General features: G+C 33.3%; 1 protein-coding gene across 1 annotated transcript; it reads left to right on the top strand.

Annotated features, from left to right (window-relative positions):
* The first annotated feature begins 171,690 nt into the window (after nt 1-171,690).
* LOC114324608 (T-box transcription factor TBX20-like) lies at nt 171,691-419,521 on the top strand. The gene is made up of 5 exons (XM_028272475.2): nt 171,691-171,907; nt 195,190-195,526; nt 326,801-327,074; nt 389,357-389,592; nt 415,583-419,521. Exons 1-5 carry the CDS (start codon nt 171,751-171,753, stop codon nt 416,148-416,150), a joined length of 1,572 nt encoding a protein of 523 aa, XP_028128276.2. The 5' UTR covers nt 171,691-171,750; the 3' UTR covers nt 416,151-419,521.
* Nucleotides 419,522-576,716: the final 157,195 nt, after the last annotated feature.

The raw sequence follows: 576,716 nt of genomic DNA, 5'->3' as shown, positions 1-576,716 counted from the left end.
GACGAAATAAAAAATTCGTATGACAGTAATGACAGTAATGACAGATGACTTTTGCACGATGGCTGGTTTTGATGTTTAATCGATAGTTATCAATATTGTATACCTACCTAATTACTAAATCTGTAAAGTTTTGATTTATTTTGTATGAATATAATTGCGAAACACTACAGAATTTTACTTTTTGGCATAAATTTTATTAATAATAAGATAAATTTTGTACAATATTTTTAATAATTAAAGTACATAAATAAATTTTAATTTCACTCAAATAAATAATCGATTGCTGCCATTGACCACTTACATTCAATCTCGAAAGTCAAATCAGTAGACAATAACAGTGGTTTTGAATCGTCGTCATGGGAACCAAGATCGTCGTCATGCTAACCAATTATGCTGAAAATTATTTTGTGAAGTGAAAAAATTATTTGTGTGAATTTGTCTAAAAAAAATTGTTTAAACAATTTATCGATCAAGGTACTGCCTGGCACCCAGTAGATTTGTTATTAGGACCTCTTTTTGAGTAAGTTTGTGCAAAAAATTCGAATCGGAGTAGTTTACCTAACGGGGGCGACGATACAGCCTAGACTAATTTGAACATATTCAGTAACATTTAATTTCTAGAATCGGCTGTTTGTGTGAATCAGAATCAACTTTTACTAAATGGCATTGGGAAGAGTATACTTTTCCTAGTTGGAGTCTACTCTTACTAGTAAATGTTGAATATAAATCTTCATTTTATATTTATAATCAACTTTTACTGGAACCAGCCGTAAGAGTTGACTTCAACTCCAACTGGATAATCAACTTGAACTGTAACAGATATATTATGTAGGTATCAGAGACATGGACATTTGGACATTCAGTAAAAAACAACAAGAAGTATTGTAGATATGGGAACGAAAAACAGCAAAAAAATATTTGGAGAGAAAATGGAGAATGGCGTTTATATCAGAAAAACAAATGATGATCCGCGAGAGTTATATGGGGGCTAAGCATACTAGGATTGATAAGAACCCAACGACTAAGATGACTAGGACATATACAGAAGATACCAGAGGATAGACTACTAAAAATGCTATTGTCAATTACAATAATTAGGGGTCGACAAGACAAGAATTCTTGTCTTGACAACAACTTCTTGTCTTGTCTTGAGAAAAAATCAAGAAATTTAAAAAAATCTTGTCTTGACGTTTTCTTGACATTTTATATCTTGTCTTGACTCAAGAAATTTCAAGATCTTGAAATTTCTTGATTACTTGGTCCTGTGATTCCCCGGCGACCTTTTTATTGCGTTGCGTGCTAACACGGCTAACACGTGCTAAAGAATGGGTTCTGATCAGTAAATTTTGTCAGTATCTGAGAAGCTTTAAAACACTGTCTTCAATACTCGAAGGCTCGAAAGGGAAAAATATTGCACACTCTCATTGGTGGTAATTGGAGTAAACTTAATTTTAGACAAACTGGAAATATTGGGCTCATTAAGTTGATAATTAAATTGATAGAGACACTACTGACGAGTAATTAATTTACTTTATTCGAGCTGCGAGAGATAAAATACTGAAACACTATAACAAAACTAATTGGATATACTATATAGTTCTTATTTTGGATCCTCGGCGTAAAGTAGAGGCATTTTCCTCTTCATCTTGGAGAAAGCTTCTACAATCAGAGGCTGTACAAAAGAAAGCTTACTATTTCAATAAATACCAGAATGATCTACAGAATCCAATACCAGAGCCATCACTTAGTCTGAAAAAAGAAGATAACGAATTTGATTTAGATATTACTTACCTATTTAAGAACGCTGACAATGATAACTTACAAGTTTGGAAGTATGAAATTTAAAAATACATAAATGAGCCTAGGTCAGAATATACTGGTCTGAGAATATACTTGATTGGTGGAGAAGATACAAAAATATCTACCCGTCATTATCGAAAATGGCCAAGGATTTTCTCGGAACGCCAGCAGTATCTGTACTTGCGGAAATGCTATTTTCAAGAGCAGCTTTAATAATAACAAAGCCAAGAAATCTACTAGGCGTTGACTCCATGAGAAGTGTTATCTGTCTTAATTCATGGCTTATCAATTCCGATTTAAAAATGTGCTCAATTTGTTATTTAAAATAAAATCTAGTTTGCAACTTTATTTTCAACAGGATTAGGTTAGTATAGTATCATTATTTATTATTATTAATTTACATTTTTGTAAATCGTTTTAGCAAAAAAAGTGTTCAATAAATTAAAATATATTATGTTAAAATAATGTTATCCTTTACACAAATGAATACGTTTTAGAGTTTTCATTATTAGTCAAGATATTTCAAGATTTCCTGTTTTCTTGACAAGAAATCTTCGTATTGATATAAAATTTCTTGTCTTGTCTTGAAATCTAAAATTACTTCTTGTCTTGATCTTGCCTGGAAATCAAGACAAGATCTTGAAATTTTCAAGAAGTTGGCGACCCCTAACAATAATAGGATGTTAGAGAAGAGGTCAGGCCAGAACAAGGTGGAAAATGGATGTAGAAGATGATATAGACAGAGTTAACATCACAAATTGGAGAATGAAAGTAATGGACAAGAAGGGATAGAGAATGATGGTCAATGAAACTATGGGCCTACTAGATTCGACGCTAAATATTATTATTAATTTATGTGTTACTGTTTCTTTCTACTATTTATTTGTGCATCTAATAATGACTGTTTTATTTCTATTGTAACATGACATTTATTTTTTACTATGTAAAAATTGTAATAAACGTATCTATCTATTATCTATATAATATCAAGCGAAGAGCGTCAAGGTTCACACGAAATAATTTTTTCACCGGTAATCAATCAATTATGTACTAATGGCGCTGTTTCATTTTCGACGATATCGAGCATCGAGTCCGAATAAAAAAATGGTAATAGTGCCCTTAAGGCGAAAAGGAGGTTTAACAAATCTGCGCAAGAAATCGCAGCTGGCGGATGAATATTAATAAATCGAAATCCGTGCATTTTGCCGCTTGATTAAGGGTATGGCGATGGCGGCTCAAGAGGTCTTTGATGTTGCACCGTAATTGCGGCATCCGTTGAAGAGTAGGCGCGTGACCGCGGAGAATTGCCGGCTCCCGGACAACACATCAACACGCATTGTTCTAAGCGACAATTACATGTCATTTTTTATATTTACGAACCTCCTAAGAAGAGAACTCTACTAAGAACTGTAAACTGTAAATGTTGGATTCAGAGAACTTTTATTTGATTGATACATATTTGCTTTCTATAAATATACTTCATTTCGTTTTTATATACCTACGCCATGGGCGTAAATTGCATTTTTATAGAAAGAGAAAATTCTCCCATTGTCCGCTATATATCGGCCTCTATGCTTTATAAATTTGTAAAAAAACTCAGGCAATAGATCAATGATACTCAACCTGCGGCCCGCGGGCCTCATGCGACCCTCTAGCGTTTTTCATGCGGCCCGAAGGCTCACTAAACGGCCCTGTAAACGATCAAATTATTTGTCAAATTTCACGTGTTTGTCAAATTATTTGATAGTGTGCCGCTGTGTTTAAGTCGTGTTTGTGCGTGATTGTGAAATTATATTGAAATGTTTAAGAACTCTGGGATTAAAAATCATTTAAAATTTTAGATAATAATAAATTATTAAAGTTAATGAACAAATACCCATTTTAAAAATAATCAACACTTATTTACCAGTTACATTAGAACAACCCATTATTAATCACAAGAAAAATCCAAATCCGGATTAACAAAAAAATGTAAAGTGATTGTGGCCTTGAAACAACACCCTGTATATTTAAATTTTCAAGATTTATTTGCACATTTGAAAAGAGCACAAAAACTGAGTTTACAAGTTCGCTTTAATTTTGGGCACAGAAAATTTTTAATGACTTTAATTTGACATTCAATATACTGCCATTATTAAGAATTCTAAGATTAAAAAGAATATCTTTAAAGCACTTTGAATAATAAATTAAGTTAATAAATAAATATTCATCTTAAAAATAATCCATCATTATATTACATTCGAATGACACTTACTTATCAGAAGAAAAGCCCAGGTTTAAATTAACAAAAAAATATAAAATAATTTTGACCTTGAAACAACACCCTGTATATTAAAATTGTCAAAATCTGTTTGCACATTTGAAAAGAGTACAAAAAACAAAGTTTAATTGACAGCTTCAATTTTTTGTGCAGACAATTTAATGATATTAATTTCGAAATTAAATCGAAATTTTGTTGTGAGTTCTCAGGGTTCTTAAAAATTTCGACCTAATTTCAAAATTAATTGAAGTCATTAAACTGTCTGCGCAAAAAAATGAAGGTGAACAATTAAACTTAGTTTTTTGTGGTCTTTTCAAATGTGCAAACGGGTTTTGAAAATTTCAATATACATACAGGATGTTGTTTCAAGGTCACAATGAATTTAAGTATAATTTTTTTAATCCGGACCTGGATTTTTCTTCTTATTAGTAGTTCTATGGTTTGGGTTCTAAAGACATACTTGTATCAAATATCAAAAAATATACAAGGTGGTTATAAAGTTATGAATCCAGACAAAAATGGGTAAAATCGATAAAAAATAAAAACACCCTGTAACTCGGTTATAAAAATCGGTGAGGCAATAAATATAGAATATTTAGATCCGCCTCAGTGACCTCTATTCACCATTTAAGTATTTCCGTTTCTTAATGAAACATCCTGTATACTACTCCACCTATGCGGCCCGCAAGCTAAGGCGATAGCTAGTATGTGGCATAGAAAAAAAAAGGTTGAGTGTCGCTGCAATAGATAGTCACCAAGGATTCTGCATTCCGACCTATAGAAAATTTTCTCTTTCTCTAGATAGATGTCGCTAACGCGTTTAATACTACCGAACGCATTTAATATTTTCTTTATATGCCTACTTCGACAACTTGGTTTCAGTTCGCTTCGGGATACACAGCAGGCGGCTTTGAAGACTCTGTAAAGAAGAAACCATGATCAGCGGATGGTCGGTGGTCCTGAATCGAATTAAATCTAAAGCTGTCTTTCCCTGCATTTTTTATGTTTGATATAATGAAGCAACAAGAAATAATGTCGAATCAATCGTATGGTATGGTAGTATTATTCTATCAGTACATAAGAAAGGAAAAAAGGAGTCGTATATGAACTCTAGAGGAATTTCACTAATCAATAAATAATTATAATTCTAAATCCTTTTAGGATATCTGGTGTAATGTCTGTAGTTAGATGCATATACACTTTTTTCTTCTTGTTCTTTGCTTGGTTTCTTGCTTGTTTTTGCTGGTTCCACTTGTCTCTATCTCTTGTCGCTGTCTCTGTCTATTGACCGAGCTGTAATATACGGTTTGCTGATGACAAAAAGCCCAACAGCACCGGGATATCATAACAATACATGGAGAAAAAATTAAAAAGTTGAAAAATATAAATATCTGGGTACAATAATTAATGTAAATAATGAATACACAGAAGAGATTAAAGCCAGAATAGGACAGGCAAGAAATGCTTTCAACAAACTGAAAAAAGTATTCTGTATTACAATTTCTTAAAAGTAAAAGATGCTACTTCTGAGATGCTACGTGTTCTCCGTATGACAAGAGTAACCCCAGGAGAGAGCAGCATGAAGTTACCAGCGAGTTAGCTGAAAATGAAAGTTCCATATGGTAAGCTGTTGAAATACTTTCTCAAGAAGTCATTTGTACAAGATTCCTGAAAAGAAAAAGTTGTCGGAAAAGCCTTTTCAATAAATTAACTTTACACTGTGGGCCGAAATAAAGTACATCTTTTAGTTGAAAATAACTTTTTCCTACAACCGTGTTAAAAATGCAATTTTTAGCACTCCATAGGAGCGTTAAAAATGCTACTTAAAAGCACTAGTGCTTTAAAAATTTTAAGGCACTGCAGTTAAAAGTGAATTGTCAAATTGTGAAACGTTAAAATATTTATATTTCATTTATTAACATTAATATTAATAGTACAACTTGCGCAATTTGAAAAAGGAGGTTTAAAAGGTTCTGAAAATTTAATTTAAACTATATTATTGCATTTTTAACACGTTTGTAGAAAAAAACTATTAAAATTTGTTAGAATATACAACAATAAAAGTAGATGTTATTCTATAGTTGTTATGATTTACGTATTGACATTATAGGCAGTTTTGGTGTAATGTCAAGAAAAATATAAAAATGGAATGTCAGTCAAGTTCAAGTAAAAGTTTTTGTAGGTATAGGTATTGTTTTGTAATTGAGAATGAATAAATTATAATTGTTGATATATAAGACGTTTGTAGAAAAAATATTGTATGATATACGTGTTAAAAAGTACATTGGCACTCATGTGAATTGCAGAATTCGCTTCGCTCATTCTGCAAACTTTCACATGCGTGCCTTAAAATTGTACTTTTAACACTTATATCATAAATAACTATTTTGTTTTTTAAGCGATTTAATTTATTTTTGCAGGACTAATAGCCTAACATGTCCTCAACATGATTGAAATTTGGAAGCAAAAATAAAGTACAGGGTCGGACTTATAACAAAATTTATGTAACGGTGCATTTGAGCACGTTGCAAATGAAAACTGTCCTAGCTAAAAGGACATGATATGCTCAGGACAACAGAACTGATATGCTCTTTTGGTAGGTTAACTATCCAGAACACTTCACTAAAAAGGAAATTTTTCAAAATTACCGGATTCGCAAAATATCATTTTTTTATTAAATTAGGAAAATATAACATTTTAACAAATAACACATTTATGAAAAAAGTTTGATAGATAATTTTAAAACTTATTTGACTAAAATATTATGAATGTAGCCACCATTATTGTTTACCACTTCTGTTTACCACTAAAGTCGTCTGCGCCATAAATTGATAGCCCCATTTATTACACCCTGTTCAAAATTATTCCAAACAAACTGCATTCTTTCTTTTAGCTGTTCCATGGTTTCAAATTGTTGTCCGTCATACAAATTTTGTTCAAAAATTAACCAAATTGAATGGTCAACCGGATTTAATACTGGGCTGTTAGGTGGCCACATCTCTGGCTCAAAATAGTCCGGGCAGTTTTCACTCTAGGATATCCTTGTATTGTGGGAAGTGTGCGAAGGAGCACCATCCTGCTGGAAAGTGTAATCATAACATATTTCTTCAATTTCAGGTAATAGGTGCTGCAAGATTTGTTCTTGATATGTTTCTGAATTAAGTTATACCCCAGCATCAACAAAAATCAGACGAGATTTTCCCGACATTTTCCATTTTAAAAGATGCTCTAGCTAGAGGAATTTCTCTCTTAAATTGTACGTCAGAATATACCCTATTATTTTGGGTATTTTTAGGAAGCCGTAAATAAAACATTTTTTTTTTATCTGAAAACCATATTTTCCTAATGTATTCACGAGAGCGGAATCTTCTTAGTAGCAAATTACATCTTTCCAGTCGTTTTTCTCTTACATTGGCAGTAAGTCTTTGACAGTAAACTTTTTTAAATACTTTAAGATGGCAATCTTCTTTAATGATTCTTCTAACTGATGTGCAGCAAATCGTAGTTTCTTTTGCGTTTTTCCTTGTTCCAACAGATTGGCCAGGTTGCAAATTACTCTAGCAATATTTTCTTCAGTTCTTGAGCTTCGCTTCCTTCCTTTTTCACTTTTATGTTCAATAGACTCATGGGTTTCCCTTAGATGTCTTAAGAACTTTCCTATCGTTCCAATATGCCAATTTTTCTCAGGAAATTCATTTACAATTTTTCTTGCACCATAATTATATTTTTCACGGTAATATTTAATTAATATTCTGTCCACTTTGCTTTAAAGTGGCATTATGAACTGGCCAATTTACTTATTTAACTATAAAGTCAAACAAATTTCATGGCAACCTAAGCAGTCATGGCTTACTAAGTAAAATTGGCATATTTGAGCGTTTGAGTGTTTGAGAAATTCTTAAGACATTTAACAAAAATTACTGCTAAATGAAGCAAAAACGATGGAAAAGATGTAATTTAGTGTTAAGAGGATTTCGTTGTGGTGAACATATTAGAAAAGTACTCGAATAAGATTTCCTAATTTAAGTAAAAAATAATATTTTACAAATTCGGGATTTTTTAAAATTTTATGGCGAAGGCGCGTTCTGAACATTATTTATTTAACCTTTAACTACACGCGCTGGCGTATTTTGTACGCCAGATATAAGAATTCTACTGCAAATATATTTAAAAATTTAATTTTTGACCTTGTTTATCTCTCTAACCTATCACTGGAATGTGCTTTACAATTTGGTTTTAGTTTCATTATAATCGGCCTTCTGGAAATATCGTAATTTACAGTTTATTATGTGTTGTTTCCGGTGGTGGACAATATACTCCACGATTATATTAATATAAGTAGTAATATAAGTACATATTTCAATTGTCCTTCACATAACATTTCGAACATTTGTACTTATGGTAGTGGTCTTTTCGGGCCGCTGATCACAGTTTAAAGAAGCAGAAGAAGAAAAAGAAGATTATTAAGCTTCTTGACAAGTGACGTCCGCGCATCACTGTTTTTTTTTCTGTGCGTGTACTGATCACAAGTGCTTTCCAAATAGTTCTATAAAAATTATTAGACAGTGTTTAAAATACCACAAAAGTCATCAGAGAATAATTGTGTATCCCGAAAGAGGCGGAAATATGAAAATTTGCAACAGAAACTGGTATAGTTAAGGTATTTATATGATATTTTTGGGTTTTATCCCAAAAGACCAAGTTATTTATAAGATATTTTTGAATCATATTATGTTAGATAAATTAAATTATGTGTGAATAGATCGAACTATAAATATTTAATATTTACGAAATGACAATTTTAACCAAATTCAAACTTGGGGTCCTTTTTTGTTGTTATCAATATATTTTCTCTGTTGTCATAGTTACTATATCTCGCCTTCTTCCCTATTCGAAATACTCAAAACGTCAATAGTATTTGTCAAAACACACAGAGATGTAACAGGCGCTATGTTGCCACAATGCACTGGTTTTCCTATTAATGTTTATTTTGTAGCAAAATGTCCGACAGACATGATATTATGCAAAAATTTATATTGTTTGTGTCAATAAGGATACCTTAAGGTAGCCCAAAGTAATACAGACTACATTATTAGGGGTTTAAAAATAAAATTATAGCCCAAAGGTTTAAAATAGGACAAAATAAAGGGTTTACCAATAAAATTAGAGCAGGGGTGCTTTTAAGCAGCCCAAAAAATCTTTATGATTATTTCACCTGCCTCTATTTTTCAGTGGTATTCTACAGTAGTCCAGAAGTTTAGAATAGAACAAAATATATTAGTTTAACTGCTTTTGTAAATTTTACTTCGATTTCACGTTACAAGCAAGTTTACTTGCACTAAATTATTTGTTTGGTTTTGTGTTCAAACAATAAAACTAGAGCAGAGGTATTTTTTAGTAGCCTAGACAATCTTTATGATCATTTTATCTGCTTCTATTTCTCAGAGGTATTTTTACAGTAGCCCAGCAGTTTGGAATACAATAGAATTATATTTATTTCACTACTTTTGTAAATTCTACTTCGATTTAAGATTTCAAGCAAGTTTAATTACACCAAGCTTTTTGTTTGGTTTGTCTTCAAACAATAAAATTACAGCAGAGGGTACTTTTTAGCAGCCCAGACAATCTTTATGATTATTTTATCTGCTTCTATTTCTCCGAGGTACTTTAATGTAGCCCAGAAGTTTAGAATACAATAAAATGTATTTATTCAACTACTTTGTGCACATTTTGCCTAGATTTCATATTACGAGGCTAGTAAGTTTACTGCTTACATTAAATGTTTGTTTGGTTTGTCCTCAAACAATAAAACTAGAAGAGGGTACTTTTTTTTAGTAGCCCAGAAAATCTTTATTTTGAGCTACTCCTATTTCGCAGAGTTACTTATAGTAGCCCAGAAGTTTAGAATAGAATAAAATATATTTAACTACTTTTTGCACATTCTGCATTGATTTTTATCGTCTACCTTAATATTACAAAGTTAGTAAGTGTACTTACAATAATTTTTTGTTTGGTTTTGTCAAAAATATTAAACAAAGATACAAAATCAGCTTTATTAAGTCATCTCGAAGTCATTACGAAGCCACAAAAGACCAGTTTATCCAAAGACTATACCACAAAGCCAAGCTGCTGTTTCCAATCAGCATCCATCAAGAGTTCTTTCAGAATCTAGCAACTTTAATCAGCAGCGTTTAAACTTCAATCCAACCTTGAGCAGACCAAGAATTGGACAAAGTCAGTACTCAAATCACCCTCTACTAGCATCGAGATGCAAACAATCGAACAGACAGCAGTACCAAAAGCAAATGAGAACAACCAGGATGTCATACTAAATGTCAATAAAAATTAATAGGGTAATATGGCTAACTGTATTAAAATATGGAAAGGGATTACTTCAGATAAGAAATTTTTAAGTTTGGTCTAAGGTTTTAATATTTTATTTAAAACAACGCCCTCTGAAGAGAGAGCACCAAAAGTTCTCATAGACCCAAACTGGTCGTATGACAAAAAAAAAATTACTTGAAAAGTAATTAAAAATTACTATTTCTCCTTCTTCACATACAAAAGGACAATTTATTTTTCGTTCTTTTTTGTGCCTAAAAAGACGGAAATCAGAGATTTTCTTTTGAATTTAAAACAACTAAATTGCTTTATGGAAGCCACATATTTTAAGCTGGAAGACTATATTAGGTCAGTCCTCAAGCTCATTTTCAAGGGTTATGGCAAAAATAGATTTAAAAGTTGTCTATTTTGCTATTCCTGTTCATTAAAATTCTAAAAAATATTTAAAATTTAAGTACAGAACTTTTTTATATTAATTAAACTGTTTACCGTTTGGTTTGAATAATATCTCGGCTTTTATATTTACAAAAACTTTAAAACCAGCCCTAAATAATCTAATAACAGGAGGCTTTACTTTTGTCAATATTTTAGAGGACCATTTACCAATTTCAAAATCATATTTAAAATGTAAAGAAAATATTGTTTAAACATTTTCTATGTTTTTTCTGCTTGGGATTTACTATAAATAAAAAAAAAAAGGAAAAGTATACTTTCACCCCCACAAAATATAACTTTTCTTGGTTTTACGTTTGATTCGAACCTGATATATTTTGCACCTGCTGACAAAAAAAAAATCTAATAGTATTCAGAACATCAAAAATAAAAGTACATGTAAAATAAGATCATTTACAGCCTTAATCGGTGAGTTTGTAACAGTTCGTCCATTTATGGAAGTTAAATATGGAAAATTATACTAAAAAAAAAACAATATATAAATAAATACAAAAGAAAAGTAGCCTCTTTCTTAAACTAATAGTTATAACACTAAAATGACCATACCTAAATACTTAAAAATGATTACAATTGGTGGTTAGATAACATACCAATTAATGAGCAAAATATAAAATAATCCAATTATGTATTTGAAATATTTTGCGATGCATATATCTTTTAGCATGGCGGGTATGCTGCATTGATAACAAAACTCATGGTTTTTGGAGTCATGAACAACAACTACATATAAATGTACTTCAGTTACTAGCAGCATATAGTGGCTTGAAATCCTTTTTCAACGAATATAGGAATTGTAACATTTTGCTAGGAATAAATAACGCAACAGCTGTGTCTTGCATTAACAAGATGGGTAGTGTACAGTACTCAACATTTGCAGATAAGTTTAATAATTCTGTGAAAATAGGAATTTAAAAATTATTTTTGCATCTGTAACAGTAAAAAAAAATGCTTTTGCCTGACTCGGAATCAAGATCTTTAAAAATAGAAACAGAGTAGGTATTCTTTAAGTGATAATTGTGTTACTATAATTTTTGAGCAGCTTCTTATTCCAGAAATCGATATGTTTGCCACATATCCTAAAAAAAAAAAAAAAAAAAAAAAAAATGTGCAAGGTATGTAATTTTGAACCCTGACCCCGGATCAGAGAAAGCCAATGCCTTAACTCTAGATTGGCATGGATTTAAATTTTATGTTTTCCAGCCTTGGTACACAACCTTTGACCACCATACCTTACACAACCAAAAAGATAATTATGGACCTGATAAAAATTTAATCTAGAATTTTTTTTTTGGGGTTTTATATCCAGGACATTCTTTGGGTTTCCATATTCTTGTCAGGCAAGCTTTTTAAGAAAATGCATTCCTGTGGATTCCATCCCATCTATTACAACAAATCACTAAATCTGTATGATACAGTTTTCAAGAGATGGTGACGGTTTAGTATAAAATAATAACCATTTTGCTTATGAATTATCAAATTTTAATTTTATTAAATCTATCGTAGAACCGGATTATAATTATAGCTCGTATTAACATTCACAGTGATGCATTGGCGTTGATAGAAGATATCCTAGAATATTATAAAAACATTTTTAAATTTTTTTACAAATGTATATATAACCTCAAACCTTAATTGCCCAAATATTAATTAACTTGGGACCCTCTACCAGTATTACTTTATTTAGAAACATTATTTCGTCTCACAAGCCTTTCCCTGAAAGATCTTACTTACAAACTTGTAATGTTGATTGCACTCACTTCAGTTCAGAGGTTGCAAACCCTGTACCTAATAAAAATTCAGAATATTTTCATGGATCAAGATAAAATTGACATTTTGATAAAACATAGGATAAAGACTTCCCCAAAAAATAATAATAATAATAATGAATAAACAAATATCAACCTATTTAAAACAAAAAACACAGTTGAGAGTGTTTAGAGATTTCTAAAACATTCGTCCTCAGTCGGAAGACAATTTGTTTATAACTAAAAACAAAAAAAAAAGAGACGTATAAAGCAACATCTACCCAGGCGTTGAGTAGATAGATATAACATTTTTTTAAATTAAACATATAGACACTAATATTTTTAAAGTGTATAGTGTCAGACATGCATCTACCTCAGCGGGAGTTAGAACTGGATTATAGAAGATATTAGAGAGACGGCGAGATGGACAGAAAATTCTCAAGTATTCAATATTTTTTATAATAAACCTCTAGCAAAAGATTACGGACTCTTTGCAAAACCGTATTGTCTGGTGAGTCCATGTAATTGTATGTAATTGTAATTATATTACATGTGTAGGTTACTAATATTAGTAAGAAAGAACATTAATTTTCTTATTATGTTTATTTGTACCTGGTTGAAAGTACACATCTCATATAATTAAAATATAAACATGAATCTTAATTAATAATTGCTCTAATATATTAGTTAGGTATACATATGTATATATTTTGTGTAAAGTTTCTAAAAAAAAAAAAAATTGCTAAGTACTATTCATTTTTGGATTGCAATGTACTTTTGTTTATTTATCGCACAATATTGTTTAATCTTTCAACAGCCTACCATAAGTACAAATGTTCGAAATGTTATGTGAAGGACAATTAATTGATTGGTTGACTTACCTGTTAAGGAAGGACAATCATAATTGTCCTATCTTACATTTCGAACATTTGTACGCTCCCCCCCATTGATTGTTTTGAACCCACCCATGTCTTGTGCGATAAAAATAAAATAAAAAAAAAAACAGTGATGCGCGGACGTCACTTGTCAAGAAGCTTAATAATCTTCTTTTTCTTCTTCTGCTTCTTTAAACTGTGATCAGCGGCCCGAAAAGACCACTACCATAAGTACAAATGTTCGAAATGTAAGATAGGACAATTATGATTGTCCTTCCTTAACAGGTAAGTCAACCAATCAATTAATTGTTTTTTAGTCATTATGGCACACAATATATTTTTCTTTATAAACAATACTTTTTCTCCTGTAAAAAATCACATTTCGAAAAAATTTTTATTAGTAATTTTATTTATCATGGAATCCAGTTATTCCATGATTCTAGTTATAAATCCCAATTGGTTTACTGAGAAGGAACTCCAAGTATTCACTTATGTCGAATAAGGTTTATAACAAACAACTAAGCGTATTTTTTCAAAAAATAATAAACAAATTCGCTGTTTTTAAGTGTATTTCCTTGTGGCGTATAAAGTACGCCACGCGTGTAGTTATGTTATAAATTGACGCGCGGGTAGTTAAAGGTTAAATGAAAATATTATGATATGTTGCGAATCCGGTAATTTTGAAAACATTCCTTTTTACTATATTTTACTTATTTTACTTATATTTAAGTGTTCTGGATAGTTAACCTACCAAAAGAGCATATTAGTTCAATTTGGCTGACAGTTTTCATTTGCAACGAGCTCAAATGCATCGCTGCATAAACTTTTTTATAAGTCCGACCCTGTACTTTATTTTTGCTTCCAAATTTGCAGTCATGTTGAAGACATGTTAGGCTATTAACCCTGCAAAAATAAATTAAATCGCCGAAAAAACAAAAAAGTAATTTTCAAATAAAAAATGTACTCCTATATTTCGGCCCACAGTGTATATTGTTCCCAGGTCAATTCTGTATCCAAGTGTAGCCTCAAAAATTTTGCATCGGTTGCCTATTATAGCAGAGCAATGTGTCAAATATTACTGTTATTCTTAAAGTGCAATTAACATTTTGTTATTTAGAGTTGTTTAAAGAGAGACGATTAGTTAGAATCGAATTTATTAGTTTTTTTTAATTGTTGATAATCAAGAATATCAAATTCAGAAGAGTAATAGCTTGCATAGAAAGTAGTGCAAATAAAACAGTGTTGACTCCCTCATTTTGAGAGAATACTAGGGCATTAATATTAATAATGAGAAATAATGTCTGACCCAAAACCTAGCCTTGCGGGACACCATATATTTATCTATCGTATCTACGTTATTGATGTCAATTCATTTTTCATAAAACCATTAAATCTTCTAATATAGGGGTGTTAAACAGGTTAACCCTTTTAAAACTCGTTTTATTTACCTAGAAAAAGGAGGTTTGTAACATTAAATGAAAAAAATTTAAATGATACTGCCCATTGTTAGCAATAAAGTGTCAGCCATGACAATAGAACCAGTGTTATGACATTTATGAATACATATCATCATTCATTTTGCCTTCATCCTTTTGCGGGATGGGCCTCTATAACCATTTTTCTATATAGGTTTTTTTGTTGATATTAATCTCTTCACCACAGACATGTATTTTAAGACATAGCAGCGCAGATGAAGACCAAAAAATAAGATCTGCCAGCAGATATTACATTGGTCTTCATCTCCACTATTTCCAGTAAAATGATGATCAGGGATTCTTTGTATTTAATGTTTATTATTTCTATCGATCAGCATGGCTATCCTAACTTTGCTTGCTGCTATTCGTAATAATAACAGTTGTAGATGTAAATAATAAACCACTTTATCAGGTTTTAAAGCCAAGATATTCTTCTGCTCCCTGGTCCTCTCTTTCCAAAATGCCTTGCTTTGAAAAATGAGTTGCCACAAGCCATATCTATGTTCATTCCTCATAACATGGCCAAGATATTTTGGTTTGCGTCGGACCTCAACATTAGCCTTATGATCCATCCATGTGGATCCTTTAACCATTTTAATCTATGTTGTCTCATTATGGCCTCCCAAAACCATTTATGATTACTATTTCCTCTTCTTCGGTATATTGTACACCGTCTCAGTGTACTCTTGGTTGTTTTTGTTGTTATTGGTTATTGCCTGTGTTTAGGTATATCGTATGATAGTTTTGTGTACCTCTAATCTAGTCTGCATTCTTTAAACGCCTGTAGTATTTTTCTTATCTCAACTGCGTCAAAGGCTTTGTGAAAATCGATAGATATTAGCACTAGAAGTTTACTGTATTCCACTACGTTATTTATTAGTTTTTATACTTTGTAGATGGTCATACGTAACTTTTTCGGAATCCTGCCTTTTCTCTTGGTTGTAGAAGTTATGGTAGGGGAGCCCAAGCGGGGATTTTTTCAGTTACTCGAGCGCGTCAGATTATCATATGGGGAGAAACCTAATGCAATGCAGATGTACCTCTACCATATATTGGCTCTTAACACAGGGGAGTTCGTTAACGGGGACCCGAAAAAAAAATCTATCCTTAAAAATACCTACTCGAAATTGTCAGATTAAGATAAGGTAAGTTAAGGACATGCAAAACAGGGTATATTTCAAAAGTCTGACGATTTGAGCGAAGAAAAAGGAAATGGGCGAGTTAAAAAGTTTCACAAAAAAAGCGAATAATTCGCGAAATGAACGTTAGATCGAAAAACTAAAAAATAGGTTTTCAATATTTTTTAAAAATCTATCGAATGATACTAAACATGACCCACCACGGAGAGGGGTGGGGGGTAAATTTAAAATTTTAAATACAAATCCCGCGATATTTCGCAAAATAAACATTAGGTCGAAAAACTGCAAAATACACTTAATCAATATTTTTTAAAAATCTATCGAATGGTACCAAACACGATCCCCCCACGGAGGTGGGGGGTTACTTTAAAATCTTAAATAGGAGCCCCAAATTTTTATTCCAGTTTTAGATTCTTTACGTAAAAATAAGTAACTTTTAATCGAAACATTTTGTCAAATTATGGATAGATGGCGCTATAATCGGAAAAAACGATTGTTGGAAATGGAAAATTAAATTAAAAATGGAAAGGCCCACTAAAATGGAAAACTTTACTTAACTTTTTTTGGTTTTAGGATCTACTCTTCACAACCCAATAGGTCCCCAAAGCGCTCTAGTGGCTGCACATTTAGCATACTTCGCTCCCCTACTATTAGTATAAAAATGTATCTATGATAATTGTAAAATAATTTGATACAAAACAAGACGAATTTAGAAACAACGAAAGAGCAGTTAGATAGAACGGATTTTACAGTTTTTAAATCTTGTTTAATGCCAAAATGCATTTACTCAAAATTGTTAAATATCAAGATGTTTGTTTGACTGAGATGCCATAAAAGCCAAAATATTAATGCAGCACCCAACAACATAAGAATAAGGGGCGTATTCAGTGGTACACGTGCTTCACTTAAAAACCGTTTTAATGAGACGAGCTTTTAAAGATTGACTATTAAATAATCTTTGACACTAGCATAAAACGGGTAATTGCTGTAGCAACTCATTCCCCAAAACCACATATCCATCATTAAAGTGAATTAACAGTACAACAAAACTGTGACCAGAACTTCTTGTAACAGTCTAATATAGCTTAAGTCTGCGTTGAAATAAATCTTTATATTCCAGTTAAAATTTTCAATTACAATGTTAACTTTATACTGTGTAACGCACTTAAATTGGATGGTGTTGCACAAAAAGGCTTAACCCGTAGGTCATCAGTTATTGGACCTTCAATTACTGATGACCAAACAAATGCAACACCTAGAAGGACAAATATTTTTTTAAACATTTAGTTATCGAAGTATACATTATAATATTCTTATTATTTGATTATATTATAAAAATAATTGCATCATTTTCGTCAAAAAAATAGTAATGAGTTGCTCCTTCTTGGAATGTAGAATGTGAGGGGTGTTAGAAGTAAGATGGAAGAAATAATAAGAGAAATTCACAAAGCGAAAATAGATCTGATAGTACTAAGAGAAACAAAGAAAAAAGGACATGGTACTCAAAATATAGATAAGTATTTGACATATATGGTGGAGTAAAAATGGCAGAACATGCGAAAGGAAGGAGGAGTATCAATACTAGTAAAAAAGAAATATAAAAAAACATCACGAGCTGGGAAATAATCAATGAACGAATAATAAAGATGAACATATCCCTGAAATCACATAGAATCTCATTTATTGGTACGTATGGACCCAACGAAGACGTTAGAGTAGAGGAAAAGGAAAAGTACTACGAGTCTCTAGATGAAACTATAGTACAAATAGGCATTACACGAGAAATTGTGATTTTGGGAGACCTTAACGCCAGAACGGGCAGCAAACAAAACGATAAAGTTAAAGGACCTTTCGGTGAAAATGTGTTAAACGATAATGGTAATCGACTGATCGAAGTATGCCAACGAAACTCACTCAGAATCACTAATGGATACTACAAACATAAAGATATTCACACAAATACATGGACACAATACACCAGAAACCTTAGATCCATAATTGACTATATGATCATTAAACAAAAAACACAGCTCAAAGTGAATGACATAAGAGTATACAGAGGAGTCGAATGTGGTAGCGATCATCAGCTACTTAAAGCAAAAATATACATACCTACGTTTAGAAATGATAACCATCAACAAAATGGGGCAACAAATGACGAAGAACTAACAAATAATATTGATATACCACACTACAATATTAACAGCTTGGAAAATCAAAGCACACAATATTTATACAAAAGAAGATTGGATCTAGCTCTTCCTGCAGAATACGAACAAGAAACAACGGAATATCTTTACAGAAAAATAGTAAATGGAATACACAAAGTGCCACAAGAATCTTTAGGTATCACAAGGAAAAAGCCAGAAGTTAGAAATTACTGGTGGAATGAGCAGCTAGAAGAAATGAAATAACATAAACAGGAAGTATACCATAAATGGCTAAATGACAGAGAAAACGAAAATAGAAAAAGTGAATATCGGCAAGCACGTGACAAATTCAGATTCAGAACCGAAGTCATAAACGCCAAAAATCAAAAATGGGAAGACAAATGTCAGGAGTTGGGCACATACATCGGAGAGAGAAAATCTAGAGAAGCCTGGAGATTTATAAAGAAAGTAAGAACCAACAAAATAGAAGAAAGTGTGATAAAGCTTATAACAACAACTAAATGGGAAGAACATTACAAATCTCTATTGGTAGAAAACAGACCAGAACACAGGACCACATCACACAATATAGTCGAGGTCACAGGACAGATAATTCATATAAACGAAGAACAGAACAAAAAAGCAATATCCTTATTAAAAAACGGCCGCGCCCTAGGGCCGGAAGGAATACCTGCAGAACTACTTAAAAATGGTACTGACAAATTAGCTAAAATAATAACAACATTAATGAACATATTTTTAAATAGAGAACCGGTAGCACAGACATGGAAAGAAGGATGGATAACATCTATACATAAGAAAGGTAGTAAACAAGATCCAAATAACTACAGAGGTATCACCGTAACTAGTACACTAAGTCGATTGTACGGAAGGATTCTAAAAGATCTAATATGTGAAGAGTACCATCCATACGAATCAGAGGAACAAAGCGGCTTTAGGGCAGGTAGATCCACAATAGACAACATTTTCTCTATAACTCAAGTAATAGAAAAGAGGCTCTCAAGAGGCCAAGAGTTGCATTTACTCATGGTAGATCTAACGAAGGCATATGACACGGTCCCCATTAATAGACTATGGGAAGTACTAGAAAAGACCAGCATAAATGTATCTATTATACAGGCACTCACAGAACTATATAGAAACTCGACATCCAAAATTAAAAGCGGAAATAAAATATCAAAAGGTTTCCTGGCCACTAAGGGTCTAAGGCAAGGATGCTGTACATCGCCAGTATTATTCAATATATTGTTATATTTCTATTTGATATGAAAATTAAAATTTGATAATTATAAACAAAATTCAATTTAATATAAAATATTTTCAATTTTCTCAACCACGGGCATATAAATTTAGAACAACCTGTATACAACAAATTGTTATATTTAATTTTAAGAAGTGATTAAACTAAACTCGGGACAATGCGCTTAGAACAAACAAAGTGAATGGCGCGTACCATTATCGTTGTTCGCGGAAGGTTCGATCATTAGCCGATGCTAAATAAGACTTAGTAGAAATAGAGAATAGGTCATTAAAATTTGTAAGTAGTAGAAAGTAATTTTAGAATGGGAATTAACTATTTTCTTTGAAATCCATTAAGCATATTTAGAAAGTTTAAAAATTGGTTTTGAGGAATACTGCGAATGAGAGTTGGTGGTGGAAGGTTGATTTGTGAATCTGGAAGGGATATTTAGAAAGTAGGGGAATGAATGAAAAATAGAGAGCAGAATGTTTTGAGCTGTCGAGAAGAGAAGTCCAGTAGTAGACGGTAGTGTAATGAGAGTGAGAAAGCCGGTGTAGTTCCGTGAGTGTGGAGTATCTATCGTGGAACGAGAGGTAGGCCAGGTTGAGAGTAAAAGAACCTCCTTGAGCCAAGAGTGTCCCGGTAGCTGATTGCAGTTTCGAAAAAGGTAGAACACAGCATCACGACAGAAGCAGGAAACGAGAGCTATACGAGCTAGTTTCAAAGGAGAACATTACTGGAAGCCAGGACGAGGTTTTGATTGCAGCCAAGGATAGCAGGAAACGGGTCTTGTGTGAAGACATTCTCAATTCACCAGAAAAAGGTCAGTCTCATTTGTTTGGACATGAATGTATGGGTTTTTCGTATTAAATACCACATTTAAAATTGAAGAAACATAATCAATAATATCAGAAAAGCTTCATCAAACTTAAATAGAATTGTTGCTAATAAATCATAATAGTTAAATGTTAATAAAAACTTTCAATTGGAAACCAAAAGGAAAGAAGATTCCCATGTGTAAATGTTATGTTTAAGAATAATAAGATATAGCAAATATTAAGCAGTGATTGCCATTTAAATAAAATAAACAATATTTTGATTACAATTGTAACCCATATGTGTTATTATTTTACTTTTTTCTTTCCTATCCCGATTAGGAACCATTGAGAAATACTTAGAAGCCACGTATGTAAGTAATTAATTTTATAAAAAGCCCTGAGATTGAAAACATATTGATATGTGATCTGGTAAATTAATTAGATTATTATTAATGCATTGATTAAATTAAATGACATATAAAAATATTATCTCATATCAATAATCAAGATCACATCAATATATATTGATGAAGCTTTTAGACAATGGAAGAAGAAGTGCAATGGAATGGGACTACCGATAGGAGATGCGATACTCTACACGCTGCACTATGCAGATGACCAAATTGTAATTGCACAGGACAAGGAAGATCTTGAATATATGACAAGGAAACTAATAGAGGAATAAAGAAAATGGGGCCTGGAGGTGAATACCAAAAAACACAATATCTATGCGTAGGACGGGAAGAAACGGAGAACCTGAACCTGGAACAGGAGACAATTACAAGCTGCAATGAATACATATATCTGGGAATAAAACTAACTAGTACAGGACGAAACGAAGAAAATATTAAGGAAAGGATAGTAAAGGGAAAACAGGTGATAGGAGCCCTGAATTCGGTACTGTGGCAAAAAAATATAAGAACAGAAAATAAAAAACGAATTAAGACAATATTAAAACCAGTGTTAACCTATGGAGTTGAAGTCTGGTAATTAACCAACATGTACAAAGATAAATTACTAGCCACTGAGATGGATTTTTGGAGAAGGTCAGTAAGAAGGTCTAGACTAGAACACATAAGAAACGACGACATTAGACAACAAATGGAGATAGAAAGAACAATCATAGATGACATCCAAAGACAACAACTAGTTTGGTACGGACATGTAAGACGAATGGACGAAAGGAGAATCCCCAAAAAAGTGTTAGAATGGACCCCCGCAGAAAAACGAAAACGAGGAAGACCAGCAACTTCATGGATAAAGGGCATCTCCAAGGCGATGTCGGAAAGAAATCTAAGAGAGGAAGACTGCCACAGTAGAAAGGAGAGGCAATTACAAACGGAGAGGCGTAGAACGCTATAAAATCGGTTTAATATAATATATAATTATACAAATTTCCTTGCAAAAATCAGAATGCCACCTCTCATCCACCTCAAAGCAGAACTTCCCTGATTTAATAATGAAATCCGAAATTTTGGGAAGTATGTATGTTACAGTCCAAGTTGATTATCCAGTTGGAGTTGACTTTTCCTAGTTCGAGTCGACTCAAACGGCTGGTTTTAGTAAAAGTTGATTATAGATATAAAATTAAGATTTTTATTCAACATTTACTAGTAAAAGTAGACTCCAACTAGTTAAAGTATACTCTTCCCAATGCCATTTAGTAAAAGTTGATTCACACAAACAACCGATTTTAGAAGTTAAATGTTACTGTATAATATTATGTTCAAATCGTGATATTTATAGTCCAGGCTGTGTCGTCGCCCCGTTAGGTAAATTATTCCAGTTCGATTTTTTTGCACAAACTTACTCAAAAAGAGGTAATTTACAGGGTGTCAGGTGGTACCGTAATCAAAAAATTGTTTAAAAAATTATTTTTTTAAACAAATTCACAAAAAAAATTCACTTCGGACATTTTGTTTACATAATTAATTTGGGTCATTCGGAGCAAAAGAGGTCTTTTGTGATTTTTCTGTAAAATTTATTGTTCTCGAGTTATACGCGATTTAAAATTTAAAAAAATGCGAAAATGACTATTTTCAAGGCTTAATAACTCAGTTAAAAATTATTATTATGAAAGTCAAAACGTCACCAAATCAAATTTTAACGACCCCCCTACAAGGTACTGAAGAAATATTTGTCATTATTGTACCTATTACTAAGCTGTTATTTTTAATTATTAACAATGAACGCTAGGAGCGTACTGAGGCGGCTGTCAATGTGAGTGCGACTGAGATGTTGATATATTATATTGTTGATAATTAAAAATAACAGCTTAGTAATAAAATATTGACAAAAATTTCTTCCAGATCTTGTAGGGGGGCTTTAAACTTTGATTAGGTGATTTTCTGACTTTCATAATAATAGTTTTTAATCGAGTTATTAAGCCTTAAAAATGGTCATTTCGCATTTTTCAAATTTTAAATCGCGTATAACTCGAAAACTATCAATTTTGTAGAAAAATGACAAGAAACCTTTTTGCTCCGAATGACCAAAACAATCTAAAAAAAATTATCCGGAGTGAAATACTCAGTTATTTATAAAACAGTTCGTGAAGTATGCTTTTTGCGCACGCACGCCATGTTTAGAGCACGAGCGGGCCGAGTGCTATACATCGCCTAAGAGCGCAAAAAGTACTTCACGCACAGTTTCATACAATATTTTACCTACCAAAAAACAAATAAAAAAACTGCAACTCTTCGTCACTGGAATACATTCCTATTTTACAATTTTTTAGAACTTTGACATTTAAAAATTCAAACTTCTGTCAAACCACAAAACTATCAAAACTTTTTTTGTAATTTATTGCTCACATGTCATCACCATGACAAGGCGAAAGTTAAGGATATTTGATTATATGAAAGTGTGCTAAAAAAACAGTGCGAAAAAGTAAATCCCATTTAAATACATTATTACTTCACGCACACTTTAAACCCTTTATGTACTGCTATCTATATTTACAATTTTCACACAATAAAAACTCATACATAATAATATGAGGTAGAGTAGATAAGAATTATTTTTGTGAATTTGGTTAACAAAAATTGGTTAAACAATTTTTCGACCGCGATACCGCCTGACATGTATTTGTTATAAGGATGTATTTGTTTGAGTAAGTTTGTGCAAAAAAATCGAATTAGAATAATTTACCTAACGGGGGCGACCTTACAGCTGGACTAATAAGTAGTTGAAACGGTCAAAACAAAGAGACGCACACTCATCAAAAATGCACGTGAGATTATACTCCTATAAATTGTATAATCTACTTTTACTAACAAGAGTTAGGAAGAGTCAACTTCAACTAGTAAAAGTTGATTTAAATTTTTCAAATCAACTTTTACGCTCGTTTTAGTTGGAGTTGACTCGAACTAGGAAAAGTCAACTCTAACTGAGAATCAACTTGAACTGTAACATATACATATTATATCAACTGCCAACGTAACTGACGAGGAGATGACACAAGTTTTTACAATTTCAAACATTTATTTTTTATTATACTTTCAATTTCATAGTAGGAAGACAATAATTTCGTTGCGTCGCTAACGTTTTTACAATGGAATTATATGAAACGAGAGAGCGTGCCATTCATATAAAACATATTTATCAACGTTTTCACAAGTCTTGGTGCTAAGCAGTTAACTTTCTAAATTTACACCACATTCAGTGCTTATTGTGACGTCGAAACCATAAATCTCTTGAGCGAGTTAACCCTTTAGCCAAAGCCAACCCCGGTAAGGCAAGGCATGTTTGACTTTCCAGTGAATTATTGCACCGCTCCATATTTAAACAGCGAATTTAAATGCGATTAACGTACTTTAATGAGGATGGAGCCGAGGCTCCGATTTCACACTTTCAACTAAGAAAGGGTGAATTATATTTGAACCATTTACTTGATACGCTAGCTCACAACAGATGGAGGTTCAAGATTTATTCGAGGCTTGTCGGTACGCGGATTTGGACAATTTTATAATTGAATTGTTTACTCACTAACGTGAAACAAAACATTCTGCGTACACTGTAATCGATAAACTATATATTATATTTTTATTTATTTAGCGTATGACATACATTGAAAATGGCAAATATGAAAAGGACATGGCAGCCAGGATCATTGCAGGAAACAGGGCATATTACTCATTAAGGACCCTACTTAAATCAAAAATACTCTCAAGACCAGCAAAAATAAGAGTATATAAGACAATAATTCGTCCCACAATAACGTATGGAAGCGAAACATGGACTCTGAATCAGCGGGAAACGACAAAATTACTGGTACTTGAAAGAAAGATACTGCGGACTATCTATGGGCCTTGCAGATAAGAGACAACAGGAGAATGGAGAAGAAGACACAATGAAGAACTCCACACAATACAGGGTCTGCGTAACTTGGAACCATATGGGAAACTTTTTTAATATAAATTTTACGAAAAAAAGTTATTCTTCATAAAGTGCTCTGCATAGTCTAAAACCTAAGATGCAATCATCAGGTATCAAATTTTATCAATAATATACGAGGTATGTCCAAAAATATGAATTTCGCTCAAGAGTAAAGTGCTTTTATATTTCACAACATCGAAAATTGTTATTAAGAAAAGTTGTTTGTAATTAAAAATTATGTTATAATATGAATTTACAATCTTCAAATTAAAAAAAAAACTTTTGAAAATTTTGCTCAAATTACGGATACCCAACATCATTTTTATTTAAGATAACGCCGTGATTATTAATTTTGCGAAAACAAGGTATTCGTTATAAAAATGTCTAAATAGTCAAAAAACTAAGATGCAATCATAAGATATCAAGTTTTTTCAATTCTATACGAGGTATGTCAAAAATATGAATTTCGCTAAAAAGTAAAATACCTTTATAGTTCACACTATTTCAACTAGAAGGATGCCATTGCATATTGAAACATAGTTTTTAATTCTGAACAACTTTTTATAATAAGAAATCTCAATATTGTGAAAAATAAAGGTACTTTACTCTTCAGCGAAATTCATATTCTTTGACATACCTCGTATAAAATTGACAAAATTGAATATCTTATAATTTTATCTTGGTTATTAGACTAGTCAAAACTTTTTATAAAGAATAACTTTTTTCGTAAAATTAATAATAACGGAGCTATCATAAGTAAAAACGATTTTGGGTAACCGTGATTTGAGGAAAATTTTCAATTTTTTTTTTCAATTAGAAGAGTGCAAATGCAGATTGTAACATAATATTACAAACAACTTTTCTCAATGACAATTTTCGATATTGTGAAATATAAAGGCACTTTACTCTTGACCGAAATTCATATTTTTTGACATACCTCGTATACCGTTGATAAAATTTGATATCTGATGATTGCTTCTTACGTTTTAGACTATGCAGAGCACTTTATAAAGAATAACTTTTTTTCGTAAAATTGAAAAGTTTCCCATATGGTTCCAAGTTACGCAGACACCCTGTATGTGGAGATGAAAACATAGTACTCTACATTAAAGCAAACAGAAAACGATGGGCGGGTCACGTGCTAAGATCAAGTGACGAAAGACTTCTGAACGCCACATTCTGGGAAAGGCCCGATGGAAAAAGGTCAGTTGGTCGCCTAAGAAAGAGATGGAATAACGCAGTAGCCAGTGATCTACGCAAAATCGGAGTACATAATGGAAAATAGCTGCTCAGGACCGACAACAATGGAGGGAAATAGTAAACGCGGCCAAGACTCACATAGAGTTGTAGAGCCAAATGATAATGATGATGATGATGATGGCATACATGGACAATAGAGGATGTAGCATATTATTACACAGTATAAAAACAAATATACACCAATACAGATAAAGACAACAGTTTCGTTAAATAAAATATTACTGCAAAATTGGGGGAAGTGTTATCCACAAAATTAAAGATCTTATTCCGACGGCCCAATGCCAAAACTGCCCAATATTGCTTCCATCAACAGCAATATTACGATTTAGCACCAGATTAGTCATCATTTGCGTCTGGATCATGTTAATCTTTAGTCTGACAAGCCCCAGGAAATGTGATATAATTTTTCCAACATTATTATTGCATCATCAATAAGGACGATGTCATCAGCGAATCGCAAATGACTGAGCTTCTCTTTATTTATGTTGATACCATATCTCTTTCAGATCTGCGTTGTTACAAGGATGCCCTAAAAGCGTTGTAAATAACTTTGCAAAGACACACCCGTTGACACATGCTTGTCATAACTCTTTGACACACTCCTCGCTGTATACAGAATTTATTTGTTTCTTTACGCTAGCCGTATAGCATTTTGGTAGATATATTTGATTATATTATGCCCGGTTGCACCAACAGATCTTAAGCTTAAGTCGAGAATATCATAAGAATTAATATAATATAATTATACAATAAGAATACCGTAATATAATAATACATATAATTGATAATAAGGTAAGAATCTAAAATTATGGTGCAACGTAAGTGATACTCAAGGAGGCCCTATCTATAAGTAGAGCTTAGCTAAGCTGGAGCTTAAGATCTGTTGGTGCAACCAGGCATTAGTGTAGCGATAGTCTATTCTGAAATACGTCAATGCTTTTACACATTTTCTGCTGGCTCAAGGTATCGAATGCTTTTTCGTAGTCGTAGTCCACTAAATATCCATGCCAATGGTTTGTTGTATTCTGCGTAACTTCTCTTCAGGTCCTTTATCACTAGTAAGTGTTCGTGAGTGCTGTATCCTGATCTAAATCCAGCTTATTCTCTAGGCTAATAAAAGTCTAATTTAGCCTCCAGTCTTTTTTTGATCATTTTTGTCAAAAGTATAATATAATACATATGAAGGGGTGGCTGCAATAACCAGGCAGCTCCACTTTTTTACGAAAATGAGATTTTCAGTGACTTACTCTTAACAAAAATCGGCCGATCGTTCACTGCAACAAACGGGTATCTCTTAATAACGGCACATAACTGGCAACAATATTTGGAGCTACCTTGCTTTCGGTTTGTAGCAAGAACCGGGGAGCTCCTGTAGCTGCCTGGTTCTTGCACTTATGGCAAAATAATATAATAGAAAATATAGAAAAGATATAAAACTATGCATGGAACATAAAAAATAAGTTTGATTCCCTCATGTATTTGTTTAGTTTCTTTTGAATTTTATGTAATAATACAATCATTTTAATACCACCACCCTAGAACAGATACTTGAAAAACTTGCGACATGCTTGACAATAAAATAAAATGTGCCAAAGCTGATGAAACTCAAAACACATTGAAGGTGAAAAAAAAGTGCACCTGACTAAAGCTGATACTTTCTATAAAGATTTAACAGAAAAAACTGCTTTGGCTAAGGAAGATCGCAGAGTTGAAGTCATGTCATTTGATTTTGAACAAAACATGCCCCTGCCACATGTTCCTTCTGGTGACGTGTTCTACAAGCGCCACTTGTGGTTTTATCCATTTTTTCATCCATAAGGGCAGCGTTTCGAAGAGTTACTTTTATGTTTTCGATGAAATAACGGGTCGGAAATCTTCAAATGAAATGATAAGTTGCTTACACGATTTTATTAATAACTACATTGATCCGCAAGTAACAAGCCTTTACGTTTATAGTGACAACTGCGCTGCGCAGAACAAGAACTCCGTTCTTGTTCACTTTTGGCAATCTCTTCTATTGCATGAAAGATTCAAGAGAATAAGACATCGTTATCCCTAAAAGAGTTTATCTGCCAGAGGAATGGAGTCGCATAATAGCAAATACCCGTAAGAAGTTTATTGTGAAAACTGTTAAACAATATATGATTCTAAACTATTAAGAAGTTCTTGAGCCATTTTTTAAGAAAAGCAATATTAAAAATAGTTCTGGTGCAAAATTTACCATATCGAAATATAAAGTTATCGAATTTAGTGATACACATAGAGAGACTGTTACGTGCTCAGAGTCAGCGAATGGTTTTATGACTGAGTATTTCGTTCTTCTAAAGAAATCTTGTGTACCGATTTTTCCACAAGTACACAATAAGGTTTATAATGCCCCGTTACCTTTGAAAAGGGATAAGCTATTAAATGTCATGGAATTGGCCAGACAGTATGTTGGCGAGGCTGAAATGTGGTACTACTAACAACTTGTTCCTGTAGAGCCAGAAGAATGCCAAACTTCCGAAACTGGAGATGAACACTAGTAACTTACGAAGAATATTACCTGTTTTTTATGTTTTCATATTCCACTGATTAGTTTGTATTTTGATAATAGTGAAATAAGGACATTTTATTTAGTTTCTTTACTTTTTGTATCCAAATAACATATAAATAAACCTAAAACTATTTTTTTGTATATTTTTGGCAAAGCAGCTCCAATTTTTTTTATTTTATTAAAATATGATATTTATAATATTTGCAAAAACAACGTAAAAACTTTTTTTTTACATGCTTTCACCGCAGGAAAAAATAATCAAAAATAAACTAATTTTGAATTTTTAGGGGGTTTTTTCGATTTCCCACAAATTTTAAAATATGGAGCTACCTGGTTATTGCAGCCACCCCTTCATATGTGTGATATCAAAGTGATAGGATGGTAGTCTTTTTGATTTGTTATGTTTGCTTTCTTATGTAAGAAAACAATAACTGCATTCTTCTATTGAGAAGGAGTTCTTCCTTAGTAGATGAAAATTTATGCCATACCTGGATAATTTTATTTCCACCTCGTTTGATTGCAAACAATCGCCAGAGAATTTAAAGTATCATTTTGACTTCGTAGAGTATTATTTCTGGCATTAAATGTCTTTGATTATTTCTATTCTGTTCGTTATGACAAAATATACCTCATTTTTGACACTGTTATCTGGGCTTATCACATCCATTTACGCTGAGGATGATTGGAGAATGTATTGGAGTTAAAGACATAAAAAGAAGTTGCCGAAAAAAATAAAATTGGAGGAATCTCCTAAAGGAGGCTGTGGCCTATAATGAGCCACTCTTGATAATATTAAATGAAGCTGCGTCAAAATATATACTTGTCATATAAATTATACAACAGTAGTATGCCTACTTGTAATTTTTTATTGATAAATACAGAACAAGAATTTAATAACTTACTTGCAAATTGAACGTTTACCCATAATTTTGGTGTAATCCTTATCATCCACAAAGATTAAAACATGACGAATTTTTTACACGAGCCATGCTCAAAGGCAAAATAACATTCGGCTGGTTGAAATACTGCTACTACAATTGTTTTCAGACTCAGGCATATGCGCAAACAAAAATTTACATATCTATGAAAACATGCCGGTCTAAAATTGATATTATCTAAAAATGGCTTTACACAAAAAAGGAAACTTTTAAAAGCGGTAATATATTTCAAATTAGGGTGTTGTTGCTTCCGGTATCAATTTTCTAAAATTAAGAGGTTACTTTGAAAACGAACGACTAGGTACATGTTTGCCTTTTCTAATATATGTTTAAATGGATATGAAAATATAGAAATTATTTATAGTACAAAGGGTTGAATATAACTTTACATTATTTTATTTTATACTTTGTCTGAATTTTTTCTACCCCTATCGTATTGGTATACATATTAAAATGGAGCCTTAATTTCCACTTATACCATGAACAATACCCATAAGGTAACTGCCAAAAATCAGACCCATGAACTGAAGAGAAAAATCGATCTTTGGTGGCAGCATATGGAAAACTGAGACAAACTATTTAAAATGAGTTGGCCACATGCCTGAAGGGAAAGGTAAATTGATCAGTGCGTCCTCCTAATCTTGACATACGGAGCAGAAACAGTTACTTTAACAGAAGCCTCGGCTACCAAACTGAGAGTCACACAGAGAACATTGGAGCGATTCATCTTAGGAATAACTAAACGAGAGAAAATAAAAAACGAAGAGATCAGGGGAAGAACCAAGGTGACTGACGCCATCGAAAGGATTGCTAGACTGGAGATGCTGGAGATGGGCAGGACACATAGCTAGAATGACGGATGGGCGATGGAAAAAGAGGTTATTGGAATGGAGACCAAAAGAAGCCTCGGTCGACCACCTACAAGATAGACTGGCGATCTAAGAAGGCTAAATAAAGACTAAATGAGAGAGGAGCAAGATAAACGGGGTTGTACACACGAGGAAGAAGTCTATGTTCAGCAGGGGACTTTTGAAGCTGGATGATGATGATGATGAATGAACTGTGAAAATCCTATCTGGATTGCACATGTCCTTAACTCCTACGAATACCCAGCCAGTCAATAATCAAAATAGCTCGTCACTTTGGAGCGGTTATAAGAAGATGACATCCATCTCGTATTATAATATAACCTCGATCGTTGTTTTCTTACCACTGGTGATAAAGACCAACCTCTATCAGCATCAAGAATGGTCATATCCCATTTCATTCATGTCAGTACCGCCCTAATCTGATCAAAATCGGCATTAGCATTCCAGTTATAAGATCATTTCCACTCCCCAGTTGGAACTTCGGGAAAGCTAACTGGCCTGCTTCCTGCTTCCTCTAGTAATCTTGAGATATGCTTAGGCTGGATCACACCAAAAAACGTTAACTACGAGAGACTGATGGGAGTAATAATGACTGCAGCAAAAGCAGCAATTGCTAGAGAGTACTCAAAGAGTATATTCCTAGATGGCCCGAGGAGAGCGAAAAACTGTATTAAAGATTCTGTGAAGACGGAAAGCAGGAAATTGTAGACGAATTGCTCCACAGCATTGATGGTCGCTGCTGCGAAAACTAGAAGACAATAACTCACCCAACTTTCGAATTAAGCTATTAACACCAAACGAAGTAGCTCAAACGTACTTCAAGAGCTCTTCTTCTTCTTCTTCTTTTTATATAGGCATTACTCTGTCTGTTTTTCAATGTGCCTCCAGTAAGTTGTCATTCCATCTTTTTCGTGGTCTTCCCACTGATCGTCTTCCTATTAGGGAACCGTCTCTCGCCGTCCTTACTACTCTGTTTGTTGTCATTCGGCTTATGTGGTCGTTCCATTCTACTCTTCTGCTTTTCACCCAGTTGGTGATGTTGTCCACCTTGCATCTCCTTCGTATATCTGCACTTCTAGCTCTATCCCACAGCGTCTTACCATTTACCATCGATTTTTCGCAATGTTTTCGTCTCTGCTGTTTCTAGCATTCATTTTGTCCTTTGTGTATCAGGTCGTGTTTCTGCCGCGTATGTCATTATTGGTCTGATAATTGTTTTGTAAATTCTGCCTTTCACTTCTTTTCCGATGTTTTTATTTCTTCATATTGTTTCATTCAGGCAACCTGCGGGTCTGTTTGCTTTATTCACCTGTTCTTTCACTTATGTTTCGAGCTTTCCGTAGCTGCATAGTGTGATGCCTAGATATTTAAACTCCATACTCCATACTTCGAGGGCATACAGCAAAATAACTAAATAACTTATAGTGAAAGAGTACTCTAGCCCTTTCACTTGTAAGGATCACGGAAGCTCTTAGTAAAATAATATTATATTGTTGAAAGGCCTGGACCCTAAAGAAAGATATTAGCGATCGACTTCAAGCATTCGAGATGTGGACCTACCGAAGAATATTAAAAATAAGTTGGTAGACAGAATAACAAATGTTGAGGTCCTGAAAAAGATTAAAAAGAAAAAGGAAATCATGAATACGATTAAGATAATAATGCAAGGAAAAATACAGGGAAAACGAAGTATTTTGAGAAGACGCATCTCCTGGCTCAACAATCTGAGAAAGTGGTATAATTGCAGTTCCATCGACTTGTTCAAAGCTGCAATCTCAAAACTGAAAATAGCTGTGATGATTACCAACCTCCTTAGAGGAGACGGTACCTAAAAAGAAGGGGATGAAGATTGGAAGGCCCTAACTGTAGGTGGAAATCACCCAGATAAGATACTGAAACCGACCCTACACTACGACTATTTCCTCTGACAAGAAATCCCTAACCTATTCTTCCATCATCATCATCATAATCATCATCATCATTGACTCGACAGCCCTTTCTGGGTCTTGGCCTGTTATCATTTTCTATTTGTTCTAAATATCTCAGCTTCGGTCTTCCTCTTGTTCTTTTTCCTACTGGCATCTGTTTGAATATTCTGTTTGGTATTTCGCCTTCTTCCATTCTTTCTACATGTCCCATCCAACGCAGCCGTCCTATTTTAATGAATGTTATGATATCTGGATCCTGGTATATTTCGTATAGTTCAAAGTTGTACCTTCTTCGCCAAATTCCATTTTCTTTTGTGCCCTTATATATGTGTCGCAAGATTTTTCTTTCAAAGGTGGCTAGCAATGTTTCCTCTCTTTTAGTGAGTGTCCAAGTTTCTGAGCCGTATGTGAGTACCGGTCTTATTAGGGTTTTGTATATTTGGCATTTTGTTTTCCTTGCGACGTTGTCTGATCTTAGTTGCCGAATTAAGCCATGATAACTTTTATTGGCAATAAATATTCGCCTCTTCACTTCCTCTGCTACGTTATTATCAGATGTGACTAGGGATCCCAAGTATGTAAAGTTTTTTACCCCCTCAATGTTGTATTCTCCTATTGTTATATTTTGTGGCTGCCTTATTTCTGTGTTTTTACTTACCTGCATATATTTTGTTTTGTTCTGGTTGATTTTCAGGCCACTATTTTGTGCAGCTCGTTCTATTTGATTGAATGCCTCTATCATTTCTCTTCTTGATCTTGCGATTATGTCAACATCATCTGCAAATGCTAGTATTTGCACGCTTTTATTAATTATTGTTCCTCGAGTATTGACTGTTGTGTCCCTCATTATTTTCTCGAGTACAATGTTGAACAAAATGCATGATAGAGCGTCTCCCTGGCGTAGTCCCTTTTTCACATCTATTGTTTCCGTTAGTTCGTTTTGTATCCGGATTTTACTTTCTACTTTTAGAGATTCTTTTATCAGTTCTATTAGTTGTGTTGGTATATTAAATTCTTTCATTGCTTTTATTAAGAATTCTCGGTTTATATTGTCATATGCGCTTTCGAAGTCTATGAAGAGATGATGTGTGTCGATGTTATGTTCACTTGTTTTTTCAAGGATCTGTCGCAGAACAAATATCTGGTCTATTGTTGACTTCTGTCTACAGAAGCCACTTTGGTACCTGCCAACTATTTTTTCAGCGTGTGGTCTAAGTCTTTCATAAATGACGTTGGACACTATTTTGTATGCTGCATTCAGCCTATTCCTATTCCATAGTCCTGTTTAATGTCTTTTCTGAAAATAGGAATGACACAGTCCGTTATCTCAACGAAACGTCAACCCAACTACATGATATTCTGTATCAACGTCCGTTTTTCAAAGACAAAATACCAATAATCCTGAAAGGAATTGTTTGTTACCCATGGAATTTGTACTTTTGTGACATGCTTGATACAAGAAGAACAACGAAAGAAGAGCAGCTAGGACTGTGAGGAGGCAACGCAGATTGATGTTGAACTCATCCCCACACAACAAAACACTATCTTGAAAAACCATATCGCCCAAACGATGTTATTGCGACGTTCATGTTTGATTGAATAATTTAAAATTTAATTGAAATAAAATGTAGGTATGTAGGATATGATCACTTCTATGTATTTTAATAACGATGTCCGAGGTGGAAGTCGAAACGTCAATAAAATCATTTTTCAAGTTAAATTGTGGCTTATTTTCCAATTACAATAGTTAATTACATAAATGCCACAAAGAAATACCTTCAGAACAATATGATCACTTCTATTATAATCAAATGTATTTAAAAGTGGTGATTAGTAGAGTATAAGAAATTTATATTATTTTCATTATACCATGATTCAGATATAATATATCACGATTTTAACTTTAAAGCAATAACTCAATCCTGTTTGCTTTCTTTACAATCGATTGGTAATTAACGGTAGGCTTTTCAACTGATTGCTAATATTAGGCAGACTGTTGGCAATATTTAAACTACCCACGTTACTTGTGGCCCAAGAGCTGTGAGACATTTTTGAGTAGGTATTTTAGGCAACGTGAAAATTTTACAGGTGACTCTTCCACGATAGCCTAATACAAAAATGCCGGTCTGGCTGGAGGGTAGCGGTTATTTTCCCCAAAAATCCCCCCCAAAGTTAAAAAAAGCGTACAAATTGTTATTACAAAAAAATATCATTGACGTGACTTTAGGTAAATTTAAATATTCAAATATAAAGGAAATAAACAGGCCAGGCGATTTGAGGGCGATTTTAACTCTGCAAGATACTTACATGGGCGCCCCAGGATTATTTTCAAGGGGCGCATCTGAGCTTTCTGAGCTGAGATTTCATCTGAATCTGTACATACTGTTAACGAGTATAAAATATTCAACTATACATGCATAGCTATGTACATTCCTTCCCGACAGGGAGGTGCAATTGTTATTTTGACAGGGTATTTTTTAATATTAAAAGTAAATATTCTAAAAAAGACAGGATTTTTTTGGTGAAATCTTACAACTGCCAGCTGATCAAACAAATTACACGTGCATGTAAATGAAAAGCATTATAGGTAAGCAGCAGTATGAGAAAGAGCGTATACCGATAGCTGTTTGCGTTCTCTGTTGTAGCTGAACGGAGTCCGTTCGCTAGAGAAAAATAACGTGATCTGGCGATTCCCATGTTGTTGGGCCGCGAAAGGTTAGAGTAATTATTATATATTATAGTGTTTTAAATAACTTTTTATTAATTTTGCAAATTTTTTTTTTTCTCTGATTCTAGCTTTGGTTTAGAACTAGAACCTTTAGCCACGTAATTGTATAACTTATCACTAAGTCAGGGGAGTAATGTGTAGTGTGTGTGTTGAGTAAGTGTCTTGTTACTTTGCAAAGTCGACGTCATTGTCTTTGCAAAGAGACGCTAATTGTTTCCGAACGTCTGCGGTCCCTCCGGTGAGTACCGATCATAATTTTGCAAATATAATAGAAAAAGATAAATTTATTATTATAAATATAGTTAGGTACAGGTAGAAAAGTATAAAACTATAAACTAAATTAATTCTAAATTAAAAATTAATTAGTGATTAATTAATTGAGTTGCTACGTATTCTCTCTCCTTTTATATGGAGTCGAAGCCTGGACAATCACCGGCGCATCTGAAAAAATCTTGGCATTGTTGAGATGTGGTGTTATCGAGTAATGTAAAAAATATCATGGATATACTCAGCTCGTGATATACTGAGTTTATTTTTTTTTATATTTAGATTACACTCCACTAATTTAAATTTTTCAACTAGGATAGACATCGTATTCCCTGTTCTCTTTTTTCTTGCACTTTTCCTTATATAACCAATCACATCACGTTTTTTATTTCTTAGTATATGACCAAAGTAGCTCATTTTTCTTTCCTTCATAGTGTAGTTCTTTTGCCTTTTTCATCTTTCCTAATGTTTCCGTGTTTGTTACGTTTTGTGTCCATTATATTTTTTACATTATTCGATAACACCACACCTCAACAATGGCAAGATTTTTTCAGATGCGCCCGTGATTGTCCAGGCTTCGACTCCGTATAAAAGGACAGAGTCTACGTATTAACTCAATTAATTAATCATTAATTAATTTTTAATTAATTCTAAATACATCTTACAACTATTTACACATCGTGCAGAAGAGGAATCTGGGTCTCGATGGGAGTCCGACGAAGAAGAAGAGAATGAATTTTTAAGCTCAGATGAGGAGTTTGAAGAAGAAATACCATATTCGGACACAGAATTAATTTAGTTTATAGTTTTATTAGTTTTATACTTTTCTACCTGTACTTATATTTATAATAATAAATTTGTCTTTTTCTATTATATGTGCAAAATTAATAAAAAGTTATTTAAAAAACTATAATATATAATAATTACTCTAACCTTTCGAGGCACAACAACATAGGAATCGCCAGGTCACGTTATTTTTCTCGAGCGAACGGACTCGCTCAGCTACAACAGAGAACGCAAACAGCTATCGGTATACGCTCTTTCTCACACTGCTGCTTACCTATAACGCTTTTCATTTACATACACGTGTAATTTGTTTGATCAGCTGGCAGTTGGAAGATTTCACCAAAAAATCCTGTCTTTTTTAGAATATTTATTTTTAATATTAAAAAATACCCTGTCAAAATAACAATTGCACCTCCCTGTCGGGAAGGAATGTACATAGCTATGCATGTATAGTTGTATATTTTATACTCGTTAACAGTAATGTACAGATTCAGATGAAATCTTCTGAAATTCCGATGCACCCCCTGAAAATAATCCTGGGGCGCCCATGCAAGGATCTTGCAGAGTTAAAATCGCCCTTAAATCGCCTGGCCTGTTAATTTCCTTTATATTTAAATATTTAAATTTACTTAAAGTTACGTCAATGATATTTTTTGTAATAACAATTTGTACCCTTTTTTTAACTTTGGGGGGGGGGATTTTTGGGGAAAATAACCGCTACCCTCCAGCCAGACCGGCATTTTTGTATTCGGCTATCATGGAAGAATCACCTGACAATTTTTCAGGTTGCCTAAAATACCTACTCAAAAATGTCTCACAGCTCTTATACTATTGAGATATACCGACTCAATCCAAACTATAGGTTATAAAACAACTTAACATATCGACAATAACCAAGGAAAAAACAAAAAAAAAGCATAACAAAAGACTCATTAGGAAGAGACCAAAATAACATAGCGGGATAACCACTCCAATATCAGTCCAAGATAAAAATGGAATGAAATATTACAAAATAGTTTAGCAAGATCCTTAACTTGAGATCACAAAAAATCGGATTTAGATGAAGGAGTCAAACACAGAGGAAGAAAGAGAAAAATGAAAAGAAATTGCACTGAGATTATCCCGAGAATAAAATATAGACAAGGAGCTTATTGGTACTATCAAACAAAAAGTACTTTGCTTACTAAGTCAAGTATAAATATAAACATAAATAGATATAACAGAAGTCAATATATCAAGTTATGAGCCATGTAATTCTTTTCCTTCTTGTACGAGGCGTGTTTTTTAAGTAAGTACCGTTTTGGAATTAGAAAAAGACCTGCAAAGATATGGCAATAATTTTATTTTTACATGAAAGCCTGTACCTTAATCTACTTTTCTACATAATTTCCGTGAATATTGAGGCACTTATAACGTGGCACCAGTTTTTGAATACCCTCCTGATAAAATTCTGCCGCCTGACTTGTTAACCACTGCATCACAAATGTTTTGACTTCGTTATCGTCTTGAAGACGCTGACCGCCCAGGTGTTTCTTCAAGTGCAGGAACAAATGGTAGTCGCTGGGCGCCACATCAGGGCTATATGGAGGATGATCGTCCACTTTCTGCACCAAATTTTCATTAACGACCGAAGGACGCCCACTCCGTTCTTCATCATGCACATTTGTGCGGCCATCTTTAAATGCTCTCACCCATTTCCTTACCATTCCATCACTCATAATGTTTTGTCCGTAAACTTCAATGATCTCACGATGAATATCGATCGGTTTTACGCCTTTAGCACTAAGAAATCGTATAACAGCCCGTACTTCACAATCAGCGGGACTCACGATTGTTGGAGGCATCTTAAACACTGGAGTAAACAAGTATACAATGAAGAATCAGACTGTAATGGCGTCAGTGCGTAGACAAGAGATGTAGGTAACCAGCGCTCATGCGCGGAACGCCGACCGTAGCGCTGCGGCGGCGGAATAGCAAAACGGTACTTACATAAAAAACACGCCTCGTATGTAGTGATGTTGGCGACCATTATAACAATCTGTACTTTGCATACTCTTGCTCTAAAAATATTTATGGTTGTTGTATTGAACCACGTACGTAGATTTTTCAGCCAGTCAAACCATCGCCTTCAAGGTCTACGTTTTCCTTCTACTTTTCTCTCTAAGATTAGTCGCAGCAGTCCATATCTCTTGCTGTTACTCAAAATGTGACCGAGGTATTCGATTTTGACTGTTTTTATTGTGGTTAACAGCTCTTTTTCTTTTTGAACTCTCAACAAAACATCCTGATTAGTAATGTGGTCGGTATACGATATATTTAGGATTCGACGGTGGCGTCTGTGAGAGTCCATGACTCAACTCCGTACCACAGTAGGTATGGGACAGATATAATAACATCGTAGTAACCTGACTTTTATGGGTATTGATAAATCATGACATTTGAATAGCTTAGCCATTTTTTGAAATGCAGATCTTGCTTTCTCTCTCCTACATTTGATTTCTAGGGAATGGTCCAAATTTTCATTGACGTTCGTATCAAGGTAGATGTATGTTTTTACTCTTTCTATTTGTTAACCATTCACGCTGATTCGGCCACATTGCTGTTCCTTTTTAGAGATCATCATACATTTTGTTTTCTTAGTGATTAGTGAAAGTCCATATCTCTGACTTATTTCTGTGATTTTATTCAGTAACTCCTGGAGGGCTTCAGAACTGTCAGTTAATACCACCGTGTCGTCTGCGTATCTTATGTTATTAATACATTCTCCGTTAATTCAACGTCCGGCTTCAACGTCATCCACTGCTTCTTGAAATATTTCCTCTCAGAGTATATGTTTAGCAGCAGTGGTATACATCCCTGAGGGACCCCATGTTTGATTTTGATATCGTCGGATTCTCCTACCTCTGTACGGATAGACGATGTTTGATTCCAGTAAAGATTACTCATAACCAATAATTTATATCGACAATCTACGGTCGGAATGGTAAAAATCTGACTTCCTTAGAGCCTCCTTGACAACAGGTAGACCTAAAAATAGTGCTATCGGGCGATGGAGGAAGATAGATTTTAATCAAAACGAAACCGTAGATTTTCTTATTTTGTTAATGCCATACTCTGCATAGAGTACAAAGACTCGTTTCATATGGGCTCTCTGAACCGCAAAGTGGAATGTTTTCCTGGCGGTGCCTTTTGGTATGTTATACCTGGGTTAAGCAGAAAGCTTGATTTGAGTCTAAATTCATTTCGCTTATTCCCCGTTAGAGGGCGTTCTATCCATACTGCGATATAAATTATTTTAATTTATATCGACAATCTACGGTCGGAATGGTAAAAATCTGACTTCTTTAGAGCCTCCTTGACAACAGGTAGACCTAGAAATAGTGCTATCGGGGGATGGAGGAAGACAGATTTTAATCAAAACGAAACCGTAGATTTTCATATTTTGTTAATGCCATGCTCTGCATAGAGTACAAAGACTCGTTTCATATGGGCTCTCTGAACCGCAAAGTGGAATGTTTTCCTGGCGGTGCCTTTTGGTATGTTATACCTGGGTTAAGCAGAAAGCTTGAATTAAGTCGAAATTCATTTCGCTTATTCCCCGTTAGAGGGCGTTCTATCCATACTGCGATATAAATTATTTTAATTTATATCGACAATCTACGGTCGGAATGGTAAAAATCTGACTTCCTTAGAGCCTCCTTGACAACAGGTAGACCTAGAAATAGTGCTATCGGGGGATGGAGGAAGACAGATTTTAATCAAAACGAAACCGTAGATTTTCTTATTTTGTTAATGCCATGCTCTGCATAGAGTACAAAGACTCGTTTCATATGGGCTCTCTGAACCGCAAAGTGGAATGTTTTCCTGGCGGTGCCTTTTGGTATGTTATACCTGGGTTAAGCAGAAAGCTTGAATTGAGTCTAAATTCATTTCGCTTATTCCCCGTTAGAGGGCGTTCTATCCATACTGCGATATAAATTATTTTAATTTATATCGACAATCTACGGTCGGAATGGTAAAAATCTGACTTCCTTAGAGCCTCCTTGACAACAGGTAGACCTAGAAATAGTGCTATCGGGGGATGGAGGAAGACAGATTTTAATCAAAACGAAACCGTAGATGTTCTTATTTTGTTAATGCCATGCTCTGCATAGAGTACAAAGACTCGTTTCATATGGGCTCTCTGAACCGCAAAGTGGAATGTTTTCCTGGCGGTGCCTTTTGGTATGTTATACCTGGGTTAAGCAGAAAGCTTGAATTAAGTCGAAATTCATTTCGCTTATTCCCCGTTAGAGGGCGTTCTATCCATACTGCGATATAAATTATTTTAATTTATATCGACAATCTACGGTCGGAGTGGTAAAAATCTGACTTCCTTAGAGCCTCCTTGACAACAGGTAGACCTAGAAATAGTGCTATCGGGGGATGGAGGAAGACAGATTTTAATCAAAACGAAACCGTAGATGTTCTTATTTTGTTAATGCCATGCTCTGCATAGAGTACAAAGACTCGTTTCATATGGGCTCTCTGAACCGCAAAGTGGAATGTTTTCCTGGCGGTGCCTTTTGGTATGTTATACCTGGGTTAAGCAGAAAGCTTGAATTGAGTCGAAATTCATTTCGCTTATTCCCCGTTAGAGGGCGTTCTATCCATACTGCGATATAAATTATTTTAATTTATATCGACAATCTACGGTCGGAATGGTAAAAATCTGACTTCCTTAGAGCCTCCTTGACAACAGGTAGACCTAGAAATAGTGCTATCGGGGGATGGAGGAAGACAGATTTTAATCAAAACGAAACCGTAGATTTTCTTATTTTACTCATAATTCTTAGATCATAGGTGTTTGTTCCAATATTGGTTAATATCTTCATCAGCTTGTCGTACCTTACTGCATCGATCGCTTTATGGTAATCAAGGTCAGTCAATAGGGCAGATAAAACCATTGCATTATCATTACCAATAAAGTTATACCTGCTATTCAAGAAAATGCCTCGGATGATTGTCAGGCATTCCTGGTGACGACCTGCACTACCTTGAGTCCAAGGGGTGTCAAATTGACCACCGAATGTTAGTGATCAGACATCGTTTGAAAATGCAGCTATTGGTCCACAAAATTTAAAATTCAGAAAAAAAATTATATTTAAAAAATTATTACTTCTAAATCAAAATTAAGACTTTTTTAAGGGGGAAGGGTATGGTTTGAAATATTTAATTTTTTTATTATTTCAAATAAAAGTGCATACTTTCAAGAATACTCTCTGAAAATTTCAAAATAATCGGAGTAAAATTACCAGAGATACAGCGTGTTGAATATCTCTACCTTCGACTCGCTTTGCCGCGACTTCGCGCCAGCACGCTTGAGCGTAGTGAGAAACGTTAAACAACTGTTCGCCTTCTCTTTTGTAGATTACTCCTCGATTCAAAAAACATATTCCAATGCGCATCACTTTACGATTTGGCAGACAAATAAGAAGATGAAGATACAGTTGTCAAAACTTTAACCGCATTTTTCTCAAAACTGCTTTTTCAAATGCGGTGGACATTGTAACTGAAAAACTACTCGAACGATCTACCTGATATTTTGCACAGATTTTCTTGAGACATTTCATGAGGTAACAACGTCGAGATATTTTTCTTTTTTTGCTTATTTTTTGTTCAACAATAATAAATCTGTTGATTTTCACAAAATGTTTACCAAAAATTTCGTTTTTTTGATTTCTGAGTGATACCAAAGTTCAAAAATCATTAAAAATAAAAAACTCGACGTTGTGACCTCGTGAAACTCATAAACTAATTAAATCTTTTTGAATTTTTTGTTTCGTATGATCTAGTGACGAGTTCTGATGTCCACCGCAAAATCCATTTTTTTGTGAGCTGCCTGTCAAAATTTGTCACCAATGGCTTACTTTTCAATATTTTGGATTGCATTTTTTTCTAAATATTCTTTGAATTGTACTTAATATGTTTATTTAATTTAAAAATAAAATAAATGTACCATAGCTTCGAAAAAAATTCACAAAAATGTGCTTGATATGTTGATTTCAAACCATAACCTCCCCCCCCCCCTTAAATACAGAAATTACTGTTTAAAATTATAAAAACTTTGTGATTTTCTTTCACGTTTTATACTTAAAATCGTTACATTTGTACAAACATTTTTTACCCCAAAGCTTCATATTCTTTAGAGAGCTAAGTTTCGCAGATACTCATAACTCGGCTTAAAAGGATAATAGCTAGCGATCGTGGCACCATCTGGGTTCCATTCCTCGCGATTTGATACCGCCGAAGGATGGAGCAACGTTTCTAAACTACGCATACTAATGCAGCCTAATTTGCATGTAACACGCAATAACACGCAGTGTGTGTTTGTTGTTTACACAGCCGCTACATGGTCATACACAAGAGAAATCTACCCTGCTACGATGTCAATCATAAAATTCAATGAGATTAGATGGGTAGACCTAAACTGCATTTATTTTACATGAACATTATTTGGGGCATATGTAACAGGCGTTTGTAAATAAAGAATATATTTGAGCTGGTTAACGTTTCGGAGATATTTGCTGAAGATAAAAACAAAGGATTATTGAAAATATTATCTTTGCGTTTATTTGCATTAGAAAGATAATCTTACAGCGTGTCTACTTTTAGATACATATGGGAAACTTTTTTGTTATTAATTTTACGAATAAAGTCATTTTGCATAAAACGCTCTGCATAGTCTAAAATCTAAGATGCAACCATCATATATAAAGCTTTATGGATTTTATACGAGGTATGTCAAAAAATATGAATTGGCCCAAAAGTAAAGTACCTTTATAGTTCACAATATTTAAATTACAAGAATGTAATTGAATTGCATTGTAATGAAACACAGTTTTTAGTTCTAAACATCTTTTCTTAATAGCAATTTTCGATATGTAAGTAGTAATTAGTAGTAAAAAAGTGTCCCAAGGTAAGTTTGAAAACGTTGTGGTTCAACTGAACACTGAACCAAGAAGTTGCAAAAACAATAAACGAAAATAGAATGAAACTTGTTAAAATTTTAAAAATAATTATTTTGTGCGATGGAGAAAACATTTCTTGAAGAGGGTACATAAATGATGGTGCTATTGATCTGGAGATGGAATCGTTTGCATAAAACAATAATTCAAACGAAGGAAACTTCAGGCAACTACTTAAATATATAGTTGATTCAGGTGATCAGATTCTTGAAAAGTATCTTGCTCCAAGGAATTCAGCATTTACAAGTAAAGCAACGCAAAATGCTTACAACTAAAACATTTAATTGCAATTGAAATTATTATTTATGTTGCCCTTGGTGAAAATTATTTTAGTTTAAAATAACAATATGCTATATAAATGCCGATGATAACTGCCGATACGGATGTCAAGCCCAATAAACCATTCAACATCTTACCGGGTATGGTATTATAATATCACCCTGTACAAAAGATGTTTAAAACTCATTCAAAGTCATTAATCCATGTAGTATCTGTTCTTGGATTCAATAACCGCAAGTAACATTGAATTGTCATGTTTTGTTATTATTTAAATGTGTATATAAACATTAACTCGGTCGAAAAAGAGTATTATGATTATCGATGTAGTTGGAAGGTATTCACGTATAGGATAGGTCAAGTTAATATTGTAAACAACTTATGTAGTGAATCATCGGCTTCGAATTAAATATAATGTTATCGGAAAACCTGAGTTTTAATTAATTGGGACCAGAAGGCATAACATCACACTGTTTAATACATGGCTGATCCTGCAGACTAGAGGAGGTCTTCTGAAAGGAGCAGAGATGGTGGCGCCAGCGTGGAAATACCGACGACGAAAATGGGAGTTGGACCAGGACCCAGGAAGACGATCAACCCACTGAGCGACAGTGTAAAGACAAAGTGGAAATAAAATGTAAGTAAGAATGTCTATCTTTATTAAAAATGCTTCCCTCGTTTTTATATTATTATTGAACATTGAATATTTATCTTTGCTGATTTTTGAATAATTTATGAAGTATCGATTTTTTTATGAATTTTGAAACATGAAGTGATTTTTTGAATTGAATATTTTTATCAAAGTTTATTATATATGTTATTATTGAATTTTGAATTTTTATTGAATTTATTTGAAAAATTTCTATCCGATTTCGATTTTTAGTACGGTTATTTTTGAATATTTTATGGAATATCGAATTTTTTTTTTCAAAAAATTTCTATCGAATTTTGAGATTTAAACTTATTTTGAATATATTTATTTAACTTTTGCATATGCTATTTTTGAATCTTTATTGAATTTTTGTCGAATATGTATACTATTATTACATTTTTATTAGCCAGTTGTTTTATTATTGATATTTATTGAGTAAATGTAGTACATTTGCATCGATTTTGTGTTAAATTTTGTATGATATGAACCTGAATTAATATTTTTTGGGTGATAAATGATATTTTTTTAATAATGATTAGTGATGACATACGATAAACATTGCTATAAGCAAGATATATATTTTTAACGAACCGACCTGATGCGTCGAGACAAGGAATTTGGAGAAGAACTATATAGATAAGAAGAAGAACTAACAATATTATAAGCTAAATATTATGAGGCAACTTGAGACAATAAGAAACCCACGGCTCTTGTCAAATTAGGAAGGTACTAAGTGATTTATAGAAGCTTGAACGCTTATTAAAGACCCACTCTGTGTTTTGAAGGGTACCTATTTTATTCATGATTATTCGTGAATAAACAACGGCCTCAAAGCAAGGGATTGAGGTTGTGATATTTTTAGAAGAATTTGAACCGCATAAAATACCTATTTCGTGTTTTGAGTTAACTATACAACCTAAATGGTGCGTACAGATCAGGGCGAAAATTCGGGTTAATATTGGCGGAGAACTAAGACATCCGAGTGAAACCTCTTTTATTAAGGTAAAACGAAGGTATCGGAGCTAGTATATGAAGTGATGATTATGATGTTATATGAAATGATACATGAGATAAATGATATATGATTGTTATATGAAATATGTATATGAAGATGAATGATGTACACTGTAGAAGTGTTATTATGTGGAGAAAATGAAGAAATATAGTTGTAGTACCAGACAAGAAGAAGAAGAGAAAAAAAGATATTTTTTTTATTAAAATATGTGGGAAAAATGAAAGAAGACACATAAAAATGGCAAGAAAAGAAGCAAAATTAAGAAGATACTAAGCAAATAAGTAGCTAATCATTGAAAATTATGTAAATTTTTGTTTTCTCTAAAGTAACGTAAATTATAAATAACTTATTTTTAAAGGTAGATAATGAACTCAGGTTAAATTTTCGCGGAAAATGGAAGTGTTTGAATTAAGGATAGACAATATCTTACAATAGTGTTAGTAGATAGTAAGCAAAGGGACACAAAAAGTGAAGTTCTTAGAGAGATTAAATCTTTATTATAGGTACAAGAGAGTTATCAGAAGTTTTTTAGAGACACATTAGAAGTTTTTTAGAGAGATTACATTTTTATTATAGGTACATTATTTTAAAGTTAGTAAGACATATATAAATAAATCAAAAGAAGACTGAAATAGGAATTAATTAATAGAGTAAAGGATACCTTTTTTTACTTATTCGAGTAATATTAGCTTAGCTTAGGACTTTTAGGTAGATACGAGATTTTTAGTTAGGTAGATTAGATTATTCCCCTGCTTGTAGGAGATGCATATAGGCACTAAAAGACTATATTAAAAATCCCGATAGGTTTAGTCACTGTTTTTATGTGGACACTGTTTTGTGAATGGAGAAAAGACTAAAAAGGAAGACGGAACAGAAAGTGAATTAGTGATAATAATAAACAATTTTTAGGATTAAAAAAAAAACTCTGAAACGTACCATGTTACAGTTAGTTAGGATAGTTAGGAAATTTAATTTTTGAAAATAGTATTAGTTAACCATAAACATTTTTGTAAAAGGGAAAGAGGAGCATCACATTTTAAAAATATGTAATTTTAACAAAACGGGGAGGTATGGTATTATAATATCACCCTGTACAAAAGATGTTTAAAACTCATTCAAAGTCATTAATCCATGTAGTATCTGTTCTTGGATTCAATAACCGCAAGTAACATTGAATTGTCATGTTTTGTTATTATTTAAATGTGTATATAAACATTAACTCGGTCGAAAAAGAGTATTATGGTAGAAAAAGAGTAGTTGGAAGGTATTCACGTATAGGATAGGTCAAGTTAATATTGTAAACAACTTATGTAGTGAATCATCGGCTTCGAATTAAATATAATGTTATCGGAAAACCTGAGTTTTAATTAATTGGGACCAGAAGGCATAACATCACACTATTTAATACACGGGGGCTAACACAGGCGTTTATCGGAACTAACCATAAAGAACGCTATGACTCAGTAGGAAATATTCTTCACCAAGAACTAGCTAGCAAATTGGGTCTTCTCCAAACCGACCAACTCCCTCATTATCAATACGTCATTGACAGAATGCTTGATAACAACAGCTACAAGCAATACTGGGGTCACGCTGAGCTCACAGACCAACCAGTGGCTTACAATAGACCGGATCTCATACTAGTTAATAAACTTACTAGGCAAACAACACTAATTGATGTGGCATTATCTAACAGTAATAATCTACGTGTTAAATACAACCAAAATATCGCCAAGAATGGAGATCTAGAAATACAAATCAGGAGACAATGGAGAATGGAAAGTACCCAGATAATACCTAGTATCCTGTTTACTGCAGGAGTAATTCCGAAGAGCCTCTTAGAGAACATAAAACAGCTGGGTCTTATTGAACATCTCTATAAGACCATGCAAAAAGCTGTGCTACTCTCGAAGTCTAAAGCCGTACATATTTTTGGGAGATACTCCGACGTACTAAGTCACCTGGGGCTCGACAACACGCAGAGAGCTCAATCCTTTTGACAACGTAGGTATCTCGGATGAGTGAGTTGTCCCCTGTGAGGAAGTGTGAGCCGTATGGCTCACACGTAATACCCTTGACTTAAAGATGTTTTCCTTTCTTTCGTCTGACTAAAGCAAAATTATGATGGGGTTTTTATTAAACCATAAAATATTTTGACTGAATTTAAAAATAACTATAGATGAATTAAAACTTAAAAATAACTATACATCTCGCATAATTTGGGGTTTCTTTATTTTCACAAGAACATTTTCTTCACCCACTAAAACAAGACACGACCCTGCATCACTTACAGATAACACAATACTGGATGTATACACCGTTACTGTTTCACAACTAGCCCCATCATTCCTTGTCACTTTCCACAAGGAATTCTAACTCCTCACTCTAGGAACTCTAACTAGCAACTCCTTGAATCTGTCAGCTTGGACACACTCTGTCTCTCCTACTACCTCATTCTACGGCATCCTTTAACAGATGAAAAAAATCAACCATTCCTCCTATTTACTATTGACCAAGAGGAAAAATCAAAGCTTATTCTAAATCAAACGCACACCATGGCCATGCTATTATTCTGACCAATAGAAAAGGATAAACAAAAACGTCGGGCGTTTTCAAATACTAACAAGTTCACACGCAAAACTGCTGAGTCCACAATAATGCAGGTGGGCATCTTAACTCAATCCAGAACTTCGTATCAGACAGTCTCACGGATTTCAATAACAAATCCTTTGTCGACGGATTCATTACTCAAGTTTTAGATAAACGTCAATTCCAAACATGAATATGCACTCTCTATCAGGAATAGGCAAGCTTAAAGCTCGCACTTCACTCTCGCCGAAGTCGATCGAGGTTCAACAAGTACGAGAGTGTAGACGGCCACCTTGTGTAACTTTGCCTCACTTCGTTCTACTTCCATCCTCTGTCGGTCTGGTCAAAGGGATCTTTGTCGGTATCGCACCGCTCTTTGTCGGTATCGCACTTCCTCGCGAAGTAAAACGAGTGTGTAGAGAGGCTACTTGTGACTTCGGTCATCTTTGGCGAAGTAACTTCGCCGAGAGTGTGGAGCCTGTTCAAGATCTCCTACATACCAGGGTGGTAATGAAATAAGTTTTTTAAATTCGGATACAATTTAGGAAAATAAAAGGGTAGAATAATCGTGTTTTTGGCACCGTTTCAGCATACAAGAGGGATAAGTAATCTTGGTCCATCTTATACACTCTTATTTTAACACATTGCGTGCTACGCCTTAATCGGGATAATACTCTCGGGGGCCACGGCATATCCACGGCAATGAAAGTCAGTCGTACGTGTATATCAAAAATGAGCGACGTGGCCCCTGGCAGAACATTTGTGTCTCTCATATATGAGCGGCGTGGCACGCAATGTGTTAAAGGCTCAGTTACACGACGCTCGTAAATCGTACGAGTTACTGGGACGAGTCCTAGAGGCGAGTGTTTTAATGCGTAGACGCGCTATCAGAGACCTGAACGCCTGAACTAATTACTACTAACTAATTACTAATTACTAGAAGTTGTAACTGGCCTCTACGGTACTAGTGCATCAGAAGTATTGATGGGGGAACCTACTAGTTCCAGAAAATAGGATTGCTTTATATTTACTCGACTGGCCTGAGCACTCGCAGCGGCTACTCTACTGGAATATAAAACCCCAATTTACACAAGGGGAGTACTAAATGTTAGTACTCTGCTTTAGTGACTCGTACGAGTTACTAGGGTCGTGTAACTGAGCGTTTAGTCTTATTTATTGCTTTATCGTCAAAAGGTGGTTATCCTTATTGCCTTATCCTGGTGGTATAATAACAAGACTTCCATTATTTTTACAACAAAATTATTTTTTAATATGATTCTTCGTGAGAGAATATTAGACGCATTTCCTGTTTGACCCTCGCAAAACAATAAATCTTTTATGTTCTTTTCTAAATCCGTAGAAAATTTCGCTTCATAAATTCCCAGAGTCGGCAAATTGAGACAAATCAATGGAAATCAAGCCCGCTATCAACTTTAGTTTATTCTCTGGGGTGAAGTCAATCTCAACAATAGGGTGAGATCCACCCCTCAAATTATTCGATTAGATCCGGAGATCAGCTTTTAATAAGTAACATCCGTATCACACGACGTCGCTAATCTCTATCTGTCGCTGGATTTCGCTTTAGCTTTCCGAACAGGATCGTAGTTTAGCTTTAGCATACCAGAATACAGATTTAACTTTATACAAAAAGAATACTTGAATTTGGTGAGTTATCTATATATTTAATTAAAAACTTACTAATGAAGTAACAAACTTCGATTGTAAATGGTATCTTCTTCTTCAAGGGTCCTGTTCGTTGCGAACGTTTGCTATTAACATGGCAATTCCGGTCTTGCTTGCGGCACTTCTGAATAGTTCGACCGATGTGAGCCCAAACCACTTCCGCAAATTTTGGAGCCACCAGTATCTTCTCCTCCCTGGCCCTCGCTTACTGTCTATTTTCCCCTGGACAATCAATTGCAGTAGACGGTACTTATCGTGTCTCATACGGTCGCAAATTCAATACTTTTCCCCATCTAAAAAGTGCACAACGTCCTTAAAGAAATGTTCACTTTAAAAATGTATTTCGTCGAAGCAATGAAGGTTGCGATGAAGGTCGCTATTTCAATACTTTTTCCCCATCTAAAAGGGCAAAACGTCCCTAAAGAATTTTTCACTTCAGAACATTATTTCGTCGAAGCAATGACGGTCGCGATGACCGTCGCTAATTCAATACTTTTCCCCATCTAAAAAGTGCACAACGTACCTAAAGAAAATTTCACTTCAAAAATTTATTTCGTCGAAGCAATGACGGTCGCTAATTCAACACTTTTTCCCCATCTAAAAAGCGCACAACGCCCCTAAAAAAGTTTTCACTTCAAAAATGTATTTCGTCGAACCAATGACGGTCGCTAATTTATACTTTTTCCCCATCTAAACAGTGCACAACGTCCCTAAAGAACTTTTCACTTCAAAAATGTATTTCGCTGAAGCGATGACGGTCGCTAATTCAATACTTTTTCCCCATCTAAAAAGTGCACAACGTCCCTAAAGAAGATTTCACTTTAATAATATTAGTATTATTATACGTATATTATAATAATATACATACAAAATTTATTTCGTGGAAGCGATGACGGTCGCGATGACGGTCATGAAATCAATCTTTTTTCCCCATGCCAAAATAGATTTTACATTTATTTTAAATTTAAAAAGTTTTATACAATTTATCTATACATACACATAATATAGATACGTACAAAATTTATTTCGCCGACGAGATGACGGTCGCGAAATAAATCCTTTTTACCCATTCTAAAATAGGTTTTACATTTATTTTAACTTTAAATACTTCTATAAAATTTATATATACATACACATAATGTACCTATATATGTACAAAATTTATTTCGCCGAAGCGATGACGGTCGCGATGATGGTCGAGAAATCAATCCTATTTCCACATACTAAAATAGGTTTTACATTTATTTTAAATTTAAATACCTCTGCACAATTTATATATACACACACATAATATATAGCATAAGCGATGACGGTCGCAATGACGGTCGCGATGACGGTCGCAATGACGGTCGCAATGACGGTCGCCAATTCAGTGCTTTTTCCCCTATCCAAAAATCGCACAACGTCCCTAAAGATGACGGTCGCGAATTCAATACTTTTTTTCCTATCCAAAAATCGCACAACGTCCCTAAAGAAGTTTTCACTTCAAAAATTGATATATTACGCTAGTTTATAAAGAAGACGATAGAGCGATATACAAGGAGAATATTTGTGAATCTCAACTTTCTCCAATAGATTTACTTAATAAAATTAAACATCCCAAATTAGAATCATTATTTCCTAACGTCGTTATAGCGTCAATAATATTTTGCACATTACCGGTGGAAGCCGCAAAAGGGGAAAAGATCCTTTAGTTTTCTTTCTATCATAAAAAATGCTATGAGATCTAAAATGAAACAGGATCAGTTAACTGGCCTAGTAACCTTGTGTGTTAAGAATGATTTGGTATAATCATGCGATTTTTCGAAAATTATAGACATCTTTGCCAATCAAAAACTCGAAAAGCTCCGGTATTGTAAATATTTTCACTATAATTAAAAATATAATCAAAATTTAATAAAAGTTATATTTGAGATATTTCTTATTACTTATTTATTATTGATAATTTTATTTCCTTAAAAACTAAACAATGTTTTTCGCTCTTCACTTTTTGCCGGAGGCCCGCTCTTCACTTCTTACCGGGGCCCGCTTATCCCTCTCGGCGGCCCTGCAGACAGATTAGTGACAAACGAATTAAACAAATTGAAAAGTTTAAACATCTAGGATGTTGGATTCTTGAAATCTTAGGCTCAGAACAAGAAGTCAAATATAGAATAGAATAAGCCAGAAATGCATTGATAAAAATAAACTCTTCGATATCGCATGATAAAATGCTAATATATTGTTCGTCCGCTATTGCTTTTCCCATGCGTCACGATTCATTTTCAAACAAATTAAGTCAAAAGATAAAGTGAAACGTACGCCGATGTGTGTAGTATATATAGTCCAGAGAAATAAGGTTTTTATCGGGACACTTGAGCAGCAAGGTTGCAAATGGATTTTTTGGGTACTATATTATACCTTAATATATTATAAATACAAAAATGCCCGTCACAGTTCAGACGAGAAACTTAGTTATTAACAAATAAGGGTTGCTATAATTAAATATCTTATTTATAATATTTTTCTATCAGTAGATAAGCCAAGGTTAAAAATAGCGTTTTTTGAATTTTGGCCCGATTATTTTTTGCTTCGAAAATTGCAAAATAAGACTAAAATTTAAAAAATAAAAAATATTCTATAACTTTTGCGAAAATGACCTTAAGACAAAAAATTTTAAGACGATTCGTCAATTAGTTTAAATTTTATTCAATTTGTTTATCGCAAAGAGCCTTTTTTTCGCAATATTATTGTTCAGAAAATAATAATCATATAGCAATTCTGTGGAAATCACGTGCAAGAAGAATAGTTATATGTTTAAAGTATTGAAAAAAATCATTAAAAAGTCGTTTTTGTCACTCCGAAAACAGTTTAGTAAAATAACGTCATTTTTGGCTTATAAACAATTTGAATAGCTTTATTAATATTGACTATAGAGTAAATCTACTTTAGGATTTCAAAAGCTGGTATTTTTACACGAATTTTCAGAAAAAACTTTTTGCATAGGTTAATTAGGGTCAAAGTTAGCCACTATTATTATTTAATTCACAGTCACTTCTGTATACTTCAAATTCTCGTGTAACAGTGTTAGTTACCATACTACTCTGAAACGGCTTGGCCGATTTTTATGAAATTTTACACGTATATCTTATAGGACGAAGAGTAGGTTTCAATCTATTTTTTTACCCATAAGTTATAAGGGGGGTTGCCCCCCTGACATTTTTTTTTTATTTTTTTGGACAAAATTATCTACCTTAATTTTATATGACGTAGAATTAAAAAATACATAGAACTCTTCTATGAAGAACTTTCATTCTTCTATCACCAACTCCTATTTGTTAATAGCCATCTATATATTTACATCTATAAAATTCTCCTGTCACAGTGTTAGTTTCCATACTCCTCCGAGACCGCTTGACCGATTTTTATGAAATGATATATGTATATTCGGTAGGTTTTAGAATCGGTCGTAATCCCTTTTTCATATCCCTGCCTGAGTGATAAGCGGAGTTCCCCGGAGTTCCCATTTTGTAATGTTAGGTGGGGATGTGGGGATGTGCGTACATAACGTACTCTATAAGACTATGAGTACACACAAATTAAACAAAAAAAATCAACAAGCTCCGGACATATTAATCGTAGCATATGTTTAAAGAATCAGTTTCATTTTTTGAGCAGTGGCGGCCCGTGAGGTAGTGCCATAGAGCCATGGCACTACCTTGCTAACTATGCAGATACATATTTTTTATCTTAAAAACATCTTAATGCCTGTTAATTTTTTTTGTGATTATTTCTGTGTAGCGCAATGCACATCTAACCACCGACTCTGGCCACCCACAGCTGACCGGATAAGGGATGAAGATCATGAAAATCCCGGTGCCGAAAGGTATAGTGGCACGCCAGAAAAGAGAAAGATTGTATGAGCATCCTATGTAAGTGACAGAGATAAAGCGGTATTGCACTTTTAATATACGTTTAAATTGGACTCTCCGTGCCAGGCTCGAAATCTCGAAAAGTAGATCTTAAGATACAATGTTTTAGATCTACATATTTCTAGTTTCTTTACGCGTTCGCTTGACGCTATTTTGTTTATTATCTACTACTGTATTGTATATTTGTGTTTATACTCTACTATATTTTTTAATTTGTAATTATTAGTGCGTCGTGGTCGTGGGTGTCGTAGGTATATAAATAATATTTTGATTATTTTCTACGTTTAATTTATTTATTGACAATGAATCAAATTAGTATATTAAAAAACTCTTTTGGTGGTTTTTCGTTAGAAAAAAAACTTCAAAATAAATAACTCGGTCGGCCTTTACACGATTTAAAAATTGAAAAACAAAGTAGAAATGGACAAAAACTTCGCTGTCGTAAGTTTAATAAAACTATTTATGATAAAAATAGCTGGTTGTGTGGTTGCGAACAAACTAATAAACTGTTCTGTTTTGTCTGCGTTTTGTTTGAAGGTGACGAGATATGCGATGCAGTTTTGTTGCGAATAAAAACAAGGTTTACCTTCTCCGGACATTTAGTTGCTTCTCATTTATTTATGTCAGATAAGTTTTCTGCTTATAAGGATATAAGTTCCCCGAATCATTTCTTAATGAAACATGCACACAATTTTTATTTTTAAACAAAACTCGGCTTAAAACTTAATTACAAGTATTGTATCAGCGAGACGAATTAAGTACTACCTCTGGGGCTGTTCCGTTATCAGTTTTATTAAATGATGAAGATTTAAAATGTACCTTTAAAGAAACTGTTAAACTTTTAAGTATATTAATAACCATTCCCATGTCAACATCTGAAGCAGAACGTTGTTTTTCAATGCTAAAACGAATTAAGAAATTCCTCAGAAATACCATGAAGGAAGAACGACTAAGTGCTTTAGGTATGCTGTCTGCAGAAAGACATTTTGTAAATGGCATTGACAATTTTAATAATAAAGTCATTGAAAACTTTGCCACCAAAAAAGAAAGAAGGATGGACTTCACATATCGTAAACTTTAACAGTGATATTAAATAGCTTTGTGCGTGTGTGTAAATAATAGAATAGTGTTATTTTTATAATTTTCTAAATAGGCTCTAGAGACCAAACCGTAACAACAAACTTTAAGTACATCAGCAGTGGTAGGAAGAATGAAAGATTGACAGCATAGGATTAAAGGACGTGGTGGTCGGATGAGTGCGAGAGACGGAAGCTGATGCGTGATGACGAGCGACTGAGAATCGGGCAAAAGAAGGACATCGGGGAGAAATCATGCCCTACCGGGCGATTCTACCCTGATGCCCTAGTATGAGAGGGGTGGGGTTTAGCTGGTCCCGGCCACATCGGAGATACGGAGGGCAGGGAGGTCCGATATAGGGCCAAACTGGTCGACGTGACACTGATGAGGTTTCAGCTCAGGAACGCAGCACTGTTGGAAATGTTTACTTCCGACGTCTGTTTGCAGATTCCCCACCTAGTGATGAAAAAAAAAGTACATCAGCAGTAAATACTGGTGGTAAGTTGAGTTTTTTTATTGTTAATTACTTAATTTACGGAACTGTTTTGATAAATTTTGGTCAATTTCTTGGCATCCCAAAAGTAGTAATATAAGATAAATATATCTGCACCTATTTTTTTTAATTTCTATTTTATATCCTTTTTGACAATATCGTGAAACCGTCACTAAAAATTTAGGCAGCTGCCCGCATTCTGGCACTACCTTCCTAAAGTTATACGAGCCGCCACTGTTTTTGAGTGCATGGATTTTAATAATTCCCCTCCACCGACCACGAATCCATTTTTAAAACATTATTAACCACTCTATTGAGAAACTATATACCTTCAACTTCAAAATGGCTTTAGTCAAAGTAGCCGTCAATGAAATAAAAAAAAAGTGGCTAACCTTGACCGTAATTAACCTAGGCAAAAAGTTTTTTTTAAATTCGTATAAAAATACCAGTTTTTCAAATCCCATTGTAGTTTTAGCCTACAGTCAATATTAACAAAGTTATTCAAATTGTTTATAAACCAAAAATAACTCTATTTTAGTAAAATGTTTTGTGAGTGATAAAAATGACTTTTTAATGATTTTTTTAAATGCGTTGAAAATATTACTATTTTTCTTTCATGTTGTTTCCACAGAATTGCTATATCATTATTATTTTCTGAACAATAACATTGCGAAAAAAAGCTCTTTGTGATAAACAAATTGAATAAAATTTAAATTAATTGACAAATCGTCTTAAAATTTTTTGTGCGTTGTGTGGACTGTTTAACTCAACTTTTCTTGCAATATGAAAGTCTTAAATTCATTTTCGCAAAAGTTATAGCAAATTTTTTATTTTCGAAATTTTAGTTTTATTTTGTAATATCTGAAGCAATAAATGATCGAACCAAAATTAAAAAAGCGCTACTTTAAACCTTGGCTCATCGACTAAAAGAAAAATATTATTAATAAGAGATTTAATTACCCTATTTTTACCTGTAGCGATTTAAACGAAAAAACTCCCATTTTTGACCTTTATTTGTTAATAACTAAATTTCTCGTCCAAACTCTGACGGGCATTTTTGTATTTAAAATGTATTAGGTATATAGTATCCAAAAAAGCCCATTTGCAACCTGGCTGCTCAAGAACATGGTATATTTTTGTCATATTTCCCTGGCGTAATAGTATACAGTATACAAAATATATATAGGGTGAGGCAGATAACTGGCCTATTAGAAATATCTCGAGAACTAAAGGCAACATAATCATGAAAATTGGAATAAAGGGGTTTTGAAGGATGATCTATTAAATGAAAATATTTTCATCTCTTTGCAACTCCCGTTTATACCGGAAGTTGCTTATAACTTCGTTTTTTTAAATGGGTCACCCTGTATATTTTTACATTTTTGGATTCTCTTCGATGTCTTCTTTCTTAAAATATGAGGTTTTGTAATATTATACAGGATATTTTAAAAGATAATTACGTTTTTTTATTAATTTCGTAGCAACATTCACACCCTGTAGAATTGTAGTAGTTTGACATCTAAGACTCTACTTACGTACAAATGATTTTTAATATACTCTACTATTGTTAAGAATCATTAGTATAGCTAAATTTTTAATTTTAGTATACAGGGTTGGTCGAAACTCGGAATGAGTAATTTCTGAGTTTTCTTAAATAGAACACCCTGTATTTTTGTATTGTAGTGAACTGATATTTTATAGTACTTTTTTATTTCTTAAGCATTCCCTATACCTAAATGCTTTAATTTGTGAGTTATTGGTGATTCAAACTAAACATTAATTACAACAAAAAATACGTAAAATTTTATTAGGTTGGCCGTGAAAATACTCAATCCCAAATAATTTTTCAGAAATAAATACATAATAATCCAGACTGATCCTTAAAATTACCAATAATGGTTTAGCTATCAAAATACCTACGTAGTTAAGATTGTTGGTGCGATTAACAATTAAGCACAAATTAAAGCAGTTAGGTATAGGGAATGCTTAAGAAATAAAAAAGTACCATAAAATATCATTTCATTACAATACTAAAATACAGGGTGTTCCATTTAAGAAAACTCAGAAAATACTCATTCCGAGTTTCGACCAACCCTGTATACTAAAATTAAAAATTTAGCTATACTAATGATTCTTAACAATAGTAGAGTATATTAAAAATCATTTGAACGTAAGTAGAGTTTTAGATGTCAAACTACTACAATTCTACAGGGTGTTAATTTTGCTGCGAAATTAATAAAAAAACGTCATTATCTTTTAAAATACCCTATATAATATTACAAAACCTCCTATTTTAAGAAAGAAGACATCGAAGAGAATTTAAAAAATGTAAAAATATACAGGGTGTCCCATTAAAAAAACGAAGTTATAAGCAACTTCCAGTATAAATAACCGGAAGTTACAAAGAGATGAAAATATTTTCATTTAATAGATCATCCTTCAAAACCCCTTTATTCCAATTTTCATGATTCTGCTGCCTTTAGTTTTCGAGATATTTCTAATAGGCCCCTTATTTGCCTCACCATGTATACACATCGACGTTTGTTTCACTTCATGTTTTGACTTACGTTCGTTTCACTTCATGTTTTGACTTAATTTGTTTGAAAATGGATCGTGATATGTAGCGGACGAACTATACACAGTATCGTACTACATGGCATGGAAGCTTACCTACACGCTGAAAATTAGCTCATTACGACTCCTGAAAAAATAATTTGAGATACGGATATTCTGTCCCATTCTAAAAATCCCATGTACTGACAATGTTAGAGAAATAGAAATTATAAGGCTAATGAATAGAGGTCGTGAACTTGTAGAAATTATTAACAAACAGAAAACATCTTCTCCTGCACATAATATATTCAAACACGAGAGATGGTCCCCAATAGGAAGACGATCAGTGGGAAGACCACGAAAACGATGGAATGACAACTTAATGGAGGCACATTCAAAAAACAGACAGAGTCATGTCTATACAAAAAGATGAAGAAGAAGAAGACGAGAAATATAACTTTCTTCAACTAATAATGGACTAAAAAATAGATGGAAAGCGTGACCCGGGCAGATGAAAAATAATTTGGCTGCTTAACATCAAGGATTGGATAGGACTAGATCTCCGAATCTTAATAAGAAAAGCACAGGATATAGGTGAATTGCAAAGTCATCGCCAACCTTGATTAAACCCGGCACCTAAAGAAGAAGAAGAATTATTAAAACAAAAATATTTAGACCAATTAAGAAGGAACAGCTGGTAGATATTCATATAAAAGAAAAAAGCCCATTTAAAGCGATTCTGTATATTTCATATTGGGAATTTTAGGCTTCTCTGTTACTCATTTGCAAGTTAACAACAGAAAATCCAGTCCTGTACCACTGTTCACTATTTGTGTTACACAAGCCACCCTTGATTCATATTCAGTCGCATCCCTTTATAATATCAAAGTTAATGTGGCTTGCTTGTGTTGTGTTAGCTTCTGTAAATATGCCGATTTATTTAATGCTAATGACAATCAATTTGCCGAGGGGTAGTTTTACTTAATTGAACATGTGGCTAAAAAAGCAGATAATCTCTTTTAAGATAACAAGCTGGGGTGGTACAGAGAGAAATATTTTGACGTTCAATAAGAAATATCTAGATTTAAGTACGTACTTTTCTGCTTCTTCTTCTTCTTCTTCTTCATCTTTTTGGCCAATTCGTTATCGAATTTTAGCGACTTGTTATTTACAATGTATAGGAGAAGATATTATGTTGTACCTAGTAATAAAAGATTCAGCAGAGATGTGAAAATATAGGATATAATGTTTATTAGTAAGGCTATTATTTCTTTGGTCCGGTTTTCTTTTGCTACTTCACTGTAGATTAGTGCATATTCGCCTCATTTCCTTTCATTTCTGTTTCGTCTAGAGCGCATGTATTTTGTTTCTCGTTAAGAACTTGGGTTATTTCTTGGTCTCTAGTGTTGACCGATCTAATGTTCCATGTCGTTATTTTCATTTGGGTTTTGGATGTTTTTCTCTTGTCCTTATTTCTTGCCGTAGTCATCTTCATAATATTATCAATCTTGTTCCATGCCTAGCTAAGCAGTTTAAAAACTTACCTAGGGTTATAAGAACCTATTTAGACATCATTTTGAGAGAATTAGGTTCTCCATTGCGTTAAACTGTCTACTATTGCGTAGGAACCAAGAACCATAACTTCTAATGATAGAAAAATAGACCTAAATATACCAGCTTTACACTATTCGGCAAGTAATTCATAAATACAAGTGTTAATCTTGTTAAACTACAAGAGAGTTTATAACAAAATAGTTGTTTATTCTATTGCATATGCTAGTTGCATAAGAGAAGCCATAGAAGCATACAGAAATAAAGAAAGACAACAAGTAAATAATGTCCAAAAGGTGGACAACAAAGGTTTACTATTCTGATTTCCGCAGTCACTTTGCAGTGTGGGAAGCATATCCCAATATAAAACTTATGGAACCTTGCAGCTCAGTGTTGCCGGTTTTAAGCAGACGAACTTAAAGTCCGTCTAAATAGAATATTCCAGAAGTCCAAAACATCTTGATTTGAAAATCTGTGGGTTTTATTATTTTTAAATAATTCATAGATAGGTACTATGAAAGATATTTATACGATATTAAAGTTATATCATAAGAATATTAATGATAATTAGCCTGTGATTAATATTATATTAGATAGTTAGGTATTTATGATATAAGTGTTAAAATAACAATTTTAAGGCACGCATGTGAAAGTTTGCAGAATGAGCGAAGCGAATTCTGCAATTCACATGAGTGCCTTAAAGATGTTCTTTTTAACACGTGTACTTTGTACGCACGTAAGAAGTTATACTTCTATTATATGATTTCAACGAAATAAATATACTTTCAACAGGTTATTTGTATTTAAAGATTAAACTAATTTTTACTTACTACTTTCCAAAAATTTTTATTAAAACGATGCTAAGAATAAAAAAAAGTTAGATAACACACGGATTCGAACCAGGGACCTCTCGATCTCCGGTCGAACGCGCTACCACCGAGCTAAACTCCCTTTGCTTTGACAGCTTACAGGATTTCTCATACATACTGACAAATTTAATAGACCAAGTGAGGTATAAAAATACCTACTTTAAAATTTATTTAATATAAATATTAATATCTCTTGGCAACACTGTTCTTCATAAGAGTCTGTGCTGAAAGGTGACCGTGGAACGCAGTATAGAAAAAATAGAGAGGAACCAGTTGGACCGGTACACTCATCTAATACGGAAACCCCAAAGAATTTAACTAAGAGGATAATAAAAGCAAGGAAAAGATAAAGAGATAGAACAAAGAAACTAGGCACAAAACGAGAAAGACGACTGAAGAAGTGGGAGTAATGTAATGAGTAGCATTCCAAGTAGAATTGCATGAGAGCAGACCGGAAAAATCAGAAGAAATGGATGAGCAGCAAATGTAAAATAAACAATATTGAAACGCTGAAACGCAAAAGGAGAAAAAGAAGAAGAGATGGGTATAAATACTGTTGTTTTGATATTTCTTAATATAAGCTTTACGAAAAAATTCTATACAATTTTAGTTCTAATTATGATTTCTTCATGGCTCTATTTCATTTTTATACTATGTTTGTCATTTTATATTAAACATGTGCTTAAATATCTATCAGTAGTTAATTTTTTTTATAAATCGTAGCTACCGCGGTAGTCGCGACTTCAATAAAAAAAATGTAAGTTTATGATTTTGAGTAAACCACTTCAAGCTAGACATGTCTGCAGAGTTGGTAGGCGCTCTCAACTCAACTCGTTGCACCTGTGGCGTCTGGTTAGCGTCTCGTTCTCCTTTGTTGAGATTAGCTACCGTAAGTACTTCATTGTAGTGCCTTTTCTATGATGGTGTCTTTCACTAGATTACGAGCGGCAAGCTCTTGAGGTGGTGACGAAGTCAGTGTTTTTGATGTTGGGTTGCAAGATGCTTTTAGCTGCCGTAAAGAAGCCGCCACCGTGTTGAAGATTAACCCTCTTTTGGTTGTTTACTAATAAAGTTTGTTATGTGTGTCTTTTGTAAAATTTATTTTAACATAACATACTAAAATTGATAATTAATCTAGTAATTTATTTTTACACTTTTCATATAAGTATAGAATATTCCGAATTATAACAATATTTTAAATGAAGTAATTCAGTAATTAGGGAATTTTCCCGTTATCGTCCCAAAATTAATGCTAGAATTGGATCGCCTCTACAAATACTGTATAGAGTAGGACAGATCTGCATTGAGGTCTATATGTGGTAGAATTTGGCCATTTTTTACATATAAAAGAGCACTCCACTTATCCAACGTACTTTTCAATTGAAATCGGATTATTTGGTCAATTTGTTTGGCAAATTGTAGACCTTGTGGCAAATTAAATTGTTGTGAAGTTAATTTTTATTAAACGTACTAATGAGAAAATATCTACAAGAGTTTGGATGGGATGTCAAGGATATAAGAATTATTACCAATCTGTGGTGGAACCAGATATCAACAGTACGTCTTCAAAATTTCAACGACATGAAAGATGTCATCATTCTCTTTGCCTTATCCCTATGCGGGGTCGGCTTCCCTAATTGTATTCCTCCACACAATTCTATCTTGGGTCATATCAACGTCAATCCCCTTTACCAACATGTCCTGCCTTATCGTCTCCCCTCAGGTCTTCTTTGGTCTTCCTCTCCTGCTCCTTCCACGAATCTGCACTTCAACTATTCTTCGTATTTGGTGATTAACGTCTCGACGTTGAACATGACCAAACCATCTTAACCTATGCTCTCATATTTTGGCATTAATTGGTGCCACACTATCTCATTTTGGCATTAATGAGAATCCATCTAAGGATTCTCATTTCCGCCACATGCATTCGTTGTTCCTCTTTCTTCTTTACTGCTTAACATTCAGTTCCGTACATTACCATAGCCGGTCTTATGACTGTTTTATAGAATTTTCCCTTCAGCTTCATTGGAATTTTTCTGTCACACAACACACCACTCGCTTCTTTCCACTTCATCCATCCAGCCCTAATTCTAGTGCATGCATCTCCATCTATTTCTCCATTACTCTGCAATACCGATCCCAGGTACTTAAAACTATTGCTTTTTACAATCAGTTCACCATCCAAAGATACCATTTTATTTGTAGTAATTCCATCTTTAAATGAACATTCCAAATACTCTGTTTTTGTCCTACTAAGTTTTAAACCTTTTTCCTCCATAGCTTGCCTCCACTGTCCCAGTTTTTGTTTTAAGTCTCTTTTACTATTTCCTACTAACACGACATCATCAGCATACATTAAGCACCATGGAATGTTACACTGTAGTTTCGCTATTATCTGGTCCAAAACTAATGAGAATAAATACGGACTAAGCACAGAGCCTTGGTGCAATCCTACTTTCACATGAAATTTATCAATCTCTCCCACACCTGTCCTAACACTAGTCGTTACTCCCTCATACATATCCCTCACAATCTTTACATATTCACCAGGGACTCCTTTCTTATTGAGTGCCCACCACAGAATCTCTCGAGGAACTCTATCATATGCTTTCTCAAGATCAATGAATACCATATGAGTTTGTTTCTTTACTCCTGTATTTTTCCATCAACTGCCTTATAATGAAAAGTGCATCTGTTGTTGATCTGCCCTGCATAAAGCCAAATTGATTCTCGGATATTTCGGTCTCTTCACGTATCTATCTATCAATTACTCTTTCCCATATTTTCATGGTTTGTCTAAGCAGTTTTATAGCCCTGTAGTTTGTACATTGTTGTATATCTCCCTTGTTTTTGTAAACAGGTACCAGTATACTGCTTCTCCATTCGTCTGGCATTTGTCCAACTTCCATAATTCTATTAAATAGACCTGGGTCACCTGGGTCGTAAATAGTGTGATGTTATTGCCTCTTTGGTTCTACTTAATTAAAAAGAATAAATACGTCTTGCTATACATTGTACTTTATTCACTGGTACGACCAACATGTAAATAATAACATTAAAGATTCATAACGCTTCGCCTTCTTCATAGTAAGTTAATAAATATTTGTCTCCCCATACTGATTGCTCAGCGTGTTTTTATACCTATCTAAATCATAACAGATATAGTTCAAGTTCATGCATATTAAAGATTTGATACAAAACTATAAACTATTGTTTTTGTCTGTTCAATACCCTAAAGGTTAATAACATCATATTTAAATTATGATTTATACAGAGGGTTCATATTCATATTATACTACACCTGCTAGCCACCTTGTTCCTGTCTGTCCCAATGTTCTCCATACTTCCCCAGGAATATCATCTGGTGATAGTCTATTTGGGATTGATGTTGTCCACTTTTGTAGGTAATAAGTTGAGTTTCTCTCTTTTTAAAGAATGTGTTAACAATCGCCATATCCAATGCTGTTACTAATTCAAGCATGTCATCTCCAGCTTCATTTCTAGTTCCAAAGCCTAATTCCCCATGTATTACTTCGTATCCTGCCTTGGCTTGGCCCACATGTGCATTGAAATCACCTCCTATTATAACTTTCTCCTCTGATGGAATATCACTCAGGATGTCTCCTAATTGGCCATAGAAAGCTCTTCTTTCATTCTCACCCAGATCTGTTTGAGGAACATACACACACACACACACACACACACACACACACACACACACACACACACACACACACACACACACACACACACACACACACACACACACACACACACACACACACACACACACACACACACACACACACACACACACACACACACACACACACACACACACACACACACACACACACACACACACGCACACACACACACACACACACACACACACACACACACACACAACATTCAATACCTCTTTATCAATTACAAATTTCACTAACATCATTCTATCACTCGTTCTTACAACTGATAGAATGATGTTAGTGAAATTTGTAATTGATAAAGAGGTATTGAATGTTGTGTGTGTGTATGCTCCTCAAACAGGTCTGGGTGACTTAAATCCTCAAACGTTAATTTTTATTAACGTACTAATGAGAAAATGTCTATAAGAGTTTGGATGGGATACCAAGGATATAAGAATTAGGGAGCGTTCAAGTATTACGTAACGCGATATTTGACCCCTCCCCCCCCCTACGTAACGCACTCTAATGGGCGTTTAACTATTGTTTAACGCAATTTTTGAAGATTTTTGACCACGCCCCCAACCTGCGTTACGTAATACTTGAACGATCCCTTTTACCAATCTGTGGCGGAACCAGACATCAACAGTACGTCTTCAAAATTTCTACAACATGGAAGATGTTTCAATAAAAAAATAGTAAGACAAGGTTATATACTTTATCCAATGTTTTTTAATTTACACGTAAAAAAAAGCATTCGCAGAAGCAGTGGCATACTCTAATAGAGGTATTAACAGAATGGCAGATAATATCGAAGATCTTTACCATTTTGTTAAATGATATCTCTTACGTTGTGTTTGAAAATAAGCTTTGTGTTTGAAAATAAAAACCAAAAAGACAAAAACCATTATAGGTAGAAATAATTACCGACATGCAAAGACATATGTAGCTGGAAAAGACTTCAAACAAATCAGGAAGTTTAAATACTTGCTCAAATACTTAAAATACTCTTTTGAAACTTCGTAAATTACTGACTGATATATCTAACAGGTTTCGGTGTTTTATTTGAATAATTTTTTTGTAAAAGATAAAAATGAACGACAGTTTATATTTCCTTTCGATTCAGGTGATATCCACCATCCCTAGACAGCTGTTTCTGTCTCTAGACGTCTTCAGTAAGGCTACGTGAACACCTCTGAACCAAGACGAAAATAAACTGCGTATTCAAGTGGAATTATAAAAATAATATTAAAATCCACTTTTTAGAAGTGAATCAATCCATCATTAAAATAAAATTAAAATAATAAAATGATTTAAATTTGAAACCTCTCTTGGAACCACTTCCTGGTAACATCCTTTATCTCTGACAATTTATAAGCCAAGAGACGACGTATAAAGAGAAGCGAACAGGGTTCTACAATATGCAATCACATTTCGTCTTACTCGTCTAGGTAAGGGTCCGAAAGACAGTTCCAAATACTCAAAATCTGAGTAAAGATAAAAATAAAAGATAAAAGTGAACAACGGTTAAGGTTTCCTTTCAATTCAGAGGATATCCACCATCCATAGACAGTTGTTTCTGTCTCTAGACGTCTTCAGTAGGGCTACGTGAACACCTCTGAACCAAGGCAAAAATAAACTGCGTATTTAAGTTGAATTATAAAAATAATATTAAAATCCACTTTTAAGACGCTGTAGCGACATCTCATAAAGAAAAGAAGAAAGGTCCGAGATACAAAATTCATTATTAAAATAAATTAAAATAATAAATAATGATTTTTGTGTACTTTTTTGATTAATTATATCAGAAATAAATTGTGCAAACATTTTCAAATCAAACCAGTATCTACGTTAAATTTTTTTAGTTGAATATTTCATATGAATATATATGGCAGGACTAACTATACAGGGTGGGCCAAACAAAAGAGTCCACCTCGATATTTGGCAGTAGTTAATAGATTTTACGAAAATGTCGAAACAAGTCGATTTTTATTTTTAAATTACAATTTTTTGATATATATTTCATACTAGTGACGTCATCCATCTGGGCGAGATGACGTAATCGATGCTTTTTTATATGGGAATAGGGGTCGTGTGGTAGCTCATTTGAAAGGGTGTTCAATTCTCTATTCAGTAATATAAACATTTTTTTATGGCCTTGGCATAGCCAATTGACCAGACTATTTTGTATGTTGTATTCACAGATCTACAATCAGAGTTAGTTAGTGGTGAGTGTAAATTAAAAGTATATAATTGAGTTGTTTTAACTGTTTGTTTTTTCTTTTTTTTATTTTTTTATTATCTATTTTTAGTTGATTCTTTTGTTTGAGTTTTGTTTTTTATAATATTTTTTTATGGAGTACAATATAATATTTATATTTTATAATATATATATACTTTCTTTTTTTATTTTTTATTTAGTTTTTGTCATCTTTTGCTTAGTTATATTAATTTTTTATATATTGTTTTTTTTTGTTTTTTCTTTTATTTTTTTTTCATTTTTTCATATTATATGGTTTATTACAATATTGGTGTGTTCGCAGATTGCTTACAAGTTTCGTCTTAATTCTATGGTTAGTACATATGGTTTAAAGTTTATATTTACATTTCCTGATTAAGCTATAAATACAATTAAAGATTTCTACGTTTTCAGAGAAAAATCATTCATTTAAGTGCAATGGAAAACAGACATTTAGTTTTCGTAAGTCTTCATAAAAACTTGCAATATTTCCCTATTGGTTATCACATTCTAATAGCATATTATGTGTCAAGTCTCCATATTTACCGCAAGTACAGTTTGGAGTGTCTGCTAAATTAATTTTGTACATTCTTGAAGGTGTAAGAGCATGATTTATTCTGTTGAAAACTTTGACGTTTATTAATATCATTATTTATACAGGGTGACTAAAAGATTAAATTAATTTTAAATGTTCAAACTGCCAAGAGGTAGGTGGGAGGCTGTTTGTGATTTAATTTAAGCAAAAAGAAATGTTAATTTGTGAAATAAACACTTTTTTCTATTTTCTGATACTAATAGAATGTATTTTGAGTTAAGTAAATTACATACATTCTTCTTTTTGCATTAATTAATTTAATTCAAAAATTATTTTTTTGGCCATCCTGTATCAATAATGATATTAATGTTTATATTACTAAATAGAGAATTAAACACCCTTTTAAATGAGCTACCACAAGACCCCTATTCCCATTAAAAAATCATCGATTAAGTCATCACACCCAGATGGATGACGTCACTAGTATGAACTATATATCAAAAGATTTTAATTTAAAAATAAAAATCTGGTGGTCGAGTTGGACTCTTTTCTTTGGCCAACCCTGTATAGCTACATCTAAATTTTAAGTGTTTGAAATTGTATCTTGAAATAAATCCCAACATATCCACCAACTGTTGTGAATCACATTTGAGGGGTAGGGGTAGTGCAAAATAAAACGGAGTTTCCCACGTCCATCAATATCAAACAATCGTCCGTATACCACAGCACTTTCCCCTCTGCAATATCCAAAAACTCCACCAAATATTCCGGTAATCCCCTGGTTATTGTTCGTGGCAGTGCCCAAAAATCGCAGGTTGGGGGTAGTAAATAACACTTGTTCTCGCAAGCGTTATATTAAGGGATTTCGGGATGGAATATTTGATACAATTTTGTATCGGAAGATGTGTATTATTTCAATTATGCCATTTGCGAACTTACTTTAGCAGTTTGGTTTATATTTATAATATACAGGGTCTCCAGAAACTCTACCGACAAACGAAGACAGGAGATTCTTCAGATAATTTTAAGACAATTTAGCTCAATTCACCTAGTCCGAAAATGCTTCCTAAGGGAGCTAGAGCTCTTTGAAAATGGCGTCTTATAATTAGTTTTTCTTAAATACCTCCAGAACGCTTCAATTTAGAAAAACAAAAATCGGTAGGTACGTAGATTTATCTTCTAGAGGTAAATAGATTCCATTCATTGCAAATTTCTAGTATTGATCATAGGCGTCCGTTTTGGGTAGAGCAACGGCTATTTTATCACATAACTTTTTTGTCTTTAATTTTTAAGCCTTTTTGGCACTGGATTATTAAATTGTGAGGTATTCTAGTACTAAAAAGTACTCTTAATTTAAGTCGCTAGAACACACGGTTTTCTAGAAAAATCGATTTTAAAATTTTTCGTTTTTTGAATTTGAAAAAAATTTTAAAAATTTTTCAAAAAAATCGGTGTATTTTACCAATTTAAAGCAAGAGTAACTTTTAGTACTAGAATACCTCATAACTTAATAATCTAGATTCAAAAATGCTTAAAATTAAAGACAAAAATGTTATGCGATAAAATAACCGTTGACCTACCCAAAACGGACGCATATGACCCGTACCAGAAATTCGCAATTAATGAAATCGATTCATCTCTGAAATATAAATAAACAAACCAGTTTTCGGATTTCTAAATAGTTTTTTTTTAATTTTTTTGGAAATTCAAGAAAAGAAAAATTTTTAAATCGATTTTTCTAGAAAACAGTGTATCCTATCGACTTAAAATAAGAGTACCTTTTAGTTGTAGAATACCTCACAATTTGATAATCTAGAGTCAAAAATGCTTAAAAATTAAAGATAAAATGAACCAATTTTCGTTTTTCTCAATAGAAGCGTTATGAAGTTATTTAAGAAAAACTAATCACAAGACGCCATGTTTAAAGGATTTTCGGACTAGGAGAATTGGGTTAAAATATATTAAAATTATTTGAGGAATCTCCTGTCTTCGTTTGTCGGTAGAGTTTCTGGACACCCTGTATATTATACAGGGTGCGGTATTACTGCGAGGAAGTCCGATTACTCGTTTGTCGTAAGAGATATGAAAACCATGTATATTTAGGTAAAAGTTGGGCATATATTATAGGACAATAATTTAAAAATATTTTCAAATATACATGTTATGTTTTTTTATGAAACCCCACACATATTTTTACTTTTTAGTAAAAGATAATTACGTTTTTGAAGTTATACTTCTTTACGGGCGTAATGACGGTGAAATTTTATATGGGAAAACCTAGCGACCGGGCGCATGCGCATTATAACTTTGTTCTGATTGGATGTTCAAATGACATGACAAAAATTATCCAATATGGCAGCTGTGGGACTGTGTTTGGTTATAATGTATGCTTGTTGCGTTTTAAAATTTGTAGGAAGAGAAACAACAAACAAAAAGTTAGTTAATGGTTATACTGCCTTTTTAAATAGTTTTCATATTATATTTTTGGACTTATTTACATAGAAGAGATGATTGTTGCATGCCAATGTGAAAGCTCATCAAACTGTGCCTAGTATGAGTGCCGCAGATCTCGCTTATTCAAAGCTAAAGAATCTTTCACTGGTAAGTGTTTTATAAATAGTTGATCAAATTTTGTTATGATATTTGAACATAGCCACTTTGCACGACGCAAGTGATTGCGAAATTTATTAGTCGTTATACGGGCTCCGATACCTACCTTGAACCTACCAAAATACATAAGTAGTATGTAATACTTTTTTTTACATAGGTAATTTGATTACCATCAAAATTTCTATCAATATTCACCTAATATATTGTCTTCTTACCCTATGTTTTGTTGTATTTTTTCAATTCTAAATCATTTCAATTCAAAATCAAAATAATTTGATTTACATAAGTTAAAAATGTCAAAAGGTTAATCTGTTTAGTTAGACGATCTTCGCACATAATGACAAGCTGTCTCTGTGGTGCAGTTTTAATGCGGGTGAATCCCAATACAACGCAAATACCAGCCGCGTGGTAAGTTGGTTCGAATCCGAATAGAAACTTTTATTTTTTTATTTTTTTTATACATTTTATGATTGTAAGTATATTTATTATATAATTTTATTTTCAGAAAATACGTATTTAGTTAAAAATTTTTCCGACAATTAATGTTCAGAAATCATTTGTGGCATTTTTAATGTGTTTGTGTGTGTTTTATTTTTTTATTATTTTAATTTTTGGCACTGTTTTAATAAAAATGTTTGAGAAGTATTAAGTATAAATTAATTTAATATTTAAATAAAATATAAATAAAAAGTATATTAATTTCGTTTATAATCATATAATCATATAATAGAAGTATAACTTCTTACGTGCGTACAAAGTACACACACATTCTTTTTTTTATTAATTTCGTAGCAACGTTCATACTTTGTAGAATTGTAATGACTTGACACCTTCTTCTTCTTTCTCATAATCCTTCGTGCCCTTCAGAGCATCGGTCATATTTGACATTAAAAAAAATCTTCTTTCTTAAGTGCCATCTCCGCGACGGAGATCGGCAATCATTATAGCTATTCGGACTTTAGATACGGCTGCTCTGAAAAGTTCATTTGATGTACATCCGTAGGTACCATTCTCTCAGGTTGCGCAGCCACGATATTCTGCGTCTCCCCATGCTTCTTTTTCCTTGAATCTTTCCCTGCATAATGAATTGGAGCAAGTTGTATCTCTCTCGACGTGTGGTATGTCCGAGATATTTCAATTTTCTTGTTTTGATGATATTTAAGATTTCCGTTTCTTTATTCATCTTTTTCTCAGAACAGAAAAATAATATCAGTGAATATTGCTTAGAATAAAATATATTAGAAATATCATCGAGGAAAGCTGGGAAAAACTCAAAAATAACATACCTAATTCACACAACAACGGAATCACTTGGAGAGAGAAAAGTAACGAACACTAACATATCAAAAAATTAAACTCCCTGTTTTAGACTAGAAGTGAAGACAAAATGTGAAGAAAAGAAGAAAACGTTTTAACAAATAGAACACAACAAACATAACAGACACTCAACCCCTATAAACGAATCAGAAACGAAATCGGCGCACATGGATTCGCTCCCAACCCCTATAAAACCACTTTTATTGTACACGAGTTGGCTCCGAAACTCATACCCGAAAGTTAAGTTATGACCGAAGGGTTAGGTCTTCCTACCTGAACCCGGGAGCGAATCCATGTGCAGCCAACGAAATAAATACTTTAGTAACACAAATAAAAAGATAACACTGAGAGAGCATCTCAAAAGACATGGAACACGATTTCTACGGAACACAAATATAAATATGGAGAATGATCATAGGACATAGAAAAGAGATGAACAAATTAATAAAAACGAAACACAATCAAATGTAAACATGGGCCGACTACTTTCGATGTCGATAGACCAGGGCGCATCTGTAAAAATATTAGTACATTTGGACGTTGAGAGGTGACTCAAATTTTTTTGCAGAAATTGCTTGAAAATATCTCAAATAATAATATTTGATTTATCCTCCCTCTCAGAAAGGTCCGGAACATTGTTTAAATAATCAAAATGTCAAAAAATGAAGGAAAAATTCGATTTTTTTTTTCGTTTTTTGAATATAACTTTAAAAGTATTCATTTCCGAAAAAAGTTGTACTGACATAAAAGTTGCGTAATTAAATTTCCTACAATATAGAATTGGCTACAAATTTAAAAAATAGTTACCCTTGTTGCAAAATAGCAATAATTGCGAAAAAACCATACAAAACAAGTACATATTCGCATTTTACGTTTTTCAACCATTTATGCTACACTTAGGACCTTCATATTTCACCCAGAATAACTTTATGATACAGTAAAACAATATTGTAAATTTTATTAAGATCGGTTTAATAAATTTTGCAAAATAAATTTTGCAATCCAGCTTTCGCAAAAAAATTTATTTTTTCAAAATGTTACAGGACTGAAAATAAAGCAGATAGCAAGTTAAATTTTTTTTTGCGTATAGAAGTGTACTTACTGTACCTTTTATTTGCAAAATTAAAATCGATTAACTACCACGGCGTCAGGAATTTTTTTAAATAAACATTAATTATTGGTGCTACGCGCAGGACAGCGGATAGTTTGCTCTGATTGGGCATTCCAACAATAATAAAATTAGTTTGATTCTTGTGGAATTAAAATATTAAAATACAACAAAATATAGAGTAAGAAAATAATATATTAGATAAAGATTGGACGAAATTTTGGTGGAAATCAACTTGTTTGAATCTAACACCGCTGTCCTGCGCGTAGCACCAAAAATTAATGTTTATTTAAAAAATTTCCTGACGCCCTGGTGATTAATTGATTTTAATATTGCAAATTGCAAATGCAAGGTACAGTACACTTGTATAAGCGAAAAAATTCGACTTGCTATCTGCTTTATTTTCAGTCCTGCAACATTTTAAAAAAATTATATTTTTTTGCGAAAGCTGGATTGCAAAATTTATTTTGCAAAATCTATTAAACCGATCTTAATGAAATTTACAGTGTTGTTTTACTATATCATAAAGGTTTGCTGGGTAAAATATGAAGGTCCTAAGTGTAGCATAAATGGTTGAAAAACGTAAAATGCGAATACTTGTTTTTGAATGGTTTTTTCGCAATTATTGCTATTTTGCAACAAGGGTAACTATTTTTTAAATTCTTATCCAATTCTATATTGTATAAAATTTAATTACGCAACTTTTATTTTAGTACAACTTTTCTCAGAAATAAATAGTTTTAAAGATATAATCAAAAAACCAATAAAACAATCGAATTTTTCCTTCATATTTTCACATTTTGAATATTTAAATAATGTTCCGGACCATTTTGAGTGGGAGAATAACTGAAATATTTTTATGGGGTGTATTCTGTAACATTTCCGTTAAATTTAAGAGGCCTCTAAAATTTAACTTTTAACGGTCCTCTAAAACTTTTCGGTTAGATTGTCATTCTGTAAACACATATTATAGAGGACCGCTAAAATAATATTATTTTAGAGGAATCCTCTAAAAGGTTTTGGAACAAATACGGCAACGTCGCACGTTGATCGTTTTGAACTACTTTTAACCTAGAAATTGACCGAAAACTGAGTGTTAGAGGCCAAAAACCTTAAGAAGAAGAAGAAAATGACAGTTTCCTAGAAAATAATACTTATATTTAATTATTTTTTAGTAAAACTCATATTTTCCAATTAAACATTTTTATTTATAAAGTTATACATTAAAATATTGCTGAAAAAATGCATATCTTATTTTTTCTTCTCCCCTTCGACACTAATTTTGGTCAAATGGTCTATTTTCAATAACATTAAGGTCATCTTATTAATCTGCATCTGGTTATAAACCTTCTGAAACTTTACCTTTGTAATCATTTGGTACGTTTTGTAATGTTCCACAATAACTTTAAATAATTTTACCTGCATTAATAGGATTTAATTGCTTTGACAAACATCTTTGACATCCAACACTTTTTCAATAACATTTCTAGGTACTTAGGTAGGTATTACACTTCCTTTGAAATGGTAATTGTAGTTATTTACTTTCAGGTCAATTATTTACTTTGTGTTTATGTTGTAATCTGAAATCAGCTCTACAAAAAGAAACAAACATTTGAATTTTGTTACTTATAGGTGTAGTGTGTCAATTGTAAAGTAAAAATGAGACTTACCTTTCATTATTATTTATTAAGTACTTCTTCACCAAATACATTATAAAAAGCCATTTTCCATTTTTAAATATTTATCTCCAGTATAATACAAGAATAACAAAGTACTATTCATACAAACATAACCCAACAAAAATAATCAAACCACATTTAACGGGCTGCTAAAAATTTAGCGGGTACGTTTTGACATCCTCTAAAATATTTTTATTTAGAGGGAGTTTTAACGGTTTAGGTTATGATTTTAACGGATGTATGATTTACAGAATACCAAAATATTTTTAGCGGGCGCTAAAATTTTAGAGGCCACTAAAATTTAACGGAAGTGTTACAGAATACACCCCTTATTTGAGTTATTTTCAAGCAATTTCTGCAAACAAATTTGAGTCACCTCTCAACATCCATCTCAGAACAGATGCGCCCTGGATAGAGTTGCACAAGTTTGACTTGAATGTTTGAACTTGACTTGAGTTTGACTTAATTTCAAGTCAAACTCAAGTCAATCCTTCTGGAATTAATTCAAGTCAAGTCAAACTGGTCAATGGTTACAGGTTTGAAAATTCAAACTGTTTGTCAAACTAGTTTGAAAGGGTTTGAAAATTAATTTATTTAGTATATACATATTATACTTTTCTTCGAGATAAAATGTTTAGTAATTTTTCAGGAACGCAACTCATAAATATTGGCAATTATAATTATTAAATATATAATTATTAAATATTAATTATAAGTTTAATACATGTCTGAATTGCCGATATAAATGAGTCATATTAAATAAATTATTAGAAGAATTTTTTACTAAGCAACAACATTTTTGTTACGAGGAGAACGATACACATTTAAATAACTGATACTCGACGGAAAGAAGGGTAAGAGAGGACTGGGCCGTTAAAAGATGTCATGGCTGCGTAATCGCCAATGGACAGGAACCCGCAGCTATGAAATGCTTCGCAATGCTGTTAAAAACAAATTTATGTAATCCTGACTATCTAACGTTTCACCTGACAAGACAATAAACGGTGGACGCCTATGCAGAAATGCACAGCATCTTAAGAAGAAGAAGAAATATGAATTTATAATTGCCAGACATTTTTGCACGTTTTATTTATCACAAACTATTAGTTGATAATGACAGATTTAAATTAAATATTAAATAAAACTTATCGTCAAAATTTTCAACAAAATAAAAAATACCTGGATAAATTATTTTTGGTTTAAATTAAATAATAATTATAGAATAAAGACAGGACAAAATGAAATTGAAGTCGTATCAAAATTTATATTTATATTTCAGAAAATGACATATTTGTATTTGATTATTTTCTCATTTTTTCCCTTGCAGAAAACACATTGCATTTTTTAACATTGTATTAAAATTTCACTGGCAAGAAACACGACAATAACTTAACAATGTGTGACTGGCTCATCTTAAATACACATGCAGGCAATATGCATTCCCGCATTTCTCGAAACTTGGGAAAAAATAAGTACCTGCCAGTACTAAAAGGTTCTTTGATATTTTACATTATTTGTTGCTTTATTGTTGTAACTCTAATAAAAAAATCCTACTATTCTTTAATCTATAATAAAAACGAATTGGCAGAGTGGCAGAACCATGGTCCAGAAATACACTTTTGTAGTTTTATATTTGTTAGATGACTAATAAAACTATTACCATTAAGAGTATAAAGTACCTGGTATTGATAGTTATAGGAATCGTTACAAATAGTCAAAAATAACGAAAATTTACGTCACTGCTAAATACATATTATTTTTACGCTTTTAAATCCATCTGGCTGGTGACTAAAACCGAATTAATGTCGGGTAGTGCACTTATTTTGTACATATACAAATAATATAATATTAAAATTACAGACCTACTAATATAGTTAATTGTTTAATTAAATTTTACCAATAAATATATTTTTCATAATTCATTTGTTATAGATTTTTTTGTTGAAATTTTGAAAAAGTACAAGACTTGCATATAGGAGTCACCCGTTGCAAGAAAGCGGAGGGTTAGCAGCATTCTTTCTTTAGCAGTAATTGTTTTTTTGAAATTTGTATCATTTTTAGAAATGCTAGGTCCAATCAAATTCAACAAAATCTCAAGATCTTCCATAGACATTCTACAGAAATTTGTAACTTGGAATAAATTGTCAGTCATTAAATCACTTAACAAGGCACCACCTCCTCCTTTTTCCCTTTTGTAACAATCTTGAACACCAAACTCTCTTCTTAATTTTTTTTCTGCAAGTCCTGCAATAACTATAAAACTAGCAGCGCTAACGATTATATCTTCATCTGTATCCGACATTGGTTCGCTTCAATGTAAATGGTCCTACCACAGGATAGTAAATATAAGACAGACAGCATAGTATAGTAAATATATATTAGATTAGAATATATTAGATTTTATTATGCTGTGGTCCTACTTTGTAGCGAACGAATAACCTAGCGATCACCTACGAACTCGTTCCTTCGTTCGTTCGTTCGTGTTCGCTTTGATTTAAATGCACCTTCAGATGTTTTAAAGAACTAGTTCCACTATGTCATTTTTATGAAAAATAAGAACACTGTTCTTATTTTTACATAATGTGCACTTTGCACTTTTCATTGTTTTGGAATCGCCTGCCGGAACATTATAAAATCAGTTTACCTATATATTTATTTTTCTTGTTAATCAATTCTGCCTTGTCTACAGATTTTTTTCTCTTAATTTTTGCAGTGGGGATATTTTCAAAATCAGACTCATTTTGTTCTGGTATGTACTCTGAGCGGAAAAAAGTTCAGGTTCAGGCAATATTGCACAAAGCACACCTTTCAAAACTAACGTATTACAACAGACTAGCAAAGCATATGCTTCTAAATATGAATATAACCTATTTATAACTAATTTGCGGAGTAGCAGAGTCAGGTTCAGATCTGTCCAAATAAGTCAAAACAAAAGGCGGTATGCTGTCAATTAGAATTAAAAATAAACACGTTGCACAATATGATATTCAAACTTCAAACTGTTTGAAGAAGTTTGATTTCAAGTCAAACCTAAAGATATCGAAATCAAGTCAAGTCAAACTTTTTTACAAAAAAAGTTTGGTTTTCAAGTCAAGTCAAGTTTGTTGAGTAAACTCAAACTAGTTTGACTTGATGCATCTCTAGCCCTGGACTACGACTACTTTTGGTAAAATTGATGAACCATCAGCAAGAGAATTAACGAGAAACAAAAATTTTTTATAGTTATGAATCCTTATGGTTCTTAGATTTAGCTTTTGCTCGTGTTTACCTTCAAGATTTTAATGAGAGATGAATTAAACAAGCAGGCAAGACGGTCTATTTCCAAATTAGGATGATAAATAGGAAAGATACGTTATCACAATTTAACTCGTTAAGCTCGTTAGAAAATAATATTAAATAAAAGTAAAGATTTTAAGCTTCTAAATGATTACTGCAACGACACCATACAGGTGCTATATTTTCTATATCCGTTCTAAAACCCCACTTGTCTCATGCAAAATCTACCTAATGTACAAAATATTCCTGCACCTGCTTAAACCATATAATTTTATTTATCAAAATTTAAAAACCAGTAAAAAGTGGATAATTAATAAAGATTATTAGATGTGGGATTTTGATTAGAAGAAGAACAAGACTCAATTTAAGTCACGCTATTAGCGAATAACTCGATCATTGGATTAAAAACGATGAAGAAATTTAACACTGTCACAAAATCCAGCCAATAGCCCGGTTATGGGAGGTCTTTTTGGTTTATTTTGATCAAAGGTAAGATCATTAAATTAGAGATGCACTGATCCGCACACCACATGCGGCCCTTAGTATATTTTTTAGCGGCAAATTATCAGGTATTTATTTATCTTCGTTAGATCTGCCGAGATATAGGAGCGTAAAACATATTAGCAGCAAAAGTTCTAATAGTCCAGAAAGCCACTGCGCATCCGCTAGTAAAAATATTCTAATTCGGATTTTTTGCACCATCTTACTCAAAAAGGACCCCTTTTAACAAATTTGCATGTTGCCAGGACCAAACGTTGGTCAAAAATTTTTTAAACGTTTTTTTTTGTTTTTTTCCTAAAATTATTTTTTTTGCTATGAACAAAATTTTTTTAGGTTTTTTGGATCATTCCAAACAGAAATGGTCTTTAGTGACTTTTCTCTAAAGTTGATAGTTTTTGACATATAAGCGATTAAAAATTGAAAAATTGCGAAATCGGCCATTTTTAACCCTCAAGAACTATGTGAAAAACTGAAAATTTGAATGTTGCCATGGTAGGTAGATATTCTTTAAACATCGATTGATGAAATCCCTAAGAGTTTTTTGCAATACAATATCAAAAACCTTTGTTTTTTAAAAATGAATAACCATTTTCAATTTTCTGCATTGTTTTCCCATTGTTTTCATTCTGGTGGAATGTAAAATAGCATTATGTTGTTTTATATGCCATTAGAGTGAAAACTTAGTCTCTTTGTTTTTTAATTGCCAATCAAGCCTGCGCGACACTATTTTCCACCGTTGCATGTGTATACAGTATGGTGCAAATGAAAGGAATAAATTCGTTATTTCGTAAACCGGCGACTTTAAGGAAAAATACCGAAACAGGTCGATTTTTATTTTTAAGTTGTGATATTGTGGCATATATGGTATACTAGTGACGTCATCCATCTGGGCGTGATGACGTAATCAATAATTTTTTTAAATGAGAATATGGGTCGTGTGTTAGCTCATTTGAAAGGTTCTTTCTTCAATTCTCTATTCAGTAATATAAACATGTACATAATTATTTATACAGGGTGTCCAAAAATTTTTATTAAATTAAATCATTTGGCAAATTGACAAGAAAATTAAATTATTGGACACCCTGTATAAATAATTATGGAAATGTTTATATTACTGAATAGATAATTGAAGAACCTTTCAAATGAGCTAGCACATGACCCCTATTCTTATTTAAAAAATCATCGATTACGTCATCACGCCCAGATGGATAACGTCACTAGTATACCATATATGTCACAATATCGTAACTTAAAAATAAAAATCGACCTGTTTCGGGATTTTTCCTTAAAGTTGCCAGTTTATGAAATAACGAATTTATTTCTTTCATTTGCACCATACTGTATACACATGCAACGGTGGAAAATAGTGTCGCGCACGCTTGATTGGCAATTAAAAAACAAAGGGGTTTTTGATATTGTATTGCAAAAAACTATTCGGGATTTCATCAATCGATGTTTAAAGAATATCTACCTACCTTGGCAACATTCAAATTTTCAGTTTTTCACATAGTTCTTGACAGGGGCGGCCCGTCGGGGTAGGCAAGGTAGGCGCCGCCTACCCTCTTCAAATGTAGTACAATAATATAAATTATTAATATAAATTACTTATTTCAAAATTGTAATTTATAAATTTTGACACAATATCTACAATAAAATAGCAAAAATTATCCAAATTATTTTTAAAAATATCCAAAAAATTTTCTCCGTAGTTATAATTATTGTACGCTCCTTGTAGTATCAGTAGTACTGTATAGATTCTATATTCTCCTGGGTCAGGCACTCGGGAACGTAGCCTGAAATAGAACGACGCCAACACCGAATTGACGTGCGATCTCTCTCTCTCTCTCTCTCTCTCTCTCTCTCTCTCTCTCTCTCTCTCTCTGTTTACGCGACCAGGCCTGCTGCAGGTCTGCTCGTAGCGACCGTATTCTACGATTTTGAACGGGCGGATAGGTACAGAGTCTTATAGCCGGACCTACAAAATTTTATCAGTTGCTTCTCTTGTGTCTTGTGAAACTGTTTTAAAATAATTGTTTTTTGATTTTGGGTTTTTCACATAGTTCTTTTCTTGAGGGTTAAAAATGGCCGATTTCGCAATTTTTCAATTTTTAATCGCTTATATATCAAAAACTATCAACTTTACAGAAAAGTCACTAAAGACCTTTTCTGTTTGGAATGATCCAAAAAACCTAAAAGAATTTTGTTCCATGCAAAAAAAATAATTTTAGGAAAAAAACAAAAAAAAAACGTTTAAAAAATTTTTGACCAACTTTTGGTCCTGGCAACATGCACATTTGTTAAAAGGGGTCCTTTTTGAGTAAGATTGTGCAAAAAATCCGAATTAGAATATTTTTCCTAGCGGATGCGCAGTGGCTTTCTGGACTATAAGTATTTCGCTTAGCATAAAGTTGATTAGTCCAGTTATAGTTCAGAGAAATAAGCAAAAAAAATATCCTGTTGGTGAAACAACCTCCTCCAGGCCGAAACCAAATTTTTTGAGTAGTATGAACATCTATAATTATAACCTATATGTTTCCTGCAGCCGGTTTTGATGATATAAGTACATAGTTATAAACAAATGAAGATCAAAAAACGGTAAATTTTCGATTTTTTCGTCTATTATCAAAAAGGTAAGCATTTTAAACAAATTTGAGAGTAAGAAACTCATAAACCGTATAAAAAACTTCAATATGGCGTTCGCTGAATATGTCTATCCTTATTGGGTGCTTAGAAAATTGCAAAATAAATCATACATTTTGAGTTTTTATAAATATTCATAAGTTATTTAAAAATTAACTTAGAACCTTCTTATTACACAGAATGATGAGATTTCTGGTGCTCAAATCATACCCTAAATTTCAAAACAATTGGTCAAATAGTTTAATAGTTATTTATGATATAAGTGTTAAAAGTACACGTTTAAGGCACGCATGTAAAAGTTTGCAGAATGAGCGAAAGCGAGTTCTGCAATTCACATGAGTGCCTTAAAAATGTACTTTTTAACACGTATATCATACAATATTTTTTCTACAAACGTAATTACAGGACAATATCTACAAAAACTTTTACTTGAACTTGACTGACATTCTAATTTTATATTTTTTTGACATTACATCAAAATTGCATATACGGTCAATACGAACTGCAGTGCCTTAAATTTTTTTTAATGCACTAGTGCCTTAAAGTAGCGTTTTTAACGCTCGTATGGAGTGCTAAAAATTGCCTTTTTAACACGGTTGTAGAAAAAAGTTATTTAATTTGATTATCCCAAATTAAATTTTTTTGCAACGCTATAAGTCAGAAAATGATGAAGTTACAGCAATACTTTGGATAGTTTATGAAAGAAAAATATTTACACTATTAATTTAATTTAAAAAAATGACAAAAGATAATTCTAAATATTGCAAAATTATTTTGCAAGAACATGTGAATTAAAAAAATGGGGCGGCTAACTTCGTTCCTAATGTAAGGGTAAAGGTGTAGGTAATCTATGACTTGGTCTCGAATAAGCAAGGTGATCTGATCGGCCTATCGAGGAGCGGTACGGCAAGGGATTCATAAGGGCTTGCGGCTTGGTGATACTCCTTCATAGATCCCTACTGGAAGGTGTTGACGCCTAAGAACGGTGTATATGTTACAGTTCAAGTTGATTATCCAGTTGGAGTTGACTCCAACTAGTTGGAGTCGACTCTAACGGCTGGTTTCAGTACAAGTTGATTATAAATATAAAATGAAGATTTATATTCAACATTTACTAGTAAAAGTAGACTCCAACTAGGAAAAGTATACTCTTCCCAATGCCATTTAGTAAAAGTTGATTCTGATTCACACAAACAGCCGATTCTAGAAATTAAATTAATGTTACTGAATATGTTCAAATTAGTCTAGACTGTGTCGTCGTCCCCGTTAGTGAAATTACTCCGATTCGAATTTTTTGCACAAACTTACTCAAAAAGAGGTCCTTATAACAAATCTACTGGGTGCCAGGCAGTACCTTGATCGATAAATTGTTTAAACAATTTTTTTTAGACAAATTCACAAACATAATTTTTTCACTTCGAACAATTTTTTTTAGATCATTTGAGTTATTCTGAGCAAAAAAAGGTATTTTGTGATTTTTCTCTAAAATTGATTGTTGTCGAGTTATACGCGATTTAAAATTTGAAAAATGCAAAAATAGCCATTTTCAAGGCATAATAACTCGGTTAAAATCCATTATTATGAAAGTCAGAAAGTGACCAAATCAAAGTTTATAGCCCCCTATACAAGATCCAGCAGAAATTTTTGTCACTATTTTATTACTAAACTTTATCTTTAATTATTAACAATGAGCGCTAAGTGCGTATTAGGCGGCCGACAATGGTGAGTGCTAAAGAGATGCACCATTTGGGCCGTCCAATGGTGAATCTCACTCGCACTCACATTGACGGCCGCCTCAATACGCGCTTAGCGCTCATTGTTGATAATTAGAAATAATATCTCATTAATGAAATAATGACAAAAATTTCTTCAGGATCTTATAGAGGTAGCTTTAATCTTTGATTTTTTTTAGTTTCTGACTTTCATAATATACAGTGAGCACGTAAAGGTTGGAATAAATTCATTTTCTCGCGAATGGACGATTTTAGAAAGAAATCCCGAAACAGATCAATTTTTATTTTTAAATTACGACTTTTTGGCATATATACCATACTAGTGACGTCACCCATCTGGGCGTGATGACGTCATCGATGATTTTTTTAAATGGGAATAGGGGTCTTGTGATAGCTCATTTGAAAGGTAATTCAATTCTCTATTCAATAATATAACTAATAACATAATTTTTTATACAGGTGCCCAATTTTTGTTTTATTTTTTTGATTAAATTTACTGACATAAAAAGAAGAATGCAAGTAATTTATTTAATTCAAAATACATTTTACTGCTCTCATAAAACAGAATAAAATGTTTATTTGAAAAATAATCATTGCTTTTCGCTTAAATTAAATGTTCAAACTGTCAAGAGGAAGGTGGGTGGCTGCTTTAATACTGAATTTAAGCAAAAAGCAATATTTTTATTTGTCAAATACACATTATTTCCTGTTTTCTGATAGGAGTAAAAAGTATTATGAGTGAAATAAATTACACACATTCTTCTTTTTGTCAAAAAATGTAATTCAAAAAAAATATTTTTTGGACACCCTGTATAAATAATAATGTTAATGTTTATATTACTGAATAGAAAATTGAATTACCTTTTAAATGAGCTATCACGCAACCCCTATTCTCATTTAAAAAAAACGTAGATGACGTCATCACGCCCAGACGGGTGACGTCACTAGTATGATATATATGCCAAAAAGGCGCAATATAAAAATAAAAATGGACCTGTTTCGGGATTTTTTTCCAAAATCGTCAATTCTCGAGAAAATGAATTTATTCCAACCTTTACGTGCTCACTGTATAATATCGTATAACTTTTTGCCTTTCGGACAGTTCCGGCGCCAATTACATATTTAACCCTGTTTCAAGTAACTAATGTCGATGTACACTAGCCCAGGGGCCCTACGGCTTAACGTGCTCTCCGAGGCACGGTGAGTGGGCTCGTGTCATTATTGGAAATGAAAATGGTTTGTCTTTGGCAGGGCTCGAACCCACGTGCACTGGCGTATGAGGCCAGCGATTATGCCGTTACTCCACGGCCGCTCGCTTAATATTTTCAAAGTTATATAAATTTGAAAAAAAAATTATTACTTAAATGGAGCGACGGATAAAACGGAACGGCGGATAAATGAAGGGCGGATAACCGAGACTCTACTGTATATTCTGTTCTGTATGATACGCAAGAAAAGCTTTAGAATGTTATTTAATAGACTTATAAGGCGGAAGTCCTGGCATAATTTGGCATTATTCTTTTTAGGTAGTGGTATGAAGACTGATTCAAGCCATGTTTTAGGGATAGTCCCTGTATTGTAAACATTATTAAATAGTCCAAGAAGAAGGTCTACGTTTTCTCGTTGATTAACTTCAACAGCTCAGCTGGTTTTTCATCCTACAGATTTGTTGTTTTTTAGTTGACGTAAAACATATTTCAGTTCGGACTTCAGTATTGGAAGACCTTCATCGTTTTCGGTATTTAATGTAAAAGGTTCTCCGATGTGATAGAAGAGTTCCTTTATATAGTCTTCAGGGCTTGAAATCAGTTTGCCTTGATTAGATTATTTAGTCCTTGTGAATATGTCGTGCCTGTGAATTCCTGAGTTTCTTATACAGATGGAAGTCATCATGTTTTTTATATAAGTTTTCGATTTCTTCACATTGTTCTGTTATCCATTTTTCTTTTGCAATTTTTATTTTTTGTTTAATGGTTCTATTTAATGCTTTGTATATTGCTTTGTGCTGTTTGAATTTTCTTCTTTTATCCATTAAATCCAATATTTTCTCTGTCATCCATCTTTGCTTCCGTGGTTGCTGTTTTGTGAGCATTTCAGTTGCCGTTGCAAGGGCGAGTCGGATTTCCTCCCGAAGGCGAAAGTTAAGGATGTTTAATTATATGAAAGTGTGCTAAAAAACAATGCGAAAAATTAAAAGCCATTTAAAATACATTGTTACTTCAGACACACTTTAAGCCCTTCATGTACTGCTATCTATATTTACAATTTTCACACAATAAAACCTTTACTTACATAATATGAGATAAAGTAGATAAAAATTATTTTTGTAAATTTAACAAAAATTGGTTAAACAATTTGTTGACCGCGGTACCGCGTGACACCCTGTGTATTTGTTATAAGGATTGTTATACGGATGTATTTCTTTGAGTAAGTTTGTGCAAAAAATCGAATCAGAATATTTAACCTAACGGGGACGACATTACAGACTCTACTAATAAGTAGTTAAAACGGTCAAGACACAGAAACGCACACTCATCAAAAATGCACTTGAGATTCTCGTATAATCAACATTTACTGAATCGATCCAGGAAGAGTCAACTCCAACTAGTACAAGTTGATTTAAATTTTTAAAATCAACTTTTACTGCTCGTTTCAGTTGGAGTTGACTCCAACTAGTTGGAGTCGACTCTAACTGAGAATCAACTTGAACTGTAACATATGTTTTGTTATGATCTGTTTTCTATAACTTTTATACTAATTATTATTTATTTGATCAATTATTTAATTAATGCAAATCATACATAAAAATATTAAGAAAAAATCTCAGGGTGCCTTTTGTCAAAAAAAATTTAATTAAATTCTCTTAGGTTATACTTATCCTTTCTCGTGGTTTCAGTATCTCTTAGTTGATCCTTATCGGGATAAAATAGGAAAAGAAAATAAACAGAAAAATCATAAATAAACACATACAAATACCTTTATTATCAAAAGCAATGCTCTATAAATAGCCTTAATAAAAAACACGCTAAATAAACAAATTTGGTATTCGCAAATTACTTATACTTCCTATTAAATTTTTGAAATGTTGGAATCTTAAATGCATATTCTTTTACGTAAAAAAATTTAACTTCTGATTATAAAGAAAATCTATCACATAGGTTATTGACTAACCTTTTTGATTCACACTCAATGATGTCTCCTCTTGACCCAAACAGCTCCTCCTTGTTGATTATGTTAGGCTACCAATCAAAGCCCTCTCCGTTCTTAGCAAACAATCCAGCAGGATACCAGCAACTATTTCTCCAAAAACACAAGCCAGGCTTCCTTTGACCAGGACTCGTTCAATAAACTCCAAATCTCTCTCCTCTCTTTCTCTCAACAATAATGTCCTTAGACCCAAGTATCTTTTTTACTTGGTGTCACAAATAATTTTAATAACGATAATTCTTGTAACTTACTTTCTTGGACTTTACAGAATCAAAGAGGTATTTCTTCTCGATTTGATTTGTCTCTCGTTCCACTTTTCAACTACTCCTACTCTCACTATCAATACAACCACTAGTACTTGCTTCTGAACTACTCACGAAAACTTTTGACTGCTCCTCTCGGCTGCCGGTAACACAATAATCCCTCTTTCCAAAACTATCTGAAAATTCAACCTTCTCTCCTTCCCATTCCAAATTGCCAAACCAATCAGAGACATTTCTTCTTCCCCATTCTTTTTTTCATTCGAAACACCCACTCATACTTTCAAAAATATTCCTACCATCATAAAAATTACTTTCGGGAAATTCTACAAAATTTACTCGGGTCAAAACAAAAAGAGATTAAAATTCCAAACTTTCTTTACCTTAATTTTCTAAGAACTAATTACCTACGGTTTCTACCTTTCCCGTAATAAACAATCGGTTTAAAATAATAATCCTAAATAACTTTCACTTCACTTTTATTTACAAATGTTTTTAATATTCTTCATGGAAAATTCATTAAGGAGAAACCATCTTGCGTGAAAGCTAACTTCTAATAAATATTTACAAATCAATATACAGGGTGTATCAAATTTATGTGCCCACGTTATATTAAAAAAATTAAATTTTTATTCTATCTTTGATTGCCAAATTGATACACAATAATATATACAGACTTTTTTCTTCCGTTTCCCAATAATTCTAATTCTTGATGCAACGCTTTTTGCAACTTTAAATTTTGTGTCCCTGTTTCTTAGTGTGCAGCGATCGATGTTGTGTCTATTTTGGCTCTGTTTAGATTGTTTTATATTTTTAACCTGAATTCGGTAACAACTGGATTGTGATCAGAAGCTATATAGAATGCCAGTATCTTTTTCCTATCATAATATTGTCTGGTGTCTTCCTATTTTATCCTCCGTATCCTGAGGTGACTTTCAAATTTATATGTCATATAAAAATACATTAACAACGTATTATTTTATAAATGATATCCATACATTTTTAGATATTTAGGCCAGGGTTAAAATCCAGGAAAAATGCATCAAATCCTCCTAGCGTTGCAGCTAACTTAGGCAGTCCGTTATTTTAGATTTTGTTGAACTGATAGGGCAATTACCCAACGGGTCTTAGCATCAGTACCTAACAAGGAAAACCAGAGAGCGAACTTGTCAATTTAAAAACGCTCAGTCAGTAACACAACCAGATAATCCGGCTTAGAGCAGCTCTATGACAACTGTTCGACACGCTCAATGTAAGACGAAGACCTAATTAGAAATAGAGAAACTCAGAAATAGCTACCCCTACATCACAAACTGTTTATAGGAGCAATACGTTGCTGTTTATTTATATATAATGTATGAATATATAAGTTTACATAAATTCTAGTAAATTGTTTTTACGAAATTTAAAGCGAATATTTCACGAAATGAATGACAGATGGAAAAACTAAAAAATACATACTCAATATTTTTTTAAAATCTATCAAATGATACCAAACACGACTTCCCACGGAGAGGGGTGGGGGGTAAATTTAAAATTTTAAAACGAATCCCGCGATATTTCGCGAAATGAACATCAGATCGAAAAACTGAAAAATACACTTATTCAATATTTTTGAAAAATCTATCGAATGGCACCAAATATGACCCTCCACAGAGGTGGGGTGGAGGGTTACTTTAAAATCTTAAATGGGAGCCCTCATTTTTTATTGCAGATTTGGATCACCTACGTAAAAATAAGTAACTTTTATTCGAGACATTTTTTCGAATTATCGATTTTTTGCTTACTTATAAACAATTAGAAATACTTTTTAACCGTTATGCGCAGAAAAATTATTTTTTCATATTTAGAAAGACTGAATTTTTATACGTATTTAGAAAGAAAAACAATTGTCCTAAGACAGTAAAGGTTATAACAGTAAATCTACTAAGATGTAAATTAGAGCTGGATAGTCAGATAATAGAACATCTGATGGATTTTAAACATCTAGGCATCACACTATCTAGCTACGGAAATATCTAAGAAGAAGTGGAATATCAAGTGAATAGAGCAAACAGAGCTGCAGGTGGTCTGAATGAAACAATATGGAGTAATTTAAAATATCGGAAAAGAAATGAAAGGCAGAATTTACAAAACAATCATCACACCACTAATGGCATACGCAGCAGAAACACTACCTGACAGAGACGACAAAAAGAATGCTAGAAATAGCAGAGATGAAAACCCTTCGAAAAATAGATGGTAAGACACTATGGGACAGAGCTAGAAGTATAGATATGCGACGGAGATACAAGATGGGGAATATTAGGAACTGGGTAAGAAACAGAAGAATAGACTGGAACGACCACACAAGCCGAATGGCAACAATAAAATAGAATAGTAAATACGGCGAGAGACGGTTTCCCAATAGGAAGACGATCAGTGGGAAGCCCACGAAACCGATGGAACGACACTTACTGGAGGCACATTGAAAAAATAGTAATATCTACACAAAAATAAGAAGAAGAATTTTTATATACATATCTCTGAAAGTTATCAAAAAGTTTGGAATAAGCCAATATTTTTGGATGTTCTGAAAATATTTTTGAATATTCTAAAATTCTTCACAACGAAGTGTCAAAAGAAATATTAAAGTAAAAAAAAAATTTGTAATGACTTGTTTCAGGTACAATATTTTTTTTATTTTTATTCTCTCAATTAAAATTCTTTTGTAGCCGCAAATATCTAATTTTTCTTTCATATTGACTTTCTGTAGATGTCGAAATGAATCAACTTCTGCAATTTATCTTCATCGAGTCCCCTCCATTGTCACTTATTTTGTAATATTAAGGATTAAATGAAAAAACCTGAGCATAAATTTCCAATGGCAATTATTGTAAGCTGTGCCTGTCAAAATAAAATAAGTCTTCGTCACAATTAACCATTTTTAAAATTACTCTTTTATTCTTACAGGGCGTAACAGAGTCGGATCTCAAGGGGTACATAAAAACTATATTTATATTGTATAATTTTTATGGGAAAAATTTAGAAAACTAATGTATATCAGAGGCCACGAGATCATTAGATTTTCATCGCCCTGTATATCGCACCTTGAAAACCATAGGGCAGTAACTGCAAAAATCATAATATTGAGTTATGAGCATTTTAAGTTTTTGTAAAGTTAATTTTATTTACTGTAATTCCAAAAATTAAGCTGCAAACCTGGTATTTGGCACAATTGTCTTTAATTTTACATATTTTTATATGAATTAAAAAGTACGTAAAATTTCCCCCAGGAAATACGTATTTTAGCACATACGGCCATATGGTTTTAAAAAATGTATCAATTTTCGCACATGATACAGTAAAAATTCATATAAAATAACAGTTTTTTTTATTGACTCTACTTATTTATTACAAATTTTTAGTGTTAACACTTAATCAAAGTCTTGCATATTATAATCTGTCGCTTATATAATGTCTGTCGGTTATAATTCGCTTTTCTTTTGGGATAAACCCATCTGCAGTACGAAGTTGTATATCAATTTGTTATAGTCTTGTCGCTTATTTCCAGTGTTGCAATCAAATCTCTATGCAGCACTCTATGTTTTGTTGCATTCAAAGGATGTTGCCTTAGTAGATCTTGCTTTCATTTTACGAGCGTGGGTCACATTTTGCACATATTGCCATATATATCTGGGGTTTTGTTCCAATTTTAGAACCGTAGACCATCAACTACTGCAGATAATGCCTGATGGTATAAAAAGAAGAATCGATTTTTGACAAAAGCCATAGAGATGTATCTTTCTGGTGCCGAACTTAAAATTTTTTGCAGACGCTGCTATATAGCATTAAAAAATAGATTTTTTTTCCTATTAGACTGCATTCAAAGGTCATTTCATGAAAAATTGCAGATATTGCCATATGGTTTTCAAGGTGCGATATGACCAAACATTGTAAATAGTATAATTTAGTTAGTAAACAGTGTTTTCGGGGAAAGTTAAAATCGTTAGGTGGTTTGTTAATGGTTCTCTGAACGGACGTATACAGTTGTGCGGTAGGATTAGAAAAGACATTTATTTCGCTTAGAAGTTAACAATAGAACGTTTACAAATGATTCTTAGAAGGATAGACAGTAAACAAAATTATTAAGTTTTAGAATATAAGAAATTAAATATAATGCCTTTTATATATAAGATTTTTTGTTTAGCATGTAGAAAAACAAGAGTAATTATGGTGTCTCCTGGAATTTTGACAAAACTGAAAAGTTATATACAAAAATAATTGTTCTTAAGAAATGAAAGTATGGATGTAATGTGTAGAGAGGATGTTTTGTGATTGGCGAGAAAGACAGATGATGGGGATGAGAGTGTTGAGTCTGAGTTTGGGGAGAACAAAAGTTTCACTGTGTAATGAATATCTGGAGAGAGCAGTTCAGTTTTTGAAAAGTTAGAAGTCGGTGTAAAGTGGTGAAGTTGGCGTCCATGTGAGCAGAATCGTGTTGAAATGAAATCTTTGATCGAGTTGAGAAGTTAATTTTCCTTGTGTCCGAAGAGATTCCTGTTTCTGTCGAGAACGAGTAGCCGGTTGGTATCAATTTGCGCAAGATATCGAGCAGAGAGAAAACTGAGGAGAGATTTCGAGGGAGTCCTGTTTGTTTGTTTGTGAAGCAGTTTGGACGAGAAGGACCTTTAAATACGTTTTAAGAGCTCCATATGCTGACTGTCCATATATTTTGAGGATATATTCGGCATATATTTTGTTGTTTTATTGATTTTTAAACCAATTTCTCTGCAGGCTCTTTCTAGTTCTTTCTAGTTCATATTGTTGATTTCGGCTAGGTCATCTCCTATCAAATCTATCATCAGCATAACTCAGCTGGTACACCACCAGCACTCATGCAAGTTGTGCAGTCTTTCCCCGTCGACACTTAATCCTTTATGATAACAATCAAGTGGTTTAAAAGCAAGTTCTAGGGCAGTTACAAAGAGCTGTGGTGATAATGAGTCACCCTGTATAACATATCTTTGAATTTTTATTTCGTTACCATATTAGTCAGAGCTAAGCCACCACCTTAATCTGGAGATAAAAGTAAGGCTCCAGCGATCTTCACAATACTCTACTAAGGAGATGAATCCTGGACACTCACTGAAGTGATGGAGAAAAAACTTCGAGTTGTGGATATCATGGACGGACAAGATAACCAGCGAGACCGAATACGAAGAATAAGGAAAGAAAGAGAAGTGATGTATACGATTAAAGGAAAAAGTTAGAATATACAAATAATGAGAATCAAACTTATTCTGCACTTCATTTTTGAATCCATATTTGGTTAAAATATCTCATTTTTGTTGGTAAAAAAATATATTAATTTGTCTGGACTAAATTATTGTGGTTCTGTTGATATCAGACCACTTGGTATTCACACAATGTTGCCAAACTGAATTTCGTTATATTCGGTTTAAATTTTCTAGAAGATTTCCGATGCGACTATACCACTTCCAGTAGACTGACACTAACATGACAGAAGGAAACGGAAGCCAAGAGTTATCAACTGACAAATGAAGTGTGACACAGAAGCAACCAAATTTTATGTCTGTAATTCAATTAACTATTGCGTTTCAATGCGGGAAAAGATAGGGATAGAAGATAATTGAAAAGATAAGGGTAGAATATTTAGCTGATAAAAGAAGAGTGTGCCAACTATTTTTGGAAGAAAAATAGTAAAACAAAAAGAAAGTTTTGTTTTATCATTTTATTAGGTGCAAATTTACAATCTACTCTAATTACAACACAGAGTATTTAGCAAATAGTAGCAAACAGTTTTGAATCCTGGCATGCTTTGGGCACCATCCATCGATGGTTCTCCAATACACATAATCAATTAGGTCCTCTGGCCATGTCCTTTCCAGTCTTCTTCCCATAAGTGGCGGCTGGTAGAGTTGTTGAATAGTTTGACTTTCATGGGCACAATTTCTTTCTTGGGCTTTGTTTGCGTGTAGCTTAATAACATCTTCGATGAATGGTATACCAACGTCATTATGGATAAGTTATATTGGAAACGTACCATAGTGCATTCGCTATCATGGGCAGTGTCTTTGACTAGAAGATTTGCAGTATTCTAGTGTTGCTCGGTTCGCTGTAGCCCCATAACTCTATACCATAACTCCATATCGGCTTTAGTATAATTTTGTATAGTAATACTTTGTTTTCTAATGATAACTGGGATCTTTTCAGATGGGATCAGGTACTTGACATCTGATTTTAAGGGGATAGGAATGTTATTAATATGAACCTGTGGGCAGTCGATCCTTCTTGTTGTGAACGTAATTTGTGAAGACTTTTCACCATTTACTTTAATCTTCAATTTTGTTAACCAACTTTGAAAAGAATTTCAATAGTTTTGCAATTTGTTAGAAGCTCTATCTGAGTTTCCGTTTAATGTAAGGATTCCTGTATCATGGGCAAATATGGCCATATTAATGTCATCATCAGCAGGTATGTCAGCAGTGTAAAGGAGATAAAGGAATGGACCGAGGACACTACCTTGAGGTACTCCGGATTGTATAGGATGATATTTGGAAAGTGAGGTATTTACTTTGATTTGGAAAAATCGCTCGCTCAGATATGATTTTAATATCAGGTATATTTCATTAGGCATATTCTTTTTCACTTTGTACAACAGGCCTTTATGCCACACCTTATCAAATGCCTTTTCCACATCAAGGAATACTGCTGCACACATTTTCTTTCCCTCTAAAGTTTCTTTTATATAATTTACAATGCTGTATTGTAAGTAAACAGTGCAAGTATTGTAAGATGGCACTGCTGTATTATATTGGTAAGTAGTTCTGTCGAAAGCCAAATTGATGGTCGAGGGCCAAAAAGAAAGTTACGAAATGAATAAAATCAATAGAAGTTGGAATAAAATAATTATTTAAATATAAATTAGTAAAGATGTGACGTTTATAACGTTACAAGAATTTGAATAAATCATAAGCAAGCACTCGTAAATGAACTTTCACAGATATATAAATAGCAGTTGAACCAAAAAACAATTAATGCCGCTAAAAAACAAAATAATTTGCAGTTTGTCAAAATATAGAACGACACCCCTGGCGAAGATTGCTCCCTTGATGCCCCTCTGTCAGTTATATGGAGAAGAATAAATAGGGATTTGGTTACGGGGATTATTGCCTAATTGTATCAAGGCATCGAGACCTTTTTTTAAATAGAAAACGAAAAGGGGCCGATACTAAAGCTTCGAGGATTTAAAATTGTCTCGTAAATGAAACTAATTGAAATTTTAAAGAAGCTCATAAAAAGATCAATTCCCAAATCTTTAAATTTATGGCATCAATTTTTGTATTTATCGGTGTGCTCTTTTTATTAATTTACACTATTACAGAAAAGCCTGGAAATTTTCAGATTCGCACGTTTTTATCAGTTTTTAAATATTTCATAATAAAATACAGTGGAACCCCGATAAGTTGGCCTCCGATAACTCGGAAGTCCGGCTAACCCGGACCGATTTTTATCAGACAAGCATTTCAACAATTCAAAATAAAAATGTATGTAATATAATATTTGGGAGATAATGTGTATTTGTGTAATTTGAACTAAACGATAATAAAAATGACCCATCCCATGGCACATGGCAGCATGACAGAGCGACTGTCGGAAAATTATCGGAAACAACAGGCACCTGTAGTAGTACATATTCCTTTATTTATTTCAATCAAACTCCCTTAGCATTGTTTAAAACAGACTAAAAGACTATTTAAAAAATTATTTTTTAAACAATCGTCTTAGTCTTCACTGTTCTAAAATAACATAACATCGTTCCGATTGTGACTGTATTGTGCGTAGTACAGTCTTGTATTGTTCGCTTCCGTTTGATTAGGTTTGTGTTTACGTGTTTTTAGTAATTTAGATGTGTACTGTGCATATATATTTCATGTTATTTCAATTATAACGAAGTTTATCTGTATTTTATTAATTTTTACCATAATCTCCGGCTAACCCGGATTTTCGATAACCCGGATCTGCCGCGGTCCCGATTAATCCGAACTATCGAGGTTCCACTGTACTGAATACTTTTGTTTTCTGTAGATTGCGTTCACTGCAGCTGTTTCTACAGATTACATTCCTCAAGTGATGATCTTTTATTATGCGTATATACAATATACATACCTCTCTATAGTCTTTGACTGAATAACTTGCTGATAGGAGAGCTGTTCGTCTCAAGTCTGTCATTTGTAGACGTAAAGTAGACCATTGTAGTCATATGATGTACATGCACACCGACAGTATGAAGTTAGTTGCTAGTGCTTGGTTGCACCAACAGATCTTAAGCTCCAGCTTAGCTAAGCTCTGCTTATAGATAGGACCACCGGAAGTATCACTTACTTTGCACCATAATTTTGGATTCTTACCTTGTATGTTATCAAGTATATCTATTATTATATTATGATATTCCTATTATATTTTATTGTATTTATATTACATTAATTCTTATGATATTCTCGGCTTAAGCCTAAGATCTGTTGGTGCAACCAGGCATAAATCTTGGAAATCACGTATCAGTGCAAATAAAGTGTGAAAAAAATATAACTATGTCTTTAGTAAATACATTTATTATAATTTTGGATTTGACTTCGTCGGGAAAAAGATAATAAGTATTAAAATATGATGAAAAGAAAATTAAAACGCAATCTTAATATTATTTGTATGATCTGTCAAAATAATTCATATTGGTATCAATTTTACGGCCATAGCACACTGACTTACACGGTTGTCGCCCGATATCCGTAGTCAATCAATGTTGAAAGCGGTTATATTTTGGATGGGTGACCGCTTAGGAACACCTCATGGGCACACTATTTTGTTATTGTGTATTGTGAAGATTCATTTTTTACGTTTTTTTACTAACAGTATCAGTTTTTGTTGTCTAACAGAATCCTTTAAAAGCGAACTTTTTTCGGATTTGCTACATTTATCCCCGTCGGTGTTGGTCAATCCTCTAGAAGGGGTTACAAACAACTTGTGTCGAAAAATTGAATTTTAGTAAGCAAACTCCAAACTCTCATTACTTTTAAGCAGAATCACCTCCTGATGTTTGTCGTACTTATTTACTAACACCCTGTATATGAAAAAGGCTCTATTTCTGATTTGATTGATGATGAAAACACTATAGTATGCATTTTATCTAAACCCGTAAAAAATATGATGATGATATTAGAATTTTAACACTTCTTCTTCTTAAAGTTCCATCTCCTAGCGGAGGTTGGATATCATAATGGCTATGGTCACTTTGTTGGCTGCTGCTCTGAACAGTTGTAATGAACTACAGTTAAACCATTCTCTAAAGTTCCTCAGCCAGGAGATGCGTCTTCTTCCTATGCTTCTTCTTCCTTGGATCCTTCCTTAAATAATAACTCTCAGCAGCTCATATTTCTCTCCTCTGGTAATGTGACTCAAATATTCTAGTTTTCTTGTTTTTATACTGTTCAAAATTTCTAACTCCTTATTTAAACGTCGTAGCACTTCAACATTGGTATTCCTTTGAACCCACTGAATTTTCAACATTTTTCTGTAACACCACATTTCGAACGCTTCTATTTTTCTTATGTGTTGCCTTTTCAATGACCAAGCTTCCATTCCGTATAGTAATATAGAAAATATGTAGCATCTTAGAGCCCTCAATCTGAGAGGCAACTGAAGGTATTTGTTTGTAAGCAGTGTCTTCATTTTTATAAATGCTTGCCTTGCAGTTTCAATTCGGACTTTAATTTCTTTGGTTTGGTCATCAACCCAGGTTCCCAGATATTTGTTAGAATTTCCCAGAATTTTAGCACAGTTTTGTTATTTTGTAGATTCATCTTTTACGTTTTTTACTAACAGTATCAATTTTTGTTGTCTACAGAATTCTTTAAAAGTGAACTTTTTTCGGATTTGCTACATTTATTCCCGTCAGTTTTGGCCGATCATCCAGAGGGGGTTACAAACAACTTGTGTCGAAAAGTTGAATTTTAGTATGCAAACTATCATTATTTTTATGCAGAATCATCCCCTGAAGCTTGTCGCACCTATTTACTAACACCCTGTATATGAAAAAAGCGTTATTGCTGACTTGATTGCTGGTGAAAACACTATAGTATACCTACATTTTGTCTAAACCTTTAAAAAATATGGTGAAGTAATTTTAATAAAGTTTTGTTATTTTGAAGATTCATCTTCTACATGTTTTTACTTACAATACAGGGTGATTGATTAGTGGGGTAAAGCTTCGTAGATCCGTTATAGTAATAGATAGCAATAAAAGTTAATAACAAAAATTGTAGCCAACTTTGAGATTTTCATTTCAAAATTAATTAGAATGTTACAGGGTGTTCGATAACATAGTGGCGGACCAAACTTATGTTTTTTTAAATGGAACACCCTGTATTTTATTTTATATTAGAAATCTAATTAACTTCTCCATTACAAAAATATAAAGGTTTATTATATTATGCACGCTATTTACAAAGTTATAACCAATTTTATATAAAAATCGTACAAGTTCAACTCACTATATATTTAAAAATAAGCACAAAAGCAATGGATTATTGATGCCATATTGTTTAATTTATTGTCAAACTTTTCATATATGATTGATATTGCTAATTTTCTTTATATTGAATACAGGGTGAGAGACGCAAATACATTATTTTCTCAGTAATTTTAAATGGAACACCCTGTATTTTATTTTATATTAGAAATCTAATCAACTTCTCCATTACAAAACTATAAAGGTTTATTATATTATGCATGCTATTTACAAAGTTATAACCAATTTTATATAAAAATCGTAACAAGTTCAACTCACTATATATTTAAAAATAAGCACAAAAGCAATGGAATATTGATGCCATATTTTTTATTTATTGTCAAACTTTTCATATATGATTGATATTGCTAATTTTCTTTATATTGAATACAGGGTGAGAAACGCAAGTACATTATTCTCTCAGTAATTTTAAATGGAACACCCTGTATTTTATATCACTATCTAAAAGTACCATTACCGTACTTTAATTTTTATATAACATTCCCTATGTCTAAATTTACTAGTTTTTGAGATATTGTCATTTTTCAGATCAAATTATTAATTACGGGTGTCTAAATCTTTCCAAATTTTAAGTGAGCCATTTACAAAAAAGCACAACTACAACATACAACATTTTTGAAACAATTAAAAACTACTTTTGTATGTAAGTGTAGCAAATAAAGAAAAAAAAATAATTTATTGGTTATAAATTTTACAAAAAAAACACAAACACAAAATACAACATTTTGTGAAAACAATTAAAAACTACTTTTGTAGTTAAATGTAACAATGTAACAAATAAAGAACGAAAAATAATTTATCAGTAAAAAAATTTACAAAAAAAAACAACACAAAATACAACATATTTGAAAAAATGAAAAGCTAGTTTTAATAAAATATTTTAAATATTTTATTACATTAGTTGTTCTAAATGACCTCCTAACACATTTATGCATGCCTAAAAACGGTCATTGAATGAGTTACTTACACTACGAAGCATTTGTAAATTAACACTTCAAAATACAATTTGTATTCTATATTTCATCTCATCTCTTGTTGTTGGAGGCATTTTATAACCTTCATTCCCAAAGTAACCCCAAAAAAATCGGTACAGTTTATTAAATTCTGGTAATCTGGGTGACCAGGCTACTGGTCCAGGGAAAGATAAAATATCTCGATATCTAATAAATTTAGACATAGGGAATGTTGTATACAAATTAAAGTACGGTAATGGTACTTTTCGATACTAATATAAAATAAAGGGTGTTCTATTTAAAATTACTGAGATAATAATGTACTTGCGTTTTGACTTGCCCTGTATTCAATATAAAGAAAATAAGCAATATCAATCATTTATGAAAATTTTGACAATAAATAAAAAAGTATGGCATCAATAATCCATTGCTTTTTTGCTTATTTTTATTTATACAGTGAGTTGAACTTGTTACGATTTTCATATAAAATTGGTTATAACTTTGTAAATACCCTGTATAACATACCAAACCTTTATATTTTTGTAATGGAGAAGCTAAGAAGATTTCGAATATAAACTAAAATACAGGGTGTGAAAAAACATAAGTTTGGTGTGCCACAATGTTATCGGGCATCCTGTAACATTCAAACTAATTTTGTAATGTTAAGCTTAAACTTGGCTACAATTTTTGTTATTAACTTTTATCGCTATCTATTACTATAAAGAATCTACGGAGCTTCACCCCATTAATCAGTCACCCTGTATAAGCTTTGTTTTTTTTCCTTTAGAAGTGAACTTTTTTCAGATTTGCTACATTTATTCCCGTCAGTTTTGGTCGATCATCCAGAGGGGGTTACAAACAACTTGTGTCGAAAAGTTGAATTTTAGTATGCAGGTCTTGTTAGCGGTGCCGTCTGCTGTTCATCGCTGTACGTCCACAACCGCCTCCAACTCATTTGTGACTCCTCTCTCAGCTCAGGGCCTTAATCCTTCACAGCCGCCACGCTATAACCAAACATCGTCAGGGGCAGTATTCGACAAATTTTAATAAACACTAATCCGATATAAATTGTATTTTTTAAATGTAGGTATCACGAAAATCAAACAATCTTCCATGGCAATAGACAATGATACAATAAATGTTTCTGCTTATAAACTCTTTACAAGAAAAGGAGGAATAGATTTCTTACTAAAGTTTAAGCCAGTGGCGGATCCAGGGGAGGGCGATGTGGGGGATGCCCCCCCCCACTCAAACCAAGTTGTATATAAAGATTATACAAACTTTCAGCTAGTCCAGCGATTGTACATCCCTCTAAATCGAAAACAAGCAAATTTTACTTTTCTATCTTTACTCAGATTTGAGTACTAGGAAGTTTCTTTCTGTCCTTTTCCTAGACGAATGAAAATGGAATGTGACTGCATATAGTGCACTTCACCTATCTAATGCACTTTACAGAATTGAAATCGGATTATGTAAGCAATGTTTTAAAGTTATAAATAATTTTTTGGCTTATAAACAAATTAGTGCTGTGTCCAGGAGGGGGTGCTACGGGCTCCTTTATTTAGATGGACTTATCCAAGTTATTTTTATGTATTTGAACCCATAGAACACGAATTTTTTGGGTAACAGTTGATCCGGATGTCGATAAGATTGTTATGTTATAAACAAAGAACTTAAGGAATTACATAACATCGATTTTTCACAAAATATTTCGCGAAATATTTCTTGAGTAATTCTAAGCAAAAAATGTTCCTACAAGTTTTTTCGTAGGATGCATAGTTTTCGAGATAAACGCGGTGAAACATTCAAAAAATCGAAAAATTGCAATTTTTGAACGAGAATAACTTATGAGTAAAAAATAAAATAGCAATTCTGCTGACAGCATTTGAAAGTTTAAGTCAAATTATACCGGTTTTAAGTATTTGCATTGCTAAAAATTAATTTTTTTATTATTAAACAAAGCTATTTGTTTATAAGCCAAAAAATTGTTTAAAACTTTTAAAACATTGCTGAGGCCCCTTAAATAATCCGATTTTAATTCTGTAAAGTGTATTAGATAGGTAGAGCACCTCTTTATATGTAAAAAAATTAGCCAACTTCTAAATGGTCTACTTTTTGTTCAGAAAGATTTAAAAAAATTTTAGCTTTTTGAAGTTATACTTCTTTAGGCGCGATTGAGATTGAGGGTGAATTTATATTGATCTGCGCGCATGCGCACACCGACAGTTTGGTATTAGTCTTTATACGGGCTCTGATTGGGTGTTGAAATGATCTGTCAATAATTGTTCAATATAGAGGTTATCGGTAAACAAAAATGTTGTATAATATATTAGTTTTTATTGTTGTGAGGACAGAAATAAAATCAAATTTATAATTATAGTGACTTTTTAAATAGTTTTGAAAAGCCACAGGTACGTAATTCTAAATGTTTCAGTTGTATTCCAATAAAACATTATCTTCATACCTATTTGGAAAATGTAAAAAAAATAATGTACTTACCTAGTACTTGCTATACTATACCCCTAGTAGGCAATGCTTTAATTTACATAATATGATTACGAACAAACTTTCTACAAATTTTCATCTAATGTATCGTTTTCTTACTCTATATATTGTTGTATTTTAATTCGACAAAAATCAAACTAATAAAAATATAAACAAAATGTCAAAAAGTTGTTCAGTTTGTGTATATTCCCACATGACGTATACGCGAAGGTGGTGCAGTTTGAAATCGCTTCGACTCTCGTACGGCGGGATACACGGGAAGCAGGTTCAAGCCCCATGCAAGTTATATCATTTTTTATTTGTTTTTTAGATTTTATGATTGTAAGTATATTATTATATAATTTTTTTCAAAAAATACGTATTTGATTAAAATTTTTGGCAACAATTATTGTTCAGAAATCATTTGTGGCATTCTTCAATGTGTTTGTGTGTGTTTTATTCTTTTATTTTTTTAATTTTTGGTATTGTTTTAATAAAAATTTTTGGAAAGTAGTAGATAAACTGTTTAAAGTATATTGATTTCGTTGAAATCATATAATAGAAGTATAACTTCTTACGTGCGTACAAAGCACACACATTCTTTTTTAAAAACATTTACATTGCAAATTTATTATGCAAAATCTATTAGGTCGATTTTAATGAAATTTGCTAGACCATTTAAGTAAGTTATAAGAATTTTTGAAGCGAATTACAACAAAGGTTCTAAGTGCCACCAAAGTGATTAAGAAACATTGAATAACAACAGGCGTATTTTGCCCCCTTATTTTGTATTTATTGCTATATTGCAGAAAAGGTAATACCTAAAGACATTTTTGACCAGTCGTATATCATACAAAATTCAATTATCTTTATTTTATTTTGGTACGACTTTATTCCAAAACGAACCGTTCTAAAGTTATAAGCATTAAAAGCAGAAAAATATAGATTTTTTTCGAAATTCTTAAATATTTTAATTTTTTTATTAATGTTCCGGGCATATTTGAGAAGGAGCATAAGTAAACTATTATTACTGAAGGTGTCACCTAACTTTATCTGTAAAAATCTGAATGCCACCTCTCACATCCAAAAATACTCGTTTTTTTACAGATTAGTCCTGGTCTAAGGTGGGAAACAATAAATAGAATGTAAATTTATATGTTTTTATCGCTAAATTTACCAACTCTACTAGTTTCATTTCTTTTTATCTCACAACTTAATCATGTTTTCCATCTTTTGCGTTATTTTGCCCGTTATTAGGCTCATCATTGTATAATAAAATATGTGGAAGGACTTATTTTTGAATAAAGTGTAGAGTGGATTATTTTGATGTTTAAACAATTTAATTATTCACCCCGGTTCCCATTTTATTTTTGTTAGCGAACTTAACAAACCAAAAGTAGTGTCGACAGTTTGACATTAAAGCCTCTCCAACCATTCTCCCCCTTTCCCCATGGAAAGATAAGCCATCCAGCAGCAGCAGCAGCGTTGAACTGGAAGCAAAAAGGAGAGAACTTCATTAGCATTCTCTCCGCAGGGCACAATCCAGTGCGAATATAGCCACCATTAATTAGCATTTAGATAGTTTAATGATAATTAGTCGGCGAGGAACATTAGAATAACCAGCTGGGGGGATAAAACATGGCGGACGCGCGGAAATGGTGTGAAAAGAAGACGCCAACCCCTCGAGAGATGGCACAGGAGATACGGAGATTGTTCAAATTAGAGTGACGTCGCGACGTTTATTTTACACGAAGAAAATTTTTTATTTGCAAGTGCATCTTCTTGTAGATCAAATATGTTTGATTTAAACTTACACCTATTTATACAGAGACGCAAGTATACAGAGATACAATTATTGTTCGTAGAGGAAGTAAATATTCAAATGCGCAATGCTCTAAAAGGCGGTGTAAATATGGGCCATTCCACGAACATACACCCGTTTAGGATTACTTCGACAACGAATATTTTACTGTGCAACATAAGAAGTACGAAAGTAAATGGCGCTAATAATTATTCCAATTAACAACAATGTAATTTGCAATTTACTTTTGTTCTTCTTATTTTGCACAGTAAAATATTCGTTGTCGAAGTAATCCAAAATAGGCGTATGCTCGTGGAATAGGGTATAGTAGTAAACCAAATGAAACATTTAATATAAATGCTTGAAATAAATTTACAAAGAAACATAAAATTATAAAGAAACCAAGAGAAATTGATCAGAGAACCACAGCAAAGCATAGACGAATTAATAAAAATACAGTAGAGCGTCGATTATCCGAACTAATTGGGGGACATGGGTGTTCGGAAAACCGATTTATTCGGATAATCGAACTAAATTGATATAGTCATACATATTTATCCACAAGTGAATAAAAGCCATATTTATATACCTACATATTTATTTATATCTTGATAATGACAAATAGCAATTAAACAAAAAAGTGCAGTCTTTGCAACAATATATTTTTGGATACAATATTGAAGAAAATTGAAGATATTTTAAGCGTTAATTACTAACGCTTGCTCGGTACTCGAGTGCGGGGCGCGGGAGTTCGGATAACCGGTCGTTCGGTTGATCGACGTTCGGATAATCGACGCTCTACTCTACTGTATATCAAAACCGCCTATCATGCATTAAAAACAATGACGAGTAGGAAAAACCCTGATGACTGGTGACATGCTTCCTATTGAAATACGAAAAATTATAGATTAGAAGCATATTGCTGTTTTAGTGACACTCTTGAACCAAATTTACAATCGATCTTTATTTGTCCCCAAAAAAGAAAAGGAGAACGCGGTGATTACTGCACTATAGTTTGATGTCCTATGTGCTAATGTTACTACTAAAAGTCATTCATAACCGAACATAAATAAATATCATAAACTAGACATACCTATTATAAATTAATAATACACAATTTCTATTTCGCAAAGGCTTATGAAGGCATGAAGCTCTTTTTTCACTTAATATACTGATACAAAGGTGGCTCGACGTCATCAAGATATACATGCTTGTTTAATTGACTTTAATAAAGCATTTGATGAAGTACGACATGAACACTTAATGAATCTTCTGAAGTCAAAGAATGTAGACTACAATGATCTCAGGATCATATCGAATTTATACTATTAGCAGCAAGCAAAAGTATGTGTTAAAGAACAAGTGTCAGAGGAAATTAACATTAGATGTGGGAGGAGACAGTGATTCATATTGTCGCCAATTTTTTTTAATACCTACTTGAATGAGATCCTGAAAAAAGCTCTTGAGGCTAAAACAGCTGGAATAAAAGTAAATAGAGTTCCCATTAACAACCTTAGATATGCGGATAACACTGTCATCTTAGCCGAAATTATTGAAAATCTTATAGCAAACTAGAGACCAGAATAGAGGAGTATGGAAAAGAACACGGTCTAACAATGAAGACAAGTAGACAAGATATATGAGAATTTTGGAAACTTATGGGCGTAGGCACAAAAATTCGAGCCAATGTGTTTTAAATGCATTTATTTTTTTCGAATCCCGAGAAACCTTATAAGTATTTTTGATAAATTTAAACGTAGAATGAAAGATTGCATTATTACCGAGGGCCGAAAGTCCCTGAAAACTTCTGTAATGTTTACTTTAATAAGTTACAGGGTGTAGTATATTATGAACCCTCTGTATAAATCATAATTTAAATATGATGTTATTAACCTTTAGGGTATTGAACATACATAAAAACAATAGCTTATAGTTTGTATCACATGTTTATTACGAGTGAACTTGAACTATATTTGTTATGGTTCAGATAGGTATAAAAACACGCTGAGCAATCAGTATGGATATATGTAGATATACAAATAATTATTAGAAGTTAGTATGTAGTAAGGCGAGGCGCTATGAATCATTAATGTCATTGTTTAGATATTGGATACCAGTGAATAAAATATAATGTATAGTAAGACGTGTTTAGTCTTTTTAATTAATTAGAACCAGAAGGCAGTAACAACACACTATTTAATACATGGCGATCCTGCAGATTAGAGGAGGTCTTCTGAAAGGAGCAGAGATGGCGGTAACAAATTGGAAACGGAGACGGCGAAGATGGACCAGGACGAAGATGCAGAGAACCCAGGGAACAAAGACAAAGTGATAAAATGTAAGTAAGAATGTCTATCTTTATTAAAAATGCTTCCCTCGTTTTTATATTATTATTGAACATTAAATATTTATCTTTTCTGATTTTTGAATAATTTATGAAGTATCGATTTTTTTTATCTATGAATTTTGAAACATGAAGTGATTTTTTGAATTGAATATTTTTATCAAAGTTTATTATATATGTTATTATTGAATTTTTATTGAATTTTTATTGAATTTTGAATTTTTATTGAATTTATTTGAAAAATCTCTATCCGATTTCGATTTTTAGTCCGGTTATTTTTGAATATTTTATGGAATCTCGAATTTTTTTTCAAAAATTTCTATCGAATTTTGAGATATGAACTGATTTTGAATATTTTTATCTAACTTTTGCATATGCTATTTTTGAATTTTTATTGAATTTTATTAGCAGTTGTTTTTGTTATTGATCTTTTAGATACATTTTTATCGATTTTGTGTTAAATTTTTTTATGATATGAACTTGAATTAATAATTTTTGTGTGACTAATGATATATAAATGATTTTTTTTTAATGAATAATGATTAGGGATGACATACAACAAACATTGCTATAAGCAAGAGATATATTTTTAACGAACCGATCTGATGAGTCGAGATAAGGAATTTGAAGAAGAACTATATAGATAAGAAGAATAACTAACAATATTATAAGCTAAATATTATGAGGCAACTAGAGACAATAAGAAACCCACTGCTCTTGTCAAATTAGGAAGGTACTAAGTGATTTATAGAAGCTTGAAAGCTTATTAGAGACCCACTCTGTGTTTTGAAGGGTACCTATTTTATTTATGATTATTCGTGAATAAACAACGGCCTCAAAGCAAGGGATTGAGGTTGTGATATTTTTAGAAGAATTTGAACCGCATAAAATACCTATTTCGTGTTTGAGTTAACTATACCACCTAAATGGTGCGTACAGATCAGGGCGAAAATTCGGGTTAATATTGGCGGAGAACTAAGACATCCGAGTGAAACCTCTTTTAGTAAGGTAAAACGAAGGTATCGGAGCTAGTATATGAAGTGATGATTATGATGTTATATGAAATGATATATGAGATAAATGATATATGATTGTTATATGAAATATGTATATGAAGATGAATTATATACACTGTAGAAGTGTTATTATATGAAGAAAAATTAATTATATGAGTTGTAGTACCAGACAAGAAGAAAAGAAAGAAAAAAGAGAATTTTTAGTAAAATATGTGGGAAAAATGAAAGAAGACACATAAAAATTGCAAGAAAAGAAGCAAAATTAAGAAGATACTAAGCAAATAAGTAGCTAATCATTGAATTATGTCTAAGAATTAAAGTTGTAAATTTTTTTTTGCTCTAAAGTAATGTAAATTATAAATAACTTATTTTTAAATGTATATAATGAATTCAGGTTAAATTTTCGCGGAAAATGGAAGTGTTTGAATTAAGGATAGACAATATCTTACAATAAGTGTTAGTAGATAGTAAGCAAAGGGACACAAAAAGTGAAATTTTTAGACATTCAGCAACAGAGATTAAATCTTTATTATAGGTACAAGAGAGTTATTAGAAGTTTTTAGAGACACATTAGAAGTTTTTTAGAGAGACTACATTTTTATTATAGGTACATTATTTTAAAGTTAGTAAGACATATATAAATAAATCAAAAGAAGACTGAAATAGGAATTATTAATAGAGTAAAGGATACATTTTTTTTACTTATTCAAGTAATATTAGCTTAGCTTAGGACTTTTAGTTAGATACGAGATTTTTAGTTAGGTAGATTAGATTATTCCCCTGCTTATAGGAGATGCATATAGGCACTAAAAGACTATATTAAAAATCCCGATAGGTTTAGTCACTGTTTTTATGTGGACACTGTTTTGTGAATGGAGAAAAGACTAAAAAGCAAGACGGAACAGAAAGTGAATTAGTGATAATAATAAACAATTTTTAGGATTAAAAAAAAAACTCTGAAACGTACCATGTTACAGTTAGTTAGGATAGTTAGGAAATTTAATTTTTGAAAATAGTATTAGGTAACCATAAACATTTTGTAAAAGGGAAAGAGGAATATACCGCCAGATATTCTTCTTCTCTTCTTAGGACTTTCTTTTTTAAAAACGGCGGAGATGTGGTATATTATGAACCCTCTGTATAAATCATAATTTAAATATGATGTTATTAACCTTTAGGGTATTGAACATACATAAAAACAATAGCTTATAGTTTGTATCACATGTTTATTACGAGTGAACTTGAACTATATTTGTTATGGTTCAGATAGGTATAAAAACACGCTGAGCAATCAGTATGGATATAGATATACAAATAATTATTAGAAGTTAGTATGTAGTAAGGCGAGGCGCTATGAATCATTAATGTCATTGTTTAGATATTGGATACCAGTGAATAAAATATAATGTATAGTAAGACGTGTTTAGTCTTTTTAATTAATTAGAACCAGAAGGCAGTAACAACACACTATTTAATACAAGGGGTGAAAAAAAAAGAGAAAATTTGGATGTGACAGGATGTGACAAATATACGTTAATCGTTAATTAGTCTGTTGTAAAACTACTCATAAAACGTGGAGTACCACAGGGATGTGTTTTATCACCCACCCTTTGTAATCTGTCCTGTACTCTAAAGAAATCTTTAGGGAGGCTTTGAATGACAGATAAGAGGGAGTAAGACTAGGCGGAGAAGTAATCAACAATATTAGATACGCCGACAATACAGCTATTCTTGAAGAAAATTTACAAGATCTTCAGACACTAAATCTAACCTGTGAAGCAAGTTATCGGAATCGGAGAGGCCTTAAAATCAACATTTCAAAGATAAAGTGGATGGCAGTTGGAAAGATTATTATAGATCAAAGTCTGCTTTCTCTTAATGGAGAGAAGATAGAACGGGTAAATCATTTCAAATACCTTGGCAGCTGGTTAAATGTAAATTGTGACTCTAACGAAGAGATAATAACCAGGATAGAAATATCACGTAAGGCTTTTATGACCTGGAAACTAGTTTTATGTAACAGAAACCTGTCGATGAATATTCGCAAGACGGTCCTGAAATGTTATGTGTGGTCTATCCTATGGTATGGTTGTGCTAAACAAATTAGAAGCATTCGAATTGTGGTGCTATCGACGAATCCTAAAGATATCGGCATCTATATTTTATGTAAAGGGTTTTTACCCAGATATTTTTCTTTTGTGGCTCAGCTAGCATCCAGTTTATCGAACACTGATGATGATTTTTTATAAAAATCGAAAACGTTTTGTTGTGATGTAGCCCTTTTTAAGGGATTTTTAATAAAAAAAATTTATACCTTTTACAAAGGATTTCTTTCCAATTTTGTGATTGATGGTATACAGCCAACTACAGGAAAACTTTTTCTTTTCCTTGTGGATTATTTCATTATTTTTATAATGCCTCTATAATGAATCTTTTGTTTCTAAACCAATTTTTTGTTGATATAAACTTTAGAACCTGTTAAAAATGGGATTATACTCTTACTGACAAGTAATTAATATTAACTAATGTTAATTTCCTCAGGGTTAGAAATGAAAATTAAACAAATTATGTTTTGAGTGTATTACAACAGTCTCAACAATCTAATCGTTGCCGGTCTAATGCTTATGATGAACTCCTTGTACTATCTACTTAAACGAGATCGTTTGAAACTTCTGCTGTGATAAGGCCAGGATTATTCTCAGTTTATTATACGTTCCAATTTACATCCCGGTAATTACCCGCCGTTCCAGAGATCTTCTCTGAAATTTGCATGTACAGACTTTGTCGCAGTCATTGTTGGGACCGCTAAATCTCGGTGGTAGTAAAACCAGGAGCAGATCTTATAAATTACACGATTTTATAGCATTTTTGTGGCGTTTGTTGCTGGAAGAGGTAATACAACGGGAAAATTGGTATGCTCGCAAATTATCAAGAGTTTGGAAAACGTACGAAATTTGTATAATATACAAAACCATGCCAGGCACACAAATATTTCACAAATAGGTAAATATTTAGTACCTAAATATAAATAAATAGTTAAATATATTGTTGTAGTTAAAAATTAATTTAGAAAATCAAATAATTTTATGTCAAAGACCACGGGACCATAAATTTTCAAGACACTGTAGATATACATACCGGGTGGTGAATTGGAACACGGGCCATAGGAAACTCAATGTAAAATTCTAAACTGTTGAATTCCTGCTTCCCTAATTATTTTACATCAAAAGACATTAGAAACTATTTGTAGAGGATTGAAATCTGTATTGAAAACGACTGTTAATATTGTTCTACAAACAATAATTATTCAAAATTTTGTAAAAATATAATACAATTTTCAGAGAAATACGCCAAAGTTACGCCACACACAGTGCAATAATGTGTATAAGATTGCATTCGGTGACAATGAATTTATTATATTAACAATTTGAACTGTCAATTTCTTTATTTATTTTATCATTTATTCTTTAAAACACAATAAAGTTGATCAGATACCCTCAGTTAAGGAGAAAGTATTAATAATAAAGATATTTTCTTTAGTCAATAGTGTGCTCACTGTCAGTTAAATAGTAACGTGTGGCCTAACATGCCCACACATACCTACTGCGGTAAATACATTATATTTTTCAAAATTTTGGAATGTGTTTAAATCGTACAACAATTGTAACTTCTGTTTTTAATACAGATTTCAATCCTCTACAAATAACTTCTCATGACTTTTGATGTAACATAATTAGGGAAGCAGGAATTCAACAGTTTAAAATTCTACATTGAGTTTTCTATGGCCCGTTTTCCGATTCACCACCCTGTATACAAGAAGTGTTTGGCAGAATAGTGAATTTTTATAGTGGCTGAGTTTCTAAGAAAAATCTGGGTGATAAACATTTTAGAAATTCAAAATTACGGTTAAGTGTTTAAAAACTTTTAATATATTATTAAAAATAACCAAGAGTATGTATAATTTACAAATAGACAATGCTTTTTGTATTGTTTTCCTCGAAGGCATTCCGTAGTCTAGTAAACATAATTTTGCGGTTTAGGATACAGGGTTTTTCTGCTTGTAAATAAAAGGGAATTTTAGTCTAACCATCTCCTGGAAACCAAATTTATATACGATATTGTTGTGTTCTTAAGAAAAGAAGGTAGGATGGCTAAGTAGGGGTATGGTGAGAGTGAATGCGTGTGATTTTTAATCAGGGCCTATTTTACCACTAGGCCCATGAGGCACAGAAATGCGTCTTCTTCCCGGTCCTCTTTTACCATTTACCTTCCCTTGGAGAATCAGTTGGAGAAGGCCGTAACGTTCTTGATTTCTCATTACATGTCCTAGATATTCTAATTTTTTTGTTTTGATGGTTATGAGAATTTCACACTCTTTTCCCATTCTACGCAGGACTTCCACATTGGTAATTCGGTCAACCCAGGATAAACGTAAGATGCGCCTATAACACCACATTTCGAAAGCTTCGAGCCGATTCATAGATGCAACAGTTAGTGTCCATGCAGTAGTGTAGTAAACATACTTTTGCGGTTTAGGATACAGGGTTTTTCTGCTTGTAAATAAAAGGGAATTTTAGTCTAACCATCTCCTGGAAACCAAATTTATATACGATATTGTTGTGTTCTTAAGAAAAGAAGGTAGGATGGCTAAGTAGGGGTATGGTGAGAGTGAATGCGTGTGATTGTTAATCAGGGCCTATTTTACCACTAGACCCATGAGGCACCTGCCTCGGGCCCGCATTTTAATGGGGCCCGGGAAGATCACCAAAAAAATGGGGTTCGAAAAGTTGAAAATGGCGGATATATTAGGCAAACACGGTTTTCTCTTAAAAATAAAATGGCGGCTATCGCAACGGCGGAATTCGCGCTTTTAAATTTACACTACTATTAACCCCCTTCAAAGATTAGAAAAATAAAATTCAGGGTAGCTCGGCATGCAAGGTTAGGCCTGTTAATTATTCTAACCCGACTGGACTAAAAAGGAAATGGGAAATTTTTTAAGTTGCTTAGAGTATTTAAGTGGATTTGACTAATTTTTAGCTTGTCACTTACAAACAGTAGTGGATCTAGATATTTACCTTGGGTGGGGAAATTTGCTTTAGGGGACAATAGTTTCATCAAATATATAGAAAACTTGAGAGAAAAATTTCAGAAATTGAAAGGCTTCATAATATATAGATGAGCTTTCTTCTTCTTTAGGTGCCGTGTCCGTATGCAGACGCTGGCCGTCATCATATTTACAAGTTCCTGAAACTATTCTCTATCGGCTCCTGCGTGAAATAATTCTTCTTCCGTCAAACCACGCCATTATTTAATATTACGCAACCACGAAAGTTTCTTTCGACCAATCCATCTCTTTTCCAGTGTTCCTGGACTTCCAGTCCTCTAATTATATGGCTGAAGTAATCTATTTTTCTTCTCTTCATGGTGTTTATGAGCAGACGTTCTGAATTCATCATTTGGAGAACATCTTCATTGGAAGTGTGCGAAACCCACGATATCTTTAGGATTCGTCGATAGCACAATATGTAATTCGAATGAGATGGGCTTTACCGAGGTCGAAAAAGAAAACAACTTTTTGATGAAAATTCGAGTGTTCCCTAAACCATTTTTTTAAAGACTTAAAAATTTTTAAATAAATAGTTTTTATCTATTTGTGATCCTATCTATACGAAAAGATGCTAATATTCTGTAAACGATATTTTTAACATTGTCACAGATAATAGTGAAACAGTAGACTTGAAAACTATGTATTACCACCGAATACAGAAAGATATCGATGTTGATGATTTAGTGGAAGAAGTGGCACATCTTAGCACATCTAATGTTTAATTGTTTAAGTATAAATTTTATATATTTTTCATAAAAATTTACATTTCTGATGCCACTATACAGTAGAACCCCGAAAATCCGAACTAATTGGGGGGACAGCCTGTTCGGATTCCGAAAAGTTCGGATTATCCGAACGTTTGCCTAACTAGTAGTTAAAAGTCGTCGTTGATTTTGAGTCGCCAAACGTTCTCGCAAGAGTGTGGACAATATTTTTGGACTCAAGTTGACTACGAGAGAACCGAAGTTTATGTGTAACTTTTATAAGCACTATATTAAAGTGCGTATCTATTTTTAAGAATTTTAAATGTCGAAAGTCCTGTTAATCCTACATTGTTTAATTTTCTGGTTTACTCTGTATAATAAACATGTTTTAAAGTTTTTGCCTTGAATTTTTAAATTTTTTTCACTTTCGGTTGGTTCGGATTTGCCGAACGTTCGGATTAGCGGGGTTCGGATTTGCGGGGTTCTGCTGTATTTCTATTAAATAATTAACACATTTAAAAAAAGTTATGGTTATTGAATTATTTTATTTAATGAATTTAGGGGCCCGAAAATTGTGTAGTGCCTCGGGCCTGATTTGAAGTAAAATAGGCTCTGTTGTTAATGAAAGAGCGATGATAGGAGAATCGAGAGTTGATGTTAAAATTAATTGAGAGAATTTGAACCATTGTGTTTTTACCATCCAAAACAAGCAGTCCAGTTTGAAAGCAGTGTGTTAATACAAGTCTAGTGCAAGTTGTGTTAATTTTTTGGTAGCAGGATTGTGGAAGGCGAGACGAGACCAAGTCGAGAATTCCAAACTCCTTGTGTCTGAAAAGATTCCAGTTTCTGACGGTGAAGAAAAGATGTATTATATGAACTTTGCACAAGGTACCAAGTCGAGGAGAAAAATCTTTGGGTTCTAAAGATTTCTATTGTTATTTTAAATCGAGTTGGAGATATAGATTTGTGGAGAGAATCCGAACGAGTGATGTTTTGAAACAGTTTGAAAGGAGAAACACAGTTTGCAGAATCAGAGGAACACGTTGTGGGAGAATTTGGACAACACAATCAAAGGAAAACTAATAGTTGTCCGTCGGCAAACTTCGTAGAGATCACATTAAAAGGTTAGTCAGATTATTTGTGTCATGAGAGTGTTGTTTTGTATTACATACCATATTTGTTTATTGGAAGCCACATCAATTTACTATTATTGGAACATAAGTTCGAGATCTTTGAAACTTCTGCTGTGGTAAGGCCAGGATTTCATTGTTGGGACCGCTAAATCTCGGTGGTAGTAAAACCAAGAGCAGATCTTATAAATTACACGATTTTATGACATTTTTGTGACGTTTGTTGCTCGAAGAGGTAATACGCCGGGAAAATTGGTATGCTCGCAAATTATCAAGAATTTGGGAAACGGACGAAATTTGTAGCACATATGAAAATATGATGATGTTGTTTCTTATTCTTCTCTTCTTGTCTTCCCTGCTATTGCTCTTAGTGTTTTATTTTCGGCTGTTCGTAGCATGCTTTTGGTTTTATTGGTGTCGTCTCTTGATTCAATGCCATAGGTCATAACAGGTCTGATGTAAGTTTTATAAATTCTAACTTTGCTGTCCATTCTCATACATGAGTTATCCCAGACCACATCTCTCAAACATCCGGACAAGACAGCGGACTCGTTAATTTGTCCTCTTAGGTCTCTGGCTGGATCATGATAACTTGATAAGTCTACACCCAGATATTTGAACTGGTTTAGCTGTTCTATGGGTTTTCCTCTACAACGAGCTTGCATCTAATTGGATCTTTTGCAATGGCAATGCATTTTGTTTTCTGCGTGGATATGTTCATGTTGAGTCGCCGACATGCTTGGGAGAATCGATAAAGTTGTCTTTGTAGGTCATCCTCCTCCTCTGCAGTCAGGGCTGCATCATCCTTTTAGCACGCTATACTGATTCTACTGTGACCGAGTCTGTATCCTAGTTGTAGCGATTCCACATCCTCTATTATTTCATCCATTAGAATATTGAATAGAAATGGGCTGAGGCTGTCTCCCTGCCTGATTCCCCTGGTGTTGGTGTGTTGGCTGTAGTGGTGGCGTTTGTTTTAATTTTTGTCGTGTTGTTCATTTGTTTTAGGACTTCATCAATCTTTGTCGGTATCCTTTTTTCCTTCATTTTCGGTAATATATCGCTAAGTCGGACTCTGTCAAATGCTTTCGTTGGGTCTACGAAGCTTATTATATTCCAGTGCTTTCTCAGTAGTACCCCTTCTAAATAACATAATCCCCAGAAATGGATTTCTTGGGACGTTCGGCAGGGAAAGCAAGATTGGAGAGAGTAGAATTAGAGAAATCATAAAAGTAAATCATAGAATAGTAGCCTATATTGGTACCCAACAACTAAGATGGTATGAACATGTCCAAAGAATGCTCGCCATATTGAAAACGAATCCTAACATGGCAACCTGCTGGTAGAAGGAAAAGGGGAACACCTCGCATTATTTGGACAGAAGGCATAAATCGGGAAATGGCTAACATAATGGTAAAGAATTGGTCTAAATCACCATCTGGAACACAATAATCTAAAATACCTGTAATCTCAGTCCTGGTCAGAAGAGAGGCTTTCAAGATTCAAAAGAGTAAAAATATTTGTAAAAACTATAGGTATCTAAAATCGAAAAATGGTTCTGTGCAATAAAATTATATTTTAAAAATATGTGATCATAAATATCGGCCTTACCAAGTTCTATCATTTAAATAGAAAAAGTTGGGAAATAACTGACATGTATTTTTTCCTTGATATATAACAGTTGACTTATACCAACACAAGTGTTCGGAATTCTCCAAAATTTAATTTAAAATTCAGTTCAGACACTCTTGTTTGAAAAACAGTAAACTACTTCCATATGTTACCATCGCAGAAGCACAATATCTCTTTATTTATCTATCAGAAAGCACAAAACATCCTTCTCCACAATCAGGATGTGTTAGTAATGCAAAACAAGCTAGGGCATATCTACGATCTAGATTGCTTGACCAATCTAAGGACACAGTTCTAAAGTTTATGTTAGTGTTATTACCATTGATCCTGTCTAAAGCAGCCTGCTGCTCCCTGATCTACATACATATGTAAGTACTCACATTGGTATTTCTTCGAAATATATCAAGGGTTTTTCCAAAAGTACGGATTAGGGTCTCCTCGTATTTGGAATATTTTCTCGACTGTTCGAAAGCCTAAGAAGCTAGTAGCTGCTCGAGGGCAAAAGCAAGTAGGTGCCATCACATCCTCTAAGAGAGGAACCCTTGTAATAGTTGATTTTACTTGTAATACAGCTGATAATTTTATTCCTCCGATGTTCGTTTTTACACGACTTAAATATTTTGATATGTCTGTTCGAGGTAGACATTCAGATTGCATTGAATCTGGTTCATTTGGTAACATTTGTTGGATTTTTTTAACTACTATGCACTTAGTCTTATCTTCATTGATATTAAGGCCAATTTCCCTGGCCAAGCTTTCAAAGAGGATAAAAACTTCTTTCGTATCTCTGGTAGAGTATACAATTGTGTCGACATTGGCAGCAAAATCTGGCAGTATCTTCGCTTCCCGGTTGTGCTTTCCTAACTGTATGCTCTAAAGCGAAGTTGAATAAAAAAAAAGAATGTGTGTGTACTTTTTAGGCACGTAAGAAGTTATACTTCTATTATATGATTTCTTAAAAATAAATATACTTTAAACAGTTTGTTTTAATTTTTTTTAAACACCAAACTAATTTTGTGCTTACCGCTTTCAAAAAAATAAAAAAAAGTATAGGATTGCTCCGGATTCGAACTCAAGACCTCTCGATCTATGGCCGAACGCTATACCAAATACGCTACGAGGACTGTGTCTATATCGGTTCGGACGTACCTAATGACAATTCACGGTAACAGACAGACAAGGTGAAGTAGTATAATAAATATACAATAAAATGTTTTAATAATACTCATCTTACTCCTGAGGAAGACAAATCCAAAGACACAAAAATTATAATGAATATATTTACTAAAAACACTAATATATTATTTTCACACCTTTTCTTGCACTGATATATTTATACATAACTTGAAACATTCAGCAACTAAACGCCATACTGTCTGTGTGCGCATGCTCGCAGTATTATGAAATTTTCTTCAAAAAAGTATTATGAGTATAACTTCAAAAACAGAAAGTGGATCGCTTTGTGTCAGACCCGTTTCGATTTGAAACTCATCTGTGTACTGCTGCTAATTCTGATACATGCACATGAATTATGCACACCCATCTGGGCTAATCCTACTAGCTTTCTGGGTACTCCCATTTTCACCATTACCTTCCACAGTGTATCCCTGTTTACATCTTTGTTTTATTCCCAACTCTTTTCTAACATTTGCAGCAAGATAAATATCTGGTCTATGGTTGAGCTTCTCGGTCTAAAGCCAGACTGATAATTATTACCTATTATTTCTTCTACGGACGGCAATAATCTATCTAGAGTACGATAATCTAAAATACCTCTATCCTCACATTGTTGTTTAGATGTTTAGAAGAAAGTCTTTCTAAGATTCAAAAGATTAAAAACATTTGTAGAACACTATATTTAAACGTCGGCAAATGGTTTTATGTAATAAATTTATTATGTTTTAAAAATATTCTATCATAAATTTAATATCCGCCTTACCAAATTCTATCATTTAAGTGGAAAAAGTTTGGAAATAACTGACATGTATTTTTTCCTTGCAATATAACAGTTGACTTATACCAACACAAGTGTTCGGCATTCTCCAAAATTTAATTTAAAATTCAGTTCAGACACTCTTGTTTGAAAAACAGTAAACTACTTCCATATGTTGCCATCGCAGAAGCACAATATCTCTTTATTTATCTATCAGAAAGCACAAAACATCCTTCTCCGCAATCAGGATGTGTTAGTAATGCAAAACAAGCTAGGGCCTATCTACGATCTAGATTGCTTGACCAATCTAAGGACACAGTTCTAAAGTTTATGTTAGTGTTATTACCATTGATCCTGTCAAAAACAGCCTGCTGCTCCCTGATCTACATATAAGAACTCACATTGGTGTTTCTTCGAAATATATCAAGGGTTTTTCCAAAAGTACGGATTATTGTCTTCTCGTATTTGGAATATTGTCTCGACTGTTCGAAAGCCTAAGAAGCTAGCTGCTCGAGGGCAAAAGCAAGTAGGTGCCATCACATCCTCTGAGAGAGGAACCCTTGTAATAGTTGATTTTGCTTGTTAGTCCGTTCTTTAACGGTAAAATATTGCAAAACCTCTAAATTTTAAAGAACCGCTTAGATTGACATGAAATTTGGCATACACATAGCTAACAAGTCAAAGAAAAAAAGTGATATTGTGCCGATATGTGCTTTTGCCCTGGGGGTGGTTTTCACCCCCTCTTGGGGGTGAAAAAATATTCATCCAAAGAAAGTCAGGAAATGGATAAACTGGCTAATTTTAAGTAACTTTTGTTCTATAGAGTTTTTTCACTTGTCAATATTTTTCGAGTTATTTTGCAGTGAATATGTTCATTTTTTCAACAAAATAAACACGTTTTTAGACGGTTTTTCGCAAATAACTCAAATAGTAAGTATTTTGTTGAAAAAACATTCTTAGCAAAAATATAGCCTGTAAAAAATTTAAAAAATGGTGTATATATCACGTCTCTACACCTAGTAGAAGCAGAATTATAGCTAATGAAAAATAGGTTCATATTCGTCAAATTCCAAATGGAATACTTTAACGTGAAATTAACCAAAAATGAAGCACATTTCGGTGAAAACTCATTACAACTTATTTAAAGTGTTTAAAAAAGCTTCATTTTTGTTTTATAAAAAAATTCTAGCATCAAAATTAAACAAGTTACCCTCAAAATAAAGTTAGTCCCTTATGGTTTTGGTAAAAAAATCGAGAAAATCACCCCCTAATTAGTATTTTAAATGAACTTAATCGTTACGACTTCACAAGTTTCTTGACTCGTATATATATTGTTTATATGATCTGTAAGTTTCATCGGTTCAAAGTCCTTATTATTGAAAGGGCTGTAGTTAAAAGGGGTTGAACGAGTCACTGATCACGAATGTATGCAAATTTAGAAACACCAAATCTCAATCAATTTTTGTCTAACAGAAAAACAAAAAAATACATGATAATCAGAAAAGCAAATCTGACTTTTTTGTTTTTCGAGATTTTTGGTATCTCTCACAATTTTTAAGTTATTTTGAAGAAAAGCATATTTTTCAAAATTTAAATTTTTAAAAATTTTATTTTGAAACCAAATTTTTTCAAAAATAAGCACTTTAAATCGATGAAACTTACAGATACTATAAACACAATATAAGTAAAATAATTTCTGAAGCGGTAACGATTAATTTCATTTAAGTTGCTAATTAGGGGGTGGTCTTCCCGATTTTTTTTTGCAAAAACAAAAGAGACCAACTTTATTTTGAGCGTAACTTGCTTAAATTTAATGCTAGAAACTTTTTGTAAAAACAGAAATAAAGCTTTTTTAAACATTTAAAAAAGTTATAATGGGTTTTTCCCAAAAAGTGCTTAATTTTTTGGATATTTCACGTCGAAATATTCTATTTTAAACTTGGTGAATATGAATCTATTTTTCATTGGCTATAACTCTGGTTCTACGAGATCCAGAGACCTAACGCGTACACCATTTTTTTACTTTTTTATAGGCTATATTTAACCTAAAAATAAAAAAAAATAAAATCACGTTTTTTGCGTTTACCTCGCTACAACTCTGTTCCATTTTAATATTTTTTTCTGAAATTTTTACAGTATATAGCTCTAACATTTCTGAAGACAAAGGTACCTGCTTCAAGTTTTTATTCTTATCATGATAAAGGTTATGAATTTTTCAAAAAAAAAAGGTGCGGATTTGTGCATTGCAAAGCTTAATCGCAAAAGTTGTGTGACGAATTTTAGCTTCTTAATCACGCTTATTTGAAAGTATAGAGTACAAAGAAGTTTTCTGGTAAGTTTTAGATCAAAATGTTTGATAGAAAAAAAATAGTGGAACTTTTAATGTCGACATTAGAATTAGAAATCCCCAATATAACGCTTATTTTTTGAGGGACAGACAATCTAGGTCTAATTGCTCACCTTTAGTACTATCCTTGGATTATAAGCTTTCATTTGACACCTCATTTGTCATTCTACCTAGTATAATGACGGAGAAGTAAACGTTCGTATTTTATTATTCTTGTGAACATTTAACATTGATTGAAATTATGAAAGAAATGGCATGACAACACTGTGACGCACAAAACATAAGATTCAGCTGTGCGTTACATAGGGTGCACTAATAACCAAGATGTCCAAAACTTCTTTCGTATCTCTGGTACAGTATACAATTGTGTCGACATTGGCAGCAAAATCTGACAGTATCTTCGCTTCCTGGTTGTGCTTTCCTAACTGCATGCTCTAAAGCGAAGTTGAATAAAAAAAGAATGTGTCTGTACTTTGTACGCACGTAAGAAGTTATACTTCTATTATATGATTTCTTAAAAATAAATATACTTTAAACAGTTTGCTTTAATTTTTTTTAAACACCAAACTAATTTTGTGCTTACCGCTTTCAAAAAAAAAAAAAAAAGTATAGGATTGCTCCGAATTCGAACTCAAGACCTCTCGATCTATGGCCGCTATACGACGCTATATGACGCTATACCAAATACGCTACGAGGACTGTTTCTATATCGGTTCGGACGTACCTAATGACAATTCACTGTAACAGACAGACAAGGTGAAGTAGTATAATAAATATACAATAAAATGTTTTAATAATACTCATCTTACTCCTGAGGAAGACAAATCCAAAGACACAAAAATTATAATAAATATATTTACTAAAAACACTAATATATTCTTTTCACACCTTTTCTTGCACTGATATATTTATACATAACTTGAAACATTCAGCAACTAAACGCCATACTGTCTGTGTGCGCATGCTCGCAGTATTATGAAATTTTCTTCAAAAAAGTATTATGAGTATAACTTCAAAAACAGAAAGTGGATCGCTCTGTGTCAGACCCGTTTCGATTTGAAACTCATCTGTGTACTGCTGCTAATTCTGATACATGCACATGAATTATGCACACCCATCTGGGCTAATCCTACTAGCTTTCTGGGTACTCCCATTTTCACCATTACCTTCCACAGTGTATCCCTGTTTACATCTTTGTTTTATTCCCAACTCTTTTCTAACATTTGCAGCAAGATAAATATCTGGTCTATGGTTGAGCTTCTCGGTCTAAAGCCAGACTGATAATTATTACCTATTATTTCTTCTGCGGACGGCAATAATCTATCTAGAGTACGATAATCTAAAATACCTCTATCCTCACATTGTTGTTTAGATGTTTAGAAGAAAGTCTTTCTAAGATTCAAAAGATTAAAAACATTTGTAGAACACTATATTTAAACGTCGGCAAATGGTTTTATGTAATAAATTTATTATGTTTTAAAAATATTCTATCATAAATATCCGCCTTACCAAATTCTATCATTTAAGTGGAAAAAGTTTGGAAATAACTGACATGTATTTTTTCCTTGCAATATAACAGTTGACTTATACCAACACAAGTGTTCGGCATTCTCCAAAATTTAATTTAAAATTCAGTTCAGACACTCTTGTTTGAAAAACAGTAAACTACTTCCATATGTTACCATCGCAGAAGCACAATATCTCTTTATTTATCTATCAGAAAGCACAAAACATCCTTCTCCGCAATCAGGATGTGTTAGTAATGCAAAACAAGCTAGGGCCTATCTACGATCTAGATTGCTTGACCAATCTAAGGACACAGTTCTAAAGTTTATGTTAGTGTTATTGCCATTGATCCTGTCAAAAACAGCCTGCTGCTCCCTGATCTACATATAAGCATTACCCTCATAAAACTTATTTGTGGACGATTTTGCTGGATTCAGAACTGAGTAATGGTGGAAGAAAGGTTTGTTTTGTGTATAATGTTGCGGTCAGACTTGTATAATTTTCTCGTATAGAACAGAGGGGGCTTAATACATCGAGAATCTTATCTTGCGGTATAGTTCTAAAGGGTATATGCAGTTTTATTGCTAGCGCAATCTTAGATTATGATTTATTTGAATATCGGTATTGTTATCTGATTTAAAACGTTGTGTTGCTTTGCTTTTTTAATGCGCAAAGAAATATGGATGATCTGATATGTTTAATAACCTATTAGTTGTGGTTTTGTTAGGAAATGGATTGGGATCTTATTGTCGAAGAAATAATGATAAATGGCCAATTTTCTAAAACGGGTTTTGATGTTCGTTACTATACCGGATCTTTATAATATTTATCTCCCATCAATATCTGTAATACAATACATATACTTCTTGTTAAGAAAAGTTTTTATTTAATTAAATCATTTATATAAGATAATGTTTAAAAAGTTATATAAAATAAACAAAGGAAACTATATTTTTGTAAAATCACTGTTTAAAATTACTTATTTACCTTCTTATAGATGACATAATTAGCCACAAACTGGTCACTATAATAGAAATTGTTAAAGTTGAACATTTATTTGCAACTTATATAGGTATCTTATACATATAGTTGTGATATTTATGTAGTATATTGTTAAATAATTTTATGGGGAAAATTTAGAGAATTAATTTTATGTCAAAGACCACGAGATCGTAAATTTTCATCGCCCTGTATATAGCCAAAATTTGTAAATCATATAATTGAGCCGTGAGCAGTATTTCGTGGAAAGAGGAAATGTTTAGTGATAAAGATTCTACGAACGAACTTATACAAATTAAACAATGAACTAAAATACGGTCGGATTAGAAAGTGAATGTACTCGCGGTTGGAGTAGACAATATAATGTTTTTAAATGGTTTCCTAGAACGAAACGACGGTAAACAATTTGTTTAATTTTAGATTATAGGGTTTTTTCTAGGATATAAGAAAACATTTAATTTTAATATCTCCTGGAAATTTGACAAGACAGAAAAGGACATCGCACACATCTTATGGAAAATATAATGTCACTCAAATTCAATAAAATTTATACCAATAGATTCGTTTTAAATTAACGATCAAATCTTATCATTGCGCCAACTGTCTATTTTCAAAAATAAGAGCAGAAATTGATATAAATAAATCTGAAATCAAATGGGTAGGTACATAAGTTAGAGAGAGAAAAAATATTTTAAAATACCCAGATTTTCGGTACTCCATAAATCAGGGGATTAGTTTCACTAATCCGCTTAGGCCCAGCGGGATTTAAGCTGTTATGAATATCACTCAGAGCAATAATGATTGTAACTAACATTTTATGGACTCCAAAAATGTGATTTCGATAAACTTTAATTGCAATTTGCGCCGTAATTAATCATAATTAAGAGTTGGCGCAATGATAAGAATTGATCGTTCATTTAAAACGAATGTAATCGTATAAATTTTATTGAATTTGAGTGACATTATATTTTCCAGAGATGTGTGCGATGTCCTTTGCATACAACACTATTTGTTCTTAAGAAATGAAAGTAGGGATGTAATGTGTAGAGAGAATGCTTGTGATTGGCGAAGAGATGGATGGAGGGAGAACAGAGTGGTTGAGTCTCAGATTGATGAAGGAAAAATATTTACTGTGCAATTAAGATCGGAAGGTAGCAGTCCAGTTTGAAAAATAGTAATTTTGTGTAAAGTGGTGAATTTGGTGGCCGTGTAAGCAGATTCCTGTTGAGACGAAATCGTGATCGAGTCAAGAAGTACAATCTCCTCGTGTCCGAATAGATTCCAGTTTCTGTCTGGAACGAGTAGCCGGTTTGTATCAATTTTGCACAAGATATCGAGCTGAGAAAAAAAATCTTGGAATTATAAAGATTGATATTGTTTGTATCGAGTCGGAAACTAAATAGAGGAGAGATTTCGAGCAAGTGCTGTTTTTTTGTTTGTGAAACAGTTTGGAGGAGAAAGACCGTGGCAGCATCCGAGGAGCACGTGTGGGAGAACCGAGGAAAACACAGTCCATGAGAAGAAGTAAAGAAGATAAAAAAGGTTAGTCAGATTATTTGTGAAAAGGAGAGAGATGTTGTATATTACATACCATATTTGTTTTTGTCAATTTAACAGTTTTATAGCATAATTTATTCAGTCATAGATTCGTAGTCTAACGAATTCGTAGTCAACAGTCTAACGAATCATTTAAATGAAATTTTGTTAATAAAAAAGGAGATAGTGGAATTAAAGATTAATTTATTAGGTAAGAAAATTTTACAACAGGGAATTTTGAACCTTATTTAGAGAATTTTAAATATACTTTTTACAAAGGATCTAGTATTTTTGTGATTTATGGTATACATCCAGCCAGCTACAGAAATTTTCTTTTCTTCGTGGATTTCTCTTCAGTTAGGTATTCAGCGAAAGATATTTCGATAAAATGGAATGATTATTTTAGAAACTGAGGCAAATTTTTTTATCTTCTTTTTCTTCTTCCTGCGACTAGGATAACTCCTGTTTGTCTGCCTCTTATTCTGTTTTAGTTGTTGTTAACTGTACATTGTCTTTCCACCTTTTCGGCGGCCTTCCAACGGGTCTTCTGCTATACGGCTTGTTGTTTTTACAGATGTTTACTGATATTCTCATATTAAGTTTATTTGCTGTGATATTGAAAGTGTGGAGCTGCCTTTCTAGGGCATCCTCGTTACCAGCAATTATTAATACTGCTATATTATCATCAAAATTGTTTGGTGAAAACCAAAATTGATATATAAAATACTTGTTGGAGTCAGTGTATCGCAAGAGAAAGACACTAAATATGTTGATAAATAAACTCGAGACTTATTGAGTAAAGTTATATATTTATAGAACAGTCCAGTACGTGTACAGTGTCTTAGTTGCTTTTGAAAACCCAGACCCGAAATTTTAATATTAAACATCCGTATAGCAGTCAAACTCTGTCAAATGGTTTCTCTTTGATCTTTATTTGAAAAAGTTTTAACTGTTTCCTTGCATATTCATGTGGAACGTTCATTTACGCCTGTTAATTTTAATATGTCGTTCTGCTTTTGTTTAGCCTTATCATAAAAGGTCATGTGTTTTCCGTTTATTGACTGTAATTAGAAAACTCCTATAAGAACCGAGAAGTATGTAGCTTTTATGGTTTTGTGCTAAATTTTTTTCGATGGAGAAATATTAAAAATATAAAAACGTACATCATTGTTTGTAAATGACCAATTACAGGAAATTACATACTATATAAACTTCAAGCAAATGATTATATCTATGCTATTTTTCTGCTTTAATGTGTACTTTAATTGCCGTCTTAGTGTGTAAAATTAGCTGTTTTGTTCACATTTGAACTAACTGTCCGTACTATTTCAGTTGCTTCGAACTCTTGGTTGGAATGTCCTCACACTTCCCTAGATGTACCTACTGAATATTTTTACATCTCCAAGTTTCCTTACTTATAGGTATGCTTTGGTTGCAAATTATTGGCAGCACTAAAAAAAACCGCAGTAATAGTCGATATTGATCTTATTTCAAAGACTTCTACTTTGGAGATACTTTTAGTAGACAACAGTGATGAAACTTTAACAACATTTGGTTTTTTGAATATAACACTCTGTATTTTGTATTAATATTGGAGTCCATCCTTCAATAGGAGTTCAACAATATTATGTAACTCTTGTTATTTTATCTAGTCCCGAAGCTTACATAAATAAAACTTCTCAGTGACAAATAGTTTTGAAGTGATTCAAATTCAGTAAATATAGAATGATGATAGTTGTTTTGTGCGTTTTTAAAAGTTCTACAATAAAGCTGGTTTTTAATTAAAAAGAGCGAATTATTGTTTTAATGATGAGTTTCTCATCTTACCATTGATAAACAGTTAGTGCCATTTCGTGGTATAGATGTCCTTATGAAAATCAAACCAGCAATATATGAGATTAAGATCTGGTGTCTTGCAGATGCTGAACCCGCTTATTGTAAGAATTTACAAGTGTATTTACAAGCGTAAATCCCAGGAAAAACCTTGGATTTGATTTAATTACTACGGAAATCTTAAAACATTTCCCCAGAAAAGCCATAGTAAAGCTGATATATCTTATAAATGCCTCGTTCAGATTAAGATATATTCGCAAGACAAGCAAAATTGGCAAAGGTCACAATGGTCATTAAACGGCTGTGAGATTGCGCTAATAAGAGTAATTTAGACATCATCCAACGATTCCAAAACAAAGTGCTAAGCATCAATGCGTCTTGGTATTCTAGGTGATCTCCATAGGTGCGATGAACAGTGATCTCCATAGAGACTTAGAAATGGATACTGTTAACAAGAGTGAAAAATTTGCCAAAAGTCACGAACAATTACTTCTTCGACACGTCAATGTTGAGGCCATCCAACTCCTGAATAACATGGATCTGGCTAGAAGACTCAAGCGAAAGAAACCCTTAACTTAATTAAGTGAAAAGCAGAATCTAGTGCAAGTCATGCTAAGAAGAATATTCTTGGAGCTTCCATGTGGGAGTTACATGTTAACTTCTTGTCAAGGGTAATACCAAGGTATTTCACTTCTTCGGAAAAGTTTATACTGCAGTTTAGAATCCTTGGGGTTATTAAACCCATGAACCTTCTTTTTCTAGCGAAGGCGAAGAGGACTATCTCTGTCTTCTTAGAATTTATAGATAGTAAATATTTCAATTAGTGTGAGAACAACTTGTAATCTCTCACATAGTGTGTTCTCAAAATTAACTCTTTGCAAGACAGCTATGTCGTCTGGATAGGCTATGATGTAGAACCTGTTGCAGCTGTGTTGGTCAACTAGAGTGTCTAGAACTATCTCCAGAGGATTGGTGATAATAGCACCTCTAACCCCCTGATAACACTGCCTCTAACCGAAATGTTTTCTACTTTTATGCTTATTGTTCTATTGGAGAGCATACTGAATATCCATTAGCTCACGGTCAGGGAAACATTCCTGGCATTGAGCTGTTGAGTGACAGTTGGGACTGTGGCTTTACCAAACGCTCTATAAATATACCTAGGGTGGATTATTCTTTATTATCCAGTGATCTTTCAAGTCTTTCCACTATTTGATGCAGTGCAGAATCTTCCCGAAGTATATGCATGTTGATTTGGGTGAAGTAGGTTATGAACCACCAATCCATCCCGTATGTACCTCTTGCGTAGCCTTTACACCGCTTTCAAAAGAAACGATCTTAGGCTAATTATTGGTTCGAAAGTCTTCGGTAGGGTGTAGTCCATGCTACCTGATTTTGATATGAAGACTTACTACTCTCCAATTTCTAGGAATATATCTCAGAGCCAAGGAGGCTCTGAACATTCCCACAAGGTGCGACAGAAATATATTCAATATCCACCGTAGTAGGATTGGATATATGCCGTCAGGCCCTGGTAACTCGAAAGGAGTAAAGCACTATATGATCCATCTTACCTTTTCCTCACTAATCATTGTTCTGGCGAGATGCCAGTCGTTCAGTGAGGGTATGATTATATTTCTTTCGTCCAGTTCGGTGCTATTGAGCCGGTTTTTATCAGGATCTCAGCACATTCGGAAAGGTTGGAGGTTTTGTTAGGCCGGAAGCCTGCGGCAAATCTTCCATTTCCTCACAGTAGGTTCTCCATGTAGCTCTTTGTTTTTATCTGCAGACTTTTTTAAACGTTATGTTTATATTGAGTCATTGAATGTAACAAAATTTAATTACTGGTAGTTTTTTTACCAAGTAACAAAAAGAAATTTGCTAAATTACTTATTAATGTTTTATCTTTTGAGAAAGATTTTAGTCCAAAATAACTTATTTTTAAGGAAATTGTGGCTTATTTCCAATGAAGATAGAAAATTGTATTACAAGCTGTATAATGTACATTATGGAAAGAATGCCAATACCAACATAATACCATTTACAACGATGTGCAATAGGAGTACAGCAAAGATGAACATGAAACGGAAATATAAAAATAAATAATGATTTACAATGGAATAGGATTCGCAAAAAATTTAAATACGAATAAGAGATATTTAGGGTTAAAAAGCAAAATAAGTACCAAACCGTTCATGAATAGACAATAAAATATAGAGAGAATGTACATTCGAACAGGTCGACACTTATGAAATGCACCAAAGTTCACGTATGAATTTAGATGGCAATCGTAATAAAGAGAACTTATGGTTATAATAATCCCCAACTTCCACGGCCACCCACAACTCTTATTTGAATGAAGAATATTCTTGGAGCTTAACGTTAGCGTGGCCCTCCCCATGGTGTTGATGGCAGTGATAAACAAGGTATTATCCGAAACCTACAGGTATCCGATGACATAAAAAATACTTGTTTATATTGCCATGCACACAGTGTATGATTAATGGCTGTGACCACAATAGTGAATGTGAATAGGATATTCCAAAGCATTACAAATGCCTGGTTAACTGTTTATATGAAAAAGAAAAAAGGTGGTTGGGATGTGTGTGGTGTAGTGAATGCTGTGGCGAATCGAATGACAAAACAATTTGAATTTTATACAGCTCCGTAAATTGCTTATTTAAACAGAGTAGTCTTGGTAAAAGGAGTGCAGTTGTGTCTTGTATGACAGTGCCGTACTCTATTTTATTGCAGTAGTCAATAATTATTACGTCATTGCTAAATATAATAAGTAATAATTACCCTTTTATAAAAAACAACTTTTTATAATAAAACGTTTTCATTATTTATAATACCCAATATAAAATTATAAACTATTTTGTTGTTTCAATTTCTGCCATAAAAGAATTTTGTAATCGATTATTTTAGAGGCATATTTTCTCTAGCAGATTTAAACTCATATAAACCAAAGAAAATATTTAAAATGGTATATAATATACAGGGTGTAACAAAAATACAGGTCATAAATTTAATCACATATTTTGGGATCAAAAATAGTTCGATTGAACCTAACTTACCTTAGTACAAATATGCACATAAAAAAAGTTACAGCCCTTTGAAGTTACAAAATGAAAATCGATTTTTTCCAATATATCAAAAACTATTAGAGACCTTTTATTGAAAATAGACATGTGGCATTCTTATGGTAGTAATATCTTAATAAAAAATTATAGTGAAATTTGGACACCCCATAAAAATATTATGGGGGTTTTGTTCCTTTAAACCCCCCCAAACTTTTGTGTACGTTCCAATTTAATTATTATTGTAGTACCATTAGTTAAACACGATCTTTTAAAAACTTTTTTGCCTCTTAGTACTTTTTCGAAAAGTCAGTTTTTATCGAGATATTTTGAATATTTGTCAAATCCACCACATATTTGTATATGGCTAATAGACCAGTGCAGAGAGCTCTAAAATGGACCAAAAAAATAAAAAATTAATAGCAGGATGAGACCAATTCCAAATGAAAGTACACATATTAGATAACATGTGGAACATTTTTCACCAAATCTGGATGAGGGGAACATGGGTTGGGGGAGCGTTTTTAGGGGTGAAAACGGTTAATTACGATTTGCGGCAAAACGGCACATCCTATCGAAAAAAGTTGAATCGCAAAGTTGTAGGCAATAAAAATATCTACAACTTTTGTAAATTAACATTTTTCACATAACCTCAAAGTATCCGAGAAAATTGGAAAATTCGATGTTTTTGATTTTATTTTTTTTTCTCACTGAAAAAAAAATTTTTTTTACCAAATATGGTGGAAACTGTCCCTCTTTCTGTCACAAACACGCTGTAATTTTTCTGTATAAATATATTTTTTTAAACTCTTGTTTTTTATGTTTAAGGGAAAATGTAAGCATTTTTTCAATTGAAAAATCTCCCAAAATTTTTTTAGCTTTTTTAAAGAAGTTGGCATTTTTTTTTTGTTTATTGAAACCTCTATTTTCTGATGGTGTAAAAAAATATATACGTTACTGTGGAAAATTTCGTCACAAAAGTCAAAAATCGGAAGTTTATTTTCAACCTCTCACCATTTTCAGATTCTCAGACGTAATATAAGTTGCATAGCGAGCAGGAACCAACGAACCTCTGTTAAAAATTTACTACACTAATGCCGTTGTCTGTGATTTTTAATTTTGTGAATAAATTATAGTTAAAAAAAATAAAAAACACGCTTTTAAAGCACTAACAATTTAAAAATAAAATATTACTAGCTTTAATTTTAAAAGTTATTTTTAAATTTTTAGTGCTTTAAAAGCGTGTTTTTTATTTTTTTTAACTATATTTTTTTTTAAGTCGGCCTACTTACCTATAAGCTACATTTTTTTTAAACTCTTTTCTCATGAACCAAATTAAAAGTCGCAACAACTTTTTTAACGAAAAAGTTTATTTAATATAAAAGAAAGTAATTATTATAATTTTAATGGCCAATTTTTCATCAATTAATTAAGTTTTTGCTTCTTTGATGGCATTTTTTCATCACATTCGATAATGCTTACAGATTCTGCAGTTTCCTCTATGCAGCTTTCCGCAGCTATTCAACTTACATTACGTCTGAGAATCTGAAAATGGTGAGGAGTTGAAAATAAATTTCCGATTTTTGCCTTTTGTGACAAAATTTTCCACAGTAACGTATATATTTTTTACACCATCAGAAAATAGAGGTTTCATTAAACAAAAAAAATGCCAACTTCTTTAAAAAAGCTAAAAAAATTTCGGGAGATTTTTCAATTGAAAAAATGCTTACATTTTCTCTTAAACATAAAAAACAAGAGTTTAAAAAAATATTTTTATACAAAAAAATTACAGAGTGTTTGGGACATAAAGAGGTAAGTTTCCACCATATTTGGTAAAAAAAAATTTTTTTTCAGTGAGAAAAAAAAATAAAATCAGAAACATCGAATTTTCCAATTTACTCGGATATTTTGAGGTTATTTGAAAAATGTTTATTTACAAAAGTTGTAGATCTTCTTATAGCCTATCACTTTGCGATTTAACTTTTTTCGATAGGATGTGCCGTTTTGCCGCTAATCGTAATTAACCGTTTTCACCCCTAAAAGCGCTCCCCCAACCCATGTTCCCCTCATCTAGATTTGGTGAAAAATGTTCCACATGTTATCTAATATGTGTACTTTCATTTGGAATTGGTCTCATCCTGCTATTAATTTTTTATTGTTTTTTTGCTATTTGCACTGGTCTATAAGTACGATTATGGAGACTTAGTAATAATATGAAAATTTATTTATGATTTACATTTTTAGGTATATTTTGAACCATATTAAAAACGAAGTCTTATCTCGATAAAAAGTGCCTTTTCGAAAAAATACAAAGAGGCAAAAAAGTTTTAAAAATACTGTGTTTAACTAATGGTACCGCAGTAAAAGTTTAATTGGAACATACACAAAGATTTGGGGGGTTTAAAGGAACAAAATCCCCATAAAATTTTCATGTAAACGTATTAAAAAAGAAGCCGCAACTCGATAAAAACTGACTTTTCGAAAAAGTACTAAGAGGCAAAAAAGTTTTAGAAATATTGAATTTAACTAATGGTACCACAATAATAATTTAATTGGAACGTACACAAAAGTTTGGGAGGGTTTAAGGGAACAAAACCCCCATAAAATTTTTATGGGGTGGACAAATTTCACTATAATTTTTTTTAAGATGTTCCTGCCATAATAATGATACATGTCCATTTTCAGCAAAAAATCTATAATAGTTTTCGATATATTGAAAAAAATCAATTTTCATTTTGTAACTTTAAATTGCTGTAACTTTTTTTATGTGCATATTTGTACTAAGGTAAATTAGGTTCATTCGAACTATTTTTGGTCTTAGAATATGTGATTTAATTTATGACCTGTATTTTCGTTACACCCTGTATAATATTTACACACACATAAACTTAGGTATATAGGGATAGATTCATGGAATCACCATGAATTTCAAAACGATATTTATTTCTTTAAAAAAAACTTGTTATTATTGCGAAGAATAAAAGTTTTTACTGAAAATAAACAAATCGATAAGACAGTCAGATAGTACAGCTCGGTACGGTATAGGTTATTTGCTTGAGTTGCAAATTGAACAACAATAAATAAACTAATTTTTGCGTCCTAAAACGAAAATATGCCTCATGTTTGGTTATAGAACCTACAACGAGGAAAGACTATTGGTCTTGTGGAGCAAGTAATGTTCTCAGAGGGACATAGCTGCAGAGCTAGGTGTAACACAGGGCGTTCTGTCTAAAACCTATGCTAGGTAACAGGAAATAGGAAAGCTCAAAAATAAAGAAGGAAAAGTCAACAAAAAGTAATAAGGCCTCGCTACGATTTATTGTCCAATCATCTGAAACACACATAATCATTTCTCACCAGCTGCTCCAAAGGCAGCTTTTGGAAGCTACAGGTGTAACTTTTTTAGTTGAAACGATAAGAAGAAGAGCTCAAGCCAAGAAGTATACAGCAGGAGACAGTTATGGGTTCCCGGGTTATCCAGGCAGCACAATATTGATCGTCTAAATGGCTGCCTTCACCACCAAAACTGGAACATTGACAAAATGTGCTATTTTCAGCAAAAGTCAGAATTTGTGTAAAATCAGATGACCCACGAAATCATGTACTTGGAGGTCGAGGAAGACAAGCAAGAACGAAAACTGTCAGATCTGTTAACAAATATAAGAGGGGAAGTGTAATGTTCTGGAGAAGAACTGTGATCCGTAAAAAACTCCTTTAATTTTCATCCAATCAACGTTAACTGCACACAGGTATGTTGATAACCTGTAGTTAGGCTCTGGAGAGGTGCAACAGGAGAAAATGTAATTTTCATGCATTATAATGGACCTCCACATACCATAGAGTGACTAGATACATCATTGAAGCAGACGGTATCCCTTGTTTGGAGTGGCCTGCTTGCTCACCTGAGCTTAACCCTATTGAGTATTTGTGGGATATGCTTAAAAGAAAAATTAGAGCTCGCCGGGAAAATCTACAAAACACCGCACGGCCAGTACAAGCTGCTCTTGAATAATGTAGCAATAGTCCAGGGCGGATCTGTTTTGAGATGGACGTTGAGAGGTGACTCAAATTTTTTTTGCAGAAATTGCTTGAAAATAAATCAAATAATAATATTTGAGTTATCCTCCCTCTCAAAAAGGTCCGGAACATTGTTTAAATAATCAAAATGTCAAGAATTGAAGAAAAAATTCGATTTTTTTCTTCGTTTTTTGATTATAACTTTAAAACTATTCATTTCCGAGAAAAGTTGTACTAACATAAAAGTTGCATAATTCAATTTACTATAATATAGAATTGGTTAAAAATTTAAAAAATAGTCACCCTAGTTGCAAAATAGCAATAACTGCGAAAAAACCATACAAAAACGAGTATTCGCATTTTACGTTTTTCAACCATTTATGCTACACTTAGGACCTTCATGTTTCACCCAGAAAAACTTTATAATACATTAAAACAATACTGTAAATTTCATTAAGATCGGTTCAATAGATTTTGCAAAATAAATTTTGCAATACAGCTTTCGCAAAAAAAATTCACTTTTTCAAAATGTTACAGGACTGAAAATAAAGCAGATAGCAAGTTGAATTTTTTTTTTTGCTTATAGAAGTGTACTGTACCTTTCATTTGCAATTTTCAAAATTAAAATCGATTAATTACCACGGCGTCAGAAAATTTTTGAAATAAACAATAATTTTTGGTGCTACGCGCAGTACAGCGGTGTTCGATTCACACAGGTTGATTTCCACCAAAATTTTTTCCAATCTTTATCTAATATATTATTTTCTTACTCTATATTTTGTTGTATTTTAATATTTTAATTCCACAAAAATCAAACTAATTTTATTATTGTTTGTGAAATATTTTTTAAACAATTGCATATGTTTAAAAATAATAAACTTTTATTATTTGAGTTAAAATATATGAACAAAGAAAGTTTTTGCTAATAAAAGTGCTGTTTCAAAGGATAGAGTATGTGTTTTTATTTTGCTATAAACAAATTTATTTATTTATATCGAAATGTCATAAAAATTAAAATGTATCAATCATTAACAAAGGTCATTGGAATACCCAATCAGAGCAACCTATCCGCTGTCCTGCGCGTAGCACCAATAATTAATGTTTATTTAAAAAAATTCCTGACGCCGTGGTGTTAAGCGATTTTAATTTTGCAAAACTGCAAATGAAAGGTACAGTACACTTCTATATGCAAAAAAATTTTCAACTTGCTGTCTGCTTTATTTTCAGTCCTGTAACATTTTGAAAAAATGAATTTTTTTTACGAAAGCTGGATTGCAAAATTTATTTTGCAAAATCTGTTGAACCGATCTTAATGAAATTTACAGTATTGTTTAACTGTAACATAAAATTTTTCAGGGTGAAATATGAAGGTCCTAAGTGTAGCATAAATGGTTGAAAAACGTAAAATACGAATAGTTCTTTTTGTATGTTTTTTTCACAATTATTGCTATTTTTGCAGCAAGGGTGACTGTTTCTTAAATTTTTAACCAATTCTATACTGTAGAAAATTTAATTACGCAACTTTCATGTCAGTACAACTTTTCTCGGAAAGTAATACTTTTAAAGTTATAATCAAAAAACCAAGAAAAAAATCGAATTTTTCCTTAATTTTTTGACATTTTGATTATTTAAACAATGTTCCGGACCTTTTTGAGAGGGAGGATAACTCAAATATTATTATTTGATTTATTTTCAAGCAATTTCTGCAAAAAAATTTGAGTCACCTCTCAACGTCCAAATGTACTAATATTTTTACAGATGCGCCCTGGTCTACAACCTACCACAACAAAATGTTGATAATTTGATTAGGAGCGTGCCACCACAAATTGAAGCTTGCAAAAGGACTAGAGGCGATACTGACTACCAAAAAAATAAAAAAAATTATTAAAAACAATTTAAACATTAAATTAGTTTTACATTGAAATTTTTGATGCTATTGACTTTAAAACAACTAGTTTCAATTTATTGTTAGAATACTTTATTGTTTTATTTAATTGTTATGTATTTGTGACTAAATTGCTTTAAAATAAATATTCTTTGACTTCGTGTTCGTTTTTTGAAATCCGCACAAAATAATAAGAAATATCAGATGATTCCAATTTAAACATTAAATTAGTTTTACCTTGAAATTTTTGATGCTATTGACTTTAAAACAACTAGTTTCAATTTGTTGTTAGAATACTTTATTGTTTTAGTTAATTGTTATGTATTTGTGACTAAATTGCTTTAAAATAAATATTCTTTGACTTCGTGTTCGTTTTTTGAAATGCGCACAAAATAATAAGAAATATCAGATGATTCCATAGGTATAAGTTTGGGTGTATGTACATATAATAATTAACTTATAAAATATGAACTTTAAGTATATTAACTTTTAATTATTTATTTTCAAAAATTAAAAAAAGATACCAACAGCCGGGTTTCGAACTCGGTACCTCTCGATCTGCAGTCTAATGCTCTACCACTGAGCCACCATCAGTTTATAATTATCGATTTGTTGACGTACTTTAAAATGGAATCTAAATGTCATTGCATTAGTCACAATTTTAAAATAGTTTGAAATTTAAAAAATCGATTTATCCATAATGAAAAACTGGAACGAACACGTAAACCGAATGGAACCAGATAGATTAACGAACATCTGTAAAAACAACAAGCCGTATAGCAGAAGACCCGTTGGAAGGCCGCCGAAAAGGTGAAAAGAGAATGTACAGTCAACAACAACTGAAACAAAATAAGAGGCAGACAAACAGGAGTAATCCTAGTCACACGAAGAAGAAGAAGAAAAAGATTTATCCATATAATAGCAGTTAAATATTGCATTGTTAGCAAGTTCTGAGCTATTCTGAAAATTTCAGGTGCCTAGGTAAGTAAAAAAGCTCTTTTACTTAGGTAGTCTAGAACTCTGTTTAAAATGGATTACAAAATTTGCGGAGACAGTGACAAAGACGAATAAAAGTATATAAAAACGTTTTAAAAAGATTATTGACTAGTCGAGGCATTGAAGCACAAAAAAAGGCCTTACTGTCGATTTTTGGCGCAGTAAGACGGATTTTACTGCAGTTTGGTGCGTTGGATTCGTGAGAATGTCAGGAAATTTTGTGAACTAATGTAATGAATAAAAAATTTCAAATTGCATTTATGCATAAGAAAAATGCATTTTAAAAGTGCATTTTGAAATAGGCAATTATTATAAATTTGCAACTCGGTAAATAGTGGGAAAATTGACTCAATTTTCTTACTCGGGGGTTTTTGGGGTCTCTGAAAACGAATATGAGGTCGGCGAGTGTGTAAACTACCTGGTGCCTGCAGCGGGTGTAATAAACGTCTTCCTCTGGAGTATTGTGGTAATTTATCATATAATTGGCTTAAACTCATTACTCGGGGATTTTTGGTGTCGCTGAAAATGAATATGAGGTCGGCGAGAGTGTGCAAACTACCTGGTGCCTGCAGTGGGTGTAATAAACGTCTTCCTCTGGAGTATTGTGGTAATTTATCATATAATTGGCTTAAACTCATTACTCGGGGATTTTTGGGGTCGCTGAAAATGAATATGAGGTCGGCGAGAGTGTGCAAACTACCTGGTGCCTGCAGTGGGTGTAATAAACGTCTTCCTCTGGAGTATTATGGTAATTTATCATATAATTGGCTTAAACTCATTACTCGGGGATTTTTGGGGTCGCTGAAAATGAATATGAGGTCCGCGAGAGTGTGCAAACTACCTGGTGCCTGCAGCAGGTGTAATAAACGTCTTCCTCTGGACTATTATGGTAATCTGTTAATTAATTGGCCCAAACTTGTTACTCGGGGGTCTTTGGGGTCACTGAAAATAAATATCGCAACGACTTAATTCTAATTTCATAGGATATTATAAAAAACATGATTATTTTGTTCAGGATCTCCATTTTTTTTAAATTTGGAGCTTAAAATTATGTTGGCAGTATTGATACATTCTTGACTAATCATGTAGGATTTATTGCCTTTCTCTCTCACTAAGTACTCTCACACGTTTGTATACACTAATATAACGGTTACACTGTAAGCAAAACAGAACACGTTTTTTGAAAACTTATGAAAACTTGTATCATAACATTTGATCAACCATTATATTTTAAAACCCGTGATATAGTAGGCGCATTAAAAGTCGATGATGATATCTCTGTTGTTATTAGACTTGGTGGCTTTCACACACTGATGTTCTTCTTTGGAAGCATTGGATTCATTATGAAAGATAGTGGAAGTTTTGTTAGTGTATACGGGGAAAACACCGTAAAAAAGATCATGAGTGGGCACCAATATGCTCCAGCTCGAGCTCTAAGACCACATACTGGCTTCTGGCTTTAACACTACGTGCTTCTGGCTTTAACAAAAAAAATATATGCCAGAATTCAAAAGAAAAATTCTGAATTTGCAAAAAATATTGATCATTTAAATGATTATGCATACATGAATCCAGAAAATATTGAGGAATTACAATCAGATGAATTATTTCAGGAAGTCACATCTGATTTTGAAAAAGAAATGGAAATTTTAGAAAAACAAAATCCTACGTGCAAGTTGTGGGTGCAATATTGCAGAATGATATTTATTGTTATAGATTTCTTGTATGCTGAGAAGAGTGGTAATTGGGAACTACACTTAAAAACAGCAGAACGTATGATACCATTATTCCACACTACTGGACATTTTCCTTATGCCAAATCAACACAACTATATTTAGAAGATATGAAAGCGCTGCAAAATAAAATGAGTAGTGACGAGTATGGAAAATTTACAAAGGGTGGATTCTGGACCGCAAGAAGGAGCAATAGATTTTTTTCGGGCATTTTTACTGATCAAACTATTGAGCAAACTTTGATGAGATTACTTAAATTTGAAGGAGGCTTATTTAGAAGAGGAGTCACAGAAAGGAGGAAAGTAGACAGAAAAGACATGTCCTAAAAGTTTTGGCACAATATCGAATTTTTTTTGTTAATGAAGAAATTTATTTAAACACTAACTAGTTGTCATAAATTACAACTCAATGCTTAGCTAAATTATACTATCAAATTTTGTGGAGTGGCCCATTCTTCTCTGCTAGACGCAAATTTCTACAAATTTCTTTCGTGAGGTTCTGGGTGGAATTCAGATCAATTTCTCTTAGTTGTTGTAAATTCGCCGTCTTAATTGTTCTTCATCTTGGACATCCCAGACTCCATGATAAACTTTTCTAGACAGCAAATCCCAAAAATCCTCTATTGATCGAGCCTGTGGCAAGTTTGGACTCGAGCACTGAACGATAAATATCCTCCTGGAACAGTCCAGGACTCGACACCATAAAGTAAGACCGAGAATAGGGAGCAGCGACGTAGGCGGATCATCAATGCCAATTTTAGGTCTCTGTTACATAACACCTTGGACATCCTTCTAAACGCGACTCTGGCCTGCTCTATCCTAGATCTAATTTCGCCGTGACTGTCTGCGTTACAATTTAATTGCTGTCCAAGGTAAACGATTTTATCAACTTGCTCAAGTTTGGTAATCTCCTTCTTAGAGGCACTTTCAGTGTGTCACAGTTTTTCGATTTCTTTCTAACCCATTAAGCTGGAAGTGACAGAAAAAAACGTACGTCCGTGATTAGAGTTATTTATAACATTTATTCTAGCTGTTGACAGATGGCGCTATAATCGAACAAAAAATTATTTACGAATTATATATACGACTATAATCTGTACAATTTATAAGACTACAAATCAAAGAAAATACCATTTTATAAATGCAATAAACACAATTGATTTGTTTTTAAAGCAAATTGCAAATAAAATGATTATACTACTACTATAATACCCTTTTCATATTTGGCTGCTTACGATTCTGACAACTGTCAGATTTAACTAAAATGCCATGTTATAAATGTGTATTATCCATAGATATAATAACCTGTTGATTAGGCAAGCTATGGGCCGCTCTGTGCATCGAGGTGTATTAACGCCGATATCAAGGACGCCTTTGGTCAATATTCATTTTTAGTGGTCTAGCCATCTTTGTCCGTCATATGAGCGGTATCGCTTAGTAAAAAGAGATAGATAGACCACCGATCGACTGCCCGCGCGTTACGCTTTTTTGCTCAGTATGCCTTCTGTCTCTGGTAGTATCACGGACTTACCTTTTTTTCTGTAACTTGTGACGCACTGAAAAATGCCTCTGAAAGGGAGCATATTATTTACATACAGACGGTTTTATATTCTGTTGTTTACTTATTACGAGTATTTTGGTTTTCCGTATGTTCAGATCCAGACCTGCCTCCCTACAACTCTCAAAAGAATACGGGGATCAAATCTGGAGAGGTCATTAAAATTGGTAATATATTTATTACCATATTACATTGTTGCCGATAATTATATAGGATGCTTAAATTTTAAGGTGATTTACTTCATGGCAACGTAAAACTGCCAACTAGGGGTTGCTGGCCCGAAGAGAATTTCTCTAAACGGACCTTAAGTATACCTATCTGGGGCACATCATGCGAAAAAAAAACCAGTTCCTTCAACTTATAATCGAGGGTAAAACTGAAGGCAAGAGAGGAATAAGACGCATGTCCTATTTCTCTGTCTTGTTCTGGCCTGTCTTGTCTCCGAAACATAAGGCAATGGACAGGGATTAACGACATACAATCTCTGATACACATTGGAAGAAACAGAGAGTTAATGGAAAATGTGATCGCTAACATCCATTAGTGGATTTGCATCTGGAGAAGAAGAAGACCTTAGGTAGCAACGTAGTACATCTCTTTAAAATTTAAACATCCTATAATCTTATCAGCAATATTGTACCTAATATAATACCAATTTCATAACATTTAAAGGGTTATCACCTATGTATTTAGTGACTTGTAGCAGCACTGAAGATGGAATTTTCATTCCGAAAACGTTCTATGATGTAGCCCGAAAGTGCTCTTTTAAATAAATATACCTACTACCTTTTAGATAGGATTTAAAAAAATATTCTCGTCGTTTACATGTACATGTTACAGGTTACATTAAAGTCATGAGAAATAACTTCAGCTGTTAACTGTTTGTAATATTCTTAATTTGTTTGTCTATGTAGGCTTTGATTTATTATCTTCACGGTTAATCCTTGTATTTTGTCTCTTTATTTCGTATTTGGTTCAGTGAAAGTAATAATAGTGATCGGTGCGGGTGCGGGAGCAAATAAGAAGCAAATACAGCATTAACTTCAGTTTCGTTCAAAGAAATACATTATTTAATAAAAACAACAAATGTGGATGGGATATCAGTAATTCTCAGTTTGGGTTTAGGCAAGGTTTAGGAACAAGAGAAGCAATAGTAGCAACACAGGTGTTGGTCCAAAATTGTTGCGATCAGAGGAAAGACGTGTGCTTTTTAGATTACGAGAAAGCGTTTGATCGTGTCCAACATCACAAGTTAATGCAGTTCCTCAAGAAGCTTGATATAGACCAAAAAGACATAAGATGCATTGAAAACTTGTACTGGTATCAGGCAGCACAATTAAAAATAGGCAATTCTATATCCAAACCCATACATACAAGAAGGGGTGTTCGGCAGGGATGTGTGCTTTCCCCTCTTTTATTTAACATTTATTCGGAAACCATATTTCAGGAGTCTTTGGAAGATGCATAGATGGGAATCAAAGTGAATGGGGTATTGATCAACAACATACGATATGCTGATGATGCTGTCTTAATTTGTGACAACATAGCAGAGCTTCAACAACTTGTCACTATAATCGGAGAATACAGTAAGCGAATGGGATTAGAGATTAATACCAATTCATGATCATCTCCAGAAACTTGGATGCATTTGAAAATTCCACCACTGAATACTAAGTCCATTGAAAGAGTGAGCAAATTTAAATATCTGGAAACGTGACTTTTTGAAGACTGGGCATCGGACAGGGAAGTAAAATGTCGCATTGAGCAAGCTCGAGAAGCTTTCGTAAAATTCAGGAAGGTACTGACCTGTTCAGAGTTCTATCTTACACTGAGCCTAAGGTTTACTAAATGCTACGTGTGGTCGGTGCTGCTATATGGCATAGAGGGCTGGACACTCAAAACGAGGGATATAAACAGATTAGAAGCCTTCGAAATGTGGCTTTATCGCCGTATCCTAAAGATACCATGGACGGCGAAAGTCATAAATGTAGATGTTCTTAAAAGAATCGGTCAAGAACGCCAGCTTTTCGAAAACATCAAGAAAAGAAAAACGGAGTGTTTGGGTCACATCATGCGAAACGAAAAATACCAGTTCCTTCAACTTAATCCAGGGTAAAATTGAAGGCAAGAGAGGAATAGGACGCAAGAAAGTGTCCTGGCTCCGAAACATAAGGCAATGGACAGGGATTAACGACATACAATATCTGATACACATTGCAAGAAACAGAGAGTTAATGGAAAATGTGATCTCTAACATCCATTAGTGGATTTGCATCTGAAGAAGAAGAAGAAGAAGAACAAAACCAAGAAAAAGGCAGCACATCTTAAGCTCGGTAATATGTCATTACTCACTCACTGTCGGAACTTGTCACTACTTTGATACAAACGTGTTGGTAACTGCTCAAAAAGTAAAATTGTGAAAAATATGATGTGTTCACATAATTCGCACAATACTATATTTAATCACTTGATTAAGTGTAAGCAGATTACTTTTTAATATGACTATTTCAACATTGTTACGTTTTTTCGTTTCTCTAACATAATCCATCACAATTACGTCAAAGTGAAATTTCCGTCTCCATATTCACATACATCCTATATAAAAAAATACATTGTTACCTTTCATAATTAGAACAATGTGCCAAATTAAATTATCTATAGAAATACTACAAACTTTGGTGCAACCGAAGAATAGTTCCGTATAACAAAGAGTTATAATTGTTTAAGACAGATTCAACACACTATTTTCATTTATATTACTGAAGGGCAGTTGTATAAGAAGCCAACATTCTTTTATCTTCTACTACACATCATGAATGAACCTCTTAATGATCTACAAACTATATCCTTGAAAAATATATCAACTTTCATGGGAGTGAAAAACAGTCAATAACCCCAGGGTGTCAAGCACTTCAGACTTACCCTTAACGGTCAATTAAAGTCATATTCATTCTGTGGCCTTCCTCACAATGAGCCCCTTATATAAATGACAAAAACACAAGGCGTTCTACTTTCGAGGAACGAAGATAGGGTCTGATCTTTTTCTTCTTTATCTAAACTACTCTGGTGGGCTAGAAATCCTCGTTTTCTAATAGTTGTCACCAATAAATGGTTTGAAATTTATAGGTTTTCTCAACAGCAATTGTTAACAAATCTGAAGTTGCAATGTAAACTCTGTCACCACAGGACGTAGGCCAATTTCGTATTGTGATATATTCTTTATAGTTCCTTTAAACTGTTTGTTTGGGTTGTTGTCAAGATGAGACCCACCTGGTCTAGTTTTAAGCCGATTCATAATATGCTTATCCTGTGTGTATTTCGTAACAAAAATACGTACCTATTTGTTTTGTGGTTTTGTATCGGATTATTTTGTAAATCTTTTTTATCTCAGAATTAGTTTCAGGAGCATGAAACAATTAATTATTTAAAAACTAGGAATATTAAAAATCCTTTTTATTGCAATACGTTTTACAATAGGTAATTTGTTTATATTAAAAAAAGATTAAATAATTTTAAAAACGTTTTGGTAATGGTAGGGGATCCCAAGCGCGGATTTTTGCAGTTACTCGAGCGCGTCAGATTATTACATGGGGAGAAACCTTGTACCCTGAAAATGTATCTCTACCATGTATATTGGCTCTTAATGCAAAAGAGTTCGTTAAGGGCGGGCCGAAAAAAAAATCTATCCTTAGAAAAACACTAAATCGTCAGGTTAAGATAAGGTAAGTTAAGTACATGCGAAACAGTGTATATTTCAAAAATCTGACGATTTGAGCGGGGCATAATATGGGTGAGTCCCAAAGTTTCACAAGAAAAAAGCGAAGATTTCGGGAAATGAATGACAGATCGAAAAACTAAAAAAACGTACCCAATATTTTTCACAAATCTAATGATACCAAACACGACTTCCCACGGAGAAGGGTGGGGGATAAATTTAATATTTTAAATACGAATCCTGCGAAATGAACATGAGATCGAAAAACTGAAAAATATACTCTTAAATGGGAGCCCCCATTTTTTATTGCAGATTTGGATTCCTTACTAGTACGTTATTTAAAGGTAAAATATTGCAAAACCTCTAAATTTTAAAGAACCGCTTGGATTGACATGAAATTTGGCAAACACATAGCTAATAGCAAGTAAAAGAAAACAAGTGATATTGTGCCGATGTGTGCTTTTGCTCTAGGGGTGAGTTTCACCCCCTTTTGGGGGTGAAAAATATATGTTCGAAATAAGTCCGGAAATGGATAAAATTACTAATTCTAAGCAACTTTTGTTCCATAAAGTTCTTTCACCAAGTTAATACTTTTCGAGTTATTTGCCAGTGAATATGTTAATTTTTCTACAAAATAACCACGTTTTCAGACGGTTTTTTACAAATAACTCAAAAAGTAAGTATTTGGTCGAAAAAAAAATCTTATCAAAAATATAGCACGTAAAAAAGTGAAAAACATGGTGTATATATTAGGTCACTATACCGAGTAGAAGCAGAGTTATAGCTAATGAAAAATAGGTTCATATTCGTCAAATTCCAAATCGAATATTTTAACGTGCCATAACCACAAAACGAAGCACTTTTTTGGGGAAAACTCATTTTAGCTTTTTTAAAGTGTTTAAATAATGCTTATTTTAGTTTTTTTAAAGTTTTTTAGCATCAAAAGTAAACAAGTTACGCTCAAAATAAAGTTGGTCCCTTTTTTTGGTAAGAAATCGGGAAAATCACCCCCTAATTAGGATTTCAAATGAACTTACTTGTTACCACTTCACAAGTTTTTTACTCGCATATGTATTGATCATATGATCTGTAAGTTTCATCCAGTGCCGGCGCTAGGGTATAAGGTGCCCGCCTGCAAAACTAACACAATAGCCCCCTCCCACACACACACACACATACACACAGATACTCGTACACCAGCCTCGGGGACATTATGTCTCTTCTAATGGAATAGTGAGACCCACAATGTCCGAAGATCAAATCGGTCACAATGCGTAACCAGGAGTGGTACCTATCTGACCGCCCATAACCTGGAGTGGTATCTATCTGACCCCCAAGTACAAGCTATACCACCACCCCTCCCTATAGTAGTACCTACATAACGAATGAGGAGACTTTGTACTGAATGTTACCTTGGATACCCTGGGTAATGGGACATCCTCTGTATTACTTTATGTGGTTAAACCACCTGATTTTAGAGGTAGCTAGAAGAGCTGTTCTCCCTATTAATGACTTGATTTTGGACTTGTGTCCTAAAAACGTGTGTTCCGGGCAGCGAGGAACCGACTTAAGTCGGTGTCCCGCTATCCGCAAATGTTCCCGGTAAATAAAGTTCGGTTACAGTTTTATTGGACCCATCATCTGACAAAACAAGTTGTTTGGTTGAAATATGATATAAGTATTTGACCAATAAATTATATTACTGCATGGTAAGAATTCTATGAGCCATTCCATATTTTTGTATTTACAATTGTGTGATATTCAAAACTAACAAACACAGATTAGGGCATTAAGACAAATTTAAACCACATTTAAAAAATTACATTTTTCTATTTTAGTATTTTGCATAACACCAACAGAAAAAAGCTCATTCTGGCGCCCCCAAAAAGGGGCGCCCGCCTGCAGTGCATCCCTTGCAGGCCCGTTATCGCCGGCCCTGGTTTCATCGGTTTAAAGTCCTTATTTTTGAAAGAGCTGTAGTTAAAAAGACTTGAACGAGTCACTTATCACGAGTGTATGCAAATTTAGAAACACCAAATCTTAACCAACTTTTGTCTTACAGAAAAACAAAAAATGCAAAATATTCTGAAAAGTAAAGCCGACTTTTTTTATTTTATAAGATTTTTGGTATCTCTAACAATTTTTAAGTTATTTTGAAAACAAGCATTTTTTTTAATTAAAATTTTTAAAAATTTTATTTTAAAACCAATTTTTTTCAAAAATAAGCACTTTGAATTGATGAAACTTACAGATCATATAAACACAACATAAGCAAAGTAACTTGTGAAGCGGTAACGATTAATTTCATTTAAGTTGCGAATTTGGAGGTGATCTTCCTGATTTTTTTTGCCAAAACAAAAGGGACCTTATCCCTATTAAGGACTTATTTTGAGCGTAACTTGCTTACATTTGATGCTTCAAATTTTTTTTTTAAACAGAAATAAAGCTTTTTTAAACACTTTGAACAAGTTGAAATATGTTTTCCCCAAGAATGCTTCATTATTTGGATATTTCACATTGAATTATTCTATTTGGGATTTTTCGAATATGAACCTATTTTTCATTAGCTATAACTTTGCTTTTACTAGGTATAGAGACCTAATATATACACCGTTTTTTTCACTTTTTTATAGTTTTGCTAAGAATATTTTTTTCGACACAATGCTTACGTTTTGAGGTATTTGCGAAAAACCGTCTAAAAACGTGGCTATTTTGTTGAAAAATGAACATATTCACTTGCAAATAACTCGAAAAGTATTGATTTGGTGAAAAAACTCTATAGAACAAAAGTTGCTTAAAATTAGTCAGTTTATCCATTTCGGGACTTATCTTGGATATATTTTTTCACCCCCGAGATGGGGTGAAATTCACCCCCAGGGCAAAAGCACACATTGACACCATATCACTTTTTCTCTTTGACATATTAGCTATGTGTATGCCAAATTTTATCTCAATCCAAGCGGTTCTTTAAAATTTACAGCAAAAACCGTGAAAGAATGTAAAACGTAATGTATGTACGAATGTAATACGTAAAAATAAGAAACTTTTATTCAAAACATTTTTTCGAATTATGGATAGATGGCGCTATAATATAGGTACAAAAAACGATTGTTGGAAACGGAAAATTAAATTAAAAATGGACAAGTTCCCACTAAAATGGAATACTTTAATTAACTTTTTTTGGTTTTAGACTTTACTCTTCACAACCCGATAGGTCACCAAAGCGCTCGAGTGACTGCACATCTAGCATACTTTGCTCCCCTACCATAAGTGAAATGCATGGGATCTTGAGTATACAATGGATAAAAGTGTCATGCTTTTTTATAACAACCATTTACAAGAAGAAAGTTCAATTAATACACGACTTAGGACGCAGAAGCACTTGTTTATTATATCATCAAGCAATCACCTTCAACTATAAACGGTAAGAAGAAATGTAAGTAATACGACAGAGTAAAACTGTTGGGTGTTGGGCGATCGTATCTCAATCTAATTTATACGCATATACTCTTAGCGTACATTAACAAGAAGAGGAATGTCCAGGAAGTCACAGTTAGGTAACAATTTAATTTCTTGAGTTTGATAAACTGCAGAGGTAAAGGTGACTTTAGTTTATAGGATGGATTTATAGATCCGGGTAATCCGGGGAATTTCATAATTTTATGACAGAATTAATAAATGCGGAGAGGTGTTTTAAAAATTGATAAGCTCTGGAATTTAAATGGCCACCAAGGCTAAAATATATACTGCGAAATCTCTATAAGACACACTAGATTATAAACTCCTGGATATAGTTAATATCTTATTTTTGAAATGGACCGTTGATAATAAAGCTAGTCACAATAACTCATTTTTATTTGATTTTTATTTTTGAATTGATGATAAATATACACTCACCGGCACAAAATTCCGCCACCCAAAATTTTTGATTAAGTTTGACAATTTATAACTTTATTATTTGTACTCCGATTTTCAAGATTCTTGCACCAGTTTGTAGGTACATGTATTGATATCATTTGGTGTTATTCCGGTAACAAAAAAATTTGCTTGCATGGCTTTATACAGGTGTGAATGAAAGCGTTGTATTTTCTCTTAACTTTAAAAAATTCTGTTGAAAAATGGAATAGCTGATTTGGTTTCATAGTCCTGTCATATTATCCCGGAGGCATCACTAAAATTTTGTTTTTTGAATTATCCGAATATCTATTTTCTTGTAAGAGCTGTACCATTTTTTGTAAATAAACACATTGATTGACTCATAAAATAGGGGTTGGATTGATAAGATTAGAATGGCCCGCGTGCAGCCCAGATCTTAATCCTATTGAGCATTTATGGGATGAATTAAAAAAAGCTATTTGCCGTCATCCTAGACCTCCAGAAAATTTGGTACAGTCGTTGCTGCAAGAGGTGGACGTACCCGCTATTGAATTGTTTTGTTTTGTTGTTAATTTTGTTTTGTTAATTTTAGTGCGTTTGATATTTTTAATTAAATAAACCTTCAAAGCAGTGTTTTTATTACAGCTCTTACAAGAAAAGGGGTATTTGGATAATTCAAAAAACAAAACCTTAGTAATACCTTCAGGATAATACAAAAGGAGTATGAAACAAAATCAGCCCTCCAATTTTTCCACAGAATTTTTTAAATTAGCAGAAATAACAACGCTTTTATTCACCCCCGTATAATGCCATCTAAGCAAAAAAATTTTGTTACCGGAATAATAACAAACGACATCAATACATGTACCTACAAACTGATGCAAGAATCTTGAAAATCGGAGTACAAATAATAAAGTTATAGATTGTCAAAACAAAAATTTTGGGTGGCGGAATTTTGTGCCGGTGAGTGTGTAATCCATACCTATACTATATACCTACTTAACAACCATACTGACATATAGTAACAGTTGTACCTGTACTGAGGAAGTGTTCAGAAACATGGACATTTTTAAACAAAATAAAGAACACAGAAAGAAATACTACTTCTATTCAGTTAATATCAACAGAAAAATGGAAAGAATACTACGAGAGTTTGCTAACAGAAAGTAGAGCCGAATATACCACCCAATCAGTCCAGTGCTGCGCCAGCACGTGATAGCGCCTATGTGCAAAACATTTAATGGCGCCCAAAATGAACAATTATTTATTGTAACCAAAAAAATAACTAACAAGAATGTGTGTGTACTTTGTACGCACGTAAGAAGTTATACTTCTACTACATATTATGTGATTTTTAAAACAATACCAAAAATTTAAAAAAATAAAAGAATAAAACGCACACAAACACATTGAAAAATGCCACAAAAAAAAATGATTTCTGAACGATAATAATTGTTGGCAAAAATTTTAAATACGCATTTTCTGAAAAAAAAATTATATAACAAATATACTTACAATCATAACATGCATAAAAAAATAAAAGAGTAAAACTTGCATCGGGAATTGAACCCTTGAATTTCGTGCCGCTTTGACTCGTAATCGAAGCGTAGACTCACTCGTCCATCCCACATTATTTATCATGTGGAAAAATACGGTAACTGAACGTTTTACTGTTTGACAATTGTTTTGAAAATTAAATTATGTAGGTTAAATTTTGTGGAAGAAAATATAAAAATATAACAAAACAGTAAGAAAACAATATATTAGATGAAGATTGGTAGAACTTTTGTTGGTAATCAAATTAAGTATGTAAATCAAAGCATTACATACCTACTAGATAAATAAATCTACGCCAAAAAATCATAATTGAAAAATAAAAATCGAACCTAATTTGGGATTTCTCTCTAAAATCCGCATTCTTGAGAAAATAAATGTATGTATTTCAACATAGTACAAATGTATAATTACAATATGATTATAATAAAAACTACTTACCAAATTAGAATGAGTTTTCCTTGTCCAAAATAGTCCAAAAGTCCAAAAATATAGGTATATGAAAACTATTTAAAAAGGCAGTATAACTATTAACTAACTTTTGTTTGTTGTTTCTTTTCACACAAATTTTAAAACGCAACAACCATAAATAATCTAACTACAGCTGTGCCACAGCCGCCATATTGAATAATTTTTGACATGTCATTTGAACATCCAATCAGAACAAAGTTATAATGCGCATGCGCCCGGTCGCTAGGTTTTCCCATATAAAAATTTACCCTCTATCGCCGGTAAAGAAGTATAACTTCAAAAATTCTTACACATGCAACAGGAGAATAAAGTAAGTTAAAATAATTAAATAAAAATGAATCTTTGGCGTAACAGCATAAAAACCTAAAGATATAGGTCGGAATACATGAAATACGCTATTTTATAAAAAAATAACTTTTCGCGTTGTGATGAATATCAATTTGATTTAATACTGACGACTTTATAGAGACGGTAGATTTTGTAACCGCCCTTGAATGATGGTCGATCTTAAATCATTTTTTAAGTTCCAGTTTATAAAAAGATCGTTCAGCATTGGTATCAGATATGGGCAGATTGAGTAGAATGCGAAGAGCTATTGTTAAATTTGGGTAAACTGCAGTAAATTCGCTTAAAAATATAAAATCTTAAAATTTTACAAATATCATTCTTTTAACAAAGGCTGAAGCTGTATAATTTCTTCAAACAAATCGTTTTCCCCTATACCTAGATGATCATTAAATCTCATTTTTTTACAAATTTCTACACAAAAGTTTTAATTGTGTGTTTTCTGTACTATCGTTCAAATTATATAAAAATTTGAAAGAATCAACATGATTTTCCAATATGGAAAATCTTTCATTTAAGTAGTAAAATTAATGCTTGGCCGAGAACACAATAAAAAGAAATGAACCTTGTATGGCATTTTAAAATCAAAAATCGGTTCGTCTTTATGTTCGTAATCGAACTGTTTGCTTTTATTCCGACGCTGTAACTGTGTGGCTGGTTGAAAACTGGGCTCCAAATCCAGTGTCTCTGCAGGTTCATTTGCTGTAGTAATAATATTATTAAATTTGCTATCTACCCGAAACTAGAGCAAGAATTGTTTTAAGGACGTAGGCGCAAAATTGAGCTCTTCAGGTGACAGGCACAACTTTGATTTTTTAAAATGGGAAAGTACATCATGTGAAACCTCATTTAAAAGCTTTTGAAATACTGATTACAAAAATGTATATTACTTTACTCCTTTTTAAGGGCGTAGGCACAAAATTTCGTTCAAATTATTTTTAACCGCATTTTATTTTTTTCTAAACCTGAGAAAACTAATAAATATTTTTGAATAATTTAAACGCAGAATGAAAGACTACATTATTACCGAGAGCTGAAAGTCCCTTAGAATAAACAAGAAGTTTTTTTTGAATGATATTTAAAATTAAATATTGAATATTTGAAATTACAAATCAGACTAAATTTTCTCTTTTTTTCACCCCTGTGACTTATTAAAATAATTATTATAGAAGTTCTCAGGGACTTTAAACCCTCGATAATACTTTAGTATTTCATTCTGCGTTTAAATTTTTCAAAAATACTTATTAGTTTTCCCAGGATTCGAAAAAAATAAATGCGTTTAAAAATAATTCGAAAGAAATTTTACGCCTACAGTCTTAAAAAAGATTAAAGTATTATACATTTTTGTAATCAGTATTTCGAAAGCTTTTAAATGAGGTATCACATGATGTACTTTCCCATTTAAAAAAATCAAAGTTGTGTCTGTCACCTGAAGAGGGATCGCGTAAAGTTCGAAACATTGATGCTATAATATACTATGATTATTTTAAAAATCGACGTGTCCGAGCGTTTTGTTTATGTGCTAAAAATAAATAAGTTAATAAGAGGGGGTAACACTTATTCCAGCGCACTGTATATTATTTAAAAACCTAACGACTAAATATTAGGACAAACGAAAATTTATTGAAAACGTTTATCTTCACAACTTTGCTTATTAAATTAAATAACGAGATGAACAATACATTAATGTATCATCGAGCCAATGTTTTTTAAATGTATTCTTTTTTTTTCGAATCATGAGAAAACTAATAAGTATTTTTGAAAAATTTAAACGCAGAATGAAAGATTACATTATTACCGAGGGCCGAAAGTCCCTTAGAATAACCAAAAAGTTTCATTTGAATGATATATTTGAAATTAAAAATCACTTTCATTCAATCTTTCATTCTGAAATTTTTCAAAAATACCTATGTATTAGTTTTCTTAGAATTTGAAAAAATGAATTACATAATTTAAAACACATTGGCGCGAAATTTTGCGCCTACGCACTTAACTCTAGCATTTAAGGCAGGCTGCATATTCATTGTTTTTGATTGTAAAATTTTGCTAACGAAGTTAACTTTCATCAGGACTTCATACCATAACTATATGTGGATTGAGCATAATATGAATGTAAATGTTGATATTTTATCTCCTAAACATCTAGCTTGATATTCTGAATCAAGATAAAATTTATCCGAGTGTGTTATGTTACATAAAGCATCATAAATTTCTATCAAATTTTTGTACAATGGCTTTAAAGCATAAATTCTGCTGGACCGGTGGCTGCATGTCTTCACATTTTCTTGTTTATGCAGATTGTATAAATCAATACGTAATGTAACCACTGTTGCTAAGAATGCAGTAAAGTTAAGATATGCAGCGTGGCAAGGGCGTTAAATAGGTAAGTGTTGTTTTGACCTGCGTAAAATTTTAGTAACTCTAGTGGCGCCCCTTAATTGCTGGCGCCTGTGTGCGCCGCACAAATTGCACACGTGGACGGCGCGGCCCTTCCAATCACGAACAGAAGTATTCGTTGAAGGCGAAGAGATAGTAGTGGGAGTTGATATGGTGAAGAAAGCTATAAATGAACTAAAAAATGGTAGAGCTCCAGGGCCAGAAAATTAATAAAATGTGGCACAGATAAACTCTTTCAGGCACTTACTTGGTGTATGGACAAATATATAAACGGTGTCACACCACCCAGTTTATGGAAAGTAGCTTATATTTCTTCCATTCATAAAAAAGGAAATAAGTTGGATTGCTGAAATTACAGAGGAATATCGGTAACTAGTACACTAAGCCGGGTGTACGGGCGCATTCTTAGAAATTTCATTGAGATGGAGTATAGGGAACAAGAAGAAGAAGAACAGGCTGGTTTCCGCGCTGGAAGGACTTGCACAGATAATGTATTTTGCCTAAAACAATTAATTGAAAAAATCGGCAACCAATCAAGAGACCCATCTCATGTTTGTTGACCTCCGTAAAGCATACGACAGAGTTCCTGTGACTAAATTGTGGAAATCACTACAAGAAACTAACATCAGCTACACTCTAGTCAACGCCTTAAAAAAATCTATATGAAAATTCTACATCACAAGTAAAAATTGGCAACACACTATCTAAAAAGTTCATAGTTAACAAGGGTCTGCGCTAGGGCTGCTGTATTTCACCAACTTTGTTCAAGATATAAGTTGCAAAAGCACTAAACCAGTGGAAACGTAAATGCCACGGTATGGGTATAGACCTCGGAGAGGTTTGTTTATATACCTTACAATTTGCCGATGACCAAGTGATCATAGCTAATGATAAAGACGACCTACAGTATATGGCAAGAAAACTAAAGGAGAAATATGAACAGTGGGGCTTGGAAATTATGTGGAAAAATCTAAATACCTACCCACAGGAGCTGAGTTATCCAATATCGAACTAGAGGATAATGAACAAATCACATTCTGTAGTTAATACACGTACCTGGGAGTAATCTTCGATAGAACGGGAAAAGACGATGAGGAAATAAAGAAAATGGTAACACAAACTAGAAGAACAATTGGCTGCCTAAATGGAATACTTTGGAGCTCCGAAATAGGAATACAGCGAAAATACAATATCTATGAAACACTTATTAAAAGCAGCTTACTTTACGGAGTAGAAACTTGGAGAATAACCGAGAACAACAGGAAAAAATTAGAAGCTGTAGAAATGGATGTGTTTAGAAGATCGTTAGGTATATCCGGTAGGGAAAGAGTTCGAAATGAGGAAGTAAGACGACGAATTGGAATAGATGGTTACTTAACAACAGACATTTAGAGGAAACAGTTGATTTGGTATGGTCATGTTCAAAGAATGGAAGACACAAGATTGCCGAAAAGATCATGCAGTGGGTACCAGAAAACCTCAAAAAACGAGGAAGACCCAAAAAAACATGGAAAGAAGGGGTAACCAAAGCAATGAGTGCAAGGGATCTTGGAGATGGCGAATGGGATGATAGAAGGACGTGGAAGTTAGGCATCGGACAACGTCGAAAGACGTTCTAAAACCGATACATATCATATCAATACATAAGACATAATCAATAAAAAATTAGAAAGAAAAAAAGAAAACAGGGTCAGTTGAAGTACAGAGGAAAGGAAAATGTGGAAGAAAACGGAAGACTACTCCTCGAGATGAAGCTTTTCTTTTGCGCGATAGCAAACTTCATCCCAGAAAAACAAGTTATGACCTTGAGCAAGATTTAGAAAAGGCTGGAATAAAAATTCACGACTCAACGGTACGCAGACGTCTCTTAGAAGGAGGGAGAAGAGCCGTGAGACCGCAGAAGAAACAACTTCTGACAGCGCATATGATGAAAAAAAGACTAAATTGGGCAAAAAAATACGCTCATTGGAGTGCAGAAGATTGGAGAAAAGTGTTATTTTCTGATGAGACCCACTTCCTAGTGCAGGGCCAGCGATCAAAATTCGTACGAAAGGCAGCCAATGAGTCACTTTCAGCTAGCCATATTAACCAAACAGTTAAACATCCCACCAAAAAAATGTTCTGGGGCTGTTTTTCATACTCAGTAGGAACTGGTACTCTTATTCCTATTGAAGGTATGATGAACAGTGAAAAGTACAAAGCCATGCTAGGGCAACGCTTAGCTATAGAGCTTGACAAAGTACAGGCCGAAGGGACTGCAATTTTTCAACAAGATTCAGCTCCGTACCATGTATCGAAGGTTATGATGAAATACTTCAAGGATAATAATACCCTTCTTGATTGGCCTGGGAATTCACCTGACCTTAATCCTATTGAAAATTTGTGGGCAATATGTAAGGCTAAACTGCAAAAATTTGACTGTACGACAAAAACAAAAATGGTGGAAGCAGTGATTAAGGTGTGGTTTAGAGATGGAGCCATTACAAACAATTGCAAAAAACTTGTGGATTCCATGCCTAGAAGACTCCAGGAAGTCATAAAAGTAAAAGGACATATTAAATACTACATAAATCTCATGTAAGTGTACCTAAATTTACCTTTGGCCTAAATAAATCATATTTACAAATTAATTCTGTTTGTTCACATTAATTCGCACAGTACTATCCTCGACTTCTGTTTTTGATCTTACTCTTTTTATCTGACAGTCGTATACCTAACACTGCTCTTTTCATTGCCTTTTCTGTTGTGGCTCGTTTATTCATATTTGTTTTGGCTACGGTCCAAGTTTGACATCCATATGTCATGATAGGACGGATGCACTGGTTGAACACTTTGAGATGCTCCTCAAGTATTGGGGTACTTTGTGGTTCTTAAGTATCCAGCTTGATCAGAATATAGAAAATATTGCGCAAAAAAGATATAGAAAGAGATAAATGATACAAATTAAGTTTGACTATTATCTAGTTCTTAATCTCAAAAGCTGGAAACGAAGTGTAACAGAGAGAATATTGAAAAATAGCTGTAAAATTGAAATGAGGATCAGAATATTGAATAAATGGATTTTTAAACTGATGTCTTTGGGGCTTAAATAAAATAAGGAGTTCTTTATTACAAATTCAAATCAATGTTTGCGGTTAAACGGGTGCGGAGCCTCAAATTTATTAAAAATATTCTAATTAGATTTCCAATTCACTGTGCTATCACCGGCTAACTTTCATTTGGATATCTTTAAAACCGCAGATATAAAAAAGGGGATTGAAAAATGGGGAACTTATTAAAAAAGTATCATTACAGATATATCCAATATTATATAAATTTGAGTAAAGGAACAAAAATTGAAACAGTGGAGACAAGCTCTGGAGGAAAAAGGTTTAAAACTTAGTAGGACAAAAACAGAGTATTTGGAATGTTCATTTAAATATGGAGTTACTACAAATAAAATGGTATCTTTGGATGGTGAAATGATTGTGAAAGCAATAGTTTTAAGTACCTAGGATCGGTATTACAGAGTAATGGAGAAATAGATGGAGATGCATGCAGTAGAATTAGGGCTGGATGGATGAAGTGGAAAGAAGCGAGTGGAAGAAAATTCTATAAAACAGCCATAAGACCGGCTATGATGTACGGAACTGAATGTTGGGCAGTGAAAATGAAAGAGGAACAACGAATGCATGTGACGGAAATGAGAATGCTTAGATGGATGAGTGGAGTAACAAAGAAGGATAAAATTAGAAATGAGTATATTAGGGGAAGTCTAGGTGTGGCACCAATTGATGCCAAAATGAGAGAGCATAGGTTAAGAATGTTTGGTCATGTTTAACGTCGAGACGTTAATCACCCAATACGAAGAATAGCTGAAGTGCAGATTCCTGGAAGGAGTAGGAGAGGAAGACCACAGAAGACGTGGGGGGAGACGATAAGGCAGGACATGTTGGTAAAGGGGATTAACATTGATATGACTCAAGATAGAATTGTGTGGAGAAATGCAATTAGGGAAGCCGACCCCGCATAGGGATAAGGCAAAGAGAATGATGATGATATAAATTTGAGTAAAGGCACTAATTGATTCCTACAGACTGGCTGAAGCCAATCTTTGTCGCATTATCTAAAAAAAAACAATGATAGAAAATGCCCAAAATATCGATTAATTAGCCTAATGAGCCACACTCCTAAGATTTTCCTAAGGATGAGAAATAAGAAAATCACGATGACGATGATACCCAATTTGACATCTCAAAAGTTTCCAGCTTTCTTATTAAGTCATCATTAATAGTCCAAGCTTCGGTACTACAAAGAACAATAGAGTGAATATAACATTTTACCATCCGATTTCGGATTACACATTGAGTCTTTGGTTACTCCGAAAACTCCTCATCTTCAAAAAGGCTGCTCTTGAGTGCTCTATTCTTGATGAAATTTCTGATTTCGGTTTAGATCTTCATTCCAAAATACTGAAGGTCTCCAAATTCTCCTTGGTCGTATTCACGAAGGAGGAAATGCGCATTAAAATAAACTAAAACAAAACTAATTTAGAAATTTTGGAAAACAAAATTACTTATTTGGAAACTGTCATAACGGACCATCTAGATCCAAACATAGATAACATAAGAACTAGAACGCAAAATAGTAATGCAGAAATAGCTTCGACAGCAAGAAAAACTAATGAAGAAGTACTAAGAAAAGTCAGCAAAGATAGATACTGCTTTCTCAACTGCTAAGGACCTTTAAATACCGGAAAATGTCTTATCTGGGACATATAGTGAGAGGAAATCGATATGTTATACTGCAACTAATCCTTAAACGCAAAATAGAGGGCCGTAAAAGCGTAGAAAAAAAAACAAGTTTCTTGGTTAAAAACATTCGTGAACGGAGTTCCATGTTGCAGAAGATAGAGAAGCTTCCTGTATCCAATTCCTAGCGATTCTCCTGACATCGTCTGGTGAGTGGGTAGAACACCTCACGATGGTGCTCACAATCTCTGCTTTTTCTGTCTGCTTGTGGTCTCCACACTGTAATTTTTTGGGTCCACCTTCTTCTTCTTAAAGCTCCCTCTCCTATCGGAGGTTGATATCATAATGGCTATGGTCACTTTGTTGGTTGTTGCTCTGAACAGTTGTAATGAACTACAGTTAAACCATTCTCTAAGGTTCCTCAGCCAGGAGATGCGTCTTCTTCCTATGCTTCTTCTTCCTTGGATCCTTCCTTGCATAATAATTCTTAGCAACTCATATTTTTCTCCTCTGGTAATGAGACCCAAATATTCCAGTTTTCTAGTTTTTATACTATTCATAATTTCTAACTCCTTATTTAAACGTCGTAGCACTTCAACATTGGTGATCCTTTAAACCCACTGAATTTTCAATATTCTTCTGTAACACCACATTTCGAACACTTCTATTTTTCTTATTTGTTGTCTCTTCAATGTCCAAGCTTCCATTACGTATAGTAATAAAGAAAATATGTAGCATCTTAGAGCCATCAATCTGAGAGGCAACTGAAGGTCTTTGTTTGTAAGCAGTGTCTTCATTTTTATAAATGCTTGCCTTGCAGTTTCAATTCGGACTTTAATTTCTTTGCTTTGGTAATTTTTGCCATCAACCCAGATTCCCAGATATTTGTATGTCTTTACTTTTTCTATTTAGGTTTGCTCTATCATTAACCTTTCATTTCCATGTTGTGTTTTTGAGACAATCATAAATTTAGTTTTTTTCTTGTTTATTTTTATTATTAGCAATTCTTGTAGGGATTCCAGGGTGTCTGCCATTATGGTGTCATCAGCGAATCTTATGTTATTGACTATTCTTCCGTTTATAGAGATTCCATCACTTAGCTCCACTATGGTTTCCTGAAATATGGTTTCACTTTACACGTTAAACAGTAGCGGCGACAGAACACAATGCTGTCTCACTTCTCTCTTTATATCAATATTCTCGGATTCCAATTACTCTCACTCATTCTGGTCAGATTGGTCCGTCCATTTCAACTTCAGCCATGCTATTCTCTCTATGACATCTGTAATTCCAGTCTTTCTGATTTCCTAGTTTCTAACCCTGTCTCTGAGAGTCACTCCAAGTAGCGACCGTTCGATTCTTCTTTGAGTTTGGTTGCTGAGAAGAAATCAACAATATCAGATACGCTGACGATACAGCCATTCTTGTAGAAAATTTTAAAGATCCCCACACCTTAGTTAATCTGGTCAGTGAAGCACCTTATTGGAGAGGCCTTAAAATCAAAATTTCAAAGACAAACTGGATAGTAGTTGGAAAGATTCATATAGATCAAGGCATGCTTTCTCTTAATGGAGACGAGATATAACGTGTAAATCATTTCATAATTGGCATCAGGTTAAATGTAAATTGTGACACTGATGAAGAGATAATAATCAGAATCGAAATAGCACGTAAGGCTTTTATGACCTGGAAATCAGTTTTATCCATTAGCATATTGAATAGAAATGGACTGAGGCTGTCTCCCTGCCTGATTCCTCCTGGAGTTGGTATGTTGGCCGTAGTGGTTGTAACGAAAAAGCGATGGACTACCCCAGCTAATTGAAACAATATTCGAAAATATTACCTCAACTAACCAAGATAGCCATCGTTACACCCTTAGCTTAGCTCAGTCACTCAGGTGTGTGTTCGTCTTGTCCTAACTTTAGAATGAACTCTGAAAATTGGAATGGAAGCAAACAAAACATAGTTTTTTAACTAATCATGTTTATTGTTCATAAAGATATAATAAATAAAATGACTTAGTAAATTGCATTAACAAATGTATTTAAATTCTTGCCAAAAACTAACAATTCTGGATTATACTTATGGCTTTTGGTAGCTGATGGTATCTTCTTGATGTCGTATGGTTCTGCTGTTGTAGACTTCTCGTAGGCCTGGGCGGATCTTCGGCCCAAGGCCCCTGCAGCTAGAGGTGGTGGTTGTGCAGTCTGGATGTCATTGTCTTCGCCTTCAAGTGTGCATCACCGGTGATGTGAGGCTTAAGTTTCCGAAGAGGGAAAGGTTGATCTCTTTCCAAAAAACTATAAAACAGAGACACATATCAATCATCAAGAAGAAAAACCAAAATATACCTTTGCCAAACAGTATTCAGAAATAGTAATTGGCAAGGGTAAATTACATAGAATTTAGATGAGAATAGTTAAAATTCTGATTACCAAACGTGCATATTAATAGATGAAAAGAAATATAGAAATCAAACACATGGTTGAACATTTGAAGGTTAGGAAAAAAAACATTAGAAAAACTGTTAGACGGAGAAATATAATTACTGTAAGAAATTATTAAAAAAACTATGTGTAACTCACCCCAAGAGGAAGATGATTTGTTGAAATAGAAATGATTTATTTTTCGAATTACATGCCTTTCGAATTACATGCAGGTCATAAAATAATTTAATCTGTCTGCAAATTTCTTTACAAATTGCCACCCATTTGCCTGTTATAAAAATTTTTTAGAAACAGCTAATCGGCTATCCTACCGCTCGTAGGTAAGAAGTTTTCTGGACTGTCAATCCAATGGAAATTTTTCTAATTTTTATAATTTAGAGCAAGAACTGATTAGTAGTTTAAGCAACAAAAAAAAAAGTACAAATTATCTATTATTTTTCAAGACAAAATAAGTAACTCTTTTATATGTATTTTAATAGACAATATTTACACATCTATATATTGTATATTTTGTATACATTTCATATTAATTCCTGTATGCATCCACATTATATAATGCAACTTGGTTTTTAATAAATAAGTACCTAATAGTTACAGTACTGTATTATTGACATAAAAAGACCTAAAATCATATACATATACATGTTAACACAAGCGCGGATCCAGGGAGTGGACCATGGGGGCCATGCACAAAAGAAGTTCATGGCCTCTCCCAAAAATCGGTCCTGGACCCGCCCTTGTGTTAACATAGTATATACTATCATTACGTATATTCGGTACATTTATTTCGGCTAGCCACCAACGACCGGTTATTAGAATATCCCGGTTATAAGAATATTTTTGCTTGGCACGAAGGCTATTCCAATAAGCGGGTTGGACTGTACAGGGAAAATATTTTGAAAACGAGGTCCAGGAAGAAGAAAAACGTCCTTATGGAAAAACTTCAGAACCTGGCTCAACACAACATATGTGCAATTTTTTCGGTGCTGCAGATAAGATAAAGATTGCCATGATGATCGCCAACATTTGTCACAGATAGGCACGTCAAAAATACTACTTATCAATTTATTTGTGCAGTATGTAGTTCAGAAGTTTTTATTTGTTAACCATTTATTTCCTTTATTTATTTGCGTTGTAATTTTTCGAAAACGCTGGTATTTCTCGTTAATTACTCCCAGTCATTTAAAATGTAAAAACTATTTCTAAGTAGTTCGAATATGCGACACAATTTTCAATTTATTTATAATTATGACTGTGAAATGTTTTTATGGAGACGTCGTCATGATCTATTGCTATTAAAAATGATAACAGACTGTTTAATTGTGTGTTTAATAATGAGCGATGCATCTATCATTTTTATTTAGCATAGTAGACCAGGGCGGATCTGTAAAAATATTAGTACATTTGGACGTTGAGAGGTGACTCAAATTTTTTTGCAGAAATTGCTTGAAAATAACTCAAATAATAATATTTGAGTTATCCTCCCTCTCAAAAAGGTCCGGAACATTGTTTAAATAATCAAAATGTCAAAAAATGAAGGAAAAATTCGATTTTTTTCTCCGTTTTTGGATTATAACTTTAAAAGTATTCATTTTCGAGAAAAGCTGTACTGATATAAAAGTTGCATAATTAAATTTCCTACAATATAGAATTGGTTATAAATTTAAAAAATAGTCACCCTTGTTGCAAAATAGCAATAATTGCGAAAAAACTATACAAAAACAAGTATTCGCATTTTACGTTTTTTAAACCATTTATGCTACACTTAGGACCTTCATATTTCACTCAGAAAAACTTTGTGATACACTAAAACAATACTGTAAATTTCATTAAGATCGGTTCAATACATTTTGCAAAATAAATTTTGCAATCCAGCTTTCGCAAAAAAAATTCGTTTTTTCAAAATGTTACAGGACTGAAAATAAAGCAGATAGAAAGTTAAATTTTTTTTTGCGTATAAAAGTGCACTGTACCTTTTATTTGCAATTTGCAAAATTAAAATCGATTAACTGCCACGGCGTCAGGAATTTTTTTAAATAAACATTAATTATTGGTGCTACGCGCAGGACAGCGGATAGTTTGCTCTGATTGGGCGTTTCAATGACCTTTAATAATGATTGATACATTTTAATTTTTATTACATTTCGATATAAATAAATAAATTTGTTTATTGCAAAATAAAAACACATACTTTATCCTTTAACAGAACACTTTTTTAGCAAAAACTTTCTTTGTTCATATATTTTAATTTAGAGAATAAAAGTTTATTATTTTTAAACATATTCAATTGTTTAAACAATATTTCACAAACAATAATAAAATTAGTTTGATTTTTGTGGAATTAAAATATTAAAATACAACAAAATATAGAGTAAGAAAATAATATATTAGATAAAGATTAGAAGAAATTTTGGTGGAAATCAACTTGTGTGAATCGAACACCGCTGTCCTGCGCGTAGCACCAAAAATTAGTGTTTATTTAAAAAATTTCCTGACGCCGTGGTAATTATTCGATTTTAACTTTGCAAATTGCAAATGAAAAGTACTGTACACTTCTATAAGTAAAAAAAAATTCAACTTACTATCTGCTGTATTTTCAGTCCTGCAACATTTTTAAAAAATGAATTTTTTTTGCGAAAGCTGGATTTCAAAATTTATTTTGCAAATCCTATTAAACCGATCTTAATGAAATTTACAGTGCTATTTTACGATGTCATAAAATTTTATTGGGTAAAATATGAAGGTCCTAAGTGTAGCATAAATGGTTGAAAAACGTAAAATGCGAATACTTGTTTTGGTATGGTTTTTTTCGCAAGTATTGCTATTTTTCAACAAGGGTACTATTTTTTAAATTTTTAACCAATTCTATATTGTAGGAAATTTAATTACGCAACTTTTATGTCAGTGAAACTTTTCTCAGAAATGAACAGTTTTAAAGTTATAATCAAAAAACCAATAAAAAATCGAATTTTTCCTTCATATTTTGACATTTTGATTATTTAAACAATGTTCCGGACCATTTTGAGTGGGAGGATAACTCACATATTATTATTTAAGTTATTTTCAAGCAATTTCTGCAAAAAAATTTGAGTCACCTCTCAACGTCCATCTCAAAACAGATGAGCCCTGGACTATAGGTACAATGTTGTTCCTAGGCGTGAATCCAAATTAAAAAATCTCCAGAAATTCCCTGCAGTTCGTTTTGTGGGATCTAGTATCATCTAGAATGGATATACAGGAAGGAAATACATTCTTCTTCCTTTTCGGTCATCATTCTCTATCCTATACAACTCTGAAACAACCTTGCTGAAGCTGCAACCTCTTTTGTAATGTGGTCCACATACCTTATTTTATTGGTGATCTTCCCCAGGCTCTCGCTCCTTGCGCCACCCCTGCAATGTAAGCTTCTCCAGACCATCCCTACTCACCACATGACTAAAGTAAGCGGTGATTTTTTCGGTCACAATGTTTCGAAGCCTGTGCAGCTCTCTAAGAATAGACTCGTTGGTTCTTCTTGCAGTCCAGAGTATTCGCAAATTTCTTCGCTTCAAACGCCTATAGTCAAAATATCAACTTCCTTCAAAGACCAGCATTCACATCCATCTACAAAAATGAAGAAGACCATAGTTTTTACAAGCCTTATCTTTGTATCCATGGTAATATTGCGGCTTTTCCATACAATTGCTCCTTTGGCCATAGTTTAGTTGACCATCTTTTTATTTCTTTAGTGTAACCTCCGGAATTGATTACGAGGGTGTCCAGATACACAAATTGATTTACCACTCCGATCTCATTAATTATGACAATGTCTGGCTGGTCTATGAAAGTTCTATCTATGATCAAAGTTCTATCTATGATCCTAATCTTTGTTTTTGGATAGTCCTGCTTCAAAACTCACTCGTCCTATTCCTTCTATACAGCTCCATCAATTCTTCCAAGGATTTGGTGAAAAGCGTTGTATCATATTCGCACCTTAAGCTGTCGATTGTTCTGCCGAATACATTAAAAGATATATTAAGATACATAAAATAGTAAAATGATAGACCTGGCCTTTTCGAATTCATTCTGTAATATCAAACATTTTATAGTAGGTATAGATTGATACTCCTTTCTTTACCTCCTATAGAGATTCATATACAGTCAATATACAGATACCTATATATCCATAGCATAGCATCTCTCTCTTCAATCCTGACCCCTTGGAGGGAGTGTAGTGGTCGACGTGATGTTGTGTATTGTCCGTCTCCATAAAGATCTGTCTTTGTATATATATTTGTATATTCCTGTAATTTGATCGATCCATCTTGTTGGGGATCTTCCTCGTGATCTTCGGTCTTCCACCTTTCATTGTATGATGAGTCTTTCCATATTTTCTGTGTTTGCTCTCATAACAAGTCCAACCTGTACCTACAGAGTATTTTACCTAATTGTTGGAGAAGCATAACATAGACCATAGCAATGAATGGTTGAAAACATTGTTTGAAAATGACGTTATTGTCCTCGGTTCGGGGTATCAAAGTCTGACTATTTTTGTATGTTATTTTGTATTAATTTGTTTTTGTAATCTTACGCTAATCAATGGGAGCAAGAATAGGATATTACCTCCGAATTCTCTCTACTTATCTCCTAATTCAAAGTCTACCCTATGCCAATGTGTGTTTTTCTCTTGGGGTGTTTCCACCCCTTCTGTGGGGTGGAAAATTTTTTGGTTAAAATTATCACGGAATTCGCTAGAGAACCTAATTCTAAGCGAAAACTGTTCTATAATTTTTTTTGAAAACTCAATACTTTTTGAGTTATTCGTGGTTGAAAATTGGCCATTTTCATTGAAACATAATACGTTTTCGAAAGTTTTTTTGCGAATACCTTAAAAACTATGCATCTAACTAAAAAAACTATATTGTAACATTTTTGTAAGTTATAAAAAACAAAGAGACCCTTGCCTCCATAACTCTTCTAGTTATAATACAAAAAGAGATATAGTAGGTGAAAATAGTTTGTTTTTCATATTCATATTTTCATATTCAACTTAAAATAACAGAGAAACGGTCGATTTTAGGTGTATAATGCTACCAATACCTTTTGTAGTGCTTGAAAAAACTTTTAAAATGAGCTATATTAAAGGTCCACTACATTAAAACTAAGTAATTTTAACCCCCATCCACCAAAATGTAAATGCATCGTTTTCCTTCTACAATACCTTTTACTATAGTGTTATTTCTATGTTCAGAAAGTTGGACGGGTTTAAAATTAATTGTTTTTGAAAAAAAAAGATCAAATTATAGAGAGTATTTTTAAATTTTCTTAAAAATCTTCCTTTTTCTCCATGTAACTTGAAAATAATAAGAGATACAGTAATGAAAAATAAAAAGGAAATGTTTATCTGAAAAAACGCTACATTTTTGTGTGGTATCTTTTTTCGTATCTCTTATCATCTTCGAGTTACATGGAGAAAAAGGAAGATTTTAAGGAAAATTTAAAAATGCGCTCTATAATTTGATCTTATTTTTTTCAAAAACCATTCAACTTAAACCAGTCCAACTTTTTGAACATATAAATAATACCATAGTAAAAAGTATTGTAGAAGGAAAACGATGAATTTAAATTCTGATGGATGAGGGGTTAAATATACTTCTCATTTCTTCTTAAAATACATTAGTCATCAACTTTTTTGCAGAATATCTCGCTTAGTTTAAATGTAATCGACATGTAGTATTGCTCATTTTAAAGGTTTTTTTAAGTACTATAAAAGCTGTAAGTATCATTATGCACCTAAAATCGACCGTTTCTCTGTTACTTCAAGTTGAATACAACGATTTGAGCATGCAGCAAAAAAACAAACTCTTCTTACCTACCATATCCCTATTTCTATTTTAACTAGAAGATTTATGAAGGAACGAATGTCTTTGTTTTTTTATATCCTACAGAAATATTTTATATAGTTATTTTGTTAGATGCATAGCTTTTAAGGTATTCACAAAAATCCGTCCGAAAAGGTGTCATTTTTCAATGAAAATGGCCAATTTTCAACCACGAATAACTCAAAAAGTATTGAGTTGTCAAAAAATAATTCTGGACCTCGGAGGTAAACTACACTATGTCGACATGGCGTTTCTTTGAATAAGTATTTTTAATCCACTTATTTTATTAGTTGGATTATACAAATTGGTTATTTATTATCTCTAAAATATTGTCATATTGTTTTTCAACCAATTATGGGATACATCAGATTTTTATTAACATCCTAAGTGCTCTAAACTTTGTTGCAAACATACGCTAAACAAAATTGTTTGAAATGACATAGTGTAGTTTACCTCCGAGGTCCAGAATTATAAAACAGTTTTTGCTTAAAATTAGGTTCTCTAGCCTCTTCCGTGGCTATTTTAACCAAAACATTTTTCACTCCCGAGAAGGGGTGGCAACTACCCCCAAGATAAAAGCGCACATCGGCATAGGGTAGACTTTGTTTCATGAGCTATTCCCTACTTACTTTGAAAATATCAAGTTAATCGATGTAGTAGGATGGAATTCAGAGCCAAATACCCTCATTGACTGCCCTATGTATGGTTGTAGGTATTGTTTTGAACAGGATAGATCTTAGATCTCAGAGTGTTGGTTGTTTTGAATGTTGTTGTGGTGTTGTACATGTTTTCTATCATTTTCAATTTTTCTGATAAGCCATTTCCATATGGGATTGTATCATCTTTGAATCCCTTCTTGTGAGTGTCTTTGGACTGCTTATGGTGTTTTGTTGTTTCTATTCTTCAATTTTGTGGAATTTCTTCTTTATAAGTGATAACGGGTAGCAGGGCAGCTTTATCCATTAGGCAAGATAGGCAGTTGCCTAGGGCAGTTGCCTAGGGCGGCACATTATGAGAGGGCGGCAAAAATACTGTAAAAAAAATATTTGTATAAAAAAATTATGGATCTAGGTTCTGTCCTTAGATTAACGAAGACGATTTCGGTTTCGTTAATCTAAGGTTCTGTCAATAAAGAGTATGAAGCTCTTTCAAATTACTTTACCGCAAGGAAGCCAAAAAAATGTGCCCAAATTAAACATATTAAGAAATAAGAAAGAAAAAAGAAAAATTCAATTTCCAAAAATAGTGATGAGATGAAAGCCCACACATTTTATATTATGATCGACACTCTGATAAGAGACCTGAATAGACGTCTGGAATCTTATCTACTTATTTATCAACGTTTTCGTTTTATTAACAGATTTGCCAAAATTTAAGCAATGAAGAAATTATTAAAGAAGCTGATCTGGGCACGGGACAAGCTGAAAATCTGATACAAACTAAAGACGACCAAGATACATACATCATTCATACATGAATGCATTCACTTAAAGCGTCATTTGGATACCACAATAAAATCACCAATTGACATATCTTAATATTTATAGAAGAGTTAGTGCAGTCACTGAAGGTGGATATGAGCTATTACCCCCGATCTCGTCGAACCTCCATCGATTTTCATGAAAATTGGTGAGTGGGTAGAGGATATCTCAAGGAACAAATGTGACATGCTGTCAACTTGCGCTTTTACCCTGGGGGGTGGTTACCCCCCCTTCTCGTGGGTGAAAATTATTTTATTAAAAATATACCCAGAATTCGATAGAGGGACAAATTCTAAGCAAAATTTGTTACATAAAGTTATTAAAATTTTATTATAAAAAGATTTTAATTTTTCGTGAGAAAAATGCATGTTTTTAACCGATTTTTCATAAATAACTCAAAAACTATAAGATTTTACAAAAAAGTTATTATTACCAAAGTTGAAGCTAATAAAAAATGAAATAAACTCCTTACTAGAAAAACCTTTTAATGTTAACTAAAAGCGAGTTATAGGTAATTGAATGTAGGTATATGTTTTTCGGCGAGTACTGTATTCAAGCTTAAATAACGGAAAAATGCATTTTATATAAAACATAACCTTCTTAAACATTTGTCAAAGTACTTAGAAATATCTATCAAATGAGCCCCCGAACATGTTGATAGCATTAAAATTTATGCACCAAATATTTTTCAAAATTTTTCTTTTAAAATTTTTCCCAAAATAGTTATTGTTTTTTTTAATAATTTAATTTTTACGATATCAGGTTTGCCTAAAAACTATTTGAAAGTTAATTTTAATGGCTATTAAACCACGTTGAATTTAATCTTTTGAACCCCTTACTTTTTTTAAAATAAAAGGTTAAATGGCCCCGGTTACATGGTACTCGCAGCAAAATTTAAGCTTTAAACGTTTCTATCTCGGTTATATTTTACCCTACAGAAATAGTAAAATGGTAAAATATTTGATACAGAAAAAACTAAAATTTAGTTATACATATATAACTTTTTACGTATATTGAATATTTTTGGAGTTATTATCAAAAGAAAATCTTAAAAATTCTGATTTTTTTAAATTACATCTTTTTTTCAAAAATATGCATTTTAAACCGTTCAAAATTGTTGAAATCATTACTTATGCTAATAGTTAAAAAGAAATTCCTCTAAGGATTACTACTTATAAATTTTAATTTTTGTGGAAATGGCGTATATTTTATTTTTAAATTTTTCCTAAAAAGTTCTAAAGGATTCTCTTATTTTTATCATAACTTGCTTAATTGTGGTGCTATTAACTTCTACTGCAGCTCATTATTTGATAGGTACTCCGAAGTACTTTGACAAGTGCTTGGCAGGTATATTTTATAAAATGCATCGTTTTCCCGTTATTTAAGCTTGAATACTTAGATTTGAGTACTCGTCGAAAAAAATATACATTGAATTACCCATAACTCACTTTGAATTAACATTAGTTTAGTTCTTTAAGTGAGGAGTGTATTCAGCTTTTTTATATTCAATTTTGGAAATAATAACTTGTTTGTAAAAGCTTATACTTTTTGAGTTATAAGTGAAAAACAGCTTTAAAACATGCATTTTTTACGAAAAAATAAAATTTTTGATCTTTAATAACTCAAAAAGTATTGATTTATGTTAATAACTTTAGATAACAAATTTTGCTTAGAATTTGTCTCTCTATCGATTTATGGTATTATTAAAAAAAATCACCCCCGAGAAGGGGTGGCATCCACCACCACGGTAAAAGCGCAAGTTGGCATCATGTCACCTTTATTCCTTGAGGTATCCTCTAACTACTAACCAATTTCCATGAAAATCGATGGAGGTTCAATAAAATCGGAGGTGAAAACCTGCAGTGACTGCACTAAGTGGATTAAAAGATATTTTCCCTAATTTTGACATTGCTTTGCACATTTATTTGTGCATCCCAGTTGCCAACGTGTCCGCTGAAAGGTCATTTTGAAAAATGTCAAGAATTAAAAATAACTTCCCATCAAGTATGACGCAAGAACGTGTGATAACAATTTGTCGATTTTGTCAAGAAAATTTATTTTGAAAAGTCTGTTTTTGAAAAGAAATCTCTGATGTGCAATTTTTGTGCAAATTTTTGTCTCTGATGTGCAAATTTCTGCAATTTTTTTTTCGCAAAAATGGTACATGTTTGAAGGGCGGCTACTAGAGAATTGCCTAGGGCGTCAATTTACCTAAACGCGGCCCTGACGGGTAGTCATTTTTAGTCAAAACCTTTGTTAGCAGTTTTTTCTTTCTGGAATACATTTTCATTAAAAATGGTGCTATGATATATCTATAGGGATTTGATAATTTCTTTCGTCAGGGGCGTAACCCTGCAGCCCCCGCAGCATGAAGCTTGCGGGGCGCCCCAATCGGTCAGGGTCCCCAATCTATCATGGGCCCCATCTTGTCGTCTGGTATTAGGTAAACATCTGTTATTGTTATATTATTTTACGTTGTGTGTTTAAATTTAAGAACGTAAATTTCTCAATACGCATTTTCGGCAAGTGAATCATCTCACATCTATAAACTTAATCCTTTCCGGCCTTCCGAAACTTGTATGGTGACGACAATAAACTATAATGCTTTGTATGTGACTATTGAAAAATTTGAGAATTGCAATTTGCCGAATTTTAGAACAATATTTCTTAATCTAGAAATGGGCTTTCACTTTACATTAAATGCGAAATTTTAGTATTTCGATACAATTATTATCGGTAGTAGTTTACAGAGGCGTAACAGAGGTCTCTGCAGCATGGTCTATCAATATTGCGTCGTCTGCATAACAGAGTATTTTTACTTCTTTGTTTCCCACTCTGTATCCTCTTCCTTCACTCAACGAAAAAGGTACGTAATATCAATAAAAATGTTAATTCAGACAACAAACGCAATACTTAAAATTTGTCCAATTCTTGGTTTTATTGGGACAACAAAACGATGTTCATCAATTCATTATTTTCGTTCGTTGAGCCAATGTATTACTCATTACGTTTATTGAATGGATGAACATTAATTATGTATACCATAATATCACTTTATTGGTATTACGAACTCTGTTTACTGAGTCAACGAACAGTATTTATTGATATTACGAACTCTGTTCACTGAGTCAACGAACAGTATTTATTGATATTACGAACTCTGTTTACTGAGTCAACGAACACTATTTATTGAAACAACAACGTCGTTAATTGACCGACGAAGACTATTCGTTGTGTCAATAACAGTATTATTTCTCCTAACGTATTTCGTTTATTTCTACAATTATTTCCGTTTATTGTTACAATTAATTCCGTTCATTCCCACAATAAATACGGTTTTTCTTACAAGCAATTTCATTCACTCTTACAATCAGTTTCGTTCATTCCTACTATGAACGTATTTCATATTAATAATAATTACTGAATGCAATAGCCCAATGTATGGTATTAATTGATTAATAATAATATTTTAAATCCCCCTTTTTTATCCTTAATCTAAAGGACTTTACACTGTGTGATTTTTCATATGATTTCACTTATACAGTGTACTGGAATAAGTGTTACACTCCCCCCACCACCTTATTAACTTATTTATTTTTAGCACATAAGCAAAATTCTCGGACAGGTCGATTTTTAAAATAATCAAAGTATATTATAACATCAATGTTTCTAACTTTACACGATCCCTCTTCAGGTGACAGGCGCGGCGTAACTTTGATTTTTTTTAATGAGAAAGTACGTCACGTGACAGCTTATTTAAAAGCGTTTGAAATAGTGATTCCAAAAATGTACAACACTTTAATCCTTTTTGAGAGCGCAGGTGCAAAATTTCGATCGAATTCTTTTTAAACGCATTCATTTTTTTTGGAATTCTGAGAAAACTAATAAGTATTTTTGAAAAATTTAAACGCAGAATAAAATATTACATTATTACCGATCGCAGAAAGTCCCATAGAATAAACAAAAAGTTTCTGTTGAATGGTATGCCTATTTGAAATTAAAAATCATACTAAATTTTATCTTTTTCACCCATGTGACTTATTAAAATAATCATTATAGAGGTTCTCGGGGACTTCAGATGCTCGATAATACTGTAATATTTTATTTTGCATTTAAATTTTCAAAAATAATAATTAGTTTTCTCATGATTCGAAAAAAATGAATACATTTAAAAAGAATTCGACCGAAATTTCACGATAATAAACACACAAAAAGTTACTTCTACTACGGACTACACTTAAAAACGAAATGCAATTATTATTCGGCACTTCGGTAACACAGAGAAGCTAGGGGTATCACGATAAGGAAAAGCCGTTAACTTTCAAATGGTCAAGCAAAACATTTATTGTCTCAATAACTATGATTATTGTCACAATGAACGCATTGGTTGTGGGTATTAAATGCAGTAGTAGATTGATTAATCCATTTGTTGTCACAACAATCAATTTACATCTATTCAATAATCATATATTACTCTATATTAACAACATTTGTACATTGTTTTAATGAAATCTGTACGTTGTCACGATAAACCAAGGTAATTGCTTGTCATCTACGAAATCAAGAATGTGAGTCGCTGCCAGAATTAACAGTATTTTTTAAATATACGAAACTAAGTTATTGGCTGAATAAATTGAGTGTTATTGATTAATGTAGGTACTCCAGGTATTCTCACAATTATTATTCAATCATTGTGACAATAACCAAATACATTCGTCAATGTCTAAAAGTTCGTTGAAACAACAAATTAAATTGTTATGACAACGAAATACTATTCAGTAATCACTGTTAATCAATATTACGAACTAAATTTTTTTGAGTGTTTGTTCATGCTGTTGGCGATTTCATTCTGTAAAAAAAATCGTGAAAATCTCCCCTTGTTTAGCACCTCAAATAAAATTTATCGTTAGCGCTTTACCATTTACTTTGTATATGTGTTGTTTTTATAATCTGTAAGTTTGACCGGTTTATACACAAGTCGTATTTAGTAACTTTTTAAAGGGGGCCCCATTTCCAATCCTGCGGGGGAACCGACGGAGTTTGTTACGCCACTGCCTTTCGTGATGTTTACGTTGTGGAAAATTATCACTCCAAGCACACTGAAGATCTGACTTCTAATACTTAGATATTTTCAATGATTTATCAAGAACCTATTGCAAAAAAAAGAGATCAGTAGGGAATATTTTAATTTTATAATTAAATTAATTATAACACTTACTTTTAATTCAATTTATCACAAAAATTCAATTTATCACCTACAAGGTCGTTAAAAACAGTGGAAAAAAGCACACGAAAGCTCACTTTTCATCAAAACATGGCGTTTACAATATCTAAATACATATACAAATTTGCATATTTGGTAATGCTTCTAGAATAGTTCTTGTTAAAACGTTAAAGTTGGGGGTCTATGTCTGTTACAATAAGAATTTGTTTGTTGTATCAAAAAGAGCATAAAAACGTTGTTGATTTGACCTAATTATTAGTTAAAAATTATTATATATAGAGATAGTGTGTAATTTACACGTTGTATAATAGTAAGAATGCTTGTTGTTTTTCGCGATTCAAAATAAAGAGTGTAGCGTATATAAAAAATGTATGGGGAGGCCAAGTGGCCAAGCCTCCCTTGCCTCCTCTGACCAGCCGCCACTAGTTTATTAAATATATTATTTATTACACCAGAAGTTAGTTTTAAGATAATTTTAAGAATTAAGAGATTCAGATCACCTCCTACTTTATTTTTCTTTTTATTCTTATACCTACTTTAATTATAAAACAATACAGATTACAGATGTGAACTCTTTCCATAAGCAATTATAATGGATTAAAAAAACTACGACGTAGGTTGTAGTGTAAATGAACAATAAATGAAACGTATAATAGATTCCCTGTGTCCCACACGACTGTAAAAAATTAGGGAAGGCATAAACAGTTTCTTGCATATCACCAACGCTTTTTAAAATATAATAATATGTAGGTACCTCGAAAAGGCATTGAAAATATGGAAAAGGAAATGTGAAGGAATGGGCATTCCACTAGTCAACAATGAAACCGTCTCTAACACTACTTCATAGACGATCAGATAGTGATGGCACAAAACTACGATAAACAGGAATATACATGACATGAAAAATAGTAGAAGAATATTCTTCTTCTTCTTAAGGTGCCTATCCGTTCCGAGTGTTGGCGATCAGCATGGCTATCCTAACTTAAAGAAGAATATTAGGTACAGTAAATTGAGTCTAGAAGTAAGCCTAAATAAAACAGAACCTTTGTGCATAGGAGGCGACCTATGCATAGAACCTTATAATGGACTACCCAATATGGTACAGAGGGTAGGAGACAGGCGAGGATACCGGAGGGGGTCAACGGGGCCATGGACTTCCCTATTGTATTTAGTCTAGAAGTATTTTTTATTATTAATATTTTTTCTGTCAACTCTAAACTTCAAGCGATCAGTAGAACACTAAATATACACGACAACCGCTTCCAAAGAATTGAAAGAAGCCATAAAATCCAATAAAAGCAGCCTTCTCTGAAAAATAAACTACAGGCGCATTTTTTTGGGTACCGATGGAACCATAAACAATGGATAACAAAAATAATATTCTAAAATGCAAATACGTTAAACTGGGTATAAACCTTATCTCATAAAAAGTCACCTCTCAAATTTGCCATACAATCATGATATAAACCTTAAACAGTTAAATATCTTTCTCAGTGTGTTTTCTTAGTTTTTCGCACCTCTCACAAAGTCATTCCAAATTTTTTACTGTAGACTATTAGGCCTGGATCTCGCGTACTAGCAAGATGAAAATTTGTTAATAGCTTAACGGTGTCTAAATAGTCGGACAAACTTTGACGTACGGGAACACTGGAACAAGGGAAGTTTTAATTGTGGAACAGGTTACGAACGTCAGACTACGAAAATATCTCATGTATTTTGTCAGACTGAACTTTCAATTGAATCAATTATTGTTGAAATGGAATAAGCGCCATTTTCTACTTTTCGAGTTAGGTAGGTAGGGGAGAGTGGGACAAAACCGGGTAGGTTGATAAAACCGGGTACCCCTTAATTCTTCTAACTGTCTGCTGCTATCTATTAGACAATGTTAAAATTAGTGTCCCTTTACCACCAACAGTCGTGTGTATTCATTTCTACCTCATTTGAGTAATCTGTGCCGGAGCAGTAAGACCTCACCTGTTTTTTGATGCAGGAAACTCGATTTTTAAAGTAAGTTGATAGCTGTTTTCTCCTCTAATGAATAACTAATGGCCATTTCAAAATTTAATACATGTAACCTAGTTTATTACCTTTAATTTGGCCAAAAATTTTGAATATATCATAATTTAAAAATTTAAATAACATTTAATGTCTTGTTTACGAGTTTGACAAAACCGGGTACCCGATTTTATCAGACCTCTTGTTACTTCCAGTTTCTGCTTACTCTAAGGATAAAATACACTATAAATATAATCCCCGATACCTACGGTATCAAAAGGATTGATAGACAATTCACGACTATTAATCTGGTCGTTCTTTACCATAAAGATTAACCTTTCTACCCTACCACCAATGGGTAGGTACGCATGGATTATCTAGTAAAATACAAATTTTAAATCTTTATTGTATCGCAAATTTGAAACTTAACTTTTCATGAGATAATGTTTATACCCAGTGTAATGTTTGCATTTTAAAATATCATTTTTGTTATTCTTTGAATTGAGAAAAATATTTCCGTTGTTTATGGTTCCACCGGTACCCAAACAAATGCGCCTGCAGATTATTTTTCAGAGAAGGGTGTTTTATTGGATTTCATGGCTTCTTTCTGCTGATGGTATGGTACTGATGGCTTAAAGTTTACAGTTAACAGAAAAAATAATAAACAATAAAAAAATACTTATAGACTAAATACATGGAGCCCGTTGACCCCCCCCCCCCCCCCCCGTATCCTCGCCTGTGTCACGCTATGTGTAAATTATATCTAATAATTACAACTAAGACATTTGTATATTTCAGATATTAGTTTGTACTGTATTAGGTAAACAAGTTTTTCATTATATTTTGAGTTGACATCAAACTGTCGTAATGTAAAGACAACTCAATTTACATCCCACGTGATATTAAGGTTCATACCTTTCTAAGGGCATAATTCCTTATTAATTATATCCATCCTATGGAATTTTAAACAAATATGCATTTGTAAAATAACTACAATCCATCTAAAGTCTAAAGGGTTCTCAACCTGGGATTTCTTTGGTGGCTCAGTTAGCATTCAACCTGTTTATTTTAACACTGATGATGATTTTGTAGGAAAATCGAAAGGGGTTTTAATAAAAGTTTTTACACAGGATTTTTTCAATAAATTTTATGTAGAACCTAGGTGTTTATAACATCCATGTTATTTACCTAAAACAATTTTTGTCAATGTTTCCATGGCTGTATCATTTTAAAGTCATATCTTTTCAATTTTGGTAGCTTAGCATGTGAACATCCTGTTCAGCACTGAGGATGATCTGTATTCAGATCGAAAACGGTCTGCATGTCATGTACCCCTTTAAGGAAATTTTAATAAATTATATAGACCTACTATATAAAGGATTTTAATTAATTTTTCGTAATATATGCTAGATATCCATATACAGGAAAACGTTTTTCGTCGTGGATTTGAAAATATGTCTCTTATGTAAAAAAACAAAATTAAGGCTATTTAGATAAATCAATATTTGAAAACCCTGTTAATAAATTTCAGGTGTGACCCGCTAGTGAGTTCAAGCCTGAACCTATAATATATCGTCCACGCAATTAACAGGTAGAGCAGCTTGCTGCAATCGCTCCCTGTACTTCACTTACAAGACACACCATACAATGTATGACAACTAGGATAATAGGCAGCCATGGCCGGATTACGCTCGCCCCCGGTCATCAGTGGGTGGCCCTCGCAAGTGATATCAAGTGGTCTGTCTACATAGCATGTCGCCACTGTTACCACAACTCTCTGATTGATAGCTCCAGTCACGCGAAACTGATACAGACCACACGCAACGGCCCGCCTCTCCAGAGCCCCTCCCCGAAACACAAGCCCCGCCCACTATTCAACCGGTCGAGTGACGTTAGTTGTTGAAACGGCCAGCTAGTTAGTATCTGAGTGGGCAGCAATGTGTTAATACTATTGAGGCTTTGTGGTGATTTCTTGTGATTTGTGACTGTGTAGTGATGTTGCTCGGAGTTATGCCCGAAGATAGCGTTCCTGAGGGACTTCTTGTGCCCACCGCGAAAAGCCAGAGAGCGACGGACTTTTCAATCGCTGCTATTATGGCTAGAGGTGCTACGCCTCCCGAAAGTGACAACGCTAGAGAACCACAAACTGATGGTGAGTTGTCAAAACGCATTAATAACCATATTAAACACACATTCCTTGTAAAACTACCAATACGTCACATTCCCAGATCAAATTCTAATGTTTTTAACGACTATTATAACCCTTTTCTAGTAGCTTAGGTTGTCCGACGGACTGACACCTCTAATTACCAATATCCACTAACACTTTTTTTTATAATTAGCAGACAATGGTTGACAAACAAAGAACTTATCCCAGTATTTGTTCAATTTTCACTCATTTGAAAGGAAATAAACACATTATTGGTTTATAAACAAATATTTCTCCACTTTGAAGTAACACGTCATTAGAAAATTATGTTTTTATATAGCTTAAATACACGTAGAATAAGTGACACCCTCATTTTTGTGAAAATAACTTTCTGTTCTACTAGAAAAGTCAGCATGATGTTTTCTTTTTCCTATTCTTAGACGGTTTCCAATCATTTCTGAATGTTCATTAGGTATGTCACCCATTTCTGAAATCTCTTCTAAATCGTACCTTTCTTGAATTTATTTTGTTCTTGATCTTGTTTTTATCATTTTTCTTTCGTGGACATTATAACAATCTTAAAAACTTCTTTCTAAAGATGTTTTTGTGCTCTGTGTGCACTATTATCAAATAGGCCCATAGTAACAATACCAATCCCTAAATATTTGTATTATTCTGCTAATTCTAACTGTATAGAAGTGCTAAAGACCTAAATTATATATTTTTTGAATGAAGAAAAGATTTTTTAATAGCCCAATCTAAAACATTATAAAATTATAGATTGATTCGTATTTAATATCTTTCAATCATGTATTGTTTGTATTTTCTTTTGTTTAATATAATTGTGTAGTCTAGATCATTTCTTGCTTACAATTATCTTTGATAAGCGTTAAAATAATTAATTTGTACTATATGTCAAATGTCACTCTTGCAATATGTTACAGCAATTGTTTTTCTTATATAAACATGTAGAGTTATGCAGATAATGGCCTCTGCATAAAAATTAGATAACTATTCTATTAATAGTAAAAATTACTTGTTACTATAAATACTATACATTATTTACTATTTTTGTTGAAAATAAACTACAATTTTTCTTTAAGTTTATCTGACGTTTCGATTTCCACCTCGGAAGTCATTCACAGAATACAAAATAACATTATCTAAACAGATTTTGTTTTATTGCTTGGTAAAAATTTCTTCTACTAGGTAACTTAATTTTACCCGACTCATTTGTATTGTATACATAGGTACTTTAAAATGATATTGCCAATATTATTTATGAATTGCGTTCCTGGGACGACTTTATTGGAAGATATTTAATTCGATTACGTGAACTCAACTTAACTTAAGAATATCCGTCAGAAACATCATAGTATGTGAGTTGTCTTTAAAATGACAACCACATGACATGACGACAGTAAATTTCTCCTGTTAGTGATAATACCATAATAAATCACGAGGAAAACACCTCATGATAGTATCCCGACATGGTAAGTATTTGGTCTTACAATTAGTTTACTGTCAATATTAACACCAAACTGTGATTTTTTATATACCTAGGTACTTATGTTATGTTATAGTGGTATTTTATTTCTATTGATTTCGTTTTTTAATATGGGTAACCAGATACTACTGCATTCTGCCCATGAATTTGTGAAGCAACTGGTTTCTCTATTTTTAATATAATATGTAAGTACCTATAATAGATGTTCACTTATTCTGACGTTTAATAGTCTTGATGTTTCACCTAGACACCTATACAAAAATTTTCGCATTCACAAGGTATTTTAGAACTACAATTCTTTGTTCTTTCTTGTTCATTGTTAGGTTTAGTTTTGGATAAAATAGATCTTCATGTGTTTGTTGTTTTGAATCTTGTGAAATGTTGAATTTATTTCCTATTGTTTTTATTTCTATGTTCTTTCTTGTTCATTGTTTGGTTTAGTTTTGGATAAAATAGATCTTCATGTGTTTGTTGTTTTGAATCTTGTGAAATGTTGAATTTATTTCCTATTGTTTCAAGTTCTCCGGTAATCCTTTTAATTGTTATTTTCCTCGTAATGTTTTTTGTGAATGTCATAGGATGCCGTGCTAAGTTGTTCTGTTCCAATCGGTCTATTCTTGAAAATTCCTTATATTTAGATACCTAGGTATACTTATAAGATAATTATTTTTTAATTTTAATACAACAGATGTTAGAACAAGTAATTTTGGCTCTATCGTATTAAGAATTTAATGATTCCCTTTTTTAACATTGATGTGATTTGATTTGTAATTTAGATACCTATCTGTTGGTGTGTGTTGGTTTTCTATACACGTCAGTCTCACATCCTTCTTTGAGATTAAAAGACAAAGGAAAGGTAGTGTATTATTATATTCCTTTTCCATGGTAAATGGTATTATCTCTTTTTTATCGTTTACATTATCTAGGAATAGGTACCTATATCCAACAACTCTTATCAATAAGGCCATATTGATAACACATCATCTACGGATCTCCACCATATTGTGGGTTTTAAATTTTGTGTAGAAATAATATTTATTTTAAAATCTTCCATACATATATTCGCTAATAATGGAGTTATGATAGGTACATTTAAGTATGTAAGTACGAAGTTATCGTCTTATTTTGGTTGTCAGTGCATTTTCTAATTTCGTTTTGATTGTTTTTAAAGTCTTACCCTATGGAACATTTTTACATAAACTATTTGTGTCAAAAGTTATTAAAATATGCAAATTACAAATACAGATGTAAAAACAGAAAATATTTGTTTTTACATTCGTTACACCATTGCTACAACAGTTTTTGTGCTTATCCATTTGATAATATTCATTTATAGAATCCCAAAGTAAGTTCTATCAAAAGAAGCCATAACTTACAAATAAAAAGTACAGAGAAAGAAATTATTCTCGTCCCCCTGTTTACATCCAAAACTATTCTAACCTTGAATTAATACTTTACTATGAACACCTAATCAATAAAGTAACTCAACAAATCAGTTCTACTAAACTGCTTCTAGTAAACAAAATAAGTAACCCTGTGCAATATATTGGCTAAAAATGTCAATCCTATATATAATTTAATGATAGCCTAGGACTGCGCAAGACAATGACAGAAAGAGAGTACAAGAATTTCCAACCAGTAGACAAACAAATAGTCCAAATCTATTTTGGACAATTAACATAATTATTGAGTCAAAGTACCAAAAGCAAACTCTTAGTAGCCTTACGTTTCGTCAATATTATATATAAAGTACAAGCGTGGACAGTCACAGATGCACTATTTATATAACTAGGTTAGCTTCTTCTTCTTTTTGTGTAGTCATGACTCTGTCTGTTTTCAATGTGTTTTGAGTTAGTTGTCGTGTCGTTCCATTGTTTTCGTGGTCTTCCCACTGATCACCTTCCTATTAGCAAACCGTATCTCGCTGTCTTTACTACTTTATTTTTTGTCATTCGGCTTATATAATCCTTACTGTTGTCCTCTTTACCTCTCCGTCGTAGGTAGATATATCTTTACTTCTAGTTCTGTTCCATAGTGTCTTACCATTTTTCTTGCTGTTTCTACCATTCCTTTTGTCCGTTTTGTGTGAGGTTAGGACCCTGTCAAACGCCTTCTTAAGGTCCACGAAACATAAATATGCTGGTTTGTTGTATTCTAATGATTTCTCTTGCACTTGTCTCATAAATATAGCGTCGGTGCATGATCTTCCCAACTTAGAACCTTATTGTTCTTCTGCTAGTGTTATAATGTTAATATTAATGTATGTGAGTGAATTATGTTTAAATAACACAACAGTAGACATCTCCAAATGCTATAAAGATGATGCAATTAAGAACAACATCAATCAAAATGAATCGAACGAAAAGTGAGTGTATCTTTTAAAAACCGAGGAATATGGATAAAGCAAATGTAGAAAGAGAATAGATGAAACCGAGTCAACAGATGAAATAAGGTGAAATAAAAATGAGATCTGTGTTTCTGACGTTCCTGAAGATTATGCAGAGTTTCGATAAAGGAGAAGAACAAGAATACCTATTGTTGAAAGTTTCCAATTATTTGAACACTTTGTCGGATTCAGCAAGTATTGTTGTAATATGATTGATTTCAACTTGGATACTTAGATATAAGGAATGATATTCTTTATTTCAATATTTTGTTTTATTTGTTGATGATAAATGATAATTGAATTGACTAAAGAATCTATTAAGTATAATTTTATAGACGTAGAAACAACCGTGTGGACTTTGTAACCTTACTAATGTATTTATTTTTCTTACTGATGTATTTGGTTAAATTTATTTTACAATCAACCCGATAAAATATTTTGAGTATGTACCTATCGACATTTTTATCAAAAAAAAACATAATATAAAAATCCAAAAAAGTGGTACAGTAAGCTGTGCTGTAGACTACTACAGTCGGAAAAATGAAAGAATAGGGCTTTTCATCGATTGTCATTTGTTTCGAGCTTCTGTCATATGTTGTATAATCTGTGTATAATATTAATATACACGGATTATACGACATATGACAGAAGCTCGAAACAAATGACTGTGAATGAAAAGCCATACCCATGAACGATCACATCAATCACTTATTCTGTATTTGGTGTCTTTTTCTATAGATAACAAACGTTTATTATAGAAAAAGATAGCAAATACAAAATAAGTGATTGATGTGATCGTTATTGGGCATAGGGCTTTTCATTCACAGTCATTTGTTTCGAGCTTCTGTCATTATGACGTATTCGCTCCGAGCGTTAACAAAGTGTCAAATCAAAATCGACCGACCTGCTCATGGTGGCGGTTTTTTGAAATTTTATAAGGACGCTTTGTGTATGTTTAAATGACCCATTTAAAAAAAATGCCGTGTCACGCTAGTGATATTATGTATTAATATAAACAGAAAATAAAAACGCACTATAAATTCTTCACTTTCCAATATTGATTATCAGTTTGATTTTGTATGCATAACCTCACTATCGCAGTTTATGTCAATAAATATTTATTAACGAAAAAGAAAATATTTTGTTGCACTATAAATTACAGTATAAATTAATAACTAATGAATTCTAACAATTGTATTCGGTTATTATCACTACAAAATAAAATATTCAAGTTTAACAAAATAATCCCATAAGACTCAATGTTAAAACGTCCTTACAAAATCTGACAGCGTATCACGTGACTGTACGTAGAGGGGAGACGCACGGAGCCAATAATCCGTGTATATTAATATTGTACAATTGTACACAGATTATACAACATATGAAAGAAGCTCGAAACAAATGACAATCGATGAAAAGCCCTATTCTTTCATTTTTCCGACTGTACGAAACAGTTTCGAATACAGGTTCGTTTTCTGGATTTTTAAAATTTAAATATTATTTTTAAAATTGAATCACGTCATGTTATTATTTTTGTTTAGTGTTATTTTTAAATAATTCTGCGGCATTTTTAACTAGCATTTTGTACCTACCGATGCATACCTACCTAATATGATCTTCTTACATTTACTTACTGTTCCAAAAACCATGCACATTGCACATAATCGTCAACAATTTCGAAGTTTAGATTTAAATTGTTCTTCAATTAATCCAACATTTTGCAAATATTCGATTTGTTAATAAAACACTACCATTTCATCAGAATAAAAGCACAACATAAACTATACCTACTTGTTTTAATTTTTATTTCACATTGTGAAAAAGTGATAGGTACATCATTTAAAATGTTTGAAATTTGAAACTTACTACAAAAATTGGCAACCTCGCACAGACGCTGTCATAATTCAATGCAAATGTCATAATAAAGACAGCAAAATATTAATTAGCAAAATTGATTATTTTGGTGAATAACAACCACTATTTAATCAACGGTGTAACCTAATGGGGGTGGTGATCCTAAGGGGGGGGGAGGGTTACAAACACTGGATGGTCTCTGGGGGTATAGAATAGTAATGGTGTTAAGCGTAATATAGCTCAAAGTACAACCAAATGAAGGGGGCCGGTTACAACCCCCAAAACCCCCCTGGTTACGTCTATATATTTTATTATACCTAATCCAGTAGAAAAAAAGGTTAGTAGAAATATATAGGCTTGTTTTATAATTAAACGAAATGTTTACATTTGTAAAACCGACTCCCCTTGTTGAGTAAATTGATTCTTCCATCTATTTTAGTCGCGACGATTTTTCATTTAACTATAGAGAGAAATTAGTACCTACTTCACTTTAAAAGCTTCGCTTCAAAAATATAAAAATCAAAATAATAGTTTAAAAAATTGTAGTAAGAGTATCAAAGCGAAGATAATATTATGTAGAAAGATGAATATGAATACAATACAACACAAAGTCCATGATGTAATGGAGTAAGTGTTGAGTTTGGTAGGCATTGAAACAAAAAATTTAAATAAATTAAAAAGTCTTTTTTAAAGCTGATTTCAAGATATTAATTGTTTTTGATATTGAAAACGAACCTTTTGGATATCATTCCAATTATTTATTACAAATAAATTAAAAATATCTGATTGGATAAGTTCGAGAGCGTTCGAAGATCAGAACTTAATTAGCTGACACCCCATTCTACTGTTATGAAAAAGTTATTATCCAGCGTTGGATTGATTTTGTGTATTTCAGAGTCGTAAAATTCTGCCTTTGATTTGTTGTTAAAATAAAAATTTTATTACTCGAGTTCAATCGATATTTGGTTCAAAATTGAGTTTTTGTCATGTGTAAGCTTTTACTAGCTATAAAAATAGATTCCTGTTTTATTTTTTCACTGCTGAGTAGTGCTGAGTTAACCTATCTCTTGTTTTGTTCAAGGAGATCAAGAAGACAGAAGACAATACAGTAAAACCTGCCATATCCGGATCAATGTGGCGACAGACCGATCCGGATATGAAAAAATCCGGATATCAAGACCACTTCTTTTATAGTCTCTGAAACGTTTTCTCCTTCATACATTCCAGTAATCAACGCCGTCAATAACTTTTGTCGATAGACACGTTTTCTAGATTCTATAATACCTTGATCCATAGGCTGACAGGAATGTCACATTTGGGGGCAAAAAAGACACTTTATTTTCGCCATATTTTAGTTCTTTTGGGTCGGGATGAGAGGGTGCGTTGTCCAACTGCACGACTGCCTTTCTCGGTAGATCTTGGTAGATGAGGACTGCAGAACCGTCCGGATATGGGGAGGTCCGGATATGACAGGTCCGGATATGGCAGGTTGTACTGTACCTACATAAGGCAAACTTATGGAACAAAACAAGAAATTCTTCTTATTTAGGTACCGTGTCCGTATTCACACCATTGTCTAATATTACGCAGATCTAATATTATTAAATCTAATATTAATAGACGCAGTCTAATATTATTGACGCGATAGAACCACCCCTGGAATTTCGACGACAGTTTTTAAGTGATAAATTCATTACTAGAACCATAGGAAAAAATACAAACTATCTGCAGGATATACATAAGTTATCAATTTTAGATCTAACTCATAAATATTGGACAAAGAAAAAATGTTCCCTTCTTGTAGATAGTTACTTGAAAATATCTCAATACCGAAGTATTTTCTATATATGAAAATCAAGTTTCACCTATGTATTCCCATGTATTAGAAGAACTTTTCTCAAAACAAATTAATACTTTTTTTATGGATATTAATTTAAATCCAGCCGTTTTTCAATCATTTATACTTCATAAATGGCCACATTATCAGTTTTACTATACAGATGGATCCAAAGTACAAAACAAAGTAGGATGTGCACTAATCAATATTCAAAGTGGATTTAAAAAATTATTCAAATTGCCTTGTGAATCATCGATATACACCTTATCGAAATGATAGCGATACTTTTTGCTTTAAGACATATATTTAGTAACGAACCCTATAGCTGCATAATATTTACAGACAGTAAGAGTGTCGTTGATAGACTACTAACGTAGGTACATAAGTCTTAACAACTCAATCATATAGAACTGGAAATTATGACTCTTTATAATAAAATTGCAAATTTAGGAAAAAACATTATTATATCATGGATAAAGGGACACGCAGGCATTAGGGGTAACGAAATAGTAGACATGCTAGCCAAATCCGCCCTAAAAATAAGCGAAAAACTTCCTACTACCCATTTCGGATATTGACATTATTAGTAGACGATACCAAAAAGAAAATTGGCAAAGGTATTATCGAAACACTAGAACTGGTAGTAATTACAAACAAATGCAGCCTGAAATTCCCATTAAAAGATGGTTTCATTCTGTATCAAATCGCCATTTCATAAGAGTTATAAATAGCTTGAGATGTAATCATGCTCTTACCCCCCTTCATATGTACAGTTTGGGTCTCACAGAGTCACCTAACTGTGTGTGTGGAATAGAAGGTGATCTACTACATATTCTCCTCGAATGTTCACATCAATCAGTAAATATAAACAAATTTTATGGTAATCTTAATATATTAAAAATTCCACTTCCCGTCTATCTGAACAATTTGATATTTTCTGAAGATATTAATACATTAAAAACAATTTACGAACATATCAAAAACTGTAAATATAGATTGTAGCAATAAAATTTACCCTGTATTTAAGTAATTTTGTTAAAACAAAGCAGGCATGCTTGTTAAAAAAAATAATTAATAAAAAATAATAATAAAAAAATAATAAAAAAAAACAAATTAAAGATATAAAAAATACAAAAAAATAAATATGTACAAAAAAATATATTTACAACCAAAACAGTGTATTATTTAGATTATTTCATTCATAGGAGATTCTGACCAATAGAAAGCTACAGAAATCTGAATTAAATCGATAATTTTTGATAATCTCCCGTCGTTAAGTATATTACGTCAGATGCCCTTCGTGGCTACTAAAAAATACATTCAGTGACATTAATGACAATTAATGTTTTAAAAATTATAAAAGTGATGACTTTCAATCGTCAAATATTTATAAAAACTGTGTGCTTAATGGTACTTACATAAATAAATAACAATAAAATTTTGGTTTTGAACAGTTTTATTCATAAAATAATCGCAACAAATTGCACTCGACCTCTGAAATTAATATAGAATTTTGCTCTCGTGACACTTTGACATAATTTCACTCGCCTTCGGCTCGTGAAATTAAAACTGTTGTTTAGGCAATACGTAAAGTATCCTTAACAATAGTAACCTATACTTATTGTACGGTTATAGAGTATATTCCCATAGGTAAGCTGGTTAAGAGTAGATAACGATTTTTCATATGTAATTTAAAGTATTATCTGCATAAATGGCACAAAGAATATTTGCTACGAGAGGTATATGGTTCAAAATGCATACAGTATCACGACTAATAAGTTATGTTCACATACATGTAGAGTACTTACAGTTTTATTCCTTGATGACGTGTCACATCAGAGCTCTGATTGAATTCCATAATCCATTTGGTTCATTTGTAAGGCACTCACTAATACGCTAAATAAATCATCGTCGATAATACTGAGCAGATTGAATTATCTGAGCGGTATAAAACGATAGCAAAAAAAGCCGGTAAAATGCGGCCTTTTTACGAATAGCGGGAGCGTCGATAGATTAGAGATGATTCTCGTTAGGAAGCTTTTGACGATCTGCCCCGGCGAGGGGTTCAAATGCGAGTCTCAACAATAACCTGGAGTTTCCAGAAAGGTTACATAAATACTACTTGAATTTTAAGTAATCAGTAGTACAGGGGCGTAACTAATTATTTTAGTGAGCCGTGTATAATATATTTATTGTACATATTGCCGGGGGCGACAGGCGAGAGAGATGGCCTATATCACCTCGAAGAGAGGGGATTGGCAAAGATGTGCACAACGATAAGAAATGTTTGAAGAAATTAGAGTTTATATACACAAGGGGTAACAACGATAAAATGGAGGAAAACGATAAGTTTTCCCCCTAGGGATAGATTTTAATCTTCCAGGGGAATCACAGCGATTTTCGTAATACCACGAAGAAAATCACCGTGAGTAGTGTGAATCTTGACAGTACGAACTAGACCATCCTTACCAGGCAATACATCTATTACCCTGGCAGTTGGCCATAAGAGTGGAGGAGTACCATCCTCCTTCAACAGAACCAAATCCCCGATCTTGACAGGGTCAGTAGGGTCGGTCCATTTATTTCTTTGCTGCAGGAGGCAAAGATAGTCTTTTTTCCACAATTTCCAAAATTGCTGTTGAATTTTACTAATACGCTGAAAAAGATTCAACCTATTTTCAGGTATCTCTGAAACACTTGGTTCAGGGGGCGCGGTTAAACTTCTTTGAACTAAGAAGTGAGCTGGAGATAGGAAAGCGAAGTCATTGGCGTCAGACGACATCCTAGTGATGGGTCTCGAATTTAGAATAGCCTCGATTTGGCATAATACTGTGTTAAACACTTCAAAGGTGAAGTGGGAATTTCCTATAATTCGATAGAGGTGATACTTCACACTCTTTATTCCTACCTCATGGAGGCCGAATTGATGGGGGTTGCGGGGAACACCCATCTTGAAAGTTATGGAGTTTTGAGTACAGAATTCCTTAATCTGTTCCGAATTATTTTGATTTAAGAAAAAATCATAGAATTCGCGCATTTCATTTTTTGCCCCATGGAAATTTGTGGCATTGTCGCTCCAAATAATACTGGGCGTGGATCTTCTGGCAATAAACCTTTTCAGAGTAAGAATATAGGCTTCTGCGCTTAATCCTGTGACGAGTTCGATATGAACACATTTAGTGCTCATGCAAATGAAATAGGCTACGTATGCTTTGTAAAGCGGTGCCTTCCTCAAATGTGAGGACTTAATTAAGAAGAACCCCCCATAGTCCACTGAGACGACTTGGAAGGGTCTAGTGGGGAGTACACGATCGGGATGCATATCTGCCATCTGTTGAACAGAATTGGGTGTCATGAATCGGAAACAGTTTACACACTTACGAATTAAGCGTTTAATCTGTCTTAATCCGTCAATTGGCCAGTACTTCATTTTGACATACGAAAGTACTGTTTGCGCGCCTGAATGTAATAACTTATGATGAGCTTGAGTCAAGATTAGTTCTACAACTCGACATTTAGAAGGAAGTAGAATGGGGTGTTTTTGATTATACGATATGGGGGCGTGTCGGAGACGTCCTCCCACACGAATCAGCCCATCATTATGTTGTAGGAAGGGGTTGAGTTTACGAATGGCTTTATTGGTCACGAGTTTAGCATTTTTCAATTCAAGAATCTCTTTTTTAAAGTAGATACTTTGGATATACCTGATGATCGCGTGATCAGCGATCTCCATTTCGGGTGGCGTCAATATATCCGTATCTCGTGGAGAGTTATTTATTTTCTTTTTAATATTACTGATGAATCTAAAAAGATAAGCGACAATTCTTTGAATTTTACGAAAAGAAGAAGATTTAGCGAATAGATTTTCAAAGGTGTCGTTGAGTTCGTGATTTGTTGCTATGTTTGAGACAACTAACTTCCTTAATTCAGGAAGATCATCCTGAAAATGAGGAATTTGATGAAGAGAAAAATCGATGGGATTGTCTCTAATAAAGCTAGGTCCGCATAACCAGTCTTCGGTGGTCTGGGGATTATCAAAGACATTTATCCCTCTGGAAGCGGGGTCAGCGATGTTTTCGTGACTTCTGACGAAATGGAAATCACAAGGAAAAGTTTCCAACAAGGAATTGACCTTTTGAATTCTGTTTTGTACAAAAATGTTCCAAATGTGTTTTTTAGAAAGTATCCAAGACAAGGCAATTGTAGAGTCAGCAAAGAGATGAGATGAAGATATACTCAAATTTTTCTTGAAGATGTGAAAAAGTCTATGAGCCAGAGTGACTCCCAACACTATTCCACAAAGTTCCAATTTGGGGATGGTGAGTTTATTTTTTAGCGGAGAAATTTTGTTTTTAGAAGCGATAAGCCGCGACGATACAGAAAAGTCTGAGTATGTCGCTTTGAGATACACACAAGTGCTGTATATTTTTTCCGATGCGTCGGTGAAAATAATTAATTGAACATCAACAACTTTCTTTTGTAAAAGTAAGCATCGAGGTACCTTGACCTCTTCTATAGTTTTGAATGTCGATAAGAGGTTTTGCCAATTTTTCATAATGATGGGTGAGTCAATGGGTTGATCCCAGTCCAATTTCTGGGACCATATTTCCTGTATCAAGAGCTTAGCGTTCACAAGGACAGGGGATAACCATCCTAGCGGGTCATACAAAGTAGCAATGTAGGAGAGAATAGTACGTTTAGTAACAACATTAGCCAATTTGAAGATAGGAGTTTTAAACGAAAAGTGGTCGCGTTCTGAATCCCAGAATATGCCTAAGACTTTATCAGATCCCGTGAAGTTAAGACTGACTTCAGAGACGGGATTTAAATTGTGTTGAGACAGAAATTCTGAAGAACTGCAGTTCCACTTGTGGAGGAGGAAACCATGGGTTTCTAGCAAAGAAGTTAATTGTTCGAAAAGACAACTTAATTCATGAAGACTGTCAGCACCGCTGATCAGGTCATCCATATAGATAGATTCTTGCAGAACACTAGTAGCAAGTTCGTGGGTATGTTTGTTGTTGTCAGCGATGTGCTTGATAACTCTTTGAGCGATAAATGGGCTACTTGGGAGCCCGAAGGGTAATCTTTGAAATTGATAGCACCGTAAAGGCTGCTGAATATTGTCCCTAAAGAGAAAATTTAACAGAAATGTTTCAGTGGGACAAATGGCGATTTGTAGGAACATAGCCTTGATGTCGCCTACTAGTGCGAATTTAAACTGACGAAACTTAGCGAGAATGTCAAAAAGTTCATGTTGGACGACATAACCTTTGTCTATGACGTCACTGAGGGAGATTCCCGTAGACGATTTATTGTTTGGATCGAAAACTATACGAGTGGAAGTAGTAGAGTTGGATTTGAAAACGGGAAAGTGAGGGAGAAAGTAATTAGGTTTACCTGAGTCATTTAGCATTTTTAACGGCACTTGAATTATTTGTCCGTTATTGAGATATTCCGATATAATGTCCTGATATTTTTCCAATAAATCAGGGTTGAGTTGAAAACGTTTCTCGAGACTGAGAAAACGTCTTTTTGCCGAGAGAAACGAATTTCCCATGTCTATATCTTCGATAGGGAGTTTGAGATTGAGTGTGGACTCATATCGTCCATTGGGGAGAACATTAACATGTTTTACAAAATTAATTTCAGCGGGGTGATCATTAATGAGATCGGTGTTCTGAGGAGCGGCTTCTTCCAGCTCCCAGAATTTTTGTAAATGATCGGATAGTTCCTCGTTGGACACTACCGGCTCATTTACGGCGGAAGGAGTGTTATGAGAACAACAAGTAACGAGAGAGTTTGAATAAAATTCCAAAGCCTTTTTAGTATTTTTCGACTTAAGAGCAAAGTCTGGAACTGACCCTGATATCGTGTACCCGAGTAGAGTGCGTTGAAGAACGGGAAGACCTTTTCCCAAACGAATTATTTCAGGTTGAATGATATCGTTATACAGGTCTGCACCGAGCAGGATACCAATTGGGGATGTTACATGGAACATCGGATCACCTAATGGTATCTCTGAGGGTATGTTTAGTTTGCTCGCCGAAATAGAAATTTGAGGAAGCGGATTTGTTATCTTTGGGAGTACAGAGCACGAGATGTCAAAAGGAACGTCGTTAGCGACAGCGAAAATTGTTGTATCTACAATAGATTGAGACGAGGATGAGGTGGAGTTAATTCCATTGATCCGTAATTTTCCATCTCTAGTGGTGAGTGACAGTTCCTTTACGAGGTCAGCACTAATAAATGAAACCTGTGAGGCCGAGTCTAAAAGTGCCTTTGCGAAGACCCTCTTGCCGCTAGGAGCGACAAGATAGACCTGGAGTGTGCTTAATAACACCAAATGATTATCAAGCGAGGCTGCAGATAGAGCCATTGAATGTGGAGTCGAATTTTGAAGATTAACTTCCGTTTCAGGAGCTCTAACATGTGAGGGCCCCTGTTGTGAATTACCCTGTGTATGGGAGTTATTTGAGATAGCGGTTTTATTATGATTATTTGAGTTGTGTTGGCCAACAGCCGCGGAAGGGTTACTATGACCCGTTTTGTCGAAATGGAGCAACGTGTGATGACGAGATTTACAAACTATGCAAGAGAATTTGGATTTACACTGATCGAGCATGTGAGACCCAAGACAATTAATACAAAATTTATTTTGTTTGACAAAACTAAAACGTTCTTTAGAATTCAACTGCTTGAACTGAGGACAAGAGTAGATCGAGTGAGAGTCGTTGCAATAGGAACATTTCTTAGGACCTAAGCGAGGCGAAAGGTTACTGGTAGAAGTGTCTGAGGCTAGGTGTAAAGAGTGTCTGGAAGTAGTAGTCGATTTTGGTTTTGATTGAGATTGAATATTCTCAAGATGAACAACGCGTGTCTCGATTTCCCTTAGAAAATGGACAAAATCAGGGGTAGCTTGGCTACCACCGGATTGGAACTCAAGAGCCCTAATGGTAGGTGCGTCGAGTTTCTGAGTAGCGATATGTATGAGAAGTAAATGCAAGAGATCTGAAGGGGGCCTATTCAAGTTCAATAGGGCCTTGAAATTATTTGACATGACCGTATGAAAATTTCTTAATTGTGAGTGATTTGCGTTTCCAGAAATAGGAGGCGCATCAAGAATTTGAGAGATGAGAGTTTTGATAAGCGATTTAGAGTTGGCGTACCTTTGTGTCAGGTTATCCCGGGCTATTTTGTAATTGTCACCTGTGAGTGGGATATGCTCGAGAAGCGTCAAAGGCTCGGAAGTTAGAAAACTTTTGAGGTAAATGAGTTTTTCCAGATCACTTAATGTAGTATCAGATCCTATTATTGTATCAAAGGTCTCAATGAATGAATTGTATTCAGTAACTAAGCCACTAAATGGTTTTAACTGAATACGAGGGAGGTTTACTGTTCGTTGCCTAGCCATAGACTGTGAGGTTAGAGAAGAATTAGGGTCAAATTGGAGGGAGGGGGTAGCAGTCACATTAGAACTTTCAATGACCTCTAACCTTTCTTCCAATAGAGAAATTGTATCCAAATATTTATCAAAAACCACAGAGGAATCAGTAGAGGGGGTAGGTTCCTCGGGGATCGTCTCCAGCACATTTTGAGCATCGCGGAAAAGTCCGTAAGAATGTTTGAGTTGTGAAATTATTTCACGAATTTTATATTTGTTTAGAGAATTAAGAGTTGTGGGAACCGAATCAGCCAACTTGGTTATATCAAGTTTTGCGGTGAGCCTCTGTCGGTTATATTTTGATCGGTCAGCCATGTTGCGAGAATGTGAGATTAGATAGATTATTTGCAAATGTCTAAACCTATAAATCGATGCGAAAATGAGAGAATATGTACAATATATTATATATTACACGTTTAATAGTGTGAGATTGGCTTAATAGTATCACCCTGTATGAGCGCAGATTAGTATATGAAATGCAAAACTATAAAATTTCAAAATATATGCAATTTTCCAAAATGGGTATTTTTCAGCAAGTGTGAGACACCCTTAACAAGTATTTAAATTAATTAAATTGAAGGAAAAAACAATTATTTATTTTCTATAGTTTTCTAGAAGTGTAAAATGAGCTTAAGCGAAGCTAAATGTAGCAAAAACTTACAATTTATGCAAGAAAACAAAATTATTTTTAATAATTTTTGTAACCTGTGAACCAGGCTTAATCGGATTCAAAATTATAAATTTAATTTAAATCAAAAGGTTGAACAAACAATGTTAAAATTATAACACCCGTACTATCAGCCAAGAAATGAGTACACTTTTTGTATACTATAAACAGAAAAATATATTTACGAAAATAAAATAATGTAATATATGCAAATATTTTTTCATACAAACAAAACGACTCCTTTATTTGAACAAAGCAAGTAGTTTCTGAAATTGCACGTGTAGACCGGGCTTAACAACCTACCAGCTATTGTAGAGACGTGCTGGGTTAAATACTGAGAATTTGAGTGCAGAAAGAGAGGAATATTTTATTTTTGTGCCGGGGCGGCGTGGCTTGGAAATTTCCAAATGCAACAGAAAGACACTATAAATGAAAAACCGTTATTCTCAGAATAGAGATTATCAAAATATGCAAATACGAAGGACCTTGAGGATTTAATTAATAAATAATTAATATGATACGGCTCGATGGAACAGAAATGTTTAGGCAATACGTAAAGTATCCTTAACAATAGTAACCTATACTTATTGTACGGTTATAGAGTATATTCCCATAGGTAAGCTGGTTAAGAGTAGATAACGATTTTTCATATGTAATTTAAAGTATTATCTGCATAAATGGCACAAAGAATATTTGCTACGAGAGGTATATGGTTCAAAATGCATACAGTATCACGACTAATAAGTTATGTTCACATACATGTAGAGTACTTACAGTTTTATTCCTTGATGACGTGTCACATCAGAGCTCTGATTGAATTCCATAATCCATTTGGTTCATTTGTAAGGCACTCACTAATACGCTAAATAAATCATCGTCGATAATACTGAGCAGATTGAATTATCTGAGCGGTATAAAACGATAGCAAAAAAAGCCGGTAAAATGCGGCCTTTTTACGAATAGCGGGAGCGTCGATAGATTAGAGATGATTCTCGTTAGGAAGCTTTTGACGATCTGCCCCGGCGAGGGGTTCAAATGCGAGTCTCAACAATAACCTGGAGTTTCCAGAAAGGTTACATAAATACTACTTGAATTTTAAGTAATCAGTAGTACAGGGGCGTAACTAATTATTTTAGTGAGCCGTGTATAATATATTTATTGTACAACTGTCAAAGTGTCACTAGGGAAAAATTCAATAATTTCAGAGCTCTTGTGCAATTACTACTGATAATAATTGTAATATGTTAGTTTGTTATGTATTTAGAGAATACAGAATGTTGGAAATAGAGAATGTTGGAAATACAGAAAAAATTCCTCTGATTGAAAAAACAAATTTGTTTGTTTTTCAAGGCCAAGGCCATCAAATTCACACAAAAAAAAATATTACGCAGCCATGAAAGCTTCTTTCGACCAATCCATCTCTTTCCCTCCATCTTTTCTTGTATTATAAGGCGAAGTAGATGGTATTTAGGTCCTCTAATTAAATGTTCGACGTATTCTGTTTTTCTCCTCCTTATGATGTTTATGAGCAGACGTTCTGAATTCATCATTTGGAGAACATCTTCATTGGAAGTGTGTGAAACGATACCTACTTCTAATTTGTTTAGCATTGAGGTTTTTAAAAGCCATGTCTCAAAACCATGCAATAGGATAGACCACACAACATTTCAGTACCTTCTTGCGACAGGTTTTTGTTACATAAAACTGAGTTCCAGGTCATAAAAATCTTACGTCAAATTTCGATCCTGGTTATTATCTGTTCATCGGTTGTATTATAAGTTACATTTTTTACCAACTACCAAGTAGTGTTGCCGAAAATCGGTCTTGGTCTTGCAGTCTTGGTTTTGTTCTTGTATCTTTGCAAGACCAAGACCAAGACCGCCTAATTTGAGCAAGATCAAGACCAAGACTTACCGTGCAAGATTTGAGCAAGAACAAGACTAAGTCTGCAAGGCTCTTGCGTCTTGCAGTTAGAACTGAGGGTCGTTTTAGAGAGTATATTAGTTCGGGTATATTCTTAGATACTCTATGAGAGGCAAAAAAAATTTTAACGAAAATTTGGAAAATTGGACTTATGTGCATTACGAACAATACCACAAACATACATAGCGAATCAAAATGTCTATTAAAATAACACTTGACACATTTGACACGTACTCAGAGAACATTATTACAATGCAAAAATAAAATATTTTTACAATTTTTCCCAGCAGACGACTTCTTCGCTCTGAAATTAATTGTCCAGGTTTTGAGAATAGCCGGCCTTTATTCATAAACTAATATTCTTGCGTTCCGACCTTGCGATGCTGACAATAATGTTAATGTCCTAATACCTAATAAGTAATTAATTTTTTACCTTATTAGTTTTCTAGGAATTTAAACACCACAAATCTTATCGGTATATAGAATAGTAAGACTATTATGTATACTTTTTCTGATTGTGCAATGACCTCATTCAGTTAGACAAAATTTGCTGAAAGAATGCGGCTAATACTTAAAAGTATTAATAACGAGACACATTAATGCAGATAATGACGGCTATACATACCGTGTAAACAAAATAACGAAATATTTAATAACGATATACTGTCTACCGAGGCATTGAACAAAGAAATATTTACAGTGAAATGTATGCAAGACAAAAGCACATTTATAGCAGTTTTTTCTGTAGTTAACCCTTAAGTACTAACATCTTAAATCAATGACGTAAACAGTAACTAACCGCCTGACAGACGGGTTTAACATTTTAGTGGTAATTTTCGTTTTTGTTACATATTTTAATGAAATAAGATATCTCGATGACTTACTGAAAGTATTGATTATCTAAAAAACACAGTAATTAATCTAGTTTTTCTGTATTTATTAAAATAAAAAACATTATAACAAGAATGGAAGGATTGTTTGTGTACCTTTTTACTTCGGAAAAAAAGTGTGATAAAAATTAAACAAATTAAAGAATCTTAATAAAAATTTATAATCGAGTTAAACAAAGAGTAAGAAAAATGAAAATAAAAAGGTTTTTAAAAAATTTTAAAACAAAAAAAACTGACAGGTATTATAGTTAGTGCAGTGTAGCAATGGTAGTCAGTGGCAACATTTTCATCACAAATTGATTCCACTTCGCTTATGTCGTCTTCTACCTCATCAAACCATTTCAAAAGAGTTTCCTCAGGGTCTTTATTCCCTTATTTGATGTTTTTTGATGAACTGGGGCACATTATGTGTAATGACGAACTGGGCACAAACACTAACACCCCGTCTATTAGACGGAAATCACACTTTGAGCCTAAATATCTTTCGAATAACAACCTGCCGCAAATTGCTGAATTCAATACTACTAAAGAACAACCCAACTTGAAAAGTCATAAACGGGTGACCTTCAAAATTTTCTAGGAAGGGAAATATCCCATTTTCGACAAGCGACGCCGTCTGAGAGACGGGATGTTAGTACTTAAGGGTTAAATTAAATTGGTCATTTGTTTTATCAATCGACTGTTCTTTTGTTACTCTTTGTGTTTGGTGATATACACTACTCCAAGAAATTAATGCACCACCTTAAAAACGGGTCATTTTTGATGTCTTGAATTTCCTAAACCTGTTGTCCGATTGAAGTGATTTTTTTAATATGTTATATCCTTTAGAATTAAGAGCTTTGTTTAGAATTACCCCTTAAAATTTGCCATACTTATTTCAAAACAGCCTGTATTGATGAAAAACATGGCTAGTTGTTAAAATATATATCTAACTTTGTTGTTATCCAACATAAGCGAATGAATAAAAAACAGAATGTTAAGAAAATATCAGACTGTAGTAGGGTTTTAATTTCAGTATTTTATAAAGGCTGGAATATTCCTCAGGCTGATGCGAACTTTGAGAAAAAAACACAGTTTGATTGGTACACTCATTGGTACCGGTACGGTATCCGGTACCTATAGGTACAACAACAATTTACCTTTTAGCAACAATATTCTTACAGCGATATTGTTAACGAATAAATAATTCAAGCTTAAAATTTACCTGTTCTGTTACGTTGTTCTAAGATATGTAAAAAGCTAATCAACTGCGAGACTTGCAAGACTCTTGCTGCAAGACCAAGACCAAGACCAGGTGTACTGTTGCAAGACCAAGACCAGGTGTACTGTTGCAAGACCAAGACCAAGACTGTCTAAGTCTCGTCTTGGTCTTGCATTTGGGCAACACTACCGCCAACTTATTTAAAATGGTTTACCCGTTCTATCTCTTCTCCATCAAGAGAAAGTACACCTTGATCTACAACATTTATTCTTTCAACTGCCATCCACTTTGTCTTTGAAATATTGATTTTTAGGCCTTCTAAAGAGCAGAAAAGAAATGTAAAGATATAAGTAGATAGCTTAATGGGAAGCTCAAAACCAACAGAAGCGTGGAAAACGTTGAGGAACTTCAGACAGAATAATCATAAAATGATAAAGATCGAACCAATTTAAATAGATGAATTTGTATAATATTACTGAGAGTTATTGCAAGAAAAAAGATATATGAAATAAGGGAGAGACAAACATACGTTGCAGATATGTCTGAAATCGACATTAGAAATGCGCTAAACAGGATGAAAAATAACAGAGCAACTGGCTCTGGAGAAATACCCACAGATCTGCTAACACACACCCCTTTCGTCCGTAATACAAGCAATAAAACAAATGTTTAACAAATGATTATTTAATGGAAAAATACCAAGGTGATGGAAAATAGACTACTTAAACCCCATACATAAAAAGAAAAATAAACAAGACCCTAGTAATTATAGGGGAAATGCGTCACACCTTCCGTGGGTACGTTGTATGGAAAAATCATTTAAGAAAGGATGGTGGAACAGCTGTGAACTTCAGAAGAACTTCGTATTTGTCTTGGACGCTCATGTAATGATATATTTTTATAAAACAGCTCATAGAAAAAACAATAGAACTCAAAACTGAATTGCACTACAATAAATGTCGAGCAAACTACTCAGAACTGTTTAAAGTCGATAAAAGACTTCGACAAGGATGCTGTCCGCCACCATCACCAACCCTATTTAAACTTTATATAAGCTATATTCGCGCTGTCTGCCCCGAACGTATCCTGAACTTACCCAGAGGGAGATCGCATGCGCATTAGGTGTTCAGAGGGAAAAATTCTATCTTATATTGAACGTCCAATTTTGTAATGCGCAGACGTTCTCCCTCTGGGTAAATTCGGGATTGCAGCGTGAATACAGCTAGAGATGAAGCAATTACTAAAAAACTGGAACAAGAAATATGGACAGATGGAAGTAAAAATTGACGACAACTATACTAAATTTACAATCAAGATGCAGTAGAAATAAACAAACCAAGACACGTTAAATTCCAGTAGAAGCACTCCCGAATCATAATTTTCAATGTATAAACTTTAGAAATCATGATTTGGGATTTACAATGTACAATATATACATTGTAAATTATGATTCAAGAGTGCTCCTAGTAGCATTTAACGTATTTTGGTTTGTTTATTTCTACTGCATCTTGATTGTAAGAAGCTACTTTTAGCAGAAGACAAAGACTACATGATAAAAATGCTGGCAGCAGAGTTTGGAAATCAATTATGATAAAACGCACTATATAAAGAAAGGAAAGCTAAAGAGAAAGGATAGGTACTACAAGCAAAATTAAACACCAAATCTTGAAGTTTCCACTTTTGGTTAAAGACAATAACGGAAGGCTGCTCACTTGATGGTTTAGAGATGTGGGTGACAAATAAAAGAATGAAAAGAGAATAAATCCCATGTAAATGATGTTTTTTAGAAGCTGCCGATTAACACTAATGGACAAAGGGGGAAATAAAGGAATTAGATATATAAAGGGTCAGGGGGAAGAATGATGAATGTCTATTTGCAAGCATTTTCGGTAAAATGAGAAACAAAGTTACATATTCATTGTTTTTAAACCCCCTGCGTCCAATCTTGTGATATGATTGTAAGACGATTATCATCTTTATTTCCCCTTGTCCATTCACAGGTTGATAGTACTCTTTATAAGCTAACAGATTGCACAAAAATCTCAAAATGACCAAAAATTGACATTCATCGTGTTTCCATCTGACCCTTCATATGTTTGACGCAGCTCCTTTTCGTTGATTATTAGTTTATCATTATTTTTCCTGAGTACCTACAGACACGCAGCTTCTGACGTCTCTCTTTTCATTTGACACTGATTTTTAAAATGCTCGACATTTATTTGTTGTCTCTTTCCATTCCTTTCCATTTCTTCATATTGCTGTTGTTAGAACTTATTTCCTTTTTCTTTCTTTAATTAGTTTTCTAGTTTCGCATCGTGGTGTTGAATAGTTTTCTTTACTTTGAGTTTTTTCTTGTCGAAGCTTAATGTTCCAATTTTTCTGTCTGCCTTGTAGTTTTTCTCAGCGTTACTTATCAAACCATTTCCTTGTGCTCGTCCTGGTTTATGGACATCGAAGTCCAGATTGCAGTATAACACCCAAACACTTTGCATTGTTAGCATATAGGATACTGTTGAATTTGCATTAAACTACTCACTTCGGTGCCACTTTATGTAGATAGATCACTTAATCACTCGACAAAAATTGGATGCAAGCAACACAAAACAGGAATACATGGAAAAGACTGAGAGATACCTATATCCAGCAGTGGATAGATCCGGGTTGAATGTGATGACCAACTTTAACGCCTTAATTTCGTCGGATACATAGCTTACAGAAGGAAACAAAAACACTAGGTATTCTAAATCATGAGCAGCAACCGAAAAAACTTGATATGGAAATACATTGTAATTTTTTTTAAGTCAATTACATATTGCATCTCTTCTTATTCTATCTACCATCTCTGGTGATTTGAAGATATGATTATAAGATTTAAAAGGGTAAACCATAGAGTTGGCTGTATACAACATAGAGTTGGATAAAACAACGTAATATTGAAGTAAAGACTTCTGTTGTATATTGGTATATAAATTTATTAAAATTCTTTAAAAATTATCCAAAAGACTATGGATTATCACATCACAAAACGTTTTCACAAATTGGATTTCACATCACAAAAAAAATATAAGAAGAAGAAGAGGTTACTTACGTCCAGTGTACAGGTAGTTGAAACTAGCAACTTTACAACTACCTGTACACTGGACGTAACTAACCATATGTTCAAATATTTCTATCGTCAAAATTTTCCCCTTTGCTTTAAAATTAAGTGGTATGCTTACTTCTACGTTTCACACTCAAGATGGTCAGTTTTGACCGAAAACGTTTTGTGATTATCCATAATCTTTTGGATATTTTTTGAAGAGTTTTAATAAATTTATATATCTACCAGTATACAACAGAAGTCTTTACTTCCATATTACGTTGATCATTATAAGACATTAATTAGACAAAATTTGGGTATTTCTTTAATAACTTTCCCACTACAGATATTTTAAAGAACTTTCAGTAGGTAATAGTTTGAAATAATATATAAATGTATTCATCCACGAGGAGAGGAGTAAATAACACCAACTTCTTTGTTAACTTTGTTAACTTGTTCGTTTAATTGTGACACTTAAAAATTATTTTTCATTTTAGGCCGACTTTCGCGATTAAGTTCTCCTGAACTCGATGATCCACTAGAAGACGATGACGTCGAAGTCGATGTTGAAGAATGCTCAGATAGTGAATTATCCCGAGTGATAAAACCAAAACTGTTAAGACAAAGTCCGGCAATCTCCGACTGTGGTTCAGAAACTGCTGATTTAGACCGAGATTCTCCAGACATTGTTCCAGAAAAGAGTCTGCCGAAAACGCCTAAAATATTATGTAATTGTGAAGAACTGTTAAACGTAGAATGCCATTTGGAAACTAAAGATCTTTGGGACAAGTTTCACGACTTAGGGACTGAGATGATTATCACCAAAACTGGGCGGTAAGTTTTTAATATTATTCCATATTTAGATACTTAAATAATTTAGTATATTGTGTCAAGTATTATATAATATATATTGTTATGCTCTACTTTATCTCTTTTATTAGATTGATTAGCAAATTCTTAATTCAATTAATTACTCAATTATTTTAATTTCTGCCTATGTAAAAACAAAACCAAATTCAAATTAAATTTTCTAACAAATTTTATTCTCAGGGCTAATTTTGTATTCGATGCAATACCTTTGATTTGTGGCTTCTATAGTATCTCTAGTTGCTTACTCCTTCCAGGATAAAACCAGGGAAATTAAACACATTCAGTATCATATAAATGTAATCTATTATTTATTAATCCAATATGCTGTATAAATAAGATTAAAAAAAATACTAAAATCTAAATTTGTTGCAACAACTTCTTACTTAATAAATCAAGCTTTAATTCTGATGTCTCCTTGTTTTAACAAAAAAAATTATTTAAATAAATTATTGTTTATTCATAATAAATTTAATAAAATTTACTTTTCTCCTTTTGAATTGATTACTTAAAGTTGGAGTGACTAACTGAGTTATAGAACTGTTCAATACAAAAAAATGAGCATATATGGTGTGGATATAAACAAGCTCTCTCCGTTTCGACAAATGATTTGACTAACCTTTTTGTTTCTTCACTCCTTCTTTTCCCAGATTGCGTTGTCCTTGATTCTCCCACACGTACTATTTTGATGTTGCGAAAAGGTCCCTCTCGTCCAAACTCCAAACTGCTTCAAAAACAAACAAAACCAGGACTCGCTCGAATTCTCCACTCAGTTTTCTCCTTGCTCGATATCTGGTGCAAATAGATACCAATCAGCTACTCGTTCTACACAGAACAAAGGAATCTTCCTCGGACACAGAAAAATTTTACTTCTCAACCGGTCAACAATTTCGTTTCAACTTGATTCTCCTCGCAAAGGCCGATTTGACCACTTTACACTGACTTCTCACTTTTCAAAAACTGGACTGCTCTCTCTCGATGTTCATCACAGAGTGTCTATCTTTTTCCTCTGAAATTCCGACTCCACATTCTCATCCCTTCCATACATCTTTTTTTACCAATTAAAAACAAACTCTCTACCCAAAACATCCGTACTTTCCTTTCCTAAGAAAAACCAACTTAATTTGTATTCAACTTTCCATTTTGTTAAAATTCTAAGAGACATCAAATTACTATCGTTTTTTCAAAAAACTAAACAAAAGGCCTTACATTGTAAACTCAATAAAATTTGTTTATGGTTTTAAACCTTCTACGAATTATTTACAAAAATCCTATTGATGTTCACAAACGAAATAACATGCACTTTCCAATATTTTCGAACCATTGTCTGTAAATCCTTTCAAAAAACCCATTAACGAAAACCACATTAACGATTTCACCTTCCCCAAAAAAAGCACTGTTTATTAACTAAATTAGACTCTATACAATTTTTGGTCATATGCAGGGTGAAGAAAATCTATGATCTTGTGGTCCAATATAAAAATTTATTTTCTGAATTTTTCCACAAAAAAAAACAAGTCTACAACAATATGTATGCAAAATAAAATTAATGAAAAAATCCTTTATAAAAGGTATATTTATTTAAAAAACTAACAAAGGGCCACATTTATCACGTTTTCGATCTAAGTAGTTTCTTGCTTGGATAGTTCAATCATCAGCAAATGCCATGCACTGTATTATGCTGTATATATGCCATGCAATACATTATGTATTGTTTCTTCTTTCATAATGCATTTTCTGATTACAGTTTTTAACACTGTAATAATATAGTGCATAATGATCTCCCTGTCTCAAGTATCGTAATTCGACTAGAAATGTGGCCGTGCCAAGCAATTTCAGAGGTGGAGTTTTATAATGTCAGTTTTATTAGCCTGATCAAATTTTTTGGTAGGTATACCCAAATGTTCCATTGCTCAAAACATTTTGACTCTATTAATTCTATCATGCTTGTGTAAAATCCACAAACAACACATGCGAGAAACTTTACCTTCATAACAAGTTGTCCGTATCTCCTTTAAGGAGAAGATTTGGTCTATAGTAGATTTGTACTTTCCCAAACCGGTCTGATACTCATGTAGGATTCTTTCCTTATAGCAATTTAGTAGTAATTCAAGATTTTATGTACAGTATTTAGTAAGGCTATACCACCCTAATTGTCACACTTCAGTTTGTCTCCGTTTTTATACAGCGGGCGTATGCAGGCCTCATAGGGGTCGACAAGACAAGAATTCTTGTCTTGTCTTGAAAAAAATCAATAAATTTAAAAAATCTTGTCTTGACGTTTTCTTGACATCTTACATCTTGTTTTGACTCAAGAAATTTCAAGATCTTGAAATTTCTTGATTACCTGGTCCGGTGATTCCCCCGGCGACCTTTTTATTGAGTTGCGTGCTAACACGGCCTAATAGATCCCATAATGACCTACAGAATCCAATACCAGTGCCGAAAAATATTTAAATGAGCCTAGGTCAGAAGATGCTGAGGCTGAGAATATAGTTGATTGGTACAGAAGACACGAAAATGCCTACCCGTAATTATCGAAAATGGCCAAGGATTTTCTCGGAACGCTAGCAACATCTGTACCTGCGGAAAAGCTAATTTCAAGAGCAGCTTTTGTTTTGTTTTGTTTTTTTATTTCCACGGGACAAGCCCAATAAAGTTACAATTGTTTACAAATTTTGGAACAATTTAGTATACTAAATATAAGTCATATATATATAACACATAAAATATAATAGTTAAAATAGAGTTAACATAAATAATATAAATTACATACAAAACAAATTAAAAACAGACTGGTAAAGGTGGACATAACAAAACAATTAATTAAGAGGCAATATTAATTTGTTGTAAGTTGCGTATAAATTGGTTGGGTGTGGAACTAAAATTAAGCCTCTCGGTATTTTGATTTGCTAGACGTAACATTCTAGTTATAGGTTCATTGAGGCCATAATTACATCGATGAAATGGTACATGAAAAGTGGTTTCGACTGCATTTCGAGTACTGTATGAAGGAACTTTAAAACCAACCTTAGACAATAAATAATGACTATTTGCTGTACCATTTAACAAACTATATAGAATTTTCAAATCATGGTGATAACGACGTTCTTCCAGTGTATTGATATTTATAAATGCTCTAATTTCGTCATAACTGTAAAACCTGTTACTCCCAGTAATAGCTCTAATTTTAAATCCCAAAAACCTAAGGAATTTGTTTTGGACCTTTTCAATTTTTTCTGCGTAAACATTATAGTAAGGTGACCAAATACTACAACAGTATTCCAAGTAAGGTCTAACAAAAGAACAGTATAACAATTTTAGGGTATTGGGACTTTTAAAATCATAGCAGTTTCGTTTCATGAAGCCAAGCATCTGTAAAGCCTTTGAAATAATAGAATCAATATGATCTGCGAATTTTAGCGATTTGTCAAACAGTATTCCAAGATCTCTTATTGTACTAACACAATCTACTGGTGTGTTATCAAGTTTATATTCAAACGGAATACACGTTCTACCTTGATAAAAACTAATTTTATGACACTTTTTGACATTTAGCTCCATTTCATGTTCTTTACACCAATTCTGTATTTTATTTAATTGAAATTGCAGATTTTCGCAATCGTCAGGACTAGATATTTTCGAAAAGATTTTTAAATCATCCGCAAACAAAAGCTTATCACAGTTTATATCTGCAATATCATTTATAAATATAATAAATAATAGCGGACCCAGATGTGAACCCTGAGGGACCCCAGAACTGACAACTACATCCTGAGATAGACAATCCTGGATCCTTACTGCTTGGCGCCTTCCTATTAGGTAGCTTTCCAGCCATTCAAGCAGTTTCCCATCTACTCCAGCAGCTTCTAATTTAGACAATAGGATGTTATGATTTACCCTGTCAAGTTTTTTTTCAAAGTCAAGAAATCGGCTAGACGTTGACTCCATAAAAAGTATTATCTACCTTAATTCATGGCTTATCAATTCCGATTAAAAAATTTATGTTACATTTACATGATTTACATTTTTGTAAATCGTTTTAACAAAAAAAGTGTTCAATACATTAAAGTACGTTATTTTATGTTAAAATATGTTATATTTTTCACAAATAAATACGTTTTAGAGTTTTCATTATTATCTAGTCAAGATATTTCAAGATTTCTTGATTTCTTGACAAGAAATCTTGGTATTGACATAAAATTTCTTGTCTTGTCTTGAAATCTAAAATTACTTCTTGTCTTGATCTTGTCTTGAAATCAAGAAAAGATCAAGACAAGATCTTGAAATTTTCAAGAATTTGGCGACCCCTAAGGCCTCATACCAATCTGTTGGCATTGTTTAATTTTCCCATACTTGCACTATTAGTTGATATACCCTTCTCTGCAGTTAATCTCCACCAAACTTGATCCTTTCTATGCATATATAATTTTTACCAGGAATTCTATTTTTTAGCAAAATAGAATTCTACTCATCGTGATCCCACCCCAGTTGTCTACTGCTTCGCACTACACCTCACCATTTAATTTAACTCTTCGAAATGTTTTTTACTCTGTCATTATTTCTACCGGAACGGTAATTATTTGTAATATAATATTTATATATAATAAAGTCATCTATAAATGTGAAAATTTCCTTGGGCGAAGAAGACTCATTTGTAAGACACTAGAGATATATTTATCCATGGCCAAGGACAGCAGGGAACAATGTGGCTACAATTATAGTACAAGAAAATTTTATTGCCCGATTATTAAGGAAACCTCACATTAAATTTGAAAGAAAATAACAACCCAACTTGATTAATAATACTTATATCGCCCCATATATATAATTTATTGCCTCACTTTAAAAATACTTCCAATTTTTACCTTTATTCAGCATTTAAAACCGGTAATATTCAATTTTACACGGATTGAAATATTATTTTTTAGCGAAGCCAGTGAAAATGAAAATTGCTGTTTACCATAAATATAACGAGTCCGGATTCACTGGTAATTTGGCACCTTTTAATTCGAATTCTGTCAGGTTCCACAGAGCACTCCCCAATTACCATATATAATTGGAAAGAGTTACTTTTACCCTGTGATTATGGTCGGGCATAAATTTTGAAACTCGCCGAACTCCCTACTCGATATTAATGTTTACAATTAACGATGAAAACCATACCAGGCCACCTGTCACCGACCAACAACTCGATATTCGATATCGCTATTGTGCGGTAGAACATTACCTGAATAATGATACGATATGTGCGCCGAAACAATTATCATTAGGTAATATTAATATTATCAGGAAATAGAACACTCGGTTGTACAATATATACCTGCGACAGATGTAGCTAGTTTTACTAGTTTCGTATAAATATTATAGTGAATAAAATTAGTTTTTACTTATAGGTACAAGATATTTGACGATGAACATACAGTATAAAAAATAAAGCAGAAACTAGAAAATATTTTTATACCCAATGCACAGTTTTTACTGATTTTGTACAAAATGTCCCAAGTAGCACAATAAAAACATTTTAGTTTTATTTAAGGTTTATAAAGGTTTTATTGTGGTAAATAAGAAGATAATGGTTTTAAAGTTACATTACAACCTGCCATATCCGGACCTCCCCATATCCGGACGGTTCTGCGCATCCGGATCTACCGAGAAAGGCAGTCCTGCTGTTAGACAACGCACTAAAAGAAGAACTAAAAGATGGCGAAATAATGTATTAAAGAATCTATAAAACGTGTCTATCGACGAAAGTTATTGACGGCGTTGATTAATGGAATGTATGAAGGAGAAAACGTTTCAGAGACTATAAAAGAAGTAGTGGTCTTGATATCCGGATTTTTTCATATCCGGATCGGTCTGTCGCCACATTGATCCGGATATGGCAGGTTTGACTGTACCTTGTATACTGCCAGAAATTTACAACTGTTAAGCATTTGTCACTAGTTTTAAAGTATCTAATAAGAGTATCAAATAAGTCTAATTAATCTTAATAGATAATTTGTCTTATTGTAGTTTTAAAATGGTTTATTCTCAGTTCACTTTAATCAGTTTTATTAGGAACTTCCGGACTGTTTGTTTTTATTAAATTCTAGTTTGTTACATTTTAGTATTATTGCAGTTTTAAAAATTCTCCTAATATGACTAATAAAACCTATTATTAAAACTACTTGATCTCAAGACTATTATGTCAGTAAAACAATATGACAGAACTATATTTTTAGTTTTCTTTAAAGTTGCTTTCTTAAAAGCAATTAGTAGGCTATATTAAAACCAAACGCTCTTAACTGAATCAATTTGGTTATCGTAAAGACTAAACTATGCTTCTTGTTAGAAACAATAAAACTAAACTCATCCCCTCTTCTTTCATGTCCAAAATGGTCGGCCATTGGTTTTAGAGCGAAACAGGGGTGTAGTGTGTTGTAAAAAGTGGAAGTACAGTTAGTATGGAAGAAATAAATCGCAGGTAAATACTTAAAATATAAACGAACTGGTCATTTTAAAAGAAAAACACAACACACAGCAACACGACGCCTCGATTTTAGGTTAGATTCACATTGAAACCGAGTGGCATTATTGACAGCAGCATTAAAACTAAACGGTTTTAATTCCAAGGTAACCTTGCTTTTATGTAGGATATATGCTCTTGGAAAGGTATAAAATAAAACCATTTGATCTTAACAATTCTCTGTCGATATAGACCAAATAGTTTTATTTGGATTTCGGCCATATTGCTCTCTGGAGATGCTGAAAGCCATGATAGATTACAATATAAGGCTTACAATAAAAATTATAAATAAGCGAGTTAAAGACATAAATTCGATTTATTTTAACATTAGAACATTAAAATTGTGGATTAAATTATTTTTCTTTCAAATTAATATTTTTCGGATTTAAATTTTTTTATAATTTTTATTTTTGGATCTCCAAAAGTCAGAAAATTTTAGGGCGCGTGAGTTATTTAGGCCTATTTTTGTTAACATTATCAATAAAGTTGGATGCGCAAGTGTTTTACCTGACCGTCCTAAATACGTGACCTTGACAGTCCGAAATAACTGTTGGCCGATTTAAGTGATTTTTTGAACATGTTATAGCCTGATTATTTAGCAATATCACTGTAATAATATTATTGCTACACAGGTAAATTTTCATTATATACCGGGTGTACCAATCAAACTGTGTTTTTTTCAAAGTTCGCATCACTCTGTGGAATATTCTAGCATTTATAAAATACTGAAATTACAACCCAACTATAGCCTCAGGTTTTCGTAACATCCTGTTTTTTTATTCATTCGTTTATGTTGGATACAGGGGCGGTTTCTCCATTGGTTCACTTGTGCAGTAAACACCCAATCAAATTTCATTAAAATACATATTTTTAAAAATCTCATAAATATCATTTAAATATTTTTCCTTAAATCTCATAAATATCATAGTATCATTAAAATATAGCTGTATTTATTAATCACATAATTTATTTGCACAACACCGCTACGCTAGATGCACGTGCGGTAAGTGCAGAATTCAAATTGAACCCAGCCACCATACAGTAACCCTATAGAAGATCGAGAGATCTTAAATCCGTGAACCAGCGATTCTCCTATCTTAAAACATTGAGGATTTGTGCACTGCACACAGAGACCGGGGCGGAGCGTTTCGATTCACAGTTTGGCATTTTCTATTGTGGGAATTTATTAAATACAATATTGGTAGGTAGTTTTTTAGGATGGAGCCTTATTCAGTGAAGTTTATAAAAGAAAATGCAAATAGTTTTTAAAATCGACTTCTTATAAAAATAATGAACTAACTTGACCGGAGATAAACTTGGTACAATAATGTGCAATAAGAAACAAAAAGTTTAAACATTGTTTTAAAGTTGAACAATATAGAAAAACTTCGTGATTATGCGGGTGTGATAAACTACATTATTTATTTTGTTTTCCATGTTTAGTGTTTTCAAAGAATAAAACTATAATTTCAATCTCGGTCTTTGGATGCCGTTAAAATAAACGGATTTTTAAACAGTTTTGACAAAGCCATTTCAATATTCGTAACTTCTGCGTCCACCTTCACCACCGAAGAAGCGCCATCATTCAGTAGGTATCATATTCTGCACAAAACAAAAAAAGTGTGTGACATCCTGATTAATCGGGTCAAGGATAGGTTTCATTTTACAGAACATCTTTTGGCGAGGCCCCAAAAATTTTTCGCCTGCGGCGCTTATTCACCGTTTGTATAATTACATTATTTAATTGAACACCCTCCTTAAATTACCACGAGCCGCCACTGGTTGGATAATAAAAAAGTTAGGTACTTTAACAACTAGACATGTTCTTCATCAATACACAGTGTTTTTAAATAAGTGTGACAAACTTTAATGGGTAATTCTGCATAAAAAATAATGACAGTTGGCTTTATAAACGTATGTCTGCAAATGTTTCGTTTCCTAGATACGGGATGTTGAATTTTTTCTTTCAAACTGACGATTTATTTATTGCTTTAAAACCAGTCAAGATATGCAAATGAAATTTAATAGGTTTTAAGAGATAGTTATTGCGGATTTTTTGGCATAAAATTAGGAATTTTATATTCACCATTAGAGTGCATACGGGTAATATGATCGGTCATATTACACGTATGCGCACTAATGGTGAATATTAAATTCTTAATTGTATGTCAAAAAATGTGAAATAACTACGTCTTAAAACCCACCTAATTTCATTGACATATCTCAATCGGTTTTATAGCAATAAAATAAATCGTCAGTTTGTAAGAAAAAATTCAACATCCCGTATCTCGGAAACGAATCATTTGCGGACATACGTTTATAAAGCCAACTGTCATTATTTTTTCATGCAGAATTATCCCTTAAAGTTTGTCGCAGTTATTTAGAAACACCGTGTATTGATGAAAAACATGTCTAGTTGTTAAAGTACCTAACTTTTTTATAATCCAACTTAAACGAATCAGTCAAAAAACACAATGTTAAGAAAACCTGAGGCCTGAGGCTATAGTTGGGTTTTAATTTCAGTATTTTATAAATGCTAGAATATTCCAGAGGGTGATGCGAACTTTGAGAAAAAAACACAGTTTGATTGGTACACCCGGTATACAACGAAAATTTACCTATTTAGCAACAATATTATCTCATTGGTATTGTTAAAAAATCAGGCTATAACATGTTCAAAAAATCACTTAAATCGGCCAACAGGTTTAGGAAATATGAGATATCAAAAATGACCAAATTTTTAAGTGGGCCGATTTCTATGCACGTAAGTTTAGTTTTTGATATTTTCAATATGCTCTATGTTTATTGGACCCCATACAGCATGGCCGTTTTTACTCTTTCAGTGATCCTCTGAATTCCTGTCGTTTAAGTCTATTTTTCGCCTATATACATACATAAATGTCTGTACTTTTTGGAATACACCTCCACCTTTGAAAATCTCTAAAAATTGAAGCACTTTTTCTTTGCAAATTGAAGCGATTAATCGTACGAATTTGAGGCGCTGTTATAATAAAACAGTGCCTATTGACAGATTAATTTTCATGGCATACCTTGATTTTGTAGAGAACAAGTTTTCATATCGAATCAAATATATTAACAAAACACATTTTTTAAGTTTTTATTGAAAAATAGTGGAATAATAGTGGTATTCCTTAGATATTTTTGATGAATGTATTTTCTTCCATTTTAAGCTGCTTGTTATCCAATACCGTAATTATATTACTGGAGTAATATAATTCTTAATATTCAATACAAATAATTTGATATGCTCAATTTTTTAATTTTTATCTTTTTACATGACAGCTTGTACTTGAATTTATTTTTCTACATAAATGCCACCAACATTAAGACGCTTATCATATTGTAAACTAGCTTTTCAATGCCAGTCTAATTGGTAAAACACTGAAACATCGTCGTTTTGGCCTCATTATCGTCAATGTGACGTTGGTCGTCCAGATTTTACCTAAACTGTAGAAAGAAGAAAGTAGTGCTAGACCTGAGCTATAGGTACTTGCGTACAGAGGAGGATCAGATATTTCTATATTGAACAATACCGTGAGATTAACTATGAGTGGCCATTCATTTTAATGTACAAGTTTTTTCGATTATTTGGAGCAGTTTCGATAGGCTCTCATGATCACTTATGCAGTCTGTGGTGTCACCACGAGGATATATTGACATACAGTTTAGTACGAGAATATATTGACCTATAGACCTGGAAGGATCTGTTTTTAGGTGGATGTGGGAGGTGGCATTCGGATTTTTGCGGATAAAGTTAGGCGACAACTTCGTTAATAATAAATAATTGACTTATGCTCCTTCTCAAATATGCCCGGAACATTAATGAAAAAAATAAAATATTTAAAAATTTCAAAAAATTTCGTTTTTTTTTCTACTTTCTTTGCGTATAACTTTAAAACGATTCATTTTGGAACAAAGTCGTATTGGAATAAAACAAACATAATTAAATTTTCTATCAGATACGATTGGTTAAAAATGTCTTTATTTAACACCCTTGCTGCAAAATAGCAATAAATATAAAATAAGGGGGCAAAACAAGCCTGTCCTTATTCAATGTTTTTCCATCACTTAGGTTACACTTGGAACCTTCTTAATTCGCTTAGAAAATTTTTGTAATGTGCTAAAACCGTCCACCAAATTTCATTAAAATTGACTTACTAGATTTTGCATAATAATTTTGCAATCTAAACTTGTTTTAAAAAATTAAAATTTTTTAAAATCTTGCACAACAAAAACTAGAAAATACAAAGAATTGTCAATTTTTTACATATAAAGAAGCACTCCACCTATCTAATGCACTTTACAGAATTGAAATCGGATTATTTAAGCAACCTCAGCAATGTTTTAAAGTTATAAACAATTGTTTGGCTTATAAACAAATTAATGCTGTGTCCAGGAGGGGGTGCTACGAGTTCCTTTATTTAGATGGACTTACCCAAGTTTTTTATGTATTTTGACCCGTAGAACACGAATCTTTTGGGTAACAGTTGATCCGGATGTCGATAAGATTGTTATAAACAAAGAACTTGAGGAATTACATAACATCGATTTTTCGCAAAATAAAACATTTTTTTGTATTTCTTGGGTAATTCTAAGCAAAAAATGTTCTTACAAGTTTTTTCGTAGGATGCCTAGTTTTCGAGATAAACGCGGTGGAACATTCAAAAAATCGAAAAATTGCAATTTTTGAACGAGAATAACTTTTGATTAAAAAATAAAATAACAATTCTGCTGAAAGCATTTGAAAATTTAAGTCAAATTATACCGGTTTTAATTATTTGCATTGCTAAAAATTAATGTTTTTAATTAATAAACAAAGCTATTTGTTTATAAGCCAAAAAATTGTTTCTAATTTTAAAACATTGCTGAGGCCCCTTAAAAAATCCGATTTTAATTATGTAAAGTGTATTAGATAGATAGAGCTTATATGTAGAAAAATTTGCCAACTTCTAAATGGTCTACTTTTTGTTCAGAAAAATTTTAAAAAATTTGAACTTTTTTAAAAACATTTATATTGCAAATTTATTATGCAAAATGTATTAGGTCGATTTTAATGAAATTTGGCAGACCATTTAAGTAAGTTATAAGAATTTTCTAAGCGAATTACTAAGGTTCTAAATGCCACCAAAGTGGTTAAGAAACATTGAATAACAACAGGCGTATTTTGCCCCCTTATTTTGTATTTATTGCTATATTGCAGAAAAGGTAATACCTTAAGACATTTTTGACCAGTCGTATATCATACAAAATTCAATTATCTTTATTTTATTTCTGTACGAATTTGTTCCAAAACGAACCGTTTTAAAGTTTAAGCAAAGAAAGCAGAAAAAAATCGATGTTTTTCGAAATTTTTAAATATTTTAATTTTTTATTAGTGTTCCGGGCATATTTGAGAAGGAGCATAAGTAAATTATTATTACTGAAGGTGTCACCTAACTTTATCTGCAAAAATCCTCACATCCAAGAATACACGTTTTTTTACAGATTAGTCCTGGTCTACTATTATTATGGTAATTAAGAGGGGGGTGGAATGGTTTCAAATTAATATTTGAATTATTGAATTATTTTATTTTTAAATTAAATACACATACCTATTCAGTGTATTACCTAATGTAAAATAAAAAAATTATTAGCTTGAGTTTCTCGGGGTAACGTTGTCAAGTTTTTTTAGTTATCACGATTTTTGAGTTAAAAGTTAAAAAACCAAAATGGAAAACATGGGTGAAAATCAACATATTTATTATTATTAAACAAATAATAAGCATACAACAAAAAATATCTCGACAGCATAATACCCCACGAAAGGTCTAAAGAAAAACCATGCAAGATTTCAGGTGATTTCAGGTATAGTGGTTTTTAGAGTGTCCACCACCTTCGAAAAAAGCAGTTTTGAGAAAAACGCGTTTAAAGTTTTGACAATTTTATTTGAAATTTCTTTTTTTTTTCCTGTACAATTTTAAAGCGATGCAAACCGGAATATGATTTTGATTCACGGAGTAAGTTACAAAAGAGATGGGGAAAGCTGTGAACGTTTCTCACTACGCTTAAGAAGCAGTGGAAGTAAGCAGTTGCTCCGATCAGTCTGGAATTTTCAGAGTGTTCTTGAAGATATGTACTTTGAATATTAAAAAAAAAATCTACAATTTTAAAATTTTGAAATTATACCCCTTACCTACCTATTTTGAGTTAATTAAACTAATTTGAATTAGAATATTCTCTGCAGTAAAAGCAAAATCCGAAAAACTCAAGACTCAACTGACCTCACCTGTTGAATAAGCAATTACATTCGAGTAAACTAACTACATTTAAGGCTTTAATTAGGTAAAACATGTGAAGCACACGTGGTAAGAGCGATAGTTGACAGCCCCGTTCCCATCGGAACTGCGATGACGAACATTGCAGTGGTCGATGTCGTTATCGGAAATATCTGGGTACACGGTGACAAGGAAAATAGTTTGATGTTTTCATCGATGATTGTAAACACATTGAATATATGTCAAATAGCTTTTACGATATTTGTGCTGAAGCGTTTACAAAACAGAAGTCATTAGCGTATTTGAACACATTTAAATAAAGAGTACGAAATGTAACTATTTGTGTGAACTAATGGATCTTCAAAAACCAACAAACCGTATATATATTGTATAGTGTAGGAAACAGAGGTTAAACCTCGCAAAATGGACACAAGTCCGGTTTTATTTTTTTTTCTGGTATATCAAGGGGTGCTTATTATGAGACTAACTATTTCTTAAAAAATATCGCCCCGGAACCCCCCTTTTCATCCCTTTGAACGGGGTAATTTGTGGTTTTTGCGAAACGTAGCCCTTCCTGTACGTTTTGCAAAAAATTTATTTTATGGTAAAATGAAGAGGACTATATTGCCTACCATTTATTTCCCGACAGCATATGTCTATCACTCACCGTTTAGTGGGGGTGGTGCCCCAACGTTGACAAATTTTTAAAAAGATGGTTTTTAAAAAAAATATTATTCCCTAACTGTAATAAAAATTAAGAAGAAACTCTGCGACAATTAATCACGAATAAGTGGCTGATTTTTTGGTATAGGCTTCATTTAAGGGCAATTGCAATTTTTTTAATTACAGGGTGTTACATTTTAAAAAACCCCTTTTTATACCATATGAACCGCCTATGCTAGAGTAAAAAAACTTTTAGGGATATCCATGTACTGGTGTTATTTACAAATTTCTATAATGCACCCCCATTTTTTTTCCGGAACCACCCCAAAAAGGGAGAATTAATAAAGAAAGTTATTTTCTTGGAATCCTTCACAAACCATGACCTTTATTAAAATGCTTCATATATCATTTTGGCACGTTCTTATTACCCATACATGGACACCAAAAGCGATTTCTTGATGCAACCCCTGTAGCCATAAAATAATAAATAAAGGGTGGGTTGAAAAAAAATTTTTTTCACTTTTTGACCCTTATGGACATATACTCCATCAATAGGGTTTTTCATAAATATATATGACTATTGCAACATCCCTGCGGAAACTACTCCTATCATTGAAAATAAACTGCAGAAACTACCCCTATCCCTTGGAGAGCATGTTTTTACGATTTTTTCATTACCTATGCATTTTTTTAAATCAAAACTTATACAGAATTAAAGACCACTATTTCTCTATCTACAAATAAGGTCCTATGTATTTTTTCGTATAAGCAACCGTTACGGCACAGTGGCGCCGTAAATCTCAGAAATGCTTTGGCGTGCTCCAGTTTTTGTTTTTTCTTTCGTCCCCTATTCATTTTATTGATAACGTACCTATGGAAAATAAAATAACACACTGTCTGCTACACATTATCGGACATCTTGGATATTAGTGCACCCTATGTAACGCATAGCTGAATCTTATGTTTGTGCGTCACAGTGTTGCCATGCCATTTCTTTCATAATTTCAATCAATGTTAAATGTACCTACAAGAATAATAGAATAAGAATGTTTACTTCTCCGTCATTATACTAGGTAGAATGACAAATGAGGTGTCAAATGAAAGCTTATAATCCAAGGATAGTTAATAAAGGTGATAAATTGGACCTAGATTGTCTATCCCTCAAGAAATAAGCGTTATATTGGGGATTTCTAATGTCGACATTAAAAGTTGCACTATTTTTTTTGTATAAAACATTTACACGTGATTAAGAAGCTAAATTATAAACTTCGTCACACACCTTTTGCGATTAAACTTTGCAATGCACAAATCCGCACCTTTTTCTTTGAAAAATTCATAGCCTTTATCATGATAAGAATAAAAACTTGAGGCAGGTACCTTTGTCTTCAGAAATGTTAGAGCTATATACTGTAAAAATTTCAGAAAAAAATATTAAAATGGAACAGAGTTGTAGCGAGGTAAACGCAAAAAACGTGATTTCATTTTTTTTTTTTTTTAGGTTAGAATTGCGATTTTGACAATGTTCCCCCACATAAAATTCAAAATAAACCTCATTTTCGTTTTCAGCACCCTCGAAAATATAAAGTATGAATAAAATTAGCCATTCATCTCTCCGTGGTCAGTATCTCGAAAACTAAGCGCTTTTTTGAGGGTGTCCCGCTCGTGTGTAATATCACAAAAAATTGTAACATGTTAGTATGAAAAATAGAGGATACGGCAACGGTGTTACAAGTGATGGTCGGATCCAATGCCAAAATCTACACAGACATATTAGGGTGCACTAATATCCAAGATGTCCCACATTATGACCTATGCATATTTTATTTTCTTTGCACCCTAAAGCCACAGTGGTGGCCCAAAATCAATTTTTGATTATTTTCTTTATTTCTCCTTTTTTTGAGGTGGTTCTGGGGAAAATATGGGGGTACATTCTACAAATTTGTAAATAACACCAGTACATGGATAATCGCTGAAAGTTTTTTTACTCTAGCATAGGCGGTTCAGATGGGTAAAAAAGGGGTTTTCTAAAATGTAACACCCTGTAATTAAAAACTTTGCAATTGCCCTTAAATGAAAACTATACCAAAAAATCAGACACTTATTTGCGATTAACTGCCGCAGGGCTTCTTCTTAATTTTCATTACAGTTAGGGAAAAATAATCTTTTTTAAAAATTTGTCAACTTTGGTGCGCCACCCCCGCTAAACGGTGGGTGATAGACATATACTGTCGGGAAATAAATAGTAGGAAATATAGTCCTCTTCATTTTACTATTAAGAAAATTTTTTGTAAAACGTACAGGAAGGGCTACGTTTCGCAAAAACCACTTGGGGTTGGACTTGTGTCCATTTTGTGAGGTTCAACCTCTGTTTCCTACACTAACAATACTTTAAAACTTTTACAACTTTAACAACTATGATAACTATAAACGTCAAAATTAGATCAGCTGTATTTAATACAGCTGATGTATTATTTGTCAACTTTCTATGTTTTTTTTCTTTTTTGTTTTTCTTTTTTTCTGGCCTTTGGCCTTTGGGAACTGCAAAGATTTATCGTTCCACTTAGTACCGATTCAAATAATATTTTTCTTTTTTCTTTTTCTCGAATTGGTCGTCGTCGTTAAATCCATCCTGTTCCGAGGCATAAGCCTGTCTTTATGAGCAAAATATTTAAAGAACTCCCTCCTCCTTTATCAGTACTTGACAACAGTACCTACTGTTAAGCTACTCGGTCCATCCAACAGCAAAGACAAAGCTCATCGATACTGTGGAGCTAACAAAAGTCACAACCTAGCTTTTAAGTGTAATATAGAAACAAATGAAGAATGGCTGCAGTATTCCTCAGCCTAAGCATATCAGGCGAAATTATGTCAGTGTTAGGACGTTTCATTGTTTGGGAAATATTAAAGAAAAACACCAGTTTTTTACTCTTATTTTTGATTTATTTTTACAGGATTTTTGATCATTCAACAAAAATTATAAATATTTTATAAGAAATGTTTTATTTCGACTGGGCTTTCCTGAAATAGTCAGTTTATTATCTATTACTGCACTTGTCCTGCCTACTAGTCGTAAAAATTATTAAAATAAACTCTGTAGGGGAGCCCAAGCGGGGATTTTTGCAGTTACTCGAGCGCGTCAGATTAACATATGGGAGAAACCTGGTACCCTGCAGATGAACCTCTACCATATATTGGCTCTTAACACAGGGGAGTTCGTTAAGGGGGGCCCGAAAAAAAAATCTATCCTTAAAAATACTCGAAATTGTCAGATTAAGATAAGGTAAGTTAAGTACATGCAAAAGAGTGTATATTTCAAAAATCTGACGATTTGAGCAGGGGGTAAGGAAATGGGTGAGTCCCAAAGTTTCACAAGAAATAAGCGAATATGTCGCGAAATAAATGACAGATCGAAAAACTAAAAAATATGTGCTCAATATATTTTAAAAATCTATCGAATGATACCAAACACGACTTCCCACGGAGAGGGGTGGGGGGTAAATTTAATATTTTAAATACGAATCCCGCGATATTTCGCGAAATGAACATCAGATCGAAAAACAGTAAAATACACTTATTCGATACTTTTAAAAAATCAATCGAATGGCACCAAACACGACTCCCCAAGGAGATGGGGTGGGGGGTTACTTTAAAATCTTAAATAGAAGCCCCCATTTTTTATTGCAGATTTGGATTCCTTGCGTAAAAATAAGTAACTTTTATTCGAAACATTTTTTCGAATTATGGATAGATGGCGTTATAATCGGAAAAAACGATTATTGGAAATGGAAAATTAAATTAAAAAATGGCAAGCGCCCACTAAAATGGAAAATTTTACTTAACTTTTTTTGGTTTTAGGACCTACTCTTCACAACCCAATAGGTCCCCATAACGCTCGAGTGACTGCACATTTAGCATACTTTGCTCCCCTACCACAAATAAACAGATACGCTTAAGGCCTATATTGACCATTTGACAGTGATATATTACTCTTTCTCATTACCAAATACAGTTTAGTTATATAAATGTGATTGGTATAAAATAAATGATTTGTTGATAAAGCTCTTAATACTAAATAAAATATGAAAATTGTGATACTTTTACAAATTGTTTTACTAATGACTTTTTTACCACTTTCCCTGATTGTTTTCTAGACATTTATACTGTCTCATCGAATTAAATTGTCAAAATATACAGATTCTCATTCAATAATCATTACAAGCCCTATAATTCCAAATCTAATTTTGGATTATTCCCAACAATGCCATTTCCTTCCCTCGCACCGCATGTGGGTTGTCAAGGGAGCGTAATACCCTTGAAATGCACAATACTTGCAGTAAATTAAAGTCACCAGCAACACCAATATCGAGATGATTTTATTGTTGAGGGGGATGATTTTGTGTTATTGAATAGATTATGGGAGTGTAGATATTGATTGATTGTAATTGTTACGGTGGTGTAGCTACGAGAGCATAACGGCTGGACTCTGGTCTGGTCCAGAGTGTGTAAGTCATTGCACCTTTTAAATGACCAATAAAAAGTAAATTATGGCTTGCAGCCTATCCAAATGACCAGTTGGTTTCATTGTTAGAGGTTATATAGTGTGACCAACTTCTATTGATGCGGTAAGGCCTGCAGTGCTGTTTAGATGTATTTATTAACGTAGATCACTCCTTTTTTTAATTATCTCGTCTAGCAACTTTTATGCCCCATCGTTTATGTCCATTATTGATGAGGTGTGTATCAACCCTAATTTCACCTCTTCTTTTGCTTACAATCCTTGTCTTGGGTCTGAGCTCTCTGTACCTACCTATAATTCTTTGTATTCTCTATATTTCTTTTTCTTATCTAGGGACTCAGATGCTGCTTTTTTGAAAGCATTTTCTTAAGTTGTCAAATTTATCAATTATGTATATCCTGTTTCACAAATTGTTTCTAAGTGTACATTCTTCAGTGTTACAAAAAGTACAACCGTTCAGATTTCTTGACAAATCATTCCAACAAGGCCGTTTTGATAGATTGCTGTTCTAATTTTAAAAGAACTAGTAGTGTTAAATAAGAAACATCAACGTAAATATTACCAACTTTACCTTTGCCATAAGAATGCTAAAACCCAGGAGGAATATTTAATGAACTAATGAACAGAAATAAAGAACTGCATAGAATTATATACAAAATATTCAGTAAAGCTAGAAATCTGAACTAAATACTAGATGAATTATTGTCAAAAGCACATAACTTCGATATATAAAAAGGGAAATATAAAGAAATGCAAAAACGTATTACGTAACGCGATTTTTGAAGATTTTTGACACCCTCTTCCCCCTACGTAACCTACTCTTATGGGAGTTTAACTATTGCGTAACGCAATTTTTGAAGATTTTGACCCCCCCCCCCCACCTGCGTTACGTAATACTTGAACGGCCCCTTTCGCAGGTACTCTAATGAATTTAAGACCACAACAAAATTGTGGTCTACATCTGCAAGGATGCTCTACACTGCAGACGCAGTTGAAGATAATCCTAGAACAAATATTAAAGCAATTGAGAAGAAAATGTTAAGGTTTTCTTCTATCGACACACTAAGTTTTGCAAACGACCAAGTGGTAATGGCTCAAGATGAAAAAGATCTATTTTATATACCCAGAAAATTAGACCAGGGATATACAAAAAAGGACCGGAAATAATCCTATAACCGGAAATAAAGACCAAATACTTAACAAAAGAACAAGAACCGATGAAAAACTTGGAAATGGACGAAGATAGGGTAATTAACAGCACTAAAATTCAAATACTTAGAATTCATAATCTTAAAGAATGGAACCACTGAGTAAGAGATAAGCAACAGATTAGCACAGACAAGAACGTGTGTCAAACAAGTGAAGGGGCTACTATGGGATGGAAAGATTACTAGAAATACAAAGAAGAGAATATATAACACATTCGTATGCAGTGTAATGGATAATAAAACTAACGAAACAGGTCCAAAATTACAGCAATCGAAATGGAGTTCATAAGAACAAGCTGTATACTAATAAGGCTGAATCGTGTTATAGATGAAAAGATAAAAGAAGAATGGCAGTAGAACAAAAGCTAAGCTACATTGCAGAAACGTTTAATTTGTTATGGACACGTGAGAAGAGCAAATCATATAAGGTGGGTATCAAAAGATTTCAGATTAGAGCCCAATAGAAATCAGAAAAAAGGCAGACCCCGAAGATCGTGGAGCGATTAAGTGGACGAGGCGATAAAAAGGCCAGACGCAAGATATTATAATTTTTTTAGTAACAGCTTTGGATTGCTTGATCTATTCAGCCACGATATATGTATCATAAATACGGTTTCTACAATTAAATATAAGCATATTATGGACATATGCTCACATATACAAAGGTATTAATAAATAAAAAACAAAGAAAAATACAAAAAAAGATCTAATCTTTAATGCTAAGATTTAATCTTAGCATAATATGTTTTTAATGTTTATTTTTATGTAGGTAATATTATTACCTCCTTGTAAAATGTAAAAATTGATATCTAAAAATTAAAAGAAAAAAATTATAAAAAAGCAAAATACAAAGAAGGAAAAAAAAAAGAAATAAATAAAATTTAAAAAATACCTAATAATAAATCATCAGCAGTGGACGACTATGGACTGATGATTTATTATTATTTTTTAAATTTTATTTATTTCTTTTTTTTCCTTCGTTGTATTTTGCTTTTTATGATTGCTTTTTTTCTTTTAATTTTTGAATATCAATTTTTATATTACATAAAAATAAACATGAAAAACATTATGCTAAGAGTAGAAATTAAATTTGTGGGATTTGTTCAAATCTTTACGTACCTCCTACATAATATGGATATCGATTAATAGTAGATTATACCACGAGTCAATAATGATGGCTATTATTCCCGAGGAATATTTACGAACCGAGCCGCGTTAGCGGCGAGGGAGTAACATTCCGAGGGAATGAGAGCCATTATTGCGAGTAGTATACTCTACTTTATCTACGACAAATTAATTAATTTAAGATTTTTAATGAACAACTTTATTTGTTAAAAACATTAAAATTAGTAATAGTACAATTAATAAACTGAATTGGTTGAGAATCATCATTAACTTTAGTAGAGTTTTTAATACAAATATTTGGGATCTCGATTGCTGTAGAACAAGAAGATGGTACATTACTGTTTATCTCTTTAGCGATAGTATCTGCTGTAGTTGCCTTGTTTCTCATAGACTGATCAATGTATCCTTCAGCTACCTGTGTTGACTTCCAGCCCCCATGACGCTTTAATCCAGTTAAATCGCTTCCTCCATCAATATACAGAGTGGCAGATGATCTGCGATAACAATGGCCGGTATAACTTTGAGGATTTGGCAAGTTTAAATATTTGGCAATCTGCCTACCAATATCTGCAAATTTGTTCTTTCCTATACGTTGTATTGTACATTTAGATGTTTGATAATTTAGAAAGAATGAATTTATTTTCACATGTGACGGACGGAGATCGATGTATTTCTTCACAATATTGTACACAATATGTTCACAATAATGTTTATGGTAAATTTTCGTACAATTTTGGTTTTAGACTTGGGGATTGTTATTAATAAATCTGTTTGGAGATCCTTCACGTCTTGTATATTCATTTGATAAAGTTCGTTTGAGCGGCATGCACCCATAATTCCAATGATCAATATTACCTGAAGCAAATAAGCATCTGAGTTTTTGAATAAATCAAATTAAATATGTATATTTACCTTATGTAAAAGATAAATTTCATCAGGAGCTTTGTCAATAAATTTCCTAATTTGCTCTGGGGTTAGAGTGGAAGACTTTTTTGCTTGAAATCCTTCCGATTTTCTCTTTAGAAACGCTCTTAGTTTGCCGTATTTTTCCAGATCAACGTCATGGTTTATTCTCAACATAGATTTAATCATTGAATAGAATGACCATAATGAAGACGGTTTATATTTTGCACTTAATTCAGCGAAATAGGCCAGCAGAACATTTTCGGAAAATGATTTCGCGTTGTTTCGAACACGCTATTCGTTGAAGGTTGCGTACGTTTTATTATAAATGGATTTCGATGTTTCAGGTATTAAGGTAGATGCTGTTGCTGTAGCTAGTTCTACAATTTCTGGTGGTGTACAATTAAAAGATTCTTCATTTTCGTCCATCCAACACAAACTGTCAAATATACTATTCGTTTGACAGTGACACTTTTTGAGGTTGATTATTTTGTTTCAGTGGTGAATTTTGTGATTTTTGTGCCAGAGGGATTAATAGCTATTAATCCCGCATTATTAATCCCTAAGGGATTATTATATGGCATTATATTGCAAACACCACAAGTATAATACATATATTATGTATCAGTCGTAGATAAAAATATTTATTAGGGCCTAAGTAATCCTTAAACACTCTGAGACTGTCTCATATTTCATGACGAACCTAATTTTTTACATATTATACAAACTATTAAACATATTTTTGATTTGTAATGTATCGCAGTTATCTTACCACCCGCAGAGAACTAATCCTTTTATTTAACTTGAGGATTGTTGGGGCGTTTTTGTGGCATCATATCTAATCCACCATTTCAACGCATTCTTCACCATCATTGTCGACAACAACTCAAACATAAAATACTTCTTGGATGTTACAAAATAAAAATTGAATAATAAACTTTTAGGCCAGGTAGTTTGACCACGTTGATAAAAAAATTCAGACAGTGCGTTTTATATTTTTTTTTATAAAAAGATTTTTTTTATTTAAAGAACAAAGTTGCACCCACCCGAAGGTTATTAGCGGCATTCCTGTGACATTTATGACAATTAAATTTTATGTAACATGTTTATACATTCTAAATAACCTAATAAATTGCCCGGAACAAAATTTTGATCAAATAATGCTTTCAGGTTATTTTTGGAAGATTGTAACAATGTCTTTGAATTACATATTTAGGACAGTATATCAGGAAGTACTCTCTACTGTATTGCAAGTTACGCATTTTAGTGGTTCTCTATTTGAAAATAGACAAGCATGAGTATACCTGCAGTGTCCAAGTTGTAGACGTGTACCTAATAATTACTTGTGATTTTCTACTTCTGACAGTGTACATTTGTGATTTGGTTTGGCTGGCTTAGTTCTTTTAACTCTTTAATATTATTCTTCTCCAATTGCCTTTGGCTCATTTTGTTCGTTATTCTACGGTATCTTCTATATTCTCCAGTTGTTGCGTCTGACTTGCATCCGTTACCATGGTTCATCCTTTCCACCAAACATTTGTTCACATTTTTTATCATAAAAATCTTCTCTTCTTCCTTTAGAATCTAGAATATCTATTGTCATTATCAGTGTTGCTACAATCTTAGTTGATTCTCGACCTTCCCCAGTTTATATCGGATTTATTTAGCAGTTCTTCTTCTTCGAGTGCCATTTGCGCGACGGAGTTCGGCAATCATCATAGCTATTCGGGCTTTAGAAACGGCTGCTCTGAAAAGTTCATTTCATGTACATCCATACCATTCTCTCAGGTTGCGCAACCATGATATTCTAGGTCTCCCTATGATACGTTTTCCTTGGATCTTTGTCCTGCATAATGAGTTGTAGCAAGTTGTATTGCTCTCCACGTGTAATATGTCCGAGATATTCGAAATTTCTGGTTTTCATTTTATTTAAGACTTCAATTTCTTTATACATCTTTCTCAGAACCTCTTTGTTCGTGACTTGTTCGGTCCATGATGTTTCTTGAATTCTTCTATATGCCCATAATTCGAATGATTCCAGTTTTTTATTGATGCCGCATTCAATGTTCAAGTTTCCATTCCATAAAACAATGTCGAGAGAACGTAGCACCTATAGCCAACCTAACTCTTAGCCTAAAGTTTAGATGTCTTGTGTAGAGCACTCTTTTCAGTTTGTTGAACTTTGCTCTGGAGGAGCAGTTGGATCTAGGAGATTTGGATTTAGCAAGTCCAGCAATATCTATTATCATGTTATATTACGGTTCAGCAGCCGATATAAACTAGTAGGCCTGGAACCAGCGTACCAAAAAAAGTTGATTAATAGCAAGCTGAAAATTTGTTAATATACCCTATTCCACGAACATACGCCTGTTTTGGATTACTTCGACAACGAATATTTTACTGTGCAAAATAAGAAGAACGAAAGTAAATTGCAAATTACATTGTTGTTTATTGGAATAATTATTAGCACCATTTACTTTCGTACTTCTTATGTTGCACAGTAAAATATTCGTTGTCGAATAATCCAAAACAGGCGTATGTTCATGGAATGGGCCATAGCTTAACGGTGTCTAGTCGGACAAACTTTGATGTACGGTAACACTGAACCAGGGGAAGTTTTAATCGTGGAACAGTTTAAAATTTTGTCAGATTACGAAAACGTCCCATGTATTTTGTCGGACAGAACATCCAATTGATTTTTTATCCTTTCATTAAACTCTCATGCAAAAATCAGACTGCTATTAGGTATTAACCAACATGATTCCTGTCATTTGACATGTTCTTCTTGTTTCACTCATTAAAATGCCCAGTTGGTGATATACACCAGTCTGATTTTTGCATGAGAGTTTAATGAAATGGTAACAAATCAATTGGAACTTCTGTCCCATAAAATACATGGAACGTTTTCGTAGTCTGACGTTCCAAATTTTTAACCTCTTCCACAACTAAAACAGTGTTCCCATACATCAAAGTTTATCCGATTAGGGATTAGACACCGTTAAGCTATTAACAAATTTTCAGCTTGCTATTAATCAACTTTTTTTTGGTACGCGGGATCCAGATCTATAGTTTTTTATCTTGGATTTCATAACCCAGATAGTTTCTTCCGTTCAGTCCATTTCCTTTCTTAGATTTATCGACTGGTACTGAAGCATATGCAGCCGCCATATTGACTACATGCTAGGAATAAGTGGAAATTGATCATAGGCATGTGGTATTGAGAAAGAGAACGAGAAGGTAACTTACTCCTAAGAATATTTTTTTACTCAAGTCCCAAATGGTGCTAAAATTAGCAAAACTTAAATACATGTCACATAAAATACCCTTATCAACAAATGCCACCAAGCAATACATATTATATGGTATTACAAAAAGAGCAGAAGAAGCTGGAAGAGTGTACGAACTAAGAACTAAATACTCGAAAACTTGGGTAAAATGCAAAGTACATACTTCACTACTCCACACTCCACGTCCAAAAAATTGTGGACAAGAGAAGTTAATATATTATAGCTGATCATAAATCCGATATTCTAGAAGCTAACAAAGCACCCTATTACATCTTCTGAGTTGTCTAGGAGAGAAATTAAATGGACTAGGGAAAGTTTAAGCACCCTTCTGCAGTATTTGAGACATATCGGGGAAATGGGATACGAAATTGGCAACGAATTAGCAAAAATGTGCAAAATTTTCTGTTATAGGACAACCTTTTGCAGTGTTGGAAGATAAATAGATCGCAAAAAATCCAAATATGTAGAAGATGGCAACGAAAAGGAACATGAGAGCAAAGAAATTTAAGAAACTATGAATAAATAAAAAATAGAGATTTGTTGATATGATGATGCATGATGACAATTAGTCCAAAAGGTAGATTAGATATTACAAATCTACTGTTTTGTTCTCACACGAAATATTATCAGATTTAAATATTTTGAGCAAGAAAAATTGAACATGAAAGTATACTTTAATACGATCTAACAGCGAGATAAATCTTTTTCTTTAGCTGTCCTATTTTTCAGGAATTCTTAACCTATTACTATCATTTATTTCAGCGAAACTGATTCTTTGTTTGGCCTAAAATGTTTAATGCCTGAGTTCTTTTCAGATTAACTCCAATAAAAAAAGTGGAGATGATATATGACATACGTCAGATTAGGATCAGTGAGACGTGCAGGTGCTTCGTCTTTTATACACACAGACATGGAATCTTTCTTAAAACGTTTTAAATCGTTAATATTCGCTTAACTCGATTTGATTTTCTGGAAAATATTTAAAGGTGAACATTTTATCGTTTGAGTGTATTTATTATTGGTATAAGATATTACTTTGTCGGATTAAACCAATATTTAAAGAGTGCATTCTGGTTTTATGTGATGAATAATAATTTGCATTGACGGAATATGAAGGGCACAGGCGAAAAACCCCGTTAGTCAATTTTTTCATGAAATGGGCTGATGACGCTATCGAGTGGCTTCAAACGAATAGTTTTTAAAAATGTATTAGCTTTTGTACAAAACACCGTCAATCTACTAAAAATCCACGTTAGAAAATATGAGGTACTGGGGAAAAACCCCGTCAGTCATGGCGCGTGTATGGAAGAACCCCGTGAGTCAAATAATATTGTAGTAATCCGTTACGAATACGCTGACGACCCCCTAATTGATGATGACGAGAATTGACTTCAGACCGTTTTTTTTAATAGTTTGTTAGGTTTTACTCTGGTTTTTTACTGCAAAAATATTAACAAAATTGTCAATAAATTAATTAAAAATTTTTCTATACGTTTATTGTTTATTTTTGACGAGAATTGACTCAGACCGTTTTTTAAATAGTTTGTTAGGTTTTACTCTGGTTTTTTACTGCAAAAATATTAACAAAATTGTCAATAAATTAATTAAAATGTTTTCTATACGTTTGTTGTTTATTTTTACTGCAACAATATTAACAAAATTGTCAATTAATTAATTAAAACTTTTTTCTATACGTTTATTGTTTATTTTTGACGAGAATTGACTTCAGACCGTTTTTTTAATAGTTTTAGCTTTTACTCTGGTTTTTACTACAAAAATATTAACAAAATTGTTAATAAATTAATTAAAATGTTTTCTATACGTTTATTGTTTATTTTTTTAGCCTCCAGAATTGAAAAAACTTAAATGGCTGTTTTCTCGAAATTTACTTTTTTTGACTGACGGGGTTTTTCCCCTGTGCCCTTCATATGTTTCCACTATGATAACAGGATATGTTTTATTCCAGTATCGAGAAATCCTCTAGGAAAATTTTTAATAAATGCCTTAATCGAACAATAAAATATGTTTACTTTACTACCTTCTCTTTACTACGTGAAAAGCTGTAACATTCAATAATCTATGCTTCTATGGTTAATAATCTATAATGTAATTTGGCGTTAACGTTTAATAGTTTTTGTATCATTCCATCTGCTCTTCAAAAAAGGTATTATTTTTTTGCCTTATCCACTGCAAACTTTGAAACCCAAAATCTGGATAAAGCAGCAATATGATCCAGATAAACTAAGAAAATGTACACGCTATATAAAGCCCCAAAGAATGATGTGATTGGTTTATATTTAGACGAGGAAAAAAATAAACTGGAAATATACACACTCGGTGAAAGTTACAAAAATATCATACCTAATCCACATACTGAAAAACAATAATTTTCTCAGTATGTGGCTGAGTCCACAGTCCTCTCAGGCAAGAGAGGACTTGGAAGGAAAAGACTATCGTGGCTAAGAAAAATCCGACAATGGAGAGGGCTAAATTTTGAACAGGTAATAAGAATAGCTTAAGGCAAACAAGAGCAGTGGCGGCTCGTGGTAATTTAAGGAGGGTGTTCAATTAAAGAATGTAATTATACGAACGGAGAATACGCGCCGCAGGCGAAAAGATGTTCTGTAAAATGAAACCTATCTTTGACCCGATTAGTCAGGATGTCACCAGGGTTGCCAATTTAGTAGATTTTCTACTAGATCTAGTAGAATTTCTTGTGATTTAGTGGGAAAATTTTAAATCTAGTAGATTTTAGAATCTGGTAGAAAATTTAGTAGATTTTAGTAGGATTTGGTTGTAAGTAAAACAGTAAAAGTAAAGGAATCTTTTATTTTGACAAATGACATTACATATTTTTATTTTTGTTAATTTGTACAAAATAACTTCTAAAATGTGCTAAAATTCTATTTGTTACCTGTAATATAGATAAAAAGTAAAATAAGTTCATGGAAAAGAGTAAAACGTTGAATTTAATTAATTCAGAAATACTCTATTTTAGTTGTTAAATACTTTTGCATATTATGGGTATAAAAAATGAAGAATTTATGGACAATGGATTGTTAGGGAATATCCAGTTCCAGTTCTCAACTACCTAGTGAAACGACACCATTGCAGAATCTTAAGACAGCAGTTAAAGTGCTGTTTAATCAATCATAAATTATTGCTTCAATTGTTATTGAAAGAAGGTTTGGTATTTTAAAGAGATTTTTCATATTAATATGTGAAATGAGATGCAATGCAAGATACCTTTTGTTAAAATAGTATCAGCTTTACAAATATTGCAGTTGTTTAGAGAAAACATTGAAATACTGGCAACTGAGCCTGGGGTTATTTAATGCAACAAGCTATGGCAGTTCCTACATTTTATACATTTTTAACCAGGAGAAAATCTAGTGCAACTTTTTGGGCAGTGTGTGTTTGTTTGTTTTAAAATGTTGCCATTTAAGGCAAATACAGTAAAACCTCCGTTAACCAAAACATCGGTAAACCGAAATGGCTGACAGTTTCAATAATTTTGTCAATAAAAAGTATATTAAACAAAAAGCAATAAAATTAAGGAAAATGAACATGTTGAGTGTTTTTTTTTAAGAAATCTATATATTCTTTTGTGTTTCTCTTTGACAATGATAATGTTTTGTAGCTTTATCTCTCCAATACTATGTAATTTGATAAATTAATAGTACAAAAAACAATGTCATTTTTAACTGAAACTCTTTATCCAAAACAGACTACCCACCCCCACCCCCTAATTATTTCGGTTAACGGAGGTTTTACTGTAAATGGTTAATGTTGATAATATATTCTTTTTCTTGGACTGCAGTTTGTTAATAAATTTATAAATACATACATGATATTGGTGTTTGATTTGAAAAGATTTTAAGTATCATTTAAAGTATGTTATATCACATTCCGTTAAAAGAACTTCCACAACTAGCAAAAATGTATGAATAAACAAATTGTTTTAAAGGACAAAAAAAAATAATAGTAAAGGAATTGGCTTTATGGTTTATGGTGGTTTGTTATAGCACATTTAAATAACCAAATGCTGATAGCATGCAAATAAAAGTGTAATACTTTTGGTTCAAAACTTCTAATAGATTCTAATACATAAAGTATTAAAATTTAAAAAATAAAGACTTAAACCTTTGTTTTATTGTATTAACCTGTTTATATTGTTAATACCATTTATGTTATATATCTGTTGAATTGAACTCCTATTTTTGAATCCAGAATTTTAACAAATCCTAAACTTTTCCACAATGTCTCGTCTCAAGCATGATATTTGTGCATTCAAATTAATTTACATTGCATCTTAAATACCTTAGATTGCATATCAACCAAAGGATAACATGGAACAAACACCTCCAAATGAAATGCAGGCAGTTGGATCTCAAGTTCAGACAAATGTACTGGTTCCTTGGTAGGGCATCCAAATTGTCATTAAATAACAAATTCCTACTATACAAAGCCATGTTGAAATCAATTAGGATGTATGGTATCCACCTCTGGGATTGTGCTAAATTAACACACATCACAACCATACCACAATTTCAATCAAAAGTCCTTTGATTAATTACTGGTGCACCTTGGTATGTCAGTAATCTCACACTGATCTGAATATTCCCTTCGTAATAGATGAAATACAGCGACCAACCATGAAAGTCGAACAAGAAACCAAGACAACGAACTGATCAAACATCTGCCAATGGACAAATAATCAGAAGATTCAAGCAAACGTGGCTACAAGATTTAATACAACAGTGAAATAAACCTATAAGACGAAGCATCATTGGATCATCATCCTTCCTTGCTTAAAATTTCATTCAAACTTGCTTAAAAAATTGATTGTAAATAAGAGTTCACAAGGAGAAAAAAATATATACAAATGTTATTTTAATTCCAATATACCTACCTTTAGACATTACAAAAGACATAAACATACCATTGTAGGTTTAGAATTTGAGGAAATCGAAAATATTTTAAGTTAAAAATGAACTTTGTACATATATACTATTTAATATTTTTTTACCTAGAATTTATACTTGTCTTTTACATGTTTAATATGTAGAACTTTCCTTTCAGTTAAATACAACTTATTTTTACCTACTTATTTCTTTTTAGAGAGGATATTTTTGTGATATGTGCAATCAGATGAAATTGCCAATGCTGGCAGCATTTTATCAGTTGGGGTTTATTGAGTGTTAGAAATTAACTTTAATGCACTATTTTTACTGGGAATACGCTATAGCTTTACATTAACATAAGTTTACAATTCAAAACGTTAAACTAACTTAATTTTAAAGTAAAATTTTGGATAGTAAACTGTGTTAAGCACAAGAAAGTGACTTTATAAAAATTAAGTGTACAAAATGTATTAGCATTGTTTAAAAAAGGGTAGTTCTTAAACAATGGTATTAGTTAAAATGTAACTTGTTTCTCTTGTTTTCACCACTTTCTCCTAGAGAGGATATATTTTTGTATAGAATAAGTATTTAACATTTTTTGAAATTATTTTTTAGAAGTTTCAGTTATGTTGCTCATGTCAATATTTATAAAAATTATTATATTTTAAATAAAACTGGTTTTTGTATATAACAAAATATCCTGTCATGTCATTTCTTCTTCTTTTTCGGCTGTCATCTGTCATTCCTTCTTCTTTTTCGACTGTCATCTGTCATTTCTTCTTCTTTTTTGGGCAGTCATCTGTCATTTTTTTCTTCTTTTTTGGCTGTCATGTGTCATTTGTGAGCAAATAATTTAGTAGAATTTTTGGTAGATTTTATCCTGAATCTAGTAGAATTTAGTAGATTTTATATATAAATCTAGTAGAAAACGAGGTTCGGTCGTTGGCAACCCTGGATGTCACACACTTTTTTTGTTTTGTGCAGAATATGATACCTACTGAATGATGGCGCTTCTTCGGTGGTGAAGGTGAAGGCAGAAGTTACGAATAATGAAATGGCTTTGTCAAAACTGTTTAAAAATCCGCTTATTTTAACGGCATCCAAAGACCGAGATTGAAATTATAGTTTTATTCTTTGAAAATACTAAACATGGAAAACAAAATAAAGAATGTATTTTATCACACCCACATAATCACTAAGTTTTTCTATATTGTTCAACTTTAAAACAATGTTTAAACTTTTTGTTTCTTATTGCACATTCTTGTACCAAGTTTATCTCCGGCCAAGTTAGTCCATTCTTTTTATAAGAAGTCGATTTTCAAAACTATTTGCATTTTCTTTTATAAACTTCACTGAATAAGGCTCCACCATCCTAAAAAAACTACCTACCAATATTGTATTTAATAAAATCCCACAACAGAAAATGCCAAATTGTGAATCGAAACGCTTCGCCCCGGTCTCTGTGTGCAGTGCACAAATGGTCAATGTTTTAAGATAGGAGAATCCCTGGTTCACGGATTTAAGAGCTCTCGTTCTTCTATAGGCTTACTGTATAGTGGCTGGGTTCAATTTGAATTCTGCACTTACCACGTGCATCTAGCGTAGCGGTGTTGTGCAAACAAATTATGTGATTAATAAATACAGTTATATTTTAATGATACTATGATATTTATGAGATTTAAGAAAAAATATTTTAATGATATTTATGAGATTTTTAAAAATATGTATTTTAATGAAATTTGATTGGGTGTTCACTGCACAAGTGAACCAATGGAGAAACCGCCCCTGAACAAGAGTTTGAAATTTATAGGAGAGGGCACTTTAAGAGGAATTGCAGACTCAAGACTCCAAGAAAGACATTACAATTGGAAGAATCAAGTCGGAGAGTATACTAAAAAATTAACATCCTAAACTAAAATCAACTACTGCTGCATCTCAGTTACCAGCGCTCTCAGTAGATTATATGGAAAAGTTATGAAAACCCTAGTCGAACACGAATACGAATCACTGGAGCTAGAACAGCAAGCAGGATTTTGATTTGGACGATCTTGCATCGACCATGTATACTCTTTGACCCAAATAAGTGGAAAAATAATGGCTAGGGATAGACTAACTGATCTATTATTTGTGGACTTCAAGAAAGCTTATATACAGTACCTCTATGTAGACTATGGCAAGCATTCGTGTGGTTATCCATTAATATTACACTGGTGAAAGTAAAACAACTCATTCAGAGCTGCAGTTTATCTCTAACACCCTTTAAAATCAACTTGAAAGAGCCTCTGGAGAGATGGAAGTAATCATGTTCTAGAATGGATACCATTAAACGGCGAAACAAGCTTTATTTCGATATAAGTTCTTGGATGTACAAGTAATCATCGCATATGACCAGAAAGATCTACAGCTGATGATAAAGCGAGTAATACAGGAATACGAGCGATGGAGTCTAAATGTTAATTTAACAAAAACAAAATACATCTGCATAGGCTAAGTTGAAATCAATGAGTTTAACTTAGAAGATGAAAAGATAATTTCATCATTTTCCGAATATTTAATGGGGGCAAAATTGGATATAGGTACTTAAACGAATTATCATGCATGAAAAAAATAATAATGAATTTTTAGGATAGAATAATAGAATTTTATGGATATAAAACTCGGTAAGAGAATTGAACAAAAACTCTTTATTCTAGAACAACAACTAGAATTATGTACTTAAAAGTATAAGACAAACAAAAAGTATAATCAAACAATACAGCCTTAGATTCCCTGCAAAGTAGCCATTTTTTGATAATGAAAATGTACAGATTTTAGAAAAAGAAAAGAACTAAAACAAAAGATATACCGATATTGGAGATGATTTACATAAAAAAGATCAAAATTGGATCAATAATAAGACCGATATAAAAGATTTCTCCAATATACAATATCAAAACTTAATAAATTTAGTTGTTAGTAAATCCACCATTGGCAGATATTTTAATTACAATACAAGACATAGATAGACACAAATAATTTTTTTACAAATAATTTATTTAAAGTATACTCTTCAAATGCCCTTAAAAAGCTGAAAATTTCCTAAACAATTTGTTTTCTCAAAATATTGCCAGACAATTTTGGCTTGGCATCTACTCAAACCAGTGGTGGATCTATCTAGACAGTTGCGTAGGGGGGCGGGACTTCCAATGAAACACCAACCAAGAGGCATAAAAAATATACCTATGTCTTTGTATATATTTAATTTTTTATTTTGAACCTTGTTGGGGGAGAGGATTTCCCTTATTCACCCCGTAGATCTGCCAAAACAAAACAGTACCGAGTCAAAAGGTACGATGCGAAAGCTGCATACTTTAATAAAGTAAACATTTGACCATAAAAGTACCTACATCCTAATTATCCTTGAACATTCATTTGATAATAGTCTTACAAGTATGTGGAAAGTACGCTAAACGCAAAAACATCTTCCACGCTCTAGATAATTTGGCATTTTACTATCCTATTCCTATTAAACGAACGCCCTTGACAACTTGTAATAACGTTGTTAGAACGTTAAACCTCAAAGCGCGGCATGCTGTGATTTAAAGTTGTTCTGATCCTTAATTAAGTAGAATGAACGAGAGAGAAAGAGAACGACAACTCCGTTGGGGTGTTTTCCCGACACATTTCCAAGAGATATACTTTCACCAGAAGAGTATCTAATTCCAATTGGCTTTCTACCCTCTTCCACTTCTCTTCATTGATTTCTCTTCACTAAAACCCTACTAAATCTGTATAGTAACAGGGTTGGATCGCGAGAATGTTACAATAGACGATTCGGTGAGATTTTGGCGTGAATAAGTTCTAAAATTGTCAGGAGGAAGTATAATATAAAGTGAAAATTTTATAAAATAGTTATTAGCACTGAGAAATAATGACAATGGTCCACATCGTCGTAATTACTTTTAAAACCACTTATTTCTCAATTCACAACAAATATTATCAGCAAACATTCATTAGATCTATGACAGCAATTTTTTTTTATTATTGGAGCCTGTTTTGTGTATATATCCGCTCCTGAACAAAGACCTCCCCATGGAGGTTCTCCCCATGGTTCTCCACTCTTTTCTGTTTTTTGCCACAAATGCCAAATGAAGAGGTTGTGACAATGTGTATTTTGTTAGATGATTAGTTATTAGGGATTCCATTACGTTAAAATTTTTCCAAAATTTCCCTTTTAAATAAGTATCATAATGTGCTATTATGAAGCTTTTCTAAAAATGTAGGTGTATTCAAGACATAAAAACAATCTCGCTGTTGGATCTGAAGTCGCCATAAAATCTAATTAGCCAAATTAATTTGAATATATTGAATCACATTAAATAGTACTAAAAAAATAATTAGGTATATATTTTATATTAATAACCACAGTGACTTTAATTTTACTATGTCGTTTGTCTTTTTCATTAACCAGTTAGCTAACAGTCTACTCGTGGTGTCAAAATGATAAATGTTTCATTGACTCTATAAATTACCTCGCTGCTAAACACCAATCGTCAGAAACGAAAATGCCACTGAACCTTTAAAAATCATACGAACAAGCTGAATTTTGCTAAGCATGATAATTTTTCTTCTTCTTATTTTTGTATAGACATGACTCTGTCTGTTTTTTCAATGTGCCTCTAGTAAGTTGTCGTTCCATCGTTTTCGTGGTTTTCCCACTGATCGTCTTCCTATTGGGGAACCGTCTCTCGCTGTCCTGACTACCCTATTTGTTGTCATTCGGCTTATGTGGTCATTCCATTATATTCTTCTGTTTCTTACCCAGTTATTAATGTTATCCACCTTGCATCTCCGTCGTATATCTGTACTTCTAGCTCTGTCTCATAGAGTCTTACCATCGATTTTCCGAGGGGATTTCATCTCCGCTGTTTCGAGCCATTTTTTTGTCCTCTCTGTGTCGGGTCGTGTTTCTGCCGCGCGGATGTCATTATTGGTCGGATGACTGTTTTGTAAATTCTGCCTTTCATTTCTTTTCCGATATTTTTATTTCTCCATATTGTGTCATTCAGGCAACCTGCGGCTCTGTTTGCTCTATTCACTTGATATTCCACTTCTGTTTCGAGCCTTCCGTAGCTAGATAGTGTGATGCCTAGGTATTTAAACTCCATCACTTGTTCTATTATCTGTCCTTCCAGCTCTAATTTATATCTTATTGGATCTGCTGTTATAACCATGCACTTTGTCTTTTTTGAGGAAATTAACATGTTCAATTTTCTGGCGATTATGTTGAATTGGTGCAGCATACGTTGTAAATCATCTTCACTTTGAGAGATTAGTATTGCATCGTCCGTATAGCAGATTATTTTAAGTTGTTTTTCTCCCATTTGGTATCCTTTTTTATTTCTTACTTTTTTATTATTTCGTCCATGATCAGGTTGAACAATAAAGGACTCAAGGAATCCCCCTGTTTTATCTCATTGCCGGCTTCAATTGGGTCAGTTAGTCCATCTTCCACTTTTACTTTTATTGTGTTGTTCTGGTGGATGTTTTCTATCGTTTTAATTATTCCTAGAGGTACCTCTTTTGAGTATAACAAGTGAATAACGTCCTTTAATGTGACCCTGTCAAATGCTTTCTTAAGGTCCACGAAACATAAATATACCGGTTTGTTGTATTCCAACGATTTCTCTTGAACTTGCCTCATTATAAATATAGCGTCAGAGCATACCTTCCCGACCTAAAACCTTGTTCTTCTGCTAATGTTAAAATTTCATTAAATTTGTTTGTTATCACTTTTGTTGTTAATTTTAATGTTGTGTCTAATAAGTTAATCCCTCTGTAATTCTCCGAGTCTGATTTGTTTTCTTTTTTGAAGAGAGGTATTAGGATGCTTCATCTCCATTCTTGTGGTATTCTGTTTTGTTCTATTATGTTTTGTATTAGTTTTAATAGTTGTTTAGTTAGATCTTGTCCTCCGTACTTTTGAGTTCGTTTGATATTCTGTCCTCTCCTGGAGATTTTCTGTTTTTTAATTTTCTTAATGCTTCCTTTACCTCTCCCTCCTCCTCGATGTTTATTTCTTCATTCGTCGTAACTTCAGGTGTTGGTGGTTCATTATCGTCGCCTTTAGCAAATAGAGATCGGAAGTAGTCTGCATAACAATTTTAGGACCCCAAAAAAGATGCAAAAAGTTTGCCACTCCTACCCCTGGATTTTCCCCTAAAATCCCCCTCGTAAGGGTGGGAAGGAAAAACATCGGTTTACCAAGAATCTTCATCTAATCACAGTTAAATAAAGTTGCATGTTATTTGTCATGTAAGAATGACAGTTTTAATTCCAGTTTTAGTTCCTATTTAAAATTTTAAATTTTTCCCCCACCCCTCTCATTGGGGGTCGTGTTTGGTATCGTTCAATAGATTTTTAAAAAATATTGAACACGTATTTTTTAGTTTTTTAAATATACAATGTTCCTGCATGTACTTAACTTACCTTATCTTAATCTGACGATTTCGAGTTTTTGTAATGATAGATTTTTTTTTCGGACCCCCTTAACGAACTCCCCTGTATCAAGATCTTATATATGGTAGGGATACGCGCTCGAGTAACTGCAAAAATCCCCGCTTGGGCTCTCCTACCATAATGAATCTATGAGATACCTACAAATCTTTTTTCTGAATATCATTATAGACGCAAATGGAAAACTGTTAAAAGGAGAGTTCAAAATATAGATCATGTCTTGACAGAAAAAACAATAAACCTAATTAATATTTTTGAAAAGATCTTGGGAAAGATATTTGAACCCATTTGGGGCTGGGGCAATAGTATAATATGGAAAACAAGGTTCAATCACGAGTTATATAAATATTATAAAGAACCGTCTAAAGCAACTTATGCAAAAATACAAAGATTGCGCTTGGCAGGTCGCCTTATAAAAATGGAAATAGCAGAATACCTAGCAGAACACTTAGTGAAACTGTGGTGGGACGTCTGACAGTGGAGAGACCTAGAGAAAAGTGTATATAGAGATGAAAATCGATGGTAAAGAGTTATTGAGGGTGGGTAACTGGAGGACCAAGTCGAGAAAAGGGATTCTGTATGACCCAACTTGAAATGTAGCGCCATTGGAGGGAGATATGGATATAGAAGTTCCTGATAATATTTTATACATAATTTTCCATTGCTCTAGGTAGGCTGTATTTATAATATTTATTTACCTGTTTGTCACCCTTTAGCAGGAAAGTATCTTATCCCCACTCATATTTAATATTCATTCCCAAGAAATATTTAAAAATGTATGGAAAATGCAAATGAGGGCATAAAAATAAACGATTAGTTAACGAACAATATAAGATATGCCGATGACACGGTGCTCCTTGCCAGTAGCATAGACGAATTACAGTTGGCAATGGAAAGGATTAATTTAGTTAGTGAGGGGCCTGAGCCTCAACTTAAAGAAGACAAAATGGATGCTGATAAGCAAAAATCAACAACCTGCTCGACAGTTAAGGATAAATAACATACGAGTTGACCATGTAGAATCTTATGTATACTACCTTGGTATCACCGTAAATGCAAAATGGGAACAGGCCACATAAATTAAGGGGAGCCAGAGCAGCATTTCTCAATATAAAAAAGTTCCTTATAAGCAAGGATTTGTCTCTTCTCCTAAAACTACGTCTAGTTAAATGCTACATTTTTCCGATCTTACTATATTATGGTGTGGAGGTCTGGACGCTGACACTGACACAATGCAATCTAGGCCACAAATTGAGACACGGTCTATACCGTCAAATGTAAATTGATTATCTAATGGAAAAGAGACAGTAAGCGAGGACCAGACAGGAGAAGATACCGTGGCCCCAAAATCTGCGGAAGTGGTTCGGGCTCGCATCGGTCGAACTATTCAGAAGTGCCGTAAGCAAGATCAGAATTGCCATGTTAATAGGGAACGTTCGCAACGGCCAGGGCACTTAAAGAAGAAGATTTACTTGTTTAAACAGTATGGTTATATAATTTGATATATCGGTGATAAATTCTGCTATTATCTAGCAAGCTGTATTCGTTGCAATATCGAAAGATTCGTATATTAGGCTTATCACCTTAGCTAATTGATTAAAAGATGTTTGCAAGGTGTTTAATAATGGTACAACTTTCTTTGTATTCCTTACAAAAGCTCAACCCGTCCCTGGACACTTCACATTTCTCTTAAACCCAGTAACTGTCAGTATTCTCAATTCTATTTATGGTCAAGGTGGTTCACGTCGCACAAAACGGCAATTCCATTCAATTTACAAGCGATTTATTGGAGAAGCTTCCAGCTGACCCCCTCATTTCTATCAATAAACATTTTTCCATCTTTCTTGCTAGCTTATAATGTTTATTAAGGCGTACAACATAAAAGTCTAATTTCTGGAAGCGTAGTAATATTTTATGAGTATTTTTATCGACTGCACATTTACATAATAATAAATATTGTAAACACGGTAATTAAAAAAAGATAAGGAGTATTTTGGGAGGGAATGGCGTAAATGGGAGCTATTGTAGATGTCGCTCAAGGACCTAACAGGAGTTTTCTAATACTTCAGACTATGCTGTGAACAAATCATAAATTTCATTTAAAAATCTTATAAAGGGTTTTGAAGGTTCTAAACGCTATATGAGAAATAACTGATGATCAATTAATGAATACATTTAGCTGATTTTGTCTTGCTTTTTAACAATCATACAAAGTGAAGCAATCATATTTTTATGTTTTTATTAAGCCTTTAGCTTTAGAGTCTCTCAATAAATGGGTATAAACTAAATTTTGACACGAATCTTTTTGTATTTTCCAAGAAAAATTAGTAATTATTATTATTATATTTTATATTAACCTCAATTAAAAAAAAACAAGCGTTTTTCTTGCCATAGAAACCGAGAAAACCGAGATGTTTTTTCAGCGCGCTCCAATTTAAAGCTCCATCTTTTAAGTTATTGTACAGCGCCTGGTATAAAAAATATCATTAGAAATATTTAGAGGCTAAAAAGTCAGCACTTTTTCAAACCGTTTCTTTTATTAACAATTTTTATAAAATGCTGAAAATTTTTAAATATACACTCACCGGCACAAAATTCCACCTCCCAAAATTTTTGATTAAGTTTGACAATCTATAACTTTATTATTTGTACTCCGAATTTCAAGATTCTTGCATCAGTTTGTAGGTACATGTTTTCATGTCGTTTGGTATTATTCCGGTAACAATTTTTTTTTGCTTAGATGGCATTATATATACGGAGGTGAATGGAAGCGTTGTTTTTTCTCTTAACTTTAAAAAATTCTGTGGAAAAATCGGAGGGCTGATTTTGTTTCATACTCCTTTTGTATTATCCTGTAGGTATTACTATGATTTTGTTTTTTGAATTATCCAAAAATCTCTTTTCTTGTAAGAGCTGTAAATAAAAACACTGCTTTGAAGATTTATGTAATTAACAATATCAAACGCACTAAATTTAACAAAACAAAACAAAATTAACAACAAAACAAAACAATTGAAAAGCGGGTATGTCCACCTCTTGCAGAGACGACTGCTGGCAATCTGTTTAGCATCGAATAAAGATATGTTATACTTGCCTGGGGAATAGCCCGATATTCCTCTACCAGGGTCATAACTGTACCAAATTTTCTGGAGGTCTGGGATGACAGCGAATTTTTAATTCATCCCATAAATGCTCAATAGGATTGGGCTGCATGCGCGCCATTCTAATTTTATTAATCCAACCTCTATTTTATGAGTCAATCAGTGTTTTTATTTACAAAAAATGGTACAGCTCTTACAAGAAAAGAGATATTCGGATAATTCAAAAAACAAAATTTTAGTAATGTCTGTGGGATAATATGACAGGACTACGAAACAAAATCAACTATTCCATTTTTCCACAGAATTTTTTAAATTTAAGAGAAAATACAGCGTTTCCATTCATCCCTGTATAATGCAATGCAAGCAAAATTTTGCTGTTACCGGAATAATACCAAACGATATCAATACATGTACCTACAAACTGGTGCAAGAATCCTTAAAATCGGAGTAGAAATAATAAAGTTATAAATTGTCAGTATTACATAACGCGATTTTTGAAGATTTTTAACCCCCCCTACGTAACGCACTCTTATGGGAGTTTAACTATTGCGTAACGCAATTTTTGAATTTTGACCCCCCACCTGCGTTACGTAATACTTGAACGGTCCCTAATGCCTTCAAAATTTCTTTTTGATCCTGAAACACTTCCATCAAGATTTTTTACATTCTGAAGACCTTTCCCAATCCAAAATTTCCTTTCTTCTTCAGTTATTGTATTCCGAAATCCTATGTCGTTTTCCGAATTTAGGACCCAATTTATCTTTACTTTAATTTCTAACTTAGGTTCGATTTCTGGTTCTTTAACTTCTTGAAATGGAATAGAACTATCGTTACATGTTGTTTTATCTTCTACAGTTACGGAAGCTATGTTTCCTTCAGTTATTATTTCATTATGTGCATTTTTATTAATTGCAGCTTCACTAGCTATGGATTTCCGTGTGAAACTGAGTTTAAATAAGTTTTGCTTCTGTTTTAGATCTTGCTTAGCGATCTTTGCTTTCTCCTGCTTTTTCTTGTGTTTTTCTACTCGACTCTTGGATATTTTTTTCTTATTTCCATCTGTAGTACTGTTCCTTCTACCAAAGGGCATTCATTAGCGATTTATTCTCACAACATTGACTTTCTGTGTGAATAAAAGTATGCATTGTAATGTAATTTTATACGTCCACCACCACTTTATGGTATTTCGCGATATTTGAATTTTTCAACATAATATATGATTTATAGTATTTATTTAATTCTAATTATTATTTTTTCGTTTTGGGCCCTGTGAGGCCCCTAGGCAACTGCCTACTTTGCCTAATGGTTAATCCGGTACTGAAACCTAGGGACCTTTCATGTATTACGTAACGCAGGTTGTAGGGGGGGTCAAAAATCTTCAAAAATTGCGTTACGCAATAGTTAAACGCCCATTAGAGTGCGTTTCGCAGGGAGCGGGAGGGGTCAAAAATCTTTAAAAATCGCGTTACGTAATACTTGAACGCTCCCTGATCCTAGAAAATAAAATCCTTGTCTTCAAAGCTGTCATAAAACCTATATGGACGTATGAACTTTAACTCTGAAGATGTGCGAGTCAAAGACAACCATAATTTAAAGAAGCCAATCGAAAATACTGCGAACGATAACTATGCACCCTGGTTCAAACTTAACGCTTCATGAAGACCTAAGAATCCCGTTCATAGAAGCTGTCAGGATGTGATCATTAAATATAGCAGGAAGCACCATGAAGGACTGGCATCACATAGTCACCCCCTCCTTTAACCTATAATACAACATTATGCCAATAGGTGACTCAAAAGGAACTTGCCAGCTGATCTGAGAAACGGTTAAAGTGGTCTATTCTCTGGAGAGGACCTCGTTAAGCCATTAGGAGCTCTTTGCTCCACAGCTAGCAAACTAGCTTATAGATTATAGAAACTTATTTGTGTTTTGATTGCTAAATAGTAAAAACATCTTTTTTGCCCTTAAAACCCGACCCTCTTCCTCTTTCCGACTTCAGAACGACTGTAAATTATTTTTCCACCTACCTCTACCGAAAGTATACTTTTCCGGACCTGATTGTAGGGAGCAAAGTTTTACTTTTCCTCCTTAGGGAGGAAAATATTTTTCCTCCCTAGGGAGGAAAAGTAAAAGTGACGTCATGCTATTTCATTCATGAAATATAACTTATTGACGCCCTGTACAATATCTATTTTCTATTACGTAAGTATCTATACATTTTAACGTTTATTTATAAAACACAGTATTTTGCAGAATGGTAAAAAACAGTAAATTGTTATTTTGATTTAACAATGTTTACATTAATAATTTGACTTATATTTGACAGTTGACAGATATATTCTACCTACTTGTTAGTTTTAATTTATAAATTTTGTTGGTTAGTTACATAAATAAATTAAGTAAAAATGAAAAATGACTTGTTATTAATTTGAGGAAGGTGGAAAAACCATATGTATAACATGGGAGTAAAGTATCTTTTCCTCCCTTGAATGATTACTGCCCTCCGCTACGCGTCGGGCAGTAAACTTCATTCTCGGGAGGAAAAGAAGCACTTTCCTCCCTTGTTATACAAATAGCTATTCCTTAAATGTTTGTCATATTTTTTTCTTTTACGTTGAGTTCTATCCTGTTACTATTTTTTTTTCACTTTTTACCATTTTCAGGACGTGGTCTATTACGATCAATCGTGGTTTAATCGCATATAAAAAGATTCTATGTTAAACGTGCCACTATAAAATAGTCTCCGAACCCTTTTGCCATTTACGCTTATTTTATGAGGTTAATGTTTCATTAAATTTGGCGATTAATGTATTCCTACAAACACATCAGCTTGTTTGTACAGGCATTTGACGTGATAGACAGCTTTGGAGGTTAAAAGTAAATTTCGACTAGCAGAGTAACCAAGAAAAGGAAATAAACAATATCGAGTGGACTATAAAGAGATCAGCGGGTGGGTGAGCAGTAAATCATCAACGTTACACCGGGTGAAGTCCGGTGAACATGCAGTGTGTATTTATCGAAGTGGGTGGTTTTACAAGTTTGTGTCGTTTATGAGCTTCCAAGGTTCGAAGTTGTACGCTTTTATTGCATTTAACATAAATATTGTAAATGTCGTGCTCGGAGAGAGACTCCAATACAACGATAAAACTAAACAATTTTTATAGTCCAATTTGAATATTTGCGGATCAAATAAATTGAATATGCATTTCTTGTTCCAGACAAAAAATGAATATGAGATTCTCTTATACTCGAAGCGGATTGCAATGTAGCAGATTAATATTGGGTTTTTGAAATGTTCTGAAGATCAATTGAAAAATCAATTGAAAATTCTGAAGTAGCTTTTTTACTTTTCTCGAAAAAAGCAGCGAATAGAGAAGCATAATAATTTAAAACAGCATATCTACATACATAGGTACTCACAAACATACGAGAAAGGGAATGAAATAGAAAAAAGTACTAATAATAAAGAAAATAAATAAAGATAAGTCGAAATATAAAATATGGAAAGCAAATGGAGATTTTTATAAAAATGTGGAACAAATGCCTATGAAATGAACTTAATTAAGTTGTAAAAATAATAGAAAGAAAACTTTCAAGTTCTCTGGTGTATTGAGGAATACAAACTAGAAGTGCATATTTATAATATCCAAAAACAAACTACGGTGCGTAGAGATTGCAAAAATTATTTCATTCATAGGATATTCTGACCAATAGAACGCTACAGAAATAAAAATTACAATGATAATTTTTGATAATTTCCCGTCGTCAAGCATTACCTCCTTCAGATTCCCTTCGTTACTACGCAAAAATGAACATTCAGTCACATTAATGACAAATGTTTTACAACTTGTACAGAGAACACCAAGAAATAGGTTTAGCAAATATTCAGGTGAAGATATCAATAAAATATTAGTTAAAATGATTTAAAAAGACAGTTTTATTCATGAAATAATCTAAGCGAATTACACTTGATCTCTAAAATGATTATCGAATTGCTCCCCTCGTGACACTTTGACATAATGTCACTCCTCTTTGGGTGGTGAAATTAAAACTGTCAAAGTGTCAGTCTGGGAGCAAATCGATAATTTTAGAGCTCTCGTGCAATTACTACTGATAATATTATAAAATTGTGTACATATTTTTCTTCTGTTTCCCTAAAAATTAAAAAAAAACTTATTTCAAAACGTAAAAGTGATTTAGTCAAGATGCTACGATGCTCAAAAATTGGGAAAAATCTATAAAAGCTGGTTTTAAAAAACCAGATACTATTATGAAACTTGAAGAAATAAAGAAATAAAAAGTTATGAAACTTTTTTTTAATAAAACTGCATATAGGCCTGAATTCCGCGTATCAAAAAAAGTTGATTAATAACAAACTGAAAATGTGTTAATAGCTTAAGGGTGTCTAGTCGGAAAAACTTTGTCGATACTTTTTATATTTTTGGGCAATTTTTAATATTATTACTCATGAAAGAAATTTTCTTTAACAGGATTGTGTTTTGTAAATACAATTTGCTATTTTAGGGGCCGGTGGTATGTTATTGATAAGCCCTTGAAAAAACGTCAACCTCACCAACCAAAATCATCATCAATTGCCCAAAAAATATAAAAAGTATCGAAAACCTCTACTTTTCACCCTCCGTAACTATGGAACCGTTGATTTTATAACACTTATGTATTGGACCTTTTTTGTTTTAAATTTTATGTAGAACATTTTTGTATAGAACATTGTTTACGCTAAAGCATAGTTTTAGAAATATTGACGAAAAACGTAAAAAAACTACTAATTTACCTACTTCTCCCCCATCTGACCCCCAAACCGGACGCTCAAATGTTGAAACTTTTTACTGAACAATATGTGGACCATATAGAACAAATTGGTGTTGGAGGAAAACTTGGAAGGAGTTTTCTTCCTATTTTATTTTATTTTATTATTCCTATTAATCTTCCTCTCCTACTCCTTGGAAGGAGTAGGAGAGGAAGACCAAAGAAGACCTGGGGGGAGGCGATAAGGCAGGACATGTTGGTAAAGGGGATTAACATTGACATGACCCAAGACAGAATTGTGTGGAGAAATGCAATTAGGGAAGCCGACCCCGCATAGGGATAAGGCAAAGAGAATGATGATGGTGTTGGAGGAAAACTTTTACTTTCGATGTTTGGGTTAAGCCTTTTTTTGGACCAATTATTATACTATACTACCTCCGTAACTTTGGAACCGTTCATTTTAGAAGGATTATTTATAGGGCCTTTTTTATTTCAAATTTAATGTAGAACATTTTTGTATAGAAGGTTGTTCATGCTAAACCGCATAGCTTTAGAAATATTGACGAAAATTTCTCCCCCCTCTCCCCCCCAAACCCGACGCTCAAAATGGTGTGACTTTTTTCTGAACATTATATGGACCATACTTTCTTTCACTTTGGATGTCTGGGTTATGCCATCTTTTGGATCAATTGTATCCAACGGCGGATCCAGCAACCTTGCAAGGAGGGGGCAATGAAATAAAAATTTTCTCGTCACTAGCGTACGCATGATTCTTTTTCGGTATGTGCTGTTACTTTATTTTACTTCATGTACCATGTCCTTTCAGAACGTTGGTTACTATCATAGTTATCTTAATTTCCTTCACTGCCACCCTAAATCGACCACGAAGTGCTTTTTCGTCCTGGACTGCGTTTGGCTTCTATTTTCACTTTAATAAATAATATTTGTATAATATTTTGTAGCAACCTATATTTGAAACTTCTCATTACATGTCCAAAATACTCCACTTTTCTCTTCTTGATGCCTACTATAATCTCAGTATTCTTGCAGAGACGTTCTAGTATTGTGGAGTTTCCAATCTTCTTCACTCAAGATACTTTTAAAATTTAGAACCACATTTTGAAAGCCGATTCAGGTAAGTAGATCGATTTTATTCACAGTCCAAGACTCGACACCACACAGTAAGACCGAGAACACGTACTTTGGAGAAGGAATTATGTTTTGTGTTTCATTCCGTTATTCAGTTGTCAACAGGACACAAAACTCACTATTTATTTTCAATCGTAATTATCTCTTGCTTAAAAAAAGGCCACACCAGGCGAAGTCTCAAGGAGGGGGCAATTGACCCCATTGACCCCCCCCCTTGGATCCGCGCCTGATTGTATCATACTAATATTAAAATGCAAATAAATGAAAAAATCTTGTTCAAGACATATCTTAACATGAAGAATTGCATATTTGAAAAAAAAAAGATATATCGAAGCAATAGTGAAACTTTTATAAATCTTCCTCTGTTGAAGTTTTTAGGTAAGTACCTATATTATTAGACAATATAATGGCACAAGGGCTATTAAATAAATCAAGCAGATGTTTAACTTAAAAATCTGAAAACAAGAGCATGAAAATTTTTTTCGTGAACGGTATGGGAACCAGGGAGCCTTTTTTTTTCATTGTGTTCATGCAAAAATTTTGCGATCACGAAAAAGATGCATAGTAGTGTTTCATATATTACGAAAAGGCCTCCCGCCTAAAGTCAAGAATAAAAAACTAATAGAATTTTTTCTATAGAAAGTGTTTGATTGTTCACTTTACTTGAAACAACCATAAATGAACTAGTAGTAGAAATATTCGACTTCCAGTCATAAAATCGTTTTTTTTTCAATTACTGTGTTACTGGGATATTATTCTCAGAAAAGATGATGACCATATAATAATTTCTTTAATGTTCTTCAATTAGACCGTAGTTAATTCTACATTGAATGCATAAAATGTTTTCACCGCGTTGAATAACAATAATTATCCTGCGAGCGGTTGTTCTGCTTCCCAATATGAACATTATTATGCAAGGAAAAAAATATTAAATGCACTTAATGCGAAAACTGTGTTATTATATGCCAAGAATAAAATTTGAATAAAATAAGAAAATTATTGTACCTCCCTACTACTATTATTTAAAATAAAGTAGCTTCATATTATATTATAAATGATATTCCATTATAATTATGGAAGCCGGTATTCCACTTTTTAAAAATGGCTTTTTATGCGCAGACAAAGTGTTTACATCCTTCTCAGTATCAATTAAAGTAGGTATTAATTTGCCTTAAGTATGTTATTATCTGCCACTTGTCTTTAAAACCGCCATAATACCTGTTGCTAATTTCATATGTAATGACGTGTTTATAACTCTCCCATTTTTCTCCCAGATAGAAACATACAGTCATTATGTTCCCCTTTTATTCATTCACATTCGAATGAATATAACGATTTCATAGCTCAACTGTCCTTGACTCAATTTTTGCTTTTTTTCTTCTAAAATATACCAAAACTCTGAAAATTTATCTTCCATAACTTGCAATATTTCTTGATAAAATTCAACAGTTGTGTGTGCATTTTAAAAGCATATAAAGTAGACTAAATTTTCAGAAAACTAATCCCCCAGATCCAAAATACATCTTCTTCTAAAAGGGGTAGTTCCCTGGGTTGGCTGTATAGTGCAGTCACTGAAGGTTTTCGCCTCCGATTTCGTTGAACCTCCATTGATTTTCATGAAAATTGGTGAGTAGTTAGAGAATACCTCAAGGAACAAAGGTGACATAATGCCAACTTGCGCTTTTATCCCGGGGGTAGATTCCACCCCTTCTCGGGGGTGAAAATTATTTTATTAAAAATAATACCATAAATCGATAGAGGGTCAAATTATAAGCAAAATTTGTTATATAAAGTTATTAAAGTAAATCAAAACTTTTTGAGTTATTAAACATCAAATATTTTAATTTTTTGCGAGGAATATCCATGTTTTTAACCGATTTTTCATAAATATCTCAAAAACTATAAGTTTTTACAAAAAAGTTCTAATTACCAAGATTGAAGCTAATAAAAAACGAAATAAACTACTTGCTTAAAAAACAAAACTAATGTTAACTGAAAGTGAGTTAGGGGTAATTGAATGTATATTTTTTTAGACGAGTACTCAAATCTAAGTATTCAATCTTAAATAACGGGAAAACGATGCCTTTCATAAAATATACGTGCCATATACTTATCGAAGTACTTCGGAATACCTATCAAATGAGCTCCAGTAAAAGTTAATAGCATCAAAATTAAGCAAGTTATGATGAAAATAAGAGAGCCCTTTCGAATTTTTTAGGAAAAAGTGAAAAATAAAACATCGCCATTTCCACAAAAATTAAAATTTCTAGTAATCCTTACTAGAATTTTTTTATATTAGTATAAGTAATGCTTTCAATAATTTTGACCGGTTTAGAATGCATATTTTTGAAAAAAAGGTATAATTTAAGAAAATCAGAATTTTTAAAATTATTGTAATTTTCATTTTCTTTTGATAATAACTCCAAAAATACTTAATATACGTAAAAATAATATATAACCAAATTTTAGTTTTTTCTGTACTACATTTTCTACCGTTTTTACAATTTCCCTAGGGTAAAAAATAACCGCGATAGAAACGTTTTAAACTTAAATTTTGCTGCGACAACCATATAACCGGGACTAATTTAACCTTTTATTTTTAAAAAATTAAGAGGTTTAAAAGGATAAATTTAACTTGTTTTATTATCCCTTGAAATTAGCTTTCAAATGGTTTTTAGGTGAACCTGATATCGTAAAAATTGATGGAGTTATTAAAAAAAACAACATCATTTTTTAGAAAATTTTTTAAAAGGAAAATTTTGAAAAATTTTTGGTGCATAAACTTTTAACGCAATGAACTTGTTCGGAGACTCATTTGATAGATATTTTTAAGTACTTTGACAAATGTTTAATACTTTATGTTACAAAATGCATAATTTTCCCGTTATTTAAGATTGAATATTTGGATTTGGGTACTCGCCGAAAAAAATATGTATTCAATTACCTATAACTCACTTTAAATTAACATTAGAATGTTCTTTTAGTAACGAGTTTATTCAGTTTTTTATTAGCTTTAATTTTGGTAATAATAACTTTTTTCCAAAAACTTACAGTTTTTGAGTTATTTATGAAAAATCGGTTAAAAACATGGATTTTTCTCACGAAAAATTAAAATCTTTGATGTTTAATAACTCAAAAAGTTTTGATTTATTTTAATAACTTTATATAACAAATTTTACTTAGAATTTGTCCCTCTATCGATTTATGGTATTATTTTTAATAAAATAATTTTCACCCCCGAGAAGGGGTGCCATCCACCCCCAGGGTAAAAGCGCAAGTTGGCATCATGTCACCCTTGTTCCTTGAGGTATTCTCTAACTACTCACCGATTTTCATGAAAATTGATGGAGGTTCAACGAAATCGGAGGTAATAGCTCATATCCACCTTCAGTGACTCCACTAGTATACCATATAGTTAAAAAACTCGTAACATGAAGTAAAACTACTTCAATGTAAAAGGTATATTTAATAAAATTTTAAAAATCCCAACGGATTAAATAAAATAGGTTCATTCAGAACGTTTTCGGACCTATCAGTCCATCATCAGTGAATTCGTATATACTTGCCAACTAGCCCCAGAACCAAACAATGGTTGTACTTATAATTCAATCTACATTACAGTATTGTGGAATTGGATAGGCTAAGCGCCGATGTCAAAAGAATACCTCCGGGAACATGATGAGACTCTAAACGAGAACCCCAAAAACCATCTTGGGCCAACGAGGTCTGCCAAGTTTGCCACTTGGTGCTTCCTATTTTAAGCTTCATTACTTGGACTAGTTGCCTCACAATAGACGTAAATACATGCTTATTATACCATCAACCAGTGGCGGTTCGTGATTACTAAAAGAGACGGTGCACAAATAGATAAATTTACCATAGGTAAATTTACCCTTAACACAACTTAATACGTTACCGGGTACTGGATGAAAATGGATTTTTTTTCGTTTTTTGACACAGTATCTTGAAAATTGATATTTATGTATAATTAGATGATCGCATGGATAAAGAATTATGAAAATAAGGCAAGGCATAATATTTATTTTATCGTAAATATGCACTAAATCAATGATACCATGTCTTGCCCATGTAAAATCGCTCCCAAACAAAACACACACGAAACAGAAAAATGCATTTTTTTATCACATCCACAAATCCGGCAATTTTTTGAATATATATTTATTTAAAATCGTTGCACAGCCTTTAAAATTTGAAGAGCTAGATGAAATTTCAAATCAACGCTAAAAAGTTATAGATAAGCAAAAACCATTCTAACACACATTCTAACACTAGAAAAGTCACATTCTAAAACACACTCGAGCCAAAGTTTGTCTGGCTCGGAATCCCATAAGCCCCGGCGTCCGTTGTAAGCTGACCGCGTCTACCTTTTCCTATGCTTTTGAAGTCAAATCTCGAGCCATACGGAATGGTGCTCGGGCAGAGTAACTCACAGGAAGTATTTGTTTTTTCGTGGATATTAAATTACATAATGATAAATAATGTATGTAGATAATGCATTGATATTAAAAAAAAAGCATAGTAAAAATAATATTATTTTTATTGTTCAATCTGTTTTCCTGTAAGTATATTTTTCAGAGCCAGTGCCATGGCTCGGTGGCCCCTTAGGACCAGCCGCCACTGCCATCAACTAAAACATATTCTACAGCAAATATCTTATCTAATCAGAATTATTCTTTTACTTGCGAAAATGTTCATTGCCATCAATTTTTTTTAAACAAGACGGAGACATGATAGAGATTCCTACAAAGTCGAAGACTACATATACGTAACATAGAACAACAAATTGATCATAGTACGTAATATGTTATAATAAGATGCCTAGAGCTACTTTTCACACAGTCCAACAGTATTATAAAAACAATGTCGTGTCCAAGACCATTACACTTCGATCTGTCTTCAACGAAGAATATCAATTAAGGACGAGAAAATTATCAAAATAAAAAAAACACCTCACAACCTGTTAACGTCAAGTGAAAACGACTATAATCAGAATCCATTTCGTCTTTTTCCGGAAATGTAATCACTTTTTAGAGACACCTTAACATTTTTAGTCTTCAATTTAAGGTTGGTAATATTAATGCAGGACCGGAATCTTGGAAATTTCGACAGTCTAGTCAAGAAACGTTGTCTTCAGTAAAAAATTACATATTTTTAATAAAATTAGTCTATATTACAATCAAAAGTGTGTACAGAAATACAGAGATTCCTAAGAAGAGTTAAAGACACTTAACAATACTTTACACACAGACACAGAGAAATGACTTAGTCAAAATGTAAGTAAATCAGTCGTGTGATGGATGACCGAAGTTAACTTTAACGTTTGAGTTAAAGTTAAGATAACTCTAAGGAATAACGATGCCCATAACTATTTAGATAAAATTCGATGTGATGGATCGGTCAGAGTTATGAGATAGTTATATCATCAACGTTATATTAGAAATGAGGTTTGAGGCAAAAAGGTTAAAGTAACAAAGAGAACCTTATGTAGAAATAGTACAAGTTGGAGTGAGCGCGAGAGATAGTTCGGAACATAGTAGATGACCGTGAAAGTAAATCCCCATCGTCGGCCACCGTCGACGACCGACCAGTGCCGAACAGCAAACAGCTGTTCGGGTTCGGTGTTGTTTCAAACCTTTCAAACAGTAGATAGAAACAGGGTTGCCAGATTGGTGTATTTTCCCACAATTTTGGGGTAATTTGAAAGCGTGGAAATTGTAGTGGGATTTTTTGGGGGTGGAAAATTATGGAGTATTTTAAGGGGTCATGGTAAATTAAATTTGTGAATGTACATAGAACTGCGTATATTATACCGGTGATTATACTCCCATAAAATGAAGACCATAGGAACTAAACCTTTCGTTACTCGCGCCAACTTTTTGTGATCGGATACTCGCGCACTGTGCAGGAGACCAGGTCCAAAAATATGGGTCAGCAGTGTTTTAAAATTATTTTTTTTGCAAAATTGTGTACGATTAAATTATTTAATGAATATATGATCATATAATTTTGTAGATATGCGTTTGTGTTCACATTATATTACTTTAATCAAAAATTTAATAATTTTCATTGTTATCCATTTATATGTATATACAAAAACTTTGGAAGTGAAAAAAAAATTGAATATGGTTAAATTTGTTTACTAAGAACTTTAGATCTTAATTCAATATACAAAAAAATTAAAAATAAAGAGTAATTGTAGTAACAAAAAAAGTTATAAAAATTAATTAACGTTTTTAAAACATGAAATACACAATGGTGTCACATTCATTGGAACAATGGTGTTCCAAACACAGATATTTTGAGCATATTTGGCAGTAAAACTTTGTTTTTCTATTTTTCTTCCAATCACAAACAGCACAGCGATCTGAAGTTCCTGGTGTTAGGAATGGTACTTGTTCTGTTGGTAAACCACATATCTCCCTAAACCTCATTCTGATGGTTCTGGGTAAGTTATATATTTATATTTATATATATATATATATAAATATAAATAAACTAATCTATAAACATTGAAAATAAGGAAAAGATCTTAAATTACCTTACTAATTAAAAATATCGATGTGTGATCCAAACACAAAAATTGGTGCACAAATACTCGCACACGGTGTACGGGACCGTGTTGCGTAATAACAAAAGGACAGTACTATTTTTTACACTGCGAACTGACTTTACCCACAGTTGATTGACCACTGAAGAGGAATACGAAGTAGCCATTCAAAATCCCCACTACAAGCAGAGTTACAGGAATTTATTTACAGGCCCGGTCTCCCACACCGTGTGCGAGTAACGGAGGGTTAATTATTTCCAGGGCCCTCGTTGATAAGTAGTATAATTTTGGTGTACTGTTCTCTTCATTTGACTACTAATTTATTAAACTGCGGCAAAAATTTAAATGTGTCGTATTTGAGCTTCAATTTGAGGGAATTTCAGTTTCTAAGTGGGAAATTTATAAAATATCATCTGGCAACTCTGGAGAGAAAGCTCAGTAGATGCTTAAAATAAAATTTCAACTTATATCTCTCGATTTGATTTTTGTATCATTTTTAAAATTGTATTACCCTTCTATTCTTATTTATTAAATTATTAGCTTCTAAATTCAATTGATTTCTGTCTAAAAACAAGTCAAAAGATGAACCAAACCTTACATATTCTTACATAACTACAAAGTTATCTCATAACTTGAGGTTTAACGTCGCGTTATAAAGTGACAGTTGATATACCAGATAACTCAAGAACTGTCAAGAAATAACGCAAGTAGTTAAGTTAAATATGATACATCACACCAATTCGAGGGTTATAACATAACTACAGGATAACTTACGTTAACGATAACTTCGGTCATTCATCACACCGCTAAATATCTAGATAATCAGTGATAAAATTAAAGACTAAGGAACCACATGATGGACATACGAGATAAAGAGAATGGACGAAAAAAAAAGAGAGGCATAAACCACGAGGATCACAGGGTCTCTCAGGTCGTCAGAAAGCGAGACCCCTCAAACCCCTTCAACTCAAAAAAACACACAAAACAATAGGTACATCATTCTCTTTGCCTTATCCCTATGCGGGGTCGGCTTCCCTAATTGCATTTCTCCACACAATTCTATCTTGGGTCATATCAATGTTAATCCGCTTTACCAACATGTCCTGCCTTATCGTCTCCCCCCAGGTCTTCTTTGGTCTTCCTCTCCTACTCCTTCCAGGAATCTGCACTTCAGCTATTCTTCGTATTGGGTGATTAACGTCTCGACGTTGAATATGACCAAACCATCCTAACCTATGCTCTCTCATTTTGGCATCAATTGGTGCCACACCTAGACTTCCCCTAATATACTCATTCCTAATTTTATCCTTCTTTGTCACTCCACTCATCCATCTAAGCATTCTCATTTCTGCCACATGCCTTCGTTGTTCCTCTTTCTTTTTCACTGCCCAACATTCAGTTCCGTGCACCATAGCCGGTCTTATGGGCTTTTTTATAGAATTTTCCCTTCAGCTTCATTGGAATTTTTTTGTCACACAACACACCACTCGCTTCTTTCCACTTCATCCATCCAGCCCTAATTCTACTGCATACATCTCCATCTATTTCTCCATTACTCTGTAATACCGATCCTAGGTACTTAAAACTATTGCTTTTCACAATCATTTCACCATCCAAAGATACCATTTTATTTGTAGTAACTCCATCTTTAAATGAACATTCCAAATACTCTGTTTTTGTCCTATTAAGTTTTAAACCTTTTTCCTCCAGAGCTTGTCTCCACTGTTCTAGTTTTTGTTCTAAGTCTCTTTCACTATTTCCTATTAACACTATATCATCAGCATACATTAGGCACCATAGAATACTACCCTTGGTGCAATCCTACTTTCACCTGAAATTTATCAATCTCTCCCACACCTGTTCTAACACTAGTCGTTACTCCCTCATACATATCTCTCACAATCTTTACATATTCACCAGGGACTCCTTTCTTATTGAGTGCCCACCACAGAATCTCTCGAGGAACTCTATCATATGCTTTCTCAAGATCAATGAATACTATGTGAGCGTTTGTTTCTTTACTCCTGTATTGTTCCATCAACTGCCTTATAATGAAAATTGCATCTGTTGTTGATCTGCCCTGCTTAAAGCCAAACTGATTGTCGGATATTTCGGTCTCTTAACGTATCCGTCTATCAATTACTCTTTCCCATATTTTCATGGTGTGGCTAAGCAGTTTTATAGCCCTGTAGTTTGTACATTGTTGTATATCTCCCTTGATTTTGTAGACAGGTACTAGTATACTGCTTCTCCATTCGTCTGGCATTTGTCCAACTTCCATAATTCTATTAAATAAACCTGCTAGCCACCTTGTTCCTGTCTCTCCCAATGCTCTTCATACTTCCCCAGGAATATCATCTGGTCCTACCGCTTTTCCTTTCTTTATTTTTTGAAGCGCTTGAGCCACTTCCTAGTTTGTTATTTTGGTGACCATTGCTGCTACTGTCTCCGTTGACTCTACAGGCAGTCTGTCAAATTCTTCATTTAATAAGCTGTCAAAGTTTATATAATAGCTTATATAATAGCTTATATAATAGCTTATATAATAATTGCATATCATATCAATATTGTGAGCAACATATAATTTTTCTTCTTCAATGACAGTAGGTATGAAATATACGACAATTTGACAATTTCAATTGACAATATAAATTATTTAAGAAAGTTGCAAGATTTCTTCGCGCACGATCGTTTCTCCTCTCCTCTCCACAGACGCAACTCAAAAAATATTTACCAGCTTTGAGATCTGGTGTTATCGAAGAATGCGTAAAATTTTATGGACACAACACGTAACAAGCACAGAAACATTAAGAAAGATGAAAAATAAAATAATACTCAACACTACGACGGAAACAAAAATGAGCTACTTTGATCACATACTAAAAAAGAATGTGTGTGTACCTTGTACGCACGTAAGAAGTTATACTTCTATTATATGATTTCTTAAAAATAAATATAGCTACTTTAAACAGTTTGTTTTAATTTTTTTAAACACCAAACTAATTTTGTGCTTACAGCTTTCAAAAAAATAAAAAAAAGTATAGGATTGCACTGGATTCGAACTCACGACCTCTCGATCTCTGGCCGAATTAGTCGAGGCATTGAAGCACAAAAAAAAGGCCTTACTCTCGATTGTTGGCGCAGTAAAACGGATTTTAATGCAGTTTGGTGCGTTGGATTCGTGAGAATGTCAGGAAATTTTGTGAACTATTGTAATGAATAAGAAATCTGAAATTGCATTTGTGCATAAGAAAAATTAATTTCAAAAGTGCATTTTGAAATAGGCAATTATCCCGATTAATTATTTTAATTATTTTTAATTATTTTTAATCATTTATAAGTCCATATAATAATAGTCTAAGATGTCAATAACCATTAATAATAAACAAAAACAATTTCCTTATGTGGGAATCGAACCAAGTAGGTCCAACGGGTCCGTAGCTAAATACACATGCCGCTAATCTACGCAGATACTTGCTAGACAACGGCGATATTAGGTATAAACAAAACAAATTGGTAAGTAAAAATTGTAAAGAAAATTACTATATATATATATATATATATATATATATATATATATATATATATATATATATATATATATATATCGGGTGTTCTACAGCATTCGCCGTTTCCCGCATCCTATTCGCCATGCTTTTCGGTCACGAATATCTTCCTCGTTGAGTTGTCTACTGTTCATTGCTTTCTCTACATCTTGTATCCATGTTCTCTTCGGTCTGCCTCTTTTTCTTCTCTCGGGTGGTACATACTGGATCATTTTCTTGGGCCATCTTGTTGGTCCCATTCTCTGGACATGCCCGTACCATATTAATCTTTTTTGTTCTATTCTGTCTATAATATCCTTTTCTACTTCCATTCTTTCTTTTATTTCTTCGTTTGGGATATGCTGCAGTTTAGATATTCTGCAGCTTCTTCTAAGCGCGTCCATTTCTAAAGCTTGAAGTCTTTTATTTTGTCGGTCTTTTACTTCCCACACTTCCGAGTTGTACAGGACAATTCCTTCCACGATAGTTTGGTAGATTTTTTTCTTTGTCTGATTCTGCAGTCCTGTACTCCACCAAATGCCATTTAGCTGTTTTATAGCTTTTCTTCCTTGGCTTATTCGATATTCTATATCTTGATCGCATGTGGAGTTTTTGTCAAAAATTGAACCTAGATATTTAAATTCATCACATCCTTTTATGTATTCCCCTTCTAATTCTAAGTCTTCAGTATCACCTCCGACTACAAGGTATTCAGTTTTCTCCATGCTCATTTCCAAACCCCATTTTTGGTACTCCTCTTTCAATTTTCTAATCATGTAACTGGCGTCATCTTTATCAGCAGCAATCACAACTTGGTCGTCAGCAAATAGCAACGTATACAAATAAGAATCTCCTACTGGTATCCCCATTGTTTGGCATTTCCTAGTCCAATATTTTAACACATGTGTAAGGTAAATTTTAAATAAAGTGGGCGACAGACAGCATCCCTGCAAAAGGCCTTTCGAAGTTTCAAAGGTATTTGAAAGTTTCGTTCCAATTTTAATTGCTGTTGTTGCATTAGCATAGAGATCTTTTATTGTTTGGATGTATTTTCTATTTAAAGTGGTTTGTTGTAATACCTCAAACATTTTTTCTCTGGGAACGGTATCGTATGCTTTTTTTAAGTCTACAAATACCATGTGAGTTTCTAGATTTCTAGCAGAACGTTTTTCTAGTAATTGCCTTATGCAGAAAATGTTATCTGTGCATGATCTACCTGCCCTAAATCCACTTTGTTCTTCGGAATCTTGCCACTCCTTTTCTATCCGTTTCTTTATTATTCGTCCGTACAGTCTTCCAACTGAGCTGGTCACACTAATGCCTCTGTAATTATTACAATTTTTTCTACCACCCTTTTTGTATATAGGGGTAGTTATGGAGTTTTTCCACTCAGAGGGCACGCCACTATTGCCTGAAAGGCATCCGTTGAATATTTCAACTAAAATTTCTTTTGCCTGTGTCGTGCTGTGCTTAATGAGTTCAATTGGAATACCTCCGGGACCAGGAGCTTTATTGTTTTTCATTTCTCTTAACGTTTGTTCTAGTTCTCGAATAGTTATATCTTCTAGTTGTTCCAGGTTGTTTGGGGCGATGATGGTTTGCCTTACATATTCCTGTCTATTCTCTTGCAATAGGTTTCTAAAGTATGTTTCCCACTCGTTTACACTTATAAGGGATATCTGGCATCTTTCTTGTACGTTTTGTCTTGTATTTGATATTGTTCTCCAAGCTTCTCTGCTTTTTGTTCCTCCCATAAGAGTGTCTATTTCTTCACATTTCTTCAGCCACATATTTTCTTTGGTTTTAATCACTTCTTTTTTTGTTTCCATTCTTATTCTTGCGTAGGTTTTTCGGTCTTCTGAGCAATTGGTACTGAGCCATTTTTGATATGCTTCTTTTTTTTCCCTCGTCTTTTCTTTTAAAGAATCTGTAAACCAAGGGTGATTAGTGTTATTTGAGGATTTTTCCCCTAACGCTTCGAATGCAGCTTCATGTAAGCACTTTTTTAGCCGATCATATTTTTCATCTGCTGTTCTTGTATTAAACTGTGTATTGGTTATCTTTTGGCTCAGTCTTAATTTAAAAAGAAAGGAGATTGAATTATCTTTCAGTGCGTCGATGTTGTATTTGTACTGAGGCGGGTGTTCTTCTGTAATCTCTTCCTGGGTCTCTTCAATTTTGTTGTTCAAGATATATGGAAAGTATAGATCTGCTCTGAGTAAAAAGTGGTCAGTTCCACATTCTGCACCTCTATAGACTCGTACATCTTTCGTCACAATTGATGATTTCTGCTTCATGATGACGTAATCTATAATCGATTTCAATTGTCGGGTTGGCTGCGTCCATGTGTATTTATGGATGGATCTGTGTTGAAAAAATCCATTCGTTATCCGTAAGGAATACGCTTCACATAGTCCCACAAGTCTTGTTCCATTGTTGTTAACAGTTTCTTCGCCAAATCTTCCCACAATGTCGTCATTGATCTTTGACCCAGTTCTGGCATTGAAGTCGCCCATCATGATAATCTCTTTTCGGTTGCTGATTTTTGAGATGGTGTCCGCTAGGCTTTCCTCAAATTTATCTTTTACATCCTGGTTTGAATCATCGGTAGGAGCATATACAACAAATATTTCTAATTCTCTGTTATAGAGTTTTAGACCTACTCTTAAAATTCGTTCATTTACGTATTCCCAATCTTTTATACTTTTCTTATATTTCTTGCGTATTGCAAATGATACTCCTGACTTTGCTCTGTTCTCCTTCTTCACTCCGCTGTAGATATGAATGTAGTTTTCCTTTTGTTCCATTCCAGTTCCTTTCTTTTTTGTTTCTGTTAGAGCGCAGATATCTATGCGATTCATTTTTAGTTCTTCAAAAAATTTTTTTTTTTTTTTTTTTAATTTTTTTTTTTTAAAGAAAATTACTACATACTTAAATGTATTATAAAATTAATATATTCCTAAATTTTAGAAGAAACGTTCGTAAATAGGTATTATTAATATCCATTATTGTTACTAAATGAAATATAAATATTTTGACGTTTCACAATTTGACAATTCACTTTTAACTGCAGTGCCTAAAATTTTTTAAAGCACCGGTGCTTTAAAGTAGCATTTTTAACGCTCCTATGGAATGCTATAAATTGCATTTTTAACACGTTTGTAGAAAAATATATTTAAAAACACTAATATATTCTTTCCACACCTTTTCTGGACTGATAAATACGTAAATTAAAACATTTAGTAACGAACTCCATACTGCCTGTGTGCGCATATTACTAAAATTTCACCCTCAATGAAATCGCGCCTAAAGAAGTATAACTTCAAAAAGGCAGTATAACTATTAACTAACCTTTGTTGTTTCTCTTCCCACAAGTTTTAACACGCAACAACCATACATGACATAACCAAATCGTTAACCGTCCACACCACAGCTGTGCTACAGCTGCCATATTGGATAATTTTTGACATGTTATTTGAACATCCAATCAGCAGAACAAAGTTATAATGCGCATGCGCCCGGATCATAGGTTTTAACATATAAAAATTCACCCTCATATCGCGCGTAAAGAAGTATAATTTCAAAAATGAAAATATGAGTATCTCGATGCTATTGGTTATACAAAAGAAAGTGGAAGCAAAAAGAGGTCTGGAAAGACGACGCACGTCCTGGTTGAAAAATTTAAAACAGTGGAGTGGAAAAACAACAATAAAACTCTTCAGATCCGCTGCATACGATAAGCTATATTTATTTTTTGAATTCTTCTTCGACATATTGACATGGAGGAGATATTCTTACAAAAATTCAAAGTCTCGTGGAGCATGATATGAGGTTTACAGTCACGACTTCGGTCCTGCTTCTCAACAACTAATTTACCGCATGTAAAAAGCACTTGGTAATAAACGAAATTGAAGCGAGTAGAGTAGAGGTTTAATGATGAAAGCCGACTAACGGATGCTACGATACACTTTTACAATTGTCCCGCCAGTTGGTCAGAACACGCGATCTGATCATCAACTATGCGACATTTGTCCAACGCCAACTGAGTTTGTATTTACACCTTGTGATATTACCGATAATTAGTATTGGCTGACGCCAACATAACCCATCGAAGACACGATGATGATAAAAATATTAACCATTTTTTTATTATACGGTTTGGAGTGGTAGGCGACACTCAAGAGCCGTGTTCGTGTGGGATCTAATTAAAAAATATTTATCTATCCTTAACTTTATAAATCAAACATCAAACGAATTAAAAATATATTATTATTTATGAACAATCTGTTAATTCCATCTGAGTTTTGTAACCTTCTTGAGAATGGTATCACAGTACATCAACATTCAGCGTGTAAATTATATAAAAAAAGAATGTATGTGTACTTTGTACGCACGTAAGAAGTTATACTTCTATTATATGATTTCAACGAAATAAGTAGGTATACTTTAAACAGTTTATTTTAATTTTATTTAAATACTAAACTAATATAAATGCTTATCACTTTTCAAAAATTAAAAAAAAATAAGAATAGGAATGGTCCGGGATTTGAACTCAAGACCTGTCGATCTCTAGATATCGTCTTGTATAGTTTGTATCGTCTCGAATATAATGACAATTCACGGTAACAAACAGACGAAGTGAAGTATAATACATAAATATACATGTTTTAATAATACTTATCTTACTCCTGAGGAAGACAAATCCAAAGACAAAAAAACTATAATAAATATATTTACTAAAAACACTAATTATCCTTTTCACACCTTTTTTTTGATATATTTTTCACTGATATATTTATACATAACTAGCAGAGTTTATTGCCAAGAATTCTTTAAGAAATTTAAAATATTAACTCTTCCTTCTTTGTTTGTTTTTGGATCCGTTTGTTTAATCCGCAAACATGCATCAGAAGGTCCAGAGAGACCCACTCACAACTATCCCCTTAGAAACGTGGAGCATAATCTTTATCTGCCAACCCCACGGTCTGAGCTGGTTAAGTGCTCTATACTATACAATTCGAGAAAAATGCACAATCACCTGCCATCTAACATAAAATCTATTACAGCATTTCCCGCTTTTCGCAAGGCCTTGAAAGCTTATTTGCTAGAGAGAGCTTTTTATACAGTGAATGACTTTTTTTATAAACGATTTGAATTCAGCAAATTGACTTGCAGGATTATTACTTTCGAGTACTTTTTTACATATTTGCAGCGGCATAGAACTTTTGATTTACTTTCCCTTTCCCTTTTCCTTGTTCGCCTTCTTTTTGCTCTGACGTTGTATACATATTGTTTGCAAAATTTTTAATTTTTTAATGTGTACTTAATAACTGTAAAATTATATTAAGTAGTATAACTCACGCCATTTACTTGGTTTCTGTTTTTGTTTTGTCTGTAGTTTTTTATTATTTTTTGTTTTTTATTGTATTTTTTTATTTTGTATAAGCTTTGTCCAAAAATTGGTAAAATTTTATGACAATAAAGCATACCTTACTTACTTACTTACTTACTTGAAAGATTTAGCAACTAAACGCCATACTGTCTGTGTGCGCATGCGCGCAGAATAATGAAAATTTATTCCCAATCGCGCCTAAAGAAGTATAACTTCAAAAACAGAGGATTAAGAGCCGAAAATGTTAAACAAACAGAACAGCCGGGAAAAGAAGTGGAAGAAATTATCAAAAATTTAAAGGACAATAAAAGTCCAGGAAGCAATGGGATTCCTTCTGAGAACTTAAAATACGGAGGGAAAGGCTAATAATAAATAAAATACAGTATTATTTTATAGACTGATAAAACTGGTTAAGGGTACAATGCGTAAAGTCGTTTGCAAAGTCGAAATACAGGGCGAACAATCACAGGCGTTTGAAACGAACGTTGGGCTGCGACAGGGAGATGCGCTGGCGTGTCTCCTCTTCTTTAACATAGCTCTGGAAAAGGCGGTCAGAGATGCCCGAATAGACAACAGAGGAAATATTTTTAATAAATCATCCCAAATTTTGGCATATGCAGATGACGTGGACCTAGTTGCCCCCACAACACGCAAACTAGAAGAAATGTATACCACCTTCTCAAATGCCTCAAAAAATATGGGCCTGAAAGTAAACCAGGAGAAAACTAAGATGGTGGCATCAACACCCAATAATAGAGCCAGAGACATCGGTCACCAATTCACTGTTGATAACTCTACCTTTGAAGTGGTGGACAAATTCACATAGGCTTCCTGATCACCAAGGAGACCGTCATGACGAAAAAAATCAAGCGAAGGATAATCCTAGCGAACAAATGCTATTGTGGACTGAGTAGACAGATATGAGAAGCAGAAACTTAAGCCAAAAAACAAAAATAACCATATACAAAACCCTTATACAACCAGTGTTGACATATGGATCGGAGACATGGACCATCTCCAAGGCAGATGAAAACCTTCGGCTTATATTTGAACGAAGGATCCTGAGAGGAATATTCGGTGGCATCTGTGAAAATGGTATTTAGAGGAGGTACAACTACGAGGTATACCACAGATTTGATATAAACATATATTTGGTGGTAAAGACGTAGTATCTCTTATAAGAATAGGAAGACTAAGATGGGCAGGACATCTAGCAAAATCACAGCATAACAACCCTCCTAGAAAAATCCTTATGTCACAACCTGTGGAAAGAAGAAATAGGGGTAGGCCAAAACTTAGATGGAAGGATGGTGTAGATGAGGATGGGAGAAAAATAGGCGCAGCAAACTGGCAACGGTTGGAAATTGATAGGACTGACTGAGAAGGTCGAGGCTCTTTCATAGGGCTGTAGCACCATTGATGATGATGATTATTTTATAGTTCCTGTACTTCTCTTGAAATTTCTAGATCCTCAGCAATTATGACTATATCATCGGCGAAACATAAGTTGTTTAAATATTCTCCATCTATTTTTATTCCCTGTGTCAGTCAATCCAAATTCTTAAAAGCATGTTCCAGTACCGTATTAAAAAGTTTAGGTGACATTGGGTCTCCTTGTATAACTCTATAGGTAACATTGGGTCTCTATTTTTATGCGATTACTAATAATGTGTAATTTAACAGTAAATGTTGGCCCTGGATATATAGTGTATAATAATTTTGTAACCCTATAATCTAGCTTGCATTCTTTAAGCACAAGTAGTATTTTTCTTTGATCAACTGTGTCAAAGGCATCATGAAAATCGATAAATATTAGCAATACAGGGAATACAGGACAGTATCGGACACTAAATCTTATCCGTGGTTTAATACCCCAGTCTTTAATGTAATTGGAGGTTGCGTATTGTTATGTTTTTCTCTTGATCTACATAGCTTTGTGGAGAACTCTTCGACTATTGTTAATAGGTACTTCATTTCTGTTCGTAGTTTCTTCTCCAGCTGTTTCTTAGTTTGCTAATTTCTATTTTTTCCTTTTGCACACTCCTTCTCAAAAACTTTCCTTGTTTACTCTATTCCTTGTTTAATTTTTTCTACTTTGTAGTTTCTTATGTATGTACCTACATATCTTACTATTGCCTCTGTGATCATCTTATTTATTTTATTTAGTTCTTCTTTGCTTACACTGTTATCTCCTTTCATATGTTGCCTTATTTCTATAAGGGTATTCTTGGGTTGACTTAGTTTTTCTTCTTTTTGTTTATTGGACAATATTTAGTTTGAGCCTATTGTATTGTGTTGACTTATGAATGTATTTTTCGGACTCCAGAATATTAGTTGGTTTTGTCCATTTCTTTGGTTGTTTCTTATTTATCATTATGAGTCTTTATTTTTCGGTCGATATCGTTAATTTTGCTCTTAATAACCTATTATCTTTCCTTATACCATCTACTTGGCCTTAGAATACAAGGAACAGTGGAGGGAAAGAGATAGATTTTTGAAAGAAACGGTCATGGTTGCGTAATATTAGACAATGGTGTGGTTCAGTGGTTCCACAATAGAAGAATTATTTCGCGCAGCAGCAGATAGAGAAGGGCTTCAGGAACTTATAAACATGATAACGGCCAACGTCTAAATAGACGGCACCTAAAGAAGAAGAAGATCTTTCCTTGTACTAAATTGGTTTAATACATTTGCGTCGTTTAATAATTATTTTTTGGTTGTTAAGAAATGTTCGGTTTCGTTCTTTATGTTTCCATCGGGGCTTTCCCATGTCTATCTTCTGTGTTTTTTAATTTTAAAGAAGCTGTTCATTTGATAGAGAGTGTTTTCCAAAAGGAAAGTTAACAGTTGTTTGCCTCTACCATTTCTGTCTTCTCTTGGCGTTGAAACATGATTAGTGAATATCTTATTTGTAGTATGGATACTCTGAGATGAGCTGAGAAGGTAGGTACTAAGATTTTTTCAGCCTACTTGTTTCAATTAGTTATTTAATTATTGAGGATTATTAGTTTTTAGATTCGTTTTTAGTATGTGCCAAATAATACATATATTGTGTTCCTTCCTGTAGAAGATATTTTAAATAATCGCAGCATCTGCGGAAGGCACTAGTTACGCAAGTAATTTCGAGTAGGCTGTGGCTGTAGAGGTGTTCGGAATCATGTAGGTACAAATGAGATGGGGAGGACAGATGTGACGTCAGGACAATAGAGATAACGAGGTGGACACAATATCTCACAATTCACCTTTAACTTTGTAGGTCGTTTTATTTTTATTCACAACTTTTGAAATTAGCTTCTATTCGTTACGTTGTATTTTACGGGATAATGGTTATTATGTGAAAGAAAGAATGCGCAGTAGGATACGTCAACACCCGTGTGGGTTACTGATTTTTCAGGTCTTTCAAACAAACAGTAGTTGGTTAACAAGAGGTTTGTGGTACCTAATATTTTTAACCAAAATCATTATACCAAATAAAACTATACTTGATTTGGAAATGAATAACAGCACTGACTTTATTGCAGAATATTACAACACTCTTTATACAGTATTATATTAATTCTTGTATTACTTATGTACAAATATTTATAAAAAATAACATGAATGCCTGACAAACGTCAAGTCTTAAAGCTTTAAACCAGAATTGCATGCCACATTGACGGAAAACACGAATAGAGAAAAAGAAAAACGACTGAGTCACTTGCGTTTTTGTTTACCAAGATTCTAACTCCGGATGGATGAGTCTGGTGATCGTCGCTTCCAGAACAATAAAATGTGCCATTGCTTGTTGCACATTCCACGTTTCATCTGACACCTTCAATAAACACTAAAAATGCCGATTTTTATTCTCTCAATTTCTTTTTCCAGATTATGCAATTTCCACCGGGACATTCAGTCTGCCGAGGACTGAGAGCCTCCTTTTTTCCTGTAACTTAGTAATAATTGTACCTATTAGTGATTAGTGATGGAGTATTTTTCCTTTGCTTTTCCATCACAATATCCCGGCCGGTTGAATCAATATGTGAATTTCGACTGCAACTACCTGCAACTACAAAGGAGAAGAAAATTGTGTTAATACTATTGCAGACTATTCTCTAAACTCCCTGTCTTAAACCTACATTTATTGTAAACATATGTGATGTTGAATTATTATTAATTACGGCATTGTTGTTCCCATTGTATATTTTTTGTATCAGTCTTAGCACAGATTATCAGATAATATTTGTTCTGATCATCTGTGGTCTTAGTAACTTGTTACCATTCTTACCATACTTGTTACCAATAATTGTGGTCCAGTCCATTTTCTTTCTCTTCTAGTGTTTTCCATAGTTTCTGTGTTGTTATATACTTTATCGAAGGCTTCATACTTTCTTAACTGCCTCGAGTAGTAGAATCCTTATAGTTGTTCCACAGATATTTCGTTTACTGTGTTCTTAAATACTTTTGACATTTCTGCGTTTCTTAGCTTATACGTTGTTATCGTCTTTTTTTTTAATTGCGTTTTCCTTTTCTGTGCTTTGCTTTTCTTTCTGTTTATTTCTTCTGTATTTTAGTTAGTACTATATAATGGTCGGTACCTATTTCGGGTAGTCTGTGTACTTTTGTATCCGTTACTTTTTTCTACAATTGCTTTCAACTATTATAATATAGTAAATTGTCGATTTCTCATTTCTACTTTTGACTTCTCTAGTATACTGTGGATTTCTTTGTGTTTAAAAAATAAAACTATTATTTCATAGCAATAGCATATTCTTTGCAACACTCAGGTAACCACTAGAGCTTATGTACAGATTTATTTTTCTACTTTGTGCATTTAAGAGGAACGGAGCAAAATGCAAAATTTTGACGCATGTCAAAATTTTCAATGTGTTTTAAAGGCATTCATTTTTTTCGAATCGTTAGAAAACTAATAAATATTTAAGTATATTCAAATGGGAAATAAGCCACAATTTTACCTAAAAATGATTTTATTAACGTTTCGACGCCCAAGTCGGGTGTCGTTGTCAAAATACAAAATAATACTAAATAAACAAAAATGTTGTTGCTTAGTAAAAAATTCTTCTAATAATTTATTTAATCTGACTCATTTATATCGGCAATTCAGACACGTATTATACATTTTAAAGTAGACGACTTTAAAATGATATTGCCAATATTGATGAGTTGCGTTCCTGGGACGACTTTACTAAAAGATAGTTCATTCGATTACATGAAATCAATCCCAACTCAAGAATATCCGCCACAAAAAATCATAGCATGTGATCTGTCTTTAAAAAGACAACCAAATGCAACGGTGGCACTGAAATTCTCGCGTTAGAGATTCCATAGTAAATCACGAGGGAAAACCAGGAAAAACCTCGTGATACTATCCCGACATCGTAAGTATTTGGGTTTACATTTAGTTTACTCTCAAAACTAATACCAAATTCTGACTTGATATTTTAAATTTTAAATAATACTAAAATACTAAATATGTACTAACTCGATATGTTACTGATTTACTAATTGTGGTATTTTCTTTCTATTGACTTCCTCCTTTAATATAGGTAACCACATCCTACTGCATTCTACCGAGGAATTTGCGACACAATTAGTTTCATTTAGCATAATTAGAGCCGCTTCTTTGATTTTTCTCTTTTTTATATATAATTATTTTTTATTTAATAAGACTTTTAAGATTTTTTATATAAGACTGATGTTCATTTACTCTAACGTCTAAATAATCCAAGTGTATAAAAAACCAACACACACCAACAGATATCTCAATTACAAATCAAATCATAACATCAACGTTAAAAAGGGAATCATTAAATCCTTATATGATAGAGCCAAAATTACTTGTTCTAACGAAAATTCATTTTTAGAAGAAAAACAATTTTTAACATCTGCTTTATTAAAAAATGATTATCCCATATCGTTTATAAATAAGGAATTGTCAAGATTGGATCGAATGGAACAGAACAACTTAGAACGGGATCCTACAACATTCACAAGAAATAATACGAGGAAAATATCAATACCATATGTAAAAGGACTATCCGAGAAACTTAAAACAATAGGAAATAAATTCAACATATCAACAACATTCAAAACAACAAACACATTGAGATCTATTCTATCTAAAACTAAACCTAACAGTGAACAAGAAAGAACAAAGAATTGTATTTATAAAATACCTTGTGAATGCGAACAATTTTATATAGGTGAAACGTCAAGACCATTAGACGTTAGAGTAAATGAACATCAGTCTTATATAAAAAATAGAGAATTTGATAGATCTCAAATATGTCAACACGCATGGGATAATGAACATAGAGTTCAGTGGAGAGATTCAAGTATAGTCCTAAAAGAAGCAGATAGTAAAAAGAGAAAAATCAAAGAAGCGGCTCTAATTATGCTAAATGAAACCAATTGTGTCGCAAATTCCTCGGTAGAATGCAGTAGGATGTGGTTACCCATATTAAAGGAGAAAGTCAATAGAAAGAAAATACCACAATTAGTAAATCAGTAACATATCGAGTTAGTACATATTTAGTATTTTAGTATTATTTAAAATTTAAAATATCAAGTCAGAATTTGGTATTAGTTTTGAGAGTAAACTAAATGTAAACCCAAATACTTACGATGTCGGGATAGTATCACGAGGTTTTTCCTGGTTTTCCCTCGTGATTTACTATGGAATCTCTAACGCGAGAATTTCAGTGCCACCGTTGCATTTGGTTGTCTTTTTAAAGACAGATCACATGCTATGATTTTTTGTGGCGGATATTCTTGAGTTGGGATTGATTTCATGTAATCGAATGAACTATCTTTTAGTAAAGTCGTCCCAGGAACGCAACTCATCAATATTGGCAATATCATTTTAAAGTCGTCTACTTTAAAATGTATAATACGTGTCTGAATTGCCGATATAAATGAGTCAGATTAAATAAATTATTAGAAGAATTTTTTACTAAGCAACAACATTTTTGTTTATTTAGTATTATTTTGTATTTTGACAACGACACCCGACTTGGGCGTCGAAACGTTAATAAAATCATTTTTAGGTAAAATTGTGGCTTATTTCCCATTTGAATATACTTGATTATAAAAATGCCACAAGAAAATAGCTTCAGAACAACATTAATAAATATTTTTGAAAAATTTAAATGCAAAATGAAAGACTACTTTATTACTGAGGGCCGAAAGTCCCTTAGAATTCTCGTAAATAAAAAGTTGTTTTTGAATGAAATATTTGCAATTAAAAATCACACTAAATTTTCTCTTTTATTTTCACCAATGTAACTTATTAAAATAAACATTATAGAAGTTTTCAGGGACTCTCGGCCCTCGGTAATAATGTAATCTTTCATTCTGCGTTTAAATTTTTTAAACATAATAATTGGTTTTCTCAGGATTCGAAAAAAATGAATATATTTAAAACACATTGAAAATTTTGACATGCGTCAAAATTTTGCATTTTGCTCCGTTCCCCTTAATGTGATATAAAGCTGCGGCCATTGAATAGATTACACCCTTACATATCTAGAAGCCGATTTTCTTAATTTTTGCCCCGTTTAAACGCACTTTTTACGTCAATTTGACGTTAATTACCAGTGACGGACTCAGAATAGGTTGATTAAGATTTAAAAAAATCAAAATTACAGGTAAATAAATCAATTAAAAAGTAAATCAAAATAAATATAAAAAGGAAGGTGTAAACTATTCAGTGAGAGCAGCTGTACATTGTACAACAAAAGAAAAAATATTTTCTGGTAATCAATAATTCGATAATACTTTTCTTAGTGTAGAACAGTTGAATATTTAAAAAAATCTATAAATCCCCAATGCAAAGTGACAGAACGTGAAAGCAGTTAAGCGACTCGTTTTGATGTAAAATACAGATATACTGAACGTTATTTGTCAGAGCAACTTCCATGAAAATATATATAAATTATTTTCAAAACTACATAAAGATGATTAAGAGATACCGGAATAATCTAGGGTTACATCTAACACAATGATATTATAAGCCGGAAATGCAGCGAGTCACTCATTAAACCCTAATATGTCCAATTAGGTGGAGCAGAAACAGAATATTATAAGAAATGAAGTTTTGTCTTTGATGAACTCGGTGATAAAATGAGTTTACAAAAAGATAATCCCCGAAAAGAATAATATTTTTATAATGCCCCTTAATGATGTAGTAGAAAATGAAGATCACTTTCAGTGGACGATCAGGGTGTTCTTTGAGTTCTTTGATGACGTTGACAATTATTATTAATATGTACAAAATTTTGAATTACGCACTTAACATTAACTCAAATTATAAGTATGTATTCACTATCACTAATCACAGTATATGTAGCATCAATATCATAGAGATAAAGAAGAATGTAGTGTTTAACGAGAAGACAGTTTAATCATCATCACAGCTATCCGTGCCTTATTGGTGGCTGCTCTAAAAAGTTCTACTGAGCAGCAACTATAGCACTCTTTGGGGTTTCTCAGCCAAAAAATTCTTCGTCTTCCTATGGACCTTTTACCCTTAATTTTGCCTTGCATTATGAGCCTTAATATCTCATATTTCGCACCTCAGGTAAAACTCATTTTAATTTATACTGACGATTTATGTAATTTTAGTAGGTAAATTGTATTTGTTATTGTTTTGCTTTTTGACTTTTTGAAAGCTTTGTCTATAAAATTGTACAATTGTACAACGACAATAAAGCATATTTCTATCCTATTCTATTCTATGTGGCTTAAATATTCCAGGTGTCTTGTTTTGATGTTTTTATGACCTCGCAATCCTTTTGCAGCCTCCTTAACACTTCTGCATTTGTAACTGGGTGGATCCATGGTATTTTCAAAATCCTTCTGTAGCACCATATCTTAAATGCTTCAAATTGCTTTATATTATCCATTTTTAGTGTCCAGCTCTCCATTCCATACAACAAAGTCGAGAACACGTAGCATCTTAAGGCTCTTATCCTCACTCCAGAGGAAGGTCTCCATTAACAAACATTTTTTTCATTTTTATAAATGCTTGTCCTGCAATTTCAATGCGTTTCCTGATTTCTGTACCTTGATTATTGTTTTCATTTACCTAGGTTCCCAGATATTTGTAGTTATTCACTCTTTCTACTTGTTTTCCCTCGATATCTAGCCTTCCTACTGTATGTTGTTTAGAAATAATTATGAACTTGGTTTTCTTAACGTTCATTTGCAGTAGATATACGCATAACGTACAGATTGAATATTGAATAACAATGAGGACAACACGCATCCCTGTCTAACACCTCTTTTGATTTCTCTAATCTATGTTTCAAAATTTTCGATGCTAACCTTTGACCTTTGCTTTTTGATTCCAGTACAGATAAACAATAACCCGTACGTTCTTTTCTTTTAACAGTTCTATGAGTTTCTGATGTCTTATTCTATCAAAAACCTTTTGATTATCTATAAAGCAGACATAGAGATAATGGTTCATATCTAATTGTCTTTGCGCCACAACGTTAAAAGCGAACAGAACCTCTCTCGTTCCTGATCCTTCTTTGAATCCAAACTGGGTGTCATCTACATCTTCTTCTATTTTTTTGTGTAGTCTTACATGTATTATTTTGAGGAATGTCTGGAAGTGTCTGGCTTATTACGGAAATTGCTCACTACTGAGAGCATTCTGTCGTATGTACTGACTTTGGTAGTGTTTGACAAACGTGTACATGAAGATGTTTAAAGCATTCTAATATTTAAGTACGGAATTATTAAGAAATGCACAACCAGGAGGTAAAAACAGAATGTAGGGTATAGAAATCTGCAAAGGGTAGAAATCTCAGAGTATTTGCTGAAGATTTGGTGCTAATTGCAAGAAAATTAAAAAGAACTTCAGAATTATGTAATTTGAAAATATGGAAAGAAGTACTTTCTGAAAACGGAATAAAGGTAAATATCAACACAACACAAGTTATGCAGATAGGAGAAACAACAGAAGAACTTAATATAGAAATTGAAGGAACAAAAATAGATCAGATTGAAACCTTTACATAGGGGTGATGTAGAGAAATAGCACAGTAGAGACTCATGGGTACTAACGAAACGACAAAAGAACTACTGGCTATATAGATGAAGTTTTTAAGAATAGTTCAAGCTGTTATCAAAATGAATAGACAGCTGAGTTGGTAAGGTCGTTTACACCGGATGAAAGACACCATGCCAGTGAGAAGAGTGTGGGAAGCAAAAAAATTGAAAAACAAAAAAAGAATATGGCCCAGACAGACATGGAATAAAGTAATCGCAGAGTAAAGATATTGCAGACATAAGGAGGGATATAATAGACAAATGGAGCGAGGAAAAAGATGTTGACGCGAAACCCCAAAGAATGGAGGAAATTTGTCAAGGAGTGAATTAAACCTTACCATCATTATATGATAGAAAGGAAATAATATATAAGTGAAAAACTTATTGTATTTTCGTCTAGGTTCATAATGTTTAACCATTAAACAATTAAATACTTATTTCCACCTCTGTATGATTTATTACAGACACGAATTTCTAAATTATTTTGTACCACAACTGATTTATTCGGTATTAATCTACATAGTTCCATATTAACAGTCGATAATCGTAAAACAAACTAGCCGAAAACAAAGTTCGTTCGTCTAATAATGGAGTCGTGTCGGTGGCGGTGGCGGCGGCGGCAGCACGGCGTAGAGGTAAAACTATAGTTTCGGCGGCGGCTAACAAAAACAGATGCGTCACGCCATTGCTGCGTGCGATCGATACGTTGGCAGATGCCTCTCAGTGAACGGTGATTCGTTCCCGCCCCAAGGGAAGCTGGCAACGCCGCCCCTTTCGGCTACCGCCGACGGTATGCCGCCCCCACCCACCTGTCACCAATCACCCCGGATAATTAATGAGGTAGCGGTCTAAACTGAAACGATAATTCCATGATAATGGCAATGGGCGACCTCCCGTCAATTATTATGGCTACGAGTATGTATGCATTGGACAGTTTATTTCGTTTTATTCGATCATCCCAGACCGGCGAATTGATCAGCAGATTTTTTCAATTCTTTTTGTAACACCCATGCAGCTTTTCCAAATGCAATCAAACAATACGTACGCATTTTACCTGTTTATACCAATTCATTTTTTAATCAAAACTTTTTAATCAAGACCATGTTATTGGGTACGTCACAAGCTTATTATACTGATATGAATACATTTTTTTTGCGTTTCTACTTTTATCAAATATTTCGTTTGAATGAATAAAATTCACATGCTGTTCATATTTTTTTCCAAAATCATCAACACAATCATGATTATTACAATTACAAGCTGGTCATAAATAATCAATGAGCAATTTCAATCAACCTAAATTATTACTGTTCCTTAATATTAAGAACTTTACCCTATAGCCTCACTTATCTATACTATATAGCAAGATAGTACACCATTCTAACACGCACACACCAACACAATGCTTTGCTTTCCACTCAAACTAGTTCAAAAGGCTTTGTCCTTGTCCTCTTCAATCTTCTAGGGTGTACCCAATAATATCGACGAGCTGGATTGCATCAAAATTCTTGTGCCTATGAAGTCATTGCTCATGATTTCCTGCTATCTTCTTGATGTATCTACAGTTTCCATTTCTATATCCTTCTGAGGCCTGAGGTCACTGCCACTGCCATGTACCAAGGAGCATCTACAATGTTTCTCAATATTTTGCTCCCCAATCTTTGTAGTATTGTTATATTGATTGGTCTAGCACACTTCCATAGTGGGCATCCATAAAACCATACAGGTCTCAATATTTTTTTAAAGTAGTAACTTATAACGGGACGACAGAATAAAGTTTCTTCCAACAAGCCAATATATTTTTTATACCTTATATTTAGTTCTTTCCTTTTTTTTTGACGTGAGCCTTACTGCGTATTTTGACATCTAATCTTATACCTAAATACTTATGTTATTCCTTAAGGGACCGTTCAAGTATTACGTAACGCAGGTGGGGGGAGGGGGGTCAAAAATCTTCAAAAATTGCGTTACGTAATAGTTAAACGCCCATTACAGTGCGTTACGAAGGTGGGGAGGGGGGTCAAAAATCGCGTTACGTAATACTTGAACGCTCTCAAATGTCCAAGTACCATATGAAGCATCTGCACATGGTACTTGGACATTGTTGATTATAATTGGTACATATTTTGTTGGTGAAATTAACATGAGCAGATTTAAGTTCATTCAGCCTGAATAATTATTATTGTGTCCATTTATGGATTTGGTTAGTTGCTATTTGGAGCTTGTTGGTCGCCTCTTCACTAGTCATCCTTATAATATATTATTTCCTGTTACTCCGTAAAGAAGCATAGGACATCCACGAAGCCACTCAAAATTATTGAGAGGCTCATAAAAACCCTACTTATATCCTTTCTCTTTGATAACAATATTTTACAACAAAATCAGTTCGGCTTTTTAACTAATAAATGTACCTACTACTGATTACTGATGCCATGTTTTCTGTACTTCACGAGGTTTACCAAGCACTAAACCATAATCTTTATACTGCCATTGTTTTCTGTGACTATGCCAAAGCTTTTGATCGTGTAAATCATGACATTTTGATTAAAAAACTAAATTTCTATGGAATTCGAGGTATTTCTTTGAATTGGTTCAAATCTTACTTAGATTTTAGATAATAGGAAACAACTGGTTAGAGCAAATGATACTGACTCTAGTCTCAAAAACATTGTATGTGGAGTACCACAAGGTTCAGTATTGGGTCCTCTACTTTTCCTTATCTTTATAAATGACATCACTAATTTAAAAATCGATGGAAAATTTTTTCTTTTTGCTGATGATACCAGTATCACTTGGAGCAACTCAACTATTGCAACTCTTCATGCAACTATAACTTCTGATCTTCTTACGATAAAAACCTGGTCTGACTCTAATTTACTCTCCTTTGACGTGGATAAAACGGTAGCAATATCATATAAAGGTGCTCTTCAACCCCTGCTTGTGAATAACAACCAGATCTCTACCGTTGATTCTGTAAAATTTTCTTGGTATTCTTTTAGACAGTAACCTCAAATGGTCCCTTCATATCGATTTGTTAAGTCAGCCTCAGCCTGCTATGCCATAAGATCTGTTTCGAAGGAACTCAATTTAGCATCTTCTAAAATAACATATTTTTCTTTGTTCGAGTCTCATCTTCGATATGGTCTTCCTTTTTGGGGGTCTAGTACAGCTGCCCAATTTGATGTTATTTTCAAATTACAAAAAAGAGCAATAAGATATCTGTTTGACCTCAGAAGAACAACCCATTGCAGAAGTTACTTTAAAGATCACGAAATTTTAACCCTTCCATCTTTGTATATTTTAGAAACTGTTTGCTTAATTCGTAAACACCTGCATGTCTTTCCAGCAGTCTTTTCATGACTACTCCACCAGAAATTCAACTTTTGATGTCTATTTGCCGATCCCGTCTTCTGAGTTAGTAAAGAAATGTATAATATATTCCGCAAAAAAACTATACAACCATCTCCCTTTACAACTTAAATCTGCAACATCTTTCCACAAGTTCCGTAAAATGACAAAAAATGACATTTATCTAAAAGACAATATTATTCAGTAGAAGATTTTCTTAATGACTAATTAAGGAATTTTAACTATTTATAATGGGAAATAAGCCACAATATTATTAAAAAATGATTTTTATTAACGTTTCGACGCCCAAATCGGGTGCCGTTGTCAAAATACAAAATACTATTAACATAAACAAAAATGTTGTTGCTTAGTAAAAAAATTCTTCTAATAATTTATTTAATTTGACTCATTTATATCGGCAATTCAGATACATAATATGATTGATTAGTGTTGCCCAACATCGGTCTTGGTCTTGCAGTCTTGGTCTTGTTCTTGTGTTTTCGCAAGACCAAGACCAAGACCAAGACCGCCTAATTTTAGCAAGACCAAGACCAAGACTTATCATGCAAGACTTAAGCAAGAACAAGACTAAGCCTGCGAGACTCTTGCGTCTTGCGGTTAGAACTGAAAGTCGTTTTAGGGAGTATGTAGGAGAATAAAATATTTTGCACATCTTTAACAGCAGACGATTTCTTTGCTCTGAACTTAATTGTCCAGGTTTTTGGTATGAGTGTACCAATCAAACTGTGTTTTTAAATACATATTTTCTTAACATTCTGTTTTTTAATTCATTCGTTTATGTTGTATAAGTATGGTAACCTTACAGGGTAATTCAGCACGAAAAATAATGACAGTTTGATTTGATTTATAAACATAGGTATGTCCTATTAGAGGTAAAATTCAATAGCTACACTTTGTACTTGATGAGTTTTTCCATGAACACAATTATTGGATATTGAGAAGTTAATGAATTTATCTCCATAAAGTATCATGACGTTGGGATTCAAAATGAAATAGGTAATGAATACAATGTTAATAAATAATTATTAAGTACATAAATAAGTTTATACAAAACAGTTGCCTCTATAGAAAATCACATGTGATAGAAACAGAAGTAATGTTACTGTTAAAATATCAACGTCCATTTTATACATACAAAGGTACAATTATTGAATATTGAGAAGTTAATGAATTTATCTCCATAAAGTATCATGACGTTGGGATTCAAAATGAAATAGGTAATGAATACAATGTTAATAAATAATTATTAAGTACATAAATATCTAAATTTATACAAAACATTTGCCTTTATAGAAAATCACATGTGATAGAAACAGAAGTAATGTTACTGTTAAAATATCAACATCCATTTTATACATACAAAGGTACCTATACAACATTTTGCTGACTTACAACTACTAACGACCTATCAAAAATAACAGTCTATTCTTTAAAAAATGAACAATAAGTTTCGTTGTTTGAAAATAAATGCCATTATTTTCGGCGATAGCCACAAAAGTCGCCTGCTTAACCATAAAATAGATAATGTTACCCATTATGTAAGCGTAGGCTATCTGTTACAAAGAAATTTAAACCCATATTTTTTTAATCAATCGCAGAACAGATAGTGTACACGAATAATATACAGTTTCAACAATACAATATAACACACAAGTCGCCTGCTTGATCGCAAAATAGATTATGTAAAATATTTGCTACAAAGAAATAATTTAAGCTCATTTCTTTAATCATTCGCCGAATAGATAATGAACACAAAAATAATAAACAGTTATGTTTAATAATGTACTCTTTCAAAGATCACTAAATAATATGTATTACCGATTCGGCACTCCAGATTGTAAGGAAAAATTCAATAAGGGCAATAATAAGTTTTAATGAGTTTTACCTTGAAACCGAAATTCACAATCATGCACTTAGTGAAGTATACCATAAATTATCTCAGCAATTAGAATAGAGCCCCAGTTGATTTCTATAGAGCTGGACAGTACCGTATTGAGTTCAAATTGATGAAAATGTCAAAATCTCAAAAAAGTGCACTTTGTGAGTTTCACCTCTAATAGGAGGGTATGTCCGCAAATGCTTCGTTTCCGAAATAGGGGTTTTTAGGGGGTTTAGGGAAATAGGATTTTTCTTACAAACTGAGGATTTATTTATTGCTCTAAAACCGGTTGAGATATGCAAATGAAATTTGGTGAGTTTTATGAGGTAGTTATTGCGCATTTTTGACATACAATTAAGAATTTAATATTCACCATTGGCATGCATACGTAAAAGTCATGCATACGTCATTTTAACATGACTCGTTTGTTTAGAATTACCCCTTAAAGTTTGCCATACTTATTTAAAAACACCCTGTATTAATGAAAAACATGGCTAGTTGATAAAATACCTAACTTTTTTGTTATACAACATAAGCGAATGAATCAAAAACAGAATGTTAAGAAAACATTAGATTATAGTTGGGTTTTAATTTCAGTATTTTATATGCTAGAATATTCCACAAAATGATGCGAACTTTGAGAAAAAACACAGTTTGATTGGTATACCCGGTATCCGGTATACAATGACACTTTACCTGTCTCGCAACAATATTTTTCCAGCGATATTGTTAAAGAATACGGCTATATAGCCTTATGTATAAGTCTAACAAGTGAGATATTGAAGAGTAAGTTTCACTCTGCTTGTGAAGCAGCTGACGTGCCATAAAATCTGAAACCCATACTGGTCTGTCCAACCCAACGTAGTGGATAAAAATTAGAACTAGCATTAACATACTGTGCAGATCTGTCACCGAATTGAATGCTTTTCAAATCACAGATAGTGAATAGCAAATACACTAAAAAATGCATGTTTCCAATAAACTTTAGTTAGTTAGAATATGGGCACGGATCACTTACACCGTGAGTTCAAACCCCACCCGGTGTCAGATATTTATTAATTTGGTTGGTTTTTCCTATGGCTATGATATTCAATCTTAAAATGTACCTACTCTGTTACGTTGTTCTAAGATATGCAATATGCTAATGGGCAACTGCGAGACTTGCAAGACTCTTGCTGCAAGACCAAGACCAAGACCGGGAGCGCAATACCAAGACCAAGACCAAGACCAGGTGAACTGGCGCAAGACCAAGACCAAAACTATCTAAGTCTCGTCTTGGTCTTGCATTTGGGCAACACTATGATTGATACATTTTAAAGTAGAAGACTTTAAAATGATATTGCCAATATTTATGAGTTGCGTTCCTGGGACGACTTTACTGAAAGATAGTTCATTCGATTACATGAAATCAACCCCAACTCAAGAATATCCGTCACAAAAAAATCATAGCATGTGATCTGTCTTTAAAAAGACAACCACATGCAACGGTGACATTAAAATTCTCGCGTTAGAGATCTCATAGTAAATCACGAGGGAAAACCAGGAAAAACCTCGTGATACTATCCCGACATCGTAAGTATTTGGTCTTACATTTAATTTACTCTCAAAATTAATACCAAATTCTGACTTTACTATAATTTTATTTAAATTATAAATAATATCAATAATACATGGATATATAAGTAATACTAAAATATAAAATATGTACTAACTTGACCATTGACTTACTAATTGTGGTATTTTCTTTCTATTAGTTAGTACATATTTTATATTTTAGTATTAGTTATATATCCATGTATTATTGATATTATTTATAATTTAAACAAAATTATAGTAAAGTCAGAATTTGGTATTAATTTTGAGAGTAAATTAAATGTAAGACCAAATACTTACGATGTCGGGATAGTATCACGAGGTTTTTCCTGGTTTTCCCTCGTGATTTACTATGAGATCTCTAACGCGAGAATTTTAATGTCACCGTTGCATGTGGTTGTCTTTTTAAAGACAGATCACATGTTATGATTTTTTTGTGACGGATATTCTTGAGTTGGGGTTGATTTCATGTAATCGAATGAACTATCTTTCAGTAAAGTCGTCCCAGGAACGCAACTCATAAATATTGGCAATATCATTTTAAAGTCTTCTACTTTAAAATGTATCATATTATGTATCTGAATTGCCGATATAAATGAGTCAAATTAAATAAATTATTAGAAGAATTTTTTTACTAAGCAACAACATTTTTGTTTATGTTAATAGTATTTTGTATTTTGACAACGGCACCCGATTTGGGCGTCGAAACGTTAATAAAAATCATTTTTTAATAATATTGCGGCTTATTTCCCATTATAAATAGTTAAAATTGTAAAAATGCCACAAGAAAATAGCTTCAGAACAACACTAATTAAGGAATTACAGTAATGTACAAGTAACTAAAGTATATTTATCTATATTTTCAGAAAATTGTATTTGTTATTGTTATATATATTTTTTGTGACTCTATGTTAACCTTTGTCCATAAAATTGTATAATTTTCAGTGACAATAAAGCATATTTCTGTATAAGCTTCTCCATTGGACTCTGTCTCTGGCCATAGCTGCTAACTCTCTCCAGATCTTTCTCATACCTTTGTAGTCAGCTTCAATTGTTCTTTTCCAGATCGTTACGGGTCGTCTTTGCTTTCTTCGTCCCGCTTTTGTCGTCTTTGTTATGTCTGCGTTGTCCTTCCTCAGGGCATATTCCATATCCCAACCAATTCCATATTTTACATTTAATTGCAATTTCAATTGGCTCTTGTTTGGTTTTCTTCCAAAGTTCTTGATTTGTTATGATGTTGGGACAATATACTAAAATGGGCAGTCATTTTTACTGCTTGGATAACCATATCATCATCAAACTTGTTAACTGTATTGTTTTACAGTATGTATAAGTATATCACACGTTTATAGTAGGTATGATTAGTACCGGATCCAACACACTACCCTGTGAAACACCTGCTATAATTTCTTTTCTGAACAGTGTGAAAAACAGTTTACCTGCTCAATTCTGATATGCCGTTCATTTATGTACGACTGTAAAAGTTGTGAGTACTGTTTGGCAAATAACTTTTTAATTTACGTATTAAACCTTAACGACAACCTGCTAGACGTTCTCAAAAGCCTGCGCAGCATCAAGGAGGACAGTTGAAAAGAGTTTCTTTTCTTCTAGCGATCTTTCGATAATCTTTGAGATTCTGTGCAACTGGTCGGTTGTTGAATACTTATTTCTTAACCCAAATTGACGTGTTGGAATCAAATTTTTTTGCTTCAATAATTGGTCTAATCCTCTGGAGGAGAAGTTTATCAAATAGCTTTGGATATCACAGGGAGCAAGGATATCGGTTTGCATGACGAAACTTCATGTATTGATTTTCCTGCTTTAAGAATCATAATGACTTCGGTCATTTTTGATATCATTGGTACATATCGTCGCTGATTTGCAAAAAGGGGCCAAGTAACATTTTTATATTTTTACTAAGTGGAACTTAGCTTCTTTTTACACAAGCAGTTTAAGAAAAAATGTTACTTGGCTCCAAAAAATTATGAGACTATCTCAACAACAATAAGTAATACACTTTTCCCCTTTTTACAAAATAGGTAGGGTAGAACCTTCGTACCTATCATTTTTGCACATAACCTCTCTTTTAAATAAAATGTCACTTGGCACCTTTTTGCAAATCAGCGACGATATATTAATGTGACAAGGTGACTCATTAAGCCCACTGCTCTTTAATATAATAATGGACGAAATAATAGAAGCAGTACGTAAAGGTCATGGTTACAGAATTGGGAACAAAGAAATCCAAATATTATGTTATGCAGACTTTTGGCTAACAAATTTTAAAACAAAAACCGCAGTTTTCTAACAAAACAACATTGTAGGGCAATTTTAATTTGAACATAAAAGAAGAATAATTGACACCAATAAATTACTAGACTACTCACTGATCAAAAAGCACCGACTCCACTATTAAACGAACAAAAATTTTCAAAAGAAACGAACACAGGTCTATTAGTGTTAGCGCCGCAACAAAGTAGAAAGCTTCACGCGGAAGTAATCAACTCGAAAAAAATAAACAACCAACTACCGCTTCTGATGGTAAATTCGTGAGCGCTTTCTTCGCACCCATTGTTTCAGGGGAATAATGGAAGAGCTTTTGAATGCGTTATACAAATAAGGTAATTACCATACATAGCAACGATTAGTACAGTCTAATTTCATTATGATTAATGCCCGAATATTTGTTTTTCTAGAGATAATTGTTGGTATGTTTAATTTGGTTTTTGAGGTCCATATATGTTGAGTGTTGTTTGAAAATAATAGTTTTATTTGTTGATTTATATCTTTTAGTTATAGTTTCTCCTGCGCTTTAGTCCAGGGTCCATAGCTATCGTAAAACTAACAAATCTAGTTGATACGACATTGAGATTAAAATATGTACCAATCTTCTTCTTCCATCTTGTATGTAGGCTTTAAAGTCTGTTTCTTCTTCAATATATTAGCCTCCTAAATTGTTTAAGTTATCGCACCATCTTTTTCTTGGTCTGCCAATACTTCTTCATCCATTTGGTGACTTATCTCGTGCTATTCGTACTATCCTATCCTCTGCCATTCTACTAATGTGTTCGTTCCTTTCCTGTTTCCGTTTTGTCACCCATCCATTTATGTCTTCTTCTTCTTGATGTGCCTATCCGTGACGAATGTTGGCGATCATCATGGCAATCTTCACTTTATCTGCAGCAACGCGGAAAAGCTGCACAGATATTGTGTTGAACCAGGTTCTGAGGTTCTTTAACCAGGATGTTCTTCTTCTTCCTGGACCTCGCTTTCCAAATATTTTTCCTTGCAGGATGGCTTGTAGGAGGGCATATCTAGATTCATTTCGCATAATGTGTCCAAAGTATTCCAACTTTCGAGATTTGATGGTGGTTAGTACTTCTCGGTTCTTCCCCATTCTTCTAAGAACCTCCTCATTTGTGAACCGATCAGTCCATGGGATTTTAAGAATTCTCCGATACAGCCACATCTCAAATGCTTCCAATTTTCGGCACATATCCTCGTTAAAGGTCCATGATTCAACACCATAAAAAAGGACAGAGAAGACGTAACATCTCAGCATTCTTACTTTTATACCAAGAGAAAGGTTGTGGCTCTTGAAAAACGCCCCCATACAATTGAAGATTGATCTAGCTTTTCCAATGCGCGCTCTTATTTCTTGGTTATTGGTCCATTCTTCATTTATTATGGTGCCGAGGTAGTTGTAGTGCCTCAATCTTTCTACAGGGGTTTGGTTATTATAGAGTTGACCTTCTGTTATCTTTTTCTTGCTGACGATCATAAGCTTTGTTTTCTTTACGTTTATATTGGGTCCATATTATTGACTGTAATACGTGATTTTGTCCATGAGGACTTGTAGGTCTTCTAGGTTATCCGCAAATACTATGGTGTCATTTGCATACCTGATATTATTTAGCCGGTACCCGTTTAGTAGAATACCTTTTTCAGTTTCGTGCAAAGTTTCGATAAATATTTTTTCAGAGTAAAGATTGAAAATTAGGGGGGACAAAATGCAGCCTTGCCTCACTCCACGCATGATTTTGACATATTCGGTGAGTTCACCGTCAACTCTGAGGTTTGCAGTCTGATTCCAGTAAAGGTTTCTAATTATTTTCAGATCTTGGTTGTTAATTCCTGCTTCTTTTAGTATTTGCATCATCTTGGCCTGTTGTAATCGATCAAACGCCTTCTCGTAATCAACCAGACATGCGTATACGTCGCAATTTACGTCTCTGCATCTCTGGAATAAGACTTTTATTGAAAACAAAGCCTCTCTCGAGTCTCTCGTACCAACAGCATTTATGAACCCGAACTGGTTGGGCGAAATTTGACTTTCACATAGCTTGTAAATTCTCGTATGGATTACCTTTAGGAACAATTTTAGGAGATGACTCATCAGGCTTATCGTACGGTATTCTTCGCAGTTTTTGGCTCCTGTTTTTTTTGGAAGTGCAATAAACTCAGACTTCAGCCATTCTGTTACTTCAGCCATTCTGTTGGTATTTGTCCAGAGTTGTATATGTTGTTGATTCGTTGTCCATCAGTTTGAGTAGTTCTGCTTGTATATTATCGGGACCTGCTACTTTGTCATCCTTTAGCTGTGTTATGGCAGAATAAACTTCCTGTTGTAATATTCTTGGTCCATCATTTACCTCTTCTTCTAGCTCAAAGGTGTTATCTCTTTGGTCTCCAAATAGTTTTTCTAGATATTCTTTCCACATTCTAATTTTACTCTGTTTATCTAAGATGATGTTTCCGTCAGAATCAGTTAGATTTCCTCTCTGTCTCCGTCTTAGTCCACCTGTGAGTTCTTTAACTTTCCTATGTACATTGTGACTATCGTACTTTGATTGTAGAATCTCAATTTCTTGGCATCTCTCCATTGCTTCTTTTTCTTTCGCTTCTCTAATTTTCCTTCTTATTGATATATTGATTGTTTTGTATGTGTCGGGATCATATTTTGCATTTCTTCTTTCGTCCATTAGTTTCAGGATCTTATCTGTCATCCATGATTTCTTCTTGGTTAATTTATCTGCCTTTAAGTGTCTATCCTTTACATTTTGAACTATTTCGGTCATCTGTTTGATCATTTGTTCTTCGTTCGATGCGTCTCTAATTGCAGTCACTTGCTCGTTTAACGTAGCTTGGACCCTCATTTTCGTGTCAGGGTCTTTTAGCATACGTAGGTCGTATGATTGTGATTTCTTTTTCTGCACTATTTTGAGTTTGACGCGAAATACTCCCACCAGCGGAACGTGGTCCGTCTCTAAGTCTGCTCCAGGATAAGTCTTGACAGATGTAAAGCTGTTTCGGAATCTTTTGTTTACTAAAATGTAATCTATTTGATTTCTAATAATTCTCCCGGGTTTGGAGTTTATGGAATTATGTCTTCTACATTGCATGATCTTATGTTTTCGCTTCTCTCCCTATCCAACAGACTTTTTCCTGATATTCTTCGGAGTATTTTCATCTCTGTTGTTTCTAGTAGTCGTCTTGTTTTAGATGTGTCAGGTCTTGTCTCCGCCATGTATGTCAATATAGGTCTAATTGCTGCTTTATAGATTATTGCTTTTGTGTATTGTCTTAAGTGTTTGTTCTTCCAGATTGTGTCATTAAGAGATCCTGCCGCTTTACTTGCTTTTAAGCTTTGTTGTCGTACTTCCTCTTCAACATCTCCGTAACTGGTTATATCTATTCCCAGATATCTAAACCTTGCTTCCTGCTTCCTGCTTTATTATTTTCCCATCAATTTCGATTTTACATCGTAGTGGGTATTTAGATGTTGTCATACATTTGGTTTTTTCTGCTGATATTATCATATTGTATTTATTGGCTGTTGTATTGAAGATGTGTGTTAATCTTTGGAGATCGTCTTCTGTCTCGGCGATTAATGCGTCTTGAAATTTCGATCAATATAGAGAGCCAACATAATCAAATGCCTTTTGGAAGTCAATAAAACAACAGTCACCAGTATAGGGTAAGGAAAGGTATGTTGATGATAAAAATGAAAAATACTAATAATATAGGAGTTTGACAACTAAGCAAGAAATAAGTTTTGCTTTATTGTGTTATTTATTATTTGAAGTAAATGCTTAGAAGAGTTAATTTAACAAAAAATGAATAATAATGATAGTAAATGTCAAATTGACATACAAACTTATGTTAGGTAAGTTGGTGACACGGTAAGGTATATTGGTGATAGAGGTTAGAAAATTTGGTGAAATAACCGCAATTTAAGAAATTTAACTTACCTTAGCGCCTTAGCTAAATCACGAATTCAATGCAGCTTTCTTTATTGAAAATTAGTTTATTGAATGGTTTTATAAAGTTTTATAAAGAAAACAACAATTATCCCAATAAATATGTAACCGTCTCTCACATTCAATTAGAAATGGCTCCATTGTCGACTGTCGCACAACGCAACGGTCAAAACAGTCTGTTTACTAAAAGCGGGTGCGCGCATTGCGAAATCGTGATATATGTTTGTCCTGCTTACACTCGTAACAACTTACTAGCGCTGTGTCATGAATGTGCTTGCATAGGGAACTGTGTGGTAATCTGATTAAAAATTATCACCAAATTACTTGTATCACCAATTTACCTTTCCTTACCCTACATGTCTACAGATATATCACGACATCTTTAAGCAAGTACGCTTATTCCAAACAGTTGGTTGTTGTAATTTTTTTATTCACAAAAAATAAATTAAAGTAATCAGTGTAAGACATGGCACACAAGAAAACACTTTCAGACGTGCTACAGACGGCATAAATATATCTTGAAAAAGCTCTTGTTACCCCATAAGGCACTAAATAATTTATTTATAGTTAGTTTATAATCATTATGATTATAAGCATTATTGACGCATTAACATCTTAATTCGTTGAAATATTTTAAGCACACATTCCATTTATACCTCCCAGTTAAAGTGGAACCAAGAAGCTCAAAACACTTTTGAAGATAATGTTCTATTAAACGCTTCCAAGACTTAATATCGGGTGGTGTGTTTAATGTTAGAGTGCATAAAGTGGCTAATTACAAAGTAATCATTAATATATGAGCACAGCTGACACACATCTGCCTGTCAAGAGGCACCCTTTGAAACAAAGAGAGGATATTATGATAAATATCTACTTATAATTTTATTTATTTATGTTCTCATATTACTTTGCATGTGGATATTATATTTTGAATGTGTAAAAGTAGTGGTCGGCCTTCTTCCCCGCTAACAGCTGGCTTTTGATATCAGAAATCTGAGGAAAAGATCTTTTTTAAACGTTCGCCATAAATCTTTTAACTCGTTTGCCCTAAATATGCGTGATGGCTACATTAAGCAAGTTAATTTACTTTTGGTTAATTTCTTTTTAAAAACGATATCAATTACAATAACATTTAGGTTTATTTTGTATGTTGTCTCTTATTTAATTAAAGAGAGAGTCAGACAAAAGCTGAATGTATGTACGTGGACCGATATTCTGGTTTCTTATTTCTTCTTCACGTGTTTTTTTTTTCGTTTCTAAATTTGGCTATCATCATCTTCTTCTTTACTCCGTAAATTTTGTCTCCCAATTGGATGTTGGATATCATCATCATTTTTAGGAAGAGTCACTTCACAATCTATTGAGTGTCTGTGCAATATCATAAATATTATCGACAGATCCCTAAGAAAAACTATCTTCTTTGTCGTTGCACACGAATTATAATAAAGTTTTATACCGAAATAGTATGTACAGGGTTAACACTCCTTTCCATCGTTTTCTATTCTTTGTTGCCAGCTTCCAATCTCTGATTCTCAGCTGACTGACGCCTTCCATTACTGCATCTATCCATTGTCTTTTTGGTCTCCTTTTTTTTGCCCTCCAACAAATACTCTTGACTTGTCTGCCCTCCTCCATTCTTTCTAGATGACCGAACGATTCTAGTCTGTATTTTCTCACTGTTTTTGATATCGTCGGATTAGCATACAGTTGGTACACTTCTTCGTTCGTTCGTCTTCTCCATTCTGATTCTGATCTACCTTTCCGCCAAATATTCTGCGAAATATCTTTCTTTCCCAGGCTTCCAAACCGAATAGCTTTAGTCTATAAGATTTTTTTTTGTTATTTATTATTTTTTTCTGTTAACTCTAAGCTTTAAGATTTCAGTACAACACTAAATTACACGACAACCTCTTCCAAAGAATTGAAAGAAGCCATAAAATCTAATAAAACACCCTTCTCTGAAAAATAATCTGCAGGCGCATTTGTTTGGGTACCAGTGGAACCATAAACAACGGAAATATTTTTCGCAATTCGAAGAATAACAAAAATTATATTTTAAAATGCAAATAAATTACACTGGTTATAAACCTTATCTCATGAAAAGTCACGTTTCAACTTTGCGATACAATAAAGATATAAAAATTTGTATTTTACTAGATAATCCATGCGTACCTACCCATTGATGGTAGAAAGGTTAATCTTTATGGCAAAGAATGACCAGTGAGATTAATAGTCGTGAATTGTCTTTCAATCCTTTTGATACCGTAGGTATCTGGGATTATAGTGTATTTTATCCTTAGAGTAAGTGTGAGTCGTATGGCTAAATCTGGAAAATATAATATGCAGTGTTGCCACAGGCCTTGGACAAAATTTCGGGAGACTGCTCCTATTTTTTCGATAGAAATCGTCAAATTTCGGTGTAGATTTCATTTTTGCTTCTTTTGCTATCATATTGGAAAAAATGATACTTTAGGTACCAGTATTCAAAAATAAACTACATTCATCATCAGATAATGATCAATAATCACCATTCATCATAAAAATCATTCAAAGTTCAAAATCGGTATACCTTAAAAAATGTGGTTTTCTCGGCTTTCTAGGTATTATAGAGCAATTTTTTTCATTTCTGTTTAATCCAAAGTAACTCGAGTAGAGCTGTCTAACTAACGCAATACTAAATATCAAGGATGCTTTATGCATTAGTTTTGTTATAAGGAATTAATTTATTTATAATAAAATAAAACTGCATATTTTTTCCTGTTGTAGACTTTTTAAAAAAACTTACCACACGTGTACCTACCTATTAACGTTCAAAGTACATACAGTCGGAAAAATGAAAGAATACCCATGAACGAACATTATAAAACACGCTGTATTTTCCTGTCACCGTGTCACACAAATAATTGGCCAGCGCAAGTACATGTAATAATTATTATTACATGTAGTTGCGCTTGCGCTGGCCAATTTTCTTTGTAACACGGTGACAGGGAAATACAGCGTGTCTTATATGTTCGTCCATGGGTATTCTTTCATTTTTCCGACTGTACACATATTCTATGTATATAGGTAAAAATAAATTGTTTAAACAAGTTAAAAATTTTTGTTATAATAAATAATGGTTATAAGTTATTAACAAGTTTTGATGGGAAATAAGCCACAATTTTACTAAAAAATGATTTTATTAACGTATTTCATCATTTTTTTAGTAAAATTGTGGCTTATTTTCCATCAAAACTAGTTAATTGCAAAAATGCCACAAGAAAATAGCTTCACAAAAACATGTTATTAACATTTATAAATTACTACAAAAATAAGGGTTTTTTGCAATTATTAAGATCTAGAATATTTATTTGAAACATTTTTCTCTAAAATCTACAAGGAATGTTTTATAGGCAAAAACATGATTTTTTACACTTTATAATCGTTTAAAAACAAAACAATGTCGGATATTAAAGCAATTATTGAGAATGAAAAAAATTTTTAATGTTCTTTAGTTATGTCGAAACACCGTAAGTTAAAAAGGTGCAAAATAAATTTCTCCTGTTTTAAGATTTTAATATAAATACTATTTTTAGTTTGGAATTATCTTCTATATCAAAATAAGCCACGATCCTTCAGTATTCACTATTCAGATTCAGGTAGATACATTTTACTCCCAAAATCATAATACATATAAAAGGACAAAGGACTGGTCATAAAATTGATATCGGTAAATCCATATCTGCTGGTTCGCACATTGTGTCACAAGCTAGTAAAAGCAATTCAAGAATTCTTGAACATTTACTAAACTCTGTTCCCAAATCTATCCGCTATAAAAAAAGTTTCTAATAATTTTGATTTTTCGGTAGAAAAAAAAATCGGCAGATTAGTTTGAAAATTAAGAATTTTGATTTTTCGGTAAAAAAAAGGAGAATTAGGTAGATTTGACAAGTATTCGGTAGATCTACCGAAAAATAATCGGTAGCTGTGGCATCACTCTATTTGAGGTAAGTCTGCCCCCCCCCCCTATTATGAATTTCTAGAGCCGCGCCTGCTCACAACTATTGCAGTCTTGTATAACTGAAGCAATGAGTAGAGTACCAAGAAAAATATCAGAAGCAACATCCAGATGTAGTGGTCACAAAATATAAGAACTTTGGTAGACCAAAAGAAGGATGCATACTAGAAGTGCATTGAGCTGAATAGATAAGTCAAAACGGTAGTTGGCAAAAATAAGAATAAAATGTGGGAAAGAAAATGTACAGAAATAGACACACACACATAGGAGAAACAAGAATAAAAGAAGCGTGGAAGAGTAAAAAGTCTATAAGTCCAGGAAGAAAGGAAGGATCAAATATAAAATTAAAGAAATGAAGAATTGGGAAAATCATTACAAGACATTAATGACAGAAATATAGTGTAGACGTAAATTTCATGATGAATAATTGTTAATGTGATAAGTAATAGATACAGGTTAGTTTGACACCGAAACACCAAAAACTAAGAATTGTGAAAACGTAATACACAATTCAGCTTTACGTACATGTTTAGGTGCTATGAAGTCCACACCAATTCAACCCTTGTATTTGGAAGTCTTGGAACCACCTCTAAATATCAGACGAAACTTCCTGACCGAAAAATTTCTGGTAAAGACATATAAAAAATCAATCCTTATTCCTTATACACAAAGAAAAAAAGAAATCGCCTTTAGTCTGCGAAGCTCTGCAACATAATATGGAAGCATTAAAAGAGATAGATAAAGCTACGTATACACTTCAAAACATCTCATATGCAACATATTGTTCAAATACAGATATCTTGGTACCAAAATATAGTGACAATTCAGAATTCGAAAACTCCGTCGTTATATATACCGATGCTTCCAAATCATCAAATGGCACTGGATGCGCTTTTTTTGTCCCGTTGGAACCAATAGAACACACATTTAAGTTAAACCGTTGATTGAAATTTGTGAGTTAAACTCACAGACCTCTATTTTTACAGCAGAAGCTCTTGCAATATATGAGGCCTTACTTTATGCAACAGAAAGTCAGTGGCGGCCCGTGAGGTAGTGCCATAGAGCCATGGCACTACCTTGCTAACTATCCATAAACATATTTTTTATCTTCAAAACTTTTTAATTCCTATTAATTTTTTTGTGTGTATTTCTTTTGATCTTCATAAATTATATAAAATATGGCAACTATGGGCGCAATACAATCCCTGCCGACAGCGGAGAGTATTCGACAGGAGAATCTCCTTCGCGCCGAAGTCAGTACTGGCACGAGTAAAGAGAGAAAGATTTTACGAGCATTATATGTAAGTGACAGAGAAAGAGCTATATTGGACTATTAGTATACCTTAACAGTAGAATCTCTGCCAGGCACGAGGGTATGAAGCCAGGTCTATTTATTTTGAGTTTCTTTACGTGCTGGTTTGTCGCTTTTATTATGTATATTTTCTGTTAAAAAGTTTTTGTATTTATAATTAAACTTTTGGTGCATCATGATCGTGGGTATTTTGATAATATTTTGATTATTTCTTAAGTTTAATTTATTAATTGACAATAAAGATTAGTATTTTAAAATTTTTTTTGGTGGTTTTTCGCTAGAAAAAAAACTACAAATGTTATAAGGTGTTGTGGAGCTTTCGAGTTAGCTTTAAGAGGTCACGACGAAAAAGAAAATTCAGAAAATAGAGGCATATTTAAGGAGCTGGTCAATTTTAGCGCCGAATTAGACAACGACTTAAAGGTTCATATTATTCAAAGTACCAGATCTTTCAAAGGTCTACCTTCTCCGGACATTTAGTTGCTTCTAATTTATTTATGTCGGAGAAGTATTCTGCTTATAAGCATCAGCTCTCCGAATCATTTCTTAATGAACCATGGAGACTGGAGACAATTTTAATTTTTAAGCAAAACTCGGTTTAAAACTGAATTAGAAGTAGGTACTGTATCAGCGAGACGAATTAAGTACTACCTCTGGGGCTGTTTCGCTATCGGTTTTATTGTAGAGGGAAGGTTCAAAAAGCACATTTGAAGAAACTATTAAACTTTTAAGTATTTTAGTTACCATTCCTATATCAACATCTGAAGCAGAACGCTGTTTTTCGATGTTTACATCGAAACCTAGTGCTTTAGGTATGCTATCTGCAGAAAAGCATTTTGTAAATTGTATTGATAATTTTAATTATAAAGTCATTGAAAACTTTGCAACCAAAAAATAGAAGAATGAACTTCATATATCGTAAACTTTAAAAGTGACATTACAAAAATTTGTGCATGTGTGTGAATAATGAAATAGTATTATTTTTATAAATTGGTAAATAGAGACTAAATCGTAATAACAATTTTCAAGCACTATCAGCAGTAAATGCTGGTGGTAGGTTAAGAGGTTTTTATTATTAATTAATTTACGGAACTGTTTTGATCAATGTTGGACAATTGCTTGGCACCTCAGATCAATAAACTTAAGATATGTACATAAGATAAAAGTATCCGCGCATATTTTTTTTAGTTTTTGTTGTCAGTATACCTTTTTTTGACAATATCGTGAATCCGTCACTAAAAATTTTGGCGGCTGCCCGAGTTGTGGCACTACCTTCTTAAAGTGGTACGAGCCGCCACTGCAGAAAGTAACTCAGACCATATAGTGATGTTATCAGATTCTTTATCAGTTTTGACCTCCATTGGAAAACCGGGATTACCAAATACGTACAGTTGCCCTTATATTTACAAAATTAAGGATGTCAAACAAAAGTGAGTAACAAGGGGCAAAAATGTACTCTTTGTTTGGATCAAAGCACATATAGGTTTGGAAAATAATGAACATGTAGACCAATTAGCAAAAGAAAGTATTTTGTCTGGTAGAGAAACTTCTTATAAAATCACGGCTTGCGACTTTCTGGCTTCCTTAAAATTAAGATTATACCAAAGGTGGGATAATATATGGAAGGAATATTCCATTGTTAGTCCAAATAGATATACTTCTCTTCAAACAGATATTCCTAAAACTCCTTGGTATAAGTTTTTAAATGTACCTAGAAAATATGTTACCACGATCATTAGACTGAGATTTGGACATGCTTGTTACCCCAAACATTTATTTAAACTTAAGGTTTTAGATAATGATCGATGTGAATTTTGTACAGAAGAAGGAAACCTAGATCATATATATTTTCCAGTTGCCCCAGAAATACTATAATTTCATCCAGATTAATAAATAACTTACATAAACACAATATATTAGCACCTTGGAACCTTCAGTACTTATTATCACTAAACTCGAGAACAGTGTATGATTCCTAAGTTATGTTTTTAAAAGATAGTAAAATAAACATGTAAATAAGTATGCATTATTTAATAACGCAACCTTTGCTTCTAACCCAATTGTTAAATTCATTTCTTACCGTGGTCTAGTATTGTATGTCTTAAAAAAATGCCTTGATGGGTCCCTAGGCGAGAAGAGAGTGACCCTGTGTTTACCTGTTTATGGTTTTGTGTATTTATTTTAATATAAACTGAGACAATCATTTCTACCATGTTAAGTCTGGCTGAATGACTAAAAGTCGATGCCAAAAAAAAAAAGAATTGTGAACATACGATTAAAATGTGGTTCTGAAACTATAATTTTCATGAAATTTAATAGATAACGCGAATTAATATGACCATGTATAAAAAGAAAGAAAACAGTAGTATTCATTATTCATGAAATAAAAATATACAACGCATAAACGTAGTAGTAGTATTTAAACAAACTGCTAAATTGATTTATAACCAACGGTTAGAAAATGATATATCGTCGAGTCAGTGAACTAAAATTAAAATGTTGTTCTGAAGCTATTTCCTTGTGGCATTTTTATGATTAATTATTTATATGGGAAATAAGCCACAATTAAAATGAAAAAAATAATTTTATTAACGTTTCGACGCCCAAATCGGGTGCCGTTGTCAAAATACAAAATATTACTAAAATAAACTAAAGTGTTGTTGCTAAGCAAAAAAATTCTTCTAATAATTTATTTAATCTCACTCATTTATATTGGCAATTCAGACATATATTATACATTTTAAAGTAGAAGACTTTAAAATGATATTGCCAATATTTATGAGTTGCGTTCCTGGGACGACTTACTGAAAGATAGTTCATTCGATTACATGAAATTAACCCCAACTCAAGAATATCCGTCATAAAAAATTATAGCATGTGATATGTCTTTAAAAAGACAACCAAATGCAACGACAGTAAAATTCTCGCGTTAGAGACTTCATAGTAAATCACAAGGGAAAACCAGGAAAAAACCTGTGATACTATCCCGACATCGTAAGTATTTGGTCTTACATTAATTTACTCTCAAAAAATAATACCAAATTCTGACTTGTAGCATGTTTAAATTATAAATAATATTAATAATACTAGATATATAAGTAATACTAAAATATAAAATATGTACTAGCTCGATATTATTGACTTACTAATCTTGGTATTTTCTTTCTATTGACTTCCTCTTTCAGTATGGGTAACCACATCCTACTGCATTCTACCGAGGAATTTGCGACACAATTGGTTTCATTTAGCATAATTAGAGCCGCTTCTTTGATTTTTCTCTTTTTACTATCTGATTCTTTCAGGACTATACTTGAATCTCTCCACTGAACTCTATGTTCATTATCCCATGCGTGTTGACATATTTGAGATCTCTCAAATTCTCTGTTTTTAATATAAGATTGATGTTCACTTATTCTAACGTCTAATGGTCTTGATGTCTCACCTAAATAAAATTGTTCGCATTCACAAGGTATTTTATAAATGCAATTCTTTGTTCTTTCTTGATCATTGTTAGGTTTAGTTTTAGATAGAATAGATCTCAATGTGTTAATTGATATTCTTGAGTTGGGGTTAATTTCATGTAATCGAATGAACTATCTTTCAGTAAGTCGTCCCAGGAACGCAACTCATAAATATTGGCAATATCATTTTAAAGTCTTCTACTTTAAAATGTATAATATATGTCTGAATTGCCAATATAAATGAGTGAGATTAAATAAATTATTAGAAGAATTTTTTTGCTTAGCAACAACACTTTAGTTTATTTTAGTAATATTTTGTATTTTGACAACGGCACCCGATTTGGGCGTCGAAACGTTAATAAAATTATTTTTTTCATTTTAATTGTGGCTTATTTCCCATATAAATAATTAAAATTAAAATGATTATTAAACCAACAGTTACGACTAACTCTCCATCCTCTATACGTCCGAGTGGCCGGGCTTCTTCGTGGTGAAACCGTTTTGCAGGTGTAGAAAACGAGCATGCATATGTAAAATAGCAAGAATGTGATAAATTCTTCAATAACGTGTTGCATAATCCAATAACTACTACTTAATTGCATAATTATTCTTTTTAACTATTCGTTATCGACCAAATCGTGTTTTTGCCTTTGTTTTTAATTAACACAATTTTAATTTCTTTCAAACATGTGAACATTGCTACAGATAATTACAATATGCATATACATATATAAATGAAGAGATCGAAGACTTAAATAAACGGCTTCCATTTATGGCTTCCAACTTCGTATAAACTCAAGGAATTCAAAGGCACGCATACTCACAAAAACCAAAATAATCTTATCAACGCAGAAGGTAAACTGATTTCAAGCCCGGAAGAACAAATAAACATGTGGCAAGACTATATTATATAAAGGAACTCTTCTATGCCATCAGAGACAGTGGTGTCATGGTGTGGGAACGCGTGGGAACGCCGTTCCCACACTGGTTAAGAAAAGAAAAAAAATAATAGAGAATTTAGGTTTTGTAAACAAAAATTAGCAATGCGTTCCGGCACTGCGTTCCCGCACTGCTAATTTTGCCATGACACCACTGATCAGAGAACCTCCTACATTAAATAAAGAGAACGACGAAGGTCCTCCAAATCCTGAAGTCCCAACTGGAATAAGGTCTACGTCAACTAAAAAATAACAAATCTACAGGAAAAGACGAAATATCAGCTGAGCTACTGAAGTTAATCAACGAGGAAATCTTAGACCTTCACCTTGGCCTATTTAATCATATTTACATTACAGGAGCGATCCCTAAAAGATGGCTGGAATCCGTCTTCATACCACTGCCCAAAAAAAAAGAACGCCAAATCGTGCGCCTTATAAGTCTACTAAATAACATTCTGAAGCTTTTCTTGAGAATCATACAGAACAGAATGGAACAGAATATATAGAACATGTGACGAGGACACCCGTCAAGAACAATTTGCCTTCAGGAAAAGTATAGGGACACGAGATGCAATATTCTGTCTTTAAACTCTGGCACAAAAGTGCAAACATCAACAAGCACACCTTTTTGTCTGTTTTATAGATTTTGAAAAGGCGTTCGACCGGGTACAGCACAAGACAATGATAGAAAAATTTAACGACATCGGTATCGACAACAGGTATTCTCAATCATACAATGGTAACACTAATGGTAACACATCTAAGCTAATTGAAATACAACAAGGTGTAAGACAGGGTAGGGGGAAAACGGGGGTGAAGCGGAAAGCGGAGGGTGAAGCGGAAACGGGGGGTGAAGCGACACAAATTTCCTCCTTGGGCGTCAAACCCTCGTAACGACCTGTCGAATTTGAGAATAAGTATTGTAGGTACTTACAGATTGAAGCGTTTTACATGTCTGCTCATATGGGAACAAGGAAAGACTATCTATAGAGATACTGGGGGGTAAGAATGGGGCTAAAGAAGAAGAAGCAGACACATAAAGCCTCGTTGCGGGACGGCAGCTCATTTGTTGTGCGGGAGCTAGGTCGTAGATTCGTTAGGGAGGGTGAAGGGGTGTTAAGATGACTACACTACCATAACTAAATACATAAGGGTACTTACTCTGACTAGAGGATCTTTCTACTATTTAACAAAAAGGGACGCCGTTTGAAATAAATCCTCTATTTCACCTATGGGTACTTACTGGATACTTTCTTACTTACGGGTACCAATCGGGGGGACAATCATCATTGATTCCTCTTTGGGGTTACATTGGGACAACATCTTTCCTTATTATTGGCTTCTATGCCATATTCTTTCTTTTCTTCTGAACTAAAACTTTCATACAGTTGCATTAGTTTTCTGTTAAAATTTTTCCAAAGGCTACAGAAATGAGATGATAGATACACTTTCACAAACATTTATTTAAAACTTTACGGTGGTTTTTTTTTTAAACAAACAAAAAAAACTTTTAACAGGAAATGATTTTACAGGACAAAATATCTACAAATCTTTTACATTACAAAAAAAATCTTCAATTTAACATAACAAAAGAATGACAAAAGAACTTGTTGGACAGTGTATGTCAAAACAAAATTCTGACGCAGCTGTCAAAGGTCAAAGTCACTGTCATTTTAATTTACAAGTTGCATCATGAAAGCACAAACAACTATTATTTTTCAAAACTCTTTACCAACAAAAATATTTATCCATTTGGGATCCTTGCAAAATTTAAAAAAATATATCATACCATATTTAAACAAAATCCTTTATCACACGTCACAAACTACACGGAAAGGGGGTTCATCTACAAACAAGCAGGGTCATCGACCTGAGGTGGGCTTCATGGCTTCCTTTTTATTTCGGGGCAATCAACTGGATAAACATCACGGGACTGGAACTCAAAATGTCTACATCAGGACATCAATCGGGACTCGGAAGACTTCATTTAAACAGGAACTTGGACAAGATACAGGGACTTCATACCACGCCGGCGTATAGTACTGCGTCACAACTCAAACACAGTGTAAGAGCACCCAACTTCACTACGGGGTAAAAAAAACATCGTGCCCTCACACTAGATCTTCCAGAACGACATACTATACCCTTTACCGGCGGGTAACAAAAGGCACCACGCCCTTTTGGGGTGAGTCGGCAAGCGATCTTCACGCTTGAAGAAATCAAACCGGACTGATCTGCGCTTCGGTCTGAAGCCACAGATCGGGGAAAAGTACGACGGAAGTACCGAGCGATTTTGATCCTTAGGGATGCTTAGTTGACAAGAACTCAACTTTCAGTTCAAGATTTGTTCTAGAAAGTTCATCTACGCATTAGAACTGTACTTTTGTCAACACTTCTTACAAATTCTGTTTTTGCGTCTCAAATAAACAGGAATCTTGTAACACATTGAAATGTTGCTGCAATACTTCATGGCTGTATACAGGGTCGGCTTGGGATCTTATAATGATATTGAACTTCACAAAATAAATTAAAAAAATAGACATTCTTTTTGGGAATTGGGATATTAAATTAATGTTGGAGTTTTTTCAAACGTTACAAAGCCTCCGCGCAAAAGAGAAACCTGGATAAGATTATCCAGTTTTCGATAACAAACAGAAAAAAATCCAACATGGACATCTTAGGTGTGACAGGACAACAATATCAAAATATTTAGATAATGGCTAGTGGGGATTAAACAAAACAAAAAAGTCGTTAGGGATTGGGCTAGCGTGCCATCAATCGCCAGACTCTTTAAAGTCGAGTAGACTTAAATGTTTCTTGACTCTACAAAGAACTGTAGGTGACAAGAGTTTCTGTGCCTTGGGAAAGAAACTAAACTTGTGCCCTGTGTGGACCTCGCTGACATCCACAGCAGTAACACAAGTGACATACCAGGGCAGACACAGCCTTGTCACCTCGTTGCCTAACCGCGAGCGGTTCACAAAAACTAAAAAGTTGATGTTTGACAGATAAACATCTGCCCAAACTCTGCTAACACCTAGCGAGTTTCACGGGACATTTCGGCAACGGTTCTGCAAAACGAGGATTTAGACAATCCAGTCTAAACACCTCAGTGAGACAAAATCTCACCAACAACTTACTTCAACAACTCATTCAAACAAGACAGGGCTAGACAAAGGGGTATATGACAACAACAAGGGCTAAAATCAAAACAAGACTAACAAGGGGGAGGGGGTATGTGTGACAACAACAAAAGACCAAAAAGACTAGTATACTGGGTTCAAACAGGATATCAAACTTTTTAAACAAGACTAAGGGAAATGAACGCAACATATGATATAGAGAACACTACATCATTACGTTTTCAATCAACAGTCCAATCCAGGACATAAGAACCTTTCATGAACGTTCACTAGACAACTCTCTCATTTTCAAATCACAAGCTGGGGAAAGACTTCATTTTCAAAACAGGGCTACACTTCACTTTTCGAAACAGGGGATAGACTTCATTTTTCAAGACAGGGGGGTTGGGCTTTACTTTTCAAAACTGGGGATAGACTTACTTTTCAAAACTGGGGGCATTTCATTTCTCAAGACTGGGGGTGGACTTTATTTTTCAAAACGGGGGGCTACTTTTTCAAAACAGGGGGTGAAAGCAACACGCAAGGGGAAGACCAAAGGGACATTGGAAAGTATGACAGTTCTGACGAACAACCGCTTCCATTTATCGACCGAAAGCAAGCTTCACCTGTACTCAACGCGGCCAGATCCTAACCTCACCAGCCTTGTCACAGCTTCTGCTCTTGGCCTACTTTCAATCAACAAAGAGAAGAGAGGTCAACTAACTATTCGCCAAAAAAAATCAAACTCCAGCACGGACACGGGCTAACAGACAACACGGGCTAACAGACAACACGGGCTAATAGACAACACGGGCTAATAGACAACACGGGCTAATAGACAACACGGGACAACAGACAATGGGCTCTAAAACTTCCAGACAAAACAGGGATAGACAAACAAACAGACAACAACATACTTTTTGACTTCTAGATATTCTCAGGGGCTTACAAACACAAACAATATTGAAATTTGGTTCCTATATGAGCTCACACGGGATAAGACATTTCTTGCTCCGACTACTAATGAAAGTGTTCACAGATAGCTGAACAACACTTCCTTCATCACGAGTATTACACTTGTGACATGTCAGATACAAAAAGACATACTTCATTCACGGGGGGACTTCAACTACTTCACTGGGGGGAAGACTTCAACTACTACTTCACGGGCTCTTTTTAACTAACCTCTGGCATCCTTTTGACACCTACAAAGATAGATTAGTCAAAAAAAAAAAAACAAGGGGCAACACAGACAAGGGGGGGGCTTTTTCAGGGGCTAACTTCTACACTTCAAGACAGTTATTCTCAAACAGTGTCGACAGAGAGCGCTATCTTCAAATCTAAAAGTGACAGCTTTTCTCCTGGCTGCTTGAAAAAAACACAGAAGTGGGGGGCCTCTCCACGGTTTCCCTCTTCACTTCTTCACGGGGCCACTTCTCAAGGGGATGACTTCTCAATGGGATGACTTCTCCAACTAACCTGTGGCATGACATACACCAACAGAGATAGGCTTCGCTGGAAAAACAAGGGACTACTCTCACACAGACTATACGGGGCTAAGCTCATACACGGACCATACCAACAACATCACACATCTAATCAAATGACCAAATCAATAAATCACAAAAAACGATTATTCTGTAAAAAAACTGTTGATCTATAGGAATACATGCAAAAAATACAACATACTGTTATACTTCATAATTGGATTCAATATTCAAAATATTTAACGTTACTTTTAATCAAAATTTTCAAAAAAATTTTACGTTACTTTTTTATTCAACTGTTTGTCTATATATTTCATCAATATTTTCAAAAAAATTCAAATCAATGCTTTCATCATGGGTACAATATCAATACAATACAGTTAGTACGCTACAATAACATACAATTCTGTTCTACGATACTTACAATACAATACAATACCAGTATACATATGGGGTTACAAGTTAAATACACTATGATGTATGAAATGGTACATGCCCATACAATCAACAGCACGACCAAATCAACATCACAACAAAATGTGTACTTACTTACACCTCTTTGGAAAAATTATTAACTTTTGCAACAAAAACTACAAAAATGGGCTCTTTCATGGGGACTAACAGACTGAAACAGTTTCGGGGGTACTAAAAGACATGAAACAGTTTCGGGGGGGCAAGACAAGAGGAATCTGGGCTAAACTACATGGGAAGACTTGGGCGATATTTACTCGGGTCAAACTTCAGGGTGTACGTTACAAATGTAACACTAAGTGGGGGGTGGCTAAAGACATTGGGGACTAGTAGATAGGCTAACTACTAGTTGAACATGTCTACAAGCTAGACTTGTAACAGTGGGCATACACAAAATATGACAAAAGTCAAGCTTCCATGTTATCGGAAACACCTGCACCACAAACTGAGATCGGCTGCCCAAGGGGACGGGCACTGCCTAACAGTTGTAGTACAAATGAGACCGAAAGGAGGCTAAAGGGATATGGTAGTGGGCACATGCTAATGGGGTCAGGGGGTAGAAATAACACGCCCCACGTTGTCGGGGCCAGCTGAAGCATTCAACTGGACAAGACAACTACTGGATACTGAAGGAGGCAGAAAAATGAATCGGCCCCACGTTGCCGGGGCCATTTGAAGCGTTTTACGAACAACTGGAGCCGGAAGGAGGCCAAAAATGAGTCGAGCCACACACGTTGGGCGGCATTTGAAGCGTTTTGAGCCCCACACGTTGGGCGCAATTTGATGCATTTAACATATCTGCTCATATGGGAACAAGGAAAGACTATCTATAGAGATACTGGGGGGTAAGAATGGGGCTAAAGAAGAAGAAGCAGACACATAAAGCCTCGTTGCGGGACGGCAGCTCATTTGTTGTGCGGGAGCTAGGTCGTAGATTCGTTAGGGAGGGTGAAGGGGTGTTAAGATGACTACACTACCATAACTAAATACATAAGGGTACTTACTCTGACTAGAGGATCTTTCTACTATTTAACAAAAAGGGACGCCGTTTGAAATAAATCCTCTATTTCACCTATGGGTACTTACTGGATACTTTCTTACTTACGGGTACCAATCGGGGGGACAATCATCATTGATTCCTCTTTGGGGTTACATTGGGACAACATCTTTCCTTATTATTGGCTTCTATGCCATATTCTTTCTTTTCTTCTGAACTAAAACTTTCATACAGTTGCATTAGTTTTCTGTTAAAATTTTTCCAAAGGCTACAGAAATGAGATGATAGATACACTTTCACAAACATTTATTTAAAACTTTACGGTGGTTTTTTTTTTAAACAAACAAAAAAAACTTTTAACAGGAAATGATTTTACAGGACAAAATATCTACAAATCTTTTACATTACAAAAAAAATCTTCAATTTAACATAACAAAAGAATGACAAAAGAACTTGTTGGACAGTGTATGTCAAAACAAAATTCTGACGCAGCTGTCAAAGGTCAAAGTCACTGTCATTTTAATTTACAAGTTGCATCATGAAAGCACAAACAACTATTATTTTTCAAAACTCTTTACCAACAAAAATATTTATCCATTTGGGATCCTTGCAAAATTTAAAAAAATATATCATACCATATTTAAACAAAATCCTTTATCACACGTCACAAACTACACGGAAAGGGGGTTCATCTACAAACAAGCAGGGTCATCGACCTGAGGTGGGCTTCATGGCTTCCTTTTTATTTCGGGGCAATCAACTGGATAAACATCACGGGACTGGAACTCAAAATGTCTACATCAGGACATCAATCGGGACTCGGAAGACTTCATTTAAACAGGAACTTGGACAAGATACAGGGACTTCATACCACGCCGGCGTATAGTACTGCGTCACAACTCAAACACAGTGTAAGAGCACCCAACTTCACTACGGGGTAAAAAAAACATCGTGCCCTCACACTAGATCTTCCAGAACGACATACTATACCCTTTACCGGCGGGTAACAAAAGGCACCACGCCCTTTTGGGGTGAGTCGGCAAGCGATCTTCACGCTTGAAGAAATCAAACCGGACTGATCTGCGCTTCGGTCTGAAGCCACAGATCGGGGAAAAGTACGACGGAAGTACCGAGCGATTTTGATCCTTAGGGATGCTTAGTTGACAAGAACTCAACTTTCAGTTCAAGATTTGTTCTAGAAAGTTCATCTACGCATTAGAACTGTACTTTTGTCAACACTTCTTACAAATTCTGTTTTTGCGTCTCAAATAAACAGGAATCTTGTAACACATTGAAATGTTGCTGCAATACTTCATGGCTGTATACAGGGTCGGCTTGGGATCTTATAATGATATTGAACTTCACAAAATAAATTAAAAAAATAGACATTCTTTTTGGGAATTGGGATATTAAATTAATGTTGGAGTTTTTTCAAACGTTACAAGATTACAGGATTTTGCGTGTGTAGGTGACTCGTTCTGTTTCCCTTTCTTGTGGAGGTCAAATTATACACTGCTCTGATTTTTATTTGATGTACTGATTTAATATTTTGAATATGAGAACTATAAAAAAACTTTATAATTTAATACAACTACTTTGCTCTTGTACTACTTAATTGAGAGAGAATAAGAACTTAACTTTTAGATGAGAACTTAACTTACAAACGGTGAAAAATGCTGAGAGCGAGAGAGAGCGGCGTGGAGTTACTTACTTCCAACTTCCAACTTTTGGGGAGGCCGGAAGTGGAAATGATTTTTCGCAAGTAAGTGGAAATGCGATTTTTTGAGGAACCGGAAGTTTTAAAAGTGGCCTTTGACAATATAAAATATTTAGACATTTAGACACAAGGTTATGTGCTATCACCGATACTGTTAAACGTCTATTTGGAGGTAAAATTTGCGAACGATTTACGCACTCAAATTATCAGGATAAACAGATAAAAAGTAAATAACATCCACTTTGCAGATGAAATTGTTTTAATTACTGATTCGGACCGTTAGTGATGAGCAAAACAAGAACAAGACCAAGACCAGGCTAGTCTTGGTCTTGGTCTTGTTCTTGCAAGTTTGGTTGGTCTTGGTCTTGCAGCTAAAAGGCAGTCTTGGTCTTGGTCTTGGTCTTGCACTAGCCGGTCTTGTTCTTGGTCTTGGTCTTGCTGCAAGAGTCTTGCTGGTCTTGCTTTTTTGGTAGTAATAATTTGAACCAAACAATTTCGAATAAAATGTACATTTAAATAAATAAAGATGTGAAGAATGAAACTATATTTTTTGCTTTAAAATTTTAAAAGAATGTAGAATGTAGTTTCAAACGGATACCAATTTTAACATTATACATTCACCTAATTATGTATTTCATTAAAAAGTATGTTTCAAATATAAAGGTTTATTTTCAAATTTGAATTTTAAGTTGAATTGAGACACAACCTGCTTTTTATACATTCAATGGCATATGATATATTTACCATACCTATTTATAGACCTAATACTATAACATAATAACTAAACCTAATGGGGAGTTATAAACGCTAAATTCTGTAATTTGTTATCTTGCAGTTCTTAAACTACATTGCTCTCGTAGCACGAGTTATTCGCACTTTTTATTTTCACGTATTTTTGGATTGAATACCCATTATGACATTTAAAAAGTTGAAAATATTCGGATGTGGGTAGTAAAAACTAGAATTTAAAACACACTGAAATGATTCACATGCATTTCAAGTGCGGCACATACTATTTGTAGTACTGGCCCTTTCTGGGGAAAACCTAGATTCTTCCAAATAGTTTTCAACTTTGAAATCAGTAAAATTCTTTACGCGTTTGTCATCCGGGATTTTCACAAATAATTCAACTTCCAATATTCGTTGATTGTAAAAAATTAATCCAAAAAATAATTTTAAAAATTCCCCAGTATCGGAATTTTTGTCATTATATTCAGAAACTGAACCTAAGCTTTGGATTTTGATTTTGCAATACCAAGCTTGACACATTACAATCGACAACCAGTTATTTTTTATTCAGTTATTATGTTATTATCTTTTTAAAATCTATTATGAGATTTTTTGGTATTAATTTTAAATTTAACGACCTACATTTTTCCTCGATTATGCGAAAAGAATTGAAATAAGTGTCTGTATTTTTATTAGACAAAAAAGCGAAAACTACTAGTACATAAAAACCGTTTTTAATGGCATTTTTTTAAATGGATTACCCTATCTATAATTACATTTTTTTGTCTTACAAGTAATTTCAATTGTCCTTGAACTGCCGTTTGAAAACTTGCCTTCTGGACACTTTGAAGGTTGAGAAAATGCAAACCGTTTGACCTAATCAAAACGACTTAAAAATATAACCAAAATATTATGTATTTTAAAAATTCGATATTGTTTAAGGTTTATTACAATGTCAGTATATATTATTGAACTAAAAAAATAAAGTTAAATAATAAAAAACCAATTTCGCAAAAAAGTGCAAGAGTCTTGCAGGTTGGTCTTGGTCTTGCGTAGTCTTGCAAGGTTCGGTCTTGGTCTTGGTCTTGGTCTTGGTGTTGAATACCTGGGTCTTGATCTTGCACCAAGACCGCAAGACCAAGACCAGTCTCGCTCATCACTACGGACCGTAATCTCCAGATACTGTTAAATAGGGCCACTGAGAGTTTTGAAAAAATGGGGATGAAGATCATTATTGCGAATAGCAAAGTTATGAAAATATCAAAGAACAAACATTACCCCTTCCAATACAAGTAAACCACCAACAGCTTGAATACGTAGACCAATACAAATATCTTGGCTGCAGATTAAACAATCAACTAGAAACTAAATTATAAACAAGAGCGGGAATAGAGGTAACCCGACCAGACTTTTATCAAAATGAAAAGCTTATTTTGTAACGGTAGCACTAATATCAGTCTTAGATGTCGTTTTCTGCATTCCTATGTATGGTCAATACTACTGTATGGAACGGAGGCCTGTACGCTCAACATAACGCTGATGAACAAGTAAAAACCTTTTGAACTCTGGCTTTATAGGATCTTGAAAATACCTTGGACAACCCACACTATTATCGAAAATGTCCTGAGGAGAATGGGTACAGATAGAGAGCTGTTAAAGATCACAAAGTTAGCTACCTAGGACACATAATGCGAATGAAAAGTACCGCCTCACGCAGCTGATCATCCAGGGGAAGATTGAAAGAAAACGGGGTGCCAGATTTCATGGCTCAAAAATATCAGAGGCTGGACCTTGATCCAACATCTTAGTTTAGAAGCGCATTGGACACAGACAGATTTGCCAGTGTAGTCGCTATCCTCCACTAAATGTATTCCTCATGATATTTTTTTGGTACTTTACCAATTGGTTCATTTATATAGGACTGAAAGTTGCGAATACTATTTGGGCATAAAAGTTTATAATTTATATGTGAACCAAAGGCACTTTATGTTTCATTTCGATTCAGAGGCAAGACATAATCTGCAGACAGTGCTGTTTCTGGTATAACCTTCGTCAGTACAGATGCTTGCCCTACTTTCTTTATAATTTATGTAACTAACTTTTTATTTGTGATATTGCACAAACATTTGATCGATTCTGAAGTATTTATACTTCTATAGGGATTTATACTTCTAGATTCTATATTGGAATCAAGAAGCTTCTATTCTGGTAGACGGCAAAGAAACAGACAAAATTTGCATTCAAAGAGGTGTCAGACAGGGTTGTGTGTTATCCCCAACTTTGTTTAACGTATACTCAGAAATAATTTTTAATGAAGCCTTGGAAGGACAATGTGGAGTTCGAATCGGGGGAGAAACTATTAACAACATCAGATATGCAGACGACACCGCGATCGTGGCTGAAAATATCGAAGATCTTCAATTCCTTATAGATCGAGTCACTAGAGAATGCTCCAATAACGGACTTAACATAAATGCAACAAAGACAAAGTTACTTGTGGTTAGTAAACAAGACGTCGGCCCTATGCAACTAATTGTCAATGATGAATCAATAACAAAAGTTAACCATTTTAAATACCTAGGATGTTGGATAAACGAGACACTAAATCCAGATGAAGAAATTAAAACTCGTATAGAAATTGCAAGAGGAGCATTTATGAAACTTAGATCTATTCTGAGCAACTCTCAGCTGAACTTACAACTAAGAATCAAGTTCCTAAAATGTTATGTTTATCCTGTATTACTATATGGATGTGAAACCTGGATCATGAAGGTTAACATGATGAACAAATTAGAAGCCTTTGAGATGTGGTCGTATCGTAGAATGCTCAGAATATCTTGGGTTCAACGCATTTCAAACAGAGAAGTCTTAAACAGAGTAGGTCAAGGCGAAGGTGACTTAATGAAGATGATAAAAAAGAGAAAACTTGAATATCTGGGGCATATAATGAGAGGTAGCAGATACAGGATGCTGCAGTTAATACTCAATGGAAAGATCGACGGAAAAAGGGGAATTGGTCGAAAGAAATATTCATGGCTCCGAAACCTTCGTCAATGGACTGGCTTATCAGCAGATCAATTGTTATGGAAGCTACCCACGCCTAAAAATTTGGGCACGGTACTTAAAGAAGAAGAAGTATTTATTCCTTATCGCAAGATAATGTGTTGAAATCAGTTTTTCTTTGTTTTAAGAATTGATTTAGATAATAATAGTTCTTTTGAGTAGAAGTTTCCCAAAGTTCGATATTCCAGAAACTGGAGATATATGTACAGGTTTTCTTGAATTTTCCTAGTTTCAAAACCATGCAATTTTATAAAGCTTTAATATTTACCTATATTTTAAAAAAATGTTTTTTGCGTTTCCTACTTACGTAACACTAAAATAGAACGGCCTAGTAATTAGTAGAAACATAAAAAATATCCTTAATGATTAATTTATACTAATGATTTGTTGGCATATTGTTGCGTTAAATTATTTTGTTGCAGACCATTTACCATTCGCTAATATTACCGTGATATTAAAATTATACAATAACATAGACTCAATCATTATTAAACACGTCCTCAGCAAACAAAAAAAAGACACATCCTAATTATTTCCGCGGTTTATGTACCATGATAAAAGCTATTATCGGCAAAAATCTGCTAAAACGTGTAATCAGTGGTTGATAACTATATTACGGTACAGAATAGTAAATAACATTTTCATTAATATACAAAAAGTAATTGGTATTTTTATGTATTTACTAGATAGTGTAATTTTTAAAAAATTATGGTATGCTTCAATAATGTACTTATTAAATAGATACATAAATACATAAATTAAAGATAAGCATAAAGAAGGAAAGCCTATGTATGAAGGCTATATTTAACACTTAATAAATAAGCTAAAAAATCCATAAAATTATAGAAAACAAAATACACGAGTAATTCTAATGGTGCCTACCTTCTAGTGCTGTTGATTACCACTTTGATCCATCTTAGTCTATTCCCAGATTGGCCAGCCAGGTTCATACTGATACGTCTGTATATCCTGATCTTTATTTTCCGCATGGTACTTTGTCAAATGCCTTCTCGAAATCGATGAATAATCCATGCACGTCACGCTATATGTATTAAGGTAAGTATCCATTACGTTGGTGGTCCGTGCTCCGAGTAGCAGCTTCACGGAGCACCAACGTAGTGGATACGTGCCTTTAGAGCATGCAAGATGATACGTGCTTCCCCCCCCATTCGTAATCCTGCTCTGAATTCAAATTATACTTCACTCAGATTTTCTTCTAATTTGGTGTATATGTGCGAGTGAATGATAATAAAGATTGCTTTAAGAACATGGCTCACCAAAATAATTATTCTATGTGCTTTCACATTTCCTAGCGTTGGTTTTTTTAGGAAGTGGAGTCACTACTGATAGTAGCCAGTCTTTTGGTAACTGACCAGTCTCATATAATATATGAGATTGGTCACTTACCAAAATTATTTTTCTTAAAGTGCCCTCTCCCGAATGGAGGTTGGCTACTACAATTGAAAACTCGTCTCTGTCTTATCGGATGTTTCTTACAATTTACCAAAATAACATAGGTACCAAAAACACATGAAACTCAAAAAACGTATTATGTTGTTGAATAGATTGGTATTCTTTCCATCTTCTTAATTTATCTTAGATTGTAATCCAAATCTGGGTTTCTATATCTGAAACTATGCCTGTCTTGCTTTGTTTTCTGGTGTTGTGTACCTCTCTGATCCTTTTATTCATACGGAAATCGTCGTATTTACATTGTAATGTTTCAATTTCCCCAAATGTCTACATCAGCCATGCTTCCTTTACTCATTTTTATTTCCATGCAACTTTTTTTTATTCATTGACATCTCCAATTTTCGGTTTTCTTCGCTGTTCCATCATCTGCAATATTTTATCTGTCATCCATTCTTGCTTCTTTTCTTTTTTTTGATTTAAGGTTTTCATGTGAAAGTTTGCTAATTGCTAATAGATGTCGTCATTTACTTCCACTGCACTTCTATGCTGCGAGTAGTATTTTCACTTCCCAACATCTTTATTAAACTCTATTTTGACTTTTTCCTAGATGTTCTCGTTTTCTGGCGAATTATTTCAAGTCGTATGTTGATGTTTGCATCTAATAAATCTTATCTGAGAAGAGTGGATATGTTTTTGCTGGGGTGATAGAATTTTGAAATCTTTTGATCATTTTGATAAAATAATAATATCACCGGGTGCTTTTCATGTATAGAGCCTTCTTAGATGTACATAATTTAAAAAAATGTATTCGTTACAACCACATCCGTCTAGCAGAATTGGATCGGTCTTTGTCATCTTTCGTTTCTTGTTCCAAAACTATAATATGTCCCCACAAATATTTATAGACCTTTTTTATAAAATGGCAATAAAAAAAATTAAAAAAGTATATTTAAGCATGAATTAACTCACTAAATTGACAAAACTTTTATCTGTTATTATATTATGTTAACCTGTTAATCCGTTATTAGATGATAAAATATCTTAATAGGCAGCGAAACACATAATATATCTTCTCTTGATTAATACAACTCATAAGAACGTGAGACCTTTTGATGACAGGACGGCTCAGTTTCCAAATTAAATTGAAATACTATCGGAATTAACGGTTCCTATTAAGAAATTTTGATCGCTATAATAAATTTGTATGTTAATGTGATTTGTATAAGACGAGATTAGATAAGGTCTAATAGGCTGAGGACATCAATATGGGGCTACAAGGGATACAGTTAATTTTAACAAAATTATTGATCTAAATTTGAAATTGAAATGAATTATTTTAACAGTACAAGCAAAAATACTAAAATTGTGCAAGTAGACTTTTACTTCTGTGCTCGTGTGGCTTGTTTTACATCTTTAAAAGAGTTTTTTCCACACTAATTATTTATTTTTTGGATGACTAGTTATCTGTACCTACTTCTTGATTTCTGCATAGATTTGTTCGGGGTTTGTATACTTCTCTTAAGTTGCGTAGATTAGACGCTTCTCTTATATTGTGGCTTTGAAGATTTTCTTTCATTTTCATTTTCTGTATATTATCTGCCCGCCGCCTTGCGTCTTCGTGGATTATTCTTCTTTCTCTGCTTTTTTCCATATAGTTCTTGTGTTCTTGATTTCTTGTCTGTAGGGCCTATTTACATTCGTCCTTATTTTCCTCTCTTATATTGTGGCTTAGAAAATTTTATTCCATTTTCTCTATATTACCATTTTCGTTTCTTCTTTTCTCTGTTCGGCATATTTTATCGGCCCTCCGCCTTGCATCTTCGTGGATTTTTCTCCTTTCTCTGCTTTTTTTCATATACATAGTTCTTGTGTTCTTGATTGCTTGTCTGTATGGCCTGTTTATTCGTCATTTGACCATTCTCTAATTGTTGTATCTTTTGTTTGCCTATGCTGTTTCTTGATGCGTCAATTAGTTTTGTTTTGATTTCTTCCAAATATTCTTCGCTGCTAGACTGCCTTTATTTGTCAGTATATGTCTACTGGCAAAGTTGATTAGTAATTCTCCAGTTTCGTTGGTGTTTTGATGGAGTGAATGTTTACCAATGATTCCTAAGAAACGATCTGCTTTGCCTATTTGAGCATTCACTTTAAAGCTTCACATATTTTATAACTAAGTTTATTTTCGATCTAAAACTACACTCTGAAGATCGAAAATCAGGGTCTCCAAAACTATTCTCAGACCAACAGTCTGCCATGAATGCGAGACGTGAATGATGACAGAAAACACAAAAAGAAAGCTGACGACTTTGCGCAAGAATTTGTAAAGATTCATTTGTGTCATGAATTTGCTTTTGATCAACGTGAGAAAAAAACAGTAAAAGCTGTATCACAAAAGTTTTATCAAAAAAAAATTCTGTATGTTTAAAATTATTACGGTAGATTTGAAAAATATTTGAACGTGTTAAACTCAAGTTAGTTTCAATAATTATTCAACCAGCGTACCTAGGATGATGGTTTAAGGAAGGACATTAAGATGGTAGCCTAGTTGTCTCTAGAGTCGGTATTATAGAGCAATAAAGAAATAGAATATAAAAATGAGGAAGAATAGTTTAATAAGTGAGTGATGATGAGATTGATTAGGGGAGATCCTAGGTCCTATACTCTGCGAAATTGAATGTTTCCTTTACGAAAAGGTAAATCTACTTTTTATTTTTATACATATCAATTTAGTCCACCATGTCCACCTCTTTGATCGTTCTGAGCATTTTAATTAAAATTTCGCTCATGAGTTGCTTCGGTTCCGCTCGGGTTCAAATACAAACGTACGAATACGAATCGGTCTCACGCAGGTCTTGTACATTTTGTATTTACAGTCATTTAACAATAATTTATTATTCTTAATTATACCTCCCAATCTTTCCGAAAGTATTGATGCTAGTATTTTTAATAATGTTTCTGCAGCTGCATATTGGTCAGTTATGGATTTGTATTCTTTATTCTACGGAGGTATCGAAAAAATTGCCATTAGAGCAGGCTCTGAAATAAGCCTTCCTTATGTTGGTAAGTCACTTCCAGACCAGGAATTCAAAATACGTAATGTAAACTAACGATTTTTTCTTCGTTTAAAACACAAATTTAAAGAGAAGGTAAGCTGAAACACGGTTAAACCCTTTTTGTTATATTTTTTGCATACATAGAAGAGTTATTTGTTGGTAAAGAATATATAAACATAATTCTAGATAAAAGCGTTTTAGATACATAATTCACCAGTATAATAAAATTTAAAATAGTAAATAATTATTTAAATCTGAAAACATTTCTTGTTGGAACTTCTTTCTGGTACATCCTTAATCTGTAACTTTTACAATTTATAAGACAACAGACAACGAATAAAGAAAGTGAAAAGGACTCTACAATATGCAGTCACATTCTGCTTTCATTCGTCTAGGAAAACATAGTCCGAAAGAAAGTTCCTAATACAGTGGAACCTCGATAAGTCGGATTAATCGGGACCGCGGTCGATCCGGGTTATCGAAAATCCGGGTTAGCCGGAGAATATGGTAAAAATTAATAAAATTCATATAAATAATAAACAATTCCACATTTTAATTGCAAAAGCATGAAATACATATGCACAGAACATCTAAATTGCGTACAGTTGTATACAGTATTGTTTATTTCTTGGTAAATAACTCAGTCAAAGTGAAAAAATGTTTGTTCTGTCCTATTAAAATCGGTCCGGGTTAGCCGGACTTCCGGGTCACCGGAGGCCGACTTATCGGGGTTCGACTGTACTCAAATCTGAGTAAAGATAGAAGTGAAAAAGGCAGTTTATGTTTCCTTTCGATTCAGAGGCGATGCACGAGATAATTTTAGATTGTTTAAAAAGCAAAAATGAAGAAATTTCGGTTAGTAAAATATTTTATCAATCTCAGTTTTGACCTATTTATTTATTGTCTTTAGAGCTTGCGTGGTCTGAGTCTACTGAGCCCTCAGACACTACACTCTTCACTATTCACTGCATTACAAAGTAGTTCTGTTAGTGCTGACTAAGAAGACTTTTAAGGCTTTTCAGTCTATCGGAACACTAATGAATACTCTCAGATATACAGACGATACAATACACTACACAATACTGCGAAAGGTATGGAATCGCTTTGAACACACACATAGAAACAAAACAAAATTCAGAAACAGATTCTATTCGGACACAAGGAGTTTGTACTTCTCGACTTGATCACGATTTCGTCTCAACACGAATCTGCTTCCACGGCCACCAATTAACCACTTTACACAAAAATACTACTTTCGAACTGGACTGGTTACTTACGATCTCAATTACACAGTGAATTCTTTTTCCCTCATCAATCCGAAAATCAACCACTCTATTCTACCTTCATCGGTCTCCTCGCCAATCACAAGCATTCTCCATACATCATATCCCTACTTTTTTTTTTTAAGAACAAATAGTATTGTATACAAATTTTATGTCTTGTCAATTTCCAGGAGATATTAAAATTCAATTTTACTTACATTCTAGAAAAACCCTCTATTCTAAACTAAACAAAATTGTTTACCATCGTTTCATTCTAGGAAACCATTTAGAAACATGGTCTATTGTCCATTTCAAAGCTGCACATTAACTTTCTAAAACTACCGTTTTCTAGTTTATTGTTTTGAAATGTATTAATTCGTTCGTAGAAACTTTACCACTAAACTCTGACTCTTCCACCAAACACTGCTTACGGCTAAATTATTTTATTTACAAATTGTGGTCATATACAGGGCGATGAAAATTTACGATCTCGTGGTCTTTGGCACAAATTAATTCTCTAAATTTTTCCCATAAAAGTTATTTAACAAGATAGTAGAAAAAGAGAGGATGATCTAAAAATAGTCAATTTAATGATGTTTAATGATGTTGAAAACAAAAAAAAAAGTATCAATAATAAGGTTGAAAACAAAAAAATGCAGTTGTTAATTTGTGTAGGTACTTCATTCAATTAGAATAAAATCTTTATAAATCTCGTTTTATAATCGAAGCAGATAACTAACTCTACAACGACAATTTCATCTTAAATATATGTAACACAAGAGCCATGACTAAAAGTGTGAGTGAAATGATTGAACATAATTGCACCAGCCGAAGGGGACGTCGGCATTGTTCTGATTAATGACTCTGGTGGCAACTTAACAATATCCTGAGGAGTTTGTAGGCCAACTATTAATTAAACAACTCGATTTAGCTCATAAAAATAATTAAATGACTCTTAATCATCGCATTTATATCTTGCCGCGCTTTGAGCAAATGATCACCGGCTTTTCACAAGTTTCTTATACGAAATAATCAATCATGGACGAGATGTTCCTCTAGAATATAATTTACTGCTATATTTTACGGGAATTAGTGTGATACCTTGCATATTTTTTATACGTGGGAAGGGATACGTGAAGACAAGATAACAATTATTTTAATTTAAATGTTATGTTTATATGGCATTGGCCACAGTTTGGTTGTAATGCAAATTACATTTATATCTAAAAATATTTTACGTTTCGATTCCCACTCCGGATCATCATTCTCTTTGCCTTATTTATATGCGGGGTCGGCTTCCCTAATTGCATTTCTCCACACAATTCTATCTTGGGTCATATCAATGTTAATCCCCTTTACCAACATGTCCTGCCTTATCGTCTCCCCCCATGTCTTCTTTGGTCTTCCTCTCCTACTCCTTCCAGGAATATGCACTTCAGCTATTCTTCGTATTGGGTGATTAACGTCTCGACGTTGAACATGACCAAACCATCTTAACCTATGCTTTCTCATTTTGGCATCAATTGGTGCCACACCTAGACTTCCCCTAATATACTCATTTCTAATTTTATCCTTCTTTGTCACTCCACTCATCCATCTAAGCATTCTCATTTCCGCCACATGCATTCGTTGTTCCTCTTTTTTTTTCACTGCCCAAAATTCAGTTCTGTACATCATAGCCGGTCTTATGGCTGTTTTATAGAATTTTCCCTTCAGCTTCATTTAAATTTTTCTGTCACACAGAACACTCGCACACCACTTGCTTCTTTCCACTTCATCCATCGAGCCCTAATTCTACTGCATGCGTCTCCATCTATTTCTCCATTATTCTGTAATACCGATCCTAGGTACTTAAAACTATTGCTTTTCACAATCATTTCACCATCCAAAGATACCATTTTATTTGTAGTCCAACTCCATCTTTAAATGAACATTCCAAATACTCATTTTTTTGTCCTACTAAGTTTTAAACCTTTTTCCTCCAGAGCTTGTCTCCACTGTTCCAGTTTTTGTTCAAAGTCTTTTCACTATTTCCTATTAACATTACATCATCAGCATACATTAGGCACCATGGAATGCTACCCTGTAGTTTCGCTGTTATCTGGTCCAAAACTAATGAGAATAAATAAGGACTAAGCACCGAGCCTTGGTGCAATCCTACTTTCACCTGAAATTTATCAGTCTCTCCCACACCTGTCCTAACACTAGTCGTTACTCCCTCATGCATATCTCTCACAATCTTTACATATTCGCCAGGGACTCCTTTCTTATTGAGTGCCCACCACAGAATCTCTGGAGGAACTCTATTTTGTCTTGGTCTCTTTTTTTCCTGTATTTTTCCATCAGTTGCCTTACAATGAAAATTGCATCTGTTGTTGATCTGCCCTGCGTAAAGCCAAATTGATTATCTGATATTTCGGTTTCTTCACGTATCCGTCTATCAATTACTCTGTCCCATATTTTCAGGGTGTGGCTAAGTAGTTTTATAGCCCTGTAGTTTGTACATTGTTGTATGTCTCCCTTGTTTTTGTAGACAGGTACTAATATACTGCTTCTCCATTCGTCTGGCATTTGTCCAACTTCCATAATTCTATTAAATAGACCTGCTAGCCAACTTATTCCTGTCTCTCTCAATGCTCTCCATACTTCCCCAGAAATATCATCTGGTCCGACTGCTTTTCCTTTCTTTATTTTTTGAAGCGCTTGAGCCACTTCCTCGTTTGTTATTCTGGTAACCATTGCTGTTACTGTCTCCGTTAACTCCATAAGCAGTCTGTCAAATTCTTCATTTAATAAACTGTCAAAATACTTTCTGCATCTCTTTTTGACATCCTTTTCGTGAATTAGTATTTTATTATTTTCATCTCGGATACATCTAATCTGATTATAATCTCTTGCTTTTTTTGCTTTCTGTTTGGCTATTTTATATATCTTTGCTTCGCCTTCCCTGGTATCAAGTTGATCGTATAGGTTTGAATAAGCTTCTGCTTTAGCTTTTGCTACTGCTACTTTCGCTTCCTTTTTGGTGACCGTATCATTTGGCGACCATATCATTCGATTTCCACTCTGGATGTCGTTATCAAAACATTAATGAAAAATTGTGTTGAAAAAAGGTGTGTTATGTGTGGTTACGTTACATCACAATCAACAAAAAATTGAGATTCGAGTACTATGTTGTTACAGATAACAGCCAACTTTGGCTTATGGAGCCTTATGGAACAGAATTGGAAAGAGGGACAGGTGTGAATTTTGTGACAGTGAGAGAAATGATTGATATAATGATTGAAAGTAAAGCAGGTTGAACTACTATAAACAACTATATCCGTGTAGTGATCAAGAAGAATGAGGAGGAAGAAAGACAGTTGTAACAACGACAAAACTAAGCGGGAAAGATATAAGTTGAAGGTAGAGGGAATACATTTTGATAAGAGGCGAATTAGTGAATCAGATTATGGGAACCAGACTGTGGAGAAGGAGGAAACACCCGGCTGGGAGTGATGCCGTTCTGGGAGGGATAAGTGCATTCCACGCCCTTCTTAGAACGGAGTTCCTAAAAAAACTCCAAATTTAGAGGAAACAGAAAAAATGGAAGGCTACTTGCTACAGAGAAGACAGTCTGTGCTTCGTGCTTAAGAAAGTGCTTCGGAAGCGATGTGACCTTAGAGCCATTCTGCTTTCGGGGCGCTGGATGACAGAGGATGGTCTGGTCAAAGACTACACCAACGTTGTTGGTGTATTCTTTGGTCTGGTTTGGCAGGTAAGCGTTTGACCGTTTGACGTAGCCTCGGCGACGAGAGTGCCTTTTAAAGTACTTTGGGAACTATCACCGGGACTATGAAGAATGAAATTTTCTTTCACATTTTCCTATCCTCTATTGTTTGTATATTCTTGTTGTTCACTACCTCTTTAAGTATTGGCAAACAAAGTCTGCTGCATCTTGCTGATCGATTTGCTATACATTTTTCTTCATTTTAAATTATGCGAAGAAGAGGGATCTAAAGGGTACGACTTACAGCCAACTTCTTTCTGCTAATCAGCCTGAGTTACCATCTGAGCTCGATAATGTTCCCGAAAATCAGATTAACTTTACTCAGCTGTTTTATTCGTTTAAATATGATGTAGAAATGCCTTACGAAATATAAAAAATAGAATAAAAATAAAACTGTTTTGACCTGTTCCGAGGAATAACCAACTTAGTCCATATTTTGTTTAAATAAAAAATAACTAACTATGAAATAAAAATAAAATCAAAATATTATTCTATAGTCCGTCTCACCTTGACTGTACAGTATAAAATAAGAAACATAGGCAATGCAGTCCTTATTTTCTTATGAAAGGTTTTAGCGCGGTGATGCCGATTATATCAAAAAGAATTTGTAATTGAACATTCGAGAAATTAAATTAAAACTGTTTTAGAAAGGTAATCTACAATTTTAGGATTCATATGCGTTTAAGTTTATTTGATATACTATAGTTATTACGCATATGAATTCTAAAATTGTAGATTGTCTTTCTAAAACAGTTTTAATTTAATCTATCTAATGTTCGATTACACATTCTTTTTGATATAATCGGCATCACTGCGCTAAAAACTCTCATAAGGACTGCATTGCCTATGTTCCTTATAATGTAAAGTCAAGGTGAGACGGACTATAGCTATTAAGAAAAAGTACATATCAAACTCAATATATAAAAATGTTTTGCTAAAAAATTTAGGATTTTTATCGTTTCAAATTTTGTTTTGTCGGCTACTATTCGTCGATCTAACTAAGGCATATGATACCGTACCACTTTGTAAATTATGGCAAGTCCTGGAAAAATCCCCTATTAATATAACTTTAATAAAAGCAGTGCAAAAATTCTATAACGACATTCAAGCAAACATTTAAATCAACAACAGATTATCCGAATAAGGGACTACGACAGGGATGCAGATTATCGCCAACACTGTTTTAAGTCTATATAAATGAGGTCTTGAATAAGTGGCGGAAATCGTGTTCTGGAATGGGGATATACAACTAAACGACGACTCAACACTATACACACTGCATTTTGCTGACGATCAGGTGGTGATTGCCCAGGATAAAGATGATCTAATATTTATGACAAACCGGCTATTTCGAGTACAAAAAATGGGGCCTATACGTTAATATAGAGAAAACCAAATAAATGTGTATAGGAGGACAGAAAAATAAGTTACAACTAGAGGATGACATGGTTATCGAGCCAAGCTCTGATTATGTATACCTTGGATCGAGAATCAAACAAAGTGGAAGAACAGAATTCGAAATGGAGGAAATAATTATGAAAGGAAAGAAGGTAATAGGAGCTTTAAACTCACTACTTTGGTCAAAAACCATATCAAAAGAAAAGAAAACACAGCTATATAATACCATCTTTAAAAGCGTGGTACTGTATGGATGTGAAGCCTGGCAACTGCATGAATAAGCGTACAGAATAGAAGTTGCTCGCACTGGCTATGTACTTCTGGCAAAGATGTGCCTGCATCTCCAGAGTCTCATATATAACAAATGAACGGGTACGAGATATTATGAATATAAAAACAAACATAACACTAGTCAACAAAAAAACAAAAAAAAAATTGCGACTGATGTTAAAATGGCTGTACCGGGGAGTTTAAAGCGTCCTGAATGCGAATTCAAACACTAAAATTTTCCACCACGTATAGATTTTGAATTATCTCCTTCTTAAGGTGCCGTGCATTTACGCGTAGGGGTCCACGCATACATTGTCTTGTCAGGTGAAATGTTAGATGGTGAGTTATAGAATGTATCAAATATTGCTGTTTATTATAAAAATTCTTTTATACTATATACACATAAGTTCATAACTAGAAACAAAAACCATAGTAAGTATTTTTTACACAATTTTCTGCCTATCCCAATTTTCCCGTAACACTATGTGGCTTAATACAAACACACCTTTTATCCTGCATAGTAAAAAACTAGGATAGCCCCTGGTTACGGTTCCTAAATATTGTAAGTTTTACTGGCTAGTAAATTCCTTTTAAAAAAATCCATTATTGTAATGTAGAACCTAGAGTTAAGCATGTTCTTTGGGCAAGTGAAAATCTCGAACTAAATCATGTAATTCGGCTTGTTGGATGCAATAAGGTGCTTTTTCGTCGCTTTCGGGAAAATTAGAATCATTCTTTTCTGATACATCATCGGGTTTACTTTTATCGCCATACATTCCCAAATCTTCTTCCCAATTTGCCGGGGGTCCTGGAACTGGTAAAAATCTTCTCCATGGAAAACCGATTTTATTGCTGAGATAATATCTGGATATTCAATTTTATGCTTGCCTTTCCTTGAAAACCCAGACACTGTTGTCATGCAGAAGTAACAGTCGTTAAAACAGTTTAGAACTAATAAGTTTAAATGGGTAAGTTTACTGATTAAGGATTACCTTTGGTTTATTCTTTATTTAAATGTTAATGTGTTATTCGTAGACATTAGATATCCCAGTGTTGTCAAAATATGCACAATTTTTAGGAAAAACGTTAGTTTGATAACATCATTCACCGATATATTACAAATGACGGTTTTGAAAAAAAAATTAGTAAAATACTCTAACTCAAAAATCGTAACTCATTTTTTTTGAAAAAATCATAACTCAAAAATCTTACGTGTTAGGAACTTTTTATCATCATATTCATATTCAGAGAGCAAAAATTAACAAAAAACAGCATTTTGCATTCCAGTCGCAAATTGGTTGTAAACTAGTGTAATAGAAGAAGTCCAACAAAAACAACTGTGTTGGTATGGCCATGTACAAAGAATGGAGGAACATCGACTCCCAAAGCTAAGAATGGAATGGCAACACCTAGAAAGAAGGAAAAGGGACAGACCGAAAACAACCTGGATAAGTGGAATCCAGAAAGCCATGTCTGAGAGAGATCTCCGACCAGGAGATTGGACAGATCGACGCTGCTGGAGAATAGGAACCGGAAGGCGCAGGACGCTATAAACCAGTGTTATACAGGGTGTCCCGAAAAGATTGGTCATAAATCATACCACAGATTCTGGGATCAAAAATAGATTGATTTAACCTAAGTTACCTTAGTACAAATGTGCACATAAAAAAGAATGTGTGTGTACTTTGTACGCACGTAAGAAGTTATACTTCTATTATATGATTTAAACGAAATTAATATACTTTTTATTTATATTTTGTTTAAATATTAAACTAATTTATACTTACTACTTCTCAAACATTTTTATTAAAACAGTACCAAAAACACATTAAAAATGATTTCTGAACATTAATTGTCGGAAATTTTTTTAACTAAATACGTATTTTCTGAAAATAAAATTATATAATAAATATACTTACAATCATAAAATGTATAAAAAAAATAAAAAAAGTTTTTATTGGGATTTGAACCAGCTATCAGCGCGGTTGGTATATTGGGGTCCATTCGCCTTAAACGCTTCGCCACGGAGGCAATGTGTCATTATGTGCGAAGATCGACTAACTAAACGGATTAAGCTTTTGACATTTTTGAATCAAATTAAACTATTTTGATTTTGAATTGAAAAAATACAACAAAACATAGAGTAACAAAACAATATATTAGGTGAACATTGATAGAAATTTTGATGGGAATCAAATTATGTAAATAAAAGTATTACATACTATGTATTTTGGTAGGTTCAAATAGGTAGGTACCTATGATACATTTACAATTATTACGTACCTGTTGCTTTTAAAAACTATTTAAATGTCACTACAATTTTAAACTTTTTTGTTTCTGTCCTCACAACAATAAAACTAATATATTATACATTTGTTTACCTTCATATTGAACAATTATTTATTATTGACAGATCATTTCAACACCCAATCAGAGCCCGTATAACGACTAATACCATATTGTCGGTGTGCGCGTGCGCGCAGATCAATATAAATTCAACCTCAATCTCAATCGCGCCTAAAGAAGTATAACTTCAAAAAGTTACAGCCCTTTGAAGTTACAAAATGAAAATCAATTTTTCCCATATATCGAAAACTATTAGAGATTTTTTATTGAAAATAGACATGTGGCATTATTATAGAAAGAACATCTTAAAAAAAATTATAGTGAAATTTGTGCACCCCATAAAAATTTTATGGGGGTTTTGTTCCCTTAAACCCCCCCAAACTTTTGTGTACGTTCCAGTCAAATTATTATTGTGCTACCATTAGTTAAACATAATGTTTTTAAAACTTTTTTGCCTCTTAGTACTTTCTCGAAAAGCCAGTGTTTATCGAGATATTTTGAATATTTGTCGAATCCACCACATATTTGTATATGGTTAAGTATGATTATAGAGACCTGTTAATAATCTGAAAATTTATTTATAATTTACATTTTTAGGTATATTTTGAAAAAGAAGCTACATCTCGATAAAAGGTGACTTATGAAAAAAGACTAAGAAGCAAAAGTTTTAAAAACACTGTGTTTAACTAATGGTACCACAATAATATTTTAATTGGAACGTACACTAACATTTGGGGTGGGGGGTTTAAAGGAACAAAACCCCCATAACGTTTGTACGTAAATATATTGAAAAAGAAGCCTCATCTCAAAAAACTCACTTATCGAAAAAATACTAGGAGGCAAAAAGTTTTAAAAATGTTGTGTTTAACTAATTATACCACAATAATGAATTAATTGGAACGTACACAAAAGTTTGGGGGGGTTTAAGGGAACAAAATCCCCATAAATTTTTTATGGGATGGACAAATTTCACTATAATTTTGTTTTAAGATGTTCCTGCCATAAGAATCATACATGTCCATTTTCAATAAACAATCTCTAATAGTTTTCGATGTATTGAAAAAAATCAATTTTCATTTTGTAACTTCAAAGGGCTGTAACTTTTTTTATGAGCACATTTGTACCAAGGTAAGTTAGGTTCAATCAAACTATTTTTGACCCCAGAATGTGTGGTATAATTTATGACCAATCTTTTCGGGACACCCTGTAATATATAAATTTTGTTTTGTTTCTCCAGAAAAATAGTTTTTTTATTTAGTTGCCTTTTCCCGTGTACCATTCAATTATTGGAACTGATGTGAAGCAATATTTGTCTTGGTATTGTATACCACTAACATACATGTATGTTATGATTTAGTTAAATCTCTACTTGTCTGAAAATTCAATAAAAAAACTTGAGGTGGAATAAAAATCAAAGAAGGCTGTGTGATATTTTAATATTTTCCCTCACGCGATATTCCATAAACGTATTTTAACAACGCGGCATCAAGTCGGCCAAGGAAATCAAAATTACAGGCTGTCGATTTTAAATTAAGGTAATTTTAACATTTAACACTAGGTATTTTAGAAACACATATTAGTAGGTACCTGTTCAGAAACGTTCACTGCCTGCCGTAATGCTAGTAATACTGCTATTAAACGTTAATAGGTTTTAGAAGAAATAACATAGGAATATAACTTTTAGGGGAAACTGAAGTTGACAATAATTTAGAAATAACAATACGACAGTTCGTTCTTTTGATAAAACTCTTGACAGTTCAATATGCGTAAAGTTAAATTAAAAAGTCATGTAGCTAATAGGTCATAATTTTCAATTTGACGTGTTTCCTGAATGTCACATGTTTACTGTACATGACGATTATAGGAAACTGAAACATCAAATAAAGCTGGGAATTAATAAGCTGTACCTGACGACTGAAAGATTAATATATGTATACTAGGTCTGGATCCCGCGTACCAAAAAAAAAATTGATTAATAGCAAGCTGAAAATTTGTTAATAGCTTAACGGTGTCTTGTTGGACAAACTTTGATGTATGGGAACGCTGGAACAGGGGAAGTTTTAATAGTGGAACAGGTTAAAAATTTGGAACGTCAGACTATGAAAACGTCCCATGTATTTTGTCAGACAGAACTTCCAATTGATTTGTTACCCTTTCATTAAACTCTCATGCAAAAATCAGACTGGTATTTATCACCAACAGGGCATTTTAATAAGTCCGACACGTAGAACATGTCAAATGACAGGAATTATGACAGGTGATAAATAGCAGTCTGATTTTTGCATGAGAGTTTAATGAAAGGGTAACAAATCAATTGGAAGTTCTGCCCGACAAAATACATGGGACGTTTCCGTAGTGTGACGTTCCAAGTTTTTAACCTGTTCTACAATTAAATTTTCCCCTGTGCCAGTGTTCCGTATACCAAAGTTTGTCCGACTAGACACCATTAAACTATTAACAAATTTTCAGCTTTTTTTGGTACGCGGAATCCAGGCCTATACCTACTTCTTTTATTTTGTGATAAATATCGTAGTAATATTAATTAAGAGGATCGGTACGTTTTTTCGTGAAAAACTAAGAGAAAATTTAGTGTTATTTTTAATTTCAAATATCTCATTCAAAATAAACTTTTTATTTATTCTAAGGGACTTTCGGCCCTCGGTAATAATTTAGTCTTTCATTCTGCGTTTAGATTTTTCAAAAATATTTATCGGTTTTTTCAGGAGATTAAAAAAAATGAACACAATGTCCTTAATAATATTTTCCAAATCTATCTTTGTCATACAACGCACTTAGTCGAATAGAATATTGTCAGTCAGACACTGACAATCAGTGACAATTTTAAATAATTATTTGACATGAATCGGGAATATTTTTAGTTGTTGATTAAATAATATTGATATACAGGGTGTTTCGTTAATAATTGTCCATATAGTAACTGGAGAAACCTTAGCACAAAATACGAAGATTTAACCTAAAACACTTAAATAAAATGTGGTTCCTTACTGAGTTACAGGGTGTTTTATCTAAAAATTTAAAAACTATTTTTGCTCAGCATTTTAAAACTATTCCACGTATCCTTTTAATACTTGGGAGGAAGTATAGGTACTGTACAAGCTACTAAATTATGTTTAACAAACGTTTCTGGCTATTACCAGAGGCGTACGACGGGGGAAAGTGAATGGTTGACCCTTTATAAATCCTACACCACTGGCGGAATTGCTATTTTAGTTCAATTTTTGGATTCTTCAGTACTTTCTATGAAAATAACATACTCTTCATTCGTAACGATAACGTCATTAGTTTTTGAGATATTTGAAGTTAAAAATGAAACGACACGGTTATTTTGATTAATGCATTGTGTCGCTATTGTAAGGAAACACATTTTATTTAAGTATTTTAGGTTAAATCTTCGTATTTTGTGCTAAGGTTTCTCCAGTTACTATATGGACAATTATTAATGAAACACCCTGTATAGTGTATTTGATAAATAATTGATTTAAGAGGTGAACTTTAAAAAAGTTATTTATTGTGTATTATTTATGGAAGATAGAAGCAGAGAATACATCAAGATATATTCTGTGATCCAAGTATTTTGTTGTTAAAGATGTTCAAAATTGTTAGCGTTCCATAGTAACAATATATTATTAAAAAATCACTTTAACACTTTTCCTGTTTTCTCGATTGAGTATTAGTTTTTGTTGTAGGTACATATAAATTATTACAATCACTGAATACATAACTAGTGAAAAAATTATTACATTTATTAACTGAATTAATAATTTGCAATTATATAAAAAATAATAGTTATCCAAGAACATTCAAAAGCCATCTCTTTAAGCTAGTTATGACATTGCCAAGTAGAATGACATTCTAGTAATATGTACTGTTATATTTCTATTTGATATGAGAATTAAAATTTTATAATTATAAGCAAAATTCAAATTAATATAAAAGATCTTCAATTTTCTCAGCCACGGGCATGTAAATTTAGAACAACCTGTATACAACAAATTATTATATTTAGTTTTTAAGAAAGTGATTCGAAGAAGTGTACGAAACTCGGTAACAATGCGCCTAAGATAAACAAGTTGAGTGACGCGGACCATTATAGTGTTTCGCGGAAGATTCGATCATTAGCCTACGCTAAATAAGACTCAGTGAAATAGATAATAGGTCATTAAGTTTTGTAAAAAGTAGAAAGTAAGTTTAAATTGGGAAATGATTATTTTTTCTTGAAATCCATTAAACATATTTAGAAAGATTAAAAGTTGGTATTGAGGAATACGGCGAATTAAAATTTGTGGTGGAATGTTGATTTTTGAATCTGGAGGGGATATTGAGAAAGTAGGGAAATGAATGAGGATGAGAGATCAGAATGTTTTGAGCTGTCGAGAGGTAGACGGTAGTGTACGAAGAGTGAAAAAGCCGGTAGTTCCGTGAGTGTTGAGTACCCAAGGGGAACGAGAGGTAGGCCGAGTCGAGAGAAAAGAATCTCCTTGAGCAAAGAGTGTCCCGGTAGCTGATTGAAGTGGTTCGAAAAAGGTAGAACACGGCATCACGAGAAAAGCATGAACGAGAGCTATACGAGGTAGTTTTCAAAGGAGAACATTACTGGAGGCCAGGACGAGTTTTTCATCGCAACCGAGGGTAGGAGGAAACGGGTTTTGTGTGAGGACATTCGCAGTTCACCAGATAAAGGTCAGTCTCATTTGTCAAGACATGAATGTATGGGTTTTTGTATTAAATACCACATTAAAAATTGAAGAACATAATCGCTAATATCAGAAGATTTTCATCAAACTTAAATCAATTTGTTGCTAATAAATCCTAATAGTTTCATTATTAATAAAAGTTTTAAATTGGAAACCAAAAGGAAATAAGATTCCCATTTTTAAATTTTTGTATTAAATAAATATAAGATCTAACAAATATTAAGCAGTAATTGCCATTTATATAAAATAAACAAAATTTTGATTTATAATTGTAATCCATATGTGTGTATTATTTTATTTTTTTCCTATCCCGATTAGGAACCACTGAGAAATACTTAGAAGTCACGAAAGTAAGTAAGTAATTTTATAATTCGCCCTGAGATTGAAAACATATTGGTATGTGATCTGGTTGATTAATTAGATTATCATTAATGCATTAATTAAATTAAATTACATATAAGAATATCATCACATATAAATAAATAAGAGCACAACAGTACATATCCATACCAGTGTGAATTTTACTACACGTAATTTGCCATGTAAAGAGAAAAAAGGTAGGGATAGCCGTAAATTATTTGCGAATTATGTACCCATAGCCTTAATTCCAATACTACAATACAAAGATTACGTTTTTTTAACTCCTGCAGAAGATTATGGAAGGATCATTTATGATTTGAAAAATATTCAGCTTTATGGAAAGTTATCACCCCCATCTCTGGGGTTTTTTTGTTTATTAGTTGGTTGATTGTAAAAAGGTAAAGAGTATAGAGTATCAGTGGCGGCTCGTCAGAGGAGGCAAGGGAGGCTCAGCCTCCCCATAAATTTTTTACACACTCTATACTGTTTTGTTTATCATGAATCGCGAAAACAACAATTACTCTCACTATTATACAACGTGTAAATTCCATATTATCACTAATTATCCATACGTACGGAGCATTAGCATTAGAACGCATGATCGCGTCTCAGTTTTATTACATATTATTGTAGGCAGCCCCTGGGTTATCCCGAGATGCACGAACGGAGCCGAGAAGCCCAGCTTTCTCCGTTGCTAATGCTCCGTGCAGCGCAGCAGGCGTTTAAGGAGACCCGGTCTCCTAACAGTGGCATCTACGGCACCATCACACGCTGCCCGGAGATATACCAAGGGAGGCAGTGTAGCTTCTCAGCTCCGTTGGGTGGTTGGGTGCGTCTCGGGACAACGAATTTTAGGGTCCTGACTAAAAATAATGAAAAATCTAAAAGTGCGAATTTTGTTATGAAATTTGGTATGTGGGGTTATAATAATATTTGGAACAACTTGCTCAAATAACTTTTTCCGATATCTCTAACTCAAAGCAAAATATCGGTAATTTATCGTGTTTTTGAATTCGCAGTAGGCCGCGTTTAGAATTAAAAAAATTCAGTTGAGTATCTTAAAAAATTTGAAGCTTCATTATGTATGGACTGCAAAACTTCAAATCTGTATTGATTTTGATATGCATAGGTATCTATTTACAAATAGATGGAATTGTTAACAAATAAACGACACAAAATTTGGTATTAAACTTTTACTATTAGACTAACTATTTTTAAAATGATGATATCATGAAATTATGAATTAGGATGATATTATGAAATGTAAATAAAAAATGGTCAAAAGATGGGGCTTTAAATTACATTTTTTGGCGCATTTTTTTGCTAGTGCAAATTTGTCTAGATATTTTACAGTTAGGTATAGCCTCCCCTATTGTAAAAATCACGAGCCGCCACTGTAGAGTATTAATATTACATAAATATAAAATTGAAAAGTCACAGTTATTTACTTAAGATTTATTTTTTGTCTGCTTATTACAAAAACACTGCGCAATATTACTAAAATTTACTGCGGCAAAACGACGGCCAATCAGCCACCCGTATTTTTGTATGTTTGGTTTTCATTAGTATAGTCGAGTCATTTCTCATTAAGATGCTATTAATTACTGGCGTTTAAATGAATTTTAGTTAACGGTGTTGTTTAATAGTTTTGAATACTTAATTACAAACACATCATGGACAGACGTGTAGGGATTTGGAGGGACTCCACGTCGTATATTAATTTATTTTATTTAAGAAAATACTCAATTAATTTTGCGTAAGTACTCAATAATAAGTAGTAATAAGTAAGTGAAAACCAATTTTAAATGCTTTAAAAGAGTAAAAGGCAATAAAATCGTCTTCTTTTTTGTCTCAGACATCATACCTTTTTTATAGGTACGCAAGATAAGTCGAAAATGTCAGAAAAATTTAAGAATTCAGAAAAAGATAATTACATCTTAAATCTCCCAATTAATAAGAAAAACAAAGAAAGGACTTCCCAGGAACACCAAATAATAATAACACTAAAAAAAGAAAATTTTAGAATAAAATATTAAAAGAGGCCCGCGAATTTTTTTTTAAAGTACAGACCAAATATTGAATAAGCTACTAAAGTTTGACGAAAATACTCTTATTAACTACTATCCAGGATCAACACAAAAAATCATTACACAAAATGTAATTCGTGGCAATAAATGAAATGTTTTTAAGAGAGAAGACCTTCTTCTTTAAGTTCCATCTTCTATCTTCTATCCAGGATATTCTTCGTCTTTCCACATTTCGCTTTCCTATAATTTTGCTTTGCATAAAAAGCTATAAGAATGAGTATTTTTGCCCTCTCATCACATACCCTAAGTACCATTTCAAATTCATCTTCAGTTCGTACTGATGACAGCATTCATTGTTGTTATCCGTTATTATTCTGTATCGTCTACAAAACTTAAGTTATTCAAAACTTCTCAATTGATAGATATACTTTCTAGATCCCTGGCGGACTTCTCTCTGTATTTTGATATCTCGGATGTTCTGTTTGTCAACTCCTACAATGGCGGTTTGATTCCAATATAAATTAGATATTAGATATTAGTTTTTTTTAATTTTCATAGCATGAGTGTCAAAATTTTTGCTTTTGAATAAATCTACAAGCTTTTTTGTTGAACCTTATCATGCTTTTTCAAAATATACAAAACATAAGTACTTACTTGTCCTGATATAGATCCATGCATCTCTGGGCCAGCGTATTCAAGATGAACAAAGCATTTCTTGTACCCATACTATTTCTAAAGCCAAATTGTGTGTCACATTTAATATTAAAGATTGTTAACAATGTTCAAGAAAGGAGACAAAGAAGACCTCAACAATTGTAGATGTATAAATTCTACTGAACAGCGCACTTAAGCTAACCACAAAAGTCCTAATCAACAAAATCAATAAACTAACAACTTTATCAGATGAACAACAATGATTCACATCCGGAAGATCCTGCGTAGACGTCGTATTTGTACTGAGACAAATAACCGAAAAGGCCATTGAGTACAATAAACCAGCATATCTATGTTTTATAGACCTGACAAAGGCTTTTGATCGCATTCAAGTCGAAGACGTCTTACAATTTACTGTATAGAAGAAACACCAACCAATATTATACAAACCATCGAAAACATCTACTTTCATAATTGGATAGAGGCAAGGATAAATGGAAAACTAACGCAGTTTATATCAGTACATCAGACAAGATGACTCGTTAAGCCCACTGCTCTTTAATATAATAATGGACGAAATAATAGAGACAGTACGTAAAGGTCATGGTTACAGAATGGGGAACAAAGAAATCCAAATACTATGTTATGCAGACGACGCCGCATTAATCGCCGAGACAGAAGACGATCTCCAAAGATTAACACACATCTTCAATACAACAGCCAATAAATACATAATGATAATATCAGCAGAAAAAACCAAAAGAATGACAACATCTAAATACCCACTACGATGTAAAATCAAAATTGATGGAAAAATAATAAAATAGGAAGCAAGGTTTAGATATCTGGGAATAGATATAACCAGTTACGGAGATGTTGAAGAGGAAGTACGACAACAAAGCTTAAAAGCAAGTAAAGCGGCGGGATCTCTTAATGACACAATCTGGAAGAACATACACCTAAGACAAGACACACAAGCAAGAATCTATAAAGAAGCAATTAGACCTATATTGACATACACGACGGAGACAAGACCTGACACATCTAAAACGAGACGACTATTAGAAACAACAGAGATGAAAATACTCAGACGAATATCAGGGAAAAGTCTGTTGGATAGGGAGAGAAGCGAAAACATAAGAAGATCATGCAATGTAGAAGACATAAATGGATGAATGACAAAACGGAAACAGGAGTGGAACGAACACATTAGTAGAATGGCAGTGGATAGGCTAGTACGAATAGCACAAGATAAGTCACGAAGCAGTATTGGCAGACCAAGAAAAAGATGGTGCGATAACTTAAACAATTTAGGAGACTAATATTGAAGAAGAAACAGGCTTAAAACCTACATAAAAGAAGGAAGAAGAAGAAAAAGTTAACAATTTGCTTTGTATTATTTTCTAAAATGTTTTTAGTGTGTGACTTATTAAAGCTATTGTTCTGTGATGTGAGCAGGTTATTGCACTTGACTTTTTGGGAATTGCTGTAATGGTCGATTGAAGCAATTGCGGCAGTCTAATACATTAAATTAAAGAGTTCAACAATTATACCAATATCTTCATCAATGAGAAACATGCACACCATTTGGTGCCGTAGCTTAGCCCTCATTTGTGTTCTTGGTGGCATGTGGCAGAGATGACTGCTCGCAATATTGGTGGCCCGGTATCCTCTGTGGTTTCTAATGGCAGTTCTTTTATTTCATCATTAAAGTTGTTGCATTAAGCCAACCAACTACTTGCTGCAACTAAACTATGAGTTGCTACAACTAAACCTTATTTCAAAGTCCACTACGCCTATGGTTAAAACCGGAAGTTGATGTAAAAAACCGGCCCAGCGTAGTGGAAACCAAATTAGTGATTAGCAATCTGTACTTATAGTTGTTAAGTCATTTTCTCAAAGATCTGCATAATCATCATCGACTTATGCATTTTTACCACCTTATTAAGGCTGAAAGTCATTTTGTTAATGGGACCTATCGAAAGAGCCAGTCATTCCTATTGTTTTCATTTCACGAATATGTGATTTATATCGTTTGTGATGTCTTTTTAGTGTTCTGTTTTGGGATTTTCGAGACCTATAATTATTTGGAAATAATAAGCTTTTTTGTTTTATAAAAAGCACTACAGTAATAATTGTTGTCTAAATAAATGAATTGCTTTTAGTATTTGGTTTTTATTCATCTGATTAAAAACCCACCAAACTAATGTTAAATGAAAAGCCATAAAGTAATAAATACATCATTTTGTAAAATTATTATTTTATAAAAAAACGCTCAATTGACTCAACGTATTTTTCCAGTTTCTCACGTTCTATGTTGTTTTTATTGACTTATGTTAAAAATACGACCTCCCCGATATTCCTTTTTTTTTCATGATCTATGTAGTATGTCCCTCTTCTAGGTGTGAGTTAAAACTAATATTTTTACACAAGTTTGAAGGATTTCTGACTAGGTCTTGAATATCCAGCAGTTCAATACTTAAATGTATAATGGTTATGGAGTATTTCTGTACAACATTACGCAGTCGTTATTTCTTCTTTAATTAGTTCCATGTTGAGTTCCCTTTGCCTTTTTTCTAACAGCAAACAGAATCAAACTGCAGATATAACTACAAGAATCCGAATGATTTGGGTTGAAAGACTTAATGTTGGAACACTTAATGTTGTGTTGAAAAGCAAAAAGATACCAATAAATCTAAAGAAAAGTGTATTCAACAGTTGTATTCTATTAGTCTACCAGTTATGACCTATGAAATGGACTCCATAACACTTACAAAGTTATCAACCAATAGATTAATAATAGATATAACCAGTTACGGAGATGTTGAAGAGGAAGTACGACAACAAAGCTTAAAAGCAAGTAAAGCGGCGAGATCTCTTAATGACACAATCTGGAAGAACAAACACCTAACACAAGACACAAAAGCAAGAATCTATAAAGCAGCAATTAGACCTATATTGACATACACGGCGGAGACAAGACCTGACACATCTAAAACGAGACGACTATTAGAAACAACAGAGACCAAAATACTCCGACGAATATCAGGGAAAACTCTGTTGGATAGGGATAGAAGTGAAAACATAAGAAGACCATGCAATGTAGAAGACATAAATGGATGGGTGACAAAACGGAAACAAGAGTGGAACGAACACATTAGTAGAATGGCAGAGGATAGAATAGTACGAATAGCACGAGATAAGTCACCAAATGGACGAAGAAGTATTGGCAGACCAAGAAAAATATGGTGCGATAACTTAAACAATTTAGGAGGCTAATATTGAAGAAGAAACAGGCTTTAAAGCCTACATACAAGAAGGAAGAAGAAGAAGATTAATAATAACACAGAACTCCATCGAACGAGCTACATTATGAGTTCTTCTGTGAGAGCATATACGAAATGCGGGCGTGAGAAGCAGGACGAACGTTGAGGATATCATTGGAAGAATTGCGCAAATTAAATTGAGTTGGATAGGACACGTGCGAAACGACATGACGGAAAAAGGTTGACAAGAAACATTGTCCATTGGAGACCACGCGAACGCAATCTTAGTAGAGGAAGACCACAAAAACGGTGGCTAGACAACATCAAAGAAAAACTGGGGAGAAACTGGCACCAAATAGCGCACAAAAGAGAGAAGAGTGGAGAACTCATGGGGCAGCCTTTATCCAGGGAGTCGATAGAAACAGGCTGAAGAAGAAGAAGAAGAATATTACTCTGTTTTGTTCATATTTACCTTTATATGCTCTTCTTCCTGTCTCTTCGTTCATCAAATGTCTAATATCAATTTGATTTGGTTTAGCTACCTACTTCCTTTCACTAGTTTTTTTAATTTAAGGTGTGTACTCGGGTCATTAATAAATTATGATCAGCGAATATATCAGCATCTGGGTATGCTTTTACAGATTTGATGCAGTTTCTCTATCCTTCGTTTATTAAGACTTAATCTATCTCATTTTTTCTTACTTTATCTTGCTGTGATTTCTAGGTATATGATCTTCTAATTGGAAGTTTGTAGAAAGTGTTTCTGATGATGACACAGTAATTCTGGCAGATAGTACAGTGAGTCTCCAAAGAATTATAGATGATGTTGTAGAAACATCTAACGAATACGACCTAAAACTAAATTGTAAGAAGACAAAAATAATGATCAAAAATGAATAACCATTTTCACTTTCGTTGTAACACGAAACTACAGCCGCATCATTATTCCAGTTCAATCAGATAGAGCAGCAAACACCTCTACCGGTTTCGAAACTTATTACTCTCCCATCAGGAGGCACATATGCTGCTCTCTCTGACCCAACTAGGACAAACCCTGGCGTGCAGTCACGGATTGCAACGAACGAAATGGCAGGGAGGCCCTATTGCAGAGAAGGTTCCCATTGTTTTCAGTCTGGTAGGATGTGAAACAGCATTTTTTGGTATTGTTTTATGTGTTATTAGATTGAAAACTTAGTCTTTTGCTCGTAGTTGCCGCTAGGGCATCCCTGCTATTTCGTTCGTTGCAATCCGTGACTGCACGCCGGGGTTTGTCCTAGTGGGGTCAGAGAGAGCAGCTTACTACACTCTCTGATTGAACTGGAACAATTATGCGGCTGTAGTTTTGTGTTGCAACGAAATTGAAAATGGTTATTCGTTTTTGATTTACATGTTTACTCTGATTGGAGTACGAAGGGAACCATTCTCGTTGGAACTTTACCGCGCTGAGCAGATGGGACGTGAATTATAAATTGTAAAATTCCCTCATCTTCCTTAGTCTCAGCATCTGTTATGGCTTGCAAACTGTAGAAGGTACCTCCGATGTTACCAGAGAAGGTTCCCATTGTTTTCAGTCTGGTAGGATGTGGAACAGATTTTTTGGTGTTGTTTTATATGCTATTAGATTGAAAACTTAGTCTTTTACAAAAATAATGATTATTAGCTCGTCTCCACTGTTTCGGTCTTTAGTTCAAGTTTCTAGATCAAGAGCTTGTCTCCACTGTTTCGGTCTTTATTCTAAATCATTTTCCTCATTGATTTTATGTTTGGTCTGTAACAAAAGTTGATTTGTTGAATTTAATAATATAATTTATATTTAACATTTTGAAACGAAAATTGTTTTGTTTTTTTCAGGAGAATGTTTCCAACACTAAGAGTCTCATTCACCGGCATTAGATCAGACCAACGTTACGCAGTACTGCTCGACGTGGTCCCAGTAGACAACAAACGGTACAGATATGCGTACCATCGCTCATCGTGGCTGGTGGCGGGAAAGGCAGATCCACCAGCACCCAACAGGCTGTATGCCCATCCCGATTCACCGTACTCGGGGGAGCAGCTTAGGAAACAAGTGGTATCTTTCGAGAAAGTCAAGCTTACCAACAACGAAATGGATAAGAATGGACAGGTAAGTTTATATTACAGACTTTTTTTGCTACTTTGTATTTTAGTTGTATTTTAATCTATTTAAGTTGGCGTGTGGTCTAAAATAGACTTTATCTAAGGGGACCATCTTTCGGCGCTTTTTTGAGGGATTATCTTCTATATTTGCAAACAAAAGCCACCGAGAACTTTAGTTAAAATAAGTGGGTGGCAGTTTTAATGGGGAATTATAACGAGCGATCCACAATTATTGGGATCAAAGCTATCCGTGCAAACAATTACGTATGTCTTGTTTTAATCTTAAAGACCGCCGGAGTGTGACGTCACAGCCAACTGCCGCTATATTCGGTGTTGTTATGATCACTTTTCCAAACAAAGAATAAAGATTGAAAACAAGGTGAAAAGATACCTAATCTCAAGACCTTTTAATTCGTATAAAGTTAAAATTTTGCTTCCGCTGCTACTTTTTGTATTCAATTATAGTGTTTTTTAAGTTGACGTACGTACACTGACAAGTATCTGTCAAAGTTGACGTAAACTGGAAAGTATATCTGGATTCACGGTTCTTAGACATTACTACGGTTGCCTAAATCGACTAACCAATGAACATTAAGGGTGAGATTACGTCACGAGAGTTTACTGTCATTTGAATCGTAATATGATTTTTTTCGAATCCTGAGAAAACCAAGTATTTTAGAAAAATTTAAACGCAGCATGCAAGATTACATTATTACCGAGGGCGGAAAGCCCCTTAAAATAAACAAGCAGATTCTATTGAATGAAATATTTGAAATTAAATATCACACTTCTCTTTTATTTTCAGCCCTGTAACTTATTAAAATAAACATTATAGAAGTTTTCAGGGACTTTCAGCCCTCGGTAATAATGTAGTCTTTCATTCTGAGTTTAAATTTTTCAAAAATATTTATTAGTTTTCTCAGGATTCGAAAAAAATGAATACAATTAAAACACATTGAGAATTTTGACATGCGTCAAAATTTTGCATTAACTCAATGTAAAATTCTGAACTGTTGAATTCCAGCTTCCCTAATAATTATTGTACATCAAAAGACATTAGAAACTATTTGTAGAGGATTGAAATCTGTATTGGAAATAACTGTTAAAATTGGTCTACGTAATTAAACATATTCCAAAATTTTGTAAAAATGTAATACATTTTAGTTTTCAGCCCAAACTTAGGCCACACACAATGCAATAATGGTCACATTTTTGAACTGTCAATATTTTTATTTTATCATCTATTGTTTAAAAACAATACAGTTGATAAGATACGCTCAGTTGCGGAGAAAGGATTAATAATAAAGATTTTTTTATTCAGTCAATGGTGTGAGCACTGTCAGTTAAAGAGTAACGTGTGGCCTTACTTTTACACGCATAACTATTGTGGCAAATGTATCATATTTTTCAAAATTTTGGAATGCATTTAAATCGTAGAACAATTTTAACTTTTGATTTTAATACAGATTTTAATTCTCTACAAGTATTCTCTCATGACTTTTGATGTAAAATAATTAGGGAAGCAGGAATTCAACAATTCAGAATTTTACATTGAGTTTCCTATGGCCCTTTTTACGATTCAGATAAAATGTGTACTATTTGTCAAATTATTTCATAATAACACAAATAATACACATATATACACAATAACACACATTCAATGATCGAAAATCATTTAAAAATATGGGAATGTAAACTCTTGTGACGTAAAGTCAAAAATATAAGTCTCCCCACCACCGTCGGACAAGACAACCGTAATAAAGTCTAATAACTGTGATCTGGATTAATAATAGAAATGCACTGTATAGCTATCTCTGTCGTTCAGAGCCACCTATGGTGACAATAATTTTGGATCACACGTTATGTTATTACGACAGCCTAGTGCAAATAAAATGACAACATAACACAACTTAAAAATTCGTATGGTACGAATATCCTATTAATTTTTTTATTCAAAGCAATTTTCCTAGAAATGTTTATGTAGTGACCTTTTTGAAAGTATCAATCTCTTTTTGGTACATTAAATTTTCATGATAATTAATAGTGCGTCAAGAAATCAATAGCCCGATTTGGGCGATTGACAATCTTTTATACGGTCTATAGGTACGCCGCGAGGCTTAATCTTGATGTAATGCTTTATAATCAACCTCCATTAGAAAAGTAGTCGGGAAACCGAAACATGAAAATAATTTTCATAGGGTAAAAAGTCACGTTACAAACTTTCATGTTTTCACGTCAACTACTTGAGTTACTTTTGATTAATATGCGTCATAGTCCTTTGATGTTCGGAGAGCTTTAATGGATTACTTTGGGAGCTTTTAGGCGATCTTGAACGACCACTATTAGATATTTAATTTTGGAATCATGTTTTACATGTACAATTTTATCTTAAACACTTTATCTTGGCGGTTAATTAATACTTTTAATGCTACTAGTACCTAGATAAAAAATTAATTAGAACGATCGTTAGAAAACAATTAAATGTATTGTTATGATCTGCTTCTTATTAATTTTATATTAATTATTATTTATTTGATTAATTATTTAATTGTCGCAAATCATACATAAAAAAATGAATAAAAAATCTCAGGGTGCCTTTTTATACTATTAAAAAAAATCCAAATTATCTCACGTTATACTTATCTTCTCTCGTGGGTTCAGTATCTCTTAGTTGATCCTAATCGGGATAAAATAGGGAAAAGAAATAAAGCAAAATATTAAAATAAAAATACAGAATTGTCTTTTATTTATCAAAATCAATACTCTAAAAATCTATCAAATCTAAAACCTGTGGACACAGATGTCCGAATGAAATTTTTACCACTTAAATTTATTATAGTTAAAAAAAAACAATTTATCGGTTTGTTCCCGATGACTTTGGTAAAACAAACTAAACAAAACAAATTTATGTATTCGCAAGATTAGCTATACTTCCTATTTACTTTTAGAAATATTGGAATTTTAATTCATATGCTTTTTACTCAAAATTTTAGTTTCCGAACATAAAAATATCTTTCACATAAGTTGACTGACCTTTTTCTTCACTCACTCTGATGTCTTCTCGTGGCCCAAAACAGCTCTCCCTCGTTGACTATGTTAAAGGCTACTCATCAAAGCCCTCTCCGTTCTCCAGCTTCAAAACTATCAGCATACAAGCACCAATTCTCCAACGAGCCAAAGCCTCTTTTGACCAGTACTCGATTCACACAAACTCCAAAAATTCTCTGCTCTCCTTCTCACAATAATACAGAATCAAAGAGGTATTTCGTCTCAATTTGATCTGTCTCTCGTTCCACTTTTCAGCACTATTTTCCACTATCAAACAAACACTGGTACTTGCTAACTATCTATCCACGAAAACGTCGAACTGCTCCTCAGCGATGCCAAAAACATAATAACTTATTTTTCAAACTCACTCAACATTCAAACCACTTTTTCCCTTCCAACTTGCCAAGAATCATAAACATTTCTCTTTTCCATTCGACAAACAAACAGTCATTTTCAAAATTATTCCGACCATCCTAATTACTTTCGGGGAACCCTACAATATTTACTCGGGTTGAAACAAAGATATTAAAATTCCAAACTTTCTTTTAAAGCATTTTTCTAGAAAATGATAATTACCTCTACCTGTGGATTCCATAGTTCCCGTAATAAACAATCTTTTTCCATTTTAAATCTAAATACATCGTCCTTTTCACTTTAATTATTCACAAAAGTCTTTAATGGTTCATCGGAAAGCTCATTAAAAAAGAAATCCACTTACATCCAAACTAAATTCTAATAAATATTTACAGATCAATATACAGGGTGTATTAAATTTATGTGCCCTCGTTATTTAAAAAAAAATTTAATTTAATTTTCATTTTGCCTTTGATTGATAAATTGAAAACACAATAGTATATTTACCTACCTAACTTTTTTGGACAGCAGTCAAATGTTAAAATAGCTAAGTTATTGTCCAACATCCGAAATGAATAGTCACCATAAGAAGAACAATAATTCTACAAGAACAGTTTTAGAACATCTTTATTGTACGACGATATATTGAATTCACTGTGATTTCTCGATTGATTGTCTCATATTCAAAGATCATTTCTTATGATATGTGTTAATTAATGCATTTAGGGTCCTTCAACTATATCCACCCTCTTGAAAGCTCCACTGGACAAACATGCATTATCATCGAAACACATGTGAATGAGTAAATTCAAATAGCAGCAATTTTTAGTGTTGTATTTATAATTCAAATTAGCTCGACCTGTCAGATTATCACATTTACTGCCTAATTTAGGTGAAAGAGAACGAAATTGTACCACCGGCTGGCTTAAACAATAATTATGCACTACCACTACCACTTTATAGGCCAGGGTAATAAGGCAAAAATATAGCCTGTTCGTGACACTTCAACTGAAGCATTTTTTTCGAATTTAATGTCAAAAAACGGTCTTTTTCCTTTCTTTTTCAAATCAATGGAAAACAGTGAAACTTATGGTTTATTTAGTACAAACATCTTCGGGAGCATGAAAAAAGCTTTAAAATGGAGTACATATTATAAAGGTTGATATACTCATTTATTGTTAATATAATTGCGAAAAAAGGTCGAAATTTCAAAAAAATTAATTGCGCAATAACTATTGTAAAAAATTAGTGTACAGCTTTGAAATTTTTGTCAAGTGAGGGTTTTTTAGTGTTTAATATGATATGATAAAAATTTTAGAGCGATTCATTCAATTGTTTTAATTTTATTTAAATTGTTTATCCCAGAGAGTTTTTTTTTGCAATAACATAAGTCAGAGAAAATGATTTTAGAACCATTCTACAGGTGTCAAATGAAAGAGCATTCAAAGTGGTTTAAAAAAGTGCCGTTTTGTGACACTTCATTGTTTATACGGTATAAGAGGTACACGCCTGCTTTGTAGACTTTGAAAAGGCCTTTGACAAAGTACGCCACAGTAAACTCAAAGAAATCCTGGAGAGTAAGAACATTGACACCAGAGACATACAAATAATATTAAATCTGTACTGGAATCAGCGAGCTAATATAAAAATAGAAGAACAAACATCGGACGAAATAGAAATACGTAGAGGAGTACGACAGGGTTGTATATTGTCACCGCTCTTATTTAATATCTACAGCGAACAAATATGCCAAGAAGCTCTCTCATATGCAAACGAAGGGATAATAGTCAATGGAGAAGTTATCAATAACATTCGATATGCTGACGATACTGTGATAATGGCAAGAACAGCGGAAGATCTACAACATTTAGTTGAAACTATGAATGAGATATGTAATAACTACGGCATAAGGATGAACGTCAAAAAAACCAAATATATGACCTTCAGTAAGAATCCAATAAATGACACTAGTATCACAATAAACGGTACCCAACTTGAAAAAGTAAACGAATACAAATACTTGGGAACCCTTATCAATGAAACAGGTGACCAAAATCACGAGATAAAAAGACGTATTGAAATTGCCAGGTCTACTTTTATAAAAATGAAAAAATTATTTTGTAATCGTGATATTAGTATTCATCTACGAACTAGAATGTTAAAATGCTATCTATTCAGTACTTTGCTCTACGGTGTGGAGTCATGGACTCTTAAACAGAGGAATATTAAAAATCTTGAAAGCTTTGAGATGTGGTGCTACCGCCGTATACTACGAATAAGTTGGGTGGATAAAATTACAAATGAAGAAGTAATACGCAGAATAAATAACGAGCCAGAAGTTCTACGGAGTATAAAAAAGAGAAAACTTGAATACTTAGGCCACCTGATGAGAGGACAAAAGTACACATTCCTACAAAATATAATGCAAGGAAAAATCCAAGGACGAAGAAATCCAGGCCGTAGAAGAATGTCCTGGATGAGAAATTTGAGAGAGTGGTTTGGCTGTACCACTAACGAATTGTTCAAAACAGCAGTAAATAAAATTAGAATCGCCCTAATGATATCCAATCTCCGATAGGAGAGGCACTCAAAGAAGAAGAAGAAGATTGTTTATAAATAAAAATGGCCGCCAGATCCTACGCAGGAAATAGTTACAATTTGTTCTTATAGGTATTACCTGTCGAAAAAAACGCTTCAGTACCCTGGCTGTTCAAGTGTCATGGAAAAAACCTTATTACCCTGAACTATTAATTCATTCATCAAAACTGGCCAGCAGCCGACAGCGTTTTATTAGTTTTACAAAAGATACACCTTGTACATTAATGACAAACGGAAAATGCATCCACGTTATAATTCAGACTTTGTGATACGGATAAAATGGGTTGTTGGTGAGGCCATTAAATCCTATAAATTTCATTTTTGACATCTGGATTTAGGAAGCAGATTATCTTTTCGTTATTAATGTAATTCTTACCCACCAAGAAAATACGGTGTAAAATTGCGCATCGTGTGTCACTCACATTACATTTAGTGTTTGGACAATTTTAAAACGATTTTTGCGAAATATCAAATAAATTTTTTTTTACTTTATAAGGAGCGTCAGCATTAACTTTTACACAAAAAGTTTGTTAAATGCCCAAATAAAGATACCTTCATATTAAGGATTTTCAATCATTTTCATCAATATTACTTATCATTTAGAAATTTAGACACTTAGATATTTTAGTTCTCCTTCTTATCGGATGTTGTACTTTTATACCATGTTTGGATGTTTTGGGGGTCTTCCAGGTGGTCTGCTGGTGATAGGTTTCTCTTCTTTTGGAATCTTTCGTCTTCCTCCTTAGCTTTTCCCTTTTGAGGGTTCTCTGTTCCTCACTCTTCTTTACCATCCATTTCTATCCATCGTGTCTTTTTCCAGTTGTAGGTAATTTCAAAGTCAGAATGAAGAGGGTTACAAGTAAGTCGATGAAGAGGTATGATATTAGAAAACTGAAAGATCCCAATGTTCAACTGAAGGTGAGTGAAAACCTCAATACAAAGATGCTAAATTGCAGAAATGCAGGAACTATAGATGAAAGTCTAACCATCATACAAGAAACAGTGAGAGAAATAAAAGAACAACACCTGAAGAAAGATACAGAGAAACGGAAATCGTGGATGACCGATGAAATACTCAAGCTTATGGATCAGAAAAAAAATAACAAAGAAAATCTCAAAGAATATAAAAAAATACATACCATCGTCAGAAGAATGATAAGAGAAGCAAAAGAGAAACAAAAAACATCGAAAGGTGAAGGAAATAGCTGGAAAGTTCCGAAAACGCAGCAGCGGAAAAATAACAGATGATGAAGGCAATATTGCCATAACCAAAGAAGATAAAAAGAAAGTATGGCAAGAATACTTGGGGAAACTTTTCCACGGCCTTAGAATAGGAAAAGAACCCACCATTAAAGATAATTTAGGTCCCGAAATCTTACCAGAAGAAGTAACCACAGCCATCAGACAAATGAAGGATGGAAAGGCACCGGGACTTGATGAAATACCTGCAGAACTGCTAAAGCTATTTGATGGAGCACAAATAAAAATAATAGCTGAAATATTTAATGACATACAAAGCAGGAAAAATACCAGCAGAGTGGCTCAAATCTGAGTTTGTACCGTTGCCCAAAAAACCAGGAGCAAAAGTTTGTGAAGACTATAGGACCATATGCCTAATGAGCTATCTTCTCAAGCTGTTTTTAAAAGTCATCCATAATAGAATTTACCGAAGATGCGAAGAACAAACTGCGCCCAATCAGTTTGGATTTGTGAACGCAATTGGTACGAGGGAGGCTTTGTTTAGCGTGCAGGTGTTGTTTCAGAAATGTAGAGATGTCAGCTGTGATGTTTTTGCATGCCTGATTGACTACAAACTTTCGATAGAGTCCGACATGAACAAATGATGGAAGTGCTGAAGAGGACAGGGATTGACGGAAGAGACCTGAAAATAATAGCTAACCTGTATTGGAATCAAGCAGCAGTGCTCCGAATAGATGGAGAATATACAGATCAGGTCAAAGTCTTAAGGGGAGTGAGACAGGGATGCATAATTTCACCGCTGATATTCAATCTGTACTCAGAGCACATTTTTGAAGAGGCTCTAAAAGATATTGATAAAGGCATCTCAATAAATGGAGTCAAGCTCAGTAACCTGCGATATGCAGATGATACAATAGTGTTTTGCAATACCATAGAAGGGCTGCAAAACTTAATGAAAAAAAAACTGAATCCAGTAGAACATATGGACTAGATATAAACTAAGGACTAAGGATAGAACTATGGACTAATGATCATCAGCAAGTAAAACATAACTAAAGTAAATCTGTATGTGAACCAAATGAGAATTGAACGTGTCTCACAATACAACTATTTGGGAACTATAATCAATGAGTCGTGGGACAATACTCAAGAGATTAAATGTCGCATCGGAAAGGCAAAGAGTGCATTCTTGACTATGAGCTCTGTGTTCAAGAGCCATGACATCACTCTAAAAACAAAAATAAGGCTCCTTAAATGTTACGTGTACTCAGTGCTTCTATACGGAGTAGAAACGTGGACATTGAAGGCGGAAACTCTATCGAAACTTCAAGCTTTTGAGCTATGGTTGTACAGAAGGATCCTGAAGATACCATGGACAGACAAAGTCACCAATGAAGAAGTACTACGGAGGATGAACACAACCGCAGATTTAGTCAACATCATGAAGGGCCGTAAGCTGCAGTACTTGGGGCATATAATGAGAAACCAAGGCAGATACGAGCTACTCCAGTGCATTTTACAAGGTAAAATTGAAGGAAAAAGGGCCCCAGGACGAAGAAGAATATCTTGGCTTGCTAACCTGAGAGCATGGTATAGAAAGACCTCAACACAATTATTCCGTATAGCAACTAACAAAGTCATCATAGCCAGAATGATCGCCAACGTTCGGAACGAACAGGCACCCTAAGAAGAAGAAGTGTATTTTTCACCTAAACCTTTCTCCCTCAAGTCCTCTGCCGCACTGTCCTTTCATCTTCTCCTCGGTTTCCTCTTTCTCTCCTTCCATTAACTTGTAGCAGCTCTATCCAATCGTTCCTCCGACATGGTTTTTATTTCTACGTCTAATGTGACCAAACCATTTCAGTCTTTGTTCTTGAATCTTTTTTGACAATGTATCCTGTCTGTTTTGTTCCTTATACTGTCTTACCGATCGTTGTCTACAACAACGCAGGTCTTACTACACTGTTGTATATCTTTCCTTTCTCTTACTTTGCAATTTTTACAAGTCTATTATTCGTGCATTCTATTAACGTGGTCTCTCCATGATCTTTTTCTGATTAGACGATTTTACAAGCTCTTGGATGTTACACATGTTCCTGATATCGCTGTTCCTCGTTCTATCTATAAGTGTTTTGTCAGTAATTGGTCTGGGGATCGTTACTTCTGTTGTTCTTATTAGCTGCTTGGCAGTGATTATTTTTCCTCGGATTTTTGTGGCGTAGGTGATAAAATGCGCAACATATTTTGATATTGTTCAGAAACTTAGCATGTTTCAGAGATTCTTAGTACCTGCAGATCTCTATGTAAGGCGACATTCTAGATATACCAAAGGCCATTAGCGATCGTTCTTAGAGTTGTAGATTGAAATGTTTGTATTTTCATAACATTAAATTTTCTAGCTTATTCCTAGAGCTGCAAACTATATGACCAAATGGGTTTTATTATTAGTTTGTATATCAGCTGCTTGTTGTCGATCGATAGGTGTGAGTTTTACCAGCATCCAGTAAAGTTTTCTGTATAAAATTCCTAGTTGTCCTTTTCGGTCATATATATTCGGTCCAATCGTTTGTCCACGTGATGGCTAAGAATACCTACGTTATCCTTTTGGAGTAAAGTATGTCATCAAGGTTAACTTGTGGACATCTATCTCTTCTTAGAGTAATTCTACATAGTATGTGTATATATTTGAGATTTTTTTTGTGTATCATGTGTAAACTTGTTCTATTGCAGCATGTTGGTTACTAAATAGAAATTAATGGTAAAGTATAAGACCCATTTATCAAATATTGGTTTGGTATTTCTCAACAAAATTTTTCAAAAATCTTGAAATCTCTGCTCCCAGAAATGACTGGGAGCAGACTAACCGGTCGGCATGAGTTGGCATCTTGTGGATCTTGACCAGGTTTTTCAATGAGTATAATCTGGGCCACTCTCCATTGCAAAGGGTAGTAATACAGATTTAACATAGCATTAAAGAATATAGCGATTATTATGTAACAATCACGGTTTAGTTATTGGAAGATCTTACCCGTCATGAGGTCTTATCTCGGCGCCATATTAGGTTTTATCTTATTCTTTATTACCTGTTTCACATCTTTAGTGTTAGACTTGAAGATTAATAATTTCATTTGATACGTAGCGTCAAGAAAAGAATGAAACGGTTCTTCTTGTTCTAGAGGCATTACTCTGGTCAATGGACTAAATACTATGGAAACATATTCTGTGAATGTTTTGGATTTCTCTTTGTCTCTTCTTGTCCATTTACCTTTAGCATTTTTTAAAGGAGGTATGACGCCTTGTGACCCTTTTACTTTATTCGTCGCCTTCCATAAAGAATAGTTTGTATCTTTGAATGGCGTCAGATTTTCTACATAAGTTTGGATGCCCCTGGTTTTTTCTTTTTTTTTTAACAGATTTTGAAATCTTTTGGTAATTCTATTTAGGTTCGCTTATGTTAAGTGCGTGTGTGTTGTGTCACTTTTTCCTTGGTTTTCTTTTCTCTTCAATCAAGTCTTTTGTATTCAGGGAACAATTTATGATTTCCTTCATATTGTTTGTTTTTATGTAGCACTCTATCCCGCCTTTTGTATGAAAGTAGTACGAAAATAAGATAACACTAATACACACACCAGCAAAATTAAAGGAACACCTTAAAAATGGGACATGTTTGATGTCTCGAATCTCCTAAAGCGGTTGTCCGATTTGAGTATTTTTTTAGTACGTTGTAGCCTTATTATTTAAGATACTGGTGTAATAATATTGTTGCTAGACAGGTAAATGTCATTTTATACCGGGTGTAACAATCATACTGTGTTTTTTCCTTAAAGTTCGGAACACCTTGTGGAATATTCCAGCCTATATAAAATATTGAAATTAAAATTCGATTGTAGCTTTAGGCTTTCTTAACATGTTCTTTTTTGATTCATTTATTTATGTTGGATAATAAAAAAGTTAGGTACTTTAACAACTAGGCATGTTCTTCATCAATACAGGGTGTTTCTAAATAAATGCGACTAACTTTAGGTGGCAATTCTGCATGAAAAAATTATGACAGTTTGCTTTATAAACATATGTCCGCAAATGCTTCTTTTACGAGATACGGGATGTTGAAGTTTTTCTTGCAAACTGACAATTTATTTATTGCTCTAAAACCGGTTGAGATAGGCAAATGAAATTTGGTAGGTTTTAAGAGGTAGTTATTACGAATTTTTTGCCATACAATTAAGAATTTTATATTTACCATTGGCGTCCATACGGGATATATCTAAAATGTTTATACCCGTATGCACGCCAATGGTAAATATGAAATTCTTGTATGTCAAAAAATGCGCAATAAACTACCAAATTTTCTTTGCATATCTCTACCGGTTTTAGAGCAATAAATAAATCGTCAGTTTGCAAGAAAAAGTTCAACATCCCGTATCTCGGATATGAGGCATTTGCGGACATATGTTTATAAACTAAACTGTCATTATTTTTTCATACAGAATTATCCCTTAAAGTTTGTCGCACTTATTTAGAAACACCCTGTAATGATGAAGCACATGGCTAGTTGTTAAAGTACCTAATTTTTTATTATCCAACATAAGCAAATGAATCAAAAAAGAAAATGTTAGGAAAGCCTAAGGCTGCAATTGAGTTTAAATTTCAATATTTAAGTATATAGGCTAGATGGCTAGAATATTCCACAGGGTGTTTCGAACTTTAAGGAAAAAACACAGTATGATTGTTACACCCGGTATAAAATGGCATTTACCTGTCTAGCAACAATATTATTACACCGATATTCTTAAATAATAAGGCTACAACATACTAAAGAAATCACTTAAATCAGACAACTAGTTTAGGAGATTCGAGACATCAACATCTCCCATTTTTAAGGTGTTCCTTTAATGTTGCCGGTGTGTGTAGTTCAAAAGATTGTTTTTTAGTAACATCTTTTAGTACGTGAAACTAGTGCGTTACTATAGAATAATTCTAATTTGACATATAGAACATTAAGCGAATATCAATGTCAAAATTTAAGTAGAATAGAAGCATGAAAGTTTTTGATTCCTATGAAATCAGTTTACAAACAAAAGAGTACATTTCTCGTGTTGGACGTGATTTAATCGAAGATCTGCTAAGAGTCACATACGACGAAGAAAATCCATTAACCACTGCTTTGCCAAAGTGCTCACAGAGTACTCAAACTGAGCCTTTAACGTTGAAAGTCAATCCCAGTACACGTGAAAGTCCTAAGTTTTGGAAAAATTGGATAACGTTCTAACAAAGCCCTAGAAGCTACTTCGAAAAAAGGTCTTAATTTGGTATGTTACAAGTCATCTACATTTCACTATGAATAGAAATAGATTCAGTATGAACGACCGAGCAGGTCCAGCAGCTCACGTCGAACAAAACCACATGGAAAACGTACCTGATGGTAACAGGATATCAGCGTATTTGTTATCGCAAGGAGATAACAGGCATCTAGAAGATTTGTTAAGAAATGCGAATCAAAATGTGGTTGTCAATGTAAATTTGTCATATTACTTTAAAATCATGATCGTTATGTTAACGTTGAATTCGTTTATGTTGTACAAATTGTTTTTTTGGGATCAGTTTTCGATATTTGGGTTTTAGTAAAATACTGTTTTTGTATTTTCCACCGTTTTATTTATTTTCAGTGTTAGTGTTGTAGTTTTTAAAGACCAGTAGTTTTTTAAAACTGATCAGCTTAAAAGTGGGTTTCTCACACCCTAATTTTGGAGTATTGGGCGCTCTTGCGTTTCTTAGTCAAAAGTGAAAGATTGCTGATTGGCTGAATCTTCCTTTTACGTTTTATTTCTTCAAAATCTCCTCTACAAAGCTTGCTGCGTTGCTTCTTAGTTTCTTGTTCAGCTCTGTCTTCGGTTTATTCAATACGATCTTTGATGTTGTTCAATACGAATTTTATGTGGCGCTGCATTTTTATGGCTCGCCAATGCTTCCATCTACTTATATCGCCTTTTTTTCGTATCCTAACGATTACACCCTCTATCCATTTCTTTGCTTAGGTTTGACTCGTCAGCCCATATTGTGTTAAAGAGTTTGTGTTCAGTTTGTCAAATATATAGTGATACTTAGCCGTATTTATATTGGCTTTATTATATAGTAGATTTTATATAATGCGACATTTTACTTCCCTGTCCGATGCCCAGTCTTCAAAAAGCCACGTTCCCAGGTATTTAAATTCGCTCACTCCTTCAATGGACTTGGTATTGATTGTCAAGGTGGAGTTTTCAAGTACATCCAAGTTTCTGGAGATAATCATGAATTTCGACTTTTTGGTATAAATCTCTAATCACATTCGCTTACGACTATGTTATCACAAATAAAGACACCATCATCAGAATATCGTAGGTTGTTAATCAATACTCCATTCACTTTAATTCCCATCTTTACAGCTTACAAAGACTCTTGAAATATGGCTTCTGAATAAATGTTAAATAAAAGAGGGGAGAGCACATATCTCTGTTATCCTGTTTTGTAAATCACTAAAGAACTCGAAAGCGCCAGTTCCAGTAACTCTAAGAGAATTAAGTAGTATAAAATGGATCAGATGAGCTATACTCTCAACCAAAAGATCTGTTTCAGGATTGTATTTATTGGATCTATTTCTCAAACTTGGCCTTCATTCTCTTTGCCTTATGCCCATGCGGGGTCGGCTTCCCTAATTGCATTTCTCCACACAATTCTATCTTCGATCACATCAATGTTAATCCCCGTTACCAAAATGTCCTGCCTTATCGTCTCCCCCCAGGTCTTCTTTGGTCTTCCTCTCCTACTCCTTCCAGGAATCTGAACTTCAGCTATTCTTCGTATTGGGTGATTAACGTCTCGACGTTGAACATGACCAAACCATCTTAACCTATGCTCTCTCATTTTGGCACCAACTAATGCCACACCTAGACTTCCCCTAATATACTCATTTCTAATTTTATCCTTCTTTGTCACTCCACTCATCCATCTAAGCATTCTTATTTCCGTCACGTGCATTTGTTGTTCCTCTTTCTTTTTCACTGCCCAACATTCAGTTCCGTACATCATAGCCGGTCTTATGGCTGTTTTATAGAATTTTCCCTTCAGCTTCATTGGAATTTTTCTGTCACAGAACACACGACTCGCTTCTTTCCACTTCATCCATCCAGCATACTGCATAAATCTCCATCTATTTCTCAATTACTCTGTAATACCGATCCTAGGTACTTAAAACTATTGCTTTTCACAATCATTTCACCATCCAAAGATACCATTTAATTTGTAGTAACTCCATCTAATGAACATTCCAAATACTCTGTTTTTGTCCTACTAAGTTTTAAACCTTTTTCCTCCAGAGCTTGTCTCCACTGTTCCAGTTTTTGTTCTAAGTCTTTTTCACTATTTCCTATTAACACTACATCATCAGCGTACATTAGGCACCATGGAATGCTACCCTGTATTTTCGCTGTTATCTGGTTCAAAACTAATAAGAATAAATAAGGACTAAGCACCGAGCCTTGGTGCAATCCTACTTTCACCTGAAATTTATCAGTCTCTCCCACACCTGTCCTAACACTAGTCGTTACTCCCTCATACATATCTCTCACAATCTTTACATATTCGCCAGGGACTCCTTTCTTATTGAGTGTTCAGCACAGGATCTCTCGAGGAACTCATATGCTTTCTCAAGATCAATGAATACCATATGAGCGTTTGTTTCTTTACTCCTGTATTTTTCCATCAATTGCCTTATAATGAAAATTGCATCTGTTGTTGATCTGCCCTGCATAAAGCCAAATTGATTCTCGGATATTTCGGTCTCTTCACATATCCGTCTATCAATTACTCTCTCCCATATTATCATGGTGTGGCTAAGTAGTTTTATAGCCCTGTAGTTTGTATATTGTTGTATGTTTCCCTTGTTTTTGTAGACAGGTACTAATATACTACTTCTGCATTCGTCTGGCATTTGTTTAACTCCCATAATTGCTAACCTGCTAGCCAACTTATTCCTGTCTCTCCCAATGCTCTCCATACTTCCCCAGGAATATCATTTGGTCCGACTGCTTTTCCTTTCTTTATTTTTTGAGGTGCTTGAGCAACTTTCTTGTTTGTTATTCTGGTAACCATTGGTAACCATTGCTTACCCAAAAACAGTAAATTAATTGCAATAGGTAACGAATAAAAGATTAGAATTGAAAAATGTGCCATACAAAAATATTTTGGACACTATAACAGCAATAAGATAATATATGGACAACGTGTATACTGGAATTCAGAACAAGAGATGATGCCCAGCGAAGTAGAGTTCGTCCACCAACACGTTGGACTGATGATCTAAAACTTTGTAATAGGAATTGGATGCATGAGGCACAAGATCGAAATACATGAAAAATTATGAGGGAGATCTATGTTCAGTAGTGTACAAGCGAAGGTTACATGATGAATTGCAATAGTCAATCTAACGCATGGCGCCACTTACATTCACCACAAAGAATAAAATTCAGACAAGAAGAACAACTGTAATTGAATATTGCTGCACCACATCTCACAACCCATTAACTGAAAACTTGAAATAACCTCTCAACCCATTACATGAAATATCTACTCCTTGTACAAAAGGTGCTGATATATCATTGTTCACTTCTTGGAGCGCTGTATACTACCGTAGTTTTATTATAGGATACAAATTTGAAGAAGTTAGTGAGATGTCACGTGAACATAAAAAATATTTAGTTAGTTTATTTGAAAACCGCCATTAAACCGATGATAACAAAAGTGATTTATCGTATATAAATTTTTAAGTGCTTAAACCCTTTTTGTTTATTAAGCATAAAAAACTGGCTAGTAATAAATAAAAAAACATTCAATTATCTACCTGCTCGAATATATTACTATTAAAGAAACAGAAAACTTAAAACTTTATTTTATGTATGTTTGAAAGATAATCTTTTGTGTGATTATGAATGAGGTCCCCCGAGGCCTGGCCTGCACCCAAACGCTCATATTTCAATCTCTACGATATGGATTTTAAACGAGATGCCTTGTTAGTCTCTAGGTGAGAAATTTGTTGTCCTTTGGACTCCCTGTTGGGTTCCACAGCACCAGCTTGAAGCTGAAGCTGAGTTAAGCACTCTTTACGACACCATAGGAATTAGGCCAGTAGAAATATTTAAAAAATCGGTGTACCACTGGTAATGTTCAGAAGAATGTAACATTTAAATATTTAATGTCATCCTCCTCTTCACATACATACACAACACTTTTAATATTAAAGGTTAGTATTTGTCTTAACGAATATATGACGAATACACCAAACATTACAAAAATAACGTTGAATGACATAGATTTAGAAAGAGTAAGCGAATACATCTACCTGGGACAGATAATGAAAGTTAACAAAGATAATCAAACTGCCGAAATTACCAGAAGAATAAGGTTAGCGTGGGCAGGATTTGGAAAACTGAGTTAGATCTTGAAAAACACTAAAATAGAACAATATTTGAGAACCAGAGTTTACGATCAGTGTATCCTCCCTATACTTACGTATGGTTCACAGACGTGGACACTCATCAAGGCCAATATGAATAAAATAGTAAAGGTACAGAGAGCGCTGAAAAGATCAATGCTCGGGGTGAGGCTCATAGACAAAAAAACAAATAAATAGATTAGAAGCAAAATCAAAGTAAAAGACGCAGGAGAACATGCTGCCAAATCAAAATGGAGCTTCGCAGGACACAATGCCCGACTGAAGGATAAAAGATGGAATCACGAAATACAACAATGGAGACCGTGGTTAGGACGAAGAAGCAGAGGAAGGCCAAAAATGAGATGGGCTGATGACATAAAGAAGTTTGGAGGACACAACTGGAAACAGGTGGCGCAAAATAGACAACACTGAATTGAATTGGGGGAGGTCTATGTCCAAAGTTGGATTACTGAAGGGTAAAGAAGAAGAAGAAGAATTTGTCTTAACAATGGCTCAACAATGTTGATTAATTAACTTATAGTGTTATAGTGCAAAAGAAAAGAGGTAATTCAATTTAAATTTGCTGTCATTCTGAGTTGTTCTATTAAATAAACAGATACCAACGGAAGATATTTGGAATAAAATTAATGCTTATAACTTAGATGCTTATTTGATCAGTTGTCAGTTATCATCGTTATTACCATTTTGCAGCCTCTCAAATATTTTTTCTGGAAATATGCCTCCCTGAGGTCATTATTTATCCACCTTTAATGTTCTTCTCATCCAGTGTATTCCACTAACGTTGGTTGTATCATTTGTTTCCATTTTTCTGCCTTGCACTTGGTATTTCTTCTCACTTGGTCTGTTTTGTTTTTTTGCTTTTCATGTAATAGAATCCGATACAACCCAGCATTTTTAATTAAATAAAAATAGATCACTAAATACCTGTATGTTAGCTGGGCAGTATCAGTCAAAACAGTAAACATTCACAGAACATAAAAAATAATCCTTAATAATGCTTTATGCCTTACAAATCATGTGTAAGACTGATAACGACTTACGCGATAGAAACAAGATGTGACACAGCATAAAGCAAGAGAATACTGAGAACATCAGAAATGAGAACGTTGAGGTCAATAACTGGGAAAACACTGAGAGACAGAATACCGAACGACAGGATAAGATATTTCTGTAACATACAAGACATTGTACGATGGGGAAGACAGAGAAGACGAGAGTGGAATCAACATGTGACGAGAATGGACAGCGAGAGAATAGCCCGTATAGCCAGAGATTCATAGCCAACAGGCAAAAGACCAGTAGAGATCCCCTTTAAAAGGTGGCGAGATAGCTGGCAGTAAACATCACAACTACGAACTCAAAATCGGTTAAGAACAGGTCAAGAGGCCTAATATAAGAAGAATAAGAAGAATGCTTTATGGGTCTGTGACGTGGTGGACAAATAGCAAGTCGCAGCAATAAGGCTGCTAAGTAATATACAAAGGCTAGCATGCCTGTATATTACAGGAGGCATAAAAATAACTCCTACAGAGGCATTGGAAGTCCTGCTGGGTCTAACACCACTTCATATCTTTATATACAGGTAGAAGACAAATCAGTGTTGCCCAGATTAATATATAGTCAGCAACACATAAGCCAGGCATGCACATAGTGCTGACAATAGAAAGCTAATCAATTGCCATCTTCAAAGATGGCCATGCAGTGGTTAAGGCACTCACTTCTGTATAGGTCAATTCTGAGCTAGTATGGAGTTGTCTGGGCGAGCTAAATAAACTAGGAGACCCTAGCAAGGTTACAGTAACCTGGGTAATGTGACACGGGGGAATAAGGGCACTGAAATAGCAGATGAAGTTGCCAAACAAGGCTTATCAATGCAATTCGTTGGATCGGAACAAGAGCGACTTCAAGAAGGTGGGTAGCTCACAAATCTCTAGAATGGAGGAGGAACTCTCCAGACGAATGACAGGCAAAACAGATCATTGCAGAATATTCGCCAAAATTTACGGCAGACCTAATAAGTAAAAACAGAAAACGGTCAAAGCCATGGGTCTGCTAACAGGTCTGCTAACTATAAGCCGAATAGGCAGTATTGGCAGATAATGACCGATGCAGATTCTGTCACCTAGAAGTAGAGACAACAAAGCACATTGTATGTCAGTGTAACAACCTGGCAAATGTGTCGTCCTTTGCAATAGACGAAGAAAATCCACCGGCAAAGAACTACATGGAAGGTAAAAATGGCCAGGTTAGAGAATATGTCTGTATAATCTAGGGCCAGAGGTCTTGGGATGTGGTGCGCAGAAGAATGCTGCACATACCTTGGAGAGCTCATAGGACAAACGTTTCCATTCTAAACCAACTAGAGATTAAAAAGGCTGTCTACAATATGTCTGCAATGAATTCTACAATTCTTCTGTCACGTGGTTCGCAGAGGTGACGATAGTTTGGAGAGACTAATAAGAGGACGATCACCAACTAGATGGTCCGACCAAATTAAGAGTTCAGCTGGAAACTCATTCTGCGAAGCTCTGCTGGCGAAACCAATGGAAGAAAATTGTTAGGAATATTGCGAGAAATCACGATCCTCAGTAATTGGGGAGACAAGAGAGAGGCAGGGAGAGAGAGAGAGAGAGAGAGAGAGAGAGAGAGAGAGAGAGATAGAGAGAGAGAGAGGACTACAACAGATCTAAAAATATCGCAGTGGAATAGGCCAAAATCATCTACAGTTAGATGGCTTCGATCAGAACGGAACATACTGTATGCGCAAATAACCTCCACAAGTGGATAAAACTATCTACTTCAAGCGGCGGTTATTATACTCCTGATCAAATAGACACATATGTAAGTCATCAACTACCAAAGTGGTTGGTTGGTTTCAACAAGACGCTACGTGCCACATAGCTATTGCCACATTGGACATTCTGGATGCAGGGCCTATTTTACCACTAAGCCCATGAGGGCCTCGGGCCCATACCTGCCTCGGACCCGCATTTTAATGGGGCCCGGAAAGATCACTAAAACAATTTTTTATTGCAATAAAAAATAAATTTTCAAAATTCTTTCATTCCATTCATTTCAAATTGCGTCGGACCAATTAAGCGGAGATTCAAACCAAAAAAGGATGACGTCAGTAGAAGCAAAAAATGATTTTACAGGGAAAATGAATACGTTAGAGTTAGAGTCTATTCTTATGACGACGATTTTAAATAAAATTTGGGATCGAGTAAATGCAACCATAAAAAGTTACAGTAGTGTGTGAACTTTACAATAGCTTAATCAAATTATGTATACAGAAAAGAAGACAAAAATTTTCAGAAATTGAAAATAAAGCTAAAAAATTATAGTCGATACCTAAGCCTTTTATATAAAGATGAGCTTTCCTGAGGACGGAAAACAATTTTTCCGTCCGAGGGAAAGATTTCGAAAAGATTTTTTAAAAGGACTTCAAAGGACTTCAAAGGACTTTCAAAATTCTTTTATTCCATTAATTTCAAATTGCGTTGGACCAATTAAGCGGAGATTCAAACCAAAAAAGGATGACGTCAGTAGAAGCAAAAAATGATTTTACAGGGAAAATGAATACGTTAGAGTTAGAGTCTATTCTTATGACGAAGATTTTAAATAAAATTTGGGACCGAGTAAATGCAACCATAAACAGTTACAGTAGTGTGTGAACTTTACAATAGCTTAATCAAATTATGTATACAGAAAAGAAGACAAAAATTTTCAGAAATTGAAAATAAAGCTAAAAAATTATAGTCGATACCTAAGCCTTTTATATAAAGATGAGCTTTCCTGAGGACGGAAAAAAATTTTCCGTCCGAGGGAAAGATTTCGAAAAGATTTTTTTAAAAGGACCTGAAAATTTTAAAATAAATATTTTTGTTTACCTATTTGTGATACTTTAATTACGCAACTATCTATAAGAAAAAATTAATGCTTATAATTCTGGAAACGATATTTTAAACATCTTGTTCACAGACAATAGTGAAACAGTAAACTTAAAAACTAGTACCGAATATTAGTTATACCCTATTCCACGAACATACGCCTGTTTTGGATTACTTCGACAACGAATATTTTACTGTGTAAAATAAGAAGAACGAAAGTAAATTGCAAATTACATTGTTGTTTATTGGAATAATTATTAGCGCCATTTACTTTCGTACTTCTTATGTTGCACAGTAAAATATTCGTTGTCGAAGTAATCCAAAACAGGCGTATGTTCGTGGAATGGCCCATATGAGAATTATAGATGATTTAGTGGAAGAAGTGGCACATTATCAACAAAGTCTGTCGTTTTTGGCTATTTTAAATATAGAAAATGATATATTACAAAAAATTTATACAAATAGTAGGAAAGCCTTGGGTGCTAAATTTGCAGTTACTAAAGTGTCATGGGGACCTGTTGGGTTGTGAAGATTAGGTTCTAAAACCAAAAAAAGTAAGGTTAAGTTAAATTAAGTTTTCCATTTTAGTGGGATTTTCCATTTTTTAATTTAATTTTCCATTTCCAAAAATCGTTCTTTCCGATTATAGCGCCATCTACCGATTTTTCAAAAATATTGAACACGCATTTTTCAGTTTTTCGATCTTATGTTCATTTGGTCCATTTCGTTTCATTTAGTTTATAGGTATTTAGGGACCCGAAAATTGTGTAGTGCCTCGGGCCTGATTTGAAGTGAAATAGGCTCTGTCTGGATGAGTGATTTAAGGGCATTGTCATCTCACGTGGAGGTGATGTAAACTGGTCACCAAGATCAAGCGATTTGAGCCTGTTAGACTCTTTCTTTTGTGAAGTTTTTTTTTAAGTTACAGGTCTGTGCGAATAATTCCTCCCATGCCTGCCATTAGTCAAATTTAGCCTGATTTATGTGACAAATTCATGGAAATTTCAACATTTCTGATCCGCGCCACCCAGCAAAGCCATTGCGGACATAAAGGCATCGAGAGACTTTTCAATGATGATATCTCACAACCACTATGCTTTATTTAAATTTAAAGATAGGAAGCCCTTAATTAAAGACCCTTATCTCCATTTTACGTTTAATTGCTTTATTTCATGTATTAAGAGAGGCTAAATAAATCAATTAGTCGATGGCTTTTGTTCGGCCAATTTGGTTGACCGGACTATTGGAAGCTTTTTACATACCGTGAGCAGGTGATCGTTCTTGAAAGAAATCTTTGTAAATAAGCAAGAACGCACGACAGGGCGAGTGGCTGGCTAATACAGCTACGACATTGTAAGTCCTCTTTTCACTTTATATTGTCACATAATCATAACTCCCGATTTTAATATACGTGATGTTCGTTCTCTCTTTATGCTTGTGATTAATACTAAACTGACGTTTTCTGATTATAGTCTATGTATGGGGTCCTGCTGGAATTCAAATGATGCTGTCATCTCTCATAACAATAAAAGGACAATGTGAATGGAGAATATTTTAAGATAGAAATGATAATATTTTATGTATTTGTAGAGCCGTATGTGGGCTGTGAATGACTTTTAGATTTTCATTTAACTTAAAGTTAGATAAAAATGAACAGTTTCCAAGAATGATATACCTCCGTTTGTCAATACCTTCTTCTTTTTCTACCATATTTTTATAGCGCAATTTGATTTTTTTCATCGATGATTTGTGTTTATAATTGATGCAACATTCTCATTTTTTTTTTGTAGCAAAATATTTGCTTAGCGGCTTGACGTTGCTGGCTGTAGCTATATACAGGGTGATTGATTATTGGGGTAAAGCTCAATAGATCCGCTATAGTAATAGATAGCAATAAAAGTTATTAACACAAATTGTAGCCAACTTTGAGCTTCACATTACAAAATTAGTTAGAATGTTACAGGGTGTTCGATAACACAGTGGCAGACCAAACTTATGTTTTTTTAAAAGGAACACCCTGTATTTAATTTTATATTCGAAATATTCTTAACTTCTCCATTACAAAAATATAAAGGCTTATTATGTTATACAGGGTATTTACAAAGTTATAACCAATTTTGTATGAAAATCGTAACAAGTTCAACTCCCTGTATAAATAAAAATAGGTAAAACACCGATGGTTAATTAATGCCTTTTTTTATTTATTGTCAAAATTTTCAAGAATTATTGACATTGCTAATTTTCTTTACCTATATCAAATACAGGGTAAGTGAAAACGCAAGTACATTATTTTCTGAGTAATGTTAAATGAAACACCCTGTATTTAAATCATTATTGAAAAGTAACATTACCGTACTTTAATTTTTATGTAACATTACGTATGTCCAAATTTATTAATTTTCGAGATATTTTCAGTTTTCAGAGCAAATTATTTAAGCCATGACTGAATTGACAACTGACAATTACTGATTATCAATCCGGTAATCAATGTTACAATGTAGCAAATCAAGAAATAAAAATAATTTATTAGTAATACATTTTACAAAAAAAAAACACAACCACCACATGCAACATATTTGAAACAATTAAAAACTATTTTTTTATGTAAATGTAGCAAATAAAGAAAGAAAATGAGTAATAAATTTTACAAAAAAAACACACAAACACAAAATAAAATCTTTTGTGAAGACAATTAAACACTACTTTTGTATGTACCTAAATGAAACAATATAACAAATAAATAACGAAAAATAATTTATCAGTAATACACTTTGCAAAAAAAACATGTTTGAAAAAATTAGAAGCTATGTACTTTTAATAACATATTTTTAATATTTAATTACATGAGGTGTTCAAAATTACCTCCAACACATTTATGCACGGCTAAAAACGATCATTGAATGAGCTACTTACTCTACGAAGCATATGTAAATTAACACATCGAAATACACTTTGTATTCTATTCTTCATCTCATGCCTTGTTGTTGGAGGTATTTTACAAACTTCATTATTAACGTAACCCCAAAAAAAATCGGTCCAGTTTATTAAATTCTGGTGATTTGGGTGGCCACGCTACTGATCCATTAAAAAATGAAAATATCTCGAAAACTAATAAATTTAGACATAGAGAATGTTATCTAAAAATTAAAGTGCGGTAATGGTACTTTTCAATAGTGACATAAAATACAGGGTGTTCCATTTAAAATTACTGAGAAAATAATGTACTTGCGTTTTGACTCACCCTGTATTTGATATAAAGAAAATTAGCAATATCAATCATTCTTGAAAATTTTGACAATACGAAAAAAATATGGCATTAATAATGTTTTGCTTATTTTTTTTATACAGGGAGTTGAACTTGTTACGATTTTCATATAAAATTGATTATAACTTTGTAAATACCTTGTATAACATAACAAACATTTATATTCTTGTGATGGAGAAGTTAACACGATTTCGAATTTAAAATAAAATATAGGGTGTTCCATTAAAAAAAAAACATAAGTTTGGTCTGGCACTGTGTTATCGAACACCCTGTAACATTCTAACTAATTTTGTAATGTGAAGCTCAAAGTTGGCTACAATTTTTGTTATTAACTTTTATTGCTATCTATTACTGGGCGGAGGTAAATTCCTCACCAACCAGTAAAAACATATAATCCGACAGGTATTTCCCCACCAAATTTAAAGGTTCCTATTAATCCGGCAGGTATTTTCCTCACCAACTCACTCAGGTAATAAAATAAAAATATAGGTTTAATTTAAGAATGTCTATTATGAAAGCATTCGAAATCCGAATACAAGACATTAATTTCCCTACATTATAATAATAGTTTATAATATAGATAATATGCAAGACGTATAAATTATTATTTAATATTTACTATAATAAGACAGACACTTTACAAAATAAGTTCTAGTCATTTGATTAGACTGATATCTTATTAATAAATTTACTATATTTTTCAATTTCAGTTTAACTTGTTTATCTTTGATAGGTTTTGCAATATGCAAACTTTAAATTTTAACATACGTATCTACCTGAAATTCTTTAATTTTTTCAAAGAAAATATATATGGATGGATGCGTATTACAAAACGATAAATTAAAATGCGAATGAAAAGATTCGCAAGCATTAGTAATACGAATAACAAAAGAATTTGCCGCTGTCCACCAGTATGGGGAGAATATTGCATTTTCGTCTATATAAGTTTAAACTAAATAATCAACATATCTATCTTAAATTTCATTTGGGGGCGTTCAAGTATTGTATTACGTAACGCAGTTTTTGAAGATTTTTGACCCCCCTCCCTCCCCCATGTAACGCGCCGTAACGTTATGCAAGACCCCCTTCCTCCCAAGGTGCGTTACGTAATACTTGAACGCTCCCTTTCCTGGTTTGCATGACATTAAATCAAACACAAAACAATCTGATACGTCTTCTGGTTTTATATGTAAGGCCAAAAGTATGTTTGAGCCACTTGCCTCTTTCAGAATCATTTTTATATTCTGATATTAAATCAAGAGACCAAGACATTGCTATACCAAGCTTAGTGTAGGTGAAATTTACAACCATGTATTTCAGTGTTCGGACACATTTCAATAATTGCACTCGTTTTCTAAATCTTCAAAAATTTTACTATAGCATTAAACTCAATTTTAAGAGCTTTAAAAATTTCTAATTTTAACAAATAAAAAATATTGTTGTAAATTTCTGTTCTTTTGTTTGGCAGTAAACAGGATAGTAAAGAAATATAATGCCCATTAATTAGACCATGAATAATGAATAATTGCAATGTGCCATCCATATAATAAAATTCAATGTGGCTAAAATCTTATATTTGTTTCACAACTAAATACAATTATCCTACTTTTGACACAGTTTATAAACAGAAAATTTTTTCTCTTGGTTGTTTTTGGAGCACACCCCGTCACAAATTCTTGAACCTCATCAATATTGGAAGGAAGTCGACCAGGCATCATTTTTCGTCAATCATTATATATTTTTTCTTATGTAACTGACAACAATCGTAGTCATTGTTTCAGACAAATTAGCTGCAAGTGCTTGGGGTATAATTTTTGCTGGTTTTTCAATTCTCTTGGGCTTTACGTTTACAATAGTTATAAACAATTTTTCGATCTAACTTCTGACAATCTGGTTCATGATTATGTTGTCGGCTACTTCTAGATATTGTAAAAGTTGCACCAATAGTAAAAAATTTCGCACTACAAGTTGTTTTATCCTCCAGAATACTTCTTCACTTTTTAAAACTTTCACTTAAAAAATAAAATTTTCAAATACCAATACCGCGTAAGGTTTACCGCTTTCACTTTCTATTAAACATTCCATTTTATTATTATATAATTAATTATTATAATTATAGGTACCTACTATAATTTAATAGTAGATAAATAATTCAATTGAATGCCTTTTAGTAAAATCTACCTGAAATAACCATTTTGGTCTTGGTGAGGAAAATACCTCACCATTTAACCTCATTTGAAATGAAGAACAGGTTTTTCCAGAAAATTATGTTATTTTATTGTATTTAATATTCTAGGGGCCGGTTGTTCGAACGCTAATCAACAATGATCACTATCAAATATTTAATTACTGTCACCAAAACTGTCAATGTCAACTTTTATTGGGTTGCTGAAAACATAATTGATTATAATTATGAGATTAGTTAATCAATTAACATAACAATTATTAACATAATTGTTAAAGTAATTTCATAATTGTAATCAGAAACCCAAAAAAAGTTGACATTGACAGTTGGTGAGAGTAATTAAATATTTGATAATGATCATTGTTGATTAGCGTTCGAACAACCGGCCCTAATACTAATTTCCTTTTAAATAAGTAAAGAAGCTGATTCTTGAAGCTGATTCGAAAAATCTGAAAAAATTAATTCATCAATTAATATCTCTTCGTTCTAGCTACATTTTTTAGTTACGAGCCATTTCTTCAGATTTGGCAACACATAATAATCAGAGGGGATCAAATCAGGAAAATAAGTCGGATGAAACAACAATTCTAAGATACGTAATTAAAATTATGCCTTTGCAATTCCAAAATTCAGTGGCCATAACCCTTCCGATCTGTTTAGCCACCTTTGTCGTAGGGATCCAAATTGTTTCAATGTTTACCAATCGGCGCCAAAAGTCCAAGGAACTTGCGCTTTATAATGTCCAAATACTGTTGAGAACTGCTGGTTACATCATCATCTTTTGGTCAATAGCCAGCAAACGCGGCACCCATCAGCAAAATAATTTTTTCATATTCAAAACTTGTATAAACCCTTGTATTTCTTCTCTTCCATTCATCGATTTTTCGATCACAGAGGAAACCACATATCCTCTATTTTTGACCTGCTAACCTTAAGCCCTTCCTCTTCAGCAGCTCTTCTCCAACCCTCCATCTTCTTCTCCATTTCTTTGCTTCTCCTCCACAGACATAATATCATCAACAAAGAGCACTGACCAAGAAAACCTCTCAAGACATGTCATTCAGCAATTTATACGGCACATGACTCTAGGTAGAATCTGATTAGAAGTAAAAGTCAATTTTTTCATATACAATATGCAGCAAAATTTTGTCATAAATCCTGCAGCGTAGAAAAATATACATACTGTTGAATATCGGTAAATATATAGCTCACATTAATTACGTGTTTGACTGTGATGAAAAACAACTTTTTTAGCTTTTAAAATATACCCATGATAAATGTGTTTAATGTTGGTTATGTACCTCAGGCCTCAGGTCCTGAACGTATTAGACATCAGTTTTGTAATAACTCGACACATTTATTTTACAAGTCGTTAATTTGAGGTAACGACGGACATAATGAATGCAAAAATAGATTCGTTCAATTGCTAAATCCAACTGGCTAATGTACACGCTTCAACAAACACAAAAGCGGCTGTTGTTCTATGAGATTTTGTAGAAATACATAATGACGATAAAAAATATTTAATGTTTCGTCAGTTATTCTGAATGTTTAGTAGGTACCTACAAATCATGTTCCTGTAGCATGAATTTTGCTATGAGGAATAGTCTCGTGCCAAATGTGGATTTGTCTATCTTCACTGCCTTTAATATGTCATCCATTCAGCTGGCGCTATTTTTTTGTTCGATAACCATTAATTTATTCACTTCCCTTTTATCTCGACACGATGAATTACATTAAGGCCATCGGTACATAATTCACAAATATTTTACGGCTATCCCTACTTTTTCTGTCTTTACACGGCAAATTACGTGTAGTAAAATTCTCACTGGTATGGATATGTAAACATTACTACTTGACAATGTCATCATTAACTTTAAAGATATGGCTTTTGAATGTTCTTGGATAACTGTTACTTGTATAAATGCAAATTATTAATTCAGTTTATACAAATGATAATTTTTTCACTAATTATGTATTCAGTGATTGTAATAATTTATATACTGTACAACAAAAACTAATACTCAATCGAGAAAAGAGGAAAAGTGTTAAAGTGATTTTTTAATAATATATTGTTACTATGGAACGCTTACAATTTTGAACATCTTTAACAACAAAATACTTGGATCACAGAATATATCCTCCTCAATTCTCTGCTTGCATCGTCCACAAATGAGAAACAATTAACTTTAATGTCCGACTGCTATATTATTTGACAAATAATGATATGATTTCGAAGTCAGTTAAGGATGATATAATGCCCTAGGGCGTTATTTTGAAAAATAACGCCCAAGCGTATTAAATTTAAATAACTAGCTAAATACTGTCAAGTTGACAAATAAAAACCTAAGTAAAACTATGGTTACCACAATTACGTTACGACTATTGCTGGTAAATGTACTTATTTGAAAATTAATTCATTCAAAATTCATTAAAATTTTTTGCATATAAAGAATAATTTAGTCGGACATTAAACATTGAAGGCACCACGGGTATTATAGATAATAACGCTTTCGGTCAACGTATATACCTCGGGCCGAAGGCCTTCGGTCTATACACCATTGACCTCAAACGTTATTATCCTTATAATACCCTTGGTACCTTAATAACTATTTATTAAGTTCACGTCTTAAATCAATTATTTTTTATCAAATACACTATCAATATTATTTAATCAACAACTCAAAATATTCCCGATGCCATGTCAAATATTTAAAATTGTCACTGTCTTGTCATTATATTATATTCTATTTGACTCAGTGCGTTGTATGACAAAGCTAGCGAATGTTCGATTTGGAAAATATCACCACGGCCATGGTGTTCATTTTTTTTCAATCCTGAAAAAACTAATAAATCTTTTTAAAAAATTTAAACGCAAAATGAAAGACTAAATTATTATCCAGGGCTGAAAGTTCCTTAGAATAAATAAAAAAATTCTTTTGAACGAGACATTTGAAATTAAAAATCACAATACATTTTATCTTAGTTTTTCACCCCTGTAACTTATTAAAATGAACATTACAGAAGTTTTCAGGGACTTTCGGCCCTCGGTAAGAACTTAATATTTAATTCTGCGTTTAAATTTTTCAAAAATACTTATCTTATTAGTTTTCTCAGGATTTGAAAAAAATTAATCTCATTTAAATAGCATTAGAGCAGAAACTACGTACCCATCCCCTAAAGATGAAGTTTTAGGCTTTAACGTCTTCAAAGAATTGCAGCTCCATGTTTACCTTACTGCATTTTAAGTTTCGAAGCTCAGTTGTCGGGAGAAGAAATTTTTTTTGGGAATTCTAGTGACTAATAATTGCCATCGGTAGTTGTGGGGCTTCGATAGAACCTCCTTTGATCGAATGTTTGAGCCTTCGATTACCTTTGTCTTAAAACTGGATCCAAATTTGAATTTTGGGATCTTCTTCTTTCTATCGTTGTGTAGGTAAACATGACTCTGCCTGTTTTGACGATGAGGATGAATAATTTTAAGGGTGATTCCCAAAAATTTATTTCTTTAACATTTTCCCGCTTATCCTGCTCTCATTCTGCGTCCAGTTTTAGTTCTCAGCATTTCTTAGAGTTTGAAATCTTATAACTTTCTTACCAGAGAGTTTAAACGTCAAAGGAGGTCTGTGATGGATAAGGAAGGTCATCTAAAAGCCGATGCTGATGAAATATTGGAATCGCGACGAAACTATTGTGGCGACCTTTATAGGAATAACGAGACTAGAAGAAAATCTATATGGCCCAACAATGCACCAATTACCCTAGAGCCTAGAGAGACTACTATCTTGCTCTCTGAAGTAAAATACATGTCTAACACATAAGTACAAGGATTAATGTCATTCATTCATCCCATCATCTATTCTATCTGTGTCGTTGGTTGGAATTCGGGAAAATGACCATCTGATACGTAACTAGTAAATTTATAATTCACTATACAAAATAGAAACTGTTACCAGATACAGTCGAACCCGCTTATTAGAATACCTGTTAAAGGAATATCCCGCTTTAAGGAATAGAAATTTGAGGACCCGAAAGGTTTCTAATAGCCACCAATGACCGGTTATTAGAATATCCCGGTTATAGGAATACTTTCGCTTGGCACGAAGGCTATTCCATTAAGCGGGTTCGACTGTATATCAAAATTACCGTACGTATGTGTGTGTGTGTGAAAAAATGGCTTGGATGCTGGTCCGTTAGCCACAGATTTTTATTTTATTTTTACCTCAATTTATTAGTTTTGTTATATTCCCACCTATCTGACTCAAATGACTATATTTGTTTCTTTCAAGTAGTTTATGAGTAATTTAAATATTTCCATTATGACAACTTAGTAGATATTCTATACTAATTGGAAAATGAACTTGTGTTTGTCGTAAATTGTAATACAATTGATTTATATATCTCTCGTTAATTTTGCATTCAAAGAAAATATGGTTCAAATCTCTAATCGAAACATTATCACAAAAACATGAATTAACTATTCCTAATTTGTGCAGATGTGCCTCATATTTTCCGTGTCGAGTTTTTAATCTGACGATAGTAGAAATATCTTGCTTTGGCAGGTTATACTTAAATATGTATTCAGGTGGCGGAGGAAGTTCTTGATGTAAAGAAAAATATAAATTTTTTGATATGCTTGAAATATTTTTCCATTGTTTTTTCCATATTTTATTTATTCTATCGTTGACGTCATTTATTGCATCTGTCGATAAGATCTGAGTTAGAATCTCACCATTTTTTATTGCATCTTTGGCCAACTCATGGCCATTTCTTATTACCCAGTATACCGGCATGCCCTTTTGCCCATATAAATACTACTTCCACTTTAGACAAATTATTTTTTATATTACATAAAATTTTTGATTTGTATGAATTAAAATCAGTGTTTTGAATTGCATATATTGCAGATCTGGAGTCTGTTATTATCACAGCTTTTTCAATATTATTCTCTTTGATCCATTCTAGAGCTTTTTCGATGGCTATAATCTCAGCTGTAAAAATACTACTAATACTAGATAATTTATAATTATTATGTTGATGGGTATTTTGCACATACATAGCACATCCTACTCCTGTTTGATTTTTAGAACCATCTGTGTAAATTACTGTATAATCCACAAAGTCGCTCAGTATAGATTTTACTAAAATATTATTTAAATGATTTGATTCTGTATATTTAGAAATTATGATTCTTGGTTTTTTTATCAAAGTTTTATACGGAAATTTATAAATCGGTAATAATTTACTGTTGTGTAAATCTGTATAATTCCTGGTTTCAATGAATGCATCTGTTAGTGGTGGTGAATTTTTTATTCTCCAATATTTGCTAGTTAAGTTTTCCATGTTTAATAAAGCCAGACTTGTTAAAAGGTCTGACTCAGTGTTTCTTAGCTTTATGCAGTGTTTTTGAGCTAAAAATTGTCTACGTAAATTTAATGGGATTTCATTACACTCTGCTAGCATAACGTTTGTTGGAGTGGATACCATTGCACTTAAACATATTCTCAAGCATCTGTATTGTATCCGATCTAATATTTTTAAATTCGTATTGCTTGCTGATCCATATATCCAACACCCATAGTCCACGACTGACCGAATACAAGCATTGTAGAACAATAAAGCTGTTTTGGGATCTGCACCCCATTTTCTGTTGGTAATACACCTTAGTATATTTTTTTTTCACACTTACCTTTGATGTATTGAATATGTTTAGTCCACAGAAGTTTATTATCTAGTACTATCCCTAGATACTTATACTGATTCACCACTGGTATAAAATTACCGTACATTTTCACTAATAACACATGCCAGTAAACTTTTGTTGCATATCGTCAAATGCGATGAGTAACTAAAGTTTGGAAAGACAGATCTATATCTCAAAAGGTCAAGATGATATTAATGCATGCATTATTTATTTTGTATTCTCATTATTTCTATACGGGACAGAAACTTGGACTCTTCGCTCACAAGAATGCCAAAAAAATGTATGCCTTTGGGACAGGGGCGGATCCAGAAAATCGATTAGGGGGGGCACATAGGGTACAAACTCAAGGAGTCTGGAATGTATCCCGATAAAATCTATTATATCTAGTGTATTTTTGATCCGTCTGGGGGGGGGGGCACGTGCCCCCGTGCCCCACCCCTGGATCCGCTACTGCTTTGGGATGTGGTGGCGAAGAGGAATGTTACGCATACCTTAGATAGCTTATCCAACAAACGTTTTCGCTCTTAACCTACCGAACTTAACAAACATTAAAAAAGGCTGTACACAACATGTCTGCAACGAATGCTATAGTTCTTTGGTTACGTGGTTTGCAGAGGTGAAGATAGTTTAAAGAGGTTAATTGTTTCTGGAAAGGTTCCGTAGAGAAAACCTAGCGGAGGGTTACGAACTAAATGGTCCGACCAAATTTAGAATTCTTCTTCTTCTTCTTCTTCTTTTTATATAGATATTACTATGTCTGTTTTTCAATGTGCCTCCAGTAAGTTGTCATTCCATCTTTTTTGAAGTCTTCCCACTGATCGTCTTCCTATTGGGGAACCATTTGTTCAATTAAACATTTAGTTCAATACTGAATTCAATTCAGCATTTAGATTTAGAATTCAGCAAGCCACTTATTCTAAGAAACATTTAGAGCAGCTGAAGCTAGATACCAATGGAGAAAATTTGTTGGAGTCTTGGAGGAAATCCTGTAATGGGGAAACAACAAAATAAAATGAGACAGCGAGATATAAAGAGTGAGAAATAAAGAGAGAGAGAGAGAGAGAGAGAGAGAGAGAGAGAGAGAGAGAGAGAGAGAGAGAGAGAGAGAGAGAAAGAGAGAGCGAAAGAGAGAGAGAGAAAGAGAGAAAACGAGAAGAAGAGGGCTGGAAGAGGGCTTTTTCACCTAGATTTGGTACCTAAGTAAAGTCTATAACTTACAAAAACCTTTTCTATTACCTATATTTTTAGTGAGCCATTATTAATAGAAACCAATTATTGTGTATTTTTAGTAACAATATAATGACACGTTATAATACCTACCTTTAAGTAAATACTAAACAAAAACAAATAACGAAATGTGAAATTAGTTTTGAATGTAGATGCATTTCGCAATTCTCAAACTGTTTTTTACAATATAAATACAATAACTAATAATTTATATTTACGGTTGACAATTTTGAGGCGCTTTTTTAATATTTATTCATGTTTTATATGATCAAAACCGTGGACTGCTAGGTTATAACATAACAAACGACTTTTGTCAGGTGCCTCCGCATAGGCGTACTCTAAATTTTTTGCAACTAAAATTGAATCATCGACAAATGTTACAAATTATTGGAAAATGATCATTTTACCAATTTTGGTTGAGTAATTTTTTCATAAATGCAACTGACGCAGTGCGAACAAAACGATTCATTCATTTTTCAAAAGCTCTTACGTTTGGCCTTCTCCGTTCAGGATATCGCTACTGACATAATTCTGGATGACATGAAAATGACAGAAATAATATATTGTGGAAGGGGGTCACTGGGACAACTTTAAAGACTGGAAGACACAAAAATAATTATAAAATGTTACATTGCGTATCGACAGGAAGAGACACGAAGTCAAGACATAGAAGTGAGGGTTGGGTTAGTTGAGGATGAACTTAAAACGGTCAATATAAGAGGGTGTTTCAAAATGGCACTGGTAGCAAAAGGTTTGGATAGTGGAAAAGAACAAAACAAGCTCTCTCAGGGCTACAAAGAAGAAGTGTATGATGTCTAAGAATCAATTGGTAATTTGTACGAAAATGATGTTGAAAGAGCTTTAATGAAAGAGCTTTAATGCAGAGAGAGAATAGAAGCTTTTATTCTGGTAGACAGCAAAAGAACAGATAAAATTGTCATTCAAAGAGGTGTCAGACAGGGTTTTATATTATCCACATATGTATTTACTTAACGTTTACCTACTTGTCTTATACTTCGAAGCGTTGGATGGGCAATGTGCAGTTAAAATTGATGGAGAAACTATTAGCAACATCAGCTATGGCAGATGATATAGCGATCATGGCTAAAGGCATCGAAGATCTTCAATTCCTTATAGATCGAGTCACTAGAGAATGCTCCAATAACCGACTTAGCATAAATACATCAAAGACAAAGTTACTTGTGGTTAGTAAATAAGACGTTGACCCTGTGCAACTAATTGTCAACAATAAGCCAGTTATAAAAGTTAACTACATATTTTAAATACCTAGGATGTTGGATAAACGAGAGACTAAATCCTGATGAAGAAATTAAAACTAGAATAGAAATGTATGTATGTATAGGTACTGTGCAATTTTCGGATGAATTTACAACTAAGAATTAAGTTTACAAAGTATTATGTGTATCCTGTATTATTATATGGATGTGAATCCTGTATCAGAAAGGTTATTATGATTAACAAATGTGATTACATCGTAGGATGCTTTATCATAGGTTTAACGAATTTCAAACATGAAGTCTTAAACAGAATAGGTCAAGCGAAGATGACTTGACGAAGCTGATAAAAAAGAGAAAACTTAAAGAGTATCTGTACTCTGTACCATGTAATGAGAGGTAGCAGATAGTGGATACTGCAGTTAATACTCAACGGAAAGATCTAGGGAAACCATTTAGCCAGCAACACTTCTTGAAATCGACGCCTCACCATACACCAAGACCATTACGAATCCATCTCCGAATCCATTACAAAAACAATCCAGGGTAGGTAAGGGAAAAAAAAACTTTTCACACCCAGATCGTTCAGGGTGACTAACCACATAGTAAGTAGGGATACGGGGTATTATTAATTTACACGACTAATTTTATAATCTAAAGTTTCAATTTACACGACTTAACATAATTTAGAAGGATCCTAAAGATTGACGGTTTGTTCAAAGCTAGTAAATTCATCAGATTATATGGGGGATAAACGTTTTCTTGCACTAGCTGCATATTCAACAAATTTCTTTTTGTCACATATTTGTCACATAGGAAGATATATTAATGGCTCCGAAACCTTCGTCAATGGACAGGCTTATCAACACATGAATTGTTACATGCCGCACAAGATCGAGAATAATATTGGCTAACGTATTACTGTTTCATGTATTAAATTAGCATCCTTAAGCCCGACCGCACATCAAAGAAACATGAAACGTAAATTACGTTTCATGGAAATAAACCACTACTAAACAAATATACGACCGGCTATTTATGAGACTCTCCGAAAATAAAAATGTGTCATGAGCATGAATCACACTCGTTTCATTGATAGGCGGACTTTGAGATTTTTTTATCAGTGTTTTAGTTTCATGAAACATGTTTTTCGTTTCATGTTTCATGTTTTTCGTTTCATGTTTCTTTGGTGTGCGGCTTGGCTTAGAGGCTATTACATCATCCTAAAATTTAGTGTCCGATATTTAGGATGTCCTGAATTCAGGATAGTGTAATTGCATTTAGGATGGTTGGCATCCTAGTTTCCGACATCCTAAAAATCGGATGTACAAGGGTACCATTTTCTATGTACCCAAAACAATAAAAATGTCACTGGATGCTGATAATAATAGCGACATTCATAATTAATGGCACACATATGCCAAGGACGCAAGAACGCTCAGTGGCCCTTCGTCTACTGTTTTTAAGGTTTAGACCGGCCTCTATCGTCGCCCCCGTTATAAAGAGGTCTTTATAACAAATTCACAGGGTGCCAGGAGGTGCCGTGGTCGAAAAATTGTTTAAACAATATATTTACAAATTCACAAAAATAATTTTTTTCGTTTCTAACAATTTTTGTTAGATAATTTGAGTCATTTTGAGCAAAATAGGTCTCTTGTGATGTTTCTCTAAAATTGGTCTTTGTCGAGTTATACGCGATTTAAAATTTAAAAAATGCGAAAATGGCGATTTTCAAGGCTTAATAACTCGATTAAAAATTATATTATGAAAGTCAGAAAGCAATCAATTCAAAGTTTAAAATCCCCCCTTATAGATCCTGAAGAAATGTTTGTCAGTATTTTAATACAAAGCTGTTATTTTATATTAACAATTAGCGCTGTAGTCCAGACTGTATCGTCTCCCCCCTTAGCGAAATTATTTCGATTAGATTTTTTTGCTCAAAGTTACTCAAAAAGAGGTCCTTATAACAAATTCACAGGGTGCCAGGCGGTGCCGTAGTCGAAAAATTGTTTAAACAAGTTTTTTAAACAAATTCACAACAATAATTTTTTCACTTCGAACAAATTTTTTTCAGATAATTTGGGTCATTGTGAGCAAAAAAGGTCTTTTGGTTTTTCTTTAAAATTCATTGTTGTCGAGTTATACGCGATACGCTTAGTTATTTAGCCTTGAAAATGGCTATTTTCGCATTTTTCAAATTTTAAATCGCGTATATCTCGACAACAATCAATTTTAGAGAAAAATGACAACACATTTTTTTATTTAGAATGACGCAAATTATCTAAAAAAATTGTTTGAAATGAACAATATTATTTTTGTGAATTTGTTTAAAAAAATTGTTTAAACAATTTTTCGACCACGGCACCGCCTGGCACCCTGTGGATTTTTTATAAGGACCTCTTTTTGAGTAACTTTGTGCAAAAAAATCAAATCGGAATAATTTCGCTAACGGGGGCGACGATACAGCTCGCTCTATTTTTACCTGATTTTTAAAGTTTTACCTATTTCAACCCAAGCCCTGTCGTTTCAACACTTGTTTATAATTTACGATCCTAAATTTAGTCAAGTGTAATCGCGAGCTTCGGTGACTGAATTAGTGTCCTAAATCGTATGCTGAATATCGGTCCTGAATTTAGGACAATGTAATACCCACTACAGTTAGAATACATCTATTGTAAACAAGTGTAGGTAAAAAACCGTACACCACTGACGTTGAACGATAGTGACTAACTTCTACCTACTTACCATCGGCTTATACCATTCATAAATGTTGTGAACAGGTGACCGTTTAGTCGTAAATATTGCAGTTCATACAAAGCTTGGGCATATAACGATAAAAATAACAATTCTGGTCAATAAAATTAACTGTCCGTCATCGCGGGACAACGTATTAAAATCCACACCAAGCTGCCTCGAAACACTAAAAAAAATAATAAAATAAAACAGGGAGGTAAGAGACACTACAGGTATCAAAGTGTTATGTTTCAGAATATTAATAAAACAAATATGAATAAACAATACAAATAATAATTATAAGAGACACTTTGCGGATGGTGTTCATTTGGCTTCTTCTTCTTCTATTCTTCTTCAACCTGTTTGCATTTACTCCTGGACAAAGGCCTCCCAATCCCAATGAGTTCTCCATTCTTCTCTGTTTTGTGCTATTTTGTGCCCGTTTCTTCCCATTTGTGCTTTGATGTCGTCTTGCCATCGTTTTTGTGGTCCTCCTCTACTACGACTGTGCTCGCGTGGTCTCCAAGGTATAATGTTTCTCGTCCACCTTTCGATGCTTTGTCGTGCCACGTGTCCTCCCCAGTACCACTTCATTTGCGCAATTCTTCCAATTACATCTTCCACCTTTGTACTGCTTCGCACGTCCTCATTTCGTATATGTTCTCTCAGAGATATTCCTAACAGTAACATAGCTAGCTCGTTCGATCACCCTCTGTGTCGTTCTCAATCTATTGGCTGATACCTCTGTAAGTGTCATGATCTCCATTCTATAGGTCATAACTGGTAGAATACAACTGTTTAATACCCTTTTCTTTAAATTTTTTTTTTTTTAATGTTTATTAGGCAATCTGTTATAACATATAACAATAGGCACATTTTATCTGAGAAATAATGACATGAAGAGATTGTGACCAGCGCCACACATCTCTATAGAGATAATATTAAATTACTGTATTACATATATTAACTTAGCTACTGTAACAATATTAATGTCTGTGCGGTAAATCTAATGGTGTCTGTCTCTTTAACCGTTTTGTTTCCTGATTGTTGTCTAACAAATTAATTGCAAGCACATTCGCGTGGCTTTCAAGACGTACGATGTATTTTGCACTTAACTCCACTATCACTTCACTGGCGGTTTTGGTTTCCAGATCATTGTAAATATCTCAGTTAGTAACAAACCACGGAGCATCGATTATTGAACGTAACACCTTGGACTGGAATCTCTCAATTATGGATACATTCGACTTGGATGCTGTTCCCCAGAGCTGCAGACCATACGCCCAGACTGATTTGAATATTGTGTTGTAGACTAGCAGTTTATTTCTTGTCGTGAGCTTAGACTTACGCCCTAGAAGCCAATAATGCTTACTAAATTTTATGCCCAGTTGTTTCCGTTTGTTCCATATATGGGTTCTCCAGGTTAATCCCCTGTCCAAGTGCATGCCCAGATATTTTACAGAGGTAACTAAGGGAATTACCTTATTATTTATTGTTACTGTAGGTGATTCACCGTGACATTTTGTAAAAACAATATGGTTTGATTTTTGTTCATTCAATTTAATTCTCCAATTTTGTGCCCATGTATTTATTTGATTTAATACTCTCTGGAGTTTTGCAGCAGCTTCGACGGGATTTTTGTGTACTGCTAGGATTGCAGTATCGTCTGCAAAGGTGGTGGTCGTTGTATCACGATTGTGGGTAAGTCGGCTGTGTAAATCAGATACAGTTGCGGTCCCAGAACACTTCCTTGCGGTACCCCTGATCTGATGGGATATAGTTTTGCATAGGCTGACTCAAACTTCACTCGAAAGTTTCTTTCTGATAAATACGACTTAAGGAGTGTATATAGTTCCTCTGGTAAGTTCTTTTTCAGTTTATACAACAGTCCTTGATGCCAAACTTTATCAAAAGCCTGGCTAACATCGAGGAATGCTGCTGAACAGTAACTTTTTTCTTCAAATGTTTTATTTATAACGTTGACCACTCTGTGAACTTGTTCAACGGTGCCATGCTCTTTCCTAAAGCCAAATTGGTGGTCGGGTATCATATTTCTGTCGGTTAGTATTTGTAGAAGTCTTTTTTCTATTATTTTTTCCATGATCTTAGACATTACTGGCATTAAACTAATTGGCCGATATGAAGTGGGCTCATTTGGAGGTTTTCCTGATTTTTGTATAAGGATAATTTCCGCAATTTTCCATTGCATTGGGAAGTGTTTTAGCCTTAGTACCGCATTACACAATTGAGTTAGCATTTTAATTGCTTTGGTAGGTAGATTTTTGATTACCTCACCTGTGATTAAGTCATAGCCAGGTGCCTTCTTTTTTATTAGATTATTGTTGATTATGTTTTGAACTTCTTTGGGTGAAGCGTGTAGTGTGTTTTCTCCTGTCGGGGTTTGGTTCTGTAGGAAATTGTAGATTTCTTGATCGTTATTTGTTGCAGCAGCTGGTATAGGTTTGAAAACTTCTTCTAGGTATTCGCCGAAAGTTTCTGCCTTTTCATTGTTTGTTCTGGCCCATGTTCCGTTGGATTTTCTAATTGGTGGGATATGACGATGTTGCTGTTTTAATTTTTTTGTAGCCTTCCATAGCGCATAATCGCTGGCATCTGACGGCGTTAAATTTTCTAGGTATTCTTGAACGCTATTATTTTTTAGTTGTTTTAGTAGTTCCTTCAATTGTCGTGGTGCTCTATTGAGCCTTAACTTGTCATCTGGATGTCTAGTTTGCTTCCAAGTTCTACTCAGATACCTTTTTTCAATTATTTTTTCTCTGACATTTATTGGACAATTAATTTTTTGTTTTGCTTTTGTTGGTGGAGGTGTTGATTTCCATGCAGCTTCCTGAATCGTTGTTGTGTAATTTTGGATTTCTTTTTCTAGTTCTTCTGGTGACTTTAGTGATACGTTTAGTTCAATATTTGCTTCAACCCTTTCTCTGAAAGCTTGCCAGTTGGTTTTGTAATTGTGCAACTTGGGCAGAGGTTCTTTTTCTTTAATTCCTGAATGTACAGTTTCTACTATAGGAGTATGATCAGACTCTATATCAAAATTTGATTCGATACTTAGATACACCCTTGAGAACCCTTTTGTAACAAAGAAATCTAAACAGTCGGGAACTTTCTGCTGGTTTGATGGCCAGTATGTAGGCTGATACGTAGACAAATGGTCCAAGTGTTGTTCTGATATGATTTGATGTAGTGATGAGCGAGACTGGTCTTGGTCTTGCGGTCTTGGTCTTGGTCTTGCAGCAAGACCAAGACCAAGACCAAGACCGCCTTTTGGTTGCAAGACCAAGACCAAGACCAAGTTTGCAAGAACAAGACCAAGACCAAGACCGAACCTTGCAAGACCACGCAAGACCAAGACCAACCTGCAAGACTCTTGCATTTTTTGGGAAAAATTGGTTTTTATTATTTAACTTTATTTTTTTATTTCAATAATATATACTGACATTGTAAGAAACCTTAAACAATATCGAATTTTTAAAATACATAATATTTTGGTTATATTTTTAAGTCGTTTTGATTAAGTCAAACGGTTTGCATTTTCTCAACCTTCAAAGTGTCCAGAAGGCAAGTTTTCAAACGGCGACAGTTCAAGGACAATTGAAATTACTTGTAAGACAAAAAAATGTAATTATAGATAGGGTAATCCATTAAAAAAAATGCAATTAAAAACGGTTTTTATGTACCAGTAGTTTTCGCTTTTTTGTCTAATAAAAATACTGACACTTATTTCAATTCTTTTCGCATAATCGAAGAAAAATGTAGGTCGTTAAATTTAAAATGAATACAAAAAATATCATAATAGATTTTGAAAAGGGATTCACAATGCTGTGAAAGCATTGTGGCCTGAATAAAAAATAACTGGTTGTCGATTGTAATGTGTCAAGCTTGGTATCGCAAAATCCAAAGCTTAGGTTCAGTTTCTGAATATACTGACAAAAATTCGGATACTGGGAAATTTTTAAAATTATTTTTTGGATTAATTTTTTATAATCAACGAAAGTTGGAAGTTGAATTATTTGTGAAAATCCCGGATGGCAAACGTGTAAAAAATTTTACTGATTTCATAGTTGAAAACTATTTGGAAGAATCTAGGTTTTCCCCAGAAAGGGCCAGTAGTACAAATAGTATGTGCCGCACTTGAAATGCATGCGCATCATTTCAGTGTGTTTTAAATTCTAGTTTTTACTACCCACATCCGAATATTTTCAACTTTTTAAATGTCATAATGGGTATTCAATCCAAAAATATGTGAAAATAAAAAGTGCGAATAACTCGTGTTACGAGAGCAATGTAGTTTACATAAAATTAAAGAACTGCAAGATAACAAATTACAGAATTAAGCGTTTATAACTCCCCATTAGGTTTAGTTATTATGTTATAGTATTAGGTCTATAAATAGGTATGGTAAATATGCACGTATTTACTAAAAAGTATATTTTAGTTAGTTTATAAAAAAAGTTAATTAGGTATAATGATTACATACAGTAAAAAATATTTGATTTTTGTGTTCTCTTAAAAAAATTTAATTTATGTTCTTAAATTTGACCCTCGTAGGATAAATACTACAGTGTTCGAGTGAAAGGAGCAGATCATTATCTGTTAACAACTATAAACCGTTTATCCCTTTTCGTAAAATCCGTGAATTGAAGGTCCCCGACCATTTGTGGCACCTTTAAGAAGCTCTTTTTCTTTAACATTTTATTAAAATAGAGGGGCAATAAACAATAATCCAGATTCAAGACGTGGTCTGAAGGCAGGCGGCAGGTATCGACAGCATGCAAAACACAACGTGACACAACTGAAGGCCGGCAATTGCAACAAGGGTTGTAAATGCAAGTTTTTCCTACTGATAAACATTACCATTATAAAAATATACTCTAATCTCTTTATATAGAGAGAAATAATTAGGTCATTAGGTGAATGTATAATATTAAAATTGGTATCCGTTTGAAACTACATTCTACATTCTGTTAAAATTTTAAAGCAAAAAATATAGTTTCATTTTTCACATCTTTATTTATTTCAATTTATATTTTATTCGAAATTCTTTGGTTCAAATTATTACTACCAAAAAAGCAAGACCAGCAAGACTCTTGCAGCAAGACCAAGACCAAGAACAAGACCGGCTAGTGCAAGACCAAGACCAAGACCAAGACTGCCTTTTAGCTGCAAGACCAAGACCAAGCTTGCAAGAACAAGACCAAGACCAAGACTAGCCTGGTCTTGGTCTTGTTCTTGTTTTGCTCATCACTAATTTGATGTAGTACCCTGCCTCTTCCAGGAGCGCACAGTCTTGAACCCCAACTAGTATGTTTGGCGTTATAGTCTCCACCTGCCAGGAAACGGTTACCAAGTTGGTTAAAGAGATTACTTAAAGAATTTTTGTTAGCTCTATAATTTGGTGGGCAGTATACAGCAGCTATCGAGATTGGTCCGATCCAATCTTCTATTTCAATGGAGACTGCTTGTAGATCTGGTTGTTCAATCTTGTGTAAAATATGGTGTTTTATACCGTTTCTAATGATTATAGCTGCTCCAGCACTGGCTCTTCTTGCTGCGTCTAGATGGGCAGCATTAAATAGTTGGGTATTCTAAAACTATTCTCTGATGTTAAGTGAGATTCAGATATTAGAATTATATCTAGATTGTGAAATTTTAAAAATGCCTCAATTTCAATGCCTCAAAATTTATTGGTATCTTTTTGTTTTTCAACAAATTACTGAGTCTTCCTACTGCTTCCCAAGTCATTCGAACTCTTCTAGCTATCTCTGCCGTTTGATTCTGTTAGCTTAGTTTGATAGATTGATGGTGTGACCTAGGTATTGTTAAATAATTTTTATGGGGAAAATTTAGAGAATTAATTTTATGACAAAGACCACGAGATCGTAAATTTTCATCGCCCTGTATATAGCCAAAATTTGTAAATAATATGATTTAGCCGTAAGCAGTGTTTCGTGGAAAGGGGAAATGTTTAGTGGTAAAGATTCTACGAACGGACGTATACAAATTAAACAATGAACTAAAATACGGTCGGATTAGAAAGTGAATGTACTCGCGGTTGGAGTAGACAATAGAATGTTTATAAATGATTTCCTAGAGAGAAGCGACGGTAAACAATTTGTTTAGTTTTAGAATATAAGGTTTTTCTAAAATGTAAGAAAAACATTAATTTTAATATCTCCTGGAAATTTGACAAGACAGAAAATTTGTATACAACACTATTTGTTCTTAAGAAATGAAAGTAGGGATGTAATGTGTAGAGAGAATGCTTGTGATTGGCGAAGAGATGGATAGAGGGAGAACAGAGTGGTTGAGTCTCAGATTGATGAAGGAAAAGGATTTACTGGGTAATTAAAATCGGAAGGGAGCAGTCCAGTTTTGAAAAGTAGTAATTTTGTGTAAAGTGGTGAATTTGGTGGCCGTGTAAGCAGATTCCTGTTGAGACGAAATCGTGATCGAGTCGAGAAGTACAATCTCCTCGTGTCCGAATAGATTCCAGTTTCTCTCTGGAACGAGTAGCCGGTTAGTATCAATTTTGCACAAGATATCGAGCTGAGAGAAAAATCTTGGAATTATACTTACTTACTTAAGCCGTCATCTTGTACCTTACGGTGTTGAGAATATATAAGGAATTATAAAGATTGATATTATTTGTATCGAGTCGGAGACTAAATAGAAGAGAGCTTTCGAGTGAGTGCTGTTTTTTGTTTGTGAAACAGTTTGGAAGAGAAAAACCGTAGCAGCATCCGAGGAGCACGTGTGGGAGAACCAAGCACAACACAATCCATGATAGGAAGTAAAGAAGATTAAAAAAGCTTAGTCAGATTATTTGTGAAAAGGAGAGAGTTGTTGTATATTACATACCATATTTGTTTTTTTGTCAATTTAACAGTTTTAGAGCATAATTTATTCATTCATAAATTTATAGAAGATATTTGATATAAGTAATCTATTTAAAAGGTAAATTAAATATTGTTTTTTATATAATAATAAGAACAGTCTACCGAATCATTTAAATGAAAATTTGTTAAAAGAAAAAGGAGATAGTAGAATTAAAGATTATTTTTATTAGATAAGAAATTTTGACAACAGAATAAAGTTTTAGCATACATTGTGAATCTTATATTTAGGGTATAGAATATAAATAAATCATATTTATAAAATTTATATGATTTGCAGTATATTTATTTTCCCTATTTTGTCCTGGATTAAGTAAGCAACGAGAAATACTATAGAAGCCACAAACTAAAGGTGATACATTAAAATCAATTAGCCCTGAGAATAGGGATGGCGGTTTTTGACAAAACACCGGTTTTCGGTTATAACGGTTTTTTTCTTACGGTTTAACCTGGCGGTTATAACCGGCCAAAAAACCGGTTTTTCCAAAAAGCGTTACAATGCAAAGCAAATAGGTTACAATGTTACATTTACAATGCACTTTAGTTTGCGATACTCCACTCGACTCGATACTCGATATCAATATGATCAAAATTAGTACTATCGAAAGAACATCAATATCAATATAAATAAAACACAATTTTTAATAAAACCATTTAAAACAATTTAAAACCATTTTATTCTATTAATCATTATATTTATTTATTATTTTATTATTATTGTATATTTATTGATTATTATTAAATATAATATAGCGTAAAATTAATATATACTGTTATATTTCTATTTGATATGAAAATTAAATTTTGATAATTATAAACAGAGTTCAATTTAATATAAAATATTTTCAATTTTCTCAACCACGGGCATATAAATTTAGAACAACCTGTATACAACAAATTGTTATATTTAATTTTAAGAAGTGATTAAATAAGACTCAAGTGAAATCGATAATAGGTCATTATCGTTGTTCGCGGAAGGTTCGATCATTAGCCGATGCTAAATAAGACTTAGTGGAAGTAGATAATAGATCATTAAATTTTTTAATTAGTAGAAAGTAATTTTAGAATGGGAATTAACTATTTTTCTTTTGAAATCCATTAAGCATATTTAGAAAGATTAAAAATTGGTTTTGAGGAATACTTCGAATGAGAGTTGGTGGTGGAAGTTTGATTTGTGAATCTGGAAGGGATATTTAGAAAGTAGGGGAATGAATGACAAATAGAGATCAGAATGTTTTGAGCTGTCGAGAAGTGAAGTCCAGTAGTAGACGGTAGTGTACGGAGAGTGAGAAAGCCGGTGTAGTTCCGTGAGTGTGGAGTATCTATCGTGGAACGAGAGGTAGGCCAGGTTGAGAGTAAAAGAACCTCCTTGAGCCAAGAGTTCCCGGTAGCTGATTGCAGTTTCGAAAAAGGTAGAACACAGCATCACGACAGAAGCAGGAAACGAGAGCTATACGAGCTAGTTTCAGAGGAGAACATTACTGGAAGCCAGGACGAGGTTTTGATTGCAGCCAAGGATAGCAGGAAACGGGTTTTGTGTGAAGACATTCTCAGTTCACCAGAAAAAGGTCAGTCTCATTTGTTTGGACATGAATGTATGGGTTTTTCGTATTAAATACCACATTTAAAATTGAAGAAACATAATCAATAATATCAGAAAAGCTTCATCAAACTTAAATAGAATTGTTGCTAATAAATCATAATAGTTAAATGTTAATAAAAACTTTCAATTGGAAACCAAAAGGAAATAAGATTCCCATGTGTAAATGTTATGTTTAAGAATAATAAGATATAGCAAATATTAAGCAGTGATTGCCATTTAAATAAAATAAACAATATTTTGATTACAATTGTAACCCATATGTGTTATTATTTTACTCTTTTCTTTCCTATCCCGATTAGGAACCATTGAGAAATACTTAGAAGCCACGTAAATAAGTAATTAATTTTATAAAAAGCCCTGAGATTGAAAACATATTGATATGTGATCTGGTAAATTAATTAGATTATTATTAATGCATTGATTAAATTAAATGACATATAAAAATATTATCTCATATCAATAATCAAGATCACATCAATACATATTGCAATAATATACAATTTAACCCAACTATTTCAACTTACAAAAAATTTCTCAGACTCTTTCAAATGGTATTTAAAAAAAATAATATCAACATAAATATTTTACTTAAAAATAAATTGGATAATGCATTTATCTTTTATTTTTACTACCATCAAAAAAAAATTATCATGTATTTCTTTTAACACGTTTGTATATATTTGTATAATAGATACATTTTAACTCATTTAATACCTCCTGTATGGGTGTATCGTTTTGAAAACGTAGGGAAATCCTTGGAGATTCGTACCTATTCGTAATCGATAATTCGATATTCATAGTCAGAACATTATTTTTGGTAATCAGAAAAAGTCATTCACCCACTTTCAATGTCAAGAGTCAAGTGTGAAAAATAGATGATGTTTGCGTCTACTTCAACCAGATCACTTCTTATGTAAATATTATGATTACAAATACCTTTTTGACGAAATATTATAATAAAACTTAATTGTTTCTGGCTGATGTGAGTTTGCACTTTCCGTTTGCTTCTGTATTTATAAAATAAAATTTGAATTATGGTTTTGTTTGGAATAATTACTTGAGAATAATAATTATGATTGGGAATCAAAATAATACCTAACCGAATCCTAATCACCGTAAAAACCTAATAACCGGTTTTTACTTTAAAAAGAAAAAACCGGTTATATCCGGGACAAAAAACAACCGGTAAAACCGGTTATTGCGAAGTAAAAAAACCGGTTTTAGGTTAAAACCGGTAGGTTTTTCCCATCCCTACCTGAGAATATAGTTTATTGGAAAGTTTTATTAAATTTTGGTTTTGTTTCCATGAGTAGAAATTAAAATAAAATTACCAGAGAGAAAATAAAGAACATACATAAAGAACAGTATATATTATACTCTTCGACACTTTTGATCTCACTTCCATCAAGTCGATTGTGATATCTTGATTTGTCATCACTTTTATTTTATTCAAGTAAATTAAATTAAATAAAAAAAACCAAAGTAGGTACCTAATAGTTTTCTTTTTCTGTATACAAATTGTTTAATAATCTTATGTATGCAATATTATAATGCATCCACCTACTCTTTTTCGATATCTACCTACATTACAAAAAATACATTTACTTATTCTCTTTGTAATCAACTAAGTATAAGGTATCTATATTTTATTTACATTTAATACGAATGCTTATTTCGATATTATTCATATATCCATATCGTAACTGTGAACATTGTTCATACATATTCATAAATTCCTAACAAACAGAAGTTTCGACCCAACCTCCATTTATGATGTCAACATAGTAAATGCTTCGAATTTCTCCACTCACCGATTGCGAACAATAAAGCATTACGCAGTTGCCACTTTTAACAGTAAACTAAGAAATACAAATAATACAATTTTAGAACCGACAACTTGTCACTATATGTTCACTAGTAAATGTATTCATTTCAAATATTAATTCTTTTTCTTCATTCTTTATATAAGCAATTTTACTGTTTCTTCTACCACTACCACAAGTTGTCCCTTGCTGTTTAACGACTTTTGTGTCCACTGTCCACTTGTCCGCCATTCTATATAGGTACTAGTGTGATTGTTCCATTCGATCCCTCTATTTAGGGTTCACTTCTTGATACCCTGTATATAGTAGGCAATTAACAATTTTTAATGGGAAATAAACCACAATTTTACTAAAAATATGATTTTATTAATGTTTTTTATACTTACGATGTCGAAATGGCCGCATATGAAATGCCTCCCGAAATAGGATTTCTTACCTGTCGCTAAAATGGTCACATACGAATTGCCTCCCAAGGTTTAAATAAATTACATGGTTCTAATCTTTATGTGAAGGTGAGACGTTGCCGCATCTTCGTCCCTTTGTAAATTTTTGTCAAAATTGGTATTTTGTTATTTAATTTATTTTATTTTCAACCTTTATGTATTAAACATTATTGACACTAGGCGGTATTTATAAATTTTAACTAACTTATACATATATAACTAGTTTTATAACCAGTATAATATATATTTTATTATAACCATTATTTTTTATAATTAATAATTTAACAAAAAATACAAAAACATATTAAGTATTTTATAGATTTATTAAAAATAACATAACAAAAAAACTTATTTGGAAAATAATACAAAATGTGTATAGAAATATAAAATTACAAAATATTTTTCCTAAATTTATATGATACTACTTTGTCAAATTCTAATCTATTTATTTTACATTCTCTTAATTCTAAAAATTTTTTCATTTAGAAAATTTATTTTTGCTGTACCTTCCGCAACAATTTTTTTTTGGTGTCGAAACAGAATTCATTTTAATGTAGGTATTTATTTGAAATTGTAAAATTACACCAATAAAATTATTAATGTTAGGATGAGGGCAGTAGAAAGAAGAATTATACTTGGAATGAAAACTTTCGCATGGGTTTGTGGTTCTTTGTAAGGATGAAGAGTGCTCAGCCCAAAGATGTGGAGGAAATGTCGAATTTTCAGATATGTAATTATCAACAAGATAATCTCAAAACTGTGTGACTCTTCCATCGACTGGTTTAATTTCTGCCAAAGCTATATAAAAAAAATCGCTACCATCTTTAGGATGTAAGAATGAAAGACCAAAAATATAAATAAGAAAATGCGTAATTTCGGTTGAGTCAACACCTTCTTTCTGGTATTCTGGAGCTAATCCCAGTGCTTGAACCTTTCTATACCATGCCTGACCCAAATGAAAACGACATCCATGAAGATCTACTTCAGGAAATCCCATACGAATACCATTATGAATGGAAATTTCAAAGTCTGAAGTTATTACTTTAGGGGATACAGGACAATTAATTTTAAAACATTCTTCTATGATATATTTAAAAGCGAGATAATATGAAGATGACTTTTTATCTTGAAGTAAACAAAAGACAAGAGGAATATAATGTCCATTTTTCAAGCCATGTATACTAAACAATTGAGTGAAAAAACGAGGACAGTATTCAAAAGTTCCGTCAACATATCAATTGGAAACAGTCGAAAGAAAACGAAGATTTGAAAAACATGTTAGTATAACAATATGATTATCTTTGTCATTTTTAATTATAAAATTTTCATTTCTATTTGTAATAATAGAAGATGAATCGAGAGCTTTATGAAATTCAGATATATTTTTGGGAAGTTTAATTAAAGAATTTGTGGTTCTAGCATAATATAAAATTTGTCTCACCCTATTGATATCATTGATAGTAAATGTCTCTATATTTGTCTTCTTAAGTTCTTTAGAGATGAGCTTCATTGGTTTTTCGCTGAAATCTTCCACGGCTGCTCTTTTTATTGAATTGCTTACGGCTTTTCTATTGTAAACTTCGGCAGACAACTTCTGGTGGTTATGATCTAATATTGATTCAATTATCGTATTTTCACATCCCTTTGTTTTCACAAAAATGCTTTGCAGGTTTTTTTAGTACATGTCCACCGTTTTACTGTATCTTTGGCCAACATTTAAAAAGATTAAGGTAAAAGTACCTATTCATGGAATCGTTAAGAAGAGATTAGAATCGCAATTGGAATTACCCAGAAAATACCCAGAGAATATAAACAAACAAAAAGATTAAGGTAAAAGTTCCTAATTATGAAATTATAAAATGTAATTATAAATATGGAAGAGATTAGAATCGGAATTATCCAGAAAAGCTGGATATTAGATTGTCGGGTAACAACTTTCTTTTCTAAAAAGAAATGTGTATGTCGTACTGTGAAATATTTATGTGAAACAAATTTACACTGCAATAAGAATTAGAAAAATCAAAATAAATAGATACTACCTATTTAAATTATAATTTGGCAACATTCTGTCATTATACAGAGATTAAATAGACAAAATATCAGCCTAAATGATTAACGAAACGGAGGCATTTCGATCGTACCTGGGAGGCATTTCATGTATGAAAATATTTACCTGAAAAAGTGGAAGGCATTTCGATAACGCCGGTCGAAATAGTATCACGAGGTTTTTTCCTGGTTTTCCCTCGTGATTTACTATGGAGTCTCTAGCGCGAGAATTTAACTGAAACCGTTGCATTTGGTTGTCTTTTTAAAGACAGATCACATGCTATGATTTTTTTGTGGCGGATATTCTTGAGTTAGGGTGGATTTCATGTAATGGAATGAACTATATTTCAGTAAAGTCATCCCAGGAACGCAACTCATCCCAGGAACCCAGGCAATATCATTTTAAAGTCTTCTATTTTAAAATGTATAATATATGTCTGAATTGCCGATATAAATTAGTCAGATTTACTAAATTATTAGAAGAATTTTTTTACTAAGCAACAACATTTTTGTTTAATTTATTAATATTTTTTGTATTTTGACAATGGCATCCGATTTGGACGTCGAAACGTTAATAAAATCATTTGTTTAGTAAAATTGTGGCCTATTTTCCATTAAAAATAGTTAATTACAAAAATGCCACAAGAAAATAGCGGCAGAGCAACATTATGAAACCCTGTAGGTACATTACATTTTGTTCTACATTAAATTATGTTTTCTGAAATTCTTCTGAGTATATTCTCATATCTGCTGATTCCAGCACTCTATATTTTGACTGGTGTTTTAGCTGTGCCGGGTGTTGTTTCTGACACCTACGTCATTATTGGTCCTATACTAGCTTTACCTACTTATATATTCTTGATTTAAAATCACATCTTACTAAGGCATCCTGTTAATCTATTTGCTCTTTGTACCTACTTGATTTCTTTAGTGTTTTCATAGATGGTCAGTTTAATCTCTAAGTAATTTATTTTCATTTTTTATTCGATGCTAATTCCATCGACATCCAGTGTACATCTGGTTCGTTACTAATGACTGTTGTTTTGGTTTTCTGCGTTGAAATCGTCTTGTTAAATTCTTTTGCTCGTATGCTCTTCATGCGGTCTATCAACTAATCTTTGTAAGACTATCGTTATTTTGGTCTATCAATATTGCAGAGAATTTTTATTTCGTTATTCCCTCTTCTGGATACTCTTCCTTTTCATAGTTTTCAAGTCCTGAAGATAATAGAAAACGAACGATGCCAGTGGCGAGAGATAAAAAAGATGGTTTTGAATGATGTTTTATTGGACTTCATCAGAACAAAAGAAGTGGAGTAGACAAAGACGATTTTGGAACGAGAGACTCGAACGTGTAAATTTTAATGTTAAAGTAGAAGAAAGTACAGCATATGAATTTGTTGGACATAGATTAGAAACAAAAATTGACGGGTATTACCAATGCATTGATCTAACTCCCCAAGAGCAGATTACAAAAAAACATATAGTCTTCTCGCAATAAAATTAATCACATATGTAGGTATTTCTCACCCTGTCTTTTGAAATAATTTATTTACCTAGACCTCCTACGCTTTCTTTATCAAAAACCAATTGAAATTTATTCCAATTTATTATTATTAAGAAGCCATTACTGATAACTTAAATATAAACTTATTTCTAAAGACATAAAGTGATTCAAATACTGCTCTACATACAGAAAGCGTGCTGAGAAGCCACCTCATCACCCAACAGTAAACCTAAGAAAAAGTTCTATTAGTAGGGGAGGAAAGTATGCTAAATTTGCAGTAACTCGAGCGTTATGGGGACCTTTTGGGTTGTTAAGAGTAGGTCCTAAAACCAAAAAAAGTTAAGTAAAATTTTTCATTTTAGTGGGGACTTTCCATTTTTTAATTTAATTTTCCATTTCGAACAATCGTTTTTTCCGATGCCATCTATCCATAATTCGAAAAACGTTTCGAATAAAAATTACTTGTTTTTACGTGAGAAATTACAAATCTGCAATAAAAAATGGGGCTCCTATTTAAGATTATAAAGTAACCCCCACCCTACCCCCGTGAGATGTCGTGTTTGGTGCCATTTGATAGATTTTTCAAAAATATTGAATACGTGTATTTGTCAGTTTTTCGATCTGACGTTCATTTCGAGAAATATCGCGGGGTGTGTATTTAAAATCAACCCCCCAACATTCTCCGTGGGGGTCGTATTTGGTATCATTCGATAGATTTTTAAAAAATATTAAGAACGTTGATATTTTTTAGTTTTCCGATCTGTCGTTCATTTCGCGTAATATTCGCTTTTTTCTTGTGAAACTTTGTGACTCGCCCATTTCCTTACGCCCGCCCCGCTCAAATCGTCAAGATTTTTTAAATATACCTACACTGTTTTGCATGTACTTTACTTACCTTATCTTAATCTGACGATTTCGAGTTTTTCCAAGGATAGATTTTTTTTAACGAACTCCCCTGTATTAAGACCCAATAGCCAATATACAGTAGAGGTACATTTACAGGGTACAAGGTTTCTCCCCATTTGATAATCTGACGCGCTCGAGTAACTGCAAAAATCCCCGCTTGTGCTCCTTTACCATATCGTCAGGCCATTATTCAAATGACAAACAATTCAAAAAAGGCATAGCAAAACAATCAAACATCAACCAATAAAGCCACATTTAACAAAACAGCAAAAGACCTAAAAACACATCAACGGAAAAATACCTGAGAGAGTTATCACCACTAAAAAACACAGTACACCCTTTGAAACGCTACCAGAAGATTGTTACGACCACAACAATGTGTACCACCTATCAAACTGAGTAACGGACACTATTTATTGACTCTAACCCACCCAAAATTAAGAGCAAACAGTAGCGATCAACAGGTAGCAAAAACGCGTTCCAAGATTGCGGCTGTAATTTTGAATATTTTTTCGAGATATTTGGCACACGTATTCGTAATATAATAAAGAATGGCGGTACAGAGCCCAATTTGAAAAATATATTAATATGTGAAAATTACTCTGTAATTAAATACAATATTTAATTAAACTACTAAAATTTTTTATTTCATTAGTAGGTCCAAAATGAAACAGAATCTAGAAAGTGTATTTTTTTGTTCTTCTTAATGGCGGTACAGGCTCGTTTTTTAATATTGTACTTAATTACAGAGTAATTTACACATATTAATATATTTTTCAAATTGGGCTCTGTACCGCCATTCTTTATTATATTACGAATACGTGTGCCAAATATCTCGAAAAAATATTCAAAATTACAGCCGCAATCTTTATTACTTTTTCCACGAGTCAACAAAGTATCTACTTTTTGTGTTTACTTAATTTTTTACCGCTACAACAATGGCTGCATATCATCATCAACTAGCCTGTATTTGTCCACTGCTGAACGTAGGCCTCCCGTAAAAATTTCCACCTATTTCTATCTTGAGCTTCTTGCATCCAATTTGTGGTGATGCGCTTGATATCATCCGTCCATCTAGTCGGTGGTCGTCCTCTGCTTCGATATGCCTCCTGCCTTGGTCGCCATTCCAGAATCTTTTTGGTCCATCTGTCATCCGTCAGTCTGGCAACATGTCCTGCCCAAGCCCATGTAGCCATGGCTATTCTTTCAACTGCCTCCGTGACTCCTGTTCTTCTTCTTATTTCTAGGTTTGGTACTTTATCTCTGATGGTAATACCTAACATTGATCTTTCCATAGCGCGTTGTGTAACTCTTATTTTATTTATTGTTCTTTTTGTCAGAGTTAGTGTTTCTGCACCATATGTAAGAACCGGCAAAACACACTGGTCAAAAACCTTTCTTTTTAAACAAACTGGAATATTAGACTTGAAAATGTTATTTAATCTACCGAAGGCAGCCCATGTGAGACCTATCCTTCTTTGTATTTCAGTTGTCTGGTTATCTCGGCCTAAGCGAATCTCATGCCCTAGATATTTGTAAGCTATTACTTGGTCGATGCTATGACTCTCAATCTGAATTTTATCGCTGACTGCAAGGTTGGTCATCAATTTTGTCTTTGAGGTGTTAATTTTAAGACCAATTGCTTTTGACACTTTATAGAGCGTGTGCAGCATTTTTGTAGCTTTATCAACTCTATCAGATATTAAAACGATGTCATCGGCAAATCTTAGGTGGTTCAGTCCTCCCCGTTTATATTGATTCCCATATTATCCTCTCCTTCCATTTGCTTGAACATATATTCAAGAACAGCTGTAAACATTTTCGGGGAGATAGTATCACCCTGTCTAATTCCACGTTCTATTCTAAATTTCTTGGTATCTTCATGAAGTCGAACACAAGCTGTACCAGTTTCGTAGATACTTTTAATCAAGGCGATATATCGGTAGTCAATGCGGCAGTCCGCCAATGCTCGAAGCATTTTATGATGATCTGTAGTATCGAACGCCTTTTCATAATCCACGAATATAAGAAAGATAGGCTTGTTATACTCTGTGCACTTTTCTATTAGCGTTTTTATAACTTGTAGATGATCGTTTGTTCCGTATCTGGAGCGGAACCCAGCCTGTTCACAAGGTTGGTAACTATCCAGTTTGTTCACAAGCCGTTTTGTTATTATCTTCATGAATAGTTTGTATGTATGGGAGAGCAAACTAATAGGTCTGTAGTTCTTCAGATCTGAAATGTCACCTTTTTTATGCATTATGGTTATTATTGCATTATGCCACTGAGAGGGGGTTACGCCTCTTGTCAAACAAACATTGAACATCTTTTTCAACACATTTATTAACGTTTCTCCTCCTTCTTTGATGTGTTCAATGACTATCCCATCTTCTCCAGGTGATTTATTGTTTTTCATCTCCGAGAGAGCTGATTTTATTTCCTCTGTTGTGATATAGGTGCTGCATATAGGTTAACGAAATTATTAGTAATTTGGATACACATGCAATAGCTGTACATATACCTATATAATGCTTACCTAATATTACCAAGAAATCAATATGGATTCGTAGGTGTGTACTCTAACATATTGTACGTAAACGTACTGCATTTCATGTTTAATAAAAAAGCTGAATATTGTTTTTTTTTTCAAGATTTATCGACGAATAATGTAAATAAGCAAAATGATTTATACACCCATATTAAAGTATTACGTTCCCGGATTAACAGCGGCTTTTGGCAACGCCGCTTTAATAATCAGCGCTAACAGACAGTACGGTTAACGGTGACGAACGCGCGTGCGTTCATGCCACCTAAACAAGTGAAGTTCGCGGTCGTCTATGTAAACGGCGGAGTTGCTAAGCAACACGTTACCTAAATCTTGTTCTGCAATAATGATTGGTGGCATAGAGGCAATGGCTGCCGCGCAGTGTACTCCGCTTTACGCACCCCATCAACAGACTCTTTACCGAGCGGTAGACGAGAAAGATAGACTTCCTTTTATATAAATCAAATATAAGCGAGAGAGACATGAAATAAGTAATTGGTGAATTAGTTGCGGATGTGTCGGAGTTAATGGAGACAAGCTGTTGACGCTTGATAAATTTTATAAGTACCTATAGATTTTGTGTAAATATGTTGATAATATGCAAAAAATTTGTTCTTTGATATAAAATGTCAAATAATGAGTGCACAATCTATATGAAACATCTATGCAATATGAAGATACTTTAGGATTCTGAGAATTCTGCGTAAAGACAAATTATAAAACGTAGGCTTATTATGTAAAATTATGGACTAGGTAGATCATTTTTGGACATAATGTAGGTAGAAGACATAATGTAGGTAGATAAGTGACTGTGTGATAATGCAGCCTGTGGAGTCAACGGAGACAGTAGCAGTAATGGTCACCAAAATAACAAAGGAGCAAGTGGCTCAAGCGCTTCAAAAAATAAAGAAAGGAAAAGCGGTAGAGCCAGATGATATTACTGGGGAAGTATGGAAAGCATTGGGAGAGACAGAAACAAGGTGACTAGCAGGTTTATTTAATAGAATTATTGAAGTTGGACAAATGCCAGACGAATGGAGAAGCAGTATACTAGTACCTGTCTACAAAAACAAGGGAGATATACAGCAGTGTACAAACTACAGGGCTATAAAACTGCTTGGCCACACCATGAAAATAGGTATGGGAGAGAGTAATTGATAGACGGATACGTGAAGAGACCGACATATCCGAGAATCAATTTGGCTTTATGCTGGGCAGATCAACAGATGCAATTTTCATTATAAGGCAGTTGATGGAAAAATACAGGAGTAAAGAAACAAACGCTCATATGGTATTCATTGATCTTGAGAAAGCATATGATAGAGTTCCTCGAGAGATTCTGTGGTGGGCACTCAATAAGAAAGGAGTCCCTGGTGTATATGTAAAGATTGTGAGGGATATGTATGAGGGAGTAACGACTAGTGTTAGGACAGGTGTGGGAGAGACTGATAAATTTCATGTGAAAGTAGGATTGCACCAAGGCTAGGTGCTTAGTCCATATTTATTCTCATTAGTTTTGGACCAGATAACAGCGAAATTACAGGGTAACATTCGATGGTGCTTAATGTATGCTGATGATGCCGTGTTAGTAGGAAATAGTGAAAGAGACTTAGAACAAAAACTGGAACAGTGGACACGAGCTCTGGAGGAAAAAGGTTTAAAACTTAGTAGGACAAAGACAGAGTATTTATAATGTTCATTTAAAGATGGAGTTACTACAAATAAAATGGTATCTTTGGATGGTGAACTGATTGTAAAAAGCAATATGTAGTTTTAAGTACCTGGGATCAGTATTACAAAGTAATGGAGAAATAGATGGAGATGCATGCAGTAGAATTAGGGCTGGATGGATGAAGTGGAAGGAAGCGAGTGGTGTGTTGTGTGACAGAAAAGTTCCAATGAAGCTGAAAGGAAAATTCTATAAAACAGCCATAAGACCGGCTATGAAGTACGGAACTGAATGTTGGGCAGTGAAAAAGAAAGAGGAACAACGAATGCATGTGGCGGAGATGAGAATGCTTAGATGGATGAGTGGAGTGACAAGAAAGGATAAAATTAAAAATAAGTATATTAGGGAAAGTCTAGGTGTGGCACCAATTGATGCCAAAATGAGAGAGCATAGGTTTAGATGGTTTAGTCATGTTCAACGTCGAGACGTTAATCATCCAATACGAAGAGTAGCTGAAGTGCAGATTCCTGGAAGGAGGAGGAGAGGAAGACCAAAGAAGACGTGGGGGGAGACGATAAGGTAGGACATGTTGGTAAAGGGGATTAATATTGATATGACCCAGGATAGAATTATGCGGAGAAATGCAATTAGGGAAGCCGACCCCACATAGGGATAAGGCAAAGAGAATGATAATGTAAGTGACAATAAGAGATCATGGTAAAAAAATTAGAAAACAACAAACCCACCAAAAAACAGTTATTATACCTAAGTGTTTTTGTGAAAAACATACAGTTGAGTCCCTGAATCTCTACCCGTGCGTCATGGTTTAAAGCATACGAAACAAGTTGATGATAAGTCGGAAATTGAAATTTACTAAACGCAACAGCAGGTGACAGTAAGTGACTTGCTTAACGGTGTCTAGTCGGGCAAACTTTGATGCACGGGAACACTGGAACAGGGGAAGTTTTAATTGTGCAAATGCAAATTGTGTCATGCAAAAATCAGACATATTACTAACCAACATGATTCGTGTCATTTGACATGTTCTTCGTGTTCCACTTATTAAAATGCCCACTTGGTGATAAACACCAGTCTGATTTTTGCATGAGAGTTTAATGAAATGGTAACAAATCAATTGGAAATTCTGTCCGACAAAATACATGGAACGTTCTCGTAATCTTTCCCACAAGATACATGGAACGTTTTCGTAGTCTGACGTTCCAAATTTTTAACCTGTTCCACGATTAAAACTTCCCCTGTTCCAGTGTTCCCACGCATCAAAATTTGTCCGACTTGACACCGTTAAACTATTAACAAGTTTTCCACTTGCTATTAATCAACTTTTTTTGGTACGCGGGATCCAGGTCTAAATTAACACAGTAAATAGATTTTAGAAAGTATTAATGTGTAAGACTAAAATAATAATTCTTCTGATTTATGCCTTGTATTCACTTTGTAAAGACTTTTTGCCGGCACTGTAATATAATACCTAATACCTACGTACAGGTTATACACCGCATCCTTCGGTAAGCTGCAACAGAAACACAACGGTAGATCACATACTATAGGGGAGATATGCCTGAGACGGCATCCTTTTTTAAAATGTTTCGTAATCGATAATCAGAAAGAGTTAGACAAATAAAAATCAAAGTCAGTGCTAGGAACATTTACGTAATTATGTTTTAACAAGGTAAGGTACATGGTACATATTATAGTTTTTTTCTGAAAAAATAAATTTTAAAGTATTACATGTGCCATCTCACCTACATAAATGTGGGTAAGATGGCATACCCTTGAAATAATGGCACTAATCTCGAAATAAGCCATAAATAATTTTTTTTGCAGTCTTGGGTACTGGGTACACCGGCACATTCGGAATATTACCACTTGCCACAAATTTGGCATCTTAGTCAAGTTTCTCAAGAACGAGATAATGAAAAGAGGCCATTACAAAAAATGCAACCAGCATCTTCCTCTCGTCACTTGTCTCAACATCGACGGAATCGATTTTGTCGGTTAGAATTCCTCTTAAAACGACCCATAACTGTAACGATATAACAAAATTAATGTAGGTAGTTTAAAAACACACTACACGAGTAGGAAGACCACCTACTCGTTGGACTGACGGTCTCAAGAAAATGTCTAGAAATTGGATGCAAAGTGCTCAAAATAGAGCACAATGGACAAAAATGAGGGAGGCTTATGTCCAGCAGTGGACGCAAAGGGCTGGATGATGATGATGAAAAACACATAAGGGTGAGATGGCATACCTATGCCATCTTATCCTCTTACTTACTATGCCATCTCAGGCAACATTGCAGACCGTTTTTTTAACCTAATTTTTCTTAAGCACATTTTTAAGATATAAATCGATACAGGCGTGATAGGCATAAGGTAAAAGAACATCACAAACTTTAAAAACTTAACTTAGGTGTAAAGAACATAAATCAAAGAACATTTTGCAAAGAACATAATCTATGTATAATGAATACCTTTTTCAAATTACCTAAAAGGAGATTATATACGTGGAAATCTCCAGCAGATACCCCCAATAATATCGTAAGAAACCAAATTGACTACATAACCATCAGTGAGCGTTACAGAAATGCAGTAAAGTCTGTAAAAACCTATCCTGGCGCCGATGTGCCATCTGATCACAATCTATTGTTAGCCGAAATAAAATTAAAACTTAAACGGATAAAACAACAACGATCCTCTAACAAACTGGATACCGATTTTATTAGAAACAACAGTCAGGGGATTTCAAACAAATTAGAGAGCAATTTTGAGAATAGCGAACAACAAGAATCCATCGAGGATCATTGGAACCAAATCAAAACGATTATAAGCAACTCAACTCCAAACTTCAAAGAGAAAAATCAAAAGAAGCAACAGTGGATGAACGAAGAGATTTTGAATTTGATGGAAAAAAGACGCAAATTTAAGAATAAAACGGAAAAAACATACATTTGGTAAAACATACGGAAATGATTGCTATTCTTCAGAAAGTGGGTATTGATGATAAAGACCTACGCATTATCAAAAATCTTTACTGGCATCAACGTGCAAACATCAGGATTGGCTGGGACACGTCTGAAGAACTTCAGATACGAAGAGGAGTAAGGCAGGGCTGCATTTTGTCCCCACTAATATTTAACATCTATTCTGAGTTTGTTTTCAATAAAGCAGTGGATAATGCTCAATGTGGTATCAAAATGAATGGCGTCAATATTAATAATTTGAGATATGCGGATGACACGGTGTTAACTGCGAGCAATTATGAAGAACTTCAACATCTGATTAATAGGATTACCACAACGTGTGATGAATATGGACTCAAGCTAAACACCGCAAAGACCAAGGTGATGGTTGTCAGTAAGACGCCAATACAACCGGAAGTAGTAACAGCTTATGGTGAACAATTAGAGAGAACTAACAGTATCACCTACCTTGGTTGTAATCTAAATGAGAACTGGGACATGAGCAAAGAAATTAGAATACGTATAGAGAAGGCCAGAGCTGCATTCTTTAAGATAAAGAAACTTTTATGTGGAAACAACATTACTTTGAATCTTAAAATTAGATTAGTGAGATGTTATGTGTTCTCTACTCTTTTGTACGGTGTCGAAGGTTGGACTTTACCAGATACTCTTCTCAAGAAATTGGAAGCCTTTGAAATTTTGGTATACCGAAGAATCCTACGAATAAGTTGGGTGGATAGAGTTCGTAACGAAGTTGTTTTGCACCGGATGGGAAAAGTCACAGAAGTCGTCAGAACAGTTAAAAATCGAAAACTTGAATATTTTGGCCATGTTATGCGACACCCAGAGAGATATAATATACTCCATTTAATAATACAAGGCAAGGTAGACGGAAGAAGAGGTCCAGGTCGAAGAAGAACGTCATGGCTTAAAAACCTGAGAGAATGGTATAACAGATCCTCTGCATCCCTTTTCCGAGCTGCCGTTAACAAAGTTGCTATAGCCAATTTGATAGCCAACGTTCGATAATCGAGCACGGCACATGAAGAAGAAGAAGAGGTGTAAAGACTCGCGAATTATAATGTGATACACAAAAAGCCAATAAATATTTTGTCCTAAGTATTTATTAAACATTCCAAAGGCTACTGCTGTCAAAATAAAACTAACATGCATAAGGTCAGCAATGATGACAAATTCTAACTTGAGGAACTGAAAACTGTCACACTAGGCACCAAATTTGAAATAGTTTACGAAAAACGCGTGATATGCCATCTCAGCCAGTATGCCGTCTCAGGCATATCTCCCCTAGCGACATCTATTTTTGTTTGCCTCTCATTTAAAACAGGTTGTTGTTGTTTGCGCCCACTTTTATCAATTATTAATTCTAAATTAAGAAGTTGTATCAAATAATTAGGTAGTTCTTTTATCATCAAACTAAAACTTGACGTTTTATGTGATTTATGAATCTATTTTGTAGTTATCTGCTGGCTAATTATTTGTGTGGTCCTTATATTTGAGTCGTTATACCCACTTATTAATTTATTTAAACTTAACCTAATTAGTTGTAGTTATAATATACACTGCCTCTCAAAATTACCCGGACACTCAAAGTTTAATTTCAAGTAAAATTAAATAATATTAGAAAAAGTTAAATTCCAATAGAAGTTCCAAAATATTGATTAATTTTACAACAAATACAAGTTTACAAAATTTGGTTATTGCACAGTATGTACCTACGTAACATACCTACTTTTCAAATTTCAAAATTGTTGTCAGTATTTTGTTCTGGACGGATCGAATACTAACAGGTAACAAACCATACTGGAGATAGCATAGGCTAATGAAAGACAAGAACTTATCCAGAAATACAAAACTGAAAAAATACAGAGTTGCAATCAGACCAGTAGTTACGTACGCAGCTGAGACAATGTGCCTCACAGAACAAGATGAAGAAAAAATGAGAATATTCGAAAGGAAAATCCGCAGACAGATTATAAGCCCGATAATAATGGACAAGGGTGAAATGAGAAAAAGAATGAACTATGAACTAAGAGACATAATGAAGGGAGAAGATATATAGTTAGATGTATTAAAGCGCAAAGACTGAGGTGGCTGGGACACATGGAGAGAAGGAAAAACGACCTACTGATTAAGAAGATCACCAGGTTAAAACCAGAAACTGAAAGACCAAGGGGAAGAACCAGAGTGAGATGGGAGGACCAGGTCATGAGAGATATCAAAATTCTGAAAGTGAGAAACTGGAGGGAACTACGCACATATCGACATGACTGGAAGAAAATTGTAACGAAAGCCAAGTCATACAACAAACTTTTACAACATACAAGTGGAATGCGGAGTGATTTGCCGCAATAAGCGAATCAGAGTGCTCTAAGTAAGAGCGGCAAGCATTCCATCCGGAATAATTAAAAGCCTTGATGATGATGATTTTGTTCTGGATTTTTTGTATTATTGTTATATTGCTTGATCTAGCACACCCCTATAGTGTAGGCATCCATAATTCCATGCAGGTTTCAATATTTGTTTGTAAACTATGAATCGACAGAATGAAATTCTGCAAACTAGTCAATACATTTTTTGATATCTTATATTTAGTTTTTTTCTTTTATCCAGACTTGAACTTTCCAATGTAAAAGATATACTTTCCAATGTACTAAAGTAGTTTGGCATCTAAAGATGTACTTACCTAAATACTTAGCAGTAATCTGCATGTATACCTGGATACTGTTGAATAACTGGTATATATTGTTATAACTGGTTATATTCTTTTTGTGGAAAAGTTAACATGACCAAATTTAGCTTCATTTAGCTTCAAAGACCCTGTATATACCTATCACAAGCTTATTTGCTCGCAAAATATCCAGTAGATTAAATTTTTGTACTAATCTAAATCTGCTTTGTTTCAGATCGTTCTCAATTCCATGCACCGGTATCAGCCCCGAATTCATTTAGTTAAATGGAGGGAACATTCTGGGCCCATAAACGATCTAGAAGCCGAACAGTACAGAACATTTATATTTCCCGAAACTGTGTTCACGGCCGTAACGGCGTATCAAAACCAGCTTATCACAAAATTAAAAATTGATTCTAATCCCTTCGCGAAAGGATTTAGGGACTCTTCGAGACTGACGGATTTTGACAGGTAAGTTGATCTCAGAATTTTTGAATGGTTTTTATTAAACGAATCAGATGAATAACAGTAATTAAAGTAAATTGTTAAAAAATATTGTTAAATTTTGTATAGGTATTTAGCAGATGTGCAAAGTTGCTCTTGCTGCGTTCGTGAAGAGTGCATTTAGTCCATTCAATGCTTACACCGATATACACCAAAATTTGTCTATAGTTTGGCTAAAGTTAACCCGGTGTCGTAGCGTGAGAATTGAAAGTTTTAAGGGGAACAGAGCAAACTGCAAAATTTTGACGCATGTCAAAATTTTTAATGTGTTTTAAATGTATTTTTTTTCGAATCCTTAGAAAACTAATAAGTATTAGGCCGAAAGTCCCTTAGAATAAATAAAAAGTTTCTTTTTAATGAAATATTTACAACTAAAAATCACACTAAATTTTCTCTTTTATTTTCACCCCGTAACTTATTCAAATAAACCTTATAGAAGTTTTCAGGGATTTCGGCCCTCGGTAATAATGTAATCTTTCATTCTACGTTTAAATTTTTCAAAAATATTTATTAGCTTTCTCAGGATTCGAAGAAAATGGTTACATTTAAAACACATTGAAAATTTTGACATGCGTCAAAATTTTGCGTTTTGCTCCGTTCCCCTTAACGTGACATATGAACAAATCATGCACTTTTTTTTGGAAAAATCATGGAACTTTTTTTGTAGTAGATAGGTACTTGAAAAATCTTTATTCTCATTTTTTTTATGAAAGTCTCTAGCACCAATCCCAAGGAAGTTATGATGAAAATAAGGTTGGTCCGTATTTTTTTCAGCGACAAAATGCGTAAAAATCACCCCCTAATTACCAACCTAATTAAAAACAATGGTTACCCCTTTACAACTCACTTTATTAATGTACTTGTAGTATGCTGCAGACGTTTGGATGGTTAACAATGCTTAGTTTTGAAAATAATTTAAAAAATGTGAATTGGGAAGAGGATTTTTTGTATTTTTACAATAAATTCCCTTTTTTCAAATAAATGGAAAATTATTAGAGATAGGTAGGAAATTACACAAAATTTTTTTAAAGTACAAAACTGTGGGGTTTTCTTTTCTATATGTAGTTTTGGATTTATTTCAAAATTTTATGTAAAAATTCAAATCTTCCCCTCCTTTCAAATTAAGATTTTTTCCAAATTAACCATTAATTGTAAAGGGCTAAATATTAATTTGGGTGGTTAATAGGGGTGATTTTCGTGTTTTTCGTCGCTGAAAAACATACGGACCCACCTTATTTTTGTCATGACTCTCCTAGGATTGAACTTTTATAAAAAATAAAGAATTTTTCAAGTACTACAAAAAATGTATGAGATTTCTAACAAAAATGCATTGGTTTTTTCGTATGTCTCATTGAAACTTAGCAATTTTAGCGTTTGACTAATAAGAACCAAGATTCAACAAGCTATTTCTCCGTTTGTACTGGGGTTACAGACACTATAACCCCACCATTGTTTTTATTTTTGATAAACTATATTTTTTAAACGAATGGCTTTTTTTAAATATAAATTTTGAGTACCTAATCCTCACAAAAGCCGTTTGAGAAAAGCTTTTTTTATTGAATAATTGACGTTTTCACTTGCGGAAAAGTAGAACAGTATTAAATTTGATTTTCGGAGAAGAAAAATGTATAGGGCAAAAGTTGTACTTATAGAGAAAAAGGCGAAGTATAGAAAAACAATATACATAATAGTAGGATGATAAAAACAAAGACATGCCGAAACTGTCAGCCAGCTGAGATTTAATTGTTGTTCTGAATATCCATAAACATAGTACATTATGTTTAACAGGTGTTCTTTGTCGAATAATTTTTCCATATATTTCCTCTTATTTTGCAAGCATTCTTCCATTTTTATATTCTTGTTTGGTCTTGCACCCATTTTTCTCTTGGCCTTTTTTGCTGCGATCAAGATTATGTTATTAAGAGTATGATTTGTTTTAGGCTATGTCTGTGTTAGTTTATGTCTGAGCTACGTAAATATGTTTTAGGTATCCTTTTCAGGGATTTTAATAATTTTCTCCTGCTAAGATATTTCTTTTCTTTATTTTATTTTTATCAACTTATATCCTTTATGCTTTGTACATAATCTAATCTTTGCTGCATTTATCATCGATTTCAATCATTCATTTTCATACCTACAAGTTTTAGCACCAAGGTAACTGTAAACACTAAAAAAAATATTAGCAAGAAAGTCTGATATTTTTGTCTTTTATAGGCAACAACATACAAAAATAATCATTCCGAAAACATAACAACGTCATAAAAAATTTAATGGCCGCATTTCTTCCATTTCGTCACATTAATGTTTCATAAAGGCGCAATTTCTTAATTGTATCTGTTGTTGGTTTGCCAGAAGAAAAATAAATAGATAGAGCTATTAACTTTTTTCTTTATACAGTGCGATATTAACTGTCTATAAGCTTATATTAAAATTGAAGTGGTTAAATTTTCAACAAAAATTTTGTTTTATTTAGAATTGCAACATCAACGTAGCACATTCTAGGTAAGCACATTAGGAATTACCACATCAACAGTATACATCAGATGAGTTTCAATCGAAAAGGTATAAGACAAGGTGATCTACTTTTCCCGTTGTGATTCAATGTCGGTTTAGGATACTCAGTTAGGAAAGCACTACCAGAATTAATAAATGGCTTCTCTGGCAAGGGAGCGAAAGTACTGCTAGGCTTTTGCTGACGATGTCGACACAATTGCACAATCCACCAAAGATGCGAAAAAAGTTTTAGCATTTTTCAAAGCTGGGCCAGGAAAATTAGCCTTAAAACTCTGGTCTTAACGAAGTTAAAACCAGGTAGGTATAAGGTAGTTACAAAAAATCCAAGTCTAAGAATTAGGCTAAACATTTCGATAAATGAATACAATTTCGAAGTTATCCCAAATATACAAATACTTGGGAGCAGTGATAATAGCCGAAAACAGTTATTATATGAAAAAGATGTGGCAGCTAGGATCAGGAAGGAAATACAGCGTATTTCCTTCCGACGCTACTTAAATTAAAATTGCTCTCAAAAACAGCTAAAATAAAGGTACCTATATCAAATTACAATTCACGTATTAGTCTTGGAACGGAAGATCTTCCGGACAATCTTTGGGCCTTGTAGAGACGAGATAACAAGAGAGTGGAGGCAAAGACACAACAAGGAACTCCCAACTCAGGCCCGGCCCCAGGGGTGGGCGAACTGGGCGGCCGCCCAGGGCGGCAAATTTATGGGCGGCAAATTTTAGAGGACGGCCAATTTTTGAAATTAAAGAAATAAATTATGATTTTAATATTATAAAAAAACAAATTTATGAACAAAAGCGGCGAAACCAACGACAGTCACCTAGGACTATCATCAGCATCCACATCTGCTGCCGCCCCCTCTCAGTCCAACGACAGTTATCTAGGACAATCATCAGCATCTACGTCAGATACTGATGACACTACTACTGTCTACTGTCACAGGTAACAATGTTATTATTTATTATGATCCAGCAAAGTGGTCCAATAAAATTAATGATTTTGTTAGAACAACTTTGGTTACAAGAGGCCCCCGCCAAAATTATCCGTTGCAGAGGCTCAGATGTGCCCAAAAGATAATTCAGATTTCTAGATAGATGCCCGTAGATTTACAACCAACTACATACTACAGTTACAAAATCTGCAATGGTGAAACTCTTGAGAGAAAGTGGTTAATTTATTCTAAGACAAATACTTCTGTGTATTAGTTTTTCTGTAAAATATTTTCCAATGTCAAAATTAAATTTGGTGAAAATGGATATAATAATTGGAAACATATGTCTGACTTTGTCCAGCCACGCTAAGTCTCCAGCTCATCGACAGTCACAGCGACAGCGAAAAGTTATATAGAACGACTTATATGAATCATACAGTTCCTAGCACAGCATTGTCTTCCATTGAAAAGCGATTCTGATAAACTTTTTCATCACAACAATGGTAATTTTTTAAAGCTTGTTGAGCTCTTTGGAAAATTTGATTCTGTTTTACAAGAGCACATTATGAGAACAACGACTGGTAGTAACAATCAGCATCACTACTTGGGAAAAAGTTTTCAAAACGAAATTATTCAGCTCCTCTATGACCAAATCAAAAATAAAATTTTAAACTTTTTAAAATCAGCAAAGTATTATAGCATAATTTTAGATCGTACATCCTAATATTTCTGGAGTGGAACAGATGACTATTGTATGTTTTGTCGATTTAGGTTCCTGTTCTTCACAAAATGTACAAATTGCAGAACATTTTCTTGGATTTGTGCCTGTAGTGGCAACCACTGGCTTGGGACTTACATAAGCTATTTTGCAAAAACTTAATGAACTGGGAATACCTTTGGAAGATATGAGAGGACAAGGGTATGATAATGGGGCAAACATGATAGTGAAGAACTTGGGAGTTCTAAACAAAAGTTTGAAAATAAATCCTAGAATATTTTTTGTCCCATGTTCTAGCCTAGTCATTCACTTAATTTAGTCGTGAACGATGCTGCTAAAGCCTCACAGTTTGCAGTTTCTTTCTTTTCCTTAGTGACAAAAATTTACAACTTTTTCTCAGCATCTATTTATCGTTGGGCTGTACTGAAAAATCATATTTCTAGACTAAAATTGAAACCTTTCTCCGAAACTAGATGGGAAAGTAGAATTGATGCAATTACTCCCATCAGATACCAAATTGAAGAAATCTACAATGCTTTTGTAGAAATGACTATCAATAAAAACAACGATAAAATGGTTGCTCATGAGGCAAGCTGTTTGGCAAATCAAATTCGTGATTTTACTTTTCTTTGCTCTGTGGTAATATAACATGACGTTTTGCTTCACATCAGCGTAGCCAGCAAATCACTGCAGAGTATTGATATGGGAGTGTATCAATCAAGCTGTAAGTTTATTAGAAAAAACGAAAATCCATTTTAGGTCCCTCACAAGTGATTTAAAATTGCAGGGCTATTTGACAGACGCAAAAGAGACATCAAAGTTAGAAATCGAGAATCCGAAAGTCGGACGCACAGTCATAGCACGAAAGAGAAAAGTGAAAAATGACATTAAGTTTACTTCTATTTAAAAATTATAGACATAAGCGTTAATGCATTATAAGTGATAGATTTCAACAAATTAAGAGCCATGGTGAAATTTTTGAGTTTTTGGGTCTACCAAGGCAGTCGCCTATCTTGCCCAGGGCGGCAAATTCCCTAGGGCCGGGCCTGTCCCAGCTCTCTAAGGAGACGAAAACATAATACGTTACATAAAGGCAAATTGTACGAACATAAAGACAAGTCGCTGGATGGGCAGGACCTACACTGAGCGCGAATGATGATACAATATATACTAAGGATTTCCACAGTTTTCACTGTATTCCTTCACTCAACCGTTCTCTCTAGCTCTTTCTGTCTTGCTAGTCCTCTTCCTGTAGATTTCTTCTCTTCATGGCTTCGTCCACTTCATCTCTGAAGGATCCTCGGGGTCTGCTTCTCTTCCTTTTTCCTATCGGGCTCCACTCTGTTATTCGGTTTATCCAACGATTTTGGTCTGCTCTTCTGGCATGTCCGTACCAGGTTAATCTCTTCTGTTCGATGTAGTCTATTATGTCTAAGTTCACTCCCATTCTTTTCTTAATCTCTATGTTATTTATTCTATCTCTCCTTGTTACTCTGCAGCTTCTCCTTAAGGAATTCCATCTCTGTTGCTCTTATTTTGTTTTTGGTTTTCTTATTTATTGTCCAATTTTCACACCCATAAGTGAGGATACTTCTTGTCATGGTATTATAATATATTCTTATTTTTGTTTTTATGCTGATGTTCTTATCCCACAGTATCGGGTTCAATTTTCGTATGAAGTCTCTTGTTTGTCCTAGTCTATTTTTTATATCTTCCTCAGTTGTTCCATGATATTATAAAACCTAAATACTTGTACTTATCTGTTCTTCTGATTTATTTACCTTCGTCTATTTCCAGTTGTTTTATTTCCGTACTTATTCTCCGTTGTTAGGTATTCAGTTTTCTTTAGGTTTATTTCCATCCCATTCTTTGTATATTCCTTGCTCCAGTTTCCTCATCATAAAACTGAGGTCATCTTCGTCTTGTACGATCATTATTTGGTCGTCAGCAAAACTTGGGCGATGATGAAAGACTAATAAATTCAACCTTATGAACAACTCCCGATGGCAGAGAGTCAGTTGGTCGCCCAAGAAAAAGATGAAAGGGTGCAGTAAAGAGTGATCTACGATCTACGTAAGATGGGGATGCAACAGTAGGAGATTATTGCGCAAGACACCGGCAAGAGAGGGGGAAAATAGTAAACGTGGCCAAGACTCATTTGGAGTTGTAGAGCGAAGAAAGAAGAATATATAATAAATTTATAAACAAACCATAGAGCCCATTTGGATGTATGGCATAGAACTATGGGGGTGTGCAGTTAAAAATAATATTAATATAATACAAATATTTCAAAACAAGATCCTGACGTGCATTGTAGATGCATTGTTGATCTTTCATAATGACTACTTTCACAGAAATCAGAACAGTCAAAGGAGATAGGTATCAGGAGGTACGCAATAAAGCAGCAACTCCACTTCCACCATAAGGAAGAGGCACTGCAGATCCTTGATAATACAATGCTCAGAAGAAATAAATAGTTCGAATTGGTGCTTTAAGTGACTGATAGAATGAATTAAGTTAGCTGGTATCTTCCCTAGGACATAGATAACAAGGACTATATTATAGTCCTTGTTTCAGTATGTTCCCTTAAAGTAAAATCTTTTAACATCAACCTCAAGTCGTTTTAATTTGAATTTTGAGTACATTTATTAACCTATATAATCTAAAGGTTATTACACGTATTACTGACTATGTTTTCACTGACGATAATCTGACAGAACCGAAAACGTTCTGAAATTTTTATCCATTTTGGATAATTTCAATTTTCTTTTTTTTTTTCGTTTATTGAAGTTTTTTACTTTTCTTTGAATGCATATTAAACACGTTAAATATCGTCAAAACGATAAACTTCATCTCAGCAATAACGAGAATATATTCAGATCCTGGTAGAAACATCCCTCTCATAACTTGTAAAATACCATAAATCCGTACCCGTCAAAGTCGTTGAATCGAGAGAAATCCCTGAAGCTCATGGCGAATGGGTTCCAATGGATTTTCAATTTAGTGATGAGCTGATTTTGATATCCTGTTACAATTCAGGGCATCAGCTCAAGAAATATCGAGAGGCGCACGAGAGCCAGAGATAGGTTAACGGCCGTTGTCGTCCAGAATAAATGATGTATTCATATTTCTACATTATAGAACATTAATTCGAAAAAACTCAAGTAATTAAAGAAGAATTTGGATACTTTTGGAAAATTTTATTTTTTTAACCCTTATATTTTGTTTAACTTAAAGAAGAATTTAAGTCAAAGCTTTCAACTTAATAAAATATTTAAAATAAGATTAGATTGAAAACTTATTGGAACATTTTCCTGGTAACACGTCCACGGCTTCTAACAATTGCAAGCCAGATGGATGCTGAAGCAAAGAAGACACTAGGGAATTCTATAATTTTAGTGTTGCCCAAAATCGGTCTTGGTCTTGCAGTCTTGGTCTTGTTCTTGCGTTTTAGCAAGACCAAGACCAAGACCAAGACCGCCTTATTTTAGCAAGACCAAGACCAAGACTGACCGTGCAAGACTTGAGCAAGAACAAGACTAAGCCTGCGAGACTCTTGCGTCTTGCAGTTTGAGTGTCGTTTTATGGAATAATACAGGGTGTAACAAAAATACAGGTCATAAATTTAATCACATATTCTGGGACTAAAAATAGTTCGATTGAACCTAACTTACCTCAGTACAAATGTGCACATAAAAAAAGTTACAGCCCTTTGTAGTTACAAAATGAAAATCGATTTTTTCCAATATATCGAAAACTATTGGAGATTTTTTATTGAAAATGAACATGTGGCATTCTTAGGGCAGCAGTATCTTAAGAAAAAATTATAGTGAAATTTAGACACCCGATAAAAATTTCATCGGGTGTTCTTTTAAACCCCCCAAACTTTTGTGTACGTTTCAATTTTCAATTTGATTATAATTGTAGTACCATTAGTTAAACACAATGCTTTAAAAATTTTTTTGTCTCTTGGTACTTTTTCGAAAAGTCAGTATTTGTCGAGATATTTTGCATATTATTTGTCAAGTCCACCACATATTTGTATATGGCCACATATATGTTATGTTCATCTGGATATGGCTAAGTACGATTATGGAGACTTGATAATAATAGGAAAATTTATTTATGATTTACATTTTTAGGTATATTTTGAACCATATTAAAAAAGAAGTCACATCTAAATAAAAGTGCCTTATCGAAAAAATACAAAGAAGCAAAAAAGTTTTAAAAACACTGTGTTTAACTAATGGTATCGCAGTAATAGTTTAATTGGAACGTACACAACCATTTGGGAGGTTTAAAGGAACAAAACCCCCATAAAATCTCTACGTAAACATATTAGAAAAGAAGCCGCAACTCGATAAAAACTGCCTTGTCGAAAAAATACTATGAACCAAAAAAGTTTTAAAAATATTGAATTTAACTAATAGTATCACAGTAATAATTTAATTGGAACGTACACAAAAGTTTGGATAGGTTTAAGGGAATAAAACCCCCATAACATTTTTATGGGGTGCACAAATTTCACTGTAAATGCCACATGTCCATTTTCAATAAAAAATCTAATAGTTTTCGATATATTAGAAAAAATCGATTTTCATTTTGTAACTTCAAAGGGCTGTAACTTTTTTTATATGCATATTTGTACTAAGGTAAGTTAGGTTCATTAGAACTATTTTTGGTCCTAGAATAGGTGATTTAATTTATGATCTGTATTTTTGTTACACCCTGTATATTATGTTCGGGTATATGCTTAGAGACTATGAGATACAAAAAAATATGTAACAAAAATTTGGAAAATTGGATTTATTCCCATTATGAACAATACGATGAACATACATACATACCGAATTAAAAATATGAACACTTATTTATTGGATACGTACTCAGAGGTCATAATAAAATATTATACAATGTAAAAATAAAATATTTCATTCTTTCCTAATATCAGACGACGCCTTCGCTCCGAAATTAATTACAATTGAGCAATTGTCTTTTGAGAATAGCAACCTTTCATAAAATAATCTTCTTGTGTTGTGTGTACAATAATATCGCATTGAAACTTTTAAAGAAGTATGTCGCCTATAAGGTGATAAAAATATAATACGAATACCATATCCAATATCCACTGTTACAGTTACGGACAACCACTCAATTGTTTTTCCTTATCCATATCGTAAAGACTAAACGTCTACTTATAAACTGTTTGCAAGGTGTGCAATTAGATATTAGATCAATCGGCCAAACAAAATTTTTTGCTGAAAAAGCACTAGATAAGATAATGCCTGGCTACCCTGTATAGTCCATTCGCGCACGGTAAAATGTTACAAAACCTTCAAATTTCAAAAAAAGAGATATTTGTTATTATATTATAAAAAGAGATATTGGCCGATGTGTGATTTTGCCATTGTTTTTTTATTGTTAATGAAGAACTTATGAGAGGATGGTTGATCGGGCTGCATTAAAAACTAAAAAACAATGTTTTTTAAAATGAAATAAACAAATTGCTTATCGACAACTGATAAATAAAGTTTAAACTTCAGTTTAGGCACTTCGAGATTTCGAAAATGATATTTTTTACTTGTGTTTTTGAGCCATGAAAATCGTCATTTTTCAATTTTTTTCAGTTTTAAATTGTTTATTACTCGGAAACGAATAACTTTAGACAAAAACTACAAAAGACCTTTTTTGTTCCATATGATTCAAAGAACCTAAAATAAGTCAGCCAGGGCTGAAACAATTGATTTTTATAATTTGTTTAATTTTTTTTTAAATAAATATAGAAATAACTCAGAAATTACGGCATTTCGGTACTTATAGGAAATATTACATGAAAATTAATTAGTAGTTATTATGGTTCAAAATGCAAAAATATACAGGGTGTTCTATTCGAAATACGAAAGTTCATTATATTTTCAAAAAAACACAAGATCTGGCAACAATCTGTAATTACCACTATAATATCGGCGGCATTAGGAGACCATTAAGAAACATACTGACTCCCGTGGGACATGGTAGATAGCCCAGTTAGTTAGAGTATAGGCAGGGATAGTTTAGTTAGATCGTGGGTTAAAACCCACCTAATGTGAGTTGTCTATTAATAAATAGCAATATGCTAGTGGGTAACTGCGAGACTTGCAAGACTCTTGCTGCAAGACCAAGACCAAGACCAAGACTGGGAGTGCAATACCAAGACCAAGACCAAGACCAGGTGCACTGGTGCAAGACCAAGACCAAGACTGTCCAAGTCTCGTCTTGGTCTTGCATTTGGGCAACACTATATAATTTGCAATTCACAACCCCGTCTGTCCAGCGGGTAAATTCCAACGGCAAATGGACATATATAATAGAAAATAAAAATGTATATCTACCATTTTTATTCAGTTGCGATGCGGAACCAAAACTGTCTTAATTTTTACTTAGTTCAGAGAGCGCAACCAGCACTCTTATCGACGATATCTTATTAGAGGCTCATCAGAGAATGCATAGGTTGCTAATTCTAAACCAAGTTTAAATTACCCAGTCTACTTGTCCCCTGATTGCAACTAACGTGATGGTAGTAGGTGCCTAGCGGCATCTGCTAGCTAGGAGCGGAATTTTTTATACATATTTTAGACTCGAAAATATAATTTGTTGAATTGTCATTATAAGTTTTTAGACCTGGATCCCACGTAAAAAAAAGTTGATTAATTTAAAGCTGAAAATTTGTTAATAGCTTAACGATGTCTAGTCGGACAAACTTTGATGTACGAGAACACTGGAACATGGGAAGTTTTAATTGTGGAACAGTTTAAAAATTTGGTACGTCAGATTACGAAAACGTCCCATGTATTTTATCGGACAGAATATCCAAATGATTTGTTATCTTAAACTCTCATGCAAAAAATGAGATTGCTATTACTAACCAACATGATTTCTGTCATTTGACATGTTCTTCGTGTTCTACTCACTAAAATGCCCAGTAGGTGATAAACACCAGTCTGATTTTTTGCATGAGAGTTTAATGAAATGGTAACAAATCAATTGGAAGTTCTGTTAGATAAAGTAGACAACTTTTTGTAGTCTGACGTTCCAAATTTGTTACCTGTTCCACAATTAAAACTTCCCCTGTTCCAGCGTTCCCATACATCAAAGTTTGTCCGAGTAGACACCGTTTAGCTATTAACAAATTTTCTTTACTCGTACTTAAATTTCGTACTTATAAATTTCTCGTACTAATTTATCTCTTAAGCTTTTATGAAATGTCATTATTAAATAGGGTAGAACAAATAGCGGCTTTGTACATCTGTAAAAACTTAAAAAACCATCAACTTTATCAACTTTTACATAATTTTTATCCAAAAGAACATAAGTTCCGTAATGGTAATATGACCATCAGCGAATAGCGTTTTAAATATGAGATAATTAATTGCTTTACGCGCATTCAAAAGCCTTCTTTGATAAGGAGGCACACACACGAGCAGGCAGCGAAAGTGATAGTATTAATCTTAACCTTGCTTGGGGCCTATGAGTTATAACTTTACAAAAGAACTTGTAGAGGTGGGAGACAACACATCCTTTTGGAACACTTGAAATTTCAACACTATTTTGCTCCCAATTGTCATTTGTTTCTTTCGTATGTTTTCTATAAGTAGGTACCTACTTTTTTCAGATCCCTTCTGATAGCTTTAGAGGGTTATGTTATCAGCAAATACAAGAATGAGAAAACTATAAAAACTATAGAAGAAAACAGAAGTATGAAAGCATTGAGAAGAAAAAGAGAAAATGGCAAAAACGAAATCATCAAACTTCAAGACAAAAATGGACATATACTCTCAGTGGACAGTTTCTATGAAACATTACCTAAAAGTCAAGTTATTCCAAAGCTCATCGAACATCCTATACAAAAATATAGAATGTGGGATCGGAAGATAAAGCAGATATATCAAGGGAGTACATTCAACATGCTCTTAAATATATAAAAAATAATAGAGCTCCTCTGTAAGATGTTGCAGTCATTGAGACAATTAAACTAGTTGCTTCACTTTTGATGCCACGAACCCAAACACTTTTTAATCTATGTCTGCATAATACAAATATTACAAATAAATGGAAGAATTCGGTACAATCCTCCTTCATAAAAAAGGAGATAAATTAGATCTTGGAAACTGTAGGCCCGTTAGCTTACAATGCCCGATTTCACCAACAATACTTAAACAGTTGCCTTATTAAGTATTTCTTATCGATAGGAACTTCTTAAGTCAATACTTACGAACAATCGCATTTCACAACTAAAATAACTGCTTATCTAGGAAATGCTTTCCTAGGTATTACCTAGGGTACGTTTGAACTATTTTTGATAAATAAAAAGAAGAATAAGATGCCATTTCCTTACTTTTTCGATTATTTGTCATTATTGTTTGTTTGCCAATTTGGTTTTATTCAGTTTTGTACTGTTATAGTTATTTTATTTAGTATGTAGTTAGTTATTTGTGCATTAAGTATGTATAATAAATATAGACTTGTATGTTATCTGTATAATATGTACAATGTACAGTGAAATGGAGGAAATAGTGGAATAGAATAGTGGAATAGAAATAATGGAATAGAAATGGAGTTGTAAATTTAACATATGACGAAAAATTGAAGTTAGTTGAATTGTCATTAATAAAATAATTTTAAAATAAATAATATGTTGAAAATTGCTTTTTATTATTAATTTTTTAATGACAAACTTTTAGTTATATCATGAATGGATTTTTGAAACACAACACTAGTTTGTTAGGTAGTAGGTAGACTCCATAATTTTGTCAACAGACCTGTAAAAAACTCCAAAGGATTTTCTATATTTTCCAACACATATTATATTAATAATACATATAAAAGGAAATACAAAATTACAAATAATACACCTAATATTACAGAATAATAGAAAAATTAAGGTAAGAAGCAAATTATTGACAAACGTCACAAGTACATTAGTCAAAATTTTAAAAATATAACCTGACTGTCAACGATAAGTAATACCTAAAGTTTAGGGAGATCGAAATCCGTATCCTAACGTAAGGCAATGCTTAAGCGGTTTAGGCAATTCTTATCGTATGGTGAAATCCGTTTTAGAGGTAGGAAGTACCTAAACCCACTTAGGTAATTCTTAAATATTTAGGTATCGTTGGTGAAATCGGGCATATAAGCCACCTATATAAGCTTTTTACTCGAGTACTGGCAAAGAGATTGGAAGTAAAACTCGATTTCTATCAGAAGAACAAACAGAATTTTGATCAGGCCACGGAACAAAATGACCATCTGAAGTGTCTTAATACTATTCGATAAAGTGTATTGAATATAAAAAACCACTTGTTCTTACTTTTGTTGACTTCCACAAAGCATTTGACACACGGAAAACAGTCGCTATCTTAAAAGCACTGTCAGAATGTAGAATTGATCGCAGGTTTACGAATAGTATGTGAAATATAGGTATACGAAAATGTAACAATGTAAACCTTCATTGCATCGCTGAGAAGAAAAAAATTGGCAGAAGGTTTCGACAGGGATATACTTTGTCCCCAAAACTATTTCTAACAATCTTGGAGTGGGGCTCAAAGGCATTAAGATCGATGGAAAGATACTAAAAAATCTCCGATATAATTATAATCACATTGTTCTTAAAAAAGACGACTTAAGCCAAGCGTCCACAGACCCGCATCGTACGCATCGTACGCAACGGATTTTAGTTTGCCTTACAATGATTGCCGATAATGCGATCCGTACGATGCGGATCAGTGGACGCGGTTACATAAGTTTCTGTACAAGGCAAACTAAAATCCGTTGCGTACCATGTGTCCGATGCGTACGATGCGGGTCTGTGGACGCGGTTACATAAGTTTCTGTACAAGGCAAACTAAAATCCGTTGCGTACGATGCGGGTCTGTGGGCGCTTGCCTTTAGGAGAGGCCAGACTTATGCTGCAACTACAGCAAGTAAGACAGAAAGTAGGTTTAAAGATAAACTATAGAAAAACGAAAATATGACCAATATAGTCCGAAATGCTTCAACATTGTAAAACACAAAAGTTGAAGTATGTTGCTTTGGTTAAGACATACCTTTAGAAACGAAAAAGTTCGTAGATGAACCAGAGTGGAAGATCTTAATCGAACTTATTACAAGGCAAAAATGGAAATGGACGGGACATGCTACGAGAATGACAGACGTCAGGTGGATAAAAAATTTCTTGGGTGGAGACCAAGCGAAACTAAGGATGAATCTTTTTGTGTCTCTTAGTTGCAATATCTCTGATGAGCCTTTTTTCAAATGATTCCCATTTATCAGTAGAATCTTTATTTGTTTTGAGCAATTTTTTGCGTAACTTTTCATTAGTTCTTAACTCAGTTCTTTCTTTTATTATTATTCCATGCTATAAAAGAAGGTAACTCATTTGTTGTGTGCTGCGATGACCAATGTTATGCATTTTTAAAATATATTTCCTGTCGTTTCTTTATAATTTGCTCCAAAAAACGACCAGTGTCTAACTTAAATGTTCCTTTTAGCTGCTATCTAAAGAACAGCGTCCGGTGAAAAGACAATAGGGAACTTGTATAAAAATTATATTCCAAAAATATTACTGATAAACGTTATTTAATGCTGTTAAAAGAACCCCAGTTTACAAAAAAACTCATATTTTATTATTTTGAAATAAATATAAGCAATTAAAAACGGCAGAATTTAAATTATTCTTTCAACGGGCGGCATCGGTTGTGACGTCAGACAGTTTGTTGGTCGTCCCTATAAACGGGCGAAAGCGATAAGTATTGCAACGCTGCAACGGTACATTATGTGATAAAATTATAAGGAATCATAAAATCGGAAGGAATTAAAAAGAATTAGTATTAAAAACAAGGTTCTTTGTAATACTATAGTAAATACCTATTATATAGTATATTGCATTAATATAATATATTATATTAGGTATTAAAAATTGCATTCTATTATTATTGCATTGTGTAGCAAAGAAGTGAAAATAAAATAAGCAGTTATTAAATTGATATGTAGATGAAAATAGAGTTTGATTTTCATACTCACATTAAAATGATCCTCACATGTCTTCTGTGAAATATCTTTCTCATTTTTTTTTGCATGCCTTTTACCATTTTAAACGACGTTTTTGATCTTGAGTTAAACGAATAAATAGTATTCAGGGCGTTTTATAAGTGGTATTGGAACACATGGAAACGATAAAATATTTGTAATATTGTTTCTATGTTGCTTCCATGTCCATATTTAGCCATACGGCTCACACTCCCTCTAAGGAGAAAAATTGATTCATCCCAGATACCCTACGGTATCAAAAGGATTGTCGAGCCCTAGGACACTTGGTATGCAGGTGTATCTCCCAAAAATTTTCGTACACATCTGGCCGTTGCGAGTAGTACAGCTTTCTGCATAGTCTTGTAAAGATGTTCATTTAGACCCAGCCTTTTTATACTTTCGAGGAGGTTCTTCGGAATGACTCCAGTAGTAGACATAATAATAGGTATCGTTTGGGTACTTTGCATTCTCCATTGCCTTCGTATTTGAATTTCCAGATCTCTGTACTTGGCGATCTTTTCAGTAAATTTACTACGTAAATTATTGTTGTTAGGTATCGCCACATCAATTAGTGTTGTTTGTCTTGTTAATTTATTTACTAGTACGAGATCTAGTCTATTATGTGCCACTGTTTGGTCTGTGAGCACAGTGCGGCACCATGTCCATTACCCTGTGGGAGTTTTTTGTCAGTTCTTCTATCAGACGCGGCCGCCTGCGAATGGGGGATGCTTTCTGGGTATTCGTAGCGCCAATACCCAGAGAGTAGCAGGGATACTTGCCGTGGAACAAAAACTGACACCTGGCAGTAGGTATAAAATGCACACCCATGAGAATGGAGAATTATAATTTATGTTTAGGATCGCTGCCTGGGGATCGCCAGGGCACGTCTGGAGCCGGCGCTGGACGTGACAGCATGCGGGACGTCGGTGGCAGGGTGCTGAGGAGGCGGGCCCCTGTCATACAATCAGCCATGTCCATTATTATTATCAATATTATTAAAGCACAGATAAAAAGAAGTTATACACGAAAAAAATCTAAACTTCAAAACACAATGTTTTTAAATCAACGAACTGTCAATTTTAAATGCAAACAATCTTCCAGTGTTGCCAGTTCGTTGTTCTCTTATCCTGAAACGAGCAGCGTGACGTCACCTAGCGTGCTGCGCTTTTCGTGTTGGATAGCTGGCGATCACAACTTTATATGTTCATTGTAAATTAAATATTGCGATTTGAGGGTTGATATTTGGTATGTGTTGTTTCTATATGTAGACAAATATAATAAATAAATAAAAAAATTGTCAAGTTTCCTATTTGATGAAGCCAGTACCAGTAAGATTGTCGTTTCATTTAATAACAGTTCCAATTTGACGGTACATCCCACCTTTCGTTCTTTTGCAAGTTCCACGTCTGTTATGATAGAATTTAATTTACCTGTTTGAAAGCGGCTGGTGCATCACGCCTATGCCGATTGCTGAAGCAGTAACGCTAGAAGGTGTACAATCCGTATGCCGCCTTATAATTTAAGGTAATCGTTGTCTTCGGAGGGTATTTTGATGATATAATGACGGCAAAACATTTTCTCACACCTCAGGTAGGTTGTCGTGCCAACTTATTTTCTTATTCTGGCTGACTAATTACGCTATAGACCAGGAAATCTTTGCTCGGCCAAGACGAACATAAATCTTGTATTACACTGAACATAATAAAGTTGTTCAACTTTTCTGCAGTGATTAGATTACGAGACTATATTCATATTGTGCCTACTTTATTTTTATATTGCTAAATATAGACATAAAGATTGGTTTGACGAAGAGTGTCAGGCGATAGCAAAGAAAAAGAAGATAGGAAGATCAGACAACAAATATTAACAGATAATAGGAGTGTAAAAAACAAGAATATTATAGAATAATTCGGAAGAAACTGAAAAATCTGTGTAGAAAGAAAAAGAGATAAAATAGTGAGTTAAAATTGAAACAAATTAAAGAGAGTTCAAAATCAGAGGTGAGGTTGGTTACCAAAGCCACTGTAGTTGCTTTGGTCCATTAATCACGTGAGGCTCGAAAGAGGGAGCTTTATAGAGGAGTCCATAAAAACATCACGAAATGCTACAATACACGTGATATAGGTGATCTTAAACCTCACCATGTATCACCAAGGGGGAGGGGAGGGGTAAAAAAAATTCCAAAAAAAAAAACATCACGTGATTAATGGACGACTCCTTATAAGAAAGGCAAAGACGGAAATTTAATTATCGATCCAGTAGAAATAATGGCGAATCCAGTGAAATAGTTTTAGTGGAAAGTGTACAGAGAACTTGACAGTTGACGATTTGAGAGACTAGTTTGGCAATCTTGGTGAAGTTACTGATGTTTTTACATCGAAACCATTTCGAGCTTTTAGTTTTGTAACATTTTTGGACCCTGAAGTTTCTTTGTCACTCTTTTGTGAAGATCGGTGCATGCCTCGAATTCTGTTTTGAAATTTGATACCCGATGTGGCAAATATTGTGGTTATAGAAGCAATGGTTTACCGAATCGAAGGGCCGACTTGGCCATGACGGTTCTGGAATGTTCAATAAAAGATAATATAATGGCTCAGGTCCCAATCAGGCAATCAGGAGAAATCAAGGGGATACTCGTGGCATTATTTATATGCCAAACTTACAAGCTTTATGAATATCAGGAAAACGTCAGCAAAGTAGTAACCAAGGCAAGTGTAATCCAATGGGTATGAGTTTAAATGCTGAATGACACACTGGCTATGAATCCTGAGATTGTTGCTACAGCTTTGAATCAAGCTGGATGGGGTTTGATTGGAAACCTACAAATCAGCCTGATCCGAACTTCAATCAAGGTTTTAGTAATGAACCTAACGCGGGTAATCAAAACAACCAGAATGGTTGCAAAAGTGTTGGAAACAACCGAAGTTTTTTTAAATTTGATGAACCAAGGAGGTGGGAATCAAAATATTCCAGATGGAAGTTAATGGAACAAACAGTCACAGCAAAACCGAGAAAAGGAATTTTTAAAATATGAATAATACCGCTGTTTATCGCCAACACTGTTTAAAATCTATATAAATGATTTCTTGAATAAGTGGCGGAAATCATGTTCTGGAATGGGGATACACAGCTAAACGACGATTCAACACTATACACACTGCATTTTGCTGACGATCAGGTGGTGATTGCCCAGGATTAAGATGATCTAATATTTATGACAAACCGGCTGATTCGAGAATACAAAAATGGGGCCTATACGTTAATATAGAGAAAAACAAATATATGTGTATAGGAGAACAGAAAAATGAGTTATGGTTTGTTCAACAGTAAATGGTTTGAATTCAATTAGTGCGGTCGTAAATATTATTAAATTTATCTGACCTGGCCCATTGTTAAGACCCACCCGGAGCGAAAAGCCACCTAGGTAGACAGAGTTGGTCTTTTGCAATTAACACTGACTAGACGGTACTCCCATAATAAAGCCTAAAATAAATTTTACCTGAAACCGGGCCTTTTATACTATTATCGGTTAATCCGGGCTGTTTATAGTGGTAACTAATTGAACCATTTACTGTTTAACATAGGTACCATACAACTAGAGGATGATATGGTTATCGAGAAAAACTCTGATTATGTGTACCTTGGAACGAGAATCCAACAAAGTTGAAGGACAGAATTCGAAATACAGGAAAGAATTATGAAAGGAAAGAAAGTAATAGGAGCTTTGAACTCACTACTTTGTTCAAAAACCATGTCAAAAACCATGATGCCAAAGCATCTTAAAAAGCGTGGTACTGTATGGATGTGAAACCTGGCAACTGAATAAGCGAACAGAACACAAGTTGCTCGCACTGGAAATGGACTTCTGGCGAAGATCGGCCTGCACCTCCAGAGTTTCACATATAACGAATGAACGAGTACGAGATATTATGAATAGGAAAATAAAAATAATAAGTCGAAGAAGTCCAATAAAAATAACTTTGTTGGTATGGCCATGTACAAAGAACGGAGGAACATCGACTCCCAAAACTAATAATGGAATGGTAACCCCCGGAAAGAAGGAAAAGGGGCAGACCGAAAACTACCTGGGTAAGTGGAACCCAGAAAGCAATGTCTGGAACGCCGCTGGAAAATAGGAACCGGTTATATATAAATAACTTGTCTCGGTGTTTAGAGCCTTAAGTCACTTCTGCGTAGAAGATCTGTATAGTTGAAATAATTTTATTAAGTTAGATAAATATGCATTATACAGGGTGAGTCATGAGAAACTGTACATACTCCTACCTCGTATAGAGGCTCCTATGGGGAATAAGAAATGACCATTAAAAAGTGTCTGCTCCCATTGTTTAATAATATACAGGGCGAGTTTCGCATTTTGACAGTTTGTATTCGTCATAATTTTTGAACGGTCAGATCGATGTGTCTCTTTTTTTGGCCAATCGTTACACTATTACCACCTAATCAACTAATTTATTCAAACTAGAAAAAAATCAGGTCCGGCTTTAAAAAAATTAGTTTGTTTGGGTCTTAGAAAAAATTTCACCCTGTATACGATTTTTGAAAACTCTAATATGAATTTTACAAATTAGACAAAGAGGCAATTAAAATGGCATATTTATTTTTTTCCACACACGATTACTTAATTTTTTTATAAAAAAATCAAATTTCACTATGAATTAAAAGTTTGGTAAAGTGAACCATGTATTTAAAAAAAATAACTTTTATTACAAAAATTAATTTTTTTTGCACAAATAAGTAATTTATGTTACCATCCAATCAACTGATTTATTCAAACTAGAGAAAAATCAGGTCCGGATTTAAAAAATTAGTTCGTTTTGGTCTTAGAAAAAATTTCACCCTGTATACGCTTTTTGAAAACTTTAATATTAATTTTACAAATAAGACAAATAGGCAATTAAAATGGCATATTAATTTTTTTCCCCACACGATTACTTAATTTTTTATTAAAAAATCAAATTTGTCAAAATCGGAATTTTAACCTAAAAATGAAAAAAAAAAAATCATGGTTTAACTCGCTACAACTCTGTTCCATTTTAATATTTTTTTTTCTGAAATTTTTACAGCACATACCTCTTACCATTGTGAAGACTATGAAAATTGTTGTAGACTTTCAGTCTTCTTCTTGTAAAAGTTGCAAACTTGTAAATCGCAAAAATTAGGTGGAAAAATTTAAAATTTATCAATTTGATCACGTCTATGTTAAACTATAGAGTCTAAAAGAAGTGTTATGGGAAGTTTTAGATGTAGACGTGTTATAGAAAAAAAAATGGTAAAACTTTAAATTTTAAGAAAAATGTTGTTTTTGTAAATTAATTTTTGTAAAAAAAGTTAATTTTTTTAAATCTATGCAAAAACTTTGCCAAACTTTTTATGCATAGTCAAATGTGATTTTTTTAATAAAAAAATAAGTAATCGTGTGGGGAAAAAATAAATATGCCATTTTAATTGCCTATTTGTCTTATTTGTAAAATTCATATTAGAGTTTTCAAAAAACGTATACAAGGTGAATTTTTTCCTAAGACCCAAACAAACTAATTTTTTAAATCCGGGCCAGATTTTTTTCTAGTTTGAATAAATCAGTTGATTGGGTGATAACATAAATTAAATATTTGTTCAAAAAAATTCATTTTTGTAATAAAAGTTATTTTTATTTTAATCTATGGTTCACTTTACCAAACTTTTAATTATTCATAGTCAAATTTGATTTTTTTTTTATAAAAAATTAAATAATCGTGTAGGGAAAAAAATGAATATGCCATTTTAATTGCCTATTTGTCTAATTTGTAAAAATCATATTAGAGTTTTCAAAAAGCCTATACAGGGTAAAATTTTTTCTAAGACCAAAACGAACTTATTTTTTAAATCCGGGCCTGATTTTTTTCTTGTTTGAATAAATCAGTTGATTGGTGGTAACATAAATTAAATATTTGTTCAAAAAAATTAATTTTGGTAATAAAAGTTAATTTTGTTAAATCTATGGTTCACTTTACCAAACTTTTAATTCATAATCAAATTTGATTTTTTTATAAAAAATTAAGCAATCGTGTGCGGAAAAAAATTAATATGTTATTTTAATTGCCTATTTGTCTAATTTGTAAAATTCATATTAGAGTTTTCAAAAAGCTTATACAGGGTGAAATTTTTTCTAAGACCAAAACGAACTAATTTTTTTAAAGCCGGACCTGATTTTTTCTAGTTTGAATAAATCAGTTGATTAGGTGGCAATAGTGTAACGATTGACCAAAATAAGAGAAACATCGATCTGACCGTTCAAAAATTATGACGAATAAATATTTCTGTCAAAATGCGAAACTCGCCCTGTATATTAATAAACAATGGGAGCAGACACTTTTTAATGGTCATCTGTTATTCCCCATAGGGGCCTCTATACGAGGTAGCAGTATGTACAGTTCCTCATGACTCACCCTGTATGTACCTATATTATTTTAAAGAAAAACTGACAAATGTTCTGAAAATCAAAGCTGATGGTCTCAATTCTAATTGCTTTCTAATACTACTAAAAATTAGTGAGTGATATTAGGAGAAAATAATCCTACTCTAACAAGTATTGGAAAGAACTGGGACAGTTTTAAATAGTAGCCAAGTAACGTAATATTATCGCCCTGTATATTCCGTGCAAGTACCTTGTGTTTTTGGTCAAAACATTTGGTGCTATAAGAACTCCCAAAAAGCAAAAAACACAATTTCCTAATGACGGTCCCTAATTCGTTTCACACCGCAGCGGTCTCGTGTAATTATAAGGTGTTAGATAAACACAAATTTGGTTCAACCCATAACACGTCTTTCTTCATGATCAATAGTAGGGCGGCACATTGTAATTCTCAAAAGGACTCTCATCTACCGAATTGGGTCTATTACAAGGAATTGAATGAAGCGAGAGAGGATAGAGATGGAATATACGGAAGTTCATACAAGCTATATGTTCCCGTCAATGTAATAACAACTGTTTTCTATAAAAATTCTTGTATTGATGTGTTTAGGGTTTTTCTATTTTTGTCCATTTGTTTTTATGACTCACCGACTGTTAGGCCGATGCCACATTATGCGTTTTGACCGGATGCGGTGAAAACGCATCCGTTTCCAACGCAACCGGACCGACCTGTCACACTATGCGTTTAGTCTGGTGCAGTTTGTAAGCGCGTACCGATGACTCAAAACGCATCCGTTTCCAACGCAACCGGACCGATCTGTCACACTATGCGTTTTCACCGGATGCGGCGGAAACGCATCCGGTCAAAACGCATAATGTGGCATCGACCTTACAGATATTGGTCTGAATCCTTTAACGTCATCTTTTACTTCGTCTTAGTTATAGCTAAATCTCCTGTGGTCCCTTGACTTCCCTTAAAGGATTATTCCAGCGTTGTATATGCAGTTCCATGTAATTATTCCCAGTACCTGTAGGTCTACTTCAGCATAATCTAAGAATCGTTTATTTTGTCTTTCTGTTGTTTTTGGCACACATGTTTTAAAACTTCGATTTTTGCAACCTTAATCTGGAGATAAAATTAAGGTTCCTACGATGTTATATATCTTCTCAATATTATACTACGGAATGAATCCTGGACACTCACTGAAGCGATAGAGAAAAAACTTGAGATGTGGCTATATGGGCGAATCCTAAGGACATAACGGACGGACAAGATAACCAACGAGACCGTACTACGAAGAATGAGAAACGACACTTATTACGAAGAATGGGGAAAGAAAGGGAGGTGATGTATACCATTAAAAGAAGAAAGTTAGAGTATCTCGGACACATAATGAGAATCGGCACTAAATACAGATTACTGAAGGTAATCTTTCAAGGCAAAGTATTCGGAAAAGCATGGAATTGGCAGAAAAATAATATTATGGTTAAAGAACCTAAGGAAATGGTTCTCCACAACAACAACTAATCTATTTAAAGCATCAATTAATAAATAATAATTATTGACAGATGATCGCCAATATTCTAAACGAATAGGCACCAAAAGAAGAAGAAGAACCTACGATAATACGCTTTGTTGACAACCAGAGGGCATTAGATTATGTAAGCTGGATACATCTCTGGTCCATTTTAAAAGGGATGGTACACCGATACACCTAGTGACACTTATCAAAAATCTGTAGCCGTCTAATAGTCCAAAAATTCTAAAGCCAATTGCATAAAAAAGGGTTAGACAAGGATGCGCTTTGTCGCCTGACTTGTTCAATATTTATGGTGAACATGTTATGAGGATGGCTTTAACAGGATAGTATAATGGAGTAACGCCGGCTGGTAGAAAAATCTCTATTTTAAGATTTGCTGATGACAGTACACTCTTAACAGCAAATTAACATGAAACAGACCAATTCAATACTATTCAGCTGAATAACCACTTACAGGAATACCAGATAGTAGGTACCAACTACCTCAAATCTAGTATAACTTTAAGTTTAAAATTATAAAGACAGATATATTTCCCAAGAAATTGATGCCTTTGAGATATGGCCTTGGAGATGAATACTGCGCATACCTTGAACAGCTCGTCGGACAAACGTGTTTCTGTTCTTAACTAACTAGACAATAAAAAAGGCTGCCCACAACATGTCTACAGCGAGTTCTACAGTTCTTTGGTCTCGTGGTTTGTAGGGATGACGATAATTATTTAGAGATCAATTGGTTCAAAAAGTTTTCCGAGGAGAAGACCACCGTTTGAGAAGATCTCCAACCAGACGGTCTCCAACTTTAGAATTCAGCGGGTCACTCACTCTACGAAATTCTTATACCAGCTGAAGATAGAGACTAGTGGACACATTTTTTAAGAGTATTGGAGAAAATCCCGATCATCATTAATTGGGAGACGACAAGGGGGAGAGAGAGATATGGTGAGACTATTATTTCAAAAGTTTTCGGTAAATTCCCATCTTTTTGATTAAGTCCAACACTTTAAGCCACACGTTATTATAGATGTAAAATTAGATAAGGCTTTATAAATATTATTTTTTCTACTTATTGAGACATTCTAGTTGTTTTGATTGCGAAACTAACAAAGAGGATAATTCTCCTGATTTCGTTGTCCATGTCATTTTTTTTGTATTGATGGGAAAAGCAACATATTCTTATTACCTACTGCCATATATTTTGTGTTATTATTAGAAGTGTTTTTTCTGTTATTTATAATTTAAAAAATTTAATATTATACACAACAGTCATATTATACATTTCATACAACCATTATTTTTTACTATCTATATATCTTCTCATCAAGATACTGCTGCTGCATTGATGAGAGCAGTAACGTATTTTCTCTAACTTGGCTGATATAATCCAGCAGGTACTAAACCTGCTTTAACTCATCCTTTTTGTACTGTAATTGGTTCGGTCAACTTTTATCCTAAAGATAGTCTGACATAATATAGTCCGAACCTGGTCGTCCAAACAACTACAATCAATCCAACTACCTGGATACTTTTCCAACTACCTGGATACCTTTATTTTCTATTTTTTACTTATTTTAGCAAAGTTGTAGGTATGTAGTAGTTTATAGTTATAGCCAAGTAACCGTTTGTTCCATCTCTAAGAAGAAATCTGGAGGGCATAGTGATCGGGCGTTGCAGCATCAACCAAAAACAATCAATAATATTGAGACGCGAGAGGAAAGTTGCGCGCTGAGGTGATAATGAGATCATATGCTCCGCCTTCCACCACAAATTCAGTGGCGCTTTATGTAACAATTTTCGATCTCTGGATGGAGAAAACACCCAACAACTACAAAGTAGGTTTCAAGAACGATATAGGAGCAATGTTTGAAAGACGAAGCTTTTATTACTTACGAAAAGAAAATGTAGATAGTAGAAAAAACTTGCATTGGAATTGCAATCTTGCATGGGATCTTAAAAAAACTCCGAAAACTGTATAATACAAAGGGCTTTTCAAATATTGAGATCTATATATTGATAAGGCATGGTTTCTACAACGTTTGATAAAACATTAAACAAACATTTATTGAAAAATCCTTTATAAAAGGTATATATTTGTTAAAAATCCCTCAAAGGACCAAGTCTATATCACAGAACATTTTCGATCTATATAGATCATCAGTGCTGGTAAAAACTTTTTAATTGTTAACAAAATATATTGGAGTTACATTATTATTAAAAAATCCAAGTTAGGGATAGAAATCCGTATGTATATATGGGGTTTGTTATCTTATGGCTCCCCACAAGTCACATTTACTTGTTTGAAGTGTAGCCTACCCACCATCTGTAATGTAAAGACATACTAGGTACACTGCAAACATGCAGGTTTTTTAACCATGATATTCTCCTTCTCCCAATTCCTCGCTTTCTGAATACTTTGCCTTAAAGGATAATTTTCAGTTATCTGTATTTAGTGCAGTTTCTCATTATGTGTCCGAGATATTCTAACTTTCTTGTCATAAAACAATGTATGACAAGCTGTAGAAAATCAATCAAAATTCAAAACGACGCTTGCTTAAGAATTCTTTCACCAATTATTACAAATAATAATTATTTTACTTAAACTATTACTGCTACTAATAACCAATAAAAAATTTTATAAACGCACATACCTAAGTACACATTTGACGAAAAATTTACTGTACATTATTTGAAGTCTATTTTGAATATAGTTTTTAACCTTAATATTGATATGATTTGTTCTCAAAATTTTAATGTTTCTCTATTTGTTTCAGAGAGCCCATGGATAGTCTCTTCATGGACCAGCACTTTTTGAGATCCTCCCTTCGCCTCTACTCAGGTGACTCCATGGACTCCGAAAACAACAACGCGAGCTCATTTTTCTCCGCGGCGATGGTTGAAAAAGCCCGTGCGCAGCTGCAGATGTGGGGCCGCGCAGGATCTGCATATAACTCCAGTGAGCTCCACGCGTTCCTGCTTAACAGCGCTCACATGCCAAACCAACAAATGTTCTTCGGACAACGGCAGTCCATACCTCTAGGAATCCCAACTCACCTTTGGAACCAGGGAGGAAGTACATCTTGGCAAAGTCCTATTCACGGTGGGCTACCAGCAGGTCTACTCGGGCCTCCTTCCCAACACAGACCTCAAATAACTCCCCCACCTGCCTCCACTCCAAGTTCCTCGGGATCTCCGTCTCCCACTTCCATTAGTACTTCCACTGATCTGAAGCTACCTAAGGCTGTTTTCCCTACCGCTTTCCACCATCGGTTCAGTCCGTACTCTTCGTTATCGAGACCCATGGCGCCTTCGGTAAGTCCTCCTTCTAGATCTAGTAATTGATTTTAGCAATAAGATTAGTAATGGAATCATGAAAATTGTTTATAAAAACAAAATGGTTAATAGATTTTTTATACTTTTATGAAATTAAGCCATACATTTCTCTTAATAAGAATAGGTGGTGCGACACATATTCTAAAACCTAAACCAAAATTTAAAAACTTTGTATGTAAACTTTTAAAAAAGTAAGGCTCCTACGAAATTATATCTTGTCAATGTTATACTACGGAGTTGAATCCTGGACATTCACTGAAGCGATGGAGAAAAAACTTAAAGCCTTCGAGATGTGGCTATCCCGGCGAATCCTAAGGATATCATGGACGGACAAGATATCCAACGAGACCGCACTACGAAGAATGGGGAAAGAAAGAAAGGTGATGTATAGAATTAAAAGGAGAAAAATAGAATATCTCAGACACATAATGAGAAACGGGACTAAATACAGATTACTGAAGGTAATTCTTACAAGGCAAAGTATTCGGAAAGCGAGGAATTGAAAGAACCTGAGAAAATGGTTCTCCACAACAATTAATCTATTTAAAGCATCAATTAATAAAATAATTATAGCCAGAATGGTCGCCAATATTCGAAACGAATAGACACCAAAAGAAGAAGAATGCAAACTTTTGTTTCATTCCAAATACTTAATCTATTAGTTTATTGTCGATTTTAAAAGCTTGTCTTTTGCTTACTTTATCCGAGACTATGTTTTTCTTTATTCTACTCTACAAACTGTCTATTTCTATTTGATCTTGGTATAGCTAGGCCTCTTTTATAAAAATGACATCGAACCCTTTTATAGATACCAATAGGTGCCAATCCCATCAGATTCAACTGACTATGTATTTAGGTACATACAGTTCCCTGATAGCAGACCTACTACGGCTTTGACTGTTTTCCTCTCTTTACTTATTAGTTTTGAACTATTTCTCCTGTCTTTGTCCTGGTGAATTCCTTCACCTTTGCAGATATTTGTTTCCCCTGTTTCGCTGGAACGAGTTGCTACTGGATTTTTCTCCAGTGTTCTTGTCTTCCCTTCCTTTGTATCGGAAAGTTACTTTCCTCACACCGAAAAAGGGCGACATTTGGAATTTTTAGAGCTCTTCTCGAGATTCAGAATCCATTGAGAAGGTCCATAAAATCCTTTTGTCTGAAGGTTTTCTACCCCAGATTGGCCATAGATGTGCCTCAGCCCATGGTTACTTATTATTAGTATATTAAAGTTCCTTTTGGACTCAAAACTTTACCTATCTGCATCCGGTACGAAGGTAATGCATAAATGCGTCTTGGGTTTATCTTCTCCCTCCAAAGCCCTGAGAGATTTACTCTCCCAAGGCCTGAGTTGGCCCTTTGGTCTTGAGTTTTTCTCTTTTTTAGTTTATTGGTCCTACGGGTACCTAGAGAAAGAACCAGACTCAGACCCTGCAGAACCCCGCTTGCGAGGGTAAGGTCTAAATACCATGATGTATAAATTTACCTCTATTTTTTTTTGGTAGCAATAAAATATTCTGTATTTTGTAAGATGTGTGGCTTATAATTATTTGTTTCGTTCTACTAAGTCGTTATAGTTCTTTATCTCTTGATCTTTGTTTGTTTTTAGGTCTCCTATATGTTTTTTGATCATATTTGTGATAGTATAGAGTATAGGGTTTGATAGATTTTTTTTCTAAATATAAAAATCTTAAACCTTAACTGAGGTGTCTGTAAGTCGCCATTCGAGAGAAAGTACTAAATAGTTTAATGTTTTTATAAAATTTAAAGGTCACATTTTGTATACAATATTCTGGCTTGCTACAAATCTGGTTATCTGACAAAATTATATAAGATTTAAATTGATGTAGGTACTTCTCATTGTTACTACCATTTTTGTATAGATATAATACAATAGGAAAATTGGCTTATGAAAAATCTATTGACTAATATTTTAACTAGAAATGGCAAATAGGTAACCAAAGAGTCATGTACGACGTTAAAGATGTATTATAAACCATTGTAAATAATTACTTTTTAAGATTTATGTAACTTAATTAACGAGGCGCAGTGTTAAAGGGTGTTTCAAAAGATAAGTATTTAGCTAACGATTGCAACGTGGGTTTCCCATCTTTGAACCATCAATATTAGGCCTGGATCCCGCGTACCAAAAAAAGGTTATTAATAGTAAGCTGAAAATTTGTTAATATGTAGCTTATCGGTGTCTAGTCGAACAAACTTTGATGTACGGGATCACTGGAACAGGGGAAGTTTTAATTGTTTTAATAGGTTTCGAAAGTCAGACTACAAAAACGTCCCCATATATTTTGTTGGACAGAACTTCCAATTGATTTGTCATCAGTTGGAAAACTTTCATTAAACTCGCATGCAAAAATCAGACTGTTATTTATCACCAACATAATTCCTGTCAGTTGACATGTTCTATGTGTCGGACTTTTTAAAATGCCCAACCTGAACCTGTCGAACGAACATTTTTTCATATACTTATTTATATAAAGTTTGCTATTGAATAAACTTAAAAACAACCTGCTAGTTTTCACAATCATAAACTTGTCAGGATGACAAGTTTCACAATTAAATTCACATTCCACAATTATTGTTCCCCTTTTCCAGTGTTCCCATACATCAAAGTTTGTCCGACTAGATACCGCTAAACTATTAACAAATTTTCAGCTTGGTATTAAAAAACTTTTTTTTTGGTACGCGGGATCCAGGCCTATATGTTGTAGTATCTGATCTGCAGGTATTAAAGATATTCTAATTCAGTAATCATTCGAAGATAATTATGATACATACTAAGAAAACACTTTACACAGAGACGCAATAGCAAGAAAGAAAACAACTGTCAATAGGTTCTTTGTTCTGGAAAGTTATTGCATACTCTCAACCAGTAGTAGTCTCACTTGTAAATATATGATTTTTTCTACAAATTTTAAATGATGGGTTTTAAAAGATGGTTATTGTGCATTTTTTGATATACACTTAAGAATTTTATATTAATCATTGGCGCACATGCGAGTAATATTCTGAATTATTTTAGCAAAAAAAACGGTACGCTACTGAGATATTTCAAATTAAAAATTATTTTTGAATTCCTTGTGTAATTTGTGACAAAAACATTTTATGCCTATTTTTTATAAGGTGCACCGTTTTTATGCAAAAATATAAAATATCTCTACAATAATATTACACCAGAACAATAACAGAAAGGAACACTAATAAGAATTTCACTAGGCACAACACAAAGCTACAACAAATGTTCATAGTCACCCCCCTCATACGTGATATATGATAGTATTCAACTCTTCGCCTCATTGACTGTCATATTCGTGCATACTCCTGGTATTTCTTATAGGCGTGGATCACGCTAGCAACAAGATTAATAGTAAGTTGATGACTGATGACAAACTTTGATGTACGGGAACACTGGAACAGGGGAAGTTTTAATTGTGGAACAGGTTAAAAATTTGAATGTATTCCCATGTCCCATGTATTTTGTCGGACAGAACATCCAATTGATTTGTTACCCTTTCATTAAACTCTCATGCAAAAATCAGACTGCTATTACTAACCAACATGATTTCTGTCATTTGACATGTTCTTCTTTTTGCACTTATTAAAATGCTCAGTTGGTAATAAACACCAGTCTGATTTTTGCATGAGAGTTTAATGAAATGGTAACAAATCAATTGGAAGTTCTGTCTGGCCAAATAGATGGAACGTAAAATTTAGAGAATTTAAATCCGGTGATCGAGCTGGCCACTGTAGGTACTATACCTCCCCTATTTAACGATTTGGATATACTGTAGGAAAAAAGGTAAACTGTGCCTGTTAGTCATTGTGGGAAATAATATGGAACAGATTAATAAATAATTATCAATTACCTAAATCCACACATTTACTGAAAACTGATGCTGAAAATGAGTTTCAAAGATATCATATATCATGTGGATTTTTCTCAGTTCATAAGTGATTACACAAAGAGTACCTTATACAAAAGTGGCCTCGTCGGTAAGCAAACCGCCTTTTAAAAAATTAGGAACTTGACCGATTTGATCAAGAATCCACTAGCAAAAAAATAGGCATGAAAAAAGTCTTTAGGTATATTTTATAAAGAATATGATTCGAAAGAGTTTTGCTGCAGGGGTTAAAGGTCTAAAGGTGAAAGGAAATTTTCACCTCCAAGATCATCGTGCCTAAACTCTATCGACTTATGAGGTGCTACTCGAAATACTTTCTGCTTGAAACTATCGTTCAAACTAAGGCATTTTAGCAAAAATTTAAACAAAGTTATTTCACATATTTTATGAGAAATTTTAGTCTTAAAATCGGATGAAAAATCGTTGTAATTTGACTAAAACTGTGTTTTGATTACTTTGGATCCACCTTTTATATTATAGTATAGGGAAAAAACATTGTATTTTTTTTATATAACAGAGCAGATACTACAAATTTTTAGATACCTATGTATTATTATTAAAACATGTCTTACAACTACTATGATAATCTTATTGAAACACCCTGGTGAAAGTAGTGATATTGAATTGTGTGCATGTCTTAATAACTATATTTTCTACATGAACAGTATTAAATGTAAATATATACTAGTTGGTGTTTTCTAATAAGTTCTCTTTCAGAGAATATTCAATGTTCCTTTTATAGCAGCAGTATTCATCTAGTATTTGAAGCTTTTGTTGGTAAAACGGGCAAGAGATACTTATCATTACAGCTGATAGTGGCGTTTGAAATTTGTAACTAATTACATTTTTTTATTAATTCAATAGTCAGTAAAATATACTCCCTTCGTTCAATAATCCTTTCGATCATGGACCAAATAATAAAAAAAGTAAGAACTAAAATAGGATACCAAACGGGAGAAAAACAACTTAAAATAATCTGTTATGCGGACGATGCAATACTAATAATCTCTCAAAGTGAAGATGATTTACAACGTATGCTGCACCAATTCAACATAATCGCCAGAAAATTTAACATGTTAATTTCCTCAGAAAAGACATGGTTATAACAACAGATCCAATAAGATGTAAATTGGAGCTGGAAGGTCAGATAATAGAACAAGTGATGCAGTTTAAATACCTAGGCATCACACTATCTAGCTACGGAAGACTAGAAACAGAAGTGGAAGATTAAGTGAATAGAGCAAATAGAGCCGCAGGTTGCCTGAATGACACAATATGGAGAAATAAAAATATCGGAAAAGAAATGAAAGGCAGAATTTACAAAACAGCCATCAGACCAATAATGACATATGCGGCAGAAACACGACCCGACACAGAGAGGACTAAAAGATTGCTCGAAACAGCGGAGATGAAAACCCTTCGAAAAATCGAAGGTAAGACTCTATGGGACAGAGCTAGAAGTACAGATATACGACGGAGATGCAAGATGTATAACATTAATAACTGGGTAAGAAACAGAAAAATAGAATGGAATGACCACAAGCCGAATGACAACAAATAGGATAGTCAGGACAGCGAGAGACGGTTCCCCAATAGGAAGACGATCAGTGGGAAGACCACGAAAACGATGGAACGACAACTTACTAGCGGCACATTGAAAAAACAGACAGAGTCATGTCTATACAAAAAGAAGAAAAAAAAAAGAAGAAGTTCAATAATCAGTTTTATGATCATTTGATTTTACAATCCCGAAATAGCTTCCTTTAAATTTGATTGGGATCAAAAGAGTTTTAGAAATAAATACTCTTAGACGTACTCAAAATCTATTTTATTGAAATTAAGACGACCGGTTTCGCACACTAAAATTTGCTGTTTAAAGGTTAACTTACTGCGAAGACCTGAAGATGAACAGCAAATTTTAGTGTCCGAAACTGGTCGTCCTAGGTTCAATAAAATAGACTGTAAGTTTTATTTCAGTTTCTTCAACCTTTTGAAATGGATTCACATTTGTGCAACCCATTGGATATTATGTTTTCTTAAGATCTTTCCAATTGTTCTCCTAATTTATGTTAAAACCACTTGATCTTACTTTTGAACTTAGAACTTTTGAACTTTTCAAAGATATTTAGTTCTTATCTTTTGTGCTGCGTTACGAACAAATCACTTGAGCATAGAAGATACTACTTAGGCGTCCATAAAATAAAAGTTAATAACTTTTCTAACTAAATTATAATATATATTTTTTTATGAAGTGAAACGTACCGTTTGATGTAAAATGTGAATGGAGCGGAACTGTCTTTCAGTCTACATCCAACGTTTCACATCAAATTATTGTTACGTTCCTTGTCAAATGTTACTTTTTACGGATTTCTACGTCAAATGTTACCTTTCACGTAATATTACGCGTCAAATGTCATATTTTACGATGGATGACCGGGTCAGTGGTCGAGAACAAAAGGATCAATTGGGTTGGATTAATATTAAACAGTGCACTTGGTAAGATAGAAATGAAATAGAAATTCTAAAATTAACCACATAAAAAGAAGAAACAATCGATAACCGAAGAAATTTTAGATTTAATGGAGAAAATGCGTCAACATAAAAACAATGTACAAAAAAGTTGATAAACAAATAATGTGTGTTTGTGTTTTATTGGCACAGGTGTTAGCAACCAACTATAGTCAACAAATACGAAATGCGTGTCATGAGATCAAAACGAATCTGAATGTTGGCAAATGACGATGAAAGAGAAGAAAAAACTGGAAGTAGTAGAAATGGACTATCAAAGAAAAGCGTGTCGGACATCCAGTTTTGATCACAACCCAAATGAAGAAATTAGATGAAGAACAGGAAGGATTTACAATACTGTAGATACAATAGAATCCAAACAGCTTTTATGCTACAGGGATGGCCAAAACAGGGCTTAAACTATGTTCCATGGAACATGGAATAGAAGAAGGAGAGGAAGACCAGCATTGTAATCAAGGAGGAAGGAGAGGAAGAGGAAGAAAGGAATCCGAGGAATAATGAGAGATACAGCCATAAATGATGAGGAATGGACTGACCGAAAAAGGTGAAGATCGAAATGCGGTATGCCACAGAGACTATGCGTATGCCCCGTAGATATATACAGAAATGTGTTTTTAAAAATGAAAACAATTTTCTGCCATAAAGACCTTAGATTAGAACTGAGAGTAATAGCTATGAGATAAGAGAAGGAAATAATATAGAAAGAAGGATAGTGTAATGGTTGAAACATTTAAGGGACTGGTATAAATGCAGTTCACTAGAACTCTTCAGGGCAGCGGTAGATGGAGTAAAGATAGTGATGATGATAGCCAATTTCCGATTTGGAGACGACACTTAAAGAAGAAAAAGAAATAGTGCACTTTACCAAGTAGTATCTGCTTCCGACATTAATTTCGAAATAGTTATACGATTTGCTACAAAGTTGCTATTGAACCCTTGTTTCATTGCGGATCCACCTGTTTAGGTCTATCTTTCAGTCTTCTTTCAAGAATATCTCTATAATATTGTTTTCATAGCATCGGCAACACAGTTCCAAATGGACAGCGACATTTTTTTCGTAGTTTTCTTCGTCTACAGGTAACTGATAGCATTGCTGATAGTAAATATCGATGAGCTGGGGTACATTTTTTGTTGAATTCGAATGGAATGTGCAGTTAAAATATTTTATCGCCAACCGTCACTAAAGTCATTCATTTTTGTACTTATTTGCCCTCATTTGCGGCAGTAAAGTAACACTTTATCGTACTGAAAGAAAAATTAACAAATTAACCGAGATTTAATGTAAGTGGTCGATGGCAGTAATCGAATAGCGGATTTGAGTGGACTTACAATTTATTTACTTTAATTATTAAAAAATTTGTACGCAATTTGCGATATTATCGATTAAATTTATGTCAAAAAGTGAAATTCTGTAGTATTTTGTAATTATATTCATATAAAATAAATTAAAACTTTACCGATTTAGTAATTATTCAATATTGATAACTATCGATTAAAAATCATCACTGTCATGAAATTATTATAACGTCTAAAATTTAAAAAGTTCTTAAATTGTAAATTGCAAGTAAGGGTTAAAACCAATATCAAATTATGTTGGCAAATATTATTTTATATCAATAAAACATATCTTAACCGATTATCAAATATACCAGCAAACGAGAAGTAAACTCAACCTTCCCAGGGACATATATGAGCTTCTTAGAGACAATACAAATATCAACAATATCATACAGTTTTTAACGGAAATAGGAATAAAAGACATTTTAATTGTATCACAAATTATTCAGGTATACTTTTTGTTAGTACATATGTCATCATCATCATTCTCTTTGCCTTATCCCTATGCGGGGTGGGCTTCCCTAATTGCATTTCTCCACACAATTCTATCTTGGGCCATATCAATGTTAATCCCCTTTACCAACATGTCCTGCCTTATCGTCTCCCCCAGGTCTTCTTTGGTCTTCCTCTCCTACTCCTTCCAGAAATCTGCACTTCAGCTATTCTTCGTATTGGGTGGTTAACGTCTCGACGTTGAACATGACCAAACCATCTTAACCTATGCTCTCTCATTTTGGCATCAATTGGTGCCTCACCTAGACTTCCCCTAATGTACTCATTTCTAATTTTATCCTTCTTTGTCACTCCACTCATCCATCTAAGCATTCTCATTTCCGCCACATGCATTCGCTGTTCCTCTTTCTTTTTCACTGTCCAACATTCAGTTCCGTACATCATAGCTGGTCTTATGGCTGTTTTATAGAATTTTCCCTTCAGCTTCATTGGAATTTTTCTGTCACACAACACACCACTCGCTTCTTTCCACTTCATCCATCCAGCCCTAATTCTACTGCATGCATCTCCACCTATTTCTCCATTACTCTGTAATACCGATCCTAGGTACTTAAAACTATTGCTTTTTACAATCATTTCACCATCCAAAGATACCATTTTATTTGTAGTAGCTCCATCTTTAAATGAACATTCCAAATACTCTGTTTTTGTCCTACTAAGTTTTAAACCTTTTTCCTCCAGAGCTTGTCTCCACTGTTCCAGTTTTTGTTCTAAGTCTCTTTCACTATTTCCTACTAACACGACATCATCAGCATACATTAAGCACCATGGAATGTTACCCTGTATTTTCGCTGTTATCTGGTCCAAAACTAATGAGAATAAATACGGACTAAGCACAGAACCTTGATGCAATCCTACTTTCACATGAAATTTATCAGTCTCTCCCACACCTGTCCTAACACTAGTCGTTACTCCCTCATACATATCCGTCACAATCTTTACATATTCACCAGGGACTCCTTTCTTATTGAGTGCCCACCACAGAATCTCTCGAGGAACTCTATCATATGCTTTCTCAAGATGCTTTTTTGTTAGTACATATGTATATACTTATTATTACAATTTCTTTTTATTTTTAATATGTATTTTCCATTGTTGTCGTTTATAACCCCACTGGTTCGGTTCAGACGACACTAAATTTAAAAAATATATGTTGGCGATAAAATTTTGTATGCACCACGTCAGTAAATACTCCTTATCGAACTCGTATGTTACTCGCCTCGCACGCTACGCTCGCTCTTCTCGTAATATCAGACTCGTTCAATAAAGAGTCACTTTACTGACTTGGTACATAAATAACTATTATTACTCTACTTTTCTTGCGCTCGAATGAATTCTGCATGGAGAATATTTTAATTTTTCAAAATTATTGGTGTTGTAAGGTAACGTTTAAGCGTCAATCCAGCCCAGGTTTAAATAAAATATCGAGTATAGTGTGAGTACTGACTATATGACATATAGTATAATTTATTCCTAAATTGCCACATGGTAATTTTAGATATTTTCTTACACTTTTACCACAAAAATTCAAATACTGGAATACTGCTGTTACATTTAGACACGTAGGTTGTAAATTGAAGTGTATAGTAACTTAATGCGTAATCCTTAATGTCAATTATCGATTACTTAGATTTTTATTCACGTCTTATTTATGTTAAACATTACTTGTTGTGTATATATTAATGGACTGTAGAATATTGAAAAATAAATTTGAATATTTAAACGATTTGTTTTCTTTCTCAATATGAAAAATGAACGTCATTAAAAGTAAATATGAAGATAATGCTTTGGAACCACTGGCAAACTAGAAAAGTTGGGTATAGTCTATCTCTATCTAATATTACTTGAACCAGGAACTATAAAAACGCACAAGACTCAGTTCCCACCGTAGAAGAAGTTATTGAGGCCATTTTAAAATCAAAAAAATATAAAACCTCTAGGTTCTGGTAATAAATCTCTATGTCAAACTCTTTAAAAACTTATACCAATGTGGATATATGGAACCTTTTTTATGTAGCTATATCAGATATTTTATAGAAAGGTGACCAATTGATGAAATGCGAACGGCAGCTACATGGTTGGTGGAGAGCGAGTCGTGGGTTCGAAACTAGCTTTTAGACCTGGATCCCGCGTACCAAAAAAAGTTGATTAATAGCAAGCTCAAAATTTGTTATTAGCTTAACGGTGTCTAGTCGGACAAACTTTGATGTATGGGATAACTGGAACAGGGGAAGTTTTAATTGTGGAACAGGTTAAAAATTTGGAACGTCAGACTACGAAAACATCAGATGTATTTTGTCGGACAGAACTTCCAATTGATTTGTTACCATTTCATTAAACTCTCATGCAAAAATCCGATTGGTGTTTAGCACCAACTGGGCATTTTAATGAGTGGAACACGAAGAACATGTCAAATGACAGGAATCATGTTGATTAGTAATAGCAGTCTAATTTTTGCATGAGAGTTTAATGAAAGGGTAACAAATCAATTGGATGTTCTGTCCGACAAAATACATAGGACGTTTTCGTAATCTGACGTTCCAAGTTTTTAAGCTATTCCACAATTAAAACTTCCCCTGTTCCAGTGTTCCCGTACATCAAAGTTTGTCCGACTAGACACCGTTAAGCTATTAACAAATTTTCAGCTTGCTATTAATAAACTTTTTTTGATACGCGGGATCCAGGCCTATTTTGAAATTGATATTAAGTTTAACTAAATAGATTAACAGAGATAAGATAAGACAGTAGAGATACATAGAGAGATCAAGCAGATTAGATTACCGTAACAATAAAGAAAAATATTGAAAATGGCGCCACTTAACTTTTTGAAAATAACTGGAAGAAGTTAAGAAACACTAGGTTCTTAAAAACAATTTATTTTCTGAAAGCCAAAAATGTTTATTTAATTTAAATGTTATATGTACTGTGGTTGACTCTCAAAAATAAAAACTCTTTGTAGCAAACAAAAACAAACCGGCACTTTACTTTATCAAATCAAATTCGCACTGTTTATTAATATGTAATTGAAGAGAGATGATATATGACTATAGTAAACTTCGTGTAAAGTTCGAGTAATCGTCTTTAATTACTCTGGTACTTAATAGTAATTAAATGGGAGCCAAGGATATGATCTTGATTTTGCCAAAGATCTTAGCTTTTCTAGGTATTGTACAGGGTGTCCCGAAAAAATTGGTCATAAATTATACCACAGATTCTGGAGTCAAAAATAGGTTGATTGAACCTCACTTACCTATATACAATAGTGGACACAAAAAAAGATACAGCCCTTTGAAGTTACAAAATGAAAATCGATTTTTTCATATATCGAAAACTCTTAAAGATTTTTTATTGAAAATGGACATGTGACATTCTTATGGCAGCAACATCTTAAAAAAAAATAAAGTGAAATTTGTGCACACCATAAAAATTTCATGGGGGTTTTGTTCCTTTAAACCCCCCAAACTTTTGTGTACGTTCCAATTAAATTATTATTGTGGCACCATTAGTTAAAAGCAATGTTTTTGGTTAAAACTTTTTTGCCTCTTAGTACTTTTTTGATAAGCCAGTGTTTATCGACATATTTTAAATATTTGTCGAATCCACCACATATTTGTATGGTTAAGTACGAGTATTATATTATTATAGAGACCTGTTAATACGAGTAATCTGAAATTTTATTTATACTTAATTTACATTTTTAGGTATCTTTTGAAAAAGAAGCCTCATCTCGAAAAAAGGTGACTTGTCAAAAAAAGACTAAGAGCCAAAAAAGTTTTAAAAACACTGTGTTTAACTAATGGTACCAAAATAATAGTTTAATTGGAACGTACACAAACATTTGGGGAATTTAAAGGAACAAAACCCCCATAAAATTTTTATGTAAATATATTAAAAAAAAGCAACATTTCGATAAAACCTGGCTTATCTAAAAAATACTAAGAGGCAAAAAAGTTTTAAAAATGTTGCGTCTAACAAATGGTACACAATCATGAATTAATTGGAACGTAAACAAAAGTTTGGGGGAGGGAGGGTTAAGGGAACAAAACCCCCATAAATTTTTTATGGGGTGGACAAACTTCACTATAATTTTGTTTTAAGATGATCCTGTCATAAGAATGGTACATGTCCATTTTCAATAAAAAATCTAATAGCTTTCGATATATTGAACAAAATCTATTTTCATTTTGTGACTTCAAAGGGCTGTAACTTTTTTTGTGAGCACATTTGTACTAAGGTAAGTTAGGTTCTATCGAACTATTTTTGACCCCAGAATGTGTGGTATAATTTATGACCAACCTTTTCGGGACACCCTGTATAATAGATATAACACAATATGACTAACTGCTACTTGAAACTTAACTGACTTTAACTGAAAACTAATTCGTGACACTTTGACATAATTTCACTCTCATTCTTGAAAGGAGGGCTTAAATACAAGGAGGGCTTGAATACGAAAATGAACTCTAGAAGTTTTTAGTCAATACGCTTTCAAGCAAAATTATCGATAATTTTTATGCACTTGTGCAATTACCCTCTATAATTTTTTTCGCTAATTTCGTCAGATGCCCTTCGTTGCTACGCAAAAATACATTCAGTGACATTAATGACAATTAATGTTTTACAACTTGTCACAGAAAACACCAAGAAACAGGTTTAGCAAAAATTCAGGCGAAGATATTAATAAAAAATTAGTTAAAATGATTTAAAACGACAGTTTTATTCATGAAATAATCTTACCGAATTACTCTCGAACTCTTAAAAATTATCAATTTGTTTTGCCCTCGTGACATTTTGACATAATTTTATCACAAATTAAAACTGTCAAAGTGTCACTCGGGATACAAATCGATAATTTTAGAGCTCTCGTGTAATTACTACTAAAAATTTTTGTCTTATTTCTTTCACGACAAGATTAAAAATAAAAAAATATGAAAAAAATATTTTTAAGAAACACTTTTCTTTAGTTACGAGTGACTAAAATTAAACATAGTATAAAAAAATCAACTAAAAAGCAAAAAATAAAAATAAATTTAAAAAATCTAACACATTCGTCAAAGAAAAGCGTAGCGCGTCTTCATCGAATAAACGGTTTTCGCACCACGCTTTTCTTTAACGAATGTGTTAGATGTTTTCAATTTTTTAAATTTTTTGCTTTTTAGTTGAATTTTTTATAATATTGTAATATAATTGTCTTTTTACGTGGTCGACTCTACTATTTTATTTATTTCTGTTTTTAGGCACTAAGTTTAATTTAATTGACGTTATTTATTTTTAATAACTTACACTTAAAGAAATAAAGAACACTGAATTTATATCCTTTAATAACACTAATTTACAAACTTAACATTAAAATACTGCATTATTTGTATACGTTGCAAAATAACCACGGCTTTATTAAAGATTACACTAAAACAACAATTTATCTAAATGTCTAATATGTACAATTTACATTTACATTTATTTCGCGTCCGAACATCGAAAATCTTTCTCGACCGACGACTACAAATTTATAACTCCCTCTAATTTCAAAAATGTCTCTTTATATAGTTATAAAAGTTATTCTACTGATTTCCAGAAAAAATCGAAAGATATGTATTATTTACAAAGCAATAAAAAAAGGTGTATTCGGTGATCTTCTAGATATGCCGATACGTAAATAGCTGTCTCGCCGACGAACAGGGTTTCAGACACTTCGGCGCCAGAGAGTTCTGGCGTTGACAGGACCGGCCTGGGACCGTGACAATATGTTTAACCCGGCACCTGCCACGTGGCCTTGCAAGGCGTCAACTGCCACGTGGGGTGCTCACAGCACCCCTTAAACATTTTCTGTGATCTACTTGTTTAAAAACCAAAATAATGTGTTGAGTAACACAAGAATATAAAAAAACATGTTTTATTAACTTATTAGCCACTAATATGTTATAAAAGTTAAAAAACAAAATGAAAAAGGTGTTATAAGCAAATTAGCAAGTACCAAGCCATAATAAATGAAATGAAGTAAAATATCTAAAAAAAATAAGATGTAGTGAGTATAGAGTCTATATTAATAATTTAAATCAGTTATTTCAATAAAAAAATGTAAATTTGACCTGTTTATCAAAAATACAAAAAAAAGTTAAAACTTAAAGTGCCAGATGATGACACTCCATTTCGACTTTAGAGCTACAAGTTCAGAATGACACTAAATAACCACTTCAAACGCTAATACATCTATGCTATATACTATTATAGAAAGCTACTATGACGCACAGCGCGGTAACCAAACTTGAAATACCAAATATTTGATAAAAATATGTTATGGGGTGCTGGTAGCACCCCACGTGGCAGGTGCCGGGTTAATTTTAGTCACTCGTAACTAAAGAAAAGCGTTTCTTAAAAATATTTTTTTCATATTTTTTGATTTTTTACTTTTTAGTCTTACACTTTTCAAATATTAAAATATATCGTCATGTTTATTAAAATATGTATAAAACATATATGATGTACAAACATGAAAAGTAGTCGGAATCGGCCAAAAATTTGAAACTTTGTTGTTTATTTATGAAGCATAACGTAAACAATTAACGTAAAAAGTGAAATTATGTATAGCTCATATAATTAGCTACAATCTGTAAAAGTTTCAAGTTTCTTCATTGTTAAAAAAGAGAATTTAAGCATTTTCCGTTAAAATCGTTTTTTTTTTATTTAAAGAATTAATAAATAAAAAAAAATTATTGACTATTCGTGTATTGTTCCCGCGACTGCATATGTCTGCAAATTTTTAGTCATTTGCATTGAAGAAAAGGCAGTCAAATTACCGTCCAAAGATTTGACCCAAACGATTGAACTAAAGAAACGCGTTTAATTAATAAATATGACAAAACGAATTCTAATGTTAATTGTAGCACAAAACGTCTCTACCCGTGGTTTTTCTAAGACTACGATAAAAACACGAATTTTTTGAATTCAAGTTTGGTTGAAGGTTTGTTTTGTATCGTATTGAAATTTGACACGAATAAACGCCGATTTATATATAAACAAATATATGAGCGTTCAAAATTTGAAACTTTATTGTTTATTTATGAAGCATAACGTAATCAATTAACGTAAAAAGTGAAATTATGTATAGTTCATATCATTAGCTACAATCCGTAAAAGTTTCAAGTTTCTACATTGTAAAAAACAAGAGAATTTACGCATTTTCCACTAAAATCGTTTTTTTTATTTAAACAATTAATAAACATAAAAAAATTTTTATTGACTGTTTGTATATTGTTCCCGCGAATGCATATGTCTGCAAATTTTCATTCATTTGTATTGAAGAAAAGTCAATCAAATTAACGTCTAAAGATTTGATACAAACTATTGAAGTAAAGAAAAGCGTTTAATAACACTGAATAGAAATTGTCCATTGAAAGAGTGATCAAATTTAAATACCTGTGACGTGGCTTTTTGAAGACTTGGCATCGGACAGGGAAGTAAAATGTCGCATTGAGCAAGCTCGACAAGTTTTAGTAAAATTCAGGAAGGTACTGACGTGGTACTGACCTTTACAGAGTTCGATCTTCAACAAACTAAGAGTAAGGTGCTACGTATGGTCGGTGCTGCTATATGGCTTAAAGGGTTGGACACTCAAAACGAGGGACATAAACAGATTAGAAGGTTTCGAAATGTATCGCCGTATCCTTAAGATACCATGGATGACGAAAGTCACAAATCCAAAAAAGACAAAGTCCTTAAAAGAATCAACCAATAACACCAACTTTTCGAAACCATCAAGAAAATGAAAACGTCGTATCTGGGGTCACATCATGCGAAGTGAAAAATGCCAGTTCCTTTAACTTATAATCCAGGGTAAAATGTAAGGCAAGAGTGGAATGGGACACAAGAATGTCTTGGCTCCGAAACATAAGGCAATGGACAGGGATCAACGACATCCAATCTATGATACCTATTGCAAAAACCAGAGAGTTAATGGAAAATGTGATCGCTAACATCCATTGGTGGATTAGCATCTGAAAAAGAAGAAGAAGATACGTAGTTTCTTCTAAAATTATGGAATTTACGCAAAATATGCCAGTTATGCAAAAAAATGCATTTTGGATATATATTATATTCCGGTCTCTAGTTATAACTTATTGATGATCATTAGAGCGCCTCCACCATTTCTACAAGGTATACTGTGTTTCTTTCATCAGGTAATAACGTTCGATAGATAGTTGAATGAAATAAATCAATAGTGATGTCTTCAAACCCACGGCGTCAAATTAATGATTTGAATTTAAGAGTGGCAGAAAATTATTTATGATTGTATTTATAAGCGTTATGAAGACAGTAATAATAATTTGTTGGACGCTAAGATTAATAACGTTTACTACAGAGATGGATATTTAAGGACTTGTTGAGAATAGTTAATCATTTTAAATTCAAATTTTATTGGATTTAAACCTGTTAAAATGCAAAAAGTGCAAAAACTGTTTGTGATGTTTATCAGAGAAAGAAACGAAAGACAACAAAAAAAACAAACTGGACCTGGAAAAACTGAAGATTCAGGAATGTAAAGAGAAGTTCGAGCAAGAAATCGCAATTGAGTTAAGGACGATAGAACTTCACTCTATAGAGAGCAAATGGAGTAATATTAAAACAGCAGTACTGACAGCAGCAGCGGTTACCCTGGGAAACAAGAAAAATGAGAGAAGAGGAGCATGGTTTGATGACGAGTGCAGGCAAGCAATAGAGGAAAGAAATGAAAAATACCACGGGAAAGACCATCATCATTTGAAGTCCCAAGACGGAAAGCAGACAAGATATGTAGAAATAAAAAGAGAGCCTATGAAAATGGACAAATAGACAAATACCTAAAAAAGGTAAAAAGTGGGTATAAACCTCAAATAAGTCTATACAAAGATGAAAGTGGACAAATAATCAGTGACCAACAGAAGGTCACAGAAATCTGTAAGCATTATTTTCAGATCCTAACTTGGAACACAAGTAGATATGGAAGATGAAATGGGTACGAACCGCGTAGAAGATAATGAAGTAGTTGACGAAATACATACCAGCAGAACTGTATAAGTTAGGTGTCGACCACCTAGCAAGTCACATCCACGTGCTCATCAAAGACGTATGGCAAGAAGAGAAAATACCCGACGATTGGAAGAGACAGGTGAGAAAATGACATATTTCTCCCTCGCTTGATTTGCGGCACTAGCCTCGTGCCTCGGATCATGCCAACAAACTGCGCTCGTGAGAAATATGTCTTTTTTCTCATTTATACAATATACTATTTCTACAGCCGTGCTAAAATAGCCACTTTCCCGCACGCATTTCTTTTCTGAACGTTGCACAAATAATGTGGCTGTATAATATATTATAATACATGCAATAAACTAATATTTAGATATTATTTACTAATTCATTTCAAATTTATCTTATTGTGTTCATGTTTTAATTAAATTAACGCGATAATTCGTGGCAGAAAGTGCGACTACTATACACCCTACTAAATTATGATAAAAAAACGTTTCTAGCTACTACCAGAGGCGTACGACAGGTGATAGAATGGTTGACCCAATACTTCCTACGTAAATAATATACTCTTCATTGCTAACGATAGTCATTAGTTTTCGAGATATTTGAAGTTAAATATGAAACGGCACAGTTATTTTGATTAATTTATGATATGATTCATATGATTAAAATTTAAAAATTATTTGTACCCAGTATTTTAAAACTATTTGGCGTATCCTTATCATACCTGGCAGAAAGTGTAGGTACTGTACAGCATACTAAATTAAGATACATAAACGTTTCTAGCTGCTACCAGAGGCGTACGACAGGGGATAGTGGCTAGTTGACCCTTCCCAAATTCTACGCCACTGACGAAATTGCTATTTTAGTGTAATTTTTTGATTTTTAAACACTTTTTATGTAAATAATATACTCTTTATTCGTAACGATAAAATGATTAGGTTTCGAGATATTTGAAATTAAAAATGAAGCGACACAATACATTAATCAAAATAACCGTGTCATTTCATTTTTAACTTCAAAGATCTAGAAAACTAATGACTTTGTCGTTACGAATGAAGAATATATTATTTTCATAGAAAGTATTGGAGAATCCAAAAATTGAACTAAAATAGCAATTCCGCCAGTGGCGTAGAATTTGGAAAGGATCAACCATTCACTTTCCCCCGTCGTACGCCTCTGGTAATTGACAGAAACGTTTGTTTAACATAATTTAGTAGTTTGTACAGTACCTATACTTCCTGCCAAGTATGAAAAGGATACGTCGAATAGTTTTAAAATTCTGAGCAAAAATAGTTTTTCAATTTTTAGATAAAACACCCTGTAACTCAGTAACCACATTTTATTGTAGTATTTTTGGTTAAATCTTCGTATTTTGTACTAAGGTTTCTCCAGTTACTATATGGACAATTATTAATGAAACACCCTGTATATTCCGAATAATATTCACATACCTGTGGTCTATTCTGTATTCTGACAGTGCTGTTAAGATAACGATTGTTTCCAGTGTGTCAAATGCTTTGTAGAAATCAACAAAAATAAAAGCAGGTATCTATTATATCCGATAGACTTTCCAATTAGCATTTTAAGGCACTGCAGATGGTCGTTTGTTCCGTTATGATCGAAATCTTACTTGTTCTTCTGACTGATTGAAATCGAGTTTTACTTTCAATCTGTTTACCAGTACTCGAATAAAGAGCTTGTATACATTTTCAAGATCTATTTTATCTTATTTTTTATGAAGAAGCATTATAATGTAACCAAATTCTTCCATTTATTTGGACTGTTTTCATTATAAAGGCATATATTACAAAGTGTTTGGATTCGTGAGATTAAAAGAGGACCTTCTAGTTTAATTATCTAAAAATACTACACCATACTCAACCAGAAATGTATTATTTTTCATATTTTTGGGATCATGTTGAATATCCTTCCGTGATATATATCTCGTATATCCTCCGATCCTACATTCTTTAGTTTTTGTATTGGTTCTTCCATTGGTTCCAAACGGTTAAGACTATTTAACTGCTTCAAATTAAACTCAAATCCGTTTACAATCGAGAACTTTTTTATATTAGGCCAGGGTAATAAGACAAAAATATACTCTGTTCGTGACACTTCAGCAGCCAAGGTACTGAAGCGTTTTTTAGACAAGTAATACCTATAGGAACAAATTGTAACTATTTCCTGTGCAGGATCTGGCGGCCATTTTAATTTATAAACAATTAACTGTCAAAAATGGCATTTTTCCCTTTTTTTCAAATCAATGGAAAACAGTGAAACTTACGATTTTTTTTAGTACAAATATCTTTGAGATTATGGAAAAAGCTTTAAAATGACATATTACAAAGTTTGATATACTCATTTATTGTTAATATAATTGCGAAAAAAGGTCGGAATTGCAAAAAAATATTTTCGCAATAACTGTTGTAAAAATTAGTGTACAGGTTTGAAATTTTTGTCAAATGAGGGTTCTTTGGTGCTTAATACGCGATAAAAATTTCAAAGCGATTCATTCAATTGTTTAAATTTTATTCGAATTGTTTATCTCAGAGAGCATTTTTTTTGCAATAACATAAGTCAGAAAAAAATGACGTTAGAACCATTCCACAGGTGTCAAATGGAAGAGCATGAGCTATATTTTCAACTTGATTTAAAGACAGCGAATAAAAAATGCATTTATTAGTAATAAATAATTATGCAAAAGTATCGTAAATCTTTCCTTATAAACTTTTTGAATAACTTTTTCCAAAAAAATTAACTTTTTTACCCTGTTTTGTGTGCACAACTACCAACTAATGTTATTTATATCAAAATTGATAACAATTTGTAATAAATACAGTGGAACCCCGATAAGTCGGCCCCCGATAACCCGGAAGTCCGGCTAACCCGGACCGATTTTCATCAGATAAACATTTTGATTTTCAATATTTTGTATTTTTCAATTTAATTGTGGCTTATTTCCAATCAAAATAGTTAATTATCAGGCAAACCTTTCAACAATAAAAATGTATGTAATATAATATTTGAGAGATAATGTGTACCTATGTGTGTAATTTGAACTACAATATGTATACGATATTAAAAATGACTCATAGCACACGCCGCAGAAACAACAGCCACCTGTCTGTAGTATATATTCCTTTTTATTTCAAACTGTCAGCATTGTTTAGGAAAGACTATTTAAAAAATTCTTTTATAAACAATGGTCTTTAGTATTGTGTGTCTTGTATTGTTCGCTTCCATTTGCTTACGTTTGGGTTTGGTGTTTTTTAGTAATTTTTATGAGTAGGTACTGTGCATATTTATAAATATATTTCATGTTATTTCAATTCCAACGGAGTTTATCTGTAAGTATACCGTATTTTATTAATTTTTACCATATTCTCCGGCTATCTCGGATTTTTGATAACCCGGATCGGTCGCGGTCCCGATTAATCCGAGTTATCGAGGTTCCACTGTATGTATATATAATTTCTTATATAACAAACTAAAAAAAAATATAAGGAAAGATTTACGATACTTTTGCATAATTATTTATTACTAATAAATGCATTTTTTATTCGCTTTTTTTAAACCAAGTTAAAAATATAGCTTATGCTCTTTCATTTGACACCTGTGGAATGGTTCTAACGTCATTTTTTTCTGACTTATGTTATTGCAAAAAAATGCTCTATGGGATAAACAATTTGAATAAAATTTAAACAATTGAATGAATCGCTTTGAAATTTTTATCACATATTAAGCACCAAAGAACCCTTATGACAAAAATTTCAAAGCTGTATACTAATTTCTACAATAGATATTGCGAAATTAATTTTTTTTTAATTTCGATTTTTTTTCGCAATTATATTAACAATAAATGAGTATATCAAACTTTGTAATACGTCATTTTAAAGCTTTTTCCATAATCTCAAAGATATTTGTACTAAAAAAACCATAAGTTTCACTGTTTTCCATTGATTTGAAAAAAATGGGAAAAATACCATTTTTTGACACTAAATTGTTTATAAATAAAAATGGCCGCCAGATCCTACGCAGGAAATAGTTACAATTTGCTCTTATAGGTATTACCTGTCGAAAAAACGCTTCAGTACCCTGGCTGCTCGAGTGTCATGGAAAAAACCTTATTAGGTACCCTGGACTATATTTCTTTAACATTCTCTTTAAAATGTAACACTAAAACAAATTCATAAATCAGGTCTATACAGAACCGTTGTTTTCTTTAGCAAATACAGCATTGCATATAAGATCTGTTCCGGTAATTTTCATGGCTTGTCACTAAAAATTTATTGCCAACTCAAACTAAAGCGTTCATTTCTTTGACAGTCAGGGTCGTTTTATTTAATTCAAGTTACCTACTTGTAAGGTTGTAAGGATCGTGCAGAGCATTATTTTCATGTACGAGACTGTTTTTGTCAGTGCTTTGAGTAAAATTATTTTGTGTTTCTGTTTTGTATAACACAATTTTTTTTACAAAAAAAAGTTGGGACTAAAACATAAAATTTTAAAATATGTACATTTATTCCTCTAGAGTTTCGCATTTTATGATGTATGTTATGTAATTATTTAGTCTAATGCTTCTTTAATGTCAAAAAAAGTTTACATTTATTTGATTCGATCACATTTTTGTCTTCTTTTACCTACAGGTATTCTTTCTTTCTTCTTCAGATATTCATTAACAAAAAATTAATCTTTAAAAGATGAAAAACAATCAGGACAAAAATAGCAGAAAAAATGTGCTGGCACATAAAGGAAGATCCTAATACCGGGTGTCCACTTATATTTTCGCCCATTTTAACTGCCTATAACTTCTAAACCGCTTAAGATAGAAATATGCGGTTTTCGCTGAAATGTTTTATTTTAGTAAAAGCTTTGTCTGAATGGATTGAATTTTTTTATATCGCTTTCAAATACGAAAATAAAAATGGCGGATTTTTGAAAAAAACGTTGTTGACTTTTTTTTAATGGAACACCCAGTATATTTTTTTGTAAATTGAAAGAAATGTCATTCACCTATCCAGCGATGTTTTCAAAATCGGTTGTTAAATCACTGAGTAATTAATTTTTAAAATGAGAGGTGCAACGTGTATATCACATACCTAAATACCATAACGAAGCAATTGATATTATGTTATGTGATTTCCACATTGCATCTCTCATTTTAAAAATTAATTGCTCAGTCATTTGACAACCGATTTTAAAAAATTTTATATCACTGGATAGGTAAATGACCGTTTTTTTTCAAATTACGAAAAAATATACTGAGTGTTTTAATAAAAAAGTCAACAACGTTTTTTTAATCCTCAATTTTTTATTTAAAAGCGATACAAAAAATTGGTCATTTACCTAAAAACTTGAAAAAACGGTCATTTACTTGTCCAGCGATATAAATTTTTTTAAAAATCGGTTGTCAAACGACTGAGCAATTAATTTTTAAAATGAGAGATGCAATGTGGAAATCACATAACATTATATCAATTTGCTTATTTATGTTATTTAGGTATGTGATATCCACGTTGCACCTCTCATTTTAAAAATTAATTACTCAGTGATTTGACAACCGATTTTGAAAAACTTTACATCGCTGGATAGGTGAATGAACTTTCTTTCAATTTACAAAAAAATATACTGGATATTCCATTAAAAAAAAGTCAACAAACTTTCTTTAAAAAATCCGCCATTTTTATTTTCGTATTTAAAGCGATATAAAAAATTCAATCCATTGAGACAAAACTTTTACTAAAATAAAACATTTCAGCGAAAACCGCATATTTCTATCTTTAGCCGTTTAGAAGTTATAGGCAGTTAAAATGGGGGAAAATATAAGTGGACACCCGGTACAATTTGAACGACTATGGTGATTTATATTAGAGATACTGCTATTGAAATGGACAACTTACATTTTAGTGCAGAGCAACCAAACATAACCAATTGGTAGTTGACATTTGATGCAAGATAAAAACATTGACAGTGTTGCTATATTATAAAATATTTCTTACTGTAACATCTAAAATTCAACATCGAATAAGAACACAATATTTATATAATGTAAAAATCAAAAACAAATGTTAGATAAGATAGAAATCAGAAAATAAATAGAAACATCTATAATATCATTTAGATACTATATTCAAATCATTAAAATTTAAAATTATATAAAAATCAATAGTTAATAGAAACAAGAACACAATATATAATTTAAAAATCAAAAACAGATATGTTAATAGATAAAAAATCTGACCAATAAATGTTGCAATCTGACCATTTCTGTTTTCAAATTTCTGACCCCATTGCCAAGTGTATCTGATAATGTGTATGAGGGGTGAATTAACAAAAATAATTTAGAATATATTCTATAAATCCTGCTTTGTATCAATTTAAAAATTATAGCTTTTCATAGCAAAAAATATTCAAAATATATTTGCGTAACTTTATAGTATTTTAAACAACGTCTAAATTATAAAAAATATGGCAACACTGTAGGCTCGTTGCCCTAAACTGAAAGTCCCTTGAAATATTTGGAAAAACCTCAAGAAGTTTAAAAGAATAAAGAAACCTGGATAAATGAAAACAATGACCAAGGTAGAGAAATCAGGACACGCATTTGAAAGAGACCTTCCTCTGGAGCTGTGGATAAGAGCCTTAAGATGCTACGTGTTCTCGACTTTATTGCATGGAATGGAAAGCTGGACACTAAAAGTGGATAATATAAAGGAGTTGGAAGCATATAAGATGTGGTGCTATAGAAGGATTTTGAAAATACCATGAGTTACAAATGCAGAAGTTAAGAAGGCTACAAAAGGATTGCAAGTTCATAAAGAACATCAAAACAAGAAAGTTAGAATATTTTGGTCATATTATCAGAAGTGCGAAATACAAAATATTAAGACTTAAATAAGGTAAAATTAAATGTTAAAAGATCCATACGAAGACGAAGAATTTTCTGGCCGAGAAATCTCAGTAGAGAAAGAGAGAGGTAGGTATAGTTGCTGCTCACTAGATATTTTCAGAGCAGCCGCCAGTAAGATACGAATAGCTGTGATAATAGCCAACCTCTAATAGGAGAAAGAACTACAAGAAGAAGAAGAAGGTGGCCACACACAAGTTCAAGAAAAAATAAAAGAGAAAAGAGAATTGTATAAACAGTGTCAAGAAAATAGGTCGGGCACAGATCTTAAAAAATATAAAAATGATCAGCTCGTCGAACCTAAGGCCCATGGATTCTAGTAGACCATTCTCCTCCATCCCCTCTTGTCCATTGCATTCATTCTCCAATTTGTGGAGTTTAATATTTTTATTAGATCATCTTAGAAATCCATTCTTCTGAGTGAACACCTCTTCTCTGACGTTCTCCTTTTATACAGTAGCATTTCGGGAGTCCACCCTGTAGCATTCTCTGTATGTGTCCTAGCCATCTTAGGCGTTAAGTTCTTATTATTTGTAATAGGTTGTTCTATATAACAATATGTATAGTATTTTTACTACAAAAGCGATATTACGTAGGTCAAAATTTTTGACGTAAGAGAACTGTCAAAACATTAGATTGTGACTTTTCATTATTGCAGTCATTTTTGACGTAAGAGAACTGTCAAAACATTAGATTGTGACTTTTCATTATTGCCATGTTTATTATAAACATGGCAATAATGAAAAGTCACATTCTAATGTTTTGACAGTTCTCTTACGTCAAAAATTTTGACCTACGTAATATCGCTTTTGTAGTAAAAATAATATATTTAATTTTTGTGTTATAATAATTGTTCCTTGAGATTCGAACCTCTTAACTAACTCAAATCTATACCTATGTACCTATTATTATTTGTCTGTACCTACTGTTAAATACCTACCTACTTTATTTCCTCTTACATAGGTATTTTTAGTCTAGCATTCCATGTATTTTGTTTTTATGTCAATACTATATTTATAGTCCTTTTTATATGGATTTTTAGTTATTCGTTTCACTTTCTGTTTGATTTTCGCTTTTATTGCTACATCATCAACGAACGCCAGGCCAGGCATGATTTTTATGACATGATATAAGCTATACCCATATCTAGGCTATCTATTATTGTGTTTTCAATTTATCAATCAAAGGCAAAATGAAAATTAAATTAATTTTTTTTTAAATAACGCGGGCACATAAATTTGATACACCCTGTATATTGATCTGTAAATATTTATTAGAATTTAGTTTGGATGTAAGTGGATTTCTATTTTAATGAGTTTTCCGATGAACGATGAACCATTAAAGACTTTTGTGAATAATTAAAGTGAAAAGGACGATGTATTTAGGTTTAAAATGGAAAAATATTGTTTATTACGGGAACTATAGAATCCACAGGTAGAGGTAATTATCATTTTCTAGAAAAATGGTTTAAAAGAAAGTTTGGAATTTTAACCCTTAAGTACTAACACCCCGTCTCTCAGACGGCATCGCTTATCGAAAGTGGGATATTTCTATTCCTAGAAAATTTTGAAGGTCACCCGTTTATGACTTTTCAAGTTGAGTTGTTCTTTAGTAGTACTGAATTCGGCAAGTTGCTGAAGGTTTTTATTCGAAAGATATTTAGGCTCAAAGTGTGATTTCCGTCTAATAGACGTGTTAGTGTTTGCGCCCAGTTCGTCATTACACATAATGTGCCCCAGTTCGTCAAAAAAACATCAAATAATGGAATAAATACCCTGAGGAAACTCTTTTGAAAGGGTTTTATGGGGTAGAAGACGACATAAGCGAAGTGGAATCAATTTGTGATGAAAATGTTGTCACTGACTACCATTGCTACACTGTACTAAGTGTAGTACCTGTCAGTTTTTTTTTGTTTTAACATTTTTTAAAAACCTTATTATTTTCATTTTTCTTACTATTTGTTTAACTCGATTATAAATTTTTATTAAGATTCTTTAATTTGTTTAATTTTTATCACACTTTTTGTCAGGAGTAAAAAATTACACAAACAATCCTTCCATTCTTGTTATAATGTCTTTTATTTTAATAAATACAGAAAAACGAGATTAATTACTGTGTTTTTTAGATAATCAATACTTTCAGTAAGTCATCGAGATAATTTTTTGCATTAAAATGTTTAACAAAAACAAAAATTAGCACTAAAATGTTAAACCCGTCTGTCAGGCGGTTAGTTAGTGTTTACGCCATTTATTTAAGATGATAGTACTTAAGGGTTAATATCTTTGTTTCACCCCGAGTAAATGTTGTAGAGTTTCCCCGAAAGTAATTAGTATGGTCGGAATAATTTTGAAAGAATGGCTGTTTGTTTATCGAATGGAAAAGAGAAATGTTTCTGATTCTTGGCAATTTGGAAGGGGAAAAGTGGTTTGAATGATTGAGTGAGTTTGAAAAAGAAGGCAGTATGTTATTGGCATCGCTGAGGAGCAGTTCGACGTTTTCGTGGATAGATAGTTAGCAAGTACCAGTGGTTGTTTGATAGTGGAGAATAGTGCTGAAAAGTGGAACGAGAGACAGATCAAATTGAGACGAAATACCTCTTTGATTCTGTATTATTGTGAGAAGGAGAGCAGAGAATTTTTGGAGTTCTGTTTGAATCTAGTACTGGTCAAAAGAGGCCTGGCTTGTTGGAGAATTGGTGCTGGTATGCTGATAGTTTTGAAGCTGGAGAACGGAGAGGGCTTTGATGAGTAGCCTTTAACATAGTCAACGAGGGAGAGCTGTTTTGGGTCACGAGAAGACATCAGAATGAGTGAAGCAAAAGGTCAGTCAACTTATGTGAAAGATATTTTTATGTTCGGAAACTAAAATTTTGAGAAAAAAGAGTAGGAATTAAAATTCCAATATTTCAATAAGTAAATAGGAAGTATAACTAATCTTGCGAATACATAATTTGGTTTTGTTTAATTTGTTGTAGCAAAGTCATCGGGAACAAACCGATAAATTGTTTTTTTTTTAACTAGAATAAATTTAAGTGTTAAAAATTTCATTCGGACATCTGTGTCCACAGGTTTTAGATTTGATAGATTTTTAGAGTATTAATTTTGATAAATAAAAGACAATTCTGTATGTTTATTTCATATTTTTGCTTTATTTCTTTTTCCTATTTTATCCCGATTAGGATCAACTAAGAGATACTGAAACCACGAGAGAAGATAAGTATAACGTAAGATAATTTAGACATTTTTTTAATATCATAAAAAGGCACCCTGAGATTTTTTATTCATTTTTATGTATGATTTGCGACAATTAAATAATTAATCAAATAAATAATAATTAATATAAAATTAATAAGAAGCAGATCATAACACTATATATATTGGCTTCCCGTAGCACGTTTTCCAGGAGGAGATTAAAGAGAATAGATGAAGGTGAATTGCCTTGCCTTACTCCTTCATTCACTAGAATACTAGAACATATTCTGTTATTTCATTATTTACTTTTAATTGCTTTTATATTTTTAGTAAGTGTTGTATATTTCTGGTAATTTTTGTGTTTATTTCTAGTTCTTTCAAGTGATTTATACAGTTCCTTCCTTTGTACTTCATGAGATGATTGTTTAATGTCTTCTTCGTCTTCTTCTTTTATATAGGTACTGCCTGTTTTTCTTCAACGGTGCCTTTCATTCTGCCCCTAAGTTGTCATTCCATCCTTTCCTTAGGCGTCCTAGACTTCTTCTGCCTAACGGTGACTTGTCCCTGGCTATTCTTACTATCCTTGATTCCGACATCCTGCTTAATGTGTTCATTCCACTCTTCTTTTTTGTTCTTTACCCAGGTATTTATATTGTCTACCCCACATATGCGCCTAATTTCCTCACTTCTTACCCTATCCTGTAGTCCTTTTCCAGCAATCCTTCTTAAGATCTTCAGTTCGCTGGTCACCAGATGTCTTCGTGTTTTGCTTGTATCTCGTCTTGTTTCGGCCGTGTAAGTCATAGACCGTTGTTTATGTCTATAAATAATATTATGGTCGGTTTTTGATATTGATAGCTTTCCTTTAGTATCTCTTTCATCAAGAAACTCTGTTTTGTTGTGCTTCTTCCTTATCTAAAACCCGCGGTATTCACTAAAGATATCTTTCATCAATTTTTTTAAATATACATAATATTCTTTATAAGCATTGCCAATATTTTATATGCGACATTTAGCAATGTCCTTGAAATTTTTGCATTGGTTCTTATCTCTCTTTTTTTGTGAATGGGACATATTATTACTTCCTACTATTTTTTTGATAATTGTTCTTCATTCCATACTCTTTATATCAATATCTGCATTTCTTTATGCATGCGATTTTCTCCATATTTGAAAATCTCTTGATTTGAAAAATCTAGACTTTTATTATTTTTTAGACTCTATAATATTTTTAACTGCTTCCTAGTAGGAGTGATCTCGTCGATTTCATTTGGATTTGAGTTTGTACTGTTTAATGGGATATTGTTCCTCCTTATTCTGTAACAACTAAGTTTGCTTCCAGATTTTCTTGTCCATTCAGCAAATGTTCGAAATATTCCTTCCATCTGTTCAGAATGTCTTTTTCATTCATTAGATTTTTTCATTTTGATATTTTATAAATAGAGATTTAACACAATATCTTTCTTCTTATTTTTTGTCCTCTGATACAGATTTATTTTATCTTTATTTTTGTAATCTTCCTTAATTTCTTCCGCAGTTTTTCATGAATATATTCTTGAATTTTCTCTTAATAGTTTTTTAGTTCTTTTTAGTTCTTTTTTGGTTGTTCAGTGTACTTTCAGCATCTTGTAATCTTGTGATCCTACTTTGTCTTTAATTTACTTTGCCTCTCTAATTATAATATTGTTATGCTCTGTATTTCTCTCTTTTATGAGATTGATGAGCAAATTCTTAATTTAATTAATTACTCAATTATTTAATTACTGCTTATGTAAAACAAAACCAAATTTAAATTAAATTTTCTAATAAACTTTATTCTCAGGGCTATTTTATTTTTGATGCTTTACCTTTGGTTTGTGGCTTCTGGTATCTCTAGTTGCTTACTCCATCCAGGACGAAACAGGGAAATTAAACAACACTCAATGTCATATAAATGTTAAAAAATATTATTTATTTATCCAATATACCATAAACATAGGTTTTAAAAAATAAGGTAAAATCTAAATTTGTTGCAACTATTTCTCATCTACTAAATTAAGCTTTAATTCTGATATCTCCTCTGTTTTAACAAAAAAAAAATATTTAAATAATTCGTTATTTATTCGTACAAATTTTAATAAAATTTACTTTTCTCTTTTTGAATTGATTACTTATTTCTTCTTTAAAATTTGGACTGACTAATTATGTTATAGAACTGTTCAGTACAGAAATTAAGCAAATATGGTGTGGATATAAACAAACTCTCTCCGTTTCACAAATGATTTGACTAACCTTTTTGTTTCTTCTCTACTTCTTTTCCGGGATTGCGTCGTCCTCGATTCTCCCACACGTACTCTTAGGATGTTGAGAAAGGTCCCTCTCATCCAAACTGCTTCACAAACAAACAAACAGGACTCGCTCGAATTCTAGAATCAGTTTTCTTTCTGCTCGATATCTTGTGCAAATAGATACCAATCGGCTACTCGTTCTAGACAGAAACAGGAATCTTCCTCGGACACAGGAAAATTAACTTCTCAAACCGGTCAACGATTTCGTTTCAACTTGATTCTTCTCGCAAAGGCCAATTTGACCACTTTACACTGACTTCTCACTTTTCAAAAACTGGACTGCTGTCCTCAGATATTAATTTCACAGTCCCTATTTTTTCTCTCGTCAAAATCAGACTCAACACTCTCATCCCTTCCATCCATCATTTTGCACCGATCACAAAACATCCTTTCTACCCAATACACTCATATTATCATTTCTTAAGAATCGATTTAATTTGTATACAACTTTCCAATTTGTTAAATTCTGGGAGACATCCAATTACTTTCATTGCTAAACAAAAAGCCTTACATTCTAAACTAAATACATTTGTTTACCGCTTCTTCTTCGAATTTTTTTTATCAAATGTCTTATTGTCCGTTGCAAAGCGAAATAAACGGTATTGTCTAATCAGACCGCACCATTGTTTTAATTCCGTTCAAAAACCCATTAATAAATTCACCTTCTTAACGATTTAACTTTTCCGCGAAACCACTGATTACTAACTAAATTATCCTATTACAATTTTAGTCATATAAAGGGCGATGAAAATCTATAATTTTCGTGGTCTCTGATAAAAATTAATTTTTTTAAATTGTTCTCAAAAAAATTATACAATATATTATACCTAGAATCTGTAAATAATTCGAATCGATGTAAATTATTATTTATTATCAGTAGTAATTACACCAGAGTTCTAAAATTATCGATTTGTATCCCGAGTGACACTTTGACAGTTGTAATTTCACGACTCGAAGGGGAGTGAAGTTATGTCAAAGTGTCACGAGGGCAAAACAAATCGAGCTCGAGAGTACTTCGGTAAAATTATTTCATGAATAAAGCTGTATTTTTAAATCATTTTAACTAATATTTTATTGATATCTTCGCCTGAACATTTGCTAAACCTGTTCCTTGGGTTCTCTGTGACAAGTTGTAAGACATTAATTGTCATTAATGTCACTGAATGTATTTTTGCGTAGCAATGAAGGGCACCTGACGTAATACTTGACGACGGGAAATTATCGAAAAAAATTATAAGTAGTAATTACACGAGAGCTCTAAAATTATCGATTTGTATCCAGAGTGACACTTTGACAGTTTTAATTTCACGACCCGAAGGGGAGTTAAATTATGTCAAAGTGTCACGAGGCCAAAATAAACGATAATTCGAGCTCAAGAGTAATTCGGTAAGATTATTTCATGAATAAAACTATTTTTTAAAACCATTTTAACTAATATTATATTGATATATTCGCCTGAATATTTGCTAAATCTGTTTCTTTGTAAAATATAATTCTTGTGACATCGACTTATTGTCGACATTTTTGTAGCCTAAATGGCATAATTATTATTACATTAAGGTCTTTTGACCTAAATATGTAGCTAGTTCCAACTACTTTGGATCTGAAGTTTCTACCACCTGATGATGGACTGATTGGTCCGAAAACGTTTGTGATTTTATCCATCTTGGATCATTTTTAGAAAAAAAATTTTTAATAAATTATATACCACCTACCTACATGTGAGGTTTTTACTTCATTAGTAAACTGTTTCTTTGTGTTCTCTGTAACAAGTTGTAAAATATTAATTGCCACTGAATATATTTTTGCGTAGCAACGAAGCGCATCTGACGTAATATACTTGACGACGGGATATTATCAAAAATATGTCAAAGTGTTACGAGGCCAAAATAAACGATAATTCGAGCTCAAGAGTAATTCGGTAAGATTATATCATGAATAAAACTATTTTTTAAAACCATTTTAACTAATATTATATTGATATATTCGCCTGAATATTTGCTAAACCTGTTCATTTGTGTTCTCTGTAACAAGTTGTAAAATATTAATTGCCACTGAATGTATTTTTGCGTAGCAACGAAGCGCATCTGACGTAAAATACTTGACGACAGGAAATTATCAAAAATTATCGCTGTAATTTTTATTCGTGTAGGTTTTTCTTGGTAAGAATCTCTATGAATGAAATAATCAACTGAATCTTATAATAAAGCTAATTTTTTATATATTGTATTGCCGTATTTTTATTTTTATTTCCATTTTGTAAAAAATATTCTTCTTCTTCAGGTGCCATCTCCGCTACGGAGGTTGGCAATCATCATAGCTATTTTGATTTTTGAGGCAGTAGCTCTAAATAGTTGTTTCGAGCTGCATCCAAACCACTCTCTCAGGTTCTTCAACCATGAAATTCGTCTTCTTCCGATGCTTCTTCTGCCATCTATCTTTCCTTGCATTATGAGTCGTAGGATGCCATACTTCTCGCCCCGCATCACATGTCCGAGATACTGTAGCTTCTTTTCTTTAATTGTAAGTTCAACTTCCTTTTCTTTACCTATTCTTCTCAGTACTTCATTGTTTGTAACTCTATCTACCCAGGAAACCCTCATAATTTTTCTATAGGTCCACATTTCAAAGGCGTTAAGTCGTCTCATTGTCTCTACATTTAACGTCCATGATTCCACTCCATAGTATAGAACACTGTAGACGTAACATTTTGTTAGGCGTACTTTAAGAGCTAATGTTAAATCTTTGCTACATAGGACCTTTTTCATTTTTATAAAATTAGAACGTGCTTTTTCGATTCTGACTTTTATTTCTGCAGTGTAGTCATTATTTTCTGTTATAAGTGTTCCTAGGTAAGTGTACTTTTTTACTCTTTCGATCTGCTGGCCCTCTACTATCAAGATTTCGTTAGTATTATGGTTGTTTTTACTAATTTTCATAAACTTCGTCTTTTTGATATTGAGAGAGAGTCCGTACTCCCTACTACACCTTACTATTTTACTCATGAGTCTTTGCAGGTCTTGTAAACTATCGGCTATTATTACTGTATCATCTGCATATCTGATGTTGTTAACTAAGACTCCATTTACTCTTATGCCGACTGTTTCATCTTCCAGAGTTTCTCGCATTACCTCTTCAGAATAAGCGTTAAATAATAGAGGTGATAGTATGCAGCCTTGCCTGACTCCTCTCTTTATTTCCATTTCTTCAGATGTTTCTTTTTCAATTCTTACTATTGCTCGCTGATTGTAATAGAGGTGTGTTATTAGTCTTAAATCTCTTTCATCTAGGTTTTTATTTTTTAGGATTTCCATGAGTCGATCATGTTTTACTTTATCAAACGCCTTATTGTAGTCTATAAAACAGACGTAAAGAGGATGGTTAACATCCAAACATCTCTGTGTCAGCACGTTGAAGGAGAATAATGCCTCTCTGGTACCCATACCATTGCGGAACCCATATTGAGTGTCACTAATATCCAGCTCCAGTTTAGAGTGTATTCTGGCGTGGATAATTTTCAATAGAATTTTCAAGGTATGTGACATTAAGCTTATGGTTCGGTAGTCACTGCATTCTTTTGCATTCACCTTCTTTGGCAAACACACAAAGGCTGATGTCAACATTTCTCTAGGGATGATTCCTGTATTATAGATAGCGTTGAACAGTTCTACTATTATGTCCAGGTTTTTCTCGTTGACCAACTTTATCAGCTCGCTAGGCAATTCATCTGGACCAGCAGATTTATTGGTTTTCATAGAGTTTATTGCCTGACCAACCTCTGATTTGGTTATCTCTGGGCCTACATCTCCCGTTTGGCTATCTACGGATGTACTAGCTTCTCTCTGGTCATGAAATAGTTCCTCGATATACTCTTTCCATCGTCGTAGTTTTCGTTTAGTCTCCATTATAATATTTCCATTTTTGTCGAGCAATATATTTGAGGTTCTTCTATTTCCTATTCCGGCTAGTTCTTTGACTTTTTTATGTAGGTTGAAGTTGTCATATGTGTTTTGCAGTTCTTCTATTTCTTTACATTTTTCAGAGAAGTAGGTTTCTTTAGCCTCCCTAATTTTTCTTCTTATTTGGTTTTGAAGCTGTTTATAGCGGGTCTTGTTAATGGTTTTGTTTTTTCTTCTTTCATTCATCAACTCTAGAATTTCCTCCGTCATCCATTCTTCTTTCTTACATTTGGTTGTAGTAAGTACTTTCTTACTTGGTTCTAATATAGAGGTTTTGAAGAATTGCCACTGCTGTTCTACGTTGCAATTATTTCCTGGGTTTCTGTCTAGATTTGTGTTGATTTCGTGTTTCAGATTTTCTTTTGTTTCTTCTGACTTTAGTTTCTGTATGTTAAGTTTATTGTTGTTGCGGCTTTTTTGCGTCTTTTTTAGTTGAAGTTGAAACCTAGCAATAAGAAGGCTATGATCAGATGATACGTCTGCTCCTGGATATGCCTTTACTGCCTGAATTGAGTTTCGATATCTGTGCTTTATTAGGATGTAGTCAATTTGATTTCTGACAATTTTGTGCTCTTTGTCAGCTGGTGATTTCCATGTATACAGGCGTCGCTTAGGTAATTTAAAGAATGTATTTGCGGCTATAACATTATGCTCCTGGCAAAATTCTATTAGGCGATCTCCTCTGTCGTTTCGTTCGCCAAGCCCATATGATCCTACATTAGGGTAGCATTTTCCTTCGCCGATTTTTGCGTTGAAATCACCCATGATCACTGTTATGTCTCTAGATGCTGTGAGATGTAATGTTTTCTGGAGTTCGCTATAAAAGTTTTCTATTTCTTCTTCATTTTTGTCAGCAGTTGGCGCATAAATCTGGATAAGGTTCATTTTTCCATGGGTTGTCAATAACTGCAACATTATTATTCTTTGGGACATCGGAACGAAGCCTGTTACTGATCTCGTTACTTTTTCGCTGAGGATCATAGCAACTCCATATCTGTGTTGGGTGTCGCTGCTTCCAGAGTAATAGATTCGTCCATTGTTTGTATTGAGTTCGCCAGAGCTGACCCATCTTGTATCGCTTATTCCTAATATATTGATATCTAGTCGCATCATCTCTTGCTGTATATTCTTCAGTTTCCCAGGTTCATACATACTTCTTACATTCCATGTAGCGATTTTGTAGGTGGATTTGTATATATTTAGTGAACAGGGATTTCGCTGACTAACGGCCTGGGAAGCCCTGTCGTTACTGTCGTTTCTTCGATTAGTTTTCTTCGAAAAAATATTATGCAAAGTCAAATATTATGCAAAAATTGTACGTAACGTTAGCTGTCATTAAAAAGTTAATCTTTTAAAAGACCATTATCCTCTCTATAGCCTTGGTACAATTTCATGCATCTTCTCGGAGGTACAATAAACCATAAATCAATCCCGAAATTATTGAAAGGCCATTTCAACGTCTTATAAAAAATCACAAAGGAGGGCACGGTGTCAGTTTCTGTAGATTTTCATACTCGGAACCAAAAAGATTTATGACAGTTATAAAAGTGAATAGCTTAAAACCACAACCTAAACTCTATTGTTGTATTTAACAATTCCTTTACGATTTACAACGCTAAGCCTCAAAAAGGGCAAATATTTACACCCTTTTGAATGCGAAAGTTCTTCATGAATTCTTTCGAAATTATTCCAGTCCCTTACTGTCAGTCAAAGCAAAGAAATCAATGTTTTGTATCAGGGGCGTACACTTAGCGAGGCTTAACAAGATTAAATTATTAGTTCTATATATATAATACCTACTAATTATTAAATAATACTAAAAATAAATAGTAAGATGTACCGGGTGTCCCAATAAGAATGGCTCTCGGCCATATCTCAGGAACCGTTTATAGTATAGCTTTGAGAAAAAAAATTTTATAACAAAAGTTGCCTCGGGAAAAGCCTGGAAATTATTTTCATAATTGTGGGTCCACCGTTAGAGGGCGTAATTGAATATCAAAAATTAAAAAATCTAAATTTTACAAAATTTTCCTAATGAAGGGGCACTGGAAATTCAATCATCGTATTCTTCATAAAATTCTGCGTATATTTGATTTCATAAGTTTAAGTCTACCTTTGCAAATAAAAGGTGGGGGTGAGTGGGAACCTTGATATGAAAAAATGGCTGTAAGTCCGGTTCTGCTAAATCAAATTTTGCAATATTGGTTTTGTTGAAAACAGATCTTTTTCATCAATGAAAAGTTATAATTTCAAACCAGCCTAATAAGTAATATGCCAGCTAGGAGGCGTTATTTAATTTTTTTCAGAAATCTAGTTTTCTTTGGAAAATATTAAATACAAGTATAGGTATATTTTTAATCTTGTTTTATACAATTATATTAAATTAGCAATATAATAGCTAAAACCGCATGTAGATACCTTTTTTCTATCTCGAGATATCTTCAGAAGCGTGTAAATTTTAAATATAACTGTTACTGTCACCGGTAAACTAAGTTAAGAAAAAGTAGTGTGATATGGAAAAAACAAAGAAACAGTTTCCAGATGTCAACGTATATAAATATAATTATTTAAAACAACAATAAGACAAACAACGCTATAAAATATAACAAAGAAATAAAAACAACTATTTATACTTCGTCTATAGAACAGATGGAGTAATCACGTGAATAAATCATAATATTTCTTCAAAATACCTTAACTTACGCCCTTGTACACAATACAGATAACAAGGTATTCTGTATTTCTGTTATAGGTATTGTGTACAAGGGCGTGAGTTAAGGTATTTTGAAGAAATATGGTGATTTATTCACGTGATTACTCCGTCTGTTCGGTAGACGGAGTGTAGTGACGACCTAAATGTTCAAATTGTTGCCCATCATTTTCGATGCAATCATTTACTACACTACTGGAGAAAACATGATCCAGAGAATACGAAACGCCATTCAAAGCATTTCGAGAGCAGAAATTGAAACTGCTGTTCAATCTACTCTTGATGCTTGCATCGAAAATGATAGGCAACAATTTGAACATTTAGGTCGTCACTAAGTAGTTGTTTTTATTTCTTTGTTATATTTTATAGTGTTGTTTGTCTTATTGTTGTTTTAATTAATAGGGCTTTTCAACGCTTCTCATTTGTTTCGAGCCTCTGTCATATGTCGTATAATCCGTGTATAATATTAATATACGACATATGACGGAGGCTCGAAACAAATGAGAAGCGTTAAAATGCCCTTTTATAAACGTTGACAATTGGAAAATGTTTCTTTGTTTTTTCTATAGCACACTACCTTTCCTTAACTTCGTTTACCGGTAGCAGTAACAGTTATTTTAACCCTTCCATCTTTGTATATTTTAGAAACTGTTTGCTTAATTCGTAAACACATGCATGTCTTTCCAGCAAGGCCTCATCATGACTACTCCACCAGAAATTCAACTTTTAATGTCTATTTACCGATCCCGTCTTCTGAGTTAGTAAAGAAATCTATACTATATTCCGCAAAAAAACTATACAACCATCTCCCTTTACAACTTAAATCTGCAACATCCTTTCTCAAGTTCCGTAAAATGACAAAAGCTCATTTATCCAAAAGACCATATTATTCAGTAGAAGAGTTTCTTAATTACTAACTAAGAAATCATAGTAATGTACAAGTAACTAAAGTGTATTTATCTATATTTGGGTGTCACATACAGCAGCTTAAACTTATTAGTTCCTTTGTTTGTTATATATGTTGTATGTTCAATTTTGCAATTTATAGTAATTTTGCAATATATTGGTTTTGTTTTTTACTTCACTTTTTAAACTTGTTTATATTTTTTTATTGACGATTTATCTAATTTCATAAAATTGTATTTGTTATTGTTATGTATATCTTTTTTGTGACTCTGTTAAGCATTGTCCATAAAAATTGTATAATTTTCAGTGACAATAAAGCATATTTCTATTCTATTCTATTCTGTTTTTAAATTTACACGTTTCTGAAGATATCTCGAGATATAAAAATGGTATCGCCATGCGGTTTTCGCTATTCTATTGCTAAATTAATCTAATTTTATTATACAGGATTAAAAATGAATACTTGTATTTAATATTTTCCAAAGAAAACTATATTTCTGAAAAAAATTAAATAACGCCTCCTAGCAGGCATATTACTTATTAGGCTGGTTCGAAATCATAACTCTTATATTGACGAAAAATATCTGTATTCAGAAAGATCAAGTTTGCAAAATTCGATTTAGCAGAACCGGACTTACAGCTATTTTTTCATAACAAGGTTCCCACTCACCCCCACCTCTTATTTGCAAAGGTAGACTTAAACTTGTGAAATCAAATATGCGCAGAATTTTACGAAGAATACGATGATTGGGAAAATTTAGTAAAATTTAGATTTTTTAATTTTTGATATTCAATTACGCCCTCTCTAGCGGTGGACCCACAATTATGAAAATAATTTCCAGGCTTTTCCCGAGACAACTTTTGTTATAAAATGAGGTTTCAGATATATTTGACTTATGAGTATTACAGAATTAGAAATAGGCAGGACCAAATTAAACACGTAATATTGTCGACGTTAGACATGAAAATAATGTTCTGGATATAAGATGCCTCAGGGTGCAGATATAGACCATTACCTAATCAGAGTAAAAATTAGGTTGAGAATATCATTACAGAAACTTAAAACGAACAGAAGCATTGGGATAGTGTAACAGCGAGAAAATCCGAGATAATTACGTACAGGAAAGGAAACAACATCTAAATATAGTAGACCAAAACAATGATGTCGAAAGGCAACTAATAATAGGAAAAAGCAGAACGAGAACATGGAAAATTGTTTGATAGAGAAGTAGAGCTATTCACAAAACAGACCCAAGAAGCAAAATTGAATAATACGCCAACCATCCTAACTCGAACAGAAGGAAAAAGATACCCAAAAAATAAGCAGTACAGTCTCAGAAGAAAAGATAGCTGAGATAAAGGTGGCAAAAAAGCAGATATTCAACCTATAAAACATAGAACTAAACAATACAATGCAAAGACTTAGCGAATTGACGTAGGTATAACAAAAGCACTGAATATTCATTATAAAGGATACTAAGAAACTGAAAGAGCCCATCATGCACAACCTTTCAATAAGAAATGCAGATGGTAGCTGGGCCAGAATCAATAAATAAAAATCTGCACACTTTGTAGAATAATTAAAAAGGGTGAGAGTCATTGAGGAACTAACTGATATTTACTAAAACAAAATGGAAATTTGTTAATCCTAAAGAAGTTCAGAAAGAGATATATAAAAATATTATTCCTAGAAATGTTATCTTTTAAAAAAGCAACAATTAAAAAACAGATTCCAAAAGCTAGATTATAGTGAAAATAAATGCATCATTCAGACTAACTGATTTTACTAGTAGGTCGCAGAGATCATAATAAAAGAAAAGCCACATAAACTGTGTGGTTTCGCACAAACGTAGTGGTTTCAGAATAGGGTAATAAGAAGCACCGTTGAAGCTCTATGGTACCTACATAAAAAACAGCTGCATCCACAGGGATATGAAGATGGAGAAAGTAGAACAAATAATTACCAAATTTGCCAGCAGACATGAACAAAGCCTACTTCAACATGTGAATATTGACGCCATTCAACTCCTTGGCAACACAGATATAGGAAAAAGGCTCAAAAGGTCAAATCCCTTCGCGTTAATGAAGTGAAAATGTTTAGTATAAAAGTATAGCACTGTGCATTGTGCAAGTTTAATATACTTGCTTTAAGTGTAAATATTACTGTTTTTAAGTTAGTACCTACAGAAATAATTTAGGATATAATAGAACTGCTCATAGATCTTCTTGATTAGATTGTAGTACAAAGTACCCTCAGCTTGTTGGTACAATAAAAAAACTATGACGAATTGTTCAGATTGTATACCAAGATTACTACTGTATAGCACTGTTCTTATTTTATTTATTAGTTTAGTAATTTCTGCACTTATTATTTTTATTTCTTCTGTATAGTCTTTATTATCTAATATTCTTACATATTATAATCGAATACACATTCGTTAATAATATTTTGCGGCATGAAACTACACGTTTGTTAGAATAATAATTATACCAGCCCTACAAGGCTTCAGTGCCCTAATATATTCGATTCGCGCTATCAAAAAGTTACTAGTGGGGTCCTCCAATTCAATTTTATGCTTTTTGGCGCTCTATAGCTTTGACATATCGGCTGCTCGGTAATTCAGATCTCAATTTAAAGTGAGGCGTTTCCTCTATTACAATAAATCAGAACAACACCCTCGCTTTCGCCCCTTTTGGACGCATATAAATGTTAACTGGGGTAGAAAATTCTTTCCGGCCCAGCAATGCTGTATACAAAAAAAAACGAGCATTCAAATTGTTTGCTAATTTAATACAAAAAGCACAAAATAAAGCGTTGCACGAGGTTTTCTCTAATGTAGCAATTTGAAACAGAGATTGGCACACATTTGAATAAAATTTAGTAAAAAAATATTATGTAAGTATGTTGTAGTATAATAAATTCTACATAAATCATAATAGTATATTATGCAACGAGCATTTAATGATGGACATTATAAAGCGAATACGAGGGATACGAAACGAGCCGCCTAGCGTCGAGTTTCGTATAGAGTACGAGCTTTATAATGATAATTAAATTCAAGTTGTACCTATACACGATTTTTTCCATGATCATTCACAACAAAAAATGTATTCAGATTTATTAATTTTGAAACGCAAATAAATTAAGTAGTTTGTCAGTTGGTTTACATATTGAGAACTGTCAAAGCGTATTTGACTCGCCATTGGTCACTGCGCGTGTGCCACCTTCATCGCGAATGTCATATCGCGATTCTATTGGTTAAAAATCTGTATCGTAATGAAAATCTGTTGTATCATAATGAAGTTCATCATGATACAGGTAGCGAAATCATAATTGATATATTATAGTATGAGAATAGAAAAAATATACTTTACGATTTTCCTAAAAATCATTCAATTTTAAAAACTTATCCATCTCTTTGCGAAGCTTTTCGACAATGCGATTTAGAACAAGTAAATTTTTATCAACTAAAAAATTTAGTGTAGTTGCGGTAGCATATATTGTAGAACGCTTTAAATACAGTTTATCGGATGCATGTATGTTGTGTTCGAAATTCTCCATGAATATGTCAGCTAATAATGGAACTACACAGTACACAAACAAGATAACTGCAAATTTAACCAATTTTTGCAAAATTGGCAAAAAACAAAAAAACTACCGACTAAACTATCTAGCCAGTTGTGTCTTAGCGACCCTACTACATGAAATTTTAGCTTATTTAATTCCCAAGAAACTGGTTTCCAATAATTTTTACTACAGCAAAAATTGAGTGAGCTATTGATAATTAAAACTTGTAATAATATTCAAAAACCACCTCTACCAACCTTTTCAAAGTCACCTCTTTTTGCGTCTGAGGATTTTAAAAAGATTTAATATTAATAGGCTTATATACCTAATAAAAGCCTACAAAATTCTTTGTTACCAAACTTTCTAAGATAAAAAATAGAAAAGTTACGGATAAAAAATTAATTAATTTTTTTGAAAAAAAAAAGGGAGAAATCCAATTGGAAGCATAATAATGTAAGTTAGCGGTGTTTTTAGTCATTGGCCTTATTCATTCTCTTTTATTTATGTATTATTAATATATTGTAGAAGTTTGACTGGCTTAGAAAGATTAGTTTTTAAAAAACTGGAGTTAAAAGCGAATAACGAATTTTTGTAGTTTGGTAAAAATGTCGATTTCTTCACAATATAAATATTAGCATCAGAGATACGAAAAAATGTTTCAATATGAAATTGTAGGTTATGTAATTCCCAAGAACTTGGTTTGAAAAAAATTTTTCTACGGCAAAAATTGAGTGAATCGTTAATTAGTATATTATACAAAAACACTTATTTTTTTGGTTTAAAACTAACACTTTCGATAGCGAATAAATCGAAAATTGTTCATTTTATCATAAAAATCTATAGAACATGAATGAATGTTTTTATCAAATTTTGCGGTCAAAATATAATAAAAAATTTCCACCCCCTGGATGGGGTAGCAACCCCCCTTATGATAATAAAAGCGCCTTTCGGCAGTATATAGTGCTAGTCAAAAGTCCGTACCCCCCCTCGTATCTTTTGAACGGTTATACCTATAATAGTGAAATTTCGAGATAGGAAATAAACGGACGTAAGCTTCTTAACTAGTCATGACAGGTGACGTAATAGTGACAGATGACTTTACAGCGCCACTGTGACAGATAATTTTAAATGGGACCTTATGGCAAGTGACACCTCGTTTGAAAGGTATTGAAAATACCTATTCAGTCATACTAATATTGTTTAAGTTTAAGCTAATTTTGACGAATTAATGAAATAAATATAAAATTGTAGTTTCATTTAATTAATCCAAAATTCAAAATTCCGCCTATGATTACTTGTCAAAAAGGTTGACGTTGACGTAAAAACTACTAGAGAATCGAAAAACGTCAACTTTTTTGACAAAAAAACCATAGGCGTACATTTAAATTTTTATTAATTAAATGCGAAGCTACAATATTATATTTATTTAATTTATTCACCAAAATCAAAATCAACTAAAACACAAAAAAATTAGTATGGCTGAGTAGGTATTTTGAATACCTTTCAAACGAGGTATCACTTTCCATAAGGTCCCATTTAAAATTATCGGTCACAGTGGCTCTGTAACGTCATCTGTCACTATTACGTCACCTGTCATAACTAGTTAAGAAGCTTACGTCAGTTAATTTCCTCCAACCAAATTTCACTATTATAGGTAAAACCGTTCAAAAGATAAGAGGGGGGGTACGGACTTTTGACTAGCACTGTATAGATTTTAATCCTTGAACTATCCACTACTTATTCTCAAATTTTTAAGCAAATCGATTCATTCTGTAAAAATTGCGAAGTGAAAAGCTTTGGTTTCTGGACTAAAGAAAGCAGTTTCAGAACAAACATTTGCTCACCTTTTTTTGTAAAATACATGCCAATAATCAATTGTACTACATTGATTTAATAAGAATATCAAGCACAATAATTATTGCAATTAAAAACAACCTAAAGGTTACTTATTACTTCCCACTAAGTTTAGTCAGTCAACATCAGTCAGTATTCTAGTTTGCAACATCTCTACATGTAGTCGTCGGATTGTTTTGACAGTACCATGTTTTATCGTATGGGATAAATAGCTTATGCATACACATGATTTTTTCGAGGTATTAAATATGTAAATATTTAATGATGTAAAAAGAGGGATCCATCTATTCGTTTAAAAAGGATTCAGCATGAAAGAAATCTAGACGCATGAGCATTCAACAATTTTGTATCATAAATATCTTTAATTGTGGGATAACCCTAACGGACTCCTGCAGATCTACATAAAAATATTTGAAAAATATACTGAAAGCATACTTGTAGTGAAGGATATAACAACAAAAAGGTATGAAAGAATTAATACTATCTTATAACTGTCTTATTCTTCTTAAGGTGCTGTCTTCTTTCAAAAGTTGGCAATCATCATGACTATTTATATTCTGTTTTTAGCTGCTCTAAAAAGCTGGTTAGATGAATAATTAAATCACTCTCTGATATTGTAAAAAAGTGACTAAGTAAAAGTATTTACTTTCGAGAAACGTTGCACTGACATAAAAGTTACGTAATTAAATTTCTTACAATATAGGATTATCTAAAAATTTTAAAAATTGTTTTGTATTGTTGCAAAAGAGCAATAATTGCGAAAAAACCATAAAAAACAAGTATTCGCATTTTATGTTTTTCAACCATTTATGCTACACTTAGGACATTCATATTTTACCCAGAAAAACTTTATGATATAATAAAACAATACTGTAAATTTCATTAAGATCGGCGTAATAGATTTTGCAAAATAAATTTTGCAATCCAGCTTTCGCAAACAAATTAATTTTTTTAAAATGCTGAAGGACTTAAAATACAGCAGATACCAAGTTGAAATTTTTTTTATACATATATAGAAGAATACTGTACCTTTCATTTGCAATTTGCAAGATTAAAATCGATTAACTATCACGGGGTCAGGAATTTTTTTAAATAAACATTAATTTTTGGTGCTAAGCGCAGGACAGCGGTGTTCGATTCACACAAGTTGATTTCCATCAAAATTTCTTCCAATCTTTACCTAATATACACTCACCGGCACAAAATTCCGCCACCCAAAATTTTTGATTAAGTTTGACAATTTATAACTGTATTATTTGTGCTCCGATTTTGCTTGCATGGCATTATACAGGGGTTAATGGAAGCGTTGTATTTACTTCTAAGTTTAAAAAATTCTGTGGAAAATTGGAAGAGCTGATTTTGTTTCATAGTGCTGTCATAGAATTAATCCGAGAGGCATCATTAAAATTTTGTTTTTTGAATTATCTGAATATCTCTTTTTTTGTACGAGCTGTACCATTTTATGTTAATAAAAACACTGACGGACTTCATAAAATAGAGGTTGGATTGATAAAATTAGAATGACCCTCATGCAGCCCAGATATCCATCCTATTAAGCATTTATAGAATGAATTAAAAAAAGCTATTCGCCGTCATCCCAGGCCTCCAGAAAATTTGGTACAGTTATGGTCCTGGTAGAGGAATATCGGGCTATTCCCCAGGCAAGGATAACACATTTTTATTCGATGCCAAACAGATTTAGAGCAATCGTTGCTGCAAGAGGTGGGCATAACCGCTATTGAATTGTTTTGTTTTGTTGTTAATTTTGTTTTGTTTTGTTAATTTTAGTGCATTTGATATGTTAACCTTCAAAGCAGTGTTTTTATTTACAGCTCTTACAAGAAAAGAGATAGGTATTCGGATAATTCAAAAAACAAAACCTTAATTTTTAACAGATTTTTTTAAAATTAGAAGAAAATACAACGCTTCCATTCACCCCCGTATAATGCCATCTAAGCAAAAAAAATTATTTCTGGAATAATAACAAACGACATCAATACATGTACCTACAAACTGATGCAAGGTGTTCCAGGCTGAAGTTTTTGCTTTGGTGGCCTGCATTGATGAAATCATTGATGAGGACCCTAAAGCTAAGAGAATCAACATTTACACAGATAACCAATCGGCTATTCTGGCTGTAAAGAACCCTCTCACCAAATCAAAACTGGTGAGAAACTGCAAAGATCTCCTCAATAACCTGGCAAAAGACAATAAAGTGTCTTTAATATGGGTGCCGGGTCATGAAGGGGTGCATGGGAACGAACGAGCAGATATGTTAGCGAAACAAGGCTCGAGAAAAACTTTTGAAGGCCCAGAACCTTTCTGTGGCATCACTAAAGATGCTACGAAAAACGAGGTTCAGAAATGGCTGATAAAGAATCATCAAAATAAATGAAGAACCGCTCAAGGGCAAATCCAGACCAAAAAAAATAATCAAGAATATTGATAAAAAACTCTCGAACAGTTTGATGAACCTCAATAATCGAGAGATCAAAACGGTCACTGAAATGGTGACTGGACATTGCCGTTTAAGAAATCACCTATACAAACTAGGTAAGGCGAATGAACCATGGTGCAGAAAGTGCGAAATGGAAGAAGAAACTGGCATACACATACTATGCCATTGCAGTGTGCTAGGTGATGTAAGGCAGAACTTCACTGGTCAAATGAGGTTTGAACCAGAAGAGATCCTAAAACTACCAATAAGAAAACTGTTGCCCTTCGTTGAGGCCACAGGACTTATTAAAGTTTAAGGAGAAGAACAGGGTTTGGTACAAAGGTCTTATGACCAAGTGCCAGAGACTAACGAGTCTCGCCTGAGTTAAAAAGAAGAAGAAGAAGAAGAAGAAACTGATGCAAGAATTTTGAAAATCGAAGTACAAATAAGAAATTTATAGATTGTCAAACTTAATCAAAAATTTTGGGTGGCGGAATTTTGTGCCGGTGAGTGTATTATTTTCGTACTCTATATTTTGTTGTATTTTAATATTTTAATTCCACAAAAATCAAACTAATTTGATTATTGTTTGTGAAATGTTATTTAAACAATTGCATATGTTTAAAAATAATACACTTTTAGTCTCTAAGTTAAAATATATGAACAAAGAGAGCTTTTGCAAAAAAAATGTGTTATTTCAAAGGACAGAGTATGTGTTTTTATTTTGCAATAAACAAATTTATTTATTTATATCGAAATGTACTAAAAATTAAAATGTATCATCATTATCAAATGTCATTGGAATGCCCAATCAGAGCAAACGTATCCGCTGTCCTGTGCGTAGCACCAAAAATTAGTGTTTATTAAAAAAAAACTCCTGACGCTGTGGTAGTTAACCAATTTTAATTTTGCAAATTGCAAATGAAAGATACAGTATTCTTCTATAAGCAAAAAATCCAACTTGCTGTCTGCTTTATTTTCAATCCTGCAACATTTTGAAAAAATGAATTTTTTTGCGAAAGCTGAATTTCAAAATTTATTTTGAAAAATCTGTTAAACCGATCTTAATGAAATTTGTAGTATTTTTTTATTATATCATAAAGTTTTTCTGGGTGAAACATGAAGGTTCTAAGTGTAGCATAAATGGTTGTAAAACGTAAAATGCGAATACTTAATTTTTTATGTTTTTTTCGCAATTATTGCTATGTTGCATCAAGGTTGACAATTTTTGAAATTCTTGGATAATGCTATATTGTAGTAAATTTAATTACGCAAATTTTATGTCGGGGCAACTTTTCTCGGACATGAATACTTTTAAAGTTATAATCAAAAAACGAAGAAAAAAATCTAAATTTTCCTTCATTTTTTGACATTTTGATTATTTAAACAATGTTCCGGACTTTTTTGAGTGGGAGGATAACTCAAATATTATTATATGAGTTATTTTCAAACAATTTCTGCAAAAAAATATGAGTCACCTCTCAACGTCCAAATGTACTAATATTTTTACAGATGCGCCCTGGTCTAAAAGTTTTCGTTTTGATAATGCCATTTTCAGCTTGTTATATCTCTTTTTTATTTACTATTATTTAAATAAATATATAACTCTGAAACAACATAAAACACAAAATCACTCCACTAATTACTTGCTTTATTTATCAAAGGACTGAATAAAATCATAGCTTTGATGCTGACTGAAATATAACCTGCGGGTTTTTCTTCACAAAAGTGAAAAACTGTTATATTACATAATTTATTGCCGAAAAAACTATTAAAATAGGGTGTACCAGGCGTCGTATTAAGATAAACATATAATCACGGAGCTTTGACTCAAAAACAGATGTGATAGTTTATAGACACCACAACACAGAAAACCGATAGTCGCAAACCTTTGTCAGAAGCCGTCATAAAAAAAAAGAAATTTCGTGTATGAAGCCACACGTTGTATATTCAAATACACATTTTGAAAGTCAAACTATTTATCGTACGTGTTGTAAAATTATTTCTGATGGTTTATACGATAATAAAGTTAATGTTAACAGTCGATGAGGTTTTCTTGAAAATTTTCGAATTGTGATTTGAATCATTTGGCACGAAAGGTAAAAGTAAATGGGGAAAAAAACTTGAATAAAGGAACTAATGAAAGACAATTCACAAAGAACTATGGATCTCTCTTGATGACAGATCAGAAGGCGCTAGACCAGTGTTTTTCAATCTGTGGGTCGTGACCCCTAGGGGGCCACGAAGCCTTACTCGGGGGGTCACCGCCTGAAAGAAAAAGAAGGTTGTTACACAAGAAAACACAATTTTAGTGCTTGTAAAAGTTTTGTGGGAAGGATGTGCTTGTTTATTTTTCAAAAGTTTATCAAATTGTGGTGCTGTTTTTAAAACTTTAATAATCAAATCATTTTCTAATTATTGCAGCCTATTTGTCCGTTTAGTTTTAATGTCTACCATTGAAGAAAATGCTAGTTCACACAAGTATGAAGTGGCGAATGGCACTAATAATTTAAGAGCTTTCCTTGCCAGCTACGGATATTGGTGTTTTCTTTTTATCCAAAATACGTCGAAACTTTGCAAATAAAATTCCATTTTAGAAGCATTCTTTCATTTTTGTGGTGCCATCAGCGAGATAAAAAAAGGGTTTAAAATCCAGCTACACGCCCATTATCCAATGTTGCTGTCACAGAATATTTCATGAAGTACAGGACAACATATCTAAAACTTGTCAGGTCAGCTAAAAAAGCCTATTATCAAAATCGTCTGGGAAGCTCTAAAAACTCGACTTATGTGCTTTATCGTTGATAACAACATTTTATCAGAAAATCAGTTCGGCTTTTTAACAAATAAATGTACCACTGATGCCATGTTTTCTGTACTACATGAGGTTTACCAAGCACTAAACAATAATCTTTATACTGCCACTGTTTTCTGCGACTATGCCAAAGCTCTTGATTGTGTAAATTACGACATCTTGATTACAAAACTAAATTTCTATGGAATTCGAGGTATTTCTTTGAATTGGTTCCAATCCTACTTGAATAATCGGAAACAACTAGTTAGAGCAAATGATACAGACTCTAGTCTCAAAAACATCGTATGTGGAGTACCACAAGGTTCAGTATTGGGTCCTATACTGTTCCTTATCTTTATAAATGACATCACTAATTTAAAAATCAATGGGAAAATTTTTCTTTTTGCTGATGATACCAGTATCACTTGGAGCAACTCAACTATTGCATCTCTTCATGAAACTATAACTTCGGATCTACTGACGATAAAGACCTGGTCTGACTCTAATTTACTCTCTTTTAACGTAAATAAAACAGTAGCATTATCCTATAAAGGAGCTCTTCAACCTTTGCCACTTCATAACAGCCAGATCAGTACCGTTGATTCTGTAAAATTTCTTGGTATTTTTTTAGACAGCAACCTCAAATGGTCCCTTCATATCGATTCGTTAAGTAAGAAACTCGCCTCAGCTTGCTATGCAATACGATCTGTCTCAAGGGAACTCAATTTAGCATCTTCTAAAATAACATGTTTTTCGTTGTTCGAGTCTCATCTTCGATATGGTCTTCCTTTTTGGGGTTCTAGCACAGCTGCTCAATTTGATGTCATTTTTAGATTGCAAAAAAGAGCAATAAGATATTTGTTTGGCCTCAGAAGATCTACACATTGCAGAAGTTACTTCAGAGATCACGAAATTTTAACACTTCCATCTTTATATATTCTAGAAACGGTTTGTTTAATTCGTAAACACCTTCATGTCTTTCCATCAAGGCCCAATCATCTTTACTCCACCAGAAATTCAATCTTTGATATTTATTTACCGATTCCATCCACTGAGTTAGTAAAGAAATCTATATTATATTCCGCAAAGAAACTGTACAATCATCTTCCGTTACAACTTAAATCTGCAACATCTTTCCCTAAGTTTCGTAAAATGACAAAAGCCTATCTATCCAAAAGACCATATTATTCAATAGAAGAATTTCTTAATGAATAACTAAGAAAATTGGGTTCCATGCGCAGTAGCATAAACTTGTCAGTTCCTTATGTTGTACCTATTTTATTTTATTTGTTGTATGTTCAATTTGCAATTTATATATATTTTGCAATAAATTGTTTTTGTCTTGGCTTTTATATCTTATACTGTACATTATTGACGATTTATCTAATTTTAGTAAATTGTAGTTGTTATTTGTTATTTATATTATGTTTTTCTTTTGACTGTATGTAAGCTTTGTCCATAAAATTGTAAAAATTTTCAGTGACAATAAAGCATATTTCTATTCTATTCTATCAGCTTTAAAGTGCAAGTCTGGAAAGAATGTCAAAAGTTGCTCTTGTAAATTATGCAAGAGCTGTATCATGCAAGGAATGTGAGCTGATACTGCAAAACTTTGGCCTGTTGCATTATCTTCAACAATTTTCTGAACACATGGAAAAGACTCAATTATTTTGTTTTGCAGGGAGGTTGACCACAAACGAAGTTTTGCGTGAAATGCTTTTTCTTTATCTCTAGCTGTTAAAATGTTCCCTTCTCTTCTTTGAAGGTTTTTATTCAAATTGTTAAGCTGACTAAAAAGACCTGCCAAAAATGCAGATTTCAAAGAGCCAATAGGGCCAGAAAAACGATAAGCATATTTAGATTTTGCATCCTGTAAGAACATTAACAATTCAGCTCTCAATTCAAGAACTCTCGCCAATACCTTGCCTTTTAATAGCCACCTGACATGTGAAAAATAAACAATTCTAAATAGACGGGTTTGCAAAGATTTAACTTTGATAGAATTCACAATTTTTATTAACTCCTTGAGCACGTCATTTAAAACAAAAGGTACTACCTTAGCAGCTAGAGCGTGTCGATGAAGAAAACAGTGTATGATATTTCGGTATTATCAATTCTATTTTGTAATGAGTTCGCAACTGAATGCCTGTCAAAACTTTAGCGCCATCGCTACAAATAGCGATACATTTTTTCAAATAAATATTGTAGCCGCAAGTACTTTCTAAAAACATCTCTCTAAAAACTCTTACCAGTAGTGTTTGTAGGAATTGCTTTACAAAATAATATTTCTTCTGTGATACTGTCATCTGCTTCAAAACGCACAAATACCACAAACTGTGCACAGTCAGAAGCATCTGTAGATTCGTCAAACTGCAAAGCAAAATTTTAGCGGTTCTTTAATTTTTGGCCAGCGTGAATAACAGATAAATGTACCAAAATAGGAAAAAATCATTACCTAACGTACCTATGTAGTCTTTTAATTACATTATTTATTTCTTTGGCTTTCTAGGATACAACGGAGTCGCTACAATATTTCAACCTGTAAAGGGGTCGCGAAATCAAGAAGATTGAAAAACACTGCGCTAGACTAATTAACCCATGCTCAATTATCGAGGAGATGATGCGGATTCCATTCTGATGGTTAAAAAGTTATATAACGTAAGAAAAGGTTGCTTAAGTATAAAAAAAATAGAGTATATAATGCTCGATTCCAAAATTTTGTTCCTTAGAGTGAATATATGCAATGATGGCTCACCTGATTGTATGAAATTAGCGTAAAGTGATCATTTATTAACGATTTGTTCTAACTAACTAACTTCTCATTACTAACACTATGACTTTCACCCATACAAATTTTTTCACATTCACAGCTCATCTACAAGAAAAGGATAACAGAATTTTACATAAAAAAATTACAACTGTCACATAATTAAGAAATCGTTCTACATTATTAAAAAGCTGCAAATTACACTGTTCCACCCACATAAATATTCATTCTTTTTACTATCAACAAAAAAAAAATAACACAAGAAGCAGAACAAACGACTGGCTGCCATTATGGAGGTAATTATTTTTTGTAAGATTCAAAACGACTGTGCATTTCCTGTTGTTGTTAGCGCACGACATTTACATTATTAATTATTTTTATGACAGACAATTTTTAATAACCGTTTATAAATGTTTCATGTTAACAATTTGCTAAATTTAAAACAGAACTTAATCTTTGTGTCGTAAAGTTCTAATTAGAATAAACTGCTAGGTATGTACAGTTTTCGTCAAAATATGCAGTAGAGGTATTGAAAATGAATATAGTGATTAATGATTTTTTTTGTAACTGATAACTACGTAAAAAATACAAATTGATAAAGGTACTAATACGTAGAACATAATAGTGGATGGAGCACTTTACTGAATTATTGACAGAAACACGGGAAAATTTTCTAGAGATTGATAAAAGAAAGAAAGAGCTGTAAAAGGAACACAACTGCGAAAATCACTAGGGCCAGGAAGAATAAATCCAAAACTAGTACCTACGGTTTGGCGCAGTAAAATTATAAAAAATGCTTTAATAACTTTTTAGAGTACATAGATGTCCTCTTAAAGCTCTTTAATGAAATTTATCAGTCGGGTGACATACCCAATGAATGGTTGACCTCAACATTTATTTGTCTCCCAAAAAAAAATGCTAGAGAATGCACCGACCACCGCACCATAGGCCTGATGTCTCACACACTTAAAATGTTTTTAAAGATCATTCATAAACGCGTTTACCAAACACTTGATATGGATATTGAAGAAACCCAATTTGGATTCCGTAGAGGCGTAGGTACCCGTGAAGCTCTCTTTACATTCAACGTACTAATCCAGATATGCTTGGACGTGAACCAGGATATGTACGTCTGTTTCATAGATTACAACAAGGCTTTCGATAAAGTCCGCCACAAACAGCCAATGGACGTCCTCAAAGCAAAACAATTACAATACAATGACCTTCGAATTATAACAGATCTATATTATAAACAGCAAGCACATATACGCATTAACGAACACACATCAGAAGAGTTCGAAATTAAAAGAGGGGTGCGACAGGGGTGTGTATTATCACCACTACTATTCAATGCATAGTCTGAAGAAATTATGAAAAGAGCTCTTGAGGGAGAAACAGCAGGAATAAATGTAAACGGAACGCCAATTAACAACATTAGATATGCGGACGTTACTATCATAATAGCAGACAACCTTGAAGACCTCCAAAAGCTAATGAACAAGATAGTTGAGTATGGAGAAGAATATGGATTATCAATAAACATCAAGAAAACTAAATTTATGAGGATATCAAAAACCCAAAATAATGATGAAAGCCTGACAATTAAAGGTAAAACTTTAGAACAAGTAGAAAACTACAACTATCTTGGCACAATAATTAATCACACAAACGATTACTCCAAAGAAATCAAAGTTCGAATAGAGAAAGCAAGAACAAACTTCAATAAAATGAGAAAGGTACTTTGTGCAAGAGAACTGAAATTAGACTTGAGAGTTAGGCTGGCCAGGTGTTATATTTTCTCGACTCTGCTTTACGGAATAGAAGCATGGACACTTAACGCATCGACTACTAAAAAGTTGGAAGCATTTGAACTGTGGGTGTATAGAAGAATCCTGAAGATATCATGGACCGAGCATATAACAAACAACAAAGTCATGAGAAGAGTCAACAAAAGACTGGAAATATTGGAAACCGTCAAGACACGAAAGCTGCAGTAGCTGGGGCATGTTATGCGTAATGAGAGATACAACATACTTCAGTTGATTATACAGGGGAAAATCCAGGGCAAGAAAAGTGTAGGAAGGAGACGAATCTCGTGGTTCATCACACATCAACCGAACTATTCAGAGCAGCAGCATCTAAGATCAGAATAGTCATGATGATTGCCAACCTCCGTCGCGGAGATGGCACGTGAAGAAGAAGAAGAATAACTTTTTGAAAGATACCTAAATGGAGAGGATATTCCAGATGAATGGAGACTGTCTTATATTTCTCCTATCCACAAAAAGGTACAAAAGCCGACCCAAAAAACTACAGAGTCAGAATGGTTTAACTAACGAAAGAGTATCTTCCAATAGAAATTCTTCTTCTCGATGTGCCTATCCGTGACGAATGTTGACGATCATCATGGCAATGTTCACTTTATCTGCAGCAACGCGGAAAGCTGCACAGATGTTGTGTTGAACCAGGTTCTGAGGTTCTTTAACCAGGATGTTCTTCTTCTTCCTGGACCTCGCTTTCCAAATATTTTTCCTTGCTGAATAGCTTGTAGGAGGGCATACCTGGATTATTTTCGCACAATGTGTCCAAAATATTCCAACTTTCGAGATTTGATGGTGGTTAGTACTTCTAGGTTCCTCCCCATTCTTCTAAGGACCAAAGATTGATCTAGCTTTTCCGATGCGCGCTCTTATCTCTTGGTTGTTGGTCCATTCTTCATTTATTACGGTGCCGAGGTAGTTGTAGTGCCTCACTCTTTCTACAGGGGCTTGGTTGATGTAGAGTTGACCTTCTGTTATCTTTTTCTTGCTGACGATCATAAGCTTTGTCTTCTTTACGTTTGTATTGAATCCATATTGTTGACTGTAATACGTGATTTTGTCCATGAGGACTTGTAGGTCTTCTAGGTTGTCCGCAAATACTATGGTGTCATCTGCATACCTGATGTTATTTAGCCGGTACCCGTTTAGTAGAATACCTTTTTCAGTTTATTTATTTATTTATTTATTTATTTATTTATTTATTTATTTATTTATTTAAAACTTACAAACACTACCTAGGTAGTAATTACATGTAAGAGTGCTCATTACTTGGTATAACAATATACACACAAAAAGTACAAAAAAATATAATATACACACAAGTACAAAATAAAAGTACAGAAAGTAAACACATTAAAAAAAAAGACACAAGTTAATAAAATTTTAAAATTGAGCCCATTACTTATCTATTGATGATAACATTTTTTAATATCCCTTACACTACAGTTAAAGAGGTCTATATCACAGATCTTTATTAATGCATTACACTGATATTGCATATAGTTTATTATTGCACAAGGATTATATGGACTACAAGAAAATAGGTCATTACTGTTTACTCTTAGGTTGACCTTTGGCACATGAAACCTAATAAAATTGATCAAACCACATGTCTTATATTTAACATTGTTAATAATATTATGAATAAACACAACACAATGCATATTTCTTCTTTGCTCTAATGACTGCAAGCCAAATATTTGAAGCAACTCTTTTGATGGCGTAAGGTGACTATACACATTGTATTTCTTAAGGTGTAAATACCTTAGAAATCTTTTTTGTACCTTTTCTATATGATTAATATGAAATTTGGCTTCAGGAGCCCATACCACTGATGCATATTCCAAGTTTGGTCTGACTAAAGTGTTATATAGTCTAATGGTTGTGTTTATACTAAAGTGTTTGGAATTTCTCATTACAAATCCCAATATTTTGTAGGCCTTATTAACAATATTTATATAGTGTTCATTAAATTTCATGTTAGCCTGTAGGTATATTCCCAAATCTTTATATTTGGTTTTCCTAGATACTACACAGTTGTCAATTCTATAATTATTTTGAATGTAGTCGATTTTGCGAGTAAAAGATATGACTCCACATTTCTTAATATTCAAGATCATATTGTTGTCCCTATAACTATTCTATAACTGAGTCAGGTCCTCCTGTAGTAACTGACAATCATTTGGATTATGTATAGTCTTAAAAAGCTTAAAATCATCAGCATAGATCAAACTTAAGAAAATTTAAGAGATTGTGGTAGTGAGTTGACAAAAATTAAGAAAAACAAAGGCCCTGAGTTGCTCCCTTGGGGGACACCAGATGTAGCCTGAAATTTATCTGAAAAACACCTGCCAATTTTGACTCGTTGAAACCTTGATTCCACATACGATTTTATAAATGTACAAGCATCATGCGAAAAACCAAACTCATTCAATCTCGATAAAAGAATGCCATGGTCAACCATATCAAATGCCTTTGAGCAGGCAGTCATTATTAAATCTAATTGGAGTTTATTATTTATTGCCTCACTAGCAAAATTAGACAGAATGCACAGATTACTAGTTGTGGATAACCCAGGCAAGAAACCATGTTGTTCTGGAGCAAATTCATTTTCAAAATTTTTCAGTATATTCATATAGAGAATAGATTCAAATATTTTAGCCAGGGAATTAAGGATGCCAGTTTCGTGCAAAGCTTCGATAAATATTCTTTTAGAGTAAAGATTGAAAATTAGGGGGGACAAAATGCAGCCTTGCCTCACTCCACGCATGACTTTCACATATTCGGTGTGTTCACCGTCAACTCTGAGGTTTGCAGTTTGATTCCAGTAAAAGTTTCGAATTATTTTCAGATCTTGGTTGTTCATTCCTGCTTCTTTTAGTATTTGTATTCTCGTAATCAACCAGACATGCGTATGCGTCGCAATTGACGTCTCTGCGTCTCTGGAATAAGACTTGTATTGAAAACAAAGCCGCTCTCATACCAACAGCATTTATGAACCCGAACTGGTTGGGCGAAATTTTATTTTCACATAGCTTGTAAATTCTCGTATGGATTACCTTTAGGAACAATTTTAGGAGATGACTCATCAGGCTTATCGTACGGTATTCGTATTCTTCGAATTTTTTGGCCCCTGGTTTTTTTTTGGAAGTGCAATAAACTTAGACTTCAGCCATTCTGTTGGTATTTCTTCAGAGTTGTATATGTTGTTGAATATCTTTGTGATTATTGCTATTGATTCGTTGTCCATCAGTTAAAGTAGTTCTGTTTGTAAGTATATTATCGGGACCTGCTGCTTTGCCATCCTTTAGCTGTGTTATGGCAGAATAAACTTCCTGTTGTAATATTATTGATAAATCATTTATCTCTTCTTCTAACTCAAAGGTCTTCAAATAGTTTTTCTAGATATTCTTTCCACGTTCTAATTTTACTTTGTTTGTCTAAGATGATGTTTCCGTCAGAATCAGTTAGATTCCTTACTGTCTCCGCCTTAGTCTACCTGTGAGTTCTTTAACTTTCCTATATGTACATTGTGACTATCGTACCTACTTTGACTGTAAAGTCTCAATTTCTAGGCATCTCAATTGCTTCTTTTTCTTTCGTTTCTCTAATTTTCCTTCTTATTGATATATTGATATAGAAATAGGAAGAATTTATTCTAAAATGTTGACGGAATTTGTCGAGGACATCACTATAAATAAATAACCAGAAAAAAAAGCAGGATTTCGCGCGGAGAGGTCTACTATACATAGATAATATACACTGAAAAAAATATTGTACATAGTACCAATGAACGCCAATCATTGACTTTTTTTACATTGATTCAATGAACATTTTTTTAATACAATAAACAGGTAGTCATTAAGTAATGACCATATTCATTATTACAATGTAATTGTATTCATTAAAAAATAATGAATAACATTATTAATTCAATGAATCGTTTTATCAATCCAATGACTTTTTTCATAATACTAATAATTTGTTCATTGTATATATGAAACTATACATCAGGATTATGCGGTTAAATTAATGAATATAAAGCGTTGCACTAATGTACAGTGTTCTTTAAATTATAACCTCATTTATTGAATCAATGAACGCATTTTTTGATTTAATGTTTAAGATAAAATATAATTCTGTTAAAGCAAACCGAACTGATGTAAAAGTACATCAATGAAGCGAGATTATTGTTTTAATGTAATATACCTGAATCAGTGATCAATACATTGTAGCAATAATCTCTTACATAAACCTGTACATTTCTTGAAATGTTGAAGTGTTTCTATTGGTGCAGAAAAGTCACGTGACAACAGTGAATTAACCCTGCCGACTTCTAAGACTGGCTTGGACTAGTAATTTGTCTGTTCAACGTGCACATACCATATTAATAGAGAAGAAAAGTTCTGCGATTTGGTAGATTTTTCTAAGGTATGTATTTATATATATTGTTAACAATGAGTAAATTATTAAGTTGGATTTCTGTAAAAAAGTTGTACATATTTCTATTTTTATTTTGTAGATTTATATGGACTTTGGAGTGGCATTTGGAAATGGAAATTGACTTATTGATGGATCGGACATCAATTTCGAAAGAATTATTTCTTTTCTTCAGTGTGAAAGTCATATCAAGGAAAAACAAATAAATTTTATTTGAAAAGGCTACCCATGAAAACATTACGGAAGGTAAATATTTCATTATTCAATCCTACTTATCAAGTATTAATTAATTTTTGTTCTCTGTAAATTTTTTGAAAAGCTAATTTGACACATAGGTAAAAGAAAATAGGAACCATTTGAAAATATTTCTAATGGTATAATCTTATAAAATATTAGTAAATTAAATCTTTATGTGATTAAACTGTAAATAACTGAAAAATATTATTAACTCCCGCAGTCGCAGTCGGTAGTATCAAAATAAATTTTTTTCAGGATAAATTAAAATATTTCTGTAATAAAAATGGCAACCAAAAATACAACTATGTACCTACATTATTTAGATTTATTTTTTTATAATAATTATTAATATTAATTGTAGATGGCAAACAAAAACATGCAAACTCTTCTTTGGGTTCTACATGGAAATTTTGTGTCAACTAATAAAATGGTTAAAAAAAGATCTTAATGGACAAACAAATATAATAAAATATACCATCAGAGATTCCCAGGAATCATTCTTATACGTCGGGAAGGTCCAGCAAGAAGTGTAAGACCATATTACATTTTTGAAATCAAAGAAAAATTACATTCAACCATTAATTACTGCCAGAGGGATATGTGTTTATTTTGACGATATCAGGTATACATTTTTTATTTATTTAATCTGGATTTTCCTTCTGAGTCAGAAATGTTCCGGAATTTTATTGAATATTATATATTTTTTTTAATACAAGGTAATTGCTCTTTTTCTTTCAGAAAAATAGTTTAGATAATCTAATAACAAATAAGTCTAAAATTATCTGCAATAAATATTGATTCTACATATTTATAATTTTTTATATTGTTCATTATTATTAAAAAATAACACAGTTATATACAATATACTTAAAAAGAAACAAAAATTTGCTGAAATTTCAGAACTTTTAGATATTTTCATCCTGTTTGATTTTTGTATAAAATAAGAAGAATCAATTTCTCCTACATATATTTAGTTATTCAATTTTTTTCCAAATTAAATGATAAAAAGTGGTGTGTTAATTAAAAATATATTTTTTTTCTTTAAATTTATAGATACTTAATTATAATTTGAGAATCTGCAAAAAATCGTTGATTCAAACTATATTATTTGTAATACTTATGTAGATATTAAGTCGTCACTTTGTTTACTTATTAACTATTTGTATGTTACTCAGTGTACCTGTTTACAGTTATATTAAAACTTCTAAAACTTACTTTGAACATTATTTTCATCAACTCTATTTCCTACTTTCCGTTTCCTATTTATGGCTTGACAGTAACCACATGTGATCATATCGATGTCTTAACACATTGAATCAATGTAAACGTACATTATTTTAATGAAAATATTTTCTTATATCTACGTACTCATACGATGAAATGTAAAATAGTTTTTAATTCAATAATTACATTCATTAATATACTGCATATATTTCACTGTATCAATGTACCCATACGTTGAATATACGTACTAATTCATCAAATTAAAAACTAATGTTCATAGAATTAATGAACTAATTCGTTAATCTAACGAACACCATTCTTTGGGTTAATGGTTAATGTATCCGATTCGTAATATTAACGAACTTTTTATTGGTTAATGCTTTTGAGCATTAGTTAATGTATCTACTTACATTGGACCAATGATACTGATCTTTCGACGAAAATTAATGCTCACAGTTTTTGAATCAATGTTTTTAGAATAGAATAGAATAGAAATATGCTTTATTGTCATGAAAAATTTAACAATTTTATAGACAAAGCTTACAAGAATCATAAATAAAAACAATAACAAATATTTACGTCAAATTTTTTCATTGGGTGAGTTCGGACGACCACAGCGGCTGGACAGCTGAGCCAGCAGTAGCTGTCAGACGTCACCGCTGGAAGCCAGCCGCTGAGAGATTTACTAAGCTTTCCCTATCACGGCTGGATTCAACCACTCAGCCGATTTCTGCTGACAGCCAGCCGCTATGGTCGTCCGAACGCACCCATTATATTTACGTCCTTTTTTGGTTCAGTGTATCTACACTAAAAATTGCATTGGAAAAAGAGTACAGCAGAATAGAGAAACACGTATAGCTTTAAAGACATCAATAAAGCGCATAACAGTGTATCCATTGCGAGAATATGGTCAGAAATACAAAATCTAGAAATCAGTTAAATTAAAAATACAACTAACGGATTGAGAACCAATAACAACATATGACGTATTAACATGGATCATGACTGAAAAGACAATAAACCTTATTAATATTTTTGAAGGAAAGATAAAGGAGGATATTGGGACCCATTTGCAGTAATGGTAGGCCAGGTCACCTTATAAGAATGGATAACGACAAATAAGACGAAAGGGTAAGACAAGACTAAGGAAGAGATGGATAAACGAAGTGAGAACCGATGCTAAAGAGATATTAAGAGTCGACAACTGGAGGAGAGCAGCCAGGGACAGAGATACTTAAAGGCGGATACTGGAGGAGGCCAGAGACCGAATTAGGCTGTAGCGCCATAGGAGAAAGAATTGAGACCGGGGTGTTATCTCTTCAAGATATATTTAGACAGAGCTCTAGTGAAATGAGCTAAGAGATGCACCAAGTACTGCGAGTAGGGGATGACATGATTTTCATTTTGTTCTATACTGATAACGAAATTGTTACTGAGGAAGATTAAGATGATATAACAAGGTAACGAGAAGGAGAGTATGAAGACGCAGGACTTACCATCAAAATAGGTATACCAGAGAATACAAGAGGATAGGTAAACCAAGAAAATATTGGAATAGATCTGCATCCGAACAGGGGTTTACCACGCCAAAGTTAGAGAGATGAAGTTTGTGAGGCTATGACGGCAAGAAACTTGGTAGAGGTTGGTGCCTTAAATAGAAGAGGAAACGAAAAAGGAATACGGAAACTTTCTGTACTATCATACGTTTCCAAATCGAGTATAGTCAATGCGAGGTTTTTTAATTTTTTTGAGGTAGAATGAAGCATTATTTGTCGTTTGTTCATTTTTTAATTTAATTTAAATTCTCCCTTTAAGTTTCTTGTAGACTACAAATTTTCTTCTTTCTTTTCAGTGTGAGTTCTTTGTTTTTCTTTTATTTTCTGGTTCTCCTTGAGACAGTAAATAGATTAGTTCTTTTCCTACAATTGGCAATATGTAAAGTAGCCATTCACGTCACGTACGTACTAGCGATACCATTTTTATAGCGTCATAATGCTGCATATTAAAGGAAACAAGAATAAAAAAGTAACGTTATATAAAGCCGAGCAAACCGCAGTTGACATAAGAATAAATTCCATTTACAAATATAGCTGGTCCCCGTGGCGAAGTATCTTTTCCATATATCCTATTTCCATTTGGCAACACGTGGCTCTCTGCAGTCAGCATTTTAAAAGGTTCTCGCTTATTACAATAAAAATTCCGCTTTACCCGACTGCTCTCTGAGAAAACGCCTCCCTAATGTTGTACAGAGAACGAGCGGGACTTGGAAATGGGGAAAGGAATCAGCCAACCCCTCCGGTTGTTTTAACAAGTTAATTTCGAGAACTAAACAATACGAAACGTTTATGATAAACTTTAATATGTATTTTATTAACTAAGAATGAGGTAGATACCAAAGAAACAAGCCACACACTTAAGATATTCCTCAAAATAATACATGGAAGACTCGAGGACTATACAAAAAAATAGAAGAAACTTTAGATGACGCCCAGTTTGGATTCAGAAGAGAACCATAGAAAGGAGAGAGGCTCTGTTAGTTTTTAACGTTCTCGCTCAAAGACGACTAGATATGAACCAGGATCTCTATGTCCTATGTCTGCTTTATAGATTACCAAAAGGCTTTTGATAAAGTACGACGTGAGAAACTCGTCGAAACTTTTAAACGAAAAGAATGTGGACAGTCGAGATATACGGGTTATATTCAATCTGTACTGGAATCAAAAAGCAAATCTTAAAATCGAAAATGTCGAAACGGAAACCAAAGAAATCAAAAGAGGTGTTAGACAGGGTGGCGTGTTGTCTCCATTGTTATTCAATATATACAGCGAAGCTATTTTTAAGGAAGCAATATAGGAAGAACAGGGTATATCAATATATCAATAAACGGAAAAATCTTGGACAACCATAGGCGTAACCAGGGGGCGGTTTGGGGGTTATAACCCCCCCTCATTGCGATGTAATTTGAGCTCTATACGCTTAAAACCATACCGCAGAGACTTTCCAGTAGTTGTAAACCCCCCTTAGGATCATCCTGGTTACCCTGTTGTGGACAACACAACATTCGCAGACGACACCGCTATTTTGTAGACAGTCTAGAAGCACTGCAACGATTATTAAATAGATTACATCAAGTCAGTATAAAATATGGACTACAAATGAACGTTAAGAAAACCAAGTTCATGATGCAACATTGTAACGTTACAAACGTCACATCTTTGCTATTTTATTTTTAAATAATTATTTTATCCTATCTTCTTTATTAATTCTTTAATAATAATCTTCTTCTATTTGTTTCACCTTTTTTCCCCGTTAAAAATTGGTTGGCGCCCTGCTTCTTTATTTATAGGCATATCTGAACATTCTTGTTCTATCTCAGCATAGAACATTCTTATTCAATCATTCTGTGGTTCATGACAGTCACGTCGCACTGTCGTTTCTCATTTCAAATTTTCAGCCCCCACTCACGAAGTCTGTCAATGTCAAATCAAACCCTTCCTCTTTGTCAAAATAAATGAATATTTTTTTCTGTTAATTTTAAAATCTACTTAAGGCAATGTCTGGCCTCATAGCCACATTTTCAAACAGACGTTCTTATATTTGGGGTAATAAAGTGTAAACGTAATTGTACACTTTTTTTTTTAAGCCTATATCCGTAATCTTATTATGTTCCTATCTAACCTTACTTTCTAGTTTCACACCTCATGGTGATTTTTTCATATTATATTTCAGATTATATTTTCATATGTATGTTGTAGTAATCCACAACTATTTAACTACCATAGTTATTTTCCTAACAAGTGCAGAAAGTCATTCTTTTCCGCACGCGACTGCAGTTTGCCGAACGACGCGAAGCGGGAGTTCGGCAAGCAGTCGAGTGCGGAAAAGAGACTTTCTGCAAGAGTTAGGAACAATATTTTTTCTAAGAGTCTTTAAAAAATTACCAAATCTTAATCAATTAATTTAATTAATATTAAAATACATACACAAATTAATTCTTTGACAAGGTTGTCAAAACCAAACTTTCAATATAATTAGTTAGCATGACGACGATCTTGGTTTCCATGATGATGATTCAAAACGACTGTTATTGTCTACCGATTTGACTTTCGAATATTATGTCAAAATAATTTTATTTCATCGAATTGTCGCGTTAATTTCATTAAAACAGGAACACAATAAGATATATTTGAAATAAATTAGTAAATAATATCTAAATATTAGTTTATTGCATGTATCATAATTACTTTAAGGACATATTAACATATCTAAATTAACACGCGTGCGGAATAGTAAAAACCGCGTGCGGAAAAGTAACACGCGTGCGGAAAGTAACACGCGTGCGGAAAAGTGAAACTTTCTAAACTAAAATGCGTGCGCGAAAGTTTTTGCACGCTCGTAGAAAATAGTATATTGTGCAACAAGTGCAGAACGATACTAATTTCTCACGAGTTTGAAAAGTTGCGGTACGAGCGCAAGCGAGTGCCGCAATTCAAACGAGTGAGAAATTATCTTTCTGCACGTGTTTCACACTATACTTTTTCTACAAGCACAGTTTTTCCTAAAAATAAAAATCACAATTTCCAAACGACGATTAATTATAATAGGTACCTATGTGATAAATTTTAAACTGTATTTAATTAATACCTACTAATCAATTTAAATTCCTTATATCTAAATAAATTACACAGAAATCAGTTAAAAAATTAATGCACTGCCTTAATTTGTTTAAATTTAAACAATTATTACACATTATTGACATTATATTTATGCAGTCACGGATTTACACAAAACCTACTTCATTCGACGTCTCTTGCACAGGTTGCTAAATCCTTATTGGTTATTTGATAATTATAAAATGTTTAATAAGAATAAAATTGTAAAATAAAACAGTTGTAACATCCATAATTTAGTTTCTATGCTATAGTTAAATATAATAATTGTCTTATAAGTTATATATTTGTCTAAAATTTAACCACGGATGTAAACAGAATATAACGTTACTCAGAATTCGGTAGTCCACGGATGTAAACAGAATATAACGTTACTCAGAATGAGGTAGTCAACTGTGCAGAAAAGAACTTTGCGGCACAGAAACGTCACTTTGCGGCACAGACACGTCACTTTTCTGCACACTAATGTCAAATATCTTATACTGTGAGAAAATATCAAGTTTGCTAACATAAAACCGTGCAGAAAAGTGCACTTTGAATAGTGGTTGTAGAAAAATATTATTTATTACTATTAATTCTGTTTAACCTTGCCTTTCTGCAACATTTCTGGATTATTTCTTGGAATGGCAAGGATATCTTTTATTTTTTCTTGGTGTCTCATATAGTTGTATGTATTCTAGTTTTCTGGACATATTACAAAACAATTGATCAACCCTTCACCTCGTGGGAAGACTCCCTGAAACTGGAGCCCCCAATGTCGCCGGCGATGCTACAGTAGCAAGACACCGAACAACCAACCAACACCTTTGGGCCTGGTGGCCAGAACATCCACGTCGCCAGATCCCGTTACAGAACCAACAGCAAGACACCAAGAACCCGCAGACAGATACCAAGTGCCATCGATAAGTATAATCTCTGATCTGTAAAGTTTCGGCAAGGTCTTGTATATTATTTTTTAATACATTAATTATGTCTTTATGAAAAATAAACATGATTAGTTAAATATTATTGTTTTATTTGCTCCATTCTGGATTTTCATTGTTCATGTTTTTGATTAGGACAAGGTGGACTCACAACTTGGGAGATTGAGCTAGTCTAGGGTAGACGATAGCTATCATGGTTGATTGAAATATTATTCTCGAATATTGTTTCAATTATCTGGGGTAGTTTATCGCCTCACTTTGGCGCCCACAGTAGGAAGACTAGATATCGAGGTAAAGCAAGTAGAAAAAGTGAATAACTACGAAATATCTGGGAACCTGGGTAAATAAAAACAATGACAAAGGTAGAGAAATCAGGACACCCATTGAAATTTCAAGACAAGCATTTATAAAAATAAAAAAAATATTTGTTAATCGAGACCTTGCTCTGGAACTGAAGATAAGAGCCTTAAGATGCTACGTGTTCTCGACATTGTTGTATGGAATGGGAAGATGGACACTAAAAGTAGACAATATAAAAAAGTTGGAAGCATTTGAGATGTGCTATAGAAGGATTTTGAAAATAACATGGATCCAACGAGTTACAAATGCGGAAGTGTTAAGAAGGCTACAAAAGTAGTGTGAGGTGATAAAGAACATCAAAAGAAGAATGCTGGAATATTTAGGCCACATTACTAGAGGTATGAAATTTGAGATATTAAGGCTCATAATGCAAGGTAAAATTAAGGGTAAAAGATCCATAGGTAGAAGAAGAATTTCCTGGCTGAGAAACTTAAGAGAGTGGTATAGTTGCAGCTCAGTAGATCTTTTCAGAATAGCCGCCAATAAGGTACGGATAGCTGTGATGATAGTTAACTCCGATATAGGAGAAGAAACTACAAGAAGAAGAGGACCAAAGAAATAAGTTCATCTTTTTTTGGTAAAAATAGTTTGAAAATCGCTTTTGACCACGCAGTCGAAACGTCAATATAGCAATTTTTACCTAAAAATAATTGTGGTTTGCAATGCTGCAGTGGGATTGCCACTAAGAATAACAGAAAGTATGGTTAAAACCGCTGGCTGAAGACATAGATACACGAAATTAAAAAAAGTAAAAGTGACAAATGATTCATCTTTATTGTATCAATTATCTATTTAGTTCATTCCGCTTATCCTTCTTATAATTGGGGGAGCGATGCCCTACAATGAGTAATGGTGTTCAATAAATTGACGCATTACGGATCGTTTGGTCATTAGTATATTATGCCGAAGAGGATTGGCGAGAGTACTTCTCCTTGTAAGTGCTCCGTTTTTTTATAGACGGTACCTCCCTACTTGTTTTCCCCTGCAAATTAACATGGAAACGTAGGTTAGTCAGAATTGAATGAAGAACTTCAAATTCTTTGTAGCTTTTTGTTATTATGTTATTATTCCTTTCAGGAATATTAGATTGTTAACAGTATCATAGGACTCAGGTTTTAATCCCTTTTGGTCTCCATCCTTTATGTACTGGATAAGATTATGTATTTGGCTATTTAGTACATGATCTTCATGCTCTAAAACCTACCTGTTCCTTTATAAGGTTTTGTTCTATTTGTGGATTGATTCAACTCGGTATCAATCTTTCGTATAGCTTAAATATTGACCAAAGGGAAGAGATAGTTTTGCAATCTTAGACTGTCCTAACATTGATTTAGCAGCTTTAATAGTTATATTTTCGAGAAAGTGGTCATACTTTTAAGGATTTCATTTCTGATGTCATTTAAGCCTTCTAATTTGTCTATAGGTATTAATTTCTGCAATGGCGATATCCCGTTCATTCATTGTAAATTCCAGGTCGAATTTATTAACTTTCAGGTACAGCAGTGGGACTCTATAACTTTTATAGCGAAAGCGTAAGCAAGTCGTAGCGAAGCGTAGCAAAGCAACGGTTCAGTTCGAATCGTACTCTGTATTGTGTGGCTTCGCTTCGCTATACTATCGCAATACTCTACGAACTGGACCGAATTGAAACGAACGATTGGGTAAAAATTAACGGCAACACAGCACGTCGTCTCAAGATTTTAGAGTTCTGTAATAATTGTCTTGTTCTATGCCATAGATAAACTCCGTCCTGTGGAAATGTGATGTGATTCTACATATTTGACAGATTTAACTAACCTATAATTCCAAAAAAGCATAAGGTAAACAAAAACAAGTGTTTATTGTTGAAATTAAATAAAATGTTGCCTATAAATTTAATAATTTTCGACGAACAAGAACGTAGGGATCAGTTACGGCTGCTTCGTGAAGAAGGTAGATTTTTAAGGGATAGAAGTGATTATTTTGGTTTGCCGGATTTACGATTCATAGAGTTGTTTAGATTAAATAAAGATTTATTCCATTACCTTTTTAATGAATTGCAACCGTTTATGGATAACATTATATATTTCTATGTTAAAAAAATGTATTTGTGAAAACTGAAAACTCAAGTACACTATGTATTTGTAAACAACAACGGCCAAAAAAACGAAACGTGGTAAAAAAACAACCTCAAAACCAAGTAAAATTGTCAATTTCTTCTTTTAATACGTCACTCTAAGCGCTAAACGTGGTGAAACGAAACCACAAATAATCACGTTTCGCTTTACTTCCGAACTCCATTCGGTGTTGCTGGCGTCATCCGACAGCAGTTTACAGAGTATAACTTGATGAAAGCGTTCGGAAATCACGCTTACGCTTTCGCTATAAAAGTTACAGAGTCCCGGTACTGACGTCTGCTTATAAACTGCTTGAGGTGTTTTTGTCCTTTATGTAAGTTACTTTCTTGTCTCCAACCAGACTCTTTATTAATTTTCAGACTTTACAGTTACTGTGTATTCCAATTTTCTGGGTTTGATTGTATTTAAGAGTTCCATTTCTTTATTCATCTTTCTCAGAACCTCTTTGTTTGTACGTGCTTTGTCACCCACAACTCGAATGATTCCAGTTTTTTCATTGATGCCGCATTCAAGGTCCAAGCTTCCATTCCATAAAACAAACTCGAGCAAACGTAGCACCTAGCCAACGTTACTCTTAGCTCTAATTTCATATCTCTTGTGAAGAGCACATTTATCATTTTCAATCATTTGTGGAGTCGATCATTGCTCCAAGATATGCATATTGGTCTACTCGTTCGACATTGGTTCAGTTTATGAGGCGATTCTCGTTATTTCTTTGCGTTTTAGATATTCCCATAAATTTTTTCTTCTTAATGTTCATTGTTAGACCGTATTCTTGGCTATACATCTCTATTTTGTTCACCAGTCTCTGAAGACCTTTAATATTTTCGGCTATCTAATGTTGTTAATGAGAACTCCGTTCACCTTTACTCCAGCTGTTTCAACCTCAAGAGTTTAGGATTTCTTTCGAGTAGGCATTAAAAAGAACTGGCGACCATACGCATCCCTGTCTCACCCCATGTCTAATTTCTATTTCCTCTGATTTCCTCAATTCCCATTAAAGATAGTAAATAAAAGTAAAATGCCACTAGAACAATATTGAAATACATTAATTGTGAAAGGTGAGGTAAATATGGGAACGGCTGTAGTGAATTTATATCTTGATCAATGTAGAAAATAACATTTGTTTTTTTCTGATTTTTTTATTCGTTTGAGTAAGCACCCGACGAATAAATCAACTGTCATATTTTAACCTTTATATTACATAATCTGTAAGATAATAATACTTGTATATCATACTTTGTAATGTTGAATAAATAGTAAAGTGGAACCTCGATAACTCGGATTAATCGGAACCGCTGCCGATCCGGGTTATCAAAAATCCGAGCTAGGATAAATTAATAAAATACGGTATACCTATTTACAGATAAACTCCGTTATAATTGAAATAACATGAAATATATATGCACAGTACACTTCTAAATTACGTATAGTTGTATAGAGTATTGTTCGTTTCTTGGTAAAAAACTCATGCGTAGACAAAAAAAAAAACGCAAACACAAACCTATCTGAAGCACGATTACAGAACGGAAGCGAAAATACGATTGTAATACTACACCCAATACGGTCACAAACGGAACAATGTTATGTTATTTAAGAACAGTGGAGACTAAGACCATTGTTTAAAAAAGAATTTTTTAAATAGTCTTTTAGTCTTTTTTGAACAATGCTAAGACAGTTTGAAATAAACAAAGGAATACAGGTGCCTGTTCTTCCAATAATCCGAGCCAATGAACGTGGCTCTGCCGCCGTGTGCCATGATTCATTCTTACTATCGTATAGTTCAAATTACACAAATAAACTCTCTCTCTTGTCGTTTCCCCATTACTAAGGATCGTGATTTCTTCCAATATTCCTAACAATGTTTCTCCATTGGTGTCTATCTTCAGCTGCTCTAAGAGCTTCGCAGAATGAGTTTCCAGCTGAATTCCTTATTTGGTCGGACCATCTAGTTGGTGATCGTCCTCTTGATCTTCTCCCCGGAACGTTTCCAGAAACAATTAATCTCTCCAAACTGTCGTCACCTCTGCGGACCGCGTGACCAAAGAATTGCAGTATTCGTTGCAGACATATTGTGGACAACCTTTTTTTAATCTTGAGTTGGTTTAGAATGGAAAAGTTTGTCCTATGAGCTGTCCAAGGTATGCGCAGCATTCTTCTACAGCACCACATCTTAAAGGCATCAATTTTTTGGTGCTTGCATGCGCGAAGAGTCCAAGTTTCTGCTCCGTATAGAAATATTGAGAATACAAGGACATTCACCAGTCTCATCTTAATATTTTGAGAGAAAGATCTGTCTCTCCAAACTTTAGTTAGGCGACTCATCGCATTTTTTGCCATACCAATACGTCTCCGAACTTCTACTTCACATTTACCATCGTTAGTTATACTAGACCCGAGATAGACAAAGGTGTTTACTATCTGGTATTCCTGTAACATGTTAGTCAGTTGAATAGTGTCGAATCTGTCGACCACCATTATTTTTGTCTTAGCTTTATTGATTTTCACACCAACTTTATTGCTTCTGTACTCAACTCTTCGCAGGAGATCAAACATTTCTTGCTCATCTGCTGCTATAAGTGTAGTGCCATCAGCAAATCTTAAATTGAAGATTTTCCTACCAGCTACTGTTACTCCACCAGCCCATCCTTCTAAAATCATCCTCATGACATGTTCACCATAAATGTTAAATAAGTCAGGTGACAATACGCATCCTTGTCTAACACCTCTCTCGGTCTGGAACACACAAATACACATTATCTCTCAAATATTATTTTACATACATTTTTATTGATGAAATGTTTGTCTGATGAAAATCGGTCCGGGTTAGCCGGACTTCCGGGTTATCGGGGACCGACTTATCGGGGTTCCACTGTATTTCCATTATATCACTTTAAGAGTTTCTCATATCAACATTTATTCCCGAAGCTTTCAGCTATCACCATGGCGGCAAAATATTCTATCTGTATATTAAGATAAAAGCGGACTCCCCGAAATGGGAAGAGCTCTTCGCCCATGGCTACGGGGTGAGGCCATAAATAAAGTCGATGTGCGAAACCGAGGAACTCACCCTAAAATTGCATTCAAATTATCCATGAAATGGAAAGTATAGTGGAATATAACATTTTTATTTAACGACTCAAATTTATTGTCTAACTTTTCATCTGGAAATGTAGCTCATGAAAGTTTACGTTTTTCGGAATTTTTCCCTGCATAATAAGGGTTCTTTATGTCTTTATTCTTGGAATAAATTATCACAAGAAGAAAAGAAAACCTTACGACTTCAGAAATATGGACGCGGTATGATAAAGATTTTTTCCCCCTTTTTCTGAACTTATTAACTGTAGAATTTTCTCTAATTTTAAATCCCTTTTTATTGTAGATATACAGTGTTTACATTTTATTTTATACAGGGTGTCCCGAAAAGATTAATCATAAATTATACCACACATTCTGGGGTCAAAAATAATTCGATTGAACCTAACTTACTTTGTACAAATCATCATCATTGGCTCGACAGCCCTTTCTGGGTCTTGGCCTGTTCCAGAATTCTTCTCCACTCTGATCTGTTTCGTGCTTTTTTCTCCAGTTTTTTATTTTTAAGGTTTTTATATCATTTTCTATTTGTTCTAAATATCTCAGCTTCGGTCTTCCTCTTGTTCTTTTTCCTACTGGCATCTGTTTGAATATTTTGTTTGGTATTTCGCCTTCTTCCATTCTTTCTACATGTCCCATCCAACGCAGCCGTCCTATTTTAATGAATGTTATGATATCTGGATCCTGGTATATTTCGTATAGTTCAAAGTTGTACCTTCTTCGCCAAATTCCGTTTTCTTTTGTGCCCTTATATATGTGTCGCAAGATTTTTCTTTCAAAGGTGGCTAGCAATGTTTCCTCTCTTTTAGTGAGTGTCCAGGTTTCTGAGCCGTATGTGAGTACCGGTCTTATTAGGGTTTTGTATATTTGGCATTTTGTTTTCCTTGCGACGTTGTCTGATCTTAGTTGCCGAATTAAGCCATGATAACTTTTATTGGCAATAAATATTCGCCTCTTCACTTCCTCTGCTACGTTATTATCAGATAGTCACATCTGACTTTGTACAAATGTGCTCTTAAAAAAAGTTACAGACCTTTGAAGTTACAAAATGAAAGTCGATTTTTTTCAATATATCGAAAACTATTAGAGATTTTTTATTGAAAATTGACATGTATCATTCTTATGGTAGGAACATCTTAAAACAAAATTATAGTGAAATTTGTCGACCCCATAAAAAAATTATGGGTATTTTGTTCCCTCAAACCCTCCAAACTTTTGTGTACGTTCCAATTAATTAATTATTGTGATACTATTAGTTAAATACAACGTTTTTAAAACTTTTTTGCCTCACAGTATTTTTTCGATAAGCCAGTTTTTATCGAGATGCGGCTTCGTTTTCAATATATTTACGTAAAAATTTTATGGGGGTTTTGTTTCTTTAAATCCCCCAAATGTTTGTGTACGTTCCAATTAAACTATTATTGTGATACCATTAGTTAAACACAGTGTTGTTAAAACTTTTGCTTCTTAGTATTTTTTTCATAAGTCATCTTTTTCGAGATGTAGATTCTTTTTCAAAATATACCTAAAAATGTAAATTATAAATAATATATTTTCAGATTATGCCTGCTATAATCGTATTACTTAATCATATATCATATACAAATATGTATGTGTTGGATTCTACAATTATTCAAAATATCTCGATAAACACGGGTTTATCGAAAAAGTACTAAGAGGCAAAAAAGTTTTAAAAATAATTCGTTTAATTAATTGTGCCACAATAATAATTTAATTGGAATGTACACAAAAGTTTGAGGGGTTTAAGGGAACAAAACCCCCATAAAATTTTTATGGGGTGCCCAAATTTCACTTTAAATTTTTTTTAAGATGTTGCTGCCATGTCTATTTTTAATAAAAAATCTCTGAGAGTTTTCGATATATAAAAAAATCGATTTTCATTTTAAAGGGCTGTAACTTTTTTTGTGTGCACTATTGTATATAGATAAGTAAGTTTCAATCAACCTATTTTTGACTCCAGAATCTGTGGTATAATTTACGACCAATCTTTTCGGGACACCCTGTATATTTAGTTACTCAAAATAACTAACTGCCCATATAAACAAAAAGTTAAAACTAAATTAAAACTCACAATCTTAATCTTAAAACTACATTGACAAACGAGAATAAAGCTTGTGCATGTTTATGCTCGGGGGCGTAACAGAGGGCCCCGCAGCGAGAAGCTTGCGAGGGGGCCCCAATCGCTTAAGGGCCCCATCTTGTCATCTGATATTATGTAAAAATCTGTTATTGTTATATTATTTTTACTTTGTCTGTTTAAATTTAAAAACGTAAAAATTTCTAACTAGACGTATTTGCCAAGTGAATCATCTCATAATATCTAGAAACTTAATCCCTTCCGGCCTACCGAAATTTTATGGCAGCGACAATAAACTATATAATGCTTTGTACGTGACTATTGAAAGATATTAGAATTGCAATTTGACGAATTTAAGAACAATATTTTTAAATCTGAAAATGGGTTTTCTTTCTCTTATACCTACTTTTAGTATTTCGATACAATATTATCGCCAGTAATTTCATATTGGTTGTTTGCATTGAATGTTATTTATGTTTGTGTTGTTTTACGGTTATAGTTGCATCAGTTTGGTACGCATTTATTTAACAATTATTGACTACTTTTCTTGTGTAGGTAATCATTGGACAATCTCTCAACAGATAAACGGTAAGATAAGGAAATTATAACACTTACGCTTTAGGAGAGTCAATGTAGAAAAGCTTGCATTGTTTCGGTCTCGGAAAAAATTAAACAAGCTTATATTTTTCTAAAACATTTTCTGTTAGTTCATATATCTTATCTTAAAGTGAAAAGTTCTACTCACAGATGCCTCTAATTGTTTATTAATTCTTTAAACAATAAAACTGTTTTATATATTAAATAATTTTAAAAGATATCGGTGAATTCATCATTTTACTTTGTTCAAAAATGTTTCTATTTACTTTTTGACTATGCTGAATTCGAACATGTCATTAAATCAGGGCCATAAGTACGATGTTGCGGGCCCCGTGGCAAACGTGATTTGGGGCCCCCTACCGGGAGGTCTGGGGTTAATCACCCAGCAGAAGGAGTCCGGGAAAATTGATATTTAACCACTTGAAAACGCATTTTAATGTACTCCATGACTGAAGTTTCCTGTAACTACCTACATATTGCTATTTTAGTTGACCAACACAAAAAAAAATTTGAAATCACATTATTTTAAGCTAAATATTTACCATCAATATAACATCTTTTCTGTTTTCATAAAAAATATACTACATATAATGTTACTTACATTCTTCGGCTATAATGTAGGTTTTTAATCGTCTTATATTGCCTACAGGCAGTATAACGCGATTACAATCGCGGGGCCCCGAGGCACTGCCCCGGTTGCCCCAATTGTAGTTACGGCCCTGTCAGACATTACAATTTGAAAATTCAAAATAAATTTTTTTGAGCACTTATACAGTATGTCTGCGTGGCTTCGAACCATATGGGAAACATTTTTATTATCAATTTTACGAAAAAAGTTATACTTCATGAAATGCTCTGAATGGTCTTAAATCTGAGATACAAAATAAGCCAGATAAATCATCAGATATCAAAGCTTATCAATTTTATATGAGGTAAGTCAAAAAATAGGAATTTAACTCAAGGATAAAGTACTTTTATGTTTAAAAATATACGATTTTAAATTTTATATGTAATTACATCCTTGTAAATAAAAAATTAGTTTTTCCAAATATTTCTCAAATTACCGATAACCAACATCATTTTATTTCAATAGTTATAATAACTATTTTATTATTAAAATTTTACGAAAAAATTCTTTATAAAATTCTTATCAGATTCTTTATAAAAAGCTCTGCATTATCTCAAAACGAAGATTCAATCGTAATATGTATATCACATTTTACCAACTTTATACGAGGTATGTCGAAAAATATGAATTTCTCTCTAAGAGTTAAGTACCTTTATAGTTCACAATATTTCAACTGGAATGATATAACTGCATATCTAAACACAGTTTTTAATTGCGAACAACTTTTTATAATAAAATTTTTCAATATTGTAAAGTATAAAGGTGGTATAGGTACTATTGAGCAAAATTAATATTTTTTGATATACCTCGTATAAAATCAATAAAATTTAATATCTGATTAATGCAACTTAGGTTTTATACCATGCAGAGCATTTTATGAAGAATAACTTTTTTTCGTAATATAGATATGTAATAAAAAAGTTTCCCATAGGTTCCAAGTTACGCAAACACACTTTTTTGGAATGGGTTTGTATACCGATAAAGATGAGAAATGTAAGTTGTTATGAACAGTGAATGATAACGCTAACACAAAAAAGTTTTTGTTAAATAAGTCGTATTTAGTAATTGTTTAACGCGGGAGCAGTCGCGCTCACTTCTGTCACATAAACAGTCGCGCGTAGAACAAAATCTAACAATACGAATTTAAAACAAATTTCAATTTTATAATATTTTTGTTTGCTTGTTATGTTAAAAATATCTATTTCTAACAATTTTAAAACTAATTGGTTCCCACCAAAGCCATAAATTCCACAAAAAAAAATAAAAATGAAATTAAAAAAAATTAAAAAAAAATCCTAAGCATTACTACAATCTTCTTCGAGGCACTTACAAGTGGAAAGTTATGTTGCAAGATTGTTCATTAAGTTATCACGGAAAATGATAAAAAGTTGGATTTTTTCTAACGGCGCGACTGCTCCCGGATTAAAAGGGGCCCCATTTCAAATTCTGCGGGGGGGCCCCGACAGAGTTTGTTACGCCACTGTTTATGCTCCTACTTAAAACAACTGATGATGAAATAAATACTTTTTCCGAAGACCAAAATTAGGACTGAGATAAATATCAACACGAAAGAAGAGAGAAAATAATTCAACAAATGACGGGGATAAAAACCTTCAAAGTAAGACCAAATGGAGAAGAATTCCGAAAGGATTTAACGTGGAGTTCGAATCAGATCCTCCACATAATCAGGACCTAAATTAACGACGTTAACAAAAACATAAATAAGAACCTTCTTAAAGCCGGACTACAGGTAGTAAAGAAAACAAGAGCTAAAGAAGACAAAATAAGTAGCGAAACTACGCAACTAATTAAGAAAAGAAGAAAACTACTAGCGGAAAACAAACACCGTACTAAAGAAAACAGAACTAAATAAAATATTAGAAAAGAAGTATTCTAAAAAATATAAACATACTTAAAAAATGGAACGTAAACATATTTTCTGCAATGAAGGCATCATCATCTATCATATATTTATTACCTTTACATGGAGAACTGTACAAAAATATCGATTGATACTCTTGACGAACTCGTACACTCTAAAAACTATAAACTACCTGATTATTATTCGGGAGATCAAGATTGTGCATCCCATAAATTAAATCTCGACAAGAACAAGTTTTCACAAAGACCAGCAGTTAGTTACTCCTAAAGTATTACGACTTTTAGTTTGTACCGGAATATCTTAATAACGTCATCAAAGAACACTTGCTTTTATTTTTGTTTTGGAGGTTTTGAACTTTGTAGAAGCAAAAATTTATTTAAAATATTTAGTCTTTTACAAAGGTATTCTACACGTAGATATCTACACGTAAATAATAAGACGATAGAACGAGTTCAGAATTATAACTATTCAGGGACAAATATTAATGAAACAAACAATTATTATACCAAAGAAATCAGAGTTGGAATTAGTCCAGAAAGCCACTGCGCATCCGCTAGGAAAAATATTCTAATTCGGATTTTTTGCACAATCTTACTCAAAAAGGACTCCTTTTAACAAATTTGCATGTTGCCAGGACCAAAAGGTGGTCAAAAATTTTTTAAACGTTTTTTTTTTGTTTTTTTCCTAAAATTATTTTTTTTTGCATGGAAAAAAGTTTTTTTAGGTTTTTTGGATCATTCCAAACCAAACAGAAAAGGTCTTTAGTGACTTTTCTCTAAAGTTGATAGTTTTTGACATATAAGCGATTAAAAATTGAAAAATTGCGAAATCGGCCATTTTTAACCCTCAAAAACTATATGAAAAACTGAAAATTTGAATGTTGCCAAGGTAGGTAGACATTCTTTAAACATCAATTGATGAAACCCCGAAGAGTTTTTTGCAATACAATATTCCAAACTCCTTTGTTTTTTAATTGCTTATCAAGCGTGCGCGACACTATTTTCCACCGACAGTATGGTGCAAATGAAAGGAATAAATTCGTTATTTCGTAAAGCGGCAACTTTAAGGAACAATCCCGAAACAGGTCGATTTTTATTTTTAAGTTATGATATTGTGCCATATAAGGTATACTAGTGACGTCATCCGTCTGGGCGTGATGACGTAATCGATGATTTTTTTAAACGAGAATAGGGGTCGTGTGGTAGCTCATTTGAAAGGTTCTTCAATTCTCTATTCAGTAATGTAAACATTTACACAATTATTTATACAGCGTGTCCTTCTACTTCTTTTTTTGTCAAATAATTTAATTTAATAAAAATTTTTTGGACACCCTGTATAAATAATTATGTAAATGTTTAGATTACTGAATATAGAATTAAAGAACCTTTCAACTGAGCTAGCACGTGACCCCTATTCTCATTTAAAAAAATCATCGATTACGTCATCACGTCCAGATGGATGACGTCACTAGTATACCATATATGCCACAATATCATAACTTAAAAATAAAAATCGACCTGTTTCGGGATTTTTCCTTAAAGTCGCCGGTTTAGGAAATAACCAATTTATTCCTTTCATTTGCACCATACTGTCGGTGGAAAATAGTGTCGCGCACGCTTGATTAGCAATTAAAAAACAAAGGAGTTTGGAATATTGTATTGCAAAAAACTCTTCGGAGTTTCATCAATCGATGTTTAAAGAATGTCTACCTACCTTGGCAACATTCAAATTTTCAGTTTTTCATATAGTTTTTGAGGGTTAAAAATGGCCGATTTCGCAATTTTTAAATTTTTAATCGCTTATATGTCAAAAACTATCAACTTTAGAGAAAAGTCACTAAAGACCTTTTCTGTTTGGAATGAGCCAAAAAACCTAAAAAAACTTTTTTCCATGCAAAAAAAATAATTTTAGGAAAAAAACAAAAAAAAAAAACGTTTAAAAATTTTTTGACCACCTTTTGGTCCTGGCAACATGCAAATTTGTTAAAAGGAGTTCTTTTTGAGTAAGATTGTGCAAAAAATCCGAATTAGAATATTTTTTCTAGCGGATCCGCAGTGGCTTTCTGGACTAAATAGAAAAGGCTAGAAGTGCATTCAATAATATGAAACAAATTTTATGTGGTAGAGACTTCAGCCTAAATCTTAGAAAACGAGTATACTAAAGTGTTTGCATTTTCTGTTTTATTTTGTATGGTGTGGAGACATGGACTTTTAATGAACAATGTCTCAATAGATTGGAAGCATGTTATATGTGGATATATTGAAGAATGCCGAGAATCTCCTGGACAGACTACCCAATGAAGAAGTATTAAGAATAATAGAGAGCAGCAGGGAGATACTGGATTCATTTAAAATAAAAAAACTGCAATACTTGGGTCATAATATGACCCAATTATATTATAACAAGTGGTGACAGATATGAACTCTTAAAGTTAATAATGCAGGGAAAGATTCAAAGAAGGCGCAGCATAGGTAGAAGAAAAATGTCCCTTCAGCTCAACTGATCTCTTTCAGGCTGTAGTGTCAAAAGATAGAATAGCAATGATGATTGCCAACCTTCGTCGCGGAGATGGCACGTAAAGAAGAAGAAGGTATAAAATGGGATTGGTAAAACATATTCATGAATATGTATTTATATTAGTACCTTACCCGTTTTTTACTTATTTTATGTAGGTACAATACTGCAAACACTGGTGTTTCTTAGACTTTGTGAAAGTGCCTGTAAAAAAACTGAGACTGATCTGCCGGCTTATAATTAATTGTTTTATTCTAGCGAACGAAAACGCGAATTGCTGACGAAATCGTGATAGATGTAGTTCGCGTGTATGTTGAAAGGAATAACCGAGACCAGAAATTTTATAGGGCTATCAGCTGATGTGTAACGGACGAAAAGGAAATTGCTATTTTCTAAACGGATACGACTGACAACTGATTGAGGTAGGTCAAATTAATCAGATGAATACACAATGGCCCTTGCAATTACATTACAATCATTGTCTGAACCCTCTGGTGTGTGCGATTCCTCTTCGCAACTCAATGACTGCAACAGTCTCAATGATTTGCCGTAATTACCTTACTATTAGCAAACAATATAAAACAGATTTTGTTGTTTAGAACACCTGATCGCAAACCGTTTCGCGGTGTATGCTGAGTGTTACTTATTACAACATACAGTTATAGTCTTGGAATGTAAGAAACCTGCATTTTTACCCATTTTCTGTCTTTCATCGGTCATGACGGCTCAGTTGGATGAGACTCAGTCGATCGACAAGGACAAGTTTAGTGGATTTGCGATCGACGTTCTAGCCTCAGCCAGGTCATTTAAATTAATAAAAGGCCAACGTCGTAGTATAAAATTTAATAGAATCTACGACTTGATCTGGAATAAACTGGTATCGGATCGGCCTATGGAGGAGCGGTACGGCAAGGAATAAGGGCAAATATCTTTAAAATTTTTAAACCCGTTTATCTCAGAACTACTAATCTCGAGTAATCAAGTTATAGTAAGGCGACGATTTCATTTCAGTTAAAAACAAACAAAAAGACAACGAATGCATGTGACGGAAATGACAATTTTTAAATTGAGTCAGATTGGAGTATATTAGGAAAAAGGAAAATGTTAGATAGGCACTTCCTTTTTTGGATGTATTTCTTGTATTGCGACCAGGTCAATAGGTATCGTTTTCTTTTAATAATATATACAGAATTTGGCATTTTGCTCAGCCTTCTACATCAAGTTGGAAACTCGTATACTGGGTTCGAGTTCTTTTGTCAGTTGGCTATTTAGAAGGTTCATTGGTTAGCAGTGTCATCTTTCAAAAAACTGTGATTTCTTCCTGTCAGGAGATCAAACTAGGACTCAAGGACTCAAACTAGCTTTACACCCCCTTTAAAAGTAAAAAAAGAATGTGTGTGTACTTTGTACGCACGTAAGAAGATATTCTTCTATTATATAGGTAATTTAAACGAAGTAAATATACTTAACAGGTTATTTGTATTTTATTTAAAAATTAAACTAACTTTCTTATCTACCACTTTCAAACAAATTTCCGTGTGCTTCCGTTCTCTGTCCCACCGCTCTGCCAACTACGCCATCGAGCCACTTGAATTGACACGTAAGATTCGGATATAATTACACAACACGGCGACAAACTGTAAAAATGTTATGACTACATATTTTATTATTTTACTACAGGGAAACACAAATCCAAAAACACAAGAATTATAATAAATAATACATTTCCTAAAACCACTAATATATTCTTTTAATGACTTATTTGCACGGTTACAGATACATACATACCTATCTTGAAAGATTAGCAATGAACTACATACTGTCAGAACTACATACTGTCAGTGTGCGCAGGCGCGTGGTTCATGTACAATTTTACCCTCAATCGATTCGCCGCTAAAGAAGAATATCTTCAAAAATGTGGATATGAATTAAATATAAGTAAAAAATATAACTTAAACTGCTTTTTTGACACTGATTTATACACTGAAATAACAGAACTAGAAGTATTTAAATGATTATCACTTACATCACGAACCAATAGGGTAGAAAATTGATGCATCCGTTTTCAGTTCGACGTCATAAGATATAGTAATAAGTGACGTCGTAATAAAAAAATTTATTCGACATTAGGAATGTGTATTTGCATGTCGTTAATAGCTTTGTGAATAAGCATATTTAAGCAAATACCCACAGATATGGAAAAAAGTGACAGGATGTTATATATAAGGAAGTCGGAAATTATCACATTATGACTTTACGGTCAAATTGATATGTTGGCAAATTTACAACTGGACGATGCGATGTAATGAGTAATGCATGTTCTAGAAAATACGGTTGGCTGATGAAGTCAATAATTTATATCGCAGTAAACTTTATTTCGAAAAGGAGATATTAACAATAATGTTTTAATAATAAATACATGTTTATATGTACTGCGCGGAAATGGACGAGTAGTTTTTCCAAAATTTTTAAATATGTAAAAGGATTGTATTAATGATTTTCTTCCAATGTTTTTTTTTTAATATCTTTAAATATACAAGACTGTTACCAGCAACAAAAGTAAGTTTTTTTTACTTTTTCAGTATTTTTACTATAGTATACAGCCAATTAAAGGGATTTCCCTATTTATGTTTTTATATTACTTTAAAAAATGAAATTTGTCAACCTAGACCTAAAAATTTTTACATTTAGCATTACAATCTCTATTTCCATTTTATTTTAATTGTACATAGGTATATAGTCTTTATTACATACATTTTATAACCACTTCCCTTCATTTGCTTCTGTCCAATGCTTTGTCTTTCCAATTCTCAATATTCCTTTTTTGTATTTTCTTTTGTCTTTTGTGTTTTCCATAATTGTTTTACCGTCCTAACAATTGTACTTGGTAGACCCATCTGTTTCATAATAGGGTAGTTTAATCAGAAACACAGATTAGACCTACAGTTTTGAGCAACATTATTATGTTGCTCCAATAAAATATTGGGCAATTTTAATTCTTCTCTCTAATGCTAATTCTAATCCTTTTATCCTTTTACCGTTTCTTATATCGTTATCGAATTTCGATTTTTAGTTACTTTTTATCTGATGTATTATTAAGTTGTTTTTCTTCTTTTCTTTGTGGCATACTTCGATCTTCTTCTTGTAATGCCATCTCCGTCACGGAGAGCGGCAATCATCACAGCTATTCGGACTTAAGTGTTCATTTAATGTACATCAATGATGCCATCCTATCAGGTTGGGCAGTCCCAATATTCTACATCTCCCTATGCTTCTTTTTCCTTGAATATTTCCTGCATACTGAATTGGAGAAATCTTTATCTCTCTCCACGTGTAATATATCCAAGATATTTTGATTTTCTTGTTTTGATGGTATTTAAGATTTCTATTTCTTTATGCATCTTTTTCAGAACCTCTTTGTTTGTGTTTGTGTGTGCTTTGTTTGTGACGTGTTCTGTTCACGATATTTTCAAAATTCTTCTATATGCTCATAGCTTAAATAATTAAAGTTTTTTCATTGATGCCGCATTAATCGTCTAAGCTTCCATTCCATAGAAAAACGTCAAGAAAATGTAGCACCTAACCAATCTAACTCTTAGCTCGAACTTCAAATCTCTTGTACAGAGCACCATTCTCATTTTATTAAAATTTGCTATAGCTTTTTGATTTCCTGGCAGTAATCATTTGTGAAGTTGGTCATTGTTCCAATATATGCATATTGGTCTACTCGTTCGACATTGGTTCCATTTATGAGGAGGTTCTCGTTATTTCTTTGCGTTTTAGATATTCTTATAAATTTTGTCTTCTTGGCGTTCATTGTTAGACCGTTTTCATGTTCATACTCTGCCTGCTATTCTAGTCACCAGCCTTTTAAAGATCTTCAATATCTTCGGTTAAGATAGCAGTGTCACTCGCATTAGAGGCTTTCCTCTAGGAAAGCCTCTAATAATCTCATTAAAAGATAAAGATGGAATAAGACAAGAGAAAAGAACACAATCCTAAAAGTTACACAAACATTTTACCGTGATTTATATTCCTCAAACAAAGACCCAGATAACACTGCAAAGGAAATTCTTAAGAAAAAGATAATAAATGGCAACTCAGAAGTACTCCCTAATATAGAATCCTTCGAAATAAAACAAGCTATGGCACAACTAAAGAACAATAAGGCTCTGGGCCCAGATGGAATACTTGCCGAAATGTTAAAGGAGGGGAGTGAAATTATTCTCGAAGAATTGAAAAATCTTTTCAACGAATGCCTTCACAAAGGAGAAGTCCCAGATGATTGGAAAGAAAGCTTGACAAAAACTCTCTTCAAAAAAGGAAACAGGGGAGATCTGAAGAACTATAGGCCAATTTCCCTGTTGTCCCAAATGTACAAACTGTTTATGAGAGTAATAACCAATAGGCTATCGTGGAAGCTTGATAGCTAACCGATAGAGCAGGCAGGATTCCGAAAGGATTACAGTACAGCGGATCATATTCTTACAGTCAGAACGCTAATAGAGAAAGCCAATGAATATCACTTGAACTTATACATTGGCTTCGTTGATTATGAAAAGGAATTCGACTCCATAGAACTTTATGCAATAGAGAGAGCTATGAACAATTCCAGGATAGATTCTCGATACAGAATGCTCATACATAATATTTATAAGAAAGCTACAATGAAAATAAAAATAGATGAGAAAACCAAAGCTATACCAATCAACAGAGGAGTTCGCCAGGGAGACGTTATTTCCCCAAAGCTGTTCACACTGCGACTTGAAGACGTATTTAAAGACATTAACTGGGTAGATAAAGGAATAAATGTTAATGGTAGAAAACTGAGTCATTTGAGATATGCTGACGACATTGTAATATTCGCTACAAGTTTCGAATAATTACAGACCATGATGACGCAACTATTTCAAGCTTCGGAAAAAGCAGGTCTTAAGATGAACTTGGAAAAAACAAAAGTAATGACGAATACATAACACAGAACATTACAAAAATAACGCTGAATACATCAGTAAGCGAATACATCTACCTGGGATAGATAATGAAAGTTAACAAAGAAAATCAAACTGCCGAAATTACTAGAAGAATAAGGTTAGCGTGGGCAGGATTGGGAAAACTGAGTTGGATCTTGAGAAACACTAAAATAGAACAATATTTGAGAACCAGAGTTTACGATCAGTGTATCCTCCCTATACTTACGTATGGTTCACAGACGTGGACACTCACCAAGGCCAATACGGATAAAATAGTAAAGGCACAGAGAGCGATGGAAAGATCAATGCTCGGGGTGAGGCTCATAGACAAAAAAACAAATACATGGATTAGAAGCAAATCCAAAGTAAAAGACGCAGGAGAACATGCTGCCAAATTAAAATGGAGCTTCACAGGACACAATGTCCGACTGAAGGATAAAAGATGGAATCACGAAATACAACAATGGAGACCGTGGTTAGGAAGAAGAAGTAGAGGAAGGCCACAAATGAGATGGGCCGATGACATAAAGAAGTTTGGAGGACACAACTGGAAACAGGTGGCGCAAAATAGACAACACTGGATTGAATTGGGGGAGGCCTATGTCCAAAGTTGGATTACTGAAGGCTGAAGAAGAAGAAGACGAAGAAGTCACTCGCATATCTAATGTTGTTAACGGAACTCCATTACCTTTATTCCAGCTGTCGGGAGGGATAATCTTCTTCTTTTTTTTAGGATCTCTTCCGAGTGGGCATTAAAAATAATTGGCGACAATACGCATCCCTGTCTCACCCCACATCTGAGTTCAACTGTTCGTTAACACAAACTTTTCCTCGCCATACATTATCGAATGCTTTATCATATTCAATAAAACACTCCAATATACGCATAAATATCTTGATATCTTGATCTATATAGCTTGATTATCAGTATATTAAGTGGAAAAAGAGCTTCACGCGTTTCTAGTGTATGTTATGTCCAGTTTGTAACGGTCACGTTACAAAATTAGCTCTTTAATTATTATTATAATTATTTTTCCTCGGTCTCCATTTAAATTCTCTAATTTCTCGTATAGGACTACTGGGGTGACGTCATACCTCGGTGATGGAACGTACTCCACCTATCGAGAATGATTTCGTTTTCTGAGAGAGTTTGACGTTTACCTTGGCGGAGAAGCGCCAAGCGCCTCTCGTTCTTGACTTGACTGTTGGCTGTTGTGTCGAATAGAGGTACCATATAGAATGGCGGATGATTTCATCCAACTTATTTTATAACATCAAGCAATTTAAAGTTAAGTAAAAAGTTACCAGCAAGGGTTGTCGAGTTAGGGAGACATGTGTGTGACAACTCCCGTTGGAGCCTAATAGGAATCATTCGGTGAGATTTATTTTTTTTGTAATAATTTTTAATTAGCCATTGTCATGTGTTTTTTGTTGTGGAATATTTAAAATATTAGTCCCATTGTTAAACTTTCTTAGTCAATCTATTAAGGGAAGGGTGTAGATGATTTCGATCTTTATATTATCTTTATATCGATCTTTTATATTAATGTGGTTTTTGGTTTTACATAACCAAACATTTTTGAAGTCCTCAAATTAATATTGAAAATAATTACCATTTCTCTGTAGGTTTTAAATTATTCAACATCCAATATTTTATAAATTCAATATATTTTTACAGATATTTCCTCAAATAAATCATTTCAATGTCATTTGTCCATGTATTCACACTCAAAACAGTTCAAGGTTACCTGAGATTGGTTTTTGTTCCAGTTTTAATGGTCGGTTTTTCTATACTATTGCTTCTAAAAAGTTCCTCAATTATTTCTTCTTCCCTTTACTTTTTGCTCATGTTTAAAATGAGAAATAAAACTGGGAATGTTTTTTAGCCATTTGGGAGAAACCCTACCATGAAGTCACAGACCTTATTTGACCACCTAGAGAAACCACTACAGCCACAGTCAAGTCATCATGGGAGTATGTCTAATTGGGAGCAAGCTATGGGAGCGTTCCAGCTCAGTTTTCGTCTTGGCACCTGGACCTACAGGAGTCATGGGTCGCACCATCCTGGTGCATCATTTTCTAGGATGCAACCGCAACCTTTTTAGGAATCATTGGGATTCGTTTGGAAACAATTAGTGTGTTTTAGTAACTATTGGTTTTTTTTTACATTTCAGACTCTCGGTTTAATGCGCTATGTTAATTAATTTTTTTTCCAGATTTAGTTTACCTCTGGTTTTTTTTTTAATATGACATATTTGTATATTAGATTATTTGGTTCCCAAACTTTGTATCTACGGTAACTTCTTGTGCACAGAAATAAGCCTAGAGAAAATTAGGTTTTTAATACTTTATTATTGCTTTGATATTGGTTTATGTAATTCGGGTAAATTTATTTTGTAATATTACTTGCTTGTTTCCCAAATATTTTACTGTTATTCGCTTTATTCCATTTGTTCGGTTAATTTAGGTCATCGTCGGTATTTATCTCAACTTCATTTCTACTTTAGTCAATTGTATATTTAACTTTATTTATTCATTATTGTATTTTCCCTTAGTGAGGCTTGGGCCTATTTATTTGTATTATTTTCATCTTTGTCGGTTTCAATTCAGTTGTACGTAGCAGGCGTACTATAACCATTTGGTAGAAGACTTATGTAATTTTGTACCCTATATGTTAGTGAGAGGTACTTATACCTGTAATTTTGTAACAGATAACATTATTGTTGTTATCTTTAAAATATATATAGCTTCTTGTATAACTTATGTCATTTTAGAGTTACATGATATATGCTTGTCTAACTCAGAGATTGTTAAAAATCTAGTAGTTATTTTAATAAATATTTATTTATTTTGTATATCATGAATTTTATTATTCCTTTATGTTTGTTATTACAGGTTTGATATATTTAATATTTGACAGCAGTATAAGATACCTGGGAAAATGATCGAAGATCATTTTCATGGCGCCCATGATTTGTTAGATTTATTTATTTTGTTCGTCTTTAGCAATTATCCATCTTCATTCAGTTTCAGTACATTATTCTTATTTTATTATTTCATCTTTTAATCATCATTACTATCTATATAGAGCTACTGTTCTTCGACAGGCATGCAAACGAGCCGTATCCATCCTTGAGTGTCAAGTGGTTTTCTTGCATCTCTTGCTAGCCAACTCTATTCAGTTTGCCTCTGTCTCTTCCCACTTCTACTTCTATCCCTTCTAATCCCCCTTTCTTCAGTACTACTGCAAAGTAGTATTTTTTTCCTATTGCGGCTTCTCAACGTAGAAGCCACGTCACCCTTTTCTTTACACACACCCCACATACTCTCTCTCTTCATTTTTATTCATATCTAGTACTCTCTCTTCCTTTTTATTACTTAGTTACCTAGGCTTTACATTCTTTTTTTTCCTTCTGTTGGAGTACCTATATCTTTCTTTTTACTTTCACTCCAACAGAAGTTTTCTCATTTTTGTTACAAGTTTACGATACTTGTACCTATATTCGGTAATGTAGTGGTAGTCGCTGTATTCTCTTGCATTTTTCTTTTTGGGAAGACAAATAAAGATCGACGTTAACCATATTTTGGGTTAACATGCCTGAGCTACAAATTTGTTTCAAGAATATCACTAGAACAACAATATGCATACTTCTATAGTTAATTGTATTTTCTCCTTTTGTTTCGTAAATATAATATTGAAGCACGACAAATTAGATAAACATGTGATGTACATAAACTTGAAAAAAAATTCGTGCTACATAATTTAAAATCGCACCGGCGGCTTTAATCATCAAGAGATTTTAGGGTGTGAGTTCATACAACAATATTTAAGCTAAAGAAAAGAAATTATTAATTTTTTGGGCGCCATTAATAGATCAGAATCTATTGCTATTTATCTATATAAAAATTAAAAAAATGTTACGAAAAAAAATGGTATCCCTTTGACTACTAATGGTACTTACCCTTGTTGTCTGTGGTAGGCTGCGTTTCCTAATACAATAAGGATACATAGATGGATTGTGCGAACAGAAAAAGACGAAATAAGTTTTAACATAGTTACCATTTATTTAGATAAAAAATTGTCATTAAACTGAGTTGATTAGAAAAATAAAAAAATAAGTCTTTCGCGTTTCATCTTAAAAGTTCAAAAAAAAAAAGAAAAAGGAACGAAACAGTTTATTGCAAAATACCTGGTGATGATCCATTGTTGTTGAATTGCTGGAATCGGGTTAGCTCGCCAGAGTTGTGGATACGACGAAATCACTTTCACTTTTCACTTTCATTTTTAGAGTTAAAGTACTGTTACATAGTTGTTATTATATTATACGAAAAATAAAAATTCCATAGTTCTTTTTGTTTTATGAAAAGAAAATAACTGCATTCATGATTATTAGTGATACTTCTCACTGACTTGATAATTAAACATATTTTATTTAGACCATTGTGTTAAAAAAAAATGGAACTGCGTTCCACGAAGATTGAATTAAGTGCGGTTTATATGAGACATATTAAACGGAAGTCTTATCCGCAAATGTTGAACTAAGTTCTGTTTGAACGAAACATATTACACGCCGTACTAAGAAAACTATTATTTTATCGTACCGGACACAACACAGAGAATATACCGGTATGGTATTTAAGACAACATATCGCACTTGCGATTTTCACGACAGAATCTTTAAGATTCCATTTTGCCTATTTAGGCACAGACAAGAAAAAATGCAGGTCTTCACTGCATGACCGCTAGAACTTAATTGATTTCTTCTTGTCCTAATCTCGGACAAGATTCCTCTCTGCTCTCTATATTCACCTCCCTTTTTCACAGCTATCACCTAATTTGACCAATAATCATCATTCCGAAATTTTCGTACCAATCACATAGCTGGAAAATAATGTTTAGACCAGCCTTATTATGATCATACGTTTCTTTTTCGGCCAATCACCACGAGTGTCCTTTTTGTAACCGTTTAAGGATTCCCAGGAAAGTTACTGCATTGTAATTTTGTGGAATTCCTAGATTTCTATCACTCAAACATTTAGCAATCTTTCCTATTCTTCTTTTTATGAGCCATATCCTGTGCAAAGTAAATACTTTTAGGAAAGCTGTCTCCGAGCTCTAAAGTGTCTTTGTGATTTTACTGCCTGCAATAGCTAAATTATCAGCTTAGGCGTCTAGAATTTCTTAAAATATTAATCCTTCCGCTTTCTTGTGGGTGGCCTAAGAGAAACGCGTTGGGAAGTACATTTCGTCTTACTTCTATCTATAACGACAGAGACGGACTTTTGCGATATTTAGATTGTGATTCTTCTAGCCTGTTTTAATATAATATAACATAATATATTGTTTTAGAATGGTTTTTTGTAAAAATTCAGAAAATAAATTTATATCAGGGACCACGAGATCGTAGATTTTCTTCACTCTGTATATGACCAACAATTGTATAGAGTCAATTTAGTTAATAAACAGTGCTTTTTCGGGGAAGGTGAAATCGTTAATGTGGTTTTCATTAATGGGTTTTTGAAAGGATTTACAGACAATGGTTCGAAAATATTGGAAAGTGCATTTTATTTCGTTTTGTGAACATCAATAGGATTTTTGTAAATAGCTCGTAGAAGGTTTAAACGATAAACAAATTTCATTGAGTTTAGAATGTAAGGCCTTTTGTTTAGTTTTTTGAAAAAACGATAGTAATTTGATGTCTCTTAGAATTTTAACAAAATGGAAAGTTGGATACAAATTAAGTTGGTTTCTTAGGAAAGGAAAGTATTAATGTTTTGGGTAGAGAGGTTGTTTTTGATTGGTAGAGAAAGGTCGGTGGAAGGGATGAGAGTGTGGAGTCGGAATTTCAGAGAGAAAAGATAGACACGGTGTGATAAATATCGGGAGACAGCAGTCCAGTTTTTTGAAAAGTAAGAAGTCTGTGTAAAGTGGTGAAATCGGCCTTTGCGAGCAGAATCAAGTTGAAACGAAATTGTTGACCGGTTGAGAAGTAAAATTTTCCTGTGTCCGAGGAAGATTCCGTTGTTCTGTCTAGAACGAGTAGCTGATTGGTATCTATTTGCACAAGATATCGAGCAAGGAAAAAGCCGAGTGGAGAATTCGAGCGAGTCCTGGTTTTGTTTGTTTTTTGAAGCAGTTTGGACGAGAGGACCTTTTCACAACATCAAAAGAGTACGTGTGGGAGAATCAAAGTCAAATCATTTGTCGAAACGGAGAGATCTTGTTTATATCCACACAATATATGCTTATTTTTTGTGTATTGAACAGTTCTATAACTCAGTTAGTCATTCCAACTTTAAGTAATCAATTCAAAAGGAGAAAAGTAAAATTTATTAAATTTATTATGAATAAACAATAATTTATTTCAATAATTTTTTTTTGTTAAAACAAGGAGATAAATATCAGAATTAAAGCTTGATTTATTAAGTAAGAAATTGTTGCAACAAATTTAGATTTTAGTAATTTTTTTCAAATCTTATTTATGCAGCATATTGGATAAATAAATAATAGATTACATCTATATGATTGAATGTGTTTAATTTCCCTGTTTTATCCTGGAAGGAGTAAGCAACTAGAGATACTAGAAGCCACAAATCAAAGGTATTGCATCGAGAACAAAATCAGACCTGAGAATAAAGTTTATTAGAAAATTTAATTTGAATTTGGTTTTGTTTTTACATAGGCAGAAATTAAAATGATTGAGTAATTAATTAAATTAAGAATTTGCTAATCAATCTAATAAAAGAGATAAAGTAGTAAGTAGAGCATAACAATATGGATAACAATTTTATAATTATATTTTATATATACCTAACAATTTTTTAATTCTGAAGGTATACTTTCTCCTTCACTTTCTCTTTTCATAGGACCTACTTAGAGCATCAAACGTTCGACAAACCCTCATGACATCTGCCCTAATGTGAACGATTTTCAGTGATCTATCCTCATCAAAAAGAAATTTCGGGTTTTTTCTATTGCTACTATAACGAGTCGGTGTCAAATAACGAAACACCACAAAAACGCGCCACAAAGTGAAAATGATTTAGTGGAACGGGATTTACAGATCATCTGTCACGGAATACATCATTTCTTCCCAAATGACTTTCTCGCACCATCTCTTTATTGTGACTCTTTCTTAATATCCCACACTTTGTTCTTGTCTATAACGTCAAGATTTGTCGACGTGTGTGGTCACCGAACGAAATTTTGCATAGAGAAAAATTTCTACCATTTGTGATGACACATGACAGGGGTAATGGTCCACATTGTACTATACGAGGTGTGTTCCATAACTTCTTAATATTTTTTTAATGCTCCAGTCGGAGTGACATTACAATTTATTCACCAGTAGAATAAGTAACTTAATTCTAACCTCATCTAACTAATTTTTTTCTAAAAAAAAAACGAATAATATCCTTTATAAAAGGTAGATTTTTGTTAAAATCCCTAAAAAGGGGCAGTTTTCGGACAGACAAAAACAGAACTAGTTTTCGATCGGATGACCCATCATCATCAGTGCTTACGTGAATCTAACATTCTAACCACCAAAATAGAAAAATATATGGGTAAAAACCCTTTACAATTATTGATCCGTCATGGGAACATAGATGAATAATGTGAACTTAAACATGGATGTCTAAAATATCCAATGTAAATGATGTAAATGTATTAGGTGGAGACACCTAAAAAGTAAAATTTATATACCCGTATCTTAAGAAGATTTACCTTAGCGAATAGGGAACTTGCACTAAAAAATTTTTTTGCATAAAATTGTTAATTTATGTTTTAAAATGTTATTTTCAAAATATTACGTCTTAACAATGAATAGTGTACGTACAACATCTGATCAAAGTTCCGCGCCTAAAATTTCCGTTTCAAACAACTTAAAAAGCGAGAGCTGGACAGGGCCGTAACAACGATGTTGGGGGCCCCGGGGCAAATGTGATCTGGGGGCCCCCTATCGGGAGGTCTGGGGAATTTACCCCCAGCGCAAGGGGGGTCCGGAAAAATGTTTGATATTTTAACCCCTTGAAAGCGCATTTTCCCTCCTATGTGAACACCACACTCTCATCTTTCTTTTTTTTTCAGCATGTCCTGCAATAACTATAAAATTAGCAGCGCTAATGATTACAGCTTCATCTGTATCTGACATTGCGGACGGATTATCAACGAACGCGTTCGTTCGCTACAATGTAAATGGTCTTACTTTGTACCGAACGAATAACCAAGCGAACACTTATACGAATTCGTTCCTTCGTTTGTGTTTACTTTGATTTAAAAGCACCTTAAGGTGCCTTAAGCTACTGCAGTGTGAGCCAAGCACACTCAGTGAAGCTGGTCAGTGTACTGGTATAACTGATCCTAATGTGCTTATTTTATCTTGTGTATACCTTTCTTTTCAATATGTGGTTCCTTTCACGTACCAAGATGTGGTCTGGGGTAAATTGATTAAGACAAAGTAGCTGGGACCTGGGGTCCCTATTCCGGTTGCATTGTACTTTTTATTTCTCCAAAATAACTAATTTCCTCAGTTACAATTTATATGTTTACGAAAGGTCTCGGGGGCCCCAGCTTAGCCAGGGCCACCCTCTTCCAATGGCATTTTAGGTTTTATTACGCCGAAATAACTAATTGCTTAAGTAATAATTTAAATGTTTACGTTAAGGTCTCGGGGACCCCAGCTTAGCTCAGTGTCATTTGAAAATATTTCGTTGGGATCGGCTTTTAAAATACATATTTTTATTTTCCTCGTTAAAATCTATGCACGGGGCCCTCCTTGGTCGGGGGCCCCGGGGCACTGCCCCGGTTGCCCCAATGGTAGTTACGGCCCTGGAGCTGGGGTCTGGCGTCATAGGCAAAAATGATTTTTTCTGTGACAGGCAAAATATTAACATTTTATCTCTTGACATGTATCAAAAAGTTCTTTTTTATGAAATTACTTTTGTCGTTTCTTGTGTTGAAGAACAAAGAAGAAACAAGTAACTTAAAAATAAACAAAACTTTTAGTAATAAAAGTAAGAGTAACTAAAAAGTATTGGTGCTACTATAGTATGCGGTCTACAGTCGGGTTTCTACTATTGCTTGCGGTCTACCGAGGGATGCGGTGTAAGTATAAGCTGAGATGATAAAGATATTAACTTGTAAAATTACAATAATGATTCTTCTTATTTATGCGTATTATTAACTTTGTAAAGAAGGATTTTGTTGGCTATGTACACGTTCTATCGGTACCTACGTCTGCTAATCACCATAATCTTTTCTCAGAAGGCTTTGAACACAATAATGAAAGGCTCCAGTAGGTACTAATAAACATTACAATAAAATATAATCTTTACTATAATGCAAATTACACCGTAATATTTTGCAGGATATACGAAATCCTTCGATTAGTGGTAGGTAGATCAAACCCACGGGGTAAACCCTATACTATAATATAATGGTACCAAACTATTGTTATAAACGGTTTAAACATGCTTATTAATAACTCTTACTTATTTGCCTTGACACCTCGCATTTCTCCAATAGAATAGCTTTCACTACTTTTTATAAAAGTTGCCACCATGAAGACATCAACGGTAAGTAAGTTGTCAGACTTACCCTCGTCCGTCATATTATGCGTTTTAAACTCTTTACAAAGTAGCACTCAACTTTATATCAATTTTAATTTAAAACTAAACTGATTGGGGAACTACTTATTACAATAATATAAGATGAACATAAATAATACCTACGAATTTTCCATTAAAGACGATTAAAATGTAATATACCCGTGATACCTACCCTAATCGCGTTGTTTCCGACTGCTTGACTGTGGCCCGTGACGTCGGACCAATAGAAGGACGTTCAAGAGCCTCCTAAGATATTTGAATTTTATAGCATTTTCAAAGCGTCGTAATTGGCGTACGGGTTAAAAATATTTGTTTTTTTCGCATGCAAGCGTTTTAAGATCATATTACCTTATGTTTTTTAATATCATTTTAATATTTAAAAATTTATGCAAGTTCCCTATTGTCAACGAATGCCTACAAATCACTGGTCAAATGATTCGGAATGTGGAAGAACGTTTCAAACAAACCTATCATTCTGCGGACGCACGAAGTCAGCAGTTTCACCATTTCGTCAAATAAGTTATAAGTCACCAGCTAAAAATAATAAATTTAAAATTTATTTTTTTCCAATAAATCAAATAAAATGCTGTACCGAAAAACTTTAAAGACTAAAATGATTAGGGTACCTATTGTCCTTTCTTTTGCACTACAATCAGGAACGTAGCCAAGGGAGGGGTCCATGGGGTCCGGACCCCTCCCAAAACTGTCTCGGCTTTGGTACCAAGGCAGCAAATTTATCCCCAAGGTATTAGGTACTATTCTTTTGAAAAAGTGAACGAAATTATTATTATTTTTTACTAGGATTATTTCTGTTTTTATTCAGTGTACGTATCAACTTATATCCAATTTAAACATCAGATTTACCTACCAAAAACGAAAGTATTCTATCAGTATTTCAAATTATTTTACCATTTCCTCTTTATAGAAGACCAGGTGTACTCTTTTCTATGGAATCCTATATTTCGGTAGTAGTCACTAACATCGTCAGGAACACTAAAATTATATTAAATATACAATGGTGAAATTAGATAGTAAAAACAAATTACTAGGGTGAGATTGGCAATGACATATTATTTATATCAGGAAATAAATTTAGTTAAATATTAGTATAATTTATGATTATCTGTGTTGAAGGTATTAAAAGAGAACTACCTTATTTTCACCTGTCTTCCTATAAACACATAATTATTAGTTTTTCAGGAAAAAAGTTGTTGATCAGTACCCGTATAATAGCTATGTAAACATAATAATTGACATCTCATTCTTGCTTCCTTTAGTATCTACGCACATTCACCCAGTCAATTTAATAATAAAAAAATGACAATACCATGAGCAAATAATTCTTTGGTGAATGCGGGTGCTTATTTTAATTGGATTTTCCTTGCTACGTAATTTACAAGGTGGTGCTTCTCAGAGGCTTTTTTCAGTGCGACACATGTGACAGAAAAGAAGGTACGTCCGTGATACATACACATTTATAACATTTATTTAAGTTGTTGATAGATGGCGCTATATTAAAAAAAGGTTTAGGTATCTACCCATTTTACCTACATAACATAATCTGTACGACTATAAATTTAAAGTTCTTCTCAGTCTTTCAGTGTGTCATTAATGACTTAATATATGATTTTAAGAATGTACAGAATCATAGCATGACATTTTAGTTTAATCTGACAGTTGTCAGAATCGTAATCGTAATTTGGTATAAAAACAAATCAATTGTGTTTATTTCATTTATAAGGTATGTTCTTTGATTTGTATAGTCTTACAAATTGTACATATTATAGTCCTACCTATATAGATAATACATACATCATTTTTGTTCGATTATAGCGCAACCTATCAACAACTAGAATAAATGTTATAAATAACTTTAATCACGGACGTACCTTTTTTTTTGTCACTTCCAACTTAATGCGTTAGAAAGAAATAGAAAAAATGTGACGCACTGAAAGATGCCTCTGAAAGGAGTATATCATAATTTTTTTCTACAATAATTTAACAACGATGTTATAAATTAATAAATGAAAATAGTTTCTGTCCTTGTGGGATCGGTACTCACCGGAGGGACCGCAGACGTTCGGATACAATTAGCGTCTCTTTGCAAAGAAAATGACGTCGAATTTGCAAAGTAACAAGACGCTTACTCAACACATACACTATACACTACACATGACACTAGGTACCTAATTGCAAAAATTCACCGTACCTACCAGGCCAATGGCCATTAGATTGTCGAGGCATTAGATAAATAAAAAAAATTTAACAACGAATTTAATAATTTCATTTTTAAATGTTACTGTTAAAAAATTAGCAGAACCAATAAATATACTGTTTTACATACAGACCGGATCATAAGCATAACAGTACCATATCCATTAATGAACGTTTGTTATATTATTGGCTATCATAATTTCCAAAAATAACCCAAAAAAGAAATATATATCCGTGAAGAGAAGTATCCATTCTCAAATGTGGTCTCGAGGTAAGGAAGTACAAAACTCAAAGAGGTACCACAAAAAATGTATATTAATAAAAGGTCATAAAAGGACGCGTTTCGGCTCTTCACGAGCCATCATCCGCTTTAAAATACAGGAGCAAAGACGAAAACTGTCCTACAATATAAAATGGAAATTTTAAGCATGTGGTGATAACGCCCACCTCAGCAAAAGAACTTACCAGACCAGGAAGGAGGAAGAATCTACTAGATTACACTATTTAAGGTTCTATAGGCTTCATTATTTAAAGTTTTAAGTACTGTATTAGACATTAAGTTATATATGAATATAAAAATTCATTAGAAAGATTTTTATGACTTCCACGTTGGGAGGAACCATCTTGCGAACAGATCAGGTGCAAGGAACTTTTCGGTGAAATGTCAAATTACTGTCAAAGATGACCGATGACATGTAGTACTCAAGGATGAATTTGTCGTTAGGTGGTAAATTTTGTAACTAGAAGACCCCACAGACTAGGAAAAGAAAAAAGAAGAAGATTAAACGTCAGATTCAAATTTGTAAGGTGAATGAACGGAGGAAAAATAAATATGACAATATTAAATGTGTACGGTATTAAAACGACGAGGAAATACTTTAAAAACAATGAAGAATAGCAATAACCGATAATATTTGATAAGTAATTACTGAGGTGGACAAGACCACTTAAAGTTTAAAAAGAAGTAGGACAGTTTAAGAAAAAAGAAAAAGATTCAATCAGGACAAAACATATTAAGGTAGCTCCATACAAAATACATTAAAAAGTCAAGTATCACAGTCGAGCTATGTCAATGTAACATATAAATTAGATAAATCACAGTTTTTTCAGTTTCAATGAAAAAGTTAAACAAAACTGTACTAACACCTAGCTCACTCAGAAGTATTTAAAGTGGTAGAGTGTATAAACTCAGTGTATAAAGTTATTAGGTTAGATTATTGGTGTTACCACGGTTCTGCTGCAAGATGTTATAATAATAATGAAGACCTACAATGATAACAGTGACAAAATAATTATTAAAAATTAAAAGGTATATTTGAATGTGTTACCGGGCAGTGACATCATGAGAAGTATGTAAAATAATAAAGAATTAATGTTGAAATGTAGTGTTTGATTGAAAAGTGTAAAGTAATTTTTAACTATATTATGACATAATATTATATTTATTATAATATGGGAAATGAAGACAAGTAGAAAAGGTGGCAATGCTATTGTAAAAAATTATTTATCATAGAGAACGTTGAAAACAGGTCATAACGACAACAGCAGCTCAACCCCAAGTAGACACCACCAATCATTCTAAGTGTTAAATAAAAGTCAAGAAAGAACTAAATACCTCCACCCGAGTTATCAGCAGTATACTTATATTTATAGAAGGAAAGAGGAAGAGGAAAATTGGGAAAACCAAAAGAGCTGTCGAGTAGAAAGGAAGAGGTAACGATTAGGTTCAATAAACAGAGGGGATGTATAAAGACCTATGTGATGGGTAATATTGACCTTTAATTAATTGATTGGTAATATTGAGTTAAGGTGGTTTTGTATTTTATGTTTTGTTTTTAATTATATGTAATATAATTACATATATGACTTTAAACTGATATTGTCAATATTTTCAATCAATTTTAGCTAACAAATGTCCCTCAGAAATATCAGATAAACTTATTTTAAAGTGAAATTTTGGCTTATTTCCAATTAAAATAGTAAATCTCAAAATTTAGACTACGGTACTGTGCATTATATATTTACACATATCTCTCCGGCATATGAAGAATTGCTAATTTTTATATAACGCTGATATATAATACAAAATTAACAATTCTGCATACGGCTCAGAGTAGCCAACCGAGCAATTCAATTAATTTTCCACGAACCTCAATAAAAATCTCGTTTTTTATCTTTTAAATGCCCTTTATCGGAAGTATCATTAGTAACTCGCACTGCTAAGTTGTTCCATGATAACCCTTGCGTCCTCAGGGAAACGTATCACCCTTTCGAATTATCCATAATTTATTTCATTTTAATCTACCGTGAAATGAAATGTATCTGCTCGGGATCCACTCTCTTTCTCCCCTTCGCGCCCCTTTCCTTTGTCTTCTGATCGATAAGTTCCATGTCGAAATTGACTTTCGTCGTTTTAATCAAATTAGTCCACTTGCAATCAAGACTTCTTATCGACGGTCTCAAGCGTATAACGTTCGCTTAAATTGACCAATACACGATAAAAAGCTAATAATATAGCCAGCAGGGGCTGCTAGCCTTGTTTCCTGATTAATATTCACTTAATATTAGTACACTTCTTCTTGTACGATAACTACTTCCTCTTATTATTATGCTCTTTTACTTTTAAGATTGCTACAAAGGTAATAATCAGAACTTTATATACTTCTGTTCTAGACTTTTCATTGAAAAGTCTAGAGAATTTCAAGTAGGTACCGATGATTATATGCTTCGTTGACTACCAAAAAGCATTTGATTGTGTAAGCTGGATAAATCTGTGGTCAATTTTAATTAGTGTTGCCCAAATGCAAGACCAAGACGAGACTTAGACAGTCTTGGTCTTGCGCCAGTACACCTGGTCTTGGTCTTGGTCTTGGTATTGCGCTCCCGGTCTTGGTCTTGGTCTTGGTCTTGCAGCAAGAGTCTTGCAAGTCTCGCAGTTGCCCATTAGCCTATTGCATATCTTAGAACAACGTAACAGAGAGGTACATTTTAAGCTTGAATATCATAGCCGTAGTAAAGACTAGCCAAAATATCATAGCCATAGTAAAGACTAGCCAAATTAATAAATATCTAAACAACTGACACCGGGTGGGGTTTGAACCCACGATCGCTGTCTATGTTCTAACTAACTAAAGTTAAAACTACCTCTTAAAACCCACAAAATTTCATTTGCATATTTCAACCGATTTTAGAGCAATAAATAAATCGTCAGTTTGTAAGAAAAATTTCAACCCCTCCCTATTTGGTAAACAAAGCATTTATAAAGTAAGAAAAAACACAGTTTGATTGGTACACCCGGTATACACTACACTGACAATAATTGACCTGTCTACCAACAATATATATATTATTACTGCGATATTTATAAATAATAGAATAAGACCAAATATTAAAAAAAATCACTTAAATTTAAATAACAACAGGTTTAGGAAATTTGAGACATTAAAAATGCAACGTTTTTAAGGTGGTATGGTGCCATGGACGTATAAATAAAGATGGGTGGTGCGTTAATTTCTTGGAGAAATATAAGTGCTAAGGTGACATATTTTTAAAAAGTTTGGATACGATATTCGATATTACTGTAGGCGTCGCAACGCAGGAATGTTGTGTTATATGAATATGATTAGAAGGCGACTATTCTCAAAACCAGGACAATTAATAATTTCAGAGCAAAGAAGTCGGCTGCTGAGCAAAGGCGTAGCTACCGCCGCGCCGTATCAATTATACGGGGCCCCGGCACTGCATGTCGAAACAAAACTTCCATTTAAAAAATTGAACAAAATATTCTCCAATTTCCCTAATAAAACGCTTTGAAACAGTGTATTGTTTGGATGTCGACCTTTTCGTGTAATGGATTCAAGTTACTTTTCATTGTTCATTCACTGTTGGCGGTGACACACTGTAAAATGGCCAAATTGCAATTTTTGTTATCGCTTAACCTTTGACGATTTGGAAAAGTGTGTATATTGTTTTGGGTAGATTTTCGTGTACTTAATCTATTTATTGTTTAGCCCATTTTTTCATTGTCCAGTCACCCTTGGCTTATATAATATAACAAGAACAAATCTTGTTGAAAAAACTGAATCTGTTTTCAAATCTATTTTTTGAGTTTGGTTTATTAGAGTTTATTAGGTTTATTAGGTTCAATTTGTGCAGTCGATTCAGAAAGTTTAAATTTTAAATTCTGAAAATATTGTGAAGTGAAAAAAATGAGTGAAATAAAAAGAGAGTAGCTAAGTGGAGCGATGAAAAGAAAAATGAAACAAAAAAAGGAAGAAGTTCTGAAGAAGATACCCAAAATTTCTTCATTTTTCCATCAACCAGATTCTCAAAGTGATTTAGATTGCAATGGTAAGTAGGTACTAGATCTCTATCTACTAATGAAACAATAATTCTTATCTAATTGTCGTCTGTAACAGGTGTGGTCAAGGTCCTTGATATTCTTTGATAGAAATTTGAATTTTTTTAGAAGCCGTCATTAAATGCGTATTAAAAAGTTGCAAAAGCGTGCAAAAAAGAGGTGCTGAAAAATTTTTTACAGAGCTTTTTTACTTCTTTTGATAATTCTTTAAATCTTAATGAATAAATGGTGACAGCACTTCTTAGTATGTAATTCTTTCAAATGCTGGTTAGTTTGTACTGATGAGTATTTAAATTTCAGGAATTTTAATGTGGAATAAAATTATTCACACATGTCTTCTTCTTCATGTGCCGTGCTCGATTATCGAGTGTTGGCTATCAAAATTGGCTATAGTAATTTTGTTGGCGGCAGCTCGGAAAATGGAAGCTGGAGTTTCTCAAACCACTCTCTTAGGTTTCTAAGCCATGACGTTTTTCTTCGACCTGTCCCTTTTCTTCCGTCTTCTTTGCCTTTTATTATTAAATGGAATATATTATAACTCTCTGGGTGGTGCATTCTTCTCTAGGTGCCGTCTCCGCTTCGAAGGTTGGCAATCATCAAAGCGATTTTTACTTTTGAGAGTGCGGCTCTAAATAATTCGTTGTTACTACATCCAAACCATGCCCTAAGATTCTTCAGTCATGAGTTAAATCAGCTATCAGCTTCCTTAAATCTTTCTCCTGGATTTTCCTTACATAATGAACTGGATTATTAGATATTTATCTCCTCCCATCACATGCCCCATATATCTCAGTTTTCTTCTCTTAATTGTTAGAATTACTTCTCTTTCCTTATGCATACGTCTGTCTGATTACCTCTACGTTGGTTATTCTATTTACCCATGAGATCTTCAGCACTCTTCGGTACATCCATATCTCGAATGTCTCCGGTCTTTTCACGTCAATTTTATTCAGTGTCCACGCTTCCATCCCGTAGTAGATACAGATAGCACATAGCACCTCATAACATGGCCAAAAAAATATTCAAGTTTGCGAGTTTTTACTGCTCTGATGACTTCCCGTAATTTTTCCTCTCCGATGTATAACAACTTCGTTACGAACTCTATCCACCCAACTTATTCGTAGGATCCTCCGATACACCAAGGTTTCAAAGGCTTCCAGCTTTTTGAGAAGGGTATTCATTAAAGTCTAACCTTCGACACCATACAAAAGAGTACACATTCACATAAGTACGGTGTTCCATTGAACATTTTCTAGCACTACCTTATATCAGTTCTTGAAAAGGGCCCCGCGAAAATCTTTGATACGGGGCCCCTGTGGGGCTAGCTAAGCACTGCTGCTGAGAAAGAATGTATAACTAAAAAATTTTATTTTTACATTATAATAATGGAGTGTTCTTTTAATGGATATTTTGATTCGCTATGTATGTTTATGGTATTGTTCGTAATGCGCATAAGTCCAATTTTCAAAATTTTTGTTACAATTTTTTTTGTTTCTCATAGAGTATCTAAGAATATAGCCGAACTTATATACTCCCTAAAACGACCCTCAGTTCTAACTGCAAGACGCAAGAGTCTCGCAGGCTTAGTCTTGTTCTTGCTCAAGTCTTGCACGGTAAGTCTTGGTCTTCGTCTTGCTAAAATTAGGCGGTCTTGGTCTTGGTCTTGGTCTTGCGAAAACGCAAGAACAAGACCAAGACTGCAAGACCAAGACCGATTTTGGGCAACACTAATTTTAATAGAAATGGGCGCACCAATGCACCTGGTGACACTTATTAAAAATCTGTACCAGTCTAATATAGCGACAGTACGACTAGATCAGAAGTTCTCAAACCAATTCAAGACCGAGAGAGGTGTTAGACAAGGATGCGTGTTGTCACCTGACTTATTTAACATTTATGGTGAACATGTCATGAGGATGGTTCTAGAAGGATGGGCCGGTGGAGTAACAGTAGCTGGTAGGAAAATCTCTAAAAGTTGGTCTGAAAATAAATAAAGCTAAGACAAAAATAATGGTGGTCGACAGATTCGATACTATTCAACTGACTAACATGTTACAAAGGAATACCAGATAGTAAACACCTTTGTCTATCTCGGGTCTAGTATAACTAACGATAGTAACTGTGAAGCAGAAGTTCAAGATTAGTTTGTACATTACTCATTATTTTTGTTTTCTGAAGATTCAGTTTGAGACCTATTTTATTTGACTGCTGGTTTATTTCCTTCATCATTTGATCCAGTTCCTTGATATCTGTACTGAATAATACTATGTCGTCCGCAAACCTCAAATGACTCAAACGTACACCATCAATGTTTAGACCTTTTTCGTCCCAGTCGAGCTGTTCGAATACATTTTCCAAAATGTAATGGAAAATGTATTGTCGTACTTATGTGATAGATATCTACTTATATACAAAAGCAACTAGACTAATGAGTTTTTATATTCATGTGAGGCATGGACACTAAGCAAGCTTACAATAAAGCTTTGCAAATGTTGCTCCAGGTAATTTTCTTCTTCGTAGTGCTTGGTCTCTTTTCAAAGTTTGGAGTTTTCTCACCGAAGTACATCATCATACATCATGCATACAGCAAGATAAAAAAAACTTAACATCTGATCATTTGGATTCTGAGCTCACGTTTGACCTTATAAAAAATGTAACATTTAGAAACAATAAAATCAAAGGATTAAAAAATATACACAACTATCAAACCCAAAGTACTGGGTTCATATCCTCTTTAATCGAGAGTACAATTGTGGAGTCAGATAAGATTTAAAATTGCAATTATATATATATATATATATATATATATATATATATATATATATATATATATATATATATATATATATATATCGGTTTTAAAACGTTCTCCTACGTCTTCCGATGCCTAGTCGCCATTCACTTCGGTCCATCCAAAGGTCTTCATCCAATTCTCTTTCTCTCATTTCTCGATTTATGCCTTCTCTCCAACTCAGGCGGGGTCTTCCTCTTTTTCGTCTACCATGAGGGGTCCACGTTAGGATTTGTTTCGGGAGTCCTTCTTCGGACATTCTTTGTACGTATCCATACCATCTAAGCTGTTTGGTACTAATGTCATCTACTATCGTGTGTTTCACATTCATTATTTCCCTAATTCTGTTGTTGGTTACCCTTTCTAATCTTGATTTTCCTTCTGAGCGCCTCCAGAAATCCATTTCTGTTGCTTCAAGTTTTCTCTTGTATCTTTCTTTTATTTGCCATACTTCACTGCTGTAAGTGATTATACTCTTAACAATTGTATTGTATATTCTATGTTTGTTGTTGTATGATATTGACTGGTCCCACAGGATGCTATTGAGAAGGGTAATTGCTTTTCTTCCCTGGTTGTTTCTTTCTTCTATCGTCCGGTCTACGCTTCCTTCTTGTGTGATGGTCATACCAAGGTATTTATATGCGTCGCAATGTTTAATAATTTCGCCATTCCCCAGTGTAAGGTCCTGCTGTGTCCCACCGATACACATATATTCGGTCTTCTTTATGTTTATTTCCAAACCACCTTTTTTGTACTCCTCTATTAATTTCCTTGTCATATATTCTATATCATCGTAGTCTTGCGCTAGTACAAGTTGGTCGTCTGCAAATGACAAAGTGTATATTGTATTGTTGCTGATCGGTAATCCCATGTTTTTGCATTTGCGTTTCCAAAGTTTTAGAGTTTGTTCGAGGTAGATCTTAAATAATGTCGGTGAAAGGCAGCATCCTTGTTTTAGGCCTTTGCTAATTTGGAATCCTCTCGATAGCCTGCTTCCAACTTTCGCCCTTGATGCAGTTTTGGTATACAATTGTTTCGTCGCTGTTATTAAATTTGCGCTTATATTGGTTTTCTCTAATGCTTCCCATAGTTTGTTTTGTGGGATGCTATCATACGCTTTTCTTAAGTCCACATATAACAGATGCACCTCCTGGTTGACGGCCAGTTTCTTCTCAATAATCTGTGTAATACAAAACAGATGGTCAACCGTTGATCTCCCTGCCCTGAATCCTGCCTGTTCTTCAGCTTCTATATCTTTATATTCGTTTTCGATTTTATTTTTAATCAGTTTTCCGTATATTCGGCTGATCGAGTTCGTTACAGCGATGCCTCTGTAGTTGTCACATTGATCCCGTCTGCCTTTTTTATGTATGGTGGATATCCATGATGTCTTCCATTCTTCTGGGATTTCCGCTCCGTTGATGCATCTTTGAAAGAGTTGAGCCAGGTTTTCATATAATTTTGTTGTGCCATATTTTATTAGTTCAGCTGGTATGTTCCCTGGTCCTGGTGCTTTGTTATTTTTTAAAAACTTACATACTTCTTCTACTTCTTTTGTTGTTACCCGTAATGGTGAGGCTAAGATATTTACATTGCTGGTATCACTGTTATTTAAAAATTCCGCTCTGTCCTCATTTAGGAGTTTTTCAAAATATTCGTCCCATTGATCCGGTGTGATTGCTGATATTATATCTCTTTTCTTTTCCTGTCGTAGCGATTTTAATACTTTCCAACTTTCTGTACTTCTCCGTCCTCCTAAATGTGTGTTAATCATGTTACACTTTTGCTCCCAAGCCTCATTCTTCTTTTGGCATATCATTTTTCGCAATTCAGCTTGGACCCTCTTGTATTCTACCTTATCGGCGTCGGTCCTTGTGTTCAGAAATTTTTTATACTTCTCTCTTTTATTTTTAATCTCTTGTTCTATTTCTTCGTCCCACCAATACGGAGTTTTTCTGTGGTTTTTTATTTGGAGTCCGAGGGCCTCTGTTGCTGCTTCCTGAAGACATGTTTTTATATAATGATAATGCTCTTCATTGCTGGTAAATTGCATGGTTTCTAACTTTTTATCTAATCTACTCCTGTATAAATCCCTCACGCTTTCTTGTTCTAAGCTGTTTAGGTTGTATTTCTTTTCTGTTAATTTTTCTATTTCCGCTGCAGCTTCTTTTAAATCTCTTGCTCTATCTATTCCTATTGTGTGTGAGCTTTGTTTTTAATAGATGGTGGTCACTGCCGCAAGTGGCTCCTCTATATACCCGCACATCCTGTACAATCAATTTAGTCTTTTGTCTTATGATTGTATAGTCTATGATTGATTTCAGCCCTCGGGTATTTTGTGTCCATGTATATTTATGGACATCTCGGTGTTGGAAGAATCCGTTTGTGATTTTCATATCATTTTGTTCGCATAAGGCTATTAGCCTAGTACCATTGTCATTTATAGCTTCTTCACCATATTGGCCTATGACTTTATTGTGCTGTTTCTTGCCTGTTCTACTGTTTAGGTACTGTTCTACCTGCAATTATATTAATTGAAAATTAATAATTGAAATATTTGAAATATTAATTATCAAATAAAAGACAGTTAAGATGTAATTTCGTTTCAGAGACTACCACCATTTTTTTACGTACGTTTCAACCTCTTGGTTTCTTCATAACAGCCCGTGGAGTGCTCTGAACCGAAACCAAATCCAACGGTCATATAAACAAATTAATAAGAAATCCAAGTCCATTTGCAATGGCAACATATTGCCATTCTAACATTGAACTAGGCAGAACACCAAGCAAGCACGGAGGAAAGCAAGTAAGTAATTAAGAAAAGTAGAGGCAGATCTCAAACCAAATGGACTGATGAAATCAAGCGAATGGATGGTCTCGAATGCATGCAAAAAACAATGAACAGAAATGAGTGGACATTCCTAAGATAGGCTTACATCCAATATTAATCTCCCTGATTTATTTAAAGCATTTTTGAAATATGTTATTCCGATTTTAAGGCTATTGATTATATTCAAAATAAGATAGCTAAAAGAACTACAACGTTAACGGGGTTTTATTATTTCATATGGTCAATGGACATCTATATATGAAAAAACCGCGGAGTGGTACCATTTAAAGGGGTGCGTTTTTGAGAAATGGGTGAATTAGTCCCTGGGCACAGGTTACATTAGGGTGAGTTCTATGCACTTTTGGTATAAACATACCTACATAAAAATCGTTCCTGGTTAAATTTCAAATATTCAAAAGAAAAAGCACAAAGAAACCCAAAAGAAAGAAATTTTGTTTTTTGTCCCATAACTTTTGTCCACGAGGATATAGGTATAGACATTGCTTTACAGAAAAAAAATCTACATATTTTTTCTTTAAAATGTTGTGTAGTAGAGGTAATTAGGATTTATAGTTTTCAAAATATGATTTTTCAAAGTTCGCCACTCACAGCAATTTTGGGCAATTTTCCTTGTAATTTCGCAAATATTGTTCTGTAACTTTTTTCCACGTAACTTAAGGTATATGAAATGGTACACGTAATAGAAATAGAAATCAATTAGCTTTAAAATGGTCTACTGTCTAACGTTGTACGACTTTTTTTTAAAGAGAATATTGTTTTTTCAAAGTTTTATACTTTTAACGATTTTTTATAATATAATATAAAAATAAAATTATATTATTATATGATATATTGTATATTATATAATATTATATTATATATAGTATATATAATATAATATTATATTATATAATATATAATACCTAACATAAAAAAAATATTATTTTTTCATTTTTTACGATTATTTTTGAAATTTCTCATTATAACTTTTTTTCTTCTACATTTAGGTATATATTATATTATATAATAAAAAAAGCTTATTTTGTTTACTTTAAAATTTTGTCATTACAAAAAATTCGAGGATTATTTTTGAATAAGATATTATTTTTCAAAATGTAATAAGTACTTGCAACGATTTTTGATTTTAGGATTATTTTTTAAATTTCTCATTATAACTTTTTTTTCTTGTACATGAATATACTATATATTGCTGAATAAAGAGGGCTTACTTTCTGTTCTTTAAAATGGTGTATCATCTATATTTAAATAATGGAAACCGAGTGATTCTTTGATATTTACCTGTATTATTTAAAATTATTTCTTTTACAAAAATTACATAAACATTAGTCTTAGAAAACATCACTTTAGTTAAAATTATTTAAACGTTGACATTTAAAAAATTTCAAAATCAAAGTCCATCTCTTCGTTAGCATTAGCTTGAATATCTTCCTCTGATACCTCAGTTATCTTAGAGTCCCACAATTAGTACCCATGCACATGCACCCTTTGCAGAATATTGAAAAACTAATTCCTATCTTCCTACAACCGCAGTTTTTGGTACATCCTTTGGTACATTTACATGCTATTTTTTCAAGCAAAGCTTGTGGTGCAGGAGCTTTGACAGTAAATATTGGAATTAATCCATATTTTGAAGTTTGCCCGGCCGAGTCAAGTGGATCCAAAGTATTACCTATAAAAAATAAGATTCAATCATAACACACAATCACATAAAAAAGTTATAAGGAGAAATTTAAAAAATAATCCTAAAATCAAAAATCGTTGCAAGTACTTATTACATTTTGAAAAAGCATATCTTATTTAAAAATAATCCTAGAATTTTTTATAATACACCATTTTAAAGTAAACAGAATAAGCTTTCTTTTTTATTATATAATATATACCTAAATGTAGAAGAAAAAAAGTTATAATGGGAAATTTAAAAAATAATCGTAAAAAATATAAAAACTTGTTAAAAGTATAAAATCTTGAAAAAGATAACCTCTTTAAAAGAAGTCGTACAACATATACAGTAGAACATTTTAAAGGTAATTGATTTCTATTCCTCTTACATGTACCATTGCATATGCCTAAAGTTGCGTAGAAAAAAGTTACAGAAAAATATTTGCGAAATAACAACGAAAATTGCCCAAAATTGCTGAGTGGCGAACTTTGAAAAATCATATTGCGAAAACTTTAAATCATAACGACCTCTACTAAGCATCATTTTAAAGAGAAAATATGTAAGTTTTTTTTCTGTGAAGCAATGTCTATACCTATATCCCCGTGGACAAAAGTTATGGGACCAAAAACAAAATTTCTTTCTTTTGGGTTTCTTTGGGCTTTTTCTTTTGAATATATTTTTGTAAAAAAAAGTATCTTTGACTTTAAAAAGTTATATTTAGATAGGAAATTTAACCAGGTACAAGTTTTATGTAGACGTGTTTGTACCAAAAGTGCATAGAACTCACCCTAATGTAACCTGTGCCCAGGGACTAATTCACCCATTTCTCAAAAACGCACCCCTTTAAATGGTAGCACTCCGCGGTTTTTTCATATATAGAAATTCATTGACCATATGAAGTAATAAAACCCCGTTAACGTTGTAGTTCCTTTCTATAGTACATAATCAATTGCCTATTTTTATGATCCAATTATTTCCTATCGGTTTATCACGATTTTTTTTTGGTTATATGTTTGCTTTGTTCAACTTAGTAAAATATCTTCTTCTTCGTCAGATGCAAATCAACTAATGGATGTTAGCGATCACATTTCCATTAACTCTCTGTTTCTTGCAATCAAAGATTGCATGTCGTTAATTCCTGTCCATTGCCTTATGTTTCGGAGCCAGGACATATTCTTGCGTCCTATTCCTCTCTTGCCTTCAATTTAACCCTCGATTATAAGCTGAAGGAACTGGTTTTTTTCGTTTCGCATGGTGCGACTTTGATACACAGTTTTGCTTTTCTTCATGGTTTCGAAAAATTGGCATTCTTGGTTGATTCTCTTAAGGACATCTACATTTGTGACTTTCGCCGTCCATGCTATCTTTACGATACGACGATACAGCACATTTCGAAGGTTTCTAATGTTTATATCTCTCGTTTTGAGTGTCCAGTCTACGCCATATAGCGGCACCGACTATACGTAGCACTTAGTAAACCTTAGTCTCAGTTGTCTCATTGAACTGTGAACAGGTCAGTACCTTCCTGAATTTTACGAAAGCTTGTAGAGCTTGCTCAATGCGACATTTTACTTTCCTATTATATGCCCAGTCTTCAAAAAGCCACGTTCCCAGGTATTTTTTGCTCACTATTTCAATGGACTTGGTATCCGGTGTTAGGCGGCACACATAGTAGAAGCGCTTTCCGCTTACGGGCAAACCGCGCGAATCTGAGCGGTTGTCGCGCGCGGGAATGGTAACGCAGTGAAGACGGGTAAAAGCGAGAGAAATCGTTCAAATTTGTCAGTTGCGTCTATAACTCATAGCAAAATTTCGTCTTCTGATGACGATTGCTTTTGATTCTGTTTTGACTAAACTGAAAAGAAAAAAAGTTGGTATAGTCCTGTCGCCAGGGGAGGTACAACGGCCTCCTGTATTCAGATGGACTTACCCAAGTTTTTTTATGTATTTTGACCTGTAGAACACGAATTTTTTGGGTAACAGTTGATCCGGATGTCGATAAGATTGTTATAAACCAAGAAGTTGAGGAATCACATAACAGCGATTTCTCGCAAAACGAAACATTTTTTTGTATTTTTTGGGCCATTCTAACCAAAAAATGTTCCTACAAATTTTTTCGTATAATTTTTGAACCCGAATAACTTTTGATTAAAAAATAAAATAGCAATTCTGTTTACCTCATTTGAAAGTTCAAGTCAAATTATATCGGTTTTAATTATTTGTATTGCTAAAAATTTATTATTTTATTGTTAAAAAAAGCTATAAACACCTAGTGCTTGAGTGATGTTTTCAATGATTTCTCATTTAAAATCGAACAAGTAGGTAGAAGAGGTAAAAGTGCAAGCGGGGCTATTTCTACGTAGCATGCATTAAAACGCATGTATTAGGCACGGGAAACACTATGTGTTTATAGCTTTTTTTAACAATCAAAAAATAAATTTTTAGCAATGCAAATATTCAAAACAGATATAATTTGACTTAAACTTTTAAAGGCGGTAAGCAGAATTGCTATTTTATTTTTCGGGTTAATTATATTTCGGGTATAAGGTTATTCGGGTTCAAAAATTGCAATTTTTCGATTTTTTGAAAGTTCAACCGCGTTTATCTCGAAAACTATGCATCCTACGAAAAAACTTGTGGGAACATTTTTTGGTTAGAATGACACAAAAAATACTAAAAAATGTTTTGTTTTGCGAGAAATCGCTGTTATGTGATTCCTCAACTTCTTGGTTTATAACAATCTTATCGACATCCGGATCAACTGTTACCCAAAAAATTCGTGTTCTACAGGTCAAAATACATAAAAAAAACTTGGGTAAGTCCATCTGAATTAAGAAGGCCGTTGTACCCCCCCTGGCGACAGGACTAGTATACATTTTCTTAATCGCGAAAAAATAATTTATGGAGAATATCATCATCTATTTCAAAACTTAAAATAAGATAATGAAAGAAAGTGAAATATCGTTCTCCCTCGTGTCTTTCAAAAACGGCAGCGATTAATGCCTCCTTATTCATTGTACAAACATTAAAACGTTAAAACCGCGCGGGAAAAACTATATTCTCATTCGAGTAAAAGCGGTCAGGCGGGTTAAAGCGGTTGGCTCGCGCGAACCTGCTTTGACTATGTTCGTGTACATTTAAAGACGTGCATTCATTTTCAAAACGTTTAAAAGCGGGTCCGCGCGGTTTGACCGTAAGCGGAAACCGCTTCCACTATGTACGCCGACTTATGGTGGAGTTTTCAAGTGCATCCAAGTTTCTGGAGATGATCATGAATTTGGTCTTTTTAGTATTAATCTCTAATCCCATTCGCTTACTGTACTCTCCGATTATAGTGATAAGTTCTTATCTCTGCATCTTCCAAAGACTCTTGAAATATGGCTTCCGAATAAATGTTAAATAAAAGAGGGGAATCCACACATCCCTGTCGAACACCTCTTCTTATATGTATGGATTTGATATAGAATTGTCTATTTTTAATTTGCCGTTTGATACCAGTACACGTTTTCAATGCATCTTATGTCTTTTTGGTCTATATATAGTTTCTTAAGGATCTGCATTAACTTGTGGTTTTGTACACGATCAAACGTTTTTTCGCAATCTATCGTAAAATATATTATTAGGTATGAATAATTGTCAATTTCTAGTAAATTTGTAGTATATGTTGAAGACAATTTGTAGATGTCATCTAAAAGATCGCAAATCTCAAACATGAGTGTTAACATTAATATATTATATGTTTCCCAAATCTCCACCCACTTGGTATCAAATATCGTCGACTAGGGTGGTCTGCAAAAACTTATTTTGACTATAATTCAACTGCTAATTGTCACCCGAAACACATGTGATTCTAATTATAAATAAACTTTACACTTGAGTGATAAAACAAGATTAACGTATCAGTAGATGTAGATACACTGTCTTATTTTTTTGTTAAAGATCTTGATAAACTAAAAACTCAGAGAGTATGCAAAAATCAAACTTACTTTTATTCATTTATCAACGATTAACGATATTATGAAGTAACTGTTGTATAGGGAAGCTCTTTTTGCATGCGAATACTCTTACAAAAGAGCATTGAGTTTAGGAAAAATATTTACGTATGTTTTATAGATTTCGAAAAAGCCTTTGATATAGTACCACATACACTGACCGGCACAAAAAACGGCTACCCCACAAAATGGGTCATTTTTGAAGTCCCGTATTTCCTAAACCTGTTGTCCAATTTATGTGATTTTTTTAATATGTTAAAGCCTTATTCTTTAACAATATCGCTGTAATAATATTGTTGCCAGACAGGTCAATTATCATTGTATACCAAGTATACCAATCAAAATTTTTTTTTCTCAAAGTTCAGTACACCCTGTGGAATATTCTAGCATTTATAAAATACTGAAATTAAAACCCAACTATAGCCTCAGGTTTTCTTAACATTCTGTTTTTTATTCATTCGCTTTTGTTGGGTAATAAAAAAGTTAGGTACTTTAACAACTAACCATGTTCTTCATCAATACAGGGTGTTTCTAAATAAGTGCGACAAACTTTAAGGAGTAACTCTGCGTGCAAAAATAATGACCGTTTGCTTTATAAAAATATGTCCGCAAATGTTTCCGAGATACGGAATTTTGAATTTTTTCTTACAAACAGACGATTTGTTTATTGTTTTAAAAACCGGTTGAGATATGCAAATAAAATTTGGTAGGTTTTAAGAGGTTGTTATTGGGCATTTTTTGACATACAACTAAGAATTTTATATTCACCATTGGCGTGCATGCAGGTAATATTACGCGTCATATTACCCGTATGCGCGCCAATGGAGAATATAAAATTCTTAGTTGCATGTTAAAAAATGTGCAATAAGTGTCTTCTAAAACCTATCAAATTTCATTTGCATATCTCAACCGGTTTTAGAGCAATAAATAAATCCTCAGTTTGTAAAAAAAATTCAACATCCCGTATCTCGGAAACGAAGCATTTGCGGACATATGTTTATAAACCAAACGGTTATTATTTCTTCATGCAGAATTACTCCTTAAAATTTGTCGCACTTATTTAGAAACACCCTGTATTGATGAAGAACATGACTAGTTGTTAAAGTACCTAACTTTTTTTTGTGACATTAGATTGCTCAAAAATCTTTACTAGGTACAATCAGACCGCTTGTATTAAGTTGGACCAAGAAGTTTCAGCTAAAGTTTCTATTAAGCGTGGTGTCAGACAGGAATGTGTCAGACCGAACAATTTTTGAGGAAGCGTTAAATAATCGTTAAATAATAAATTGGTAGTAAAATCATTAATAACATCAGATACGCTGATGACACCGCCATAATGGCAAAGAGTCTGGAAGACCTTCAAACCCTGTTGAACGCTGTAAACAACGAATGTATTGCAAAGGGCTTATAGTATGGTATAGTTAGACCCAAACCCAGACATCCAAAGTGAAAGTTATCCTCCAACACCAAATTGTTCTACATGGTCCACATAATGTTCAGAAAAAAGTCACACCATTTTGAGCGTCGGGTTTGGGGGGGGGGGGGAGAGGGGGGAGAAATCTGCAAATTCGTAGTTTTTTACGTTTTTCGTCAATATTTCTTAAACTAAGCGGTTTAGCATGAACAACCCTCTACACAAAATTGTTCTACATTAAATTTGAAATAAAAAAGGACCATGCATAACCCTTCTAAAATGAACGGTTCCAAAGTTACGGAGGTAGTATAGTATAATTGGTAAAAAAAAGGTCTAACCCAGACATCCAAGTAAAAGTTTTCCTTCAACACCAAATTGTTCTATATGGTCCACATATTGTTCAGTAAAAAGTTACACCATTTTAAGCGTCCGGTTTGGGGGGGAGATGGGGGAGAAGTCGGTAAATTAGTAGTTTTTTTACGTTTTTTGTCAATATTTCTAAAACTATGCTTTAGCGGAAGGAATGTTCTATAAAAAAATATTCTATATAAAATTTAAAACAAAAAAGGTTCTATATATAATTGTTATAAAATCAACGGTTCCAGAGTTACGGAGGGTGAAAAGTGGAGGTTTTCGATACTTTTTATATTTACCGATTTCTTCCTCCTCTCCCCCCCCCCCCCAAACCCGACGCTCAAAATGGTGTGACTTTTTTCTGAACATTATGTGGACCATATAGAACAATTTGGTGTTGGAGGATAACTTTCACTTTGGATGTCTGGGTTTTTGGTATGGTTATATCATAAATATTGCCCAAAAAATATAAAAAGTATCGAAAACCTCGAATTTTCACCCTCCGTAACTCTGGAACCGTTGATTTTATAACAATTATGTATAGAACATTTTTTGTTTTAAATGGACATCGCACACATCTTATGGAAAATATAATGTCCCTCAAATTCAATAAAATTTATACGATTAGATTCGTTTTAATATAACGATCAATTCTTATCATTGCGCCAACTCTTAATTATGATTAATTACGGCGCAAATTGCAGTTAAAGTTTATCGAAATCACATTTTTGGAGTCCGTAAAATGTTAGTTTACAATCATTATTGCTCTGAGTGCTATTCATAACAGCTTAAATCCCGCTGGGCCTAAGCGGATTAGTGAAACTAATCCGCTGATTTATGGAGTACCGAAAATCTGGGTATTTTAAAATATTTTTTCTCTCTCTAACTTATGTACCTACCCATTTGATTTCAGATTTATTTATATCAATTTCTGCTCTTATTTTTGAAAATAGAGAGTTGGCGCAATGATAAGATTTGATCGTTAATTTAAAACGAATCTATTGGTATAAATTTTATTGAATTTGAGTGACATTATATTTTCCATAAGATGTGTGCGATGTCCTTTCATGTAGAACATTTTTGTATATAACATTGTTTACGCTAAAGCATGGTTTTAGAAATATTGACGAAAAACTTAAAAAAACTACTAATTTACCGGCTTCTCTCCCATCTCCCTCCCAAACCGGACGCTCAAAATTGTGTAACTTTTTACTGAACAATATGTGGACCGTATAGAACATTTTGGTGTTGGAGGAAAACTTTTACTTTGGATGTTTGGGTTAGGCCTTTTTTTGGACCAGTTATACTATACTACCTCCGTAACTTTGGAACCATTCATTTTAGAAAGGGCCTTTTTTATTTCAAATTTAATGTAGAAAAATTTTGTATGGAGGGTTGTTCATGCTAAACCGCATAGTTTTAGAAATATTGGCGAAAAACTTAAAAAACTACGAATTTACCGATTTCTCCCCCTCTTCCCCCCAAACCCGACGCTCAAAATGGTGTGACTTTTTTCTGGACATTGTGTGGACCATATAGAACAATTTGGTGTTGAAGGATAACTTTCACTTTGGATGTCTGGGTTATGCCATCTTTTGGATCAACTATACTATACTATTAGCAATCAACGCAAATAAAACAAAATGGATGGTGGTCGAAAAAATTAATATCGAAGACTCAGTACTTACTAAAATTAGATAACAGAATTCTGGAAAGGTTGGAACACTTTAGATATCTAGGTAGCTAGATTGACTGCAGGGTTGAAAGTGATGAGAAAATTTCGATCAGAATAGAACTTGCACGAAAAAGCTTTATTAGCTGGCGTTCTGTATTGTGCAGTAGAAGTCTGTCATTGACCACACGTCTAAAGTATTGAAGTGCTACGTCTGGTCCGTTTGTTCTATGGATGTGAAACTTGGACAACAAAAGTGAAGAATCTCAACAAATTAGAAGCGTTTGAGTTGTGATGTTACCGTCGCATGCTCAGAATCCCGTGGACAGCACACATATCCAAAGAACTTGTGCTGAAGACCATGCCTAAGGAGCGAGAATTATTGATCAACGTCATAAAAATGAGAAAGGTTCAATAATTCGTTCATATAATGAGGGGTCCTAAATATAGCTTACTCCGGTTGAACTGTCCTGGCTGCGTAACATGAGACAATGCACAGATCGAGCAGTTGAGGAATTGTTTCATATAGCTCCCGACCGAGAAACATTTCATCAGCTTGTTAATACGACGATACCCAACACTTGAAAACAAGCACGGCAAACAAAGAAGAAGTTGGATAGGGTTAGCAATTTACAAAGAACTGCGCAGAAAGTAAAACTAAAACAAACATATCAAAGACAAAAGTAACAAGAAAAAAAGAACGCAGATGGAAGACAGATACCTATCATTAGAATGAAAAAATAAAGGGAAAATATGTTTGCATATGCAGTGCGGAAAAGCTGCACAGATGTTGTGTTGAACCAGGTTCTGAGATTCTTTAACCAGGATGTTCTTCTTTGTCCTGGACCTCGCTTTCCAAATATCTTTTCTTGCCGGATAGCTTGTAGGAGAGCATATATCTATATTCATTTTGCATAATGTGATCAGTACCTCTCGGTTCTTTTAAGGATCTCGTCGAACTGGTAGAGCAAAATTTGACTTTCACAAAGTTTATAAATTCGCTTGTTGATTAACTTTAGGGACAATTTTAGGGGATAACTGATGAAGCTTATCTTACGGTATTCCTAGCAGTTTTTGCTTATTGATCTTTTGGAAGTGCAATAGACTCGGACTTTAGTCATTATCCAGCCAGAGGTATATGTTTTTATCTCTTTGTGAATATTGATATTAATTCGTTGCTTAGTAATTTAAGTAGTCCTGTTTGTATATTATCGGAGCCTGATGCTTTGATATTCTTTAGCGGTGTTATAGGAGAATAAACTTCCTGCTGTAATATTCTTGGTTTTCCTCTTCTTTTATTCTTCTTCTTATTATTTACCTTTTTTCTAGCTTAAAGTTGTTACCTCCTTTGTTTTTAAATAGTTTCTCTAGATATTATTTCCACGTTCTTATTTTACTGTTTGTCCAAGATGATAATTCTGCCAGAATCAGTTATATTAGATTCTTTCCATTGCTTCTTTTGAGAATTGATTCTTTTGCTATCATTCTGAGGACGATAACATCTGAGAATGGCAAATGATTGAATGAATGATGAGGTAAATGAAAACTCTGTACAAAAGCAATTCTGGATGACTAGGTACTGCTCCACAGTGCTTCGACTAAAGACCCACGAATTAATTATAATTTAATAAGGCAAAACAAATCAATGAAAAATAAATATTTTAATCTAGAAATTAAAAAGACATACACCGTGACAGAAATCAACAAATTTGGAATGTATGTGCAAATATATAAATAAAACATGCCAATCACAATAAACCTTTCGACCTCTGCCTCGGGCTACATATTTATTAAGAGAATTTATACCACAGACTCAAATGATTCATTACGAAAAGGGTGAAACCGTAACGGACAGTGACAAAATTGCAGACATATAGAAAGACTACGGGAGAGGATTAGAGCTTTAACAAGATAGCAAAACAATACCAGACGATTAGAAAACAAGTACAGGGTGAGGCGCAATAAAAATAACTATGCAAATTTTGTTTTTATTAATAGAACTGGTTAAAAGAAAACTTCCTATGAATTATTATTTAAATAATCATGTTACTGAAGTATGATTAAAGGCGGCTTTGGAAGCAAAGTATGAGTTCATATACTTCAGTTAAAAACGAAAAAAATGGATGTGAAAAATAAATCAAATGAACAACAAATGGAATATTTTAGGTAGGTACTTAGTTTGTGAATGGGTCTCTACTCTAAATAATTGCTTTCTTTCTTTTAATTTAAATAAAACAAAGTGTATGTGAAGTGTCATCGAAATTTTTTATTTGTCCAATTATTTTTAAGCTCAATTTTCCTAAGCTGCTTAGGTTCCTGTAAAGCTATAGTATCAATGTTGTATTCATTCACTTCTGTAGCCGCGTGTTGTAGCTTTCCTTCCTCAGACGATATTCTGATATTCTACTTTCCTATCTGCATATTTTACCTTTGTCAGACTGTTTTTATTATTTGCTACACTACGTTCTCTTCGATTTACTTTTCCACGCATTGTCGTTATTGTTGCTTTGTCACTTTCTATTTCATCTGCGTTAATTTTGTGAACTATCTTGGCTTATTTTTGCCATACTGTCTTTTTCTCGATCCACTTTCCAAATTCCATTGTCGATAAAAATATTTGTAATCAAATCTTACCCTGCTTTTCTTTTTTTCTTTCGTCTTTTGCATAGTTCCTGATTTTTGCTTGTACAGTCGAACCCGCTTATTGGAATAGTCTTCGTGCCAAGCAAAAGTATTCCTATAACCGGGATATTCCAATAACCGATCATTGGTGGCTAGTAGAAACGTTTCGTGGCCTCTAATATCTACTTCTTAAACCGGGATATTCCTATAACCGGTATTCTAATAAGTGGGTTCGACTGTATATCTCTTTCTACTTTGGTCATATCGTCATTTATTCATTTATATAGATCTTTTTTTTCATGTTCTTCAATTGATTTTTATTTTTCATAACTGCTATTTTTTATTCTCTACTACTTAACTCAACCAAACATGTCTTCTTTCACAATTTTTCTCTACATTTTCTGTTAGTTCAGCTCCTTTCTTTCCTTTCATTTCCTTTCTTTCTTCGTTTTCTTTCCTAATAACACTCTTAATTGTCTCTCGCAATTTTTGCTGCACATTATTTTTTATTGTGAGTCCTTGTACCTTGTGTATATTTTTAACCCGTTTTTTACTTTCATCTCTTTTTTAAGTTACTTAATTTCTTTCATCGTTTGTTAATTGACTTTCTTCAGATCTTTTATTTCTTTTTTATAATGTTTTTAATATTTTTGTTCATCTTTAATCACTTTGATCTCCTGGCCAATATTATTCATATCTTTGCCCGGTTTATGTAGTTCTTCCTTTATTTCCTTGTAATAAAGTTAGTTGTTTTATCATTTTCATGATTTATTATAACAAGCTTTAATTTTCTTTTCTTTAGTGTTGTTGGTGTATGTTTTGATCTTGGAGATATTTTAACTTCTGGTTCATCTATTAGAGTAGCTTTTCTCTTACATTCATCTGTCATGTAATCATCTAAATCCATTTTCTTGTACCAGGACAGAAGCACCGCCCAGGTCAACCCTTCAGAGGCTCAAGGCTTATCAGTACTGTTTATTATTTAATAAGTCTTCTAAAGATGGGTTCGACAATAAATAAAAATAAAACAGAATAGCTAATATGCTCAAGATATAATACAGAAGTAGAATACTTTAAATATCTTGAGGTGTTAGTTAATGAAACTAATGATATAAGCAAAGTAATCATTAAAAAATCCTGGTAACAACAACTTCCTCAAAGATAAAAAACTTATTCAGAATACTAAACTAAAAATTTACAGAGCAGGAATTAGACCAGTAATCGCATATGGTGCTGAATAATATTAATTTTGAGAACAGCGGGGCCACTAAACTAAAGTAATAATGAATTGAGAAAACTGATGAACTACGAAGAAAGAGAGCTTTTGAAAGGAGAAGACATGGAAAATTTTATCAAGTGACAGAAACGCAGATGGATGGGACATATTATATAATGGAGAGATCCTGAAGCAGTTATCAAAAAATCACCAAATAGAGACCAGTATCAGACAGACCACGAGCAAGACCCAAAATCAGATGGGAGAATCAGATAATAGAGTACCTTAAGGAGATGAGAGTTAGGGAATGTGTACACATAAGCAAAACAGGAACGAAGGGAGAAATATTATAGAAAATGCGAAGTCACACAACTAATTGTAGAACCGAAATGTTAAAATGCGGAGATTCCCCGCGAAAAAGAAATCGGAAGAGCCCAAAGAGGGCAGCAATCACTCCGCTAGGAGTATAGATGCCAGGATGATGGTGAAGTCTACGAAAGATAAAGGTAAATAAAGTTGTTGTTTTGGAACCCTTCAGGTCACCTACGTCTTCCTCTATGTTTGCAATTTGATTATCTATTGATTACTTTTTTCTATATTCATTGAGTGCGTTTGGTCAATCACTATCTACTTATTTACGTTTAAATCACTCATAATTTCCCAAGAATTGAGGTAAACTACGGAGCGATTTTTAATCACCTTTTTACTTCGACTAGAGATGAAGTCCCAGATAAATCCGATAAAAAATATTAAAGAAAAATACTGTATTGTAGATAGTGAATCGATATAATTAGCATAGGACTTCAAAAACTACACCGCAACTCTAGTTTTAACATTGTTTGTACCGTCAGGCTCCACGTGCAGAATCTCAATGTTAATGCGAATTATATTTAACTCACTGAACGCCTGGGCCAAATAAGGCGCGAGTTAAATACAACTCGCGTGGCGTTCAATGTGTTAAATATATTACCACGTTTTTATATACTTCGCCTGTTCTTTGTCTGTCTCTTTGTCACTTTGTCCGGGAAAAATCTTGTAATCAATTTTAGACATACCTCTAAGACTAGCCAGAGATCTAAAATTTTCAGAATAGATCTGAACTCGATGACAATGCAATACTCAACAGCTTTTACATGTATGCATTGAGTTTTATTTTGAATTTTAAGCCATTTTAAATTTTACATGGTAAAATTAGTTCTCACAATAGTTTTCTCAATAGTTGGCATTAATTTCTATGGCTTGTAAAATTTTCTATTCATTATTAGTTTATTATATTTATAATCTTATATTGTGTTCTATAAAGAATGAAAACGTAGTATTATAAAAAGTTCTTAAAATGCTCTATAAAAGTGTAATTATTTAACAATGTATGTACCTATTTATCCTGTAATAATTACACTAGAATTTTCACTATTTCGTAAAATGAAATCCTACGACCATGAACTTCGGGCGTCGGCGTCGGCGTAGTTTTCGTAACAAGCGCTGACGCCTGGCATCTCGATATTCAGACAACAACCAGGATAGAGTGCAAACTTGAAACGATTAGCCTTTTATCGTGCCTTTTCGAAATGGCGTCGGTATATCTAGTCTTATCTATAATGCATTCGTCTAGATGGGCCATCACGAGATTGGTTAGATTACTTTAGGTAAAGAGTTTGCTATTCTGGCTAGAAACTGATAGCGCTGCAATCAGTTTCTGTAACGAACCAATGTTGAAGGTTAGTATATAATGTGTATATTATGGGTTATTAAGATAAATAAATATGGAAATTGTTGAAAGAGAAGATTATGTAGAACGACATGTATCGAAGGTTGTAATAATAAAAGCAAACCGGATAAAGACATTCCCTGCACTTGTTTGATATCAGTTATTGAATAATTACAATAAACAATAATTCCAATGTTGCTTTAACAATTTTAAGGCTTTTTTGAAGAAAGATTTTTCTCTGGTCTCAAATAATATTAAATAATGTCATAATTATATTTCATCACCTCTTTTTTTAAGTCTATCAACAATTATTTTATTAAAAATGAATAACCATTTTCAATTTCGTTGCAACACGAAACTACAGCCGCATCATTATTCCAGTTCAATCAGAGAGTGCAGCAAGCACCTCTACCGGTTTCGAAACTTATGAGTCTCTCATTAGGAGGCACATATGCTGCTCTCTCTGACCCAACTAGGACAAACCCCGGCGTGCAGTCACGGATTGCAACGAACGAAATGGCAGGGGTGCCCTAGCGGCAACTGCTAGCAAAAGACTAAGTTTTCAATCTAATAGCACATAAAACAACATCAAAAAATGTTACTCTACATCCTACCAGATTGAAAACAATGGGAACCTTCTCTGGTTACACCTCCGAGGCTTCTACAGTTTGCGAGCTTCTACAACTACCACAAATCTAAGACCTATGCAGGTTGTTATAATAGGGACAAAGCAGAAATACCAGGTATGTATTACTAACAAATGACATCAAAATTCTTTTGATATAAATGTTTTTTTATCAACAAAGCTACTTTTCATTTTTTTTTTAATTTTCGTATAATGACAGATGTTTTTATAAGTAAATAGTTGAGGTGTGCACCGGAACAACGATGTATGTTACATGTTGCCAATATGTAACATGAATCATTGTTCCGGTGTACACCTCAATTTTTTCGTATAAATTAATTTTCTTTTGTTTAAATTTAATGTTTTTCCTTAAATCTATGGTGTCTAACCGTGTCTTCTTCTGTAAAAAAGAGGTGCGAATCAATTTTTTGCACCTGAGTGTATTTTGAGATATGATATTAGCAGTAAACATTGTAAAATAATTTATAGGATTTTTAAAGGAAAATGTTTTTAAACTCGTGACAAAAAGGCAACCGTCACTACCATGCCACCCTCAAAAATGAATTTCTCGTTTTCGTGAGAAAATATTCTCGTCATTTCGTCATAAAGTGCATCAAGTGTCTAAATTTTCTCACAGTGTGGTGACAATAATCAACTTGTCGATCGTGTAACGTAAACAGAAAACTTAATTCTGTAATTCAGAAACGGCGACGGGCGGCGGCACTTCCGAATTCCCGTTGGAAGCTGCGCCTACGGTTCGAGCTCAGGGGAAATCTCTTCATATGTGGTCTCTCCGAGAGTTTCCCCTTCGCCTTGTTGTAGTTCAACCCCATTTCGGAAACGAAGTCGATTTATTGGCTTTCACGGAAGAGCTAATTGGCTTGAGAGCAGCAGACGTGTTTACGTTATGTGTAAACTTACAAGTTTCAGAGGCGTCGCTAAATCGACTTTAGCTTGCCTCTTCAATTCGCAAACGAATTAAATCAACCAGCCCAAGGACTTTCCTAAATCGCAATTAGTTACTTTAATCCTACGCTAAAATTCACAAGCTTTATCTAATTTTGAGACTAGTAAGTTTAAAAATAAAAGTTATAATGTCAAAAAACACAACAAATTTTTGAAACGAATAAAAAGCTTCTGGTTGGAGTCAGAGAGGGATTATGGTATAAATACAATATTATAAAATGAAATAAAAATGTATACCATTTTTATTCAATTGCAATGCGAAGGCAAAACTGTCTTACGCTTTGGCCACACGGACGATTTTTTACGGCGCGATAATTTACGGCGCCCATTGTTTGATTAACTCCTCCATCAATTTTAGATGAAATAGGAGTTAGTCGAACAATGGCTCGTCAGGTTTACTGCTCTTACGGCGCCGTAAAAAATCGTCGGTGTGGCCAAAGCGTTATTTTTCACTTAGAACAGAGAGCGCAAACCAGGACTCTAAAAATCGACGATTTTCGACTCTAATTGGAGTCATCATCAGAGAGGCGTAGGTTTGCTGCTATTTGCCCCAAGTGACGAAACTCCGAGAGCTTATCCCCGCATTGCAACTGGCGTTGATGGAGTAGGTGTCTAGCGACATCTGGCAACTGAAAGTCAAAGTTTTCAACCTAATAGAAACATTAAAAATATTGAAAAATATTAAAAATATTCCTAAAAGATATTTAACTGAAAACTTATTGGACTATCTTTCTGGTAATACCTCCATGGCTCCTAAATTTGCAAGCCAGATAAATGCTGAAGCGAAGAAGACAAGAGGGAATTTAAATACATACAATTCACGACCCCGTTTGTTCAGCTGGTAAATTCCAACGGAAAATGGATCTAGTTACTCAAAGGAGTAAAACTAATATAAAATGAAATAAAAATGTATACCATTTTTATTCAGTTGCAATGCGAAGACATAACTGTCTTATTTTTCACTTAGAACAGAGAGCGCAAACCAGCACTCTCAATCGACGATTTTCGACTCTAATTGGAGTCATCATCAGAGAGGCGTAAGTTTACTGCTCTCTGCCCCAAGTGACGAAACTCAGAGAGCTTATCTCCACATTACAACTGACGTTTATGAAGTAGGTGGAGTAGGAATATTTTTAACATCCATAATCTATCCATAAACGTCAGTTGCAATGCGGGGATAAGCTCTCGGAGTTTCGTCACTTAGGGAAGAGATCAGCAAACCTACGCCTCTCTGATGATGACTCCAATTAGAGTCGAAAATCGTCGATTTAAAGTGCGGGTGTGTGGGGGACGAATTTTCATGCAAAATTCATGCCCTCTCGTTCCGCATCAACCCCCCGCTTTTTTTAAATAGCAAGTTTGGTCGAATGCCACATTATTTGAAAGGTATTTTTTTCTCTATACACGACACTCTATTTTTTTAATTTACATAATAAGTTTGAAGATAATTTTGGACAAATTTATTATAAATTTGTTAAATCCAAAATTATCTTTAAAGTTATTCCGCAAATTAAAAAAAAAATACTTAGAGGATCGTGTAGAAAAAAAATTGCCTTTCAAATGATGTGCCACTTACTAATCTTGCTATTAAAAAAAAATTGGGGGTTAATGCGGGGCAGTAGGGGGCAACATTTGGGGGCATGAATTTTACACGAATTCGTCCCCCTTACAATAAAAATTGACGTGTTTTTGAAGTTATACTTCTTTAGGCGCGATTGAGATTGAGGGTGAATTTATTGTTGATCCGCGCGCATGCGCACACCGACAGTAGGGTATTGTATTAGTCGTTATACGGGATCTGATTGGATGTTGAAATGATCTGTCAATAATAAATAATTGTTCAATATGGAGGTAAACAAATGTTGTATAATATATTAGTTTTATTGTTGTGAGGACAGAAACAAAAAAGTTTTATAACTGTAGTGACTTTTAAATAGTTTTTAAAAGCAACAGGTACGTAATAATAATTGTTAAATGTATCAGTATCCTAATAAAAAGTTCCATAGTTAGGTACCTATACCTATTTGAACCTACCAAAATACATAGTATCTATGATTAGTATGTAACACTTTTATTTACATAATTTGATTACCATCAAAAATTCTATCAATATTCACCTATATATTGTTTTCTTACTCTATGTTTTGTTGTATTTTTTCAATTCTAAATCATTTCAATTCAAAATCAAAATAATTTGATTTACCTAATTCAAAATGTCAAAAGTTTAATCCGTTTAGTTAGTCGATCTTCGCAAATAATGACGCATTGCCTCCGTGGCGAAGCGTTCAAGGCGAATGAACCCCAATACCAACCGCACTGATAAAAGCTGGTTCGAATCCCAATGGAAACTTTTATTTTTTTTATTTTTTTTTATACATTTTATGATTGTAAGTATATTTATTATATAATTTTATTTTCAGAAAATACGTATTTAGTTAAAAAAAAAATTCCGACAATAATTAATGTTCAGAAATCATTTGTGGCATTTTTAATGTGTTTCTGTGTGTTTTATTCTTGTATTATTTTAATTTTTGGCACTGTTTTAATAAAAATGTTTGAAAGTAGTAAGTATAAATTAGTTTAATATTTAAATAAAATACAAATAAAAAGTATATTAATTTCGTTTAAATCATATAATAGAAGTATAACTTCTTACGTGCGTGCGTACAAAGTACACACACATTCTTTTTAAATTGTGAAGACCTCTTGGTTTCTGAGTTTCTGGGAGCTGGGGTCAAATTTTCGTTGGAATACACTGTATGTTTTTTTAGTACCTACCTATATGTTTAGTATGATTTAAAATTTTTGTAAATTATAAATAAAACATAAATTAAGTGTTTTTATTTATAAACATAAATTAAAATATAAATAAACTAAAGATTACGTAACAATAAATTACCCATTAACTCATTCCCGTACTCACCAGCGATGTTGTACCATTTGCACTGCAAAAACAAAAACTCAAAGTTACTTGTGTAATATTTTATATAAAAATGTATACGAAGTGGTATATTAATATAGAAATATGACTAGAAGAAATATAAATAATTTAGAACCCATCATGTTATTAAATCGAAAAGAGCATAAGTAAATCAAAAATATCTCATTTAACACAAATATACTCATACATATACAGGGTGAGTTTTTGGTCAGACATCGGACGATAATTGCATTGTTATGCAAAATATCCAAAAAACCTATTTAAAAAAAATGTAGGCAATGATATTTTCCAGGCTTGAAAAATCCATTGGTGATCCATTTAAAAAAATTGAGAAAATCGTAATTTCGTTCTATAGTTCACCCTGTATACAGATATTCGTCAATGATTTCAATTAAACTTAATTTAAAAACTACAGTACATTGTTTACCTTATTATATAAAATAAATAATTTTGATGAATTACTTCTTTATATACATGGTGTTAATCTCATAGGGATGTCGAAATAAAAATGGTCATAACTTGTTAAATATTCTGTATAGTAACGCGAAACCATATATTCTAAAAACAAGAATTAATAGAGGTACTGAAAAAAAGTATATAAATACGAAAAAATATATAGAGTGTCCCATTTAAAAAATTGTGTGTTTGCTATACCACGTGGGGAATATCATTACCTACATTTTTGGAATGGAATTATCGATCGATGTCTTACTAAAAACTCACCGTGTATACTATACAATAATATACAACATACAACCAATCAATAAATGGTTAGGGAATATCATAATCTATTTATTAGAAACTGTGGTAAAGAATTACAAATAAACTAAACCAAGTTACCAATTCGCTTGTAGAATCTCTTCACTACGATATGTAGAAAACGGACGAAGTTGTAGCAGTACCAAGTTCAGCAGTTGATCAGCATTTGTTAATGTTTATTATACACTACCGCACATTAAATCGCACATTACTACACACTAAAGATGGTCCTTATACATATTTTATACCATTACATCAGTAAAACAAAAACTCACGAAAAATATGTACCTATTAAAAATATTTCCGTTCCACCTTAACCGACGATGGTGAAACGTAAACTAAAATAGCAAAAGTACATAAAGACCATACGACGATTATTTCATTAGATGAATAATTCTTTATCTATTTCGTTACTAATGAATCATTTTGTAGGTATTACATACCAACATTTTAGGGAGATATTGTTTTATAAAAGCATTGACAGTAAAAGAAATTTTAAATAGTTTTAAGTCGTTATTCTATTGTAAATACCTATTTTGTGTAAATTATATATTAAGAAGTACACGTTTATATGATGTATCATAATATGATGGATTAATCTTCTAATATGTGATCTTCTTGGATATAAATTTAAAGAATATTATACCGCATTTAAAGATTATGGAAGAAGCTATGAAGAATGGAGAATCCTTGTTCTGATTCATTTATAATGGTTATTATTTATTATGCTTGTTGTGTTTGTTGTGTTCTGTACTATAAAAAGGCTTTCATTTCCTCTCTAAACCGTAGAGCGTAGAGTTTTAATTTTTTAATATGTTAGCGTTCGTTACTTTCCTCTCTCGATGTGATTATGTTGCTGCGTTGATTATGTTTTTTGAGTTTCCCAGCTTTCCCCGATGTTACCCAACAGGGCCAAGGAAGGCTACACCTTCCTTGTAGTCCAGGGTAATAAGGTTTTTTCCATGACACTCGAACAGCCAGGGTACTGAAGCGTTTTTTCGGCAGGTAATACCTATAAGAGCAAATTGTAACTATTTCCTGCGTAGGATCTGGCGGCCATTTTTATTTATAAACAATTAAGTGTTAAAAACTGGCATTTTCCCTTTTTTTTCAAATCAATGGAAAACAGTGAAACTTATGGTTTTTTTAGTACAAATATCTTTGAGATTATGGAAAAGCTTTAAAATGACGTATTACAAAGATTGATATACCCATTTATTGTTAATATAATTGCGAAAAAAGGTCGGAATTGCAAAAAAAATTAATTTCGACATAACTATTTTAAAAATCAGTGTACAGCTTTGAAATTTTTGTCATATAAGGGTTCTTTGGTGCTTAATATGTGATAAAAATTTCAAAGCGAGTCATTCAATTGTTTAAATTTTATTCAAATTGTTTATCCCAGAGAGCATATTTGCAATAACATGTCAGAAAAAAATGACGTTAGAACCATTCCACAGGCGTCAAATGAAAGAGCATGAGCTATATTTTCAAATTGGTTTAATAAAAGCGAATAAAAAATACATTTATTAGTAATAAATAATTATGCAAAAGTATTGTAAATCTTTCCTTATAAACTTTTTATTTTGTTATATAAGAAATTATACAGGGTGTAACAAAAATACAGGTCATAAATTTCATCGCATATTCTGGGACCAAAAATAGTTCGATTGAACCTAACTTACCTTAGTACAAATGTGCACGGAAAAAAAGTTACAGCCCTTTGAAGTTACAAAATGAAAATCGATTTTTTCCAATATGTCGAAAACTATTAAATATTTTTTATTGAAAATAGACACGTGGTATTCTTATGGCAGTAGTATTTTAAGAAAAAATTATAATGAAATTTGGACGCCCCATAAAAATTTTAGGGTGTTTTGTTCCTTTAAACCCCCCAAACTTTTGTGTACGTTCCAATTTAATTATCATTGTAGAGCCATTAGTTAAACACAAATTTTTAAAAAACTTTTTTGTCTCTTAGTACTTTTTTCAAAAGTCAGCTTTTATCGAGATATTTGAATATTTGTCAAATCCGCCACATATTTGTATATGGTAAAGTACGGTTATGGAGACTTGGTAATAATATGAAAATTTATTTATGATTTACATTTTTAAGTATATTTTAAACCATATTAAAAAAGAAGCCACATCTCGATAAAAGATGCTTTATCAAAAAAATACAAAGAGGCAAAAAAGTTTTAAAAACACTGTGGTTAACTAATGCTACCGCAGTAATAGTTTAATTGGAACGTACACAAACATTTGGGGGGTTTAAAGGAACAAAACCTCATAAAATTTTTATGTAAACATATTAAAAACGAAGCCGCAACTCGATAAGAACTGCCTTATCGAAAAAATACCAAGAAGCAAAAAGTTTTAAAAATATTTAATTTTACTAATGGCACCACAATAATAATTTATTTGGAACGTACACAAAAGTTTGGGGGGTTTAAGGGAACAAAACCCCCATAAAATTTTTATTGGATGCACAAATTTCACTATAATTTTTCTTTAAGATGTTCTTTCCATAAGTATGCTACATGTCTATTTTCAACAAAAAACCTTTAATAGTTCTCGATATATTCAAAAAAATCGATTTTCATTTTGTAACTTCAAAGGGCGGTAACTTCTTTTGTGTGCATATTTGTACTAAGGTAAGTTAGGTTCATTCGAACTATTTTTGGTCCCAGAATATGTGGTTTAATTTATGACCTGTATTTTTGTTACACCCTGTATATTACATTTATTACAACTTTTTATCAGTTATGATATAAATAACATTACTTGGTAGTTGTGCACTTAAAATAGGGTAAAAAGGTTAAGTTTTTTGGAAAAAGTTATTCAAAAGGTTAATAAGGAGAGATTTACGGTATTTTTGCATAATTATTCATTACTAATAAATGCATTTTTTATTCGCTTTTTTAAACCAAGTTGAAAGTATAGCTCATGCTCTTCCATTTGACATCTGTGGAATGGTTCTAACGTCATTTTTTTCTGACTTATGTTATTGCAAAAAAAAATGCTCTCTGAGATAAACAATTCGAATAAAATTTAAACGATTGAATGAATCGCTTTCAAATTTTTATCACATATTAAGCACCAAAGAACCCTCATTTGACAAAAATTTCAAACCTGTACACTAATTTTTACAATAGTTATTGCGAAAATATTTTTTTTTGCAATTCCGACCTTTTTTCGCAATTATATTAACAATAAATGATAGGTCTGGATCCAGCGTATGAAAAAAAAGTTAATTAATAGCAAGCTGAAGATTTGTTAATAGCTTAAGGGTGTCTAGTCGGATAAACTTTGATATATGGGAACACTGGAACAGGGGTAGTTTTAATTGTGGAACAGGTTAAAAATTTGGAACGGTCAGACCACGAAAACGGCACATTTATTTTGTCCGACAGAACAGACTTAAACTCTCCCAACAGAGATTAAACTCTCATACAAAAATCAGACTGCTATTTATCACCTGTCATAATTCCTGTCATTTGACATATTCTACATGTTCCACTCATTAAAACGCCCATTTGGTGATAATTAGCAGTCTTATTTTTGCATGAGGGTTTAATCTCTGTTCGGAGAGTTTAAGTATGTTCTGTCGGACAAAATACATATGCCGTTTTCGTGGTCTGACCGTTCCAAATTTTTAAACTGTTCCACAATTAAAACTGCCCCTGCTCCAGTGTTCCCATATATCAAAGTTTGTCCGACTAGACTAGGGATGGCGGTTTTAGACAAAACACCGGTTTTCGGTTATACCGTTTTTTTTTGCTTACGGTTTAACCTGGCGGTTATAACCGGCCAAAAAAACCGGTTTTCGGTTTTTTTAATCCAATAGGTTACAATGTTACATTTACAATGCACTTTAGTTTGCGATACTCCACTCGACTCGATACTCGATATAAATGTGATCAAAATTAGTACTATCGAAAGAACATCAATATCAATATAAATAAAACACCATTTTTAATAAAACCATTTTATTCTATTAATTATTATATTTATTTATTATTATATAGTTATTGAATATTATTAAATATAATATAGCGTAAGATTAATATATACATATTGCAATAATATATAATTTAACCCAACCATTTCAACTTATAAAAAATTTCCCAGACTCTTTCAAATGGGATTTAAAAAAAAATAATATCAACATAAATATTTTACTTATAAATTGGATAATGCAATTTATCTTTTATTTTTACTACCATCAAAAAAAATATCATCTATATATTTTAACACGTTTGTATATTTGTAAATAATAGGTACATTTTAACTCATTTAATACTTCCTGTATGGGTGTATCGTTTTGAAAACGTAGGGAAATCCTTGAAGATTCGTATTCGTAATCGGTAATTCAATATTCATAGTCAGAACATTATTTTGGTAATCAGAAAAAGTCATTCACCCACTTTCAATGTCATGAGTCAAGTGTGAAAAATAGATGATGCTTGCGTCTACTTCGACCAGATCACTTCTTATGTAAATATTATGATCACAAATACCTTTTCAACGAAATATTATAATAAAACTTGATTGTTTCTGGCTGATGTGAGTTTGCACTTTCAGTTTGCTTCTGTATTTATATAATAAAATTTGAATTATGGTTTTGTTTGGAATAATTACTTGATAATAATAATTATGATTGGGATCCAAAATAATACCTAACCTAATTCTAATCACCGTAAAAACCTAATAACCGGTTTTTACTTTAAAAAGAAAAAAACGGTTATAACTGGGACAAAAAAACAACTGGTAAAACCGGTTATTGCGAAGTAAAAAACCGGTTTTAGGTTTAAACCGGTAGGTTTTTCCCATCCCTAGACTAGACACCTTAAGCTATTAACAAATTTGCAGCTTTCTATTAATAAACTTTTTTTTTCATACGCGGGATCCAGACCTATGAGTATATCAAACTTTGTAATATGTCATTTTAAAGCTTTTTCCATAATCTCAAAGATACTTGTACTAAAAAAATCATAACTTTCACTGTTTTCCATTGATTTGAAAAAAAGGGGGAAATGCCATTTTTTGACAGTTAATTGTTTATAAATAAAAATGGCCGCTAGATCCTACGCAGTAAATAGTTACAATTTGTTCCTATAGGTATTACTTGTCGAAAAAACACTTCAGTACCCTGGCTGCTGAAGTGTCACGAATAGGGTATATTTTTGTCTTATTACTCTGGCCTATTGGCCCTGTTGTCTTTTGCTACTCCACTATAAATTAAAATACATACCTATATTCACCCAATTTTGACTGTCCTATTCCTTTCTTTTTTTTTCCTGTAGAGCGCATAAATGTGTATATTTGTTTCTCTTTCATCACTTGGGTTATCTTTTGGTCTCTAGTGCTAAGCGATTTGATGTTCTATTTAAAGATTCTTATCTGAGTTTTGTATATTTTTATCTTGTCCTCGTTTCTTGTGGTGGTCGTCTTCATATTATCAATATGGTTCCGAGACTATTCTTGTTTCTTTGAGCAGTATTCGTTTTCACGATTGATAGGATTCGTAGGATTGGGTATCATATTGATAGATCCCGGCTTGGACCAACCATGGTAACAGCAGAGCTACTCAATCCACCCCGCAAGAATTTTCTTAATGTTACTTACCAATTATATATTATATAATTTAGATCTCCCGGTCTAGAAGGCCCATGACTTGGTTTACTATTATTTTTCATTATTTCCTGCTTGCTACTTTATTTTCCAATTTGTGATTTTTAGTTCTTCTATGTCTCTTTCAACATGTTTCATCTGGTTTTCGGTCTACCATTCTTCTTTTTTCCTCCTATTCCTCCTGTTAGTATTCTTTTGGGAAGTCTTGTGTTTGGCATCCTTTGAATATGTCCCAACCATCTCAGTCTTTGTGATTTTATGATCGCCACTATATTCGGTTCTCCATACATCCTCTCCAGCTCTACTTTGGTCTTTTTATCCACATTCCGTTCCAAATCTTCCCTCCAAATATTTTCATCGTTTATGTTTCAATGTCTTATTATATTCCTATCTTATCTTTCAGATATTTATGTTCTCATTTCTTCATAAATTGTTTAGAGCAAAGATACAACGATTACAAGATACAACCAAAATTCTCGCTTGGATTTCTTCTTTCATATTTGGTTTCCTAGTGAATATCGCTCCTAGATATTGGAATTTTTCTACTTCTTCGAATTTATATATCTTTCCTTCTGTTCTTATTGTCAGGTATTATTCTCGTTCTGTCCATTCCATATATTTAGATGTTTTTTCGTTTATGTATACCACTTTCTTTCTCGCTATCGCCTCTATTCTTTTTGTAATATTTCTTTTAGTTCTTGTTTATTTCAGGCTATCAGTACTATGCCATGATGACATTGTCATCAGCGAGTGCCAACAAGAATACTGAACAAAAATTATGACAGTGGGTCACCTTGTCGCACTTTTTCACCGACCTCAAATTTATCTGTTTCCTTTCCATTTATTTTAACAGTATTCTCCACTTCTCTGAGTGCCACTTTTATCATATTTTGATTAATTTTTCACTAATTCCAATTTCACATAGTACTTTATATATTTATTTTCGTTTTACCCTGTCGAAAGCTTGTTTAAAGGAGATGAATAGGGCCACTGTAGATTTCCCTTATTCGTAGCTTTCCGCTTGTATTTCACGTAGCAGGAAAATTTGATCGACTGTGCTGGACCCTCTTCTGAATCCACATTGATATTTTCTTATGTCATTATCTATCTTTTGTGATATCTTGTCTTGTAGGTATATGTACTGCAAGTATTTTATATGCAACGTTTAGTACTTACCAACTCTACAACGATTATATTTACCGATCAAAGTGTAAAGAAATGAAAATGGTTTTGACCATATGTTTATAAAATTAAATCATGCTTGTTAGCTACGGCCAAACATCAAAAAGAGAACTAAAAATATTTGCAGTATAATAACCACGTCACATATGTATGAATTCCTGTACATATCTATATATATTAACTGGCAAACAAGCAGGTTGCTCGTAAAAATAAAAGTCTGAATACGAAAGAAGATAAAATCTGATGTAGTAGCATGAAACGAACAAATTTTTACAATAATCGATCAACCTTGGCTGACAGTTTAGAGCCATAAAAAAGATATGTAATGTAGCAGCTAAACGTGGAATAATTACAATTGGTGTATAGTTGCTTATTTATTTTCTTCTTCTTTAAACAAGGATAATTAAATAAGTTAAAATATTTTTTCCTGATATTTATTACTTCTGTGCTAAAGACGTTGCACAATGCTCGACTTCAGATTTAAATAAGGATGAGACTGAACTATATCACCAACACTGTTTAAAATTGCTTTTTACCTACATACTTCTTCTTCGTAATGTACCATGTCCTTTCAGAACGTTAGTTACCATCATAGCTATCTTAATTTTATTCACTGCCACCCTAAATATAGCATGCTTGTATCAACACAATACCAATCTCGCAAGTTCTTCAACCATGAGGTTCTTCTTTGTCCTGGACTTCGTTTGCCTGCTATTTTTCCTTGCATAATATTTTGCAGCAACCTATATTTGGGACCTCTCATTACATGTCCGAAATACTCCAGCTTTCTCTGCTTGATGCTTTTATAATCTAAGTAGTCTTGCTGAGGCGTTCTAGTATTGTGGAGTTTCGAATCTTCTTCAACCAAAAAACTTTTAAAATTCTTCTATAGCACCACATTTCGAAAGCCTCAAGGCGATTTAGATCGATTTTATTCACAGTCCAGGACTCAACACCGTAAAGTAAGACCGAGAACACGTAGCAGCGAAGTAGGCGGATTCTCAATGCCAATTTTAGGTCTCTGTTACAAACACCTTGGACATCCTTCTAAAAGCGGCTCTAGCCTGCTCTATCCTAGATCTAATTTCGACGTGACTTTCTGCGTGACAATTTAACTGCTGTCCAAGGTAAACAATTTTATCAACTTGCTCAAGTTTGTTGTTATTTACATACATAGACGGTTTTATATTCTGTTGTTTACTGATTACGAGTATTTTGGTTTTCCGTATGCTCAGATCCAAACCTGCCTCCCTACAACTCTCAACGACACTATCAAGTAATGTTTGCAGATCTTCTTGACTAGAAGCCAGGAGTACTGTACTTATCGTCCGCATATCGCAAATTATTGATGACTTCATCGTTTACATTCCTTCTTGTTTTTCAGAAAGTGCATTTCTGAAAATTCTTTCGTAGTAAACGTTGAAAAGCAGCGGTGACAAGAGGCATCCCTGCCGTAGGTAGGTATTCCTCTTTTAATATTAAGAGCCTTTGCTGTGATTCCACACCATCTACATACCTGGAATCTTATAATATGCGACCAACGGGATATAGCAAGAAGGATGGTACCTGAAGATGTAGTACAGTCACTAAATCATTTGACTACCACTTCTTTCGGATGCTATGGATTTATTGGAAATTTTAACTGTCACTCAGTAGCAGCCGGAAAAACAAAAGTTAAAAAGAGGTGGATGATAACCTTTCTGGACGTTGAAATTTTTTTATACAAAATACCTTCCTTTAAATGAGACATAACCTTAAAATAGCAAGTACACAATATGATCATAAAGATGTGCATAAAATTATCTGGATCTCTACTAAAGGGAAAACGAGAAACCAAACAGACCATTGAAAAATAACACAATAGATCCGTAATTGATTTTAGAAGCTTTAGACTTAGAGGAACAGATGACGACAGTGACCAGATACATACATTGACCATAGTGGCATTTGATACCGTAAATCAACAAAAATGCTGGAAGCCTTGACAGAATGCCGAATTGACTATCGGTATATAAATATAATTCAACACATATACCAAAACGCAACCACCAGTGTTAGAGTGGGTGATCGTCAAACCCAGAAATTCCCGATACAACGTGGGGTACAACGTGAGTACGTCAGGGGGACACACTATGTTCACTACGCTTTTGGAATATACAGTACGCTGTAACAAGTGTTACCCCCCCCCTTAATAACTTATTTATTTTTAGCACATAAGCAAAACGCTCGGACAGGTAAATTAAAAAAAAAATATAGTATATTATAGCATCAATGTTTCGAAGTTTACGCTATCACTCTTCAGGCGACAGACATAATTTTGATTTTTTTAAATGAAAAAGTACATCATGTGACACCTCATTTAAGAACCTTCGAAATACTGAATTCAAAAATGTATAATACTTTAATTCTTTTTGAGAGAGAAGGCGCACAATTTCGGTCGAATTATTTTTAAATGCATTCATTTTTTTTGGAATCCTGAGAAAACTAATAAGTGTTTTTTAAAAATTTATTCTCTTTGGCTTTGGTAATAATGTAATTTTTCATTCTGCGTTTTCAAATTTTTCAAAAATACTTATTAGTTTTCTCAGGATTCGAAAAAAAAAATAAATGCGTTTAAAAAAAATTCAACTGAAATTTTTCGCATACGCTCTAAAAAAGAATTAAAGTAATATACATTTTTGTAATCTGTATTTCAAAAGCTTTTAAATGAGGTGTCACATGATGTACTTTCCCATTTAAAAGATAAAAGTTATGCCTGTCACCTGAAGAGGGATCGCGTAAAGTTCGAAACATTGATGCTCTAATATACTAGGATTATTTTAAAAATCGACCTGTTCTCGATCTCGAAAAATATCGATCTTTGTTAAAAATAAATAAGTTAATAAGGGGGGGGGGGGTAACACTTATTCCAGCGCACTGTATATGTAAAAGGGCAAAACTGAATGCCAAGAGCCTAAACATAAACGGAGAAAAGCTTAGGCATCAGAGGTTTGTATATGATAGACAAGCGAAGATTAAATGATGATGATGATGATGATGATGATTGACAATAGTCACACTTAAGCAAGAAATTACCAAACTACCCAGAAAAGGAAAATAACGGAAAAACTACCAAGTAAAGCAGCTTCGAGATGATGAGATAGCAAAAATAATAGAGAAAGAAATAAACAAGATATTGGGAAGAATTACGACGGAGAACCTAGAGGACTAATTGGACCTAATACAAACAGCCATGATACAAGCGGCATCCCTTAGTATTGGGCAAACAGAAAATAAAGAAAAAGAGAATAAATGTTTTATGAGGACTACAAAAGAATCCTAGTGCAGAGGAACAACACAAAAATGGGAAATATTAGAAGTAATACAGAAAAAAGTAAAGATCATTATAAACCCAAAAGGAGAGAGAGAAACTAAATGAGTATGCACGTAAAAGAAGAGAAAATGCTGGAAAAAACTAGAAATAATTGAAGATAACTACGTCCAAAAAGAAGTTAGAAATTTTTATCAACGGGTAAAAAAGACACGAGTAACATAAAATGTCACGTACAATGTTTTGATAAATAAAGATGGTATGTTACTAGGAGAAATGACAGAAAAATAAAACAGATGGGCAGAGTATTTCAACGAATTATTAAACGATAAAGGCTAAACAGAAACAGAAAAACCACAACGAATACAGAAACAGAACAACCGACAAAGAAGGAGGTAATAGAAGGAATAAGAGACCTAAAACACAGGGTGTCCAGAAACTTCACCGACAAACGAAGATAGGAGATTCCTCAGATAATTTTAAGATATTTTAACCCAATTCACCTAGTCCGAAAATGCTTCCTAAGGAAGCTAGAGCTCTTTGAAGATGGCGTCTTGTAATCAGTCTTTCTTAAGTAGGTAACTCCAAAACGTTTCTATTGGGAAAAACGAAAATTGGTACACATATTTATCTTCCAGAGGTAAATTGACGATGCAATGCGAATTTCTAGTACCGGTCATTCAGAGGCGTTTGTTTTGGGTAGAGCAACAGTTATTTTATCGCATACCTTTTTATCTTTAATTTTTAACCATTTTTGACTCTGGATTAGTAAATTGTGAGGTATTTTACAACTAAAAGGTACTCTTCTTTTAGGTCGATAGAATACACCGTTTTCTAGAAAAATCGATTTGAAAATTTTTCTTTTTTTGAATTAAAAAAAAAAAATAAAAAAACTATTTAGAAATCCGAAAAGTGGTACGTTTATTTACATTTCAGAGGTGAATAGATTTCATTAATTGCGAATTTCTAGTACGGGTCATATGCGTCCGTTTTGGGTAGGTCAACGGTTATTTTATCGCATAACATTGATGTCTTTAATTTTTAAGCATTTTTGACTCAAGATTATTAAGTTATGAGGTATTCTAGTACTAAAAGTTATTCTTGCTTTAAGTTGGTAAAATATACCGTTTTTTTTTAATTTTTTCAATTTTTATTCAAATGCAAAAAAAAATTTCATATCGATTTTTCTAGAAAACCGTGTGTCCTACCGACTTAAACTAAGAGTATCTTTTAGTACTAGAATACCTCACAATCTAATAATCCAGTGTCAAAAATGCTTAAAAGTTAAAGACAAAAAAGTTATGTGATAAAATAACCGTTGCCCTACCCCAAACGGACGCCTATAACCGGTACTAGAAATTGGCAATGGATGGAATCGATTTATCTCTGGAAGATAAATATACGTGGCGATTTTCGTTTTTCTAAATTGAAGCGTTCTGGAGGTATTTAAGAAAAACTAATTACAAGACTATATCTTCAAAGAGGTCTAGCTCCCTTAGGAAGCATTTTCGGACTAGGTGAATTGAGCTAAATTGTCTTAAAATTATCTGAAGAATCTCCTGTCTTCGTTTGTCGGTAGAGCTTCTGGACACCCTGTATAATAAAAGTGCTGGAGAAAGCGGGGTACCAGTAGAAATACCATTAGAAATGTTAAAAGTAAGAGGAGATATACTGCAGCAAAAGATAACTGCATTTATTATAAAAAAAAATGGAAAACGAAAAAATGCCAGAGCAATAGAACATAACACTCATCTGCCCAATTCACAAGAAAGATGATAAAACTGTCTGTGAAAATTACAGTATATTATATCTACGGTAGTTTGAGGAATCTTTGTACAGTCGAACCCGCTTATTAGAATCCCTGTTATAGGAATATCCCGGTTTATGGAATATAAATTCGAGTTCCCGAAACGTTTCCATTTACTCCTTAATAAATTTATCCTTTTATTGGAATAGGTTCTAATTAGATAATACCGCTTATTAGCATATTTTGCAGGTCAACGACTATTTCATACTAAAAATTTAAATTATGTTTGGTTATTATGGTCAGTCGTCAAGGATTATGGATTAGATATTATTAGGGTAATAAATATTTATTACTTTGTTACGAGTACCAATTCGATTTTTAGCCGACAAATGCATGGGTCATAAAGTAATTTTTATTTGTCTACACAAAGGCACTGTTGCCTGCTATAAAATTGTTAGAAGCAGTTTATTTAGAATTCACCCAGAGAGGCTTATGGCTTTGTTAAATTCAATTCATCCATTTCTTGCCGCCAATAAAAGTTCCATTCAACCAATGGATTAAGGATGACCGCACGGATTAACAACAAAAAGCTATAATTACCGATAATTTCTCAAGAAAAAATAAGTAATTTTGTTATGTGCATTTTAATAAGAAAATATTTACATATCTACATATTGCATACATTTTATATTAATTACCTACTGCTACTGTATTCATTCACATATATAATATAATGTAATTTGGTATTTCACACATACATAGATAAGTAGTAGTTACACTACTGTATTATTGACGTAAAAAGACCTAAAACCATTTACATATACTGATTATGTAGGTGTACATATATGATATACATATTGGCATAGTATGTAAAACTACACATTGGCATAGTATGTAAATAATATTATTACGTATATTCGGTACACTTATTTCGACTAGCCACCAATGATCGGTTATTAGAATATCCCGGTTATAAGAATATTTTTGCCTGGTACAAAGGCTATTCCAATAAGCGGGTTCGACTGTATTTGACATTAACTGGGCACAGTCGTTTAGATCTTCTCATCAAGATACTTATAATCAAAGACATAAAATTTATAAAATGCCTTTACTGAACCCATGAGTCACTTTTGTACCAACTGTTATGAAATACCAGGGACGTACTAGAGTAAATTATCAAAATTGCAATGTATAGATACATATTTACACATGATTTTGAAATTTATGAGAAACTTAAATACATAGGTATAATTCCTATTTTCATTAATTTCAATAGAATTAAAAACAAACAAAAATATAGAATCTTATAATTATTAATATCTGGAGAATTTTAGCACTTCAAAGCAAAGGCACTTTTACTAAACTATAATAATTGTAGTTCAATACCATATATGGTAATGTATATATCAAAAACTTGTGATAGGATATATAAATACAAGTTTGTTTTCTGGTTCGCATATAAATTGAGGAATGAAGACCTCTAAGATGGGAAACAGCCAGATAAAGAAAAAGAGGAACAGATCTTCATAAACCAAGCAGGCAATAGCGAAGGTGTGACAGCTGAACCGGCGAAAACGAGAGGCTGGAATTTTAGGAATTGTGTCGTTCAACCTGGACCAAACGCATAGACACATATGCCCATCATATGCCCATGTTCGTGAGTAATTTTTCCTTTTAATACACAGTTTATCTACTTATGAATTAAGTTTGATGACTACTTTTTTTAATTTCATATTGAAATTTTAAATTTTTTTTATTAGATATATTTTTTTACTAATTTATTAAGTATTGACCGGTTGTACCAATATTATTGTGTAACTAATAAAGCACGTTGGGTGTCTATTCGTGTAACGATAAGCTACCACAGATAATTGAAATACTATTGTAAAATAATATTTCAATCCATTAGGATGGTTGTCGTTTAGTGGCTTTAGCTCAGTCTCTCAGGTTGTGAGTACGCCTTGTCCCAATCAAAAGATATGAACGCTAAAAATTTGGATGGAAGCAATAAAACAAGTTAACTAATTAGGTTTATTTTGATTAAAAAAAATGTGTGTGTGTACTTTGTACGCACGTAAGAAGTTATACTTCTATTATATGATTTCAACGAAATTAATATACTTTAAACAGTTTATTTATATTTTATTTAAATATTAAACTAATTTTAATACTTACTACTACTCAAAAATGTTTATTAAAACAGTGCCAGAAATTAAAATAATAAAAGAATAAAACACACACAAACAAACACATTAAAAAATGCCACAAATGATTTCTGAAAAATGTAGGAAAAATTTTTAACTAAATACGTATTTTCTGAAAAAAAAATTATATAATAAATAAACCTACAATCATAAAATGTATAAAAAAATAAAAAAATAAAAAGTTTCCATTGAGGTTCGAACCCGCTTATCAGCGCAGTTAGTATTGAAATTCATTAACCTTAAACTTTTACCCACGGAGACCATGTGTCATCATGTGCAAAGATCAATTAACTAAACGGATGAAACTTTTGACGGTTCTGAATTTAACCAAATTATTTTGATTTTGAATTGAAATTATTTAGAATTGAAAGAAATATTAAAATACAACAGAACATAGAGTAAGAAAACAATATATTAGGTGAATATTGATAGGAATTTTGATGGTAATCAAATTATGTAAATCAATTACATACTATTTTGGTAGGTTCTTATTAAATATTCCAAATATGTAGGTACCTATGAAATTTTTTATTAGGATACTGAAACATTTACAATTATTACGTACCTGTCGCTTTTAAAAACTATTTAAAAAGTCACTACAATATTACAAACTGGCTTTTTTCTCTGCCATCACAACAATAAAAACTAATATATGTTATTAATATAATAACCAATGTAAATCAAAGCATTACATACTATTTTGGTAGGTTCTTTTTAAATATTCCAAATATGTAGGTAGGTACCTATGAAATTTTTTATTAGGATACTGAAACATTTATTGTCCAAGTAAAAAATACTGTAGAATAGCTTTAAGCCGGTGAAATATGATATTCTTCAAATATAGATGTTAGGTCAAACGTTTAAGAAGCGGCCCTTTGTGAAAGCATCTGTGTTTTTACGGCCAGACCTCCCGCATATCTATTCACAAGTTTCGTGCAAAAGATTAGTTTTAGTTCGGTAGCTAGCAGTGTATTAGTACTGGAGTGTACGTGTGTTAAGTGATACGAGTGTTTTGTTTGCTGTAATTATTTTGAATATTGGTTTAGTATTTCGTTTGGAGAGTGTCAAGTGTTGATTATTGTAATTTAATTAATGTGAATAGTGATGTGGCGCCCGTGGGATAATGTAAATATCGCGTACGATAACGCTGATATTGTAGAAATTGCCAGTGCTAGTGTGAATGTATGTAATTACTAAAAAAAAAAGAGATCGTAAAGAAGATTCGAATGCATTTAAATGCAGAAACACAGCAAGTATGTTTGAATGTATACAAAAATCTACGTACGAAATTCGGCTTCGATGAAACACTATTGGCACAAGCCACCTCTGATTTAACAGAAATTCCACTTTCTACTGTATATAAAATAGTTAAAAATGAACCCTATCATCGCAAGAAACGATGTGACTACAAATTTTCAAGACCTTTAAATCCTTCACTTGTAAAACTATTGAAAACCACAATATACGACTGCTACAAAAGCAATGAAATACCTACAATAGAAATAATAAGAAAGAAATTGGAAACAACCGGTCGAAATATGAACTGCTGTGAGAAAACTCTTCAAAATTGGATAAAAAAAATGGGCTTTAAGTTCAAAAAAATAAATAAACGTCAAGCAATTATGGAAAGCCAAAGAATAGTCAACAGACGTAATATGTACCTAGAAGAAATTACTAAATATAGGCAAGAAAATAGGAGAATTTATTATTTAGATGAAACTTGGTATGATACCCACGATACAGTAAATAAAGGATGGACAGATGGTTCAAGCATGTGCATACCAGAAATGCCTGCAAATAAAGGCTCGCGACTAATTATTGTACATTGCGGAGGAAGTGAGGGATGGGTTCCGAATGCTTTAAAATTATGTGGGAAGAAAATGGAAGATTGTAACGTTGACTACCACAAGAATATGGAAGCTGACATTTTTGAAGATTGGTTTGAAAACTCGCTGATCCCAAACTTGGAGAAAAACAGCGTAATAGTGCTTGACAACGCTTCCTATCATTCCCGACAACTCACTAAAATACCAAATACATCTTCAAAGAAAGCTGACCTACAAAATTTTTTAAGGGAAAATGATTTGTATTTCGAAGATTTTTACACAAAAAAACAACTTATTGAAGTTCTACACACAAAGCAATTTAGAAAATTATACGCTCTAGAGAGTATTGCCGAAAAGCATGGACACACTATATTGAGACTTCCCCCCTACTTTTGTGTTTTCAATCCTATTGAGTTAATTTGGGGACAATTAAAACCAAGTATAAGGCGTTCAAATAAATTTCCTAAATTTGACAAAAAGGTAATTGAGATCATTAAAAAAGAAGTAGCCAATATTACCAAAGTAGACTGGCAGAAAAGAATCGCCAAAGTGATCAAAGTGGAAGAATATTATAAGAAGATTGGGCACTTCCACATTAATGGTGGAAATAAATTTATTATTGAATTGGGCGATGATAGTGACGAAGAAAATACGGAAGAAGGAGAAAATGAGTTAAGTGTATCAGTATTTTAATTGTTGTGTTGTGTAATTCATTTTCCAAGCATAAGTGTACTAATGAAAAGACTCGGTTAAAAAAATATTTTTAGATTTTGTATTTTTAATAAAAAAAAGAGCGGGGACATGCTTGCATTTTGTGCTGAATTTTAAAGTTTTGAACTGTATACCTAAAGTAATTTTAGATCTAACTGTGTTTTTATAAAGTTCTTTTAGTATCAGTAATTCTAACAATAACAAGATTAATTATAAAAGCTATTCTACATCAGTTATTAATGCAAGCATGCGGTAAGAGGGAGGTCCCTGTGAGGTTAAATGTTATTAAAAAATTGATAAAATTAATTTTAACACATACAATATTATGTCCTGCTTTAACGCTATTTACCTAAGTATAAATAAATATTTTTAACTACATATTTAATTACCAGAAAACACCAGCTGCCGGCCTAATATTAAAGAAGAACAACCCAAAGAAAGCTACAAATCTTACCTATTACACTATATAGATTGCTTGAACTATACAATTATTACGTACCTGTCGCTTTTAAAAACTATTTAAAAAGTCACTACAATATTACAAACTTGCTTTTTTCTCTGCCATCACAACAATAAAAACTAATCCTGTGTTTATCCAAAATCTTTATATTGAACAATAGGGCTTTTTATTCACAGTTATTTGTTTTGAGCTTCTGTCATGTGTCATATAATATCAATATATCTACGACATACGTTATTGTTATATACAATAATACAAACCAACGACGTATGACGTAGATATAATAATATTATGTGACACATGAGAGAAGCTCGAAACAAATGACAATCGATGAAAAGCCCTATTATTGACAGATGATTTTAACACCCAATCAGATCCCGTATAACGTTTATACCATACTGTCGGTGTGCGCATGCGCTCAGTAAAATAAAAATTTATCCTCGTGCCTAAAGAAGTACCTATAACTTCAAAAAAAATAATAAAAACGTGATGTATATTATATAATATTCAAATTCTTGACGAGAGCTAACAATTTTGGATTATACTTATGTGGCTTTTGGTATCTGTTCGATAGTAACTTCTTGATGTCGAATGGTACAGCTGGTGACTTCTCAGCCTGGGCTAGATGGACGGCTAACCCGAAGAGGGAAATATTCCTTTGAATTATTTCCAAAAACTAGAATACAAGCCGTATATTAGTGACATCAAAAAGCGAGAAACCAAAGTGTGCCTTTAGCCAGTAATGGAAAAAGTAACAAATGGCAACAATAGATTAAATGGAATTATTATTAATTATTACTAGTTAAATTATTTGATTTCTACGTGCATATTAATAAGTGAAGAAAATATTGAAAATGTAAAATATCAAGAACATGTGCTTTTGGAGATGGAGGTTAGATATAGAAAAAATGGTTATAAAAACTATGAATTTAAAAATATAATGAATACAATAAGATATAATGAATTGTTTACCCCCAGAGATTATGGTCTGATGAAAAATGATTTATTTTCATCCCTGACATCCCTTTTTAAACTAATTCTGCCACCTCTTCTTCTTGGTTGTCACTGTATTTTCGAAATGACAACAATGAGCATGTTCCGTATTATGTCTTAAGGCCGGCCGTTGTATGAAAGAGAGGTCCCCAAATGCCGGCGCAACAGAGAGAAAAGATTCTTTCCCGAGAGATGCTGCCTCTATCGGAGAAATAACGCAATAGATATCTAAGCGAGGCCGCAAACGGCAGAATTTTTAGTGAGTCGATAGTTTAGTTAAGTACAGAGAGTATGCAGGTGCGGCCTCGCTAAGATGACTCGAAATCGTTTTATATATCAGGTGCGAACTTTTAATTTTTTAGTAGGCGGTTTAAGGACGGGGTCTCGCTGAAAATTTTACTTGGATACTGTGCTCGTATCTCGTGGTAAAATCTAAACCAAAAGTATTGGAGAAATCTATTTTAGTCCATGTGGTGAGACCGCTCCCGTCTGGGAAAATTTCTGATTCGGTTTCTTTGTGGATTCCTATTCAAACATGTCCCCTCTAAACAAATCTGAAGGGTGCCGGGCGGAATTTTTGGGCAGAAACTGTTTAAACAATTTTTATAAACAAATAGAAAAAATCACGTTTTTTTGCCCCGGAACATATATTTTTAAGTTTAGTGGGTCATTCTAAACAAGAAAGGTATCTTGTAATTTTTTTCAAAAATTGATAGTTTTCGAGTTATAGGCGATTTAAAATCTGAAAAGTGCGAAAATGCTCATTTACGAGGCCTAAAAACTCATATTTAAATTAGAACTTTTGAGGTTGCCAGATTCTTAAATTGAAGTTTAAACATTCAGCTTGAAGATTCTAAAGAGTGATTGTGTCTAACCCTAATTTAAACCGTCGTGTTTTAATTGTTAAATATACATGTCCATCCGATTTTTTTGTCGGTGCGGCGCGCTCTATTTCAAAAATCTCCAGTTTTCCTCCAAAAAATATTTTTTCTAGATTTTTTGGGACATTTTAAATAAAATAAGTTTCTTGACATTTTTCTCAAAAGTTAACAGTTTTAAAGTTATAAGCGATTTAAAATCCAAAAATGCGTTTTGGCATTTTTCGGATTTAAATCGCTTATAACTTTAAAACCATTAACTTTGGAGAAAAATGTCAAGAAACTTATTTTATTTAGAATATCACAAAAAATCTAGAAAAAATATTATTTGGAGGAAACTAGAAGATTTTTGAAATAGAGCTCGCCGTACCGGCAAAAAAATCGGATAAACATGCATATAACAACTAAAAAAAAACGGTATAAATTAAGGCTAGACGCGATCACTCATATGTGGACCATATAGAACAATTTGGTGTTGCAGGAAAACTTTTACTTCGGATGTCTGGGTTAGGCCTTTTTTGGACCAATTATAACATACTACCTCCGTAACTTTGGAACCGTTCATTTTGGAAGGGTTATGCATAGGACCTTTTTTGTTTCAAATTTAATGTAGAACAATTTTGTATAGAAGGTTGTTCATGCTAAATCGCATAGTTTTAGAAATATTGACGAAAAACGTAAAAAACTACGAATTTACCGATTTCTCCCCCCTCTCCCCCCCAAACCCGACGCTCAAAATGGTGTGACTTTTTTCTGAACATTATGTGGACCATATAGAACAATTTGGTGTTGGAGGATAACTTTCACTTTGGATGTCTGGGTATGGGTCTAACTATACCATACTATATTCCCTAAAATAAAATGTTTCATCATAACGGCTGACCTGAGTAAAAATCACTTATTTATAAGTTAAATTTGAATTATAGGCTTGGATCTCGCGTACAAAAAAGAAGTTGATTAATAAGAAGCTGAAAATTTTTAACTTAACTGTGTCTAGTCGGACAAACTTTGATGTACGGGAACACTGAAACAGGCGAAGCTTTAATTGTGGAACAGGTTAAAAATTTGGAACATCAGACTACGAAAACGTTCCATGTATTTTGTCTGACAGAACTTCCAACTGATTTGTTACGATTTCATTAAACTCTTATGCAAAAATCAGACTGGTATTATCACCAACTGGGCATTTTAATAAGTTTAACACGAAGAACATGTCAAATGGCAGGAATTATATTTTTGATAAATAGCAATATGATTTTTGCATGAGAGTTTAATGAAACAGTAACAAATCAATTGGAAGTTCTGTTCGAAAAAATACATGGAGCGTTTTCGTAATCTGACGTTCCAAATTTTTAAACTGTTCTACAATTAAAACTTCTCCTATTCTTCTCCTGAAAAAACTTCTCCTGAAAACTTAGTGAAAACAGAGAAAATTTAGTGAATTGCAAATATTTAATTCAAAAGAAACTTTTTATTTATTCTAAGGGACTGTCGGCCCTCGGCAATAACGTTTTCTTTCATTCTGCGTTTAATTTTTTTAAAAATACTTATTAGTTTTCTCAGTATTCGAAAAAAATGAACACATTTAAAACACAGGAAAATTTTGAGAGGCGACATTTTGCGTCTTTCCCCTTAAATTTTTTTGCAACATGAATGAAGCACCCCGTGTATTAAATTAAAAATATACATTCAAGTAAATAAACAATAATATTTTGTTATATCAAAGTTTTCAAACAAATTTTATATAGGGTGTCTGCATAACTAGCAACCATATGGTTTCATATTAATTTTATTAATTATTAATTTTAATTATTATTAATACATTATTAATTTTACGGGAAAAGGTAATACCCAAGTTAAATACATAATCATAATTCATAGAGTATGTGTTTACTTAAGGGTAATTATCATTAGAGTAAAAGATTCACTTTATAGGAGTAAAACTGCTAAGTTGCGTTATGGGTACTAATTTATGTTTCTAGTCGTCAAGGAGTGTGATTTGATGTTTGATTTTCATATGGCAAGCGTAATTCAATCTATCTACATACTTCAAAGAAAAAAATTAGGAAGGGACAATAAAATGTAATATATTTTAGACGGAGTACGTTCAACATTTCAGGACGGGAATAATAATCATTTTTTCAGTAATAACACAATATTTGATTTTTGAGATTTCTCTAGCTGTTCATGAAATAAATAAAATTGTATATAAAAAATGATTATCTCATTTAAAATAAATATTTCTTATTTACCAATCCTTCGGTTTGGCGCCCCATTGGGGTTACGCACGCGTGCACCGCACGCGTTGCACGCCCGGTTACGGGGCCCTGATATTATTCCAAGTACGCAATAATGAACCACCCGCATCCCTCAAAACGGTATTACTCTCTATACAGTACCGAAATTTCCAAAGGAAAGTTTCAAACGGGCCATACCGCTCCTGAATTTTGCACATGTATATAATATTTTTCGTAGCGCCATCTTATACATAATGGCTACATTAACAGAGCTTAGATTCTTACAGATTCCTATACTGTATTCGTATTATATGTCGAATATTTACGTTTCACATGCCAATTTCTATTAATTTCAGAAATTTATTTTAAAAGTACACCACGCAAAAAGTACTTTATTAATTCACATTTTTTTAACGTTATATCCTTCCATTACTTCTACTGTAGTGCTAAACGGAATTTTATCATGAAATTCATTTAAATACTTAAGTAATTTAGATATAAACGCTCTTATATTTATTGAGAAAAAAGCAAAACTTTCACATTTTTTTATAAACAATACACAACAGGTAGGATAACAAAAATATGGCTGGAACTAGCGACATATATTGTTAGTAGGTTAAGCATTTTTCGGTATACATATATGCTCTAGATTATGAGTGGTGTACTTTATAAAGGTGATGGGATCGGCTATACTTATAACATTACCAATGGCCGGCCTTAAAGATATTTTAGGATGTAAAGAGAATTTACTATAACAGGGCGCCAACTGAGTTTTTAACGAGAAAACAGGTAAAACAAAATAAAAGAAGATTATTATTAAGTGAAATATTGAAGAAAATAGAATAAAATGATTATTTATTTAAAAATAAAATAGTAAAGATGTGACGTTTATAACGTTACAAATGACCATATTATTTTACTTACATTTTTCTTTTACTTACTTACGAATTCTTCGTTGTCTTGTAATTATTAATTCTACTCCGGCACTGCTTAAGTGGATCCTTTCAAGTTTTTAAGCTTTTGCTTTCGGGCAGCTTGTCATATATTCAGCTGTATCAGATACGATGATACGGCCCATGTAAACACAATACAAGGAGATGAGCGGTCTGATAGGCAGTCACGCTTTGTCCTAATCACCGCTTCTGACGACCACTGATTAGACCCAACTCCATTAATGGATTGTGGACATAAAAACATACCACCAACATGTCATGTAGGAAGTTTGACCAAAATCCGTGATGTTTTTTATCGTTTGTGTCAATTCAGTTTATTATAAAATTTCGATAGAAAGGGTAGGAGTTTAAACTGTAACAAAATGTACAGGGTAAGACAATGAGAAAGTAAAATAAAATTTCAGATATTACTTTTGGTAATTTTTGGATAACAAAATCTGTATCTGTAACTACTTTTTTGACTACATCATCAGCCTCTCTCGATCCACTACTGGATATAGGCCTCCTCTGTTTGTCCCAATGTGTTCTATCTTGTGCTTTCTGTATCCAGTTTTTTGTTGTCTTTCGTAAGTCGGCTTGCCATCATGTTGGTGGTCTTCCTCTGCTACGTTTATCGCCTCTTGGTTTCCATTCAACTAGCAATCAAGACTATATCTTCTTGATTGCACACATTTATTCCTTTGTCACGCTTTGTGGAAATCTACAAATGTTAAAACTAAGGGCTTTTTATATTCTATGGATTTTTTAATGAGTTGTCTTATTGTTTGGAGGTGATCGTTAGTTCCAAAATTTGATCTGAATCCAGCTTGTTCTCTACTTTGCAATAAGTCTAATTTCTTGTCTAATCTTGTGGTGATTACTCTCGTGAAAAGTTTATAAAGATGGTTTAACAGACAGATTGGTCGGTAATTTTCCATATCAGTTTTTTCTCTTTTTTTGTACAGAAAAATTGTTTTGGCTCGATTCCATTCAGATGGTATGGATTTCACTGTCAAACGAGATTTTTTATTTTTCTCCTTAGATCTTCACCTCCATTCTTAACAGCATCGATCATTATTCTATCGTCTCCTGGTGATTTATTGGATTTCATTTTATTCATCGCTTATCTAATTTCAAGAGAGTTATTATTGGCATAACTGGAGAGTTCTTTTTGACTTCAGTAACCTGAAAAGCAGGGTGCATTTATTATGGCGTAGGTCAAGCATTCCTATGCCTGAAATTGAGGATTTAAGTGCCCGATAGTTACACATGATGCAAATTGATACAGCTGCAAAGTAAATTATTGAATAGAATATTAATATAATACAAGTCCTGGATCGTTACCGCGAACAAAACTAATGTAAACCAAATTTCTATTATTAATGTTTAATCTTACAGGCAAAGATAAATGGAAAAATAACACAGGTTATACCAGTACAAAGCGGAGTCAGACAAGGTGACTGGTTAAGCCCACTTCTCTTTAATATAATAATGACGTAAGACCTAATAATAGAAGCAGTACGTAAAGGTCATGGTTACAGAATGGGGAACAAAGAAATCCAAATATTACTAGGTTGTTCAATAAGTTTTGCGGTTCGATAAAAAAAACACAATTTTAAGGATTTCAATAAACTTTATTATTCAGTATAGTCTCCCTGAACATCAATACACTTGTTCCAACGAGATTCCAATTTACAAATTCCATCCCTAAAGTGAGAATCTGGAAGGGTTGCAAAATACGCTTCCTCAGCTGTTATGACTTCATCATTTGATGAAAAACGCTTTCCACGCATGAATTTTTTTAGGTACTGGAATAGATGGAAGTCACTAGGGGCCAAATCTGTTGAATAAGGTAGATGCTCCAACAATGTGAACTTTAGTTCATGGATTTTAGTCATTGTTAAAAGGCTCTTATGAGACGGTGCATTATCCTGATGAAATATGATTTTTTTCTTCTGCAAACCTGGCCTTTTTTCACGAATTTTTTCCTTCAACTGGTCTAAGAGGTTAAAATAATATTCAGAATTTATTGTTTAACCAGTTTGTAAGTAATTCACAAACAAAATTCCTCTCGCATCCCAAAAAAAATTAACGCTAACACCTTCTTAGCCGATTTGTGGACGTGAACTCGTTTTGGAGCCGAAGAACGAGGTTCACACCACCCTTTAGCCTCTTGTTTTGATTCAGGATCACGGTGATAGACCCAAGTTTCATCCATAGTGATGAATCGATGCTGCTCTAAATGCTGCTGAGAAAGTCGCATTCGAATGTGTTTTTGTTCCGTTGTTAGCGAATGCGGCACCCACTGTGAACACAGTTTTTTGAAACCCAATACTTTAGTCAAGATATTGCTTACACTGCCCAATGAGATCCCTAGGGCTTCTACTAAATCTCTTTCAGCCACTCCACGATTTTCCAATACCATATCCTGTATTTTTTCTACGATTTCTGGGGTTGTTACTGTTTTTGGACGTCCTTGACGTGGATCGTCTTCTAGGCTTGTACGACCACGTTTAAATTCAGCAACCCATCTTTCTACTATACTAATTGAAGGGGAAGAGTCCTTATACACTTTAAACATTCGTTCATAAATTTCCCTTGCTTTTAAACCTTCCAAAAATAAAAATTCAATCACTGCACGATACTTGATTTTTTCCATTTTGAGAAATAGTGCACTCAACGAAAAAGGTACGTAATATCAATAAAAATGTTAATACAGACAACAAACGCAATTCTTAAAATTTGTCCAATTCTTGGTTTTATTGTAACAACAAAGCGATGTTCATCAATTCATTATTTTCGTTAGTTGAGCCAATGTATTACGTTTATTGAATGGACGAACATTCATTATGTATACCACAATATCACTTTATTAATATTACGAACTCAGTTCATTGAGTCAACGAACACTATTTATTGAAACAATGAACTTTCATTATGTATACCATAATCTCACTTTATTGATATTACGAACTCTGTTCATTGAGTCAACGAACACTATTTATTGAAACAACAACGTCGTTAATTGACCGACGAAGACCATTCGTTGTGCCAATAACAGTGTTATTTCTCCTAACGTATTTCGTTTATTTCTACAATTATTTCCGTTTATTGTTACAATTAATTCCGTTCATTGGCACAATAAATACGGTTATTCTTACAAGCAATTCTATTCATTCTTACAATCAGTTTCGTTCATTCCTACTATGAACGTATTTTATATTAATAATTACTGAATGCATTAGCCCAATGTATCATATTAATTGATTAATAATAATTTTTTAAATTCCCTTTTTTTGTCCTTAACCTTTAGGACTTTACACTGTGTGATTTCTCATAATTATTATATCGCTTATACAGTGCACTGGAATAAGTGTTACACTCCCCCCCCCCTTATTAACTTATTTATTTTTAGCACATAAGCAAAACGCTCAGACAGGTCGATTTTTAAAATTATCAAAGTATATAATAACATCAATGTTTCGAACTTTACACGATCCCTCTTCAGGTGACAGGCGTAACTTTGATTTTTTTTTAATGGGAAAGTACATCATGTGACAGCTCATTTAAAATTGTTTGAAATGGTGATTTCAAAAATGTATAACACTTTAATCATTTTTGAGAGCGCAGGGGCAAAATTTCGATCGAATTATTTTTAAACGCATTCATTTTTTTGGAATCTTGAGAAAACTAATAAGTATTTTTGAAAAATTTAACCGCAGAGTAAAAGACCACTTTATTACTGAGGGCTGAAAGTCCCTTAGAATAAACAAAATGTTTCTTTTGAATAGTATATTTGAAATAAAAAAATCATACTAAATTTTCTCTTTTTCGCCCCTGTGACTTATTAAAATAATCATTATAGAAGTTCTCAGGGACGTCAGACCGTCGATAATACTGTAATATTTTATTCTGCGTTTAAATTTTCAAAAATACTAATTATTTTTTTCATTCAGGATTCGAAAATTCATTTTCAGTTCATCTTATAAATAACATCACAAGACAATATTAAAAGTAAACACTTACAAACATAAGACACTGACAAGTTTATTTTTAATTAGAATGTTCTCCCGTATTTACCTTATCAGAAAAAACTTACTTTTATTCAAATATAAAAAATAAGTAATATCTTATCCTTATCTTCCTTCTACTACGGACTACACTTGGAAACAAAATGCAATTATTATTCGGCACTTTCAAGGAAAAGCCGTTACATTTCAAATGGTCAAGCAAAACATTTATTGTCTCAACAACCACGATTATTGTCACAATTAACGCATTGATTGTGCGAATTAAAGGCAGTAGTAGATTAATTAATGCATTCGTTGGCACAACAATCAGTGTACATCTATTCAATAATCATATATTACTCTATATTAACAACATTTGTACATTGTTTTAATGAAATCTGTACGTTGTCACGATAAACCAAGGTAATTGCTTGTCATCTACGAAATCAACAACGTGAGTTGCTGCCACAATTAACAGTATTTATTAAATATACGAAACTAAGTTATTGGCTGAATAAATTGAGTGTTATTGATTAATGTACTCCAGTTATTCTCACAATTATTATTCAATCATTGTGACAATAACCAAGTACATTCGTCAATGTCTAAAAGTTCGTTGAGACAACAAATTAAATTGTTGTGAGAACGAAATACTATTCAATAATCACTGTTAATCAATATTACGAACTAAATTTTTTTGAGTGTGTGACACGTCAATAATAAATGGCTTGTAAACAAAGAATGAATTGACAGATTGGCATGAAACTTTACACACGTTCATATAAAGAGTCTACCTACATAACCTCAAAAATGTATGCTGGTAGCAACGCCCACTCATATCGACCCGCAAAACTTATTGAACAACCTAGTATGTTACGCAGACGACGCCGCTTTAATCTCTGAGACAGAAGACGATCTCCAAAGATTAACACACACCTTCAATACAACAGCCAATAAATACAATATGATAATATCAGCAGAAAAAACCTAATGTATGACAACATCTAAATACCCACTACGACGTAAAATCGAAACTGATGGGAAAATAATAAAGCAGGAAGCAATGTTTAGATATATCTGGGAATAGATCTAACTAGTTACGGAGATGTTGAAGAAGAAGTATACGACAACAAAGCTTAAAAGAAGGTAAAGCGGCGGGATCTCTTAATGACATAATCTGGAAGAACAAACTCCTAAGATAAGATACAAAAGCAAGAATCTATAAAGCAGCAATTAGACCTATATTGACATACACGGCGGAGACAAGACCTGACACATCTAAAATGAGACAACTAATAGAAACACCAGAGATGAAAATACTTCGACGAATATCAGGGAAAAGTCTGTTGGGTAGGAAGAAAAGCGAAACCATAAGAAGAGCATGCAATGAAGAAGACATAAGAGGCACTCAGAGCAACAGAGTCCTAACCCACATCACACAATTTTACCAAAACGCTTTTATTGCATTAAAGTTATTCGTTAAGTATTTTTAAATACAGAGTCGATCAAGCAATGGTTACTTGAACTACTCTGCATTTTAAAATACTTAAATAACGGATAACTTTAATACAATAAAAGCGTTTTGGTAAAATTGTAGGATGTGGGTTAGGCCACTGTTGCTCTGAGCGCAATAAATGGATGGGTGACAAAACGAAAACAGGAGTGGAACGAACAGATTAGTAGAATGGCAGAGGATAGTACGAATAGCACTAGATAAGTCACCAAATGGACGAAGAAGTATTGGCAGACCAAGAAAAAGATGGTGCGATAATTTAAACAATTTATGAGGCTAATGTTGAAGAATTTAAAGCTTCATACAAGAAGGAAGAATAATGTTTAATCTCACTTATTTATAATTTTTAAATAATTCTATTTATTCATCAATCTTCATCATTAAAATCAAACCAATTTTTTTGTAACTTTTACACAATTCCCTAATTTTAAATTCGTGTGTGGTCGAAAATTCATTATCCAAAAACCATCTAATTAATAAAGGACGTAGTTTAAAAAAACTGTAAATTATCAAAGCCCAAATTTATATTATCAAAAGTGGTATCTGTATCATGTTCTACCCATTTTTTGTAAAAGATTTCAAAGATAACCGATAAAAATTAATTAATACCGATGTAATTAAATATTCCACAATTAATTAAAATTAACTAGGAAACCACACGGTAATTGTGGAGCGAGTACGCAGCCAACAAGGTACTATTCTTCATTAGAGTACTTATTAATAGTTGCTAATATATTCAGTTTAAATTTGATACGTTAAATGGCATTCAAAAATTAATTTTTATTCAAATGTAATTAGTAGCTTCATGGTAACAATAAAAAACGTGTAAGGCTAAAAACGTGGTAATTAACGAAAGATGGTTAGAATGTAAACAATGTAATATATATTTTTATGTACAAACTTGAATAGTCTGCAAATTAATTGTTACTAATTAGAAAAAAGAGAATATTTTAGCCTATTTTTGCTGTACGCGTATAAGTGGCTTGCGTATAACGCAAAATTTAGTGAAAGAAAACAAAAATGTATTGAATACATTGCCATAACATTAACTTTATTTCAGGCTTCACATTAGCTTAAAACTGGTGTGATTCTTGGTTGAAACAAAATATCGGACAACTTTTGTAAGTATAGGAACTGCTTTCCTTGAATATTGCTGCTTGAATATTTTTAATTTAATTTCTTATTTTGAAATCAGAAGTTTAGTTACAATAAGTACAACTCTTCAACTCTAAGTGAGTTTTGGCCGCGTTTATTATTTTCCCCCACACTGGCTGGTCTTTGGCAATAATCTCCCGTTGTTGTTCTACCCCATCTTTCGTACATAACCCGTTACTGCATCCTTTCATCTTTTTCTTGGGCGACCAATTGACCTTCTGCGATCAGGCCTTTCCAGAAAGTTGTATTTAGCAGTCTTTCATCATTAGATCTCATACCTGTCTTCCCCATCTTATACGATTTTCCTTTATGTATCGGACTATATTTTCTTCTTCATACAATGCTTGTAGGTCTTAATGTCTTCATCCCAACCCTCCTATTATCTCGTCCCTAGAAGGCCCACAGATCGTCCACAGGATTTTCCATCCTAAGACTAGTAATTTTGTTGTTTCACGTTGGATCAGTTAAGTTTTTGTTTAATTAATCAAAAACTCACTAATAAGTTTAAGTAGTGTTAATAAAAGGTTAAGTAATAAGTAGTGGTGTGGTTTGTCTTCCAAGTCTCTTTGAAGTACTTCTGTCTGAAGAAGCTAAGATGATGGTTTTTTGTAAATATTTTTCATGTATTAATTGTTTCATTATCAGGAAATTTCCAAGTTCTCTGATATACAGGGTGTCCAGAAACTCTACCGACAAATGAAGACAGGAGATTCCTCAGATAATTTTAAGACAATTTAACTTTCTAAGGGAGCTAGAGCTCTTTGAAGAAGGCGTCTTATTCGCTTCCATCCATTGTGAACTTCTAGTACCAGTCATAGTCCGTTTTGGGTGGGACAACGGTTATTTTATCGCATAACTTTTTTATCTTTAACTTTTAAGGATTTTTGATACTGGATTATTAAATTGTGAGGTATTCTAGTACTAAAAGGTACTCTTGCTTTAAGTCGGTAGAATACACCGTTTTCTAGAAAAATCGATTTGAAAATTTTTCGTTTCCTGAGTTTAAAAAAAATGAAAAAATTTTCCAAAAAAAAGCGATGGATTTTACCAACTTAAATCAAGGGTAACTTTTAGTACTAGAATACCTCATAATTTAATAATTTAGTGTCAAAAATTCTTAAAAATTTGACGACAAAAAAAGTAGGTAGGTATGCTATAAAATATCCGTTGACCTACCCAAAACGGACGCATATGAGCGGTACTAGAAATTCGCAATTAATGAAATCGATTCATCTCTGGAATATAAGTAAACGTACCAGCTGGAATATAAATAAACGTACTAAATAGTTTGTTTTTTAATTTTTTTTTGATATTGAAAAAACTAGAAATTTTCACATCGATTTTTCTAGAAAACGGTGTATCCTATCGACTTAAAGTAGGAGTACCATTGAGTACTATAATACCTTACGTTTTAATAATCCAGACTCAAAAATGCTTAAAAATTAAAAACAAAAAAGTTATGCGATAATATAACTGTTGCCCTACCCAAAACGGACGCCTATGACCGGTACTAGAAATTTGCAATGGATGGAATCGATTTATCTCTGGAAGATAAATATGTGTATCAATTTTCGTTTTTCTAAATAGAAGCGTTCTGGAGATATTTAAGAAAAACTAATTTCCAGACGCCATCTTCAAATAGCTCTAGCTCCTTTAGAAAGCATTTTCGGACTAGAGGAATCGGGTTAAATTGTCTTAAAATTATCTGAAGAATCTCCTGTCTTCGTTTGTCGGTAGAGTTTTTGGACACCCTGTATATTTTGGTGGGGAAATCGTGTCCCAATTATTACCATATTCTTGATCATAGCAAAGTTTATGAGCCTCAGGCCGTTGTCATTTGAGTCTGCGTGTAGACTATCTTTACCGCTGGTGGGAAGAAAGATATCTTTTACGTCTTTGGTATTAAAGTCTCCTTCTAAATAGAACATCATTTTTTGGTCACTTATCGTACTCCCAATATCCAGTCCCAGTGTTCAATGCCTCATAAAACATGTCTTCTTCATCGTCCTCTTTCTTTTCGGTTGGAGCGTGAACTTTGACAATGCTAACCTTAGCAAACTCTACTTTAAGTCTTTATTCCTCTTCACTATAATTTGTGATGGGTAGGGTCCGGTGTAATAGATATTGTAGTTATTTTTTTAGAATTCCTGAGCCAGTCCATCTGATCTGTAAAGCAGTAATGTCTGCTTTGGCTTTATGCATTTCTTGTATGAGTAGGGCTGTAGCTTCAGGTTAATAAATGCTTTTAAAATGCACTTGCAAATTTTTAAATCATTGTCCCTATTTCGTTTGTGAGTTCGGCGTAAGTTTATGTATGTTCAACATGTACAACACCATTATAGTATATTTGAGATAATGTGTTATGAGACTTCTTCTTCAAATGCTACCTCCCCAACGGAGGTCGGCAATCATCATAGCTATTCGGACTTTGGAGACGGCTGCTCCGGAAAGTTGATTTGATGTACATCCGTACCATTCTCTCAGGTTACGCAGCCACGATATTCTTCGTCTCTCTATGCTTCTTTTTCCTTGAATCATTCCCTGCAGAATGAGTTGGAGCAAGTTGTATCTCTCTCCACGTGTAATATGTCCGAGATATTCCAATTTTCTGATTTTGATTGTATTTAAGACTTCCATATTTTTACTCGTCTTTCTCAGAACTTCTTTGTTTGTTCTGTCAACGGTATTTTCAGAATTCTTCTATACACCCACAACTCGAATGATTCGTTTTTTCATTGATGCCGCATTCAAGGTCCAAGCTTCCATTCCGTAAAACAGAATCGAAAAAACGTAGCACCTAACCTTACTCTTAGCTCTAACTTTAGATCTCTTGTGTAGAGCACCTTTATTCATTTTGTTACAATTCGCTCTAGCCTTTTCATTTCTAATTTTAATCTCCTGGAAATAATCACTTGTGGAGTTGATCATTGGTCCAAGATATGCATATTGGTCTACTGGTTCGACATTTAATGTCGAACCAATTTGGTTCCGTTTATGAGGAGATTCTCGTTATGTCTTTTAGTCTTAGAAATTCTCATAAATTTTGTCTTCTTGTTGTTCATTGTTAGACCGTATTCTTGGCTCCTTGTTCACCTTTATTCCAGCTGTTTCTTCCTCAAGATGATCCTTTTTATCCTCACCCTTTTAGGATCACTTCCGAATAGGCATTAAAGAGGCGCAATACGCATCCCTGTCTCACCTCACGTCTAATTTCAATTTCTGCTAACATCTGTTCGTTAACACGTACTTTTGCTCGCTGCTTGTAGTATAAATTAGATATGATCCCGAGGTTATTGTAGTGTATCTTCTTTAATTTCAGGACATTCATTATGAGACTAGACACATATATAACATGTAGACCAGGAAGGATCTGTTGACTTATGCTCCTTCTCAAATATGCCCGGAACATTAATAAAAAAAAATAAAATATTTAAAAATTTCAAAAAATTTCGTTTTTTTTTTCTATATTCTGTGCTTATAACTTTAAAACGATTCATTTTGAAACAAAGTCGTATAGGCATAAAACAAAGATAATTAAATTTTCTATCAGATACGATTGGTTAAAAATGTCTTAATTTAACACCCTTGCTGCAAAATAGCAATAAATATAAAATAAGGAGGCAAAACAAGCCTGTCATTATTCAATGTTTTTTCATCACTTAGGTTACACTTGGAACCTTCCTAACTCGCTTAGAAAATTTTTGTAATGTGCTAAAACCGTCCACCAAATTTCATTAAAATTGACTTACTGGATTTTGCATAATAATTTTGCAATCTAAACTTTTTTTAAAAAATTTAAAAAATTTAAAATCTTGCACAACAAAAACTAGAACATACAAAGATTTGTCAATTTTTTTACATATAAAGAAGCACTCCACCTATCTAATGCACTTTACAGAATTGAAATCGGATTCTTTAAACAGCCTCAGCAATGTTTTAAAGTTTTAAAGCAAGTTTTTGGCTTATAAACAAATTAGTGCTGTGTCCAGGAGGGGGTGCTACGGGCTCCTTTATTTAGATGGACTTACCCAAGTTTTTTATGTATTTTGACCCGTAGAACACGAATTTTTTGGGTAACAGTTGATCCGGATGTCGATAAGATTGTTATAAACAAAGAACTTGAGGAATTACATTACATCGATTTTTCGCAAAATAAAACATTTTTTTATTTCTTGGGTAATTCTAAGCAAAAAATGTTCTTACAAGTTTTTTCGTAGGATGCATAGTTTTTGAGATAAACGTTCAAAAAATCGAAAAATTGCAATTTTTGAACGAGAATACCTTTTGATTAAAAAATAAAATAGTAATTCTGCTGACAGCATTTGAAAGTTTAAGTCAAATTATACTGGTTTTAATTATTTGCATTGCTAAAAATTAATTTTTTTATTATTAAACGAAGCTATTTGTTTCTAAGCCAAAAAATTGTTTATAATTTGAAAACATTGCTGAGGCCCCTTAAATAATCCGGTTTTAATTCTGTAAAGTGTATTAGATAGGTAGAGCACCTCTTTATATGTAAAAAAATTAGCCAACTTCTAAATGGTATACTTTTTGTTCAAAAAGATTTTAAAAAATTTGAACTTTTTTAAAAATATTTATTGCAAATTTATTATGCAAAATCTATTAAGTCGATTTTAATGAAATATTTGGTAGATCATTTAAGTAAGTTATAAGAATTTTCTAAGCGAATTAATAAGGTTTTAAGTGCCACCAAAGTGGTTAAGAAACATTGAATAACAACAGGCGTATTTTGCCCCCTTATTTTGTATTTATTGCTCTATTGCAGAAAAGGTAATACCTTAAGATATTTTTGACTAGTCGTATATCATACAAAATTCAATTATCTTTATTTTATTTTTCTACGACTTTGTTCCAAATCGAACCGTTTTAAAGTTATAAGCAAAGAAAGCAGAAAAAAATCGATGTTTTTCGAAATTTTTAAATATTTAAATTTTTTTATTAATGTTCCGGGCATATTTGAGAAGGAGCATAAGTCAATTATTATTACTGAAGGTGTCACCTAACTTTATCTGCAAAAATCCGAATGCCACCTCTCACATACAAAAATACACGTTTTTTTACAAATTAGTCCTCGTCTAATGGAAAAACTTATTGGGCAGCGAGGAAAGGTTGAAGGCCGATGATCACAAGGAAGATCCTCATCAAGATGGATCGATCGAGTTACAGGAATACGCAAAAAACCTATGCAGGAAAACCCTTAACTCTTTCACTGGCAGAAATTCTACAGCAAAGTTTACCTTAAGTGGGCAGGATTAGAGAAAATTTAAATGCGGTACGAAATGTGTACCATACCACTGCCCATTTCAGTCATTTTTTGTGGTAAATTGTGGGTACCGTCGCCCCTGAAATATGTAGTTAAAAAATGACCAGAGACAGATCTTTGAAAAAGGACAATAGGTACACGACATCACGATACTTACACTACCTCCATGTGGTCAGGACTGAAGAGAGATATACTCTTCAATTTCTTATTACATGTTATGTATCGAATTTTGCAACAAAAACTATTTTTGTGGTTAAAACACAGTTAGTTTAGTCGTGAATGAAACCCATCATAACTTTTTTTAACTGATTTTTTCAACACGGCGTAACACAATTCTCACAGATCTCGCAGGTCTTTTATAAGGAAATTAAATTAATATACTCACACAGATGTAAAAAAATAATAGGACTATAAAAGCATGTTTTATTAGTTATTACAGTAATTTAAAGTGTTATAATGAACATGAATATATCTGTTCCACAGAAGCGTAACGTTAGATTCTATCTTTACAATCATTTTCTGTAATGCGGTATGCTTTGAAGGAATATTATTATTGTTAAATGCATAAAAACTTTATTGTCTTTTTAATAGTTTTCTTTTTGTATAAACACAATGTAAATTTTTTCGTTAACGTGTGTTGACTACGCTTCTGTAACTATGGAAAGCAGATAATTTTAGCTTTACACTTCTACACTCGTAGAGTATTGACCGATTTGATTTGTAGCTTATATAAACTAGCATTACCTAGTTTTTTAGATATAGGTACAGATTGCGTATGATTAAATGTTACATTTGGTCAGTACTCTTATACGGTGTCGAAGCATGGATATTAAAAACATCCACCATTACTCGTTTGGAGGCCTTTGAAATGTGACTGCATAGACGTACACTAAAAATACCATGCTGACAAATGTGGCAGTCCTTTTTAGAGAGCAAATGCTACTCGCGAGCTGCTTGATAATATCAAATGTAGAAAGATGGCCTATTTTGGACACGTAGTAAGTGGATACCGATATTCTTCAACTTATTATGATGGGTAAAATCGAAGGACGCAGAGGACTTTGTAGAAAACGGGCCTCTTGGTTGAAGAATATCAGGGAGTGGACAGGTATAACGAAAGCAGAGCAACTATTTAGGGTAGCTCGAGACAAAGACAGTTTCGCCATGTTAATCGCCAATGTCAAAGGGACTTGATAGGGCACGATAAGCAAAATAGATAGACCGATACGTGAAGAAACCGAAATATCCGAAAATTGGTTTTTATTTTGTTAACGCATCTCAATAATAGATGCAATTTTTGGAATAAGTCAGCTAATGAAGAATATATGGCACTTCGTAGGAAAGGATTTTCCAATGAGTATGTGAAGACTGCGTTAGATATGGAGTAACACCTAGTATTGGAACATGTATTAAAGAGGTACATTTCATAAGAAAATCAGTGCTTAGTACTTAGTCCATATTTACTCCTATTAATGTTGGATCATAAAACAAGGAATTTACAGAATAATATTATATGATGCTTAATATATTATGCTGAGTATATAGTGTTAGTAGAAAATGATGAAACTGAACTAGAACAAAGTTGAGATGATCGAAGGCAAACTCTCAAAATGCTTTCTCTTCTTCTTGTTCTTCTTCTTTTATATAGGCAGTACTGCCTGTTTTTCTTCAACGGTGCCTTTCAGGGGCAGACCCTAAGTTGTGATTCCATCTTTTCCTTGCGCGTCCTATACTTCTTCTGCCTAACGGTGACTTGTCCCGGGCTATTCTTACTATCCTTGATTCAGACATCCTGCTTATGTGTTCATTTCACTCTTCTTTTATGTTCTTTACCCAGGTATTTATATCGTCTACCCCACATATGCCTCTAATTTCCTCACTTCTCACCCTTTCCTACAGTCCTTTTCCAGCAATCCTTCTTAAGATCTTCATTTAGTTGGTCTCCAGATGTCTTTGTGTTTTGCTTGTATCTGGTCTTGTTTCGGCCGTGTAAGTCATAACTGGTCTAATAGGTTTTTGTTTTTCCAAATTGTGTCGTTTAGGCATCCGACCGTTCTACTGGCTTTAATTATTTGGTCTTTTACCTCTTCTTCGATATTGTTGTCGGCTGATAGATTAATTCCCAGGTATTTGAAAGTCATTACTTGTTGTATAATTTGATTGTCTTACTCCAATTTGCGTCTTATAGGTTCTTTGGCTATTACCAAGCTTTTTGTTTTTTGGGCTGATATTTTCTTATTCATTTCTTTTGCAATAATGTTTAATTCGTGCAATAATATTTTAGGTCGTCTTCGCACTCTGCTACTAACACGGTGTCATTATTGATTATGTTCAAAATAAGAGAGCTAAAAGGAACTACAACGTTAACGGGATTTGTTACGGTAACGGTATAACTCTAAATTTGAAAAAACCGCGGAGTGCTACCATTTAAATGGGT

The sequence above is a fragment of the Diabrotica virgifera genome, chromosome 1 (genome assembly GCF_917563875.1).
Source record: "Diabrotica virgifera virgifera chromosome 1, PGI_DIABVI_V3a".
Taxonomy (NCBI): domain Eukaryota; kingdom Metazoa; phylum Arthropoda; class Insecta; order Coleoptera; family Chrysomelidae; genus Diabrotica; species Diabrotica virgifera.
This window is presented reverse-complemented; position numbering and strand designations above follow the sequence as displayed.

What these genes read in the sequence shown, in the direction of transcription:
- LOC114324608 (XM_028272475.2), top strand. Translation starts at nt 171,751, where the DNA reads ATGTTGCTCGGAGTTATGCCCGAAGATAGCGTTCCTGAGGGACTTCTT. An exon ending in TAGAGAACCACAAACTGATG is followed by an intron (nt 171,908 to 195,189) that starts GTGAGTTGTCAA and finishes TTTTCATTTTAG; the next exon opens with GCCGACTTTCGCGATTAAGT. An exon ending in AAATGGATAAGAATGGACAG is followed by an intron (nt 327,075 to 389,356) that starts GTAAGTTTATAT and finishes GCTTTGTTTCAG; the next exon opens with ATCGTTCTCAATTCCATGCA.